General features: G+C 39.8%; 5 protein-coding genes, 1 long non-coding RNA gene and 2 pseudogenes across 8 annotated transcripts; 4 read left to right on the forward strand and 4 right to left on the reverse strand.

Annotated features, from left to right (window-relative positions):
* Nucleotides 1-10,988: 10,988 nt before the first annotated feature.
* On the forward strand, nt 10,989-11,879 carry LOC132646547 (olfactory receptor 10X1-like; annotated as a pseudogene).
* A 19,734-nt stretch (nt 11,880-31,613) lies between these two features.
* On the forward strand, nt 31,614-32,568 carry LOC110564777 (olfactory receptor 6P1). Its single transcript, XM_021662294.2, has one exon. It carries the CDS (start codon nt 31,614-31,616, stop codon nt 32,565-32,567), a length of 954 nt encoding a protein of 317 aa, XP_021517969.2. The 3' UTR covers nt 32,568.
* Nucleotides 32,569-48,504: 15,936 nt separating this feature from the next.
* On the reverse strand, nt 48,505-49,518 carry LOC110544424 (olfactory receptor 10X1-like). Its single transcript, XM_021630412.2, has one exon. It carries the CDS (start codon nt 49,494-49,496, stop codon nt 48,564-48,566), a length of 933 nt encoding a protein of 310 aa, XP_021486087.2. The 5' UTR covers nt 49,497-49,518; the 3' UTR covers nt 48,505-48,563.
* A 10,493-nt stretch (nt 49,519-60,011) lies between these two features.
* Nucleotides 60,012-60,969, reverse strand: LOC110564774 (olfactory receptor 10X1-like; annotated as a pseudogene).
* A 20,007-nt stretch (nt 60,970-80,976) lies between these two features.
* LOC110544145 (olfactory receptor 6Y1) lies at nt 80,977-81,954 on the forward strand. Its single transcript, XM_021630249.1, has one exon. It carries the CDS (start codon nt 80,977-80,979, stop codon nt 81,952-81,954), a length of 978 nt encoding a protein of 325 aa, XP_021485924.1.
* A 49,180-nt stretch (nt 81,955-131,134) lies between these two features.
* Fmn2 (formin 2) lies at nt 131,135-443,889 on the forward strand. Its single transcript, XM_060364725.1, has 19 exons — nt 131,135-132,969; nt 161,610-161,776; nt 197,498-197,645; nt 212,389-212,444; nt 226,456-227,533; nt 227,568-228,069; nt 230,129-230,273; nt 264,988-265,075; nt 285,402-285,463; nt 319,341-319,432; nt 319,588-319,717; nt 320,710-320,856; nt 324,695-324,754; nt 325,424-325,544; nt 349,966-350,058; nt 372,442-372,493; nt 416,877-417,026; nt 440,775-440,856; nt 442,385-443,889. Exons 1-19 carry the CDS (start codon nt 131,415-131,417, stop codon nt 442,409-442,411), a joined length of 4,755 nt encoding a protein of 1,584 aa, XP_060220708.1. The 5' UTR covers nt 131,135-131,414; the 3' UTR covers nt 442,412-443,889.
* LOC132646502 (uncharacterized) lies at nt 383,092-387,749 on the reverse strand. The gene is made up of 3 exons (XR_009584799.1): nt 387,629-387,749; nt 386,899-386,993; nt 383,092-384,031 (listed from the first exon to the last, which is right to left on the reverse strand). It is a non-coding gene; the product is annotated as an uncharacterized LOC132646502 (long non-coding RNA).
* An 8,944-nt stretch (nt 443,890-452,833) lies between the features above and the next one.
* On the reverse strand, nt 452,834-542,927 carry Grem2 (gremlin 2, DAN family BMP antagonist). Of its 3 annotated transcripts, none has more exons than XM_021652056.2 (2): nt 542,578-542,927; nt 452,834-456,315 (listed from the first exon to the last, which is right to left on the reverse strand). In XM_021652056.2, exon 2 carries the CDS (start codon nt 456,312-456,314, stop codon nt 455,808-455,810), a length of 507 nt encoding a protein of 168 aa, XP_021507731.1. In that variant the 5' UTR covers nt 456,315; nt 542,578-542,927; the 3' UTR covers nt 452,834-455,807. The 3 variants fall into 3 exon arrangements, with proteins under 3 accessions (XP_021507731.1, XP_060220711.1, XP_060220709.1); XM_060364728.1 differs by lacking the exon at nt 542,578-542,927 and adding an exon at nt 542,438-542,561; XM_060364726.1 differs by lacking the exon at nt 542,578-542,927 and adding an exon at nt 542,259-542,413.
* Between the last annotated feature and the right edge of the window lie 33,789 nt (nt 542,928-576,716).

Consider the following 576,716-nt stretch of genomic DNA (forward strand, 5'->3'; position numbering starts at 1 on the left):
GACCTCAACAATAACAGAAATAACAAAAAGCCTACACACACATGGAAACTGAACAACTTGTTACTAAATGACAGCTGGGTCAGGGAAGAAATAAAGAAAGAAATTAAAGTCTTTCTAGAAATCAATGAAAATGAAGACACAACATACCCGAACTTATGGGACACAATGAAAGCAATGCTAAGAGGAAAGTTCATAGCACTAAGTGCCTTCAAAAAGAAATTCGAGACAGCTCATTCAAGCACCCTAATGGCTCACTTAAAAACCCTAGAAAAAGAAGAAGCAGACACACCAAGAAGGAGTAGACGGCTGGAAATAATCAAACTCAGGGCTGAAATCAATCAATTGGAAACAAATAAAACAATTCAAAGAATCAATGAAACCAAGAGCTGGTTCTTTGAGAAAATCAACAAGATCGACAAACCCTTAGCCAGGCTAACTAAAAGGCAGAGAGACACCACCCAAATCAACAAAATCAGAAATGAAAAGGGGGATATAACTACAGACACTGAGGAAATCCAAACAATCATTAGGACTTACTTCAAAAGTCTATATGCCACAAAATTTGAAAATCTAAATGAAATGGACAATTTTCTTGATCGATTTGACTTACCAAAGCTGAACCAGGACCAGGTAAATCAACTAAATAGACCTATATCCCCCAAAGAAATAGAGGCGGTCATCAAAAGTCTCCCATCCAAAAAAAGCCCAGGACCAGATGGCTTCAGCGCAGAATTCTATCAGACCTTCAAAGAAGAGCTAACACCAATTCTCTTCAAACTATTCCACAAAATAGAAACAGAAGGAATATTACCAAATTCATTCTATGAAGCCACAGTCACCTTGGTACCTAAACCTCACAAAGACTCAACAAAGAAAGAGAATTTCCGGCCAATCTCCCTTATGAACATTGATGCAAAAATACTTAATAAAATACTTGCAAACCGAATCCAAGAACACATCAAAGATATTATCCACTATGACCAAGTAGGCTTCATCCCAGGTATGCAGGGGTGGTTCAATATACGGAAATCCATCAATGTGATCCACCATATTAACAAACTGAAAGAAAAAAAACACATGATAATCTCCCTAGATGCTGAAAAAGCCTTTGACAAAATCCAACATCCATTCATGTTCAAAGTATTGGAGAGATCAGGGATACAAGGCACATATCTAAACATAGTAAAGGCGATATACAGCAAGCCTATAGCCAACATCAAACTGAATGGAGAGAAACTTAAAGCAATCCCACTGAAATCAGGGACAAGACAAGGCTGCCCACTCTCTCCATATCTCTTCAACATAGTGTTGGAAGTCCTTGCTAGAGCAATAAGACAGTTGAAGGAGATCAAGGGGATACAAATTGGAAAGGAAGAAGTCAAATTATCACTATTTGCAGATGATATGATAGTATATGTGAGTGACCCCAAAAACTCTACCAGGGAACTCCTACAGCTGATAAACACCTTCAGCAAAGTGGCAGGATACAAAATTAACTCAAAAAAATCAGTAGCCCTCCTGTATACAAAAGACAAAAGGGCTGAGAAAGAAATTAAGGAAACAACACCCTTCACAATAGCCACAAATGACATAAGGTACCTCGGAGTAACCCTAACCAAGGAAATCAAAGACTTGTATGAAAAAAATTTCAAATCTCTGAAGAAAGAATTAGAAGAAGATATGAGAAGATGGAAAGATCTCCCATGCTCATGGCTTGGTAGGATTAACATAGTAAAAATGGCCATCTTACCAAAAGCAATCTACAGATTCAATGCAATGCCCATCAAATTACCAACACAATTCTTTACAGACCTGGAAAGGAAAATTCTCAACTTCATATGGAATAACAAGAAACCCAGAATTGCTAAAACAATCCTCTACAATAAAAGATCTTCTGGAGGTATCTCCATCCCTGATCTTAAGTTGTACTATAGAGCAACAGTTTTAAAAACTGCATGGTACTGGCATAGAAACAGAATGGTGGATCAATGGAACCGAACAGAGGACCCAGAAATAAACCCACACACTTATGGACACCTGATCTTTGACAAAGACGCCAAAACCATACAATGGAAAAAAGATAGCATCTTCAACAAATGGTGCTGGTCTAACTGGATGTCTACATGTAGAAAAATGAAAATAGATCCATACTTGTCACCCTGCACAAAACTGAAGTCCAAGTGGATCAAAGACCTCAACATAAAACCAGACACATTAAATCGGCTTGAAAAAAAAGTGGGAAATACCCTAGAACTCATTGGTACAGGGGGAAACTTCCTGAACAGAACACCAACAGCACAGGCTCTAAGAACAACAACCAATAAATGGGACCTCATGAAACTGAAAAGCTTCTGTAAAGCAAAGGACACCGTCATCAAAACAAAGCGACCACCTACAGATTGGGAAAGAATCTTCACCAACCCTTTATCTGACAGAGGACTCATATCCAGTATATATAAAGAACTAAAGAAGCTGAAAAGCAGCAAACCAAGTAATCCACTTAAAAAATGGGGAACAGAGCTAAACAGAGAATTCTCTGTAGAGGAATACCGAATGGCAGAGAAGCACTTAAAGAAATGCTCAACCTCATTAGCCATTAGGGAAATGCAAATCAAAACAACCCTGAGATTTCACCTTACACCCATGAGAATGGCCAAGATCAAAAACTCAAGTGACAACACATGCTGGAGAGGTTGTGGAGAAAGGGGAACCCTTCTCCACTGCTGGTGGGAATGTAAACTTGTACAACCACTCTGGAAATCAATCTGGCGCTTTCTCAGACAACTAGGAATAGCGCTTCCTCAAGATCCAGCCATACCACTACTGGGCATATATCCAAAAGAGGCTCAAGCACACAAAAAGGACATTTGCTCAACCATGTTTGTAGCAGCTTTATTTGTAATAGCCAGAAGCTGGAAACAACCCAGATGCCCCTCAACTGAAGAATGGATGCAGAAATTGTGGTACATCTACACAATGGAATATTACTCAGCAATGAAAAATAAGGAAATCATGAAATTCGCAGGTAAATGGTGGGATCTGGAAAGGATCATCCTGAGTGAGTTGTCCCAGAAGCAAAAAGACACACATGGTATATACTCACTCATATAGACATACAACATAGGACAAACCCACTAAAACCTGTGCATCTAAAGAAACTAAGCAAGAGAGAGGACCCTAACTAAAACGTCCAATCCCGATCCAGAAAGGCAAAGAGGATGGACATCAGAAGAAGAAGAAAACAGGAAACAACCTAGGAACCTACCACAGAGGGCCTCTGAAAGCCTCTGCCCTTCAGACTATCAAAGCAGATGCTGAGCCTGATGGGCAACTGTTGGGCAGAGTGAACGGAATTTTAGGTAAGAACTGGGAAATAGTAAGAGCTGGAGAGGACAGGGTCTCCACAAGGAGAGCAACAGAACAAGAAAATTTGAACATAGGGAACTTCCCAGTGACTCATACTCCAACCAAGGACTATTCATGGAGATAACCTAGAACCCCTGCACAGATGTAGCCCAGGGCAGTTCAGAGTCCAATTGGGTTACATAGTAATGTGAAGAGGGACTGCCTCTGACATAATCTGATTGGCCTGCTCTTTGATCACCTCCCTCTGGGGGGGGGGGGTTTGCAGCCTTACCAGGCCACAGTAGAGGACAATACAGCCACTTTTGATGTGAACTGACAGACTAAGATCAGAAAGGAGAGGAGAACATCCCCTATTAGTGGACTTGGGGAGTGGCATGCAAGCAGAGGGAGGAGGGAGGGTGGGATTGGGATGGGAGGAGGGAGGGGCATATAGGGGGATGCAGAATGAATAAAGTGTAATTGATGAAAAATTTAAGAAAAAAAGGGAAAAAAATAATTTAAGAACCTTAAATGACTTTCAAAATGGGAGGAAAACATGGAGTTAGTCAATTGGCATGGAGCACGTCTCGCCCCTGGGGGCAATGGTCTCCTGAACCTACTCAGACCTCGGACACCACCACTGCTAGTTCTAGAACTGACGCAGGATGTTCCAACGAGGGGTTAAGGCTTCTCATAATATTTCCTATAAGCCCACACCTGTTTGTCTATATCCCCCATTTTTATTCATTATTAGCCAGATAGAGCCAAGTAATTGTGGTAATGATACTCGCTTTTTTTTAAACCCCAATGCTAGTAAAGTTAGGTATGCCCTGGTTACTCGCATGCCTCACTGGATGCCTATGCCCATTGATGCCCCTCACGCTATGACTCTCTTCAGACAGAAAAGGGATCTTGGAACTACAGCCACCATTGTTACTACCATCTCATTGACGGCTGTTGGAGCTACCACCAGGGCATTAGCCATGAGTCATACTGGGCAGACTGCTCAGACCCTGAATAATCATTTAGCCAATGTAGCTCATGCCTTAGTTGTACATAAAGGAATTAATGCTCAACTAAAAGGAAGCTTGATGGTGTTCAATCAGAGGATTGACCTCTTGCAGGAGCAAATTGATACCCTATGGCAAATCGCTCAACCTGGCTGTCAATGAAAGTATGCTGGACTTTGTGTCACTAGCATACAACATGAGAATTTTTCCTGCGCTGCAAATCTGTCTAAACAATTGTCGAGCTATATTTTAGGTAATTGGACTGGAGAATTCGATACTACGATGGAGCAGCTGAGAGTGGCCATTGTCACAGTAAATTCTACCGGAGTGGACGCAGGACTAGCCACAGGATTATCAACATGGATTGCTGCAGCCATGAATCATCTGAAGGAATGGGCGGGCATGGGAGTGTTAGCAGGCCTTCTGGTGTTGGTCTCCTTGGTTTGCCTGTGGTATATATGCAAGATTAGAGTCTCACAACAGTGTGATGCAGCCATGATCATTCAGGCCTTTACAGCCATTGAAGCAAGACATTCTCCCCAAGCATGGTTGGATACCATAAAAAGCTAAAATGATACGCTCAGGATGCGAGGCTAAGCACTGCACTCAGGGTCAGCCGCTTTGGACCCAGAGAAGAGCATGTCTGGTTGCATGCGGGTTGATGCCCCAGGTCCCGCCTCTGAGAAAAAGGTATCGGACGGGTCCGATGCTCTTTGGGTGGATAACACCTAAATGAACATCTGTACAAAGTCCCAATTTATTTCTAATATCAGAGATCAGACCTCTACTCTTGCCTGATGCGTCTAAAACAAAAAGGGGGAACTGTAGAGAGCTGCAGAATGCTATGCCTTAAAGATGGAGCTGGTTTCTGCCTTCCACCTTCCCGATGGTGAGTGCTCTCTGTCAGGAACAACTCCACATTTGGCTAAGGCCGAGGATCTGGCTTGCTTCCATGTATGTGGACCTATCTGCATTGCCCCCGTGGCATGCCTGGGTTGGCTACCCAGAGGCTATTTAAGCTGTGGGCTGGCTTTCCCCGGGGTCCGAGGATTGTTCAATGTTCCTGAATAAACTGCATTGAAAAAAAAAAAAAATTCTTAAAATGAAATTATTGACAAAGTTGGGTTACTTATGGCTACTATTCAAAGAATTTATAAGCTATTGTTTGCTAATCTTGGAGATTGAGATTATCTACAATGTTCATGCTTTATTGGTCTCCTGTAAATATGTCACTCATCAATTGCAAAATTAATCATCTGCAGAATCCTATCTTTGCTTCCACAGTTCGTCATGAGAATTCTGCAGTTTTTCAACTAACTTTCCCTCTGCATTACCTCTCTTGTAGCTGAAACAAACCACATGCCTAGTAGCCACCTACTTATTGAAAGGGCTATTTCAGTTACAGTTGGAGGGGATGCAGCCCAGGAAGATGGAAAGGCATAGAGGCATATGCCTGGGGTTGCTGTCATATCCACAGTTAGGAAGCACATAACTGACAAACTTGGTTTGTGCTATCAAACCAAGACCTGCCAACACTCACTTCCTCCAGTGGCTCTCCACTTCCTCAAGGTTCTTCAAACCTTCATAACAGCTTTCACAATACTAATCAAACATTGAGGCATATGGGCTTACGGGACACATTTCACAGTCAAACCACAGTAACTTACCTTATTCTCAATGATTTCAAGGTGATTTGTCTTTGGTTTTCTTTTGTCTTTTGGTTTTCAGTTTGATCCTGATGTGTGTTAGGATGAATTCCTTTAGGTTTATGCCTTTGAGAAATACTTAGCATATAAGAAATCTCAGCAAAGCCAAAAACACTGACTGATGCTTTCTGGGTTTATACTACGAGTGACTGGCAACCTGATAATTACACCATCACATTCTTCATCCACAGGCCTTGGGAGGAGAACCCACAGGCAGAGGTGTTTGCAGAGGGTGGGGATAGGAACAGGAGGAAAGAGGGAAACAGTATTGGGAGAGACTACTGGGATGGGGCTAGACATATCTGGGACAAGCTAGATACTGAGCTGTGAAAACCCTCAGGAATCTATGAGGGTGACCCTAGCTAAGACTCCTAGAAATGAGGGAGATGGAGCCTGAAAAGAACAGTGATTTTTATAGCTCAATTTTTGTCTCTTAATAATGGAGAACAACAGATGATGACACCAAGACTGTGAAGAGTATTTTCCAGAATAAACAAGAGACAGTGACTTGGCTTTGAAATTTAATTACATTAAAGGTAGGAAAATATTCCATATCTGCTGGCTCTCTTTTATTCAAAGTTACTTGTCTGCACAGAAAATATCTTTGAGATAATTATGCCTACTTTCTCTAATCACTATTTCCTTTTGACATTGAAAAGAATATGCAGTTCTCTTGTCTATCGACTGATAACACATACTCAACTGAGAAGAGTTTATTCAGTGACAACTTCAGAAATAGTGAAAGATAAAGTGGGTTCCAGTAATTGAAGCTGGAGTTACTTGTGAGCCTCATGTGGGTGCTGGGAACTGAGCAGAGGTCCTCAGGAAAAGCAGCAAGTGTTCTTAACTGCTGAGTCAACTCTCCAGTTCTTTTAAAAACAAACAAATATGATATGATATGGTATGGTGTGATATGATATGATAAGATATGATATGATATGATATGATATGATATGATATGACACTTCACCTTTACCTGATGGTGGCCTAGAACCACGGTTCAGCCTAGACAGGCCCTGAATTTATGGAACCCTTTTGCTTCTGCCTTCTGAGTGCCAAAATTACAGGAAAACAGGCTTGAGCCACTGTACCTGTGTTTGCATTTCAAAATGCTTCTAATAGTAATGAGCACTTTGAAAATAACACCCATCTAATGATTGTGTTGGACATGACCATACATCTTCTATGAAATGAAATGTAATACTGGTTAAACTAATTTTGAGACTTGGAAAATTTACATAGACATAGACACTAAAGTATACATCGACACTAAGGGTCTTATAATTAAGGACTCGTGAAGAAGGCCAGAGTTTCATAAACTACAACCCTCCGTAATTAAGAAAAGCCTTCTAAATGAAAATAGGTGCCAAGACAACCTAAGAAAGGGAAAATGGATGAGAAAAGAGTAAAAATTAGAGCATGTTGGTCACACATTCCATGGAAAGAAGGATTGAAGAAAGCCTAAGAAGACAAAGGAATCAGAGAAACGTATAAGCTGGAGTTCACAGTGCTATATGTTATCTCTGCAGCCAGTTGTGTTATTTTTGTTTGATTCTTCCGACAATGGCAAGACAGTGCTGCCGTAAGTTTCATTTAGCCTGAACTAGAAAAATGTCACTCTACATGTTCAAAACTCACAATAATGAAGGAGTAAAACAGACTTTGTCTGTAGAATATTCATACAATATTTATTGGGAATTCTTGTTTTCTTAAAGTCTTCTGCAGTATCACCCTGAGAAATACAGGAATAATGATCATAGTCACATTTTGAAAGGGAAAACACTGGGGAGAGGAAAAAATGGGGAGTTAGAGACAAACAGTGCGATACCAGTTACAAATATGCCACTTCCTAAGTATAATTATTTCCAAAATAACGTAATCTCAGTTGTCCCTCACAGATCACAGCTGTCTTACGGTCTTCATATTTATGAAGTGAAATGAAAAATCAATAAACATTTGAAAGAATTAGGGGAAATGTAGACTCCATAAATGCTACTTATCAAATATGTTGACTTCTGAGACAGAAACAGTAACTCTGTATAGTAGAAAATCGAATATTTTAATTATAAAGGCAGGTATCATGGGTGGAAGTCAGGAAAGGATGAGATTAAAGAAATCAGAGTTACTGAAGAATTGGCACAGTGATTTCCACAGCATTTGTCTCTTTTTTTAATGATGATCTGAGCATTTGGGAAATGAGCACAATCTTATTGCTTCCTGAATTAGGCTTAACATATTGGTTCTGTCATTGTCACCACATGTTCTAAACATTATTATCCTGAGAATCCTGGGGTATTCTTTTAAAATTCTTTTCTTGTGTTTTGAAAAAAAATGCATATATGAATTCAATAAAGTATAATGTTTCTATCCACCTTTCTTTTTATTTTTCTTTTTTATCACTATCACTTATTACAGTTTATTCAATGTATATCTCGGCTGTTGCTCCCACCCTCTTCTCCCAATCCTACTCTCCCCCTCCCTCTTCTTCCCCCTATGCCCCTCCCCTAGTGCACTGATAGAGATGGTCCTCCACCCCTTCTATTTGACCATAGCTTATCAGGTCTCATCAGGACTGGTTGTATTATCCTCCTCTGTGACCTGGTAAGGCTGCCCCCCCCCGCTACTCAGGGGGAGATGATCAGAGAGCCTGCCACCAAGTTCATGCCTGAGAAATCCCTGCTCCCCTTACTAGGGACCCCAGTAGTGGACTTAGCCTATCGGATACATCTGAGCCAGAGTTTTAGGCCTTCTTCATGTATTGTCCTTGGTTGGGGTATCATTCTCTACAGGGCCCCCAGGGATCAGTTGAAAAGACTTGGAGGGGACAGAAACTCTACCACCCCCATTTCTACATTCCAACTCCCCACACATAGATTCCCAACACTGCGTCCCATCTTTGATTTTTAAAAGTCCACTAAATCCAGTTAGATCTGCCCATAGTCCGTGGGTGTTCTCACTGGAGTATGAGAGACCTACCTGTGGCCAATCAGTCAATAAAGGCGGATTTTTCCTTCCTTCAGAAACTATTCACTGCCAATAGATAATGAGAATGTAATCAGGTCTGGGGCCCATCAGCTCTGTCTATGCTTGGATTTGGGCTGGCTTGACCATGTGCAGGTGTAAGATCATGATTATAGTCACCATATAATGTCCATAAGGAACTAATTCACAGATTTTTTGCCATCATCGAGTTCTTGCATTTTTCTGCCTCTTCTTTTCTATTGTATCCAGAGCCTCGATGGTAGGGCAACAGTAAATATGTAAATCCCATTTAAGGCTGAGCTGTTATGTGATAACTATTTCTTTTTCAAACCCATAGAATAGAAAGCTTTAATTGAAGATGTTTTCTGCATGGTCTGGAAAATGATCTGTTATAGCCATACTTTCTATTTTTTCTTTTTATATTTATTTATTATTTTTATATTAATTACAGTTTATTTACTTTGTATCCCAACTGTAGTCTGCTACCTCATTCCCTACCAATCCCATCCTCCCTCCCTCATCTCCTTCCTGCCCTTCTCTAAGTCCACTGATGGGGGAGGTCCTCCTCCCCTTCCATCTGATCCTAGCTTATCAGGTCTCTTCAGGTCTGGCTACATTGTCCCCTTCTGTGGCCTAGCAATGTTGCTCCTCCTATCGGGGGGGGAGTCAAAGAGCCAGCCACTGAGTTCATGTCTGAGACAGTTCCTGTTCCCCTAACTAGGGAACCCACTTGGATACTGAGCTGCGATGGGCTATATCTGGGCAGGGGTTCTAGGTTATATCCATTCAGAGTCCTTGGTTGGAGAAACAGTCTTCTCAGAAAAGACCCCTGGACCCAGATATATTTGGTCCTTGTGGAGCTCCTGTCCTCTCCAGGTCTTACTAACTCCCCTTCTTTCATATGGTTCCCTGCACTCTGCTGCAAACATGGTTGCTATTTTGTTAACTATTTTCAAATTGAATGCATTTACCATCCATGCTTCCCTCCTCTCAGAGTATCAAAAACCAAAGCAATGTTTAAGGTTTTTATTTAATGATTTAGGTCCTAGATGTCTTCTTTAAGAAGAAAACATGACTTCAGCTTTCTCCAACAGCTGCAAGTCATTGCACACTTGCTGTCTTAACACTACTCAGAAATCACTGTCTTTACTTTGTAAATGTTTACAAGCTATTTATTATTTAAGAGTGTCTCTATTAGATCTAACTCTGTTCTTTTATCCTTCAGCATGTTTGTTATTCTATATTATGATTTTCATGTGTATGTGTGAGTATGTGTTTTGACGTATATGTATGGGTGAGCATGAGTATGTACACTCATGACATTGAGTGTTTTCTCTAATCATTCTCTACCTCATTCACTGAGGCAGGGTATCTGATGGAGTCAGAGACTGACAGTTCCAACTATCTTGGATGGCCAGTTGCCGCAAGTATTCTGTCTCTGCATCTTCTGTGCCGGCATATAGGCTCTCCCAGCTTTCATTTTGGTGCTGAATTTTGAACTACAAGCCCCATGCTTGTTCAGCAAATGTGGTATCCACTGAGTAATTTCCTCAGGCTGCAAACTCCTCAGCCTACTTGAGTGCTGAGAGTCTTCTCCAAATGTAGCTAGCTAATGCCTCTGAGTCTCTTTTGTCTGAATATAAATTGGAATATTTCAGCAATATTAAATTACCAGCCAATAAAATATTTTAAATAGTCGAGAACGGTCCCTCAGGACATAATCATATCATTAATTATGAGTTCCTAAAGATATGAATGAATGTATGATTAGGAAATCACATCATCTACTTATATGGGTGAGTTTTGCTAAAAAAATGGAAAATTGAGTTTATGTTGTAATCTTATAATCTGTCTTATTCACACCGTGCATATCATTTGGATAAATTAAAGAATAAGGGGAATTGATGGTTCATTTTTTCTTTCAGGAATTTCAGGAATCCAAGCAATGACCATCAACCAAACAATCCTGAAGGAATTCATTCTCACAGGCTTCTCTGCTTTGCCCCATGTACACACCTTCCTCTTTGTAGTCTTCCCATGCCTCTATATGCTCATTCTTGCAGGCAAACTGGCCATGATGGGTGTGACTTGGGTAGACAGATCTCAGCATGCCCATATGTACCTCTGTGCACTCTCTTCTCTGAGACCTGCCACACCCTATCATCCTCAAGATGCTGGTGGATCTGCTTGACAATTACAGGGTCTTGGTGGAACAAACTGTGCCATCCTCACCTTGATGTGGAGTGACTACTTCCTGGCCATCTGCAACCCACTCATGTATCCTCTTCTGATGGCCAATATTGCATGTAGATGATTTGTGGCCTGCATTTAGGCTAGAGGTTATTTGGTTTCTTTTATACAACTTGCACTAGTAATCAGGTGTCTTTCTTCATACCTAACCTCATTAGACACTTCTACAACATGAGGGCAATTGTCAGCCTGTGTTGTATAGACAGTGACCACACAGGATTCACTCTAACGCTAATGTCCATGCTATGGTTGGTGGGTACAATCTTACTTATCTTCTAGGCTGATGTCAGTGTTACATTTGCTAGGTACATTATTTCTCATCCTCTTGCCTTAAAGTGTTCATCCTTTTTTTCTGTCCTCAAGATACCTTCAGCTGAGAATAAGCAAAAAGCATTTTCCACCTAAGCCTCCCATATCACTGTGGTCATAATCTGCTTTGGTTTTGCATTTTATGTTTATCTCAAGCTAGAGGCATCAGTGGGAGATGGCTCATAGCAGTTCCTTATAGCGCTATTATCCTTTCTTTAACTCCATCATGTTCAGCCCCAGGAATAAGGATCTGAAGACTATACTTAGAAGACTGTGATAAAAACAGTACCCTCAAAATACAATTTTGGCCTATTGCTGCTGCTCTAATATGTTGTTAGATTAATAAGATTGTGTTGTAATCTTACAATCTGTCTTATTCACACATAGCATATCATTTGGATATATGGGAGTCCGTGGGAGCATTTGCTCTGTGACCTCTATGAAAAGGTGAGATCCAGGAGCACATGACTGAGACTCTGACCTAACCTGCCCCGGGCATTTTCTACATTTGGTGAAGAAATTATCCAATCTCTCTTCTTTCTACTGCCAAGAGAATAATCCTACTGATATGAAGATTCTGCCAACTTCTGGGCATTCCATGTGGCTCACAAGTGAAGAAAGAGCAGAAAGAAAAGCAGCAGCATGACCACTGTGCTGTGAGATATTTTCAGTATCTAAAGATGCAAACGATAAATATTTCTCAAAAGACTATAATTTACCAAGTTGGATTTCTCATGAAAAAAGCTACTTCTAATAGTAGATAGAAGCAATTTGTTTGTGAAAATTTCATTATACATATGTATATACACATATACATTCACACAAGAACCATTTGTTAAATGTTCACAACATACTAATCACTGGTTACTAATATTTTTCTCTTATTTTAACTTTATTTTAGAATTTCCAGGTTTTTTCATTGTGTTTTTATCATACTTACCCTCACCTATTACTAATTGTTTTAACAATAACATATTTAATACTGTTGCCTCACAATGAATTCTACACAATGAATTTAGATAATGGAGGAAGCCGTTCAACATCTCTCATAGAAAGAAACAAGATATTAGTATTATTAATATCTACACACTTAGTTAATTGGGGAAGGTTGAATGTGAGGAACATGTTTCTATAGTCTCTGTTGTGAGAATAGTCAAAAACAAGTATATATATACATACATATGTATACTGGGCACAGTACATGTAAATTTACATGACCATAATCAGAGTACTTTTATCTCTAGTTTATGTGATATTTTATGAAGATAAATGAAATGAAGGGTTCAAATAGTCACATATAAATTTATTAAGGTTACTACTGGTATTGATTTCTTTAGTTTAAATGGATCATGCTTGAGACACATGTATAACCAGAATCTCTGCTGTAGAAGTTGTTTAAATAGCAAGCGTGCCTCTTGCCCTTGCTCTCCCTAGATCTGTTCTCTACCCTCTAACTCTCTTTGCCCCTCTCCTACCTTGTTCCTTCTCTGAAGCCACTACCTCTGTCTCTTCTTTCTCCCCTTCCGTGTGAGATTTATACATCCTCCCTTGGATCCTCCATGTTATTTAATTTCTTTGAGTCTATTAATTGTAGGGTACTTATTCTGTAGTATATGGCTAACATCCCCTCATACGTGAGTACATACTATGTGTGTCTTTCTGGGTCTAAGTTCCCTCACTCAGGATAATTTTTTCTAACTCCATACATTTGTCTGCAAATTTCACGATTTCTTTGTTTTTAATAGCTGAATAGACTTCTATTTTGTAAATAAATTTCTTTATCCATTTTTCAGTTGAACGAGAGACATCTGGGTTGAGGACAGAAGGCCTGTAGAGGAAAGAGAGATGGATGGTGTAGGTATCTTTATGGCAACCTGGAGACCTAAGTCAGGATAGGCACCTGGGAGGATATGAGGGGGATTCAAGAAGTAACGAAGGACATAGAGACTGAAGAGGACACCTTCAAACTAGACTAGTCTACTAGTAGAGGAAAGGGAATGCCAACCCACCCGAATTTACCTTGCATACAGGATGTGCAGGGACAAAGATAGAGTAGTTAGAACAGAGATTGTGGAAATGCACATCCAGTGTCCAAGCAAAGAACTACAATATGGGAGAGTGCCAACCCTTGAAACTATGAATGATACTCTGCTAAGCTTGGAGACAGGAGCCTGTCAGACTTGTCCTCTGAGAGACTCTACCCAACAGTGCCCCAAAACAAATGCTAAGACTCACAGCCCAACATTGGGAGATGCTTAGGATATCTTGTGGAAAAGTGGGAGGAAAAAGAATAGGATTTTAGCAAAATTAACTCAAAAAATCAGTAGCCCTCCTGTATACAAAAGACAAAAGGGCTGAGAAAGAAATTAGGGAAACAACACAAATGACATAAGGTACCTCGGAGTAACCCTAACCAAGGAAGTCAAAGACTTGTATGAAAAAAATTTCAAATCTCTGAAGAAAGAATTAGAAGAAGATATGAGAAGATGGAAAGATCTCCCATGCTCATGGCTTGGCAAGATTAACATAGTAAAAATGGCCATCTTACCAAAAGCAATCTACAGATTCAATGCAATGCCCATCAAATTATCAACACAATTCTTTACAGACCTGGAAAGAAAAATTCTCAACTTCATATGGAATAACAAGAAACCCAGAATTGCTAAAACAATCCTCTACAATAAAAGATCTTCCGGAGGTATCTCCATCCCTGATCTTAAATTGTACTATAGAGCAACAGTTTTAAAAACTGCATGGTACTGGCATAGAAACAGAATGGTGGATCAATGGAACCGAACAGAGGACCCAGAAATAAACCCACACACTTATGGACACCTGATCTTTGACAAAGACGCCAAAACCATACAATGGAAAAAAGATAGCATCTTCAACAAATGGTGCTGGTCTAACTGGATGTCTACATGTAGAAAAATGAAAATAGATCCATACTTGTCACCCTGCACAAAACTGAAGTCCAAGTGGATCAAAGACCTCAACATAAAACCAGACACATTAAATCGGCTTGAAAAAAAAAGTGGGAAATACCCTAGAACTCATTGGTACAGGGGAAAACTTCCTGAACAGAACACCAACAGCACAGGCTCTAAGAGCAACAGTCAATAAATGGGACCTCATGAAAATGAAAAGCTTCTGTAAAGCAAAGGACACTGTCATCAAAACAAAGCGACCACCTACAGATTGGGAAAGAATCTTCACCAACCCTTTATCTGACAGAGGACTCATATCCAGTATATATAAAGAACTAAAGAAGCTGAAAAGCAGCAAACCAAGTAATCCACTTAAAAAATGGGGAACAGAGCTAAACAGAGAATTCTCTGTAGAGGAATACCGAATGGCAGAGAAGCACTTAAAGAAATGCTCAACCTCACTAGCCATTAGGGAAATGCAAATCAAAACAACCCTGAGATTTCACCTTACACCCATGAGAATGGCCAAGATCAAAAACTCAAGTGACAACACATGCTGGAGAGGTTGTGGAGAAAGGGGAACCCTTCTCCACTGCTGGTGGGAATGTAAACTTGTACAACCACTCTGGAAATCAATCTGGCGCTTTCTCAGACAACTAGGAATAGCGCTTCCTCAAGATCCAGCCATACCACTCCTGGGCATATATCCAAAAGAGGCTCAAGCACACAAAAAGGACATTTGCTCAACCATGTTTGTAGCAGCTTTATTTGTAATAGCCAGAAGCTGGAAACAACCCAGATGCCCCTCAACTGAAGAATGGATGCAGAAATTGTGGTACATCTACACAATGGAATATTACTCAGCAATGAAAAATAAGGAAATCATGAAATTCGCAGGTAAATGGTGGGATCTGGAAAGGATCATCCTGAGTGAGTTGTCCCAGAAGCAAAAAGACACACATGGTATATACTCACTCATATAGACATACAATATAGGACAAACCCACTAAAACCTGTGCATCTAAAGAAACTAAGCAAGAAAGAGGACCCTAACTAAAATGTCCAATCCCCATCCGGAAAGGCAAAGAGGATGGACATCAGAAGAAGAAGAAAACAGGAAACAACTGAGGAACCTACCACAGAGGGCCTCTGAAAGCCTCTGCCCTTCAGACTATCAAAGCAGATGCTGAGCCTGATGGGCAACTGTTGGGCAGAGTGAATGGAATTTTAGGTAAGAACTGGGAAATAGTAAGAGCTGGAGAGGACAGGGTCTCCACAAGGAGAGCAACAGAACAAGAAAATTTGAACACAGGGAACTTCCCAGAGACTCATACTCCAACCAAGGACTATTCATGGAGATAACCCAGAACCCCTGCACAGATGTAGCCCAGGGCAGTTCAGAGTCCAATTGGGTTACATAGTAATGTGAAGAGGGACTGCCTCTGACATAATCTGATTGGCCTGCTCTTTGATCACCTCCCTCTGGGGGGGAGCAGCCTTACCAGGCCATAGTAGAGGACAATGCAGCCACTTTTGATGTGAACTGACAGACTAAGATCAGAAAGGAGAGGTGAACCTCCCCTATTAGTGGACTTGGGGAGTGGCATGCAAGCAGAGGGAGGAGGGAGGGTGGGATTGGGAGGGAAGGAAGGAGGGGCTTATGGGGGGATGCAGAATGAATAAAGTGTAATTGATGAAAAAAAAAGAATAGGATTTTAGGGTGACAGAAGCTCCACAAGAAGACCAAAAGAGCCAATTAACCAGGGCCCAGAGGGACTTGCTGAGACTGAAGCATCAACCAAGGACCATACATGAACTGGACTGAGGCCCCTCACAAAGAAGTGGCAGATGGGTATCTTAGGCTTCATGTGGGTCCTCTGATAAGGGAAGTGGGGACTGTATTGGACACAGACTCACTTGCCACCTTTTTGATCACTTCCCTCTTGCAGGACTGTTTACCAGGCCACAGAGGAAGAGGACATGCTATGTCCTGATGCCACTTGATGAACTTGGGTGGATGGGAAAGGTATCTCCCCTTTTCTCAGGAAAAGGCAAGGGGAAGGGGAAGGGAAGGAGAATAGGTTTGGGAAGGGAAGTGATGGGGCTACAAAAAGGATGTAAATAAATAAAAAATAATCTGGTATTTTTTTTTCTATTTTATTTTTTATTTTTATTATTAGTTACATTTTATTAACTCTGTATCCCAGCTATATCCTGTTCCCTCATTCCCTCCCAATCCCACCCTCCCTCCCTCATCTCCTTCCTGCCCCTTTCCAAGTCCACTGATAGCGGAGGAGGTCCTCCCCTTTCATCTGACCTTGTTTTTTCAGGTATCTTCAGGACTGGCTGCAAAGTACTCCTCTGTGGCCTGGCAGGACTTCTCCTTCCTTTGGGGGTGGAGAGGTCAAAGAGCCTGACATTGAGTTCCTGTCAGAAATAGTCCCTATTCCCCTTACTATGGGGAACCAATTGGTTATGGAGCTACCACGGGCTACATCCAAGCAGAGGTTCTAGGTTATAGCCATATATGGTCCAGATGGTTTTAGTCCCAAATTTCACCAGAAATTTAAATAAGAGGTAATACCAATACTCCTCAAATACTCCTTTAATTATTCCACAAAATAGAAACAGAAGGAACACTGATGGATTTATTTTATGAGGCCATATTCACCTTGATAGTAAACCACACAAAGGCTCACCAAAGAAAGAATATTTCAGACCAATTTCCCTCATGAACATTAATGCAAAAAACTCAATAAAATACTAGGAAATTTAACTGAAGGACACATCAAAAAGACCATCCACCAAGCTCACACAGGCATCATCCCAGAGATGCAGGGATGGTTCAACATACAAAAATCGATCAACTTATTTCATTATATAAACAAACTGAAAGAAAAAAAATGATCATTTCATTACATACTGAAAAAGCCTTTGACAAAATTCCAAACCCCTTCATGATAAAAGTCTTGCAGAAATCAGGAATACTACATGAATACCTAAACACAGCAAAGGCAATGTAAAGCAAACCAACATCCAACGCCAACTTAAATAGAAAGAAACTTAAGGCAACTCCAATAAAATCAGCACAAGACAAGGTGATCTACACCCTCCATGTACCTTTAACTACAGTAATAAGACAACTAAAGGAGATCAAGGGTTAAAAATTGAAAATAAAGAAGGCAAAGTATCATTATTTTCAGATGACATGATAATATATACAAGCCATCTCAAATATCAGAGAACTCTAACAGCTAATAAATACCTTCAGTAAAGCGGATGGACACAAAATTAACTATTAAATTCAATAGCCCTCCTTTATACAAACAATAAACAACAGGCTGAGAAAGAAAAAATGTCAGGGAAAAAACACCCTTCACAATATCCACAAATAATATAAAATATAATAAAAAATATAAAATATCTTGAGATAACTCCAACAAAGCAAATATAAGACATATAGGACAAGAAGCTCAAGTCTCTGAAGAAAGAAATTGAATAAGATATCAGAAGACAGAATGATTTCCCATGCTCACATATCAGTAGAATTAACATAGTAAAAATGGCCATCTTACTAAAAGCAATCTGCAGATTCAAAACAATTTTCATTAAAATAAAGATGGAGTAGAAATTGAGAGAAGGGCAAGCCAATGACTAACCCAACCTGAGAACCACCCCACGGGAGAGATGCAACTCCTGTTTCTATTAATGATATTCTGCTATGCTTACAGGCAGGAGCCTGGTTTAATTGTTTTCTGAGGGCTTCATACAGCACCTGATGGAAACAGCTGGAGACACCCACAGCCAAAGAATATGCCACGCTCAGGGAGTCTTGTGGAAGAGTCAGGGAAAGGATAGAGAGAACCTGAGGGGTGAAGGAGAGCACAAAAAGACCCACAGAGACAACTCACCTGGGCCCATGGTGGGAGGTCTCAGAGACACTGAACCATCAACCAAAGAACATGCACGGACTGGGCCTAGACCACCCCCACATCTGCAACAGATGTGCAGCGTGGTCAGCAGGTGGGTTCCCGAACAACAGAAAGAAAGGCTGTCTCTGGCTCTGTTTCTTGCCACTGTACCTTTTTCCCCTAGCTAGGCTAGGGGAACTTGACCTTGCCAGGTCCTTAGTCTTACTGTGACCTGAGGTGACAAGGTGGATTGATACCCCTTGGGGGTTTCCGCTTCTCTGAGAAAAAGGAGAGGAAGAAATGGGAAGGGGACATGAGAGTGGCACTGGGAAGAGAGAAGGGAGGGGGTTGAGTCAGGCTGTAAAGTTATTTTAAATATTTTTTTAAATAAATAAATAAATAATATAGGATTATGAACAACTATAAATTTAAATAATATTTATTTTTATACCTTTAAATCACAAAGATCACCTGAAATCACTGTCGATACATCTTTGTACTCATATTTTTTATCATATAAGCATATAAAACAAACATACTTTGTCTGTGAGATTATTATGTATACATACAAAATTTCCAACATTGAATCTTAAATCATTTAGTTCCAAATTTGAATTTTTTTTCCTCATGTTTGGCTCAATGGTTTTCAAAATTTTATTTAATGAATAAAAATGGAAATTTTCAGCAGAGCACAGGCAGTCTTATGGAAGAATGAGGGGTTAGAAGGACCAGAAGGGTCCAAAGGGAGACCAACAGAGCCAACATATCTGGGCCCAGGGGGGGGCTTGTAAAGACTGATCTACCAAAGAAGGAGCAGGCATGGAAAGGACCAAAAAGCCCAGCTCAAATAGGCAGCTCAGTCTCCATGTGGGTCACTTAGTAAGGGGAGCAGAGCTGTCTCTGGCATGGACTCTGTTGCTTCATCTATGATCACTTCCCCCTGTCAGGACAGCCTTACCAGGCCACAGAGGAAGAGGATGCAGGCAGTCCTGATAAGACTTGATATGCTGGGGTCAGTTGGTAGGGGAGGATGGCTCCCCCTTTCCGAGGACCATGGGAGGAGGATAGAAAAGAGGAGGGAGGTGGGACTGGGAGAAGAGGAGCGAAGGGGCTATAATCAGGATGTAAAGTGAATAAATTAAAAAAAAAATCTAGACTAGAAAAAATTTCAAACATAATTTTTGTTTTTATTTGTTTGTTTGTTTTTTGAGACAAGGTTTCTCTGTGTAGCCTTGGCTGTCCTGGACTCACTCTGTAGACCAGGCTGGCCTCGAAATCATAGAGATGTTCCTGCCTCTGCCTCTGAAGGCTGGAATCAAAGGCATGTGCCATCACCACTACCCCCAACTCCAACAATAATTCTTTACAAAGAATTGAAAGAGCAATTCTCAAATTCATACAGAACAACAACAACAAAAACTTAGGATAGCTAAAATAATCCTGAACAATAAAAGAACCTCTGGAGCTTTGATAATCCCTGATTTAAAGCTATACTATAAAGCAAAAGGAATACAAATATCATGTCTTTGGCATAAATGTCCATAACTGAAATCAAATTGAAGACCCAGAAGTAAATCCAAACACCTACAGACACCTGATTTTGATGCCAGAAACGTACAATAGAAAAACGAAAGCATCTTTAACAAATGGTGCTGGTGTAACTGATGTCAGCATGTAGAAGAATGTAAATAGATCCATATTTATCACAGTGTACAAAACTGAAGTCCAAGTGGGTCAAAGAGATCTCAACATAAAAACCAGATATATTAAAACTGATAGAAGAAAAGGTGGGGAATAGTCTTGGATGCATTGGCACAGGAGACAACTTCCTGAAGAAAACACCAACATCTCAGGCACTGAGATCAACAATTGGTAAATGGGACTCATAAAACTGAAAAGTTTCCATAAGGCAAAGGAGCAGTTTTGGGGGTTTTATTTTGTTTTGTTTGAGACAGGGTTTCTCTATATAACAGTCCTGGCTGTCCTGGACTCATTTTGTAGACTGGGGTGGCCTTGAACTCACAAAGATCGACCTGCCTCTGCCTCCCAAGTGCTGGGGTTAAAGATGTGTGCCATGCCAGGATCCCACTTAGTATTTTTATGGGATTCCTGAATGTGGTTAAGTAGATCTCTATTTCTTTTTTCATATATAATATTTTTTTATTTTTTATGTTAATTACAGTTTATTTATTTTGTGTCCCAGCTGTAGCCTCTTTTCCTCTTTCCCTCTCAATCGCACCCTCTCTCCCTCATCTCCTCCTTGCCTTTCTCTAAGTCCACTTATAGGGGAGGTCCTCCTCCCCTTCCATCTGACCTTAGCTTATCAGGTCTCACCAGGGTTGGCTGCAATGTCCTCCTCTGTGGGCTAGCTAAGCTGCTCCTCCCACAAAGAGCTGGGAATGTCATCCTTACTTAGAAAGATAAATAGCATGGACATTGGAAGTAGATCTCTATTTCTTGTGCCTTCTTTTGGGCTCTTTTCCTTCTGTTTGTTTGTTTTGTCCAATTCCAATGTGTTGGTTTTGTTTTTAATCTTATTATATTTTCAGTTTATTATTATCCTCTAGAAGCCTTTTTATTTTCTAATGACTGACAGAAAGAGAGTGAGTGGATCTGGAAGGGAAGGAAGGTGGAAAGGAACTGTGAGGTTTAGAAGGACGAGAACTGATAATCAGAATATTTTATGTGAGGAAAAAATGTCCATTTTCAATAAAAGGAATAAACAAACAAAAAAAACAACTGAAAATATGTGACACTATTTGCTCAAGTTCAATTAGGTCATATGTATCAACATCTCTCATATAAGGCTCAGAATACACTGAAGAAGAGCAAGTGGAACTAATGCAAGAGCTCTGATGAGGAGAACTGTGAAATGCTGCCTTCTAGACATGCTGGGGCTATTGCACATATGAACTTCTGGCAGCTTGGTTGATCTGCACAAGATCAGAAGATCTGCACAACACCAAGCCAATCAAAATTCCAGCACAGATGGGACAGGGGCTTCCAGGACCTCACTCTAAGAAGTCATTGCCAGGTGATGGCTCACGAGAGAGGAAGAGTCACAGTCCTTTGGGAGTGTCACCACTATAGCTTGCTCAAGTCCCAGTAGATTGCCACACACACATGCATATGTGGTCAGTGCTAATTGGCCTTAGTGGATTATTACTTTAAGAAAAAAATAAAACATCACTTAAAAGGGAGACATGTTGGGAGAACTCAGAGGGCACTGGGGGGAGATAGTAAGGGGTGATACGATCAATGTACATTGAATACATGCAGGAAATTTTCAATAATAAATAAAATATTCAAAATGTTACATAACAAGGTATTATGGATAAAGATAACTATGAATGTTAAAAACACAAACATACGCATATGTTTATGTCTTTTCCTTCTCTTAACTCATTTTAAAGTGTGACTATATAAAAATGCAAATCCAAAATAAAAAGAACATTAAGCCCTGGATGGTGGTACAAGCCTTTAATCCCTCCCAGGGAGGCAGAAACAACTGAATCTCTGTGAGTTTGAGGCCAGTCTAGTCTGCAGAAAGAGTTCAGGACAGCTGAGGCTACACAGAGAACTCCTGATTTGTTTTTTTCTGTCTCTCAGAAAAAAAAAAAGGAAGAAACAACCATAAATAAATAAATAATCAACAGAACATAGAATGTTGTGATGAAAGAGTCTCCTACTGTGTGGACATGACTTAGTCCAATAAGCTTATGTACTAAAAATTTATTCCCTGAGTATGTCAGAGTTGAGAGAGGAGGGCTTGAAGAGGTGGGACCTAATGAAATAATTTAGTCATAGAGGTTCTGCTACACAAGTAGATGGATGCTTCATCTCACCATAGTAATGCCCTATTGAAATGCATCAGTTTTGTGAGCATGAGCTGCTGTACCAATAACAGTCAGCCTCTCTCTAGTTTCCTACTTCCTGTCTCTCCATGTGACATCTCTCTTTCTCTGTTCCCTCTTTTCAAATGAGTACCTTCCATGTAGCCCTAAGTCCCTCGCTAGAGACCAAATGGATGGAATATTTTAATGTTGTTGCAGTCTCCAAACTGTGACACAAACATCCTCTTTGCTTTTTTTTCTCTTTTTAATTTCAATTTTAATTATTTATATTAATTACAGTTTATTCATTTTGTATCCCAGCTGTAGCCCCATCCCTCATCTCCTCCCATAACCCTTTCCAAGTCCACTGATAGGGGAGGTCTTCCTCCCTTTCTATCTGATCCTAGCCTATCATGTCTCACTAAGACTGGCTGCATTGTCTTCCTCTGTGGCCTGGTAAGGCTGCTATTCCCATCAGAGGGGAGGTGATCAAAGAGCCAGCCACTGAGTTCATGTCAAAGATAGTCCCTGTTCCCCTTCCTAGGGAACTCACTTGGAGACTGAGCTGCTATGGGCTACATCTGTGCTGGGCTTCTAGGTTATATAACTCCATGCTTGGTGCTTGGTTGGAGTATCAGTCTCAGAAAAGACTCCTGGGCCCAGATTTCGTCATTCTGTTGCTCTCCTTGTGGAGCTCCTGTCCCCTCTTTCCCTTATATAGTGCCAGTTACCTTCCTGAAGTCCACAGAGCATGGATAACAGTGGGAAGCTGATCCCTGCAGGCACATGAAAACAAAGAAAAGTCTCTCTAACTTAAACTATTACTTCCTGTTTTAGGATTTTAGATTGTAGACAGGTTGTGATTCAAAGATTTTTTTTTCCTGGCCTGCTCTGATACAAGGAATGTATGTGGTATATAAACATGACACAGACAACATGCCACACACATAAAATACAATTAAAGAAAGTTGAGAAAAAAGACAACATAAATTCTCATGGCAAAAATATAAAATAATCATAAAGCAATAAATATCTTAAAATCCAAATAAAAGACAATCTAGACTAATGGTTGCATATTGTTTACATGTATCACGAATTATACATAATCTTGGATGATTTTTATCACTCAGAAAGGTGAGGAGAGTTCTATAGCCACCCCTACACCATGTATTATATATGAGATCTAGGTATGTACAGACAGGTTTCTGTGGAGATCCTGGACTGAATCCCTTAGTGGGAATCATAAGGTGGCATCATAAATATCCAATAGAAATGATGTGCATTTTCTTTGCACCTTCTGGAAATAGTTTAATGTAGTTCTACCTGTTCCACGACTGGAAACACTTTTTCCCACTTGTATATACCCTCACCTCTTGAAGCACCTAGAAGCACACCTCCTGAGCCTTTCTGAGTCTTGCGATTTTCTCTTTTGGATAAACTCTGGTCTTTATTCAGACCTTGTCAGCCATAACAGCTTCTTCAAAGATTTCTTGTTCATCCTTTGCTGGTTCACTCTTTCCCTTTCATCTCCCTGTCTTTCTGCAACAGAGACCCTGTTCCTCTAGGCAAGCATATCAAATAATCCTTTACATTTATTAAATCTAAGACCCAAGTAAACACAGCTAAACAACAAGAGGGTGTGTCTACTTCTTCCTTGCAATCAGACAAAACCCATGGATACTGTCTTCTGCTTTACCTCTGTCTTTCTGAGGGTTTTCATCATCTTTCTACATTAGATTAAGCACTGGTTCTCACCCTGTGGGTCAAGACTCATTCAGTGGTCAAACAACCCTTTCACAAGGGTCACATATCAGCAGATCTCCTGCATATCAGGTATTTGCATTACTGTTTAGAAGAGTAGCAAAATTACAGTAACAAAAAGAACTTTTCTAAAGGATCACATCGTTAGGAAGGTTGAGAACCACAAGGCTACAGCCTCAGATGTAACTTCTAAGCTTCAGTTCTTTATACTCTCATCTAATCTCTCAACAAGTACATAGCTGTGTATCACTTAAAAGGGTTGCATATTCTAATAATCATTCCATTAGGTAACTTTAAGTAAATTTACAAGCCTAGGTGGTATAGATCGATCAGGAGACATGGAAAACAGAAGCCATATGAGGCTGCTTTTGGTGCAACATGCATAAAATTTATATAAAACCTTTGTTATGCACATGTATCAGAAAATTCTGATAATTTTATAATATATAATAATGGCTGAGGTGTAGCTTGGTGGTATAGTATAATCTTAACATGTCTCAGGCCCTGAATTCATTCTCCAGAACTGAAAATAAAAATGACAAAAAGTGTAATATAAAAACCATACTAACTCCATTGGCATAGTTGTTTATTATCTTTAGCTTTAAAAACATATATAAAAGAAACATATATAAAAGGAAGTAAATAAGCCAGTTACTCACTTGTCATTATGAAGTACACAATGCACATAGTTTATGAACTAGCCTTTTATGAAACTAGCAGTGCATTAAGATCATTTATACCAGCATTGTAATAAGCTCCTGAATAGCACCGCTTGACTTGACTTAGTGATAAGGATTGCTCAGCTTCCTTATCATCAATGGAACCACTGGGGTGTGTCTGTACAGCCCATTGCACACAGTAATGTCCTTAGACCACATATGATTGTGCTAGTATATATACTGTTCTGTACTCACAGGAAGCTTTCATTACTGCAGAGAAGTTTGAGAACATGTGTTTATTGTCACTCACTCTTCCCTTAACATATATCAATGATTTGTACACTTAGCATGGATCTCAAGAGGTAAGCCACTTCATCCTTGACAACTTTAACAGACCACAAACCAGTCAAGAAACCCAGAGTTGTGGGAAAAAGAATTCATCACATCATAAACTGCCTCAGGCCAGATCCCAGCATCATCACCAGGCTGTAGTAACTCTGCTGCAATCCTCACCACACTTATTCTGAGGTCTGCACTATTTGTCTTCTTCCAAGTCCACTTTTTATCCAGAAACAGGTCTGGGTGTGTGTGGGCAGGGGTAAGAAGAGAAATGCAAGCAGGAAAGGACATCTCCCTCATTAAGCTTCTAACTATGGAATCAAAACAAATCACACATCTCCAACCCATAGGCAGACAAATGGAAAGATGCAGAGATGGCCGATTTTGACAAATAGTCATGTCCTCAATATGCGAATAGAGTCTGTGAGAACTCATTCATCCACAGCTCTTATACTTCATCATTTCATTTCCTCAGCAGAATTTTAGTCTTGAGGTTTCATATCTATTTGCCTCTTTAGCCTCTCTGAAATCAGAATTTGAGAAGCAATGAATTTGAAGATTGTACTCTAATTCACTGCAGGCCTATATTCCTTTAGGCCTCACACTACCACATGTGCCCTAGAAAAACATTCCCTGAGGTTTGTGAGTTGGACAGTCTTGTTGGAGAAACATAGGTCACCATGACAATATGTCTTAAGGGGCCATGTCCCTGATGAGGGACGCTTCTGTTGATAAGAGCTGCCTACTGTCCCCTTCTTTGCCTTGGGGGCCCTATCTGCTCAAGCTCTGTCCTGTCCTGCCAAAAATAACTCTAGTTCTACCATGAAGTGTCACATCTACTGAAGGAGAGCTGTAATAGACCATGACTGTCCCGAAGCTACAAGGAACCAGGCCTAACAAATGCTCAAAAATTGGAAGAAAGTGACTGTGGAAGACAGAAACCTAAACCCAGTGAGCATCTCAAAGAAAATATATTCTACAGACCCTTCATCATTGCTTACAGTTTTCACGAGGCTGAAAAGCCCTTGACTTTTCCTGAGTATCCAGGCTGCTTAAATTCTGATAAATCTTAATCCTTCAACATTTCACAGTGAGTGTCCTACTATGATTCCTTAAAAATGGTAAAAAATAAACTTTTAAAAAATGTCCATTAGTGTAAGGATATTCTCCAGTATAGAAATGTGTACATTTCTTATTTTTATAATGGAATGAAAGAGTGTATATTATGGAATATGAGGTGATATTTTAACACGTGTATACAATGTGTAAAGGCTGATTAGGAAGGATATTAGCATTTTTTATCATTTCTTTGTGTTTGGAGACTTTGCAACCCCTCTATAGTTTTTCTCCATTTCTAGCAAACATTGCTTTATTTTCTTCTACCTTGAGGTCAGCATTTTTAGCTTCTATATATGAAGAATATATACAGTGTTAGTCTTTCTATGTCATCGAATTTCTTCCATTTTGCTGAAATGGTAGTTTCCCTTTCTTATAAAGTTTAATAATCATATTTTCTAAACCAATTATACATTTTTTATGAGTATGAGTGTTTGATGTGTGTGCATTTGTGACTGTGTGCATGTGTTTGTGTGTGTGTGTGTGTGTGTGTGTATGTGTGAAAATAATCACCCCTCTGGTGTTGGTCCAAACATATGCCTTGTTTGAGACAGTCTCTTTGAAGCTCACTGCTGCAAACACCAGACAAGCTGACCCCTGAGATTCTGGAGAGACTCCTGTCTACATTTATCTCTCTGAAGACATAACCCTGATCATTCAGAAGCATGATGCTGTCCCAGCTTTACATGGACTCCAGAGATTTGGACTCAGGTCTTTATCCTTGCACCGTAAGCACTTTATTCTTTGAGCCATCTCCTGAGGCCCCACCTTGATGAACAACTTGACTGATTACACATCACAAACATTGCGAATAAATCTGCAGGAAACAAGTGTATGCAAGTGGTATATCTTTCTAATGCTTACTGTGTTTTCTTTTGAATATCCCCCCAGAAGTTGAATAGCTGAATGCATAACAAATCTAGTTTTATTGCTACAAGGACCTCCATACTGTCGTCCAAAGTGGCTGTACTATTTTTCAGTCCCAACAACTACAATAAGCTTCATTTTTTTCTACATCATTGTTAGCATTTGCTCCTTGACATTTTCTCCCAGACAAACACAGCAGGATCATGTGTTTACGTCAGACCCACAATGTCCCAGGTGTATGATCCTTAAAAAAAGAATTCATTTTTCTATGCTAGTCGTATGTGCTTCAGCTCATTGTGCCGAATTGTCAGCACATAACAAGTGCTCAGAGGCTGCCACAGGCTAATACATCTTCTTTATATATCATTGACATCAGTGTTCTTCAGTTATAAACCCACTTTATCATTTACTAGAGCACTGATTTTCATTTTGTGTTTATCAAGAGAAAAACTAAAGGAAAACGAAATCACGTGACCTTCGATTTCTCTGGAAGTACTGTTTCTGTGCAGAAGGCTCTATTTTTGTGTCTTTGGATAAAGGTTTACCCCTTATGCAGCAGCAACCTCAGAGGTGGAGGACTGGACTGTTAAAATTTCACTTATGTAGCATGCAGGAGGTTGGAGCTGGGTAGGAATTCAGGCAGGTTTGCTGTTGTAAATAGCCAATTTGGATCGAGAGATGCTTTTGTATTTTCAGGTCCTCTTCTACCTACGGAATCACCAAGCTATTAGAAAATAGTGAATTGTTTCACTTTGTGGGCAAATTGTCCTCAACAAAGAAATGTACTGGGGGGATGCTCAAGAATATCCCCAGCACACACACCACTATTAATTTCTACATAGGGTGTAAGTCTCCAGATGATAAGAGAGTATATAGTCATCATGACAGTTTAGGCTCATCTGTTTTGTCTTGCCCTGATAGCAGGGTGCAGTCCTGATTAACATAAAAGGTTTGGAGTGCAAACAGAAAGAAGCAAGGGGTTGCCAGAAGCAAGAGCAAACAGATAAAAAAAAAGGGGGGGGAGGGGCACAGTTAAACATGAGGCCAGCAGCCATGGAGCCCAGAGAGACTCAGAGGAGATAAGCTGAACCCTGCACCTAGGAGAATGTATAGGTCAGCCTCTTCACAAAGCAGATTCTAGAGAAGAGAGGAAAATAGATCCAGTTTATAACAGGGGTCAAACTTGCCTTGGCTGGAGGGAAATTCCTAGGGTGGTCTGAGTAGCAAATGGGATTCTGTTGGGAGCCTCAGAGGATGATAAGTGTCACTGAGGACAGGCAGGGAGTTAGAGCCATAGACACCTTGGAGTGCAAAGCAGCCTACATGCTGGCTTGGCTGGAAGTCAGGAAATAATTTAAGTCATGGTGGGTATCAGGAGGAAGGTGACATCAACCAATTTGTGAAGGAAAGAATAGGTTTCCTGTGCTCCTGCCCACTCTCATTCATTTCTTCCCCAACATTTTTGTTTGATTTTTTTTTTTTTTTTTTGGTCCTTCCTCTCCCCCATTATTTAAAGAATAGTCCTGGACAAGTTGAAACTTTAACCAGATTTTATACAGTGCTGCCATCAGTAATTACATTTTATATTTGTCTCAAATTTTTAAGTTTATAAAACATGTATCTTAATGAAGCTATGTAAGATATTTTTAAATATATATTTTTATACTTTAAATATAAATATTCACATATTTAAAATTTACATATTAAAAATAAATCTTTACATACTTATTTATATTTACATGTTTTATATAAATATATATATATACACACATATATGTAAACAGAAAGAGAAATGGGACTGCAGTCTATTCCACTGACATTGGATAAAGGCTTATTGCATCTTGGACACTACTGTGTATACTGGAAAAAGGACATGAAAGCACGTTCATCAGCAAACCCCTGATCTCTCAGGCGTCTTTGGCATCTGCTTAGCCGCTTTGTTCTGGAGAGCCTGCAAGCCTCTTCCAACTCTCACATAAGCGTCTAGCCCATTACTACCTGATTTCTAACCTGAGGCTAATGTGCACTCAGAGTTACAATTTTTCCCCCAAGATCAGGGTAGGAAATACTATCAAGGGAATTGTTCCTTCTCTGCTTAACTTCCTTATAAGCACTTCCTAAAATCAATCTGCTTGAGAAAGAGCATTTTTTCTTTCCAAATCCCTTGTTCAAAAACAATTTCTTGTTCTTGATAAGGAATGGCATAATTCCATATTATGGGTCTAAAACTGCCCCAGAGTGTAAGTTCGTATTAGGGCCAACAGCACTGAAACAATGAAAGACAGATAATGAGATAAAAAATTCTTCCAGTGAGCTAATCATGTTGTCAACTAAGACATCAATACAAATGATTTGTTGATAGATTACAGCGTAATTTTTTAATGTACTTATTAAAATGTTGAAATAATTTGGTGTTATTGCTATAGCAAAACAACTTTCATTGTCAGAGCATCATTTGGCACTTGGATGAGCTGATTTTCTCAGTGTTTAGAGTTCTATAGTGAGATGCAAGAATAAAATTGATGCCTAAATCTTTCTCATTGGGGATAATATGTAGTCATGGCTGCACATAAAAATCAAAAACATGCAATCCACATTAATAGAAGGCGCTTCAGTAAAATTTTACTATTTTTGTCTAATGTAATTTTTCAAACTGTGCTAGATATTTATCTGGCTTGAGTTAAATGTGTGCTAATTATTAATATCTAGAGGGAAAAAATTTAAAAAAGCATTTGTAATATCAAGAATACAGAAATTAAAGATAGATACAGAGGAACCCATAGAAGAATTGCAAATATAAAAATATAATGAAATGCCTTGGATTGTGATAGGGTGGTGTTAATATTACTATTTAGATTCACTTACATAATTTAAAACGGGTATTAATGAATATCATAGCATCAATATTTAGATGCTTTGAATAGATGAAGAGTGACATAGTAGTTTCATTTAGATTAGGGTGCTTTAACTATTGGTGTCAGATTGGTGTATCTCTTTTTTAAAGTTTATTTAAGGAAGAAATGTGACATGCTTAGATCATACTGATAATGAACATGTTTGTGTCACTCATGTGGTGCTCTCTTAAGTCAGCTTTGCAACTTTCCCAAGAGCCCCTTGAAGAAGTTAGGTCTCTGGTGGTGTTGACAGGTGACCAAGAAAGCATAACAGAACTGTCAGAGTATGACAGCTTCCTGCTTTGTAGACTTGCCGGTTTCCTGTGGCCAGTACTGCTTTATAACATGGTGGTTCAAGATGATATTTGCTTCTCAGAGTCCTTTGTGTTAGTTTGAAATCTGAACCACTTTTCTAATGTCAAAGGTGCTAGGAGAGTTATGATTCTTCTAGAAGCTCCGGGAGAGAATTCTTTTCTACCTCTTTTAAATTTTGGTGTCTGTTGGTGTTCCTTACTTTGTAACTAAATCATTACAGTCTTGAGACCTACCACATCTTCAAATTTCTCCATGTTACATCTTTATGATGTGTTCTCATTTGTAATTCAGCCTCAGATTTCTTTCTAGCCTTCCTTTAAAGTTTCTTATGGTTGGCTGTAAGGACACTTAATTAACTCAGAACAATCTCTCCACCTGGAAATTAGTAATTTAAATTATTGATTGAATCACACATTCATAGTCACAGATTCCAAAGATTACAGCATGCAAAGCTTTTGTTTCAGCTTCTCAATAAGATTGACTTTACTTGTATTTCAGTGTGTGTGTGTGTGTGTGTGTGTGTGTGTGTGTGTGTGTGTGTGTGTGAATGAACGTGTGGTCATGTGGATATGTTGAAATAACCCACAGCTTTTATACATCTCTCATAGAAATTCTTACTATGTCGTACAAGCTAGTCCTGGACACTTGGATTCCATCTTCCTGACTCATCCCCTTAAGTAGCTGGAAGAGCAGGAATCTCCATTCAGTCTGGCACAGGCAGCCAGCCACACTAGTCCTAGGAATGAAACACTATGACTCTGGCACAAGGAAGGACCTCATTTAAAAGACTTTTTAAATGAAGCTCTTTTCAGAGAGTTTCCTTATCTCTGCATTGGATTGCTTCTCCAGTTGTAATGGAAACATTTCAAACTAATTCTTGCTGTGTTGTCTTGCACTGTAGCTCCAGCAATCACTGAGCTCCCACTACCTCATAGTCAATTTCTGTTGAGTGACAAGCCCCAAGGATTCACTTTCATGTCCTTCTTTTATTATTTTATTCAATAAACACTGAGTAAAATTACTTTGGGGCTTGGGAGTTTGTAGTTATTCTTGAGGAAAATGAAAGAAGGGGATATCACGAGTTTTAAAAACTGTTGAAAACTGAAACAAAAATACCAAAGCTATTCTGAAGTCTCTCTGCTAGCACTCACTGAATACTTAATGCTGCTGAGGTCGTTAGCTACCAGCATCATCTTCAAGTATGAGGACTTCTCCTTGAATTTGAACAACAAACTGGAGGGGGAAATGTATAAAAAGAGTAAGTGATGTCATAAATCATTGAACAACTATAAATCTGTAACCTGGTCAAGGATGTTACTTCTTTGATGCACCTTCTTTTAGTGTTTCCTATTCCTGTTACTTTTGCAGGCATTCAAGTGGACTGACACCATGAGAAATTTCAGTGGAAGCCATGTGGAGGACTTTGTCCTGGTGGGTTTTCCTACCTCTCCACCCTTCCAGAAACTCCTCTTTGTTTTCTTTCTTGCAATTTATCTGTTGACATTACTGGAAAATTTACTCATTGTTTCTACAATCTGGCTCACCCCAAGCCTCCATCGTCCCATGTACTTTTTCCTTGGTCATCTCTCCTTCCTGGAACTATGGTACATCAATGTTACCATTCCCAGACTCTTGGGAGCCTTTCTCACCCAGGATGGGAGAGTCTCTTTTGTAGGTTGCATGACCCAGCTCTACTTCTTCATTGCTTTAGCCTGCACTGAGTGTGTCCTGTTGGCAGTTATGGCCTATGATCGTTATCTGGCCATCTGTGAACCCCTTCGTTACCCTAGTCTCATGCCTCCCAGTCTGGCCACTCGCCTAGCAGCTGCTTCTTGGGGCAGCGGGTTCTTCAGTTCCATGATGAAGCTACTTTTCATTTCCCGGTTATCCTATTGTGGGCCCAATACCATCAACCACTTTTTCTGTGATATTTCCCCACTTCTCAACCTCACCTGCTCAGACAAGGAACAAGCAGAGCTAGTAGACTTTCTGCTGGCCCTGGTGATGATCCTACTCCCTCTATTGGCTGTAGTTTCCTCATATGCTGCCATCATAGTGGCCATCCTGAAGATCCCTACTGCCCAGGGGCGCCACAAAGCCTTCTCCACCTGCACCTCCCACCTGGCAGTGGTGGTCATCTACTATTCCTCCACTCTCTTCACCTACGCACGGCCCCGAGCCATGTACACATTCAACTACAACAAGATCATCTCTGTGCTCTACACTGTCATTGTTCCATTCCTCAACCCAGCCATCTACTGCTTAAGAAACAAGGAGGTAAAGGAGGCCTTCAAGAAGACCATGCTGGGAAGATGTCACCATCCTAGGAATGTTCCAGACTGATGTGTGACAGATTCTGGAAGAGAGGGGGAAAAAAGCTGTACTAAGCAATTGACTAGCAATCACAGAATGTCCTTATAGGGAACACTGATGTCAATTAGTCATCACTTTGATACTCTCTGGACACCTCCTAATACAAACAAAAGTTAATAAACCATTGATTTTGTACAGATACTTCCAAATAAGGCTGAATTGTAAGAATTACCTGGAGCGGAAAGTCTCCAATGAAGATTCTTTAATGCCATGCCTTTTCACATTTGTTTTTTATTTGTTTGCCTGCATTTTGTCTTACTTGTTCTCTATCTGTTGTTTGTTTTGATTTTTGTTTTGTATTGGAGGCTTAGAAGGAGAAAGACATCGAAAAAGACCATGAAGTAGGATGGGTAGGGAGGAATTAAGGATCAAGGAAAGAGTTGGGGAGGAAACAACCGTGATGAAAATGCTTTAATAAAAGCTTTATATAACAACTGAAGTTTGCCTAAAATTTGCGAAGACTCTGATCAAGTATGTCTGAGTCATATTCTACCATGAATAATTTTAAGACTTCCTAGAAATACTTGTTTCATAACTAGTTTGAGATTCTGTTTTATATCAAGCTTATTATTTTATAAGTGCAAAATATGAAATAAAAGGTCTTCAAAGGTCCATATTTTCAAATCATAATTCAATTTAAAAACTGTACATGTATATTTTATACATGTATAAAGAATAAATTTTATGGACTCATATAGCCTTAATTTCTACAAATTAATATCAAAGCCATTGAAAGTCAAGATATTGACATTCAGTCATATATACGTGAAGATGGCTAAATGTTCTACTCATCTCTCTTCTTGAACCTCAGGAGGATATGAATCTGGTTAGATTACTAGATATTGCTTAAGTAGCACGCAAAATGTGTGAGAAAACTTTCATTCAAGGCTATCTACTTACTCCCTAGGCCACAATATTGGTCAAATACATATAATTTCAGCCCTAGGCAAAGGATGAGAACAGAAATCTATATAATGGAAGAAAATACTCAAGATCCAGAAACTAAGTAAGAACATTTCTGTTCTAATGGGGATGCGTTAACTGTGCACTATAAAATGTAGGTATTCTACCAAATGATTTCAAGTTTCAAGTTTTGGAAAGCTGAAGGTCTTAGAGATAATATCACATCTATCTGCAATCTAGATTTGGTTACTCAAACTGTTGCACAATGAACCAATCAGTGGAACATACAAAAGAATAAAATAACTATGGAGTTGAAAAAAATCTCAATAAAACAGATTGTCTGTATCCATTTGCCTATATAGATGCAGGCTGGGTGTGTTGAGGTAGAGGTGGAGATAGTTATTCAGCAAAGAAAACTACTTACGGGTTTTCTATAAAATCAGCAAAAAAAATATTCTGACCTCTATAAAACAACAGAACTGCTTCTATTTTATAAAACTTGAAAGTATCTTTAGATTCTTCTCCACATGTGAGTCAGTTGATGTTGCATTCCTTTTCCTGTTGTAGAACTGCTGAAGGCATGGATTTTATGGTGAAGATTACAAACCCTAGAAACCACAAGCACCAGTTTGATCCTAGAGTTACTGTTTGTACATACATTATACCTTCATGAGCAAGGAACTTTTATTATTTTTAAAATGTATTTATTATTTTTTAGGCTGTATGCTGCTTCCTTATCTCCTCCTAGTCCTACTCTCTCTCCCTCTTCTCCCCCTATGACCCTCCCTTAGGCCACTGATAGGGGAGATCCTCCTCCCCTACTATCTGACCCTAGCCTATCAGGTCTCATCAGGACTGACTGCATTCTCTTACTATGGCCTGCAAGGCTGCCCCCACACACCAGGGGAAGGTGATCAAAGAGCCTGCTACTGAGTCTATATCAGAAACAGCCCCTACTCCCCTCAATAGGGAAGCCACATGAAGACTGAGCTGCCTATGAACTACAATGAACAGGGGGTCTAGGTCCTTTTCATGCATGGACCTTAGTTGGAGCATTGGTCTCTGCAGACCCCCATGAGTCCAGAATTTTTGGTTCTGTTGGTCTCCTTGTGGAGCTCCTGTACCCTCCAGGTCTATCTATCTTCCCCTTCTTCTATAAGATTCCCTACTCTGCCCAAAGTTTGACTATGAGTCTTGGCATCAGGTTCAATACCCTGAGAGGCAGATTCTTTGAGAGGCCTTCTGTGGTAGGTTCCTGCTCTGTTTGCTGTCTTCTCTCACTTCTGATGTCTATACTGTTTGCCCTTCTGAATGAGAGTTAAACATCCTAGGATCCTTCTTGTTGTTTAGCTTCTTTAGGACTATAGATTTTAGTGTGTTTAGCTTACATCATATGGCTAATATCCATTTATGAGACTATATACCATGTGTGTCTTTTGGCTTCTGGGTTACCTCACTCAGAATGACCTTTTCTAGTTCTGTCTATTTGCCTGCAAATTTCATGATTTCCTTGTTTTTAATTGCTGAGTAGTATTCCATTGTATAAATCTATCACAATTTCTCTATCCATTCCTCCATTGAGGAACATCTTGGATGTTTCCAGATTTTGGTTATTACAAATAAAGCTGTTATGAACATGGTAGAACAAATGTCCTTTTTGTGTACTTGAGCATCTTTTGGATATATGTTCAAGAGGTATAGCTGGATCTTGAGGTAGCTCTATTCCTAATTTTCTGAGAAAGCACCAGATTGACTTCCAAAGTGGCTCTACAATTTCACATTCCTACCAGCATGTGTTATTACTTGAGTTTTTGATCTTAGCCATTGTGATGGGTATAAGGTGGAATCTCGGGTTGTTTTTATTTGCATTTCCCTTATGAGTAAGGACGCTGAGCATTTCTTTAAGTAATTCTCTGCCATTCAATATTCCTCTACAGAAAATTCTCTGTGTAGCACCCATTTTTTAACTGGATTACTTGATTTGTTAATTACTTGATTTGTTGCTTTTTAACTTTTTAAGTTCTTTATATATTGTGGATATTAGTCCTCTGACAGACATAGGGTTGGTGAAGATCCTTTCCCAATCCATAGGCTGTCATTTTCCTTTGCTTTATAGAAGCTTTTCAGTTTCATGAGGTCTCATTTATGGATCGTTGATCTTAGAGTCTGTGCGATTGGTGTTCTATTCAGGCAATATCTGTTACCCCTTTGATCACCAGGGTTGATTTGGCTGATCTGGCTGGCTAGGCAAGTATCTCCTTCCTCCCACACCACTCCATGTGTGTTCCTCCTGAAGCTGAGCACTTGGTTGAAGAGGATGGCCTTCCCCAAATAGAGGAGGACTGGTCTTCCATCAAGGGTATAGGAGTAGCTGTGCTCCCCTGCTAGAATCCCCAAACAACCTCAAGGTCCATAGACCAGGAACTTTAATTATTTGTTCAAAGTTCCTCTCCTTCATAATGAAAATAACACCAACTACCTCCCGGGGTTGTTGTGGATACTAAGCAAATGGTGCATGTCTAAGCAAAGGATCTAAAAAAATTCTTCCCAGTGGATAAATTTCTTTATGATACTAAGGATTACTTACCTACCTGTGATGGCTTGGAAACCTAATAAATGTTACTAGTCAGTGTTACTTGTGATACAGATATGTAATGTCCTCCGCAAGAAAGAAATCCCAGGTTCACCTACTGTTGTCACTTACACTGGGGTCTGGAAGCTCTGCACACACATGGATCTGTTCTTAGCAATATCAGCTTTTATGGACTTGAGGTTCTCAACTCAAAGTGGACTCTACATGCCTTTGAACAGACCTTATATTATCATAGCTAAGATTTTGAGTAGCAATCTTGCCTGCTGGCTGCTTTCATTGCTCATTCCCTTATGACAAACTCCTACTACTACTATGTTGAGTTGTTTGGTTTTCTATGCTATATGTATCTCCAAATGCCTTTGATGCCAAGCACAGAGTTCAGTAGTCTATTGGGCTGTGTTGCAGATACTAAGAAAATCTGGACTGTAACTGATATATTTATTATATATTAAAGGTTCATTGTTATCACCATTTTGTCACTGTGAATACCAATCTTTTCTTTCTTTACAGACATTCGTGTCTTGTTAACTGACTACTAAACTCACCCAAATATTAAGGAGCTGAATTTCTCTAATGCATTTATGGAAAGCAAAGATCCAAGAATTCTTGCAACTAATTGTAAAGTTAGGAAGCTGATTAAAAAGTTTAGTATTTCCAATTATAGAATACAAAATTATGCCAAGTTGTCATTGGATTAAGAAAATGAAGTTTCATCTTTTTCTTTTATTGAATATAGATATTGTTTTATCCAACATATTTTGGTTATTGTTTCATGTCTTCCTCATTTCCTTCACATCTGAGTTCACTTCCCTTCTGTCTCTTAGTGGAAAATAAACAGGCATCTAAGCAATAGTAATCAATAAAATAAAATAAAACCACATCAGAATAGGACAAAACACACAGGGATGAGAAATCATATTTTATCATTTCGATGTAACCCCCCCAAAAAAAATGCACCTTAAAATCAAAAATGAACATCACCTCTTGGCAAAATGATGAAAAAATATTCTAAGCAAATGAACCTAAGAATTAAGCCAGTGTAGCCATTAAATAGATTACAAAATAAATTTCAAACCAAAGAAGAGTTAGGCAAGAATACATTATACTCATAAAAGAAAAATCCACAAAGGGGACATGGCAATTTTTAACATCTAAGTACCAAACACAAAGACACCAAATTCATAAAAGAAGTTTTTCTTCTCAAAAAAGACAAAAATATATCATGAGTCTTTGTTAGTATATCAAACACAAAACATGAGTCTTTTCTTAGCCATTTTAGCCTAGTTTCCATACTTGATACTCTCATATATACTTCATTTCATTATACAAGAGAAAAAGCCAGTGACAGTCATTCTCATTAATGAATGAGAATGTTGTATTTTTTTACTTCAAATGTGAAATGAGATTCTTACTATGTGTTCATTAATGTTGATAAGTTTGTTACTATTTCTTTCAGCTATGTATCTAAGTATTCTATTTTATTTTTGCCTACTGTACATTTAACTCAAATGTACTGTGCAAATATCTTACTACTAATTGACTTCTAATTCCTAAACTAAATGAGGAACTAGTAAGATTGTTCAGCATTTAGGGGATCAGAACTCCACAAGGAGAACAACAGAGCCAGGGAAGCCTGCAGAGACAGATAGTCCAACAAAGGACCATGCATGGAGAGGACCTAGACCCCTCTTCAAAGGAAGCCCATTGTCTGCTCAGTTTCCAAGTGGGTTCCCTAGTAAGGGACACAAGGACTGTCTCTGACATGAACTCAGTGGCTAGCTCCTTGATCACCTGCCCTTGGGTGGTACAGCCTTGCCAGGCCACAGAGGAAGATGATACAGCCAGCCTGGATGAGACCTGATAAGCTAGGGTCAGATAGAAGGGGAGGAGGCCCTCCCTTATCAGTGCACTAAGGAAAGGGCATAGGAGGAAAAGAGCGAGGGTGGGTGGGACTGGGAGCAGACAAGGGAGGGGCTGCAGTAGGGTTACAAAGTGAATAAGGTGTAATAAAGAAATATATAAATAAAATTAAATAAAAAATACAAAACTTGTTTTTCTTTCAGAGAACCCAAGTTCAATTCCCAGAACCCATAGAGGTGGCTCACATTTGTCTAGAACTCCAGCTCCAGGGCATCCCAAATCCCACCTTTGGATTCACACGCATATGTTTATACACACAGATAGACACCCAAAATACACATCAATCTTTATGTTTCACTCCCCACCCTCACACCCAGACCTGTTTTTGGACAAAAAAAAAAGTGGGCTAGGAAGACAAATAGTGCAGACCTCAGAATAAGTGTGGTGAGGATTGCAGCAGAGTTAACTACAGCCTGGTGATGATGCTGGGATCTGACCTGAGGCAGTATATAATGTGATGAATTCATTTTCCCACAACTCTGAGTTTCTTGACTGGTTTCATGAGTATATGGCTTCTTGGGTTTGTAGTCTGCTAAAATTGTCAAGGATGAAGTGGCTTACTTCTTGAGATCTGTGCTAAGTGTACAAATCATTGATATATGTTAAGGGAAGAGTGAGTGAAAATAAACACAGAGTTGTCAAACTTCTCTGCAGTAATGAAAGCTTCCTGTGAGTACAGAACAGTATATATACTAGCACAATCATATGTGGTCTAAGGACATTAAAGTGTGCAATGAGCTGTACACACACACACACACCCCAGTGGTTCCATTGATGATAAGGAAGCTGAGCAATCCTTATCACTAAGGCAAGTCAAGCAATGCTATTCAGGAGCTTATTAAAATGCTGGTATAAATGATCTTAATGCACTGCTAGTTTCATAAAAGGCTAGTTCATAAACTGTGTGCATTGTGTACTTCATAATGACAAGTGAGTAACTGGATTATTTACTTCATCATGATTCTAGGGTGTTTTTCTTTTATATATATTTTAAAGCTAATGATAATAAACGTCTATGCCAATGGAGTTTGTGTGGTTTTTATATTACACTTTTTGTCATTTTTATTTTCAGTGCTAGAGATTGAACTCAGGGCCTGAGACATGTTAAGCTTATACTATACCAACAAGCTACACCTCAGCCATTATTATTTTAGAATTTTCTGATACATGTGCGTAACAAAGGTTTTATATAAATTTTATGCATGTTGCACCAAAAGCAGCCTCATATGGCTTCTGTTTTCCAGGTCTCCTGATAGATCTATACCACCTAGGCTTGTAAATTTACTTAAAGTTACCTAATGGCATGTTTATCAGAATATGCAACCCTTTTAGGTGATACACAGCTATGTACTTGTTGAAAGATTAGGTGAGAGCATAAAGAACCAAAGCTTTGAAGTTATATATGAGGCCATAGCCACAATGTGATCCTTTAGAAAAGTTACTTTTGTTACTACTTCATAACTGTAATTTTTCTACTATTCTAACCAGTAATGTAAATACCTGATATGCAGGAGATCTGCTGATATGTGACCCTTGTGAAAGGGTTGTTTGACCACTGAAGGAGTCTTGACCCACAGGGTGAGAACCAGTGCTTAATCTAATGTAGAAAGATGATGATAACCCTCAGAAAGACAGAGGTAAAGCACAAGAAAATGTCCGTGGGTTCTGTCTGACATGCTGATTGCAAGGAAGAAGTAGATACACCCTGTTGTTGTTTAGCTGTGTTTACTTGGGTCTTAGATTTAATAAATGTAAAGGATCATATTTGATAAGTTTACCTAGAGGAACAGGTGCAGATTGACAGGGAAATGAAAAGAAAAAAAAAAAGTGAACCAGCAAAGGATGAATGAGAAATCTTTGAAAAAGATCCTTTGGCTGACAAAGTATGAATAAGGAACAGAATATATCCAAAAGAGAAAAATCACAAGACTCAGAAAGGCACATGAGTCTAGTGTTTCTAGATGTTTCAAGAGGTGAGGGTCTGCACAGGTGAGAGAAAGTATTTCCAGTCATGGAACAGGTAGGACTACATTAAACTATTTCCAGAAGGTGCAAAGAAAATGCAAATCCTTTCTTCTGGATATTTATGATGCCACCTTATGATTCCCACTGAGGGATTCAGTCCAGGATCTCCACAGAAACCTGTCTGTACAAACCTAGATTCCATATATAATGAATGGTGAAGGGGATGGCTATAGACCCCTCCTCACTTTTCTGTGTGATTAAAATCATTTAAGATTATTTATAATTCTTGACACATGTAAAAAATATGCAGCCATTAGTCCAGATTGTCTTTTTCCATTTTAAGCTATTTATTGCTGTATGTATTGTTTTACAATTTTCACCAGAATATTTGTTTGTAAATTTATTACCTTTGTTTCAAATTTTTTTTATTTTATTTTCTGTGTATGGGTATGTTGCCTGTGTCCATCTTTATACAACACATTTGTTCCTTGTACCAGAACGGGCCAGAAAAAAAAAAAGAATCTTTGAAACACAACATCTCTCCAATCTGAAATGATAAAACAGTAAGGAATAGCTTTAGGGAGAGAGACTTTTATTTCATTTCATGTGCCTGCAGCAGTTTGCTTCCCATTGTTAGCCATGCTGTCTGGACTTCAGGAAGGTGACTGGCACTATATAAAACACAGAAGGTGTTTGCATCACATTTTGGAGGCTGCAATAAAATTAAAATATTCCATCCAGTTTGCCACTAGTGAGGAACTTCTGGCTACATCATAACAAGGTGAATATCACTATGGAAGGCATTCAGTTGAAAACAGGGAATAGAGAAAGAGAGATGGCACCTGGAGAGACAGGAAGTAGGAAACTAGAGAGAGGCTGACTGCTCTTGGTGCACCAGTTCATGCTCATGAAACTGATGATTTCAATAGGGCATTACTATGGTGAGAGGAAGCATCCATCTACTTGTGAAGTAGAACTTTTATGACTAAATTATTTCATTAGGTCCCACCTCTTCAAGCCCTCCTGTCTCAACTCTGACATACTGAGAAAAGGAATAAACTTTTAGAACATAAGCTGTTGGACTCAGTCATGTCCAGACAATAGGAGAACGTCATGACATTAAAGCTTTCTTTTGTTTCTTTTCATTTCTTTTCTTTCTTTTTTCTTCTTTTCTTTTCTTTTTCTTCTTTCTTTCTTTCTTTCTTTTTTTCTTTCTTCGTGTTTGTATTGTGTCTTGTTTTGTTTTCTGAGAGTAGAGGCTCCTCTGTATAGCCTTGGCCATCCTGGGCTCTCTTATTAAACTAGGCAAGACTCAAACACACAAAGATTCATCTGACTCTTCCTCCCTGTTTGATTAAAGGAAGGTACCACCACACTGGGCCTAATATTCTTTTTATTTTGAATTTGCATTTCTATGTGGTCACTTTTTAAAATGAGTTAACAGAAAAGCCAGAAATATATACGTACTTGTGTACTATAATTAACTTTATGCATAATACCTTTTTATGTAATGTTTTGTATAATGTTTTATTTATTATTGAACATTTCATACATGTTTACAATGTATGTTGATCATATCCCCTCCTATTATCTCACTCCGGAAACCTCTGGGAACTCCCAACATGTTCCCTTCTTAAGCAAGAGGTCGTCTTTCTATTTTAAACCAGTAACCCAATAAATCCAATTAGCACTGACCACATATGCACGTGTGTGTGTCAATCCACTGGGACTTGAGCAAGCTATAGTGGTGACATGCCCAAAAGACTGTGACTCTTCCTCTCTCGTGAGCCATCACCTGGCAATAACTTCTTACTTAGAGGTGAGGTCCTGGAAGCCCCTGTCTCATCTGTGCTGGAATTTTGATTGGCTTGGTGTTGTGCAGATCTTCTGATCTTGTGCAGATCAACCAAGCTGCCAGAAGTTCATATGTGCAATAGCCACAGCATGTCCAGAAAGCAGCAAATCACAGTTCTCCTCATCAGATCTCTTGCATTAGTTCTACTTCCTCTTCTGCAATGTACTGTGAGACTTATATGAGAGAGGTTGATATATATGACCCAACTGAACTTGAACAAATAATGTCACATACTTTCAGTTGTTTGTTTTATCCTTTTATTGAAAAAAGACTTTTTCTCACATAAAATATTCTGATTATCAGTTCCTCTTCTTCTACTCCTCCCAGTTCCTCTCCACCTTCCTTCCCTTCCAGATCCACTCACTCTCTTTCCATTAGTCATTAGAAAATAAAAAGGCTTCTACGGAAAATAATGAAATGAAAATATAATAGGAAAAAACCCAAACCAACACATTGGAGTTGGACAAAGCAAACACACAGGAAAAAGAGTCCAGGAGAGAAATCCATCAATTTAATCCACCATATAAACAAACTGAAGGAGAAAAACTACATGACCATCTCCTTAGATGCCGAAAAAGCATTTGACAAAATCCAACACCCATTCATGTTTAAAGTCTTGGAGAGATCAGGGATTCAAGGCAATATACAGCAAACCTATAGCCAACATCAAACTCAATGGAGAGAAACTCAAACCAATCCCATTGAAATCAGGGACAAGACAAGGCTGCCCACTCTCTTTGTATCTCTTCAACATAGTACTTGAAGTTCTAGCTAGAGCAATAAGACAACTAAATGAGATCAAGGGAATACAAATTGGAACAGAAGAGGTCAAAGTTTCACTATTTGAAGATGATGTGATAGTATACATGAGCGACCCCAAAAATTCAACCAGAGAACTCCTTCAGCTGATAAACACCTTCAGCAAAGTGGCTGGATACAAAATTAACTCCCCTCACGCTATGACTCTCTTAAGACAGAAAAAGGATCTTGGAATTACAGCCGCCATTGTTACTGCCATCTCATTGGCAGCTGTTGGAGCTACCACCGCAGCATTAGCCAGGAGTCATACTGTGCAGACTGCTCAGACCCTGAATAACCTTTTAGCCAATGTAGCTCATACTTTAGATGTACAAAAAGGAATTAATGCTCAACTAAAAGGAGGCTTGATGGTGTTCAATCAGAGGATTGACCTCGTGCAGGAGCAAATTGATATCCTAAGGCAAATCACTCAACTTGGCTGTCAATGAAAGTATGCTGGACTTTGAATCACTAGCATACAACATGAGAATTTTCCCTGTGCTGCAAATCTGTCTAAACAATTGTCTAGCTATATTTTAGGTAATTGGACTGGAGAATTCGATACTACGATGGAGCAGCTGAGAGTGGCCATTGTCACGGTAAATTCTACCAGAGTGGACGCAGAACTAGCCACAGGATTATCATCATGGATTGCTGCAGCCATGAATCATCTGAAGGAATGGGCGGGCATGGGAGCGTTAGCAGGCCTTCTGGTGTTGGTCTCCTTGGTTTGCCTGTGGTATATATGCAAGATTACAGTCTCACAACAGCGTAATGCAGCCATGATCATTCAGGCCTTTACAGCCATTGAAGCAGGACAGTCTCCCCAAGCATGGTTGGCTACCATAAAAAGCTAAAATGTTATGCTCAGGATGCGAGGCTAAGCACTGCACTCAGGGTCAGCCGCTTTGGACCCAGAGAAGAGCATGTCTGATTGCATGTAGGTTGATGCCCCAGGTCCCGCCTCTGAAAAAAAGGTATCGAACGGGTCTGATACTCTTTGGGTGGATGACACCTAAATGAACATCAGTACAAAGTCCCAATTTATTTCTAATATCAGAGATCAGACCTCTACTCTTGCCTGATGCTTCTAAAACAAAAAGGGGGAACTGTAGAGACCTGCGGAATGCCGCACCTTAAAGATGGAGCTGGTTTCCGCCTTCCACCTTCCCGATGGTGAGTGCTCTCTGTCACGAACAACTCCACATTTGGCTAAGGCTAAGGATCTGGCTTGCTTCCATGTATGTGGACCTATCTGCATTGCCCACGTGGCATGCTGGGGTTGGCTACCAAGAGGCTATTTAAGCTGTGGGCTGGCTTTCCCCAGGGTCAGATGATTGTTCAAGGTTCCTGAATAAACTGCATTGAAAAAAAAAAAATCAGAAGCCTTCCTGTATGCCCAAGATAAAAGGGCTGAGAAAGAAATTAGGGAAACAACACCCTTCACAATAGCCACTAATAACATAAAGTACCTTGGAGTGACTCTAACCAAGCAAATGAAAGACCTGTATGAGAAAATCTTCAAGTCTCTGAAGAAAGAAATTGAAGAAGATATCAGAAGATGGAAAGATCTCCCGTGCTCATGGATCAGTAGGATTAACATAGTGAAAATGGCTATTCTGCCAAAAGCAATCTACAGATTCAATGCAATTCCTATCAAAATACCAACACAATTCTTCATAGATCTTGAGAGAAAAATTAAAAACTTCATATGGAGAAACAAAACACCCAGAATTTCCAAAACGATCCTGTACAACAATAGATTGTCTGGAGACATCTCGATCCCTGATCTCAAGCTGTACTACAGAGCAATAGTAATAAAAACAGCATGGTATTGGCATTGGCATAGAAATAGAAGAGTGGATCAATGGAACCGAACAGAAGACCCAAAATTAAACCCACATACCTATGGATATTTGATTTTGACAAAGAAGCCAAAACCATTCAGTTGAAAAAAGACAGCATCTTCAACAAATGGTTCTCGTCCAACTGGATGTCTACATGCAGAAAAATGAAAATAGATCCATATTTATCACCCTGCACAAAACCAATATCCAAGTGGATCAAGGAGAGCTTTGCAGCCAGTCCTGAAGATACCTGGTAAAACAGGATCGGATGAATGGGGAGGAGGTCCCCCCCGTCAGTGGACTTGGAAAGGGGCACGGTGGAGATGAGGGAGGAAGGGTGGGGTTGGGAGGGAATGAGGGAGCAGGATACGGCTGGGAAACAGTTAATAAAATGTAACTGATAAGAAAAAATAAAATTAAAAAAAAATGAAAAAAAGAGATGGAGAAAAAAATATCAACATAAAACCAGATACACTAAATCGGTTAGAAGAAAAAGTGGGTAAGATATTGGAACTCATTGGCACAGGAGACAACTTCCTGAACAGAACACCAACAGCACAGGCTCTAAGAGCAACAATCAATAAATGGGACCTCATAAAGCTGAAAAGCTTCTGTAAAGCAAAGGACACAGTCATCAAAACAAAACGACAGCCTACAGACTGGAAAAGGATCTTCACCAACCCTACATCTGTCATAGGGCTGATATCCAGAATATATAAAGAACTAAAGAAGTTTAAAAGCAACAAATCAAGCAATCGATTAAAAAATGGGGTACAGAGCTAAACAGAGAATTCTCAGTAGAGGAATACAGAATGGCAGAGAAACACTTAAAGCAATGCTCAATGTCATTAGCCATCAGAGAGATGCAAATCAAAACGACCCTGAGATTTCACCTGACACCCACCAGAATGGCTAAGATCAAAAACTCAAGTGACAACACATGCTGGAGAGGTTGTGGAGAAAGGGGAACCCTCCTCCATTGCTGGTGGGAATGCAAGCTTGTACAACCACTTTGGAAATCAATCTGGTGCTTTCTCAAATAGTTAGGAATAGTGCTTTCTCAAGATCCAGTTATACCACTCCTAGGCATATATCCAAAAGAGGCTCAAGTACACAACAAGGACATTTGCTGAACCATGTTTGTAGCAGCTTTATTCGTAATTGCCAGAACCTGGAAACAACCCAGATGTCCCTCAGTTGAGGAGTGGATACAGAAATTGTGGTACTTTTACACAATGGAATACTACTCAGCAATTAAAAACAAGGAAATTAGGAAATTTGCAGGCAAATGGTGGGACCTAGAAACGATCATCCTGAGTGAGATATCCTAAAAGCAGAAAGACACACATGGTATATACTCACTTATATAGACCTATAAGATAGGATAAATATACTGAAATCTATCCACCTAAAGAAGATAAACAAGAAAGAGGACCCAGGGTACGATGATCAATCCTCACTTAGAAAGACAAATGGGATGGACATTGGATGTAGGAGCAAACAAGTAACAGGACAGGAGCCTACCACAGAGGGCCTCTGAAAGACTCTACCTAACAGTGTATCAAAACAGATATTAAGACTCATAACCAAACCTCCGGCAGAATGCAGGGAATGAAAAAAATAAAAGGGGCGGGGGGTAGTTGATAGGACCTGGAGTGTACAGGATTTCCACAAGGACCAAATATATCTGGGCACAGGGGTCTTTGATGAGTCTGTTTCTCCAACCAAGGACCATGTATGGATTCAACCTAGAGCCCCTGCTCAGATGTAGCCCTTGGTAGCTCAGTATTGAAGTGGGTACCCTAATAAGGGGAACAGGGACTGTTTCTGACATGAACTCAATGGTGGGCTCTTTGACCTCGCCCCCCTCCTCCAGGGAGAAGCAGCCTTGCTAGGCCACAGAGGAGGACTTTGCAGACAGTCCTGAAGACACCTGATAAACCAGTATCAGATGTAAAGGGAGGAGGTTCTACCTTATCAGTGAAGTTGGAAAGGGGCAGGGAGGAGATGAGAGTGAGAAACTGTAACTAATATTAAAAAAATAAAAATTAAAAAAATAAAAATAAAAATAATTTATAAATACTTAAAAAAAAGAGTCCAAGAGAAAGCATAAGAAGCAGAGATCTATTTAACCATATTCAGGAATCCCATAAAAATTCTGAGTGGATACCTGGCATAGTACACATCTTTAATCCCAACACTTGAGAAGCTGAGGCTGGTGGATCTCTGTGAGTTAGAGGCTAACCTGGTATACAAAGTGAGTTTAGTACAGCCAGGGTTATTACACAGAGAAACCCTCGCCCCCCCAAAAAAAAATAAATCCAAAACTGGTCCCTTACTTACAGAAGCTTTTCAGCTTCATGAATCCCATTTATCATTTTTATCTTGGTGGCTGAGCTTGTGGTGTTCTGTTCAGTAATTTGTCTACTGTAACAATGCATTCAAGGCCATTCCCCATTTTCTCTTTTACCAGGTTTAGTGCATCTGGTTTTATTTTGAGGTCTCTTTGATCCACTCAGTCTTGATTTTTATGCAGGGTAATAAATATGTATCTATTTGCATTCTTCTACATGCTGACATCCAGTTAGACCAGCACCATTTGGTTTGGGATGATTATATGTACAGTGCTAATTTTTGAGTTTGTATTTGTCAGATGTGTATTTTGTTCATTGGTTTCTGTTTCCTCTCTGGTCTTCTGGGCTTTGTGGCATGGATTTCTTGTTGGCCTTCTTGACCTCTATTCTACAGAGTCTCTGACTAGGTTGGGGTCTTAATTTATGGCAATTTCATTGGGGTTTGTGCCCCAGGGTTTGGGGTATCTGATTTTCTGACTGGCATCGCCTGTACCTGAGCAGCTGGAGACTGCTGAAATGGGGGCAGGGACCTGGCCTTGGGGCAAGTGATGAGATGGAGAGAATAAAATGGGTCTTGGGAAACCAAGGCTAGGTAGAGGGGCAGTTAAAAAGGCAGGACCTCACTCAACTGTCTTTCTGACTGGTTTGTTCTGCCATGTGTGACTATTTTCAACAATTGTGTCATTTATCTTTTTGAAACATCCTATATGTACCAATCCTTATATAGAATGTATACCTTATATAGAGGTCAGTAAATTAACTAGAAAAATTTTTAAAAATTAATGGAATTTTCTACATGTTTATGTCCAAATTGTTAGTAAGATATCTCACAATTCTTGGATTGCATAATGTGTAGAGTGTTTCTTTATAGTTCCTGGTAGTATAAACATTTGACACTACCTCTACCTGTGAACTATATATTGTTTTATTTATATATTGTGTTTTATATATTGTTCAGCTTTCAGAAATTGTCAAAATGCTTTTTTCAAGGGTTAAATGTCTCAATATCACAATCAGAAATTCAGTTTATATACTCTGCAAAGAGAGAATAAAGAAATACATTTCTAATATCAGACATTCCACATACCACAGACCATCCAAGTATTTATTTATTCAATGAAATGTGTGGAAATGATTCTCCTATATTTAGAAGTTAGTATTTAGAAGTCATGTGATGCCACCATAATGAACAGGGCACTATTAACATATTTCTTTATCAGTTATCAAAATGATGTGAATACTTAATAAATGTGTATGTGTGATTGTCAAGTGTGTGTATGATGCATACCTATGTTTTGACAAATAGCTTGTTGTTGGGCTTTACAACATATATCTCCTACTATAAATAATTTTTCGACTGGAAGGGCTAACAACCTGCATTACAACCTGAGCAAGAAAAATTTAATATTGAAATCATTAGATAATGAAGACAACAGTCTGTGCAGTGATGATATCACTGAATATTATGTTGCTCTGTTTCTTCCTCTCTTGTGAATGATGTGTGAGACCCAGAAACTGATTGGCCAAATCACCATAACCATAACAGCAGAGCTAGGGGAAGTAGACAGATTGGATCACTTCTTGAACAAGCTAGGAAACGTCATAGGAAACCCGAGGTGAAAACTCTAATCACTTCTTCTTATATCCAAGGCATTCTACAGAGGTCACAGAGCAAATACTCTGCTGAATAATGAAAAAAGTAAACCGTATATTAACAACAATAATACAAGGTCATTTTTCCAAGACTACTGTCTTTTTCATGATCTTCCTAAAAGCAGTCTTCATGTCCCTATTTCTTAGGCTGAATATGATGGGGCTGAGGAAAGGGGTAATGACAGTGTAAGGAACTGCTATGAGAGTATCATCTCCCCCTGAGGCTTCCGGCTTCAGGTAAACAATAGATGCAAAACCAAAGTGGATGATGACCACAGTCAGGTGTGAAGCACAGGTGGAAAAGGCCTTTTGCTTACCCTCTGCTGAAGGGATCTTGAGGACAGAAGAAAGGATGAACACATAAGTCAAGAGGATGAGCAAGAATGTACCCAGCAAACCCAACACTGACATCAGTGTGACAATGAATTCTGTGAAGTCACTGTCTATGCAGGACAGCCTCACAACTGCCCTCATGTGGCAGAAGAAGTGTCTGATGAGGTTAGGTATGCAGAAAGACACCCTGAATATCAGTGCAGTCTCTATCAGGGAAACCAAGAAGCCTCCAGCCCAAGCACCGGCCACAAGCTGTCCACACATAACATTGGTCATCAGAAGAGGATATCTGAGAGGGTTGCAGATGGCCAGGAAGCGGTCATACCCCATCAAGGTGAGAATGATGCAGTTTGTTCCACCAAGACCCAAGAAGAAGCACATCTGCAAGCCACAGCCTGTGACTGAAATGCGCCTGTCCTTGTCCAGCAGATCCACCAGCATCTTGGGGATGATAGTCAGGGTATAGCAGGTCTCAGAGAAGGAGAGTGCACTGAGGAAGAGGTACATAGGGGTGTGGAGAGATCTGTCCACCCAAGTCAAGCCCATGATGGCCAGGTTGCCTATTAGAGTGAGCATATAGAGGCAAGAGAAGAAAACAAAGAGGAAGGTCTGTACATGTGGGTAAGCAGAGAAACCTATAAGAATGAATTCTTTCAGGATTGTTTGGTTGATTGTCATTGCTTGGGTTCCTGAAAAGTGAAAGAAAGAACAAATAAATCTTAATTCCTCCTTATCATTTAATATATTCAAGTGAAATGCATGGTGTGAATAAGACAAATCATAAGATTACAACATAGAATCAATTTCCCATTCAGTTTAGCAAAACTCAGCCATGTATGTAGATAATGTGATTTTCTAATTGTGCATTCATTTATCCCCAAAATATGTTAATTATGAAACAATATATCACCAGAAAGTTTATTTATTCCTGCCTTACAAAGGTTAACTATCAATGAAGAAGCCTAATGGTATGTGTGAGTGACCTCTCTTGAGATGCTGGCTCCAGGGTCCCGTAGGCCAGTAAAAACTTCCAGGCTATTGGCATTGTTTTTAGTGAACATCCAGACTTGGTGCTAAGACCCTATTCCTAAAGAATTACATAATTAAATCATATCTGGAACATTCATCCACATTGACTACATTTTATAGTACTGCAAAGTTTTCTTTACACTTTTGGGGAGGAAAGCCATTAATAATCTCAACCAAATGTGAATTCTGGGAACTAAAATATGGCTGGCTTTAGACGATATGTTCACTGGTGTGATAGCACATCAAGGTTGTGGGAGTAAGAGATTATTTTCCAGTGGGTTTTAAATCCTGGTTCAGAAGATGGAACTTGCCTGGTGACATTAACTGAGCCCAAAACTCTTGACTGGACAAGTGATAGGGCATAAGGGTGACTCTATGCTATGTGGTACTTAATATTCTAATATGTGGAATAGTGATCAACTGCTCCTAAGTTCTTGTCATCATTCCCATAGGTTAGAACATCCCTGAACACTCTCAGAGAAGCTAATTTTCATCCAAAATGGTCAATGCAGAGAGTGGTCAACACACAGAGAATTAGATTCTGTGGCATACTCGGCTCTAATTGGGAAATCTCTACCACTCTCTCACCCATAAGGGATCAAGAATCATTGATGAAGAGAAGAAAATTGTCCTAGAAATGGAAATTTTAGATATGTACAGAAAAAAATTATTTTCTAGACATAATCTTATGTGAATGTGACTGCAAGCACACTATTGGCAAGACAAAGACAACCCCAAATCTCAAACGGACAGAGGAGGAACACATGAAGCCCTTCTTTAGCAGAGAAAACAGTGGCCATTGATAGCTGATGGGAGGTAAATGTGGTGATGAGGTGATAGGGGATTTGATCAAAACAGCTTATATGCACATGTATGGAAATTCTCAAACAATAAAAACTAATAAAAATAAAGAAAACAGGTAAGTTTGGGTACATAAATGAAAATATTAATCTTTCTTAAAAGTAGAGTCATTTACCTGAAAAGTGGTTTTAATGGTCAGTAATGTAATAACGATGAGATACTGCAGCTGGTGTTCAGATGAAGTAGACTCAGACACATTAATGGAGACACCTCTAGGTAAGACTCTCAACACAGAAATGTGCTCAGTGTGTCTAGGATCTGGGGAGATGGCTCAGTGGATAAAGCATTTCCGCACAGGTATGAAGGCTTGACTTCAGATTTCGGCACCTACATACAAGTTGGGCAAAAATTGGTGCTCATCTGTTGTCTCAGTACTCAGGAGCCAGGGTCGGGATTATGGGACAACTCTCTGTGAGACTATTTGGAATTGGCAATCTCTTGCTTCAACCGATATCCTCTTTCAATGAACATAGTGAGATCAGTGGAGGAAGACACTTAGTGTCAACTTCAGCTCTCCACATGCATATACTTACATGTGCCCACACATATGAAAACATACCACACATGTACATATACAACATACAACATATCACACACACATACGCATACACATATATAAATCAAATCAAGTCAAATAAAAACATGCTTAGTTATTATCTCAGTTAATTTTTTCCTGCTGTGATAAAGACCATGACCGAAATGCAAGATGCAGAGGAAAGGCTTATCTCACCGTACTGCTCTCAGTCCTTCCTGAAGAAAATGCTGTGAAGGAATTCAAGGCAGGAACTCAAGTAGAGACCAGGGAGGGGTTCAGCTTACTGGCTTGTATCTCATGGTTTTATCAGCCTGCTTTGTCACACCATCCACAAGGTGCCAAAGGACACCCAGTGAGTTGGGTCCTCTTATATCAAGAAAATGCCTAACAGAATTTATACCAGTGAGTCTTATGGAGGCCTTTTCCTCAGACATGATTCTCTCTTCCCAAACACGTGGAGGTTTCTGTCAAGTTAACAAAAGCCTAGCATAACACTGGGAAAGACAAAAGTCCAACATAGACATTCCTGTACAACGGATAGTCTTACATTTGTTAAGTAAAGACTGAAACTTGATTTCCTAGGACTAGGCTTGGATAATGATTTACAACTGCTGGAGAAACCTGAAATCATCATTTCTACTTGAAGAAGACATTCAGGTCATAAGACATTCGAGAAAACACACACACACAAACACACACACACACACACCACTCACACATACATACCACTCTCATACGCACATACATCACCCATACACACAGGCCACACTGTCTCACACACACGCCACACTACACACACACCACAAGCACAAACACATACAAACACACCACACACTGACAGGACACACACACCAAATTCACACACACACATACCACACACACACACACACACACACACACACACACCATGTTCACATACACATGCTTCCTTTTTGACACTCAGAGAGAGCTGAATGGACATTAGGAAACACCAGGACTCACAGTAATCAACTAGACATGCAAGAGTAATACATAAAGACTATGTATGTACATAGAAAGTAGGAGGCAACTGAGAATATGCCCATTTTCTTAATGGCAAGCTCATCACCCAAAGACAAATATTATGAATGCATTCTGTGAAATCTTCAGTAACGCTTCATCTATTTAATCTCACTTCTCCAACTTTCACACCATGATGCTTGTCTTTATAAGTAATATATTCAGCTTTCTATTAGGCAGAGCTGTTTTTCCTGTCTCACATGTCAACATATCTGATAGCTAGCAATTATGGAGTCTATATTTCCCCAAATTCTTTCAAATGTTTATTGATTTTGCTCTTCACTGCATAAATACGATGTGCATAAGACAGCTGTGATCCGTGGAGGACAGCTGAGATTAACTTACTTTGAAAATAATTGTATCTAGGAAGTGCTTTGGTTCTAACTGATCCTGCTTTGTCCCCATTCTCTCTACTCCCCAGTGTTTTCCTCTTCAAGAATGTGCCCATGCTCATTCTGTCTCTGTTTCTAAAGGTGATGCTTTAAGGAGACAAGAATTCCTAATAAATGATGTATGGATAAGTTAAGGATCAGAAATTGATTAATCGATAGACCATGTATGTTTACTTTTCACTATTGTGAGTTTTGAGCATGTAGAGTGACAGTTTCCATAATATATAGAATCAGTTTCGGCTAAATTCACCTTCTGAAGGCAGAATCCGTCTTGCTATTGTAAGAAGAGACATTGAGAAACAATGTAAACACAAAAACAGTTCAGAGGTAATATAAGACCCTCTGGACTCCACCTTACAGATTTTTCTTTCATTCTTCTGTCTTCATATACAACACTGTGGACTCTTTCCTACATGTCTCTTTGAATCTTCGTGTCTTTTCACACCTGTTCAGATCATTCCTCGCTCCCTGCCATGCGTGGACAACATGTTCCAGGTGTACTTGCTTTGCCTTCCCCTTTCCTGTAGTCACATGTCTCAGAATCTTATTACATGTGACTCAGCATTTCTCTGTTCTTTTGTTTAGCGCTATGATATTGGGGATTATATTTTAGGAAACCTGGGGCTTTCGTGTGAGTTATTTGGTGTAAGCCTCCGTAAGGTTGAATTCAACTGTCCTTCTTCCTGATTTCTAAAATTTGCTTGCAGGTAATTATTTTATTTCTTCCATAATTAATTTTCCATAATATTCTGGACTTTCATCCCACTCTCCCCCCAACTATTAAGTCCTACTATAGGCTTTCTGTTTTCCCTAACACAAGGAAACACATTTCTTCTACCAGTAGAACATCTTATACAGGAAAGCTTTTTTTTTTTTTCATATGTAGAGAAATACCAGTTTATTAGCGTATCCAAGCAATGCCATTAGAAAACACATTTTTGATTCCAACATTTGTATCAGGAACTCTGTGTTTATATTTGTGTACTCTTTGTCTATTTCTGAGTGCAGGTGTTGAGGGAAACATTGTGATCACCCCGAATCCCAAATTCATGCCACATCTGTCGGAGACAGGATCATTCTAAGTTTCAAGTCCAATCAAAATGTGGGTTGTTTTGTAGCTTGGTACCAAAAGAAAACAGGGTAGCCTTCTAAGCCACTAATCTACTCTGCATCCAATCAATACACTGGGGTTCTTGATTGCTTCACAGGGAGTGGATATGGGACAGATTATACTTTCTCCATCAGCAGTGTTCAGGCTGAAGACCTGGAAGTTTATTACTGTCAGAATGGTTTCAGTACTATTCCCACTTTCTACAGGAAAGCTTTTAAACATTCACTTTATAGCAACTACATAACAAAGTCAATTCTAAGTATTCTAAATCTAAGGGGCTAAATCATTGTATCAAAGTTGCAATAGAACACATTCACAAAGCCTGAAATCTGATTTAGTTTCTTCTGTTTTTAAAAGAAAACCTGAGATTTCTCTATAACATACTATGTAAAATAAATGTTATACTTCATTCAAGATGTATAATTTTCTTCCAACACAGTAAGAGGCTTGGTGTTTTTAGTAAAGCTATCCTTAATTTTGGAAATGTTTTGAGGTGAAAACCAGACATGATAGTATGTATCTGTAGTGATAGCCCTCAGGAAACTGAGACAGGTTAGTTGTTTGAGTTCCAAACCAGCCTAAGCTTAAGAGTGATTTCCAGGATAGGATGGATAAAAAATACCAGAGTGAATTCCTGCCCTCTTTTTGTTAAACTGTGTTTTGAGAGATGGCTCAGGGCTTATGAGAATTTGCTGCTGTTCCATAAGTTTTGTTTCTATCATCCATGTCATGCAGCTTACCAATGCCTGTAACTCTTCTTGAGGGGATCTGATGTCTTCTTCTGGATTCCTTCACGTAAGCCACATACCCTTGGCATGAACACACACACACACACACACACACACACACACACACACTATATAAATAAAATGAAAATAAAAAACAGATCTTCAAACTAAGGAAGAAAAATAAGTGGAAAAAAAAAAGCAGTTTGGAATATCCTGCAATCTAAAGAAGGAGCAGTACACATTCACAAGGGGTCTTTATCTGGTCATAACTGTGTGCTGGCTTTTCCTGGATGAATCATCAGTGCCACAGTTTGGCTCCTGGTCCTCCCTCTGCTATAGGCATATTATGAATTTGGATGGAATCGCTTACATTTTCCAACTTTAGAGAGAAAGGATGAGGGAGTGGTGACAATTCATTATTCGTAAGAGAGAGTGACAGGATATGAAAAGTTTCCTACCTTGCCGCTTCATTAGCTTGCAAAGATCACGGGGTCTGGTAGATTCTCAAACATATACTTCATGGCTTTTGATGAAGCATCTGTTATTCTTCGCTCTAAAGAAGCAAAAATTGAGTTATAAAAATCCCTCATCCAAGAGTCCAAACTCCTACTTTTATTACTGGTTTTTAGCGGCCTTATGGAAGTTGCTGCATCTTTGGTATTTGTATCTCTGCAGTTGGCAAGAATAGGTTTTTTTCTACTTTGCACAGTTTTAATCTTCTTGTGGCTCTGGAGTTGTGTGATATGAGTTTAAGTGATTAAGGGGGCTGTCTCATCCTTCACCACCTCTTAGTGACAGCAGGTAGAGCCTTTCTCTCTGCCACTGTGAGATACTTTGTGATTATTATCAACTGTTGAGGCACCTCAGCTCTTGAGGTTTGCTTGGTTCTGGTTAGGAGAACCCTGGAGATCCCTGTTGTCTTTCATCAGAGAAGGCGAAAACTTTCTTCCTCAACTTTATAATTTGCTCTCATTAGCTATAGGGCTTGTGTAGCATGTGACCTTGGAAATATTTCAGCAAATCCTCGGGGATTTGAGGTGTGCAAAATGCCCATTAAAAAAGGAAAAAAAAAAACTTTCTGCTGCCTGCTAAATTTTGTTTTGGCAGGAAGCCTAAATAAAAGAACACTGATGTTCATTGAGTCTACTTGCATTGATAAAGACATTACCTTAAACCAAACAGGACTTCAAAAACAGAGAACGTTAAGTTCTTGAAAGGACATTCATTGTTATCATTCATTAGTAAAATGAAAATGCAACAGTATGACTCTACTGAATGACTATGTGGATGGCGTCGGTAAATAAAGTATCTGTACACATCTTTTGTGTGTGTGTGTTTTATTTTATTTTATTTATTTTTTATTTTTTTGTCAGTTACATTTTATTAACTCTGTATCCCAGCCATGTCCCGATCCCTCATCCCCTCCCAGTCCCTCCCTCCCTCCCTCATCTCCACCGTGCCCCTTTCCAAGTCCACTGATAGGAGGGACCTCCTCCCCTTTCATCTGATCCTGTTTTATCAGGTATCTTCAGGACTGGCTGCAAAGCCCTCCTCTGTGGCCTAACAGGACTGCTCCTCCCTTCGGGGGTGGGGAGGCCAAAGAGCCAGTCATTGAGTTCCTGTTAGAAATAGTCCTTGTTCCCCTCACTTTGGGAAACCAATTGGTTACTGAGCTACCACAGGCTACATCTGAGTGGAGGTTCTAGGTTATATCCATACATGGTCCTCGGTTGAATGTCAGTCTCAGAAAAGACCCTGTGCCCAGATATATTTGGTCCTTGTGGAGCTCCTATCCTTTCCCCAACAGACTAACTCCCCTTCTTTCTTATGATTCCCTGCACTCTGCCAAAGGTTTGGTCACGAGTCTTTGCTTTGAAAACACTGCTAGTTAGAGTCTTTCAGATGTGCTCAGTAGACTCCTGTCATACGTTCAATGCATATCCCATGCTGGAGAGGTTGTGGAGAAAGGGGAACCCTCCTCCACTGCTGGTGGGAATGTAAACTGGTACAACCACTCTGGAAAGCTATCTGGCGCTTTCTAAGACAATTAGGAATAGTGCTTCCTCAAGACCCAGCTATTCCACTGCTAGGTATATACCCAAAGTTCGTTCAAGTACACAAAAAGGATACTTGCTCAACCATGTTTATAGCAGCTTTATTTGTAATAGCCAGAACCTGGAAACAACCCAGATGTCCATCAATGGAGGAATGGGTACAGAAATTGTGGTATTTTTACACAATGGAATACTACTCAGCAATCAAAAAGGAGGAAATCATGAAATTTGCAGGCAAATGGTGGGATCTAGAAAAGATCATTCTGAGTGAAATATCCCAGAAGGAGAAAGACAAACACGGTATATATAGGCATATAGACCTATACGATATGATAAACATAAGAAAATCTATACACCTAAAAAAGATAATCAATTGAGCGGACATGGGGTAAGATGATCTGTACACATCTTAATCATCTGCTCATCATTCCAAGGATATCTATGCTGCTTCCGTTTCTTGCCATTGTGAACAGAGTAGCCATGATCACAGCAGAGCTATCTTTGCTGTGGGACGTTGAGTTTTGGGGGCAAAAGGCAAGCGGTCACATGATTTGGTCAGAGGGTAGAGCTGTTCTTAGCTTGTTAAGAATCCATACAGTTTCCACAGTGGCTGCAGCAGTTTCGTGACATATACAGTGAACGAGGGCTCATTCGCCCTGCATCCTCATCAGCATGTTTCAGCTGTTCCACTGTTCTTAGTCATTCTGGCTGGAGTAACATGAAAGTTCATTTTAATTCGAGTTTCCCTGATTGATAGGATGTTGAAAACAGTGAAATAAATATCTTAGATACTTTTGCTTCTTGTTTTGAGAACTTTTTTTCAGGTAAGTAATCCTCTCCCTTTTAATTAAGTCATTTCTTTTCTTGATTCTTTGTTTTGTGTTCTTTATATATTCTGGATATTAACACTCTATTTGATGAATATCTATAAAGATAATCCCCGACTCCAAGGGCTTCCTCTTCACTAAATAAATTGTTTCTTTCACTGTATAAAAGATTTGGGGCCACAATTGTTAAATTTGGGCTCTATTTCCTGGGATAATTTGGTCTTATTCAGAAGGTCATATTCTACTTCTATATCTTGTAAGATACTGACACTGTTTTCTTCTCTCATTTTCCCTGTTTCAGGTTTCACTTTGAGATAGTTGATTCATTTGGAATTGACTTTAGTGTGGTGTGAGACTCGTGGGTCTAATTTTATTCTTCTACATGTAGACATCCAGTTTTCCCAATACTATTTGTTGAAGTTGCTGTTTTTCATCCAGTGTGTATTGTTTAACCTCTTTTCAAATGCTAGATAGATGTAATAACACTCAATCATACATGGGTCTTCTATTTTGTTCCATTGACTTGAATGCCTATTTTATGCCTGTACCATATTATTTTTTTATTAGTATTACTCTGTAATAAGGCTTGAAGTCTGGTGTACCACTGATAGTTTGTAAGTATATTGTTGAGTAGTTTTTCATCTGTGTTCATTAGGGGTATTGACCTATAGCTCTCTTTTAGAAATTTAAAAATTCTAATGAAAATATAATGATGTCACTTTTCTCTTTCCTTTTCCTTTCTCTAACCCCTCCCAGGTCTGCTCCCTCAATCTTTTTCTTTCCCACTCCCACTTATTTCTCAAATTCACAGCCTCTTTTTTTTCCTTTGATTATTATTGCCACATGTGTATATACAAACACAGAACTATATAAAAACTTACAACCTGCTAAGTTATTTAGTGTTGTTTGTGTGCATTTGATTTGGGGTCAGCTCCAGTGGATACATCTACAACACAACTCCTGCTCCTAAGACTCAGGGAACTTCACTGAAGAAGAAGGAGAAAGAAAAGAGCCGGAAGCCCAGGGAGTCTGTTGTGAGATTGTGTCTCCTGGAAAGTACAGGGCAACAATACCAATGACTAAACAAGACATGAACAATGGCCACACCAATAGACAAGCTAACTCGGAAAGTGGACTCTCACAGGCTGCATGAGCAGACAAAGGACTGCTGAATTAGGGAGAATTGCTTCTCTTTCATGTTGTCTTTGTCTGGTGGTTTTGCTGGCATTGTAAAAGGACGCTGGAAGTGATCTTAATGTTTCTAGGTTGAAATCTTACTTTGAATTTTATATTAAATCTATGTGGACATGAATTTCTTTTAAAATTAATGTGGGGGAGGTTTTATCACTGTTCAAGGGAAAAAGGACACTCTTTGTTATTTAAACAAATCCTACAGGTTAAAGACAGCAGAGATGCTGGGTATTGATGTGTTTCAAATATGATCCTTTACACTAAGAGAGTCAATACAAGTTGTAACCTTAATGGACTCATAGGTGTGAATATTTCAACCCATCGTTTGTCTTCATAAAAATATTACATAAACTAGAGTTAAAATTACTATTATAATCTTTATGTCAATTTACATGTACAAGGCCACATACCCTTGATAGGAGTCACAGAGTTGTTTGACAGAAAAATATTGAGGAAAAGTTTCAACAAAATTTTTTTGTGATATCTGTCACTATGCTATTACCTAAATTGCACAGTATTTCTGTTTTGTTCTGGAAATTAAAAAATAAATTTGGTGGTATGTTCATCTTGTTTCCTCCTTTACACCTTACCAACTCTGTTAAAATTATTGCTAAGTTTATTTTTGGTCAAAAACTGAATTTCATACATAACATATCAACACATGCTTTTGAATATACTCAACACAGAGATTACAGAAACATCTTCACATTCAGCTTTCCCCAAAACATAAAATACATAGATATAGAGATTTTGAATTATTTCCTCTAGTCTCTAAAGGTAGAATGCATTGTGAGGCAACAGTCATAAATACGGTATTGTTAAAGTAATTAGTAGTTGGGGAGGGTAAGTATAATCAAAACAGTGTCATAAACTGGAATTTTTTAAAGAACTAATAAAACAAAGTTAAAGTTCAAGAAAAATATTAATAACCAGTGATTAATATGCTGGAGTATTTAGCAAATGGGTTTTCTATGTATGTGCATGTGTGTCTATATATACATAACCACATTTTCACAAACAAATAGCTGATGGTATTTTATAAAATGTTTTTTCTATTAGAAATAGCTTCCCTCATGAGAAATTCAACTTGGCACATTACAATCTTTCAAGAAATATTTACTATTTGCATCTTTAGATACTGAGAACATCTCATGGCACAGTGGTCCCACTGCTGCTTTCATTTTTCTCCTGCTCTTTCCTTACTTATGAGCCATATGGAGTGTCCAGATGTTGGCAGAATCTTCATATTAGTAGGGTTATTCTCATGGTAGTGGAAAGAATAGAAATTGGATAATTTCCTGACCAAGCTTATAAAATGCCTGGGATAGGTTAAGTCAAAGTCTCAGTCATGTGCTCCTGGATCTCACCTTTTCATAGAGGTCACAGAGCAAATGTTCCATTGGTACTTTGGGAAGTTAAACAATATATTACAGCAGCAGCAAAAGCCCAAGGTCATATATCAAGGCCACTGTCTTGCTCATAATCTTTTAAAGAACATTCTTCATATCCTTATTTCTGGGGCTGAATTTGATGGGAATGAGGAAAAGGATAATGACAGCATAAAGAATTGCTATGAGTATGTCATCTCCCACCAAATCTTCTGGCTTCAGATAAGCAAGAGATGCAAAACCAAACTGGATGCTGACGACAGAGAGATGTGAGGCTCAGCTGAAAAAAATAATGCCTTTTGTTTAACCTCAGCTAAACAGATCTTGAGGACAGAAGAAAAGATGAATACAAAAGTCAAAAGGATGAGCAAGAATGTACCCAGCAAACCCAACACTGACATCAGTGTGACAATGAATTCTGTGAAGTCACTGTCTACGCAGGACAGCCTCACAACTGCCCTCATGTGGCAGAAGAAGTGTCTGATGAGGTTAGGTATGCAGAAAGACACCCTGAATATCAGTGCAGTCTCTATCAGGGAAACCAAGAAGCCTCCAGCCCAAGCACCGGCCACAAGCTGTCCACACATAACATTGGTCATCAGAAGAGGATATCTGAGAGGGTTGCAGATGGCCAGGAAGCGGTCATACCCCATCAAGGTGAGAATGATGCAGTTTGTTCCACCAAGACCCAAGAAGAAGCACATCTGCAAGCCACAGCCTGTGACTGAAATGCTCCTGTCCTTGTCCAGCAGATCCACCAGCATCTTGGGGATGATAGTCAGGGTATAGCAGGTCTCAGAGAAGGAGAGTGCACTGAGGAAGAGGTACATAGGGGTGTGGAGAGATCTGTCCACCCAAGTCAAGCCCATGATGGCCAGGTTGCCTATTGGAGTGAGCATATAGAGGCAAAAGAACACAGCAAAGAGGAAGGTCTGTACATATGGGTAAGCAGAGAAGCCAATGAGAATTCCTTCAAGATTGTTTCGTTGATTGTCATTGCTTGGGTTTCTGAAATGTGGGGAAAAAAAAGAACAAATAAACCTTCAGTTCTCCATATTCTTTAATATACTCAAATAAAATGCATGGTATGAATAAGACAAATCATAAGAATACAACATACACTCAATTTCTCATTCAGTTTAGCAAAACTCAGCCATGTATGTAGATGATGTGATATCCTTATTATACATTCATGCATATCTTCACAAACTCATTATTAATGACATGATGATTTTCAATGGGACCATTCTAGCCTATTTAAAATATTTTATCAGCTGATAATTTAATATTGGTGAAATATTCCAATTTGTATTCAGACAAAAGAGACTCAGAGGCATTAGCTGAGCTACATTTGGAGAAGACTCTCAGCACTCAAGTAGGCTGAGGAGTTTGCAGCCTGAGGAAATTATTCAGTGGGTACCACATTTGCTGAACAAACATGGGGCTTGTAGTTCAAAATTCAATACCAAAATAAATTCTAGGCTAGCCTGTATCCCATCACAGAAGATGTAGAGACAGAAAAGCAGGGACAACTGGCCATCCTGGATAATTAGAACTAGAGTCAGTCTCTGACTCCAGAAGAGACCCTGTCTTGGTGAAAAAAAGCAGAGAATGATTAGGGAAAACACTCAATGTCAGTTTTGTGCACACTCACGTGCACACATATAGGTTTGTGTTTGTGTGTGTGTGTGTGAGAGAGAGAGAGAGAGAGAAAACACATACTCACACATAAACATGAAAATCATAATATAGAATAAAAACCTGCTGAAGGATAGAGACAGAGTTGGGCCTAACATAGACACTCTTAAATAATAAATAGCCTGTGAACATTCACAAAATAAAGACAGTGATTTGTAAATAGTGTTAAGACAGCAAGTGTGCAATGGCTTGCAGCTGTTGGAGAAAGCTGAAGTCATGTTTTCTTCTTGAAGAAGACATCTAGGTCCTAAGTCATTAAAGAAATGCCTTAAGCATTGCTTTGGTTTTGATACTCTGAGAGGAGAGATGCATGGAAGGTAAAATATCCCAGCATTCAATTTGAAAATAGTTATCACATAATAGCTTAGCCTTAATGGGATTTATATATTTAATGTTGCCCTACCTTCAAGGCTCTGGATACAACACAGAAGAGGAGGCAGAAAAACGCAAGAACTGGATGATGGTAGAAATTCTGTGAATTAGTGCCTTATGGACATTATATGGTGACTATAATCATGATCTTACACCTGCACATGGCCAAGCCAGCCCGAATCCAAGCATAGACAGAGCTGATGGGCCCCAGACCTGATTACATTCTCATTATCTATTGGCAGTGAATACTTTCTGAAGGAAGGAAAAATCCGTCTTTATTGACTAATTGGCCACAGGTAGGTCTCTCATACTCCAGTGAGAACACCAACACACTATGGGCAGATCTAACTGGATTTAGTGGACTTTTAAAAATCAAAGATGGGATGCAGTGTTGGGAATCTATGAGTGAAGAGTTGGAATGTAGAAATGGGGGGCAGAGACTATCCAAGATGACAAAACTGAGTGGGTACCTTATCTGAGTAGCAGAAGATCAAAGTCTGTAGACAAAGTGAGTGACCTGGCTGCTTACTCCAAAATAGCAACAACTGTGTTTCCCAATGGAGAGAAGGCATCCTAGGAGCTAAGGATGCACAGTTCCAGGCCCCCTGCAAATGGCTCCTCAGTCCCAGATACACACAAGGTCCTAGGCTCCAGGCACCCAGCACCTGCTTGAACACAACTCCCAAGTTTCATAAACTCCTGGCACCAGTATCTAGATCCCAGACTTCTCTCACCTCTCCAAAGACAACTTCTGGATACCTGGAAAACAGTCCCAGCCTCAGGTCCACAGTTCTACTGGTGCCTCTGTAAAGACAAGCTGGACAATAGGACCACATAAGGTCCAGATCCACCAGACACACAGCACCATACTCAGCCCTTCCAGTTATTCCCATCATCCAGAGGACTACTCTGAATTCCAGAGATATGCAAATGATCTAGCCTGTGAGTTATGGCTCTACTAGTCTTGAGGAGATCTACAGGACCTTGCAGGATCACATAGGTCAGAAACCCACACCCTATATTCCCTACCTATAAGTTAAATGGTATACAGCCAGCAGAACAAAGCAGTAGGCTACTTGAGGAGGTCCAGACTCCAGCCCATGACTTAGGACTCCCCTCACATGCCCAAAAAGCCCAGCAGTCTGCAGGGACAACCAAATACCAGAGACAAGAAGATGGCTAAAGACCAGCATAAGAACACATTCAACAAAAGCCAGGGCAATATGGCAGCAAGGTCTGGATAGCCTAACACAGCTGAAAAACAGGAAAACTGTGTGGCCCAACCCACAGGTGAGGTCAGGACCTAAAAAAGGATGGATGCAAGAGCAGTGAGAGAAGAATGAGTCAGGCACAGGGATTGGGAGGACTTTTACATCCTGATTAACTGGTAGTCTGGGTGCTTCTTCATTTATTCAAAACTTAGTAGGCATGGATAGATGCATGTTGTTTCAAAACATTGACCACATCATTTTTGTTCCCAGCCATGTGTTTTAAATTTGACTTTGTCATAAGTTCAGTCATCATTGATAAATCATGACAGAAGAGAATTATATTTTACAATCATTTTCTTTCATCAATCCCACAACCCAACTTTTAACAGTATTGTAGTTTCAAGGGCATGTTTTGAGTTTGTTCTCCAGATAGTAGTTCTTGTAGTTTCAAGGGCAGTAGACAGAAAATCTCCAAGCCAGCCTGGCCAGATTGTCATGTTCCAAGCAGGGTATTATAAACTTTTAATAGCCAGAGTACAAATTACGTAATCACAATTTGCCCAAGAAAAAAACTTCAGGCCAAATCTGCTGCAGTTATTATTTAATTTCTGCCATAATATGTTTATATTTTATATATCTGTAGAATTTATTTATATGTCTAATCTTGATATGTTTTGTTTCTTGATCATAAGACACCACAGTGGCCCTGTAGGGGTTCACTTTTTCTAAGAAAGGGAAGCCATTATAATTTATTCTTTTATCATATATCCACACAATTCATTTGGATAAGGAAAAGTCTTTTAATTTAACTAGACTACTAGATATTGTTTACATTTATAAAGTTTACTTTGTTCTGATTACCTTGTTTCTGAGTAAGTGTAGGGGCAGATGTGCCAAGAGTATCTTTAAGTCAGAGCCTCATAAGAAGGTCTCTGTCATTTACTTGAGTCAGAAACCCCAGAATAAAAGGTAAACCTTCAAGTAGGGATGGATAAGGATATCTCCCTAAGAATAGGAGGAGTATTAGGGTCAGGACATTCTTCAGGAAGTTTAGAAGCAGTACACCTGGGAAAAGTTGTAAAATATTCGTAAGAAATTTTATATAAATCCAATATCCCCAAGTTTTACAAATAATGAAAGTCCCCCAAGTATGCAACACATGGAGATGAAAGAGTGGGAGACTGCACTACAGCATTTGCATCACTCAGCTCAGCTTTGCTAGAGTTTTGTCAAATAGCTGGTTGGCTTTATGACTTTCACTGTTCCCATTAGATATGGCTGTGCCAGAAAATGACCTTAAATCTATGCTTATGAAGATGGTACAGGAATTTAAAAAGCAAACAAACAAATCCCTCAAAGAAATACAAGAAAACATAATCAAACAGGTGAAGGAAATGAACAAAACACTTCAAGACCTGAAAATTAAAATAGAATCAAAAGAAAACACAAACTGAGGAAATTCCGTAGATATAAAACTTATGGAACAAATGTCCTTATTGTGTACTTGAGCAAATTTTGGGTATATGCCTAGCAGTGGTATAGCTGGGTCTTGAGGAAGCACTATTCCTAATTGTCTGAGAAAGCGCCAGATTGACTTCCAAAGTGGTTGTACCAGTTTACATTCCCACCAGCAGTGGAGGAGGGTTCCCCTTTCTCCACAACCTCTCCAGCATGTGTTGTCACTTGAGTTTTTCATCTTGGCCATTCTGATGGGTGTAAGGTGCAATCTCAGGGTCGGTTTGATTTGCATTTCCCTAATGGCTAATGACATTGAGCATTTCTTTAAGTGTTTCTCTGCCATTCTATATTCCTCTACAGAGAATTCTCTGTTTAGCTCTGTTCCCCATTTTTTAATTGGATTACTTGGTTTGTTGCTTTTCAGCTTCTTTAGTTCTTTATATATACTGGATATTAGCCCTCTGTCAGATAAAGGGTTGGTGAAGATTCCATGTTTGTAGCAGCTTTATTTGTAATAGCCAGAACCTGGAAACAACCCAGATGTCCATCAACAGAGGAATGGGTACAGAAATTGTGGTATTTTTACACAATGGAATACTACTCAGCAATCAAAAAAGAGGAAATCATGAAATTTGCAGGCAAATGGTAGGATCTAGAAAAGATCATTCTGAGTGAGCTATCCCAGAAGGAGAAAGACAAACATGGAAAATACTCGCTTATATAGACCTAAAAGATATGATAAACATAATGAAATCTATACACCTAAAGAAGATAATCAAGAAAGCAGACATGGGGTATGATGATTAATCCTCATTTAGAAAGACAAATGGGATATGCATTGAATGTATGACAGGAGTCTACCGCAGAAAGCATTGGAAAGACTCTACCTAGCAGTGTTCCAAAGTAGATACTAAGACTCATAACCAAACCTTCAGCAGAGTGCAGATAATCATATGAAAGAAGGGGAGTTTGATGTGGAAAGGATAGGAGCTCCACAAGGACCAAACATATCTGGGCACAGGGTCTTTTCTGAGATGCACACTCAACCAAAGACCATGAGAGGATAAAACCTAGAACCTCTGCTCGGATGTGACCCGTGATAGCTCAGTAATCAATTGGTTTCCCATAGTAAGGGGAACAAGGACTATTTCTAACAGGAACTCAATGACTTGCTCTTTGATCTCCCCACCTTTCAAGGGAGGAGCAGTACTGTTAGGCCACAGAGGAGGACTGTGCAGCCAGTCCTGAAAATACCTGACAAAAGGGAGTCATATGAAAGGGGAGGAGGTCCTCCCCTATCAGTGGACTTGGAAAGGGGCAGGGAGGAGATGAGGGAGGGAGGGTGGGATTGGGGAGGGAATGAGGGATACAGCTGGGATACAGAATTAACAAAATGTAACTAATGAGAAAAATAAAATTTAAAAAAAAAGAAAACTTATGGAAGATAACAGGAACCACAAAGGTAAGCATCACCATTAGAAAAAAAGGAGATAATGAGAGAATCTTGGGCACAGAAGATACAATTGAAATAAATACATCTATCAAGAAACTATTAAATCAAAAAACTTCCTGACACAAAATATCCAGGAAATAAAAAATACGATGAAAAGAAGAAATCTAAGAATAGTAGGAATAGAGAAGATTCCTGGTTCCAAGGACCAGAAAATATTTTCAAGAAAATAATAAAAAAAAAATCCCCAACCTAAAGAAAAAGAAGTATTTAAGCATACAAGAGGCTTCAGAACACCAAATATATTAGACCAGAAAATAATTTCTTTAAATTTTTTTCTCAAAAATAGGCATGTGGATATGTAGCACACTAATAGAGGGTGGACTTAGCAGCCTTATGATGAGGTCTGCAAAATTTTAAACACATAAAAAAGAAAGTAAACATTCTTAGCTTCAAATAACCACTGCAGTTAGTCAAATGTTTATTTTCTCTTTAATTTAAAAAATATTAAATATCTTAGTTCCAATGTTTATTTCATTTTTGTGGTAGATAAGTGCATAAACATGTATGTGATAGTAAAAGTGTAAAATATAATGTGAAGCACAACAGATTCTGTTCCAAATGGCTAATTGTTACTGTAAAGAAATTTATTGAGTTGTATAAACTTTGGGTATGGTTAATTATGATATGTGATTATTTTCTTATTTATAATTTTTTTATTCTAAAGTTTAAAAGTATAATTTTAATTTAAAATTAACATTGCTTTTAAAAAGAGAAAATAAATTCCTCTCACCACATAATAATCAAAACACTAAATGTACAGAATAAAAAGAAATACTGAAAGATGCAACAGAAAAAGGGCAAGCAACATATAAAGACAGACCTATCAGAGTTGTGGGAAAGTTTAGAAGCAGTACTCATGGGGGAGGTTGTAAATTATTCATAACCCAATAATGTTAACTACACCCAAGAGAACACATAATATAAATAACTTCACTACACCAAAAAGTAGATAAACAAACAAGTACACTATAATCACTAACATCATAATAAAAGGAACTAACAATCATTGGCCATTAATATCTCTCAATATCAATATACTTAACTCTTCAATAAAAAGACACAGTCTAACAGAATAGATGCATAAATAGGACCCAACATTCTGCTGCATACAAGAAACACATCTCAGCAACAAAGATAGACATTTCCTCAGCGTAAAGTGCTAGAAAAAGATTACCAACTAAACAGACCTACTATCTAATAAAATAGACTTTCAACAAAATTAATTAAAAGGGTTGGGAAGAACACTTCATTCTCATCAAAAGAATAATCCACCAAGAGGATATGTCAATCCTGAACATCTCTGCTCCAAATACAAGGAAACCCACATTTCTAGAAGAAACATTATTACAGTTTAAAGAATATATTGATCCACATACATTAATAGTGGGATACTTCATCACCCACTCTCACCAATGGATAGAAACTAAATAGAGACAGAAACTAAATAGAAAAATAATGAAACTAACAGATATCATGAACCAAATGTTCCTAATAGTTATCTACAGAACTTTTTACCCAATCACAAAAGAATATTCCCTCTTCTCAACACCACATATAACCCTCTCCAAAACTGACCATACAGTAGTTCACAAAGCAAACTCCAACCAATACGAGAAAATTTAATTAACCCATTGTACTTAGTCAGATCACCATGGATTAAAGCTGTACTTCAACAATGAAAAAAAAAATAAGAAAAAAACCCTACATAGTTATGAAAAATGAACAACTCCCTTCTCAATGACCATTGTGTCAGAAACAAAATAAAGAATGAAATGAAAGACTTCCTAAAATTCAATGAAAATGAAGGCACAACATATCCAAACTTATGGGCAAAATGAAAGCCGTGCTAAGAGGAAAGTTCATAGTACTAAATGTCTTCATAAAGGAATTGCAGAGATATCATACTAGCAACTTAAGAGCTCACCTGAAAGCTTTAATAAGAGACGTAAACACACACAGGAAGAATAGACAGCTGGAAATAATCAAACTCAGGCTGAAATCAATAAATTAGAAACAAAAAGAACAATACAAAGAATTAACAAAACCAAGAGGTGGTTCTTTGAGAAACTCAACAAGATAGACAAACTAACTAAAAGGCAGAGAAGCAATATCCAAATCAACAAAACCAGAAATGAAATAGGGGACATAACAACAGACACAGGGAATCTGAAAACCCATTACATTCTTATTTCAAAAGCCTAAGGTCTCAGAGAAAAATTGTGATCATTGCAAACTGCCTTGTTATCCTGGCAAACATGATGGTCACTGACTGCAATTCACAAGCCATTCAGAGGCAGGTATGCCCTGTAATGGAAACTGTGTGTAGTTCTGATGGCTACTTCAGGGATTATTTGATTTCACTCTACTACACTTTGCTTTTATTTTATCATGTTTGATGTTATTTTAGTTTGCTCTTAGTGCAAATTGAGGGAACTCACTGGAGATAAGATAGAAATGATGATGTAGAACAGAGGAAAGTAGCACACAGTTCAGGTAATCTCTTTTAAAGCACTAATACTTTCATCACAACTGACTATAAAAAAACTTTACTGAAGAGAAATGGAGGAGGAGGGCATGGAGAGGGAGGGAGGGAAAACTGCATCGGGATGTAATACATAAGAAAAGAATAAATAAATACAAATTTAAAAAAAATAAGAAAATATATTTTTTAAATTTTTTATTTAACTTTTATTAATTACACTTTATTCCTTTTGTATCCCCCCATAAGCCCCTCCCTCCTCCCCTCCCGGTCCCACCCTCCTCCCCTTTCTGTATGCATGCCTCTCCCCAAGTCCACTGATAGGGGAAGTCCTCCTCTCCTTCTTTCTGATTTTTTGTTGTTGTTGTTGTTCTTCTCAATACAGTTTATTCAGGAACCTTGAACAATCTTCTGACCCTGGGGAAAGCCAGCCCACAGCTTAAATAGCCTCTGGGTAGCCAACCTCAGCATGCCTCGTGGGCAATGCAGATACGTCCACATACACGGAAGCAAGCCAGATCCTCAGCCTTAGCCAAATATGGAGTTGTTTGTGACAGAGAAATATTTTAATGATATACTTCCGCTTTGAAAAGTGTAACTGAGAAAATGGGTAATGCACAATTTGCAGAAATAATTATCAAATGTTTATGCACTGAAAGTGATGGGTTTCATCTTTAAATATTAACCCGTTCACTTAAAAGTCAGCCTGCTTTTTCTTGCCAGATTTGAGGAAATACTCATCCAGAATACTTTCCCCAACCAGACTTGTTATACTCTACAAATACTGTAAATTTCCTCACTCAACTCAATACATATGAGTGTTTCTTAGTTCAATGTTTAATTTACTTAACTCTTTTATGACAGAAAAGAAACTTCTTTTTTCCCTATAAGCACCTAGTTCTAGATACTTCTTTCACAGGAAATTATTGTAAATTTTATCAAAGTAACAGAATGGCCGTGCTTTGTTTCAATCCATTGTCAGTTTACTTGACCATAGTAGCTAAGACTTAATAGTCTGAAATAGCGGTTGCAGCTTTTCCACAAACTCTTCTTACAGTTATTCAGCCATTTCTTATCTTCCTCTACAATTAAGCTATACATTAAGCAATTCAAATGAAATGTTCTTCTTATTTCCTGTTAAAAAAGTATTTCAGGTCTCCACTGAGCGTAATATTAAAAGAAATGAATTATGTGTTCTCTACCCTTATGAAGTCTTAGGAACAAGGGGTTTATTGAATCAATTTGGGTTTTGCCTTCCTCTGAAATCTCTCAAGTACTGAAATGGAACGGTCGGATTACTTCTGATGGGGCAACTTTTGTTAAGAGACTTCTTCAGCAAAGTACTTAACGTACTTTCACGTTGGCAGCCTTTCTTTAAGCTGAATGCATCACCCTTGTTCTTAAGTAAATGCTTAACAGCTGTAAAACAATTTTAGTAAAAATCTCTTATAGGTAGAAGACACCCAACAAGTATTTATTGACTAATTTATCCAGCCTCCATTGGAACATTAAGATAGAGTACCACCAAAGAATCAATAATGAGCTTGAAGATCACTAAGAGATGGAAGGACAGAGTATCCTGCTTTTGCCAGGCAACATTCCTATTGAAAGTTTTTATGGCATTAGTAAATAAAGGTAAGTAACCACTAGATACTCCAAGAAATATGAGCTAGGACCTTTGTAATTTGGGATGTTTACTAATCTTTAAATTAATTCCTATTCCTTCAAAATAGAGTTTAACTTTATAATTGAGTAGGTTATCCCTCATTTTTAAGTAACAAATTTTAAAATTTATTTTTTATTTATTACAATTTATTCACTTTGTATCCCAGCTGTAGCCCCTTCCCTTATTCCATCCCAATTACACCCTTCCTCCCTCTTCTCATCCCATGCCCCTCCCCTAGTCCACTGATAAGGGAAATCCTCATCCCTTAAATCTGATCCTAGCCAATCAGGTCTCATCAGGACTGGCTGCATTGTCTTTCTCTGTGGCCTTGTAATGCTGCCACCACTAGGGGAAGATGATCAAAGAGCCAGCCACTGAGTTCATGTCAGAGACAGCCCCTGCTCCCATTACTAGGGCACCCTCTTGGAGACTGAGCTGCCATGGGCTACATCAGTGCAGAGGTTCTAGGTTATCTCCATGAATGGTCCTTGGTTGGAGTATCGGTCTCAGAAAAGATCCCTGTGCCCATATATTTTTGGTTCTGTTGCTCTACTTGGAGAGCTCCTGTTCCCTCCAGGTCTTTTTATCTCCCCCTTCTTTCATAAGAGCTCCTGCACTCTGCCCAAAGTTTTTCTGAGTCTTAGCATCTGCTTTGATACCCTCCTGGGTAGTGTTTCAGAGGCCCTCTGTAGTAGGCTCCTGTCCTGTTCTCTCTTTTCTCCACCTTCCTAACTGTACCTTGTCTTTCACAGCTCCAAAGAAGTACAGTCTCCTGCACTAGATGAAATACTTCATTGTCGATGCCAAGTTCCTGCAACCATGGCTCTTCCGCTAGCTACTCTTGAGTCTTTAGGTATGTGAACCTATAGAACACTGTATGTATCTGACCACAGTTTCAACTTATACCAGTGGGTTCCTGAAACTATCTTGAAATGAAAAGATAGAAAATACAAACGCATTCTCGATTTTTCTTTTTGTAAATATAGATATCATCTGAATATGTTATATACAGTATCTATATACAAGTACTGATGCATAGAAGGCATTGCCACGTAGCCATGTATAGAGGTAACAACTGTTAATTATGGTATCTGAGTGTTATATGTTTGAAAATCTGTGTTTACTTGTACATCTAAATACTCAAATAAGGATGAATATGTGCCACATTTTTCTAAATGAATGCCTTATAGTCATCTGTCCTTGCAAGACCTTATTATTTTATTTGTTAAATTGTTTCCAGAAAGAGAACACACACACACACTTGCACACAATTTTATTTCTACCTACTCTTTCCCCAGAGTCTTATTGGAAAGACAAGGGCATAAACTTCTACTCTAAGATCTCTCACTATGGTTTTTCTGTACTATTCCCCCAGGATATCCTTGAGTTCTGGAAAGGCCAAATATTTTTCTTAAGGCTGTGTCTCTTGAGAGGGTGGGAGGGAGTTGGTTTCTGCTCCTACAGTAGGTTGGAGATAGAAAGGTGCACAAATAGCTCCATTTAGTCCCTACTTCTAGATCATAAAGAACCAGCCTTGACCAGCAATTATCTAGGCCGAAGAACAGTGTCTTCCTTCCTGTCTACATGATTTTGCCTCTTTTCTCAGCACAGTCTGGAGATCCCTAACAAGGGTAAGGAAAGAGTTATATTCATAGAAAAATGGTCAGTTTAAAAAAACAATACTCATGTTTTCAAACGAAGAATTTGGTCAGATCTTAGTTGTTTTCTTGAAGAGAAGCAGGAAACAATTGGAGATCACTTTAATTTTTTTTCTTTATTATTAATATTTATTACAATTTATTCACTTTGTATTCTGGCTGTAGCCCCCTCCCTCATCTCCTCCTCATCCCACCCTCCCTCTGTGTTCTCTCCCTATGTCCCTCCCTTAGTCCACTGATAGAGGAAGGAGGTCCTCCTCCCCTACTATCTTACCCTAGCCTATCAGGCTCACTAGGACTGTCCGGATCCTCTTTCTTTGTGGCTTAGTGAGGCCAACTCATCAGGGGGAGATGATCAAGGAGCCAGCTACTGAGTCCATGTCAGCCCCTACTTCCCTTATAGGGAACCCATGTGGAGACTGAGCTGCCCATGAGCTACATCTGAGCAGGGGCTGTAGTTTAAGAATTGATCATGATTTTTATTTCATACATTTTAAAGAATGGTTTGTCTTCCTTGAGCCTTTTATGAGCAGTATTACAGCATGATAAGGAAGAGACTTCATACATCTATAGAACAATTAAACATACATCTCTTTAGCAGCCATAAAAAACATGAGGGACTCAGTGTTATTGAGTCTTTTGTTCCTTCAAAGTTCTCCTGTGGGAGATCACTTACGGTAAAATTGGCCCAATATTCTGCCAACTACCCTGCCAACTGTTCTACCAATGATCCATTCGTTGTTTTGTCTAAACCCATTTGCAGCATAAGAATCCAAGTCCATAGGTGTGAGAACCTCCATCCTTCAAAGGGAAGGAGAGAGGGAGGAGAGAGTATGGATAAGAAGAGAGAGAGAGAGGAGGATAACGTGACAGCATCAGGATGAATACATGTATGAGGAGTGTTAGTGCTGTAAGTACCTGAGCACATTTTTATGTTAAATAGGGGCGTCAGGTATCACACGAAATGCCAGTTACAGACTTCTTGTGGTCCACAATTTCTTAGAAGATAATTATTTGACTGTTACATATGATACTAAAGAGTAGAAGGAAAGCTTGCCTTTCCACCTCATTGATTATTCAAAAATGCATCCTGTGGTCAAATTTATATTCAACTAGAAACCTAGGATGTGCTACAGATTACTGGGGCTCAAAATGAGATCAATGAAATCTGATCACTCTCCCCTAGAAGGAAAATAATCATTTCAAATATATTCTATGGTGTTGAAAAGTTACAAGAGTATAAGGAATCAGGAGTGTTGAAGATGCATAATTCCCCCTATAGTTTTGAGGCCTAACTCAGTAGAAACCAAGCTATGCACAAGAGATCATTATATAACAGGTAATTATTCTTCCTTGAGACACACTTAGGAGCTGCTCTAATATAGCCATGAGTCACAGTTGTTGCTAAGAATCCTGTGATTGGGAGGGAAGGGGCGCTGGAATCGTATTGTATTCCCTAAAACCGATTTGGAGGAAGAAAGATGTTTTTCTCCCATTTAAAAATGTTTGGCCATTTAACAGCCAAGACCAATAGGTGTACCCAAGACTAACACACATCAATCTTACTTCCCTATGGACACTGGAAAAAGACTAGATTGAGCAAAGGAGATTGTGTCACATCTCTTACTAGTTGTCTCCACTTTGAAGACTCTCTGATCTACAATTTCACTAACCCATCTGCACAGAGCTCATGTAGCAAATTTTAATATAATTGTTATCGCAAGAATTTTGCCCAAATAAAATTTCTTCTCTGCCCTTCATTTACTCATAAACAAAACATCTCTTTCCAAGCCCTTCACAGCTCTGGCTTCCTCATTAATTACCTGTGGGAGAGGGCTATTGTCACACCACCCCTGGGAAAGCCCAGGCAGAGCCTCTGCCCTTCACTGGTGAAAGGCTCAAGGGCAGGTGTTATTCCTTTTCCTGTCTTCAGGATTAAATTAAACCTTAAATCAAGTGCTTTTCGAAGCATTCTGATCTTGCACTCATGAAATGTCCTGGCAATCATGCAAGAATGACCACAGGTATAAAAGACCTAAAACCTTAATGATATTTGGAAATTGGGCATTGTTCATATGTTGACCAAGAGTGGTGAGGCCTTTGAACGTAGGATAGACCTGATTCTGAGTTCAGAAAGCAAAGCCGATGCTCTGGTGGAGGAATGCAGCCCCAGGACACAGAGCATGGATTTGTGAGTGTGGAATCTCTGTTTTCCAAGGAGAAGGCTGTGACCTCTAACCACAGACGGACTCTTTTTCAAGTAGTGCTATCATTTTTTGGTATTGAATCTCCTGTCCTTCATAGCACAAGTAGAAACATTGGTCTGTGCATTGAGATTCATCAATTTGAAAGGAATTTAAATCTTTTGACCTATCTGTTTTGCTGCAGTCCCCCGATCCTGCACAGCTAAAATTTATCATTTCCTTCTGTTTGTCTCTTGTGTGTACATGCACACACATCTGTAGTTCTGCAATAGACTTAAAACTGTAAAATCTTATGTAACACATGTTTTTGAGAAAAATTTCACGCTTGGAAAATTCATGTTAACTTTTATATCTGTTTAAATAAAGTTGAAGGTAAGGTGATTTGTCCATAGAACTCTCATTATACTACACAGTTAATTTAATTAATTAAGTGTGTAAGAAAACCAAAATTAAATGTTACTCGGGACTGGCATATTAAGCATTACTAAATGGCAATTCTGCAAACATATTGCCAATTAACTTTAGAGAACATCTTACATCATTTTATCTGGTAAAAAAAGAAAGCATCTTAAATTAAAATACCCCAGATTTTATACTATTATTTAGAAATCTTCCCTAGCTCTTGACTCTTAGCTTAGCATTTTAATTACCTACTTCTTAAAATTTTATCTCATATAAAGCTGTACTAAAACTAGCATGAAACTTAAGGTTTAGTCTTAAAACAGAATGACAGTGAGATGGTCACAAATACCCAAGATAACAAACAGCACTCCAGAGGCTAAGCAGAAGGCTGAGGCAGGAAGCTTGAAGCTTTCCTAAATCTGTGTGTGTGTGTATGTGTGTATATGTTTCTCTCTCTCTCTTTCTCTCTCACACACACACCTCTCTCTCCATATAGGTGTACCCCATTCACAAATACAGAGCCCTATCTTCACATATGTATACAAAAAACAATTGGCAATAAAACTGGGATTTGATTATTTTAATTTCAATTCTGTCACTGAGGCAAGTGAGCAACTAGCACTGTGACCATGAGATAAATACTGAATATGCCGTAGATGGAGTGGCCGTGGCTCTTACTGCTGCTAAGTCCCTGATGTAGGAATTTGCTGTGGAGGTCTCTGGGAATGAAATTAGGAAGCTTTTAGATATGCAGAGTGAGGCAGCCCCCAGAAGTAGGGATGCTGTCATGCACTGGACACAACCTCCCTGGGACTTGGTTGTGGGAGAACATACTTCAAAGGGGCAGCTGTTGACTGAGGAAGCCACACTTAGAATTTCTCAGTCAACAGCTTCCCCTTTGGAGTATGTTCTCCCACAACCAAGTCCCAGGGAGGTTGTGTCCAGTGCATGAGTAAAAGTAACAATTAGAAGTACAATATGGTTGTATTGGTAACTCTATCCTATCACTGTAAATATAGTTATTAACTAGGGACATTATAGTATTAGATGATATATATCTAATTGTTGTATTTTGATAAGCAAGAAAATGAATATGCAAACTGAGAGAATTTTTAGTTCTGATGCTCTCCTTCTGGGCCTCCTCCAGGTCACCTCCAGGTCTTTCTTCTTTCCCCTTCTTTTATAAGATTCCCTGGACTCTGCCCAATGTTTGACTATGAGTCTCAGCATCTGCTTCGATACACTGTTGGTAGAGTCTTTCAGAGGCCCTCTGTGGGAGGCTCCTGTCCTGTTCCCTGTTTTCTCCCACCTCTGATATCTATCCCATTTGCTTTCTGAGTGAGGACTGAGCAACTTTTCTAGGGTCCTTGGGCAGAGTGCAGAGAATCATATGAAAGAAGGAGGAGTTAGTATGACCTAGAGAAGACAGAAGCTCCACAAGGACAAAATATATCAGGGCACAGGGCCCTCTATGAGACTGTTTCTCCAACCGAAGACCATGTATGGATATAACCTAGAACCCCTGCTCAGATGTAGCCCATGTTTGCTCAGTAACCAAGTGGGTTTCCCTAGTAAGGGGAACAGGAACTATTTCTGACACAAACTTAACAACTGGCTCCTTTACTTCACACACACACACACACACACACACACACACACACACACACACACACACACGGAGGAATAGTCTTGCTAGGCCATAGAGGAGGACATGGCAACCAGTCCTGGAGATACCTGATAAGCTAGGGTCAGATGGAAGGGGAGGAGGACCTATCCTAGCAGTGGACTTGGAAAGGGAAAGGGGGGAGATAAAGAAGGGAGGGTGGGATTGGGAGGGGATGAGGGAGGGGGCTACAGCTAGGATACAAAGTAAACAACCTGTAATTGATATAAAAATAAAATAAAAATTTTAAAAAAAGACCACCAGAAAATTTTTAGAAAGAAAGCTACACAATCCACTTATGCCTACCAAATGGCTGTCTAACAAATTTTTGAAAGTACTAGAATGTGATTCATAAAAACCTATCCTTGGAAATTAGGCACTTAAAACTTTCAGTGTATTTACCTTGTGTGTATCTTTGATAAAACATTCTCTCAGTTTGCATATTCATTTTCTTGCTTATCAAAATACTACAATTAGATATATGTCATCTAAAATTATAATGTCCCTAGTTAATAACTATATTTACAGTGATAGGATAGAGTTACCAATACAACCATATTGCACTTCCTATTTTTTAATTTTATTTTATTATTATTATTTTTTTATCAGTTACATTTTATTAACTCTGTATCCCAGCCGTGTCCCGATCCCTCATTCCCTCCCAGTCCCTCCCTCCCTCCCTCATCTCCACCGTGCCCCTTTCCAAGTCCACTGATAGGGGGGACCTCCTCCCCATTCATCTGATCCTGTTTTATCAGGTATCTTCAGGACTGGCTGCAAAGCCCTCCTCTGTGGCCTAACAGGACTGCTCCTCCCTTCGGGGGTGGGGAGGCCAAAGAGCCAGTCATTGAGTTCCTGTTAGAAATAGTCCTTGTTCCCCTCACTTTGGGAAACCAATTGGTTACTGAGCTACCACAGGCTACATCTGAGTGGAGGTTCTAGGTTATATCCATACATGGTCCTTGGTTGAATGTCAGTCTCAGAAAAGACCCTGTGCCCAGATATATTTGATCCTTGTGGAGCTCCTATCCTTTCCCCATCAGACTAACTCCCCTTCTTTCTTATGATTCCCTGTACTCTGCCAAAGGTTTGGTCATGAGTCTTTGCTTTGAAAACACTGCTAGTTAGAGTCTTTCAGATGCGCTCAGTAGACTCCTGTCATACGTTCAATGCACATCCCATCTGTCTTTCTAAACAAGGATTGATCATCTTACCCCATGTCCGCTCAATTGATTATCTTTTTTAGGTGTATAGATTTCATTATGTTCATCATATCTTTTAGGTCTATATAAGTGAGTATATCCCGTGTTTGTCTTTCTCCTTCTGGGATATTTCACTCAGAATGATCTTTTCTAGGTCCCACCATTTGCCTGCAAATTTCATGATTTCCTCCTTTTTGATTGCTGAGTAGTATTCCATTGTGTAAAAATACCACAATTTCTGTACCCATTCCTCTGTTGATGGACATCTGGGTTGTTTCCAGGTTCTGGCTATTACAAATAAAGCTGCTATAAACATGGTTGAGCAAGTATCCCTTTTGTGTACTTGAACGAACTTTGGGTATATACCGAGCAGTGGTATAGCTGGGTCTGGAGGAAGCACTATTCCTAATTGTCTTAGAAAGCGCCAGATAGCTTTCCAGAGTGGTTGTACCAGTTTACATTCCCACCAGCAGTGGAGGAGGGTTCCCCTTTCTCCACAACCTCTCCAGCATGTGTTATCGCTTGAGTTTTTCATCTTGGCCATTCTGATGGGTGTAAGGTGATATCTCAGGGTTGTTTTGATTTGCATTTCCCTGATGGCTAATGAGGATGAGCATTTCTTTAAGTGTTTTTCTGCCATTCGATATTCCTCTGTCGAGAATTCTCTGTTTAGCTCTGTTCCCCATTTTTTAATTGGATTACTTGGATTGCTGCTTTTCAGCTTCTTTAGTTCTTTGTATATACTGGATATTAGTCCTCTGTCAGATATAGGGTTGGTGAAGATCCTTTCCCAATCTGTAGGCAGTCGTTTTGTTTTGATGACGGTGTCCTTTTCTTTACAGAAGCTTTTCAGTTTCATGAGGTCCCATTTATTGACTGTTGCTCTTAGAGCCTGTGCTGTGGGTGTTCTGTTCAGGAAGTTTTCTCCTGTGCCACATATTGCACTTCTAATTGTTACTTTTACTCCACTTCTCAACATCTCAAAAAGCTACAGCTTCATGGTGAAAGGATGAAGACAGATACTCTCTTTTGTTTATTTTTTCCATTTGTTTTATGGTAATTAATTTCTGGTTCTGAACACTTGTATTCCCGTTGGGTGTCAAAGAGGAAAAAAATGACACCTATATAGTTTCAATTAAAATATTTCTTTTGTATTTATTAACTGATTCTTCAAACCAAATGAAATGCTTTTGTTTCCATTCATCTTCTCTTTTCATACAACTTTTGATTTACATATCCGAAGAATGACTGTGTTCACTGTGAAGCTACTGGGAAATGCTGGATGATTTCCTAGAGCCAGCTTAGAATAAATTGTGAAAAAAAAATAAAATTTTAAAAATGTATAAATGAAAAAAAATTCTTTAGAGTCAGTAGGACATGCCTGCAGAATGGTAAGACATCGGGGTATATAATTCCTGGCATGTCATTTTCTAAAATGTAAAAATGTGTGCAGGAATTGACATGAATCTGGAACTTAAAACATACTATCACAGACCAAGAAAACTTTCCCTAAACAGCAACACAACCTTTTGTTAGTAGAAAAGGGATGATTTGACTGGAGATGTGGGGGAAAGTAGCCAAATAAAAATTAATCTAAATGATTGACAAATGGTTTTGAGTTTGTTTGACTCTTGAATTCATAGATCAAAAAGAAAGACAATGAAGGAAAATCTAAGGAGGACTCCTAAATCTCACTCTGTTTATAAGCCTCCCCACTTCCACAGTTACACTAGTGAATAGCAGGTTTTGCTTGTCAAGGTCCCATTCTGTGTTTGTGTGTGTGCTTGGGGATGTATGTGTGTAAGAACCCATATTTTGGACAAATGAGATGGCTCAGTGAGGAAAGGCTCTTGCCACCAAATCTGATTATCTAAGTTCATTTCTAGGATTCACATAGTAAAAGACATGAACAACTCATGAAGTTTTTATCGCAACTTAAACATTGCACACACACACACACACACACACACACACACACACACAGATAAATGTAAGAACAATTAAAGAAAAACTACCTTCCAGCAGAAAACAACTGTTAAATTTACTCTGCTCTGAGGCAGTTTCTTTTTCCTTTTTATTATAATCTGTGTGTTTTTCTCCTTAAGCATGTATCATTTGGATATAATCTTCTGTGTTTATCATCCTAAATGTGCAATATAAATGAAAAGAGGCAAGTGGAATAAGCCACTCTGTGTGTGTCTCTCTCTCCTCTCTCTCTTCTCTTTGCCCATTTCTTTAGTAAATAGCCTTCTCTAAGCTTTTCTATATACTTATGTCAAAAACAATGATGTTCAGAAGCAAGGAACAAGAATAGTTCCAGAGAAAAACAAAAGAAACCAAAGAACAGATCATAAAAAGTATGGAAACAAGAAGCTGCTTCCAACCTGAGAGGTTCAAGAGCAAGTCTCAGCCCATCCTAGAGAGAGGTCATGCTTGGCTTAATTACCAGATAAGAAGTGATACTCACAGCAATGCATTTTTTATAATATTGCTGCCGAACAGATGACCTATTCTGTACTCTAACTCAGAAAATTGCCCAATGTCTTCCTCCTTTCTCATTAACAATAATTGACATTGTCACCATCTCATTTTTCAGAGTTTTGTTATTGGTAGGTCAGGGTATATTCTTAGGAAGGGAATTATAGAGAAGGGAATGTTTGTTGATTTGGAGCTAAAAATAGTAGCTTGGAAAAAATAACAACAAATATTTATGGGAACCTAAATGCTAAATTCCATTTGATGTTGACAAAATGTGGATACCTTCCTAAAGTTCTTACCTCAGGGAAAAAAAAATAATGTTTTGAAAGCTTACATAATATAATCACTTAGCTAGACAAAGACAAGGATGAGGTTTAAACATACTTTTGCCATATTGCCCATAGAGATGGTTATACAGTTGATTGGATTGAAGAAAATGCCCATCAAATTATTCATCCAAATTTATCCTCTGAGAAGCTGGTGAATGTTCACATTGCCATTCTGTTTGTTGATAACCTGTGGATATGCTTAACTATTGCTTTATTAAGGCTTTGGCATATCTTTAGATTAAAGAAATATGATTGTCTCTTCTTTACAGGTAAGTGGGGTCATGTAAGTAGACCTGCATCATACAAATTATAAGTAATTAATTGAGTGTCCTACAGTGTCTTTACATGGGATTCACAAGATGCTTTGCCTTTAGTGAAAGATGGTATAAAGGGACTTCCCCATGCTCAATGTGTTGCAAAAGCACAGTGGTTGGACGTGGGAGGTCTAATTTTACTACTGTGTGAGTCTGGACAAGTCACACCTGTTGAGCTAATATTTTAAAATGCAAACTCCCTAAAGCTAATCGCTGCTCAAGAGTTTAAGTTCATAATTCAAGAGGAAACAAAGTTCGTTCTGATGAATCACTAGGGACAAGTCATCAGTATAATCAGTCTCAGGGTGGTACTTGGGACACAGAAGCAACTGAGTTTGCTTATGTCCACAGCCAGCCATGATCATCAAGGTTCTAGAAGCAGATAATCGCACAACGACAACGCACTTTATTCTTCTTGGATTTCCAACACGGCCAGCCTTCCAATTTCTGCTCTTCTCTGTCTTCCTGGTAACCTATCTACTGACACTGGTCGAGAATCTTCTCATCATCCTGGCCATCCGCAGTGATGGGCAACTGCACAAGCCCATGTACTTCTTTCTAAGCCACTTATCTTTCCTGGAGATGTGGTATGTCACTGTCATCAGTCCCAAGATGCTGGTAGACTTCCTCAACAAAGACAAGACCATCTCCTTCAATGGCTGCATGACACAACTTTACTTCTTTGTGACCTTTGTCTGCACTGAGTACATACTCCTTGCTGTCATGGCCTTTGATCGCTATGTAGCCATCTGTAACCCACTACGCTACCCTGTGATTATGACCAACCAGCTTTGCGGAATACTGGCTGGGGGGTGCTGGTGCTGCGGGCTCATGACCGCCATGATTAAGATGGTTTTCATAGCTCGGCTGCACTACTGTGGCACGCCACGGATCAATCACTACTTCTGTGATATCTCCCCACTTCTCAATGTCTCCTGTGAGGACTCTTCCCAAGCAGAGCTGGTAGACTTCTTCTTGGCCCTCATGGTCATTGCTGTGCCCCTTTGCGTGGTAGTGACGTCTTATACCATCATAATTGTCACTATTCTCAAGATCCCATCAGCTCAGGGTCGTCAAAAGGCTTTCTCCACCTGTGCCTCTCACCTGACGGTTGTAACTCTTTTTTATTCCACCACCCTTTTTACATATGCCCGTCCTAAGCTCATGTATGCCTACAACTCGAACAAAGTGGTGTCTCTTCTCTACACTGTCATTGTCCCCCTTCTCAACCCCATCATATACTGTTTAAGAAACCGTGATGTAAAACTGGCCCTAAAAAAGACCATACTTTGCAATAGAAGTGGACCTGGGGGAGATGCGGATTCCAGCAATTAAAGAACAAAACTTAAAGAACCATGCTAGAGAGATGGCTCGGTAATTAAGGGCCCTGGATGTTCTTCCAAAGGACCTGAGTTTAATTCTCAGCACACACATGGCAGCTCACAACCATATCTTACTCTAGTTTCAAGGGACCTGATTCCCTCTTCTACCCTCACGGGCAACAGGCATGCCAGTAGAGTACATGGTATACAGACATGCACAAACTACCCATAAACATAAAATTAAAAAAAAAAAATAAATGAAATTTTAAAAAACAAAAACTTACAGAATTCTTTCTGGTGTAAAACAATGCATTTTCTCCATCTGGCTTGTATTTATTCATCAACAACACAGTACTGTTAAGACTTTGTAAAAATTATGATAAAATTCAACGTAACAAAGCAGAATATATTTACAATGTACATAATAATTTTATTTAAAAACCCTCTCTAATAAATCTGTGTATGAAGGTGGTATGATTATGTGTGCTTAGGTGGGGGCAGTGTGTGCGGAGGGGCATTCATTTGTGGAGGCCAGAAGGCTCCATCAATTATCTTCCACTGCCTCCTGATAATTTTTTTGAGACACTGTGTGTCATTGAACCTGGAGGTCAGTGATGGGCTAGACTTGCTGTCCAGAGTCTCTGGATCCTCCTATCTCAAGACCATAGACACTTGCCACCACACCTGGCTTCATGCATGAATGCTGGAGATCTGAACTCAGTTCCTCATGCTTGGGCAGCAAGTCCTTGACCCATGGAGCCAATCTGCTCAGACCTCTCAAGTAAATTTTAAAAACTGAGTCCTAAGTGCAACAATATATAAAGAATATAAAAATAATAAAAATTACTTAGATAGCAGTAATATAGTCAACTGTATCCTACAAAATATTATATATTGAAGTCCTAATCTTTGTTACCTCAAACTGTGACTTTCCTTGGAAATTGGAGTTGTATAATGAGCAAATCTAAATTTAGTTTTACACTATGATAGCTAAGATAGCACATAACATCGCACATAATAAAGGCATACACATAATTTGGACACATGAAATCCTAAGGATTTTAATGGGGTTTTTTTCCAAAAAAATATTTTATATTCAGTTTTGCAACATGTATTTTTTACTAGTAAAAACTGCATTTATAAATAAATAATTAAGCTACACTTCAAAGTATAATAATGAACTCATCACTATTCTGAAAACAACAGGGTGAAAACATAAGCAAGCTGCAGAATTTTCCCGGATCCTCTAACTTTTACAAAGTGACTTTCCACCAAGCCAGCTATTTCTTTGGTAAAACAGTTAAACCGCAAAGAGGCTTGATCTCAACATACTGATGCTAAGGAAGGTGAAATTCAGAGAGACCTTTTTAAGGAAATTCTGAGACTTTCTGTCAAAGTAACTTCTGTGTTTCATAAATATTTGAAACAAATAAATTGAAAGAAAGGGGAATACCCAGGTGTATCTTACTAGGAACAAAACACTTATCAATAAATTATATTGTAAAAAATTATTACATATTGTAGAATATCATTATTCTCAAAAGCTCTTTATACAGAAATGGGAGACTATGTGGAGCAAACAAGGGACTATGTCCACGGTATAACATCTTCAGGCTCTACTTTACTTGCACAACTAGGAACCTGTACACAGCACCGCTATTAAGTGGCACATGTGTGTATGTACGTGTGTATTATGTATATGCACATGTATGTGTGGATATATTTTCAAACGGGTGCTACAAGTAATGTTGGTGATCTACTACCTGAAAAAATTAAACCTCCATGTTAACATTTCAAGTGTATGAAATGATTGCCCCAAACTAGAACATCTATTATTCACAAAGACTTTGAGACCACAGAAAAATTGATTACTTGGAGAACATTGGGAATCTTTATTTAAAAAAAAAAATGTTTGTTGTGTATGTAATGTGTGCACATTTGTACATGTGTTCATGGGGTATGTATGTGGATGTGTGATCTATGTGTGTTTGTATGTATGTGGTGTGTGTGTACGCATGTGTGTGTGTGGTATGTGTATGAGTGATGTATGTGTACCTGTGTATGTGGTATGTTTGTGTGCATGCATGTGATGCCTGTGTAGGTGAGCATGTAGTGTGTGTGAGCATGTGTGTGTGGTGTGTGTGTGGTGTGTGTGTGTGTGTGGTGTGTGTGTGGTGTGTGTGTGGTGTGTGTGTGTGTGGTGTGTGTGTGAGCATGTGTGTGTGGTGTGTGTGTGTGGTGTGTGTGTGTGGTGTGTGTGTGTGTGTGGTGTGTGTGTGGTGTGTGTGTGTGTGTGGTGTGTGTGTGGTGTGTGTGTGGTGTGTGTGTGTGGTGTGTGTGTGTGGTGTGTGTGTGTGGTGTGTGTGTGTGGTGTGTGTGTGTGGTGTGTGTATGGTGTGTGTGTATGTGTGGTGTGTGTGTGAGCATGTGTGTGTGGTGTGTGTGTGGAGTGTGCATGCATGTGGTGTGAGTGAACATGGTGTGGGATGGTGGTGGTGTGTGTGTGCTTGTGGAAGCCTGAGGTTGAGAGCAGGTTCTTCCTCAGTTGCTCTCCAGCTTGTTTTGAGTCAGGGTTTCTACTTGAACCCAGCCACCTCCCACCCTGACATAACAAGTAGGCTCCCACACCCCAACCCCCAGGATTCTGTTGGTCCTGGGGTCTGAAATACAGTTCTCACTCTTGCACAGCAAATACTTTACTGCTTGAGCCGTCTCCTCAGCGCTGAGAGGCTTGTTTTGATAAAGCCATATGCTTACATTAAGAGCATCCTTATGTAGCTAGAGAGAGAGAGCTCAATGGTTAAGAGCACCAGTAGTACTTCCAGAGGACATGGGTAGGTTTGATTCCTGGCATCCACAGGGTGGCTCATAAGCATCTGTAACTCCAGCCCCAGGGAGTCTGATGCCCCCTTCTGGCCTCGGTGGACACCAGGTACACACATGGTGGGCAAACATATGCAGGCAAAAGACCCACACACATACAGGGTTTTTTTGATTTATAGAAAGAACATTACTTTGTGGCATAATGCCACCTGCACTCCCAAAATAATATACATGCATATATAGTTTTGAAATCCCAATACTTAATTGGTTTCTAAAGTGTGTTTCACACATTTAAAAATCTGCTATGAATACCTCAGAATTCATTTTCTGCTGTGCTGTTTCTACTCTTTGTATGCAAAGGTAATTTTCTAGGACCCTGTCTTGTAATATGTTGGCATTTAATTCTCAAGAGAGTTTGTTCTAGGTGTTGTTTTACTCTTACAAAACCTAGAGATCCATTTCATTAAGTTTCTGGACTCACACAATTGAGAACAGAAGTGTAAAGGCTTAATTAAGACTAGAGCCTTCAAAGGGGCTCTTAGAAGAAAGAAGGCCTTTTCTCTGTCATGAATTTCTCCACTTTTAATTGAATGAATGGCAGCTAAATGTATCAAAGAACAGTTATTCATATACAGTACTACATATGAAAAATTATTTTTGTTGTTGTACACATCATCTCCCCATATAACTGGCTCCTTCTTGGGGCTGAGGCTACATTAAAATATTCTATAAAATATTTTATTTAATTATGGTGTACACCCATAATCCCAGAACATGGGGAGGCAGAGGCAGGCAGATCTCTCTGTGAGTTCAAGGCCAGCTTGGCCTACAATGTGAGTCCAGGACAGCCAAGGCAACACAGAGAAACCCTATCTTGAAAGGAAAATAATTGGGTTCATTAGTAGTGTCAAAGCTAACCAACTTAGCTTTGAAGTAACATTTCGTTTTCAAACTAAATAGTCGTTATGGCTCCAATAGCATTTTGATCAAAAATGGACCACATAATAAACATTGGCTCTCTGCAATTTTATTGCTTTGTGTTGTTGAAGATAGTGTTGAGTTTGTATGAAAACATTCTTCTGGCTGGATATGATAGCACCTGATTTTAATCCCAGCACTCAGATGGCAAAGAGATCTGTAAGCAGGCTTTGAGTTCCAAGCCAGCCAGGGCTACATAGTGAGTCTCTGATTTTTAAAATAATTATGAGAGAGAAAAAATTGTGTTTACTGGGTGATGGGGAGATAGGGAGGATGAGGAGAACTTGGGAAAAGAGAAACCATGATCACAATATATTTTCAATATAAGTAATAATTTATTTTCAATAAAAGTAATAATTATAACACAATATTATTATTATTATTATTATTATTATTATTATTATGGCTTTGTTTTCTATTCTTTTGGGTGAGTTTAAGAGATTCATCATATCATGCAATATTTCAATTAAAAAGGAATATTAAATCCTTTTTCTAAAATGCTGGTTTTCTTTCTTTTTTCATTAATTTATTCATTGATTCACTTTACATCCCAATTGCTTCCCCCTTTTTCCGCTCCTCTCAGTCCCACCCTCACACACCCCTCCTCTCATTTCCCCCTCCTCAGAGAAGAAGGGAGGCCCATGGGTACTAACTTGTTCTGGGACATCACTGAGGCCAGATGCGGAAGGCCAGCTAGGGGAAAGGTACCCAACAGCAGGCAGCAGAGTCAGAGACAGCCCCTACTCCAACTGTTAGGGAGCCCACGTGAAGACCAAACTGCATATATGTTAAATATCCCCACAATCCCACAATCCCTCCCTCATCTCCTCCCATGCCCCTCCCCAAGTCCACTGATAGGGGAGGTCCTCATCCCTTCCATCTGACCCTAGCCTATCAGGTCTCATCAGTTCTGGCTGCATTGTCTTCCTCTGTGGCCTGGTAAGGCTGCTTCCCTCTCAGGGGGAGGTGATCAAAGAACCAGCCACTAAGTTCATGTCAGAGATGATCCCTGTTCCCATTACTAGGGAACCCACTTGGAGACTGAGCTGTCATGGGCTACATCTGTGCAGGGGTTCTAGGTTATCTCCATGCATGGTCCTTGATTGGAGTATCAGTCTCAGAAAAGACCCCTGGGTCCAGATATTTTGGTTCTGTTGATCTCCTTGTGTGGAGTGCCTGTCCCCTCCAGGTCTTTCATCTCCCCCTTCTTTCATAAGATTCCCTACACTCTGCCCAAAGTTTGGCTATGAGTCTCAGCACATTTTAATTCCCTGCTGGGTAGAGTCTTTCAGAGGCTCTCTGTGGTAGGTCCCTTCTTCCTATGTCCATCCCATTTGCCTTTCTGAATGAGGATTTATCATCTTGTCCAGGGTCCTCCTTCTTGCTTAGCTTCTTTAGGTGTACAGATTTAAGTATGTTTATTCTATATTATATTTCTAATATACACTTATAAGTGAGTACATACTGTGTGTGTCTTTCTGCTTCTGAGATACCCCACACAGGATGATCTTTTTTAGTTCCCATCATTTGCTTGCAAATTTCATAATTTCCTTGTTTTTAATTGCTAAATAGTATGAGATCTCTTGAGTTCTTTATATATGTTGGATATAATCCCTTTGTCTGATATAGGTTTGGTGTAGAATTTTTTCCTGTTCTGTATGCTTGTTTTGGCCTCTTTGAGAATTTCCTTTGCCTTATTGAAGCTTTTCAGTTTCATGAGGTCCTGTTTATTAATTGTTGATCTTAGTGCCTTAGCATTTTGTTGAGGAAGTTGACCCTGTACCACGAAGTTGAAAGTTCTTCCCCACTTTCCTTCTATTAGATTTACTGTATGTGGTTTTATGTTGAGGTCTTTGATTCACTTGGACTTGAGTTTTGTGCAGAGTGATAAATATAGATCTATTTGCATTCTTCTACATGCAGAACCCCAGTTAGGCCAGCACCATTTGTTGAAGATGCTATATTTCTTTCTTCCTTTCTTTTTTTCTCTCTTTCTTTCTTTTTTTCTTTCTTTCTTTCTTTCATTCTTTTTCTTTCTTTCTTCTTTTCTTTTCTTAATGTACGGTTTTGGCTTCTTTGTCAAAATCAAGTGTCTGTAGGTATGGGGGAATATTTCTGGTACTTAAATTCTACTCCATTGATCAACATGTCTGCTTTCATGCCAAAGCCATGACTTTGTTACTATTGCTTTGTACTAGAGCTTTAAATCATGGATGGTCATAGCTCCAGAAGTTCTTTTCTTGCACAAGATTGTTTTAGCCATCCTGGATTTTGTTTGTTTGTTTGTTTGTTTGTTTTCCATATGAAGTTGAGAACTTCTCTTTCAACAACTGTAAATAATTATGTTGGAATTTTCATAGGAATTACATTGAATTTGTTGATTGCTTTTGATAAAATGGCATTTTTAGTATATTAATTCTAGCAAGGAGCCAGTCATTGAGTTGCTGTTAGAAATAGTCCTTGTTCCCCTCACTTTGGGAAACCCATTGGTTACTGAGCTACCACAGGCTACATCTGAGCAGAGGTTCTAGGTTATATCCATACATGGTCCTTGGTTGAATGTCAGTCTCAGAAAAGACCCTGTGCCCAGATATATTTGGTCCTTGTGGAGCTCCTATTCTTTCCCCATCAGACTAACTGTTAGGCCACAGAGGAGGGCTTTGCAGCCAGTCCTGAAGATACCTGATAAAACAGGATCAGATGAATGGGGAGGAGGTCCCCTCCTATCAGTGGACTTGGAAAGGGGCACGGTGGAGATGAGGGAGGGAGGGAGGGACTGGGAGAGAATGAGGGAGGGGGACACGGCTGGGATACAGAGTTAATAAAATGTAACTGATAAGAAAAAATAAAATTCAAAAAAAATTAATTCTATCAAGCCATGAGCACAAGAGATCTTTTCATCTTCTGATATCTTCTTCATTTTCTTTCTTCAGAGGCACCAAGTTTTTGTCATACAGGTCTTTCATTTGTTTGATGAGAGTTCACTAAGATATTTTATATTATTTATATAATATAAATTGTGGTTATTGTGAAGGGTGTTGTTTGCTATCATTTGTATAACAGAGGGTTACTGATTCTTTTTTTTTGTGTGTGTGTGTTGTTGTTGTTGTTTTAGTTAATCTTGTTTCCAGCCACTTTGCTGAAGGTGTTTATCAGCTGTAAAAGTTCTCTGGTAGAATTTTGGGGGTCACTTATGAATATTATCATATCATCTGCAGATAGCAATACTTCAACTCCTTCCTATCCAATGCATAGTCCATTGGGCTCTCTTAGTTGTCTTATTGCTCTAGGTAGAACTTCAAGTAATATATTGTAGTATTATATTGAATAGGCATGGGGAGAGTAGACAGCATTGCCTTGTGCCTGATTTTAGCAAAATTGCTTTTAGTTTCTCTCCATTTAATTTGGTGCTGGCTTTCAGCTTGTTGTATATCACCTTTATTTTATTTAGGTATGCACCTTGTATTGCTGATTTTTCTAAGATTTCTATTATGAAGCTCTGTTGCATTTTGGTCAAAGGGTTTTTCAGCATCTAATGAAATGATCATGGTTTCTTTCTTTCTTTCAGTTTGTTTGTATTATGAATTACATTCATGGGTTTTCACATGTTGAACGATCCCTTCATCCCTGGAATGAAACCTACCTGATTATGGTGGATGATGATTTTGATATATTCTTGGATTCAATTTGCAAGTATTTTATTGAGTATGTTTGCATCCATGGTCATAAAGGAAATTGGTCTGAAATTCTCTCTTTGTTGAGTCTTTGTGTGCTTTAGTTATAGGGTGACTATGGCCTCATAGAATGAGTTTGGCAATGTTCCTTCTGTTTCTATTTTGTGGAATAATTTAAGTAGTATTGGTATTAGCTCTTCTTTGAAAGTCTGGTAGAATTTTGCACTAAAACCATGTGGCCTTGGGCTCCCCCCCCCTTCGGAGACTTTCAATTGCTGCTTTTATTTCCTTAGGGGTTATTCAACAATTTAAATAGTTTACCTGTTCTAGGTTGTATCCTGGTAAGTGGTATCTATAAAAAAAAAAAAAAACATTATTCATTTCATATAGATTTTTCCAGTTTTGTGGAATACAGGCTTTTGAAGTAAGACCAGCGGATTTCCTCAGTGGCTATTGTTATGTTCCCAATTTCATTTCTGATTTTGTTGATTTGGATACTGTCTCTCTGTCTTTTATAGTTTGGCTAAGGATTTATCTAGTTGATTTTCACAAAGAAAGAGCTCTTGGTTTCATTGATTTTTTTGTATTGTTCTCTTTGTTTCTAATTTATTGATTTCAGTGCTGAGTTTGATTATTTTCTGCTGTCTACTCCTGTTAAGTGTGTTAGGTTTTTTTTTTTTATCTAGAGCTTTTAGGTATGTTTTTAAGTAGCAATTTCTTTATGAATGCACTTAGTGTTATGAACTTTCCTCTTAGTACATACCCGTAAACTTGGGTATGTTGTACCTTCATTTTTATTGAATTCTAGAAAGTCTTTAACTTCTTTCTTTATTTCTTCTATGATCCAGTGGTCATTGAGTAGAGAGTTGTTCATTTTCCATGAATTTTTAGGCTTTCTCTTGTTTCTTTTGTTGTTGAAGTCTAGCTTTAATGTACTGTGATCTCATAAGATACAGTCAATTATTTCAATTACTTTTCTATCTGTTGAGACTTGCTTTGTGACCAAGTACATAGTGCTTACTTTCTTTTGGTTTTGCTGGTGTTTATTTCCCGTGTTTTCTTGGGTGTAATTAACATCCTGGGCTTAGAATTTTTCTTCTAATATCCAATGTAGGGGTGGATTTGTAGATATTGTTTAAATTTAGTTTGTCTTAGAATATCTTGTTTATTCCGTCTATGGTGATTGAGAGTTTTGCTGTGTATAGCAGTCTGGACTGACATCTGTGGTCTCTTAGAGTTTGAAAGATGTCTTCCCAAGACTTTCTGGGTTTTAGAGTCTCTGTTGAGAAGTTGGGAGTAATTCTGATAGGTCTGCCTTTATATGTTACTTGGCCTTTTCCTTTGCAGCTTGGAATTTTTGTTGTTGTTGCTGCTGTTCTGTACATTTAGTGTTTTGATTATTATGTAGTGCGAGGATTTTTTTTTCGGGTCAAGTCTCTTTGGAGTTCTATAAGCTGCTTGTATGTTTATAGCATTTCTTTCTCTTGTTTCAGGAAATTTTCTTCCATAATTTTGTTGAAAATATTTTCTGGGACTTGGAGCTGGAACTCTTCACCTTCTATTACTATTATTCTTAGGTGTTGTCTTTTCATGGTGTCTCAGATTTCTTGGATGTTTTGTGTCAGGGACATTTTCTATTTAACATTTTTTTGACTGATGTATCTATTTCTTCTATCATATCTTCTGCACATGAGATTCTATTTCTATCTCTTGTGCTCTGTTGATGATGCTTATGTAGTTCCTGTTCGCTTCCCTGAGTTTTCCATCTCCAGGATTCTCTCATTTTATGTTTTCTTTTTTTAAATATAATTTTTATTTATTACAATTTATTAACTTTGTATCACAGCTGTAGCTCCACCTTCTTCCCCTCCCAATTCCACCTTCCCTCCCTCCCTCATCTCCTACCATGCCCCTTCTCCAGTCCACTGATAGTGGAGAACCTCCTCCCCTTCCATCTCACCCTAGGCTATCAGGTCTCATCAGGACTGTCTTTCATAGTCTTCCTCTGTGGCCTAGTCAGGCTGCTCCCCACTCAGGGGAGGTGATCAAAGAGCCAGCCACTGAGTCCATGTCAGAGACAGCCCTTGTTCCCCTTATTAGGGAGCCCATTTGGAAACTGATCTGCCATGGGCTACCTCTGTACAGGGGGTCCAGGTTATCTCCATGAATGGTCCTTGGTTGGAGTATCAGTCTCAGAAAACACCCCTAAGCCCAGATTTTTTGGTTCTGCTGTTCTCTTTATGGAGCTCAGACCCTTCCAGGTCTTTCTACCTCCCCCTTCTTTTATAAGATTCCCTACACTCCTGATAAGACTGATAGACTGGGAACAGAGGGAAGGGGAGGAGGACCTCCCCTATCAGTAGACTTGGGGAGGGGCATGAGAGGAGATGAGGGAGGGAGGGTGGGGTTGGGAGGGAATGAGGGAAGGGGAGACAGCTGGGATACAAAGTGAATAAACTGTAATTAATTAAACAATAAATAAATTTGTAAAAAGATTCCCTGCACTCTGCTCAAAGTTTGGCTATGAGTCTCAGCATCTGCTTTAATGCCCTGCTGGGTAGAGTCTTTCAGAGGCCCTCTGTGATAAGCTCTAGTCTTGTTCCTTATTTTCAACTTCTTCCAATGTCTATCCCGTTTGCCTTTCTGAATGAGGATTGATCATCTTACCCAGGGTCCTGCTTCTTGCTTAGCTTCTTAGGTGTACAGATTTTAGTATGATTATCCTATATTATATGACTAATATCCACTTATAAGTGAGTATATTCCATGTGTGTTTTTCTGCTTCTGGGATACCTCACTCAGGATGATCTTTTCTAGTTTCCACCGTTTGCCTGCAAATTTCATGATTTCCTTTTTTCTAATTACTCAGTAGTATTCCATTGTGTAAATGTACCACAATTTTTGTATCCATTGCTCAATTGAGCAATACCTACCAATTTCCAGATTCTGGCTACTATGAATAAAGCTGCTACAAACATGGTTAAGCAAATGTCCTTGTTATATGCTTGAGCATATTCTGGATATATGCCTAGGAGTGGTATAGCTGGATCTTGAGGAAGCACTGTTCTTGATTGTCTGGGGAAACACCAAATTGATTTCCAAAGTGGTTGTGCAAGTTTACATTCCCACCCGCAATGGAGGAGGGTTCCCCTTTCTCCACATCCTCTCCAGCATATGTCACTTGAGTTTTTTGGTCTTAGCTATTCTGATGGGTGTAAAGTGAAAGCTCACAGGCATTTTGATTTTCATTTCCCTGATGACTAAGGACGTTGAACATTACTTTAAGTGTTTCCCTGCCATTCATTATTCCTCTATTGAGAATTCTCTGTTTAGCTCTCTACCCCATTTTTTAATTGGATTGCTTGATCTGTTGCTTTTTAACTTCTTGAGTTCTTTGTTTATTCTGGATATTAGCCCTCTGTCCTATATAGGGTTGGTGAAGATCCTTTCCCAGTCTGTAGGCAGTCGTTTTGTTCTGACAACAGTGTCCTTTGCTTTACAGAAACTTTTCCGTTTCATGAGGTCCCATTTATTTTGCTTAGAGCCTGAGCTCTTGGTATTCTGTTCAAGAAGTTGTCTCCTGTGCCAATGAACTCAAGGCTCTTCCCCACTTTTTCTTCTAACAGGTTTAGTGTGTCTGGTTTCATATTGAGATCTTTGATCCACGTGGACTTTAGTTTTTGCTGCGTGATAAGTATGGATTTATTTGCATTTTTCTACATGTAGATATCCAGTTAGACCAGCACCATTTGTTGAAGATGCTATCTTATTTTCATTGTATGACTTTGGCATCATTGTCAAAAATCAGGTGTCTGTAAGTGTATGGGTTTATTTCTGGGTCTTCTATTCGATTCCATTGATCTACCATTCTATGCCAGTACCATGCAGTTTTTATTACTGTTGCTCTATAATACAGCTTGATATCTGGGATAGAGATCACTCCAGAAGATTTTTTTTTATTGTAGAGGATTGTTTTAGCCATTCTGAGTTTCTTGTTATTCTGGACAAAGTTTTTTTTTTTATTTTTTTTTTATTGATTCTCTTTCCATTTCCAAGTCTTGAACAGTTTTATTAATTTCTTTCACCTGCTTGATTGTATTTTCCTGTATTTTTTTTTTCATTTCTTTATTGTGTCTTCTGGTTGTTTTCTCTGTTTCTCCCAATACAATTTCTCCCAGTCCCCAAACACATCCCTGGATAAGTATTACTGGGTTTGGGGGGATTTCCAAAGTCTTTATTGATATACGTTCTCATGGTTTATTAATATACGTTGTCATGGTTTTCAAAACGAGATGCTTTCTCCTTGGGTTATTTCAGCACTTAGGTTCTTATTGGCTGATCTTGATATGTGGCATTTCCCATTTACAAATCTGTGGTTATAGTGATTTTTGTTCAACCTAACACTAAGTGTTTCAGATATAACAAGAGTCATGCCCAGTATATATTATAAAAAAATGAAAATGTCTTAAATTAAAAAGAACTTTTACTAAAGAAAACCTGTAAGGAATAAGTCCACATAAGTAGGAAAGTTGAAAGGAGGGGGTTGGGGATGGAGGACATTTAAGAGAATTATTCATTTCCTCTTTAAAGGCCTCTCTCATCTTTATAAGATTGGATTTAAGGTCACCTTCTTGTTCTTTGGATGTGTTAGGATAGCTGGGGCTTGCTATACTAGGAGAGTTGGGATCTGGTGATTCCGTTTTGCTCTGGCTCTTGTTGATTGTGATCTTATGCTGACCGTTAGACAACTGCTTTTCTCTGGTGTCAGCTCGGTGTTCCTGATTCGAGCAGCGTTCCTTAGGCGTCAAAGCAATGGGCCTAACAATGGAGCCTAGGGAAGAGCCTGCGGCTCACCTCTGCTGCCTCTGCCCCAGGTAGACTGGAATGTTCCGGTGGCTCCTGCCGGCCTTCTCAGAAAGGCAGGCCACGTCATGGGTCTGGCTGTGAAGCTCAGGGGACAGAGTGCCGTTCACCTCTGATGGTTGTGCCACAGGTGGGCCTGGCAGGCAAGGGATTGGCTGGGAGTCTAACCTGGATGTTTCTGGGGTCCAGCAGGCATTCTTGGGAAGGCAGGCAAAGCCATGGGCCAGACGATTGAGCTCAAGAGATACATTCCTGGTTTTCAACCCCAGAGCCTGGTGAAAAGTCGGGGAGGGGAGGGGGAGTGTCTGTAATTTACCTACATCTACCTCTAACTCCTGGAAACAAAGTTCCACTGGAATAAAGTCATAGCCATTCGTTGATTTTCAATAAAAGACTTCAAACTACAGCAGAGACCTTATGATGTACATAAAATATTTACCGTCTCTCTCTTTTCAGAAAAAGTTTGCTGAAATATTGATAGAATGCGAGCATCCATATTTAATCCATTAGCAAGATTGAAATAGATTCAAGGACCCAATATTTTAGCTCTTAGGCACTGGGAATAAAAAGCATAAGGTAGTAGCTAGCCATTTTTTGTTGGCTAGCAGACAGGTCACCACTGTGCCAGGAAGCTCTGCAGCCCAGGAATGCTGCGGGCCTTAGCATGAATCTAAGAAAAAGCTTAGCACCATGGGAATCTTATAGTTGAGAGGTCATTAGCACACTGTGACATCACCTCATTTGAAAGTGATTTCATACTATATTTTATGGTTATGCTCATTTACTTCCTGAGTATTTAAACTATCTCAACTTTATACAACAATGCAGGAATGAATGTGCTTTGTATTGTATTTTATTTTTTGTTTCAAATTTTATATTTTAAATTTTTTTAAATCTTTGATTTTAATTTTTATTGCAATTTATTCACTTTATATCCCAGCTGCAGCCCCCTCTCTCCCTTTTCTCCTCCCATGTCCCTTTCCCAGTCCACTGATAGGGGAGATCCTCCTCCTCTTCCATCTGACCCTAGCTTTTATTTTTGACATTATAATATAATTACATTTCTTCCTTTCTTTTCCTTACTCCAAAGCCTCAATATACCTCTCCCAACTCTCGGTCACATTCATGATCTCTTTGATCACTAACTGTTAATGCAGGTATCTATATATGTGCATAGACATGTACGTCCCTAAATATAACCTTCTCAGTCCTTTTAATGTTACTAGCATGTATGTTTCCAGAGCTGACCATCTATCTGGCACTAGACAACTAATGAGGATCACCTTTCCTAGTCCCATCTTTCCTCAGTTGTCTCTAGTGCAGGACTGAGGCCTTTTGGACTTTTTTTTTTTTCAAAGATTTACTTATTTATTTATGCATACAATGTTCTGTCTGCATGTACACCTGCAAGCCAGAAGAGGGCACCAGATCTCATTTATAGGTGGCTGTGAGCCACCATGTAGTTGCTGGGACTTGAACTTAGGACCTCTGGAAGAACAACCAGTGTACTTAACCTCTGAGCCATCTCTCCAGCCCCCTTTTGGGCTTCTTTACATTCACTTTGGTATGTCGATCGGTACGATCCTTCTTCAGTTTATGTTTGAGTGATCGTGTTGCTGAGAACAAATACATGTAAAGATGTGTACGTCTGAATGTTTGATGCTTAATATGTGTTGACAACTTGAATATATTTATGATCTCTGGGAATTGCTGTGTAGATATTCCCTGAGGTGTTTATTTGATGGGGGAACACCCACTGTGAATGCTGATAGCAGCGAACCATGGGCTTGGATGTTTCGCTAAATGCAAAGGAGACGACAAATGAAACACCAGCGTTCATCTCTCTCTGCTTCTTGACTGCAGACAAAACATGGCTAGCCTTCTGATATTCCGTGACCACGCCTTCCCCACAAAGACAACCTACACACACAGTATGTGCCAAATCATCTCTTCCTTCCTTCCCTCTGTTTACTGAGATATGTTGTTACACCAATGAAAAAACTAATAGGCTATGTAACACATTTATATATGCCCCCTTAACGTAGACATTTCATACATTTAATGTATATATTGAACACATATATGCATTCTCTTTATGTTATATGTAACAGATAGTTAAAATATCCTCATCATATGTTTGCATGTCTGTATTTAAAGGCTGTGTTTTTCTCTCCCAGAAAAACAATAATGTTACATAAAAATAATTATATGCTTGCAGTACCCAGGGCTAGTGAAGTCACGGTCATTGGAGGAGAATCCACAAAGACTAATTTACTAAACCAGCGTAATCCCTAAAGGTAATCTACAAACATATACCCACAGATATGTGTAAGTTTCCTCATCAAGGAAACTCTGCATCAACAATGACAACAACAACAAAAAATCAAATACAGAGTTGTGGAGCCCAGTCCCAGTGGCTACCTAAGGTGCAGGGAACATCGCAGAACAGGGGGAAGGAAGTTGGTAATGGCTGTCCTTTCTTGTTCCGCACGGTCCTCTATTACTTTTTACCCCTTTAAGCTATATGCTTTTCTTATTCTTACTTTGTTCCCTTTTTTGTCTTTATCCATATTTCCTCTTCTGGTCTCTTAACTAAATACTACGTAAATACTATATACGCTCTGTGGTTTCCAAATATTACAATATTTAAAATAATATTATATTTATAATAGAAAATAAATATTTAAATATAAATATTATGATATTTATAAACCGCAAAGCTATGGAAAACATATTTGAGAAACAGGCAGTATCTTTAAAAACTGGTACTAAGAAAAAAACAGATGTCTGCATGCTGAAAAAAGAATCTAAATCCATCTATATCTCACTACGCAAAAAAAATTAATGTAAAATGGACAAAAAAACACTTTAATATAAGTCTGAAACTGATAGGGGGAAACAGAAAAATAAAAATAAAAACACAAGAAAAAGCTTATGTGAAGACTTTTGGAAACAATCTCCAATATTCCAGAAAATCATTCCATAATTAACAAGTAGGATTGCCTCAATGTATAAAGCATCTATGCAATAAAGAAAATAAGTGAAAGGCAGACTACAGGCAGTGGGAAATCCAAATGATACATTTGACAGGAGATTAATATCTAGAACCTATGTAGCCTCCAAATATTACATAGCTGGAGATGGCTTCATGGCTAAGGGCACTTGTTGCTCATTCGGAGGTCCAGGGCTTTAATCCCTGGCACCCACACAGCAGCTCACAGTTGTCTGTAAATCCAGTTCCAGGGGATCTAACACAGTCTTCATTTTCCGAGGGCACCAGGCATGCACACGTTACACAGACACACAGTCAGGCAAACACTCAAACACATAAAATGAAAATAGATGATTTTTAAAATGATGGATTGTTGAATTTACTGGACAGCTCTTAATGGAAGAGAACACAAATAGGCACAATAAATATTTTTTAAAAAAACTATCGGAGCATCTGGTCAATACGAAAAGGCCCCTCTGAGATTCCATTTCACCTGTTCGCAATGATTGTCAAACAGAAGATAGGGAAAAATCCTGGCAAGAACGTGGGACGTAAACTGTTACACCCCGGGGGTGGCGGTACTTACGCTCCATCTCTGCCGTGCCTAAAGGGGTGCGTCCCTAAAGGGGTGTGTGTACATCAGCGGAGAGCACTTGCCCATCCACGATTACTGCCGCACTATTAACAGGTGCCTAGATTCGAAAGCAGCCTGGAAGGGTCCATTAGCAGATAAACGGATGACGACCCTGAAGTACACATGCTGTGTGCTTCTTTGTGGTCAACTAGATTAGGTTTGGCATCACCTCCGGCATGTCTGGGCAAGGACTTCCAGAAAGTCCAAAGGAGAATCACCTTGAAAGCACCCAGCTTCATCCTGTGGGCTGGCATCCCAAAGTGAATTAAATGGATTAAGAGAGAGAGTGAATTAAACACCAGTATTCATCTCTCTCTGCTTCCTGACTGTGGGTATGTTCAGCGCTTCCACTGCCCTGCCTTATCTGCCCAGACTCACTGTGCCTGCAAACCACGAGCAAAAAGGCAAGCTTCCTCCCTCTAGCCTCTTTTGTAACTGACTGACTAGTTTATACACAATAGAATTTTACTGTTAAAAAACACTGAAATAGTGACATTTTCAGAATCAGGAATGAAACCAAAGATCAAATGTTCACAAGATCCCAAAGGATATAAACATATTTTCTGTCCTGTGCAGAATCTCAAAATTAAATGTATATAGATCACATAGCTGCATATATATGTTAATGTATGCGTGCGTGCGTGTGTGTGTATGTGTGTGCGTGCGTGATTAAGACCACATCATGCTCTAGCAGAGGACCTGGGTTCAGTTCCAAGTTCTCACATGATGGCTTAGAACTCTCTGTAACTCCAGTTCCAGCAGATCTGACAGCCTCTTCTGGCTTCTGTCAGTTTCAGGCACGCACATGGTATACACAAGATAAATACAAATATTTAAAATATAAGACAAAATATGAGATGCATGTATGCAAATGCCATAATGAAACCTAATTCTTAAATATGCTAACTGAAATAAATGAATAAATAATAATTAAAAAAATCCTGTGGAAATCTATTTAGTCCCTCTGCAATCAGTGATGCTAATATGGTTGGCATATTAGCATGAAACAAGCACACTCTAAGTATCCTTGTCTTTCCCAGTAAGCTGCTGTGACCACAATCACCTCTAGTGAGTTGAAAGAAGAAAGTGTCAGTAAACATGGCTGTGCCTGTGGTGGCACTGTGTGTGTGTGTGTGTGTGTGTGTGTGTGTGCTCTTGCTCTTAGCTGAACAGTACACATTACATATTGGAAGTCAACGTACAACCTTGGGTGTCCCTCTTCTTAAAGGGAAGGATTCTTGTTCACCTGTGCTTATGCCATAACCATGCAGGGAGTCTCTAGTCTCTGCCTCCCAACTGGGTGTAGCAGTTCTAGAATTATATATATGTACTATCATGTTTGGCTTCATGTGTGTTCTGGGGAACCTGAACTAAGGTCCTTGTACAGGCGTGGAAAGTACTTTATCACTGAGCTGGAACACTTTTCTTACTGAATTGGTTGTCTATAACTCTTCTATTCAGAAATTGAATGTATTCTTTTCACTGTTTGTTGTTGGGGTTTGTTTGTTTGTTTTCCTCCCCTTTTCTCAACTTGTCTAAATTAAACTGCTGCTAATGTTCCTTTGAAGTGTTCATTGGATACTCCACAGTATAAAAGTGTATAACCTAGATGTCCCTGAATTGAGGAATGGATAAAAAAATGATGGTACATTTACACAATGGAATACTAGTCAGCAATTAAAAACAAGGAATTCATGGAGTTTTCAGGCAAATGTATGGAACTAGAAAAGATCATCCTGAGTGAGGTATCCCAAAAGCAGAAAGACAGACATGATATATACTCACTTATAAGTGCATATTAGCCATATAATATAGGATAAACATACTTAAATCTATAGTCCTACAGAAGCTAAGCAACAAGGAGGACCCTAGGGAAGATATGTAATCCTCATTCAGAAGTATAGACATCTGAAGCAGGAGACGACAGGGAACAGGACAGGAGCCTACTACAGAGGGCCTCTGAAAAAATCTGCCCAGCAGGGTATTGAAGCAGATGCTGAGACTCATAGTCAAACCTTGGGCAGAGTATAGGAAATCTTATGGAAGATGGAGAAGATAGAAAGACCTAGAGGGGACAGGAGCATCACAAGGAGACCAACAGAGCCAAAAACTCTGGTCCCAGAGGGCCCTGAAGAGACAATGCACCAACCAAGGACCATACATGGAGAGGACCTAGACCCCCTGCCCAGATGTAGAGCAGCTCAGTGTCCATGCGAGTTCCCTATTAAGGGGAGCAGGGGCGTCACTGACATGAACTCAGTGACTGGCTCTTTGATCACCTTCTCCTGGTGTGTGTGTGTGTGTGTGCGGAGGTGAGGGGACAGCCTTACTAGGCCACAGAGGAAGAGGATGCAGCTAGTCCTAATGAGACCTGATAGGCTAGGGTCAGATAGTAGGGGAGGAGGACCTCCCTTAGCAGTGGACTATGGGAGGGGCATAGGGGGAGAAGAGGGAAGGAGGGAGGGTGGAACTAGGAGATAAGGGAGGGGGCTACAGCCGAGATACAAAGTGAATAAATTGTAACAAATTATAAATCAATAAAAAGAGCGTAACTTCTGAAAACTCACGGGGACTAGCCATTCTGACCCAGTTTTTAAAAAGGAAGTAGTTGCCTGCACTAGACACATTTATGTTAAGGTAAGTGAGTGCCACCTAGTGTTCATTCACTGCAACTACTACTATTATGGGATTTTAAACTGCTATTAACTCTTGGTTTCTCCAGTTCCTAGTGACGAAAGAGCATGAAAGCGCTGTTTGTGCGGTAAAATACAGCGTGAAACAAGCACGCTCTAGGCCAAGCATATTAGCATCACTGATTGCAGATCCCCCGGAAAGCTCTCCGTGTGCCTCCAGGGTACTCAGAAACAAATCAGTGTGATGCTTTGGCGGTTTATACAAACCCTTTCCCTCCTTTCTTTTCCCATAACCTTACACTCCAAGAAACCGTAAATACGTCGCTCCTCTTTCTCCCCGACCCTCTTTCACTTTAGTCGGATTAATTTTCATCCTGACCATTGCATTTGATCACAACCTTAGTATTCTTGGGTGTGGCAGTGACCCCTCCTGGAAGAGACCAATGGGATCCGACAAGGGTGTGTGATGCATAGAGTTTGCCCCCAGCTGAGAAGGGTGGGGAGCTGAGACCGGATGGAGATGGGTAGAGAGCCTGAGTCTGGATGGACCGTGCCAAAAACCCAAACCAAACCAAACCAAAAACAAAACAAACAAAAAACAAAAACAAAACAAAACAAAAAACCCTGCTTCATTTTATTATAGAAATAACATGCAATTTTTGATGGTTGGTTTTAATGTCAATTTGCCACAAATTAGAATCATCTGAGTGGCACCTACCTGAAGCATTATCATGATTACTTTTATTGCTGAAGGGAGACCCACCCCTCACGTGGGCGCCACCTTCTGGTTGCAGACCAGCCTGAAAAGGGAATGGCAGAGGGAAGCCTTTTGCTTGCATGACCTTCCCTCAGTCCTCACTGATTTACACTGTTGGTGTTAATGATGATTCTGTAACTGATATCAGAGCCAGTGTTACCAGACTTCCACTTTTGACCAGTGTCCAGGGCCTCTTCAGGAACCTTCTTGTTTGGGGGCACTGGATTGGGAGTGACAAAGCACCAACTCTGAGAACACAGCGACTATGAGGTTGTCGTATTCTGCAGTGTGAGACAGACGTTGTGTGGATACTCCAAATGCCTGGGCTCCCAGCCTTCAGACCAAACAACTATAGGGTCTTCAGTCTCTCAGTAAGGAGACAACTGTAGTTACCATTTTAAAGGACCTCAGTAGGTAACATCCTTTTGTGCTCTCTGGTTCAGTTCCTGCCTTGCCTTCCCTTCGTTATGGACTTCAAACTGTAAGTCCATAACCTGTCACAGGAAAAAGACAAAACATCCAACTAGAACACAGCTCAGTCACAGCTGGTCTACTCCAGCTGTGACAGATGTAAAACTCATCCCTAGAACTCACTCTTACCTCATAAATCTAAAAGGGCTTTATGGCCCATGCATGGACCAGCCCTTACTAACCCTCTCTCTGCAGCTGTCCACTGTTCTGCTTTCCACTTCTGCTGAGTGAAAGCCAACACTATCTGTTCTTCTGCGGTCTGACATGCTCTTTCACACAGCCTCACATACTGAACATGTGTCTAGGAGCAATTTACTACATTTCAGACCATCTCCCTTGCAAGGGCAGGGGCAGGGACATAAAAGAATACACCTCCAATTACAAAAGAACATACAGTTTGAAACAGAATAGGTCTACAAAGCTAGACTTTGACCAAAAAAAAAAAAAAAATCCAAGAGAAAGCCCTGGATTCTATTTCTAACAGGCAGGCGGTTCCTACCATCATTTCTACTCCTCAAAAACAGCAGTAGCAGCAGCAGCAGCAAAAGAAGAAGAGGTTGGGAGGAGAATGGGAGAAGGATAGAGGCTAATGAAGCATCAGTGGGCATGGTGGGCGGGTAATGGGCTTTATCTCAGAGGTAGATAGTTTCTCTCTCCTCCTCCCCTTCTAGTCTCTTCGTCTTTCTGTTACTGAATGTAATGTGCATATTTTCTGAGGCATTCTCTGTCTCTAGCCTTAGTCACTGCTTTCTTCACTTGCATTCACCTGACATGTGTTCCTGAACCCCTCCCCCCAACACACACAAGAAATTGCATCCTCTGTAGTAGCCTCTGTCACTCTCTGCAGGCTTTTAACTTTTTTCTTTCCTTGCTACTGAAATCCGAGTGTGCCTTTCCGCCACCCCACACACACACCTCAGAGGAAGGCTGCTCTCCTCAGGAGTGGTTACCCCTGCTTTATTCCCCTGGGATTCTAGCAGTTGGCTCATTGGTATCATCTGCCATTTTCTGAAATCTGCAGCAGCCTTTGCTTGTTAACGCAAAAGATCTTTAGGAGTTTGGGGAGTTCCGCAGCGTTCTTACACTCCACTTCAATCAGGTTGCCTGTCCTTTCTATAACTTGTTTTTTTTTTTTTACCTTTTTTTTTATTAATTACACTTTATTAATTTTGTATCCCCCCATAAGCCTCTCCCTCCTCCCCTCCCGATCGCACCCTCCCTCCCATCTCTGCATGCATGCCCCTCCCCAAGTCCACTGACAGGGGAGGTTCTCCTCTCCTTTCTGATCTTAGTCTATCAGTTCTCGTCAAAAGTGGCTGCATTGTCCTCTTCTGTGGCCTGGTAGGGCTGCTCCCCCCTCAGGGGGAGGTGATCAAAGAGCAGGCCAATCAGATTATGTCAGATGCAGTCCCTGTTCCCATTACTAGGTAACCCACTTGGACACCAACCTGCCATGGGCTACATCTGCGCAGGGGTTCCAGGTCATCTCCATGAATAGTCCTTGGTTGGAGTATGAGGTTTTTTAAGGCGGGGGACCATTTGGAATTGGGAAAGAGAAAAGGCTTGATATGTCTGAGCCAATTAAGCAGGACCGGCTCCGCGGCGCGTGCTCTAGGAGAACAGCTCCCTCTGTGCTGGGAGTTACTAACAGCTCAGGCCACCAGGCCGTGGCCCAAAGTATCTTCCTGAACATGGATTGGGATACAAGTTCGATCTGCGGCGCAAGAATGACAATTTCTAATCAAATATCAAGCACTGATCCCGTTTCAAAAAACAATAAAAACAGCCTATCCAATAAAAGGGTATATTAAAAAGCTTTTGACCTAGCTTTTGTTTTTTCCTGGAGGGTCACAGAATCAAACCACTAAAGCGGTATACTCATTAACAGCAACGTGGCGTGCTGTCTTCACGCTCTGTTGCTGATGCCGTAAAGGCTGGGCTAGAACCGGTCTCCTTTTGAGTTATGGAGACTCCCCCAGCATTTAAATCAAGAGCCACCCCAGACAGAGTGCTGAAAGGGGCACTATCCATCTCATGCCCTGTTAGACTGAACACGGATAGCATGGTAGGGTCATCAAATAGGGGTAGGCAGCTACAGCCACATAAATGAATGCGCGCTGGAAAGAGAAAAGGGAAAGATCAAACTGTTGGCCAAGTTGGGAACAAAGAGCAATGACTCACGTCTCTTGGTCTGTGAGCACTGACCGGCTGTACTGAGAAGTCCGACTTTATAGACATCCCAATGAAAAGGGAGAACGTTTGCGTTCTGGAGCAGCTTCTCTGGGAGCAACGGATTCAAGAATCAGAGCTCCCAGTATTTGCAGCGGCTCTGCAGAACATTTGCACTAAAATACCACTAGAGGGTGCTCGCGGCATTCATACAAAGTCTGGCTGGGGAGAAGAGCGTACAGGGTGAAAGAAATAGGTAAAAAAAACCACTGGTGATCTGGTGAAATAGTCTGACTTTCTAGCCACTGTCCAAATGCGTGATGCTTATTTCGAAATGAGGCACTGGGGATCCAGTTCTGTGGGGGAAGTAGGCAAATTGATCCGTCCATATGAGACTGGCAAGGAGACTGCATAAAGCCTAAATCTGTCATTAAAAGGTACAAATATTACTTCATCTGTGAGGATACTTCTAAAGGTCGCTTAAAAGCATTTTGATGTAAGTCAGCAACGGTTGAAGCCAACACCAAGGGTCTTACCTAACGCAATGTTATCTGTGAGTCCGACCTCCACTCCCCAATTGACAGTGACAAGGATATTTGTTGCACATCCACGCTCAGAACTGGGTTGAGAAGAGCCAAGCACAGCCGGCAAGGTTGACTGGTAAAAAAGATGGGCTGCTAAAGTATGCAGGTAAAGAATTTAAATAGAGAAGTCGTCTGGGGAAAAGGCACTTCCAGACACCACAGGTTACTGAATAAAAACGCAGCAGGAGAGAGATTTCCTGCAAGGAGGCCTCGAAGGACCCATACACCACACAGGCTCTTTTCCCAGCTGTTGGTTGCATTCTAAATAAATGCTAAATCCTCAGTGCTGAAGACATCACATGCGCTGATCTCGGGACAGGAGGAATAGGGCTGGAAGTGAGCTTGAATCTTCCTCCCCACCGAGAGGTCCTGTGCAAACTACCGTGGACTAATTGTCCTCAGCACTCTGTCATGGCTCTGGACGTCATGTGTTGTGCTAACAGTGATAAGCTAGGTGTGCCTGCTTGGGAAATATGGCACAACCGTTATGGATGCAGCCAAATACTTTTTGATCATTTTTAAGGCTGCAGCAGAGAACTGAAGTTTGATGCTATGGCTGTCCCTATTTCTCAGTCCATCGACTACTGCTGTTTTTCTGTGGAAGAGTTGTAAATGTCTGCCTGTAGATCACTGAGGTTAACAGCTACAGTTACAGGCTGGATTACTGTGGGTGGTAGCTATTACGGAGACTGATAACCAGTCAAACTAGGTATTTACATATGAATGAGCTGTTCCTCCTGAGTTAAACAGGCAGGACCTGAACTGTTTTGTCTTTTTCCCTACTCTCAAGATTTAAATTGTTTTGGAGGACCACCTGTTGTGTAATGGGGTCTGCCACCAAGTAAAATGCGTATTAGTTTATCCATTTTGGGGCTCAGTCCAAATGGGAGGCCCTGGCTGTTAGAAAGGAACCTAAAAATAAATCCAGCCTATGCACACCATGGCTATTGTGTCTAGTGCCAGTATGTGTGTGTACATGTGTGGGTATGGACTTATGTCTTGAGAAACACAACTGCAACCTCCTCTCACAGGAATATGAGATGGCTGACACGAGAGAGACGTTTCAAGACTAGATGAATGGGAGACACTGAATGGACCATGAAACAGAGTGCATTGCTTAGCATGGATGGTACATCTCACAACCTCACAGCTGAGTGGCTGTGCTGCACCCACTGACAGTCATGTTTACCGCGTAAGTGGATAAGCGGATATACAATGAGATATTTGTTTCTCCGAGGCAATGCTCATGAGCTCCCCAAAACTTGCGCTCTGTCCCAGTTTGGTGGGATATTCCCTGAGCATCTTCTCACTTCAGGGCACCACTTTAGATGCCTCTATGCAAGTGAGGTTTGAACTGATTTCAACCACCAGGGCATTAGACAACAGCTGAGGGAGTATATTCTTATGGTATTTGTTTGCTTGGTTGCTTGCTTGAGATTCTGTACACCTGGCTGCACTTGGCTGGCTTTGAACAATGACAATCCACCTGTTTCAATCCACTCTACACACTGGTATATTCTTGATTAACTGTGGGGTGGGGGGGAGGGTTCAAATGAAAAAGGCAGGACTGCAAAATAGAACAGGCTGAGAAAACAATCCACTCATTCTGGGACATGTGCAGTCATGAGGACAGTGTGCCATGCCTGCATACTCAGTGATGGGACACATATTACTACTACACTCAGATGTTTAAAGCAGAATATCCAGATGACAATGGTGCTTTTGCCTTGGGCCACTCCCTCATTGCTGGGGTTGCCCTTTCAAATGGAGTTCCTGTTGTTCTAAGATAAATGTCTGTTGCTATGGCAAACTAGCCCAATTCTCAACCAGAGTGGTGGGAATCATATATACATGACCTCCCCTACAGGGCTCAGGGAACACTGCAAAACGGGGAATGGACAGTCTGTAAAAGCAGGAGGGAGGGAGGCAGGGAGGGATGCATTGTGTTGCAGCTAGTTACTCCAGGCTTCATATAGCCACCACCATCTCTATGCAGAGCAACTGTGGTGCCCTGTAGGAAACGTTGGCCCACACCCATGGAAATAAGATCATCAGGACATTACAATAATCATTATGATGTTGTTGACATTCCCTTTTAGAAACCAGGAAATGTAGGGGACTCATAAACTTCTCCTCTGAGACCTGAATCACCACTCCCTCCTGCCAGCTGCACATGATGCTGAAATATGAGGTTTTTGCAGAATGCCAGGTGTGAGACTTGGTAGTCATATGGTTACCTGTGAGGTCCCGTGATCCTATAAGGAAACCAACGTTATCGTTCATTAGCCATGCTTAATTTGGTGGAAAAGTATTTGCCTTGCATATATGTTTGAAGCTATGGGTCATTGTATTAAGTGAAATAAGCCAGCACTGAGATATAACAAGTACATTACGATCTTACACAGATGGAGTCTTAAAAACCTTCATCTCACTGAAGTTGAGAGTGGGATAGCAGTTCTTAAAGGCGAAGGCCTTAAAGGCGAGGAAATGCTGGATGGTGGCTACCAAGATCCAGAGAATACCTACTGCTCTAGGTGCTTCCTTACTCCCACCAGAATGGTGCGCTAAATTCTCTTTACAGTATTCTAGAGTTTCTCTAGCCCACAGCTCCACATATTTTTTTTCAAATGAGCCCCACATATCGGTTCTGAAGACCTGTGGACCACAGAGTCAGGTTTATGGCAGTGATAACTCACTTCTCTGTAGTAAATTTCTGAGTTAGTTCTGTTTCTGATTGCTGTGACCAAATACTTGACAAGGAGAAACATAAGGGAAGAAATTTATCTTGGCTCAAATGTGAGGGTAGAGTAGTCCATTGTGGCAGGAAAGGAATAGTAGACCATGAGAATGCCTGGGGATGAGGATGCAGAGAAAGGAGAATTCTGACACTCAGCTCCGTTTCTTCTATTCCCCTCTTTATTCATTCCAGTTCTTCAGTCATAGCATGTTTTCCTGTGCTATTGTTAACAAAATCTCAATCATTCCATTTTGCCAATAAAGACTCGGGGAGCCAGATGCTAAGGTGAAAGCCTGCTAGCTCAGAGAGGTAGAGAGAGTGCCCAGCTGACCTTCCTCCTCTGCCTCCTTCCACACAGTCTCCAAAGGCCTCTCAAACTAAGTGTTCCTTCCTTCTACCTCCTGTGAATCTCCCTAGTCACTCCCTCATTTTGTCTTACTCTCTGTTTTTTCTCCTATGTTGACTTCCTGTCAACCAGTTGTTTGCCCCACCTCTTGACCTAGGGTTAACCTTTTAAAATCCTGTTTACAATACTCAAGCAGAAAGCTCTTAGATTAAAGGTGTGTGTTAGTGCTGAGCCACACCACAACTAGAAACAGGTTTTTCCAGGAAACAACATAACCTCAGGGTTCTCAGTGTGATCAAATATCCTGCAATAGTCATGGATAGTTTTGCTGTCACCTTCATACAACATAGAGTCAGCGGGGAAGAGGAAACGACAATGGAAAAATTGCCTCAATTATATTGTTCTTTAGCAATGTCTGCAAGAGAATGTCTTGACTAGTATTTACTATATAATGTTTGTACCTTCTTTGGGTAGCACCACAGGAAGACGGGAGGGTCTGGGCTGTGTAGGAAAGTTAGTTGACTGAATCAGAAAGCTAGCCAGGGAGGAGCACTCCACCATGGCTTCTCCTTTAGCTTCCACTTCAGCTCCAGTCTTGGCTTCCCTCAATGATGGATTGTGACCTGGAAATATAAGCTGCAACTACCCCCTCCCCCAAGATGTCATCACCCATATTCAAGACTTGTCCTTTCAATTAATTCTCTCTGGACACACTCTCCTGGACACACCTAAACTTGTGCCTCACTAGCACCATAAGCATTTTTTAATCCAATCAAGTTCATACACAAATTTTTTTTAATTTTATTTTTTTCTTATCAGTTACATTTTATTAACTCTGTATCCCAGCCATGTCCCGATCCCTCATTCCCTCCCAGTCCCTCCCTCCCTCCCTCCCTCATCTCCACCGTGCCCCTTTCCAAGTCCACTGATAGGGGGGACCTCCTCCCCATTCATCTGATCCTGTTTTATCAGGTATCTTCAGGACTGGCTGCAAAGCCCTCCTCTGTGGCCTAACAGGACTGCTCCTCCCTTGGGGGTGGGGAGGCCAAAGAGCCAGTCTTTGAGTTCCTGTTAGAAATAGTCCTTGTTCCCCTCACTTTGGGAAACCAATTGGTTACTGAGCTACCACAGGCTACATCTGAGCGGAGGTTCTAGGTTATATCCATACATGGTCCTTGGTTGAATGTCAGTCTCAGAAAAGACCCTGTGCCCAGATATATTTGGCCCTTGTGGAGCTCCTATCCTTTCCCCATCAGACTAACTCCCCTTCTTTCTTATACACAAAATTAATTAATTCACAAAGCTACTAGCAGATGGAGCAAAAATAGAGATCCGGAGGAAAGGTGAAGTGAGGCCAATGATGGGACAACACTTTCCTTATAGTTTCCACTGCCCTATCATCACAACATTTCTATAGAGGTTAAGGCCCAAAGGTTATTCTATTCAGAAACTATTTTCTATGGATGGGTGTTTGGTTTCAGACATCCCTCAGTGCCTACCTGCCTACCCTTAACTTCCCTTCCCCCTGTATAATCCAGACATTTTACATGTTGGTTTCTCTCTCTCTCTCTCTCTCTCTCTCTCTCTCTTTCTCTTTTTCTCCCCTCTGGCTCTCCTCTCTCTCTTTCTGTGTCTCTTCTCCTCTTCTTCCTCCCTCTTCTCTGTACACACACTTCTCTCTCTCCTCTCCTCCTCCCTTTCCTTTCCTCTCCCTTCCTTCCCCTCCCACTGCATAGCAGCTTCCTATCAAACGTGCATTTCTATAATCTAACTTCATCTTTCAATTAGCTCATTCAGATGTTTCAGTCAATGGGGCTTCCACAGAAATCTTGAAATGGAAGGCCTTACTTAACAGAGTCAGAAAACATCATTTCTTATACGTTTTCCAAAAGCTGAAATGGGCATTTAGATACTGGTATAAATACAGTAAATTAAGTGGCACCCAAAGATGACAAAGAAAAGGAAAACAGCAGTAGTAAACACAAGTACTTCCATTCAGTAGGGACTAGCTTTAGCCAGTTACTGAAAGGATCCATTCCTCGGGCATCAATAGCAGCTGCATGCTTGCATAGGTCCTTCACTGTTTCAGTTATATCTTTTGAGTGATTGGTAATATAAACTCAACACTTCTTAATATGAACACAAGCTGTCCTGTGGACAGCAGTCAAAATATGAAAGGACCACTTTACAAATATTTGTAGTCTCATCACTGAAGAGAGTGCTGTTCTGTCAGGTTTTATTCAAAGTGGCTGCTGGAGCCTCCACTTATAATTTCAATCCAGGGACAGCAGCTCCCAAAGTGTTGACAGCTGCAGAGTAGAACTGCCTTCTAGCTCTCTTCAAGTCATGCCTGTCTTTCACAGAGTCCCATGCACACTACTGACAAAGGAGAACTAATTCATCTCATAAAGGAATAGGGAACCTAGGTGCATTTACATATCCAATTCTATGACCAATTTGGCCAGATCAAGCTTTCATAAGCCCATGGCAATCCCCATGGTATTGAATACAGCTCTACCATACTGGGATTATTTAGATAAATTTAGAGTAGTATTCATACTATACATCCCTTGGAGGCGGTGTCCAATCCATCATTCAGAAAGTACCGTGGGAATCAATTAATTTTTATATGCATAGGACTAGTAGTTTTTTCTTGCCTGGACTTTTTTGAAGTGAGTTATCTGAATCTATCATGAACCCTACAGACCACATGAGGTGTAGCACTGATTTATTTTCACAGCAAGGTAAAGAGCAAGCTGCTTTGTTAGAAACAAAGCCCTCTTTTTTTTTTTTTCTTTCAATGCAGTTTATTCAGGAACCTTGAACAATCATCTGACCCTGGGGAAAGCCAGCCCACAGCTTAAATAGCCTCTGGGTAGCCAACCCCAGCGTGCCACGTGGGCAATGCAGATAGGTCCACATACATGGAAGCAAGCCAGATCCTCAGTCTTAGCCAAATGTGGAATTGTTCGTGACAGAGAGCACTCACCATCGGGAAGGTGGAAGGCGGAAACCAGCTCCATCTTTAAGGCACAGCATTCCGCAGCTCTCTACAGTTCCCCCTTTTTGTTTTAGAAGCATCAGGCAAGAGTAGAGGTCTGATCTCTGATATTAGAAATAAATTGGGACTTTGTACTGATGTTCATTTAGGTGTCATCCACCCAAAGAGCATCAGACCCGACCAATACCTTTTTCTCAGAGGCAGGACCTGGGGCATCAACCCGCATGCAATCAGACATGCTCAACAAAGCCCTCTTAATAAAAGGAAAGAAGCAGCCATTCTTTAACAAAGAGAAAAGATTTTTTTTTCCAGATTTCAAGTCTATTTAAAGAACTTTTGATCTACAGATGAATTGTCCAACTTGATGCTTCTAGACTGTCCATGGGTATCAGAGAGCGAACTTTCCATATACCTAAAAGCTAGGTAGTGAAACTCAAAACTTTTAAGAGCCTAATCTGGAAACAGGTTAGACTGATTAATTGAGAGACAAGGAAAACATAGAAAGAAGAGCGTGACCACAGAATAATTCATGATTATCTAAAGGGTATAAACTATATATCCTGTCTTTAAAGTTTGTTTGACAGTCTTGACTAGGACAAGCTAGATTTGAATTCCTCATGTAATGAAGTATGATCTTCAACTCCTACAATGGAAAACTACAACTACAAAGTGTTGGAATTGCAGACATGAGTCACCATGACCAACTTGTGTTTAATTCTTTTCAAGAGTCTATTTAAAGTCTTCCACGGGAGTTTGCACCTAAGGTAGAGAGTCAAGAAAGTAACTCTTTGTTTCAGTACCTTGGTGAGGCCACAGGTTGGTGGCTGAAATTTTCAAGGAAACATGAGCAGTTACAAGTATACCATAAGGGCTTCCCTGCCTGTCTATTGTTGGTTCCTGGACCATGATTTCTCCAGGTCTTTCAGTTTATTTATTTATTTATTTATTTATTTATTTATTTATTTTTGAGACAGTGTGTTACTTTGTAGCCATAGCTTGCCTGGAACTCCCTATGTAGACCAGGATGGCGTCTCCCAGAATTCTGGCTCCCAAGTGCTAGGATTAAAGGCTTGTGCCACCACTCCTGGTTTTTCTATGTCTTTTACATGCTTCATTCTCCTGGTTGACAGAGATCAGGGTATGATCTTATCATAGAGGAAGCAAACACATGCATAGAATTTAGAACTTTGTTATATTGTTACATATAATTAATTTTATTTTCATATTCAAAATGTGGGAGCAATTTCCCCTTCATGTATATCTGAAATCCCCTCTCTGATATTTCATAGGGGCTTAATTGCAGTCTGATTCTTTGAACTTCCCTCATATGTAGAACATCATTAAGATAGTCTAGTCTCTTAAGATCATTTGATTAAGTGTCATGTTTCATCATCTCTATCTTCCTGTTGTTAATGTCCAAGCAACATAGAATTTCCAATGGATTTCTAGGGCCTTATTCATCTGCTTCATTACTTTGAAGACAGAGGCAGGGAAATTGTCACTTTGAAAATAGACCACTTAGCAAGGTGAAATATGCTTTAGCAATGCTGAAGATTTTCTTATTCCAGGGGATAGGCTTTATCCCAAATGGAAGAAAAACTGTCAATAAAACTAGTAGATGTTAGTCTACCCATCTTGGTGAAGTCCACTCGCCAGCTGACAGACACTTGCCTTGATGCAGTACATCATAGCCACCTCTTTTTGCATTAGTTCAGTCTCTGGGAATTTTCTTATCTTCTTATGAGTGCTTACATTCCTTTGATTAAAGGCGAAAAATCCTCTCTATCTTTCCCTTTGGTACACACGATTAAAAGACATACCTTGAGTGAATTTAAGTGTTAGTGTTTCGTCTTGTAAAAATTAAATATCTATGATTCAAACTTCTGAATAAATATACCTGACAGAAACAGGCATTAATTTACAATATCTTTAGCGGTCATTGTTTTGCAACCAACAAGGATTACCAAAATGCATGAAACTAGACTTTAACACTTTTATTACATTATTTATATGTGTGTATGTGATTTGCAAATGTCATTTTGTGGGAAACAGTTCTCTCTTTTCACTATGTGGGTCCCTGGCTTGGTAGCAGGCATCTTAACTTTGTCCCATAAGCCATCTTGCCAGCCTAAAGCCATTTCCATCCAGGAAGAGCTTTTGGTCTTCATGGGCAAATAGCTGCCTGTCAGCCTGAGTCAGTGAGAAGAGACAGCATCAAGGACCACCACACATTCGTCACATACAATAAGAGTGCTGTTCCTGTAGGCAGCAGAAAGCAGCTGGGTTTAAAGCCCATGTTCTTTGAGAGGTCAGATTACATAGTTTAATGGAACAGAATGATTTGGCCAGCTCCCTGGAATTAAGTCAGTGTCTTCAGTTTCTGTCCAAAAGGGTTGAGGTTTGATGTTTCACGGACACAGCAATAGCTTGTTCAAGTGGTAGTTATCTAGCTTGCTTTAGCACATTACAAAGTAGCTGGTTCTGACTGGAGACAAAGAGGCTCTCCCTTGGCCACTTGATTTAATTTCTTTCAGAAATAATTGCAGGTTGGGAAACTTCACTCACTGAACAAAATATCGTTGCCCAGATCTTTGTTACTATTGTACATACGGTTCAAATGTTTTCAATGTGTTAGGCAACCCCAAAGCAAATGTCAATCAGTGGTACATGCTTAGAATCCTAGCTGAGATGGAAAGATGACCATGAGATCAAGGCCATTTATGTAGTTCTCCTGTACTATATACTGAGGTGCAGTTAAGCCCAAGATATAAAGCAATGTGACACTTTATCCCAAATAGGTGATGATGATGATAATTTTCCTCAAATTAAGTAGCTATATCATCATCACGATACAATACAATAAAATGAATGAAAGCAATTCTATGTTCTATAGGGCAAATTGAGCCCTCAAAATCTTTGTAAAAGTAGAAACCAAGCACCATGAGTGAAAATGAGACAACGGAGGGTAATGAGGGGTGAATGCAATCAAAATATGTTACATATGAAAATGTCACAATGAGAGCCACCATTACATGAAAACAATACACTCTAAATTAAGTACACTCTAAGTTAAAGAAAAAGCAACTATATTCTGAGGGTTTTTTTTTTTTAATTTCAGAAAAGAGCTGTCGTTTGTAAAGGCTTATAAGGAGGCTCATTTTCTTCAAATTAAGTAGCTATATTTCCTGCTGTGCCCTGCCATTCCCAGAAAACCTCATAACTGTTTACATATCCTAGAGACCTCAGTGCTGGCAACAACCTTTTTCCTAATCACTAATTAGGCTTTATTGACCTTGCTATGACTGGACCCTCCAATAACTTGTTCTTTGAAAATCTGTGTTTATAGAAGACAGTGTAAACCCACATTCAGCATAGTAGCTAAGAGTCTGAATGGTGTATTATAGTAAAAACTCATAAAGTAGGCTAACAGTATCATTTACACATTGTAGAAGGGTCCCTTGACTTTAATTACAGCATTCTCAAATCTTTACCTACTATCTCTCTGAAGATCATGTGTGAGACATGAATCTGTAGGAGAATATTTCCAAACTGTATTGATAGATTTTTGACTTGGAATCTGTTCATTTGAAGACAAAAAATAATAATAATAATCATGGCTCACTTTCTAGGAAAATGAAAAAGGAAAGCATTTTCAGAATGAGGACAGTGAAACATTTCTGATCTGCCGGTAAAGTGCTCAGAACAGAATAAGTTTGCAAAGGCTGGGTAAAATTGTGCTGGGTAAAATATTAGAACCATGGATTAAATTGAGTTGAGTATCTCCCAGTTGGAAGGGTATTGTGTTAAGATAGGGATTGGTTCACCCTTAAAAAGAACTTTAATGGGCGTGGACTTTCAGCTCTGCCGAGGGTCCCATCAAGCTATACTGCTAGTCTGACAATTTAATGCATTTCAGAGGACATTGGCTTACCCTGTGTGATGGTTGGTCTTGGTTGTCAGCTTGACTGGATTAGGAGATAGCTAGAACTGAGCTGAGAAGATGGCTCCCAATGAAAACGCTTGCCACTCAAGCAAGACGACCTGAGTTTGGACTCGCGGGACCCACATGAATTCCCAGTGAACATAGAAACTTGCCTAAATTTCAGTCTCAGAAGGAGGAGACAGGAATCCCCAGGGCAAGCTGGCTAGAGAGACTGGCCATATTGGTGAGTTTGAGGTTTGCTTGACCTGGCCTCAAAGAATCAAGTGAAAGAGCAATCAAGGAAAACTCCTGAAAACCTGTACATGCACAAGAGCCCTTACACCCATGCTAGCTTACGCAATGCACATCATACACACAAACACACCAGAGAAAAGGGAGAGAGAATCATGACTGACAAAACTCACCTGTACGTTTGGACAGCTCCTAACAGGACTCTCCTGTGGAGTGGGAGGGAAAGTGCTGCCTTCAGTGTGGCCAGTTCTTTCCAATGAGAGACCCAGATGAAAGAGGAGTCTGGGGAAAAGCAGGCTGTGACTATTTACTCTTCTTCTCAAGTGAAGGAATCTGTCCCTGCTCCTGACACCAGAGTTCAACATCTTTGAGCTTTCAACAAGGACTGAATAACTGCCTTCTCCAGGATACTTCCAGGTCTTCAGCACTAGACTGATCAAGCTTCCAGCTTCTTAGCTGGACTGAGAGACTAACTAGCTGGATGAAAATCCCCCTTGATGATAAAAACACATAGTTTCTATCAGTTCTATTGCTCTAAAGAAGTTTGCTTAGTCTGTATTCTTACTAAGATGAAGGGGTTTGAAATTCTGTCACTTTTGCTTCCCTTTGCTACCTCTCTGGAAGGGATATGAGAGCATTATTTTTGTATAACAAGTCTACACCTGTGACACTGAACATTCTGGTGTGTTCTTTGGAAAAACCCAAATTACATGCATAATCCTAGGCTGTACTCCAGGGGCTATAGAAAAGGCTGCTCAGGAATTTCCTGATGCTCAAAGAGATAAGCACAATTCAATTAGACATTTTGTGCTTTTGTTGACCAAGGGCTTATTGGCTTGCATCAGTTGTTCCCAGGTCTTCTGTGAAGAAGTAATGGTTGAATCACCTTCAGACACCATTAACATCATGATATATCTACACCTGCTGAATGTTTATCAAGCCTGTGTTTGTGCTTCTGGGCAATTACTTTTCCAGTGCCCGTTCTGTTATAATATGCACACTGATTTTTCACTGAGGGCCTTATCAGTTTCACAGTAGTCCCAGGTCTAATTGACCATGACTGAGGATGTAAGCTTGTTCAGCTGAGCCTTCTCATTTTCCCAGTCATTAGAAATTTTGTAGGCTGTGGTGAGCAATGGAGAAATAATCATCTCCAACAGGCCCCTTGAGTAAAAAAATAAATTACGATGAATCCAAAGTCACTTGCATAGATCAAGAACACAGATATGAGATGCATTGTTTTTCCTACAACACCACCTCAGTCTCGTACTAGTATATTGAATGTCCTCCTTAAAAGTGAGAGGAGGCAAGCATTTTAGCCTTCAGCAGTAGTTGGAGGAGTGATGGAATTGCCCCTGGAATGCGCAATGACCATGACACTAACAAGAAGTATAACTGCAAATCTAGCTTGTGTTCTCCCTCCTTCATCTCTCAGAGTCTCTTGATGTAAGGATGGAAAGGCACTGGGCACAGTGTTGTGGACCCTGCCAGAAACTAAACGGCTCCCATCAGCTGGTTTGCATGTGGACCTGGAGACTCCCCAAGGATTGATAATGTGAAGGGTCAGCATCCTCTCGCTTTAGTCTTTCCTTCCAGATACCACCTCAGCAGCAAGCGTCCTTTTCCTCTAGGGTGAGCATCCTATGTCGGGTCCCTTGATGGGTCTTCAATGGAGAGACTGATTCAGTTTCACCAATAAACACATCAAGGAAATCATCTCTCCTGCTGCTCCAGAATCTCCTTTGACTCAGAAAGCAGCAAAATAAAAAAAAAAAAAAGAAAGAAAGAAAGAAAAAAGGGATGGAAAAGGGATGGAGGGTCTATTGGGAGAAGAGGAACTGTTCAAAGTCATTGGGAATAATCTTTACTCAGTTTTAATATTCCTGTTGTCTCTCAGCAGAGATTTTAGCATTGATGCCTCGAATCTTTGTTATGTAAATTTGGCCCCTTCCTTAAAGCAACCTTTATTATGCTCGTACAACATTGAACATATAATACCCCACACACATTTTTGAGCTTTGACAAAATAATTCTAACTGTAAAGTAATACAGAACTCCAATAGCCTATTCGGAGGTCACCTCTCCTTTTTTATCTAGGTCATATTTAGGCTGCATTGTAATGTAATAATATGCCATCTTTTCCTTAGTCACAGGCGCAGAACTATAATTAGGTCAGTCATCTAGAATTCTCCCAAAAGGGTTCCTGATGGTACAGTTCACATTTTCCACAGCTACACAAATTGTGATACTGACCTCCTAGAAACCCTGGCTTCCTAATGCATACCTTTGCTCAATTTACGTTGGGTCCATAGACTTTCAAGATTCTCTGCCTAAAAACAAATGATCTAAGCCCCATATTTGCTGAGGTAAGTCAAACACACACACACACACACACACACACACACACACACACACACACGGCAGAAGGACTGGAGAGGAAACTCAGTGGTTAGGAGGGCTTCATGCTCTTTGCAGAGGACTCAGGTTCCTTACCCAACATTAACACGGCAGCTCGTAGACATCTGTAACTCCAGTTCCCAGGATCTGATGTCCTTGTCTGACTTCTACAGGCTCCTTCATGCTCATGGTACACATTCAAGCATACACACACGCACACAAAATTGAATAAATAATAATTTAATAAAAGACACTGACCTTAGCTCTAACCAAAATTTAAGTTCCCTCATCAAAAACATATCACCTAAGCCCACACTGACCACAAGGAGATCAGACAATGGAGAACGACAACAGAAAGGAAACTTCAGAATTCAGTGACAGATGGCATTAATTGGGATCACCTTAGAGTCCAAAGACAAGGGAAGAAAGAAAGTTGTGACAGTTACTTATGGAGAAAGCATTTGACAGGTAGCTCTCAACCATTCTAATATTATGACCTTTCAAGAATGTTCCTTATGTTGTTGTGACGCCCAACATAAAATTATTTCATTGCCACTTCATAACTATAATTTTGCCACTCTTATGAATTGTCATCACAATTATATACAGGATAGAATTGTCTTCACAGTTATATACAATCATATAGAGGATATTAGCTTCAGAGTGCTGACAGAAGTTTATTGTGCTTGTACTTATTTATTTGGTGTGCATGTATATCACTCTCTGAGTCCGTGGCACAAGTGTGAAGGTCAGAGAACAACTTGCAGGAGTTGCTTCTTTCCTTTGTCTTGTGGGAGATCTCCTCGGGCTTGGTAGAAAGTGCCTTTAGTCACTGAGCCATTTCACCAGCTCTTGACAGAAGTTTAAATGGAGAAAGAACTGAGACAAGAGGTATGAATGATTAAGCATCCCTGGTCAAAGCCTGGTTGATGATTATCTCAGTTCCTGTTCTGTGTGGTGGTCCAAGCAAACTATTGTTCCTATCCACACTCTAAAACAGCAGTCCTCAGTCTCCGTATCACAGACAGACACCCTTATTGGGCAAAGATCTGTTTCAGGGATACTCACTGCTGCTGTCTTGGTGCCTCATCATTAAGGTCGCTATTCCAGGACCTGTGATTCCTGGAATCCAACATGACTACAAGGAAAAAAAAGAGAGAGAGAATGTTAAGGATGAAAGCACAGAGCCAGAGATTAATAAGATAGAGCTCAGAAGGTGACCAATGACCCCCCTTCAACAGGAACACACCAACTAACTATGATAGTCACTTTTTAAATTTGAGGCTTTAGTGTAAATACTACATGCATTAAATGGACACCCTGAAAGTCTATGCCTTAGTTTGAGTTTTATTGCTGTGAAGAGACACCATAGCCATGACAACCCATAAAGAAATACATTTAATTGGGGGTGGCTTACAGTTTCAAAGTACATTATTATTATGGTGGGAAGCATGAACATCCAGGTGGACAGTTTTCTGGAGAAGGAGTGGAGAGTTCTACATCTTGATCTGCAGGCAGAAGAAGGAGACTATGGGTCATACTGAATGTAGTCTATGAGGACCATACATACTGAAACTTTACCACAGTCTGTAGAAGAGTCTTTGGGTCTTCAAGGTCCCCACTTTGTGTCTCTGTTTTACAGCATTAGCTATTCCAATTCGGGTACAGCAATTAGTTCTTCCCAAGCAATTATTAGCTGGAGTCCCACTTTTTTCTTCCAGGCATTTTCTTGTGTGTATAATCAGATTGCTTGCATCAATGATCTGACATAAGCATGGTAGCATTCATTTCATAGGAACAGATACGCCTGTAGCAGTGATAGTGATTATCTGATGGCCATCTACAACAATGATAGAATCAAGTGTGCATCTTGTGTAGTAAGCCCACACCCTACCACTGAACTGCAACACCAGCCTTATGCTGTCCTTTCGACGTCTACTTGGGTATACATGGGCAAAATGATTACAGTTCTAACAGTGTCAGTCCAAGTGCACAGGTCATAGGCTGACATATTCCCGCTCGCTCGTCCGCCAGCTCACTTCTCCTCTGACCAGAGCACATCTGCTCCGGCGAGTTCTCTCTTGCTTTGGTGCATTCCTATTTTCATCGTTTTTCTATGGATCCCCATATAAGTTTGGTTCAGTTGGCATCTGCGTGCATTTTTGACCCTGCCTCCTCCTACGTGTGGATCACTCTCTACTCTGTCCAATCCTGTCTTCTGACTGCACCCTTTGTCTCCCTCACCCACTCCCAAGCTACAGCCCTTGTTTGCTGTTGACCTTCACGCTCTGGACTGCTACCCACGAACATTCATAAACTTCCTTACTTCGCTGCCTCAAAATCCCGTTCCCAGAAGGGCTTTCCAGTCTGTACGGTGGCTGGCTTTGTGTCTACATATTACACTGTCAGCTTATTTAGCTCCTGTATAGATATTCGCTTTTCTTCCTTAAAAGGTTTTATCTAGAATGTTATTATTTCTTCTTAATAACCTCCTCTAATTTTTATAAAACGATTGGCAGCAAGTATGTTGAATTAATGTGCACATTTATATTTTTGTTACATTTTTATCCCTCCCTTCCGGTGTGTGTGTGTGTGTGTGTGTGTGTGTGTGTGTGTAGCAGTAAACAAGATGCATGCATGCTCCTTCCCCACCATTTAGGACCTGACTATCAAACTCAGATTGTCAGCATTGGGGGCAGTCACTTGTACCTGCTGAATCATTTTGCCAGTCCTGATATAACATTTATTCTTATGTAAAAGAACCAAATGTGTGAGCAGGGCTGACACTCCTAAGCTGAAGGTGATCTGCTCCCAATGAAGCCGAATGGACATTTGCTGGAGTATGCACATTCCCAAGGCCTTAAACAATCATTTTTTCATAATAGTGTCAGATTGACCTCTAAAAATCCTGTCTTTAAACTGACATAAGAGCATTTAATTCTTATAAATTAATTACCTTATAGGTATCTAAAACATGTATCTTTAAATATCTTTGAAATCAACCACTGTTCTATATTGTTCAAGAGGGGAAATTTCCAAACGAGTTTTCTTAGGAAGTTTTTTTTTATCATCTACTTATAAATACATTAATTGTGATTAGATATGAACTAAATGAGAAAATAACGGTAATCAATAGACAACACAAGCTTTGGACTTGTTGGCAATGAAGGTCACAGGGCAATCTGCCAACCTTCTTTTAGAGCGATCACTCCCAATTCTGAAAGAGACTACTGCTAAATAAACCATTCTTTGCCTTGCCCAGGGGTGGAAATGCCCTTTGTCCTGAGCTATAAATATGTTGAGGAGGAAATGTGGTGCTTCAAAGCTTCGTTTGGTCACTGCATTCATTTCCTGAAGTGCTCTGTACCATCTCTCTAAACTTCCCATTTAATTTTCAAAGTTAACCTTATTCTTCTCCTTCTTCACATTTTCTCAGTGTCACATTTTTATGTGGGATTGTTAGAGGCATGAGAATGCTATCATTCTGTGTCTTTCACATTATTAAAAAAATGAACATTTGATAGATATTTGTTACCTGTATAAATTGATATAGTTCCAATAACTGAGTCAGACTCCTTGAGCTACAGTGTGGCAAATATACGCTGTAATGTCTTTAAGGAGCTGAGATACAGTAGGGAGGAAATAAAAAACTGGAGATGTATGGAATCCAGATGTAGGACACATGTTTACCATGCATGTGGCCCTGGGTTCAATTGCCAAGGCCTGTGTACACACAAACACCACATATACAGCAGTACACACACACACGCATAATATACACACTGCATATGCACAGACCACACATACAAATTACATGCACACATACCCCCCCCACACACATGCTACTTACACACAAGCTACATACACACATAGCACATGTATACATACACCACACACACATGTGTAAGACAGGCATGCAAAGAGCCATGCACCGTAAAATAAGCATGATATTGAAATCACTGGAGTTGAACGAGGCATGATAGCAAACGCCTTTCATATACGATTGGGAAGATCAGTAGCTCAGTGTTACCCTCGGCTACGTAGTGAAGTTGAGACCAGCTCTAACAGACTCAAGAGTGAGATGCCCATTTCCCTTCTCACACCCCTTAATTTTCTTTGTCTCTATTTTTCCTCAGTTTGTTTGTTCTGACTCTTTGTTTTATTGGAGTCAAACCTGTTGCCTTGCCCATGCAGAGCACAGATTCTATGTGAGTGATGTATAAGCCCCAGGACTCACCTCTGAGCTATGAAGGGTACTGCATGCCAGCAGGTATGTGGCATGGCTGTAGCTGGGGTTTGGATACTATGGGATAGGAGTGAGCCATTTTTGAGAAATGTCGTAGAGGTTGGAGAAGCAGCTGTGTCACGCAGAATGAGTGGACAAGATTTGAAGGCATCTGTTTCCAGCACAGTCAACTGAAAGTAGGCTTGACCCACAGTGGAGGTTCTCAGCTTACAGACATTGCGGCACTAACACCTGGGAACCGGTGAAAACTGGAATCCCTTAACACTGCACTCAGAACCATGGTCCAAGGCTGAAGCCCTGGCCTTGGTGGGAGAGGAGACACTCCAGAAGGAGGTACCTGTGCTTCTCCTCAGGTCAGGAAACAATGGAAACAATAAACCTCTGAGAATTCAAATTTCTCCAGGAAGTTCATGCTGCAGGTCACTAGAGGCACAGCGCTTGTCACAGGGAAGATTTCACACAGCTCTGGAAGCTTTTCTCACAGTTAAATTAGCACGCACATATCCCCTGGCTTTTATCTCACCTTCTCCCTGAAATGGTAACACTGCCACAGAAAAAAAGAGTAAAGTCTTCGCTAAATTTGCCCACTGTAAATGCATCCACATGATGTTAATGAATTGCATTTTTCTACTTGATTATAAGATCCAGGCAAACCATGCTGTCGGCCTGAGTCTGAGGGTCCTGTCACAGTTCCAGATCAGTAAAGAACTTTGAAGATGAAGACCAGTGATCTGATTTTATTTATTTATTTCTCTTGTTATTGTCTTATAAAATGTTATCTAGTCTTGGAGAATTTCATACACAAACATACAACATGCTTTGATCATACACTTCCCCCATTTCCACTCTAATACTTCCCACAGCTCTCTGACTGTGTCTAGCTCCTAACTTCATCAGTATCTTTTCCTTGACATCCCCCACCCCCATCTGCTGCTGTTATTCTTTTAAAACAGCTCATGAGTCCAGTCAGTGCTGCCCAACATACTTGGCTATGGATCAATCCACTGGGCCATAGACAATCGTCTATGCCCATGTCCGTGCAGAACACTGCCCTCTTACTCTCAACAGCCATGAATGGGCTGGTGCCTCCACAGTTAGGACTTCTGAATCCACCCCAAGTGATCCCTTGTTTAATCTGCTTTCTATTTGATTCTTGATGCACGCCAGTTTGAAAATCATCACATGGATCTTCGAAGAAAGTTGTTTAATACCATAAATAATGTTTCTAAAAATAAATGTTGAAGGAGATAGAAAGTACATTGAGGAAACTATGATCAAAGAATAAAAAACAAAGTATATAACATTCACATGATTTAAATTAGACACCTAAATGATTTCTTTGTAACTGTAAATAAACACAAGACAACTTTAAGTAAAATAATATATACATATGCATACATATCTAGTATTATAAATATATATATTCTGAGGATCAAGTCCAGAGTCTTACACCTGATAGACAGATAGACAGGTGTTCAACCACTGAACCCACATTTGGCTAAATGCATCCAAAGGCTATCAGAGATTCCACGCTGAGGAAAGGTAAAACCAGAGTTGAAGAGAAGCCTAATAAAAAAGAACTTGTACTCCCAAAAAAGGTAGCAAACAATAAACAACAGACATCTGGGAATGCAGATTTTCCCAGAATGTACCAGATTCTAAAGAGGCACTTGCGCCCCTCCCTTCAACTCTCTATTATATTTATTTCAGTCTATGCCAAAATCACCATTATTGTGTTCTCCACCCTAAATTCTGCACAATGGGGGCCACAGGAGCCTGGCCACTATTCTAAGCAGAACCCTCCCACCCACCCAAAAGATACAAAGTTTTCTGCCGTATGCCCACCGAAGGCCCAATAATTCTGCCAGGCACAAAAGGGTATTCATATTGATCTCCCCTCAACAACAACATGGAAAACTCAGAAAGGCAGGAGCCTGCCACAGAGGGCCTCTGAAAGGCTCTACCCTGCAGGATGTCAAAGCAGATGCTGAGACTCACAGCCAAACTTTGGGCAGAGTGCAGGGAATCCTATGAAAGAAGTGGGAAACAATAAGGCATGGAGAGGACAGGAGCTCCACAAGGAGAGCAGCAGAACCAGAAACTTTGAAAACAGGGGTCTTTTCTGAGACTGATACTCCAACCAAGGACCATTCATGGAGATAACCTAGAACCCCTACACAGATGTAGCCCATGGCAGTTCAGTGTCCAAGTGGGTTCTGTAGTAATGGGAACAGGGACTGTCTCTGACATAATCTTATTGGCCTGCTCTTTAATCACCTCCCCCTGAGGGAGGAGCAGCCTCATCAGGCCACAGAAGAAGACAACGCAGCCACTCCTGATGAGACCTAATAGACTAGGATCAGAAAGAAGGAAAGGAAGACCTCCCCTATCAGTGGACTTGGGGAAGGGCATGCTTGGAGAGGGGGGAAGGAGGGAGGGATTTGGAGGGGAAGAGGGAGGGAGCTACAGGATACAAAGTGAAGAAAGTATAATTAATAAAAAATTTTAAAAAATAACAATAATAAATCTATGAGAAATTTAAAACAAACAAACAAACAAACAAAATCAAAACTCAAAAATCAAACCAAAATAAAATCAAGAGGTCTTCCAGATAGAATGTATAATTCATTTTATTTAGGCCCAGACTTAGTATAAACTTCTCAGATCTCCACCTTCTCTCTCTCTCTCTCTATATATATATATCTTTTGAGGGAGCTGACCTCTAGGTTCCATCAACTGAAGAAATTACCAAATTAATTCTCTTTCTCACACATGGTGAAAAATGCATTTCTGTCTTTCAAATGTATTGATGAAAACCTGCTTACCATTGAGCTGCAGGCTCAGTCTCAAGTACTTTTTTCCTATCTGGAGGTGGCCTTACTTTGCTACCCAGATGTGGCTGGCTAGCACTCCTAGTTGAACCTAGTGATGTGGCTTAGTCCCTGCAGCATGATGGCTACACCACCACTGCCAACATGCTTTTTTTATTAACAGTAGTTTTAGGCCTGAAACTATACATCCAAGACAGAACACTTGCTTAGCTGCATGCAGCCCTACCTCCAATCCCACCCTTACCAACACAGGGGTTGAGAACAGAGAGCCTTGTGCTCAGTGTGCCCCATTTTTTAATTGGATTACTTGGTTTGTTGCTGTTTAACTTCTTGAGTTCTTTATTTATTCTGGATATTAGCTCTCTGTCCTATATAGGGTCGGTGAAGATCCTTTCCCAATCTGTAGGCTGTCGTTTTGTTCTGTCCTTTGCTTTACAGAAGCTTTTCAGTTTCATGAGGTCACATTTATTGATTAATGATCTTAGAGCCTGTGCTGTTGGTGTTCTGTTCAGGAAGTTGTCTCCTGTGCCAATGAGATGAAGGCTCTTCCCCACTTTTTCTTCTAACAGGTTTAGTGTGTCTGGTTTTATGTTGAGGTCTTTGATCCACTTGGATTTTAGTTTTTTGCAGGGTGATAAATATGGATCTATTTGCATTTTTCTACATGTAGACATCCAGTTAGACCAGCAACATTTGTTAAAGATGCTATCTTTTATCCACTGTATGGTTTTAGCATCTTTGTCAAAGATCAGGTGTCCATAAGTGTGTGAGTTTGTTTCTGAGTCTTCTATTCGATTCCATTGATCCATAATTCTGTTTCTATGCCAGTACAGTGCAGTTTTTATTACTGTTGCTCTATGGTACAGCTTGAGATCAGGGATGGAGATACCTACAGAAGATCTTTTATTGTAGAGGATTGTTTTAGCGATTTGGGGTTTCTTATTATTCCATATGAAGTTGAGAATTTTTCTTTCCAGGTCCTTAAAGAATTGTGTTGGTAATTTGATGGGCATTGCATTGAATCTGTAGATTGCTTTTGGTAAGATGGCCATTTTTACTATATTAATCCTGCCAAGCCATGAGCATGGGAGATCTTTCCATATTCTAATATCTTCTTCTCTTTCTTTCTAGAAATAGAAAAACTGAAAGATTTTTGTTTGTTTGTTTTTTGTTTTTTCTTTTATACAAGTCTTTGACCTGCTTGGTTAGAGTTACATCAAGGTACTTTATGTCCTTTGTGGCTATTGTGAAGGATTTTGTTTCCCTAATTTCTTTCTCATCCCATTTGTCTTTTGTATACAGGAGGGTTAATGATTTTTGAGTTAATTTTGTGTCTCGCCACTTGGCTGAAGGTGTTTATCAGATATAGGAGTTCCCCGGTGGAATTTTGGGGGTCACTCATGTGTACAATCCTAACCTCTGCAAATAGTTATACTTTAACTTATTCGTTTTAGAGCTGAATTCCCTTGATCTCCTTTAATTGTCTTATTGCTCTAGCAAAGACTTTAAGAACTATATGGAGAGAGGAGGCAGCCTTGCCTTGTCCTTGATTTCAGTGAGAATTGATTTAAGTTTCTCTTCATTTGTTTTGATGTTGGCTGTAGGCTTGCTGTATATTGCCTTTACTATGTTTAGGTAAGTACCTTGTATCACTGATCTCTCCAGGACTTTAAACATAAAAGTATGTTGAATTTTATCAAATGCTTTTTCAGAATATAAAGAGATTATCATGTGTTTTTTTTTCTTTTAATTTGTTTATATGGTGTATAACATTGATGGATTTCTGTATGTTGAACCACCCCTGCACACCTGGGATAAAGCCTACTTTCTGTATGTTGAACCACCCCTGCATACCTGGGATAAAGCCTACTTTCTGTATGTTGAACCACCTCTGCATACCTGGTGGATGATATCTTTGATGTGTTCTTGTATTCGGTTTGCGAGTATTTTGTTGAGTATTTTTGCATCAATGTTCATAAGGGAGATTGGACTGAAATTCTCTTTCTTTGTTGGGTCTTTGTGAGGTTTAGGTATCAAGGTGACTGTGGCTTCATAGAATGAGTTTGGTAATATTCCTTCTGTTTCTATTTTGTGGAATAGTTTGAAAAGTATTTGAAGGTCTGGTAGAAATCTGTGCTGAAACCATCTGGCCCTGGGCTGTTTTTGGATGAGAGACTTTTGATGACCACTTCTATTTCCTTGGGGGATATAGGACTATTTAATTTATTTTCCTGGTCTTGATTCAGCTTTGGTATGTGGAATCGATGGAGAAAATTATCCATTTCATTTAGATTTTTAAATTTTGTGGCATATATACTTTTGATTAAGTCCTAATGATTGTTTGGTTTTCCTCAGTGTCTGTTATGTCCCCCTTTTCATTTCTGATTTTGTTGATTTGGATAGTGTCTCTCTGCCTTTAAGTTATTTTGGCTAAGGGTTTGTCTATCTTTTCTCAAAGAACCAGCTCTTGGTTTCATTGATTCTTTGAATTGTTTTATTTGTTCCTAATTTATTGATTTTATCCCTGAATTTGATTATTTCCAGCCGTCTACTACAGTTGGGTGTGTCTGCTTCTTCCCCCCCCCCCCCTCCAGGGCTTTCAGGTGAGCCATTAAGTTGCTTGAATGAGATGTTTCATATTTCTTCTTGAAGGCACTTAGTGCTATGAACTTTCCTCTTAGCACTGCTTTCTTTTGTGTCCTGTAAGTTTGGGTATGTTGTGCCTTCATTTTCATTGAATTCTAGGAAGACTTTAATTTCTTTCTTTAATTCTTCCCTGACCCAGCAGTCATTGAATAGTGAGTTGTTCAGTTTCCATGTGTGTCTGGGTTTTTTCTATTTCTGTTGTTGTTGAGGTCTAGCTTTAGTCCATGTTGATCAGATAGGATACAAGGGATTATTTCAATCTTCTTGTATCTGTTGAGGCTTGCTTTGTGACCAACTATATGATCTATTTCGGAGAAGGTTCCATGAGTGCTGAGAAGAAGTTAAATTCTTTTGTGTTTTGGTGAAAAGTTCTGTAGATGTGTGTTGGGGCAATTTGATTCATGACCTCTGTTAGAGTCATTGTTTCTTTGTTTAATTTCTGTTTTGTTGACCTGTCCTTTGTTGAGAGTGGGGTATCGAAGTCTCCCACTATTAATATGTGGGGATCTATGTGCAGTTTAAGTTTTATTAATGTTTCTTTTACAAATGTGAGTGTCCTTGTATTTGGGGCATAGATGTTCAGAATTGTGATGTCTTCTTGATGGAATTTTCCTTTGATGAGTATAAAGTGACCTTCCCCATCTCTTTTGAGTAAATTTGGTTGAAAGTCTATTTTATTAGATATTAGAATGGCTACTCTTGCTTGCTTCTTGCGTCCATTTGCTTGGAAAACCATCTTCCAACCTTTTACTCTCAGGTAATGTCTGTTTTTGTGACTTAATCCATCATTTTTACAATAAGAAAAATTAAAAAACACAAACCTTGGAGTGAAGACATGTGAAGCACAGACATTTTGACTCTCCATCTCTGATGTTCTAACTCAGTACTAGTAAGTTCTAACCAGTTTATGGTGACAACCTTTGATACGGAGGTGGTTAATTTCTTAGCTGTTGTCAACTTACCCTTTGAGATATCCTTATCAGCTTTCCAAAAACTAAAGATTGTGGTGTTGCTATATGTAATCTGGGACCAGAGTTTGTAGTCTCCAGTACAACCTCAGCTGCTGCTTCAAGTGGACAAGCCCCTTTAGTCTCTGGGACCTGAGGTATTTACCCTGGTTATTTTTGGTAGCAAGAACTTGCCTACATTGATACATTGTGACTTTGCATATCACAGAGTTTTTTTTATTAATGTGTGCTAATTATATTAAGATTCATTATAGTATTTCTATAAATGCATGCATATTAATTTTGAAGCAGGATAAGAAGGCAAAGAACATCGAGGAGATAGGAGACAGGGAAGAGAGTTTTCACCCTAGGGCCTCATTTTCATTTCCCTGATGGAGAATCAAAACTATTGCCAAAACTGATACAATTAAGATTATAACCCTGGTGTGGTGTGATGTAACACACCTATAATCCCATCACAGGGTAGGGGAAGTTAGTAGGATCAAGAGTTCAAGGCCAACCTTAGCTATGTGGTGATCCCAAGACCAAGACCAACCTGGACTACAAGAAACTCTGTCTCAAAACAAACAAACAAACAAACAAACAAACACACAGACAAAGAAGAAGAAAGGAAAAAAGTTTGTTCATAGAGGGTTTGGGGATGTTACTCAACAACACTGACAGCAAACACACACACACACACAGAGAGAGAGAGAGAGAGAGAGAGACAGAGAGACAGAGAGACAGAGAGACAGAAAGAAACAGAGACAGAGAGCCTACAGAGACAACATTCTCTTTTCTAAGAGATATTTCAAACAAATGGTGTTGAAAACATAAAAATAATAAAACGGTACTAAGCTTGCTTAGGGGCTGAATTGCTTTGAGTTTTGCATTATCAGGGCTGCTGTCCCATCATTAAACTATGTTATAACTTCATTTAGAAAAACAATTCTAAACCCAGTAGTGTTAGGACACCCTTTAAGCCTTTAACCCCACATTGAGAGGCAGAGGCAGGCCTGGTCTACATAGGCCTACACAGAGAAAGCCTGTCTCAAAAAACCAAACCAAACCAAACCAAACCAAACCAAACCAAACCAAACCAAACCAAACTAAACCAAACCAAACAATAGCTTTAAAAAATCTTTCTAAATTTATTTATTGTGTGTTTTGTTTGTGCTACATTTTAAGATAAGAGAAATGTGTAATTTTAATTTTTAAGGCTATGTAATATTTACTGCTGAGACACTGATAGAACCCTCTCTCAGCAAGCTCAGCCCCCTCTACCCTGTCTCCCTGTCCATCTTCCTCTCTCCCTCTGTATCCAAGCTTAACTCCAAAACATCTAGTATCTCTTAATGAATTCAATACTTCAGAAGTTGGCGAGCTCCTTCACTGCAACTTGTCCTGAAATTCTCTTCTATCCTGGCTATCTTCAAGGGGATGCTGGACCTTCCTGGAGGTCCCTGAGGCAGTGCTGGCCATCTCCCAGCTGCTGCTGCTGCTGACCATGTGATCTCATTCATCCCCATTATTCCTTATTGTCCTCCCTAGTCCCCCTTCCCATTCCCCTTCCACTATCCCAAATGTTTCTCCCACTTTTGTGACTTCATAATGAAGATCTCGTCAACTCTGACCTGCCCCACAACTGCTACCTATTCTCTCAAATTCAAAAGATGTGAATTAAAAAAAAAAAGCAAAGAGTTTTCTTACTGCCTCTTTTCTTTTAGCTTTCTGTGTTCCCCTCCCCTTTGTTTTCTTCTATATGACAGAAGAAAATAGCAAAGAAACAAGAAGATCTGAATCAAAGATGCTCTGATAGAGAAAGAGCAAGAATCAAGATTTAAAGTATTGCAACATTCAAAGAAGTAGAGAATTCTAGTGGCCCACAGGCAAATTGTGCCCTCAGGGGAGCCTAGATTCTAGAAAAGAGGAGGGAGTAGTCTTGTGAAAGAGGTGAAATAGAGGCTTTTCAGGCTCCCAGGATCCCTTGGAGACTGGGATATTACCCTGGCACAGTTATTAAAGCTGAGTTCTTCAAACTATTTACTCAAAAAGGCCACCTAAGGACAACAATCCACCTGCCTCAAAGAACACTTGTTTTACAGATCATAGTTTGAGAAAGGCTAGTAATTACTGTCTGGATTTCCAACAAAGAGTAACATCTTTCAGTGATGCCACTTTTATTCATTTAATTTTTGCTTTTCACTGCTTGCAGCTTTTACAAATACGAATGATGCTTTAAAGCACTTAACAAAAGCTATAATTTAATGTCGTTAAAATAAATACAATTCAGAATAAGAAAAAGCATTTATTTTAACCTAGGTCTGAAACTTAGGAAGTCCTGGTCCTGGACGGGTTTGCTTGAGAAAGTGGCGGTCCTTTAGAATATAATGTCTAATTTCCTCTGTTTGTACCGAGGGCATTTCTTTCCTTTTTCCTTTTTATATGGGATCACATTGTGACATGTTTAATATTGATGAGTTTGACCTCCTGGGATTTATAATATATGCACCCCCTTTTAAACACAAATGTTGTCTAATTTATATGGTAAACACATAGAATTTTTGGAGATTAGCATTTTAATCAGCTTTAATCTCGGTATTTTCAGCTTCCCCTACCTCCCTGTTCTGTGTCCAGAAATGTCCCACAAACCCACTTTGGAAAAGACGGATAGTGTCCTGTTCTTGAAGAGGCATGTGTGCAGCAGGCGCAGGGAGCTTGGGGAAGCAACCTCTCCTAAGTAGCATGCTCACAGACAGAGCGTGCAAAGTGATGACCAAGCATTAAAAAAAAAAAAAAAAAAAAAAAAGACCATTCTGTCTATTCAACAAGTATTTGAACTGGAGCCATACAGAAGTGGGCAGACTGTAGTGTGTATGTGTGTGTGTGTGTTCCTGATAATATGGCACTTCAGATTGGCATTGGGATTCAGTTTTCTTGCTTTTATTCTTTCTTTCATTCTTTCTTTTTCTTTCTTGTGTTATTTTTTTTTCCCATCGCAGGTCTGCGGGCTTTGAAGTTTCGTGATAATGTTCCAACCACCAGTCCTTGCAATGAGGGCAACAGGGTTTATTTTCAAGGTGGAGATTAAAGGGCCAGAGATAACCTGGCAGGAAGATTCCAATTTTGATCTAGTCTGGGCTACTTAGAAACAGCTTCCTTCATAGTCCTTATCATCACGTCCTAGAGATTCAAACATTTTTTTTTTTTTCCGGCTTGGTTGCAGGAGGAGCCAAAGGGGGCACTGAGGGGGCGGCGGCGATGGGCGGGGAGCCAGGCCAAGGCTGAGTCCTGTGCAGCCATTGGTGGGGAGTGCGCGCTGAACTGAGCATGTTCGCGCCCGCCAGCCAGGGCCGCAGCCACAGCCGCAGGGACGGCAGCAGGGTGAGCCACCGCGCATTATGCAAAGCGGCAGCAGATGTGAGCGGGGCCAGCTGGGCGCTCCTCGGCCTCTCCTCCCAACGGCCGACCCAGCTGCCTGAATTGTCCCAGACACTCCCCTGGCCCTCTCCAGGGCGGAGATGGCCTGAGAACCCCCAAGGCGCGGCGGCGCAGCGGTGGGGTTGAAACATGGGGAATCAGGATGGGAAGCTGAAGAGGAGCGCAGGTGATGCCTCCCACGAAGGCGGCGGCGGCGGAGCGGAGGATGCCGCGGGGCCCAGGGATGCTGAAACCACAAAGAAGGCGAGCGGGAGCAAAAAGGCACTCGGCAAGCACGGTAAGGGGGGAGGGGGCAGCGGGGAGACCGGCAAGAAGAAGAGCAAGTCGGATTCTAGAGCCTCGGTGTTTTCCAACCTGCGGATCAGAAAGAACCTGACCAAGGGGAAAGGTGCGGGTGACTCGCGGGAGGATGTGCTGGACTCGCAGGCCCTGCCGAGCGGGGAGCTGGACAGCGCTCACTCCATAGTCACCAAGACCCCGGACCTCAGCCTCTCCGCTGAGGAGACGGGCCTATCGGATACCGAGTGTGCTGACCCTTTCGAGGTGATCCATCCAGGTGGTCCTAGGCCTGCTGAGGCTAGGGTAGGGGTCCAGGCGGCAGCCGAGGATTTGGAAACTGCGGCAGGAGCGCAAGATGGACAAAGGACCAGTTCTGGTTCGGACACGGACATCTATAGCTTCCACTCGGCTACGGAGCAGGAGGATTTGCTCTCAGACATCCAGCAGGCAATTCGCCTGCAGCAACAGCAGCAGCAGCAGAAGCTGCTGCTCCAGGATTCCGAGGAGCCTGCAGCGCCCCCCACTGCCATCTCTCCTCAGCCTGGTGCCTTTCTGGGCCTGGACCAGTTCTTACTGGGACCTAGTAGCGAGGCTGGAAAGGACACTGAACAGGCACCACCGGTGAGAAGCGACTTGCCTGAGACCACCAAGTCCCCAGTGCCTGAGAATCCTCCGTCCTCCGGAGGACACTTGGCCTCTGAGACACCCGGCTACGCGACCGCCCCCTCCGCAGTCACAGACTCGCTCTCATCACCAGCCTTCACGTTTCCTGAGGCTGGGCCAGGGGAGGGCGCAGCCGGAGCCCCAGTAGCTGGACCCGGGGACACAGATGAGGAGTGCGAGGAAGATGCTTTTGAGGATGCTCCCCGAGGCTCTCCAGGGGAGGAATGGGTCCCAGAGGTGGGAGAAGCCTCTCGGAAGCTGGAGGAAGAGCCAGAGATGGGGATGCAAGGGCCCAGTGTCTCTGCTGTTGCTTCTTTGCCCGGCAGCCCAGCGCCCAGCCCACGCTGCTTCAAACCTTATCCACTCATCACCCCCTGCTACATCAAGACCACCACCCGGCAGCTCAGCTCGCCCAATCACTCCCCGTCTCAGTCCCCCAACCAGAGTCCTAGGATCAAGAAGCGACCCGAGCCTTCCGTGAGCCGGAGCCCCAGAACTGCCTTGGCCTCTGCGGCGGCCCCGGCAAAAAAACACCGGTTAGAGGGCAGCCTCGCGGGCGGCCTCAGCCGCTCTGCCGACTGGACCGAGGAGCTTGGAGTCCATTCGCCCGGCGCGGGAGGCTCTGTGCACCCGCTGGGCCGCGGGGCTACTGCGGATGACAGTGGTAGCGGGTCCCCTGTGCTGGCCTCCAAGGCACCTGGGGCTCCAGCAACAGCCGACGGCTTCCAGAACGTGTTCACAGGTGAGCGCGTCTTCCACGTATCTCCCGGTGGCAAGTCGCCTGCCAATCAGGGCCTTCCTCTGCCACCCCGCCCCCTCCACGTCCTGAGAGGCCCTGGCCTGCCATTTGGAAATCCTCTTGCCGCCAGGCATGTCTCCTCAGTTAAAAGCCTTGGGCGTGCCTAGTTCTCTGTTCTCTTTTCAAGGTAGTGCAAGGAAAAATGTAGTTGTCCGTCTCAAGTCTTCTCAAGAGAGCACTGTAAGCGCACATGCCCCATGTCCTCTAAGCAGATTTTGTGTCTTGTTAACTCAGCCATCTTTCGTGTCATTCTTTTTTCCTTCCACATTTTCGCAGTGTTGAAAGAACAGAACCGTGCATAACAGGCCCACGATATTCATTCCGGGACATTCTAGAGGTTACATCTGGCCACCCCCCCCCCCCAATATACTTCCTATCATGTAGTGGTCTGGGTACCATACAAGTAATTTGTGAAGTCAAGTGATTACTCCTGTTTGCTAATGCAAGCGAGTTTGATATATGCTCCTAGAAGGTGAATAAATAATAGACCGTAAGTAATTTTATGATACTAAGGATAGTTATTTATTTGTGATACTAAGTTAGTTATTTTTTTATGATACTAAGGATAGAAACGAAGGCCTTTTGCCTTTCAGGCAAGCACTGTACTACTGAATTAGTCCTCAGACTTTTGAAATACTTTTCATTTTTATAAAGGGTTTCACGAAGTTGCCTAGGTGGACATTGATACTACCTTGCTGATGTCATTCTGTTTTGTGAATTGGTGGAAATATTGAAGATGGGAAACTGAAAGCACAGGGCTCCCATGGATACTGTCTGTCTTCCCTAGCCTCGTGATAGGTGGACTCTCTGCCATAGACCCCAACCAGCATCACCTTCCTGGACTGAAATTCAGTTTGTTTATTTCTTCTTATAGGTACAAAGCATCACTTGAAAAGTTCACTGCTATTGCTAGTTAGCTTCCTGTTTAACATGTTGATTATTGAAGAAATAATGTTCAAATATAAAGAACAGGGGGAGATAAAGCAGCATTTTATGCCAGTAATGGTGGGTTTCAGATAAATACATGAAAACTTGAATAAACTGGTTATCAGCTATCTGTGTAGCAAGAGTCTGTAATCTCAGCACTTGAGAGGCAGGTACAGGAGGTTGGGCAGTTGGGTTCTTGGTGGGCTAGAGGCTGTAGTAGCTATCTTTCTTAAGTACATTTATTTTAGTTTATTATTTTTATGTGTTTTGCCTGCATGTATGTCATTGCACCATGTCTGTGCAGTGCCTGAAAAGGCCAAGCTAGTTCTTCAGATTCTCTGGGACCAGGTTACGGATAACTGTGAGCCACCAGGAAGGTGCAGGCAATCTAGCTCAGGTCCTCTGAAAAGGCAGCCTGTGTTCCCAACTACTGAGCCAGTCCCCAGACCCTTAAGCTCTCTTTTAGTTCACTTTTATGATACTCTTTATTTTGATCTGTAGAATCCTAAGAGCAGCTTTTGTTCACTTTATAGTCTGTATTATTATTTTCTTTCCTTCGTGTTCTTCACTGTGAAGATTTACCGAAACGGGAAGTTTGTAGTCATGGATCTCCTAGACATAATGTAAAATAAAATTAAACTATTATAAAATGAAAGGTCACATTCTTTTACCGATGATGATGGAAAAGTTCTTGGAATAATGTTTTTTTGTTGTTTTGATTTGAGCTCCGGCTGGTTTCAGACTTCCTGTGTACTTGAAGATGACCTTGAATGCTTGAATCTCTTGCTTCTGTCCCTCAGCTGCTGGGAGTGCAGCTTGTACTATCAAGCCTGGCTCTTTAGTTGATGTTTTTTATGTGTGTGAACTTATTTTGTTTTGTGCTGAGAACAGAACCTAGAGCCTTCCACTTGCTAGTCAAAACTTTTACCAGTGAGCTACAGCCCGATGCACAGACTACTGAATCATGGCACTGGCTTTCCAAATTTTATTAAGTGTAAGGAAGTACTGACAGGAAGAGAGCATGGGTGCAGCTCTATGGGAAAGCAGTAGCCTAGTATGTAGAAGGGCCTGGGTTTGTGTATCAGCACTGAAAAGAAGTACAGTGAGATAAAGCTTACCATCGTTTCATCTACCATAGCTATCTATCTATCTATCTATCTATCTATCTATCTATCTATCTATGTTTGTATGTATATATCTATATCACACTACTGAAAGACAGTTCCTCAGGGCTTATCAAGTATAAAGCAAGAACTGAGGTAACAGAAGTTATTAAAGGAGGATTGAACAAAGTCCTGAAAGACCACAAGACCTTAAATATATTCAGGTTTTATTTCCCTTTTACAAAAAAGTATTCTTAAGTCTTGGGCATCACTTAAATTTTGATAGTATTTTCAAATGTGAAATGTGTACCTCTTATAGGAGCTGTTTTGTAATGAGTTGTAGTGAGTTTTGAGTTTTGTTGGCCTCTTTGGGCAGAAACTTTGCTATTGTGGTCAGTAAAAGTCCAGTCACTTTTGTGTGGCAGTCATCTGCCTTGTGTTGGGTGATTAGATATAGGCGTCAATGGACAGTGGGTAGAGCTTTGTATTTCAGCTTTCACTTACTTATTTTATCCTCTCTGTATTGCCCAGAAAAAGAAATCAATGAGTAGGTTTACCTTAACCTATGACTGGTGGGGAAATAGAGATTAACTAATTCTCCAAGGTCATGCTATGTGATTAGCTCCAAGGCCAAGCTAGAAGGGGACTCTCTCTACTGAGTCACCTTTACTTATTGCGAGTGTTTCTACATTTGGCACTAAATGATGGTAACTTACAGAGAAGGAATCTTTGAAAAGTCATTACTGCATTTAATGCTTTAACTGATGAGATTATTCTGGTCTCTGTTAGTAGTGGTTGACTATCTGACCTTGGAATAAATGATTGGTGAATTTTAAGTGAGAGAACGCTGGATTTTTCTTGAGAGCAGCTGTCATGGAGACTATTGTGGTATCAGAGGATTTCCAGATTGACCCTTTCCTTGGCATCTGAGACTTTTAAAGCTTTACAATCCTCTGGTTTTATAGGCATGTTGGAAACTACCGAGGGCTCAGGGAGCACTAGTGTTATCCTTAAGGAACTAGATTTTTGGTTTTAATTGTGGAATTATTTAGATCAGTTAATTTCCAGCTGCCTTCGAATCCAGGAGGGCATTATATCTCTTTGCTTCCCTCAACATTCTTTATTTTTATAGCTCTGGAGAGAGGGCCAGGCATTTCTCTTTTTTACTGTAAACATAAGGGGAAATCATTCAAGCAAATATAGATTTCCATGCCCAAGCTTTTGTCTCTGATGGACATGAAACCACTTAGTAACGAGGTGGTTTCCTTTTAGTTGTGAATAAATTGGTGGTATTTTAGGGCATTACATTTCAAAATTTCATAGTTAATTTATTTGAAATATGTCTTTTTTTCAGGATTTAATAGGAAGAATTTGAGAGGTTTCATTTTGAAAAGTGGTCTTGGTGTCAAACTCGGGACCTCGTGTATCATAAGCAATTGCTTTATAACTGAATTACATTCCCAGCCTGGTAATAGGGTGCAGTTAATTAAAGTTTGGACATCTAATATATTGAATTTGTGATGCTAAATCACTTTTGATAAGAATCTTTCCAGTCAATTATGCGCTTAATCTGTCTCCCTTTTAAACACATGGAATGAAAGTTCCATCTGCTTTAATAGGCTTGCTGTCTTCATACACATCATTGTCCTGTGAAAGCACCAGTGCTGCCCTCAGGAGTGGTTTACGTGTGTGGGCTAGAGGCCATGGTCTTCTGTCACTTGAGGTTTTGTATCTGTATAGTTTCTTGACTCCTTTTTGGATATCACTTCTCTGTTCTCAGTGCTATCATTATTTGCTTTCCCACTCTCCCAAATTCTTTATCATTTGAGTTTTCTCATTAATTTGGTATTAGCTTGCAAAAGCCTCCAATTATGATGTTGTTCATATTTGTTGTGCTGGATTTCAGGCTCTGGGATGGTGCATTACAGAAATACATGTAGTCTTTACCATGGTTTCAAGTACAGCTGTGCCTTGTCATGTTCTCTGTGAGCAACCAGGGCTCAGACACATCAAGGAACCCAACTAAAAGCATTGAGCTAGTAATCCATCCCCATCTAGGGCATAGGGCATGACTTTAAAAATCCAAAGTAGTTGTTAATGTGTAGAGAACAAAGCCAAGGGGACCCCAGAGTTTCTAAAAGGCTAATTGACAAAGGGCTTACATCTAGGGCTTGAAGTTTGTGGCTCTCATTTTGGCTTTCCTAAAGGTAACCTTATTTATTGTATTAGTAGAAAGGCCGTGCCACTCTAGGAGTTTGTATTTCTTCACAGGGCTCTTAAGAATATATATATATTTTTGAGACAGCATCTCATGTACATAGCCTTGATCCCACTAGTAAGGGTAGCTGGCTTTGAACTCCTGACCCTGCTGTCTCCCAAGTGTTACAAATATAGACAGGTGCCACCTCCCTGCCCCTACACTTGGCTTCAATATGCCGCTTTTTAAATCATCACACTGAAAAATTTATAGGCTGAATAGTCTGATAGCGGTAGCTCCTGACAGAGAACAGATGACCAGTAAATATGTGAAATAAATGGAGATGTTTTTGGAAATTGTGCTGTTGAGCTGGGCATGGTAGCACATTCCTTTAATCCCAGCGCTTGGGAAGCAGGCAGGGCAGATCTCTCTGAGTTCAAAAAATGCCTGCCTGTCAATACAAAAACAGAAGCAGAACAAAACCACCTCCCACCCTAAAGAAAGAAAGATAATCATGTCACTTATCTGAATGAGTAAACAGGCGTGCCTAGATATTCTCACTGTCCAGGTTCCAAACATTAGAAACAATTTGACAAGAGAGCTGTGACTGAGAACATTGTTCCTAAGTCATTTTAGTTTCATCTGAAAGGTTTTTTAGAACGGTGGCTTGGATCAAAGTGAAATACCCCATTTGCTCCAAGGATGCATGGAATGGCTGCTGTGTTACCTGAAGATTGGCCTGGTTTTAAGCGCTTCAAGCACTTGGCTCTCAGCCATGCACATTTGAAACAGAGCAGGTGCCTTGAGTGAGTTCCCTTCGGGTTCTATTAAAAAGTTGCTGAAACTGTGTGGGCTGATCCATTCCTAGACACTGTTATCCTGTTTATTTGTTTCCTAGCTTTATTATTTACCTAAATGATGTTCACGTAATTGTTCCTCATATAGATGAGTGTGGAAAGACACTGTCACACTAAGAATGTTAAGATCCAATGGCATATAGTAATGCAGTCCTGTAGAGGAATTTTAATTCAGAACATGGCTGCTCTGGCAAAGCATGTTCAAAGGCCTTCTAGGTCTGTGTGATCTGGCTGAAATACAGATACGCCTTTAATCCCAGGAAGCAAAGGCAGGCAGATCTCTGAGTTCAAGGCCAGCCTGGTATAGAGCAAGTTTCAGATAAAGAAAGCTTAAGTCCAGGCCTGGTGGGTGGTACACGCCTTTAATCCCAGCACTCAGGAGACAGAGACATGCAGATCTCTGAATTCTGGTCAATTCTGTTCTGGCAATTTGGCTGAGTCAGTTGTGTGGAGAGGCGGTGCAGTGGAGTTGATTGAGTTTATGGCAGTTCAGTTCATGGGATTCAGAGGCAGTTTTACAGAGACAGGTTGTAGAGAGAACAAGCTAGATTGAGGTAAGGACAGAATAAACCAGAGAATAAGGAGCCAAAGATTAGAACAGATTGCAAGAGGTAGTTTGAGGCGAGACAGAGCAATTTAGTCAGAGGCTGAGAGAGAAGCCAGGTTGAGTCAGCCTGGAAAGGAGTTTGAGCCAAAAGAGCTGAGTTGAACCAGCCAAGTAGAGTTCAGAAACAACAAGAAAGGGTGAGATTATTCAGCAGTAAGTCTCAGAGGCTGAAAACATTCTAGGCCTAGATTAGATTGTACAGAGGCTAGAAGCTTCCAGGACTAGGCCTAGTTTAGCAGACAGAGGCAGTAAGCCTCAGAGTGGACTGTTAAATCAGGCAAAGAAAAGCTGCTTCAACACGGCACCTACCACTTTGCCTGACAAATAGCAGGTGTTTAATTGGTATTGATTGATTTCCTCAACTGACTTTTTTTCTTAATAAATTTCATTGTTCAAAGTGGACAGAGCCAAATGTGTGAAAACAGAACTGAAATTATAATAAAATCTTGGCAGGATATAAATTGTTCAGATAGTTAATGAAAATATTTCTTAAAAATAGGTTTTTGTGTGTCATGTTCTCTCTTTTTTATTTTTTTATGATTATAAATATTTTCATCACTTCAGGTTTCTGGAATTCCAGATACGGATGGTGAGGGTTTGGTTGAGAAATGGGTGGGATGCTGCTTACTAAAAGAGTTATGGGAGCCCAGTGTGGTAACTTAGACCTGTAATGAGGAAGCTGGAGCAGGAAGATCGATACAAGTTCACTGCCAGTCATTCCAGGATAACATGGGGTACTTGTCAGACAGTGTCTATGAAAAACACCAAAGCCATAGCAGAGAGACAGAGACACACAGAGAGAGACAGAAAGGACCTTCTGTCAGTGATTCTATTCTGTACAACATCTGCTGTCAAACACCTGATTTTTCACCTTTCTCCAGTTCTATGAACACGAGTTTCATTTTTCAGACCCTGGGCATATGAAAGGGCCGAGTGAATGCCACGTCCTCTCTGTCCTGTCTGCTAGCCCTGGCTGTCTTCCATATCACCGTGTGCATGTGCTCTCTGCAGCATCAGCATGCCCTTTGCATTCAGGATTTCTCTAGGTTGTCTTCCTTGCCTTGTCTTCCAGATGCTGTCCATCCATCAGCTGCTTTTCCTTTCTGTCTGACTACTCATGTCTGTTGTGGTCTAGCAGGGTGTGTGTGTATATAAGCACTCACTCCATGGCACATACATAGAGTCAGTTCTTTCTATCCCCTGTGTGCTTCTGTTGAATTAAATTCAGAGCTTTAGGCTTGGCAGCAGGCTCTTTCTTGCAAACTCTCTATCTATGTTCTTAGCACACACATATATAAACCATTACATATATATGTATACATACATAAGTACATATACACATACATATATAAACCATTACATACATATATATATCCATATGTACACACACACATATGGGTAGGAGTGCTGAGAGTCAAAGCCAGGGCCTCATGTATGCTAAGCAGGCACTCTGCTTTCCCTATCTGAGTTCAACCCAACCCCCTAGCAGCACCTCTGTCCTTAAGTACAGTCTTATGAAGACCGACCGAAGAAGTTTTAGAGCGAGGGAAATAGTACAGGTGATTAATTGCCTGTTATGCAAGCATGAGAACCTCAAGTTTATCGATAGAACTGATATTAAAAAAAAAAAGTCAGGTGTGGTGACACATTTGAAATTCTAGTTCTGAAAAGGCACAAACGTAGAGATCCTTAGGCCAGACAATCTAGCCTAATTGGTCAACACTATACCAGGAAAGACCCCGGTTCAAAAAAGAAGTTGATTAGTGCTTGGAGAAAGATGCCAGTGTTGATTTCTGGCCTCAGTACATATGTGTATATGTGTGTGTGTGTGTGTGTGTGTGTGTGTGTGTCCGTGTGTCCGTGTGTCCGTGCGTCCGTGCCCGTGCGTGCACACACACATCACACCATGTGTACACCATCCTAAAAGTAAAGGGAATAGGTAAAATTTGATTTTCCTCAAGTCTTACTTTTTGTTTTAGAAGTAGTTGTAGGCACTAGTGTTTAAATGCTACTTTATTTGGGGTTCCTAAAGCCTCTGAATCTCTTCTAACCGCCAACCCTAGGTAGGAGAGAAAGCAGGTTAGAAGATAAAGGGGCAAAAGACCTCCGTAGATTTAGTTCTGGCTTGTTAGGTTCTTTGGGAAAACACCAGTCTCACTTGTCAGGATATACAATAGTCCAGCAACAGCAATTGGCCAGTGCAGCAAGTAGATTTCTTCTTTCTTTGTCGCGTTTTTGAAGTGTTCTCTCCTCCAAACTGCCGCCTTCCCTCTCTGGGCTCTCGTACTTATACTACCCGGAGCTGGCAAAAACCATGCTCCTCTCAGTGCTGCAGGAGGCAGTTATCATCAGCTATGGACAAACTAAGGCAGTTTTGTATCCCACATTTGGGATTCAAACAAAAACTGACTTATATAACATAACTGAATTTTAAAAGAAACCAAAGCTTCTACTACAAGTAGTAATGGAATTCAGCATTAGGGATCATTAGGGAGAAATAAAGTTGTTTTTTTTTTTCTGTCACTTAATAGTTAATGTAATTTTGCCAAATGTAAGAACGTTATAAAGCTTTTTCCTTTAATCTTTATTTTTGTATCTGTGTGTATCTTATGTGTGTGTGAATGGGTGAGCAGGTACCCTTGGAGGTCAGAAAACAACGTTGGATCCTTTGGATCTGGACTTAGAGGCAGTTGTGAGCTGCCCGGACATACGGATTCTGGGAAATGAACTGCAGTCCTGTGCAAGAGCAGCAAGTGTTCTTTAAAAAAAAAATTAATATTTTTTTTATTTATTACAATTTATTCACTTTGTATCCCAGCTGTAGCCCCCACCCTCAGTCCTGGTGAAAACTGATGAAACCTGATAGGCTAGGGGCAGCAAGTGTTCCTAACTGCTGAAGCACATCTCCAGTTCTTACATGGCTTAAAAAATATTAAAACATAAGCAATGTAAAATATGGTTTCTAATAATTAGAATAATTCAAAGAAGTTATTAAAATTATAAGATCAAATAACATTATAATATAAAATAACAAGAGGACACCTACCAACCCTAATAGACAGTATCACCCCTCTGACAACTGTTCCACTGTTGGTGAGAAAGAGAAACCGATGACTTCCTCCCTTACAATATTTGCTATTCCACAGTGGCCCCATCAGGTTCTGGCATACTATAGAATCCTTAGAATTGTTTTTTACTAGTTAAGTCATAGCAGGGATGGGCTAAATACCAGCTTTGTATATTCAGAAAGAATCTGATTCACAGCTTGAGAAAGTCTAGCATTTATTGCGATGTAGTGCTTTGGTGAAAATGTTCACACTGTCCAGTTTGGTCTCTTTTATACATCAGGGTGAAGGGTTCTTTGTATCATTTAAATAATTGTTTGGGTAAGTAGGAAGGGAACAGATACTTATCAGCAACCCACTACAGAACTATGGCAAAAATCTTTTCATCTGTTTCCCTTTGCATTTTTATTCCTTCTTCCCCCTGTCTCTCCTCTCCTCTTCTCTCTTCCCCTCACCTCCCTTCCCCTTCCCTCTTCTCTCCTCCCCTCCTGTCCTTCCCTTCTCCTCTCCCCTCATCCCTTCCTCTCACGTCTCTTCCTCCCTCCCACCATTCCTTCCTTCCTCCTCCTTCCTTCTCATCTCTTCCTAACATTCTGGTTTCTCAGTTAACGAAAGCAAAGGCAGGGCTAAGGATGCAACTGAATGGTAGAGTGCTTGTTTAGCACCTATGAGGAAATGGGTTTGACTGCAGGGACACCCTAGGCCCCTAGGACACAGGAGAGAAAAAAAATAGCAGAGGTCATCTTGATGGGAGGCAGCTTACTCTAATTTGTTAACCCCGTGATTCTTTAGAACAGGCAGCAGGGGCCTTCGAAGTCATACATTGCACAGACACAGTTTGTTATTGTTGTTGCTCTCCCAATGGTAGAGCTGAAGAGGGTCCTCATGCCAGAGGACCCATTTATATGGGATACCATACCTTGGGAGCATCTATAGTGACAGTGAGAGTCCTGTTGTTTTGATTTAGAAGCTGTTGACTGATTTTTGTTTTTACATTTATGTGTGTGTGTCTGTGTACGTGTGCTCAAGGAGGCCAGAAAGACGCATCAGATGCCTCAGAGCTGGAGTCATGGGCAGTGTGAGTGGGTGCTGAAAACTGAACTTTGGTCCTGAGCAAGAACGGCAAATATTCTCAACTGCTGGGCTACTCTCCAGAACCTTAGGATTTGAAATGGTTGGGCTGCATTATCTACCATGAATGTAGAACTCTGTGTTTCTATGTATTGAGTTTAATAATTGCATGTGGTGGGTGATATTGCTTTGTGAAACACGAAAGGGACAGACATGCTGAATAACGTCTGACCAAAACTTAAACTCATGTGTCTTAAACTTAAACCCAGGCTCACTGAGCAAAATCCCTTAGATCCACCACCAGCACTGTCACGCATCTCCTGTTGAGTGGAGCAGAGGCTTTACATCTTTCCTTGTCCTCTGAACTGCCCAATAAGAGGAGTGTTTTAAGACTTTACTTCTGTATACTTGATATTGGATTCTGTTGTTTTAGTTTTTCTTATTGTGAAAAGTGCTTGCTTAACAATTTCCTGGGTCTGTGGTATTCTATTTGTAACTCGGTATGGACATTAAAATCCTCCCCAGCCCAGACAGGGTCTCACTATGTAGCCTTGGCTGGTCTAGGATTCAGTATATAGACTAGGTGGTCTCATACTCAGAGATCTACCTGCTTTGGTGTGAGTGCTGGGATTAGGGCATGTTCCTCCATGTCTGGCTCTGACATTGAAGTTCTGTAGAAATAAAACACAAAAAATGGCAAACACCCCTAGGTCTTAAGAAACTTTGCTGGTCTTAAATTAGTGTAGTGTAGTTTAAACCCATTGTAAAGCAATGACACAAGTGCAGCCGGACACATTGATGGAGGATCTTGTAAGCAGTAAGCTACGCTGTTGCTAAGACATAAGTTTTCTCTATAAAAGAGTAAGAAATGGAATAACAATAAAGATAATCTTCTGCAACTGATCCATAAACTCAGGAGTTTCTTCCCCCCGCCCCTTACAGGCCAATACGTGCCTGGCTGGAGAAAATAAGTGACATGAGCTCTCTGTGGGAGGTATTGCATTTTACAGCTACCAAGATGTTCTTGCAAGGCAATTATACCTTCCTGTCTGTGCAGAGCTACTTTGGTTAAATGGCTGTGAGGGTGCGAGATGGCCTTGAAAGCATCCTGGCTGTTTATTTTTGTATATTGAGTCGGATATATTACTATTCTATTTTTAGGAAAAAAAGTCCAGAAGTTTGTTGAGTGTGGTAGACTTGGTATCTCGTGGGGAGGCATAGATGCTACGGTAATAACTGTCATGATTTAGAGAGAGAGACATATGGCTGAGCTGAAAACATGACAAAAGTGAGTAAGTTATTCTAGGAGCCTTTAGTTTCTGGCTTGAGTTATTTCTCTAATAGGCTTCATTTGAGTATGATCGTTTTCATCGTCGTTTGCCTTGTGATAGCAAAGGGTAGGTGAATGGCTTTAGGTTTAGCTTCAAGAACCATTACCGAGGTTTGCAGAAAAAGAAGGATTCACAAGGTAGCCAGCACTCAAGGTAAATCGCAGTTTGCCATTGCTTGGTAGTGGATACAGAAGTGACATATAGGGGCTGGAGAGATGGCTCAGTGGTTAAGAGCACCGTCTGTTCTTTCAAAGGACCCATGTTCAATTCCCAGCAACCGCATGGCAGCTCACAACTGTCTGTAACACCAATTCCAGGGGATCTGACACCTTCACAGTAATGTACATAAAATAAAAAAGAAATAAATTTTAAAAAAGTTTCATACAGAAAGAGCATGATGGGTTACTTTTAGGTAGATGCATTACTTGATCATTTCTGACAATATGCAGCCTATAATAGTCTAGATACTCAGGTGCTATGTTTGGGGGGTGACATTGTTATAAGAAACTATTGTTAGCATTCAGTTTGATTGCCTGTTAGGTCATATTTCTCCACATATGGAAGCTGCTTCAGGATGACTTTAATTTAAAGATGTGTAAATTATTATGCTGTGTATTATGTACGTGATGTGTAATAAGCATCATACACAGTTTAACATATGTTAGCGCTTTTTAGGCTGGTCCTCTTGTTGCTTAGTGTTATCCTTCTCCCTATCCCAAATGCTCTAGTCACTTAAAGGTGGCTCATGTATCTCTAGGTCTATTCTAGGTAGAGCTGAAGCCATTTCAGGGAAAGAATCCAGTTGATCATATTTCTTATATCATGATATATTGCCAGACAAACTCTTCATTAAAAAAAAAGAAAGCTCAGTGTCCAAGTGTGGTCCCTAGTAAGGGGAGCAGGGGCTGTCTCTGACATGATCTCAGTGGCTGGTTCTTTGATCACCTCCCCCTGAATGGGGGAGCAACCTTACCAGGCCACAGAGGAAGACAATGAGGAGGTCCTGAGGAGACCTGATAGGCTAGTGTCAGATGGAAGAGGAGGAGAACCTCCCATAGCAGTGGACTGGGAAGGGGCATGGGAGGAGAAGAGGGAGGGAGGGCAGAACTGGGAGGGAATGAGGGAGGAGACTACAGCTCAGATACAAAGTGAGTAAATTGTAATCAATTTTAAAAATTTAAAAAAAAGATTGTATAAGTTTATACTCCCACCAGCAATGGAGGAGTGTTCTCCTTGTTCAATATCCTTGCCAGCATGTGTTGTCACTTGAGTTTTTATCTTAGCCATTCTGACAGGATTAAGATGGTATCTCACAGTCTATTTGATTTGCATTTCCCTGATGAATAAGGACATTGAACATTTCTTTAAGTGTTTCTCTGCCATTAGAGAGTCCTCTGTTGAGAATTCTCTGTTTAGCTCTGTACCCATTTTTAAATTGGATTATTTTGTTTGTTGGTGTTTAATCTTGAGGGTTTTTGTTGTTTTATTTTTATTTATTTATTTATTTATTTTTGTTATATATATATTATCCTTTTGTCAGATGTAAGGTTGGTGAAGATCTTTTCCTACTCTTTAGGCTGCCATTTTGTCCTATTGACAGTGTTCTTTGCCTTGCAGAAGCTTTTCAGTTTCATGAGGTCCCACTTATTAATTCTTGATCTTGGAGCCTGAGCTGTTCAAAAAGTTGTTTCCTGTACCAACAAATTCAAGACTATTCACCAGTCTCTCTTCTATTAGACTTAGCGTATCTGGTTTTATGTTGAGGTCTTTGATCTATTTGGACTTCAGTATTGTGCAGGGTGATAAATATGGGTCTATTTACATTCTTCTACCTGCAGACATCAAGTTAGACCAGCACCATTTACTGAAGATGCTGTCTTTTTTCCATTGTATGGTTTTGGCTTTTTTTGTTAAAAATCAGGTGTCTGTAGGTGTGTGAGTTTATTTCTGGGTCTTCTATTTGATTCCATTGATCATCCTTTCTGTTTTTATGCCAGTACTATATGGATTTTATTACCACTGCTCTGTAGTAGAGCTTGAAATAAGGGATAGTGATACCTCCGGAAGTTCTTTTATTACAAAGACTTGTTTCAGCTATCCTGAGCTTTTATTTTTCCACATAAAGTTGAGGATTGCTCTTTTAAGGTCTATAAAAAATTATGTTAGGCTTGGAGAGATGGCTCAGAGGTTAAGAGCACTGGCTGCTCTTCCAGAGGTCCAGAGTTCAATTCCCAGCAACCACATGGTGTGCAGGTATACATGCAGACTGAACACTGTATAAATAATAAATAAATAAAAATCTTTTTAAAAATTATGTTAGAATTTTGATGGGAATCTCATGGAATCTCTAGATTGCTTTCTGGTAGGATGGCCATTTTTACTATGCTAGTCCTACTGATCTGTGAGCATGGTAAGTCTTTCCCTCTTCAATATCTTCTTCAATTTCTTTCTTCAGGTACTTGAAGTTCTTCTCATATAAGTCTTTCACTTCCTTGGCTAGAGCTTCACCAAGATATTCTGTATTTTTTTGCTATTGAGAAGCTTATTTATTTCTTTATTTTTAATGAAGTATTCTCTACAGGGTCCTAGAGAGTAAAAGGTCAGCTGGGCTGGACAGCACCAGGGGGCACTATTCTCTGCTTTCCTGAAGCCTGTATGTTCCTCTGGAGTTCGGTGAGGTGATAGCTCTGGTGTATTCCCTAGATGGTATTAAGCCTCTGCACAGTGAGGTTCTTGAGTCCTCACTTTCTTGCTCACTACCGAAAACATCACTGAGGGCAAGGTGAGAATTCCATGCGGCAATGGCATGCATAAACTGTCCAGGCATCATTAGTATAAACTTCTACTTTAGATGCCTGATTGTGTAGTAAGGTTTTGTTTTGTTTTGGTTAAAATTTTTAATGGTATTAAGTTTATTGTGAAAAACCTTTGCAGATGAATGAATATATTAGACAGTAAAATTAACCCAAACTACATAATGTTTTTATTTTCTTATACTTTCTCAGGCTTCCCTTCTTGTGAGTTACTGGGATAAAATGCCATGACCAATGCCAACCTTAGGAAGAAAGGGTGTTAATTTGGCTTCTGCTCCCACAGTCATACAGGGCACCATGGCATCAGGAAGGGATGGTGGCAGAAATAGAAAGCTGACCTATCACATTTTCATTTACATAGGAGCAGAGAGAGAGAGAGAGAGAGAGAGAGAGAGAGAGAGAGAGAGAGAGAACAAGAAGTGGGGGCAAGGCTGTAACCTCTCAAAGCTTACTATCAGCGACACTTTCCTCATTTCCTAATGGTTCTGTAACATCTCCAAACAGTGCCGGAAGGTTGAGGCCAAATGTACAAATCCAGGAGCCTAACAGAGACATTTCTAACTCAACAGCCCCCGCTACATGTATCCTCACCAATGTCCATTGACTTTTGCTTCTTAACTGTAGCCATGCTGTCTGGGGTGAGACAGAATCTTGGTGTAATTTTGATTTGTTTTTCTCTGAATGTTTTTGAAAAATCTGTTGGTTTGCTATTTTTTTTTTTCTGTGTATAAGTGTTTTTCTTAGGTGGTTCCCAAAAGTTTACGATAGGGTGTTCATTCCCTTGGAACGGTTGTGAGCTACCATGTGGGTTCTGGAAACTGAGCCTGGATCCGCTGCAAGAGCTACAAGTGCGGTGAAGCTCTGAGATCTCTCCTGCACACTATTTTCTTCCTCAAAATCTGTCCACTCGGCTCATTTGTCCATTTTAGGTGGGATCATTAGTTCTTTTAATGTTTGTTTTTGAGTTCTTCATTTATTTTGGATATTGGTCTCTTGTCAGATGAATAGCTATCAGGATTTCTCTTATCATGCCCCAGCTTCCTACTCTCTCTGCCTCTCCAGTGCTGGGATGAGAAGTGTGTGCCACTGAGCTGTGATTTTGACCTAGGTTCTGAAGGCACCATCTTAGGCCTTCATGTGCATTTAACAGGTACTTTTCTGACTGAACCATCTCCCGTCCCCACCTTACAGTCTAAGATCTTCAGTCTATTTGCATTGGTTGTTCTATAGGACAAAATGGATATCTGGTTCCATTATTCTACATGGGATATCCACTTTTTCCATTGCCATTTGTTAAAGGGGCTGTCTTTTCTCAAGACAAACTTCTGAACAGTTTGTTGAGAATCAGGTAGCCGTGGCTATGTGTGAGTCTAGAAGTTAGATCAAAATGGAGTCTGCTGCTTGTTTTGTGGCCTGGTCAAACACTGTGGCTTTGTGAATATTTTCTAATAAGAATCATAGAATCTTTTTATTTTATTCTATGTATTCCTAAACCAAGTCTCATCCTATTGAAACTGTCCTATTTAGAAGACTCGGCGTAGATTCAGTTTTTGTAATTATTAATCTTGAGATACAGAAGCATGTTTAGTTGGCAAATATATCTTCTCTTTATGCTTCTTTTAAATTTCTGTGTTTAATTTCTTCTTTGTGCTATTTCCTTCTCACGTAAGAAACTCCCTCTTCCTCCAGGCTTGCAAAACTTCTCATCTCCTAATTTTATCATCCTGCCCTTTAACTTCTTTGATCTAGAGTCCTCCTGAATGGGTCAGGTGTAATGGGTAGATTCTCTATTTCTCTTCTCCACATGGAAAGCCAGATTTTCTAAATTCACTTGTTAGATAGTCTATTACTTGATCTTTGACACCCCTTTTTATATCATCACATATCTTCGTAATCTATATATCTGTTTCTGAGGTTTCTATTATTTGCTTTCGTGTGTTTCCTTTTTTAAGTTAGTACCATACGGCGTGTATAAATGTGCAAAATGTCTGATTACTGATCCTAGAGGAGAATCCACTTTTTTTCAGTGTTGACCATCTGTCCATATGTAGGCTCTATGCATTCTTCCATGTAAAACTGAACAGGAGCTTTCAGTTCTTATTTTTAAAATTATGCTTATTTAGTGTGTGTGTGCATGTATGTGTACGTGTGTGTGTGATCAAGAGTCAGCCTCGTAAACATAGTTATTTTCACTATATCAATTCGGCCAATCCATGAGCATAGAAAGTTTTTCCATCTTTTATTGTGTTCTTCAAGATACTGTAGTTTTCATTGTCATCTTTATTCCTGGATGTTTTATTTTTGAAGCTTGTGTGTATTTTTTTTTCCTTCTTGGTTCCTCCTGATTCAGAAAGTTTGTTATACAGAAAAGCATCTGATTTTTCTATGTTGATTTTATAGTCTGTTTCTCTGATGAAGTATTTAGTGGACACAAGAGTGTTTTTGTTGGAGTCTTTACAGTATAGGCTCAGGTCATTTGCAAATAAGTGTAATTTACTTCTACCTTTTTTATTTGTATCACACTTCCTTTTTCTTTCCTTATTGCTCTGGCTAGCACATCAAGTACTACATTAGTGAAACAGAAAGAGCCTGGGCACACTTACAGCTTTTATCCCTCCCCCCCCTTTAGTCTAATGCTGGCTGTTGGTGCAGAGGTGCGTTTCTTTCCGTTTTCATTTCTTCGGAGCTTTCCTTTCAGGAACTTTATCAGAAGGCCTTTCTGCATTTACTGAGATGATCACCTTTTTTTGTCCCTCAGTCTATTGATGTGCTTTATTAATTTTACTTACTGTGTTTAATTGTGCTTTCACTCCTGAAATGAACCAACCTGGTGGTAGTATAAGATCATCCTGAGTGAGGTAATTAGAAGCAAAGTCACGCATGGTATATACTCATTTATAGGTGGATGTTACCCATCTAATATAGGGTAAACATACTAAAATCTATAGTCCTAGAGAAGCAAAAGAGCAAGGAGGCCCCTAGGGAAGATACTTAATCCTCATTCAGAGGGACAAACAGGATGGACATTGGAAGCAGGAGAAGACAGGGAGCAGGACAGCAGCCTACCACAGATGGCCTCTGAAAGATTCTATCAAGCAGGTTATCGAAGCAGATGCTGAGACTCATAGCCAAACTTTGGGCAGAGCGCAGGGAGTCCTATGGAAGAGAAATAGAAGGACCCAGAGGAGACAGGAGCCACATAAGGAGACCAACAGAGAAAAAAAAAATTGGCCCAGGGGTGCCTGCAGAGACTGAGGAATCATCCAAGGAACATGCATAGAAGGACCTAGAATTCCTGCTCAAATGAAGCCCAAGGCAGCTCAGTCTCCATGTGGGTTCCCTAGTAGGGGGAGCAAGGGCAGTCCCTGACATGAACTCTATTGCCTGCTCTTTGATCAACTCCCCCTGGTGACGTGGCCTTACTAGGCCACAGAGAAAGAGGATCCAGACAGTGCTGATGAGACCTGATAGGCTAGGGTCAGAAAGGAGGGGAAGAGGACCTCCTCTATCAATGGACTAGGGGAGGGACCTAGTTGGGAAGAGGGAGGAAGGGTGGGACCGGGAGGAGATGAGGGAGGGTGCTATAGCTGGGATACAAAGTGAATAAATTTTAAATAATAATGGTGATGATAATAATGATAAAATAAAAATAAGAGGCTATTTGGGGCTGTCTATTAAGTTCCTGGTCACAGAGTAAGACTCTGTCTGAAATGAAGTGCACTGTTCCAGCTCCATGTATTTGTGGTACTTCTTTTCATAAAAAGCTATTTTTATTATTTTTGTTTATTGTGGTTGTGGATGTGAATATGCACATGTGTGCAAGTGCACATAGAGGCCAGACAGAGGTGTTGGAGTCCCCAGAGCTGGAGTTACAGGTAGTTGTGAGCCATCCACTATGGCTGCTGATGTCCACTTGTCCTCAAGTTCTGTGGAAGACCAGGAAGTGCTCTTAACCACTGAGCCATCCTCCAGACCCTCCTATCTGTGGATCTTCAGATAGATGTTCTGATAATCCATGCTTTCCTTTCAGTTTGCTTCTAGAAAGCAGCAGGTTCTAGTAGTTATTCCATTGCTTCTCTAATCTGCCATCTTACCCTGGAAGCCTTCTCACTCATTCCCCTCCTCCATCCCTTTTTGAGCCTAGACCACATTTCTGCCTATATACAGAAGGGATTCCTCTGTTGCAATGGTTCTCAACCTTCTTAATGTTTCTATTCTTCAATACAACTCTTCATGTTGTGGTGACCCCAACCATAAAATTATTTTGTTGCTGCTTTAATAACATCATGTTACTGTTATGAATGACAAAGAAAGTACCTCTTATTCAGGATATCTGATACAGGACCCAAAAAAGGCATAAACCCAAAGTTTGAAAACCACTGCTCTATTGTCATGTGTTCTGTCAAAACAACAGCAACCAACATTCAACACATAAGGGAAGGCTAAATTGCCATGGTGATACCCACCAGCAATCCTAGTACTCAGAAGGCTGAGGAAGAGGGACCATGAGTTCATGTATTCCTTAGGCTGTAAACTAGTTTAACAAGGAAAGAAATGGAAAGAGGCAAGCATTGACTACATTACAAAGGCTAGTGGAAGCTATGTAAACAAGAAACCTCTATTGTCAGCATGGAGCAGGTGGGGAGTTGGGGGAGGAGGATAAATGAGCAAAGACTTTCTGACCTGTGGGCTCGCCTGCATCTTGTCTGTAAGACTGTGGCTCTTGTGGACCTCAGTGTGTTAAGACAGACAGTATGCTTTCTTCCTGACTGATCTCTGGGGCCTGCATAGTCCTTAAGGTACAGTAGGTTCCTAAGCATTTGACCATTTCTGATTTTCAACTTCTCCCCCTCCTCAGTTCCACTAAAGGTATTCAATAATGCAACCTTTCTTTTTTTGCAACTGGTTTGAAACAAGCTGCTTTAAAATCTGTTCCTCTTTGGGCTTGGGTCACTTGAACAAGGTTCTGAGCCCCTGTAGGGTGCAGACCACGTTTCCTTTTTTTTGTATTGTAGTGCTGAACTTTTGTCAGAAGTTTTCCGCAGGGTTGTTGGCTGACGCAGAAGCAGAAGGTCCCTGGAATAAGAATGAGGGTAACAAAGTTGATATCCAGCTTTGGCACTGCCCCTGCCCAGTCTTGTGACACTGGATTCTGGAACATTCTCAGTGCTTAGCTAGCTCTTTGAGACTGTGATGATAATGCCTTCTCTGCAGGGACACAGGGATCTGGCTCCGTGGCTAAGTATCCTGTTTAGCATGCCCAGAGTTTAGCTTGTCTAAAGCCCAGGGTTAACCCCCAATGCCAATTTTTAGAAAATCCTTGTTCTGCCTGTTTCACAAGATATTGACAGATGTGGAATGGCTTCTAGCCCCCGTAGGTCTGTCCACAGAAGGATTTTCTAAGGTTGTGATGCCTGGCTGTACTAACACAAGTATTCAGGGGTCAAAGACTGGAGATTGTTTGTGTGCATGCATTAAAGACCAGGGTGAGCAAATATGATATCTTTTCTGAAGGGTGTGTGTGTGTGTGGGTGTGTGGGCTTTCTCTACATTTTACATTGTTGCTGGTCACAGCCCCAATAGAGCTCACGTGCTGACATGAGGGATTTTGATTTCTTCCGTACACAGGAGAATTACTACTTTCAGTTTGATGATAAAGACTTCTTTCGACTTTTACCCTACCAGCTGCTGCTGTGTTTATCTAGCTCCTTGAGCTTTGTTTATTGAGGTAAGAGGAATATCTGCAGCTAGGGCTTGAATGTAAAGCTAGTTCTGTCTGCATAAAGCTGTGTTAGTGGAAGTGTGAAGCTGTATGTGGAGAGGGAAGGAGAAAAGATGGGAGAGGGGAGAGAGAGTCACTGGGGAGCATTAATGGATAGTCAATCCTTGGGCCATCAACAAATAAATTGTTTTGAACAGTGTTTAATAAATATAATAAAATAACTAATGTAAACTTTTTTAAATAAAAAAAAATAACCCGAAATTAGGAATTATAACAAGCAGGTCTCATGAGCTTTTTCTTTTTTTTTTTTTTTTTTTTTGTCTTAGTTTTATTTTTTGTTTGTTTGTTTGTTTTGTTTTGTCTTATTTTTTTAAGGCAGTTTTTTTCTATGTAGTGCAGGCTTCCTGGCACTGGCCAGTTGATTTGTTTTTGGTACTCTGTACCGGGCAAGTACAGAACAGCTCAGCTGCTATGTAATAGAATAAAGATGTGAAGAGATGATCACATTCAAATATACAGGATGACTGTGTTTGTTAGCATAATTTACGTGTTTTTATTTAGTAAGGGAAAAAAAATACATGAACCAGGAATCCTGTGAAATCAATGTCCGTGTGTTTGTGGTTGGGGCATACAAGTGAACCCTGATGGAAGACTGGCTTCTAGTCTCAGTCAGCCAGTTTGTACAGCTAAGAAGTAGGATTGAACTGAGATGGCATCAGGTCAGTCTGTTCTCCACCTTTATTTATTATGTAGTCCAGGCTGGCCTACATTCACTGCACATCCAAGGCTGGCCTTGAATTCACAACCTTCAGCTTCAGCCTCCCAAGTACTGGGATTGTAGCTGTGTAGCATCATTCCTTGCTCTCTAAGGAATTCTGAAGGCGGGCCACCGTGTCCTGATGGAATCCTTAGTCCTCCATTTCCAGAACAGACACAGAAGTTTGTGCCTCTGCCCATGTCCGTTGACTTGACAGATTGCTTGCTGTAGACAGAAAAGAGAGCTCAATGTATTCCAGCTGAGACTAGCTGGAAAAGACAAAAGCTCCCCATCTCTCACCACGATGGCTTTACTCTTTAATAAACTGGGCTCTCTCTTGCAAAATCAGGGCTCTACAACTGTTTAATTTTACTATTTTAAAAATACGTTTTATATCATCAAGCAATATTTTTTGTGGTGCTTGGAATTCAACCTGAATCTCGACGAATGTTAAGTAGCTCTGTAACACTGAGTTGACTTCCCTTGCCCTTCTGTGAAATCTCTTCCCATATAATCCAGCTGGCCTGGAGCTCACTGTATAGACCAGGCTAGCTACAAACTTGAGATACTCTTGTTGCAGTTTTCCTATGCAAATTTGCCCTCCGCCTTGAGCAAGTCTAATCAAATCCCAGGAGCCTATTTCTCAGCTTCGTATGTCATCTATATTATCAGAACCACAGTGTTCAGCCCCCTCCCCCAACTCTGTTACTGCCTTTTATTACAATAATATAAGATAGCTCCCAGGATTATCATTTTAGCACCAGCTACTTCATTCCAGATCTCAAAAAGGAATTCTAGGCTACACCTCATTCTTCTGTTTTCCGGGGATCATCAATCTTGAAACAACTAACTGTGTCCTGCAGATGTTAAAAACAAACACTGGGAATGTAATAAGCACATGTGGACTCTACTCCTTATTCCCTTGGTAATATGTTATCACACCTATTTATTGATATTATACTGAGGATTATAATTAATACAAAAATAATTTTGAGTATTTAAGGGGTGTGCGGGTGTTATCTATAAACACAGTACATCAGGCATTCTTGGACTTTGATGTCTGTGGACCATGGCAGGGGCTCTGGCACTAGTCCTCCATGGATTCTGAAGGACAGCTAGCTATAGTTTATAATGGAATGACTTGAATGTAAATAAACTTGACTACCTTGAGTCTATTATCCAAGCTAATCACTTTTCAGGACTCTGTGTTACCTAAAATGGGCAGTAAGCCGCATCCTAACATGATTTGATATCTGAGCAGTTATTTTCTGTTTCTAAGGGTATGGGGTCAGCATGTGTTCATGACTTGAGGAATTTGTGATTCAAAATCTCCAACATCAGAAAGCCACCATGGATAGTAGCATTCTCATTGCTATTACAGACATGAACAGTCTCTGGGTATGGAGTAGACAGCTTGCCTGCCTAATTTTGCATGTCAAAATAAAATTTTATACAGAAAAAGACAGAATAAATGCTTCGTTATTTTTATTAGTTAATTCTCTGATATCATTGTGAATTTGGATCCTAGCATTGTCTAATAATGAGTTTTATTTTTATCAATCCTTTTAATATAGTCAGTGTGATTTAAATATACTGAACTCAGTTATTTTTATTTCTGCAATAGAGTGATACTTAATGGTTATATAACTTCCTATCATCATGAATAAGGGCATCTTAAAAATGATTAAAAATTGCCAGGCCTGGTGGCATCTGCCTGTAATTCCAGCTCTTAAGAGGCTGACCCAGAATTCTAGTCACAAGTTTGATGCCAGCTTAATCTCCATACTAAGTTTCAGGCTAGTGAAGGCATCATCAGTGAAAAACTGCTTCAGGAAAATGCAAATTGGGCCCATAAAATGGCTTAGTGGGTTAAGGTATCTGCTATCATCTAGACTGAGTTTGATCCCAGGTGGTGGCAGTTGAGAACTGACTGTCCACATGCATTGTGGCAATGCACATACACACACAGGCACACACACGCATGCACACACACACACACACACACACACACACACACACACAGACAAACAAATGGACTTATATGATAAAATACCAATTAAAACAAACCCAAACAAATGTGTTTTGCTGTCGGACACTTTAGATTTGCCTCGTTCCTTAGGCACCACTAATCCATACACTATTGTGGGAGGGTTTATGCTAGATGTTTCACATACATTTTCTCGTCTAATCTTCTTACTAACCCTGTGATACAGCACACTTAAGTTTGACTCCGTGATTGCTAAATTGACCCCTTTAAAGTTCCCTGTCCATAGTATGGATGCCACTTCTGGGTTTTAGGCTATTTTAGGTTCAGGAATACCAGAGCAGGAGAACCAGTGAGGGCACTGAGTGACATGCTGGTTCCTTGGGTTCTCATCATCTTCCCAGCTCTCCCCTCCTATGCCGTTCCCGTCAGGGTTTCCAATAGCCATCCTTCCTTTCTGTCTGGTTATAGTAATGCTTATGTGTATGTGACTAGTGTGGCAGTCGCCGCCGTAATTATTTTCATAAAGAGGTCTATGCGTACATTCATGGAATTATAAGAAGGAGAGCCCTTAGCAATTGTCAAGACATGTTTGGGAATCCAGAAAAGGAAAATTGAGGGAAAGTGGCCAGCAAAGTAGAGAAAATAAAAAGGACACCAGTGAAGATGAAAGTCAAGTGTCTTAAAGGGCAAGTGGAAGAAACAATGTCATTGGTTGTATTGTATTTTGAATGTGACATGTATGCTATCCTTTCATGTGTTGAAACCAGCTGATTGTGCTATTTGGTGTGATGAGGGAAACCTTACTAGGTGAGGTCTATCTGGAGATGGCCTGGTGGGAATGTCTTGTCCCCAGACCTCTCCTTCTGCTTTCTGTCCACTGTCAGGTGAGTGGCCTCACCTTATGGTTCATCTCCTATGATCTCTTGATGCATCTTAAGTCTGGAATCACCCACAGACTATGGACTATACCAGGGAACTAAAACTAATAATTCTCTCATTTATGTTGTTTCCTATAGGTTCTTCCTTGACACGACAGTGGAAAATTTGACTCAAAGGCATTACATTGCTCACCATTTTCTGTTTCTCAGTATAGATGGAAGTCAAATTAGAATGTGCCAAGCCAGGAATAAAGGGATACAGCCAATGAGATCTCTGTAGCTCCAGGCTAGTAGTTCTTTTTAAGGAAGTTTTCCACCTTCAAGAAATATATGGACAGTAACAGTGTTGTAGGTTCAATTACCTATTGAGATATTTATTTATTGGTTGGTTCATTATGGTATCAAGCCTAGACTCTTATACATACTTAGCCATCTACCAGTGAGCTACACCCCCAGCCTGGACTCTCTCTGGGAAGTGGGAGTTAAAAGATGTAGTGCTTGTTGAATGGTGGGGCTGAAGAAGGAATGTCGAGAGATTAATGGACACTAGAAAGGACTCAGAACAGCAGGAGACCTAGTGGCATGAGCTTCCAAAAAAGCTTCTGCTTTTGAAGGGTATTAATCATATGAAAATGTTTGTGGGGCCTGAGAACAGCATTGCCTACCAACTTTCTTGTAGGAATTGCAATAAGATGCCTCCTTGTGGGAGGACGTCATTGACAAAGACACACAGGGGCTCACTGAGAAAGACCTCCCAACCCCACCAGCAACTGGACATTGCTCCCAATGCATTTTTAATTGAAATGAAAGATTTCTCTTTATACAACTGAGGTTTATCTGTACCTAGAATTAATACCTAGGAAACTGCACCTCAAGTCTCAAGTGGTTAATTATCAGAGCATACCCATTGTGCACAGAATACAAAGTGGTTGAAAACAGCTCTAACAGGACTGTGGTTCCATTGTATGACTCAGACACTGTGCAGCAACAATAACAACAGAAAGCCAAGGAACAGGACTTATTGTGTGATTGAATGTAGCAGAGTAAATGAGTATGTGTACAAAAGTTACTAATTATCGGAGTGCAAGAGAGGACACTAAAAACCTCTGAGCTCAAGTTCTATGGTGGGAAAGTAGCTCTATGGCCTTTATCTAGAGTTTCCAAGTTGTGATACATAGTCATGAAAAGTCATGAAAAATTCAGGTCAAAGAGAACAAGAGGTAGATTACTCTAGGGCAGTTATGAGTGACTATGCTCTAACAGATTCTAGTTGCCCCAAATGCCATGTTTCCACATGTTAATAGTTGTATGAAGTTTTTACAGGATAAAACAAAGAAAGCCCTATATCATGGCACTTTAAATATATATTGCTATTACTGGGGGTTGTAGCACATACTTTAATGCTACCACTCATGAGACAAAAGCAGGTGGATCTGTGTGAGTTTCAGCCCAGCATGGTCAACATAACAAGTTCCAGGCCATGCCATACAGTGAGACCCTCTCATCAGAAAAGAAGAGAAAAGAAGAAGTAAAGAAAACAAACTAACAACAAAGTATATTCATTACGTTCTTAGCCTTTGGGCTGTTGATAATCAAGGGGATACAAGGTCAAACACCAAGGGCACTACAATCAGTCAGTCAGCCTTGTGGAATCTCTAAATACAGTGTACCTTTGGGCTGGAAAGTTCAGTTTGCAGGCCATTTAAACCCTGTCTGTAATGATTCAGTGCTGTGGGTGAGGGGCTGCCCCATGCCGGGAGCAGTAGCCAGGTCACTATCACTAGATGCCAGTAGCACAAGCACCCCATTGCCAGTTGTAACAGCTAAAGAAATGTCTCTAAACAAATATCCTATGGCCATAAGTTGAGAACCATGCCCAGAGAATTCCTCTGTCTGTACTAACAATGGTTATTTTGGCTATTCCTTGAGGACCTCCCGCAGCTCCCACATTAAACTTTATCTTTAGATATATTAATATTCTAATTAATGTGTATGCTCTGTGCTAGTTGATGACACCATATGTATTGTTTAACCACAGAACTTTAGAAAGAAGTGAGTATTGGGGAGGTCACCAAGTGCTATAAATTCTAAAGAAAGACTGTTCAGCAGTCAATGTCTCTACTATTAAGGCAAGGCTTCTCTGAGAATGCCAAGCAATAAAGAGGGGGTGTCTTAAAGGATTACTGGAGGGCAGAAGGGAAAAAGAAAGTAGGTGTGTGTGTGTGTGTGTGTGTGTGTGTGCCTGCCCACAATTCCCTTGTTTATTCTGGCTAGAATATGAATAAATATGCATTATTGAATAGCATTGTCATCTTGTAGACATTCTTCAAATAGTTATCTCTTTATCCATGAAGTTATCAAGTTTTCAGACTGTGTTGCTCTAAGAAATGGTATGACTTTAGTGAAGGAGTAGGTACTTAAAAAAAGACTTCACAATCACTTAAGTAAAATGGTTAGTTATATAAAAGAGTTATGGAGGGATCTACAGTGGTGTGGAAGGGGTTCACAGAAGGTTTTTCAGGATGCTCAATCTTGATTTAAAGCTGAAAGATGAATTCATGAGAGGGAGAGATAATAGCTCTCCAGAACTGAGGATAGTTGTGATTTGGAAGGGACCCTGAAGATTTTACTGTTTCTTCTGCTTTAGTTTGTGGATATAGAAAAATGTTACATGGATTTTTGAGTTCCTGAGGATTGCGTATTAGTAGTTTGTATCAGATTTCGACCTTAAATGGGGTCCGTTTTTATTTCTCAGAATTGTCGAACCTATAATAAGACCAAGTACCCATTTAGGCAGCAAGGGAGACTTTTACTTTTGGCCAAGATTAGAAATGGGAGATAAAGCTGCAAATTAGCTTCTTGACCCTTGGGAGGGAGAGGTTTTTAGCTAAGTCGAGAAAGAAGTGAGGGGAGCCATAGGCAAATAAACAGGGATATTCGTGACTTTCAAGGGTCTTGTTTGAGGTTTCCAAGACTTTAAAGTGTCAACTCTTTTCCCTCCTTTTATAACATTTCTGATCGCTCATTGCATGGCAGTTGTCAACTGTCATGGCATTAAAGGGTGTGTTATTTAGCACACAGATGGGAGTATGAAAAGTTTGAGGTGCTCTGGCACCTAGGCTGTGACCAGTTTCTAGTCCATCTGAAGAGAATCTTCTGGTTGGCCTGCAGCCTTTCCTTAATAATATATTAGATTAGCTTAGGACAGAAATTCAGTCAGTTCATCAAGAACGGGCACTCTCAGTGGTCATCAGTACTCTAGGTGGTCACTAAAAATCGATTAAAGACTGGGCTCTTGACTTTCATGTCTATCTTTAGAATCAAACAGTAACTAATGGAGTAGCGGTTCCCAAGGTGTCCATCAGTCTGTTCTTCCAAGATGATTCTAAACCACAAGGAAGGTTGAGACATGGAAAAGGAAGACCCAGTTTCCTGAGGTTTGTTGCTCATGTCTTAATATGTTATAGATATTGGCCAGAGTCTAGAGGACACTCATGGAGACTTTCACAAATTTGTATTTTGGAAAAAGGTACAGGGCCAAGGACACATGGAAAGTGATAGAAATAGATGTGTTTTATTAGAGAAGGTACTTAAGAGAATGAGAGTGGGCAAGAGAGCTAGAGAGATTCTGGGTTCAAAGGCTCTGGACCATGAAAGTATTTATTCTTTATAGCTAACTTACATAGAACCCAGCTTCTCCAGGATCTGGAAATGGTAGAGCTTTTTTCTATTCATGCTGTTCAGGTATATGAAACCTATGGTCATTGGTTTCTAGTCTTTCTCTGCTATTGGCTCCCTCAATTGTTAATCCTTTAATTAATAATAACAATGTTTTTTGTTTTTGTTGAGAATTTCATACATGCACACAAAATATTTTGAGTGTGGGGCACGGTCAATCTACCAGGGACTACATTCCTAGAAAACTGAGCTTAGTCCCCTTAGCAGCCATAAACTGACAGCAACTTCTGGGGCATGGCGGGGGGGGGGAGATTGTGTCCTCCTATGCTATCCACGCTTGGTGTTATACAGCAACCATAGCTGCTGTGAGTTCTTGAGTACAGCTGTCCATTACTGTCATTCCTAGATGACACTGATTCACCCTGGCCCTCCAGACCTCTGACTCTTACAGTCTTTCTTCTTTTCTGGCGTTCCCTGAGCCTGGCAGGGAGGTTATATAATATAGATGTCTAACTTATTTCTGAGCAGTCTACAGAAATTTTCTTTCTATAGCTTGCCTTTTGCTTGTCTTGATGCCTCTGGAACCTCCCTTTCCTCTGTCTCCTCCCTCTTAATGGTATTTCCCTTCTCTGGAGAAATAATAAAATTTATTATTATTTAATAATATTAACTTAATATAATATAATAAATATATAATATAATAAATATATACATATAACATGTGTTATATTTATATATTATAATAATATACATATATTATTTAATAATAAATTTTATTATTTAACAGCCCTCATAGAGCTGTTGTGTTGTTTTTTTTTTTAAGTTCTTTAGAGTTATTTTATTTGTATGGGTGTTTTGTCTGCATGTATGTTTGTGTATCACATGCGTGCAGTGTCTGCAGAGGCTAGAAGAGGATCCCCTGGTACTAGAGCCATAGATGGACATGAGCCACCATTGGATTCTGGGAACAGAACCAGGGTTCTCTGTAAAAGCAGCAAGTTCTCTTAACTGCTGAGCCATCTTTCCAGACCCCACACATAGCTGTTTCTATGGAGCAACTGAAAACATTTCTATCTTTTTCCTCTTCAGGATGACTTTTATTTTCTGGCCAACTTTCTTGCTGTTTTTACGGGTTGACCCCTTTGTCTGTGCCTGACTCTCTTGCCTTTCCTTAGTGCGGGGTCCGAGACAGTGAATATCACAGTCTCTGACATTTCTGGGCCCAAATGGTGGCAGTTTGTGTTACTCACTGCTTCTTCCAAAAATCCTCTGGAGAATAATCAAAAAAAGACTTGCTTAATTAAATCCCAAAGGGGTAGAGGTTCCTTTCAGATGGAGAATGTCTAGTCAGTAGCAGAGACCATTCTCTTTTGAAGCAAGATGTGTTTGGGAGTCTGGGGAAGCACACCCTACTGCCCTTTTCTAGGAGGCATCTGGCCTCATACTGCAGTTTCGTACACTGGGCTCCTTTCTGCACACAAGTAGCCTTGGAGACTGTTGCTCACTAGTGATGTTTACTGTGCCCTCCCTGGAGAGTTCGGAGCCAGGTGATCTGCCAACCCCCCTCTAATGACTGTGTCTCACACGCAGGGCGAACTCTGTTGGAGAAGCTGTTCAGCCAGCAGGAGAACGGGCCTCCAGAAGAAGCAGAAAAATTTTGCTCAAGGATCATTGCCATGGGCCTTCTACTTCCTTTTAGTGACTGCTTCAGGGAACCGTGTAATCAGAACGCTGGGTCGAGTTCAGCTCCATTCGATGTAAGTAGGAGAAGCCACTTCTGGATGTGGGGTGGACTGCAGTTGGAGTAGCAGCTGTGATGTGTGTCTGCTCAATCACCCTAGAATTTAAAAACAACATGTGACGCAAGCCTTCTCCCCCTGGGCTGCTTGAGGGCCCAGATTGTCTGTTTCTACACTTTTCTTTAGACTAGAGCATTAAGTGGCAAACCCCCCCCCTTAAAAAATAATAAACAAAATAAAAAGCCTCTTACTTTCCTAGCCTGCTCTAAGGGTGATTAGGATTGCTCAGAATTTTTCTTTCTGGTCGAGACTGAACATGCACAGGCAAGTGTTTCTCACTAAACTGTTCCCCACACATCAGTATTTCTGTGCTGGTCGCAGGCATTCCTTCAGAAGCAGTACCAAAGGGCAAAATACTATTCCCAGTGGGTCACGGGTTTCCATGGGCACTAGAATGCTATGTGAGCAATTTTCACAACTCATTTGTGCACCAAACATAGACAAGAAGCAGCAGCAGCATCTGCCTTTAACCAGGCCCCCACTCAGCAAGCGTTAATAGTGTGGAATTCAAAAGGCATGTTCGTAATGCATCATGAACATCAGCATCTTCAAGCAGAGTAGTGTCTTTCTCAGGTATGTGGTGTGTGTTTCTGTATGTGTGTGTGTGTGTGGCATGGTTCTCAGAAGGATAATTATCATATGTGCATCTTTCATGAGAAGTTGGGAAGTCTGGGTGGATCTCTTGTGTAGAGCCTAGGAATTGAGTGTTTTTGGTCACTGGATTCTGATCACATGACTAAATACAGTTTTCCAGTACTGGCAAATGTACCTCAAAAGACAGTGAGTGTGAACAGATGTTGAAGTCTAAAGCTGGCTCTAGAATCAGTTATGGTGGCTCGTGCTATAATCCCAGCACCTGGGAGGCCGATATAGGAGGATCAAGACTTTCAGGTCAGCCTGAGCTACACAGTGAGGCTTTCTTTGTCCCCAGAACCAAAGAGTATGGAAGTTGATTGTAAATAAGAAATTCTCTACAAAGAAAACTTGCTGCTTTCTTCTTCCTCCTGTTTATTAATCCTAACTGACAGTCTTAGCCATTTCCCTTTAGTATGAGCAGAAGAAATCTCATAAAATATTGTGAGATCTCAGTTCTAACCTGTGAGAAAATTTTCTAGATGATGCCATGACTTATGAAACTTCTTTTAGATTTATTTGTTATGAAAGTTATTAATAACATATCAGCCAATAACTGCTAGGTAGATCTTTTTCTCCTGTGGAAAGAATTAGATAATTTTCAGACATTTCTTTTCTTCTCACTGGGAGATGTGTGAGTCCAGAGATGGAACCTGGGGATTATGGTGTGGTGTGGTACAGAGATACATTCTGGTTTCTATCAATATGGAATTCAGAGATATGGTAAACATAATTCAGGTAGAAGGAAACACTAGGATGCCTGTATTGCATGCTATTATCTAATTATAGCAGCCATTGGCATCTTTATCAGAGCAGTTGTGACTACTTGCAATGTACCCTCAAAATCTAGCCAGTGGATACTCCCAAAAGATGGGAGTCATGATGGGGTCATGTACTCTCACCTGAGAGTCTAGCCATTCTTCTGAGTTGTAGGTAACTCTCCAAGATTCACATGGTCTTGTGAATCTTGGGGAGATGCTAGAATACATGGAGTGTGCAAGGTTGGCTGAAGAGGCGGGGAACCCCATCTCTGCAGTTATAGGGAGGTTGTCATCTGGGCTGGAATGAGAGTTTTCAGTGATGTAGCTGTTTGGGAAGTCATCCACTCTAATGTAGAACCCCTCCCCCTTGCTCTGTAAATAAGCATGCTAAGGCCATTGGTTTGACATGTGGGATTTCCATATAATTTTATTTTGCTATGTCATTGTTGCCCTAGCTGGGATGAACAGATGTGCAAGTGTGAATCTGCTCATTTTGTCCCAGGAGAAGTTTACATAACAGTTTGTCACTTTTTTTTTAATAAAATGTATTATCAAATTAACTCTATTTTCCTCATGAAAGCTCAGAACTAAAATGTCCTTTCACTCAGTAAACATGAAACTGGTGTAAACTGAAAAGAACAGGATAATTCTAGTTTCACTTTTTAAAGTTGTTATTATTAATTTGCTATTGTGATGCTGGGGAGAAACTCAGGTCCCCAGCTCTGCCCATGAGCCACATTCTTTGCCTTTCTCGTTCTCTTTTTAAGTTAACCTGCTTATTTCTCCTGTGTTGGAGAGACTAGAAATGCTTCTTCAGCCATGCTGTCTTGGAAGGTAGCTAAGTGTCACATGAAAAAAAAAAAAACATGAAAAACAAAACAAAACAAAAATAAAACCCCACAAAATAGGGATTTCATTCCCTATTTGAAGTCATTGTCTCTCATTCCCATCTTGAAGTCATTGTTTTCCTCCTTGCCATATTCCTTGGCTGTGTTCTGCCTCTCTAGTGCCCACACCCACTGAACACAAAACAAAGAAGAAATTAAAGGTACCCTCATGGGAAACATTGCTCCATATTCTAAAATAGCAGGCCAGAAACAGCACCAGGGCTTACTGAATACAGAGTTAAGGATTTTTTTTTTTTCTCAGACTACAAAGGAAGCAAACATACCTCAGTCTTTCAAAAGACTGAGGTATTAGTGGGAGATGGGAAAGAATGTGCTCATCTCTGGGGAAGCATGTTTCTTATAATTAGTCTCTCTGCTGATTTCCAGAAAAGAGATGTTATGAGCATTTCCAACCAGCATTTCTCCTAGGAACAACAGCTCTTTACAAGAAGGAACCCAGTAGGATTGGGCTTGTAGCTGGTATTCTATCTGTCCCCTGATTTTGTAACAGCATTCTACCTGTCTTTGTCTATACATGTCATTAAAAATATCTATATTTTTTGAAATGGGGAATCTTACTGATGCAATTTATGAACTGACCTACTTCAGCTAAATATTTCGGATGTTAGCCTCTTGTTATCCTGCATCTTTTTATGGCTTACCATTTTGATTCCTCATGCTGTAGAAAATATAAAAGATCACATTCTCCCCCTCACATTACTTGGTAAAGGTTTTATGAACTTTAAAAGACACACTTAATTTTGAAGGTCCATGTTAATTCTTTTACAAATGCTAAGGAAATTTATCCTACACACTAGGTGTCAATCAAATTCACTGTGAAATAATTCAAGTAAAAAGGAAGACCTTATTAAAACAACAATCAAAAAGAGAGTGCTATGGGTATCAGTCAATGGTCTGTATGGTGTTTTGAGTCAGGATTATCCACATACGTTCATATATTGAATACTTGGTCCTCAGTCAGTGGGACTGTTTGGGAATGATTACGAGGTATGGGTCATTGGGGGTGGGCTTTGAGGTTTAAAAAAACCCACCCATTTCCAGCTTGTTCTCTCTCTCTGTGCCTCCCTCTCACTCGCTCTTGTTCTCTCTCTGTGCCTCACAGTTATTTTCTTGACATGTAAGTCCTTAGCCACTTCTCCAGCACCATGCTTACTGGCCCGCCACCACACTCCCTGCCATGATGGTCATGGACTCACCCTCTGAAACTATAAACAAGACCCCAACTAAATGCTTTCTTTTATAATTTGCCTTGCACATAATGCCATCATAGCAATAAAAAATTAACTAAGACAATCCATAATTCCAGCATTTCAGAGGCTAAGCCAAGGCCACGGTCGGCTATATAGTAAGGCCATCTCTTTAGAATAAATAAGTCAAATTATGAGGGAAAGAAAACAAATGTGCAAGTCAGGAAGAGTTAGCCTTTGGGAGGGAAGGATTGTACACTCAGGAATGACAAAAACAAGGGTGGCAGAGACAAAGATACTACCTGGGTTCCTACTCTGGTCTACTTATGTGAGTGATCTGGACAAGTGTGCTTGGTCCTGAATTGCCAGTTTTATTTGCATGAAGATACTCAGCCATGCCAATTCCTGATTGGTTGACATTTTACAAATGTCTATAGGGCTTCGTTCATTGGTAAGGTCCTGGAAACAATATAAAACAGTTTAGGGAATTGGAGGCTTTTTATTGGAGAATAATTGTGATTGGGAAGTTTTATATCAATTTACTGAATAAATTTTCTCTGTTTCCATTTTTCTTCTAGTAAGGATAGAACTTAGGGTTATGCAACATACATGCTAGGCAACATCCCTGCCACCAAGCCCCGTCCTCAACTCTTGTTTTTTGTGTGATTTGTGTATCAGTTGATTTGGATATCACTTTTACTTGGGGATCTTCTTAGTGAAGAGCTTACTGTTGAGAGCTGAATCCCTAGCACCATTGGGAGGGAAGCAAGAAAACCACTGAGTTAAGGACAACAGAAAAGCAATGAAGATAGAGAAGTACACTCTTATTGGTAGCTAGCCAATATACTACCAATGACATGGGACAGAATAAAGCAAACAAGCATACAGAAGGAGCCTCTAGCCACACTTAGGTTGCATCCTGTGGATGAGGTATGCTCTACCTCCAGAAATTACTGACTCAGCAATGAGATCAATACCAGAAAACCAGTCTCCCTGATTTTAAATCCTACTTGACATTAAAGTCCTAGTTGTAGAGAAGATAGTTGGCTGCAGAGATTGGTCCAACAGTGACTGAGTTCAAAGAGGCTTCACAGTGATGAGTTCAGCTTCTAGCGAACAACAGCTGGAGTCATGAGCAACTGTCTTTCACTGCTGTGTGCCCACTTTCTACCACCTCAACTTCTTGGCATCCCTTGCTTAGGGATTCCTCTTCAGCTGTCACAACTCTACATTGACACCACTTTTCTGAGTTCTTATCTCTTCTGGTTAACAGTCTTCTAGGATTGCTCAAATTTAAGCAACAGGTTCTCTCTCAAAGTGTTGTTTAGCCATGGCCCCATGAAACATGGAGGATGAGGACATGGATCATCTCTTGAATGCTGACTTTTCACTGATCCAATAAATCTTCAAACTGGATTTCAGGCTTTCAAGAATTCTGGTCTTATCCTTTGGCAGGACTATCAGCTTCTCAATGGGCCACCTAGATTTTCTTTTGATTGGGCATCTATGTCTTCTCGCCCTGACAGGGAGCCTTGGCTGCAGTGACTTGCTGGAACCATGTGGTGCCCACTCCTTTTCACTGCATCTGTCTTTTCCTTCAATGCATGGTTTAGTTGCCCCACCAGCTCCTGTATGATTTCCAACATCCTTCTAATCTTTTTGTCTTTCAGTTGGAGTCAAATTCTTGTTATGACACTGCTTATTCACCACATCACTTAGTGGCAAGTTTTTATCTTTAATTTGGCCTGGTAGGTGAAGTTTTACTTTTTTTTAAAGGATTTTGTTTTTAATTATGCGTGTATCTGTCTTTGCGTGGGTATGTGCACTTGAGTGCAGGTACTCTTGACACCCAGAAGAGGATGTCAGATCTCCTGGAGCTGGAGTTATAGGCAGCTGCCCAGTGTGGGTTCTGGGAACTGGACTTTGGTCCTCTGCACAAGCAATACTGTTATAACTATAGAGATATCTCTCCATCGCCAGTTCTATTTTTTCTCTATGGATACTATTCAGAATTACATGCTATCCCTGTAGTCACCAGGCTTGTGCTTTTTCTATCCAGACACTACACAGAATTACATGCCACTTGTGTACCAATGTCTCCAACTGTCCTATAATATTAGATATATTGTTCACCCTGTAATGTCTAAATGCAAATCAGATTTTTTTTGTACAGGTATTTCCCTGAGTTGTATGACAATGTTAACTCGACAGGTCTCCCTAGAGAAGGGAAGAGCAGACTTTAGACTTAGATTTCAATCCCATTTCTTCCATGCAGGAAGATATTATGTTTATCTAGGATCACATTAAAATTTTTCAGTGATAATAATATCTTGTTGGAAAATTGTCTAAATTGCGAAATAAGCTTAAGTTAGAAAGCATTTAACAGTAATTGGCATATGCTAATTTTTTAATTTTTTAATATTTTGTTAATTACAGTTTGTTCACTTTGTATCCCAGCTGTAGCCCCGTCCTCGTTCCCTCTCAATCCCACCTTCCCTCTCCTCCCTTGTCCCTCCCCATGTTCACTAATAGAGGAGATCCTCCTTCCCTTCCATCTGACCATAGCCTATAGAGTCTCATCAGGACAGGCTGCAATGTCTTCCTCTGTGGCCTGGTAAGGCTGCTTCCCCTTCAGCAGGAGGTAATCAAAGAGCCACCCACTGAGTTCATGTCAGAGACAGTCCCTGTTCCCCTACTAGGGTACCCACTTGGATACTGAGCTGCCGTGGGCTACATCTGTGCAGGGGATCTAGGTCATCTCCTTGTATGGTCCCTGGTTGGAGAAGCATTCTCAGAAAATACCCCTGGGCCCAGATTTCTTGGTTCTGTTGCTCTCCTTGTGGGTCTCCTGTCCCCTTCAGGTATTTCTATCTCTCCCTTCTTTCATAAGATTCTCTGCATCTGCCTAAAGTTTGGCTATAAGTCTCAGCATCTACTTTAATACCCTGTTGGGTAGAGTCTTTCAGAGGCCCTCCATGGTAGGCTCTGTCCTTTTCCCTGTTTTCTCCTTGTCCATCCTGTTTGCTTTTCTGAATGATGATTGATCATCTTACTCAGGGTCCTCCTTCTTCCTTAGCTTCTTTAGGTATGCAGATTTTCGTATGTTTATCCTATATTATATGTCTAACATCCACTTATGAGTGAGTGTATACCATGTATGTCTTTCACTTCTAGGATACCTCACTCAGGATGATCTTTTCTAGATCCCACCATTTGCCTGCAAATTTCATGATTTCCTTGTTTTTAATAGCTGAGGAGTAGTCCATTGTGTAAATGTACCGCAATTTCTTTATCCATTCTTCAGTTGAAGGACATCTGGGTTGTTTCCATATTCTGGCTATTATGTATGAAGCTGCTATGAACATGGTTGAACAAATGTCCTTGTTGTGTACTTGAGCATATTTTGGATAATTGCCTTGGAATAGTATAGCTAGGTCTTGAGGTAGCACTATTCCCAATTGTCTGAGAAAGCGCCATATTGCTTTCCAAAGTGGCTGTACAATTTTACATTTCCACCAGCAATGGAGGAGGGTTCTCCTTTCTCCACATCCTCTCCGGTATATGTTGTCACTTGAGTTTTTTATCTTAGTCATTCTGATGGGTGTAAGGTGAAATCTTAGTTTCCTTTTGATTTGCATTTCTCTGATGACTAAGAATGTTGCTCATTTCTTTAAGTGTTTCTTTGCCATTTGAGATTCCTCTATTGAGAATTCTCTGTTTAGCTCTGTACCCCATTTTTTTTATTAATTACAGTTTATTCACTTTGTATCTCCCCTGCAGCTCCCCCCTCCCTTCCCAATCCCACCTTCTTCCCTTTCCCCACCTGTGCCCCTCCCCCAGTCCACTGATAAGAGAGGTACTCCTCCCCTTCCCTCTGATTCTAGTCTATCAGGTCTCATCAGGAATGGCTGTATTGTCTTCCTCTGTGGCCTGGTAAGGCTGCTCTCCACTCAGGGGGAGGTGATCAAAGAGCAGGCCAATCAATTCCTGTCAGAGACAGTCCCTGTCCCCATTACTATGGAACCCACTTGAATCCTGAACTGCCATGGGCTACATCTGTGCAAGGGTTCCAGGCCATTTCCATGAGTGGTCCTTGGATGGAAAATCAGTCTCAGAAAAGACCCCTGTGCCTAAAATTTTTGGATCTGTTGCTCTCCTTGTGGAGCTCCTGTCGTCTCCAGGTCTTACTATCTCCCATTTCTTTCATAAGATTCCCTGCACTCTGCCCAAAGTTTGGCTGTGAGTCTCAGCATCTGCCTTGATACCTTGTAGGGTCGAGCCTTTCAGATGCCCCCTATGGTAGGCTCCTGTCCTGTTCCCTGTTTTCTCCCTCCTCTGATGTCCATCCTCTTTGCCTTTCTGAATGGGGATTGAGCATCTTAGCCAGAGTCCTCCTTCTTGATTAGCTTCCTTAGGTGTACAGATTTTAATATGTTTATCCTATATTATATGTCCAATATCCACTTATGAGTCAGTATATACCCTGTGTGTCTTTCTGCTTCTGGGATACCTCACATTGGATTACTTGAGTTGTTGCTTTTTAACTTCTTGAGTTCTTTATATATTCTAGATATTAGCCTTCTGTCAGATATAGGGCTGGTGAAGATCCTTTCCCAGTCTGTAGGCTGTTGTTTTGTTCTGATGACAATCTCCTTTGCTTTTCAGTTTCATGAGGTACCATTTATTGATTATTTATCTTAGAGCTTGTGCTGTTGGTGTTCTGTTCAGGAAGTTGTCTCCTATACCAATGAGTTCCAGGCTCTTCCCCACTTTTTCTTCTAACAGATTTAATGTGTCTGGTTTTATGTTGAGGTCTTTCATACACTTGGACTTTAGTTTTGTGCAGGGTGATAAATCTGGATCTTTTTGCATTTTTCTACATGTAGATATCCAGTTAGACCAGCACCATTTGTTGAAGATGCTGTCTTTTTTCCATTGTATGGTTTGGGCCTCTTTGTCAAAAATCAGTATCTGTATGTGTGTGGTTTCATTTCTGTGTCTTCTATTCGATTCCATTCATCCACATTATGTCATTACCATGCAGTTTTTATTACTATTCCTCTCTAGTACAGCTTGAGATCAGGGATGGAGATACCTCCACACAATCTCTTGTTGTACAGTAGTCCGATAGCAATTCTGGGATTTTTGTTTTTCCATATGAAGTTGAGAATTGTTCTTTCAAGGTCTGTGAAGAGTTGTGTTGGTATTTTGATGGGAATTTCATTGAATCTGTAGATTGCTTTTGGTAGGATACCCGTTTTCACCATGTTAATCCTACATATTCATGAACACTGGCGAGCTTTCCACATTCTGATATCTTTTTCAATTTTTTTCTTCAGAGACCTGAAGTTTTTTTCAAACAGGTCTTTCACTTGCTTGGTTAAGGTCATACCAAGGTACTTTATGATATTAGTGGCTGGTCTGAAGGTATAGTTTCCCTAGTTTCTTTGTCATCCCTTTTGTCTTTTGTATACAAGAGGGCTACTATTTTTTTTATTTGACTTAATTTTGTATAGACCCACTTTGCTGAAGGTGTTTATCAGCTGAAGGAGTTCTCTGGTCGATTTTTTGGGGTCACTCATGTATATTATCATATCATCTGGTGCATAATAATTTTAATTATTGTCTTTTAAATTCTTATTATTGAATCTTGTTTAGCCATTCCACAGGTATGACTTGGTTTATGCAGAACAGGGATGTAAGGAAGGCCATGGTGACTGAGGATAGGAACTGAGGAATCTACTCAGTGAGTTGTTTTGAATGAGGAAGCATTTTTTATGTATAGTAATCATGAAAACACTTGGAGAGATAGAATGCACAATGGAATATGGACTTGAGCATTCTGTGGTGTGAGAATCAGCTTTGTCTGGATCTATGTTCTTCGTTGCTTCCTTTTCTTATTCATTTGCTATTATCAATTTTACCACTGGAATCACCACATTCTTCTTATAGGCATCACTCTCCCATGTCTTTGTAGAAAGAATGGAATGGAAGAGGAAAGACTAGGAATAGGTACAGGGGAGTGACTACAAGCTGTAAAGGTGAACTCATCAAGCTCACCAGCTGTAGTGTTCATGACCTTTCCATCATCACTCCATTTCCCTGTTGTTTTTCTGTTGAAATGTTACACTCACGTATGACTGGCTTATTTAGCTTTCTTTTATGTATGTGTGAATGTTGGGGATGCTTTACAGAGGATGTAGCATGGAGGAGTGAAAGGTTCACTTTTAAAATAAAGCTTCACCACAGAATAAAGATAGTTATTTTATCTGGTATTTCTAACACCAAGAAAGGAGCCCCAAGTGACTGATGATAGGTTTGCCACATAACCTTACTCCTTTTTTTTTTTTTTTTTTCCACAGATCTCTGTTGTGTGCAAAGTTAGATTTTCTTAGATGAGTAAGACTAATAAGGGAGTGGGAAAGGATTGCCAATGGGAAGGAGCAGCCAGGAAACCTACTGTTTTCTTCAGGAGCCATGTTTCCATAAAGCTGCCTTTTTAGTTATAAAATACACTTATTTCTTAAGGAATAATATGTGGATATATATGTGTGTATTGTATGTGTGTGTGTTTCAACTTGACTTCAATCTTGAAGCACACATACTTTGGTTTTAGAGAAACTGCCCTGAATAAGTAACTTTTTATGTTCACAAGATATATTGTGAGCTATCAAATTCTCTCTCATGCTTAGTAATCAAATCAGAGAGAGAGACCTTTATTATATGGTTTATTACACAAATGCACAGAAAGAGACAGAGAGAGCAACAGAAAAACAGACAGAAAGACAGAGAGCCTTTTAGCCTAGACTAGCCTGGAGTTCACTCTATAACCCAGGTTGGCCTTGAACTTGTGACAATCCTCCTAACTCAGCCTCCTCTGAGTGCGGAAATTATAGGCTTGAGCTGCCACACCTACTTTTTTATTATATCTTGTCATTTTTCTTTTTTATCTTTATCATTATCTTTATTTTTTACTTTTTATTTATTTTATCTTTATTTTCATTATACATTGTTATATTGTCTGAGTTTGGGAAATAGTAGTGTTTCTTTTTGGTTTTTTTGAGACGGGGTTTCTCTGTGTAGCCTTGGCTTTCCTGGACTCACTTTGAAGATCAGGATGGCCTCGAACTCACAGAGATCCACCTGCCTCTGCCTCGTGAGTGCTGGCACGAAAGATGTGTGCCCTGGTGGTATTTCTTTTTATTCCTATTATCAGTTCTGTTACCATTCCATGATGCTTATATAGCTACATCCTGTAGTCATTAGTATGTATGTTTTCAGGCATGTGTTAGGCATATGTGTCATCAACCATACTTGTGCAATTACTGTGTATAAGAATGTTTCAAGCTAAATGTGGTGGTTCATGCCTGAAATCTCAGGAAGCAGAGACAAAAGGATTGCCCTGCATTTGGGGCTACTCTGAGCTCTCGTGTGAGTTCAGTCAAGCCTGGGTTACATTATGAGATCCTGCCTTAAAGAAAAGAAAGAAAATAATATTTTGATCTCATATATCATTTAATATATAAAAATATGCTGTTTGATTAATCTTACATAAGAAGGGAAAGTGGATGACTGTTTTTTCACTTGCATTATTATCAATCCAGGCGTAGTATTGCAGGGTTGAGACAGTGACTCGGTGGTAGAGCACCTACATGGCTTAAATGCATGAAGTCTGCTGAATCCAAAGAACAATCCTGATGACATAGGTGACCATAGGAAGCAGCATGTGATGATATGAAGCAGCATGGTTTAATACACACTCAACCTATGTGGCTTAGGTTCCACTGTCAAATCAGAAGAAGGCAGGTGCAGCCTGGCATCATATGACATCCTATTTCAGTCTCGTGTTCCTGACTGTTGTGGTTAGAGTGTAAAATGTCCCCTCCAGGCTCATGTATATGGACACTTAGTAGGTTCAGTCCCAGAATAGCAACAACAAAAATTATTATGGGTAGGAAGGGTTTACCAAGGAAAAGCGGTTAAGGGGTGGATTTAAGCAAACTACTGTGATGTTTGGCTCAGTGATACATGGCTGTTTCATAATGAAGCTCATTATTCTGTATGCTAGCTAAATTTTTTTAAATCAGAAATCTTTAAAAAGATACATTTGGGATACACTTTTTAAGGCAGCAACAGGCTTCCTTTGTGTTTGCTCATTTGAGAGGATTATGCTTCCTCAGACACATTTTGGCTTCCGGGAGTTGTACTCTGAGTATTCCATTTGGCACTCAGTGTGTGGTAGTTCCTAATTCATCTTGATTGTAGGTGGTGGACATGTATGAAGCCAAGTGATTCAGCTCAACTCTTTTGTCATGATTCTCTTTTCCTTTCCTTTTGCTGGATATGCCCAAGTAGCCATCATTCCTGTGTGGCGGAAGTATCTTTCTCATGCTCCTCTTTCCTTTAGCAGTATGTGTGGCACTGTGCTTCCACTGAAGGGTAGAATTGGGACACAAAGACCAAGCGAAGGTGCTCTGTGCTGAGAACATAGGCCACCAAATCAGGAGCTTGTAGGTTTTGCTTCTGAACTAATCCTCACCAGACTTTGGAAACCTGGAAGATTTATTATAGTTTTCATTGTCTGGATTTTACATAAAACAAAAGTTTTATATAAACAGCCAGATAGACAGCACTTTAGAATATAGTTACTGTCTTACAGACTTTGTCAAGCCTTCTTTGGTGTGGATTACACAGACAATACACAGTCTAAAAATGTGGCTGTGTTGCCTAATAAAACTTCCTTGTATAGGTAGGGCTGGAGGAGGGCAGCTGCATCTATGAAGTCTATTTCAGTAGCAGGGTGCAATTGGTTGCCTCCTGGTACATTACTCAGGTAATATTTAGATGGTGAATTTATTCAATAAGATGACTTTTCTCTCTCTAACCATTTGTGGTTACCAATCAGTCACAAAATATTTATAGTAAAGGAACTTAGGGCAGTTTCCAAGTGGGAAAACAGAGAGGAGAGCCTTGCTTTTCCTTTAGATAGAAAGAGTGGTCACAATGTTTAGAGGCTGATGGAGGACAGGAGGGAAGGGAGGTGTGGAGTGAAGGGGACCTAATAGGGAATGTAAAGTTAAAGGTGGAGGAGATTAACATTTGAGATTATAAGCATTTAGTTCTAGAGAGCCCAAAAAGGATAAGATATAAATACAGGTATACTTCTATAAAAGAGGAAGATGAACTTGAGTGGGATGGGAGAGCAGAAAGAAGGGCACAGATGTAGTCAGCCTTTTGATGTTCATGGCTGGAAGGTGGGAGTGGGGCTCCCTAACTCGATTTTTCATGAATAAGATGTCCGTGGGGGCTTATAAGAGGCATAGGACTTATTAGGAAGCTCTTTAATTTGGATGCTATTCACTTTGGAATGAGGACAGAATAGAATTAAAAAGGATGCTTTTGGAGAGCCAGGCAGTGGCAGATATTCTCTCTCATCCTGGTGTTGTTTGAATCTGTCAAAGAGGAGTCATTCAACCAACCGCTCTTGAGGTGTCTGTTCATGAGTGTATTGGCTACTTTTCTCATTACTGTAATGAAACACCTGGGAAGAGGTGACTTACAGAAAGTAGGGCTTCCACCTGGTTCTGTTTCTATGGTGTGAGTGTGTAGCCTGATGGAGGTGTGGCAAGGGCATGACTCACAGCTGTAGCAGCAGGACTGCAGGGCTGATTGCTCACAAGTAGGTAGACCAGAAGGCTGAGACGGTGTGTCTAGCTCTTCATGTTTTTTTTTCTTTCTTCCTGAGAGTATGAGTTATTTGCTAACCTTGACTCATTTTTTTCAGGCTGTACTAGGCTTCAAGTCACTGTCAGTTCCTTGCTTGGTTCTTGTTTGTTTTGAATCCAGGGCTTCCTGTGTGCTAATCTTGTGCTATGCTCAACTGCATCGCTAGCCATTGGTGCTTATAATGCTCTCTCCAGTCTTTAAAAGAATATTAAGGCCACCACTCCAGGCTTCCCTGTAAATGTCTCGTAAATATTCATTTAATCTTCATGATGATCCTGGTGAAAGGTTGTATTCTTTACAGAAGAAATTGAAGCATGGGGAAGTTATGCTCTTGGATGCTCCTACTTGAAGTCCATTGTCAGCACAAATTCCCTAAAATGTATTTTTGAAGTTCTGCCCATCTCTTGCTTTAATGTGCCACTCATAGGTTCAAAGCCTTCCTTGTCCTTAATCTGCTGTACTATGCATTTTCTGAGGCTTATAGGATTTTTATATGTAGAACAGGTGATGTGTAACAGTTTCCTAGCTGATGGCTTTTGGGACATTTCTTCTCTGTGTTGTGCAACTGGCATGAGTGTGCAGGGTTAGAGACATTGATAAATTTATGTGCCTCTTTCCAAAAGGTCAGGGTTTGTGGATAACAGTAAATTTCTGAGTCATGTATGTTTCCTTGGGTGTTATCTACCATGTAATACCTATTTTACTTGATTGCATGGCTGTTGACCATCACAGGTTCTTTTATTCTAATCTTAATTATTAATGTTAACTACCAGACCACATACTATACTTCATGTAGTAATAAATATTTATAGAATTGCTACAAACAAGATAAAAATACTGATGCGTTCAGAGATGCCTTAGTGGAGGCAAAGGCAGAAGGCAGGGAGAGTTATTATTGTTGGCCTGATAAGATATTAAAGAACTCAACTTGAGAGCTGCTGGAGACATTCCAAGCTGAGCCAGTTGAAAGAAGATTGGCAGAAAGTTAAGTCCAGGTGAGGCTCATGAGGGCTAATCATCTGAATGGACCATTGGAACAATAGAGACCAGATGGAGCTGAAGTCAGGGGGAAAATGATTTTTTTTTTGTTTTTTGGCTTGTTAGTCCTGTGCTACAATGTGAAAGATGGATGACAGGTTTGTCAGGACCACTGTGCACAATGCTAGGCTTCCTACTTCTTGTGACTGGTTGAAGGAGTCACATCCTTTGTGGCATTAGTGTGTTTGTTAAGTTCTTGGGTCTGGATTGGCTTCTGTGGTTTTGATGCATTTTTAGGCCCATGTGTTCCCTATTGACTTGGGTTCAGAAGTAATACTTTTCAGTGGCATGAGGAGGTTCTCATGGATCAGGGTTGGTTGCTGACTTGCCCAGCAGAATTGTAGAGTCCTGCTTCAGCATGTGCACTCAGAATGGAGTCTAGTGCCTGGGTAAGTCACAGGCTAAAAATCTTCTGTTAAATGACAGCTATAAATGAAAATGTTTAATGATACCTCTTATTTCCTATGCTAACTTAGATCAATACCAAAGAGGGCCCAAGTTTGCATCCCCAGCGCTCACATAGAAAGGTGGGTGTGGAAGAATATCTATCTAAAAACCCAGTGAGGATGGAACACTGGAGAGAGCCATGCTAGATCCCTAAAACTTAACTGACTGGCCTTACAGGTTCAGTAAGGAATGCTGTCTCAAAATAATAGAATAGAATAAAATAAGGGGGGGGGGTAGGTAGAGTTTGCTCCACACTCCATGCTCACACATACATACCCATAGGAACAATTATACATAGCACAACATAACAACAACAATTAATAACAAATAAATAAATGCCATTGTTCCACATAGCATGGAGTAACCTAGACTAGGGTATAGCCTTTTTTTAATTTATTAAAATTTATTCACTTTTTATCCCAGCTGTAGCTCTCTCTCTTGTCCCCTCCCAATCCCTTCATCTCCCCCCAAACCCCTCCCTGAGTCCACTGATAGGGAAGGTTTTCCTCCCCTTCCATCTGACCCTAGCCTATCAGGTCTCATCAGAACTGGCTGCATTGTCTTCCTCTGTGGCCTGGTAAGGCTGCTTCCCCATTAGGGGGAGGTGATCAAAGAGCAGGTCACTGAGTTCATGTCAGAGACAGCCCTTCTTCCCATTACTAGGGAACCCACTTGGAGATTGAGCTGCCATGGGCTACATCTGTGCAAGGGATCTAGTTTATCTCCATGAATGGTCCTTGGTTAGAGTATAAGTCTCAGAAAAGATCCCTTGGCCCATTTTTTTTTGGTTCTGTTGCTCTCCTTGTAGAGCTTCTGTCCCCTCCAGGTCTTTCTATCTCCTCCTTCTTTCATAAGATTCCCTGCTCTCTGCCCAAAGTTTGGCTATGAGTCTCAGCATCTGCTTTGATACCAGCCTGGTTCATGCACAAATGTTTTTAACTTGTGGTATTGCCCTGTCCATACTATCGGCTCTCTCAAGGAACAGTACGGAATTTTCTGTTTTAAAGACATTTGTCTACACAGTAAATGATTAATTTTCAATTCTGTGGTGCAGTCATAAACTATCAAAATTGAAGAGAAGTTTGGCAAGTATCTTAGCCCAATTTTCTTAAGCTGTCCAATGAGGATATTCAAATTTTGAAAGTGGGAATAACTTCCAGTGGTGGAAATGGGTTTAGAGAACCAGAATCTTTTGCCCTATAATTCGTGCCATTAGGAGAGGGAAGTTCCTTTCATTTGAAACAGATTTTAACCTTCCTCCGTTATCATTAATTTACGGCCCATGTGATTCATCACGGGTGCTTCTAAGAAAACATTAGAGCTTCAAAGATAAGCAACAACCTAAGATGAGTGGAGGTTGGGGTTACATCAGTACCCTGAGAAATCTCCGTGCGAAAGGAAGGCAGCTGCTACTTGGCTATGATGAAATGATACTTCAGTGACATCATTAAATTGTGTTTGTGAAAGCAGACATAGTACGAAATGAGGAACTTGTAAAGTTTCTGAGGCTCAACTTTAGTTCTGCGTAAATACTTACTCTCAGGGCAAGAAACCGTCTTATCCATGCAGCATATTGAAGAAGGGTGCTCCACGGGACTTCTGATGGAAGTCCTCTGAAGTTGTGTTGGAATACTCAGCCCTGGCAATTCAGTTTACCAAAGCCAAACTCCAAATAAGGCCAAGAGCTTTAAGGTCATTCTGCTGCCAGTTTTTGTGTCCTTTTGCAATTCTACTATCTCTGGTTCTTCTTGGAAAAGCTGCCCAAGAGGGTAGTTTTGATCCAGGACTGAAGGGCTAGATTTGGGGGTCAGCTGATGCAGAGAACTTTGGGTCCATGTCAGTGAGGCAGAAACAGCTTGAATTGGAGCCTTGATTAGGAATACTGGGGTCCAGTGTGGCCACTGTTTTCTGATACTTCTTGCAAAGCCATTGGGCTGTCCTTGAGGTTCTGCTGACTCACCTAGCATTGTGAGCAGAGGAAAATCTTTATTTTACGAGTTGCCCATTCACAACCAGATATTCACAGAGCTGGGATTATAATGGACTGAACAATTCTGAAACTGAAAACTACCTCATGTTTTAGCAAATATATGATAATACTGAAGATAACCAGATAAAGAAACTTCTGAGCAAAGTCCAATACCTGTGGTCTCAGGATGCTGAGGAGGAAACCATTTTTTTTTTTTTTTTTTAGTATTCTACTTTATTTTACTTTTATAATTATTTTTAAAAATTTACTTATTTACTTTACATACTGATCACAGTCCCACCTTCCTCCTGTCTACCCAGTCCCACCCTTATATTCCTCTCCCCCCACTCCTCCTTCCCCTTAAATGCAAGTGATTTTCAGATTCACTGTAGCAGCAACCACACTATGTACTGAAACAGAAATCCCGAGTTTCAAACCTTAAAAAATATATATTTTAATATATTTGTCCCTCATGAGTCGCAAAGTTTATAACTATGACAGGTGTGGCTCATGTTGCTATTGAAAGATGTGCTTTTAGACTGGGCTGTAGCTCAGTGGTAGAGCACTTGTTGAGTGTGTCTACAGCCTTTGGTACAATCCTTATCACTGTCGAAGGGTGGGTGGGAGTGGGAGGAGAAGAGGCTCTGAGACCCAGACCCTGTGGGTATTTGAGGGGTCACTCTTGCCCCCATGTAAGAATTGCCTAGTACTGGGGGGTCAAACCCAGGCCTCTGTGTATGCTGGCATGCTCTCTATCACTGACATGTGTCCCTAGGCCAAAGTAATTTTTAAAAGCATATACTGTGCAGGGGTCCTAGGTCATCTCCACAATGGGAAGAAGGACTGCCTCTGACACAATCTGATTGGCCTGCTCTTTGATCACCTCCCCCTGCGGGGGGAGCAGCCTTACCAGGCCACAGAAGATGACAACGCAGCCACTCCTGATGAGATCTGATAGACTAAGATCAGAAGGAAGGAGAGGGGGACCTCCCCTATCAGTGGACTTGGGGAGGGGCATGCGTGAAGAAGAGGGAGGGAGGGTGGGATTGGGAGGGGAGGAAGAAGGGGTTTATGGGGGAATGCAAAGTGAATAAAGTGTAACTAATAAAAATAAATAAATAAATAAAGCATATACTGGGGAATAGAATGTTTTATTTGTTATTTAGTAATTTTAAAGGCTAGTCTTAATTTAAGCTGTTTTGAGAAATTTATGTATGTACTTCTGAGTTGCTGGATATCCATCTGATATGTTTACAGTGCTGTTTTTTTTTCTTTTTGTTTTTTTGTTTGTTTGTTTGTTTCTGATGGCTTCCAGATGATATGCCCTTGAAATTATCATTTTTTAAGACCGTTTGGAGATGGACTATGAAGTGCTGGTGGTGGGTGGTACTTACTTGGTGAGGTGGAAGGTGAGAAGATGGTTGGCGAATGAAGATGGATGAATCTGAGTGTGTTTGGTGCAGGTGGCAAAGCTGAAAAAGGGTAGAGAACAGGGATTTTCGTTTCTTATTTTTTATGTCATGAACCTCAGCACTTACAGAGGATGCATATTTTTGGCTGTGCTTTGATTAGTTGATAGCAATTTGATTTTAATCTAATTTCACCTTTTGGTGTGGAGACTGAAGCTTAGAGTGGACGAATGGCTTGTCCAGAATCGCACAGTTTTGGAAACGGCAGACATCTAATTTCAGCTCTCGAAGCTGTTGTCCTCCACATTTCACTCCCCATAACCACACTGCTGGCTTCTCTTCCCTTCGCTGCCGATCCTCTTGGTCTGAATCACCTTTGTCTTGGGCCAGAGCCTACGCAAAAGTCTCTCATTAGTTTCCATGCTGCTACTCTTGTTCTCTTCAATCTTTTCTTCTCTCTAAATGAATATCTCCCCCACTCCCTTCTCTCTGTGCCATTGCGAGGGAAAACCTGGACTTTGTGCTGGTTTTGTCAAGGGCTCTGCTACTGACATTCACCCAGAACTTCACGCGATTGATTTTGAAACAAATAGTAAAGGGCCTTGTTTGCTGTGGTGGGCATGTTTTAACTGTGGGATTACCCAAGCTTTGTTTCTGGCCCTCAATGATTCCCTTGCTGCCTCTTGCCAGGCCTGTAGCCTCCTCTTCCTAGTTTCTGTGCCCCTGGGAGCTTTCTAAAATGCTGATTACTGGGCTCCCCTTTAGGGAAAAAAAGCAACAACAACAAACAAAGCATAGAACATCTTTGAGGGTGGTTAAGGGGGCTCTTTGATCACACAGGTTTGGGAAAACTGCACCCTGGGAGAAAACATGTCCCATAGAGAGGAGTTATTATTTAGACATAGAAGCTGTTCTTGGCCCTTTTCCTTTTAACTCAGAGGAGGCCTCCCTTTGAATTCTCAAGGGTTATGTTCAAATGATGAGATGCTGTGCTAGGATTAAGTCTAATGATGGAACATTTCTACTTCGTTAATTTTGGTTAACTTCTTGTGTATAATTGAGAAACTTCTCAGCAGCGGGAGTGGGGTGAAAGAGAAGAGAAAGGGGAGAGGTGGAGGAGAGGGAGGGAGAGAAAAAGAAACTGAGCTCTGGGATCATCAAATCTTCAGTGGAATTAATACCACCTTTTATTACTTATAAAAACTTTCTATTTAACTCTTTCATTTTTCTTTTCTCTCCACCCCCCCTGTTATTTCTTAATGATTATTTTGTTTACTTTTATTTTTTTGAGACAAGGTCTCATAGAGTCCAGGCTGACCTGGAACTTGCTATGTAGCTAAGGATGATCTTGAACTCCTGATCCTCCTCCTTCTGCCTCAAGTGCTGAGCTTGCAGGTGTGAGCCTGTAGGCCTGCCTTATGTGTTACTGGGGATCAGATTCAGGGCTTTGTGCACACTAGTCAAGCTCTGCTGACTGAGCTAAACTCCATGACTCTTTCATATTTCAAAAACAACTACTTGAAATATAAAAAACAGGTATTCAAACTTGGAAATGTAACTGAGTAAAAACCCTATCTCTTAAAAAAAAATAAAGACCATGTTTATTTCTGTTCAGTATATACTGTGCTCTTGGACTTAATCCTGGACTTTTCCTAAATTTTTTTTTCTTTTTTCTGTGTTGCCACACCTCTTTGAAATGTACTTTTGAAATGCAAAGCATCGTAAGTAATAAAGTTTGGGAATGTTAAAAATGGTATCAAACATTCAAACATTCCTAAAAAAAATTAAAGGCCTTTGTGATAACCATGTCTATAGAATATATATTCTAGATTAAGAATTTTACATAATGAATAAATACATATATATGTAATTATACATTTCACATATTTTTAAGTCTTGCATCATATATACAAATTATGACTTGAGTTGAAGTGATTTAGGTGTATCTATCAGCATGCATAAAAATGAGAAAGAGGCAATTAATATTATATTATTCCATTTCTTTATTTTGTGCATATTTTTGCATTGCTCATTCTTATATCTGCAGTTTGTGCTGGAAAGAGTATTAAATTGAAAGTTGTTTCTTTGGCTGATCTCTAAGCTCTCCGATGTGGCAACCGAGGTGCTAAATTTCAGTCAAAAATAGAGCTGGGCTTCAGTTTGGACATTTCCACATTTCATGCACAGGGAGTAGCTTTGCCCTCTGCTGGTCATTTCAAATTCTGCAAGGAAATTCTCAGTGTTGTTCATTTCTAATTACAAAGCTGTTGGGAGACATTTTAAAATTTTTCTACTGTGAAATTTACTAGAAAATTACAGCTTTCATTTTTTTTAATAAAATACTTGAACAACTTTGTAAAATTGGAGAGAAATGAAGCTTTAACTATTTCCCAAGATAATAACATTTGTTGTTTTCATTGCCATTTACAGAACAAAACAAGGATAATTGTTAAAGGTTACAGCAACACTAGGGAATTAATTTGAATGTGTATAAATGATAATGTTGAGAAAGACCCCCTTTTTCAAAGGGGTTTCTCCACCAGTGTTTCTTGGCATGTTAAACTAACATGCCTTCCTTTCAAATGAGACAAGTTTTTAATCAAGTTGAATTTGCTAAAGGATTGACCTGCACTGCAGTACTTTTCTTTTCTGAGGAACCACACGGCTGTACAGGTCACTGATGCTCACACATAGAGTGGGCTACAAGGCAAACTTTGAGGCTAACCATCCATTAAATGTACTCAACAACAGTACAGATGGGCGCTGGCTCATTTCTTCCATACTCAGGAATAAAATGAGCAGCCATACGTAATGGCTATTCTTGGTTGTCAATGTGACTGTATCTGGAATGAAGCACAGACCAGAACTGGAGAACACACCTGTGAATTGCATCTTGAATCAGGAGGACAGGAGCATTTAATCTAGATCTTGAAGAGAGAAGACACACCTTTAATTTAGGCCATACCTTCTGTTTTAAGCCTGTAGAAGGACATGGAGAAAGAAGACTTTGATCTTTGCCAGCTTACCCTTTCCTTCCTAACACATCCACTTCATTAGAGCCTATCTCTGCGGGATTCCAGTATATATAGAAGACTAGCTGAGACATCCAGTCTTGTGGGACTCAGTAGATACTAGGTTCTTAGACTTTCCATTCATAGCTAGCTATTGTTTGGCTAGTTGGACTGCAGCCTGTAACTCATTCCAGCAACTAACTTCTCTCATACATACATATATATGACAGAGACATGCAGAGAGAGATTCATTCCATAATTTCTATGATTCTAGAGAGATCCCTGACTGATACACAATAAGTCCCTCACCAATCCCGTATCAAGTCAGCTGGAACTAAGATGGGCAGTTTTACAAAGGAAAGGCCAAGCAAAATACCTAAGAGAGGCACATCTTGTTTACAGCCCCATTGGGTCAAGTTTTAACAAGGGTTACATTGGCATTTAATTATAATTTCAAAGTAAAGTACATCAAAAGAGTTTGGAGTCCCACAATAGGATGTTTGTTTTTTTGTTTGTTTGTTTGCTTGAGTCTTGCTATTGAAGCCTGGGCTGAACTAAAACTCAGTCCCTCGATCCCCTACCTCAACTTTCTGAATGCTGTAATGTGTTCTTTAGCATTCTGGCTCCAGAATTGACACTGTTTTTAAACTCCTTTGCTAAGGACTATGACCTCACTAGTAAAGTTAACCCATCATGGATGACTCTTTTAGTGACTGTAAAAAAAAAGACTCCTGGAGCTCTTACATAGCTTCGTGCTTTACCTGAGCCTTAGGACACCTGTGGGAGGTGTGGCTGAGTTTCTTTTGGGGGGAAGGAGACTGGTTGTAATGATTAGCAGAGAGGTGACTGGGTCTCAGGCTGTTAAACTCTGCAATGCCTGATTTGCAGTAGTCTTTGAGAGTCTTTCAGGATAATTGCTACAGGCTGCGCATACCAATGTGTTAGGGTTTCAGAAGTCTGTTTGAAGGCCAAGGGACAAGTTCTAAGAGGAGCTTGCCTCAGAACAGGATAAGGTCAAAACAAACAAACAAACAAAACATGATCCAACTAACTGTCCACCGCTCTGGTAGGGTATGGATAAATTCTACAACTTTGCACTCTGTTTAAGTGTTGATTTAGAAAGAACTAGCTCTGAGTTTCTGTTTTATTCTATCAAGTTATATTGGAGCTCTATAAGTGAAATACTTGCATGTGAGGGATTATCTTGTTTTTACCCTGTGATGATAACTAGTCATACAGTGCTAGGTTTCTCCCAACTACTGAGATCACTCCTGATCTTAGTACCCATTCTGGAGTCTGTTCTATAAGTAGCAGTTCTCACAGTTCTTAATCTCAGTTGCAGCTTGCTTCCTGTGCTATAAATAGTCACTGACAAGCTTTAATGCGAAGTTTGAATTTTAGGGTTTTTCCTTTCTTATGAAGAGGTCTAACAGTTAGCATTAATGTATGCACTACTTCTGTTTCCTACATGTTATCTTGAGCAAATTCTTAAACCTCATCTTCAGCTCACACCTTTGAGAAATGTCAGCTGGAGTGTGAAGACTGCATTTGGAGGGCACATGTCTTAGAAAATCGTGAATGCAGTTTCCTATAGCATTTCCTTTGCTTAAGAAAATTGTTTGTTCCTATATCATCTTCACTCATTTACTTAAAACAACATTAATGAACACTAAATGTTTTGCTAATGTGCACTATTTCTTTTCATTCAATGTTTTGCTACTGTAAAAAACTATTCATTGCATCTAATCATACACATTTCAGTGGTTATAGATGTAGCTGTTTGTGAAAAAGTACATAAAAGAAATCTGATGTTCTAGATTAATTATTTCCAATTGAGAGCTCAAGAATGACTATTCATTGTTGTTCTTATTACTTTCAAGTCCTAGAAACTTTATTTGAATAGTTAGGAGCTTTCCTCAGAGATTCATTTTCACACATTTGTCATGCTATCTTTATAACTATAAATGTTCAGCTTCAACCACATCAAAAAGAAGAAAAAAATGAACAAACATAGAAAAATAAAGTGTGTCATTCTGATTTACACATCAGTTGAGAATCCTTAGAGACATATGCACAGACGTGAGGGTTCTATGTGGATCTTCAGGCAGTGTTACTTTTCCATTGATGCCAGCTATAGAGGTAAATTATGTTTAGTAACATATTTTATTTTATTTTGTTAATTACACTTTGTTCACTTTGTATCCCCCCATAACACATTTATACACTATGCTGGCATATTATTCTATGAATGTTCAAAGCACTGATATAAGCATTCTATAAAAGTATAATGTCAACACTGATACATGACTGTATAGTCTAAACATAGCAATAATCCTGTAATATAATTTATTATAATAGTTAATTTATATAATTCTATTTTATACTCTTTATTCATAAAACTATATAACATCATGGTCTAGGCATTATGTATGTGAGTCTTGCCTTTTGCTTTTATGATTGTTTCCTGATTGTTTTTACTGTACATAGTTTAAAAATAGCCTTTGTGATTTGATTTAAAAAAGGGTAATTGTCTTGGGGAGGGGCATGGGAGGAGATGAGGGAGGAAAGGTGAGATTGGGAGAGGACGAAGGAAGGGATTACAACTGAGATACAAAGTGAATAAACTGTGATTAATAAAAAAAGTAAATAAATAAAAAAAAGAAAATTGTCTGTTACAGAATTTCATATATTCGTTGCTTTTGCAAGAATGTTGAGGACAGAAAGACTGGCTCTGTTAACTAGAGCTTTTAGGGTATAAGCCCAGACTTTGACATCACTAATACAGTAGGTTCAGCCGTTGTCACTTGTCCTGAACAGGAATTTATTAAATGTGGCCACATTGGGAGAAGAAAAACTAACCAGAAGAAGAACTTAGATGGCATTACATTTGCATGACTAAGCAGTATCATAGTCTAGGTGTGGTCCTGCCCACCACCGACCCTCATGAGCCTGATGGTCCTATAAGATGGTCTAACACGTCAAAATTCTGTGAAATTTCTTCCTGGGAGGCAACTCCCCACCACCCACCCATAGCACCTGAGAGTCAATGTTTCCCTTCTTTCAGCATGAGGCTCAGAGGGAAATTACAGTTCCTTGGTAGTCATTGTTTCTGCAGCCTGAAAACTGAAGGAAGGTTTTGTTTCCCCATGCTTATTTCCTGGCTTGTGCTTCTTCCTTTCTACAATTTGTTACATCATTATGAGGAAGATGGAGACAGAGATTTGAGAATCTCTCCCCCTAGTTTTGGCTGAAACTGCTCAGTTCATCATTCCCGTTTCTCTGTGTGCCGTTCTCCTTTATGTGCCGGCGAATTTAGAATCGATGAGCTACGCTCTCCCCATGTTGCTCAAGTTGCCTCAGAACTCTGGGTGCTGATAGGACTGGGGTGGAGAGGTGCTGTTCATGGCTTCACTTGGGAAAAACAAAACAACAAAACAACAAAACACCATTAATGGCTTGAATGGGGAATGTCCCCACAGACTCCTGTGTTTGAACACTTGTTCCTCCTGGGGGTGCTGTCTTGAGAAGCTGTAGAATCTTCTGGACATGGGCTCCAGCTGACACGTGTAGGGCTGTGCACATGGGGCTTGAAGAGTATAGACTGGCCTCTCCTCTGCCTCAAGCTTTGTTTCCTCATAGTCCAGACATGAGCAGGCAGACTCACAGATAGCATCCACGCTGGCTCTGTGCCTGAGCCATCATGATGGACTACCGCCTCTGAACCATGAGCCCACATAAGCCTTTTCCCCCTTAAACTGCTTGTCAGGCGTTTGTTCACAGGGAACAAAAGTCTGTGCTCTGATACATGGGATAGAAGAATGTTTCTTTCTCCCAAGTTTTGGAGTCCAGCTTCTTGTTGGGATGACTGGGGTACCTGGTAAACACACTAATTCTTCAGGTACAAAAGGCGATGGATTGATGGAGGATACAGCATCTCATAACAGAATTTAAAATAACCAGTGACGAAAGATAGACTATAAAAAACTATTTGGCCCCCCTCTGATCTTTTTTTTTATCATAGATGTGTTTATTCTCTATCTAGCCAGGGACAAAGACATTTTCTTTTAGAATGGGAATCTCTGTTACACTGGGCTAAATCCCTCTTACCTTAACACACTTGTGTCATGATGCCCAGCTCATACCCAACTTGCCATGGGGTATGCTGACTATTTAAAAAGTAGGCAACTCAGCTTTTGTCTATGGCCCTGTATTCCTCCTCATCAGTTTGATGGGAAGTTTGTGGTTTTTCTTAGTGTGATTCTGAAGGTACTGGTTCAGTGTCCCGCACTCAGGGCCTTGAGTCATCTTCATCATTTTTTCTTCTTTTCATATACGCATGTCCAGGATTTCTTGTGGGCAAAGTTCGTGTATGATATCATTTTATCCCACTCCGGTCACAAAACATTCTCTTAAAACTAACTGTATTTATTGCTGTTTTTAATATGCACTGAAGGTATGATTTTTACATCTAGGTTTCCAGAAGAACACAGAAACATCATTTTAACCCAAATGTTTCTTGGTTGAGATTCACACACTTTCTGTTAATCATGATCAAGCTAACAACGAGTAAAAGAAGCTACACTGGATGGACATCTCCACAGGGCCTATCCGTTTCAGACAGTCCAGGGACAGCTTATATTCCGGTGTGTGGGAGGAGAGAGATGGTTCCCAAAGTGGAATAACAGCAGATGCTATGAAGTGCTGTGTGCTGTGACTATGATGTGGAACAAGCATGGGCTGCTATAGAAGGATGAACCTTTGCTTCTGCGTTTGCAGGTCAAGTGGAAGATTCTAGGAGTGTCAGTTACTTTTCTGGTTACTGTGATAAAATGTCAGACAAAGGCAGCTAAGGAAGAGTTTTGGATCAGGGTTTGGGAAAACAACTCGTCATGGAGGCAGAGGTTGTGAAGAAGCTGGTCAACACTGGTGCTAGACTTGCTTTTACCTTTTTATTCAGCGATTCAGTTCTCTCCCATGGAGTGATGCTGTCCACATTCAGGGAGTGTCTTCCCCACCTTCAATCACTTAATCTAGAAACTGTGTTACTGAGATGTCCAGACATGTGTTTCCACAGAATTCATAATGTTGAACCTGACTCTTCATCATTACAACAGTTTGTTGGGGGGAAAAAAGCAAAATTTTTTGACTAAAAAAAAAAAAAAAGTACTTATGTTTATGTGTATGTGTACTTGCCAGTGTCTCTCTGTCTCTGTGCGTATGCCATGTGTGGTGCCTGTATAGACTAGAGTATTGTATCCCCCAGAGCTGAAGATACAGGTGGTTATGGGCCACTCAGTATGGGTGCTGGGAACCAAACCCATGTCTTCTGGATGAGCAGCGAGCACTCTTAAAAGCTGAGCCATCTCTCTGGCCCCAGGAATATTTACAGAGCGTATTTACAGTGAAAATCCCATTCTCATCCTCAGAAGGTGTCAGCAGTTAGTAAGAGCACTAATTGGCAAAGAATGCGATCCTGTACGGTGGGATGGGATGTGTAGGAGGACCCTACTGAAGCTGAGAGAGAACTCTGAGTCCTCAGATTACACAGGATTTATCTCACCCGAGGAAGTGGTACCCTCAGCCCCCCTCCCCTTGAAATATATCCTTTTAGCCTTTCACTGAGAAATTAACCCTTCATTGTCTGCTAAACCAGGAGTGACTTTCTCTGAAGAAAATACCAAGCAAGACAATACCTCAAGGCCCACCAATAGTTGCCTCTAGACCTTTAGCCAGACTCAAGGCAAAGCAGGCTCCTAGAAGGGAGGTAGAAATTGTAGTCCATGAGGAGGTGTGCTACGCTACTAAAGAGCTTAATGAGTTTGCTAATGTATTCAAGCAGAAGTTTGTCGAGTATGTGTAGGAATGGATTTCAAGGGTGAGGTATAAAGGAATATAAAACTGGATCAGCCTGAGTAGAGATTCTAGCTATAATATAGACGCTCGCACAGTTTAAAAAAAAAAAAGGTGTCAAATGTTTGTTTTAATGGTAGGCTGAGCAGTTTATCAAAAGATAGCCTACTGAAAAAGGAATTGGAGATTCCTGATATCCTTTGGCTTACTGTCAATGAAGGTATTTTAAGGCTTAGGAAACGCTGTGCTAGAGAGGGTATGTGTATAAAGCCTAATTCTCAGCAATGGGAAGGCCCAGAAGACATGCCCTTCACTAATTCTATATGGTGCAAAATGGTGAGAGGGACAGCACATTTAAAGAGTTTTGTTGTCACCCTTTTCCTTCTGCCAGATCTTAGGGTTGGAGATACTGCTGCTCAATTAGATGGATGCAATGCAATGGGTTTGACTATGCCCCAAAAAGGCAAGGGCTAGGTGTCAGCATTGAACCACCAAAGGCAAGGTGATTGTAGTTATCATAATGGGCAACATAGACAAAGCATTGTTCATAATGACCTGACCCTTTAATGGTTCTCATAGGCAAGATGAATTTTAATAGTGGCATGACACCTATGTATGGTTCTTTGGTACTGGCTAATTAACCATGGTGTTTGTAGGCATGAAATAGATAAAAAGTTTTGCTTGACCTGTAGAAGCAAAACATTTCTCAAACAAATGAAAGCAAGACTACAGTGGGTCATGGCAAAAGGCAATCTTGGCCATTGAGTCAGACTTGAGCTATGTTGCAGATCCAGAACCCCTTGAATGAAGGGTGGTTAGGTTTCCCTGATGGAGGACTTTGATAAGACACCTAAATATTTTACAGTTAGTCTTTTTCCAATTCTTCCCCAGGGGGACCTATGTCCTTTTATAAGGGTAACTATATCCTGTGGGGAAGAAAACAGTCAGACTATCTGGGGTCTATTGGCATACTGGTTCTGCTCTGACAATGGTTCCTGGAGATCCCAAGAAACATTGTGGCCCTCCAGTTAAAATAGGGGCTTACAGAGGCCAGGTGATTAATGGAGTTTTAGCTGAAGTCTGATTCACAGTAGGCCCAGTGGGTCCCCGAACTCATACTGCAGTTATTTCCCTAGTTTCCATAATCTAAAATTGGAATAGACATACTTAGAAGTTGGCAGAATTCACACATTGGCTCCCTGACTTCCGCAAAGAGGTCTATTAGTGTTGAAAAGACTAAATAGAAGCCTTTTAGAGTTGCCTCTGCCAAAGAAAATAGTGAATCAAAAATAGTGTCATATCCCTGGCAGAACTGCAGGAATTAGTGCTGTCATCAAGGCCTTGAAATATGCAGGAGTGGTGGTTCCCACCACATCTCCTTTTAACTGTCTTAACTGGCCAGTGCAGAAGAGGAATAGATCTTAGAGAATGACAGTTGACTATCAAAAATTTAGCAAGATGGAAACTCCAATTGCAGCTGCTATACCCGATGTAGTGTATGTAGTGTCCTTACTTGAACAAATTAACACATCTCCTGGTACATAGTAAGCAACTATTGATCTCGAAAATGCCTTTTTCTCTGTATCTGTCCATAAGGACCACCAGAAGCAGTTTGCTTTCAGTGGGCAAGACCAGCAGTAGACCTTTACAGTTTTACCCAGCTGATATAATAACTCTCCAGCCCTGTGTCATAACTTAGAAGGGCTCTTGATCATCTGTCTCTTCCACAAAGTATCACATTGGTACACTATATTGATGACATTATGCTGATTGGACCAAGTAAGCAGGAAATAGCAACCACTTTGAACTCATGGGTAACTCATACACACATCAAAGGATGGGAAATAAATACAACCAAGGTTCCAGGAGTTTCTACCTTAGTGAACTTCTTAGGAGTCCAATATTGTGGAGCATGCAGACATTCCTTCTAAGGTGAAGGATAAGTTCTTACACCTGACCCCTCCTACCAATTTAAAAGAAGTACAATGTTTAGTGAGCCTGTTTAGATTTTGGAGAAGTATATTTCCCACTTGGCTGTGTTACTATGGCCCATATAATAAGTGACTCAGAAAGTTGGATCTTTGTGTGGGGCCTGGAATAGGAGAAGGCTCTTCAATAGGTCCAAGCTGCTCTAACACTTGGACCATATTAACCAGCACTTGAAGTGTCAGTAGCAGATAGGGATGCTCTTTGGAGCCTTTGGCAGGTCCGTCTAGGTGACTCACAGAAGAGACCTTTTGGATTTTGGAGCAAGGCTCTACCATCATCTGCAGACTATCCTCCCATTGAAAGACAGCTCTTGGCCTGCAATTTGGCAGCTGAATATTTGACAGTGGGCCACCAAGTTACCATGAGGCCTGAACTTCCCATCATGAGCAGGGTTTTTATTGAACCTACAAAGTCATAAAGTAGAATGCACAGAACAGCAATCTATGATCAAATGGAAGTGATATACATGCAATCAGGACCAAGCATGCCCTAAAGGCACCAGCAAGTTACATGAAGAAGTTGCCCGAATGCCCATGATTTCTGCTCCTGTTTCAATGCTATCTGTTGGCAGTTTCATTAATTGGTTGACTGAGGAAAAGAAGACTAGGGCCTGGTTTACTGATGGTTCTGCATGTTATGCAAGCACTACTTGGAAGTGGACAGCTGCAGCTGTTTTGTTTGACCTGTAGAAGCAAAACATTTCTCTAATGAGAGCAAGACTACAATGGGTCATGGCAAAAGGCAGACTCGAGCTATGTTGCAGATCCAGAACCCCTTGAATGAAGGGTGGTTAGGTTTCCCTGATGGAGGACAATACTGAAAGATACTGGTGTAGAGAAATTTTCACAGTGGGCAGAACTTAGGGCGGTACACATGGTCATACATGTTTGTATGTATGTACAAACAGGTGTGAGCTGTTTACCGATTCATGGGCTGTCGCCAGTGGATTGGTTGTATGGTCAGGGACTCCCAAAGAGCATGGTTGGGAAATTGGTGAGAAAGACATCTGGGGGAGAATGCAGATAGATTCCTCCAAATTGGTAAAGTATGTGAAGATAGTTGTGTCCTATGTAAATGTTCCTCAAAGGTAACTTCAGCTGAGGAGCAGTTCGGTAACCAAGTCAATAGTACGATCCTTTTTGTGGATATTTAGTCTGTTTCCCCAGACATTGCTGTCATTGCCCAATGGGCCTATGAACTGAACTTCACTGACTGCAGGAACCCAACTGCACTCAACTGGACTTCTTCAAGCTCAGCTCCCTCCCCTCTCACCGTAGTGCTCTTAAGTAGCCTCTCTTTCCTGTCTGTTATTGTGAGAGTTGGCCTATCCTATATTTGACTCATTCTGTCAAATCTTTTTCTGATTCTTCACTTTGTCTGCCTCTCAATTAGACACCATTGTTTGAGGTTAAAGGTGTGTGTTAAAGGCATATCTGTCTTCCAGCCAGAAGAATTAAAGGTATGCCTTAGGAGCATGTCTGTATTCCAGCTGGACCACACAGCTTAGATATTTGGATGTGATCCACAGTAGTTATGTTGCTGGATAAAATTCCTCTACACAGAATGGGTGGTAGAAGAAGCTAGTATCATAAATAGCAGCTAAGGCCATATGACCAGTTGCAGAAACAAATATTATAATTGACCTGAATGCTTCTGTTGTATTTTGTTAAGAATGTATGTGTACAGATATTTGTGTTTTCTCTCAGTTTCTTTGTTATAAGATGTAACGTCAATTAACAGTACATTAATGGTTATCATATTTGAGATATTAAAGGGATGTCTCCAAGGGACATTGCCATCTATTCTAAATTTATAATGTGTTTGTGGTTGTATGAGGAATAGTTTTACCGTGTTAGGTATAATTATGACCTGGTTAAATATATAATGAACACATCTGTGATTATATGTGGGATAATTATATTTTATTTAAATACTATAATGACCCAGTTATTGCTTTTATTTGGAAATTAATCATGACATAAGGAGATATGATTATATGTCAAATTGACAAGGAGTGGATTTGTGATAGATATTCTTGGTTGTCAGTTTGATTGTATCTGGAATAAACTACAGTGCAGAAGTGGAAATCTGAATACTATGATCATCGGCATCTTGAGGCTAGAAGACACAGGCTTTTGATACATATCCTGAGGCAGGATGACATACTGTTGATCTGGGCCATACCTTCTGCTGGACACCCATGTAAAGACAATCGAAAAAGAAGATGTTCTTTGCCTCTTTGCCCTCATCTTGCTAACACATCCATTCCTTCCCCGGCATTGGAGCTTACATCTTTGGGATTCCAGCATACACAAAAGATCAGATAAGATACCCTGACTTGTGGGACTGAGCAACTACTAGATTCTTGCAACTTCCATTCACAGTTAGCCATGGTTGGGTTAGCTAGACTGCAAACTGTAAGTCATTTCAATGTTTTTCTTCATATATATATATGAAGATATATTTATTATATATATGTTATACATATGTTAAATATGTATATAGATATAAATTTCATGAGTTTTATGACTCTATTGAACAATGAGAATAGCAACCATAGAGAAATCTTTGTGCTTGGTCTGAAAGCCCAAAGCCACTGGGATGACTAGAAAGTGAATTTTAGTGGGAGTTCTAACATGCAAAGGGTTGTTCTTGGTAATTTACTGAGAGTTTGATGTATAGAACTATCAATGGTCATGGTTTCTAATGTGGAAGGGCGGATGGGCAATAGTTTATAGAGTAAGCATTCTTCTTAATTCATATTCCTAATAATTTTGACTAACAGTATATAATTAATTAGTCCATTTAAATATCTTCAAAGCTGTGCCTAGAAAGACTGATGACTTGCTCAGTGGTTAAAAGTGCTTGCTATTCATGCAGACAACCTGAGTTTGGTTACCAGAACGAAAATCAGTTGGCTATAACTCCAGCCCTAGGGGATCATACTCCTTCCTCTGAACTCTGCAGGCACTATACTCACATGCACAGACATAAATGCACACACAAACACACACACGTAAACATACAAATGAAAGTAAATAAAATATCTTAAAAAGATCATCAGCATAATAAACCACTAAGCTGATTTGGGTACTGATGGATTAACCCCAATTAGATACCCTAACTTTTAAATAATGGCTAAAATTCGACTCATAAAAAAATGTGTAAGTTGCTGAAATGAGACTCATGATGAGTGAAATATTGAGGCATATCCAAACCTGTCTTCAAACTTTTCCAAATTTGGAAACACTCATTTTAGAATATTTAAAAAAAATGATGACTTGTTCAAAGCTGTGAGCACCTGCAAAGCAGTTTCTCTCTAGTTCATCCTGTGTTGCTCATGCTGCGTTTCAAAAGGATAAGGGAGGGAGGTGAGGCTGCGTCAGCTATTTTTCTGCAGCCATGTGGGAGACAGTAAGGCTGGTGTTAGTCTCTGAAACAGACAGCAACTTCGCTTCATGGTAGGGATTTTAGTTTATCTGATGCAAGACTAGAGCTGGGATGTTAGGAGACACGAATCACTTTGTGGTGGGCAGGCCTCCTATAAAGTAGGAATCGTCTCTTAGGATTTGCCTCTAAGAGAAGATACCACAATTTTGGAGCAGCAATTTGGAATTCATCCATCTGCTGATTAGTGGGAATCATATAGAGACAGTGAGATATGTTAGATTGATAGATATATACATCAACTGCCTAAGTAATACACAGGAAAAGACATGAGCAAAACAAGGTGCACATACGCAAGATTTGCTTTTCTTTTTGCAGTTCTGGGGATATAGTGCGGGACTAATGCTTGCCAGGAAACTATTCTATTGACGCACTACCATTCCAGCTAGAAACCCAATTCATTTAGACTTGGGAAAAGAGAGATGGCTCAGACCTTACGTGTGCTTATTGTTTTACCATAGGGCCTGAATGTGGCGTCTTAGCTCTCACTGAAGATGGCTCACAGTGCCTATAATCCCAGCTCCAGGGGTTCAGCACCCCTTCCTGGCCTCTGAAAGGACCTGAACACAGAGGTGTACATATGCATACACAGACTCACACACGCACACATGAATGAAATAATAATAAAAGAGATTTAAATTTTATTTAGTTATATGTGTAGAAATCTGAAAATGAGCTTTAAATTTTTTCTTTGCATGGTAAAAGGAATTTATATAATAGTAGATATACACTCAATAGTATACCTTATTTAATTAGGTAAAGCATATTTTTTCTGCAGTGAAAATTAAGGTTTTTCTGAAGCAATGCACACATACAATATTATACCCCAGTGAATATGGCAGAAAAGAGTTGTTTGTATTTGGTTTCCTCCTGAGAACTAAAATTGTATGTGGAATAAAATAGTGTGTGGGAAGTGCTTCGTGTTTGCGGTAACTGTTATTAGGTTAATGACGCCTTAGAAATGTCTTTGAGAACTCTGCTTTTGCTATGGCTATATGCTGAATTATGGTGTTTTTTTTTTCACTTCTTTTAAAATTACTGTAGTAGAAAACTCCCAAACTTCAAATCAGGGTTGTTTGAAGGTAGGATGAGAATAATTAGTAAGTGAATAGAATTCCTACTGTATTTGGCATTATTTATTAAACCCATGCAGGGAATCAAGATAACATGATATGCAGAGGTCATTACTATTCTGTATAGGGCTCAGCCAGGAAGGCGTGCCTGCTACACAATCCTGAATTTGGATCCCAGCTGCCATGTAAAAAGTTAGGTATGGCAGTATGTGCCTATAATCTTAGACAGACAATGTTTTCCCAGAGCCATCTAGCCCAGTCAGTGAGCTTCCAGGGCAAGGCTCTGTCTCAGAAAATAAGGTAGAGGTCAATATAGGAGGTCACCTGATAGTGCCCTCTAATCTCCACATGCATGTGTATACACATGGGCATTCACATGCACACATAAACAGAGACATAGAGACACACAGATGCACATGCAAACATTATCAGCAGCAGCAGCACCATCATCATCACCACCGCAACCATCATCATCATCATCATCACCATCACTGTCATCATCCCTCTTTGGCTAGGTCTGATCCACCTATTTAAAATCTCTAGGTTTTAGCCAGACACTGTGTGAGCGCATTTCTGATCCAGAGTACTCATCCTCCATTCAGTCCCTGAAAGAAGAAGCAATCCTTACTTCTAAATCCCCAATGTCATTGTATCATTTGTCACCAACAACCTCAGGTGACTGATTGTCACTCTGTCCCTTCCTTCCATTTTGTACATATGCTTCATGAGTGGCACGGGTGAGTCTCCATGAGCTATATTTCTGTGTGCACATTCTTCTTAACCCTGCAATATGTTGTGTTCTTAGCCATGATGTCCTTGTCTGTTTTTGATGTTGTTCCACTTGTGAAATGAGCTAGAAAATACTGCTTCTTTGTTTGTTTTTTTTTTTTTTTTTGTTTGGTTTGTTTTTTGGTAGGAATTATGGAGAATTTATTGGGTCGTTAAGCATTTGATGCATTTCAGCAGTGAAGTCATGGGGTTCTGCGCTTTTCCTTGATGGAAAATGTATTTATTCTTGGTATCCATCCCTGGTTATGAAAGTTTTATACTCCTTCATGGCTCAGTACTGGCAGGTATTTGCATTTCTTCTAAGCTAGAGAATTTCTTGGCATAGTATTGTCAGTAACGTCCAATGATTCTTGGTAATGTCCAAGCTGTGGGTTATGTTTCCTATTTGAGATCACATTGTATTTGTGTTCTTTCTCTTTCTTTGAGTTGGCTATTGGTTTTTCAGTTTTGTCTTTGAAGAACCATTTTCATCTTGTTGATCCACATGCATGAGTACAACTATATATTCATTTTTGCATTTATTGTGTTTGTATGTTTATGTACATGTGCATGCATGCTGTGCTGGGGTACAAGTGCAGAGGCCAGAGGACAACTGGCCACTGTTCGCTCTTCCCTTTTGGCATACAGCTTTTGGGGCTCAATCTCAAGTACTTATGCTCAGAAGTAAATGCTTTTACCCACTGAGCCAACTCCTCAACCTGTATCTATATCACCTACTTGGGGTCATCCAACTTTCCAAATCTTACCTATTGAAAACATTCTCTTCTAGGTTTATAATTATTTATGCAGTACATAGAACTGTATTGTTACACATAATCATGTATATCATATTCAAATATTTTCTTGACCTTTAGTACCCTTTTCCTGCTAATTCTGGACCGAGTTTGGTTTACTTGTTAAGGTTTCATGAGATGCATTTATAGGTTGTTCACTTGAGGTCGGTTTGAAGTTTAGATGTAGGCATTCAGTGCTATCAGCAGCTCTCTTTACAGCTTTTACTCTGTTGTGTGGGTTTTTATTGTGAAACTGAGAGGAAGTATCGCTTGAGTTCGATGGTGCCTGGTAGATAGTGAGAGAAAGGCTGCCTGACTTTCTCAAACCGACAATGATAAAGACACACCACATTCTGATGGATTAAACATGCAATTTCAAGAAGCTGTGTAACTCAGCATCTGCAGTGTCTCATAATTCGTGCCAGACGCATGTAATATCTCTTCTTCTAATCTGACAGATACAGGTTTTACTATAAATAATAAAAAAAAGTTTGGGGAAATTTGAGACAATCGGTATCTTAATGGCTCTATATTGAGTACTGTAGAATACCATTTTAATGTTTCATGTGTCTCTACATAGCTTTGTTATTTACGTTTTGTAATGAAGCAGCTGATTATTTTTATGATTGAACTGATGACATTTCCATTTAAACACCTTTTTAAATGTAGCAAGATCAGCTTTACACCTGGGCTGCTGTTAGTCAACCCACGCATTCGATGGATTACAGTGAAGGGCAGTTTCCCAGAAGAGAACCATCCACGTGGCCACCATCCAGGCTTCCTGACGAAGAGCCCAGTCCCAAGGATGTTGACACAGGTAGGATATGGGGCAGCCAGCCTCACAAGATTGTGTGATGTACTATGTAATTGCCACATTTGCCTGTTAGTGAGTCGCTGGTCCATTGCAGATGGTAGATAGATAGATAGATAGATAGATAGATAGATAGATAGATAGATAGATAGCATGTTTCCTGTAGGCAACTCATTGAAATCAGTGGGAAGCCTGAGACACTGAAAGTTCTTATGGCAATGTTCAAAGTTGCTGGGTTAGAAGGTAGAGGTGTAGCGATCTACAGGGATTCTCCAGTAATTTCTGCATCTACTGAAGTTTGAGAACCATTGTCTATAAACACCAGCCACCACCAGTTTGAAGCTCTATATCCTGTTTGGGCTAAGAGAACCTCAAAGGAACATTTTTCTCTACTCTCTCTGAACCTCAGTGCTTAAACTTTTCTTTGTACTTCTAAAAATTCTTTTTTTCCCTTTTTTTGTGATAGAGATAACTTAGAGAGGAAAATAGAAGTGTACATTTTCTTAAACCTCACTTTAAACTAGTTGTAATCTATTTTTTCTAAAATTCTTTTTCTGAAAATTCTTTTCCTTTTGTTATCTTAACCTATTTTCCATTATTGACTGTGAAGTTTATACGAGGCTCTCATCAGTATTAGTTGGAGAAATTCACTAGAATGATGATTCTTAATAGAATCCAGGTTCTCTTGGTGGACTGAGCAGGAGTAAGTACCATCTTCTGATGTATAAGGTGAAGACTAAATAGAACAGCATGGTTCCTATGCATAGATCTCCTTCCCCCAGATTTTCATAAGTGATACTGTGGGTTTCAGAACAGAGAATTGGACCACCTGCACTGTCTCAGTGATAGAGAGATGGCCGGAGAAGCTTAATGTTTGCTTGTTGTGAAAGGGTCAAAAATAAGACTATGAATCTTGGACTTTATGCTACATCAGCTTTGTGATATTAGGCAAATTTCCAAACTGCTAGATTCATTTCCTTATTCATGAAATGTTAATGAGAATAGCATCCACTGTGAGGCATCATTTTGAGTAGGGCATGAGTTCATATAAAGTGTTAGAGTGCATAACAGAGTGGATAACAGGGCCAATGGAAGCATTTGGTCTTACTGTTATAGTTATCATTAACATTATTTCACGTTACTATCTTCCTCAAGAGTTTTCTTTAAAATCAACAATGACTCTGTGAATGGCTTGCCAAGATTCCGTCTACCTTTTTGTACAGAGTCCCCATCCCTTGTTTCTTGGCAAATGGATTTTGTCATTTATTCTTTCTAGAAATGTACCAAACGGGAGTCTGCACAGTACCTCACATTTCCCTTTTGAAATGCTCCATGTTTTAGGGAAACTGTTTAGTATCCAGTAGTTGGCATATAATCCAAAAGATAAAATAAAATAAGTAAGGGTGAGAGGATATAGAAAATTGTTTCATGTAAGACTGTTTACAACGCTCATAGACAGCAGTTGATCGAGGGTACAGGCAGACATCCACACATCAAACTCTTCAGAGAAAGATTTGATGTGACATAGTGCTGAAAAATCTAACATGTGAATATGGAGATTTTTAATTTCAAGAAAGGAAGGATTCAAGCAAAGATTTTTGATCCCATAATACGTATGATTGTCTTTATGCTAAAATTGGCTGAAATGCATAGGTAAAGGTATAATACTTATGAGCAATTTCGTTGAGACAGAGCCCTTCCTTTCCTTCATTTGTATCCTTGGATGGCATAATATTTCAATGGCCCTCCTGTACATTTTTTAATTTTTCTGGCTGAACTGCTAACATTATTTTGTAGTAGTTAGTGATATTTTAAAAGAATTATAAATCTTTAGGTTCCTGGAGCAGCACTTGGCTAAGAACGAATTGAGAGTTTTGATGAGGGTGATAGTGGGGCCAGAGTGATGACTTACTTGGCTTCTTTATAGAGTAAGGTAGCTTGCAAAATGCCTGAGCAAGTAATTTAATATGGTAAATTTTCTCTTTTTAAAATGTGCGTTCATGGAGAAGATGATAGAGGTAAGTGGGAAGTAATTTAAACTGTGTTTTTCTAATGGATCTGTTTTCTACTCCAATGGCCCCAGAGAATTCTTTTGTTTAAAGCACATTAGCCTTGTTTTTCTGTTCTTCCTTTGTTTCATTCATTTGGAAAAACACAAGGAACAGGCTCATTTTCAAGGGATTATACCAACTCTGACTTCTCTTGTCATTCAAATATAAGAACGAGTAGACAGCATCACAGAAAACCTGATAGACACATGTTTTGTATCAATTGTGATTTTTAATAGTATGATTATCATCATTAGTTGTGAACTTTACGTATATCCTTGTGTAGTGACATCATGCTTTACATTGCTGAATGCAACATGTGGCCATTTTAAAGCTATTTTACTCTTTGGTTCTGTTTTGTTTTTTCCAGAGAGGGTTTCTCTGTGTAGTCTTGAATGTCCTGGACTCACTTTGTAGGCCAGGCTGGCCTTGAATTCAGAGATCCACCTGCCTTTGCCTCCCTGAGTGCTGGGATTACAGGCATGCACTACCACGCCTGGCTTGTTTTACTGTTTGAAGAAATCTATCTTGCAGGTCTAACTATCTATTTTTTTAAATTTTCTTTCAAAAACTTTTTAATGGGGGGATCTTTTTGAATTAACACTTGTTAATTCAGATGTCCTACTAATTCAGATTTATGCTTCTGACTCTTTCGATTTTCTCATGTGCTTCAATTTTTCCTTAGTCACTTTTATAAACACAATTTCCCATCCTTCATATATTCACCAAAATGCTAACGTTTCCTTATATGATTTTTTTAGTGCTGAGGCTAAGCTGAAGCCTGATACCTTTCAACTGTGAAAGACCAGATTCCTTTGATTCTCTTGCTTTCTTTCTTCTCCTTGTTCTGTGGGTATTGTCTCTGAGAATGAGCCCAAGGTGTATAAACTGACCTTGTGAGGTATGCAGAAGGCATCATGGTAGCACTAATTCTGGGTGGAGAAGAAATGAGGGCATGGTATAACCAACTACTGTTGGTAGATGGAAGCATTGTTGGAAGATAACCTACTCATCTGGTCTTGCTTTTTTCATGTCTTCCCCCACCCATTTTTATTACTTTCACTTTTTTTCCTACATGGCTTACTTGAATATTTTTCTCTGTGCTATTTTTTTGTTTTATAGTCATGGGTCCTATAGTGGTTAGCTTTCATCATTTTAATATGTGTTTAAATATCCTGTTTGGTTTGGTAGCTATTAAAGAAGTTTGCTTTTTCATATCTGATTTACACTGAGGACTAACACTGAACAGAAAACTGTTGACAAGAAGTTTTATAACTAAAGCTGTACAAGCTATCTGTACCATTACAGAAACCCAAGAAGCTTAAAAAAAAAAAAAGACGAAGGGAATCTATTTCTAGAAGATTATAACTCCTCAGGTACTCTGTCTAAAGGTGTAAAGTGGTTGGAACTTCAAAGAAATAATTCACAGGTCTTCTTATAAAAATCAAACAGCTTCAAATGCATAGAAATCAACAAAATTAAGTAGGATAAAAATAAGTACATGGACACTATGGGAACTCATTCTACAGCCTTGATTAGAATGTTTGTATTATAGAAGAAAAGCTTAGGAATGTGACTGAGACCTTCAGTAAGGACGTTGAGATTAAAACAACAACAAACAAAACAAAACTAAGCAAACAACAAATAAAAGAATTTGAAAAGTTAATGAACAAAGATTGCAGTGGAATTCTTCACCAGATCAGTCAGAAGAAATAGTATGAGAGACAAGACAAAGGAAAGGAAAGGCAACATTACAACATCAACAAAGAGTAAAAAGAACTAGGAACCAAAGTGACTTTGAGGAACATGTTAAAGACACAAAACTTTAAAAGTCTTGAAGTGGAAGAAATAGATGATATCAAAACCAACAAACATGGAGAATATACTCAGTGACATAATGGGGGGAAACTCCCCAAATCTAGTGAAAGAAGTGGACATGTAGGCATAATAAGAAATTAGAACCCCAAACAGACATGACTGAAAAGGACCTCTCTACAATGTATTACTAGATAAATACTATAATCAGAGAACAAAGAAACCCCATTGTAAACTATAATAAAAAATGTCCAAATCATAGATATACCCATTAGAATAGCTAAAAGTCAGGTTGGAATTTCAAACAAATAATTCACAGGTCTTCTTATAAAAATCAATAAAAATCAACAAAATTATGTAGGATAAAATAGGTATATGAACAGTATGGGAAATCAATCTAGGGCTTGGATAAGAATGTTGGTAATGTAGAAGAGAAGGTTAGGAATGTGACTGAAGCATTCAGTAAGGACATTTGAGATTAAATCAATGATAAAGTTCAAGCTGTGAAAATAAATAATGACCAGCTAACCAAGGTGATCATATCCCACAAAGTTATCTTTTAAAATTAATGGGAATCTTATATGTAAAAGTTACTGAAATCTGTGACCACTAATCCAGCATTACAGAAGACATATAAAGGGATGCTGCATAGAGAGGGTGAGAAGAAGGAGTTTCAATCATAAGAGCACAGGAAGTAATAAAATTTAAAAGGCAAGCAGATGAGCAAAGAAGAAATAGGAAAGAATCATATTTATGTAACTCAGTTAAACACCAAACATATAATATGAGGAAGTACAAAAGGAAAGAACAAACATATTAAAATAAACCAGTAAAACCAATACAAGGATGAGAATCAGCAATCACGTCTCGATTATAAGCATATATGGTCTTAGTTCTCCTGATAAAAGACACAGAAAGCTGATTGGATTAAAAACCAAACTCTTTTTTCGTTGACAGAAACAAACTGGCAAAACACAAAGAAACTGGAAGTTAAAAGGATGGGAGTCCATCTCCAAAATACGTGTAGCTGTACTCATGTCAGAGGAAGTAGACTTGAAGCCAGAGTAAATCACAAGAGATGAAGGTAATGACATATCAGTAAAGGGAATGATTACAAATTGTAAACGTTGGCATCCTAAATTTTATAAAAGAACCGCAAAGGGTCAAACAGGGCCAGATATAAAACTAGTGTTTTACTTTGCAGGAAGATAGAGCAATATACTACCGAATGATCATTGGATCTTTGAAGAAGTCAAGAAGGAATTTAAAAAATTCCTACATTTAAAAGCAAAGCAAGCAAACAAAAAATTACCACCACCACCACCACCACCTCAAACAACAACAATAAAATATAAAAAACAAACAAACTAAAAAGAACCTCGCTTACCAGGGCCTTTTGGAAACAGCAATGCAGTCTCAAACGGAATATTTAAACATTACAGATAATACAGATAAATAAGTTAATGATTCACCTCACTGTCTTAGAAAATAAAAACAAATTAAATCCCAAATGAACTGTTAGAAATAATAAAGTAAGATTAAACTTTATTGAAGTGAAGATTAAAAGAATATTACAAAAACCAATGAAATGAAGTTGATAAAAAAAATAGTTCAAACCTTTAGCCAAATGAACCTAATAAAAGAGGAAGATGCAAATCAATAAAGTTAAAAATAGAAAATGGGACAGTATAACAGATACCAATAACATCCAGAAGCTTCAAGGGAATACATTGGAAAAAAACATAATTAAGAAACTAAAAAATTACAATAAATGAATAAAACCCTAGAAACATACAGTTAACCAAAATTAAAAATAAGATGATATAAACACTTAAGCAGATCTATAATGAATAATGAGATAAAGCTGAAATAGCTGAACTCAGAACCAATAAATAACTAAATGAATAAGAAAAAGGAAAGGTTCCTGCACAGGATAAGTTCACTGCTTAATTTTCCTAGACCAACTAAGTTTTCTCCTAGAAAAACTATCAAGATCCTTTTAAGTTATTCCATAATAATAAAAAATGAACATTACTAAACTTATTGCTTGAGACAACAATTATCCTTATAATCCAAACAGGGTAATGTACACAGCAATACAAGTTCTCAAAATGTGGCTAATTGAATTCAATAGCATATTAAAAACATACACACATTAAGTTGGTTTCATTCCCAGAAAACAAGAATGGTTAAACATATGCAAATCAAATTATGTAACATGTAAATAGACTTGAGGATAGAAATTACATGAGCATCTCAATAGATACAAAAAAATCAACACGCCCTCATGATAATAATCCAAAAGAAAGCAGAAATAGAAAGGCCTTACCGTGACATAATAATGAATGACCTATAGCTAATATTATAAGAAATGTTTGAAATCTAAAAGCATTTCCTTTAAAATCGGGAAAGAGATATGCTCACTGTCTCCAGTTTTATCAAACATATATGGAATATTAGGCAGATTAATAAAAACAAAGAAAAAAAAGGAGATACAAAAATACAAACAGGAAAGGATAAGTAAAAGGATCCCTATCAGCAGAAGATGCGACTGATTCTAAGAGAGAACTCTTAGACTTGACCAACACTTTCAGCAAAGCAGCAAGATACAAACCAACAAAGCAAATTCAGAATAAATGGACTGAGAAAGAATTAAGAAAACCAATTCCAATTAGAGTAGCTTCAAAGAAAAGCAAGGTGGTGAAGGATTTCTACAATACAAACTTTAGACTATTTAGCTTAAAAACACGAAGACACTACAAGATAGAAACAAAAACTCCCTAAGAACGTGTTTTAGCAGAACTAGTATTGGTGAGAATGATGATATGACCAAAACAAGTGTATAGATTCTCTGCAATGTCTGTCAAAATTCCAATAGCAGTCTTCATAGGAAAAAAGTATCCTGAAATCCACATGGAAATACAAAATATGCAGAAGAGCCAAAAAGCCATCCTAATCAGAAACTAGAATGCTAAAGAACACTTGATTTTATAACGTGTATGTAACCATAGTTACAAAACCATGGTGTTACTTGCACGCAAATATTGTGGAGTAGAAATAAAGAAACAGAACAGTGGAATAGAATGGAAGCCCCAGAAATGAACCCAGTTAGCCAAAGTAACACAAGCTTTGACACAAGTGTTAAAATCTTGAAGAGAAAACATGACTTTATCAATAATCGTGCTCAGAAGAATTGGATGTCTACATGTAGACAAATGAAGCTACACAAACATCCATTCAAAATAGACTGAAGACCTGTCTTAGATCTTAGACCTGACAATTTGAAACCAGTATACATTTCATATAGACATAGGTAAGAAAGGATTTTGGAAAACACATACTAATAACTCAGAGCATACCAGCATGAAGGATTGCTTGAAATTAAAATCTGTACAGTGAAGGAAAGTCTCAGCAAAATGAGGTGACAACTTTAGAATTAGGAAAAAAAAAATCCTTGCTTTCTCTACACCTGATTAGGATTAATATTTATAATATACAATGTACTAAAAAAACTAAATGAAATTGAAATAAATCACGTCACCCAGGCAGTAAATGGGCAAATAAATTGAATAATCTTTAAAATAGGAAATATAATGACTAAATGTATGAAAAAAAATCTTCAGTTATACAGAAATCAACACCCCATCATGATAATAATCCCACAAGAAAACTACATTCATGCTCAGTTTCATCCCAATCATGAAAACACAAATTAATAAATGGTACTGAAGCTCAAGGGGAAAAAGAAATGCTATACACTGTGGCAGGAATGAATAAATGGACAGTACTCTAAAGACTACTCAAAACACTACAAACAGAACTTCCATGTGCTCTAGTTATGCTGTTCCCGGGTGTGTATCAAAATGGACCAAAGTCAGCATAAGCCAGAGAGAATACAATAGCCACAATAGCCACGTTGTGAAGCCTGACCAGATGAGCCTCATGAGTCCAGGGAACAGAGAAAATGTGATATATGCTCGTAACGCACTTTATTTACATATGAAAAGAATGAAATTATGTCCCTCCTAGTGAATGGAGGGCAGCAGGGATCTTGGGAGCCTAAGCTAGACACAAGACAAGCCTTGCATGTTTTCACTCATGTGTGTGAGTGAGTGCAAAAGGGAAACCATGATGAGGGGATGTGAAGTAGGACAGGAGAGTAAAACTGAACGTTATCTTAATGAAGCCCGTTATTTTGTGTGCTAACTAAAGAGAAATTAGTAAAAGTAACATAAAATGCTCAGATAGTCACTAAATTTACACATAACCAAAGAATTCATAAGATTGAAAGTTTGCCTTCAGCGCAGACAGAAGAACAATGAGCAGCTGTAAGAATGGCGGGCTTGTACATTCTCATTTCACTGAAGCCTTTCACTGTCCCATGACAATGATAGTGATCAAGACATCAAACACAGGATAGAGTTAAAAATCTGTACAGGTATAGAAAATTCTGGAGGAACAAAAAACCCCCAAAACAACAACGACAACAACAAAAACCTTTGTGTGTGTGTGTGTGTGTGTGTGTGTGTGTGTGTGTGTGTGTGTGTTGGGCTGTCTGTATGTGTATGCTCATCTCTGTGTGTCTGAGTGTGTGTTTGAGTGGCTGTATGTTTGTTCATGTATAGGCTGAGAATTCTAATAGAAACTTATCTGGGAAAATCCTTCAAACAATGTTTATTTTATGGCTGAATGGATTGTATGCTTTAGAAAACAATTTATCCACTTATGAATACCCAAGATGCTCAAAAAGATCATAAAAGGAGATGAATCAAATTTTAAAAATCTTAGGATGAAACTGATACTCCAACCAAGGACCATTTGTGGAGATAACCTAGAACCCTTTCACAGATATAGCCCATGGCAGCTCAGTCTCCAAGCAGGTTCCCTAGTAATGGGAACAGGGACTGTCTCTGACATGAACTCAGTGGCAGGCTCTTTGATAACCTCCCCCTGATGGGGGAGCAGCCTTGACAGGCCACAGAGGAGGTCAATGTAGCCACTCATGATGAGACCTGATAAGCTAGGGTCAGATGGAAGGGGAGGAGGACCTATCCTATCAGTAGGCTTGGAGAGGGGCTTGGGAGGAGATGAGGGAAGGAGGGTGGGACTGGGGGGAATGAGGGAGGGGGCTACATTTGGGATACAAAGTGAATAAACTGTAATTAATATAAAAATAAATTTAAAAAATAAAAGAAAAAATCTTAGGATGAAGTAATAACATGAATCTGGGTTAGATTAGTTTGCTGCAGTGTATCTCAGAAGAATCTGCAATGTTTTAAGGTAGTTGGAAATGTATTCCTTAATTTCAAAGTGGAAAGGGAAGCATGAACAATTTTGTGTCATCTTCAAGTGCCATGACATGGAAAGCAAAGTTGCTTAGGAGGTGCACATTTTCTAGCCTTTAAGATACAGAAGAACGGCTCCAGAAGAAGAACTTTGAAGATCTGGAGAGATGGCTAAATCATGAGCAGTGCTCACTGCTCTTTCTGAATTTAGCATCCAATAGCTCACAACCACCTGTAAACTCCAGGCCCAGGGGTCCCAACAGCCTTCTCTGTCCTCCACTGACACCCATACACAAGTGGCATTCACAAAAGCAAATATGTTCATGCGCACATAAATAAAAACAAAAATAAATCTCAAGAGAGATTTTGTATGATGGACTGCAATGTAGCTTTGCCAGCCCATTTTTCTCTTTTCTCCAAATGCTTTGACATTGTTTAGCTAATAAGCTAATGCAGGAGTCCCAAGAATGAGATGATTAAATGCTCGATATCACCTGACACACAATTCAGAGAAAGAAGAATGGATTGTGTTTGAGTACTTGGCGGGGGGGGGGGGGGGTATGAGTTGGTGGGGGGAGGTGGTGTCCTGTATTTTCCCTTTAGCTGGCTGGGTCCCAAGTATGGATATCTTCTGTTGACAACAATGAGATGCTTCTACTACCAAGGAATCAACAAGAGCATATGGATGACCACATATAGAACATGTTAAATTCTTCCCACCTTATACCTGACAGAGACAGGTATATTAGAATTAATAGCATCGACCATACAGAGACTCCAATTTTTTAATTTATTTGTTTTAAATTTACTTTTGTACTAATTACAGTTTATTCACTTTGCATCCCAACTGTACCCCCCTCCCTTATCCCCTTCCAATCTCACCCTCCTTCCCTCTTCTCCACCCATGCTCCCCCACCCCCCAGTCCACTGATAGGGGAGGTCCTCCTCCCCTTCCATCTGCTCCTAGCCTATCAGGTCTCATCAGGAGTGGCTACATTGTCTTCCTCTGTGTCCTGGTAAGGCTGCTTGCCCCTCAGGGGGAGATGAGCAAAGAGCCAGTCACTGAGATCATGTCATAGAGAGTCCCTGATTCCAATCTTAATGCACACAATTTAAATTCTATTCAATAAATTATCTGTCTTTTAAATTAAGTAGATTTGAACCCAAATTGATGTATTTCAGTAAGGAATATATAATCCAGGGAATTTTAACTTTTTGCACATTACTTATAATGTAAAACTTCTTAAGAACATCTACTTCATTTTCAGGAGTTGCATTTTTTTTCTTTGGACTGGTAATTTAATTATCTTCTCATTTTTAGTAGAGAGATATGTGCTGCTGATTTTACTACTGTCTCTTTCCAGTGGTCAGGTATAGTACAATCATGAGTTTGAGATTAGCTATATTATACAATGAAGATGATCTATCTCTAAAGCATTTGCACAAACAAAGACCACATCTAAATTGTTTGTAGGAACCCAAGAATTTCAGATTATCCTTAGAATTTAATGAGGTAATTTAAAGAATATAGAACATAAAAAGCCTTTTCAAGAATATGATGGCTTTTAAACCAAAATTATCTAGTCCTTTTTCGGGAGGGCTTTTTAAAAGTTCATTGAAGGAGGTGACAGTTTTGAATGTACCCCCAAAGTGTACTCATTGGATTGATTGACTCTTTAACTATTCTGATATTTGATGGAGACACTTTCAGTCTCAGAGCTGGTTGAAAATCATTATGAAAAATATCTTTGGGTCCTAGATTGAGGGAAAAGTTGGAAACAGGCATATCACTTTATTTAAGGGGTAATCATGTGTATTGAGGAAGCTCACTACAGGCTTGAACTAATGTACCTTCTCAAATCTACCTGCCCAGTGAGGGACAAACCTTCCATTTACTTCTTATATGGCATCATTTCTTACCCACTGCACATCATCTTCTTATTTGTGATTTTTTTTCACTCCTTTCCCTTCTAGAACCTCCTTTTTCTTATTTCCATCTCTCTTCTATTCCAGTATTTTCTTTCTTCTCCATATTTACACTACTTTGATCTCTTGGTTGTTCTCATATATTTTCACTTTATTTCTCAGTTAATTCATTTGTACTTTTCATCTGACCCTCTTAGATTTCTACAGCCTTCCTTGTGATTTTGCAGAGAAATTTGAAATGTGGAATTTTCTTTATAGTAACGCAAAGTATCAACAAAAAAGCAATAAAAAGGATGGGAGTAGAGGAAGAATGAGCCTGATCTAGGTGGCTGCTGAATAAAGTAGAGGGAAGCTGAGAATTTGAGTCTAGGTTTAAAAATATCTGACTGATACTCATTCTAATAAACCGTTTCCTAATTGCAGTCTTCTGGTGGACTGACTTGTTAGGATTGACCACCTGAGCCTGGAAGCTGGCTTTTGTGGATAATTTACCAGGTTAAAAAACTGCAGAGAAATGAGAAAGAGCGAGTGAGAGAGAGAGTTAGAAATCCTTGTGTACATGACTAATGTAAAACAAACAAAAACCAAAGCCTAGAATAGAGTAAGAGATCTGTTTGCTTTTACTGTACTATTTAAGTAGAAACAAGAAGTAAAGATTCCTTCTTTCATGTCTCCTAAGCCTTGTCTGTGGGTCTCTGTTTAGGAGGAAGTGCAGGAGAGGAAAACAGATTTTGAGTTTGCTTTATTAACTGTTGATTAGCTTTCAAACAAAAGATATGTTCAAATGGAGATGACTGTGGTGCCAAGCTTCATATAAAGAGAATACTCTCTTTTGGATTAGCCTGATGAATAGCACCATCTGGGACAATGGTTGCATTTTAAAGCCACTTGTTTATATTCTATCAGCTCCCTGATAGCTGTTGGCAAGGGACTATTTTGTGCTATTTTCTGATTTTTGTTTTTCCATATACAATCTTAGGTGACATTCAGGAAATAACTAAATTAAAAAAAACGGGGGGGTTGTTTTGGTTTAGTTTGTTTGGTTGGTTTTTTGTTTTGTTTTTTATGGTGGCACTGTTTTCTTTTCTTTTCTTTGGCCTGATACAATGTTTCATTTATTCTTACTCCAATGTTCACTCTATTTTAAGCACTTACTTTTGGCATACACTGTTATAAAAGACAGTAGAAGGAAATACTTCACAAAAGTGCCTGCTTCCATGGAGTGTATGTTAAGGTGTATTAGTTTTCCCATTGCTATAAAAAATGCATGATAAAATCAAAATAAAGGATGGATTATTTTGTTTTGGTTCATGATTTCAGAAGCTTCTATTTGTGGAAACTTGGTTCTATGATTTTGGATCTGTGGTGAGACAGACCATTATGGGTGTGTGAGGGGGGAATCAATGGTGAACCAGAGAACAACACCTGGAAAGCAGAAAAAGGTGGTGTGTAGTATCCTATCATTCCTTTTAATGGATGCTCAAAGTGACGAGCTGTGCCTCATTTTCTAAATTGCTTCCAATCTCCCAATACCACCATGATCTTGAAGCCAAAGCCTTGAAGACATAAGTATTCAGGAAACCTTGATTCAAAAGACAACATAGAGCACTAGATAAATAGCAAAGAGTTTAAGGACGGAATGTAGGGCGTGATGACCTATCCTGTGGAGCCTGTAAGGGGAGGTAGTGGATGTGATAGAGAACACAGGAAGGCCTGAGCACAGTTCTCAGAGGAGAGATCAAGGAATCAGGGAAAGGTGACATCGCACGTCTAAAGAAGCTGGAGTGTTACAGGTGATAACAGCACCTGTGGTTTCTGAGGCCCTGTGGAAGGCTGTGTGCTTCACGTTACAAGACAGCCACAAGGGTAGGAGCACTGTGAGGTAGTGGGGAAGGTGGAGTGTTTACCGAGGTTAGAACCCATAAGCAGAGGATACAGGGACAGAGATCCTGTCTTGAGGCCGTGGTGCTCATCCGGATACAAAGAAAACTCTCAATGCAGCTTCACAGGGCGCTATGCTCTTCATACGCTAACTGTACAATATTTTTCTGGAGCACTGTTGCATGCATCAGTTACAACATTGATGGAGGGTGACTGATCTACCTTATTTGCAGTATATACAGTACACAGGCGTGTCTCTAGATACACAAAAGACCTAAACCCCTCCATTTATCTTGTCAATGAATTGGCTGCTCATAGCTAAAATGCAGAGGATGAATAAGAGTCTTTATTTTTATATTTTTAAATTTTCACGTAAGTTTTCCCTAGAAGATACTGCCCTCTAGCTTAAACCACTGCAACAAAGTCTCTAGACTTGTTTATCCTAATTTGTTTCCAGCATGATAAATTTGTCGTCTGTTATATTCTCAAATGACAAGAAAGGCAGAAGGTAGAAAATCCCTTCAGAATACCATCTTACTGCTGCCTCTTGGTGGCAGTATTTGCTATCCCTCACTGAAATCAGAACTGAATTTAAAGCTTTTAAAATCCTTTGCTTCTAATTCCATCCATTTGCCTGCAAATTTTATGAGTGAGGTAATCAAGAAACAGAAACACACATGGTATATACTCACTTACAAGTAGATATTAGCCATCTAATAGAAGATAAACATACTAAAATCTATATTCCTAAAGAAGCTAAACAACAAGGAGAACCATACAGAAGATGCTTAGTCCTCATTCAGAAGGGCAATCAGGATAGACCTTGGAAGTGGGAGAAGACAGGGAACAGGCAGAAACCTACCACAGAGGGCCTCTGAAAGAATCTGCCTCACAGAGTATTGAAGCAGCTGCTGAGACTCATAGCCAAACTTTAGGCAGAGTGCAGGGAATTTTATAGAAGAAGGGGGTGATAGATATACCTGGACAGGAGCTCTACAAGGAAACCAACAAAGCCAAATAACCTGGGCCCAGGGAGTCCTGCAGAAACCGATACTCCAACCAATGACCATGCATGGAGAAGACCTAGACCCCCTGCTCAGATCTAACCAATGGAAAACTTAGTCTCCATGTGGGTTCCCCAGTAAGGGGAGCAGGGGCAGTCATAGGCATGAACTTGATTGCCTGCTCTTTGATCAACTCCCCCTGGCTAAGTGGTTTTACTAGGCTACAGAGAAAAAGGATCCAGACAGTCCTGATCAGAGCTGATAGATTAGGGTCAGTTAATAGGAGAGGAGGACCTCCCCTATCAGTGGTCTAGTGGGAGTGACATAGGGGAAAGGGAGGGAGGATGGGACTAGAAGGAGATGAGGGAGGGGCCTACAGCCATGATACAAAGTGAATAAATTGTAATAAAAAAATAAAAGATGTTAACAATGAAAATAAAATAAAATAAAATCCTGTGTTTCAACACTGAGGTGGTCCTATCATGTATGAACTTTCATTAAGTGAATAACAATTGAAATTCTTAGGCAAGGACTTTTGGGAAAAAATAAAGAACAGTTGAGAAAAATAATTAAGACTGGTTTATAGGGCAGAGCACAGGGATACCCTGTTAAAAAAAAATAGCCAGTGACAAAAGTGGCATCATGTGTTTATGAAAAGCAGTCATATTTGCATGGAGTGTTTATTGGGTTGGAAAAAAACTGGGTCTTTTGGTACTAATAAGTTTTTGCTTTTAACTGAGGAAATTTTTGTTCTTTAACATATTGACTGTCTGCTTCCTTTCCAATCCAGAACCTCAATCCTCTATTTTGGAAAGCCCGAAAATATGTTCAAACGGTGTCCAGCAGGTAAGAAGACCTCTTTAGGATGGCAAATCCCCATTTCTGCTCTTCACCTTAAAACAGTTACAGATCTGTGACTGACATTCCTCTCTGCACAGATGGCCTGGCTGCCCTGGTAGTAGCTCACAGGGTAGTCCTGTGAGACAGAGGGAAATGCTTCCTTTCATTTACATTTCATTTCTTGCAATCCCATTCAGTCTTCAAGGGGAACCTACTACAAACTTTGCAGATCTATATCATTTTATATTGCACCAGAGGGTTGGTCCCAGCTGAAACTTCAGGCCACCCCAGGAAATTTTTTGTGCTATAATGTATCTTAAGCACAGTCCCAATGGGTACCCTTTAAAATGACTTTGGCATGGCCTGTCTAGAATCTAGTATAACACCTGCCCACCGTGCTGTGGTTGGGTAAAAGGCCTTGGTGCATTATTTAGCAATGACTGTGTTATTCATCCCTTATGACTCTTTACTTACTTTAGAGGATGGGACATTTGATGGTATCTTTTTAGACCCATTTATGTATTACTACCCATATCGGTAATCCCTGCCATGGGGAGGCAAAGACAGGTGGAGCCTGGAAACTCACTGGCGTGGTGAGTTCTGGCTTCCATGAGAGACCTTAAACAGGTGCAGAGTGATAAAGGAAAACATTTGATATTGACATAGAACTCCCTACGCTCACACCTGCACACATATTTTCTGACATGTATGCAATCATGCATATACACACAGAAGTAAATAACTGAAAATGCCCAGAAGGAAATGCTGTGTAGAGCATTGACTATGGCTAGTAGCTTTTGGGGGGATATATATATATAAGGGATTATTGAACTTACTTATAATTATTCTCAACTATGCTTTTGAGATTTTTTTTTTTTTTTACTGTATTAGACAATAAGCTAGTCTACATTGTCTGCTAACAGGAATGAGGTTGGTTTTGTTCTACTGAGTCTGGTCTATGGACGATGAGAGGACTGTTGGTTACTGGTTAATGTGTATTGGCATATATTTTATAGGACATGATGTTATCCCATCTGAACTTGAGAATTGCTGACATTTGAGAATTCTTCAAAGTGAAGACTGAGTTCTGTTTTAAAATAAGTTGACTGTTACATTAAAGTTGTGTTCTTCTTGGAATGAGATAGGCTATGAGGCTTAGAATTGAACAATCTCCGGGCTCTCTACAGAATGCTAGCTAGATGATATTTTGTTGTTTAGAATTAAAGCTGCTCTAAGGACAGAATCATAATATCATTCTCAGCTTACTGTTTGTCATTGTTTTTGATAGACCTGTACTGACTTAGGCTCACTAGATATGCCTGGTAATCTCAGCCTGTGGTTATTTAATTAGTTGCAATAATTAGTTTATAGTGAACCAGAGAAAAAAAGCTAAAATGACAAAAATGGAATAGCCAGGTTGGCAATGGTAAACAAAAAAAAAAACAAGCAAGCAAACTATTGTGTTGAGCTGGACAGATAGATCAAATTGTTAAGAACATTCGCTGCTGTTTGCAGAGAACCTGGGTTGAGTACTTATGTACTTATTTGTTGACCTATTTAGTCCTTACAGTAATACTTTAAAATAGCTACCTGTTTTCCCTTTACTGATAAAATGATATTTGGAGGAGCTAAAAGCAACTCCCCCAAAAGCTACAACAGCCATAGCATGTAAGTTAAGATGTGAGCATGGGCATTTACTTTTTATAGATCCCATGATGAATGATTCTACTTTTATATAGATAATCCTCAGGTGACTATTTTGTACCATCACATTGCAAAACCATTTGATGAATGAAATGGGAAGCTCATTATTATTATTATTACTTTTATTTTACAATTTATTCATTTTATATCCTGGTTGCAACCCCCTCCCTCATCTCCTCCCGGCCCCACCCTCCTTCCCTCTTCCATCTCTCCTAGCCCACTGATAGGAGAGGGCCTCCTCTCCTACTGTCTAACCCAAGCCTGTCAGGTCCAATAGCACTGCCTGGATCCTCTTCCTCTGTGGGCTGGCTAGGTTGCCCCACCAGGCAGAAGTGATCAAGGAGCAGGCAACCAATTTCATGTCAGAGACTGTCTCTTCTACCCTTACTAAGGAACCCACGTGGAGACTGAGCTGTCTTTGGGCTACATCTGAGCAGGGGGTCTAGGCTCTCTCTATGCATAGTCCTTGGTGATGCATCAGTCTCCACAGCTCCCCCCCGGGGACAGCTTTCTTTGGGTTTGTTGATCTTCTTTTGGGGCTCCTGTCACCTCTGGGTCCTTCTTCCATAAGACTCCCTGCCCTCATTTTTGAAGTTATTCTATTATTTTTAAACTATTCCTTTTATGACAGTCTTATGTCCATATATGTAATAGAAACATATAAGTCTATTATTTTACTTTTGTCTCTAGCTTTTGTCTCAGTTTTACCATGACTTCGAGACGTTAAATTTTATTAGTTGTAGTGTTTAATTGCTTCAATAGGTTAAGGTTTTTGCCTAAGAATCCCTTCTCAGTTTGCATCTTGACCACTAGAGGGCAGCTCTGCACCTCTGTAAATAACCACTGCAGCTGGACAGGAATGCTTAAGGCCAGTTCGTTCTGTGTGGATGGTGATCAGGATTGGTTTGCTGGCCCGTGAGATGCTGCTGCATTATTCTCTGTTGGAAGAAGAGATGTTCAGGACTGCTTAGCCAGGCCTCCATTGCCTCCCTCACATGCGTGTTCAGACACCTGCTCTCTCTACTGAAACTCTTTGAATGTTACTCTGCCACACAGTTAATAATTCCAGGAATCCAACATCCCTAAAACCAGCATTGCACCGCTGGCTGTGAGGATTTGCACTGGGAGGATTTGCATGCTGTCTGCTGTGCATTCAGAATGCAGGGTGTTTTCCTGCCTGGGCCTCCCGGGGGTGCCTCCCTGCCTCATACTTGCTGATTATTTTAAGTTCATAATGTGCTCCGAAGACTCTTGGAGACCTACATTTTTTTTTCATAAAATTAAAGTAAAAAACATTTTTTACCTTTAACAAATACCCTGAGGTACTTAAGCTACGATGTAAATGGGAAATGCCTTTACACCCTGTAACAAGGAAAAAAAAAAAAAAGGTAACTGTTGATCGTTTTCTCTGACAATGTTGCTTTAACATACAGAATGGTTACCCAGCATGTTTTACTCCATTCTCACCCGGTTGGGTTTTTTAAAGGTTTATTTTTATTTGTGTGTGTGTGTGTGTGTGTGTGTGTGTGTGTGTGTGTGTACAAACGTATGTGCACCATGTGTGTGTGAACACTCACAGAGGCCAGAAGAGGGCACTGGATTTCCTGGAGCTAGGTTAGAATTGCTTGTGAGCCAACTGAGCTCAGTGCCGGGCAATCCAACTAAAACAGCCTGAAGGAACAGCTTGTCTTCTTAATCACTGAGCTGTTTCTCCAGCCCCGCCTCCCTGGCTTCACTAGTTATTCATTTATTTATTTGTTTATTTTGCTTTTGAAATTCCAAACAGAATTTTTATTTTGCAGCATTTTCCTAAACCCCCTAACTGCTCTCTAATGTAAATAGGTAATTTGAGTAAAATTATTATTTTTTAAAACTCTAGCTTTTTGTTAAGATTGATAATATCAGCCAATTAAAAATTGAGCCCATAACACTCAATTTTGTTAATTGAGACTCCATGAGGTATTTAGAACCGGTACCAAAGATGAATAAATAACCAAAATAAAGCCAGTGTAAGAAAAATGGGCCTAAAACCCAACTGGGTGAAAGGAAGTAATTCAGAAAGTGTGAGACAATCATCCGTCAGACCGAGTTTATGATCATTTTAGGTGCTCAGTGAACACTTTAGCAGTGTCTAAACCGTGGGTCTCAAGAGGTGTGAGGTAGGAAGGGAGGAAGAAAAATACAGATACTCCAGAGAGGCAGAGAGGCAGGTTCAAAACTGGTAACCCTTGAATGTTTGCCATGTTCAAGAGAAGATACAACTTTCCTGGAATGAACATTTTTGTTTTATGAAAACTCCAAGGAGGTCATGCAATAGGTATTTTAACATCAGAAAAGGGAGAAGATGCTTTCATATTGGGTTTTTGTTGTTTTGAGGCAGAGTCTCCTTGTGTACCACTGTCTAGCCTGGAATTCACTATGAGGACCAGGCTGGCCTCATACCCATGGAGGTCCATTTGCCACTGCCACCCTCCCAAGTGCTGGGATTAAAGGTGTATTCCACCAGGCCTAGTTCTTGTACTGATTACAAATGAAAAGCAGTCAGCATCTGGGAAGCAGTTCAAGTGTGTGTTTCGCACGGATAAATAGAAATAGATACTGAACGGTATTTTGCTTCACCCCGGAATGGTGAAGGATTAGAGGTACAACGGAGCCAACAGTGTTGCCCTGTTGAATTTTAGGCGGTGTAAAATCAGTTCTTACCATGCAACATTTATAGGGGAAAGGGCACACAGTTGAGGAAGCTAATGTGATGGAATATTAACTGTGGAGACTACCTTGCTTATTAAAGGATGTTTCCCCCCTGGTCAAACATCTCCTGATTTGCTGCACACTAGGATACTTACAGGAGATTTAAAAAAAAAAAAAAAAAGAGTAATGACTTGTAAGACAATATGGCCCCTTCATGTTAACATGTCTATTTAACATATCTTTGTTCAGGTCTCGTTCAGGCTCCATGTTGACGAGACTTGATGTAGGTTCTCTGATATTTCTAGATGAATTCTCACAGTAAACCTCCTGTTCTTCTGGCTCTTATAATCTTTCTCACCCTGTTTCTGCTGTGATCCTTGAGCACTAGGTGTGGAAGTTCCGTTAGAGATGGATCAGTTGTTGCTGGGCCCCACTAAGTCACTTGTTCTCTGCATTGGATTGGGTATGTTTTTTACTGTAATGATTCCCATCTGTTGTGAGGAATTTCTTGGGTAAGGGTTAGATTTACACTTATCTGTGGGTATATAAGGACAAATACTTAGGATGTAGTTAGGAATTGTGCTGGTTTAATAAGGTGGAGGCTGTGTTTCAATCTCAAAAAGTAAAATAAGATGTAATTAAAAGTAAAAACAATATATTAAAGTAAATAAGAGTAATAACATATATGTATATATATTTAAAAAGAAATAAGGAGAAAGAAAAAGAAGCAGTCATTTTAGTTGCAGGACTGTATCTTTTCCATATATCTACAAATCAACTTACAAGACACAATGTAACAGCCAAGATCATTAATGTATGATATAGAATATTGGAGTAAGGAACTGAAAAGTCATAGAGAAACTAAAGAAGAAGAGTTTTCTAGGAAAGGAATTTTCTGATCAACTAAGTTTGCACATATGTAGGAAGAAGAACTTTCCAGATGGGTGAAGAGAGGAGAGATGCAGAGTTGGAAGTGAACTTGGCATTAGGGCAACTATTGTCTAGTTGACTTGATGGGCAGCTTAACTTACTCCTCCTGCGGAGACTTGACCTTTGCTGTTGGCCTGTGGTTCCCTGGATGCAGCTGGGCAGTGACTGAGCACAGAGCCCACTGATATCTGGAGTGCAGCCACAGTGTCCTTACGGGCCTCCTGACTTCCAGTCTTAACCCCTTCTAATCTCTTCCTGCCCGTTGCCCCAGTGCTAGCTGTCTGAAAACACAAATTTGTTTACCCCTGATATCTGGTTAGACTTACTCAAGGACTGTTCCCCGTGTCTCTAAAACGTTTCAGGCCTGTGGCTTTGACATACAGGGCCTCCCTCCTGCCATCGCTGTCTTGGTCTTATCTCTCACTGTCTTTCCTCCAGATTCAGTTTAGTCTAGGGGAGGGAAAAAAAGTCATTTCCTGAGGACTCCAGTATCCCTCCTAACTGCTCTTGCATGTCTCTTCTGTGCCCTCATATGCCCTTTTATAAAACGGATGTGACTACCATTTTATTAGTTAATATACTTAAATATTTATTATTTCATTTAAATTGTTCCATCTTGACTTCCACTTAGCCACTGTGTGTGTGTGTGTGTGTGTGTGTGTGTGTGTGTGTAAAGCCTCATTCTTCAGAGCCCTTTTGGAATCTTTACACTGTAACACCTGTGCCTGTGACCCCTGTTTAGAATCACTGGACTTATGAACAGGGCCTGAGCCCCTTAAGGATAATACTGTCTGTACTTTCCTTTGTCTCTGCAGTATCTAACAAAGTCTGGCAAATTAGGGGAACCCAGCAAAATAGCTGATGAATGAATTAACAAATCAAGATCATAATGATGAGACAGAAGAGCTATAGAAAATTCAGAGGGTGTGGTCCGTGGGGCAGTTTTCCTGAGCACAAATCCCAGTCTTTCTAGAATTAGCTGTAGGACAGTCTGAGTGAAGCAAAAGCAGATACTGATTAAAATGCTAGGGACAGATTTTAATCATCGGTTACCACCACAGTGCGGGGAAATTCTGATGCAAAAGGAAGTCAACTGTGGATTGTACAGAGATGAATCAGTGTTTTAAAGAGATGGAGAAGGAACGAGGAGGAAATAAGAGGTTTAGGAGAGTCCAGGAGTGAACGTGACAAGGGTTCTTCACTGCTTATGAGCATAGATTAGTTGTGTCTGCTAGTTGGTCATGGCAGAAGCTAGGATTCCGTTCTATCTCAGAGTTCAAGAGACAAGGGTCTTATCTTCAGTTGCTGCTGAAACAGATAAAAGATTTTGGCAATCTTGCATCTTCTCACAGTTACACTAAGGGGAGAGCATAGGGTCAGTCTAAGGGTGTGGCCTTGAGAAACCTTTGTTTTGGTTCAAGTGTTTTCCAAACAAGGTTGAAGCCTCAGATGAACCTGGTTATAGTTGGTCAAGAGGCATTCTTTGTTAGACCTTGTCTTAGTTTGTTTTCAGTTACTTCAGAAAACTGAAGGTCATGGACTGGGCAATTTGTGAAAACTGGCCATTCATTTAGTTCACAGGGATGGAGGCTAGAATGTCCCGCAGTGTAGTGCCTGCTTGTCTCCAGGACCTTCTCAGTATTTGGCAGCAGGACCAGCAATACATGGTGATTGAGACAGAAACTTCTAGCCTAGAATTTTCATATAGCCCCCAATGTACTACACCCTAGTGACATCAGCCAGTCCTATTTACCCCCCGAAGCATCACTTCCATATTCCTTGAGTTGTTTTTTGTTTTTTACTTTGGGGGTTGGTAAAATTTTTCTGCGTGTGATGTGTATGCGTACAAATAATAACCACAACAGGCCTTAAGGTGAACTGCTAATGAAATGTTAGCTATTGAAATGAGTATAGCGTTTGTTACTCTCCTAAGGGGAAGTATTTTATTCAGTGCCTTTGTTTCCTCACCTGTCAAATGGGCATATGAATCTTTCCTACCTGAAGGGTTTTGAGGAGTTGAAGCATGTCAGTCTGTGAAAGATTTGAAGAGCTTCAGGAATGAGGACAATATGTGATGGTTGGTTGTTATTGCAACAGAGATTGTGCTTTTATTTTTAGTCAACACTGAGGATCGAACTCAGGACCCTTTGTACATGCTAAGCACATGCCGTACCATTGGGCCACACTACTCCTCATTATTCCGTATTTGCCAACCCACCTACTGGCTAAAATTGATTGCAGGGTTTACGTTTCTGTGGTGCACTTGTAGTCATTTGCAGACTTGTACAATGTGGTTAAAAATCTTGCTCTGCGAAGTGTGTACTCTCCTAGGTAAATCTGGACAAAAGAAGTCTGCAAACACAGGTCCTTTAATGGTTTATGAAGTACCCTGCTTTTCACCATTTTGTGGTATTTCTTTGGTGATTTCACTGTTGGAGATGGCTTTTTACACTGAGTGTTAAAATGTTGTCGGTGTTCCCAACCGTCAGAGGCCTTGGTGAACCTAGTTGAAAGACTACATGTTAGTCATGCTTTGTTCCAGCACGAGCTAGAGTGTCACAGGCCATCAGTTCAGTGTTAGTGAATAAACAATAGGTCTTAAATAGGACAACTTTCAACACTGATACACGTTCAAAAAAACAAAATTAAAAAAGGATTACACATGGATCATGTGACAAAATGTGGCCTGAGGATTGCTGGGATCCAATGCTGTCTTTTCCTCAGGAGCAGTGGCTTAACATTGATTAGTTGAGGATCGTCAGAGAGTTTGATTATGATGAGTTTAAAGAGCACAGGTTGAGTATATCTTATTTAATCCTCACAGTACCTCTCTGTAGTAGGCCAGATGGGTAATGGGGTGTTAGTCACAGTTTAAAGGAAGGTAGGCTTACGTCAGCTTGTGGTCTCAGGCTTTAGTCCATGGTCTTTTGGCTGTGTTGCTTCTAGGTCTTGGCTTGGTGAGACAGAACATCACAGAGGAACAGTGTGCAGTGGAGCAAAATGGCTCCCCTCACGGTGGGCGGGAGACAAAAGCCTACCAAACAGCCTAGGTGGGGATGTGAGATTGCCTTCAGAAACACACAGCCAGTGACTACTTCCCCCACCAGATTTAGCTTCCTGAAGTTAGGAGCTCACTAATGGATTAATCCTTTGATGAACTTGGCACCCTCATAATCCAACCACTCCTCAATAGCCATATGAATTGGAGACTACACCATCAACTAGTGACCTTTATAGAAGGAAAGAGATTCATATCTCAGCTATGACATCGGCTTCTTCATCACACAGATCATTAAAGACCTTATGAGCCATGTGAGAAATTAACATGTTCTCAGCAAGTAAAGGCCAACGTTTTTAACAAGGAAGTAAACTTCCTGGCAAAGGAACCTTGGATGGCTAGTTAGAGGAACAGTAGAGCCAGTCAGGAGTGCAGTGCTGGATTGCTAAGAGTCTCAGCTAAGGCATTATGTAATACAGTAGAAATGATAACCAAGGTGTGGGGGTGGTAACTGTGCTGGATGCAAATTAATCTGAGCAACAATGGCATCAACTGGGAAGTGATTAGAAATGCAACTGAATTGCTAACCCTGGGGAAGGGGACAACAGACTGTGGTTTAATAAGCCCCTGATGATCTGGGGGAACATTCTTTGTAAGGGACACTGGTCAGCTATCAACAGGGGTTCAAAGCTCTCTTAGGGCATGCTATTTTGTCGGAGGAGAGGACACAGTTTAGATTTAAAAGGACAGGCAGGAGGATCAGACAGCAGCAAGGGCTAAGCAGTCAGAACAAAGGAGTGAAGCAGCACCGAGAAGGAAAAACTAGAAGTGGTCAGCAGAGAGGAGGGACAGGTAACTGAGAAAATGATTCCTTCAATATAGACAACCAAGTTTCCCAAAGATTAACCTACGCCCCAGGTCCTACTGAAAACAAACAAAAGAACAACAAAAGAAAAGAAAGGATTAGAGGGGGAAAAATGAGATAAATGGAGTTTGTAATTGTAGGAGCCAAGGGAGGAAAGTGTTTTATGAAGAAAGCCATGAGTAGCAGTCTTGAGTATTTCTTATAGGCAGGGTTAAGGCCACACTGACAGTAAGAACAGTAACAGCACTGGGAAAGCAATTTCCTTAGCATGGCCAGGTCTGGGGAATGCTCCCCTGCTATCTTTTGGGCTTAATCCATTGCATTTGATTTTATCTAATATTTATTTTTATGGCATTTGACAAGAGTTGGGTGTCAGTGTAAGGGAAGCACGTGCTCGGGAGATGGCACTTTCCACCCATAGATCATGAAAGGAAAGTCACACAGTGCTTTCCTTCCTGGTGCTGTGTGGGTAAATATAACCGTGTACTCTCTTAGAGCATGATCCAGCAGCCTGCCAAAATAGTAACTTTGTGTGGAAATTCCAAAGGCGTAGGAATGAGAGCGACAGGTTCCTTCCCTTTGTTGATCTGATTCATTATTACCTTGGTTCTTTCCCAAATATATTATTATTTCTGTCAGGGTTCCTTATCAATCACTCCTGTAGGTTTTATATCAATTTATTAATCAGGAGTTATGCTAAATATAATATGGCCATTATTCCTAACTTGTCTCCCTCCCACGCACATCACATGTCTCATTTATGTATGCAGCAAATTTACCTGATCTGTGTTTGTTAAGCATATTATAATTTTCAATAGTTCCATTGTCCGTTTTGTTATAAAGTTCAGTGGGTCCAGGGAGGTGCACTCCTACACAGACTGAAGAGCCAAATTTGGATGTCTAGCATCAACATAAGAATATGTGTGTCGCTGGCTGTGTGCTTCCATAACCCCAGTATTATGTGTAGGGCAGAGAGAGGTTGATTGATGGCCTCCAGGCTAGCTGAGAAAATGGTAAGCACCAGGTTCATTGAGAGACTTCGTCTCAAATGAGTAGTAGTGCAGAGAATGATAGATGAAGATATCCTATATCATGCTCTGGGTTCCACAAGCATTCTCTTTCTCTTCTTCATAAATTCTGTTTGAACTCCATGAAGCTCTTGTTTTCTGAAATAAATTCAACTTTAACAAACCCTAGATAGGTTATTCACAATTTCTCACATCTCATATATCCTAGTGTTTTCCCCTGTCTTAAAATTTTCCCTAAAATTTGAAATTATTTGTGTTTATTTTTGGAAGTAAGTATGCCTGTTTAAAGTCTGGACTTACTTTCTATGGGATCCTGCCCAGCATACTTTAGGTTATTACAGATCTGGAATTCTATTAGCTTGTTCCAAAACATAAGTTTTGTTTTTGTTTTTGTTTTTTTTAATTCAAAACATGACATAGAGAACTTATATGATATTCTGAGGAGTAAGCGCCCTCTTGTGTAGATGTGTGTGTTGTCCTCATTTGTTAGTAAAGGGACCTTAGAATCAACAGAACTTGCAAATCTGAGTGAGGTGGACAATGAATTACATGTCTCACACCATCATTTACAAAATCAATTTAGTATTATCTTACCAGTGTACAGTTTTTACATTCCAGGCTCTGAAAGCACCCTGCTTTCCTAACATAATAAAGTTTAAAAGATGAGCCCATTAGCCTTTCAGCAAAAGCTTGCTTGAGTCTATTTTGGCTTCTTTTTGGACAATTGTAACCTTAGTGTTACTGTAATGGGTTCTTTTTCTGGGAACCAGATAATCTTGCACTTGGGGACATGTTTTTGGTGGACATTTTATTCTCTCAGTGGCATTTTAAATTTTGTGATATTCAAGTGTTCAAACAATTTATAAGAAATGACCGTCGCCACCCACATATACGATTATTCAGAAATAGAAAAATTTTTGGCTACGTGATTACAATTGCTGAGCCAAATAGGAGGGCCACTTCTATTGCTCTTGATGATTTAAGGCTCCAAAACACTATTTTCAAGTACAGATAATCTCAAATTTGGTAAAATATAAATACATTGCTTTTATTTACAACAGGTTTGTGCTAATCTGCTTACAAGGAGAGAGCTATTATATAGATTGTTTATAAAATTGGCAAAACTATACTTTGCCCTTTTTAAAGAGTGATGTAATTTTTTTATAGTTACTGCCATGAACATTGGATAAACTATTGCACAATTCTGGAAATGCTGGCAGCTTTTTTGGTAAAGGGTAGAAGTCTAAGATAACAAAGTGCATTTCTCCAATGTCAACTCTCTTCAGAACTGGATAGACATCCAGTTGAAGCCTGAAAGATGGAAGATTAAGTTCCAGGCACTGGACACTAGCAAACAGGCTCCTAACTCGAGGGCTTTTCATGGACCACAGAGTGCCTGGCAGGCTCTTAGAGATTAAATTGTGGCTTTGTCTGTGGGTGGGCCCTGCTGATCTTCACTTCACGTGGGTCCTGAGCATTGAATGTTTGCTTACATGAAGAGAAGACAGCCAGCCGTTTTGTTGATAATGACCTATATTTACCGTGGCAATTCCTTAAAAGAAAAAACCCATAGAGCAATCAACTGTTACTCTTGACAAGTCGATGCTGCCTTTCTAATACAACAGGAACTGTTGTCATGGATGCTGTGAGTCAGTACTCAGCGAGAGCCAGCCAGCCCTCCATAGATAGCCCTGGATGAGGAAGGCCAGATAAGATTCTTTGATGACTCTCAGCTAAGTGGAGAACTGAAAATCTTACTTACATTTTGACCATTCTATAAGAGTGCCAAGGTTGCTGGTCTTTCTTGGGTTCCAACGTAGCCAGCTAAGGTTTGAGAAGAGCTTAATTACTCTGATTCCTAGATGGAAAAAAAAAATTGTAACTTCCAATATTTCATGGAATGAGATAAACATGGTCAAAAGGTGAATGCAAATTCTGGAAAACTGTGGATTTTTTATTTCTCTGAAGTAGAAATAATGAGAAGAATAAGGAAATTCTTTCATCCTATCATCTTTTTCATTTGTCTATAAACTTATCTATATAAAAAGGGCTCTGCAAAAGCATTACATCTTTGTCTTCGTAGTGTTATTTTTAATAGCCACAATAATTCCTTAACTCTGAACCTTCCTGGCACCACACAACTAATTACAGTGTTTAAGTTCTGGAATTTTATTCTATCACTGTTTCCTCTGCCATTTCTTAGTTTTAATTCTTATTACTCCATAAACTTGGAATTCTTTGAACCTTGAAGATTATGTGTATTTCTAAATTATCAGGTCCTTATTTTCTCAACTTTGGAAATTATTTAAGTGTGTTAGCTATCTATTTTTAAAAAGTGAATGAAGTACATAAAAATAATACATATTAGGATACTATACATCTGAGTAATCCAATGTCACAAGAAAAAGCTGAATGGTCCAAGTTGTTTTGAGATGAGTTTCAGTGTTAGAGTTTTGCATTTTTGTTACTTAAGTTTGTTAACATCATAACTGCAGCATAGACATTTATATAATGGTCAAATTGGAAATAAAAGTGTCTATAAATTGAGATATCTTTTACCATAAACTACTTAGAATATATATTACACCATTTGCATGTATTAATACTTTGGTCTTTTGAATGTTGTTGAAACATGTTGATGTCAGGGTTTGTGTGTGTATGCCTAAGTTTATATAAATCATATGTAGCCCTCAAAATTTTGCCCATTTAAAATGTCTACCTTTATAATTTCTAGAGAACCATCAGTGATTTCTGTAAAATATTAAAACTGTAGTAAATGTGATAACAGAATCATGACATACATTCATAAAGGATGGTTTTATATTTGTCAATAATACTTCACATATTTTTATTATTGGTTTATTGGTGACTGTGATCACCTTTTTTTTTTTCAGGATAGGGTATGTTTTGTGTAGCTTTGGCTATCCTGGACTCGCCTTGTAGTCCAGGCTGGCCTTGAACTCACAGAGATCCGCTTGCCTCTGCCTCCCTGAGTGCTAGGATTACAGGTGTGTGCCACTGTGTCGGGCTGACTCTGACCACTTTTAAAAGCTAGTGGTTGCTTTTAAAATTCAGAATTAACTTCCAAAGTCTCTAGATAACGTACTAATAGCATCAATTGATAGTTAGAAGAGCAAGCATTTGTCTGGTAGAATGTTCTTCCCTGTTCTTAGGTTCTAGTCTAGTTTTAATTCATTATTGTGATAAAAATCCCGACCAAAAGCAAATAATCAGAGCAAAGAATATATGTGTCTTATAGTTCGGGGTTACAGTCCACCATTAAGGGGAAGTCATGGCAGAAACTCAAAGCAGCTAGTCCTGATGCTAGAGTCAAGAGCAGAGAGAAATGAATGGATGCTCCCTTGCTGCCTGCTTTCTTCATTCAGCTATCTTTCTTCACCTATCTACAGCTGAGGGTCCAGTCGGGGGTGGGTACTTCCATCCCACCATTAAAGTAACCAAGACAACCATCCACAGACATTCTCACAGGCTAACTTGATTTCAGTAATTCCTCTCTGCCTAAGTGATCCTCGGTTGTGATAAATTTGACACTTAAAACTTACCACCACAGTTGCCCATGCTCAGTTGGCATTGTGTAAAGCTGAGACAAATAGGTATCTTAGGATTTAAAAGGACTATCTCTGAGGCACTTTAAAATCCAAGCGTGGAAAGAGGATCCACACAGGACTTTTAGTAGAATCTTTAGGGAGGCAGTCCAAGTGTGACTTTAATTCCCCATTCTTCAGATATTTGGATTTTTTTTCCTCTATTTTATTCATTTTGCCTGTCCTTGTCTCTCAGGAAGTTTTCGACGTGAAGTCTGAAGGACAGACAACTGTAATTCAGCGACTGGAACAGACCATTGAGGATCTGAGGACGAAAATAGCTGAGCTAGAAAAGCAATATCCAGCCCTGGACTTGGAGGGGCCCAGAGGCCTTCCAGGACTTGAGAATGGATTGGCAGCCCCAGAAGAAGTTGGTCTGGATGCTCTCAGATTGCGTGGGAAAGTTGCACAGCCTCCAAGGACTCTTGAGGCAAAATCAATACAAACTTCCCCAACAGAAGAGGGTAGGGTCCTGACACTGCCACCTCTAAAGGTACCACGGGAGGGTCCCCCAGGCCCTCCTGCAGCTGAAAGCGGAGAGCCAGCTGCTGTAACCTCACCCTCCGGACCTCAGACAAAATTCTGTTCAGAGATTTCTCTGATTGTGTCTCCAAGGAGAATATCAGTCCAGCTAGATGCCCAACCAGCCGTGCAGAGCGCATCACAACTACCACCGCCTCCCTCTCTCCTCGGGTCTGACGGTCAGGGCCAGCCCTCCCAGCCATCTCTGCAGACTGAGTTGGAAACCAGCCATGAACATTCTGTTTACTCCTCCTTGGAGAACAGCTGTCATATCCCACCTGCACCACCTCTGCCTTGTACAGAGTCCTCCAGCCTGGCCATGGCCATTCCCCCACCGCCCTGCCTCTCCAACATAACAGTGCCTGCTCTTCCCAGTACAACAGCCCCACAACCTACAAGTCTACAGGGAACAGAAATGCTGCCAGCCCCTCCCCCACCTCCTCCTCTCCCTGGACTAGGAATACCTCCTCCCCCTCCTCTACCTGGAGTGGGGATACCCCCTCCCCCTCCCCTTCCTGGAGTGGGAATACCCCCTCCCCCTCCCCTTCCTGGAGTGGGAATACCCCCTCCTCCTCCCCTTCCTGACATGGGAATACCTCCTCCCCCTCCTCTCCCTGGAGTGGGGATACCTCCTCCCCCGCCCCTTCCTGGAGTGGGAATACCCCCTCCCCCTCCCCTTCCTGGAGTGGGGATACCCCCTCCCCCTCCCCTTCCTGGAGTGGGAATACCCCCTCCCCCTCCCCTTCCTGGAGTGGGAATACCCCCTCCCCCCTCCCCTTCCTGGAATGGGAATACCCCCTCCCCCTCCACTTCCTGGAATGGGAATACCCCCTCCCCCTCCACTTCCTGGAATGGGAATACCCCCTCCCCCTCCACTACCTTCAGTGGGCATACCCCCTCCCCCTCCCCTTCCTGGAGTGGGCATACCCCCTCCCCCTCCTTTGCCTGGAGTGGGCATACCCCCTCCTCCTCCTCTACCTGGGGTTGCTATTCCTCCACCTCCTCCTCTACCAGGTATGGGGGTCCCACCTCCAGCCCCACCTCCCCCAGGGGCAGGCATTCCTCCACCCCCACTGTTGCCTGGCTCAGGTCCTTCAGTCTCCTCACAAGTCGGGAGTAGCACTTTACCAGCAGCACCTCAAGTGTGTGGATTCCTTTTTCCTCCATTGCCAACTGGCTTGTTTGGATTAGGGATGAATCAGGACAGAGGGGCTAGGAAGCAGCCAATTGAGCCTTGCCGGCCAATGAAGCCTCTTTATTGGACAAGAATTCAACTCCATAGCAAAAGGTAACCCAGAAGCAAGCTTATCCCTTCAGTTTGCTCCTACTGGGGGTGCCTTACCGTAGAGCATTGTGGGGAAAGTAGAATTTAAGGTATTTTAAGTACAACTCTAGAAGTTAGGTAAGATTTTGAAATCAGTGTTTCCTAAAGCAATTTATTTTCTCCTGCAGTATCAAAGGTTATAAATATGCCATAGATGCCTCTCTGAGATGCACATTTATAGAGTTAAGTTTTTCTTTATAAAGGGAGTAAAGGGAGTCTTTCTTTTTCTTTTTCTTTTTTTTTTTTTTTTTTTTAGCCTACATGCTTTTGCCTGTGGTTAGAAGACTTGACTGCCCCATACACTCAAAACATCTGAAGCAAGGCTTGTCTATAAAAGCAGCCAGGTCAGAGAAGCAGACACATGTGTTATGTAATTAGTTTTTACTTCTTGGCTTTGCTAATTAAATCTCTTTCTAACCAGCCATTTAAAAATGTAAATCCAATCCATAGGCAAACTGACTCTCCGAGATGAACCCTGCACCTTTAAATGGCACAGACTTGCATTATGATTCTGTCTTGTTCAGAAAGTGTCTTTCTTGAGAAACATATAAAAACATATCCAGACTACGTGTGTAAAGTAACTTAACTTTGAGAATGCCTGGTGACTTCTAAAGGCACAAGGCCAAGTTACGTCATCACAGTTGGGAATGGCCATCGTGAACTAACACTTTTCACCAAGTGTGTTCAAGTGGCATACAATTTGTCTGCTTATAATCTAATCCGCAGTCTCTGAGACAGTGATAGAAGGCTTGGTCACTAAATAGAGGGGAGAAGGCGGGAAAGCACACACTTTAGATGCCATTGGCTATGTTTTTTTTTTATTTAGTTTATCATGATTCCTTGATGTATTTGAACCAAGTTGCATGAGTTTGGGAACAAGGGTCCTTTATGCTTCTTGTATTGATTTTCTCTTCACTACATCTTCCCAGGAGATGATACGCTGTATACCCTGACTCTTTCTAAGTCCATTCTCTCATCATACATTGATGACTCTAAACTGCTCTCAAACCCATTTTCTCCAGGACCAGGACATTATGTTCCGTTTCATTATTTTACTTTGTATAAATGACATTGACTCTTTCTCAGTGGCACTGCACAAACATGGAGGCATTAAGAAGGAATATGACAATGAGCAGGTGGGTGGCAGTGCACAGAAAGAGGGTATTGTTTTAGAATATATATATATATATACTTTGTAAAGGTTGATTTTTATTCATTTATTATTTACATGTATGTTTGTATGACACGTTTGTGCAGGTGCCCTTAGAGGCTAGAAGAGGGTATTAGATCTGATGGAGCTAGAGCCCCAGGTGGCTGTGAGTTGCCTGATGTGGGTGCTGGAAACTGAGCTCAGATTATCTCGAAGAGTAATAAGACTGCTTAACTTCTGAGCTATTTCTCCAGCCCTAGAAATGAATAAACATACATACATATGTACGTACATACATACATACACACATGCATGCATACACACAAATATACATGTATATATGCATGCATGTATGTTTGTATACATTGAACAATTAATTAATTTTTGAGATAGGCTCTTACAATGCAATCCTGGCTGGGCCTAGAACTTGCTTTTCAACCCAAGATAGCCCGGAACTCATAGATGTTCACCTTCTTCTCCTTTCTCAGTTGGGATTAAAGGTGTTTACTACTCATCTAGCCTTGGAGATGCTTATTTTTCTTTAATCCTCAAATAATCTACTAGGCTAAATCAAATTGGGTTGTAAGAAATCAAGCATTCTTTGCTCCTCTTGCCCACTCCGAGAAGGCCTTTTCTTTGATATTTTCGTGGGGTGATGTGATAATGAAGAATATAAGAAAATTGTCACTGAACAAATGTCTTACTCATGTAGATGACATTTTAACTTTTTCATAAGTTGATAAAACATTCTTTCTTCCTTATCTTTCTTCTTTCAGTTTCCTCCCTTCCCTTCTTTTCTTTGCCTTGTTTGTTTTTGTTCATTATGATGTAGGTCTTTGGATACCCCTTTATTGTTCTTTTGATTAATTTTAGAGACTCCAGCCCTTCTCTTATTTGGGAAAAGATTGAAGAGCCATCCATAGATTGTCATGAATTTGAAGAATTATTTTCTAAAACTGCTGTAAAGGAAAGAAAGAAACCAATTTCTGACACAATTTCAAAGACAAAGGCGAAACAAGTAAGTATTTCCGTGCTTTCTGATTATAGGAATCCCTAAGAGTGTGCACTTTCATTAGAAGACAAGCTTTGAAATGGCTTATGGTTGGCTGTGTCTCCTTGGATCTTCTACAGATAGCAAGGAAGGGGTGGAATCTTAGAATTTGCTATTCAGTGAGATTTACCCAGGAAGGACAGGTAAAACTGTCCAGAGAGACTGCCCTGATTATTATATTCATTAGCATATATTTCCAGAGACTCCACCATTTCATCTTCTTTGTTGGTCTTAGTTTTGATGTAAGTTTATTTGAGGGTTCATATGTTTGGAAAGAGGCAAGCAAGGGATGAGCTCTTGGCATTTTAGCTTAGGTGGATGCCATTAAAACCCTATGACACATTTATACTGTATTTGAAATATGGAAGAAAATCTTACCCTCTTCAAGTTTTATTTCACGGTAGATTCTTTGATCTAACCTGTGACATGAATCAGAAAAAGCAAGGACAGGTGTCTGAAGAAACACATTTCTGGACATCTTGAATAGGTAGACCCGCTGGACGTGGTCATGAAGTGATACTTTAAATGTAGTCTCCAGGATGCCATTCAGCAAGATATAGCAAATCTGTACAGTAGTGAGCTGTAGATATTAGAACTTGCTAATGGTGCCCATTCCTCACCATAGACTGAGGAATATCTCTAATTTGTAGCTTTGCTGCTGGGTGGGAAGCAAGAGACTATGGAGTCAGTCTTAGTGGGAAGAAATGAGATCATGTCCAAATATTTTTCTGGCGCAATCTCAAAACCAGTGACAGACAATGGGTCAATTCCTAGACTTTCTTCATGTGATATGGAAGTTGCAACAAAGTATGTGGCACCGCATTGCTTCTGTTGGTATTTCAGAGCAGACAACTCCTCCACGCTGTACACTACCAAATCCACTAGGAATGCATGGATTAGAATAGGACAGCCAGACTCTTGGAATCCATAGGTGACTGGGTGGACAGGCTAACCATTTTGCATTTTGTAAGGACACAAACTTATACAGTATGTTGAACCTTTATTGAAATTTTTGAGACTTTATTGCACTCTAGAAGCTTCTGGTAGCCTTATGCCAATTCTAGTATACAAGACACTACCTTCATCTTTGCCAACTATCAAAAGTATGTATTAAATTAACAGCTGATTGAGGGAGAAAGGCTTATAAATACCCCTGACTATTCCTAACAGAGATTAAGATCCAGACGGGTGTTTGTCACAATAAGTGGTCCAAGATGACACCACTAAGGTAATGCAAGGATCCCCATTTTTTCTAAAAGGGACCTATATTTATTTGTAAAGACGCCTAGAGGACTCTGAGGCTGGGTCGTCTTACCTCTTCTAATGGACCATGCCAGAGATGGAAAGTGGTTCGTGCAGAGTACAGAGGAGAGCTGGGCAGACAAACGGGCATTTGACTGTGGTGTAGGAAGTCTCTTCTGTAGAGAGTGGATACTCTGCTAAACAAGCCATTCCCTCTGCATCTCCTGATACCAGAAGCTTCATTAAAGGAATTCAGATAAGAAAGATAGCTCCTGTGTTGTTCTGCACTGTAGGACGTCTGTGTTTGATATTATATTCAGTTTCTGGCTTACTGAAGTCTGACTTACGTCTCATCAAATTTCGAATGAAAGTTGTTGGCCTGAGATGGCCTCTTTGCATATACCCATTGAATCTGGGTTGAGAACCACTCCAGCAGAATTCCCTCATTCAGTTACCAAGATACTTTGTAAACTCTAGGTAGGAACTTTGCAAGTGTCCTACTTCACATTCACTGTTAGTGACACTACTGCTGGTTGTCAGTTTCAGACAAGCTTTCTGAGTCATCCCATCACTACTCCTGATAAGCTTTTCAATGTCAGTTAGGCCTGGTATTGGAACTGAGGCCAGGTCAGTTTTTAGGGAGATACAAATTCTTTTGTTTTGTGCTGGAAAATGTGCTGTAAAGCAATAGTGTATAGAGAAAAAAAAATAGCTTTATTTAACCTGTATGCATTTGGAAGAAAATGTCTTTATTCTATTTCCCTGAGAAACTTTAAATTTTGTTTAAGGAAAGTATATTCTCAGGATGAGTGCATTTACACTCTCTTTCATGGGAAATATGTACTAGTGGCATTTGCACACATTTTTCTATCTCATGATTCATTCCTGGTAAACTGAGTAGCTTTTAATGCCAAGGCTTATGCTTATGGAGGTATTTCAAGACATTTTAGTATATTCAATGGAAATGGAAGTTCTGCTTTTCTTTAAATATTTAACCATCACAAAATGGTTTTTCTGTGATCTGTAAGAAAGATGATCGTGAAAAGCATTGGTGTTTAACAGAGTCCCTAGGATGTTTTCGCTGTCATTGTGGGGACATTTCCATTGTGATATCAGAAGGTTTTCCACTAAGAACACTGCTTTTTGACATATTGAGAAAGAGAGTGATATTCAGGATAGCCAGACAAATAGTGATTTTTATGTCATATTTCTAAATCCTCTTTGCTCCAGAAAACCCTTAAGACACAATATCTTGTATTTTACTCATAAAACACATATTCATTTTTATTCTGGCTATGTTCTTTACTTATTATTGTTTTGAAATGACATGCATCAGGAAGTTAGCTGCACAGGTAAAGGGAATTAATTAAATAGCAGCCTGACAGAATTGTTCATAAATAAATAAATGACTGAAAAATGATATCAATATTGTAAAAACAACCTTATCTCTCTTGAGAAGAAGCAAAATTACAAATAACAGCTCATTTGGTGCTTGTGTTTGAGCACCTTAGACTCTGGCCCAGTTTTAAAGAATGTTTTAAAGCCAGAAATCATTTAGCCTACTCTCATCTCTTCTGTGCTGGTGATTGATGATATGAATATAAACAATGACACTAAGTCATCACAGGGTCTTTTGTATCACTAAATAAAGATTTTAGAGTTTAGGATCAGTAACATGAAGAAATTTAATTCAGAAAGATTTTGTTAATTAAAAAGTACATCAAAATAGAAGCTTCAAGTCAGTTGTGTGTCCAGTGAAATCAAGATGAAATACGTATTTTTGGGGGAAGCATGTGAAATAGATGCAATTTACAGAGGGCCAGCAATTTGTCATGTGTCTATACTGCTTTCAGCACTTTTCTTCCAGTGTCTCATTAATACCCCTCCCCATTCTTATGCGATAGGTAGCTTATTGTACACAGACATGCTGCGTTAGAAGCATTTCATGATGCTCCCGGCTTACTAAGGGCACAGTACAGTTCAATCTCGGGACATTTTTCTCAGTCTTTGTCCTTCTTAATTAAATGGGAAATGTAAATATAAAATATCTTCTTTGACTATGTATGGAATCTCAAAGATGAATTAGATAAAACAAGTTTGTATTTATTCTGTATATTAAATATTTAAGGAACTGTAATTAGGCTTATATAATTATGTGTCTTTAAAAGACTTTTTCATGTTCTAACAGATTTTTGACAAGTTCATAGTCTGTGGTAGCATGCAGTGTGGTATTTTTTTAGTTAAGTAAAAATGTGTCTGATTGTCGGGTGCTTTGTGCATATAAACTTCTATAAGCAGTACAAAGGAAGACCATTTGTGGCATTTAAATAGTGAATAGAGGTAGACAGTCATAGAGATCCACATCGCCAATGGTTAGGTGATGTGTTTTTTATTTACCCTAAAACAAATAAAAGCCTCTCTACAGTATGCCTTGAGCAGGTAGTGTCAAGTCATATTTAGGAGGTCCTGATAAATTTTATAGATTTCTTCTCTTTTTCAGGTAGAAATGTTCTCACCAAAGAGTTAGGGAAATAAACAATCGATGACAGTTAAATATATCCACTGTAAGATATATTTTAGCCTTAGGAAATGTGGTTAGAAAAACAGAAAAATGTACTGGTTCTGGTGAGGGGAGACAGTAAATGGAAGTGTTAAAATTTACATTCAGTAAACTGAGATAAGGGGTTCGATAGCTGGCACTCTTTTCCATCTTGCCATTGTGCATTACCACCTAAACTCTAAAAATTTCACTTTAGAAACTCCCGTAGTAACAATGGGCAGAGGAAGTGCGTACATTCCACTGACCCCGTGTGGGAGTACCTATGCAGAACCTCTGGGTACTGCTACCCAAAATGCCAGTTGCCTTTAGAGTACTGCTTTCTGGTGTGCTAAAGAATTTGGCAGATGCGTGTGCTCCATTTCCAAACTGTCTGATACTAGTGCTACTATACTAAAATCTGTACACCTAAAGAAGATAAACAAGAAAGAGGACCCGGAGTGATCAATCCTCACTTAGGAAGACAAATGGGATAGATATTGGAAGTAGGCGAAAACAAGAAACAGGACAGGAACCTACTGCCTCTGAAAGACTCTACCTAGCAGTGTATCAAAGCAGATGCTGAGACTCATAACCAAACCTTCCATAGAGTGCAGAGCATCATATGAAAGATGGTGGAGTTAGTATGACCTGGAGAGGACAGGAGCAAATATATCAGGGCACAGGGGTCTCCTATGAGACTGTTTCTCCAAGCAAGGACCATGTATGGATATAATCTAGAACCCCTGCTCGGATGTAGCCCATGGTAGCTCAAAATCCAAGTGGGTTCCCTAGTAAGAGGAACTATTTCTGACATGAACTCAATGGCTGGCTTTTTGACTCCCTTACTTCCCTGCCTCTCCCTCCGAGGGAGGAGCAGCCTTGCTAGGCCACAGAGGAGGACATTACAGCCAGTCCTGAAGATACCTGATAAGCTAAGGTCAGATGGAAGGGGAGGAGGACCTCTCCTATCAGTGGACTTGGAAAGGGGCAGGAAGGAGATGAGGGAGGGAAGGCGGGATTGGGAGGGAATGAGAGAGAGGACTACAGCTGGGATACAAAGTAAATAACCTGTGATTAATATAAAAAATAAAAATTATGAAAATAAAAAAGTATGAAAGGCAATCTATTTTACCTCTGTATCTTTGTTTCACTTTTATTTATTTACTTTAAGCACCCATTTTTAGATTCAGATGATGTTTTCTTTTGGTGATTGCTAGGTCACTTCAGAGTGTTGTTCAGCAATAACCTGAGTATTAGCAGGCTGTTATTTTAGTTTCATTTTGCTTATAAATTGAAAACCTAAAATAGTTTTGGGAACACCAAATATCTTTTAATATGACTATTTAGATTTAGGGACCCATCATAAACACTTAGTACTTTGTGACCTTTAAGGTTTATTTTAATTTATCTGAATTTGTATGTGTGTGATTGTGTTATATGTGTGTGTGTGTGTGTATGTATGTATGTATGTATGTACGTATACATGCATATGTATATGTAGGTTCCACAGAGGCCAGAAGAGGGTGTCAAATCCCTTGGAGCAATTATGAGTGACCCAAAAAGGGCGGTGAGAACTGATCTTGGTTCCTTTGCAAAATCAGCAAGCATTCTTAGCTCCCGAGCCATTTCTTCAGCCTGTGGTACTTTATAACTTTTAACATGTGCTTTTAATATAATACATTCCAGCTGTAGGCCTTAGAATGTATTTACATAGGAAACCACATCAAAATACAAAGCTATAATTAGACAAACATAGGTTTTGTGGAATCTGGATTTGTTTTAGATTTTGGAAGATTTATTACTTTTTGAATATGCCGTTCTTATAGCTATGTGTACAGCATACTCAATCAATTCAATGAATTAGACAATAATAACCTCTAGTTTTTGTTTTCTTTAGGCCTAAAAATGTTTATATACTTCTAAGTAAATGCCTAAAATGAAAAATCAGCAGTGTAATAAAAAAGAAAGCACAATTAGCTAATGATACTTAACCTCCATTTTACATTGGGTAAATTACATTTGATAAAGTGCACCTTACTTGGATAACTTTTGATCATGCTCAAGGGTAGTTCTTTGGGATTTATAACTATAATACTGTGTATGGTATTACTGTTGTGACAGACTAGATATATAACAAAAGGATTTTGAATTTTAATGGCTAATACACTCCATTTATTCTCATGGAGCAGTCATAAGGATTAAAGGGAACACACAGAATGGAGCATCCATTCTAGGCTTTTGGAGCAGATGATGGGAAATTTCTTTTTTTCACCAACAGTTAGAGCAGAGTAACTGTTGCAGAGGGACCCAGTAAATAAGCAGGGTAGGGTCTGTCTTGAGTCTCACTGGTGACCCCTGATGTGAACAGTGACAATACAACCTTCATAATTACATCTGTTTTCCCATATATATATATATATATATATATATATGTAATATATATATATATTACATTTTATTCACTCTGTATCCCACCTGTAGCTCCCTCCCTCTTCCCTTCCTAATCCCACCCTACTTTCCTCTTCTCCACCAATGCGCCTCCGCCAGTCCACTGATCCTACATTATTAGGTCTCGTCAGGAGTGGCTGCATTGTCTTCCTCTGTGGCCTGGCCAAACTTTGAGTAGAGTGCAGTGAATCTTATGAAGGAAGTTGGAGGGGAGAGGAGCTCCACAAGAGGAGCAACAGAACCAAAAAATCTAGACACAGGGGTGTTTTCTGAGACTGATACTCTAACCAAGGACCATTCATGGAGATAACCTAGAACCCCTGCAACGATATAGCCCGTGGCAGTCCAGTGTCCAAGTTGGTTCCCTAGTAATGGGAACAGGGCCTGTCTCTGACATGAACTCAGTGGCCTCCTCTTTGATCACCTCCCCCTCAGGGGTTGCAGCTTTGCCAGGCATCCATTTTTCTTTTGACCTTAAGGCAGCAGGGTCTTCTCCATTTTATCAGAAAGTATAGCAGAGAGAGAGAGAAAACAAAACAAAATAAAACAAAACATTCCAGAGAGGTTGGATATGGTGGCTCTCCTCTGTGATCCTAGCAGTTGGAGGTAGACACAGAGGAAGCTGGAGTTCAAAAATGCTGGAGAGGGCACAGAGGTTTCTAAAGACAGGTACTACATAGTTCAAGTCCCTAGATGTGAGTCCTTCTTCAGCTTTTATGGTATATACTGAAGCTGGTAAGCATGGCGTGTTGTCTGGAGTTGAACAGAGTATGTATCTAAGAAGTGGGCCATGAAGAACTTATTTAGTTTAGATAGGCAGAGAGCATTAAGGAATGACTTTTTGCAAATAAGACAGTGAGTAAAGATTTCCTTGAAGCTCTTTTTAAACCCCAGTGACTCAGTCAACGCTGAAGTAGGTCCCTCATGTGTGTTGCTGTTTGTAACTTTCAGGGAGATGAATGTAGTTCATTCTTACCTGCTTCTCATAGTTCCACCTGCTTCTGCACGTCTCACTCATGTTCAGGATTACCTTCTTAGATGTGAGTATGGGAACTAAATTTTAAGAAAGAGGACCTGGAGTTTGTGTTGGATCCATGTTAGTAATGGCAGACTGTACCTTTCTTTACCATATACAGCAACACAAATGTGAATGATTCTAGACAAGTGGGGATTTTATTTTTTCTTTGACTTGTTAATCACTGTTTTGATAGTTCTTACCTTTAGCCTGTTGGAAATGATGCTGGTAACAATGGCCAGATTTTACACACTCTAATTCATTTTGACATAAGCTAAAAAAATGATTGAATATTTAAAGATACAACTTTAAAGTTCTTATTCAAGTATTTAGCTTCTTTTGGGTCTCCAATTTACCCACTTTATCTTCAAGCCCAGGTATTCTGTCTTCTACTTAATCTACTAAACTCGTGACGTTTACCACTGAGTTTTTGGGGTTTGGGCATTGTTGAGTTTTTATTTTCAAATTTTAATTTGATATTTATAGTATTCCTATTAATTCAATTAATCTTTCAGATCTCTTTTGCCTTCTTTTTTATTAAGCAATCTGTTTGTATTTTCTTTGAATTAATCTAGTTTATTTATGTCCTCGGATTTCACTGAACCTTATGACAATCCTATTGAATTCTTCATCTGTGATTTCATGTACATCACTTTTACTTGAATCTGTTACTATGTGGTTGCTTCCTTTGGAGGAGTCATGCTACCCAGACTTCATTTTTCTTGTGTTTTCTTTGTTGAGATTTACACATCTAGGCCCAGGTCATGGGTTGGTATATTTCAGACATCCATATTGTTTCATTTAAATATTTATAGTGTCCAAGATGGACTAGGTTTTAATAAAGTTGAAGTATAGTTTTTCTCCAGTAGATGATGGATGTGATTTGATAGCTTGACGCTCAGCCCAAGGCTTACGCATGGTGCTTAGAACCACTCTCGGTGTAGAAGACAGGCCACAGAAGATGGAAGAAGCAACCACAGGTGATAGATAAGACCAGTACAAAGGCAGAATAATAGCCAATTAAAATCAGTCATCCTCTCAGCTCCAGTAACTTCAGAGGACTGGAAGAGCAAGGCCAGTGTAGTGCACTGTAAGATATGACTTACCCAAGGGTACATATGGAAAGAAAATAAGCAGAGTGAAACTAGCAGTTAGTATCAGAGAAACAGAAAGAGAGAGAGAGAGAGAGACAAAGAAAGAAAGAGAGACTGATTTAAATGTGGCAGAGAAAACAAAGGAAAAATTGTGAACAACCTATAATACTGAAATAAACAACTATATATGGCATAAGATAATAAAAGAGAGAGAACCAAGGTTGAGTTGAGAATCTGGTAAGTTGAAGATCATGCACAATAGAGTATAATGTTGAAAGGTGGAGAGAAGAATGGGGAATGTTAAGAATAGAAAAACAGTAAATGCTAGGTGAGTAGTCTATTTCTATTTGCAGTCTCCATATTTGAGAGGCTTTGGTAGGGAGATCACAGTCCTCAGCCAGTCCATGCCCTGTGCTCGGGTTAGGATGGAGAGAGGAAGACAGGGAGGGAAGCAGAGAGAGAGGCAGGACTGGAGGAAAGGAGAGAACCACAGGTCATGGAGAGGGGAATAGAGGAATCAAGACTAAAAAGCTAGATATAAACTAAGGGATTAAAAAAGCTAAAAATAATTTAAGTAGCATAAACAAAAGACGGAAAGCAAAACATGAAAGAAACTGGTACCCATCACACTGGGGCATCGCTCCATGGGTGAGTGCAGATATCTTTGCCATGGAACTTTTCTCTTTTGGGTTTTTGAGATAGTTCCTTGTGGCGAAATAGAAACTTTCTGTTATTTGGACCTCTCTGCTGGGTTTTGTTTTATCTGCCAGTAGCCAGGATATGTGGTTTTGGGCAAGTAGATGTCATTACTCAAGGTCAGAGCTTCTTTGACTTTTCAACTAACTTTTGACGAAGCTCTTTTTGCCTGAGACATTTTTTTTAAAAACTGACCCTGGACATATAGGTTTATAAAGTATGTATACAAATCTAACATTTGTTAATAATAAATTACAAAGAAATTTATTGAGGCTATTTTTAATATACCTTGATTTTATTGTTAAGCACTAAAATAAATTTGTACACTAATGTGATAGTTATCATTAATTCTGCTTAAATATTTGATACTGCAAGACAAAGAACATCAACACTTTTGTAGAATCAATGTTGAGAGTGCTACTTCATCCTGTACATCATAAATTGAAAGAAGGTTATTCAGGGCCATTTCAAAAATTGTTAGAAATTCTGCCCTAGTCCCAAGACAAAGTTCCTGGAATGAATTTTTATGAAACCCAGCAGCAATTTAAATAGCTATTTAAAAAGTTAAATATTCTAATATAATACAGTCCCAAGATGTATTAATTTGATACTTACATACTGAAGAATGGTTGTAGGAATTAAAAAGGGGTCTTTGTATTTCATGGTGAGATGCCATATTTGCATTCAAGGAAAGAACTGTATATGCTTAGAAAAAGTAAAATAATCTCATCTGTGCTGAGGCAGCATTATCCCAGCCGTAAGTTATGAGGGCACAAACAGCACAGAGTTTGTGTGTGCTCAGAAATGAGGCTTCAACAATATCATCTGATTCAACATGGACACATACCACTGGCCGCCAACACCTCAGATTCATTATACATTTTTCATTCATTTTTAGTCAGTGCATATTCAGAAGCCTCCTAATGTTTTCAGTTTTCCTTTTTGAAACGTTCTTTACAGTTGCATACCTGTGTATAAATTTCATTATACCTCCCTCCTTCAATTTCTATGCTGTCTCTTTCTGCCTCTACCCCTCTCCTTCCTCATCATCCTTCTCTTCCTCACTTATCCCCTGTTGCCCTGTCTTAATCCTCACTTCTCATACCGAAACCTTTCTTCCCAACCCTTGTACTGTCATGTCTTTTGCGTGTGACCCACTGAGTTTACATAAGACTGCCCTGATGCCGGTGGGTGGGTTATTCTTCTCTGTTATAATCTTCAGATGAGGCTGTACCTAACAGTTTGAGAAGAAGGGGCTTTAAGTAGAGACTGGGCAAAGCTACTGGTGATCTTTTTGTGCTGTAGTGTTAGACACTGGCTCATGTGTGTTCTGGAACTACGTTGGTCTTGCCTTGCTCCTGGCCCAAGTGGATTCACTCACGTGCCTCTCTTCATGTCTCCTCTGGGAGTTGGCTTCCCTGCTTGGCTTTAGGAGGAAGAGGTAAGGCTCATCTTAGTGTGTAGCTCAGGCCTTAGCCCCACTACTTGGAGCTCTCCGCGGTTCTGACCTGTTTTTCTGCTCTCCTTGGAGCAGTAGTACTCAACTTTCCTGATTCTGTGGCCCCTTGGTACAGTTCCTCATGCTGTGGCAACCCCTAACCATAAATCTATTTTCATTGCTACTTTGTAACTGTAATTTTACTGCTGTTATGAAACACCTGATGTGCAGGATATCTTACAGGCAACCCTGATGAAAGGGTCTGTTAATTCCTAAAAGAGGTACAGGTTGAGAACCCCTGAACTAGAGTGATTCTAAAGGGTTACTCTCACTAGACACTTTCCTGGGTTCTCGGAGCACAGTGTATGGTGGAATCCCTGTCTCCAGAGCCACCCAGCTGGCTTCTGTCTCAAGGATATCTTTCCTAAATGACTTCAAGCCGCTGACCTAGTCTAGCATCCAGGAGAAGGGGGAAGGGTTCCTAGAAAGTATATGGTATTTGGATCCCAGGATCCATGCATCGTTGGTCTGAATATCTGCTTATCAGTGGGGCCAGTATTGTTTTCTCTGTGTGTCTGCTGTTTGTGTTATGGTCTCTCCCCTTCCCACCCTTGGCTGGAGGCTGTTGCTCCTCATTGGCTGTGCTGTACCTTGCTCTCTAGCTCTTGTTCTCTCACTCTGTCTGACCCCCAACTTTTCTAACACTGATAGAGCAGTGTACATTTTCTGTTGCTCTTTGTCTTCAGCCTTGGTTTCTGCTCTCTGACATTACATCCATTCTTTTGCTTGGGCTACGTTTTTCCGATGTGGGGCCAAGCCCCTGGAAACAGACTCTCTGAATCTGCTCTGTGTTTTAAAGTTTGCTTACCCTCTTTTCTTTCTATTTCTTTTTTTTTCCTGTATTCCCTCTCTCTTCTCACCCCTCTCTCCTTTCCATTTATTTTCTACTGAAATTTAGTCCCTTGCACTGCTCCCAACCCCCAGAGGATATACTGTTTTTTATCGCTGAAGATTCTAACAGCCTCTGAATGAGTGTTGTCTATTAACTTCTGCCTGCCTCTTTCTTCAACCTGTGTAACTTATGCAAATTGAACAGACATACTGTCATTCACTTACACTGTGGAACCTAAATTTAATGCATTATTTAAAACTTCAGATTCTGGCAACTCTTAACTAATTTGCATATGCTGACTATCTTCCTCAAGTCCCTTCCTCTTTCTTGTTCCCTTCCCCCACCTCTTCTCCACTTTTCTCTCTCCTGTCACACTTCAGTTTTTTTCATGTGCTTCCCCCTGCCTCCCTCTCTGCCTCTGTTCCCTCACCTTCCTTCCTACCCTGCCACATGCAGTGATAAATGTTCTGATGCTTTTTTGGAAAAAGTGTCCCTGTCTTTTATACACACAGACAGGGAGAAAACACGCCACTTTGTTGGTGACAGTTAACTGCACCTTTATAGATGATTAGGACTCACTATGTCTTTCTAATTATAGTGCCAAGGTTTATACGTATTTAGCCTTAAAATAGGAGAAGAAGAAGGAAGAGGAGGAGGAGGAGAAAAAGGGGGAGAAGGAGGAAGAAAGGCTCCATTTGGCAGTTGTGTTGAATTCATCAGGGAACCAAATCTAGAATTTAAGTAGAGTAGGACAGTGTCTGAAAAATAGCACACTTTCAGCACCACCATTTAAGTGATTCCCCTGTAGGCTTCCCTATGCAGAATTCATGGCAAGCGGAAAGCCCAAGTGGTATAAATAAAGTTAAAAGGAGAGCAGCAAGAGTTGAAGTCACCCAAAGCTCCACAGAATATTCAGGCTTCCCCCGGTCCCCAGAAAGACATTACATCATTGTTTTTGGATGTATCCAGATGGAAAAGAGGGCAAGATTTCTCCTAATTGATCATTATGACTATATGTGCACTTCTCTATCATTCTTAGGCTTGGCCTATTTCTCTATATGTAATCTGATATTATTAAGCTTTCTGTAAAATATAAGGAGGTAACTCTTGGAAGTATCTTAACCCTACTAAAATCAAGACAGTTTTCCTCTCGAGATTCATCTATACATTGCCGTCCTACCCCATTGCAAGGCTTTTCCCTGAACTTTGTGTAGTTGAATCCAGCAGTGTTATAGATGAGCCTTCTCGCCCTTCTCATAGCTGAGATGGAATCTCTCCTGCTGCTTTTCACTTGGTATAAATAGAGCCAGCATGTACCTCAGGCCACACTGGATGCCAGAATGTCAAGTCAGATTCACCCGGAGCTGGTGTTCGTTCCTTACATTATCAGACTTTAAAGAAAAGGTGGGGAGTCTTGATTGGCAGAAATCTCTGTAAAGGTTGTATTGGTTTGAAGCAAACCTCTGCTCTTTGAATTGACAATAGGTTTGCTTGTTTTAAAAGTTATGTCCTAGAGAGGGCAGACCACCTCGGGTTTTGTTGTTGCTTGTTTTGTTTTTTTTTTTGGGGGGGTTGTTTTGTTTTAAGTTAAAACACACTAAGAAGGTGGACAAGGAGATTTCCCAAAGCCAACTGAATAATCAAACTCCCTCATGCACTTGTTTCCTTGACTGTCATATTAAATCCTCTGGAAAGACTACAATACTATCGTATAGAAAACCAAAATGAATTCTTTGCTTTTAAAAACAGAAATATACCTTCCTACTCTTCTATTAAATGTGGATGACATCTGGGTCTGTTTCAAATATGATTGTTATAGAATGCAAAGACAGTAAAGACAGTAAAGACAGCAAAGACAGCAAAGACAGCAAAGACAGCAAAGACAGCAAAGACAGTAAAGACAGCAAAGACAGCAAAGACAGTAAAGACAGTAAAGACAGCAAAGACAGCAAAGACAGCAAAGACAGCAAAGACAGTAAAGACAGTAAAGACAGCAAAGACAGTAAAGACAGTAAAGACAGCAAAGACAGTAAAGACAGTAAAGACAGTAAAGACAGCAAAGACAGTAAAGACAGCAAAGACAGTAAAGACAGTAAAGACAGTAAAGACAGGGGGTGGTTACAGTTTATTTAGAGTATTTGGTGACATACTGGGACAGAGGAAGGAAACAACTGCCAGTGTCGAGAATTTAAAGAGAATTATATGACTTGTTAAATTAGAGTTAAGAATAAGAAAACAGATTTCAAGGCACTGGAGCTTGCGACTCTGGGAAGTATCATTGGGACTTCTGGTGGCCTTGGAATCATTGAAGTAATGGGCACAAATGGTAGTCAGCTTTGGGTTCATTAATTGGCACTTTCAAACTGAAGCTTAATCTTTTTGGCAGATGTTTGCCCACCAAAAGAGAGTGAAATCACATACTTGAGACAATCTTCACTATTATATGACTGAATGAAAGTTTTCATGGGACAGAAAAAATATCCTAGAGTAAGTCCTCCTGGCCTCTGTCTGGTGTATATCTCCCTTCCAAGTCTGACCCTCCTTTAAAAAGTTACTGAATTATGTCTCAAGTTCAGATATCTCCATTGCTCTGTTTGCTCACTGGACCCTTGTAGCACATAACTTCACGTTTGTAGGAAATCATTTTGCTTATGTTTTCTAATTACAAGACATATCTTAACATGTCTGTGTCTTTTGTTTGCTCATTCATCTTCCTGGTTTGAAATTGTTACACTAGAGTTAAAAGCCTACTTAAAGTGTTATTTTGTATTTAGTTATAAACTCTTTTACTTAAACCATATTTCCAAGAGGAATGAGTGTAGTTGTCTCACCTAAGCTTAAAATTTCAGATTCCTTGAGCATCTTTATTGCTTCTGCTGCTTTCTCAAACTGTGATATAATTAGTGTTCCATATAGGGCAACCTGTACTCCATAAAAAATTCTGGAAGAAATAGTTGACTTATGACTCATTACAAAAGCAACTACTTTTTTTTTAAATACATCAGCTTTCTTTCTTTTTTTATTATTAATTACACTTTATTCATTTTGTATCCCTCCATAAGCCCCTCCCTCTTCCCCTCCTGGTCCCACCCTTCCTCCCCTTTCTGCATGCATGCCCCTCTCCAAGTCCACTGATAGGAGAGGTCTTCCTTTCCTTCTTTCTGATCTTAGACTATCAGTTCTCATCAGAAGTGGCTGCATTGTCATCTTCTGTGGCCTGGTAAGGCTGCTCCCCCCTCAGGGGGAGGTGATCAAAGAGCAGGCCAATCAGATTATGTCAGAGGCAGTCCCTCTTCCCATCAGCTTTCTTTCTTAATCCAGCTTGTTGACTGTTCTTGAGGTTGCTGATAGGGCCTCACAGATACTGCTGTTCTGTTTTAATCACCAGGCCATTCCTCCCTTATAACTGTCTGCTGTAGTTTTCTTCACCTGACCACCCACAATTATACTTAATCTGCCATTGTGGTCATTAATTTTTTTCTACTCATCTTACTGTTTTTGCTGTTTTACACACGTATTTATCTTCTCCTGTTTCTATCTACATCAACATTATATTTTCCAAATGTAGCCTTTTGCACATGGGTGGTTTATGACTTGCTCACACTTTTTATTTACTCATCAATTTTATCAGGTATCTTATCAATTGATGTTATTAGAACCTCTTCCTCTATCTATCCTTAAGCCTCCTTTGTGAAATCCTGTCTCTTGATAAGATGTGATTATTGTTGTTGTTATTATTGTTACTATTAAGTGCCACAGAACTCACTTGAAAGGAACAGCATTGCTATAATGACACACACTAAGGTTCTAAGCAAAGATGACATTTGAAAAAAGTCCTGATAACCATATTACCATAAGTAAGATTAACTCTAATTACTGCTAATTAGAGAGACAACCAAACCAATGGCTTCTCCCTTTTTTTTAAATTCTCATAAAAAGAAAGAGGAGCAAGAGGCAGATCTTGGAAACTGCACATTGAACTTCTCACCATGGGCTCCCTCAGTGATCACTTTGGAAAGGGGTTCTGGGTTAATCATTGGTATACCCACTGGCAGCCAGCACCTGTGTATTTCAGAGAACCTTTCCATTCTGAAACATGCCTTCCATCGGGAGAAAGAGTGGATAGAGTGGCTGCATGTGTGAGCAACTCCCCTCCCTGAATTCTTTGGCTGATAGTCTTCTTAATTCAGCTTCATTCCTTTTGCCAATTCTAATCAGAGTTCCCTTCAGCACAGGGCACAGGGTAGTTTGTCTAGGGAGGAAGAAAAAAAATGGCAGAAGAAATTAAACCGATTATTGAATTTTTTTGCATTAACAACCTCCTCAGGTGACTCTGATCCCCCTACCCTCGTCATGATTCTTCCCTTCTTCCCGATGACCCCTGAAAAGAGGAGAAAAGGGTGAGAAGGGCCAAGGAAATGGTCCACACTGGGCAGAACTTCAGTTGGAGAAGATATCAAGGGTGTAGAGATCTTCCAGAAAAGGGGAAATCCATTGTAGAAGAAAGGGAAGCGGGCTCTGGAAGGGTGAGTGCCCCAGCCTTGTCTGTGCAGGTGCTGGTTTGCATCTCTTTAAGCCCAAGTCCAGTTCCAGTTGCATGTCTGTTTTTGTTTTTTTTTTCTGACACAAAGAGACATATTCCATCTTGCTGTAACTGTTTGTTCGACAATGCTCATGTGGCGTCTGCTTTAAAAGATGCCTAAGATGTAGTCACCAGACTGTAAAATACATGTGTGTCGACATCCTCACTGTAAGTTATAGTTGGAAAAGCACATCCAGTCAGATGAAGACAGCCTCCATCCAGTCCTCAAGCCTGCTGTGGGCTTTATTCTCCAGCCATGGTGCTAGCAAGCCAGAGATACAGACTTCAGTTATTTTCTTTCCTACCTGTACTTCAGACTAGAATCTGTATTGTTCAAAAAGCAGGAAATAGTGGAAGTGGAGGAAGGGTTAGGGGATGATTCATTCATTATAGCATTCACCTTGAAAGCACAGGGAACTACATTTGATTCCCAGCACCAGCATAAAAAGCTGAGTATAGTAACATGCACTTGTAGCCCAGAGCTGAGAACATGTAGACAGGCAGGTCCCTAGGACTTGCTGTCCAGGCAGCCTCACACATTTGCTACGATAAGAGACTGTTTAAAAATAAAGTTGGGGACATCTCCCTAGGAACTGTACCCAAAATTTCCTCTGGCCTCCACATAAGTTCATACACACATGCATCACACATACACAGAAAAGAAAAAGGAGGAATGCTCATATATTGCAATAAATCATAAATAAATATTTGTACCTAGACTATCCTCACACACAAGCTGTAGATTGGAGTTATTTCTAAGAAAAAATAGCAAACAAGGATGAAGTTGAAATTGCCAAAATAGTCATTTCTTCTTTCCCAAGACCTCATCCATTTATGCCAGCTTTTGCCATTTGTGTATCTGTAAGGAACATAAAATTTAGTATGACCTTGTTTCAGGGGTGTTGTCTTCCCCTTGTTGGCTACTCTGGGGTTAAGGGTTTATGGGAATGGGTGTCCACTCCTTTAGTGGGTCCAGTATCATGTTTCCTAGCAGTTCCTAAGGAGAAAAGGAATATGATTTGGGTCCTTAGGCCAATGTTCTATCTCTGATCTCACAAAACCAAACAAAGGGTGTAGAGGATGGCAACAACTGTATCTTCATAACAATTTTTCTCCTGACTTTGTTGAATATTCATAATGAAATATGTAACAAATATAGTCATTAAAATTGTCACCAATTTAAAAATATAGTTAGGAATTAAAAGTAATAGCAAATAATAAATTATACAAGATAGTAGATTTGGTTATATTTTCATATTTTATAAAAAGGAAAATAGAAAAGGAACAGATGGATTAGTAAAAGGAGATATGAAGAAGTGACCCAAGGTCTCAGCTAATAATGATAAGAAAACAAAACAAAGCACAAAGGCTTTAAAAGATGAAAAAGATAAAGCAACATAAAACAGGGCTGATTAATTCAAGAAAGCAAAGAGAGGAGGGAGAAAGGAGTAGGAAGTGAGGATTAAAACTTGCATATTAAAATCGGGGTGTGGTGCTCACACAATCATAGCACTTGGAACACTGAGGTAGGACTCTAAGCCAGAGCCCTGCCTGGGCCTCTTTGTGAGTCAAAAATCAAAATTAAAGTAGAACAAAATGAGAGAAAACAAAGAAATTAGATGTTAGAAGAAGAGAAGACAGAAGAGGAAGCCCTGATGGAAAAAGAGACCTGTGAATATAGGTTATTGTGGTACTTGCCAAGTGTATGCAAGGCCCTGGTTTTAACCCCCAGAACCACAGGAAAGAAATGGGGTTGCGGTGGATTTGAAATAGCATAAAAAATTATGCAACAATTAACTGTGGAAAATAATAAGTCCCTGTGCAAATGAAGTAAGAAAAAGGTAACGAGGGAAATAAAGAGGTCACTGTTCTGCCCTCTGAGTGGTCATCTGTACAGCAGCAATGTCTGGACCTATGAACTCTTCTTTCGGGGTTCTCTTCAGCTCAGTCCCTTGTGGGACCTAGTCTGTGCTCCTGGCTTCCTTGGCTGTCCTTTGAGGTACTTGCCTAGCAACCAGAGGGTGTGGTTTATGGTCTGAGCCAACTCTGATTGACGCTTCTGGTCAGAACTCCTTTCGACAGGCTCCAAGCCTTCTACCAAGCTGATCCAAGTCTCCAGTACCTTAGAATGTCTGGTTGTAGGTGGAGAAATGATCGTGCAGGGTGCATCAGTCCAAACGTGGAGGTAGTAGAGACTGAGGCTTTCTGGGCTGGGTCTTGCCAGGGTCCAACTTCCCATTACTTAGCGCCTATGCATAGTCCCTTGCAACCAACTCCTTGCTCCCAATCCTGCAGCTCAGAGCTCTCTTTGGTAGTTTCCCTGATGGAGGACCTCATCAGAAGGAGAGCCATGTAGGCACAGCACATACAACCCCTCCTTGTGACTCCTTATTTCTACAGTAGAACCTCTGTGGTCTGGCCTGTAACTCCCTAAGTAGCTGAGGATGACCCTGAAGTTCTGAGTCTCTTACCTCTAATTCCCAAGTGCTGAGATTACAGGTTTACAAAAGATAACATGTTCTGTCAATGTGGTGCTGGGAGTTAAATCGGGAGCCCCAAGTATACTACACAAGCACCCTAAGTAGCTGAACTGCATCCCTAGCCCCTGAAATTCTGATTCAGCATCTTTCCCCTATAGCCAGACCAGACTCCCAGCCATCAAGTGACACTTGCTATACGTTCCTGGGGCCAGGACAGTGCAAAGACATTTGATTCCCAGTGCCACAACATAAAGAAGCCTTACAAGATGCATTGGGTCTTGCGCATTGACTGAATCCTTGGAAGAGGAGCAAACTGTCTTAGTGGCATTGTGCTGTACACACAACAGGGCCCACTTCTCTGACTGACTTCTACTCAGTGCTGTGAACTGTGCTTCCCAGGTCTCTTCTCTTGTTTTGGATCTTTCCCTCTGTCTCCCATGGTATTTATGTAGCCTACATCCTAGAGCTTCCTCCCCACTTCCACTCCTAGCCCCCGCCTCTCTACATTCTGCTTTCTGAACACTGGAGGGATGTATATGACATATATGTATATGTTTGTATTTTTTCTTTCTAATTTTTTTCCTGTCTCTTCACAAGTAGAACCATAGTGAGAGAGCTTTCAGACTCTCTTTCCCTTCCTCCTCTGTCCTGTCACCTTAGTGATTCCACATGCTCATGGATTCTCTTCTTGTATTTCATTTTCTCAAATTTTACTGTTTTTATTATTTTTAGTTAATAAATGCATTTACTTATTTATTTGAGACAGGATCACACTCTGTAGCTCTGGCTGACCTGGCCTCAGATTCACAGAAATTCATCTTGCCAGGCCCTCAACTGTTTTTATTTTGTTCTGTGTTTCAAAGAGCCTGTCTGTCTACTACTGAAAGGTCAGTGTCTTCCTGTTGTTACCCACATCTTGTGATTTCCAGCTGCTCCAGACCCGTCCTCCAGAGATGCTAGTGATGGTGAAGAGACTGGCTTCAGCCATACTCCTTTTTGTGAGGAGTTTTACTAAAACTACTTGCTGTTGTTCAGGTGAATGTGGGTACAGCTACACACCTAGCTCTCCTCTTTGCCCATAACACGTGATCTTGTGCAACTGGGTCTTGTCCATCATCAAGTTCCTCCTCTGAAAAACTGCCAAGATGCATTTAGTTTCTTACTCTTCATTCCCAGTACCTTTCCCTTTTTTAGCATTTTAGAAATGGACCATGTAAGCACCCCAGCTGGACCTTTGTCCTGGGATGGAATCACTTAGAGAAGGAGACACATGTCTTCCGCTGAGATTTAGTCACGGTGTAAGTGACATAAGGGAATTTCATAGGAACAGGAAGATAACCAAAGATCCCATGTGGCATTAATCTTCTCCATGCCTGTTGAGTGAGTACTAACCGTGTGCCAAGCGCTGAGCTGCATGCTTTGGTTTTGCAGGGCAAAGTAGAGAAACTAAAGACTAAGCCTAGAGTTTGAGAAGTCAGAGTTGAGTTACAGCTATGGCATTCTAAAGGTGACCTGGCTTTCACTGTTGCCCTAAACTTAAGAGAATGACACTGAACTAGGAGAGAGGAATTCACATAATTCCACTCTAGTCTTTGGTTCTTAAACTGGTTGTCTAAGAATGAATCCTGCAAAGGATTTTGACATGGCTTCATTTTGTCTTCTACGCATTTCCCACAGAGTCTAGACAGAACGAACTGGCTGAGCAATTGCAATTCAGTAAGTAAGATTACCAGTGGCTCTTTCCAAGGATGCTTGTATGCTCAGAGACAAGTCAAAGTCAATATTCACCAGTCTCTTTGTGCATATAAGTATAGTGCTTGTTCTGGGGCTGCGGATGGCTATTGCTCAAATGAAAATGACTGAGACAAAAGAAATAAAGGAAGAACAATTATGGGTTAGAATTCAGACGATATAGGTACCGATCCAATATATGTTGAACAGTTACATTCACAAACAGGAAAATATCTTAAATGCTGTGTATACACTTATCTGCTCCTGCAGACTTAACCAATGGTCGTGGATAAAGTCACGAAAATTTAATTGATGAATTCTAACTGTATTTAAGCCTCATGTACATGTTTCTTTACGTGTAATATTTGAAACCACTGGGAACAGCTCTAACAAGTTGATGGGTTTTGTAGGTGATTTAATTAACTTTGTGTCTTTGTTTTAAGATTGTTTGTCTTTTTAAAAAATATTTTGTTAAATTTGTTTTTTTTTATTAATTTTTAACCCAACTTCTGTTTTCTGTGGACACTAGGCATGCAGGTTCTACACATAAGCACACATATGAATTCAGGCAAACATATCTGTTACAAAAAAAGCATACATATTTTAAAAAGAATAAATTATAATACACAATGGAGTAGTGTTCCTCAATAAAAATTAAGAATTTACGCTTATGATCAATAATACTGACCTCTTTCTTATACAAAAGGTAATGTGAGCAGTATATTCCCATTTCTATAAAGTTCAAGAGTAGAAAAAGGTAATTTGTAGCAATCAGAGCTGGATTAAAAGCATGGATAGGAGGGACTGATGGAGATTTCATTGGTACAAGTAATATTCTATAGAGTAAGATAGACATGTCAACCTGATACATAAACTAGACTCAACAGAGAGAAGGGAGCCTCAAGGAAGAAAATGCCTGCATAAGGTTGGACGAGAGGCAAGCCTGTGTGGCATTTTCTTAATTAGTGATTGATGGTTGAGGGCCCAGCGTATTGTGGGTGGTTCTCCCTTTCCCTGGGCTGGTGGTCCTGGGTTCTATAAGAAAGAAGTCTGAGCAAGCCATGGGAAGCAAGCCAGTAAGCAGCACCCCTCCATTGCCTCTGCATCAATTCCTGCCTCCAGGATCTTTCGCTGCTTTAGTTCTTGTCCTGACTCCTTTGGTGATTAAAAAGAGCATGGACGTGTGCGCCAAATAAACTCTTTCCTCAAACAACTTGCTTTGGTTACGGTGTTTCATCACAGCAATAGAAATCCTAACTAAGACAGGTAGATAGAAGATGGATAGATGTATAGTTAGCTAGATGAATAGATAGATAGATAGAGATAGATACATACATGGAGATAAATAGATAGGTGGTAGATGGTTGATAGGTACAGGTACATAGATACATTGGTAAACACATAGGCAGATACACGGATACATGGATACATAGATTCACAGATAGGCAATTTTTAAATAAACTAGTACAGTTTTTATCATTTTATTATAGTTAATATTTAATTCCAATATTTTGAAAACTAAAATTTCTAAACAGTACACACTTAAAAGAACCATTCTGTTCCCTGAATAACAAAATATTAGTTTAGAATAGCGGAATTGAAGATGTCTTCAGAAATAGAAATAATAAATGACCTGTTTATTGTTGGACGCAGCAGATGTGATACAATTCTTTGATCCAATATGGAATATAAGCAAAATATGGTTTTCTTTCTTTTTTTTTGAAACAACTAGTTTGTAAAAGCTTAGTCAAATATTGAAAATTTGATTCTTTTATATTAGGTACCATAGATTAACCTACCAACAAGACACTGTTTATATCACCTTTACTTTAAATTCCTGATGGAGGATTTTGGAAAATCAGCCAGTTGTTTAGGCAGTATGTAATTTCAAAAAAAAAAAAAAAAAAAAAAGAAAAGAAAAAATTTACAAACTTGTGAGAAAACTGGAAACCTTCCTTCACAGGGTGTGATCCATCTTGACAGGCCTAAAACAATCAGTAACTGTAAATGAGGCCAGGAAGCAAGTTCTGTCCTTCTCAAAGTGTCCAAAAAAATTAATACCATGCTGAGGGCTGGAGAGCATGGGAAGAAAAGAGAGTGCTCACAGAATCCTGAGGTTTACACAGCCATTTATTTAATAAATGGATGCTAGCTGAGTCATTCCTCCTCTGGACATTTTACCTTTCCTTACTAAAACAAGTAAGAAACTAGTCACTGGAGTTTCATTACTGGCTTTTCCTTGTTTGTCGTTCATCTTATCACTGCTATCTACTTTTTTTTCTGAACTCGAGTAATACACAAAACAGAATATCCAATGAATGTTACTGTTTTCCTAAGGATCTGTAAACGACTTTTCTCTCTTATGGCTAATGTGTACCTACTAATTACATATGATAACACAGAGCACTAAGGCCTGGGGGAAATAAGGTTCAGTGTGCTGCTTACACCACAGATGTGTCTTCTTCACGCTGCACCTTACAGGTCATCTATGGGATTATCAGGAGAATAACTCTGGAGCTGGATCATTCCTGGCCTGTCTGCTTAATGAGTGTGTGACTCTGATCCTGCTGTATCCACTGTTAAATGCCTAGGACACAGCACTTAGTCTTTGAGGTTTTTGTAGTGATTTCAAGAATAAATGGGAGAAAGCCCCTTATGTGCAAAATAATGCTTTCTCAAAGCACAGTTGCTGTAACTAATAACAAAAGTCTCTCAAAAAATGATTCTTTCATCCCTTTGCTCCTTTCTTGAACCTTACCATACCAGTATCATACTTTTCATCTATAATAATTAACAGCTTCCACTGAGAGAATGCTGAAATCTCTGATGAGATACTTAAGACATTTAATATAGAACTGCTTTCACTTAGTGATTGTTTATTTTTAAGGTCTTTAATTTTTAATGTATGACTATTTTTGCTGCCTACATTAGCGCCGTATGCATCCCTGGTGCCTGTGGCGGACAGCAGAGGACAATGTATCCCTTGGAACTAGAGTTACAGATGGTTGTGAGCTGCCTGCCATGCGGGTATTGAGAATGGAATCTGGGTCTTCTGCAAAAGCAACAAGTGCTCTTCACTGATGAGCCACTCACCAGCCTCTAATTCTGTATGATCTATCTAGTCACTCCTTTTAAGTGTTCTCTTTTTAGTGCTGGGAAGCTAACTCAGCACCCTGAACATACAAGGCATGTGCTTGACCACTGAATAAAGAGTAGTTTTGGCCAGGCCATACAATTCTGAGACCTTGTACCCACAATAAAATTGTTTTCTGATGCTTTAATCTCAGCCTAGATTATTCTGACTGAATTTGGGAAGGAAAAAAAAAACAAACATGTAAAAATTTTAGGAAGAACACATATGTAAAACCAGAGCTTTAGAGGGAATTCTTTCAGGGCCAGTGCAGTTCATCAGACTTGCATGCAATCAGAAAGATGAAACACAGTTTTCTAATTACTAGGATATTTGAGCTGGTGAAGGGCCAAATTATATCTTGCATATATTGTGTGTGATGAAGCAGACTAGTCTGGCAAAAGGATATAAAACTGAAGATTGTGTATTGTTTCAAATTTGTGGAGTTTAACCATTTTTGCATGTTCCCTCCATGCTCTGTAAAGTGGAGATGGATGGGGATTTGGGGTAATTGGTTTTAATTACAAAAGTATTTTGTTTTTGAAGCCCGACAGTATTTATTTAAGCTCACTATTGTTACTGCAGTGTTTTTCAAATGTAAAGTTTGAAAGTGCAACTAATTAGAATAAATATTTTATTAAAATGCTTACCTAATGCTATTTCCCTTCATTAGCTTAAAATCACTTTGAACTCTTGAAGCTTTTTGATTGTTTGCTTTTAGTTTTAATTTTTTAATTGCTCTTTTTTTTTTTTTTTTTTTTTTTTTGCTGGTTTGGGTCATCAAATGTTCTAGTTTGGTCTAAAGAAAGAGGTTTATATGGTCAAAAATTGTTTAAAGAAAAGTATAAAAATCCAAAATATGTTCTTTTGTTGTTCTTATTGCTGTTGGTGGTGGTGGTGAGTTTTTCTGCTATGTTTGGTGTATGCCGGATTCTGGAAAAGTATGTGAGCGAGTGGATGAAGGGGTTCAAAATAAGCTGAGCAAGCCCCTGAGTGATAAGCCAGACTTAGCCAAATACAGCAAATCCTGACCTGCTGACCCTCCTTGTCCAGAGTCTTATTCACTTTCCAATATTGCATGTCAACCCCGGTGAAACAATACATGCTAGCTATTATTTTTGCAGATGTGTTTCAAGTATGTTACACATGTCACGCTCTAAGGATGTGTGATTAATTCAACTTGACTTCATTCAGAGCAGGTCTATGACTCTGCTTCTTTTTAAATAAGCGAGGCTTAATTAGTCAATTAATTAACTTATAGTGCTTTGGATTGAACCCAAGGCCTGCCATATGTTTAACAAGTGTTTTGCTGCTAAGCTGCTCATCATCTCTAATGTTGGCCTTCTACGAGAAGAATTAAAGTTTGGCTACGGAATGTTCATTATCTCTACTTGAATGAGTCTTTCTTGGGATCCTGGAGGTCACATGTGCCTTAATGTTTTCTGAACCATGTTTGTGAATTTTGCATTTTCAAATTTGTCTTTTATTTTTCTTTATACCCAAATGGCAGAAGATAGTAAGCAAGTCTTTGTTATCAAGAAGCAGTAGAGAATAGGAAAAAAAAAAATGCATTTTATTGCGCCAGAAATCATCCTGTATATGCTTGCACACATTTGAAGTTCTTGTTTCCTGTTAGTTTTACAAAGCCAATACTATAGAACAAGGATTAGAATTAGGGACCAAATGGCAATAAAAGCAATAATCACAAAGTTGATGCTAATAGTTGAGGAATAGCATCTAGATTCTCTTGAAACCAAGAGACACAGGTCTTAAGTCCAAACAGCCAGAATGGATTGACAGGGTAGGAAAACACAGAAAGTTTATTTTTCTTTTAAAGTTTGTTTTTTTATACATGTGAGCACTTTGTTTGCATGTATGCCTGCATGACAGAAGAGGGCATCAGATCCCATTAGAGGTGGTTGTCAGCTACCATGTGGTTGCTGGGAATTGAACTCAGGACCTCTGGAAGAGTAGACAGTGCTTTTAACCGCTGAGCCATCTCTCCAGCCCCAGGAGAGTTTCTTTTGGCAACTCACCAAACTGCACTTCTGAGAGTCTTGCAGTCTTTGGGTTCTTCAGACTCAAAGGCAAGTGACGTAAAGCTTATGCCATTGCCTCAGCCCTGTTCCAAAAGGTACCTTGGACACTGAAGCTCAGAGGCAGGTAAATTGTGCTCCTGAAGATGGCATCTTTTTAAAGGAAGTCTTCTAGAGTCTTATCAGGGAGGGGCGTCAAATGCCATATCATCATGTGCCGTGCTGGGCATCTTTTTAAAGGAAGTCTTCTAGAGTCTTATCAGGGAGGGGCGTCAAATGCCATATCATCATGTGCCGTGCATGTCCGATCTGTTTGGGAAATCGTGTCTCTGCTCCATCCGCCATCATCTGACAGTGTGCACCTATCACCCCAGCATGCTTAGTGTCAAAGCCTTTTACTGGCTTGCAGAGGATATGAATGCCTCTCTTGCCCGTGAAGTAACCAGCCTACCCTGAGGCTCACTGGTAATATTAGGAGAAGGTGACTGTAAATAAGATTACCCTCCTCTTTGGTTGTGGGGATGGATGGATTAAAGAGCTTCTGATAAGCTCTTGGTCTGTAAAAATCCAACTCTTGGTCTGTGTCCTTCCTTTTTGAGGGCAGACCAGCTAAGACGTAAGATGTCTGTTGTTTTATGAACTAGCATGAGATAGCTCACAGAGGGCTGTTTTATTGCTTACTAATTCCCTCTGGGCCAGAAATTGAGAGATCAGTTTATATTGTCAAAGTAAGAAAACTGAATCCAAATCAGAATCTCAGGATAGTCACAGCCTGGCTAAATACTCCTTAGAGAAACATTTTAAAGTCCCTAGGATGGCAGGAATTAGCCAGTGTATGGGCTGGTCTCTTTCTTAATTCTGGGTGCTTAGTGCCCATAACTTATTATTAACTGTGGCATTCCTCTTATCAGAATAAACTTAAGTGCTTCTTCGGTATTATGAAGTGTTACTGACAGTTGTCAGATTACTAAATGTAGTGTCAACACGCTTGATATTTGCATACCATCTTACATTTAGGGATATTTTGCACGCTATATTGTTCATCTTATATTACAGGGCTACTGTATATGGATTACTGACTTTTCTGGAAGTAGACAAACTAAGATCTATGGACCCAAGACCTATGATCCAAAGTTACATAGCTGATAATTGAGATAGAGACAGGGCTCAAAATCCTAATCTTAACCTCTAAATAGATGAACTCACTAAAAATCCTGAGATTGAGGAACATGTCGTCACAGCTGTAGTTCCCTTGCTCGGTTAGGAGTCAGTATTTCCTACCTGCTCATGTTCTCTTCTAAGCCTGGTCATTGCAGTGCCCGTGGCTGCTTTGCGTGTGTCAGTGCTCATGTGTGTTGTATACCACTTGGCAAACTATGCTGTGCTCAGATAGCTGTGTGAGAAACAGTGGTTTGTACATTCTCTAATTCTGCTCTGGAATTCACCTTTCCCTAATCTCTGTGGTTGGCTTTTTATTTTACCTGGCTCCCTGAAGGATTTGCCTTATTGGATCTGTTTACTTATCCCCCTAATCGAATATCCAGTTTCCATAGAGGCTATGGTGTGTTGTTTCAGAAGAAAGCAGCATTCTCCCTTAGCTAGGAAATGGAGAACAATACTCTTATTTGGGCTTTGCATTTACATAATACACCAGTTACTTAGGTTTTTTTTTTTAAGTTTCTGATTTTACTAGTTATAAGAAAGTGCTGAAAACTTCAGATTGTCTGAATATGTAACACTGAGCCCTTTGATGGCTCATTATAATATTTATATTTCATGTAATCCATCCAAAATATATTATTTTTAAATATATATTCTGAGTGAGCAGCATATGTAATTGTAGGTTGGTCAAGTAGTTATTTAACTGTAGTTTTGGTTAGTTAACCATATCGTCCATATCATTTTCCCATTACATGTTAGGAAGACTCTGAAGTGATAGGTAATAAGTAGCAGTTATCGACTTGAGTTTAGTGGTAGAATGGCTGCTCACCCATTCATTCACTGTACTTAACAATTCTGCATAAGCACCAGATGTGGCACTTTTAGAAAAGTGCCTATGGAAAAGGGATTCTTCAGAGTGGAGAACAGGAAGGTTAAGTTAGTTTAAAAGATCAGGAGTATATAGTTCAGGACTAGAATGTTTCCTTAGCGTGGATTAAATTCTGGGAACATGAGATAAAAACAAAAACAAACAAACAAAAGGATTTTGAGGAACCCTTTTTCTAAGTTGTCAGGAGCATTTCCGGCGTGGGTTATAGCAGTTGAGGCAAAGTCAATATACCTTATTGCCTGAAATTTATCAGTCAGTGTGCTCAATATTGAAGTAAATGATATGACAGTCTTTAACTCTAGCAGTATGTGTGTTTTATAGAGAATGTCCCAGAAATTACTGTGACACATACATGTCTTAGTGGGAGAATATAAGATCCCATGAGAGATAAGAATCTCTAAAGTCAGCCCTCAGGCGTTGTATGAGAGGCTGGGCATGTTTAAGAAAAGCATCTTAGATGCACAAGTCTTCAGTTTTTCTACCCGATGAGTATGCCATTTGTCTATTATACCATTGTAAAATAAATCAGAAATAAAAGGGAGCGTGGGCGGGTGACAGGGTGAAGGCAGGGCGGAATCTTCATCTGAGCGTAGAACCGGGATCTTTAAGGCTGCATCACTGGAAAGAGGTTGTAAATACTGGCGCTGAGGAGTGGGGAGGAGACTGTTGTTACAGACTAGAAAGATGGAGAAGAAATCATCAGAGGAGACTGATGGGTGACTGCATATGGGCAATGAGGTTGAATGAGTCAAATGCTCCCATGGGGTTGACTGGGATTGTGGGATGGCTGACTGAGATGTATGGACGGTGAGACAGAGCCGATTTGGCAAAGGCTGTTTGTTTCTACTTCCTGTTGACATCTGGTAATTTACCCCAATATAGGCATTGCCTGATGTACAATGTCTGGTCTGGTGTTTAGTAGACATGTCAGAATATTTTGGGTCTATTGTGACAGAGGGAAAGTCTGGGCTGTCTGTTGTTCATGTCTCGGCATTTTTATTACTTCAGCCTCAGGGCAGAACATGATGGGGAAAATGGCTGATTTTCATAATTTTGTGTTTCATAATAATGAGAGAATACCCCAGAATCTGAGAGAAGCGTATACTCTCTTCAGGAGCTGTGCTTTCTTACTGCATTACAGTTGGGATGTTAAATGGCTCCTAAAGGCACCTGTGTAGGTTCAGTCCACATGGGGTCACCATCAAGAGGTTAGAGAAACTAAGGGACAGGACTCAGTAGGAGATTCTCAGGTCATGTGGCACAGGCCTTCAGAGGGGACAGTGGTACCCAGTCCTCTCTCTTCATTTCTTTTGCCTTCCTACTGTGAAATAAGTAGTTTTCCATACCTAGAATTTATAGGAACATTCACCCATTGTTGGAAATCCACAAAACTGTGTAACATAATAAAATCTTTTCTCTTTATTAGTTTATCACCTTGGGTATTTGTCATAGTGAATCAAAGATAACCCATGCTCCTTGTAATCTATTGATTAAAACTTTTTCTCAGGGCTAAGCCTTATTATCAAATGGGCTATGGAAAATGTAATATTATCTGGGCAGCCATGATGCTCAGTTTAAATGTCAAAATTCTATGGCTGAAGATAAAAAAGTTTTGTAAGGTAAAGTTTTAAATATTATACCCACCATAATGGTCTTTTAATCTGTAAAATGGATATGGATGAAATTTGGCCATGTTGAACTGAAGAAGGAAAGAAGGCATCTAAGTAGAAGATTTTAGTAGATATTGACCAAAAACACTTTGCTAGATAGATGATTATGCATAGTTGGTGTCATTACAAAGGTTTAGAACTGTATAGGTAAACAACAAAGAAGAGCAGGTTTCCACTGCATATCAAGGTCATAGTTGATGTGGGAGCAACTATAGAAAGTCAGTAGAGTGCAAAGACTAGCAAAAGAATCCAGCATGTATACAGCTCAGTGGTAGAGCCTTGTATGTTCAAGATCCTTGCCTCAATTCCCTAGCACATCAAAAAGGAAGCAAAGCACTTAAGTGCTATATATGAAGGCAGAAAAAGAATAGGATCATATTTGTGGAATGGGTGAAATTTCAGTGACAAAAACAAATGATGGGCAGGATGAGGGACAGCAAGGGGACAGAAGACTGTTGAGGACACCAGGAAGTTTTAGTCAACATTGGATACATCATGCCCACATTAGTGTTCTCTCAGAGCGTCCACTGGGGAATGTGCTCTGTTACAGAAGGAAAAAAAAAATATAGGGAGCTTGTACTGGAAATATGGAAGTACACCACTCTGGGTCATACTTATGTCTGAGTGTGACTTTAGGATGGATCATTTGTGTTCTACTGTTTAAGTATGTTTCTGAGTTGTAAATGATTGTGCTAATGGTACATAGGTGTAGCATGTAGTTACATTACTGATTCAGCAGTGATACCTGCTCAATGACCAAAGAACCTTGGGCTTTACACAGAACATGTTTGTTTGTTGAATTTCTGATACTTTTGCTTCCACTGCCCAAATTCTGGGATTATAGGCATGATCAATAATACTTGGCTTTAGATGCCATCTTTACCTTCCATTATTTGAATTCAGCTTGAGACAGAGAAGGGGAGAGAGAGAGAGGGAGAGTTAGAGAGAGAAAGAGAGAGAGGCTGAGACAGAGGAGGGAGATGAGATACAGATGAGCTATGTCAGTCTCGGTCAAAGGCAAATGTGTTTAGTGGTTTTTATGAACTTGTTAGGGCTACTTAACCAGCATTGCCCAGTATGTTGTATGTAACTAGTTCTTCTAGAAGCCACACTTTAAAATTTATGAAGAAAGATATGAAGTTAAGGTGAAGGTATTACATAGGATTCGGGGTTAAAGTATTAACTTTTGGATGTGCAAATCCACATGAAAATTACTGAGGTCATTGATATTTCCCCTTAAAACAGGAACAGAGCCAGGAATCTTCTATTTTTCACATGCCTGGTCAGCCGCATGTGGCTTGTTGTTCTGTGTTAGTGACTGTGGTTTTAGAGACTTGGAGCCTTTTGTTCTCTCTTGCTGCTAATGCTGGTTTCAGTTTGTTGCTTGCAGGTCTGCCATTAGGGTATTACATTAGGGTTTCTTTTTTATTTTAATGATGAAAGTCATTGGGCAGTGGCCCTAGTAGGCCCATGCATTCTACATTAGTATCATGTTGTTTTACTGTCTTGACCACTATTTGGTGGTAAAGCAAGTGAGTGGCAAGGAAGAATCTTTTCTGCCTTCTGTTTTTAACCATAGTACTTGGTTTTCAAAGCCACCTTCTTAGTTATATTTTAAATGACTTGGCTTGGCCATGCACGAGGCTCCAGGTTCGCTTCCCAGCACTAAAATAAAAGTGAAAACACAACTGGTGAGCAATGACGTGAAGAGTGCTGTTCATGGGAAGCAACCATTTGGATGTGTATGGGTGAGGAAAACACTTGCCATCAGTCTTCCTTGTATTGTGCTAGCCAAACAGCAGATTCTAAACCCTTCGTTCAACCTCTTGTTATGCTTCCATACATTTATATGCAGGGCACATGTTTCCATATAAACTACTGAAAAATAAAAAGACCTTCCCAAAACAAATACCTACAAATTTCGAGTCAGTATACCAAATAATATTCCATATAATTGTTATAAAAGTACCTAATGCTTGCTCCCATGTACCGTGGACACGTGGACACAGCTCACAGAATGGCAGCAGCCTGCAGTTCACATTTTGTAAGGCTTTCTGTTTTGTGACTGTGGTTATTTTCATGGGGGCCGTTCATTGGTGTGTGTCCTCCATTTTACAGATCAGGAATCAGGTGAAAAGGGATTAAGGGAGTTTTTAGGATGTTGGAATTCATATCCAGACTTGCAGCTCAACTATTGAGGTCTCTTGCAAATGCAGAGAAGTTACCCTTTTCTATTTTCACCTTCAGTTTATATATGCCTGCTAGACGGTACCTGAGCCGCACTGTCAACTGGCGGTGTTCCAATGTGCCATCTTCCCTTTCCTCCCTTGACACAGTAAGACAGCCCTGGTCACTTTTACAGAATGGTAGGTGAAGTGGAATAAAACACACACATAAACATCTATGGTTGTTTTTTTGTCTTATGTAAAATTGTATCTAACTTTAATGGGATACCCATTGATTTAATTAATTTAAAATTCTCTCAGATTCTTATTATTAGAAATTTCTATGCTTAACTAGTCGGCTAAGTAATGGGGATTTCATATAACACAGAAAGACAAATATTTAACGATCTTCATGAATATCTGTCATTATATATCCATTAGCTTTGCTGCTCTATTTTCATATAATGGAAAACTTTATGTAGGCGGTGGAAACAAACCATGATTATCTCCTTGGTGCCATAGCCTTTCGGACCAACATTACTTAATGTTTATTTTAAACCCGTTTATAGCTATTTAGACTAGTTTGGTTGTAGTAGGGCCTTGAATGTGTTCACTGGGACCATATTGTCAGGAGCTTTAGTTATGTTCTGTTCCATGGCCAGATATTGTACCATGTCAAAGCTTGCCTGTCGCTGCTAATACATAACACCAGGGAAATAATTTAAGTTGGAAAAAAAAACAAACAAACTTAGAAGCTAAGCAAGGAGGACCCTTGATAAGATGCTCACTCTTCATTCAGAAAGGCAAATGGGCTAGACATCGGAAAAGGGAGAAAGCAAGGAACAAGACAGGAGCTTACCACAGAGGGCCTCTGAAAGAATCTGCCCAGCAGGGTATGGAAGCAGATGCTGAGACTCATAGCCAAACTTTGGGCAGAGTGCAGGGAATCTTATAAAAGAAAGGGAGATAGAAAGACCTGGAGGGGACAGGAGCTCCATAAGGAGAGCAACAGAATCAAAATATCTGGGCCCAGGGGTCTTTTCTGAGACTGATAGTCCAACCAAGGACCATGCATGGAGATAACTAGAACCCCTGCACAGATGTAGCCCATGGCAGCTCAGTGTCCAAGTGGGTTCCCTAGTAAGGGGAAGAGGTACTATCTCTGACATGAACTCAGTGGCTGGCTCTTTGATCACCTCCCCCTAAGGGTGTGGGGGGGGGGCAGCCAGCCTTACCAGCCCACAGAGGAAGACTATACAGACAGTCTTGATGAGACCTGATAGGATAGGGTCAGATGAAAGGGGAGGAGGACCACCCATATCAATGGACTAGGGGAGGATCATGGGAAGAGAAGAGGAAAGGATGGTGGGATTGGGAGAGCACAAGGAAGGGGATGAGGGAGGGAGCTACAGATGGGATACAAAGTGAATAAACTGTAATAGATTTAAAAATAAATTTTTAAAAAAATCTAAAAAAAACAAAACAAAACACAACATTTACAACTACCAAAGGATTCTTCTCCATTCATAGGTGTCTGATGTTTTTTTGTTTGTTTGTTTGTTTGTTGTTTTTAATTACAGGAGCAGAAGAAAAAATACAGTAATCCCTTTGTAGAATTAAATGAAGTAATACATGTATCTGTTTTCTCCCTTCGTGTAGTATTTGAATTAATACTCGGTGGGTGGTATGGATCCCTCTGAGATGAGAGATGCCAAACTATCTGTGCTGTATGTTTAGCTTCTCACAGTTTCCTCTTAGTGTTGTTCACACAGTGCTTCCAAGTCACATTGCTGAGGTCCCGGTGCCTCAGCACTTGGCCAGTCCCACCACAGCTTTCTGAAGCTGCTGCTGCTGCTGCTGCTGCTACAGTTTTTGTTGTTGTCGTCATTGTCAGTTTTTTTGTTTCGTTTTGTTTTGTTTGTGAAAAGTTGGCCCTATAGTACTATAGTATTGGAGTTATCTTCTAGAATGTATGAGGGTGGAAGAAGGAGAACTTTGGAATGGCATCATCTGGTAGCTTGGGCTGACTTGGGACTCAGAATCTGTTTTCAGAAGATCCTGGATAATTCAGTGCAATTACAGGGCGAGGCAAACTGCTTTGTTTATGCAGAGTCTATGTTCTTAATCTCTACAGCCTTCCTTCCTACTGGGGAAGTCTTAGGAAATCATTGTTGTAAGGCCATTAACTAGATCTAATATGACGTGGAACCCAAATGGATCCTTTTAAAATTCTGATTACATGGCCTAATTCTGTGGTTTTCAGATGTGTTAGTTCTGTGTTTTCTACTTTTTGGCTGAGTCCTTGATGATCTGACTATGTGTCTCTCTATCATACCTTTGCTCACTGGATTCTAAGGATATTCCAGCTCGAGAACTTTGGATTCTTGTTTTCCAGGATGTTGGGTAAAGGCAGATGAAGAAATTCATAACACAGACATTGGTTTTATTACACTGAAGGACTGTGACATCTGTTCTTTAAGAGTTCTGTCTTCTTCTATTCTCTTCTGGCTAACGCCAGTAATTATTTCCACTGTCTTATTTATTAGAATGTACATTAAAGCTTGGAATCAAGTGTTTCTAAAACAAAATAGACAGGGCAAGTTTTGGGAAGGAATTATGGAGCTTCCTCTCTAAACAAGAGCCACTCACGCTTACAAAGGTTAAAAATCAAGGAACAACAAGTAGATTCTAGCATTTTAGAAGGATATTGGACCTAGGTGTGGAGGGTCAATGGGAAGGATGGGTCTCTATCCGTGATACTAGAATTGTTTAGGAGATGCTCAAAATGGTGATGATACTCTATTTCCAGATTTCCTGGTAAGTGGATTTCATTTATAGCCCAGGGAACCTACATTTTTATATTTTGTAGTGAAGGTCATGAACCACTGTGTAAGGAAGCCAGTTAAAGAACACTTAACAGCAGCAACAACAACAACAACAACAAATTAAAAATAAAAAGAACACTGAACCAAACTGGGGGAATCATTTGCTTTGATCTGTGCAAAATATAACATGGAAGTCAATGCTGGCATTGAGATGGAGGGCACAGCTTCAGAAGACACAGGAAAATTACCCTTGACTGATTTGATTCCTGCCTGCTATGTTCTACAAACAGAGGAGAGGGAACTATCTAGATTGATACCTGGTTTTTTAGCTTTTGTAGAAGGATGGAGAATAGTGGTACCCTTATTCTGAGATATAAAGTTAAAAAGGAGACGTTGGCTGGAAGTTTGGCCAATTCTTAGGAGCTTGGTCAGATAGAGACTATGTAGCTAATTTTAAAGGAGATAACTTTTGGGAAAGCAGGAAGCTGCTGAGTGACTGGGGTGTAGTTACTTACCATGCAAGAGAAACTGCAGATTATAAAGAAGGAAGTGCAGAGAACAGGACTGAGGTTCACTTAGGATTTTAAAGTGTTACTCATCGTATTAGAGTTTAAGTTAATGTTTCTTGTTTTCCTTTTTCCTGAACAGGTTGTCAAGTTGCTTAGCAACAAAAGATCACAAGCAGTAGGAATTCTAATGTCTAGTCTTCACTTAGATATGAAAGACATACAACATGGTAAGTGTAAAAAAAACTTAAAATGCAGTCACTTCATACTAACATTTTGGGATAAATTTTGTGATACTTTATAGAAATGTTTTTCAACCTTTACTGTATTCATGGACTTAGTGTAACTGGAGCATTTTATTTCATGCAGTTCCCCCCCCCTGCTAGGTTACTATTAATATAAATTTTCTGCCTGTTTTATATCTTCTTAAAAGTCTAAATTTTCACAGGATGCTTTGAATCTGTTCTTTTGTGGCAATAAAAAAGCATGAGACTAGGTAGCTTTTATTTATTTGTTTATTTGTTTACTCTTTTTATACCATGCAGACTGGGTAGCTTTTAAACAAGAGAATTTATTTCTGATAGTTCTAGAAGCTGCAAGGTGAAGATCATGGTTAGACTCAGGTGAGAATCCCGTCCTGGAATTCAGAGAATCATTTTCTGCTTGTATTCAGCTTGTGGTAGAAGGAAGCTAAGTGAGCTCTAATGCCTTTTGTTCATGAAAAAAAAAAAATCTCATTCCTGAGGGATGGACTCTCAAGGTCTAATCAACCTCAAAGACTCTCATTCCTAATTCAAAGACCACCGTGACCGGGAATGGAGGAGGGGGTAATTAACATTTCATAACACAAATAGTGTGGTCACAAGTCTGTTGCACAAATACTTAGTCTGTTGTTATAAAAATTTTAATTTGGTATCATATGAAGCATGAGTCCTACTGGCTCTGTAACTAGTTAGATCCTATCTGAGTGCTGTCATGCAGAAGTTACTAGTAAATACTAATGTGAACCAGATAGTGAAGTTCCTAGTCATTGAAAATAGTCAGAGAAGAAAGCCCCAAGAGAGAAGGATTAGTTGTACCTTCAGTCTCAGGTGCCTGATATAGAAGCATAATGCAGATAGAAGCCCAAAGTTCCAAACCAGACTCGTACCACCCAGTATGAGAATTTCAGAAGTACTTGCTGATTTGCTCTTTTGAAGATGTTCTTAGGATTAGAAATGCCAATTAGAGAACTAGATTGCTGTACTTAATGATGAACTAAAAACAGGCATTTCAAGAGGCTGAATAACCATTTGTCTGAGATATATTTAAAATGTTGGAGCCGGTCATGGTGGTACACACCTTTAATCCCAGCACTCAGGGAGGCAGAGGCAGGTGGATCTCTGTGAGTTTGAGGTCATCCTGGTCTACAAAGTCAGGACAGCCAAGGCTACACAGGAAAACCCTGTCTCAAAAATACTAAACTAACCAACCAACCAAAACCAAAAAGAAACCAATAAATAAATAAATACAAGCAAACATAAAATATGGGGTGGAATATAGGGCAATTTCTCTTAGGTCCTCCTGTTCTAAGATTCTGCAAGATACTGAAAGAATATAGCAGTTTCATTAAGGATATGACTCTCATGTAGAAAACTGGCCATTTCACCAGGCATTTGGAGCAACTATAGCATGTACCCCAGTTTCTTCTAATATAGAAAGACAGACTTGCTTTATCTTCCTATCTATCTTCCTATCTATCTATCTACCTATCTATCTATCTACCTACCTACCTACCTACCTACCTACCTATTGGTTTAGTGTTTGTCTGTGAGTGAGTGTGTGTGTGTGTGTGTGTGTGTGTGTGTGTGTATGAGTAAGCCAGAAGAGGGCATCAGATTCTTTGGATATAGAGTTAAAGGCATGTAAGGGCCTCCTGACCTGGGTTCTTGGATCCAAACTAAGGTTCTATTGAAAGAGCAATAAGTACACTTAACCACTAATCTATCTCTTCAGCCCCTGAATTGCCTTTTCTAATCATCAGCAAAGGTGATTTCAAGTTATCCTTGCTGATTGGCATTATTAATGATGATGCCCAGACACATGGAAGCCATTATTCCTTTCTGCTGTTTTAATGTACGTTTCAGTGGGCTTATAAAATAGTTTATGATTGAAATTTGTGTGGTTTGTGACATTTTTCTAAATGGCGTTGGTGTCAGGATGGCAATGCATTCTGACTTGCACTTGACAAGTCCTCTCATGTTGTAGCTTCCTATCATATGTATGCTAAGAGATGGCCCAAAGATGAGTAGAAGAATTAAATATAAGTATTTTAAATCTCCCTTGTGCTGCCCAGAGCCTTAGAATAGATTTAAAGCAGATTGAGTTATTCAAAGGAATGCCAATTTACGTATTAAAGAAATATGGTTTCAAGTATAACACAGAGCTTATAAATCATGAGAATGGTTACTGGCTTTCTAGTTTGCCCATTTGTGAATGCAGAGTCTGTTTGTTAGTCCTAAAATATCATGGGGTATAATTCATAAATAGCACTAGCGTGGCATGCCCTGTCAATTGATGAGTAACTCTTAATCAGAATTTTCGTTTTTATTAAATTGTTTTGATGGTGAGGAGGCTTCCTCAGGCTGAGACATTTGGGGTAATAGTCACAGAAGAGAACGCCAAAGCTGGCGCCAAGCAGCACTTGGTGTTTCTGAAGCTGGCAGATGTAGCCCAGTTAAGTCATAGAATGAAATCTGAAAATAATGATATGGTCTTTTCCTTCAGTCAAATATTCAGCTCGGGTTGAGCTAATAATGAGAACCTTATGAACAAAGGAGTCCGCCTGACATCTGTGTCTGTGGTACAGCCAGCGAGAGTTCATTGAAAATTTGCTTGCTTAACATGCAATTCCAACAGTAACATGGCGTGAACGTCAGTAGTTGAAGGGTCACACAGAATTATGCATACACTTTATCCTATTAGGATGTGAAGGGGGTGTTTGAGCCCCCCCGAAGCCCTGGATACCCGCTCTCTAAAACCTTGGCTGCTTTCACATCCGAACAAGGAAGCAGCTGTACCCTGTGTACAGTATGCAGTTAGGCAGGGGTCTTTCCCAGGTCCTACAGTACCTTTCACTTCCAGGATCTACCTCCACTGAGAACTCTGTAGAAATGTCACCATCATTGGTTTTTTGGATATGAAAGTGACCACAACATTTATCTAGGTCTTCAGTATCATAAATGAAAACCGTGAGTTATTTTGGTGGAGAGGTTTTTGGTCACATGGCTGCTCACTGATGGATCAGAGTAAAGATGAGCTCAAGCCTCTTCATCAGACAGGCCTGCTCTTTTCCCCGAAGACATGCCACTTACCTAGATTGCATGTTTCCCATGGTCAGTGCTGGGATCTCTACGGTGAAATATATAGCACTGTTTAAAAGGGTGTCCCAAACCAGAGGGGACTTTTTCAGGGATAACATGCTGCAGAGCCGCTTTGCGCGTCAAAATGCTTGCTTTCCCCTAAAGACCAAGTTAGAAGCTGTGCAATAGATTCCCTACCGCATCCAGCATTCATAACTTTTACATACAGAGGGTTAAAAATTTGAGCCTATATTACCTCACTTTTTACATTTACTAGAACTGGTTTTATTTTTATTTTTTTTCTCCTGTCAAAATGCTAGAGAATCTAGTATTGACTTTTCTCTGTCAGGATTCTACTCTGAAGTGGCTTGTTGTGAAAGGGATGAGGGTAAGAGTGACATTCTAGATGTTAGGGTATAATTGTAATCTTTTAAAAATGATTTATTTTATAGAAACAAGTGTTTTGTATGCATGTATTTCTGTGTACTATGTTCATGCCTGGGGCCCATGGAGGTCGGAGGAGTGGATAAGATCCCTTAGAAATAGAGTAATAGAGCGAGGTGAACTACTTCCGTGTGCTAGGAGTTGAACCCAGGTGCTCCGCAAGAACAGTTGCTTTTAGCTGCTGAGCCATGTCTCCAGGTTCTAATCACAGTCTTATTACCATCAATCACTGTGTCACGTTCTGTCCCAAGTAACAAGCGTCTTATGCAACTTGTAAGGCCAAAGGCAGAAAAGTAGAAAGAACCCAAGTCTATCTGTAGTCTAGACCCCCCACATCCACAGATAAATACATGTAAAAAATAATATCCTTAGATAACGAGTATAAAATAGGAATGTCATTCTGCTACCAGATCAAACTGAAGCAGGCTTCAGAACTATTTTTTTTTCCACAATACTGATAAATATTAAACAAGTGTTTATCGATCAACAAGAATAAATCCAGTTAAAATGCACTTTGTAAATGTGAAGCTGCTTAACTTGTTGTCCTTCTGACCTTTGATGAAATCATTCTCCACAGATATAAGCACATCATGGAAGGAGAGTCTACGACCCTTTAATCTACACCAGACATTTATAAATCAAATGCAGCCTGTATGTCTGGATCCTGAGCCCCAGGCAGCATCCTCAGATATCCAGGTTGTAGTCTCAGAGATTTTTGACTCTAGAGGAACAGGATTGCCGTAGACAAGTGCTAAGGGATTTTAGCTAATCCATGTATTTTGAAAAACTGGTCTCACCAATGCAATCCAATGGTAGACATTTGTATGCAAAGTTTGCTAAAACATTTGGGTGGGCCCAGTGCTTTGATATTTTAAAGCTTTAATCTAGATGGAACTAGATCAGCTTTTTCTGTGTTAGCTGTTTCTGGTTGTGGATTTTTTCCTACATGGTACTGGGCAGCTGTTTGTAGGCTTTACTGTAGGGCTACGGCTTGCCCCTAGAGTTGAAGCTTGAACTGATTCATGGATACTTTCATAGTCTACAACCCTTTACAAAGTTTGAATTGATTATAGATATTCAGGCAGGGGGTATCTAGTGTGTATATATATATATATATATATATATATATATATATATACCTATATGATAGTTAGAGTCAATAGGTATAAAGAAGTTTGGCATTCTGCAGGGATGACTAGCCCAAGGTGTTAATGGTCTTGGTCCCTTCTTGTGTTTAATGTCTACCCTGTCTGAAGCTAACTTAAGTTGTAGACATGTGAGCAATAAACGCTAGGTTATGTCCTTTCTGAATGAAAGTTCTGTCTTGCTTAAACCTAACTGATAAAAAGGAAATAAATGGTAAATGATGTAAACTACCAAGACTTGCCTTAAAAATTATGATGTGCAATTAGATCATGGTTATATAGAGGGGGGGGAATGTGGTTTTCTTTAATGTTTTTCTCCTCACCGAATATTAATTCTGCTGTTAAAGCTTTGTTTCAATTTTTTTTCATCCACAGTTTTATGTGTATGTCTGTGCTTGTCTGTATGTGACTGTGTGCCTATGAGTGGAGGACAAAAAGATATTTCTTAATCCCCAGAATTGAAGTTACAGTGGTTGTGAGCTCCCCAGTATAAGTGCTAAGTTCTCTGGAAGAACACGACACACTCTTGGACCATCTTTCTAACTCAGATTATGGTCATTTTCATTTTTTTATCCGAGGCCTAAGGTTGCTTGAATACTTTATACAGTGTGTATGTATGTGTGTGTGTAAGTCATATTGTGCTTATGTGTATGTGTGTGTATATATATTGTATATATATATATATATTTGTGTGTGTGTGTATGCATAGTCATCTGTATATATAGAGAGAAATATTAATAAGTTGTATAGATATATTCTTTGCTTATTTGTGTAAGATAGATCTCACTATGAAGTCCAGACTGGCCTTGAGCTTCTAGTCTTTCTTCCTCAACTGTATGCTACTACACCTGGCAGTAGTGTGTGTGTGTGTGTGTGTGTGTGTGTGTGTACATACATGTAGGAGGTCAGAGGACATCTTTCAGAATTTGATTTGATTGTGAGAATCAAACCCATGCCGTCAGGGTTCTGTGGTAGGTACTCTTACCTGCCGGGGCACTATTTATTGCCTTCTGAGACATTTTACTGGCCTCAATAATATTTATATTCTAAGAGAATTGATGGTTCCACAATCTTAGTTATTCATTTTATGAAAATGAAATTATAAATTATTTTCACATGTGAATTACATGAGAAAAAAATGTTTAAAAAAGTGTCTGGGACTGTACTCCCAAATGAAGTTTCTTGTCCTGGGGGGACCCAACTTTAGAAACCAAAAGTACGGAAAAAGCCATCATGACTGGTGTGGTTTGAATGTGAAATGTCCTCCAAAGCCTCGTGTATTTGAACCCTTGGTCCCTAGTGACAGTAGCTGTTCGAGGTAGTTGTAGCCTCCTTAAGAGGACGAGCCTTGGTGGAATGAATCACTGGGGGTTGGGGTGGGGAGCTGTAAGGCTTCGTGTTGAGCCCCACTTCTGCTCACTGTCTGCTTCGGAGTACAGATGGAATGTAAGCAACCAGCCCCCTTGTTCAGCCTCCGAGCTTTTCCTGCCTTACCTGCTTCCATGGATTTTCTGCAGTGATGAACTAGATCCCTTTGAACTCTAAACCCCTTCTCCCTTGTGCTGCTCTTGTCAGGTATTTTATCAACACACCATGGAGAAATAACTAAGCCAGTGAGTAAAGTTACTAGTGATGGAAAACAAATTCTAAGTGCTTACAAGATGGGTGTGGTACACCGAGTATACAAAGTGCCAGATCTTTCCCTGGTTTCCAGTTGCCCATAGATCATAGAGGAATGAATGGTTTACCCCAGTCTAGTCCTTAGAATGTTTGCTTTCAGAATTTTTGTTTTTAATTTTTGACATCTGTTGCATTTTTTTTTTTAACTTCAGTACCACTACTTTCACGAATTTTTAAAAAGCTTTTCCCTAGTACCAGGTAACAGTGATTAGAGAAGAGATTGTAGGAGTAGGTGCTTGGATTTTGTTATAGACTTCATGTTTGTGTCAGAATCGTATGTTGAATTTCATTCTCAATGTCATAGTATTTGGAAGTAATGACCTTCAGTATTTCTTGAAGATGAGACCCCTATTCCAGAATTCCTGCTCTTCTAAAGAGTTGAGAGAGCAGAGTGTTCCACATTTACTTCACCTCCCTCTCCCCTCACTCCCCCACCCCCTGCGTGACACAGCAAGGAGGCACAAATAGGTAGTAGCTGCCTACACTCTATACGTGAGCCTGAGCCTTTAGCGCCATTGCTTTGTTCTGTGGTTGTTTGTTTGTTTTTGAGATCGGGTCTCAGGTTGTACAGTGAGCCACAAACTCAGTTTGTAAGTGAGAGCATCCTGTCTGCAGCTCCCTGCTGAGTGCCAGGGTTACACGTCTGCTGTACCCGACGGTTGTATGAGGTGCTGGGGATCTAATCCCGTGCTACAGCGATGCTTGGACAACATCTCGTCAATAGAGCTACACCCCCAGCATCTCTCAGAATTCCAGTGTGGGGCTTCCTTCCATCCTGTAGAACCCTGAGAAAACAAAATGCATTTCATTGAGCCACTCAGTCAGTGGCATTTTGTCAGGGGAGCCCAAAGGGATCGAGACAGCCTTGAATTCCATTTCTCCCCCTGGCCCATGCTGAGTACACCTGGGAAAATCAGATCATCATATTCTGATTCTCAGCTTACTCTTTATAATAAACTCTCCAAGATTTCTTATCTATCAACACATAGCACCTCCCATATTAAACCCTGAATCACATTCCATTCTTCTCTCCTTCTTAGGAATTGATAGAGATCCATAGACTTTGAATGTGTTTGAAACAGAGACCCCATGCCAGCAACAGGAGCGGAAATGTAGACTATTTTTTCTTGGTTATGCTCATAACTTTTCCTGAAAACCTTCGCTGTGGAGGGGGGAGTATCAAGCAAGGCCAATTCTTTCTTGCGGAGTTTGGGAACAAGAGGGAGCAACTGGGAATTTCAGCTTCAGGGGAGCTGTCATTTGCATTCTCAACCAATGTTGCAGAAATGCTGAATTTAGTATGGGGTCATCCCCATTTGTATTTTCTGAATGAAGATAAATATGAGAATTATTTACATCAGTGGCTCTTAGAAGTTGAGCACAGCTGTATCTTTGGATGATGTTTTATCTCTAAGGAGAGCAGTTTGTTTTGGAAACTTAAAAGGCTGAGTGCTCCCATAATTGTGTGGTTTCTTAAACATTGTCTCGGTGCTGTGTGAGTCAGCCGCACTTCACATGCATAGCTCTTGGCTCTGGGTGGCATGTGAAGGGAACAGTCAAATGAATTCTGGCTTTGTTAGGAAATGAGGCTCAGGGTGGGACGTGAGGAGACTCTCTAAGCAGCGACACAGACAGAAGCTTCCATTGCTCCTTGTGGTATTTTATTCTTCCTGGTAGTCACTGTGGTTTCAAGTTGTGAGTCAAACACATCAGAATGCTTTCTTAAATAGCAAAAAATAAAAAAATAAAAATAAAAATCTGCAAGGGCTTTTTCTGAACCCCTGGAGCTCTGAAGGATTGTTTCTATGATGACATTTCACGTGTGTTTAGGTAACGTGCACATGGGATAGTTCCTGTACCCTGCGTCGCTGCCACTGAATCATGTTTTTCATACAAAACTTTCTATAAACAAATTGTAGGTTACAAACTCCAGGTCTTTTTCATGCAGATTCTAGTTTCATTTTCAGAGACGGAGGGTTTTTTTTTCACTTGCCTATTAACTACCAAAAGAAAGTTTATCCATAATCATTTGTTTATTTTTGTATGTAATGCTCTCAAAAAATTGGGTTCAATGTGGGCAATGTTGTGTTTTCCCACTAGATTTTGCAGTGTCTGGTTACTTTATGAAACTGAAGTTTACAAGGCTTTGCTTAGACATTGCTTCATCCCCCCCTCCCCTTCTTTTTCTAACCTTGAAGGGCTTTTGCTCACATGGGATATAGACTTTTAAGACCTGTTTATTATATTTATTGAGACATTAAAATCGCAGTAAATGCTCTTGGATAGTGGAGTGAATGGTTTTCATTGAAATGCAAAGTCAGTTAGAAATAGAAACTTGAGAAGAGGTAGGCTGCAGCGGGCCCGTGGTAACCTTTTCATCAATTGTAGCCTTGTAGCGGATGGAGAGAAAGACATGTGAGATAGTATGCTTTCATTAAAACCTACTTTCAGAAATTCAATATCAGAATATGCCTTAATTTAAAATAAAGTCCATTACCCAGAGTTATTTCTCACAAAAGAAGGACCTCATACATCATTTTAAGCTACACATAGATTATTGAGTCAAGGGAAAACAGTTATTGTTAAGTCTTTTCTTACTGGCTCAGGAAAAAGCCTCAAAGATGACTTTTTTTTCTTCTTCTTCACATTTTTTATGATACTCGGACAGTTGAACTTCTTGATTATACTTTTATGGGCAGAAGGAACATAAAACTTTTAGTTTGCTAAACTGTGAGTCTGTGTTCTTTCTCTTTGTTGCATTTCCTATATGAATTATGCATCATGTATTTTTGTGCTCATTTTTGCTGTACTGTAGATTTTATTTTTTCTCTGAGCCGACTGCAGTTTAGGGCATTGGCATTCCTGTAACACTTTACTGTATGCTACAGACATTGGGTGGTAGCAACATGCCCTGGACCAGGGGGGGCACACATGGAGGCAAAGCATGAATCTGAGTTAGAGAACACATAAGTTACACTAACTTGACTCTTGAGCCTCTATTTATGAAGGAGTAGCTGTCACTAAAACAGCCCTTTTGTAGCATTCGTAAGGAAAGGTGGGCTTGGTTATTATTTTGTGTAACTCAGTTTTTGAGAGCATTACCAAAAAAAATGACTGGGGATTCAAGTCGTGTTTGTATATCAAAACTGGCTTCTTTGATAGGCTCTGCATGTGAACAAGTGTTTCTTCTGCATGGCCATGCCTTGGATGCCTGCAGGGCTTCTCAACTCCCCACCCCAGGATCTGATATTGCTGGAGGTGAGAGAGAATAGATTGAAATCCTGTTCTACATTTTTCTTTAGTGAGCCACAACGTCCTATTCCTGCAAGGTGCATCCTGGAAATACAGCCACAGCTGTTCCCTACAGCTCACCAGGCTGCCATCAGACTAAGAGGGTAAGACACCACAGTGATGTAATGGCACGGTGTCTTGTGGCAGGACTGTGGTGACAGTATGGCTTATACTGCTAATGGCTTTGCATTTTCTCAATAATATATATATATATATATATATATTATTTTCAAATGATACTTATCCAGTGGTGTTTTCAGACCAAACTCGGCATACACATTTTAAGACTAATGAATTAATGTTGTATTGTTGTTTTAATTCTGAGAAGGACCCTAGGCAAGTATCTACATAATTTAATATTAATTAATTATGTTTTACTCAGTCTACGAAAATACATTGTAGAGAGAGAGACTTATCACAAATAGCCACACTCCATTGTCCCTTTATGACTTTTGTTGCTTTTTTGATGGACTGCAGAGGAATCCTATCCACCCATGCCTGAGCCACCAGAGAACAATACTAGGCTCTTCATAGGAAATGAAAGAGCCTAAAAGAGTGTTTTGCTAGCCTTGTTAATGACAATGTGGAGGCCTTATGAATTAGGCTGTAAAGAGAATTTATGAATTGAGAGGAATGCTGGAGGAGGTCATCTGGAAGGGCCGACACATGCAATTTTTTATGGCTCAAATGTTAAGACGTGCAGTTTCTGATAATAATAGCTAATGCCTACCATTACTGTGTATGGCAGTAAACACTCTGCTATGTAGGTAATTTGCTTCTCTTCATAAAAGTCCAGGCAGATATGCCCAGGATCCTGAACCAGCACAAAAAGTGTAGCTATGCTATGGACTAGGGAGATCTATGCTCTAGGCTTGGGCTTTCTCTGAAAATTCTCAACTTCGTGATTATGTGAGCAGCTTAAGCTGGAAAAAATGGTGTGTGATTGTTTTTCCTCGTAGTTCTTAACTGTAACACCACTATATTCTGCTAAAGCAACAGCATATAGAATCCTAATGTTGGGCTTGAGTGAGCATTAACAGTGTAGGTGTGAGATGATCAGGGAGGAGAGATAGGGTAGAGGGCAAGTTGCCATAGGTTAGGGGATACTTCTGGATTCAAGGCTGTGATACTCATGAACTCTCAATCACTGTGCTTAGCTACACAAGACCTATAGAAGATCTAGCCATGCAGAAACCTAAGGAACCTTGGCAGATAAAAGCTGCCAAAGTAGAGAGAGTCAGATCTCTAACAGGGAAGTGGTCCCTGTTAGATTGCCCATGCTCTGGGGGCTAGCCCTACACTCAAGAACATAAGGACAGCAGCAAGTTATGAAGACAAAATGTGCATTCGGCAGAAGACTGTGGACAATGGGTATCTGGGAAGAGGTGGAAAGGACATTCAGATACCAATGTTATCAAGGTACAATTTGAAATTAGTAAGTAACAATTTTTTAAAAGAATGGGTTAGGAACTTTGTTCATATTAGTGAAATATGTTCATTTGAACTTATGTGTGTGTTAAGATGCTTTTTTTCTTGTTGTTGTTATTAGACTAGCCCTCCTCTTCTATTAAGGAAGATGTTGGCATTTGGGTCAATGTTTTACTCATTCCTACTGCCTGCATTCCTTCCATTATTCCAACACTCTATCGCTTCCACTTTCTTTTTTGCTCCACCTCCACCACATAATAAAGTCGCTGACCTAGTGTGTGGTGATGCCATTGTGATGTTCTTTGAAAGAGCATGGGGTTAGCAAGGATGACCATGTGATAAAGAACCCCTCCCCCCTGTTGTTCCTTTGAGCATTTGGTTAACCTCGTGCAAAGCAGCTAATAATTATTCCACAGCTGTTAAGATTAGCATAGTTTTGTGTGTTTTGGGAAACCAGGCACACAGTATGAGTTCGGTGAGCTCACCTCTGTAGATGGTGAGAGAATTACCATACATGTCTAGTTTTAACTTTACACTTCCTGGTTGTGTATCAACAATTCTCAGCTAAGTTCCCCTTGCTTTTTTATGAGTTTGTAACTTGCATTGGTCATGTTTTTTGGTTTCTTTCTTTTCCTTAATGTATCAGCCAAAATAAAATATAAACACTAAAATTTACTGACATCACTCCTTAGGCTATTATTTAGATGAATTATGTCAAAAGAAGTTTTTGTCTCTAAAATGTTAATTATTGTGTTTATTCATTCACGCTTTTCTGCTTGTAATTTCCTTGAAAGTGGGGTGAATTTATATAGAATTAGACTGAAACATATGAATATTAACAGCGTATAAGTTATTTTGGTGTAAGACATATATATTTCTTGGGCAATATAGATGTTTACTTTTGAAATAAAATTTAATACTCTTACTTTTTAAAAGTGCATACTAGCGAATGGGAGCAAAAAAAATGTGATCCCAGAGGTAGGGTCCTATTTTCAGGGGAACTCACTGAGCTCACTTTTACAAGAGTGTAAATGTTTACCTAAGCAAGAAGGTGAAGTCTGTTCTGCCCAATAAAGGACACTGTGCAGTGCCCCTTTTCAGAAAACATTCAGCAGACAGTGGGTGTTTTACACAAAGTCCAGTGAGTTGTCTGAAGCAATTTACTCATCTATACACTATGCTTAAAATAAACACTACCTGGGAGCTTGCCAGCCTGTTTTTTTCTACCTCTTATTCCACACCCTAGATTTTGTCACCTGCCAAAGTCAAATATGTCTTATCTAAACAGTTGAGATAAGCATGGAGTCAAACCCACTATGTTCAAATCAACAAACCTCTCCAAAAACAGAAATGAAATACAATATCACCAGATTAAACAGTCTACAACGGCAATCATGTTTGCGTTTAAAGATTTTATTCCAAGAGGATTACAGTCTCGGTATCCATTTTTCCCTCTGCCTAGACAAGAAGGCGACATACTGACTCAAACAAAATGCATTTGTTCTCCAATAATTTAACTCGTACAGCTCTTATAAACATGGCCTATAGGGCTGTGCAGCCTACTGACTTCATCGGAAACATCCATCCTTACCCTAGTCTGAGGAAGTTTGCTCATACCTGTCTCGGGTGGTGTATCACACGGATTTCATCCTCCCCACCCAGAAAGTTTGTAGCCTACATGTAAAACACTTAGAATCCCGGCCTTTCGCTGCCTCTGCAGGGAAAACAATACCCCACCATAATAAAATTCCCCAAAAAGGGAAAATGGGTTAAATGAAGGGGCATTTTCAAATTACTCGATCTACAGAAGTGCTCTTTTCTTCCTTTTAAGGAACGTACCGTTTTAATCATTAAGAAGCTGTGAAGTCTGCAAGGAGAGGAGCTAGATAAAGTCTGCAAGGGGAGGGACTATACCTGGTGACTTTAATATTTTAGCTTCAGGGTTAGGAAGAATCTCCAGGTCAGTTTTGAACTCTGAATATTTGTTTTGTGAATGAACGCTTGGTGTTTTCAGAAAGCTGTGCTGTTGTTTCCTTTGTGGATGAAAACAACTATTTTCTAATAATCGCAACCTATGCTGATCTTGAAAAGGATGCTTCAGGAATAACTGCCATTGATACTTTAGGAAAATGATCCCTTTAGACATCCTATGATGTCATTTGCAGTTTTTTCCTTTTTTTTTTATAGTGATGAAAGGGAGCAGGTTACTGCAGCATTATCACTTCGTGGAGGAGGGACCTTTCAGATGTTATCAGTGATGCTGTATTTCTGACTGTGGATCTTTTTGTATACTGCCTGCTAACTTGAAAACTGCCCATTTTTCCATAGTTCTCCATGTATAAAACAGAGTCTACTTTGACGTGAGTGTTTGGTTTTGAGCATGCTGTCATTCTAAATGGAAATAAAAAAATATCCACTCTTATTTGTTTTATAGGAACAAAATATATCTATATTGGTACATAGAATTACTATATGTAAAACTTGTAGGGAGTTTTGAAACTGATCATAAAAAATGTTCATAAAACTTTCAAATTGGCATTTTCACACATCCTTTTCATTTTTGTCAATCCTCATCCCCTACTTCTCTTCTCTTCCTCCTCCTCCTGACTCTATCCTCCCTCCAGTAGGCCCCTTCTGGTTTTGCATCAACCCTTTTAGTTTTGCATACCGACTACAGGAGACTATTGTATACAATTGAACTGTTATCTCTACTCTTAATAGCAACATGGCCGTGTATAGATCCATTTCCCTTATGAAAAAAAAGCCAAGGCCTGAAGAGCCTACAAGTCTCTTCATGAGACACAAGGCTGATTAGAGACTCATGTTTTACATCCAGTTCTGTGTGAATTTCAGAGCACAGATATAAGTCTCACATAATTTGGGGGAAACTACAACTTTTGATTGCTTTTCATTAACTGAAATAGCTTATTGAACATGATCTTGAGTGAGAAGGACAATAGTAAGATATAGGACCTTACCTATATCTTAAGTAAGATAGAGGGGGCAGACTGTTGTTCTTTTGTGTGGAATCTAAAACAATGGAATTGATTTTTCCCTCATTTTACACAGATAGGATTAACATCACTTAAAATTACTTGGAACATTCTAGAACCCGTATATGTACTCGCTGTATATGTATGTAAAGAATGCCAAGCCAAGCATTTGGTAAGACTCCCACAGGCTGCCTGAAGGAATAATGTTTCCCTGGAAGAGACTGACAATTTACCTCATAGTCAAATCTGCATGCACATATTTTCTGTGTTTTGCCTAGGTCTTTATTTTTCTCCGCACGCTCTTGAGTGTGTGTGTGTGTGTGTGTGTGTGTGTGTGTGTGTGTGTCTGTGTGTGTGTCTGTGTTGTAAGTGCACTCACATGTGTACATGTTTGCAGAGGTCTGAGGTCAGCATCAGGCATCTGTCACTTCTCAACCTTGATTTTTGAAACAGGGTCTCTCCATGTACCTGAAGTTCACTGCTTTGGCTTGACTGACTGCCTAGTGAGTTCCAGGAATCCTCCTGCCTCCAACTTCCCAGTGTTGGGGTTACAACTGCATGCTGTGATGCCTATGTTTTTATGTAGATGTCGGGGATTTGAACTGGGGTCCTCAGGCCTGAGTAGCCAGCACTTTACTGACTGAGCCATCTCGCTAGCCCTCTTTTCACATTTTCTAAGTACTAAGGTGGAAGAGACATAGCCAGAAGAAGATTCACTTTTCTCTTCTGAGCTATGGACCAAACCGTAAATAGCGCTAACCCTATGTCACCTTTACCACAAAACAGATTCCCTCTATGTGAGTATGCCCATATCCTTAATGACCCAACATGTCTAGGTCCAGAGCATATGTGCTGGTGGGCAACATGGAGAGTGCAGTGTAACTTTTATCTCTCATGGGTGAGGTGTTCAGATGAATGCAATAGCAAGCTGCTCTCTAGTCTACAACATCATTCTTAAGGCATTGTGTAGGCTTTTTTGCCTAACTATAAAACTAAAGGAAAGTATTTACTGACTAAGCAATCCATCTCTGTGTAATTTATTTCTGTAAAATGTGTGTATGTAGGGGTCCGAGATACACGGATGAGCTTTGTTTATAGAAAAGTTTGGAGCTAAGAGGACCTGGAGATCTATATAAGAGTAGTAGTTAGGGAATATTTCAGTGGTTACAAAGGCTGGAATCTGAGGTTGCTATTTGTTAGAGATCTGGTTTGTCTATGCACATGGTTGCATTTTCTGCTACAGTCATTCCGGATGCCATGGAAACTGGCACTGTTGTTGACTAAGAGTTCATGACTACCTCTTACTATTCTTTCATATCTGTATCTATTGCCTGGATGACCCTTATCATCACTTTTGGTGGATAAAAGTGTTCTTCAAACATAAAAGCAGTGGGTCATAGTAAAGTGGGATACTTTACTAAATGTTTTAGAATATAAGGAAAGTAGTTTAAAAGGAGAGCAAATTGAGAAAATTGTACTCAATTCAGAAAGGGCAACATAGCACCATCTCTCTCTCTTTTTTTTAAACTACCAAATTATCATATAGTCAGTGCCCTTTTGTGTGACAACTTCTCATCTAAAACTTAATTTTGGCATATGCTGAGCTTAATCTTGACAGAGGCCTCAACAGGTAACTGAGTATTACTATGAACGGGAGAAATAGTCTTCCCTAGGGAAGACAATACTGATTGGTTATCTAATACTAAATGGTCAGTCATGAAAACATACACACAAGTAACATTATACATATATATTAAGAAATATGTATATATGTATTCATACGTACATATGTAAAAACAATGAATGAAAAGAGGCTATGAGATCCAGGAGAGGTATATGGGAGAATCTGGATGAAAGAAAGGGAAGGAGATGGAGGTAACTATATTATAGTCTCAAAAATGTGAGAGAAAGCATTAAAAATTAATAAAAACTCATTGAGGACCTAGGAAGAAGTTTAGATAGTAAACTCTTTTTCTTGCTAACATGAGGATCTGAGTCCAGTGCCCACAACACACGTTAGAGAAAACCACAGTGCCATGTTCTCGCAGAACCCCAGCATTCTGTGTCTCTGAGGCTCGCGGGCCATCTAGCCCAACCACTTGGTGAGGGCCAAGTAGCAGAGAGTGTGAGAGATTGTCTCAATAATGTCTATAGATGATACCTGAGAAATAACACCCAAAGCACTCTCTTACTCCCCACAAAGATCCACACACATGAACGTGCACCTGTACCTCCCATGGGCTCCCTCCAATGAAACTAAATTAAGGTTACATCTTGCCCCAGTTTTAATGGTAATCATTAATCAACTTGATGAGCTGGGGTGAATGGGAAAGGAAGCTCCGTGTTTTTTTTGTTTTTGTTTTTTTTTGGAAAAGGAGAAGGGGAGGAAGAAAAGGGCTGCAAGATGTAAAGTGAATGAAATGAGTAAATGAGAAAAAAAGAAAATAAACAAATGACAGTAAGGGGGTGTACAAAAGGAAACCTTGTTGGGTGATCTTTGTTCACCTGTAAAGACTGTCTCTGTAATATTCAAATGCTGATTTCTGTGCCAGCAGAGAGCTGAGTACAGAATGGACTTTGGAACTGGTAAGCAACAACGCCCCCCCCCCCCATCTCAATATTTTGTAAACAAATACTTCCAACACCTTCTAATTGGTTCAGTAAAAAGATGAACACACCCATAGTGATACAAGGGAGGAAGGTAGGACTTCCAGCAGAGGTAGGAACTCTGGAAAAGAATGAGAGGCACAGGAAGAGTCAACAGCCAGAAATGGAGGCAGAAACAGTACCAGAACAAAAGCAATTGACAGGTAAAAAGTCATGTGGTAAAACACAGTTAGTATAAAAGGGTTAATTTTTTTCCTTTCTTTTATTATTATCATTATCATTTATTACAATTTATTCACTCTGTATCCCAGCTGTGGCCCCCTCCTGTTTCTCCTCCCAGTTCCACCCTTCCTCCCTTTATTCCCCCATGCCCCTCCCCTAATAAGGGAGGTCTTCCTCCCTTTCTATCTGACCCTAGCCTATCAGGTCTCATCAGGACTGGCCACATCATTTTTCTCTGTGGCCTTCCAAAGCTGCATCTGCCAGGGGGAGGTGATCAGAGAGCCTGCCACTGAGTTCATGTCAGAGACAGATAAAGGGGTTAATTTAAGAGCTAGTTGTGGAACAAGCCAAAGCTAAGGCCAATCTTTAATAATTAATAAAAGTTCTTCGTGTTATTATTTGGAAAGCTGGCACTCAGAAAAATGTCCCATTTTGGAACCTTTGTGTGCTGGCTGTTGGAAATGTGAACTAGTCCAGCCACTATATAGATCTATAGACTCTTCAAAAGCCTACAAGTGGATCTGTCATGTGACCCAGCCACCAGATCTCAGAGGTACTTGTATGTCGATGTTTACTGCAGTACTCCTTCACGGTAGCCTAGTAACAGAACTCATAAAGGTGTCCAAAGCTGAGGAACAGCAAAAGAAAACGTATTACTTGGCCAAAATAAAGAATGGAATTGTGCAATTTCAAGAAAATAGGTATAACTGGAAACAATCGTGTTGACAAATATTGCATAATTTCACTTCATTTATTTTGTCTCATCTATTCATTGTATATAGCTATAGAAGACCTTGTATGTGTATATATGAAAACTCTAGAGAATCAAGGAGGAAAATTAGGAGAGGAGGGGCAAGAGAGGAGTATGAGGATAAATTGCTCAACATTCAATATATACTTGGATGAAAACTTTTAATTAAATTAACAGTTACATTGATATATATTCCCTGTGTTCCTAGTCTCTCCCGGACTTTTATCATAAAGGAATGCTTGATTTTTTTTTTTCAAAGGCCTTTTCTGCCTCTCATGAGATGACTTTTATTCTACGCATGTGATGGACTATGTGTTTTGATTTATGTATTTTTAACCAATTTGCATCTCTGGGAAAAATGCAGATCATGGTGGAAAGCCTTCTCATGACTGAATTCATTTGCAAGTATTTCTTTTTTCTTTTTTTCTTTTTTTTTAGTAATCTATGTTCATCAGAGATGTTGGCCTATAACTTTCTTTGAGTCTTTGTCTGGCTGTGGGATTGGGGTGTTATTATTGCAAATAGAATTTGGAGAAATACTGCTTTTATATCACTGGATGTTATGTTGATTTAAATTATTATTATTTAAATTTGATAGGCCATATATATCTAAACATTCTTTCATTTCTTTTAGGTTTTCCAGGTTGGTGGGATATAGAATTTTAAAGCATAGCTTTGAGTCTCTGAATTTCCTCAGTGTCTGTTGTATTGTCTCCTCTTTCATCTTTAATTTTGTTGATTTGGATCATTTCTCCTTGTTATGGATAATTTATCAAAACATTTATCAGTCTTCATGATTTTTAAATGAACAATTATAAAAAATTATGTATATATTCAAAAGACAAATGTGCCCATGAATTTTACTTGAATATTAACAATGTTATTATATTCTTAGAGTGAAATCTTACATAAAATTCATTATTACTATGTGTTACAGTTTTCCTACAAATTTCTTACTGTGCCACCAAAGAAACATAAAAAATTCTAGGATGATTCTTAACTAATGAATTACCAATCACTTAGGCTGGATTCACTTAGATTTTTAAACTAAACTCTGAAACTAAAGAAGAAAATTCCATACATGAATTAGTTATTTTTACTTTCTATTTTAATCTAACCTCCATGTATTTTTTTATATATTACTTCAACAAATAATATGAATTAATATCTTAATTTTAGTAATTTGTGTTCTTTGGTGTAATCTAATAATAAGGAGATTTGCCTGAAAATCTGTCTCTTAGATTTATATAGGAATAGTAATTTTTAAATGGAGACAGGGGTTATTATTAGAGTGGAAATATCATATTCTACTTAGTACAACATTTGTTGGTGAATTTGGGCTTTGTTCCCAGAAATGTTAAATTAACTTGGTTGAATTTTTCATCCATCCTGTGCTTCAATTTCCACTTTTCTTTCTTAATTCTTTCTTGGGACTTTTGCCAGTATCAACTAGTAAATGTGTACTTTAAGCTTTGAGGGGAGAGACATAGTAAATTGCCTCAGTTATCAAAATAAATACATCAAAATTGTGATTATCCACACTGTGATTTTTCTCCTGCAGATCTTTAATCCCATGAGAGCTTCTTCAGTGGCTCCTTGGCACAAATCCCTCACGACAATTTTGCCCTGTTTCAGTCTAATACGTCCATGGGAAACAGATTGGTTTTAATGTACTTTTAATGAATCCACCTGACTCAAAGTAAAACATAACATTCCACACACTGCTACCCCCACCCCCCAAAAAATAAAAAAACACATTCTTGGGCTTTGATGACCTATTCTATCTGTAATCATCTTAATATTAACACCAAAGAAGTATTCACCAGATGTTTTGGGTAAGTGGGCATACATCAACAGTTACTGGCATAAAGTTAGGTCACAGTGGTTTAATGGACTATCTGCCTACCTTTCTAGTAGTATGCAAATATTTACCAAGTGAATTTAGTTGGTTAGTTAATGACTCATTTACACCTTTTCTCTAACATTTGAGCCATACTCACGGGACGTAGTATTCGTAGTGTCCTAGTCAGGCTTCATATTGCTATGATAAAATACCACGACCAAAACTAAGTTGAGGAGGAAAGGGTTTATTTGGCTTACTCTTATACCCTGCAGTCCATCACTGAAGGAAGTCAGGACAGGATGTCAACCAAGTCTGGAATCTGGAGGTGGGAGCTGATGAAGGGGCCATGGAGGGGTGCTGCTTACAGGCTTGCTCCCCATGGCCTGCTTAGCCTGCTTTCTTATAAAACCCAGGACCACCAACCGAGGGATAGTCCCACCCACAATAGGCTGGACCTTCTCCCACCAATCACTAATTAAGAAAATGTCCTACAGGCTTGCGACAGCCTGATCTTATGATGTCTTTCCTCAGTTGAGAATCCCTCTGCCCAGACAAATCTAGCTTGTGTCAAGTTGACTTAAAACTAGTCAGTGTGGAGAGCAAGTGAAACATTTTGAAGTTTGGCTCATGAGCCTTTACAGTTTCTGAGACATGGTCTTTGGAGTAGGGCAAGGGTACACACTGAAGTTAAAGCACATATGCCCTCCAACTGCTGCTCATGAATATTTTTGCTGATGTGGCTAAACATCATTTCACAGCTGCCGTATGGTAATTTACATTTTTTTTATTTGCCTTTTTTCCCCCCTCACAGCTGTTGTGAACTTGGACAACTCTGTGGTTGACCTGGAGACCCTGCAAGCCCTCTATGAGAACGTGAGTAGGAGAATTAGTTATCTCCATGTGATCTGCTCAGAACGTGTGTGTGCGTTCACATGTGAGCAGGCTGTTTTAAAGTCCTCTGAGGAAACTCAATCTACATGCAGTGAACTTAGTAGATGGGGTTTGATATTTTCATAATGCTTTCTAGGAATATGTTGGGCACATTGTGGTCTCAAGGTTTTCAAGGCTGACTGGAAAGATGTTGCTTATAAAGTTACTCATGTTTCCTACTCTGAAATAATAGCAGTGCTTGTGTGGGCACTGACTTGAGCCAAGCATTGCTCTGCACGATTTACAGATTTCAAATACGTTGTTATTTTTCAGCATTTCAAAGTGAACTAATTTTACAATATGTTAATATTTGATGCAGGACAAATGTATACATGCAGACTTTGAGCCTATCCTTGTTTTTTAAAAAAATGATCTGTACAACTTTATATTTTTTTATCTTCTATTAGAAACTTAAGTTTCTATATATAAAGTGATGTCATGATTTATGAGTATGGAATAGCTCTAATTAATGTACCCATTTAAGCCAAATCCTTAGCTTTTGTCGTAAGAATATGGGAAATTTAATCTCTTAGCAATTTTGCAACCTAAGTGTATTTACCACACTTTGAAATGCATCTCTCAGAAAACCTCCAATTCTCCATATTAATTGAGGAATTGTATCCTTCAATTATTCTCTTCTCATTGCTCCCAGCCCCACTTCTGGACACTGATACTTATATTCTGTTTTTTATTTTTTTAACTTTAAACATTTAAGCTTCCACATATAAGTACAAACATTTAGTATTTTTTTAAATCATGTTTTATTTCAATTAGCATAATGCTTTCCATCTATGTTGTATCAAAAACAGTTTTCTTTCTTTTTAATATTTTTATTAAATCAATATTTTTATATTGATTTGTGCATTACAGTTTTATCCATTGATCTGTTAGACATAGCATGAAGCAGTTAACTTGGGTATTCTAGTCAGTGGTGCAATGACCATGGGACAGCTGGTAGATGTCCCCTAAACACACTGGTGTTAAATCTCTTGAGTCAGACTGTAGAAACAAGTCTCATAGATCATGTGATGACTTTACACTTTGATTCTGAGGAAGATCCATGCAGTTTGCCATCAAGGCAATTTCAATTTATGTCCCCACAGACAGGTTTGATAATCACTGACTTTCTTCTTTTTACATGTTACTCTTCTGGAAGATGTGCGATGCAGTCACATTAGGGATTCAGCTTATATTACGCTAACGATTAGTGATGCTGAACATATGCCCATTGGATAATTCTGTGTCTTACAAACTGCTTATTATGATCTTTGGTCCTTCTCTCAACTGGATATTTTGGTGGGGTTTTTTGTTTGTTTGTTTGTTTGTTTAGCTGCCTGAGTTTTTTTTATGGTTTGCATGTTATCTGTACCAGATGCAGATGTTACTTGGTATCATATATCCCTGGATGATTAGCGCTAACAATAATCATTGGTAGTTTCAAGCGGTAACTTTCATACTATTAATAATTTGCATACTCACTCATTGCAGATTTCCAGCGTTCTGATCAAAACAAGTTCCACGCTTGTGTGTGCTTGTGCTATTAGTTAGTATCTTTTCTTTCATCTTAAAGAATCTCTTTTGATAATTCTTGTAGGGCCTGGGTTGAGTGATACTCTCCCTCTCCAGCTTGGGTTTTTCAGAGTGTTGTAGTTGGGTTGCTTGGTTGGCTCTTTAGTTGGATTGGCTGTTACTGGTGCTGTCCGAGACAAGGTGACACTCTGTAGTCCTGGCTGACCTTGATCCACCAGATATCCACCTACCTCTGCTTCCCGAGTGAGCAAGTGACTGCTAGGATTCACACATGTAGTTCTCCATTTCTAAAAGATGGCTTTTGGGGGTAAAGGATAGTTGGATAACACTGTTTTTTTTTTTTTTTCCTTCAACTATTTGAAATTTTTTATTGCTCTTTCCAGACCAACAAGGTTTGTACTGAAGGCTCTACTGAGAGTCACAGTGAGACCTTTGTTTCAGGGTTCTTGTTTGTTTTACATCTATATACTTAACATGTGTGCATGTGCCAGTGCTTTTGTGTGGATATCAGAGCACAATCTATAGGATTTTGAGTTCTGGGCATGAAACTCAGGTTACTGTGCATGGTATCAAGTGCCTTTACCCACTGTGCCATCTCACTACTCCTGTTGTATGTTTCTAACCTTTTGCTGCTCTAAGCTTTCTTCCTATGGCTTTGCTATTAGTTTGATATCCTTTGTCTTAGTAAGCTCCTCTTCGGTTTAGACTTGGCTGGAAGTCTCTGATCCTCACATACCTGGATATTGACTTCTTTGCCCAGATCCGCCATTATTTCAGTAAATATGCTTTCTTGCCCTATTAAATTTATTTGCTCTTGAATTTTTACCATACACTGGTTAAGGCTCTTCATGGTATCCTTTAACTCCTGTGGGATTTCTTCATTCTTTTTCTCTTTTCCTTTTGTTGTTAATTGAAACCATTGCATCAGACACTGATTATTCAGTGAGGACCTTTTATTTGGAGCAGCCTATGGCAATCTTCATCTCTTGAGTTTTCTTAAAAAATGTTATTTTTAGTTTTGTGTCAGAAATTTTATTTTCTTTGTATACTGTTTGTATGTTCTTGTAGTTCATTCAATTTTAAGGAAACTATTCTAAATACTTTTGTTGTTTCTTAGATATTTTATGGGGGGTGGGTCTATTGTTAAAGCTTTGTTACGTACTTTTAAAGGTGTCTTGTTTTTATGTTTTCTGGTTTTACATATTTTCTGGTTTCCCTATTTAGCTCATTATTGTAAACCTGTAAATGGAAATGACCTAGGTAGGCTCAGCTTGATTTATTACTGTGGTACTATGGTCCTTCCCTTTTTTCTGGCTAGACAGCTGCTCAATTTCCATAACACTGCCATCACCTCTGGTTGGGCCAGGATACAGGGCATAGACCCCAGCCAGATGGTACTATTGTTTTATTTAGCAGTTCGGTAGCACTGGCTAATAGGCCTTGGTTTAAACAGAAATTCTTTGTGTGTAAGTGATAGTATGTTATACCTTAGTTGTCATATATGAATATCCATGTACATGTAGAGTTCATGTCACTTTCATTGTGATATGCTCACAATAAAGTCACCAATCATACTTAAGAGATTTATATGCTTACATTTCCCCCATGTTCCCATTTTAAATCTCTTTTCTCGTGCTTAGATTTCCCCCAGCATGCCATTTCCCCATGTTAAAGCTCTTTCCTCATTCCTAGATTTCTTCAGCATCTTTACGATTCACCTAAGGAAATATTTCATTTTTTGATACACGCCCTTTCATTGGTGAACTTTCTTATTATTCTTTTACCTTTGCATGTTTTTCATTTCATCTTCATCTTTAGAGGATGTGCTTTTGCTGGATAGAGAATATGAACGAACAATTTGTTTTAGCATATTAGAAATTTACATTTGTCTCTGTTCTTCATTGTTATTGGTGACAAGTTGGCCATCCTGACAATTCCTGATCTGTGGGCAAAGTTGTCTGCTCTTTCTTGTTGACATAACAGTTTCCTCTTCACCTTGCTTTAATCAGATTCATTATGAGATAGCTGGCATAGTTTTATTTGTACATATTCTCAGTGGGTTTGATGGCCTTCCTGATTCTGTTATTCTTTGTGTTTTCATGTTTAAGACTGTCACTGTCCATTTTTAATTTTTAACCAGGAAATGTCATTTACTATACAGTTGTCTCAGTCCCCTCCTTCTGCTTTGGAAGTTTCACTTGCTACAACTATGATATTTTGCACAAGTTCCTGAGATTTCCTTCATCATTTAGTTTTCAGTTTGTTTTCCTTCTGTTCGCCATATTGGATACCTCACCCATCCTTTCTTTTGTCATCTTTGTTTGTCTGTTCAGTCCTGTCAGCGAAAAGTGGTGATTTCTAATTTATCTGTTTCTATTCTAGCATTTTCACTTATTTTTCAATAATTGAACTTTTAATTATCCTATATTTTTAAACTTGGATACTTTTACTTCAAATTTAATAACCGAAAAATTGACACATAGACATTTTTAAAAGGTAACCCCATGATCTATCAAGAAATTTCTGCTTCATATTGAGACTGTGTCTTTATAATAGGGGGAAAAAAGGTTAGGAACTGGAACTTATAAAAAATGTTTACATTTTAAAGACATCTCCAAAAAGAAATTGGTAGACAATATGGTGACAGTACAAAGGGAAAGACGTGCCTATCTAATAAACATTTGAAAAAGCTTGTATTCTTAGTAGTCATCAGGCAAAATAAACTAAGACATCAGTGAGACAATTTCTTTTCAACTGCCAATCAAGAGGTATGATGGAATTTCAAAACCAAGAAAACGAAATGTGAAGAAGTCAAAAGCAAGCACACTTTATATACTTTATTATACAACCTCCATACAAACGATTTGGCACAATCTAACGGAATGGAAGATGCACTGACTGTGCAATCCAGGGCTATCCTTCATGCTATGTTCTCAGCAGACTGCCAAACACTGAACCCATTTACAGGTTCAGCACATGGATCCACTCAAATACTATCTAAATACAAGTCAAAGACAAACTGACCTAGACCAGAAGAGATGTGAGAATTTTCAAATAAAGTTTCAAGCCATTAAACATTAGAACACTTCATTTCACGTGAGAAAAGCTGCCTGGTCCCTCTGCATGTTTCCCCTTGCTGTATGTGAATCTAAACATAAACACAGTGAACATGAAACCAAGATCATATTATCATTATGCAACTAATGTAGAATAATATTTTCCATATGAAGCAATGTGTTTGCTCTTGTTATTCTTTCTATGACTTGAGAAAACCAGAAAAACAAGTAGAAAGAGGAAAATATTTTCTTTGCCGTTCCTGGAAAGTAGCTGAGCCTTTTGTGTACTGTAGTTGTGTTTTCATCTTCCAAAGGATCTTTGGGGACCTGATATTTCATGGTCACAAAGACAATTCACTTTGTCTTATTCGTCTGAGAGGGGCTTTGGTAATGGGAGCTGGTGTGTCTGAGGTGCCCATATTTGTAATGTAGTCTTAATTTCTTCATAGTTTACATGTCTGCTACCCTTCCTTTTCATTCGATGGCATTCTCCTTGAACTGATCAATTTTAAAGGGGGGGGGTGTCCTGCTAGTCAACTGTCACAGCTTTTGTCTGACCATATCTCTTCTACTTTTCGGGGACAGTTTTGCTGTGTGTAAGATTCTCTGCTGATTGTTCCTTATCTTTGGAGTGGATTGGCCCACCACTTCCTAACCTCAGTTAGATAATGTGAAATGTGCTGATAATCTCACTGAGGGTCCTTCTGTGTTACACGTTACTTCTTTTTTCTTCTGGAGAGAGTCTTTGTGCCAGAGTTTGATTATAACGTGCCTTGGTGTGGGTCTCTTTGTTTTAACTTATGATAAACAGAGGTATGGAAGGATGGTGAATCTTGATTGCCAACTTGCTTGAATAGGATCAGCATGGAAACAGTATCTGGGCATGCCTTTTAAGACTTTCTATAATGGGTTGACTGAGGTGGGGAATCCTATGGTAATTATGAGAAATACCATTTCATGGTCTGTGATCTGGAGCTTTATGAAAAGGAGAAAGCAAGCTGAGAACCAGCATTTACCATTCTGTTTCCTGACTGTGGGTACATCATGATCAGCTCCCTCAAGCTTTCACAGCCATGACCTTCCCGCCATAATGGACTACACTGAGCCAAAGTAAAGATTCCTTTTCTTTTGTCAGATATTCTGCCCTGTCTACAAGTAAATAACTAATAAATGTGTCAAGTTGAGACAGAGTACAAATTCTTAGGTTATATGATATATACACATACATGCACACACATATGTATCAATGTGAAAGAAAAGGGTTGAGGGAAAGTAGATCAGTATGATTTCTCAGAAAAATTGAAACTGCCTATTGGCAGAGAAATAACAAGCATGGAATTGGGTTTTTAAAGAAGTGGTTAGGTGTGAGGATCTCACTTATAAAAAGAAAAATGAAAAAAAAATTTCTCATTCTTTTAAGTAAAATCTTATCATTGTTTTAAGTGACATCTGGAGATCTGGAGCAATGTCCAGTGTGCCCCCGGAGATATCTCATCATCACCCTGTCTTTAGTAGCTTTATTTCTTATGATAGAGTGTGGGATTCTAGACAGCCATGTTGCACCGATTTCTATAGGAGAGAAGAGAGTCGGTGGGCAGCCTGCAAAAGCAGTTATGAGGCCATGTCCTCTCTTGCCTCTTCAAGTGTCATTATTTCTATTCTAGCCTTTCATGGAAATCAGCTTCTTGGATGGTTATATTCAGGATGTTCATAAAATCAGGCTAAAGTTCAGCCATTTTTCTTTTCAGTTCTTCTTTTTGCTCCTTTCTCCCTGAGTTTAAGCATTGAGTGTTTGGCTCTTTGTGTCCCACGGTTTCCTTAAGGTCCTCTCAAGTTTCTTTATTTTTACTTTTATTTTTATTTTTTATTTAATCACTTTACAGCCTGATACTACCCGCCTTCCAATTCTCCCAGTTATGCCCTTATGACCCCTCCAAAGCAATTAACATCGTCAGAGCTAGCCCCTACTCTCATTGTTAGGGGACCCACATGATGACCATGGTGCACATCTGTTATGTGTAGGGGTTCTATGTCTAGCTCATGCAAGTTCTTTGTTGGTGGTTCAGTCTCTATAAGCCCCCATGGGTCCAGGTTATTTTACTCTGTAGGTCTTCTTGTGTTGTTCTTGATGTCTCCATATCTTTCAATCCTTCCTTCCACTTTTCAACAAAACTGCCCGAGCTCAGTCTATTGTTTGGCTGTGGGTCTTTGCCTCTGCTTCCATCAGCTGCTGGATGAAGCCTCTCAGAAGACCATTAAGCTAGATTCCTATCTGAGAAAATATCCTTATTAGTGTCAATGGTTGGCCCTCTCCCATGTTGTAGGTCTCAAGTTGGGCCAGTCATCAGGTTGCCATTCCCTTTCAAGTTTCTTTTTTTTTTTAATTTATTTTTTTATTTATTACAATTTATTCACTTTGTATCCCAGCTGTAGCCCCCTCTGTCACCCCTTCCCAATCCTGCTCTCCTCCCTCTTCTCCTCCTATGCCCCTCCCCTAGTCCACTGATAGAGGAGGTCCTCTTTCCCTTCCACCAGACCCTAGCCTATCAGGTCTCATCAGGACTGTCTGCATTATCTTCCTCTGTGGCTTGGTTAGGCTGCCTGTCCCCCTTCAGGGGAGGTGATCAAAGAGCCAACCACTGAGTTCATGTCAGAGACAGCACCTGTTTTCCTTACTAGGGAAACCACTTGGACACTGAGCTGTCATGGGCTACATCTATGCAGGAGTTCTAGGTACTCTCTATTCATGGCTCTTGGTTGGAGTATCAGTCTCAGAAAAGACACTGTGCCCGGATTTTTTGGTTCTGTGGCTCTCCTTTTGGAAATCCTGTCCCCTCCAGGAGTCTATCACCCCTTCTTTTATAAGATTCCCTGCACTCTGCCCAAAGATTGGCTATGAGTCTCAGCATCTACTTCGATACCCCACTGGGCAGAGTCTTTCAGAGGCCCTCTGTGGTAGGCCCCTGTCCTGTCCCCTGTTTCTCCCTCTTCTGATATCTATGCCATTCACCTTTCTGAACAAGGATTGAGTACCTTATCCAGGGTCCTCTTTCTTGCTTAGCTTCTTTAGGTGTACAGATTTTGGTATGATTATCCTATATTATATGTCTAATATCCACTTGTAAGTGAGTATACACCACTTGTGTCTTTCTGCTTCTGGGATATCGCACTCAGGATGATCTTTTCTAGTTCCCACCATTTGCCTGCAAATTTCATGATTTCCTTGTTTTTAATTGCTGAGTAGTATTCCATTGTGTAAATGTTATACAGAAATATAATATCTGTATCCATTCCCCAGTTGAGGGACATCTGGGTTGTTTCCAGATTCTGGCTCTTACGAATAAAGCTGCTACAAACGTAGTTGTGGACACCTAATTGTTGACAAAGATGCCAAAACCGTACAATGGTAAAAAAAAAAAAAAGATAGCATCTTCAACAAATGGTGTTGGTCTAACTGGATGTCTACATGTAGAAAAATGCAAACAGATCCATACTTATCGCCCTGCACAAAACTAAAGTCCATGTGTATCAAAGACCTCAACATAAAACCAGACACACTAAATCTGTTAGAAGAAAAAGTGGTGAAGAGCCTAGAACTCATTGGCACATGAGACAACTTCCTGAACAGAACACCAACAACACAGCCTCTAAAATCAACAATCAGTAAATGGGACCTCATGAAACTGAAAAGCTTCTGTAAAGCAAAAGACACTGTCATCAGATGAAAACGTCAGCCTACAGACTGGGAAAGGATCTTCACCAACCCTATATCTGACATAGGGCTAATATCCAGTATATATAAAGAACTCAAGTAGTTAACCAGCAACAAACCAAGTAGTCCAATTAAAAAATGGGGTATGAAGCTAAACAGAGATTTCTCAATAGAGGACTGTGGAATGGCAGAGAAACACTTAAAGAGATGCTCAACGTCCTTAGTCATCAGGGAAATGAAAATCAAAATGACCCTGAGATTTCACCTTACACCCATCAGAATGGCTAAGATCAAAAACTCAAGTGACAGCACATGCTGGGGAGGATGTGGAGAAAGGGGCACCCTTCTCCATTACTGGTGGGAATACAAACTTTACAAGCACTTTGGAAATCAATATGTTGTTTTTTTTTTTTTTTTTCCCGAAAACTAGGAATAGTTCTACCTCAGGATCCAGCTATACCACTCCTAGGCATATATCAAAAATATGCTCAAGTATATAACAAGGACATTTGCTCAGCCTTTCAAGTCTCTTAAAATTTTTTTTTTATATTCCTCAAACCTGTTACCTTCTGTATTCCTAAGCCCAAATTTATGGAATCTTTCTTCTGCCTACTGAAATCTGTCATTGAATACCCCTAGTGGAAGGTTCCTCTGTTATTGTACTTTTGACCAACATAATTTCCTTTTCAGTCCTCTTTTAGATTTTCCGTCTTTTTATCAATGCTGTCATTTTGGCTGCATATCATTTTTTTTCTTAATAGTTTTCATATCTTTCTTTGAGATGTTTACATTTCTTTTCTTTCACAGTATCTAAAGACTGAAGCCTCAGTCTTTGAATAGCCCACAGTTTTCTGTTTCTTGAAAATCTATTTGAGTAATTTTATTTAGAGCCTTATAGTGAAGCAATACATATCACTACCTGGCATTCCCTTTTTTGTCATTTTTGTTTTTACTTTCATTAGGATGTGATCTCTTGGGGCTAATAATGAGACTGTGCTTGAAGCCTTATTCTGGCAGTGGGTGATCACTTCCTGACTCTTTCCTATGTCTATGCTTGCTTTTATGTGCTGGGTCCTAAAAGATGAAAAGGAGAAAAAGGAGTTGTGGAAACAAATCATGATTCCTTAAGGCACTTGGAATTTACTTCAGCCAAGCAGAGAGGGGATCCTACAAGTGAGGTGCAACAATGGCCTCCCCTTTCTATGCACCTTTATGATCAATATTAAGATGATCAAACCAGAGAGCATTGATATCTGGAACACAGAGCCCCTTTCTTTGCTTTGTAAGCTAAGTGAGCAGATTCACCAAAAGTATAGACCAATTCTTCTCCTGGAAGTTGCAAACTTGAGAAACAGACCAGAGACCCTAAGAGATTGCATCAAGAAGATTTTGATATTACTAGTTTTGTCTAGGTGAGAAGTCTGATTTCTAATTCTTCATATTATGTTATATTTCCAAAACGCCACCTTAAAATGTTGAGATTTAAAATTAAATATTCATTTAAAATATTTTAACATAGCCTTTATATATCATGAATCATACTTCTAACTATTGATTTAAATAACTTGTCTATTATTTGAGCGTTTATGTGTCATCTTGGGATTGACATCTGCTGCTTGTATTTTTCCCTGAGAGTTGATGTAATTTTTCTGTGCTTTTGTTATATTGGATAATTTTATGTTGTATCTTAGGCAATACTTACGAATGTATTTTATTATTCTCTGTATGAAATATAACACTTAAATGAAATCATTACTTTGTGGGCTTTCTTTTTTCATAAAAAAGAAATTTAATTTTTTAAAAAAAATATTCGCTGTCTAGGATTAGTTTTCAGCAGGAGACTCAGTGAAACACTCTTGTGTTTGTAGTTCACATTGGAAAGTACATTGCATCATTGAGAAACAATTGAAGGTAAAAAATAAAACATGGTTGCTTTGGAGATGCCGGAGTAGATAAAAGTATTTGCTATGTAAACATGAGGACCAGAGTCCCCCAGAACCTGTGTAAATGCAGAACGGGCATGGCAACTACCTGCAATTCCAGTCTCAGAATGCAGAGAGGTAGATTACTAGAGGCAAGAACAAGCTAGCTAGCCTGACTAGTCATGTCAGAGAATTCTGGGTTCAACTGATAGAACCTGCCTCAAAGAACAGTGTGAAGACTGATCGGGGAAGACTCTTGCCCTTGACTTTGGGCATCCTTATGCATCTGTATATGAATTTTCATAGACATATATGCATATATGCACTTGCATGGAAACATGTGCTCAAACACTTGTGAACTAGCATACAGCTGTACATGCATACCAAATGGACTATTTCTTTTAAAAAATAAAACTACTCAGAGCCATTAGCCATGTATAACTAAGTGATAGTCTTCAAGTAGAGGACATCTTTAGCTGACTTTTTCCTTCAGTTAGTTAATTGCACTAGTAAGGAATGTAGCATACAATTTGAATAATGCTGCAATATGACAGTTGCAATAAATGCAGACATGCAGAAATATGTACTACAAAGTGTTCTGGAGTATGCATATTGTACAGTTTTAATATCACAATATAGTGTGTTTCTGTGTGTTTGTGTGTTCTTTAGTGTATGCCGGAGTAAAAGCCAAAGCTTAATATTGAGATATCTTCTTCATTTGCTTTTCAACCTGCCAGTTCAGATTCAAATGAAAAACAGAAACCAGGGAATAATACAAACAGTAAAATTTATCATAATAAAAGATTATGATGTGATAGGAGAATATATTAAAGTGACAGCTCTCACCAATACCTCGGGGCCAAATAACCATGCAAAGGGAAGGACAAATTTTGAAGGGGTCCTTCAAGGCTGTGCGCAGACTCACAGGGGAAGGGATGGTTATAGCTTGTTATTTTGTCTGGGCCACTGCTAATAGGTAATCAGAAAGCAAGCTTTCCTGTGGTAGGTAGATAGACCATGGGCATTCTTTCCAGAGTTAGCATACTGTAGTTGTTAAGATGCCTGGAGTTTAGGGTATGTTTACAGAGTCCAGGAAGCAAACCTTATGGGCAAGGTGGGCAGTGTTTTAGGACAGGTGCAAGTGATCAGGGAGCCTAAGGCCTCCCTCAGGCCCTACCCAATGCATGTGCCATGGGACAGTACCAGGCTACACTTAGATGTCCTCAGATGCCATTGCTGCTGGTCAGTCCAGAGAGAGAAAAGGCATACAAGTGTGCATGGGAAGATGGTGGCTCTTTCTGATGCAGCCTCTCCAGCACCTCCTAATGGCCAAGCGTAATTCTCCTGTGAAGAAGGTCATGCCAAGTGCTCCCCTACTCTTTTGTCTTGGAGTAGGTTCCAGGAAGTAAATTGGGAGGTGGACAGCAGTAAGTGGCAGAAATGACAGAGATGATTGAGGCTTGTGGATATATAGTTTTATCTGTCACGTGAGTCATATATTATTTGTGACTCCACATGACATATTTTATTGCTATGAAGGGTGTCTGAAGGAAGGTCAGGCTTCCTTCCAGAAGCTTAGGCTCTGTATAGATTATCTTTGGAACCTTTTAAGCTTTATTGTGTTGGCTTACTTATGCTAACTAATTTAAGCAAGGCTACCTGAGTAGGTCTGTGTGTGTGTGTGCGTGCGTGTGTGTGTGTGTGTGTGTGCGTGTGTGTGTGTGTGTGTGTGTGCGCGCATGCCTGTCTGTGTGTGCATGTGTGTGCATGTGTGTGCATGTGTGCTATCTGACTAGGCTTAATTGTATCTTCCAAATTAGGACATTTGAGGGGACATGCAAATTTTATCTACGAAAAAAAAAAAAACAAAACAAGCAACTAATGTCTTAATTCCACTTTGTCACAAATATAGGAGAGGTAATCTTTCATCGCATTCCACTACTTACCCTTGGGGACAAAATATACAGCTTATGTGAATGCCTTCTCATAAATACACTCTCTTTTTTGCCAGATGCTTAAATGCCAATGGGCTGTTTTAAAGTAGTTGTATTTGATCTCCCTGAAACAGATGGAAGTATTTGTTTTACAAACCTTTTTTAGAATGTAATCTTTTTTTTCCCCCTTCCCTGATTGCATATGTTTGGCAGGGAGCTTTCTTTTCTAGATGTGAATGAATTTTGGGCAGTCTCCAAATCTAAACACACCCTAATTTCAAAAACCACAATCCTGAGGGCCTGATTCCTGTTTATCGAGGAATTAAGACTTCGTGAAAACCACATAGTTACTATATACGGTCCGCTGTAGTGAGGTTTTAAAAACAAAACTCTTTATAGTTTATTTAGGGTTACTGAGTATCATTAAGTTCACAGAGTCAAGTCTTTGTAGTATATAGTTAGTTATATGTATGTGTTGCTTTTGATTCTTAAAATGTGCTCCTATTATGACATCTTGAGTTTATGGGGTGAGTAGAGAGGGATTCTGCCACAGAAGTGGTAGAGTTATCATGATGCATTCCTTACTTTTATTTAGTGTACTGAATGATTGATATTACATCTAAAAGCATCTAACATATCCATGGACAACTGTGAATTGAAAGTTTTTCTTTTTAATTTTTCATTTTGCTTCGTGTTGAGAAAAAGGAACAAAAGAATCCTTACTTGTCTTTAGAAAAAAAAAAGTACTAAAACGAAGCTAAACCTTGGAAGTCAATCCTATTAGAAGTTCAAATGGAGAAGAAAAAATGTGAATAAAGATAGGAAGGGAACAAATTCTACACCCCTGTGTGATTAAGCAGCTCTAATCCAATTTAAAGGATGGGGGAAGGCAGGTAGGGCCGGCAGAATAAGAAGTCTAAATTTACACTTCTCAGGATTAAATTTCACAGGCATACTTTACAGTTTTAGTAATCTTCACATAGGGTGGTACTTGACATACCAGCAGACTTTAATCTGGAAGGGGGCTGGCGTGTGTGTCACATGATACAGCACCCTGAAAAGCGTATACCACGTTGCATTAGTGAAAATGAATTGGATTAACCATCTGTGTTCCTCTAGCTTCCTAGAGGAATTTAATTGATTCTTGTTTTAAGCAACATTTTACCATCAGGTTCTTCAAACAAAAATGTATTCACTTTCACAATGTAAGAATATTAAAACTCAACTCTCCAATTTCGCTGTGCTGCTGAGTTGACTCATGGAATCCTGTAAAGCATGCTCCCTTTTACCTGCAAATATACTGAAGGTGAGTTTCAGAGTTAAAGATGAAAAGCGGTAGACTTTGAACCGCTCACAGATTGGTTCCATAGTCTTAATTTTTTAAAAAAGTCCAGATGATAAAATTACTGTGCTTATATTTCAATAACCAGCTGTGTGGCATACATTGCTAGAAAGTGACTTAAGCTGATTAACATTGCTGCAGTAGTAACTGGAGAATGGCGTTGGTTAGTCAGACTTGCTTTTTCTCCTGTTTTAATATTCTTTTAGACTTTGAGAGTTGATTTTCCCAAGGCACCTTTAGTGAGAGCACTGAGTATCAATCATGGTTGTCCTTCCCTTGGACAGTCCGTTGCTAATATGTGTGCTGTGTAGTTTTATGTGTGCAGGGTGCTTTAGCAGGGAAGCTGCCTGGTTTGAGTTTTGGCTTTGTTTGTATATTTGGTTTTAGTTCTATGTAGTTCTGGCAACTTTACCATCTTTCAGCTCTCTGGCCCCTCACCACCTGGCTACTTAGACTTTCACACTAGAGACAAAGGCCACCAGACCTGTCGTTCCGTTCCTTCCCGATTTTCAGGAAACTGTTTCCATGTGTCCGTTGTCTTACGGTTTTGCATTGTGGTGTTCTTCCTCCTGGAACTGCTCTGGCCTGTGTAGTGTGCACGTATTCATTTGCTCCCCATCTTGCTCAAGTTGTCTAACCTCATGAAAATTCCTCCCTTCATATTATCTGTCCTTGACATGCAGTAAGTGCAATAAAACCATTTACTGAGTGGAAACACATAAGCATTTATGGTATGTGTTTAACATACCAGCCTGAACAAATTCCTTTGGATGGTATTTGTTTTTAAATACCAGGTTTCAGAGCTAAGGAGATGGCTCAGTCAATAAGTGTTTCCCACATAAGCATGGAGACTTTAGTTCGTTCACATCTGCAGCACCCGTATCAGAAGCTGGGCTTAGCAGTACATGTCCATAAGCCCAACACTGGGGAGACAGACACCAGACAATCCCTGGATCTCACCGGCCAGCCAGCCAGTGAAGCAGCATCAGCAAGCTAGAGGTTCAGTGAGAAAATGTGTTCCAAAATATAAGATGGCTAAGAATCAAGGAAGGTATTCAGTGTCAGTCTCTTACCTCCGCGTTCACACACACTCACACGTGAATGCACACGTGCCTCGAGAGAATATGTAAGCACGTGTACTATATATGCACATAGGTTTTGATAGTCATAATGTTAATAGCAATATGGCACTGAGCACATGTCCCACAAAGCTAATTTAAGAGCTTTTCATTAGAATTTTAACTTCATTATTTGAAATGTCAGGTATACGCAGAACATACATTAATTGTACCCAAGCCAAATCCATCCTCCCACTCCCCAAAAAACCACCCTCTACCTCTTTCGTGCACGTTCTCCTGGCCCTCCTTGTTCTTGCTTTCCCTCTCTAAGTTTAGTGAGTGGTTCCTTCGTGATAATGGGTGTGGTTCATTCATCGGAGTCCAAGCAACCCACTAATGGCCACATCCCTGAAGAAAAATAATCCCGTCAGCCCTTGGCGCCATCAGTTGCCAAGAGCAACTTGTCTAGGGCTTGAGCCTCATGAGAGTACCCACCCATGGGGAAATGCCAGGTGGCTTGATCTCTTGTAGGTTTCATGTGGGTAACCTTGGCCTCCGTTTGTTCATGAGTGCAATAGCTGTGCCATGTCCAGAAGATTACGGTGCACAGCGCACTTCCCCACTCTCTGATTCTTTCTACTCCGTCTTCTAAAATGTTTCCTGAGCTTTGGGCGAAGGCGTTGATACAGATGTTCTTTTTAGGGCTGAACACAGAAGCAATCCCTTACTTCTGCTACTTTGGCCCGTTACATGTCTCTACATTGACTACTGCCAACTGCAGAAGGATGCTAATGGCAGCACTAACATAAGGAGCGAATTGCTGATACATCTAGTCTTGAGCTAAAGGGTGCCTTCTCAGATCCTTCTGGCTCCAGCAGGACCCATATGGTGAAAGTGGCTGGGGGGAGTCACTGGATGGAGAGGCACTCACCTTCAGCCTCCTTGTGGATTTCTTAGGGCTTGCATGGGCTCAGATTCTCAGATCTGTTGCACACTTTCCTGCCAAGGCCTCCATCTGGCTTGATGACTTCATTTCCAGACATTTCCTTATTGCAGAACTATCTGGTTTTGTTCTTTTGTTTTTTGTTTTGTTTTGTTTTGTTTTCTCATGGTGTTTCAGCTCAGATTTGAAATCCGCAATCTTACCTAGAAGTTGAGTGTTGCTTGCTACTTTTAAAAACCGTCTATGGCTACATTATCAGTGTCCCAGAAAGCAGAGTTTAAGAACAGAATCCGTTAGCCTAGGTGAAATGCACTTGAGAACCTTGAATTCTTACAACATTCCTCCCTTCCTTCCTTCCTTCCTTCCTTCCTTCCTTCCTTCCTTCCTTCCTTCCTTCCTTCCTTTTTCTTTCTTTTGGAGGTAGGGCCTCTTTGTATTTCTGGCTGTCCTTGAATTTGCTACGTAGACCAGGCTGGTCTCAAGCTCACTGCTTAACATTGTTTACCTCATTGTACACCTTGACATTAGCTTTTAAGGTGACTACTCTCACTTCCTTTTCCTTTGTGGAGGCACCATATACACCCAGGTGTCAGTTTTCAATTCCACAAATCTAGTACATGGCTTGCTTTTGCAAAAATTACTTAGAATGTCTCACAGCTAATCTTAAAGAAATATATTAACAGTTATTTCTATTCACATACAGACAAAAACCTTCTGATAGCTGCAGAGAGGACAAACTACAAATTTATAATGTTATATGATTTATTGAATAATGTGAGAGCTAGCATATAATTAAACCAGAATATATAATGGAGTAGAAAGGTGTTCTTACCTGTATTTGTTGTCTCCTTGGATACAATAGCTAAAAATACCTATTTAACTTCTAATACTATTTACCAAAATGAAGGCCCCATGATTAAATTGAGGTATGGCTTGTCCAAGGTATTCATCATAGTTTTAACATGGGCCTCTCTGTATCTATTAGCATTTATATTAAAATATAGAATAGTTCAAATATCAAAAATGCATATAAAATAATAATGCATATTAATACTTTGAAAATATATAGTATATGCATTTTATTTTTGATTTCAATTCACTGCTGCGAAATACATTGCATCTATTTACTCTAAGTTGGAAGGAGACAGTAATTTCATTGTGCATCTAAAATATGCAGCAATTTTCTATTTAGAATTCACATGCTAACTTGAATATTTTTGTTTTTATTTTTATGTGAAAAAACCCACAAACTATAATACACTTTAAGTCCCCTCTACCATTGATGGGAATGGTTAGATCATAAAGGCTGCAGTGGTTGGAGGAGGGAAAGTGTGACATCCAACTACAGCTGGGGGTGCAGACATCACTGGAATAGAAAGAGCAAAGGGGGTTACAGTACTCTGCATATGCCAAACTCACATTCTCCTGAAGAATACTTAGACTAGCTACTGACCTCTTTTTGGTTCATACTGACCAAAATTAAAGATATGCAATATTTCTGCTACAGAGAGAGAGAGAGAGAGAGAGAGAGAGAGAGAGAGAGAGAGAGAGAGAGAATGGGAGGGGGGAAAAAGAGATGCCGCCACGATCATCTTCATTCCTTAGAGAAGGAGACAGAGATGTAGTCCTCAATAAATATGTCTGCAGTCCTTCAGTACTGCCTTAATCCTAGCTTTGATCCTGGCTTCTATTTCTTCTCATGTTTGAATTCTAAATGTAAACCTTCTTCAATAATAGGAATACTTGTTTGTGTCTCTTTTTATTACAGAGTCCTTTGGTCCTTTCATGACATCCCCCCCCATCCTGAACATGAATTTTACATCTTTGTGTGTGGTGGTGAATTGTTTATACGTTCTTGTCTCTCTAGCAGCCATTGTTTTCGTGTAAGTTCTATTTCTCTGCGATCTTCTCCCTGCTTCTCGCTTTGACAGCATTAACAAACCTTTCAGCTCGGTAGGACACAGACAGTCTCTCACACATACACTCTCAACCATTCAGCAATCCGAGGAGGACAGACTCTTCTGACACACACACACTAAACATTTTCCAGTAATTTTCCATGATGACAGGGAAGCATTAGTGAAATGGTACAGTTGGCCAGCAGATATAATAAATTCTTTCAACCTGGTGCCATAAATGTCTGCTTAGACCACCCTTAAATTCTTTTATTCTGCTGATGTTAAATGAACGTACTTAAGACGAGGAACATTGTGGTTTATGTAGACAGCTTCCAGGTTTGGCTTGTGTATGGTTATGTAAAGAGAGGGTTTTTTGTTTCATTCCATTTCTTTCTCTCTCTCTCTCTTTCTTTTCTTTTCTTTTTTTTTTTTTTTTTTTTTTTTTTTTTTGTAATGGTAGCAGTGTGTGGGAGGAGGCGTGCTGGAGGTAGAGCCCAGGTCTCTACACAGGCCAGGAAAATGTTCTTTCTCTGAATTTCAACCCCCGCTTTGATAGTTATTTTACATACCTGCTAGGAACCTTGCTTATCATTGAAACTAGGCCCTGAGTTGCAATTACGCATGAACTGAAGAAACAGTCATTGGCTTTGACGTATGACGCTTGATATGGTCATCAACTTTCCTTGCTTATTGCTCGTGATTACAACGGCTAAAATTTAATTGGGCAATAAATTTATTAAAGGAGTAAATAATTAGCTCTCTTAATCAGATGTAGAACTCCTAGGATGTTTCCCTTCACTGGACTTACTTAGGAACTTGAGTGGTTCCAGATGGTGCCTCATGTATATTTGGTTCTGAAATTCTTGTGTGCGTTCTGTCATGTTTGCGTATATAGTTAAATGTTCAAAATTTGGAAGTTTCCCCCAAATACTTTATCACTGGATGTGTAACTTTCTATTCCTATAGTGCATTGTAGCTATTTTCAAATTTCAAAGCTATTAAGTGGTTTTGTGTATTCTTAGAACAAAACATGTAGATGGTAGGTGAGGACCTATAGGATGCTATACTGTTTTTCTTTTTTCCTTTGATAAAATACTTGACAAAAGTTATTTGTGTTTGAAGGCACAGATCATCATGGTTGGGAAGGCATGGTAGCCAAACTCCATGGCAGCCATCCACATCATATCCTTAGTGAAGAATAGGAGCCGGATGCTTGTATTCCATTCACTGTCTTCTTTCTACTCAGCCTTCAGCCCCAACCCATGGAGTTCTACCACGCACATCCAGGATGGATCTTCCTATCTCAAACACTCTGGGGACTCCCTAACAGGCAATCTTAGAGGTTTGTCTCCAAGGTGATTCCAAGTCCTGTCGAACTAATGATCAAGGTTAATCATTACAAGCATGAAAACATCCTGAAAGATTTTAAGATTAGAAGAGGTGTAGGCTGAGAAGATGTCCCGGTAGATAAGGCTACCTGCCACCAAGCCGGACAACCTGAGTTGATCCCTGGAACTCCTATGGTGGAAAGACAGGACTCACCCTACAAGTTGTCCTCTGAATTCCGAGTATCCAACCCAGAAACAAATAAGTAGGGAAAAAAAGAGTGATTAAAGGATGTATAAGTCAGCAAATAGTAATATAACAATTATACTCTCTTGAATATGTAATGTAGAAGAGGATAGTTTAAGGGGCCACTTAATAATGTAAAGTGCTGTGAGACCAAAAGAGCTGTTTAAGCATGAAAAGGGTATTTTATCTATAACATAATTTACATAGATATATTTTAATATCCACAAAATGAGAGATATTATCAAATCTCATATTTTATTTTTACCCGCAAAATCCTTAAAGACTATATGCATAATCACAGTTCCTACATTGGTCTGCACTAGGCCCCCTGCATTTGTGCAATATAGCTCTTAGTACTTTTGTACTAAGTATATATATAGCTCAGTAGTACTCTTATGGGACTCCTGAATGTGTGAATGAGGGCAGCTCTGATCCTTGCTCCTGCCCTCGAAGCTCTTTTATTTTTTTGTTGGCCTGTCTTTTCCAGCATTGATATGATTGGCTTTTGTTATATCTTATTATATTTTATTTTGTGATGTTTTATTTTTATCTTTTTGAAGCCTGTTCTTTTCTAATGAGTGATAGAAGGGGAAAAGGATCCAGGTGCGATAGAAGGGGCAGAGAAACTTGGAGGAAGAAAGAAGGGAAACTTCATTCAGATTATATTGGATGAGAAAAGAATCTATGTTAATAAATGGGAAAAAAAAGACTACATGCTTCCCATGGAACAGTGCCAATATCAATTGACATGTTACACGCTGGTGGGGGTGGCTTTTGCCAGGTCCCACTCCTAGACAAAGAACTACAGGCAACTAATAGCTGCTGGGAGAAGGGATAAGACCTCTTAATGGTTATGTAATATATAGTAGTCAGCTTCGCCACTAACAAAAACAAACCTAGCAGCTTTATTTATATTTTTATGTATATATGTGTATATATATATATGTATATATACAATAATAATAATAGCAATAATAATGAAAAAAGAGGCTACTGGAGAAACATGGGAACAGGGTAGCTGGGAGGAGCTATAGAGAGGAAAGGGAGAAAAGAAAATGATTTACTTGTATTTCAGTTAAAAACATATTTTAATGAAGAATGACTCCATACGGCAGACTACTCTGGATATTAATGTTATAATAAACATTTGCCATATTTGCCACCTTTGTGAATGGTGAATGTGAGATTAAATGATGACAGCCTACTGTGGTCAGTTGTAAGAGAGTTTCGTGACGGGAGTGAGATGGCCACTGATGAAGCAGCAGTGAGTACTGAGGTCTAATGGAGCTGCAAGGGTGCCCACTGTGAGCCGGAGTATGAAGTGGTCCTTAAATGCTGGAAAGTATCTTGCTGGAAAGAACAGGTAGGGGCATTCCTAGATTCAGTTGGGCAAATTCGTAAGGAAATTGTTTTGAGGATTGGTAAGGACAGATATGGTCAGGTTGCTCTGGGTTGGCAGAGCATCCACACAGAAAGGGCCAAGTCTGTTTCTAAGTTATTTTGGAGCCTGGATTTAAACAGAAATGTTGCCTTACTGATGTGGGATGAAAAGACTTAGATGGCTAAAAATATGCTTCTGTTTTTCATGAAAAGCATATTGTTTTCTAGAGCAATAGAACTGGTAGAATAAATACATATTAAAGGGGATGCATTAATATTATCCCCTTTAATTACATTAATACATATTAATAACATCAATACCCAGAAGGGTATCAAAGCAGATGCTGAGACTCATAGCCAAACTTTGGGCAGAGTGCAGGGAATTTTAAGAAAGAAGGGGAAGACAGAAAGACCTGGAGGGGACAGGAGCTCTACAAGGAGAGCAACAGAACCAAAATATCTGGGCACAGAGATCTGAGACTGACACCCCTACCAAGGACCATACATGGAGATAACCTAAAACCCTTACACAGATGTAGCCCATGACAGTTCAGTTTCCAAGTGGGTTGCCTAGTAAGGGGAACAGGGATTGTCTCTGACATGAACTTAGTGGCTGGCTCTTTGATCACCTCCCTCTGAGGGGGGAGCAGCCTTGCCAGGCCACAGAGGAAGACAATTCATCCAGTCCTGATGAGATCTGATAGGCTAGGGTCAGATGAAAGGGGAGGAGGACTTACCCTATCAGTAGACTTGGGAGGGGTATGGGAAGAGATGAGGGAGGGTAAGATTGGGAGGGGATGAGAGAGGGGGCTACAGCTGGGATACAAAGTAAATAAACTGTAATATATAAAAAATAAATTAAAAAAAACAAAAATAATATTAATACATATTAAAAAGGGATGTATTTTCATGTTGTTCTCTAGTGCAATAGAACTGATAGAATGAATGCACATTAAAGGGGATGTATTAAATTGACTTATACTGTATAGCTTGGGTGGTCCAACAATGGCTACCTCATACTGAAGAGGCTGAGAATCAGACAGGTAGTCAGTCCACAAGGCTGGGTGTCCTACCAGTCATCCAGGACTTCTTGGAAGCTTCCAGGAGAGATGCTGGTCTGCAGTCTACATTGGAAACATAAATTATCAGGTTCTGATAACAGTGGAGGTAGCAGCAGAGGCAGCAATAGGGAAGATGCACTTGCCCCAAGGTTCAGTCAGGCAAAGTGCAAAGTTCCCTCTTTCTATCCTCCTCTTATCTGATTTGTCACCAGAAGAGTCACACACAGTAAGAGTGGTTCTTCCCACTTCAGATAATCCGATCATGAAAATTGGAATGTCTGGCAATTCATATCTAGTGGTTCTAGATCCAGTCTACTTGGAAATGATGGTTATCCATTGTCACAAGATTGAGTCTTCCAAACAGAATAGATTTTGGAAACTAGATCAAACCTCAGGACTTTTTGATCTTTCTGCTTTGTTTTACTTAATATTTACTGATTCAGAATAGACTGAAAAATAGTACACTAATGTCCTGAATACCTTGTCAGATTTCACCAAAATCCTACCCTAACAAGAGTAAACTTGCAATGGAAATTAACACTTGCGTATTTTGTGGAATCTTAGATTCTTCATGTTCTGGGGTGAGGAAGATTGCATAAGTACCTGTCTGGATAGAAGGTTCTTACCCTTTTTATTGCATGCATTACTTTATCACCACAATCAAGACACACAAGGCTTTCACCCCTGAGAAGGTCCCTTATGCTGACCTTTTAATTATACACTCTACCCCCTCTTTATATTTTCTTTGCCTTTGGAAGCCAGCCTGCACACCTGCGTGCTTGCACAAACACACACACACACACACACACACACACACACACACACACACACATTGTATTTTCTGGAACTTTCTGAAATCTTGTGATCTACATGTTCTTGCCTTGATCTATTCATGCTTGTCTCTGAAGGAAGTTAGTAGTAGTCCTTGAGAAGTTCCTCCTCTGTAAAGTGGGTGAAGAGATCTGTGGCGAATCTGTTCTCAGGTTGCCAGACCATGTTCAGAACAGTTGTCTTTTTCTACATGGTATAGTAAGACCCATGTGTTAACTCAGAGATTGCTGAGAGTTTCCACCTCATTCTGGGAAAATTTGTTTGTTTGTTTGGTTGGTTGGTTGGTTTTGGGTTTTTCAAGACAGAGTTTCTCTGTGTAGTGCTGAGTGACTTGGAACTCTCTCTGTACACCAGGCTGACCTCAAACTCACAGAGATCTGTCTGTCTCTACCTCCTGACTGCTGGGATTAAAGGCCTGTGCCTCTAAGCCCAGGAAGGGCTGGGCTTAGTGGCATTATGAAAGCATTACAAAAAGCTGATAAATTAACAGTCAGTAGTTATCATGAATTCCTGAGATGTCGATGATACAAATTGTGGGAAGAAGACTGAATGGCCCAAACCCAACACAGATGACTCAGCAGGGGAATTCCAAGTATTACCATACAGACACAAAGAAGAGGATGAAAAGCAGACAGTACTCTTCACAGATGGTCTTCAAACAAGCAAATTCTGATTCCCCAGAGAATATCTGCACCCATGTCATTAGGGTACACGTGGCCCATGCACAGCATATTCCTGATCCTCTCTGGAAAGCATGGGTGGTCATAGACCCACACAGGATGTAGGAAGTGTCATATTCTACTGAGGAAATTGCTTATAGACTTGTTGCATACCAAGGCATCAATATCTGTAATTTCTAGCTGTTGCCTCTCTTGTAAGATACAGTTTTGGAAATCAAAATGAAATCCTTCTACAAAGTTCTTAACCAATTGCATAAGCAGGTACTCCTTGCGGCCACTCTTGGCTGTAAATGACAGTTATAATATTACATCTTCATCTCAGCTTAGTTCTTTCAGGTATAGTTTGTTCTGCATCCTTTTCCTTCCATTGTCAATTGCTGATGATATATGGAGGCAGTGAGAGTGATCCTCTCTTAAGGTGACTGCCTTTCCTGAAGGACCCATACGGTCAAAGGGTCACATGTAGATGAGCAGTGCTCAAGAGGAGAAGCTCCTTCAATTAAGGCTTGAACCACAACCAAAATGATGATAAGGCTCCTTCAATTAAGGCTTGAACCACAACCAAAATGATGATAAACGGGGCATTGTCTCTTGAGGCAGAGACACAAGCAAAGAAGAAACACAGATATGGAATTGAATATTTTACAGCTAGCTGAGGTGTTTTCAAACCAAGATGCATGTTCCAAACTCCAGATAAGAGTTTTGTTTTCTTTATTTTTTTTTCTCACATGGTTGCAAAGCCTGGCATTGCTTTTCTAGTTAAGAAAAGCAAATAATTCCATAATTCCTGAGTTGGTTCTTGACAAGTAAAAAAGAAAAACTTTTTGCATACTCTACGATGAAATAATACATTGCCTCTGCACTCTCGGTTGTGCTTTAAAAGAAAAGAAAAAAGGTTTTTTTTGTTTTGTTTTTAAAGATTTATGTTCACAGAATTTTGAAAAGAATTGGGACCCTTCAAGCTCAGTTGCCATGTCAGTTCCCATGTCGGGATCAGGGGCTGTCTCTGACATGGACTCATTGGCCAGCCCTTTGATCACCTCACCCTGAGTAGGGGCAGCCTTGCCAGGCCATAGAAAAAGAGAATGCAACCAGTCCTGATGAGCCCTGATAGGGTCAAATAATAGGGGAGGAAGACCTCCACTATCAGTGGACTAGGGGAGGGGTATAGGGGGAGAAGAGGAAGGTAGGGTATGACTAAGAGGAGATGAGAAAGGAGGCTACAGCCAAGATACAAAGTGAATAAATTGTAATAAATGATAAATCAAGAAAATATTGAAAATAAATCAATAAATTAAATAATGCTCATATTCTTGAGCTAGTGGCCTCCAAATAAAAAAAAGCAAAAATAACAAATAGTTGTGTTTCCTGAAAATGTCTGACTATTTCATAGCCTCCCAAGCTTACCTGAAATTCTGTGTGCTATGTGTTCTTATTGGGCCCCATTCGTGCTTGTGTCTAAAAGGAGTTGATTATATTCACTAAGAAGGGACTCCTTTTTAAATTGGTGAAGAAATTGAAGGCTCACAGCTTAAGCTTCAAAAGTGTCTCTCAGGACTTGAAATGAAAACCCTCTGTTTAAGCATACAATCCATGTTTGGTTGGTTGGGGCCTTCTGGGTCAGGACAATGACATGTTGTCAAATCACTCCTGATCATTTACCTAAAATTAACAAGAGAATGGGAAGCCACAGAAAGTTTTCTTCCTTCCAAATAAATACAACCCATTGTATACATAAAAATGGCTGTAGTTTTTACTGTATTTTTACTTTTGTAAAAGACTTTATTCTATAATTTTATTTTATTCTATGATTTTGTAGAATAAAATAAGATTTTCTTCTATAATTCTACTGCACATTTGACTTCATTAGAAATATGTTTTCTTGAGTATTTTGTTGGTTGTGTAAAATTGTTTTAAAAGACTAGCATAACTTTTTCACCATTTATGCAAATGAATCACAATGAGACATACATAGTGTCTATGGTTGGATTCCCTCACTTTCCCCAAGCAGGAACACCAACCAAACAACACCTCCCATTTTGAATTCACTGTCTAATTATGGAAGTATTTACTCCTGGGCTCTGATGCTTACTCTGAATCACAGAGCCACATAGTGATGTCCAAGGCGCCCTGCATTGCCAGGGACCATGGGCTGCTTTCGCCATTGTGTTGAAAGGAGAGGAAGAAAAGAGCGGTGAGGGAAGGAATAGATGGTGAGGCTGCTGGTGAGGGAAGTAAATGTGAGGTTTAGATCAGATAGAAGAAAGTTTTGATGCTATGAATACAGACATAAAAAGTTATTGGATTAGAGGGAAATGGATAGGAAAAAAAAAGGAAACATGAGGATAGCAACAATAAGAGTAAGGTTGTTGATGCTAGAGTGGAGGAATTAATTAGTGTGAAGGACTCTTACTACAGAATATCTCATTCCCCTGAGAAAGGCACCATCCAGCCACCATCCAGTATAAAATCTGATTTTTGCCCAGGATCATTGCTGTCAAAGATGTGATATCTACTACTTCAAATAACCCTGCCACTGTATCCTACTCCTTCAACTCCTGGTAATCTTACTTTCTATTCCAGAGAGGAATGGTTAAAGTGCAAGCAGAACAAGACATTAAAAATAAGTAAGGAAATTTGAGAGCAATAAAATTTAACATTCCCACAGATATTTATAAAATGCCAGCTTTGTTTTGGCACGTGTGTTGAGCTATCAGTACAGCGATGAACAAAACCTGCAATTATTTTCATACCAAAGATTTATCTTGCTATTGTTGACTCCAGGCCTTGAATGTTCTTTTAAACTTATGATATGTGCTCCTAGGAAAAAGTGCATTTCCAAAGAGAAGATTTATTAAGGGGGTGGGGTTGGGGCACAATATACTGAGGATTCAGAAAGTCCCTTCTAAACTAGAGAGATTTTCAGCTAGAAGCTGCAGCAACTATGGGTAGATGTGTAAAGAGGGAAGTGTGGCAGACATTTGAGGTGCAGGAAATACCATTGAGGGCATAAGAACACGATATATTTGAGGAACAAAGAGAAAGCCATTAAAAAAATGGAGCATAAATAGGAATAGGTAAGCAAGGAGATGACCATGTTGTCTTGTATGAATGCTGAGGTCTGTGCCTAGAAATGATGGATAGCCATTAAAGGCTTTTAAATAGGGTATCCATAACTCATTATTATTATTGTTATTACTATTGCATCAGGAATAAGCAAGCAACCGAAAAGAAACACATTTGTGTTATGTGGTTGCACCTACATGAGGCAGGCAGACTATTGAGGCAGTGAGTTGCGAGCTCATGGTCGTTAGAACCAGGATGATGGCAACAGAGGTGCATGATGCATGTGAGACTCGATGATTTATCGGGTATAGAAGTAAAGTACAGGGACTTCTAGAAGACCTCCTGCTTCTCTGGGGACAGGAATAAGGGTCACTGAAGATTTGGGGAGAAGAAAATATGAGTTTGATATTAGAGATGTTGATAAAAGTGTTGAGACAGTATTTGCCTACATGGAGAAAAAAAAACCTGCTTAGAAAGGAAATCTAAAGTAAAGATATATGTCATGCTGTTGTTAAGCATAATTTGAAAAGGAGATATGTGGGAGCAGAGATTGAGAAATTCAGCAAAGATGTGGCATTCCATTTATGAAAAAAGTAATTAGTTACAAAATTACCTAGAAATAACAGATGTTGGTGTTTGACGAACAAAAGGTTAATATTTGAAAGCTCATGAAACTGGAAAGAATCTGAACAAAGGACTTTGGAGAGGTTTTGCCTGACTTAGTGTTTTTGCAGCATATCCTTTATGCTACTTATATCTTTGTGCTATTAACTGATATTGCAGACTTGCATTCTCTTGCTCCTTTCATGCACATTCCTCTTTTGTGCTGCATTTAAGGCTTATGGTTAAGGAAATTAAATAGTCTGAAATAACATAACATCTAAGACTGTTTATATTTAGCATCCATGAGTCTTCAAAATCAATGCAGTATGCAAATATCCCCAAGGGATTTCAGGAGTTCAAATCTGTGCCCTCTGGAACATCATTTGAGATCCATTTGCTTATTAATACATTGAGTGAGTAGCAGGAATGGGTATCAGTAGTCTCTCAGAAACTTCATGGTAAGACTCTGATGCTGAAGCTCCCACATACTTGTGTCATGGGGCATGGGGCCACCAAGTCAGTTCTTACTTTGAAGCATCCTCCCTATTGGGTAGGTTTCATGATGGAAAGTGCTATGCAGAGTAGGAAGAGAGGAAGTAATCAACACTCTAACCCAGCTGAGAATCCTGCCAGCTGCAAGAAAGACCAGCCATGCCAAGTATCACAGAGACCTTTCACTGGTCAGGGTGCAATGAAGAAGAGACTGTGGGGTGCTCAGGGCTAAGGGGACATCTATATCCTACCCTCCCCCCAATACAGAGATAATCCATAATTAAAAAAAAGAAAAAGACAGGTAAAAGCCCTAAGTTCCTAAAGACTGCTGTGAAACAGTGTTTCCCACACATGATGGAGCCATTACTCTTCTGATCATATAGTGGTTGTGGTTGCCTGTGTGTAAGTCCTGCACATGATCAAACCAGTTAAAATCCCTGCATGGATGGAGGAGGGACCCATGAAAGCCCACCGCAAAAGAAAGAGCTATTAACCGCTGATGACTGTCGAGGGTTCTGCGCCTCGGATAGTGGAGGTTAAAATACCTGGTGGAATTAACGATGAGAACCAGAAAATCTAAGTCTTCACTGGCTTAGATGGGATGCCTGGGGTTTTGGTATCATGACCCTTAGTAACTGCTAAAGACACCTGGGTTAGCAGCAACTGGGATTCACTCAAGCCAAGAGTAAAACTTGTGGAAGGGTGTAATCTATTTCCTCTGTAGATAAGCTGAGTGGAAATGATGAAGATAATGCAATAGGCACATAGTTAAAACATGGAAGTCACAGAGATGCAGTTACTGTCCTGTGGACTAAAATGATGTCATTGGGCAAAGAATTTCCTGACTGAATGAAAGTCAGTAGGGCATGCTTCTTAAGTGACTGTTTCAAACTAGAAGGGTTTTTTTTTCTCCTATTATTAGTTGGTGTATGAGTACATGATGTACAGACTAAACCCATTCCATGAAATGACTCTCATCCCCATTAGCAAACCCTAAGTGATGCACTAGCATCTCCCTCACACATGGAGAGTTTCAAGAACAATAGAAGAAGATAGCTGGAGAAGACCCACAGAAGTTGTTTATCTGCAACTTGGTATATAGTGTTGTGTGATTCTGTGTGAATTTGAAGTCCTCCCCTTTGTCTCTTTGTGTGTGTGTGTGTGTGTGTGTGTGTGGTATGTGTGTTTGTGTGAATTTACACTGTATAGTACAGTGCCTTGTAAACAATATACATACCTTGGAATAAATGGATAAATGAATCCTCCAAAATTCTCTCTCCTCCACCAGAAAACAAACCAAACCAACCAACCAACCAAACAAACAAACAAAAACCCCAAAAAACTGCAGCGCCTATACTAACCACAAACTGGTGGGTCAGGAAAAAGAGAATTTGAAACCAAATCGACTTTGGAGTTCCAACAAAACCCAAAACATCCAATTAAGCGTTGGGTTGTGGCACAAATTTCAGTCATAGTTTGAGATAATTTGTATGGTTGAAGATAAGGGTAAGAATTTGAGACCTCAGTAGGTACAAAAACACCAGGCATTTACTTCATGTTTTACAAGAAGAAACTCAGGATGATGGTCCAAGAACAATTAGATATAATTAAAAAGAGTACAACCAAGCATCTAAGAGCAATTTTGTCTAACAAATCTAGTGTATTTTAGACCTCATTCTTGTACCTTCACACACATTTCTATGCGGTATATGAAAAGATCTCAATAAAGTTGTACTATGATAATGTATAGATGAATTAATTCATACATACTTTTGGGTGGGCATAATCTTCTTTTGTATGTATTTATTTATGTGCCAACACTTGGCAGAACTGATTCCATTTCAGGCATGTACACGTATCTATTTTAGAGTTTATTTGACCTCTCAAGGGCCTTACAATACTACTAGGATGAGGATAAACAATTGCCATTATTTGCCTCTCATGCCTTCAATGTTTCTTGCTTTTCCTTATGTTTCCTGCCTTTTCTCTCCCTGTGCTGGCTAGGATCATGTCAACTTGACACAAACCATAGTCAGCTGAAAGGAGGAAACCTTATAACCGCCATTAAATTGGGCTGTGGGCCAGCCTATAAAGCATTTTCTTAATTAGTGACTGATGAGGGAGGGCACAGCCCATTGAACAGAACAGAACAGACCCATGTCTGAACAGAGAGGAAACATTTTGCCTAATATAAAACTTTTTTTCTTTTACTTTTGTTTTAGAACCAAAAATTTTATATCTTCTTTAAAGATATAAAACCAGTTTTTAAAAATCTGTTTGCTGTTGTCACTAGAAGTGCTTGGCTTGCTTAAGTATGGAGGTAGTTACAAAGAATTTAGTTACCCACTGTGTAGGAAAAGTCTTCCCAGTGGATATTCAGTGATTCCTGCAGTCTAACCAAGAGGCTTTCCTGCTTGATCTATTTTTATAATAACAGTACAATGGTATTTGACATTTGACAGTGGCGGACATGTCCAATCTTCTGATATTGTGACAGGACCTTGTAACCTACAATGCTCCCATTCAAGAAGCACACAATTGAGCTGCGAAAAGATTGCAGGTACTTTAGACTAGTGATTCTTCTAGCTAAACCTTCTCTCAAGAATAGAGCAGAAGTGCTCTCCAATTCTGAAGGACAAGAAAGCCCCAAAGCACCCTACAGGGGTACATCTGTTTCCGGCAACCTTTGTCCAGTTGAGAATACTGATGCTGTTGGCTGTTAAAGTTCAGCACCAAAGATTCACAATATATATTTTGAAAGATATTTTTTGCTCATTTAATTGTGCTACCGTTTGTATAGAGCTTGAATGTCCCTTACAGAGGGACTCATGTGGGACACTGAGGCCAGTGTAGGAGGGGATGGAACTTTCAAAAGCTGTGGCCTAGTGGGAGGTCCTTATGTCATGGAAGGAGCTGCCTTCAGAAGGAATTAACATGGATTTCTTGAAGATTCTGAACTTTTAGGAACCCTGAGCTTTTCAGAGTGAGTTTTAAGACCCAGCCCAAATTCCCCTTTGGCTTTTGTTTGTTAATTTCACATGTCTTCCTCCAAAATACTCCCACCAGTTGTCATGGGGCCCTCTGCAGATATATACTATACCTGTTTGGACCATCACTCAGCAAAGGTAGAGCTAAACAAACAACTACTCCTTATAAATGTAGCCTGGGTCACAAATTTTATCAGTGTCAATGAAAACAAGGACTAGTATAAAAATTTAGCACCATGACCATGAATGGACTGGGTGCTATGTGCAGATGTGTGTATGAGAGGGTTGGGGAGAAATTACCTGAGGGGGCGCTAACTGAGCTTCATAGAAAAAAAAAGAAAAACCAGAATGGCCACCTGCATAGACATGCATATGAGAAGAAAAGAATGTGGGTGACATGGGCAAAGTGAAAGCTCAGGCTATCCCTGAGCTGTCTCTGTAAACCAAGGCAGCTTTTTTTCTTCCTAAAAAGAGCAAAAATGGTCTGATCCCAAATGAGTTCACAGAATGCTTGTAGTTACATGTGTGTGAATACACAACAACCAAAATTTCATTTGAAATTGAAACGTACTTAGGCCCCTGCCCATGTTGCCTTGCAAGACTACATATGAGCCTTCGTTCTGAACATGTCTGTGCAGTTTGCCATTGAATCAGTTGCAAAAAATATTTCCAAAGCACAATGGCTCAGGTTTGAAATATTATGTTATAAACTACAGAGTTTTAACTGAGTATGTCTGTGTGTGTTTGTGTGTGTGTGTGTGTGTGTGTGTGTGTGTGTCTGTCTGTCTGTCTTTGTTGGAACATAATGGTTTAATTACAGAAAACAATGGCTGTTCAGCTTTCCTTCCATCTTTCTTCACTATGTATCAAACTAGTGTATCTTTGTATCCACTGTATTAGGATGCTTGATTATAAAAATGATCATTTGAATTGCTGATTTGGCTTAAAAAAAAAACAAATAAAATTTGAGCTGTGATTAGGGAAGAATCTCCGACAAATTTTGAAATGGCTCTGGTACATACTTCTGCCATTTTGCATTATTTATGTGAAGCAGTGTTCTCTGCATTGAAGCTTATAAATTTTCCGCCAGATCTGAAAAATGCACAAGTTGTTCTGCATCTGACTGATCCAAATATTCAGCCAGCTTATTAGCATTTTATGTCTCTCTCTCTCTCTCTGCCTCTCTACCTTCCCACGCCCCCATTCTTCAAGACAGGGTTTTTCTATATAGTGCTGGCTGTCCTAAAGCTCACTCTGTAAACCAAGCTGGCCTTGAACTTGGAGATACAGCTGCCTCTGCCTCCTAAGTGCTGGGATTAAAGGCGTACACCACCATGCCTGGTAGCTTTTCATCTTTTATGTAAGATTAAACAAGCATATCCATTTCATTGCATGAAAATGTGCTTTCATGTTAAATAAGTAGTAACAAAAGTGTCTTTAAATTTCTTTCTTATTTATTACCACTAAATTAATTTTATATCTACTTTATAAATCTGTACATTCAGGGTAACATAAAATGTCTGAGGCAAAATGGGGTTGTGGGTAAAAGTTTAAGAAGCCCCTTTACATAATAGTTCATATGAAGGATTTTACATTTGGGAATTTACAGTGAACCCCTGGTTTAGGAAGTGACTGTGACATTGACAGAAACCATTTGACTGGAAGGCATTGCTTTAAAGGCTTAGATGAACTTTCGTGGCTTAAAGATAATTAGTCATTCACACACATACTCACATGATCACATGCACACACGCAGAGTCACGCAATGCATGCATGCACACACATAGACATACACACTGACATACACAGAAAAACACACAAACACACACATATGCACATACACAAGTGTTCAGATAAGTCCTCTGCAAAGATGTGTAGAAAACAGTGTTTTGCTGAAGAAACAACATGAAAGCTATGTATAAACATATATGTATATATATACATAGTTAGGTAACCATAACCTTCTGGTGAGGTACAGAATGAACATTGGGTTGTAAATAGAAGATAGCTTTCATGTAGTCCTAACAAATGGAGAGGTGATGGAATTGGAAATCTGTATCTAAGTTTGTGCACTTACAACCCTTGCCTTTTCAATATCTACAGACTTAATACTCTTGTGTGATATTATGTTGATCTCTCATGCCAGCAAGATGGGTACTGTCACATTTTATAAGATGGCTTCAAGAGACATTATGACAACTGTTCTGGGACTGACTTTTTAAAGAGTTGAGAAATAAATAAAAAGGTTATTTTGAGACATCTTAATTGTGTGTATGTGTGTGTGTATGTGTGTGTGTGTGTGTGTATGTGAATGCATATTCATGTCAATGCAAGTGCAGTAGGAGTTGGAATAATAAGCAGTTCTGAACTGTTTGGTGTGGGGCTTGGAATCAAACTTGGGTCCTCTGTAAGAGCAGTAGCCACTCTTAACCACCGAGCCATCTCTCTAGCCCTACATCATCGGTCTTTGTTCCTTTAAATGTCTTGTACAAGCTCCTCATAAGCTGGGGAAGTGTGAATCTCACACAGGAACTGAGACTCTGCCGAGTGTGGCTTTTATAAACGCCTGCGACAGTGGACGGGATCTACCTCTCTTTTCATATTCTTCTGGTACGTCCCATCCCAAAGGAAGATCTGCCTTTGTGTGGCGGCTTCCCTCTTTGGCTGAACTGCCACCATTTGGAAGATCCTTCTTTTTGAGGTTAGATCATTAATGCTGCCAATTGGAAACCTTCATTTCTCAATAACCATGTATTTAATACAGAGCAGCTCACTAGCTGCCTGCACATCCATGATGCCTGCATGTTCTCTGAGGACCTCTTTACTCAGTCATATGTATTCATTATAATATATATATTCATTCATATATATATATATATATATATATATATATATATATACTTTTAAGTTACTTCTTTCAACTTGGCACATGGCTGTATGTATAACTCTGGAGCGCATGCCAAAGATGCAGTTTAGGCTCATTGGACACATCCTTGTGAGCTATAAAATTATGTCTGAGTGAAGTAAAAATGATACCAATGTTCTCTAAGAAGAAATGAGTTTGTGCTTCGTGGAATGTGTAAGCCTTTCACTTGTATCAAAAATCAAAATGATCCTCTTCATGAAGAAACAAAATGACAGCATTTGGAGCTTACAATTATAAGGAGCGGTAGGAAGACAAAAGCAAAATATGGCTGGAACTATTTTTCTATCAAAATATCATGTTCAACAAAAGCATAAAAATCTTTTATTTTTGTTCCATGTTTTAATAGCTTAATTGCACTCTTCTTTCCTCCAAGTATAACAAAAGCAACACAAGATTATTGTAATATTTAGATATTTTTAAAAACATGTAAGATCAAATTGGTTCCAACTTTAACTTGATTGAGATCTGAAGTAGAATTGTTACTTTAAAACAAAATTATGGCTTTCTAGAAAGTAATATCAATAGCCAAATTAACAAAAAAAGAAAAAACTATTTTATGCTTGAATGAATGACTATCTTTCAGAGCACTAATAGTCAATAGCATTGCTGGAGGTTTTAAGCTTGATCTGGATTTTATTATACATATTTACACTTTAAAACAGCTCATGTAACCGTTTTACCACAGTTAAGTTTTACCACAAGAGATTCTAAGAAATTAAAATATAGAGAATTCTTCTGTATTAAGATCATTATTATCTAAGGGATGCCTTGAACAGATTTTGAAAAACAAAACAAAACAACAAAACACTTTGCTTTTGTTTTTGCAGAGAGCACAATCAGATGAACTGGAAAAAATTGAAAAGCACAGTCGATCCTCCAAAGACAAGGAAAATGCCAAGTCTCTTGACAAACCTGAACAGTAAGTGGGTCAAGAGAACGGCGAGGATGGTTAAGGCTATGGGTGGGCACCTCCTCATGGGAAGCGACAGGCCCTGAGGGCATGTTTGTAACAAAGGAGACACCTCAGTTTGGGTGGCTTACACTTTTCCTCCATCCTTGCCCTTGTCTTCCTAGGTTCCTGTATGAGCTGTCACTAATCCCCAACTTCTCAGAGCGAGTCTTCTGCATCCTGTTTCAGTCAACGTTTTCAGAGAGCATTTGCTCGATCCGGCGCAAACTGGAATTGCTACAGAAATTGTGTGAGGTGGGTTCCAGACCAGAGAACTGAACGTGAATTATGATATTTAATTGTATTCAGTCATGTTATTATTTGTTAATTTTTGTTTACTTTTAGTACTTGTACGCTCAATGAATAGCAATCCCATATGAGGGAATGTTTTGGGAGTAGGTTTCAGGAATAAAGTATGTGTTTGTATATAATCACAGGGCAGTGTGACTACATTGAGAGCCTGGCCAGTTTGTATTAGTCTCCTGGGATCTCAGCTTCTAATGCTTAACCAACATTCTCTCAGATATCAGACTTCCAAATGGATGTGATCTGAAAGAATGCCATTTATTTCCTCTTGGGTTTATTTGAAATGGCCCCTCAGTAAAGTGTTAATATTTATTGCAGACAAATGATTTTTGGAATAGTCATTCCACTCAGTGGAAGATAAATACTCTTCAGAATGCAACAAATAAATTTTGGCTGAAAGGACCAATATTAGTACTTCAAATAGTTTAGCAAAAATCCACATAAGCATTTGTTCTGATTGGGGTAACCATCTTGCAGAATGGAAAGCTACTACCAGAAACACTTTCAGAGGAAGTGGCCCCCCAAAAACCCTGAAGTTAGGCAGGGCTCTGGCATGGTGAGTATGAAGTTTAGAAAGCAAGCCTGACCCTGGGATTCAATCTGTCTTTGGGGATTCTACAACTTATGCCAGAAATCTGTATTGTTCCTAACATAGAACCACTTAAAGATAATAGAGCTGATATTATTTTGTAGAAATTCTCATTGTATGTGGACCACAATGACACCTCTTGGCTTCTACAAAAATAATGATGCCTGGTAGTGACATGCCATAGTAAAGCTAACTTTAAGACCCTGTTTTGAAAGTATAATAATAATGTGGAAGGTGAGAGTTTGGCTGTCACTCAAAACTATCAGTTTAACGTGATCAACTTGGTATCGATTTTGGGTGATCCAAATAAAACAGTGCATAAGAGGAAATTCTTTGTTTTCCTGTCTTACAGACATTAAAAAATGGACCAGGGGTCATGCAGGTCCTGGGTTTGGTTCTAGCCTTTGGTAACTACATGAATGCTGGAAACAAGACTAGAGGACAGGCAGATGGCTTTGGGCTCGACATTCTGCCCAAGCTGAAGGATGTCAAAAGCAGCGTAAGTATTTGGTCGTTAATGGTTGCACCAAATTGAGGATATCTTGTTTATAAATAGGTTTGCCTTGTAACAAGGTATAATGATTATCCCTGTCTTTTCTGAGATCAGAAGTTTCACACGTACACACACACACACACACACACACACACACACACACTCTTAGGTAATATTTGAAGAAGTGTCTTATACAGCCCGGAATAGCCTCAGACTTGCTATCTGAGTGAGGAATTCTGGATCCTCCTGCCTGCTCTGCAAAGTTTTGGGACTAAAGCGTGAGCTGCAAAAGTTTCTTTGTGTTTTGAGCTTGGTCAAAGTGGACCATCTGGGCATCTATATTTTAAGAGAGTAATAATTTCCCTAAAGGAACTGTGAGTCCTATATGGAATGAGTATTTAGGTAATATAATGTTTTTTTTAATAAATATTTCTTCCTGTATCAAGCCTGCTACAGGCTTGGGGGGAGGGGTATGAAAGCGAGGACTAACCACTTTCAGTGAATTAGAGATTCTGCCTGTTCTCTTCTCTTTCCTAGGTAGTATAGAGTAGAAAAAAAGAAGAAAAAAAGAAAAACAGGAATGAAAGTAGCTCATAAATGAGATAGAAAGCACAATCCCACTTTCCTTCACACTGTTCTGTTCTTCCTGTCAGCGTGAACGGAAGTGTCTAAGTCTGCTTGTAGATCTGGTTACTTTTAACGCTGCCTCTCGGAGGTGTTTGCTGGTGTTTGCTATTGTTTAGAACTAATACTGAGGGGATTGTTAGAGTGGCAATAGAAAGGGAAGGTCAGGGGTGACAATCAGACTCACAGATGAAAGTCTGAGATGGTAACCTTAAGGAAGTAAGAACCTTGCTTCCCTGAGAGAGAACTGCTGCACAGAAAGAACATCACAGTGGGAGAAAATATGAACATACTGTTAGGTACCATGTCAGAATAAATGATTCTAAAAAGTGAAATTGACATCCTGAGAGAATTCAGCCATCGTCCTCATGAGAGAGAGGCAGCATGCAGCCATCTTCATAATAGAGAGGCAGCAGGCAGCCATCATCATCATGAGATATGCAGCATGCTGCATCAGAGAGATGCAGCAGTCAGTGTCCTCATGGCAAGGCTGCTGCTTCTTCTGGTCTCTTTAATCACTCAAGCTTGTGACTATTTGCTACTATTTCTAGACTATTTCTCTACATTTTCTGTAATCACTCAACACCAATCTCCAAGTCTCCACAATGCCGGACACTGCATTTCTGAAATTGAAAACCACTTTTTTTTGTCAGTCATTTTGTGGCTTGGTGTTTGTTTGTTTGTTTGTTTGTTTATGAGACATGGCCGCAGTAGCATAGGCTGATCTCCAGGCAGTCCTTCTTTAGCTTTCCTAGCGCTGGGATTAGAGTCTCAGCTGGTTTTCTCTTGGTGCATAAACAGAAGTTAATTTTTGTGGCTTTAATGGGTATTCAAATTCAAATAAGCATGTATATTCAAGTGCTATTGTATTTGTATTATAAACATTTCATAGAAACAAATTTCTAATTTACAGATGTAACAAATCATATGTGCTAAAAAAAATCAGATCAGTTTTCCAAATGGATGATGAAGAAAGCCTTTGCAAACATTTGCATATAATATTAAGCTTATTAAAGTTGATCTAAAATATATTCTGATAAACCAAATTTGCTTAGAATTGCTTATAAAGATGGATTATGTTTATGATTTTGCTTTATATTACTTACTCCTTTCTCTATTAAATTATGTTTTGTTAGTTTAAATAATCACAATAACCCATAATAAATACTGAGACAAGAAGCAAAATACTTAATATTTAGAATTCTTTTGTTCTCTCATCTATGCCAGATCTTTTGAATTCTGACTTTCTTTAGAAAGCAAATGTGTTTTTCATCCTCAGTAACATAGACTAAAGACTACAGTTTCAGATCAGTCAGCTTCTTCTCTCATTATGCCTATAAACAAGCTTTTAAAAGATGTTTCACTAACTGATTCATACACTACTGTTTCATTGGTTGACAATTTAGGAAAATAGACTTCAAGTTCTGTGAGCCATAAGCAAACCCTCTCTGATAAAGGAAGTTTTTAAAGACCATATTACTATATCCCATAAGACGTGTTTACTAAGAAGCATTATTCTTTTTGTAAATACAGGAATATTCTTGCCTAGATCCCATAACAGAAGCTCTTAGGACAGTTAAATTTAACAAGATTTATTTGTACAAGAGAAAGTTCTAGGGCCAGGTAACATTACAGACCAAAGATGGTTCCAAATGTCCCGCTCCACTAAGTTTAGAGACATAGGAAAGGGTGTGACGTTCAGAAACCCTGAATCTAAGCAGTTGGCATTTTTCTTACATTGCCATGATTTGAAAGCTTTCCCCTTCTGATTGGTTGGAAGTCTATCTGCTGTGATTAGCTGAGGCTCAGTTGCTCAGTTATGAGTCTGTCTACTTCTAGAGTAGCTGCAAGCTGGGCTGCAGTTCACTATGTAAGCCGGCCATTCTAGACCAAGTGTATCACCAAAGTTTGGAGACCAAATTAGGTCAAACCTGTTGCAGTTTAACAGAGGAAACATTTCAGATTTTTCTCAAACTTAATTGATCTGTTGAAGAATTGAAGCAAGGCAAAAACAAACAAAGAAACAAAAAACCAACTTAATTTAATTAAAAAGTAATGCCTCTAAATGTGTCAAAAAGACTATTGGATATAAAATAATTTTACATTCTCAAATGTTATATACATTGTTTTAACAATAGTTATATAACTATTAATTCTTCAGCCCCAGTTGTTAATAGAGCTAACTGTAATATACATTGGCATTTTAAAAGTCTCCACTAAACTGAAATATTTTTCTATTTCTTTGGTCTAAATTCTAACTACGTTCTATCAAACCAAAACCTATTCATTATGGCAGTGCCTGCTAGACCATTTGTATGGAACTGCAAGCAATATTTATTCATTTTGATATGGTGATATTTGAAGCCTAAGTGCTGTGGGTGGAGAAATTACCCATTGGTTAAGACCACTTGGTGTTCTTCAGAGGATCCAAGTTCTGTTCACAGCATCCACATGGAGGGTCACAACTATTCCTAACTCCTGTCCTTGGGTCTCTAGTACCCTCTTCTGGTTCCCATGGGCACGGGCACCAGGCTCACATGTAGTGCACATACATACATGCAGGTAATACACATACGTAAAGTTAGAAGTAAAGAATTACTAAACAAATTCAAAATAATTTTGTATCTATCCACTTTGCTGAAGGTGTTTATCAGCTGAAGGAGCTCTCTTGTAGAAATTTTAGGGTCACTCATGTATACTGTCATATCAGCCAGCCCTGATGAGACCTGATAGGCTAAGTTCAGATAGAAGGAGAGGAGGTCCTCCCCTCTCTGTGGGCTAGGTAAAGGGCATAAGGGGAGAATAGGAAGGGTGGGTGGAACTGGGAGGATCCCAAGGAGAGGACGATAGCCAGAATACAAAGTGAATAAATTGTAATAAATGAACAAATAAATAAATAAACTCAAAATAAATACATTAAATACAAGATGTAATTATTAAATTAAATTTCCAGTGGCTGAGAATAAAAACAGCAAATTATTTACATTTGAGCTTTTCCCTTAAACAGTAAGGCCTCCTCTTCCTATGTACATAAGAACACTGGGAGAAAAAAATGTCATCCAGACCTTTAGATGCAATGACTGAGGCAGAATAGACTATAAAACACTCAGAATCCTCCCAAGTGTATATGTCTGTTTCCTGCAATTTGCTTTGTAGTGTATACTTAATAATACATAATGATTTTTAAATATGTGTTACTTACTTTGATCTTTCTGCCTAGGACAACAGCAGAAGCCTTTTGTCATACATTGTTTCATATTATCTTCGAAATTTTGATGAGGTAAGATCAATTTTACCTCCCATCCTATTTTGACTCCCTTCTCCCTGTGTGTATGTGCACGAGTGATGCACACGTGAGTGTGTATACAAGCTGCAGATGCAGAGACCATACAAGTAGTGGCACCTTCCTTTGTGCTCTCCATCCTTTGTTTGTTTTTGTTTGTTTTTTTACAAGGCAAGTCTTCTCTGTGTAACAGTCCTGGACTTGCTTTGTAGATCAGGCTGGCCTTGAACTCACAGAGATCCACCTGTTTCTGCCTCCCAAGAGCTGGGATTAAAGGTGTGTGCCACCATTCCTGGTGTTTATCTCCATCTTATTCCATTGAGAGATTTTCTCACCCTCCAGGAAGCCTGCCATTTTGCGCAGGCTCATTAGCTGGTCAGTGAGACATCAGATCATCTTATTTCTACCTCCGTCCCCATAAGGCTGAGGTTACAGGCACATACAGTCATGACTGATGTTTTGAACTCATATTGTACATAATGGCAGAGCAAGCACTCACCCAATGAGTCATCTTCACAGCCCATTATTCTTCTCTGTTAGGTGATTCTGTAGTGATTTTTCTGATTTTGTTATTGTTTTGTTTTTGTTGGAGTTGCTGCCATTTCTTCTCTTGCATGATTTTCATTTCTCACACTGATTTGTTTTAAAATTACACCCCCTAATTAGGATGCTGGCAAGGAGCAGTGTGTCTTCCCTCTGGCAGAACCCCAGGAGCTGTTTCAGGCCTCACAGATGAAGTTTGAAGACTTCCAGAAAGATCTCAGAAAACTAAAGAAAGACCTGAAAGGTAACATATGACCTTGGACCTATGTATTTTTCAGTGTATATTCACAGCAAAGGTGATGTTGAGCTGATCTTTAACACACAGAAAAAGAAAAATCTGGCAATATTTTTTTATTCTTCATTGCTTTAAAATGTGTGTGTTGGAAATTTAGTTATCCAATCAAATCTTAGCTATTTGAGTATCAGTCCATTTTATTGGGAACAGGTTTAAATCTTATTTTTATTTTGTAGCCAAGAACCTTTGGATATTTTCCATATCATGGCTGGACACAAATCCTGTCATTGTTAAAAGATTAATATTTATTGCCTGTTCTCTATACTTATCCAAGAATTTTGTGATTTCTGAACACTTGTAGAAATAAAGCATATTGCCTATAGGTGGTTAAATGTTTTTAAAACACGTGTTTACTGTTTTATAGTGAATCATAAAGCCTTACATCATATAGTTTTGATTAGTGCAATCTGAAGATCTTCAAATTCTTTTATTACTAGCATTTACACACAAGTAGTCTTCCAGAATTTGCTTTCGTAAACAACGTACCTTTTTCTCCCTTTTTTCTTTGTGCCGTTTATTGTTGTTATAGCATTGAGAATCTGTTTCAATCTCTTTGCGTTATCTTAAGTTTAGGCAGAGAACAAATAAAATGACATGGCATTTTCATTTGATATTGTGTTGTCGAATGAAAAGATGAGCTAGTCACCTCTGCAAAAAAGTTAAAAAGTTTCGAGAAACCCAGGGGTGAAGTGGGAGACACATGTACCCAAAGGTACTGATCTGTCACCAGATTTATGGCAGTTATATTCTGGTCACAGATATATTAATGTGAGTTTCAATCGGCGTAACAGTTTTCTTGGAATTCTTGTATATTTACATGGTACATATTTTAAGTTAGCTGGATGTAGTCAGTACCCCAAAAGACAGTAACTGCTGTTAGCAGGGCTGCCACCATCTCTACATTTGATTAAGGCAAAGAAAGATACCTTGGTCTTATCTAAATATAAAAATTGTGTAAGAACTAGTTCATTCTCGGGGAAAACCGTGGAACCGTATGTTTAAGTTGTTGGTGGGGAGATGTGATGAGGAATTCTGGAGAGATTTGCAGGGGCTGGGGAATGTGAGGATTGGATATGTTGAAGCTACATTGCATACGTGTACAAACTTTCCAAAGAATGCATTTCTAAAAAGATGGTTTAAAAAAACTAATTCTTAAAGCATTGCAAAAAAAATTAGAGAGTTTATGAAATTCAAAAGTTATGACTTTGTTTAATGAGAATTTATCCACACAGTGATGTGCTGCCAGGGGCATTTCTGGGGAGGCTGGGAAATACTTCTTACTTCCATCAGCACTTCATTCTTGAAAATTAGGATTTCATCATTTGCAGATGATTTAGTAAGCAAGAGGGATGACATTATTATAAATATATGTGTGACACACATTATATATATATATATATATATATATATATATATATATATATATATATACATTTCCATACAAGCGCACACTCACTTGCAGGTGAGCACTCAGATGCATGCATACACAAGCATATCCATGTCCATATACAAACATGTATACATACAGACACATAAACAGACTAGTGCCCTACACATACATATGCACATACACAGAGAGGTTCACATGTACACTTATACACACAATTGCAAACAAGTGACACGTAAACACACAGACTTAATATAGGTATAAAATGTATATGTAGCCATGAAATATAGTAGATTCTCATAAGTCTCAGGGCCTAACAGCACAAACTCTAGGTTATGGACTTGAATGATAAAGTAGCCAGTGCCTCTCTCCACTATGTCCTCTTTGGTGTTTCTTTCCTAGAGCAGTGTAATAGCTACAGAAAACCATATTCTGGAGGATAGTCTTAGCAATCCATAAACACAACAAGAAGTTAAGCAAGTATTTAGAGCCATGAAGAGTGATGGTTTACATGGAGGAAAGATGAATGGTATTAAAAGATCTTCACCGTCGATCAGCAGCTATAACATTTTCCTAGCAATTCCTTCTTTTTGGGGGGGCTGTAGCCACTTAGTGTCATAGAAGTGGAACCTATGTGAAGGAGCTTCTGAGAAGACATAGAAGACGAGTCTAGCGACAGGATACACACTCCAAAACATGCACCCAGTGACCTGCTTTCTCCAAGGATCGTTCACCTGTCAGTAGCCCATGCAGCCATGAGCTCATCAGTATATGAAAACATTGCTGAGGCCAGTGCCCTCATGATAGTGCTGGCTGGAAGCCAAATCTCTAATGTGTGCATCTCTGGGGGTGGTGGGCATATTATGTCCAAGCCATCAGAGGGGGGCCAAGCCATCAGAGGGGGGTTCATGACCAAGTTAAAAAACAAAACTGCAAGGTTAAGTTAATTGTGAAAGGAATTCACATTATTTTACAGCAGAGGGATTTGCAGTAGTTCTTCGGTTTACGTTACGACAGAGCGCTGTTTTTCACAGAATGAGTGGTGGCTTCTATGGTCAGTGGAACACGTCTGAGCACATTTTGAGAAATGCCGGCTTGGTACTGTGTTAGGGGTACCAGTCCGACTCACCTCCGAGATTACAAGGAAAGCAGTTCATGAAACAATGTCACTGTTTTTGTTTTGTTTTGTAAAATCCATCAAATTTTGAGGATTTAAAAAAAACAAAACTTTGGGCAGAGGGCATGGAATTTGACCTGGAGGGCACAGGAGCTCCAAAAGAAGACCAACAGAGCCAAACAAAACAAAACAAAACAAAAAAACACTTGACCCTGGGAGCGCTGCAGAGACTGATACCCCAACCAAGGATCATGCATAGAGAGGCTCTAAAACCCCTGCTCAGATGTAGCCCATAGGCTCAGTCTCCAAGTGGGTTCCCTAGTAAGGGGAACAGGGGCTGTCTCTGACATGAATTCAGTGGCAGGCTCTTTGATCACCTTCCTCCCCCCAGGAGTGGGGGGGCTGCAGCCTTACCAGGCCACAGAGGAAGACAATGCAGCCAGTTCTGATGAGACTTGATAGGCTAGGGTCAGATAGTAGGGGAGGAGGACCTATCAGTGGACTGGGGGAGGGACATAGGAGGAGAAGAGGGAGGGAGAGTCAGATTGGAAGAAGATGAAGGTGGGGAGCACAGCCGGGATACAAAGTTAAATTGTAATAAATGATGAATAAATAGATAATTTTTTAAAAATCTCTTATTTTTAAAAATTGGATTATTTTCATGGAAAATATGAGTTAGGCACAGGAAGGGAATCTTTGAATCAAAATTTAAGTTCATTTTTGGAAGAATAAGGAACCATCAGTAATATAGCTTTTCATATCAGGTACACATGAAGTTACTTCTCTTTTTTAGGAATGGTTTGGGTGTAAATAGACATATATTTATATAGCCAAATGGTTATCAAATGAGGGTTACTTTAGATAAAATTATAATACTAAAAACAGTATCTACTTTCATCTATCTAACCTTTAAAATTACTTCTTTTTAAAATGTCTTTTAGTTTATTATTTATTTATTTATTGTTTTATGTGTGTAGATATTTTGCCTGTATGCATGTTTGTGTACCACACAAATTCCCAGTGCTCATGGATGACAGGGGAGGGTATCAAATCCCTGGAACTGGAGTTACAGGGGGCTTTTAACCACCATGTGAGTGCTGGGAATCAAACCCCAGTTCTCGGGAAGAACAGCCTGTGTATGTAACTGCTAAGCCAGCTTACCATCCTCCCCAGCCCCATGATTTATTTTACATAGTCAAATTTGAAGATTCCTTTAAGACATTTCAAATAGCTTGTCTGTACTGATTTTTTAAAGGCAATTGTTTTAATCAGATAGAGAAAAAGGGTTAAGCAAGTAAACAAGCCATCATGGTACTCTGTGGTAAACATTCAGTAGCTATTGCTCTTCATGAGGTAAAATTGAAAAAATAACATGATTATTTGCTAATGACAAATGTGTTGCATCCACAAAGTCACCCATCTAAACATCTATCTCTTATGTTTCTGCCTACTGACTTGATTTTTATTTCTAAAGAAGCTGAGAAACAATATGTTAGGGCTTGGACATTTTTGGAAAACACCCGAATCTCATCCTAGCATTCCTTTAAAGACATCACCAAGTTGGGCTCTTTCTGCGTACCTGAAGATTCCTCTACCTGCTCCTCGGGATTAGAGTCGGGCTTCCTATTCAGTGAAATACCTTTTGCTCAACTATTTTGATGTCTTCTGTCAGTAACTTCTTTTGATACAGTTGTGCTAAATGATGGCTTTGTGGTACAATGTCTTTGTTAGGTAGGAATGTAGGAATTGTAGCCAGGGGGTTGGATACAAATATTAGGTGATGCAATCTGTGGAGAAACTGTGGGAAAATCTCAATAAGCCCAAGGAGGAGAAAGTCTCCGAGTCAGCAATCCCATTTGCAGAGAGATACCACTGGGTATGAGCAAACTGTGTTCATATCCTAAAAGAGCAACAAAGCCCTGCAGGTGCTTTTCAAAAAGACAGAAGCCAAACAAAATACGTCATCTTCTTTCAGAGAACATTCACTGAACAAGAAAACGTAAACCATGTTTGTTTATTACTAATACATAAATCATTTATCAGTCTTAAGAAAAACCAAGGCATAAGAAAAATGAAAACCCTGTGATTTCAGCTTGTAAAGTTCAAACATATAAGCAATCATATAATTCTTTAAGGCTAGGAGGCTGGGAGGATATATGCAAAAGAATTCTCTGCGCCTAAGGTAATGGGTCATTAGGGAATACATTGGCCTCTTTCAAAGTATTAGCTATGTTTCTTTTAAGTTATAAATTGAATAGATGTGTATTCGTTTAATTATTCTTTTTTGTTTTTATAACATTTTTTATTTATTTATCATTTATTACAATTTATTCAATTTGTATCCTGGCTGTAGCCCCCTCCCTCATCTCCTCCCAGTCCCACCCTCCTTCCTTCTTCTCCACCTATGCCCCTCCCTTAGTCTGCTGATAGGGGAGGTCCTCCTCCCCTTCTATCTGACCCTTACCTATCAAGTCTCCTTTTACTCTATGTATGTGTTCTATGCATTCCTTTATGTGTACGACTGGATTAATATTATTTGAGAAGAAAGAAAACTCGGCGACTATCCAGGGATATGTTTGATTTAGAATTGAATCTGAGTAATCTGGGCTCTGCCAATTTAAAATGTGTGATTGCTCAGCCTTCTCTGTTCTGTCTGAAGAACTTACATAACTTGCCAAATTCAAAAGTAAACATAACCAAGAAACATAAGAAATGTAATTAAAAGAATAAACTGTGTTTAAGAAGAAGAATATAATACCCTTCTTGGAGGAAAAATGATTAATATGAAAGAGAAGCAATTTTCTGTTCAACAATTCAAATGTATACTCTTCATGAGGAAACAGTAAAAATAAAATTAACTACCAGTGTCAGAAAGCTGTTGAGGTCTTACGGAAACATAATCCATTATTTTTGGTTATTGCTTTTACTATTTCAGAGTAAACTAAGAAAAACCAAAACCATACTACTTTAATAGAAGTAATTCAATATGGAGAAGTTAACACATATTGAAAGGTCAAAACAGTCCAAAAAATGATGAAGTAACTTAGGAAGCAGCCATCATCCATGGAAGTTGGGAACGAACGCTGGAAAAGCTAAAGTTTGTGTAAAGCAGACACCTTCAGGGAGAGTGACCCATGGGATTGGACCCATGCCTGAGAGAGAGTGTTCTGTAGATGCTGCCCTAAGTTCTTTGGGGGGTGAAGCAGACCCTGGGAGATGGGCCTGGGATCATCAGGAAAATGTCAGCTCATGCATATGACTGGCGGTCTGAGAGCTGAGTTTGTGTCCATGGCTGACAGGATACTTGTAGGGGTTAGGGGTGTGGATGCAGTGATGCTGGTTTGGATGTGTGGAAACACACTAGACCCTGGAAGCGCTTGCTGACTGTGGAGATGAGCAACTGTAGGAGGCTAGCCTTCAACTGTCTCCATGCTCCTCCATCTATTTCCCCCTTTCACTGTGGAAACTTATCACCAAGATATTTGGTACAGAGGAAAGGTATTTTCATGAGTCTAACAACATTGTCCAAGGGCCAGATAAAGAAAGGTAGTTTGGAAGCAAAACCAAAATAATAATAATAATAATAATACACACAAAAAAATAACAGCAACAACAACAAAGCAATAATCTTCATTTAGTTGCTTGTTTTCATTTTTCTAATATGATCCTGCCTGACTTCATAGCTCTCAAGTAGCAATAACTTTTGGAGAGAGGTCAGCCATACTGTATCTTTTTTTTAATGTGTTTGCTTATTTGTTTAGAGTCTCTCTCTCTCTGCATTTCTATGTGTTTCTGTGTGTCTGTGTGTGTGTGGTTCTGTGTGTATGTATGTCAGCAGTCACAGTCCTGGGTTTGCATGGGCTGTCACATGCAGGGGAAACAAAAGACAACTTGCAGGCTTTGGTTTTCTTCTTCACATTATCTGTTTGGGGTATTGAACTTAGGTCATTGGGCTTGGTGGCAAGCATCTTTTCCCACTGATCTGTCACGTCAGCCCCACTGTCCTTCTTTAATGCTGAAAGACTTTCCTTTATATGGACCTCCCACCTCAAAAGCCGTCTAGACAGCTTCACCAGAGAAGCTATCCATTTCTGAAATACAGAGGAGGAAACAATGAGAGCAGGAATTCTGTGAGATGCTAAGCTGTGTCCGGGCCAGTGGAAAGGTCTGCAGTTAGTCAATTCTCACCTCTCGTTTGCTCGCAATAACTGATGGCAAGTTGTGAACTTGTTGGTCCTCGTACATCTTTGCCCTTTCTTAGTCTTTTGCCACTGTACTATGCTGAGTCCATTTTTACTATCACATAATGAGCTACTTAGAACAAGCAAAGATGGGAACCTGAGTTTGATCCTCAGACACCCCCCCCCCCGGAAAAAAACAAAACAAAACAGGACTGTTGGCATGTGCATATAATCCCGGCACTGGTGAGGCAGGCACAGGTGGATTCCTGAGGCTCTTTGGCCAGCCAGACTAGCCAAACTAGTGAGTGAATTTGCCAAGAACGCTTAAAATATTTCTGTGTTCTAAGCAGATATATAGAAATAGTTTGTCTATGATTTTATACATTAAAATGCAAGACATACCATCTCCCGAGAAAGATATTTTCTAGTTTGGATCATGAACGGAGAGTTAAGAAAAGATTAATTTAAAACAAAAGTGTTAGGGAAATTCACAGAAGTTAGTGTCACATCTAATCATTGCAAGTAAAATAGGATTAAAGCATGCATTAAGGCAGTGCCAAAAGCAGTGCATCTTATGCATGTTACCTCATACTGTGAAACTCTTGGACAAAACAGTTGGTATTTCCATGTTGTAGATGAGTAAAGCAGAGCTAGCAAGACTCAGGAATGTGTCTAGGTATCTTAGTAGTAAGTAATAAAGGGTAGTTAAAATCCAGAGTCTGTCCTCCTGACCTCTGTGGCATGCCGTTTCTCCACTCTCAATTTTACAAATACCTTTCTTTGTTCTTATGATTTAACAGAACATCAGAAGATGCCTAGATATGCTAGCTAAAAATACACAAATGGCACCCAATCATTTCTCATAGAATTACATTTTTATCAGATGTGAAGACATTAGAAATCAATACCAATGCCCTAGCAGAATGCTTTGAACTCGTAACATAGATTCCAAGTTTGTTACAGCTACTACTAATTTAGGGGATAGCTTTTAACTTTCCCCAAGTTACAGGCTGTATGTCCCCTAAACTTCATTCTGTTTCTTTCTGTAGCTTCTGCTCCCTTTAAATGAGTGATAAGATGCTCCCTGCTCCAGCAAAAGCACTATGAATTTCAGATAAAGTGACTTTCCTCATGGTTCTCCTCTTTGGCTACGTGTATGTTTCTCCCCCATTCTTTTCTATATATCTTTCTATAAATGTATTTTCAATTTATCTTCTGAACTTGAGCGATTTAAACTTGTTATTCAGAGTTTTAAGCCCCAATGTTTTGGTTTAAATGGATCTTTTGTCAATTACCTATTCATGATCTAAATTAGAAAATCTCTCTCTGTGGGTAGGTGGGTGAAGGTGGTCTGTCTTTCATTTTGATGTATGAAATCAGAGACAAACTATTTTATATATCTAAAATAACAGACACATAAGACTTTCACTTCTTGGAGAAAAGTTGCCTTATTATGAATTACTTGCATTACTAACTTTATCCTATGATGGAACCCACTAGTGAGACAGCGTTCCTAAAGCGCAGTCACTGTGGTTTCTGATTTAGTGGTTGGATGTCATTAAATATCACCATTTGCGGCACTTTACCAGACTCCTTGATGTAGATGGAATAACGGCTGTGGTGGGTACTTACTCCAGTTTCCTCACCAATGCACAGCACGGCTGGGCAATAGGAAGAATGGAAAGGGAATGGTACCGCTCCGAAGCTGCTCGATGAACTGCTGCCATCTTTAAGGCAATCATAAACACAATGGATTACAATACAAACCAGTACTTAAGGATGCCTCAAATGGTGCTAGGCACCTGGCCAGTAAACCATCTTAAGATCCAGGAGAGCCTGCCATGATGGCACATGCCTTTAGCATGTGGCAGGCACAGTTAGGCAGATCTCTGTGAGTCTGAGGCCAGCCTGGTCTGTAATACCCAGTACCAGATACAGTGAGACCCTCTCCCAATTAATAAATAAAACTAAGCATCAGTGTAAGGCATCTGTGCCATTGGCGAACATTGTGCCTAGTCCTGAAATGGTGACAGCCCCTTAGAAAATGTCACAGGCTTTGATTTTCCTTGAATAAATTCATGCAGTTATTTATAACATGTTGAAGGGTGTTTGAAGTTTTTTAGAACTACTTTTAGACTCCAGGTGAGGAAATATACCATTTTATTCACAAAATTTAATCCTATACTATTTTTTAAAAACCTAAATATGTGTGTAACTTTTTAAAAATTTGGGGTTTTTTGTTTTGTTTTGGTTTGGTTTGGTTTGGTTAGGTTTTTGGTGATACTTGGGTACCCAAGTCTTTGAACTTCCTGGGTAAATGTTCTACCATTGAGTTGTATCCTGCCCTTGTTCAATCTTTGAAATCATTTAGAATGTTATGGTTAATTATTATAGCATCACACTAATAGTATAAGGTAATATTTAAAGATTCTTAAATGCAGGGGTAAGCTATAATAAGCAGATTAGTTTGTAATAATAATACTTTTTATTATTCTAGCATAAAGTACCTTGTCTGTCATTTTAGGTAATGAGATAATATCCTTCTGTGACCAGTTTTGAGAATTAAGTATTTGCACTTACTTGGAAGAGTGGAGATTATGAATAATTTTTCAAGGCTATATGATAATTAATACTATTCAGCCTTCTTATCTCCTCAAGGTTTTACTACAGATTTGAAACTAATCTGAACTACATAATATGTTGCAGGCCAACTAGGGTTACACATTAGCTAAAACAAACAAAATTCAAACATTTAGAAATTAGGCTTTCTGAGACCCTTTTCCCATGCATGCTGTTATTTTGACTAGACTGGTCTTGTACAGGTGTTTTGTAGGCCAACACAGCTGTTGAGAGTTCCTGGATATGGCTATATTTCATATCTGGTAGAGACTGCTTAATAGCAGTCCAGTCTGACTTCTGGTTCTCACACACTTTCCACCCACTCTTAAGAAATGACTGTAAATTGGGGTTTTTGTATGACCATTCTAGCTCCTGAATAATGACCTGGCAACATATTATATTTATTTAAAAACTTCAAGCAGTAAAGCTGGGCTCATACTCAACTATTCTAACTTGATTCTGCTGTCCTGGTCTACTTTCCAGCCACATGCCCCTTTACCTGCCATCCCAGTTTTGCCCTGGTTGTTCCTGCTCCATCTTTGTCCTCATGGTGACATCCTCATGGCCATCTTCTCTTCTCTCTCTCTGCTCCACCCAAGACCCCCCTCCCTGGGATTGGAAGTGCTGCCCTAATTCTCCTGCCCCAGTATTGGCTGCTCACCTCTCTATTAACTAATCAGAGGCTATGGAGAACAATTTTGACACAACATTGAAACAGGCCTCATCAAGACTACTGCTACCCAGATCTCTGGGTACAGAAATCAGCATCTGAATACACAGTACATAAAACCTTCCTCCAGCACATGATGCCCCCTAAGCTTTGAGAAGGGAACCTCGGAGAAGTTGGAGAATGGTAGTAAGGGGTGGAATGAATCAAAGTAAAATGTATTCATGTATAAAAAGAAAACAATTTAGGCGGGGCAAGATGGTGGCGCCGGGAGGACTCTCATTCTGAACAGCAGCACAGCAGGATTGGCACAGTGACCAGCAAGAAGTGGCCATAAAACACAAGTGATTGTATTTCTCAGGTGAGAGGATACCCCACAGTGGGGGATTCAATCAGCTTTAACTTACCCCGCTAAACCGAGGAAGAGACCCTGGTTCTGCCAGGCGCTTGGTTGCCAGCCCAGAGCTACACATCAGTGTGATCTGGTCACTGTCCCAGATGGAACTGTGGGCCCACAACATCACAAACTGGATTTTCCAGTCGAGAGATAACTGCACGGAGCAGGAAATGATTGGGACCGACCTTAGGTCACCCAGATATTCCCTGGGAAAGACTCAGGTTCCGAGGGTGCCCCAGGAGCCAGCCTGGAGCCAGAGCTGGGGACCTAGGCACCTGCACTGAGCCCGGCCTGCCTGCACACCTGATTCGCCTCCTCAGATAGAACTGTGGGCCCCACGGCACCAGAGACTCAGTTTCACCGTTGGGTGCAAACCCACAGGGAGGGAGATGGCTGGTCTGATATCAGAGCACTCAGCTGATACCACCACCCCAAAAAGGTCTCGGGAAAATTACCCAGTTTAGGCAGACGTCCAGGCTCCCAACGGCCAGAAAGGCAGAGCCATGGGCAGGCGCCTGTGCCTATGGGCTCTACTCGCCGCCACCCCAGACAGAACGGCGGTACACAAAGCAAAGACTGAGTGTCCCTGGCAGGAGGAAACCCCCAGCGGGGGGATCATCAGGTCTAATGCTCAGGACACCCAGCACCAAAAGACTCTCTGGATTCACACAGACTCTAGGCTCTAGCCTTCTACTGCAGGCAGGAGCGCTGTGCTCAGCTGCCATTATTGAGTACCCCTAGGGCACTGGGGCACACAGCTGTATCCTCAGACCTACAAAAGTCAGAGAGCCATTACAGCAGCCCTCAGATACTGTGCCAAGGATCAACCAGATACCCCTACCTAGACTGACAAAACTGTGGGAACTCCTGGTCCTTCAAGAGGGCTGCACCCACAGCATCCGGACCAGAGCAGTGCCTACAGCCGAAATCCCAGAGAGGGACACACAGCTTCTGGTCCAGACTGAGGCACCCAGCCTCCAGACCAGAGCAGCACCCCCAGGTGCCAACTCAACCTAGGTGCACATTCTCTAGGCCCAGAGCGGAGCACTTAGCCTCTGGCCCAGAGACTTGCTGGGCGCTCCTCTCATTTTCCAGGACAGAACTGTGTGCCCCAGGATAACAGACTGAGTTTCCCTGTTGGAAGAAAACCCCAAAGCTAGGGAATCAGCAGGTTCTTCAAGAGGACTGTACCTGGAAAACTGTAACAACAGCAGCAGCTCACTAAATTTATAACGAGAAACCCAGCAGTGGGGCAGCTGTCTTGAGAACTTCTATGGGTAAGAGGAGAGCCGCCCCTGCCTAACAAAGACCACAGCTACTACTCAGGGCTAAACACCTGAGGTGAGCAGTGGCAATTCCTGAGAAACACTGGCCATACAGTGACCATAACCAAAAAGCAGAGGAGGACTCCTTCAGGAAAAATCATCTTCCGGCCAAGGGTATTCTCCCTACCTCAGGACTCCAGGAAGCACAGAAACTAACAGCCAACACCTAAAACAGCCCGGTGGGTAGAGGTCAGCGTAAAAGCTCAACCAACAAAAGACAGAGCAATATGGCATCTCCAGAACCCTGCCATCCAGGGGCGAACAGCCCTGGACAACGCAGCACAATAGAAAATCAAGAAGATGACCTTATATCTATGCTGATGAAGAGGATAATAGAGGAAACAAATAAAATACGTAAAGAATTAGAGGAAGATAAAAAACAAACAGATCATGGCTATCCGTAAAGAAATGGAGGAAGTTAAAGATGAGCAGATTATGGCCATCAGTGAAGAAATATGGGAAGATGCAGCCAAACAGTTTGCAGCCTTCAGAGAAGAAATAATTAAATCACTGAAAGAAGTAAAAGAAACAGAGTTGAAGGAACTAAAAGAAAAAGAGGAAAATACAATCAGACAGGTTAAGGAAGTAAACAAAACAAATCAAGACCTGAAGATAGAACTGGAAAAATTAAAGAAAACACAAATGGAGGAAATAATGGAGACGAAGAATTTAGGGAAGAAAACAGGAACTACAGAGGTAAGCATAACCAACAGACTACAGGAGATGGAAGAAAGAATCTCAGGTGTAGAAGATACAATGGAAGAAATCGATGTATCAGTCAAAGAAAATGTTAAATCCAAAAACTTCTTGACACACACCGTCAAAGAAATACAAGACAATATGAAAAGACAAAACCTAAGAATAATAGGTATAGAGGAAAAAGAAGACTCCCTTCTCCAAGGCCCAGAAAATATTTTCAACAAAATCATTGAAGAAAATTTCCCCAAGTTAAAGGAGAAGCCAATAAGATTACATGAGGCCTACAGAACACCCATCAAATTTGACCAGAAAAGAAAATCCTCCTGCCACATAATAATCAAAACAGTAAGTATACAGAACAAAGAAAAGATACTAAAAGCTGCAAGGGAAAAAGGCCAAGTAACATATAATGGAAAACCCATTAGAATCATACCTGACTTTTCAACAGAGACTATGAAAGCCAGAAGGGCCTGGACGGATATCATGCAGACCCTAAGAGAACACAGATGTCAGCCCAGGCTACTATACCCTATAAAACTCTCAGTCCTCATAGAGGGAGAAAACAAGATATTCAATGACAAAAACAAATTTCAACAATACCTACATACAAGTCCAGCATTACAGAAGACACTGGAAGGGAAAATACAACCCAAGAAAATTAGCTTCTGTCAAGAAAACACAGGAAATAATTAACCTTACTACAGTAAAACAAAAAGCAACCAAGCACACAACCTTATGACCACAGCCAACATCAAAATCAAAGGATCTAACAGCCACTGGTCATTAATCTCTCTCAACATCAATGGACTCAACTCTCCAGTAAAAAGACACAGATTAACATACATAAACAAAACCCAGAAATCTGTTTCATACACGAAACACACCTAAGGCACAAAGATAGACATTACATGAGGGTAAAAGGTTGGAAAACGACTTTCCAAGCAAACAGACCCAAGAAACAAGCAGGAGTAGCCATTCTAATATCTGATAAAATAGACTTTCAACCAAAATTAATTAAAAACAGATGGGGAAGGACACTTCATACTCATCAAGGGACAGTTCCACCAGGAAGACATCACAATCCTGAACATCTATGCCCCAAATACAAGAGCACCCACATTTGTAAAAGAAACATTGATAAAACTTAAACCACACATAGATCCCCACACACTAATAGTGGGAGACTTCAACACCCCACTCTCAACAAAGGACAGATCAACAAAACAGAAATTAAACAAAGAAACAATATCTCTGACAGATATCATGAATCAAATGGACCTCACAGACATTTACAGAACCTTACACCCAAACACAAAAGAATTTACCTTCTCAGCACCTCATGGAACCTTCTCCAAAATAGACCATATAGTTGGTCACAAAGCAAGCCTCAACAGATACAAGAAGATTGAAATAATCCCTTGTATCTTGTCTGATCACCATGGAATAAAGTTGGACTTCAACAACAACAGAAATAGCAAAAAGCCTACACACACATGGAAACTGAACAACTTGTTACTAAATGACAGCTGGGTCAGGGAAGAAATAAAGAAAGAAATTAAAGTCTTCCTAGAACTCAATGAAAATGAAGACACAACATACCTAAAGTTGTGGGATACAATGAAAGCAGTGCTGAGAGGAAAGTTCATAGCACTAAGTGCCTTCAAGAAGAAATTCGAGACAGCTCATTCAAGCAACTTAATGGTCCACTTAAAAACGCTAGAAAAAGAAGAAGCAGACACATCAAAAAGGAGTAGGCGGGGCTGGAAATAATCAAACTCAGGGCTGAAATCAATCAATTAGAAACAAATAAAACAATTCAAAGAATCAATGAAACCAAGAGCTGGTTCTTTGAGAAAATCAACAAGATCGAGAAACCCTGAGCCAAGCTAACTAAAAGGCAGAGAGACACCACCCAAATCAACAAAATCAGAAATGAAAAGGGGGACATAACTACAGACACTGAGGAAATCCAAACAATCATTAGGACTTACTTCAAAAGTCTATATGCCACAAAATTTGAAAATCTAAACGAAATGGAGAATTTTCTTGATCGATTTGACTTACCAAAGCTGAATCAGGAACTGGTAAATCAATTAAATAGTCCTATATCCCCCAAAGAAATAGAAGCAGTCATCAAAAGTCTCCCATCCAAAAAAAGCCCAGGACCAGATGGCTTCAGCCCAGAATTCTACCAGACCTTCAAAGAAGAGCTAACTCCAATTCTCTTCAAACTATTCCACAAAATAGAAACAGAAGGAACATTACCAAACTCATTCTATGAAGCCACAGTCACCTTGGTACCTAAACCTCACAAAGACTCAACAAAGAAAGAGAATTTCAGGCCAATCTCCCTTATGAACATTGATGCAATAATACTTAACAAAATACTCGCAAACTGAATACAAGAACACATCAAAGATATTATCCACTATGACCAAGTAGGCTTCATCCCAGGTATGCAGGGGTGTTTCAATATATGGAAATCCATCAATGTGATCCACCATATTAACAAACTGAAAGAAAAAAACCACATGATAATCTCCCTAGATGCTGAAAAAGCCTTTGACAAAATCCAACACCCATTCATGTTTAAAGTATTGGAGAGATCAGGGATACAAGGCACATATCTAAACATAGTAAAGGCGATATACAGCAAGCCTATAGCCAACATCAAACTGAATGGAGAGAAACTTAAAGCAATCCCACTGAAATCAGGGACAAGACAAGGTTGCCCACTCTCCCCATACCTCTTCAACATAGTGCTGGAAGTCCTTGCTAGAGCAATAAGACAGTTGAAGGAGATCAAGGGGATACACATGGGAAAGGAAGAAGTTAAATTATCACTATTTGCAGATGATATGATAGTATACATGAGTGACCCCAAAAACCTACCAGGGAACTCCTGCAGCAGATAAACACCTTCAGCAAAGTGGCTGGATACAAAATTAACTCAAAAAAATCAGTAGCCCTCCTGTATACAAAAGACAAAAGGGCTGAGAAAGAAATTAGAGAAACAACAGCCTTCACAATAGCCACAAATGACATAAAGTACCTTGGTGTAACCCTAACCAAGCAAGTCAAAGACTTGTATGAAAAAATTTTCAAGTCTCTGAAGAAAGAAGAAGATATGAGAAAATGGAAAGATCTCCCATGCTCATGGCTTGGCAGGATTAACACAGTAAAAATGGCCATCTTACCAAAAGCAATCTACAGATTTAATGCAATTCTCATCATATTGCCAACACAATTCTTTACAGACCTTGAAAGAAAAATTCTCAACTTCATATGGAATAACAAGAAACCCAGAATTGCTAAAACAATCCTCTACATTAAAAGATCTTCTGGAGGTGTCTCCATCCCTGATCTCAAGCTGTACTGTAGAGCAACAGTTATAAAAACTGCATGGTACTGGCATTAGAAACAGAATGGTGTATCAATGGAACTGAACAGAAGACCCAGAAATAAACCCACACACTTATGGATACCTGATTTTTGACAAAGATGCCAAAACCATACAATGGAAAAAAGATAGCATCTTCAACAAATGGTGCTGGTCCAACTGGATGTCTACATGTAGAAAAAGGAAATAGATCCATACTTATCACCCTTTACAAAACTGAAGTCCAAGTGGATCAAAGACCTCAACATAAAACCAGACACATTAAATCGGCTAGAAAAAAAAGTGGGGAATACCCTAGAACTCATTGGTAGAGGAGAAAACTTCCTGAACAGAACACCAACAGCACAGGCTCTAAGAGCAACAATCAATAAATGGGACCTCATGAAAATGAAAAGCTTCTGCAAAGCAAAGGACACAGTCATCAAAACAAAGCGGCTGCCTACAGATTGGGAAAGAATCATCACCAACCCTTTATCTGACAGAGGACTCATATCCAGTATATATAAAAAACTAAAGTAGCTGAAATGCAGCAAAACAAGTAATCCACTTAAAAATTGGGGAACAGAGCTAAACAGAGAATTCTTGGTAGAGGAATATCAAATGGCAGAGAAGCACTTAAAGAAATGCTCAACCTCATTAGCCATTAGGGAAATGCAAATCAAAACAACCCTGAGATTTTACCTTACACCCATCAGAATGGCCAAGATGAAAAACTCAAGTTACAACACATGCTGGAGAGGTTGTGGAGAAAGGGGAACCCTTCTCCACTGCTGGTGGGAGTGTAAACTTGTACAACCACTCTGGAAATCAATCTGGCACTTTCTCAGACAACTAGGAGTAGCGCTTCCTCAAGATCCCACCATACCACTCCTAGGCATATACCCAAAAGAGGCTCAAGTACACAAAAAGGACATTTGCTCAACCATGTTTTTAGCAGCTTTATTTGTAATAGCCAGAAGCTGGAAACAACCCAGATGCCCCTCAACTGAAGAATGGATGCAGAAACTGTGGTACATCTATACAATGGAATATTACTCAGCAATGAAAAATAAGGAAATCATGAAATTTGCAGGTAAATGGTGGGACCTGGAAAGGATCATCCTGAGTGAGTTGTCCCAGAAACAAAAAGACACACACGGTATATACTCACTCATATAGACATACAACATAGAATAAACCCACTAAAATCTGTACATCTAAACATACTAAGCAAAAGAGAGGACCCTAACTAAAATGTTCAATCCCTATCCTGAAACGCAAAGAGGATGGATATCAGAAGAAAAAGAAAACAGGAAACAACCTAGGAACCTGCTACAGAGGGCCTCTGAAAGCCAGAAGAAAACAGGAAACAACCTCGGAACCTGCCACAGATGGCCTCTGAGAGACTCTGCCATGCAGACTGTGAAAGCAGATGCTGAGCCTGATGGCCAACTGACGGGTACAGTGAATGGAATTTTATGTAAGAAGTGGGAAATAGTAAGAGCTGGAGAGGGCAGGAACTCCACAAGGAGAGCAACAGAAAAAGAAAATTTGAACACAGGGAACTTCCCAGAGACTCATACTCCAACCAAGGACTATTCATGGCAGCCACTTCTGATGAGAACCTGATAGACTAAGATCAGAAAGAAGGAGAGGAAGACTTCCTCAATCAGTGGACGTGGGGAGGGGCATGCATGCAGAAAGGTGGGCGGGAAGGGTAGGATCGGGAGGGGAGGAGTGAGGGGCTTATGGGGGGATACAAAGTGAATAAAGTGTAATTAATAAAAGTTAAAAAAATTAAATTAAAAACAGAAAAAAGAAAACAATTTAAAGATTTTAAAACATATGAAAAGTTATATATGTGCATATATATATATATATGTGTGTGTGTAGTTAACACTAAGACTCTTTCAGCTAAGTAAGATAGTATTAAAGTAAAAACCAATCTTTCCATGATCCTTGAGGCACACCTCACAATGGAACCTCAATCCAGCCAGTGTCATTTACTCAACACACGTGCAAACACACCACACACACAAGTGCATGTACACACATACCTACATACACACACATACACAGACATAAAGTCACTCAAACACACACTCACACATGAACACATACACACACACATTGGTTCTAGGTTATCTGTTTTCTCTACATAGACATCTTTTTTGGTCATAATCTGAAACATTGTCTTCAATGTTTAATGAGATTTAGAGATGAACACTCAGTTTCCAAATTGTATGTTATTCACAAACAAATGATCTCGCATAGTATTGTCAACTGTGTGATAGCAATAACTAGATCACACTTACATTCTTACTGCACTGTGTGCTTTACCTGCATCAAAATTTGAATATCCAAAGCCCTGTGAATTAGGCACTATTAGTTTTACCATTTTTATAAGACATTGTAACACAAGAGTTCACATACCTAGTCAATGTTAGGAAAATAGTCAGTGAAAGATGCAGTGTGTATGCCCATTGTCCACAGCCAAGCTCTAGGACCCTGAGTTAGATTGTTTTCTGGCTATTGCTGCCTCTGGGAATATCACACAGAAACAGTGACAGGTAAACTGACACAGAGCTTTGTTATGGGCATAGTTCTAAGTATTTTACATGTATTCACTTATTTAGCCCTCATAGCAACCCTAGGGAGATGGTCACTTATTTTTCATGTACTATAGTTGATGAACCTGAAGCATGGGAAGTGAACTATCCATTAGAAAGTCATACACAGTATATTCCTTTTAGGTGCAACCCTAAAACGGGTTGCCTTTGTCCATGGAAGGAAAGCAAAATCAGTTATGTATAAAGTGGTGGGGGATGGTGTGACAAAAGGAATTCTGTTAGAGGGATGATTTTTTTTTTTTCAATGCAGTTTATTCAGGAACATTGAACAATCCTCGGACCCCGGGGAAAGCCAGCCCACAGCTTAAATAGCCTCTGGGTAGCCAACCCAGGCGTGCCACGGGGGCAATGCAGATAGGTCCACATACATGGAAGCAAGCCAGATCCTCGGCCTTAGCCAAATGTGGAGTTGTTCGTGACAGAGAGCACTCACCATCGGGAAGGTGGAAGGCGGAAACCAGCTCCATCTTTAAGGCATAGCATTCCGCAGCTCTCTACAGTTCCCCCTTTTTGTTTTAGGCGCATCAGGCAAGAGGGATGATTTTTTTAACAGCATTATATGTAGTAGCCCTCATTAATTTGTATTTTTTTAAATTTGCATGGAAGTATTTTAAGGTTGCATTTAAAAATATGTTTCAAATGCTCAGAAAAACAGCAAAGAGTAAACAGGACAAGCACACACAATACATAATACATATACTTATAAATATACATATATGCATACATACATACATAAGGTACCTAATTTATGCTTCTTAAAACCAAAATTGCAGTGACTAGGATGACAGAGAATTAGACATTGAAGAAACAGATTATTTAATATTAATAATCATTAAATCAAAGTATAAAATGAAACATGGTGAAAATTAATGAACAAAGCATTAATGAACAAAGCATTAATGAATTGGGAAACAGGTAAAGCAAATTACTGAATGTGAAACTAAGTCTCAAAAGGAGAAAATGGTGACATAAAGGTTAGGAAAATATGTTCAAAAAAGTAATGGCTGTAATTTTCCCAAAACTGCTAATACTATAAACTCTGAAGTTCAATGAAGACCAGGTAGAAGACATATAAATCATCCTATACTAAAACATCCCATAATTATGCTTTTAAAAAGCAATTGCAAATACATTAATTTCAATTGTTTGAGCAAAATACAGTATGTACAGAAGAACAAAGAAAGAGAAAAGAGCAAATGTATCTGCAGATATATTGTAACCTAGAAGACAAAGAAGTATCACCTTGTGATTTTGTAATATAAGAAAATAGAACAGTCAGGGATCAACTTTGATCATCCCTGATGATGACATTTGAGACTTTTCAGTTATTCTGTGACTTAAGTGCAAATCTGTGCTACAGACCATCTTGCACAAAATAGTTTAAGGTTAGATTTGATGATTATTTGTTAAGAGGTAAAACTCTCAAAGTATGATATATTAATAAATGTATGATTTTGAAATTAAAAAAAAGAAGTCCTTTAAATATTCTTATTAGTAAGTGCTGATGGTACATTTTTTCTTTCTCTTTTTAGCTTTTATACTTTTTAAAAATCATCATTTCATAATTTGTATTTTTAATATAAAATTTTAACTGATTCATGAAAACACAAAAAATTAAATATGTTAGTGGGACATGATTTGGCTTACTTTTATCTGTCTATCATTTGTTTGTTTGTTTGTTTGTTTGTTTGTTTGTTTTGAGGCAGGGTCTCAGGTATCCCAAGCTGGCCTCCTCTTACTGTATAGCTGTAGAGGACTTTGCCCTTCTGATCTGTCATCACGCCAGTCCACACCCTTGACCACCAATGTGCATCACTTGTCTTGTTGTAAGGGGATACTTGGCAGGAAACATATTGATGGAAGGTGTTTCTTGGCCCACAGTAGGTCACAGCGTGTCTACAGCCAGGTAGGAAGCAAACAGGAAGTAGAGCCACGCTATGAATCCTCAGTTCTTACCACTATTTCCTCCCGGAGTGCTCTTCCTCCTTAAAGCTCTAGGAGCGTCTCAAAGAGCACTATCATCTGGAGACAAGTGCTCAAACACTTGAACCCAGGGGACATGTTTCACATTCAAAACACTGCATCATGCCTGACAGAAGACTGCAAGTACATGATCTCCTACCATCCAAAGCTCAACAAATTCATGTTCACGTTCTTCCCTCTGAAAGCCACTCTACCTATATGACTGTTCCATAACACCCAAACTTTAGATGGCACTGACATCCTTTCCCTGTCTACTTTATTCCTGCACACACAGCAGTCACTGTGTGAGCCTTTTAGATGTCTTTAATCATTTTCAAAATGACTTGAATATAACTCTTGCTGGTGGATTGCAGAGAGTCTCCCTAGTGCTCTAAACTCTAATGTTTGTTTCTTTTTATAATATTTGCACAATAATCCATGACCTATCTCGGCTGATTTTAACCCTTAAATATTTCTTAAATCTATGCCTTCCTCTCTTTGTGTATGATATATATTTTAAAAAGTTTTTGTTCTTGTCCTGGCAGAAAGGAAGTAGTGTACATCTCACTACCCTCAGGGCTCTGGAAGTAGAGTTTGTGTTCTCTCTCTCTGTTCCCTCTCCCTCTCCCCCCTCTCTCTATATATATATACACACAAAGACATAGGTAGATAGATGATAGAGACAGATGACAGATAAATAGATAATTGATAAAGATGGATAGATGACAGATAGATGATTGATTGATATAGATAGATAGGTGATAGAGTGTGTGTGTGTGTGTGTGTGTGTGTGTGTGTTTGTGTGTGTATCCTGAATCTGCAATGTTGTATGGACTAGGCTCTTCTGTGGAGAGAGGGCCCAATTTAGTTCTGAAAGGTTAGAGTTTCTCATCTAATCAGCATGTTTGTCCTCCTGTGTCTATGTTGTAGATGCTAATGAAACTTTCTCTAGGCTAACATAAAAACAGTAATTTTAGGCTGTAATTAACATTGATTGAACTTGGAGACTTGAGTAAATCATGGCTGGAATACTCCAACTCTCTCAGAAAGTAACCAACTTCTCGTGATGTAAGTCTGCCTTGGAGAAAGCTGTGTGATGCTGAAGGTTAATCTGACAGTGATGAAGTGGTGTTTCCCCTTCCTCACAGCATGCTGCTCTGTACAAGAACGAGATGTGTTGGAGTCGGTTTTAAAATGGAATATCTGAGGGTTTTGTTCCTCCTTCCCTCTGGCTGTATTTTTCTTTGTTGGGAAGCCTAATGCATACTTCCCAATATCAGTCCTTTAACATCACACAAAAATCTCTTTGGCTCAGAAAAGTCTTTAAATTAAACAAAAGTTAACACAATTGGAATGACTCAGTTATGCCAACAGCCTCCTGACAAATGTTTTTTAATATTTGGATTTGACTATAATTAAGTTTTCCGAGAACTCTATCTTTGTTCTGATTTTAATAATGTTTCTAAATGACCCTTCAAGTTTATATTGCAGTGTTTTGTGTTGTTTTTTTTAATTGCATAGTCACATACCAATCTTTAAAATGATAAGTACTAGCCAGAATGATATGTTGTGAAATATGGCATATTATGGCTAAGAATAGAATTGGGGCCAGAATTTTAAAGAAATGTCTCAATGTCTTATGTACTAACTGCATTAAACTTATTTTTATCTGCGTTATGTGTTAGAATGTTTATAAAAAAACAGGACACGTGTGCATATTTTTAAACTCTAATCCACAATATGTTTTAACAGCAGATCTTCCCTTCTTGGTAAACTAGACACAAATAATAGAATACATTTTATCTCATAGTAAAGAAGTTTGAGAGCTAGAATTTGGGCTTTGGGATCCTTTGTAGTGTTGTCCCATCTACCAATGTAGAGTGTGACAGACTAAAGAAATTCATCACCGTGGGTATGGTAGATAGCACTTTCTTTTGTGTAAAGCTCTGGTTCCTCTGTACCTCAAGCACTGTGCACACAGATGAAGAGGACCCTTCTTAGAGACTAGGAACTATAATCTGAGGTAAAGATACACAACTAAATCAATGTGAGGCACTGGTAACACACACCATGTATTAGGGTCTATAAATTTGCATATATCGACTGTTTTCGTACATATTTTAACACTCACCACAGATAAGAATAAGCGTAATGCAGTTAACACACAAGGCATTTGGGATGCTTCTTTCAAATGTTGGCTCCCATTCTATTTTTAGCTGTAGCATAGCATATTTCATTTGACCCTGCTGGAAATAATTGACTAAAATATTGAAAGGGGGCACTAATAAATTGGGCTTTATTTTCTATAAGCAATGGCATATGTTGCCTTCCTATTTAGGATCTAATTTATGCCTTGTTTTAGAAAATTCTTGAAAGTATGCTATGATCAAGTGTTTAGCATTATGTGCAGACATTTTTTAAAAGACAGGAAGCTGAGTCTGGTGGCATTGGCCTAGTATCTCAGCTATTCTAGCAACTAAAGGATCTTAAGTTTAAAGTCTGCATGGGCTACAGAGTGAGTTCAAGACCAACACGAGCAAGTGAGACCTCTTGTCAAAACAGTCAAAAGAAGCCTGGGGACCTAGCTTGGTACATGACTTGCCTAGCTCATCCAAGACCCTGGGTTCAAGTCTCAGCACAACCGAACAAATAAATTACAAACGAAAAATGTAGCTGGCTTCATTGAGCTCTCATCAATGATATAATCCAAGGCAGATGACTGCAATCTCTCTCCTTCTCCGACCCATTCTCCTCACCAAGTAGGTTGGTGACAATGAGGTACCCACATGTTACTCACACATACACACACACCCCCCACATACACCACACACACCACTCACACATACCATACACATGCACATACATACATACACACCACACATTCATACGTATATCCACACACCACATATACACATACACCCCACACACCCCACACCACACACATATACATATACACACCACACACATATACTCCACACACATACCCCACTAACATGCCACACACGCACACACACACACACACACACACACACACACCAGACTTCACAGAACAGAAACATGGTTTTATAGGAACAACCTAAGCAAGCTTGAGAGAGGGTAGTGACCAGTTTTTCTGAGCCCAGAATAGATCTGGCCAACATAGATTTTTATATTTAAGGATGCAGTTTTCAGCTTTAGATCCCTTCCTCCCTGAGTTGGAGCACTCCTTTCGTTAGTGACAGGCACATCTTCAGAAATTCCCTTAGAGATGACTCACAACTCCAGAAGAGTCTGTCCTGAGGAATTTGTGATGCTGTGGAATGGAAAGGGAAAACAATCTTCAGTGTCAGCTCAGAACTTCATGCACGAGTCTGTTCTTTCTTCCTACGTCCCGCCTGTATTTACACCTTAATTTTCTCAGCTGTCCTAGAAGGTAGTAATGTCTCTTCCTTTGCCTTATGTTCAAGATTTGATTAAATTATCAGTAAAAATCTCCTGATGCCAAGCAAGGAAGTGCTCTGGAAATAGCGGCTACCTTGCTAAAGTTAGCACCTCTGTGCTTTATTTTTCAGAAATCTTGACTATAATTAGAGATAAGATTGGGTTAGAAGTCATTTGATAGTTACAATAGTAGAAATGCTTCGCTCTCTCTGTACTATCTACTGGGCACTATTATAACATCTCAAAGCTCTTACCAGGTTTGACCCCGGAACTTCGCTGCGACATAGGCTCTGGTAACCCTACCATTCTCATGAAGAAACCCAGATCCTGAGATACAAGTCACTTGTGGAACCTACCCATTTATAAGTGGGAATGTATTTTTATGGTTCACTGAAAGGGCACATAACATATAACCATGAAGCTGTTTCCAATATGGGTACACAACACATGTCAGTGGAAACTGTTGATGAAAGGTTTGGAAAGGGTCAACGAAAGGGTTTTTCAACATTGGCTCGTAGGCTTTCTAAAGACTAGCGTAGTGTTGACAATGCGCCGTTCTAAAACTGGTCTTGTCCTCTTCGTTTCAGCCTGTGAGGTGGAAGCCGGTAAAGTGTACCAGGTCTCCTCTGAAGAGCACATGCAACCTTTCAAGGAAAACATGGAACAGTTCATCAGCCAAGGTAAACGGCAGAGATGCCGCCCCCGCCCCTCAGGCAGCGCGGAGCAGCCATCCGTCTCAAAGCAAATCTAAACAAGAATATTTTGGCATTACTGAAAACAACAACAACCTCCCCCCCCCCCCCCGCAATAACCAAACAAGACTTGGATTAATCGTATCCCAGGCATGAGAAGCTATTTGCTAGCTCTGCCTTTCGGTGGCTACTCGTCACGGTTTCTGGATGGTCTTCTGTGAGCAACACACCATTCCTTTATTCGTATTATAAAAACATTAAAACGTTGTGCTCTTATTTTTAGATTCAGATATTTTTGTGAGGTGTGTTGTCCTTTTGAAAAATTTTGTTGTTGTGGTTGATGATGGTTTTGTTTGTTTTGTTTTGTTTTCAGTGATGCATTCTGAACTGTACTGAGGTCCTTGCATACATGGACAAAAGCTCTACCATGGAGATACATCTCCAAACGATTCCCTTACATTTCAACTCCGCTTATGACCTCAGTACAATCTGGTTTTTATTTGCTTTGTCAAAACATTGCACCCAAAGAACAAAGTCCATCGGTGTCTTTTAAACCTTCAGGACACCATCTGCTGTTTTTGTGGAGTGAATTAATACCTCTAGATATTTAACATGTTTTTTTTTTCAGGGAGTGTAAATATTATATCAGTGATATTTTCTACATTATGAAGCCATAAACAGGGATGGGAAATTTCAGAAAATACTAAAAACTTTTTTGTTTTCTATCTTTTTTTTTGGTCTCATTGTTTGAAGTCATTGAAACTTACAATTATATCAAAGCATTTACTACTCAAAACATTTCAGCACTGGAATGTAACATCTCTTCTGAAGATCAGATTTATATCATGCCATGCTCTGGGAAAGATTTTGCTCTTTGAGGAATTCTCCTAGAGGCGATTATGGCATGAGACTAAGGCCAAATAGCACCCTGAAGACTGGGTTTGCCCTCTCTGTAGTCAACTATGGCTTTCATAGTTTGTTCAACTGTCACTGTTGATGATTTATAAAGAATGAGTCATGGCTCAATTTAATCAACGTAAGAATAATTTCCTTTAGATAGAAAAATATTACTTTTAAGACAATGGTGGAGATTGAAAGAGAACACTGTTGAAATTCATGAATCAAAGTGATTATCATTCTCACATTCAACTCTGTATGAACAAAGGTAGATTAACAAACTGAAAGAAAAAAAACCAAAGGTAGAAATCTCATTCAATCCTGAAGCATTCTTCAACCAAAATCATAGCCTGTGGTTGGATATTAGAGAATTCAGGGGCCTCATTTCCCTAGTGATGAAAAAAAGCTGAGTCTTGTTTTTCTCTACCTGGTGGTATTTTAAGATTAAGAATGTGTCATTTAAAAAGATGACACATGATTAGAAGATTATATAGCTAAAGGTGTTCAGTAAGCCTTTGTGGCTTTTTAAAAGTAGGAAGTTCTTAATTCTAGGACTTGTCTAAGACAAAGGAAGGCATTTTGACAGATTTCATATGTATACTGTGGGCAAGGGTACATGTTCTACATGATTTATTACACATAGTATATACTTGTTATAAATTTCACCTGGCTTATCATATATATTGTTACCGCATTATGCATTATTATATAGTGTTAATTCATATTTTATAAATAAAAATGAGATTGTGTTTTATGACTGAACCTTTCCTAGTCATTAAAAGAAGATGAATAAAAAGCAAATTCAAGCCACTGAATATTTAGGAATTTGGTTTCCAAAGTGCAGAGGACCACCATGAATAGTTTTTTGTTTGTTTATTTGTTTGTTTGTTTAAATTTTTTGGTAGTCATCTAGGATTCAAAGCCTAGCTGGAGGCCGATAGAGTTTGTTTAGTAGTTTACCCATGATTTCTCAGTCATCCTAAATGGCTGAATATCTTTATAATTTAATAACAGTTCAAGAAAATCTTTTAACTTATTCATTATGAAGTGACGTTTTTAGAAGATATACACCTCTGGGTTAAATAAAAGCATTTATGATGATAATAAAATATTCAGACTTTGGCAGGCATCACTTTTTGTCATTAGGTTGAACAGGACAGGTCTATTTTCTGTTATGTTCCATGAATACTTGTTTGTTATATATATATACACACATATGTATATAAACATATATACATGTTTACATATGTATATATATGTGTGTGTATACATTTTTTGCACACACACAAACAAACACATACATGGTTTGAGGCTATTGTTTAGTGGTTGAGTACAAGCTAAGCATGTTTGAGGCTCTGAGGTCAATCCCAGCAAAACAGAAAAAAAAATGTGTCTGGGCATTCTTCTGGCTATATATTGTAGCAGTGAATGTGATAGGCATGTGTTTTAGTGGATCTTACATTCCACATTGACATAAAGACAAATGGTAATGAAAATTTGCATTGATCAAATGTGTGAAATATTTATTACAATTTATTCACTTTGCATCCCAGCTAGAGCCCCCTCCCTCATCTCCTCCAGGTCTCACCCTCCCTACCTCTTCCTCCACTATGTCTCTCCCCAAATTTACTAATAGGGAAGGTTGTCTCCCCCTACTATCTGACCCTAGCCTATCAGGTTTCATCAGGACTCTCTGTATCCTCTTTCTCTGTGGCCTAGAAAGGCCACCTGGCCAGGGGGAGGTGATCAAAGACCAGACAACCTAGTTCATACCAGAGACTGCCCTTGCTCTTCTCACTAGGGAACCCCCGATGGAGACTGGGTTGCCCATGGGCTACATTTGAGCAGGGGGTCTCTGTGCATAGTCCTTGTTTGATTCATCAGTCTCTCTCTCTAGGCCCCTCTGGGCCCAGACATTTTGACTGTTGTTCTCCTTGTGGAGCTCCTGTCCCCTCCAGGTCTTTCTATCTTCCCCTTCTTTCATAAGATTCCCTGCACTGTGCCTAAAGTTTGATTATGAGTCTCAACATCTTCTTCAATACCTTGCTGGGTAGAGTCTTTCAGAGGCCCTCTATGGTAGGCTCCTGTCCTCTTCCCTTTCTTTTCCCACTTCTGATGTCTATCCTATTTGCCCTTCTGAATGAGGATTAAGCATTTTTTATAAGGCAGAATTTTTGGGGATCTTTATTTCTTTTAGGAATCAAGGTTAAATTCCAAAGAAAAAGTTATAACTATAGAAAATTCTACCTTATAAAAAAATCTACCTTAATAGCATATGTCAAATCATTGCTTATTACTAGGCTTTTATCAATAATAATATAGATTTGTCATTTCAGTCCTTGCCCAGTTTAACCACAGGAGAATATTCATATTTTATATACCCAGAGTCTGTTTAAATGTGCCTAATTCTCTAATTTAAAAATCTCTTGAACAGTTCAAAAGACAGACCGTGTCTAATGCTGGCCAAACGTTTTATTGCATTAGCTCCACAGTCTAACAGAAACATCTCTTATCCTTATAATCCAGCTATTGTGTGGTCTGTGGATCACATTCTAGCAATCTTTGTGGATTTCATCTCATCCCAGAACCCTCTTATTCATCCAATTTTTCCCTCCCTGCCTTCCTACTTCTCCTGAAGCCAGGATTTCATGCTCTCCATTTCAACATCTCTGTCTTGGGAATGTCTCTCATGTCGACTCTAAAGTAGGCAGCTGGAGAGGACTGCTGTCTGCTTGCTTTGAGACACTGGCTGTCTGTGAAGGTTCTAATTCCTCTATGATCAGGGACACTGAATGTAAATTCATTCTAATGATGTGCTGACCTCTGACCCACCTTTGATTCCTTACAATACTTAACTGTCTGCCACTGTGTTATTTTTTCTTCAACACCTGGGAGAGCAGCTTTGCTTGTCTTCTTCTAGTGCTTCCAGAGAATAGCCTCAGCCCTGTGACATGTTTGGTCCCCCAGCCCATAGAACAACAATCTCCCTCAAGCCTATTTCTTTGGTTTTTGTCTGCTACTTCTATAGCAGTGAATGGGAATGTGAGATCGTCTATATAAGGTATCCAGTGGCCCCTTAAATTCATGGCACAAACTATTGGAACTGGTTTCTACAGATCAGGATTCCTTTCCAAAATTAGGTTACTAAATTTCTGAGACTGTTTGTTTCATCTCCCCTTAAGCCATCACAGTCTGTCTTTGTAGCACTCTAGTGATAATCTAGCTTTATTTGGAATTGATGAAACAGGACAGTACAAACATTTTTCCCACACTTTACCAGGGTTGAACTCACAGACCCTCTGAACTCATATGTCCTGCTTTACTACCCCTGCATTCAAATGGAAACCCCGCTCCTATATCAGGCAAAGCCTTCTACACAAAGTATATTTCAAATTCTCCTCTATATGACAATGAGTATATTGTGTTACAGAAAAGAATAATCTTTAAGTGTTTCTCTGCCTTTCAATATTCCTCTATTGAGAATTCTCTGTTTAGCTCTGTTCCCCATTTTTTAATTGGATTACTTGGTTTGTTGCTTTTCAGTTTCTTTAGTTCTTTATATATACTGGATATTGGCTCTTTCTCAGATAGAGGGTTGGTAAAGATTCTTCCCCAATCTGTAGGTATTTGCTTTGTTTTGATGATGGTGTCCTTTGCTTTACAGAAGGTTTTCAGTTTCATGAGGTCCCATTTATTGATTGTTGCTCTTAGAGCCTGTGCTGTTGGTGTTCTGTTCAGGAAGTTTTCTCCTCTACCAATGAGTTCTAGGGTATTCCCCACTTTTTCTTCTAACCAATTTAATGTGTCTGGTTTTATGTTGAGGTCTTTGATCCACTTGGACTTTAGTTTTGTGCAGGGTGATAAGTATGGATCTATTTGCATTTTTCTACATGTAGATATCCAGTTAGACCAGCACCATTTGTTGAAGATGCTATCTTTTTTCCATTGTATGGTTTTGGCATCTTTGTCAAAGATCAGGTGTCCATAAGTGTATGGGTTTATTTCTGGGTCTTCTGTTCGGTTCCATTGATCCACCATTCTGTTTCTATGCCAGTACATGCAGTTTTTATAACTGTTGCTCTATATTACAGCTTAAGATCAGGGATGGAGACACCTCCAGAAGATCTTTTATTGTAGAGGATTGTTTTAGCAATTCTGGGTTTCTTGTTATTCCATATGAAGTTGAGAATTTTTCTTTCAAGGTCTGTAAAGAATTGTGTTGGTAAGTTGATGGGAATTGCATTAAATCTGTAGATTGCTTTTGGTAAGATGGCCATTTTTCCCATGTTAAATGCTCATCCTAATGAGCCATCAGGGAAATGCAAATCAAAACAACCCTGAGATTTCACCTTACACCCATCAGAATGGCCAAGATCAAAAACTCAAGTGACAACACATGTTGGAAAGGTTATGGAGAAAGGGCAACCTTCCTCCCCTGCTGGTGGGAATGTAAACTTATACAACCACTTGGAAATCAATCTGTCGATTTCTCAGACAACTAGGAATAGCACTTCCTCAAGATCCAGCCATACCACTCCTAGGTATATATCCAAAAGAGGCTTAAGTACACAATAAGGACATTTGCTCAACCATGTTTGTAGCAGCTTTATTTGCAATAGCCAGAAGCTGGAAACAACCCAGATATCCTCAACTGAGGAATGGATACAGAAATTTTGGTACATCTACACATGGAATATTACTCAGCAATGAACAATAAGGAAATTATGAAATTTTCAGGTAAATGGTGGGAACTGGAAAAGATCATCCTGAATGAGCTATCCCAGAAACAGAAAGACACACATGGTATATACTCACTCATATAGACATATAATATAGGATAAACCTACTAAAATCTGTACATCTAAAGAAACTAATCAAGAAGGAGGACTCTGACTAACACTCTCAGTCCCCATCCCAAAAGGCAAAGAGGATGGACATCAGAGGAAGAAGAAGACAGGAAACAAGTTAGGAACCTGCCACAGAGGGCCTCTGAAAGGCTCTGCCCTGTAGACTATCAAAGCAGAAGCTGAGAATCATGGCCAACTGTTCGGCAGAGTGCATGGAATCTTATGAAAGAAGTGGGAAATAGTAAGATCTGGAGAGGACAGGAACTCCACAAGGAGAGCAACAGAATCAAAAAATTTGAACACAGGGGTCTTTCCAGAGACTCATACTCCAACCAAGTACCATGTATGAATATAACCTAGAACCCCTGCACAGATGTAGCCTATGGCAGTTCAGTGTCCAAGTAGGTTCCATAGTAATGGGGACAGGGACTGCCTCAGACATGAACTGATTGTCCTGCTCTTTGATCACCTCCCCCTGAGTGGGGAACCGCCTTACCAGGCCACAAAAGCTGACAATGCAGACATTCCTGGTGAGATCTGATAGACTAGGATCAGAAGGAAGGAGAGGAAAACCTCCCCTATCAGTGGGTTTGGGGAGAAGCATGTGTGAATAAGGGAGAGGGAAGGTAGGATTAGGAGGGGGAGGGAGGGATTTATGGGGGGATACAAAATGAATAAAGTGTAATTAATAAAAGTTTAAAAAAAAAGAATAATCTTAAGAAGGACCCCAAAGTGGTACCTACGTAGATGATAAATCTTTTTAGTGATGGTCACATTTATTATTAAACCAATGATAGGTAGTCAGGAGAATTGAAAACAATGAAGGGAAATATGAAATTAAAGAAAACCAGGAGTAACATCATATGGAAAGGAGCAGTGGATGATAAGGCTGAGAAAGCTCCAGGGATCTAACTTCATGAATCCACATATCCCTGAATAAGAAACTTATACTGTATCCTAATATCTTTTTAGTAACATGGAAAAAGCTTAAGTGGAGGCAAATATTTCTTTGGAGAAGACTTCTTTTACTACTGGCATGTCATATGATCAGAGAAATGAGGAACTGAGTGCTGTTGAAGTGATGGAGCTAAAGACAGAATAGATTTGCCCAGCTATCCTGAGGGAAAAGCACATGGACATAAAGGAGAGACAGGTCGCAAAATTGCAGACTTGAATGACTAAGTATCACCAATCAATAACATAGAGAAGATAAATACACTGAGAGCTCCTTATTTAAAGTGTTGAGGACCAGAAGTATTTCAGTTTTTCCATTTTTAAGAGTTTGACATATTGGTATTGATTTTTCAAGTTTCAGATTTCAGAAGTCTGAACTCTGAAATGATCCAAAAATATCTGACTTTTTTGAGCAATGGTGTTAGATGCAGGGATGTTTGGGCTTGCACATCTTTGGGGAAGGGTTCTTCAATGGGTGTAGGAAGACATTTGAGTGAAATGTGAGCACCTATATGTAAGTAAACAAGTGTGCATCAGAGTGTGCAGGTTGGTTTGGGTTGGACTCAGCACAGAGTTCTGCAATTGAAAAGTGGGCAAACGAGGTGAAGGAAGATTATTGAATGGATGTGATTACCCAGGACAAGAATAAAACAGAGCCATGATCAAGATTCTGGGAGAGTGTACCCTATGCAGAATGGACAGAGGAAGGGAAGTTTCACTAGGCGTTAGTCTTCAGATAGGAAAGAAAAATGACAGGGTCTGTTGTAACAGAAACCCGACTTGGGAAGAATTTCAAGTTGTGATTTTTTTTCCCACATGTAATTGTATTGAGTGGCATGTTGGCCTGTACATATGAAGTTCTACCAACTTCTGGTTTTGGGTGGACCATGTTTTTGAGATTCATAGGAGCAGAAACCACATTTGTCCACTTTAGCATTTGAGACAAATGAGGAAGCACAATGGAATTGCTATTCAACAATTTAAAATAGTATTGTGGGACAGCTGTAATGATACATATTAGTTGTTTGAGTCAACTATTTAATGAAAACTAGGATAATTTAGGTTATTTGAATTTTACGTCATTTCTAATGGATTTGGTTTGTGCACATATGGTTAGGAAAAATTAATTCCCAATACCTAGATAAATGATCAGGATTTATTTGTTAGTTTTAAAAACTTTCTTTTGTGATTTTTTTGGTTATATTATAAATATGTAAAACAATTGAGTTTGCTGAGAAATTCTACAGTTTCTCATTATTTCCTCACAACTCAACATGTTCCTTCTTGATTTCTGAATCTAAGCTGTAACTTGGACAAACTGTACACTTACACATACACACAAAAACAAAAACAAAAACAAACCCTGTTGTATTGCAGCTATGGTGAATCTCAAAGTTTTAAGTTGCCTGTGTATATATGTACATATTCTCTATATATATAATCTGCTTGTATTTCAACCTCTGGGGATCAAATTAAAACATGGTTTCCTTTTGTTGGCCATTACTGTTTTTCTGTCATATTTTGATTCATGTGTACTTGAAAATTTAATAGAAAGGGTGCACGGTTCTCCTTATGCTGGTAGATGAAGTAAAGTCTCTACTGTCCTTTCATAAATAAAATCAGCAAATGGAATTTTTCACAGGCATAACTGACCATATCTTCCAGTGTTTACACACACACACACACACACACACACACACACACACACACACGTCTCCTCTTAACCTAAGCATAGCAAATTGAAGCTGAACAATTCCTAGAGTTAAATCAAGATGAAAACACATAAATCTGTAATCATATGCTTATAATTAGAAGGGTGTTGAAACCACAAGTCTTAAATATACAATCCTTGGTATTGGTAATACTATACATGAAAATGAAGAGATGCTGAAAGCAGAGTTATTAGCTGTGCCAGATCCTGGGCAGTCCACCAGCATTCAGGCTTTTCCATCAGAAATGGTACTGTCTACCCCAGAAGCAGGGCTCTACAGTGAGGAGGACTTGCAATGGGCTTGCTTTTATTTCTTTGGGTCTTTTTTTTTCTCCTTTTAAACATAAGATGGGAATTCTTTTCAGTAATGAAAAGAAAATGGATGTTTAAAATAATTATTGACCATTTGAAACTGAAAAAGAAGCATAATATCCTTTAATGTGTTTTTAATTAATATGACAATAGTAACTAACCATCAGGTGTTAATAGTGTTTTTTTAATAGTGTTTTTTTATGCTAAATACTTTTATTTCACTTTCCTTAGAGAAGTCTGAGCAGATGTGAGGATCTCCATTTTATAACATGGAAATGAATGTTCAGGGGGCTTCATTATTATTATTTTGGCTTTTGTTGTTTGGGTTGTTTTCAGACAGTGTCTCACCCCAGCCTGAGCTGTCCTGAAGCTCACTATATAGCCCAAGATGACCTTAAACTTCCAGTGATCCACCTGCTTTAATCTCCTGACTACGAGGATTACAGAACTGAGCCATTCAGAAAGTTTGTTAAAGGCTGAAATCACACAGTAACTAGGCACTGAACATATTGGAGCCCGGCCCTGCTAAAGGAGATGGCAGCTATTTCGTTTTAAAAGTTGTAATTTAAAGAGCTGTGATAATAATTGAGGATCCCGGGAGACGGACAAAGCTACGATGCAGTGTTTGCAGTAGGACGGTTATGCTCAGAAGCTCATCATTAGCAGATCTAAAAGGAAGGAATGCTTTCTTCTATTAACATAAATGCATGCAGACAGACAAAAAGTCATTTCCACAATATATTGATGTATGATTATTCCATTTTAGATTTCTGCGTGCCTTATCTTATCTTATTTCTGCATGTAATTCTTATCACAAAAAAAGCACAGATCATAGGCAACTCTCGTGAAAGGCATAGCTCTTATCTCCAGTTCTCCCCGGGGGTTCAATATCCAACTGCCTCTCCTGTGATTGTGGATGAGGATTAATCAAGGAAGCTGGGAGGACCGAGAGGGAATTGGTCCCACAGGAGAGCCTCTTACTAATGCCTCCTGCCTCTGCTGTTTGGATGCTCCTACCAACAAATCACATTACACATCTCTCAGATCTCCGCAGTATGTTCCAGGCTGTACCTTCAGCATTTTGTACATAATAACAAAGAGCCAATAAAGACCTTTCCAGACAGAAGTTGGGCTGCATTTCCCAGGCCGGCCTTCTGCCCTACCCATGCTCCTTGGTATTTCTGTGAATGGTGTGTCTGCTTAGTGGTTTTTTTCAAGAAGGAAGCTTGTGCTGTGCCATATTTTTACAGTAAATGAGTATTGCTACTATTTAAATAAACATGCTTCCAGTGTAAAACTCAGGTGTACCACAGAATGCAAATCTATTGCCATCCCCTATTTATGTTTCAAATCTTTCCCAAATACTTGATTCTTAGCTTCATTTTTTTAAATCCAAATCTGTCCTATAAAATGGTATTCTAGTCGTGTCTTGTCTTAGTTTTCCTGGTTGTGTGTAATATGTTGATAATTGCTGTCTCCTTGATGATATGCTTCTCTAAAGCTTTTAGCTGTTTTTCTATTCACATGCCTGCTATTTTACTGCCATGCTATTGGGAAATCTTTGGGTAATTAGGAAAGAAAATCCTGGCATTACGTTGTTGCAAATACTTCTGCTTGAAGTTTGTCCTGTTAAATTTCTGTTGATTATTGGTAAATGAAATTGTTGGATTCTCTGTGGTGACATTTACTAACCTGTTCCATGATAATGTTTAATTTTGCCTTAAAAATACTCTTGCTGAGGGCTGGGAAGGTGGCTTCAGTAAGTAAAGTACTTGCTGGACCAGCATGAGAAGTTGAGTTTGAAACCCCAGGACCTACGCAAAAGTTAGGGTTTGTGAGTATGTAATCCCAATGCTGGGAGCCAGTGGAGACAGCAAGATTCCTGGGGTTCATTGACCAGCTAACCTAAACCAGTCTGCAAACTCTCGGTTCAGTGAGAGACCCTGACTCAAAAACTAAGGTGGTGAAGATACTGAGGCCGTCAAACAATTACTAGAGCCAAGCAGGTTAACACATTTGTTTCATAGTTACCTTTTTATGTATGTATGGCATACAAATCTAAAATTCACTCTCTTAGCCGGTTTCCAGTGTGTCACGTGATGTTGCTTATACTCTGCATACCATATGTTAGTTATCTGAGCTCTATCACCATTTGTAACTACAAATTTGTGCCATTTGACTTCCATCTTTCTATTACGTTTGCTCTTTCTAGTCTTCTCTTTCAGTATATTTGAGGGCTTGAGGGAGTTGGGTTTGCTATTTTTAGATTCCACATGTTCGTGACATCATACAGTATTTTTCTTTCTGTTAACACAATTCTTTAACAAAGTCAAATGCTGCTATTTTTGCTTTCCTTTAAGCAATAGAAATCTGCAGGGTCTTAATGTTAATCTGACCTATTTATATGCCATTCTTTTGCAGGGTTTTAGCCTTACTGTATGCTTTTTATGATTCCTAAAATAGAGAATTATCATTCTTTTAAGTATTGAGTTTTTGCTTTCAGTTTAACAGTTCTGTTTTTTTGTTTTGTTTTGTTTTTTCCTCACCACTTCTTCATTGTATACCTATTTTCTGGGGTTATTTTTCTCCTGTCAGATGTTTGCCCTTTAAAAGCCATTTTGCAGTGAACATAGGACTGTAAATTGCTCTTGTCTATATAAAGCTTTCTTTAAATCACAGTTGCTTTTTGAGACATAGATGTGCTAGTCATTAAACTTTGGGTCCTTTGAGTGGTCTAAAAGCCCTGACTCCTTTATTTTCCTGCATTGACAACAACTTGGGTTCAGAATTTGTCTCTTTGTTTTTAGTCTGAATTTGCTCTAGGGCCCTTTTCATGTTTTCTATTTCTCTTTATGTTTGTTTTGGACAATCATCAAGAGGTTCTACCAACCAAGAATTATTTTAAAATAGATTCTTTTCTTGCACATTAGTCCAGCACTTTGCGTACTGGAGCCCAGTGTACTGTGAGGGTTCATCTCTGTGGTATGTGAGAGGATTCCCCACCCATTCAGAGCTGCTGCGGGTCAGCACATTTCCTCAATGGTCTAATTCAGGGGGTGGTCCTTTGCAGTGTCTTCCTTTGAGCTACCTCTGGATACCTTTGAGGATTCCAGGCCTGTTCCTATTTTTTCCTGGTTGTCCGTGCAAGGAAAAACTTCTAAGAGTCAGTGTTAGCCCCGGGAAATACTGCCCTACACCTATTTGGAATCCTTCTCCTCTTTGTTTTCATGGCCTCGGAGAATTTTCCTTATTTTCTATCAGATTCATCCAGGCATTAGTTTTTATTTTATCCTGGCTTGTGAGTTTGTGTGTGTGTGTGTTTATGTAAGAAACTCTGAATATCTTATACCTAGCAAGTCCATATTATTGTTGAAAATAAAGGTCTACCTTGTCTTTTTGTACTATTGTAATATATTTAAAATAATCTGCACCAGTGTGCTCTTCCAAATGACTTTATTTCTTTGTAAAAGTGTTCCTAAACGTATTTGTTAATTTCTGTGCTTATCAGCCTTTTTTCCTAATGTAGAGCTACATATATTCCTCAGCATGTATATATACTTCTATACAGTGCATGTTTAAATGTTGAACTACTGAATCAGTGCAGGCTTATTTATGATGCTAATTTCGCCATACCCTGTCTCATCCTGTTTCTTTCCCTAGTTTTTACTAACACCTGAGTCTATTTTGCCCTAGTCCTAAGGCATCAACGTTCTTAGTTCAAAGTATCTCTTGCCTTTGAGATAGCAGCCATGTAACATGGGTCCTTTTCCTTGTTACTAGCTACTTGGTATTTATTTACTATATGAACATAAACAACCTTGTTTTTTGCCTGTAGTCTGAGAAATGTTAGGATGACGCAGACATGATTACTGAAGTATGTGAATGAGTGTTCATTGTAATGAATTTAAAATATATGAATAGAATGTTGCAGTTAGTCCTCCATGTGATATGACAAATGTGTAGATAATAGAATGTTTTAATGATTCTCTACTCAAGGCTGGGGCTGCCATGAATTTCTGAACAAATTACCTCCTTGCTCGTACAACAGAAACCTAAATACTTTAAAATTTTTATTGTTGTCTTTTTATATTTATTTATTTCATTTTATGGCTATATATGTGCACCACATACATGCAGGAGCCTGAAAGATTGGGAGAGGGCACTGGATTTTCTAAAACAGAAGTTATAGGCAATTGTGAGCCATCATAGGGTGCTGTGAACTAACTCAGGTCTTCTGTAAGAGCACCAAGTTAATTTTTTATTTTTATTTTTATTAATTACAGTTTATTCATTTTGTATCACCACCGTACCTCCCTCCCTCCTCCCTTCCCAATCTCACTCTCCCTCTCCCTTTTCCACTCATGCCCCTCCCCAAGTCCACTAATAGGAGAGGTCCTCCTCTTCTTCCTTCTGATCCTATTTTCTCAATTCATCTAATTTTAACTGAGCTATGTCAGCTTTATTGTGATTAGTGTTTTCACAATGCCATTTTTATCCTTTGACTTTCAGTCTAATCTAACTACATGTCTGTATTTTAAATAGATTTCCACTAGAAAGCACAGAGTTGAAAGTTTTCAGTCTAACAACCCCAACCCCATATATCTTTCTGCTTATGTATTTAGACCATTAGTTTAATTAAAAATGTTATTGGGTTAAATCTATCACCTTTTTATTTATATACATTTATCTTGTATAAATTTTCTTCTTTTTCAATAGATTATTTTTTTTGTATTCCACATTTCCACTCTCAGCTAATACACGATGCATCTTTGTAATATATTTTCAAGATTGCTCTCATGTTCTGTCCCAGTTAATTCACCACTGTCTTTAAACACAGTCATACCACTTCTTCTTGGGTACAGAAACCTTACAATGACAGTCTTCTACTTTTTCTGTAATTCCTGCTATTGTCATGTTGTCACGTACTTTAGTTCTACATTCATAATAACAAAACAATATCTGATTCCTAATTTTTAGCCAGTTATTTAGAAAAAGCATACTTCACATTTATGCTCAGTTCTTTTCATTTATATAGATCTATGTTTTCATTTCCTTTCCAGTGTGTAGATTTCCAGGTGAAAAATTGTTCTAGTATTGGAATGCTTGTAAAATTTTGTTTAGATTCTATTTTTGAACAGTTGTGCTAGGAAGCTTTCTATTAATGTGACAAAAGACCTGAGATGACCCATTTAAACAAGGAATGGTTTATTTTGATTAATAGCTCCTAAGGTTTCATTCCAAGGTCATGTTGGCCCTGTTTTTTGGGGAGTGTTTAACAGAAGAAGCTGGAATGCCTCCTGCAACTGAGAGGCAAAAGGAAAAAAAAGGAAGAAAAGGAGGGCAGAACAGGGTGGGGGGAAGAAAAGGAGGAAAGATTGTGCTCCAATATCTTATATCTCCTTCAAGGGCAAAGCTTAGTGACTCCATCTCTCTCCAATAGGCCTTTCTCCTAAAGTGCTACCATCTGTCAGTATAATGGCAGTTTGGGAACCAAATCTTTAAGAGACACTTAGATATAGATATTGTGTGTGTGTGTATCTATATTCAATTTAATAGTTTATTCTCCTCTGCTTTCAGTTTCTGATGAGAAATCAATATTAATTTTCTATTGCTGCACTAACATACCACAAGTCTAATGGGTCAACAGAGCGTTCAGATACCCAAAATGCAGTGGAGTTTAGTGTGGGTATTCACAGGGCTATGTCCTTGTTAAAGACTATTTTATACAATCCATTTCTCTGCCTTGTGCAAATTCCTCTAAAAAATATTTGGCTTTGTTTGGGCATATCATTTAAATATGATGCAGGATTCAGTCTGATGCTTTCTAAGGCCTCTTTTCAAGGCTTGCTTAGCAAATTCAGGGTTAGCAATCACTATGAATCTACTAAGGCATTATTTCACTTTCTGGAAGCTCTGTGCTCTGCTGGCCTTTTCAGACTCCAGACTTTCACTTTGACCTCAAAGGACCTGTGTGGGGTGAGGGGGCTTTCTTAGTGTGTCTTTGCTTGGATTTGCAGTATTCCCTCTGCACATATGACACTTAATACTCAGAAAAACTCCGAGAGACCTTGGGGACCATTTCTTTGTCTGCTTTTATGAAAGATTTGTCTTCTTTCTGGACCTCTGGCTCTTGAATTTCAGCCACGTCCACCTTCTTAGACTCCCATCTGTATTTTCTCAACAGCCCAAGATCACTTGCTTCTGTGAGCTGCCCCTTCCAGGGCCCACAGTCTGGAAGTTGAGTTTCAGAAGTAAATGTAGTGATGTGGGAGGAGAGCTCACTGAGAAGAGCCTGTAGCCCTGTGCTACCCACGCTCTAACAGATGGAACTGTTGTCTTACGCATTCTGTCTACTTTCCCAGCTGATCAGAACAGGCAAAGCTTGACCAGGGAAGTCCAGAAGTGCATGACTCCTTTAAAAGTGTATCTCTCTGCTTTAGATCTACTTCCTTAAGTCTGTATATGCTCTTCAGGAAGGCCTGTTTTGATACCTATTTCCTATTACAGTTTCCACTTTCTCTCCTTATATCGTCCTTCTTTACACCTTGTCTTTCTTACTGTTTTCTGTAAACACTGACCAGTCTCTATGGACTTCATCATTGCAGTCCAAACCCAAATGTCATTCTTTCCTGATCATTTGTGCTTTTCTCAGTAGACAAATGAGAGTCTCATTTGACTGTGCTCCTGAGTGACAGTGTTACAGCTTTGGAATCTGTTGGCATGGGTTTGAATCTTGCCTCCTTCATGTGATATTTATTTCTAATAATTTCTGTGACATTTTTCACTTTTAATTCCCAGACTGTAAACTGAAATGAAGTGTCTCTCTCACTGGGGTTTATTATTGTGTGTCATATATAAATTAGACTAGAATATACATGTAGGTTCTAATACTCCAGCATAGGTATTGTATTATTGTTATGTGACCATAATTTCTCTCCTATTGATTATTATCTTAATGCAAAGACAGTACAAATATATCACCACATGAAACCCAACAAATGATCCCCAAAGCATGTTAGATGCTCAAATATTTGTTGAAATATTGGAATGTTAATTTATGTGGTTTTGATTTCTAGGACTGAAACTCCTCAACTTCAAACATTGTTTTTGCAAGTAATATTAGAAAAGAAAGCACACAGAGGCAGCTTTTATGATGTTCAGAGTTTTATTTCCAGCTGTTTTATATTTTGATGTTTCAGAGTCACCAGACTTAGTGAATATTGCTTTTAATATTGGAAACTCAGCCTTGAGATATGTATGTTTGAATTTTTGTACAAGGCTTAGAGTGATTTGGGTTCCACCTGAAGGGTACTAATTTAAAGTCAGCCTGGTGTCAGTGTATTCTAGACTGCCTCAAGCATGGTTATTTCTGTGGAAAGGGAGAGAAAGGAGTAAGCCTGGCTGTATCTTCATTTTCATACAGCATGAGGAGAAGGTGACCAGAGAAATTCAAACCTATAGATGTAGGAACATGTAGCTTCCATGTATAATTTGTTTTAAAAATAGGTACTACTGAGAATTGCTCCAGCTGGAAATAGACAATTCTTTCTTGTAGCAGTATTGACAAAGTGTTCAGCATGTGTGTACACTGAAAAATTTCTCAGGTCTTTTTCAGTTTGGGTTTCAAATTAAAATTTGGAATGGAATTTAACAAAGGAACATTCAAATGAGTATATCAGGCTGGTTAATAATAGTGCATGGCTTTGCTGTACTCTGAGTTTTGTCAAGTTTTTGAAGAATGCATTATTTTCTATTGTATGTTTCTTAGGTTTTCAACATTAAAGTTTCTTTAAACACACACACACACACACACACACACGGACAAAATAGCACATATTTTTACAGGCAAAGTTGAAATGCTCTCAGTACTAAAAGGTAGCTACGAATAACTGCAAAGGCCAAGTTTAGTGTGATTTTTACCAGACACAGACTTTCTTCTTCCCAGACTAGTCTACAACAATTGTTTTACTGCCCAAAAAGTATCAGCAGCATTGGAGAAGGCACTGCAGTGCAGGGAGTCTTGGCTCTCTCTTTTGTTGTCGAAGGAACGACACTCTCAGAATCATTCTGTCTGACACGTCTAACCTTCCCAAGTTCACTTGACTTCGGGTACATGGTCAAAAGGAGGAGTGTCTCAAAGTCACAAAACTAAAGCAATAGATCTGTGGTTAAATGGCAACCTCAGATGACTCAGAGGAGAGGCAGAGCATCTGTCTAAAGGAATAAGCCATACTGGCTGCACTTAAAAGCAACCCAAATGCACATTCATAGCTAATTATAAACAAAAACTAGTTAACACTTTAAATAAAAGGAAGAATAGCACAAAGATTTAGAGCCTAGACAAGTAGATGAAAGGGGCCTCCATTGCCTTCCATCTGATATTACTCAGAGGCAACTCTGTCTCCAATTACCTGGGAATATGTGGTATTCCCTCATGAAAGCTGGAGATCAGAAAGGGCATCCGTTGTGTGCCTCGGCTCTCTCACAGTCCTTTGGAACAAGGTCAGCAGAAATAACTCACTTTGCCAAAGAGTCAGGAGCCAGACAGAGAACAGAGACACAACGTACCAGGTCAGAAGACTTACAGGGTAGGTGGCAACCAACAGTGTTATTTGTGTGGGGCCAGAGATTCTGGGTAAGAAGCATCAGGGCTGCCTGAGAAGATTGTCATCAGGAGTGATAGTTTTAGCCACTGGCATACTCAGTAACACAGAGCCATCAAGCCAGTGGCGCATTTGGTAGAATCAGATTAAAAGGATAGTCTTATCCCCTGATACTAATGACCAGAAATAAAAGTAAGTAAACAGCAAAGGCTGTCTCCTAAGAAGTTTAGGGGTGCCTTTTGTTTTGCTTGTTTGCTGCGGTCCCAACAATAATTTCTTTGCTGCAAATTGAATATCTCTAACACTTAAATTTAAAGGCTAAAAATAGCTGCTAACAACATCTATGGCCAAGCTCACCTCTGAGGACCAGCAGTTGAATGACCAACTTTCCGAGCATCCATTTCCCATTATAGCTTTATATCTATTAAAATGATAGTTGCTGATAATCTTTAGAGATTTCTATTAAAAACACTTTGGTTTTTGTTTGGTTGTTTGGTTGGTTGTTTGGTTGTTTTTGCCACTTTTCTTACATGCAATTAGCCTGTTCCTTTCTCCTAGGTTAGTACTGAAATAACTAATTTCTTTAACTGTAAATCAACTCAGTGAAAAAGAAAATTTCACTCCAGTGTTATGAAGAAGGATTGTGTCATTAAAGTGAAGGTCACAATTATTTAAATCTACCACAGTGTAGTGGCTAGGCTGGAATTTGAATTCTAACTAAATTGATATGCAAGACCCAAACACTGACACTACAGGAATCTGAAGACAATAGACACGGTGTGTGTAACTTTTCTTGTAGCAGATGTACAAGTGCCTTCTCCTGGAGATGTGAGCTGGGGTAGGGGAGGGGTCACTGGGCAGTGGGTGGTGTTCACTAAGAGTTATGCAGATAATTCTGCCCAAATTGGCCTTGGGCACCACCAGGGAGGCAGAGGGAACACAGGCATTTTATTGACATCTTAAAGCCCACCCAACGCAGCTTTGCACCTTTTTGTCCATTTTAAGTGTTCCTTTGACTTTCCTACACAAACTTGACTTAAAATATTGTTGAGGTTCATTTTTTTTCTTTCTGTACTTCCCCCTGTCCCTCCCTCTTCCCCTCCCTTCCTTCTTTCTTTTTCTTTCTTCTTTTCTTTCTTTCTTTCTTTCTTTCTTTCTTTCTTTCCTTCTTCCTTCCTTCCTTCCTTCCTTCCTTCCTTTCTTCCTTCCTTTCTTAGTGGTATTAGCTATCAAGACCAGGTCTCTGCATTCTAATCAAGTACTGTGCCACAGAGCTATACACCCTAATTGTTAATCATGTCTAGAAGTGACCAGAAGGCTATCACATATTATATTTGTCAAAAAAAAGATCTATTTCCTCTAAAAAGGGGGATGAAATCTTACATGAATTCTAAAATGTATATATTTTCTCTTACCTTTTTAAATTTTAATTTTATTAATTACAGTTTATTCACTTTGTATCCCAGCTATAGCTTTCTCCCCAGCCCCTCCAAATCCCATCCTCCCTTCCTTTTCTCCTATGTCCCTCCCCCAGTCCAATGATAGGGGAGGTCCTTCTCCCCTTCCATCTGACCCTAGTCTATCAGGTCTTCTCCGGACTGGCTTCATTTTCTTCCTCTGTAGACTAGTAAGGCTGTTCACCCCTCAGGTGAAGGTAATCAAAGAGCCAGCCCATGAGTTCATATCAGACACAGTCCCTGTTCCTATTATTGGGGAACCCTCTTGGATACAGAGCTGCCATGGGCTACATCTGTACAGGGGTTCTAGGTTATCTCCATGCATTTTCCTTGTTTGGAGTATCAATTGCACGAAAGACCCCTATACCCAGATATTTTGGTTCTGTTGCTCTCCTTGTGGAGCTCCTATCCCCTCCAGGTCTTTCTATCTCCCCCTTCTTTCATAAAATTCTCGGCACTCTGCCAAAAGTTTGGCTATGATTCTCAGCATATGTTTTGATACCCTGCTGGATAGAGTTTTTCAGGGGCCCTTTGTGATGGGCTCCTGTCCCATTCCCTGTTTTCTCTCTCTTCCGATGTATGTCCTGTTTGCCTTTCCAGGTAAAGATTGAGCATCTTACCCAGTGTCCTCCTTCTTGATTAGCTTCCTTAGGTGTACAGTTTTTAGTATGATTATCCTATGTTATACATCTAATATCCACTTATAAGTGAGTATATTCCATGTGTGTCTTTCTGCATCTGGGATACCTCACTCAGGATAATCTTTTCTATATCCCACCATTTGCCTGCAAGTTTCATGATTTCCTTGTTTTTAATTGCTGAGTAGTATTCCATTGTGTAGATGTACCAAAATTTCTGTGTCCATTCTTCAGCTGAAGGGCACTGGGCTATTTCCAGCTTCTGGCTATTACAAATAAAGCTGCTACGAACATGGTTGGACAAATGTCCTTGTTGTATCCTTGAGCATCTTTTGGATATATGCCTAGGAGTGATATAGCTGGGTCTCAAGGTAGCGCTATTCCTACTTGTCTTAGATAGCACAAGATTGATTTCCAAAGTGGTTGTACAAGTTTATATTTCCACCAGCAATGGAGTAGGGTTCTCCTTTCTCCACATCCTCTCCAGCATTTGTTGTCACTTAAGGTTTTTATCTTAGCCATTCTGATGGGTGTAAGGTGAAATCTCAGGGTCATTTTGATTTGCATTTAACTGATAAATAAGGGTGTTGAGCATTTTTTTAAGTGTTTCTCTGCCATTCGATGTTCCTCTATTGAGAATTCTCTATTCATGTCTGTACCCCATTTTTTAATTGGATAACTTGGTTTGTTGCAAATAGATCCATACTCATCACCCTGCACAAAACAAAAGTGGATCAAAGACCAGTTATAAAAATGGACACATTAAACCTGTTAGAAGAAAAAGTGGGGAAGAGCCTTGAACTCATTGGCATAGGAGACCACTTCCTGAACAGAATACCAACAGCACAGGCTCTAAGCTCAACAATCAACAAATCAAACCTCATGAAACTGAAAAGCTTCTGTAAAGCAAAGGGCACTGTCATCAGAACAAAACGACAGCCTACAGACTGGGAAAGGATTTTCACCAACTCCATATCTGACAGAGGGCTAATATCCAGAATATATAAAGATCTCTCCCCTTTTTATTTGATTCGTTGATCATACATTAATAATAATCTTTTTTTGACATCTGACTGCACATATATAGGAAATTACTGCCCAGAAGAACCTGAGCTTTCAAAACTCTTCCCACAATCATGTGCAGCATTAGAAATTACCTACAAATAATGTTTTATTTTATTTACTTATTATTTTTCTCTCTCTCTCTCTCTCCCTCCCTCTCTCTCTGTCTTTCTCTCTCTCTCTCTCTCTCTCTCTCTCTCTCTCTCTCTCTCTCTCTCTCTGTTTGTGTGTGTGTGTGTGTGTGTCAAGGGACAATTTAGCAGAGTTAGTCCTCTTCTTCCATCTTTCCATGGCCTGGGGATTAAACTCAAGTCACCAGGCTTGTATAGTAAAGAATCTCCAGCCACAGAGCCAACCCATTAGTCTGTCTCAAGTACTTTTTTTTAATTTCAGGAAAAAATATGTTAGAAAATTTAAATATTCATAAAACATATCTGTGGTCAATGTAGAATGTTGTCTTAATTTCTCTATCACCTTTAGCAAAGCCATAATACAATGCAACTGCAAATGCAACCGTGCTGAGATTTTTCATCACTGTGCATCACAAGAGAGCACGTCCCCCATCAGTGAAGGCAGGTTTTTACTGGTCACAAGGGCATTTTCTTTCTGTTTGCTGGCTCATCTTCAGTATCACAAGCAGCCACACCCTCCTGTGTCATCGAGGTTTCTATGATCATGAAACCTATTATTCTGTATAATTTGTATGCTCTAATCTTTGTTTTAAAAGGTGTCCACAAGAGGGGACTCTGACAGCAAATTTTTGATTGTGTGTTTTGCCCAAAGCATTCTGCTAGATGATGTCTGCACCCTGATTTTTAAGGCATTTTGTTATGTTGAACAAAGGTCTGACAGATACGGGGCAAGTATGCTACCCTTCAGCTCCATCCCCAGCCCTTGGGTTTAAGACAAGGTCTCACACTGTAGATCAGACTGGCTTCAAAGTTTGATCTCCCTACCCCCACTCTACCTCCTATGTTCTGGGATAACAGATCTGTGCCACCATGCCTCACTCTCAGAACTATTTTTTTCTTCAGGTTGCAATACAAAAGGAAATGTGCCCTGGCTCCTTGAATTGTTGACTCTACATTGAGAGTTGAAATTTGGCCTTTAATACACTTTCTTTGATCTCTAATTTAACTGTTTATCAAAGCTGATTAGAGTTTCAATATACAAATCCCTGTAGCTTGGAAATCATATAAAAATAATGGATAGTAGAGAAGTCCCAAGCATTGCCTGTTATTCTAATTTGACTTTATTATTGTAGCATGGTTATTAGTTTTGGTAAGGAGATCTGTTTTTATGTTTTATTTTTTTGGTATGGATCAGTCTCCTGCCACATTGGATTAAAGTGGTTTTGGTTTTAATTTTTCTAAGCCAAATTTTCAGACATTGAAACAAGAACTGTTTTGATACACATCAAAAGGAGGTGGCAAGAATCTCTTTATTCTACTTACTATGATTTAGGGGCATAAATTTTTGAAAAGCAGAAAGAATATATTTTCTGTATCTTCATATGATGTCAAAGCACTTGGTGTTTGTTTCTGTGCTTGATACGATTATTTTCAACAAATTGTTGACTTTTAGTTCCTGGCATATTCAATTTAACTATGAAAGTAGTTTCTATTCCTTAGTTCATTGTGTCAGAGGTAAAGAAACTATTTATAACCTAAAAGTTTTGGTTGGCTGTGTGAAAATCTTATGTTCCTTAGTGTCAGTTTAATCAAATTTAGCAATATTTCTACCATATCAATAAGAATAATAGGGTTGAAATAATATCTATTGAAGAACATTAGAATTCATGATTAAATCTGCCCCATGATGTTTAAATTGTATACTCTGTAACATGATAAAGCCCTGTACCTATTTCATGTCTTTTTCTTGCATTTTCAGCTAAAATTGACCAAGAGTCACAAGAGACTGCCCTGACAGAGACTCATAAATGGTAAGACATTACTTTCCTTTAATGTAATCTTTCTTTTCAGAAGAGTCTTACGAAAGCTCTTAATTTATTTTAACCCTAGGAACCAGTTAATGGTTGTGGGGTTTTCGTTTCTTTTGTTTTGCTTTGTTTTGTTACTTTCAAGCATAAAATTGGAATCTAATGTCAGAGTGCTTTAAAAACATAGTGAATTTCTAAGTCACTATGACATATAATTCTGTTACGTTGTAATGAACAGGGTTGCCTCTTTCCAATGGGATTCAGAATTAAGGAAACACAAGACTACAAGACATGCAGATAGTGGATTTTGTTTTGTTTATACATTTTTGTTAGCATAGAAATTAACAGCTCTTATTATGACATCTTCATAAATATCTATCATTGTACATTGCTTATACTTGTCCTCACTATCTGCTTCATGGCTCTTATTTTACTTTGCTGTATGTAGCAATTTTGATTGGCAATACTTATATTTTCTCAGTTTAATATATACCATTCTGTGCTTTCCTGCTTTTAGGATTTGTGTCAAGCTTATAAGTTTAATCTAATGTATTTGTCTTTCTGAGTTGGCACTTTCTTATTACAGCTTTTCTTTCTTTTGGACATCTTGAATGTAATATGTCACAGAGAAGTTCTGTCATAATGTCCATTTAGAATTCTAAAACCTTCTTGTGATTAGATCCCCATTTCGTTCCCTAAATTTGGGGAATAATCTGATTTTGCTACTGAATAGATTCTCAAAGACTTTAGTATTTATCTCGGCTCATACTTTTTTTTTTTTTTTTTGTCTGATCAAAGCTTCATTTATTAGAAATTTTTACCCAACTTATATAGGGAGAAGGCAGGAAAAGGGGGAAGGTAATTAGCTGCTGTAGGAGACAGGAAGAGTGCTTCTATGTGTTAAATAGGGTGCCTGCAAGATACCATAGGGATGTTTTCTCACGGATGCTCTAACAAACGGTGTCCTCTTATCCCATTTTAAATTTTGTGTCTTGATTCTATCCCATGGTTCTTACAGTTGTAATGGTGATCATAATGGTCATTGACTTTTTTTTCTTTTTAACTTTTGTGATGTTTGCTGTTACATCTACTCAACCTTGTTTTCCATCCTTATGACCTTTCTTCTGATTAGTTGAATCTATTGTGATGATATTTCTTTGCTGTGGTTTTTCATTTGTTTTTATTTAATTTTTATTTAATAAAAATTAAATTTTATTTAATTTTTCATTTCTAACATTTTTTTATGTTTTTTTCCCATTGTTTTTAAATCTCACTTTCTAAATGAATTTCGTTTTGGCTTTGTAACCTTCTCATCCATACTTTGACTTCTGTTTTTGGCTTTTCTTTCCAAGTCATGGATTGATTACATCTGCTTTATCCATCCGATTCTCTGTGATTTTTTTTTTTGAGGTAATAGCTCAGTTTTTCACAAACAATTTTTAAACCTTTTTATCTGCTTTTAAATTTAGTGACTCAGGAATTACAATATTGTAGTCTTTGCTTCTCATGTTTGTGTTATATTTTATGTTTCTCTTGTTCATGTCTCCTTCCAGTGTTATTTGAGGGATCTTTTTATTGAATAACCTTCTTTTGGGGTTCAACTTGCAGCAGAGCCAAAGAGAATATACATTGCTTTTAGATGAAGCTTCACTCGATTATTTTCTTCTTCTTGTTCTTCTTCTTCTTTCCCAAAGCTTGATCAGCTCTCCTACTTTCCAGTTTTCGAATATCCAAAGCTCACCCCATCTTTGTCTTTTGAATATAGTGTATTTTTTCTTACCCTGATTTTTCTTCCTTTCCCAAACCACGGAGGCAGCTTCAGATCTACCATCTTACTCACACATTCCCAGGAAACTTGCTTCAAGAATAAAAGTGGAAAGGTTAAGCGATAGACAGTTTCCACTTCAATTTACAAACTAATTCCACAGAGGAATCCATGAGCTTCCTTGGGTGACCTGCACTTCCACAATGAGGATTTGCAATCAGGGGCATGGTTAGGAAAAAATTCCTCAGGGAATCTTCATTTCTCTGTCTTCACTACTTCCTCCTCTCTGCTTTTAGTCATTCTCTAAGGGAAAACATTGTTTTTCCTGAAAAACTCTGACTAATAACAAAGAGAATGACAAAGAAAAAGGAGTAGAGGGAGGGAGGGAGAGAAAGAGATGCTGGCAGAGTATCATGAAATTCAGGGAGAGGGAGGGAGACATTGACTCAGAACACTTCCTGTGCTTGTAGAAGCTAGCAAGGTTAACTTTAAACCTCTCAAACCCAGAGGACCTGATGCTGCAGCGTTGAGTCTGAAATCAGTCTGGAGAGAGAATTCTTTCCTACTTGGGCTCTTCAGATTAAGAGCTTCAGCTGAAGGGATAGGGCCCACCTATGTGTAAAGGGAAATCTGCTCTTCCTAAAGTCTACTGATGGGAGTGTCAGCCACTGTCACACCTGGCTTCACAACGAGTAGACGGGTGTCAATCCAAACCAGATATCCTAACCCACCTAAGAAAATGCTCCAACTAACAATCACACTCAAAAGACACTCTGAGTACTCCTGAGGAAATATTTTTATTGAATAAATTCCTTGTCAGTCCTTTATCAGGCAAGTTCATAAAAGTCTTCCCATAGTCACAGATAGCACACATTTAACAGGTCTTGAGTTGACATCAGATACTCTGTTAGGCAAACTGATAAAAGAATTGGCAAGTTCTAAGAAACTAAAAGCTGAAGATCAAGACATAAATTGTATCAATCACCAAATTCGTGAGTTGAGGTAAAATAGTTAGGACAAAGCCATTTTATTGTTTAGAAACGGAAATAAACAATGGATTATCTGAAACATTTAGCATTTTTCACCAAAATATATCCTTATACCATTTCCCTGAAATGCTATGTAGTCTGAGCATTGATCAATAGTAGTTCTGTGTGGACAATATAACCTACCCAGGGGCCTTTGTTTTTTGAGCCAGAACTCTCAAATGCCATAACACTATACATCACACTAGTCTTAAAACCATCAGCTAGTAGTATTTATTCAGTTAAAGAGGGTTCAGTGACATGATCTGAAGAGCATTCTTTTTTTTTTAAGCATAGGTAGATTTTATTTATTTATTTAATATATAAGTGTACTCTATCTGTAGATCACTTGCATGACAGAAGGCATCAGATTCCAATATAGATGGTTGTAAGCCACCATGTGGTTGCTGGGAATTGAACTCAGAACCTCTAGAAGAGCAGACAGTGCTCTTAACCTCTGAGCCATCTCTCCAGCCTTGAAGAGCATTCTTGTATCCCATGATGTGGCATAATACAAGTTGTCCAAGCTATCAGAAGTTTTAAAAAAAGAATAAAGATGGAAACATCCAAGAAAGAGCCTGCTAGTATCATACAGGTTTAGAAGCCTGTATGTACTGAGAGGATTAAGTTTCAGCTTAGCTCCCCCAAGACCAAGTTCTCAGCACAAAGGCAATTTGTTTGCCTCAGAGGGGGGGGGAAAGGCCAGGGAATAAGGGACTAAGACAGGAGATAGAGGACTAGACATAATAAGAAGGGAACAAGGGAGATGGAGCAGGGATGTTGCTCCCAGAGTGGGGAGAAAAGATTTTCTCTGGATAGAAGGGAGACAGATCTGGCATATGTGATAAAGGTAAAAGGGGAAACCTGTATTACTGTGAGGTGTTTAACTTGAATTGGGTATGTTAGTTTGGTGAGCCAAAGGGGGCTTTTGGTTGCTGGACTTCAGTTCTTTGATAGCTGAACCTTGGTGGTCAGCCTCAGGAGGAGGAAGTGGCCAAATAAGGGACTAGACCTTGAGGGCTAGCTTGAAGAATGTAATCTAATAGTTTTCAGCAAGGCAGAGGGAATGGGGGAGAAGGGCAAAGCCAGCCAGAGCCGTGTGTGCCATGACCATGCTGGCTAGAGTCCTTTCACATAGTCTGTTGAACCTCAGACCAGGATAGACCAGACAGCAACATTCTCCAGTCTGTCTTGGGATCCGTCACTGCATGTTGCAAACCGTATAACCCCTCACCAACCTCTGGCTGAGCAATTCTGACTCTGAGAAATCCCAGGACACCAGACTTAAAAATAAAATCTCACAATATTTACTCTCCACGAGCCATGTCTGCCAGCGTCAGCTAGGCTCCTACTTCTGTGAGAATTGCGTGTGAGCCAGGAGAAACGTTTCTGCCTGGTGTCTTGCGAATGCCAGTCAGTCAGATTGACTGGCTCTTCTCAGGCTTATGAGGGAATGATAGTTTTTGCCAGATTCTGAAGTTCGTGGTCCCCTTTGCAACTCTGGAGCCTTGGCAGTGTTATTTGCCCTGCTGCCTGCTACCCCCATCCGTGGATCATATAATGTGCTTGCTGTCCATGTACACATCACTGAACTCAAAGCCCTGGTATTCTAGGACACTCTGTGTTGGAGATTTGGCTCCCCACCTCTGAAACAGTCAGCTAAAACTTCAATAAAGTATATGTTATACTCACTACGTCTGTGTTCTAGATATGTCAGCTCACTTAACAAGGCCAACGAAAAGCTGAGCCAAGAATTTTTGTTCCTTTAGACCTACAATGTCTCATCTCCTGTCTATTTTTTTTTTATTCTTCCTTCTTTTTATTTTCTACATAGCATGTTATCATAAGCCAAATGAAGGCCATCCTGAGGGTAAGGTCTGGAACAAGCAAATTCTGCTTGGTCTGTTTGTGTAAGTTTGTGCTCACAAACTTGTTCTTCATTCCCCAGTCTTCTACCAGCCCTTTTTAAGCCGCAGACAGAAAATACATGGACTCATTTCATTTCTGTGAATGTATTGAAAGCCTCTTCTACGAACAAATTTTCTGCTTAATTCCTGGTTTATTTGTTTGTTTTTCTTCACATCGGGGTGATCCAGGGAATGCTTAAGAAGACTTAGTTTATGTTCTGCGAGAGATGCAGTGGCATCTTGGTGACAGGTTTGAGTTTTAGAAATGACTGTCTTTTTAAGTAGTAAGAGTCTCTGAGTCAGGCTTCAGTTGTCTGAAGGATCAAGTATAACCAGGCATATTCGCTGAGTACCCTTCACCTAACAGAAGAGAAGCAGCAGACCACACATCATGCTCACCGAAGCTCCTGGGAGAGAAGGCAGGCTTAGGTGGTGAGCAGAGCCTTGCTGGTTCCTCAGAACCAAGCCCGTCAGGAATGTCGCAGTGTCTGGGACTCTCCCTTCTCTGCCCTCTGAGGCTCCAGCTGTGGAGTGCCTTGTTCTTTGCAATGCACAAAGCTTCTTTGAGTGTGGCTGGTGAGAGAATTTTGTCAACATACTTAGCTACATGGAATGTTTACTAAACTAAATGCATGCGTGCACATATACATGCGTGCACATACCAACAGACATGTATGCACAGAAACCTTCACACACACACTATGATGCTTGTGGGGACATACATATAGAAATGCCATAAAAAACACACTACTTTCACACACACATACTTGCTCATGCACATAAACATACATACAGATAAATATACTCACAGTCAGACAAATATGCATATACACAACACACACAAATATACACCATCACATATGTACATACACGTAGGTACAAACAGCGATACAAGCACATATATAATGATACAAACACAAAGTCTCCCTCTCTCATATAATTTTATAAAATATCTTCTAAAATGAATAAACTATTATAAAGAAAATTTTAATTATTGTCTAAGTAAGACACTGCTCTTTTTTCATTTTATTACTTAATAACTAAATAAAACATTCAAAAGAAAGTTCAGTGTATGTTTTAAATATTTTTTTAATATTCATTTGCTAGCACGATGTGTCATGTGCTAATTCTGCTTGTTCATGTCTTTTTCTGTTAACCTACATGTGGGACCTTAAGTTCCTATTTACATGAATAAAACACACCCTTCTGTGGAGGAGGCATGATTGAACTCGGTGTGCTCTTGGTCAGCCAGGTAGCTCTGCAGATGGGACTTGAGGCATCTCCCAAACTGAGATGTAAAGTGATGTTGACTCTGCATGTGGTCGTATGTCAACAAGCAGCCTGTTTTAAAGAGCAGCAGCATCCCCACTGCGTGTTTAGCTCAGCCTCCACTTTTATATCAAGGGTCCAACACTCTCTTCAGCTGTGGAAACGTATCAGCAAACAAAACATTTTTCTCCTAGGCAGTGAATACAGAAACTCAGTTTCCTCACGAATGTTCTTTCATTTAAGTTTAAAGAGTGAGAAAACAGGGGCTGTAAAATCAACTAGCCCATACTCTGGAATCTTTACTACTTCAAAAATGATATCTAAATTCAACTCGTTTTCCTCGGATTAATTCTGTTTCTCTAAATTCATGGCCAGGAGCCATATCTGGGATGCAATTCACTTTGAAATAGACAGAGAATGAGTTACAGAGATTATGTTTATACCAATAGTCAGAAGCTTTACTGTTACAGAATTTATTTCTGGTTTTACTAAAACTGATTAATGAGATTAAAAAGTGAAATTTCATTCATATATTTTAAACTATTCTGTTCGAGAACTTAACTTTCCTGGGATCTATAATCTAAGTAACATTCTGAGTAAAGGACGTCAAACACAAAGGTATAATGCCTTACACACATGCAAACAGCAAACTGTTAGAGCCATGCATGTCTAAAAGGACACATTCATCTGGGGTTGTTTTTTAACATTTTTTCCTTTATTTTTATTTTTATTACAGTTTATTCACTCTGTATCCCCCTATAGCTCCCTCCCTCCTCCCCTCCCAATTCCACCCTCCTTCCCTCTTCCCCACCCATGTCCCTCCCCAAGTCCACTGAAAGGGGAGGTCTTCCTCTCCTTCATTCTGATCCTAGTCTATCAGATCTCATCAGGAGTGGCTGCATTGTCTTCCTCTGTGGCCTGGTAAGGCTGCTTCCCCTTCAGAGGGAGGTGATCAAAGAGCAGGCCAATCCATTCATGTCAGAGACAGTACCTGTTCCCATTACTAGGAAACCCACTTGGACACTGAACTGCCATGGGCTACATCTCTTCAGGGGTTCTAGGTTATCTCATGCATGGTCCTTGGTTGGAATCTCAGTCTCAGAAAAGACCCCTGTGCCAAGATTTTTTGGTTCTGCTGCTCTCCTTATTGACTTCCTGTCCTCTCCAGGTCTTACTATCTCCCCCTTCTTTCATATGATTCCCTGCACTCTGCCCAGAGTTTGGCTATGAGTCTCAGCATCTGCTTTGATACACTACAGGGTAGAGTCTTTCAGAGGCCCTGTGGCAGGCTCCTTGTGTGCATTTGAAACATTTCAGTTGAAGCTGCTTATATCTTGTAATAAAATATTTATATATATATATTGTATGTGTGTGCTTATTTATACATGTGTGTAATAGATATAAAAAGTATTACTGAAATTTTTACATATACTGTTTTTTAACATCTTTAAATTTTTACTTTATACTTATTTGTGTGTGAAAGAGGAAATAGAGGTAGAGAGAGAACATGTCTAGAGCTTGTGTGTGGGTACACAAGTACTACACCCACATGTAGAAGTTAGAGGACAACTTGTGGGCTTTGGTTCTCTCCTTTTGCCATGTGGGTCCTGGGACCCAAACTCAAGTTGTCAGGCATGGCAGCAAATGCGGTACCCACTGAGCTGTCTTGCCAAGCTCCTCAAAGTGTTTTTTAAAATGTATCAGAATAAAAGTCTCTTTCTTTGGGGTGGTGAAAAATAAAGATTAACTGAATCCAAAAATTTTTCTTCCTCCCTTCCTTGTGCTCAAGATCGACCTAGTCTTTCAGTACATTAACGCTCTGCACTAGCCACAAAGCAAAAACAGTTAATGTGTCAGAACTGGAGTATGGGTAGATGTGCTAGGACATGCTGTTTTCTGGACATGGCATGGCCTTGCTATTACACTCAGGATCACAAAAGCTGTGGCAGCATGTATGAGCTCTGCACACATGAAATAATATGAAAGTAGGAGGGGGACTAGCTACAAAGAGGGGGGTGAGCAGGAGTGAAGGGAGATAAAGGAGAGCAAAGGGGTGAGTGTAATTTGGACATATTGTATACATGCATGAAATTGTCAGACACATTTTAAGGGAGGAAAGGAATCCATTATCACAATGCTATTGAAGCAATAAATCTTAGTCTTCTAGTATTAATATGTGATGAAGCTTTGGCTACATAGTTTATAATTTATTTAAACTACCTCAGAGAGTCTTTTAAGATTAATTTTAAGAATTAGGGGACAGGATTTAAACTGGATCTGTTTAGTCCAGATTAGTCTTAAACTTGTGAGCTCCCTGCCTTTGAGTGCTGGCATTGAAGGTGTCGGCCAATCCCAGAACTCAAACTCTGCTCAGCCCTTTCTTAAGGAAAGTATGGTAGAGCCTCCTTCCCATCGTATTTTTTTTTAGATATAAGCAAAGGCATGGGAAGCAACCAGTGATCCAAAGCAAGCAATAATAAGAAAAGAAAGTGCATTTTAAAAAGAATTTTAATTCACACATTTTAAAACTAAATGTTATTTCTGCACGTAACATCACTGGAGTGATATTTTACCAAAGCCAAGATTGCATAACAAATGAGTTGAAATGGAAAAATAATCTTTCATACAAAATAAAGGCAAAACAAAAAGGTGGGGGAAGGGGGAAAGGCTGGTTCCAAAAGTTTCTTATAGTATATAACTGTTCATTCATCATGGGAGAGAAAATATTTAATCATTCCTGACTGATACACACATACTTTATCATGTTTAGTGACTTTTAGAGTGTCAGTTTGTAAAGTGTTTATCCAAGGAATGGACTTCTGGCACATGGATAAAATGAAAAGTGAAATGTTTAGTTCCTAATAGGCATATTTTCCAGAATCTTTCTGAGTAACTATCCAGAGATGAATAGAAAGACTACAGGTCTTGTTTATCTGCTGATGCTGGCAGACCTTGCAGGCTCCAGCCTGGTATTAAAACTGAAGTGACATGGAATGTCTTTGCAGAACCCCCCCAAACAATGGCATCATTCCCTAAGCAGTATCGATAAAGTCAAGCAAGTGAAGCTGGAATCTCTTACTTCCCAATTTGGATTTCTTAGTTAACCGCAGATACTTTCTAGAGGCCTAGAGGATGAGCTAAAGACCTCTGAGAGGTGGGAGAAATGTGTATATCTTGGCTTTTACCTTTAGGTGATATTTCACATTTACCTTTAGGTGATATTGCAACATTTCAGGTTCAGGACTTTGTAGAACTGGATTTCATCTGTGGAGGCATCATTTAATATTTTATAGAAATCTATTGACCTTTTCATCACTGGGAGAACCGTGGCTCCCTCTGCAGGTTTTGTGGCTTTTGAGGTAGGAGGACAACTATGAAATGTTCTTTCTTTCAGCTTTCATGCATTCTATGTAGAAAGACTTCAGGACTATCTGGGACTGTGTGTTTTCCCCCAGCTGTAGATAAAAATTATAGGGGAAAATCATTAAATGTTCTCTGCTTTTTACAAGTTGATAGTAAGAAATGACCACTTATAATGAGTCAAGTTATTTCATCTTCCACTTTTTAAAAGTAGTTGGAGGTATAGACAACAAAAGTAACTCTGAAAGACCTCAAGTTGGTAAACCTTAGAACTCCTGAACCTTTTCCTCCATTAAAAAAAAAAAGGCACCAAATCGCTATGTTTTAGTGGAGATTCTAATCACTGTGCTTTTGACGTACATGTGGTTAGAGGTAAAAAGGGGAAGTAAGGCAAGAAAAGGGGGATGGGTATTATCTTCCCAGTTTTGTTTTTTAAGAAATAGACAGAAGAAATAAAAGAATAGAGTTTAATAAACGAAGTTGTCAGGTGTATTTAAGCATAAAAGAACAGTTCATTGAGGTGTGCAACCTAAGCAGTCATGCTTCCAGCATGGTAGCTATTCCAGAAGAGGAAAGAAAGCTAGTGAAATAAAAGTAGTCCAAGAAAACAGTCCAAGATTACTCTGGATTTGTTTTTACAGCAAGGGGAGCATGAAGCATGAAAAAAAAAATGTAACAATTATAGATGATTTGATGTACACAGACATTTTACTAGGGAAGTTAGAGTATTGTTTAATAGATTACAATTTAAATGATTCCACCTTTGATTATGAAATATATTTGAAAAATGTTAAGTTACAGCCACAAGGCATTACTCGAAGCTTATAGGAGCCAAGGCAAAGGAAGGCAGCCTCACAAGAGGTAGAACCCAGGGTGACCGATTATAAAACCAATGTCCCCACTATGGCAAGGTATGTTTGTTGTCGTAGAGTTTGAACTCTGGGATGCATTTCCAGAATGCAAATCGTAGTTTTACCTTTAAAATGTTTTCCTAAGTTGTCACACTCAGGTATGTTATTGAAACCTTGCGTCCCATCTTTTCATTTGTAAAAGACAAACTGTGAAGTACTGCTTGGCATACAGTAATCATGAATTGCCACTGAGGTCTAATTTTTCCATGGCTATTACTGTAAAGTCCTGGGTGGGTGACATGAGCTTCTGAAATATTGTGGCTACCACAAGCCTGGGCAATGCTAGGAAAGGTCACAACAAAGAAGAAAGAAAAAAATGACATGCCAACTTTTTTTTTTTTTTTTATGTAACAAGTTTATTGTGGTGATACTGTCATACAATTTTTAAAAAGTTAAAAAAGAAAGAAAATATTTTCCAGAAAAGAGAAACTTTTCAACAAATGGTGAGTTACTTGGATAGTCCTAAAACTAGTTGAGTAATAATAACAGTAATAATAATAATCATAATAAAAGTTCTGATCTCTGCCTCCCTCTAGTCATACAAGTCAGACACATACTGATTGCAGAACTACATGAAACACATAGAACACTACAGCTCCATAAGAAATACAGAAAAATATCTATATGACCTTTCACCATCAAACTCAGGTCTTAAGATAGGGAGGCAATTTCTTTACCCACTTAGCAACCCAAAATAGCCAAGGCAATCTCTTCTGCAGTTGGAGCAGCCTTATGTAGCATGGGCTAACATTAGATTGAACATGTAACAAAGGTGGCCTTGAATTTCTGATCCCCTCTGCCTTCCTTGCTGAAGTTCTGGAATTATGGGCATGCACCAGTAAGCTAGGCTCTGAAGTGCTAAGGATCAAAACCAAGGCTTCTACATGGCAGAAAAGCAGACTACCATCTGAGCTTCATTGCCAGCTGTCTTTAGTCTTATTATTTGTTTGGGGTGGGTCTTTTAAAATCTCTTTTATTGTTTTGTTTTTGAGACAAGATGTTACTGTGCAGCCCTAGCTGGCCTGGAACTCACTGTGTAGACCAGTAGACTGGCCCTGGCTTTGCAGTAAAGACGATTACATGCCAACTTTTATGGAGAGAGTTGAAGCAGAAAGGAGGGTTAACAAAACAATTATACCTAAGGTATAGCATCTTGAAAATAATCATTGACCTTTTATAAAGTGAAACATATTTTCACCGTGAGAGCTTTTACATCATTAAACTCTTGCATCCTCTCGTTTCTTCCTCTCATTGCATGGATGTTTATTCAATGTGTAGCTTGAAGATGTTGACTGATTTTCTCACTGGTAGAAAGAAAATGTAGTTGTAGTCTTGGACTAATATAGAAGCTACGGCTACATTCACCCTGCATACTTGAAATAAGAAGGAAAGGAGGAAACTACCAGATAGTCTACCAACTTTTCGAATAGAACACCCAACGAAAAGATGGCTCACTCATTTTTTTCATTGCTCCGTTTCCTTTATTTGCTGTGAGAATTCAATGTGATCATGTAGATACTGTATTTAACACAAAACCAAAACAAGCAGTAAGTGTCCTGTCAACACAGGTTCCCTCCTGCCTCAAACACCGTGCATTTTTCTACATTTCAAACAGCAATTTCCTGCAAGGTCGGGTTACCATTCTTGGTTACACAGTCTCCTAAGGAGAAACATTGGCATATTTGCACTAAAACTATGTTTTACGCCCTCTGGCAATACTGTGGAACAGAAATTTGCATCTGTACTGTTTTTTTTTTTTTTTTTTTTTGGAAAGAAAAGGCTCATTACTGACACAGGAAACCCTTGGTTAGTGTGAATGGATGCAAATTTTGCATGCTACATCCAGTAGATTGCCAAACCCCGTTGTATATTATTTAACTCACCAAAACAGTTTCCAAAGTAAGTGGGAGTTCTCTTACAGTGTTATGAAAATATGACCTTACGAAATAATCTATAAAGTCCTTTTTCTGTTTGTCTTTGGCTCTAGTCCCCACATTGCGAGTAGAATTCGGGGAAGGAGAGCATGGGCGGATCAGAATCATTTGATGTGATGTTACTATAAGTTAAAGACTTTTGGAACATTTGGCCTGGTATAAGAATTGGTCTAGGAAATACGTGAGAAGGTAGGGCAGGAGACCATGGCTTACTTCAGTCAAGGCCCTCCAGAAAAGCATAAGATTAACAAGACAGGGCAAATAACTGAAGTAAAAATAAATTCAACAAATCTGGAAAGACCAAAGATATAATGAATAGTTTGCAGCTACCACTTCCCCGTTTTCTTTTAAATAAGTGCTGCAGATGAACATGTGGCCCAGCCTTGCCCCCATGCTCAATTTCACTACCTAAAATTTGACGTCACTATTTTGACGTTGATTTTCATCTTGATTAGTCAGTGATAACTGGACCTATTGGAAGTATAGGTTCTCTGTAGTCAAATACAGATTCAGGATGTGTAAGAGTTGAGGGCCTGTGAGACACCTCGTCAGGTAAAGGTGCTTTGTGACAAGCTTGATGAGCTGTTTATAAACTCACACAGCAAAGCTGCACTGCTTCTCCTGAATAATATGTAGTATATTACTAGCTGGATAAGTCAGTATTCTAAAGGGTCTGTATTGTATTTCAAACATACAGTGTTTTGTCAAGCTATGTTTGGTAGGTCACCCATAGGTAATCCCAGAATTGAGAGACGGGGGCAGGGGTATTGGGAGTTCAAGGTAATCCTTAGCTCTGTAACACATTTGAGGCCACCTTGAGCTACATGAGATGCATGTGTTTTTGTTTTGTTTTTTAAAGAGGTGGAGGAAAAGGAAGAGGAGGAGGAGAAGGAAGAGAAGTTTTTGTAAATTCTGCTAAGTAGCTAATCCTTCTACTCAGATACAAGCTCACGGAATTTCAACCTCATTTAAAAACAGTTTATAAAATACACTTTTTGCATGTCACATTGTATACTTCCATACATATGTGGGCATGTTGATGCACACTTGTAACCTCAGAACCTGAAGAGGAGGATACAAAGAGAACTGAGTTCAAGACCAGCTATAAGGCAAAACCCCCTCTCATTGTATCTCAAAGCGTTCTCCTTTCATACTATTCCAGGAAAGGTGAAGTTCTTGTGTTGTTTCCCTGGGTCAGTCAAAGCCAAGACTTTGCACACACCAAGCAAACTTTCTTCTACTGAGCTACATCCCCAGCCCTGCTGTTCTGTTTCGGGGTCTCACAGGTGTAGATCACTAATAAGAATCTCTTGCTTGTCTGCTCCAGGAACACGTGCAGGCGTGCACAGTCAACCGTTTGGCACTGTTATATTTATGTAAGACCCGTGATGTGTTTTACATTCTGTGTCATTAATAGGCATGCCAGGTAATAAAAGAAGTATGGTGCTCAGTGGCGGACAGTGTCTGCCGATATCCCGATGATCCTACACTTTAATGCCACTCTGAGCCTTCAAAGCCACTAATTTTGAGGGAAATTTTAATGTTACCAGATACCTAAAATAAGGCATAACGCAGAATGAATTTAGTCATTGAAGGATGGACACTGAGCCAGAAAGATGGTTCAGGAAGCCCATGACCCACAAGTATAAGGACTGATGTTCAGATTCCCAGAGCTATACACACATGTGCACACACACAAACACATGTGATCATACATTCATACATACATACATACAGCACATACCTACACATGTGGGAAAAAACAAATAAATGAAATGATGGGAATCTTATCTCCCAAGCAATAGTACATAAATCAGAGGATGAGCATTTATTTGTAGCTCTTAAAGAAAAATAGATATAAAAAGATACTGAAATTATTTTTTTTTCATATTTCTTAACTCCATCCTAAAATAAAGAGTCAAGTGCCCGAGCAGATACAAAAGTGCTTTTTTTTTTTTTAATTTCTTCTCAAATAAATTTTAAAACCTGGAAAACAGTGACAAATAATAACAGCAGGGAAAACCAAGATATTTTGAAATAATGGGGAAAGGGTTTTCAGATTCTAAAGTTAAAGTCACCAGAATAAGGTCATGCTAAATGTTCAAGTGAATTTCTGGGTTTTAATCTCAGTCCACCAGGAACCCAAACTCAAAAAAATAAGGAAATAAACATTCAAATTAAAAGTAACTGAGTGGACATATTGGGAAAGACTGGTTGTATTTAGAATGGGGACGTACCTTGCCAACATCATGGCCACAGATTGTTGATGCTCATTTCTATTTCGGTAGTTTATTTTTAAGTGATTCATTGTCTTTTGGTCTTCTGAGTAACACTGCAGAGGAAACAATCATCATCTCAGTTCAAGTTTTTCCAGGCTTGTTGTTGTCCACTCATTTCCTCATATAAATTCTTCTTCTCTAATTCATTTCACTTTTTATTATTTTTGTTAAATAACACCCCTACCCTTACTCCCACAAGGAACTCTAATTAAACTCAGTGGGCCACACACACAAAGGAGACATGAAAGTAGACTTGCTGAGAAAAGGGCTCCCATGGAGAGGGAGGAGGAGGGCAGAGGGGAGTAGAAGGTGGAAATACCTAAAATGCACTATATTATGCATGAAGTTCTAAAACAAGAATTTTTCTTTAGCATTGATATGGACAAAAGTGAGTAACACAGCAGAACAGGAACACAGCATGCAGCATCCTCCCTCCTGGCCTTCCCTGGCCTATCTGCTGCTTCCGTAATGCTGGTCCCTTGTTATCCTTTTAGCTACAGTTTGTCTGCTGCTTAGGATGATGGAAGATGGGGTCTTAGCTTTTTCTTCCTTAGCTCCCATGCAATCCCACTTCCCATGGTTAAAGACTCTAATGTCTTTACGTTACAGTGCTTAGCTAGGAGAGCTTTCTAGGAACTATGTAATAGAATTAAGTACGGTATTTTCAGAATGGAAGTCCACAACTTACTCTTTTCTGGCAATTTGTCCTGAAAGACTCCTGCATGAACTGATTTTCCCTCAGAACGTGAGGAGCATGGCTCTCCGCTGCCTTCTCTTCTCAGGGATTGTTGCTAAGGAGTCTTCCAGCCCTCTTATTCTCAACAGTGCCCTGGGTCACGTGTGTTTTTATTTCTTTCACTGTCTCTCTTAGGAGCACTTGGGATCCTCTTGGTATGAAAGTACATCCTTGTGCCTGAATGCCTTACTCTTACCCTGTAAACTTCATTTCTTTTGTTTTGTTTCCATTTGGTGAGCCTCCGTTCCTCCTGTTCTAGAATGGGTTTTAGAATTCTCCTTAGTTTTCCGATACTAGTGGCTAAGGATACAGTTCTGAAAGAAATTTGGAGAGAGATAAAAATAAGATGCCTGAGATACGTATAAGCCAAACAAGTAGAAATTCCCAGGGGTTGAGGGCCAGGCTTAGGGGTAGCGTGGTGTGACATGATTATAAGCCAGCATTAGTGGAGCTACGGGATGGTGGGACATGACTCCAGGAGGCGATGTCTTCAGATGATCACTGGCCTAAGACCTCAGTTTGGAAAATACCTAATTTGATATAATAGTAGTAAATGGGTGTTATACAACAGGTAGTTGTTCAAAATGAAAATGAAAAAAAGGAGATCCTGGTAGATGGTTCATTCCAGGAGTCCAGAGTAACATAACAGTTCATCAGCACCTAGACTATAAACCCAAAGACACAGGGACTGGTTTTAGTACAAAGAGACAAAGGGTGCTCATATCACAATGTATTTTATTTGTGTTTTGGTTTATTTTGAATTATTGAGTCAGGATCTACACTGGAGTAGACTGAAGAAAATAAAGAAGTAGAAATTCTGAGGCTGAGCCACTTCCCATAAGAGGGGGAAAAGGAGACAGGAGGGTCTATTGTTGAATCACGTTTGCTTGGATTACCTAGGGGACAAGCCGACAAGCCTGGAGGGGTTGGATTAGCTTAGTCTCTGGCCATGCTGTGAACGGACATTTTACATTAACCATGGTGGGCAGACTAAAGGAGGGCAGCACTGGTTCCCACTTGGATCCTGATATGTAAATAGGAGTAGACTAGCTGAGCACAAGAGTCCTTCATTTGCTGCTTCCTGGTGGTGAGCGCAACCTCACACTCTGCCCATCGCAACTTCCCTGCCATGAGGGACTGGAGGCTTGAACCAGGATCAAGCATAGTTCTTCTCCCTTAAGCTGGTTTTTATTAGGACGTGTTGTCAGCACAACAGGAAAAGTAACTGAAACATATCTGATGTATTTTCATCACGTCCCCTATTGCCCTCTCTTGTATTCCCCCATACCTTTGAAAGTACATGTCTAATATGAGGGCATATTTTCGCAGGTAAAAAAAGAAGAGAAGAGGACGTAAGGGTAGACAGTGGTTGCATTGCTGCCAGTAGCTTCTGTTACCTTACAGTGACATCTCCTTGATGACTCGGACTTTCTATATTTGGAACTTGTAGGAAATAAGTTTAGAGACATGAATTCGAAGTAGAATAATTCCCCTGCTCTTGCAATCTGCTTTTATCTCTTCAAAAATGTTAGGATGTTAAAGAATCCAGTTAGCCTACAAATAGTTTTCTCTAGTGCTTGCTTTCCACCTTAACAGCTGCTGTGAGACGCCTTGCTCTTATGAAGAAGGTGTTTCTCTCAGTATGGCAGGGCTGTGTAGCTTGCAGCATGCCAGGAATATCTTACAATGCTGTTGGGCTAGCGAAGTGAAGATTTATCCAAGCACTGAAAGTACAGTTATAAATGCCAAATCTTATTGGAGTGTTATTATTGTCCTTCTCTGGCCTCACAGCTCTGAACTGGCATCAGAGAGGAATTTGAGTTCTGATGGGCATAGTCCCGATGAGTCCTGTTATCTGTGAAAGGAGTTTTGTCACATGTTTCAAATTGTGAATTCACCTTTTATATTAATTGTGTCTGCTCCAAAAGGAGGGCTGGGAAAGCTGTAGAGACCTGAGTCAACCAGGTCTTCCAACTTCTAATGAGAGGGTTGGGTCATTTTTTAGTGCCCATGTTGCAGGTGAGGGAATGGAGAAAGAGAAGTTTACTTCTGACAAATGACTTCTCCAGTATCAGGGAGTGAAGCCGTGCCCTGCCAGGAAATGAATCCTGGCCTTCTTAAAAGCTGAATATGAAGTGAGCAACAGTCTATTGCCCAATTCTAGGATCTGATTATGAAATTTTAAACCCTAATGAGTGAAATATGAGCATTTGTAGAGATGTTTTATATTATAAAACAATATAAGTCCCTTTTTATGACTCTGTCTCACCCCCCCAAATAGCTATATGACAATAAAGCTAGCAAGATATGCTAAACACCTTTGCAAACCATGTGATAGCATACAGATCCTACTTGCAAATATAAGTATCATCATTACCTTTGTTTCTGTGAGAAAATCCAAGAGACAAAGCAACTCGACAGTATTTGCAAGTTTATAGAAGTCGTTTCTCAGGTCTCCAAGACTGGCATCTAAAACTGTAACTTATCTATTGAGATAGAAGTCTTCCTAGTCTGGTTATAACCAGGACCTTGTGTGTGCTGAGCACACATACTAACATACTCACAATAGCATCTCCATCCCAAGCCTTGTGGTAGTGAAGATGTTAAGAACAATGGTAAATCTGTTGTGCATTAGAACTTGACCATTTCTCTCTGTTCTGTGTGCATTATATGCTAGAAATGTCATGATCTTCCAAAGAAACAGAGTACGCTAATATAGCATAACTGAATCTACAGAGCACTATCCAGAAAGGATAGTGGGATTTTTTTTTTAATACTGAAGTTTCTAACTGACCTGAGACATATATGTATCTTTTTTGTACTGTGATGCAAACAATAGCAAGTTGATGTCACCTCAGCTGTGTGTTCATGAAATAGATGCTGTGAATAATTTAAGCACTTGAATGTCTGGGAGAAAACACTAGGCATGATGCTCCCTATCATTGGGAATCATTCGTTCAGCAGTAGGCTGGAACCCTGCAGAGTAGTACACTAGGGAGGTGGTGAGGAATTAGAATGGACCTGATGGCTACTGTGAGGTCACAGCCAACATTAGCATGCCACAGCCTTGCCAGACACCTTGATACAGATAAAGCTTTCCCCAAACCACTCCTACTGTAAAGCTTCTCCAACCTCCTCAACATGTCTTCTCCCTCAGCTTTAAACCCAGTTTTCTTCTCAGGCCCAAACCCAAACAGTATATGAAAGGAAAGCCTTCCTGTTTTCTGCCTCATTATGCGTAGAGGTATGTTCTCTTTTACTCCTTTTAGTCTGGATATCCTGCCTGTCAGTTCCTGTTAATATATACATACATGCATGCATACTCTGACAAAAGTGTCGTAGAAGTGAATGGCTTTATTTTATCACACAATTCTAGTTTATGGTCCATCTTGGCAATGAAGTAGCCAAAATAAAAGTAAAAAAAAACCCTGATATATTACCAGAGTCAATACCAGAGCGTAATGAATTAGTGCATGATCCTGCCCAGCTAGCCTTCTCCACTCTGAGACGGTTCAGGATCCTTTGTCACCGTCCATGGGCAAATCTTCCTACCTTAACTGAATAAAGAGAGTCCTCCACAGATACATCCATATGCCAAGCTGATATAAATAACCTCCAGGTTATTTAGATTGTGTGAAACTGACAGCTGTAACCACTGACACACGTTACCTCCTCTGGGTCCATTTGCCTCCTGAGTTTGACTTCTCCATGTAGCCATACTATGTTTCTGCTATTATGCCATAAAATACGTACTTAAGGACAGGACAGAAGGCAGCCTCTGCTGTAGGGCATTTTCTTGATAATCTTTAAAATTATCCTTCTGCATGCTCCCTTTGATGTTAATGTACATTTGTGTCTATTCTGTCATGGCCAATTTTCAGCAAATTTACCGATTTTCTTGATCATTTTGAAGCATCAGCTATTTTGAGTAATAGGCCATCTCCCTATTGTTTTGTAATTGTAACTGGACTTCTACAACTTTATGGGTTCCTCTTTCTTCCACCCTTTGCCACTCCTTTTCTTCTCCCCTTTCAGCCTCCTTAATACTAGGTAAGAGAGAAAAAAGGATAGAGCGAATGGGAAGAAAGCCCTGAAAAAGTTAGGTGTTAGTACAGAGCCAACATCATTGTTGATTAGGGGCATTGAGCTCCTTGGGGGAAGTTTGATCTTCACATTTAGGATATCTAATTCTCCTTCTCCTTCTTCTTAACCTCCTCCTCCTTCCTTCTTTCTTCTTTGGACATGATTGCTTAACAAACCATGACCAACACAACCAATAGCAACCACCAAACAACCAACAACCCACCACAGCTATTAGGCCCTATCATTTATATTCCCTCTGAAAAGCCCCCAGACTTTTTTCAAACATCACTTGATCACAGAACCTATCTGCACCTGGCAAAACCATGCCTCTGCTAGAGCATGTGGCAAATCATTGTCAGCTGTTTCAAAGCAGCCCCATGGCCCAGCACCTGGGATTAAAGCACAAACATATCCTTATAATATTGCTGTGGGTTTTCGGAGGAGTTCCAATACCTTGTAAGCTGGGCTGTCCTGGACTCACTTTGTAGACCAGGTTGGCATTGAACTCACAGTGATCCACCTTCCTCTGCCTGCCTGAGTGGTGAGATTATAAGAAGTATGCCACCACTCCCAGCTGGTGTTTTTTGAAGACACAGAAATTCCAACCTCCTCACTACATGTAATAAATTTGTTTATTTGCTTTCCAATTCACAATTTCTGTATTGTCTGATATTCTTTTTATTCTATGCTTTGTCAGGGTATTTTGTTATTTTTACCAGTTGAATAAAAAGTTTACTTTCAACTTTTTTTTCTTCTTTTTTATTAATTGCACTTTATTCATTTTGTATCCCCCCCCAAGCCCTTCCCTCCTCCCCTTCCGACCCCACCCTCTCTCCCCTTTCTGCATGCATGCCCCTCCCCAAGTCCACTGATAGGGGAGGTTCTCCTCTCCTTTCTGATCTTAGTCTGTCAGTTCTTATCAAAAGTGGCTGCATTGTCCTCTTCTGTGGCCTGGTAAGGCTGCTCCCCCTTCAGGGGGAGGTGATCAAAGAGCAGGCCAATCAGATTATGTCAGAGGCAGTCCATCTTCCCATTACTAGGTAACCCACTTGAACACTGAACTGCCATGGGTTACATCTGTGAAGGGGTTCTAGGTTATCTCCATGAATAGTCCTTGGTTGAAGTATGAGTCTCTGGGAAGTTCCCTGTGTTCAAATTTTCTTGTTCTGTTGCTCTCCTTGTGGAGTTCCTGTCCTCTCCAGCTCTTACTATTTCCCACTTCTTACATAAAATTCCATTCACTCTGCCCAACACTTGCCCATCAGGCTCAGCATCTGCTTTGATAGTCTGCAGGGCAGAGGCTTTGAGAGGCCCTCTGTGGCAGGTTCCTAGTTTGTTTCCTGTTTTCTTCCTCTTCTGATGTCCATCCTCTTTGCCTTTCAGAATGGGGATTGAACATTTTAGTTAGGGTCCTCTCTCTTGCTTAGTTTCTTTAGATGCACAGATTTTAGTGGGTTTGTCCTATGTTGTATGTTTATATGAGTGAGTATATATCGTGTGTGTCTTTTTGCTTCTGGGACAACTCACTCAAGATGATCCTTTCCAGGTCCCACCATTTACCTGCAAATTTCATGATTTCCTTATTTTTCATTGCTGACTAATATTCCATTGTGTAGATGTACCACAATTTCTGCATCTATTCTTCAGTTGAGGGGCATCTGGGTTGTTTCCAGCTTCTGGCTATTACAAATAAAGCTGCTACAAACATGGTTGAGCAAATGTCCATATTGTGTACTTGAGCCTCTTTTGGATATATGCCTAGGAGTGGTATGGGTGGATCTTGAGGAAGTGCTATTCCTAGTTGTCTGAGAAAGCGCCAGATTGATTTCCAAAGTGGTTGTACAAGTTTACATTCCCACCAGCAGTGGAGGAGGGTTCTCCTTTCTCCACAACCTCTCCAGCATGTGTTGTCACTTGAGTTTTTTATCTTGGCTATTCTCATGGGTGTAAGGTGAAATCTCAGGGTTGTTTTGATTTGCATTTCCCTAATGGCTAATGAGGTTGAGCATTTCTTTAAGTGCTTCTCTGCCATTCGATATTCCTCCACAGAGAATTCTCTGTTTAGCTCTGTTCCCCATTTTTTAAGTGGATTACTTGGTTTGCTACTTTTCAGCTTGTTTAGTTGTTTATATTTACTGGATATGAGTCCTCTGTCAGATAAAGGGTTGGTGAAGATTTTTTCCCAATCTGTAGGCAGTTGCTTTGTTTTGATGACTGTGTCCTTTGCTTTACAGAAGCTTTTCAGTTTCATGAGGTCCCATTTATTGATTGTTGCTCTTAGAGCCTGTGCTGTTGGTGTTCTGTTCAGGAAGTTTTCTCCTGTACCAATGAATTCTAGGGTATTTCCCACTTTATTTTTTCTAGCCGATATAATGTGTCTGGTTTTATGTTGAGGTCTTTGATCCACTTGGACTTCAGTTTTGTGCAGGGTGTTAATATGGATCTATTTTCATTTTTCTACATGTAGACATCCAGTTGGACCAGCAGCATTTGTTAAGATGTTTTGCAGCTGTTAGTTTGTTTCGAAGTTCTACTTTCTGGAGCTGGTGAATTGCTCAGTAGGTAAAAACACCTGTTACTAAGCCTGACCTCCCAAGTACAGTCTCTGGGATCCACATGGTAGAAGGAAAGAATCAGCTGCCCAAAGTTGTCCTCTGACAAGCTCAGCCTGGCACACATGCCCCCACTTTCATGCACATACTATGTATTACATCATTGTCTCTGACTCAAACAACTGCCATATTCATGAGAATAGCTGCACATTCTTGGGGCATGACTAGTCCTATGAACTGTTGACATACTCTTCTTCTAGGTGGGAAGGTCATTAGACAATTCCCTGAGTATCAGCCATCACGATTCTCAGTCATGTCAATACAATTTTGTTCTAATTGCACATGTCTTCCCGGTCATGGGGAGAGACATGAATATATAGGTTCTCAACCATCCTAATGCTGAGACCCCTTTAAAATAGTTCTTCATAGTAAGGGTTTCCCCAACCCTTACTATGAAATGAAAATTATTTTCATTGCTATTTTATAGCTGTAATTTTTCTACTATTGTTAGTTGTCATGTAAATATATGATATTTCCAATGGCATTAGGCCACATCCGTGAAAGGGTCATTCGACTCCCAAAGTGCTGTGACACATAAGTTCAGATGTAGGTAGTGTTAGAGGAGAGAGCCTGCCGCATACAGCCATCATGCACCCTCTTTGGGGTCACTCATGTTTCTTCCTGTAGCCCCTCAACCAAGATCTCTAAGTAAGCCCAATACATGTTTTAAGGGTGAGTCTCCTCATTAGCTGTGAAATTCAGCTTGTCATTAGACCCTTATGAGAAGGAGTAGGAATTTTGTTACATAGGAACAAACAGTAGGAATACTGTTACATAAAATAATGCTACTTTTCAAAATTTTGTCCACGTCTCTCACAGGGCTGCATTCTTCCAACACACACACTAAATCAAAGTTTTTAGGAGCCTACCACAGAGGGCCTCTGAAAGACTACCCAGCAGGGTATTAAAGCAGATGCTAAGACTCATAGCCAAACTTTGGGCAGAGTGTAGGGAATCTAATGAAAGAAGGGGGAGATAGAAAGACCTGGAGGGGACAGCAGCTTCACAAGGAAAGCAACAGAACCGAAAAATCAGGGCACAGCAGTGTTTTTGAGACTGATATTCCAACGAAGGACTGACCATGCATGGAGCTAATCTTGAGCCCTGCACAAATGTAGCCCATGGCAGCTCAGTGTCCAAGTGGGTTGCCTAGTAAGGGGAACAGGGGCTGTCTCTGACATGAACTCAGTCTGGCCCTTTGATGATTACCCCCTCCAGGGAGGAGCAGGCTTACCAGGCCACAAAGGAAGACAATGCAGCCAGTCCTGATGAGACCTGGTAGGCGAGTGTCAGATAGAAGGGGAGGAGAACCTCCCCTATCAGTGGATTCTGGGAGGAGCAAGGGAGGAGAAGAGGGAGGAAGGGTGGGTTTGGGAGGGGACTAGGGAGTTGGGGCTACAGCTGAGATACAAAGTGAATAAATTGTAATTAATAAAAAATTAAATTTTGTTTTCTATCCCACTAATTTTGAAATGTAAAATATATTTTATCACTATTCAGTTCTAACTTATTTATTATTGCTTCCTTAAGCAATGTTATTTGTGTATATGTTCATTGGGATTGTTTTAAGTACGTCAATTTCCTTTCTTTTGTTTTGTTTGAAATCATATCTGTCTCTTTGCAGTTAGTTGCTTTGTAGTTAAATATTCTAGCCTGTATGCATCCAACTTCCTAAAATCCATTGTGACTTCCCTTATCATCTAGGATAGTCTGATTTAATGTTTGTATTTTGTTGAGAAGAAACAATTTGCTGTACATATGATTCTATGATTTTTTTTCAATTCTTAGATACACAGTTTGTTACACTTTTGTTACATGTTCATCTCTGAAAATGAACATGTTTTATAAGGAATGGATCTTAGCATTAATTGGTGTCTGAGTTAAAGTTAGCTTCCTCCAGAGAAGATTTGCGTTTGTTTGTGACATTCAAGTGAAGGCTTTGTAACCACTAACTCAAACCCTCTGCTTTTGCTTGAGTTTGCTTGTTTGCTTGGGCTGTGTGTGGGGATAGTGTTTGTTTTGTTTTGTTGTTATGTTTTACTTACAAGGCTGGTATCTGTTTTTTGTTTTGTTTTGCTTTCGTTTTGTTTTTGTTTTTTTGTTTTTGTTTTTAATGAAATCTGGTAATTGAGTTCAGATGGAAGCCCTGCAGGATTTTCTGTCTGGCTTATGAGTCAGATCTTCAAGGGAATTTCTTATGTTTTCCTCTGTGTACTCAGGGCCAGAGTTAAGATAAGTAAATTTCCTTACTTTCCCTTTCAGCCAGGGCTTGCTTTCTCATTTACTTTAACGTGAATCCCTTGCAATCCTGGTTTATGATATGTGCGTGTCTGGGATGGGGCCATTGCTTTTATGAAGATTCTTCATCTTAAGCTATCTTTCTTACTGTTACATAAAATAATGCTAGTTTTCAAAATTCCATAGAATATAGATATAGTAAAAATGATGTTTTAAAAGTAAAATCTATGTCTGGCCCTACCAAAGACCCACCCTATCTGAGATTGCCAACCCCTGACATTATGACACTCTGCTAAGCTTGCAGACAGGAGCCTGTCAGAGCTGTCCTCCGAGAGGCTCTACCCAGCTGCCTCAAAACAGATGCTGGGATTCACAGCCAAACATCGGTAAATGCCTAGGGAATAGGGAATAGTGGGAAGAAAGTGAAAAGGACCCGGAAGTGATAGGAGCTCCACAAGAAAAACAGCAGAGCCAAATAACCAGGGCCCAGAGGCATCAAACAAGGACTAAGACTGAGGCATCAAACAAGGACCATGCATGAACTAGACCTAAAGCCCCTGCAAAGATGAGGCTTCAAGGGCTTCTCTACTAAGGGAAGTGGGGACTGTATTGGACAGGGACTCACTTGCTAGCTTTTAGATCACATTCCCCTGGAAGGACTGCCTTAACAGGGAAAGAGGACATGTTCAGTCCTGATGCAACTTGAGGTAGGGTAGATGGGAAAGAGGAGTTTTCCTTTTCTGAGGAAAAGTGGAAAGAGGAGGGGGGAAGGAGAGAGGGTAGGACTTGGAGGGGAGGTGGGAAGGGGCTATAAGGACATAAAGTGAAGAAAATAAATAAAAGAAAAAAAAAGTAAAAATCTAAGAAACAGAAGAAAAAAAAGCCTAAGAGAAGGCACAAGAATTAGAGAGCTACTCATTTCCATACTCAGGAATACCATAAAAACACTAAACTGGAAACTACAATACATAAAAGAGGACCTGGTGCAGAGCTATGCAGGCCCTAAGCTTGTGCTTCAGTCTCTGTGAGTTCATATGAGCTTTGACTGTTTTCCCTTGGTGTCCTCCATCCCATCTGGCTCTTAAACAATTCCCTAGGAGGTTGCCTGAGCCTTGGGCCCTGAGCCTTGAGCCCTGAAGGGAGGACTTTGATAGAAAAATTCCATCTAGGGCTGAGTTTCCCAAGGTCTCTCACTCTCTGCGTATTATCTGCAGGATATGCTACAGGAGGAAGTTTCTCTGATGATGGCCTAGAAAGACACCAGATCTACTAAAATAGCAGAACGTCATTAGGAGCTGTTTTATTGCTATGTTTTCTTTTAAGCAGTTGTATCTGGTTTTACCCTTGGTTCTCTATCACCTAAGCAGTTTCAGGTCTGAGTGTTATCTCATGGAATGGATTTTTAAGCCAAATCAGATTTAATACTTTCTTTTTCATAATACATGTTTTCCCATATCTTTTGTTGTTGTTATTGGGTATTTTGGCTTCACTCTGCTTTTTGTAAATATCATTTATCTTAATTTTTAATTTTAATATCTACTCTGTTAGATATGCCTTACTATATCAGTTTCTTTATGATTACTGGGTGGTTGATATATTTTATTTATTTCTAACGAATTAGTATGTGCTCAAGTGTTTATTTTTTGTTTTTGTAATTTTGCTTTCTTGTTTCTCACTTGACAGAAAACTTTTTTCCCATTTCTGTTTTAGTACTTTGCAAATTTTTGTTTCTTGAATTTTAATTGTTATCCTTAATTTAGAAGTTTTCCAAAATAGAATGGGGTTATATTGTTTTTCTTTCTCCTTCTAGACACTATGTAAGGACACAGTTTTTATAATCATCTTAAACTTAAAAATCAACAATAATCTAACAATTAAGTTTTATTGAACTAATAATGGTGCTTAATGAATTTCCTTTTTTACTGTTGTTTTTAAACATTTCTTCCAGATTAGCTATGTTTTTGCTAGTAAACATTGCTTAGGAGCTCTCTCACTAAAGTCTGTTAGGAATTTGACACACAAATTATTTTTGTTGTGTGGGTTTGTCTTTGTGTTTGGTTTTGAGACAGGCTCCTTTAGGCTAAGCTGGTCTGAGACTCACTGTGCTACAGAGGCTGGCTTCAAACCTTCAGTCCTCTTGCCTCCATCTCCCAAGTGCTGGGAGAATAGGTTCTTACCTCCACACTGGGCTGGCTTCACAGGATTTTTGTAGACATGTGCTTTAAATTTTCAAATGTAAAAGATTTTCAGAAGTGCTCTCTTCATTATCAGTTGAATAAAAAAATAAACACATAAGGATCATCAAAGGGAATAATTCTGTGTAATTGTTAAGACTTTTGTGTTCCTGAGAATTGTCAATAGCTGTCAGTTGTATCAGTTTCACTGGAACACTGTGTTCCTGTGCCCAGGCTGGCTATAAACTTATGGTGATCCTCCTGCATCAGCTGGGAATTATAGGCACATGCCACAACGCCCAGCTTGACTGCTTTTGAGGGACTTGATAAACTTGTTTAAATATTTTCTATCTCTCGTGATTTATTCTGTCTGTGTCCTGCCAGACAGATTACGACGCATAAAGACATCAGACGGCAAATAGGGTAAACATGTCACTGTCTCCTAAAAGTCACGACATTTTTACTCTGTTTATTTTTCCAGTGTTTTTGTTTTATATGCCCAAATGCAAAGCTGTTCCAACTTGTTGAACTAATACTTATTTTCAGGGCTGTGTCATTCCGGGTACTTGTCTAAATTTTTGCTGCGCCTGATGCCACTGAAAGCTTCTTTCGGCTCTTGAAGGACAGCGTTTGTTACAAACACTGACAGCTTTACTGTCAGTTTTTCTCTGCTCCTGAGAAAGCTGTTCCTACTGCCTGCATGTGCCGTGTCAGGACTCTGTTGGCACCTGCGCCCGCATGTTCCCATGAGAAGGAAATGATCAGGATGGTTTTCGGGAAACCTCATCCTGCTGTTCCAGGATACTCAGTATGTCTGAATATGTCTTATTGTGTAGGAACAACAGGGTAGTGGCTGCAAGCTCCCTTGGGGAAAGACTGGAAGAATCATCATATCGTTTTCTTTTAAAATTGTGTGTGCATCTGGGTATGGAGGCCAGAGCAGGGGTCAGCTCCAGCTGCCTCATCTAATCACTCTCTACCTTACATTCTGTAACAGAATCGTACTGAATCTGCATCTTGTCACTTTGGCTAGACTGGTGGCCAGTGAGCTCCGGAGTCTTCCTGGCTGAGCCACACCAGCACTGAGAAGGGCCACTGTGCCTGGATTTTACCTGGGTACTAACTCAGATCTTCATGCTTATACAGTGAACATTGTATCCACAGCTTTATTCGTGGAACAATGTTGTTAGCCCTCCTCAGGGCACTCAGTCCCTTTCTTCTATGGATTCTGGGCCCAGAATTACCAGGTTTCTGAGAACTGATTGGTGAATCCTGAATTTTCTACCAGAATTGCCCCTCTTAGCCTCCTGACCCTCTATTCTTGCCTTTTCTCCTAAGTTGCAAGCATTGAGCAATGCATTTGTTTTCTCTAAGGATGTCATGCTCTGTTAACCATATCCACAGCTCCCTTGGCTTCCTCAGTGATTATGGTAATTGTGGTTCCCAGGCTCTGGCCATTGACCATCACCTCTTGGCTCCTATTCCTTTAGAGTCCTATGGATCAGTGGATTTCACTGAGCACAACCCTCACCCTCACCCTTGGCTTGCAGAGGAGAGGGCTAGCTGCTCTGCTCAACTCTACAAACGCCCTTTGACCACTGCATTCTTGGTGGCCTTACTAAATGTGAGGGCCTAGGATCCCCTGTGGAATACTCCCTTCACTCAGTTTTCTAGCCTCACACAACATATAGGAGCCTGCCTGATTCCAGGATCTTTCTTTATCCCTTCTTCTTCCCTATGCCAGGGTACCTTTGGTATATGAGCCACTCTCTGCACTGACCATCACTCACTTCAGGCCTGTAATAGAAAAGCCATGTAATCTCTTCCTTTCCTTGTCAAACCTAGAGCTTTCCTGCCTGACTTTTTCTTAAATATTACTTTAATTATTGTATTGACAGCATAGCAAAAGGCTAGCACAGTGTCCTAGGGGAGGGGTACTTTCTATCTCTTACAGTGTCTTCTACCTCAGGAGAAGTGCTAGCTCTTCTTGGCAAACACTGACTGACCTTTATAAAGTTTTAAGTATTTTGAGCATCTGTATAAGTTACTATGTAGATACCTCTACCCTCTATTTGGGGATCCTAGATTTTTTTCAGACATCTCTTTAACTTTAGCAGACCTAATTTGAGCATTTATCTCCCTGGCACTCTGTAATACTAACTGTTTAATATTTTCTTAATTGCTCAGCATTTCTGCCTTATCAATAACAGGCAAGATAATTGTTTCTTTCCAGGCTAACAGGTCTGTGGCTTTGACCTGTTTTCTAATTTCCTGAGCATCTCATTATCCCTCTCTAGGGCATCCATTCAACCTAGCAATAATGAGCCACCTCCTCCTTCTGTATGGCTTTGTTCAATCATATTGTCAGTAGTCTACAAGGCCATTCCTAAACCAGGATGTTTTCGTAGGTTAACAGTGCTGATAACTTCAGCAATTATGTGGACACTGTGTATACAGTGACACACATACTGCCCAGGACAAACGAGTATTGAATGAACTGTTTCAGGACACTACCTTTCTGGCTGTTCATTTATGTTACCCATGACCATACTGCTTAAGCGCAGGTTTTCCAAGAAGCCAATGTCAAGACTAGTAAGTAGATATACTGTGTAAAGCAGTCAGGAAGCTAGATGAAGCTGGGACAGTTACAAGTCTGATCACAAGAGAAGGAAAGGAAGAGATGGGAGAGGAGAGATGCACCAGGGTTACAGGTGCTTCTGTGTTCTTCCTGTGTTTACTCATGAGCCATGGGAAGTGACTTGTTTCAGGGTTTCATAGCACAGAGAATGAGGCCTATAGTCAACTTAATTTTTTTCTGCTGATGTAGGAGCTATGAAAATGTGAAAGACATATACTCATGGCTACTGTGAAAATGATGCCTTTTTAAAAAATACTTTTAAGGTACCTTTAATGGGATTCATTTATTTAAAAGCTATCTTTAATGATATTCATTTATTTATTATTATCTTTGCGCCATTTCCCAAATAATGGAGTATCTTCAAAGTGTATGTTCCTTCCTCATCCACAAATTGTTGACCACCTGACCTTTTTATCCTCATGAAAAATGGGAGCATGGTGTCTGCTTAGTTTCTTTATTATTTTTAATATAGGCATCCCCACTCCCCATCATCAGCTATTAGAAGACTTTATTTTTTCCATTGATTTGACTCAGTTGTTTTGTGTCAGCTTCCTGACAGTCAGTATTGTCTCATTTCTCCTGTCAGTTCCTTAGCCATGCTGGCTTGCTACCTGTGCCATGGTAGTAAGTCTGTCAACCAGAAACTGCCAGTTCTGTAGCATCATTATTCTTCAGGACGGTACTGACTGTCGCAGAGCCTTTGCTTTCCCACATAAATAGAAGCTGATAATGGGTCAAAAATATGACTTGTTTTCATCATACTGGGTAGGAACTATGACTATGACAGTACTGAGTCATTTGAATCACACAAATCTTATATATGTGCGTAAGGTTTATGTCTCAGTGTTTCACATTTCAGTTTTATTGTAAATTTTACATGTATAAAACAAGTACTATATTTTTAAAATGTATGTTATGTTTGCTTTAAATGTTGACTTCATCCTGTACAACTGGAATTTACTGTTATTGTATAACATTTATTCATGTTAGATTCCGTTTACTAATATTTTATGGAATATTATCTTTATCAAAGACATGCTGGCCCATAGTTTTCCTTGATGTCATGTCTCTGTCTTGGTATCTGGGTAAAGCTGGCCATGTTAATAACTGTTTCTTTTCCATTTTCTGGAAAAGTTTGTACACAGTAGGTGTCATTTAAAGTTTTGGGTAGAATTCACAAGTGAAATCATCTGGACCTTCTGTTTTCCTTTTTTAGGATACCATTAGCTGTTGATTTAATATTATTAGTAGATTGCAATAACTTCAGATTCCTCATCAGAGATTTGGCAGCTTGTATCTTCTAGAAAATTGATCAGTTTCTCCTGAATTGTCAAATGTGTGGACAGAGTACATGGGTCGTAATAATGCTTTATTGGATGTCTGTGAAAGCCCTTCTGTGCTAGCATTTGGAGTCTTTTCTTCTAGAAGTTTACAAGTTTAATTTATCCTTTTAAGGGCTGGCTTTATAATTCTATTTTTTAATTCATGTTACTGTTTTTAATTTCATTAGTTTCTGCTCTAATAAATAATAAAATAAAAATTATTCCTTCTGCAAGTTTTAGGCTTGAATTGTCCCTTTTATAGTAAAAAAAAGTATTCAATAAGATAACATTTATTTTAGAGATTTTTTTCTAACATAAACATTTGATGCTTAGAAGTTTTACTGAAGTTTATTATTTCTTAAATTGTTGTAAATTTTGGTTCAGAATCTCTTCTGTTTTCCCTGAAAATATTCCCTCAGACCTGTGCCTTGTTTAAAAATTATCTCAATTGTATTTCTATCGTCTTTATTTTATTAAAATTTAAAATGATTCTGTTATGTTTAGAGAACATATTTTGTTTCATTTCCTTCCCTATTTTCCATGTCTCCTCAAAATTATGAGGCAGTACATGTCTTTTATATAAATAACCTTAAATTGTCTGTAGATATATCAGCCTATGAGGGATAGCCATCCATTTCCATTGTGGGTAAGCACTCTTACCCATTTCTCTATGCTCAATCAGTTGGCTCCAAAATTTTTAAATACTTCCTGAAGGACTTTTTTTCCTATTGACAAATATAATAGTCATATGAGATGCTAATACTAGGGAAAAGTGGGTGAAGATTTCATAGGAACCATCTTTAGCGACTTTTCTGGTTATCCTAAAATTAATTGAAAGTCGAGGCATGAAATAGTTAACCCAGAACGCTAAGTCACCAGGTAGATTAAAAACAGTGTACCTAATTCTACTTACATCATTTCAATATCAAAGGTTAAAATAGATAAACTGAACTAATGAAAATCTATTTTCAAGTTCAAGTGTGAACAGCAACAGTCCTAAAATTTAAAATGTGAAGTGAGAACTGGTGAAAGCATAGGATGTGGCTGGAGACCCCTGAAAGAAAGTAGAGTGGAAGCGAGTTTGTGAAGCAGAAAGATTAAACAACTTAAACATAAATCAAGTGCTGGTGTAGGCTATAATCCCAACACTCAGGAAGGCAGAGGCAGCTGAGGTCTGTGAGTTTGAGGCCAGCCTGGTCTACAAAGCAAGTCCAGGACAGCCAAGGCTACCCAGAGAAACCCTGTCTCAAAAAAGAAAACAAAAGAAAAAAACAAACAAACAAAAATATTAAACATAAGAGCATTAAACTCTGAAGAACTATAAATAAATCATGGTCTCTTCCAGAGGTTCATGTGTTTGGAAGAAATCTGTTTTATTGGGAGAAATCGCTATGTTTAATATCAGAGAAAGAAAACAACAGAGAAAGAATATATTGGGCTGGAAATAGAAGACAAGGGATATGTGCCACCCTGAAAAACAAACAAACAAAACAAAACAAAATGAAATGAGTAGGATAAAGGCTTCACAGTGCAGGAATCTGGGTTTGATTGAGATTTGATGAAAGTGTCCCCTTCAGAGCTCAAGGAACAATACAAAGCATGTGAAAAATCAGAGTGGTGAAAAATCACATGAATTAGTAAAGTCAGATATTTAGCAGAGCTTTCCTTTTTTTTTTTTTTCTATTCTGAAAATTCAGTACACACAAAGAAAGAAGGTCAATCTTGGAAAATCTCTGATCTTAGTGATTATGTAAGAGGCAGGTAAAACAAACTACCCTGACATTGTCAATCATGTTGTCATCTTGTTCCTGGCTTTAGAAACTTCCAGCTGATTGTTCTTGAGACTTTAGAATAGCACAGAGCCTATCTTAATAGTCATCCAGGACAGTCAGTATGTGAAAACACACTTGGATTTCCATTTCCACCTTTTCATATAAGCTTATTCTTATTCTCTGTAGAAATCCCCCCTTTCTTTCTAAGAACAGTTGGCTATTTGAGATCACAATGACTCTGAAAGTATAAATACTATGACTTTTTTAAGAGAAAAAAATAAATGTCATTTATCCTTTTACAGTTGTGAATTCCTCTAATTTTTCTCTGTTTGGGGCAAAATATTAGGGATTGAAGACATGGGCCATCCCTCAAAGTTGTGGTGAGAGGAAGTGGATTTGTTCTTCCTCTTTGGAGGAATAAAATACAATAGTTCATGTAACTTTTTCCTGGGGCTGGGGGACATAGGGAACACGGGTGTGATGCTTTTACAGTTCCAGAAACTGCAGTTGATTGTGGAAGCCTTTAACCAAAAATAGACCTTCCTTTCGAGATTTTAGTTTGCTCTGAAGAACAATATTTCAAAATCCAGTGTTACACACACACAAACACACACACACACACACACACACACAGAGAGAGAGAGAGAGAGAGAGAAAATGCAATGGAAGATTTACGCAGATGATCCTCAGCAGTCTTTTAAATAACACATTCTTTTGTGAATACCTAGATGCCTTGTGTTCTTGGTTCTGCAAGCAACTGTACAAGCAATTCCCATTATGGGTCTAATTAACTCCGTTTGTAGAATCTGGCCATTTTGATATACTTCAAAAGGAGAATGAATGTAAGCGGGAAAAGTAAAATGAAAGGTCACAAAGGGACCAAAATAGAAGGCTGACCCCAAGGTCTGCTAAGTCTCGTCTGGGACTCAGTTGCTTACTCATTAAAAGGCCAGTCTGACCATAGATGTGAGCATGAGAAAAGGCCTCACTGTACACATCATTACACTCCCAGTACAAACATAATGGCCCCAAAATATCCTGATATGCTTCATTGGCGTCGGGTCAGAGATGGAGGGCATTGGTCCCAAATATTGTTGATGTTAACTTCAGAAGCAGAGGAAATAGATGAATCGCCTGTTCCTGTCTGTGTGATGCTTAGAGACCCAAGAGGGAATGAAGAACTCATCTAAATTGAGATGTTAGCTTTGTTGTTAACTACAGCTTTGTTTGTGTTGTGATGAAGGTGGGATTGAACTGAACAGATGTACATGCCTAGGTGTGGCATATGGACCATATGATAGTCTTGTGTTTGTTTTTTAGAGGAACTTTTTTATTATTTTTCATAGTGACCTCATTAGCATACATTCCCACCAGCAGTGTATGCTGGCCCTCATGCCCTAACCCCTCACCAGCATTTCTTTTTGTTTTTGTTGTTTGTTTCTTTGATTTCTTAGTAGCTATTTTAATTGAGATAAGATGGAATCTCAGTGTAGGTTTAATCTGTGTTCCCCTGATGCTTAAAGACATTGAACAATTTTTATGTATCCATATACCATACATACTTCTATGAGAAATGTCTGTTCATATCATTTGCTCATTTACTGCCTAGATTATTAGATTTTTCTGGTGATTTTTGAAATTCTTTATATATTCTAGATGTAATCCTCTGTCAGGTATATTACTAGCAAAGATTTTTCTTTAATTCTGTAAGCTATCTTTATTTTTACTCTGTTGCTTTCTTTTATATGCACACAGCTTTAAATACCAGCCATCATAATTTGTTAAATTTTGTTTTTCTAAGTTACTATATTCTTTTTCAGAAGGTTTTTTTCATGATTACATTTTAAAAATAATCCCTTGATAATTTTACACATGCACACAATATATTTTGATTATTTTCATCTCCTAGTCTCCTCCCTAACCCTGCCCAGATTGACACCCAACCTCCCTACCTCCTCTGAACTTCAAGCCTTCTTTGTTTTTTGGGGGATTTTTGTTTGTTTGTTTGTTTTTGTTGTTGTTGTTGTTGCTGACATTTCTATAGCCCACCAAGTTCAGTTTGAACTGCTCATGTGAGTGGGCCCATCCTCTAGAGATTGGTCACACACTTAAAGAAAAAGGACACTATATGGAAGCCATCAATAATCCATAGCTCCTCAGCTAGGGACAGGACCTCATGATTTCCTGTTCCCTCCAAGCTGGTATGTTGACTGGCTTGCTCTTGTGCAGGCAAGTGCAGCTGCTGTGAGTTCGTCAATGCAGCAGTCCTGCAATGAAACTAGCTTCTCTCTAGTCCTCCGTGGCTTCTGGCTCTTCTAATCCTTCTAATGTCTTTTCTCGGACAGTTCCTGAAATTTATGAGAAGGAGACGCGATAGAGACAGGCCATGTGTGTCTGAGCACTCCACAGACACTTTCCTTTGAGCATTTGTTATTTCCTGTATTTACCGCTGTCTACCACACAATAAAAAAGTTCTCCAATGAGGTCTAGAGCTGTGGTAGTCTGTAGCTATAGAGAAAGAATTTAGAGGGTAGTTGATACTATGTCTTTTTAGCAAAATGATAATAGTAATTTTATTCCCGGGACCTATGAGCTGTCAAGCGTGGTTTCTTGGCCAGACTTACAGTACTGGTAATGAATTTCTTCCCATGGAGTGTATATGAAACACAATCAGATAAGTCAGTGTTGCTCTCTCTCTCTCTCTCTCTCTCTCTCTCTATATATATATATATATATATATATATATATATATATATATATTACCTTTCAGTATTAACAGAGCTGGCCAGTAGGGAAGAAGTGACCTGGTCATTACCTCCTTAATTTCTTCATACCCTGTGAAGGGGGAACTATGCCTATATCCGGAAGTGTTTCCCTTATAAATTACTCAAACAGTTTCAGATCTTACATTAAGACTTTTCTCATAAATTGATGTCAATGCAGGGTGACAGATACGGATCTAGTTTCATTCTTTTCCCCTGAATATCCAGTTTCCCCAGCATGATGTTGAAAAGGCTGTTTCGTTGCCAGTGTGTGGTTTTCACATTTTCTCAAAGATTGTATGACTATAACTGTTTGAGTTGCTTCTTAGTCCTCTTTTCTATTCCAGGACTCTACGTGTGTCTTGTATCAATAATGTGCTACTTATTCTTCTATAAGCAACACATTGTTAACTAATATATATATATTAGTCTCCTTTGTGAATATAGGTGAAATCATTCTAGATAAGATATTATCCAATATGATACAGTCATTTCTAAAATGTATAAAGAGGCATGGCCAATCAAAGCTTATCCCAATAAAACAAAATGCTCTTAACACTTGAAAAGCAACCAGTGTAGCTTTCTATATTAACAGAGTAAATCAGAAAAAGTTCATCATAATTTTGACAAGTAATTTGAAAAAAATCCCAATATCATTTTTTTAAAAGTTGATGAGTTAGACTTCAAAAAAATGAAAATTTATTTAAAAGAGCACCCTTTACAAAATGACCAGGTAAATCACAAAGAAAATATTCTCAGTCTGTGTATCTTGCTAAAGACTCTTGGAATCTAAGGGGGACTCACACAAATCTTGTATAAAGAATAAAAAATATAAACTTGAGCAGAGGATTCTAACAAATGGTAAGCCGGTGAATACATGTCTAATGTCAGGTTTCCTCAAGGAAATGTAAATCAAGACAACAACAAACAAATGCTATTTCAGAACCATAGAGTTATGCTAAATGAAATCACGGACGCTGACAGAAGTTGATGATAATCCTTGAAATACAGCTTGTTGCTCTTTAAGGTGTAAAACATTGAGCAACTTTGAAGAAGTTTGACATTTTAGAAAACTAAATGCATAGATGACCCAAACAATAGCCCCATGTATTATTATTCCCAAGGTGAATAAAAATGTGCACAGAAAGAACATTCACAGCAACCCTAAACTAGAAACCTTAATGTTCATCAACAGGAGAATGGATAAATGATCTGTGAGTATGATAGAGTATCGCTTAGTAATATAAAAGACACTACTAATGTGTTCATTTCAACAAGCCTCACAAACACATGTGGAATAGACTGAGGTAAAGATTATACATTATACAGTAAGGCTGAGTATAAGCAAAGTTGGAAGAAATCAGAACGTTGACCCCCCTCTCTCTCAGTATTATGAAGCAAATAGGTTGAGGCCATGGAACTGCATGAACTGTTCTTCAGGGGGGGGGGGGGCAGTGGTAATCATGAGAAAGCGTTTCACTCTGCATCTAAGACTAGTTTGAACCCAACGATCCTCTTGCTTCTGTCTCCAGGACTGAGATTACTGTCATTTGTCCTTATGCAAAATAAACTGTTTTAAAACATGTTTTTGTAATCACTTACTGAAGAGGACATTTAAGTTCTATTCTATATGATATACAAATTATGTCTCATTTAAAAAATAAAATAAAAAATAAAGTATAAAAAGTAAGTAGAAGAAAATGTTGAAATGGGTATGATGATTCATCTGTAACCCCAACATTTAGGAGAGCTGATATATGAGGAGTACTATGAATGTTAGGCTAGTCTGGGATATATAATAAATTCTAGGCCAGCCTGTGTTAAAAAGCAAGGCTTTGTCTCAAAATCAAATGTTGAAGAAGTCAATTATTTTTCCTAATTAAAAATGGAAAAATAGAAAAATAATTTTAATTCATATAAGCAGTCTTTTTTTCTTTGTAGTAGATTCTTCATGGTGGTCAAATAAATATGGAAATAAAAGGGAATACATATTAATACAAAAAGGAAAAGAAACTGTTGGAAAGAAAAAACAAGACCAAAAATAAGAACAAGACCATGACAGAAAGGAAGAAAGGAAAAACAAAACAAACAAACAAAAAATACTAAGTCTTGTTCCTGAGCTAATCTCTTAAAAGAAGAATGAAACCTGGAAGAAAACCATGGCTCCACAGACCAATAAGAACGTGCCAGGAACACACGCCCATGAAACAGATGAAAACAGTTGCCTAGGATATGCTGGAGCATATTTATAAGACAACAGAGCCATAAAAATGAATTCAAAATAGGAAAGACCCATTGAAGAGGAAGCAATAGAAGTTAGTAAAGAACATGAAATTAAAACTAACCACTTAACTCATAGACTGGACTAGAAGTAACACAAAAGTTACATGAGTCAATGGGTCAGATTTTCTCTATAAGCAGGCATCCTCTGACTGATAGGACATTTTGTTAAAACAGGAACTCTACAAGAGAGCAACAGAACCAAAAATTCTGAGCACAGGGGTCTTTCCTGAGACTGATGCTCCAACCAAGGACTATGCATGGAGAAAACTTAAGACCCCGGCACAGATGTAGCCCATGGCAGTTCAGTATCCAAGTGGGTTCCATTGTAATAGGAACAGGGACCGTCTCTGACATGAATTAATTGGCCTGCTCTTTAATTACCTTTCCCTGAGGGGGAAGCAGCATCACCAGGCCACTGAAAAAGACAATGCAGCCACTCCTGATGAGACCTAATAGACTAGGATCAGAAGAAAGGAAAAGAAGACCTCCCCTATCAGTGGACTTGAGGAGAGACATGCATGCAGAGGGTGGAGGAAGGGAGGGATTGGGACCGACCGGAGGAGAGAGGGAACCACAGGGGGGATACAAAGTGAATAAAGTGCAATTAATAAAGAATTTTAAAAAATTAAAAAAAATTACCTTGATAATCAAAACTCCTACAAAAAAAGCTACAAAGTTTTAGTTCTGTGTTGATGAACTCACATTGTAAAAGCTTGGCTGTATTTTTTATAGGACTTCATAGCTGAGAGTAGAACATAGCATTGGGGCTACTGTTGGGGTAATGCAAACTAAATAAACATTTTAACCTTCAAAAAACGCTAATAAACATGGCATTCAATGCTAATGGGAAATGAAACACAAAGACTATAAAATCAAAGAAATGAAGAAAAAATAGAAAAAGTTATAAGTATAGATGACAGGAAATTCTTGCATGTGAATGATATCCCTTTAAAGGCTGATCCCTTAACAAGCAGTTAAGACTAATGATCAGCAGAAGGGAAAGAGAAATGAACATAAAGTAGAGGTCATGAGGACTAAGTTAAAGTTAGATCTGAAAAATAAATTCAGATGTGCTAAAGGCACTTTGGCTAATATGTACATTTAAAAACAGCTAAATGATAGGAATCTGTCATTTAATCTGTCACAAAAAATCGTCAGAGGAAATGTATATGACAATCATTTTCTAACCTAATAATTATATGATTTCTATAAATTTAGAGTAATGTCTTGTTATACCTGATAAACATGAAGTTACATGCCAATTAAAACAGAACTTAAACGGTGAAAGCTTCCAGAGAAGACAGCCAAAGTGACGAAGAGAACAAGTATGAAAAATGAGACTCAAGGGATCCGTAGAAGGGTTCAGACAAACCTGATGGCCTGACTTCAATCTTCTGAACCCATGTAAAGGTGGAAGGAGAAAACTGACTCTACAAAGTTGTGTTCTAACCTGTCTCCTTCATATACATACATACACACACACACACACACCACTGGTGACACACAAATATAAATGTAGTGGAACACTTTGTTTCTTTAAAAACTCAATTATGTTAGATAAACATGTTTTTGTTTTAATCCCAAGTGTAGGATTTTCATTTGTCCTTTAGTTTGTCCACAGCTTATAATTGCCTTGTGTAATGGCGTGATCTTTGCTAACTGGTAGCAGCCTTGTGTGGCCTAGGGAGGGGTGTGTTCTTTGTCAGCTGGAGTTAGTTGAATTCTGAGGACTCTGAGGGGTATAAATATGAGATTCCAGAGAGAGAAGGAGTGTGGTTTGGAGGAGATAGACAGAGAGAACACTTTGATAATGCTTCAAAGAAAGAAGACTGCTTGCTGCATTTACTAGTTTGCTGGTTACCTGGACTGCTGGATATCTTGATGACTGAAACCCAAAAAGAATCAACAATGTTACCCAGCTGGAAGAAGTAAACAGGTTTATCTCCCCTTTCCCTTCTACCCTTCCTTCTCTCCTACCTAAAGTTGGGGGGGGCAGTTGGTAGGGAGGTAGAGGCTTTAGGAACCCCAAATAAAGAAGAGTTTAAAAACAGCACCTTCATACAAAAATACGACTCAAAACTTGAGTGAGACGAGGACATATTCAGTGAAATACATATTTTAAGGCACCAAACACAGAAAGTATAAGGCTTAGCATTTAATACCCACCCAACTACAAAGAGCACAGGAAAATGTTTTCCCTGTGGAAGAATTCAATTGTCTCATGACCAATTGCTGAGAAATTTGCAGGAAATAGGCTCCACACCTACAAAATTGCAGACAATACACTACCTTAGAGCAAGAATGGTAAAAGCTCAGGCCTGGGCTGCAAGTGCTAGTAGGACTCACCCATGTGTATTAATTCCAGTTTTTTTTTTGTTGTTGTTGTTGTTGTTTTTGCTTTTCTCCATATAATAGGATAGGCACAATGGGAATCCATTGTGAAATCAACAGGGGAGATTAGATGATCTTCAAAACTTCAAAAAGAGAAAAACAAAACAAAACAAAAAAAACTAGATGACCAGTGCAAAACTCAGAGCTGGGACTGCTTGGAGCAATGGGTTAGTTGAGTTCTGGGGAAAATATCCAAGAATATCATAGAAAATCTTTTTCTATCATAAAGAAAAGTCCTTTATCATAGAAAAGCCTCACTGGTGATCTCACTTTTCCTTCTGAGGTGACCATCCCTGCTGTTTTCTGTGATGAGGCTCTAGAGTAGCAACTTGTACATGAGTGAAAAGCATACCTACAAAGGACTGGCCCACACCAACCGTGTTTAAATATGTGAGCCCATCCCGACCTACAAGAGGATGCTAGGGACCCACCCTCTCGCACTAAGGGATCTTGCCTTTCTTTATGGACTGTGGCACTGAGCAACACTATGTCCAAAAATGAAAGTTTTTCTTTAAAGAAGTGGTATTTCTCTTAATGATCAAGAGAAAAAATAATTCAAAGTTGTGTTTCATAAATTGTAAAGAATTAACACATCAAACCCTAGAAGTGTTACAAGAACAAATGGCATGCTGCTTCTTCATAGGAGTCACCACACCACTCATGAATGATCTCACCAAAATGTTCAACCATGTCCACACATTCTCAAGCACCTAGAATAACATGCCCATCTATAAGGAATACAGGACAAAGTACACTACACCACTGATATGGAATAAGGAAAACCCATGCTAAGGAGAAGCTGCAGAATAAATGATCTTGTTCCTTCAACAATTAAGTTTCAAAGGAAAAATCTAGAAATCCAGTTTTAGGATCTTTGAATTATCATAATTAATCTTTGCGATGAAGCAATAGGGCATCTGGGTGTCAAAGTGAGACGTGTGATGTCACAATAAATCATTATGTTGTTAAAGTGGGGCACTGTAATGGCACAATGAAGCATTATGTTGTCACAACTGAACATTTTTGATGGCACAAGAGGACTAATGTCACAATGATTCTGAAGTCAATGTCAAAATGCAGCACTGTGATGGCAAACTGGACTAATGTGATGAAACAATATAATATTGTGATTTCACAATGGAGCATTTGATTTCAGCCTGGATAATTGTCATGCCGCAAAGTGTCATTATGATGTCAGAATATATCATTGTGATGCCACAAATTACATGGTGGTACAGCAAGATATTATAATTCACTTTTATGATGTCACCACAGAAGCTTTTGATGTCACAATGATATACTGTGATGTTGCTACTGGCCATTGTCATGTCACCAAGGATTAAAGTGATGCCATGTTGAGCCACTTGTACTTCGGAGATGCTATAATAGAATACTGTGATATAACAAAGCATTATTTGGGAACTGTAATTGGGCACTGTGATGTCACAATGGGACATTATGATTACAAAGCTGGACATTGTAATGACGCAGCAGAGTATTTGGATGTCACATGATACTGTGGTATCAAAACAGAGCACTGAGTTCTCAAATAGGAGAATTTTTACGTCCCAATGGAACACTGTGCCGTCACATTGGAGAATTGGAATGTCAAAGTGAAATACTATAATGCTGCAATATCACTGTGATATCACACTGCATAATTTGATGATGCCAGGGAATATGGTGATGCCACAATATGTGCCTATATATGTGCATAGATTTATCACGATTCATCTCTCTGAAGTCACAAGTTTCATATCAATAAAATTAGGTCATTTCCTTTAAAAAAAAAAAAAAGGACAAGTGAGTAGGTCAGTATATAATATATATGAAGCCACACTGTCTAAGTATTGGTAAGTTATCTGGGTAGCATATAGAGGATGGTTACATTGTTCTGCTTATCTTTGCACATCTCTTCATCTTACCATAATGAAGAAATATTTTTAATTCACAAACATGCATGCAAACACAGAACCATAATAACTATATGCATATTGTAAAATTGTAAGAGAACCTATATTAATTTAAAAAGAAAATTTAGGTCTTTATTATACATAATATAATATAATATAATATAATATAATATAATATAATATAATATAATATAATATAATATAATATAACATAATATAATATATGTAGTGTGTGAGTAACTCTGAAAAGCCTAGTTGTGTGCTTTCTTTTTCTAATAACTGCTGTATTTAAATGTATTTAAATGTAGGTCAAGGTCTCTTAATTCTAGCTCTGTTTCAAAAAGGAGATAGTCTATAATATGTTCAAGATATATTAAATAAAATAAGATATTTTAAATAAAATATGTCTGATGGTAATTCAACTTTAAACACCCAGTGGAGTTCAGCAACATGTTTTTCTGGTTTTGTCTTTTTGAAGATAGTATTATACTCTATCATTGCCTTGATCCCATAGTAGTTTATATCATTTTGGGTTAATCTGGGTAAGTTTTCTGTGTCTGGAAATATATCTGGTATCTAGGTTTCAATTTACTGGAATATATGTTTTAAAAAGCATTTCCCCAAAATCCTCCGAATTTTATTACTATCTGTTTAGTGTCTCTTTTTCATGTCTAACCTTATTAATTTTAGCTTTCTCTCCTGCTCTTGGTTTGCTTGGATAAGGATTTGTCAATCTTTCTCATCTTTTCCAAGAATCAACACTTCATTTTGTTTAAACTTTGTATTGCTTTCCTCAATTTGCATTTTATTAATTAATTGCCTTGACCTTCATTAGTTCTCTCTGCCTAGTTTTTCTGCTTTTATGTTTCCTGGGTGTATTATTGTGTTGTTTAAATTTTCTTAGGTTAATGTGAGATTTTTGTTACACAGGGATTCATAGCTATACCATTCCCTCATAGAGTTGCCTTTATTGCACTCCAGAGATTGTGCTTTTATTTCTTCATTTTATTCTAATATTCTATAACTTTCCTCTCTGGTCTCCACCTATGGATATAACCTCTACAGGCAAATGTAAGAACACACACCAACATATACATATGAATACATGCATGTTACACACCACATATACACACCCAATAAAAATTTTAAAATAAAATAAATAAATCCTAGTAACAGTAGTTTTAATTTAGAGGAAATTTTTACAAACTATACATATTTATATTTAACATAATATAAAATTCAAGTAAAATAGTAAATGAATTTGTGTGAAAATATTCAACAGACACTTTGGTGTTCCATTTTTCCTCATGACATGACATAATTGTTTATAATCTTTTTGTTGTTGTTGAAAAAGTTAAGAATGACAAAATGGTTTCCTTATGCAGTGAGTTAGAATTGGAATCCAGCTTTCTGCCTCCTTTCACTCTCAGTCATTATAACATGTTCTTTTACGATAAAACTTTCAAAATATTGCAAGATAGCTAAGTGGATGGACGACTTAACTCAGCCTCAGTGATTCTTCTGTGTCTATCTCCTTGGTGTTGGACTTACAAGGGTGAGCCACAGCCACAGCTTTTCTGTGTGAATGCTGGGTTCCTATTCTGGTACAGCGAGCACTCTACCGACAGCTATTTTCCCATTCTCTCAGCTAACAACTATTAAACCAGCAATGTTTGTCTCTGCAGAAACTGTCACAAAATGTCAGTGCTACCTTCATTTCAAGTTATGATGGCTGGGTACTGGGGAAAGTTTTCAAGGAACAATAACCTAGGCTGAGGTGAACCTTGTTGACCTTGTTTAGTCAACCTTATTGACTAAAATACTGCTACTCCCTGGATCTGAATTTCCTTTTTGTGTTTGCTGTTCAATCACAGCTCAAGAACCTTCTGAGCAAACTTGACGTAAAAACCTCATCTTTTAAACGTTCACATTATTTTATAGCAAAAGTTTAAAATTTGTTACATGATCACTTGAACATGTATTTGTGTGTGAGTGTCTCTCTTTCTCTCTGTATGTGGCTTATATTTATTTGTTCCTATTTTTTTATTATTATTTGGGAAAATCACATTGCCATAGAAGTTTTTACTTCACGGTAAACCAGGCTTGATATCTAGACAAGAAATAGTCCTGGCCATCAGCCATCAGCCATCAGCCATCAGCCATCAGTCAAACATCAACAAAAGTTACGTTGTATTTGCACATCACTCCTTGCGTTGCACCTCTGACCTGTGTCCTGCTGCCCAGGTTCCCTCAGTGTGGATGGCATCAGGTACTGGAGGCCAGGCTTCTGTTCAGGGGACTGTTTCATGACATGGAGAGACTTTGTTAAACCTGTTAATGACTAGTTGTGTGTTCCTTGTTGAATTTGAGACTTGAGCCTTGATGTAGTCCCCAGAGTCACCCCAGCTAAAGACTAGGCTTGCTCACTATACCATCACCATGCCTACTGTGTGCTAGCCGCTGCCATGTTATCTAGATGGCAGGCTTTATCTGTGTCTCCTAGGTCATATTCTCCCCCCCCCATCTCCTCCAACCACAAAGACAAGAACGTGAATAACATACACACAGAATGATATAGACATAGAATACCTATAAGTTAGTGTAAAGCAGAAACTATATTATTTGTTTGGCAGCTAAGAAACAATCTTAGGCTTACTACTTCTTCTTACATCCCTATGTTGACCACCGTTCATTCCTGAAATACGTGACTCATTGAAAATGGAATTTTCCCAGTGGTAGTTTTCAGTATTAAGATAATTTTTGTCCACTGTTCTTATCTTCAACTCTAACTCAAATATGAAACCATGAAGAACTACTGCTGGTGCCCAAACAGTAAGGAATATCATATTGGAATATCCCATATTAAAAATTACTGTTGGTGCATGGAGACTTAGAATCATCTTGGTAATAACACTTGTGCATGAATGAAATCAGCATTTGGATGGAAAAGGAATAGCCCATATTGGAAAGTAATCATGGTTTTTATGTTCATGTGTGTGTGTGCTTTGACAGCTTTTTGGAGACCACAGCCTACTACTTCATGAAACCAAAAATTGGAGAGAAGGAGGTGTCCCCAAATGTTTTCTTCAGTGTCTGGCATGAATTCAGCTCTGACTTTAAAGACTCTTGGAAAAAAGAAAACAAACTGATTCTGCAAGAGAGGTAGGTATTTTCATTTTCACAATGGCATTTAAAACTGGTATTTGATTAAGTGTGACTCCATTGGGGGTTGCCAATTTTTATAACATGAATGAAAAGTTTGATAGCCCTCACCCTGGAATACAAGTTGAAGAGGTGCTGATACTTGGCAGACTCTGGAGTTTGACTGAGAGGAGTATGGATTGGATTGTGATTCTACGGAGAATAGAGGAGGGTAGGGGCAGTGTCGCTGTCTATTAAAATAAGCTCTATCATGAAGAAACCACAAGAAGGAAACCCAAATGAAGGATTGAATAACCCTATGAGATAAGCTCTCTTCCTTCCAAAGATGGCTAGCAAAAGCTGCAAAGGTCAGAGGAATAGTTTTTCCTCAACTCACAGTCTATTGTCAAGTTCGTCAGCTCATCTCAGAATTTTACCCAGATATCTCCCCAGACCATTAGAAGATTATACATTTTGAAAAGACCCCTCAAGAATCTTGTAGAATTATACCACATTTCCTAAAATAAATCTGTTCAGGAATGAAGAGAAATTTTTCTCTCTTGAGTATGTGAAACAACATCTCAGGGATTATGAACTTTCACGGAGGCATATTAAATTTTAACTCATGAAGAAACCTAGCCCTCCCAGGGCAGCGTCCCCAAATAGCTGAGTCTAGTGGGGAAATGAAAGAGAAACATAATCCACCCAGAAAGCAAATCCTAACACAGAACCAATTAGTGCACTTCCTCGCATCCGTGCCCTAACAATGGCCTTACTTCAGTTCTTTAGAGGGCTTACATCCCAAGAGACTTGGTTCATCTCTGCTATAATATATATAATATTAATATATAATATATATAGTTATAATATATAATATATATAATAAAGAATCAATTAGTGCACTTCCTCGCATCCATGCCCTAACAATGGCCTTACTTCAGTTCTTTAGAGGGCTTACATCCCAAGAGACTTGGTTCATCTCTGCTATAATATCCCATAGTTTTCTACTTATTATCTTCTGGTTGGTTTGCTTAGACATATGCCATGATTGATACCTAGTTTTCAAGAATGAGTAGGTTTCCACATCTCCTTAAGTAAAGAGTTCATGGCTAGCATTTATTGTGTGTGGAGATGATGCAGATATGACCTTAGCTTCCACAATTACAGTTACCCATCCTTCTTGTGGCTCACTCCCTCCAAATTTAGCTGAATTGGTAAGTTCCAGGTTCAAGGAGAAACTCTATCTCAAAAAATAAGATGGCGAAACAATTGTGAAAGTCACCCAAAGTCAACCTCTGGCCACCACATTCATGCTCATACACACAAACACACACACCACATCACACACAAAAGACACTTATATTTTAATCACTGTTCTTCCATATATTCATTTACATATCCCTTTGTGCATATATTAAGTGATTTTTTTATTTTCTACCCACCAAAATGTTTGCCCAGTTTAGAAGATTATAAAGAAGAAACTTTTTTAACCCTAGCACATTAACATATTTCTCTCCTTGAATCTCTAAATTTAATTTTTTTTCACCTAAACAAAAGAATCTGAAGCCTACTTACCCTGTGGTTTAAAATGGAAAGCATAGCATTTTGTAAAGAACAGTTATTTGTAATATCTCTTGGATGAGGAACGTAACTGAAGATAGAATGGGTCTGATTTGGGCATCAACCATGTAGGAATAAATACAAGAGTAGCTGCCTTGACATGTATCAGATGAGCAAGCATGTCACAGATGCTGGGGGACATGGTAGACCCAATCATCATCATTTCCTGTATTGCCACACATAGCATAAAAGCTGGTAAGAAGATGGCATCCAGGAGGCCATGCTGAGGCTCGCTGATTCAGATACATGGTTCAGCATACCTTGGAAGGAGCTCCGTCTCTAGGTGACATTAACAACATTGCTCTTACCCTATGGATTCATTGAGTCTGACATGCTCAAACAAATCACTTTCACTTTTCAACTCCTTCAATCAGCCAGACCTTGTTCTGGTGTCTTGGACATATCACATCCTAGAAACATGCTAAGGGCCTTTGGACACGCTGTGGATGACTTTGTGGCTGTTTTGTGATTGAACCTGTGCTTCTAACCATCGACTTATAAGTCTACTACATTTGCTCATGATAAAGGGCTAAGGCAGAGCATGTGGTGGGCAAGGAAGGACTGGCATCTGTTATGTCTCTTGGAAAATGACAGCCAGGCAGTTCTGAAGAGCGGGGCTATTGATCTGTAGCATTTGTGCAATGTTGTCCTTTTTCTCAAAGCTGGATGCACTCCATAAGTAAAGTAAAATAAACACAGAAAAATGTGAGGTCCCTATTTAAAGATGAACAATTTCAAAACAACAAAGCATTAATACAGACACAGAGCGCTTCTGAGGGCTGTGTACCACGTGGCTGACTATCCAAGTCCTCCATCTTGCTGGTATCACCTTGACATTATGATTTCCATAGTAACAGAAACCTGCTTCAGAAACGCTATGCCCTGGGGTAGGCAATGAGGAGGTAATTAGTTCAAAGTGTGAAACCTCTGACCCAGCCACACCACGTGAATAAACAGAACCTTAGAAAGAATTTAGACACTTAAGATGTGATGCTCTTTCCCCAATAACCCATTCCCTCTTCTGGGCTCCTGAAATATTTGCTATCCCCGGCATATTTTATTTAAAAGCCAATTCTTTATTGCATACCAGCATATTTTCAGTGTTTTTATTTCATGCTATAAATTCCCTTGCTTGGATTGTAGTATTTATTTCTGAGCGAGAAAGTTCCTGTGCATATTTCTAGGAGAGCATTCACCTGTGTCTTACCCATAATGCTTTTCTTTTGGTACGTCTGTACATATTTACTGATGACCTATTTATATCACTGCCATTGACATGGACATGGGAATGTAAACATAGCTCACTACAGTAATGAACATGTTTTTTTTTTCACACAATTTTAAGTTGACCACTGTAGATCATATTTTATTTCTTTATGTGAATGGGTATCTTGCTTTAGTGTATGTCTGTGGCCCTGTAGATGCATTGCCCACAGAAACCAGTAGAGGGCATTAGATTTTTCTGTAGCCAGACTTAGGGATGGTTATTAACTGCCCAAATGCAGAACCCTGATGGCAATCAATAGGTTAGGCATGCATCCCTGGAACTCCCTTAAATCAAACAAATGTTTTATTTCTTTATGCAAATGGATGTCTTGCCTTAGTATATATCTGCGGACCATATAGATGCATTGCACACAGAAACTAGTAGAGGGCATTAGATTCTCCGAACTTACAGATAGTTATCATATGTCATGTGGGTGCTGGGACTCAAACTCTGGTCCTCTGGAAGGGAAGACCCCATTTGTTTCATTTTAAACGTCTTCCCTCTGTTCCACTCTTTTCATTTTCTCTCCCTCCCTTCTTTTCATCCTCTCTTGCTGTCCTTCCCTTCCACCTCTTTCACTTTTTCCCTCCCTTCCCTGATCACACTGTTCTCCCACTCTCTTCTGTGGGAGAAGAGACTTCTTTGGCCTTTGTGAATATCCAGGGCAAACTTTTTCACAGCCCTGCCACAGAAAACACTATTCAGCGCCCTCTAGAAGAATTCCAGGGTAAAGTCCAAATAAGCTCTGATAGCTTCGGCTCTAATACTATGGCCAGCCAGGGGCCATCACAAATAGCTCAACTGCACCTCAACCCATTCCTCCAGCCATGGGTTGGCATGACTGGCAGGTCCCTTCATAGAAGGTTTTTTTGGGGGAGGGAGGGGATAAGGGAAAAACAATTTCTTGAAGAGAGAGAAGAGAGAGAGAAAGAGTAAACTGCTATCACAGTTCATCAAACCTGTAAAAAGTTGTTTGTGTAATTGCCAAAGTGATTTAGCATGTGTAATGTGGCTTTTCCTGGGGAGATGTGAGTGAATGTCTGTTTACTCCAGCTAGAGAACCCATGAGAGACAAAAGAAAAGGCCTCATTCATGTCCAGCCTAGTAAGCCAGTGAGTTATGGGGGTAATTGGTAATGTGAAGAGTTACAGGCTGAAGCCTAGCTAACGTAAAGACAGCTGTGTCACCACAGAGCCCCCTCCTGCATAGGAAATGAATCTCAAAGACTACATCCCTGAAGCTTCCTGCCCAACTCATAGACAGCTCATTGACTGGAGAATCCTGTGTCCCCAGCAAGCATTGCTGCACTTATAACCTTAGGGAGATGCCTTGCAAATGCTCCAACTTCCTGATCCTAGTTGTTTCAGCCACTTCCTGAGTCTTATGGGGCAGTCATCAAGAAAGAAGTGTTTCAGCTCTGTGCATAGAAGTAACCTGAACAGCGGTATTAGTTGTACCATTGAACTCTCACTTCCTGGTAAAAATTCCCTTGCTCTAGTGTGTTATTTATAAACAAATGATTCTTTGATGTTTTAAGTCCTGGGTGAATGTTTCTCATCTCAGGGTAGGAGGACTCTGCCTTTCTAGCTTTGTCTGGATAACCTGTGAAATTTCATTAGTGTGTTTTCTGATATGGTATGTTCCCTCTCATTCATGCTGAGTAGATCTGTCCTCTCTCTAAGGAGATGTAGTTTGAGAAGCATGGAAGTTAGTTGCTTGCCAGTTATTACTCTGGGACTGTCTGAAAGGTCATGTACCCATCAAGAGTCTTGCTTTCCTCACCTATAAAGTGGCGACTACATCACTCCTGCAGCATCAATGCACACATAGGATGAAATGATGTACTCATGTACTTAGGGCAGCACCTACATGTTGGAGGTTTGTGAACTGTTCCTTTGACTTTTAATATCAATGGCATGCACATTGGATCTCCAGGACATGATTTAGCATATTAGTAAGGTTTAGCATTGTTCTAAGAGCATAGTTTAAAGATGCATGTGAGGGTGGGCCTTTGTTAAAATGTTATTCACTGCATGCTGTACTTCTATATGAATGCTGTCTGATATGATAGAGTATTGCTTCTATATGAACCACTAACCCACTGACTTTGCTCTAAGTCAACAAAATTGGTACTTTTCCATCTACTTGGCACACATATACTTATATCAATTAAAAAAAATCCTTTTTTAAAGAGATTCAGACATGCCATCATGGAACAACAAAAAAACATAAAAAAAATATTTTTTAATTCCATTTGCATGCAATTTTTAGGAAGGTCAGGGATGTGTTAGCAAGCCCTAGCAAGCACCCCCCCAAAAAAAATGTCTCACAGAGAATGCTTATAATATGTAAGACCATAGGAAAACTTCAGCATTAGTTCAGCAACATTATTAAGACCTTGCAGAGATAGGACAAGAGCCCAAATGGTTAAGCACATATGAACATTTCGGTCTCTAATTAATAGACTGTGGGATAGATCATGAAAGAAGAGCGTAGCCCCATCCCCCCACTTCCCACGTAAGCAACTTCACCTCTCATCTCTGCTTTATTGTGATTTCAGATCAGTATTCAGCCCAAATTTTCATCTGTATAACTATGTGGGGTTTATTTTTGTTATTCATTCAATAAATCTTAAACGTCACTAGGCACTGAGGTGTTCAAGTCCTCAGGAAGGAGATCTCAGCTTCCTTGATTGTACAGTCTAGCACTGAGTGGTGTGAGATAAAGCAGAGAATGAGGCCAGGGGGTGAGATCTATTCAGAAGGCTTTCAGCCTGGAGCTATAGCCCATGCAAGGTTTTTTTTTTTTTCCCAGACAGTTTAAGACTAAAATAATTTTAGACAACAAAATTTATCTCCAGAGAACTGTCTCCCAAGCTTCATGATTCATAATGTGGTATACCATAATTTCATATTTAATCATTTAGACTTCTAACTCAAGAAATCAGTTACGACATTAGTATGAGTTATATTTAAAATGTTGTCTAATTTAATTCACTGCTTTATTTTACTGTGAGACAGGTAGTTTTTGGCTAGCTACCCCTCTAATTGCACCAGCCTGTGGCAATCAGTCAGAGCTCAGCCCAGCTGAGGCCTGCAATTAGAGAGAAATGATTTGGATGTTTGTTCTTACAAAGTCATATATTGGAGATTTCTCTTGCTGTGTTAAAATTCTTTCTGAAATTTGTATTCAAGTGATTCAGATTTAGGTATGATGTCATCATGGAAGTTTGGGAAGGAAGAAATTAAAAGCAGTTGAAAATAAATCTCAATGGAGATAAGATAGGTGAAATTTCCACCACCCACCTGCTTTTGAGACAGGATCTCTTGTAACCCAGTCTAACCTCAAATGTTCTGTTGCCAACACTGACTTTAAACCCCTGACCCTTCTGCCTCTACCTCACTGGAATTACAGGTATGTGCCACTGTAGTTGGCTGGTGTTATGCTGTGGAAGGGCTTTGTTCATGCTAAGGTGCTGTGGCAATCTGGTGACATCCCAGCTGCTGAAATCCCCTCTGTGCTCCAGTTTTCTGTTGTTGTATAGTAGTAGCATTGAGTTGGCTGACCATTTGCCCTCTCCATTCAGGTACCTATTTTAGAGAAATCACTCCTAACAGCATCTTCTTTCTATTGCCAGCTCTCTAGCACGGGAGCTTTGTCTTGATAGTGCTTGAGCAGACGCTTAGAATCTTACTCCTAAAAACCAAGGCACCAAGCCTGTGGAAGACTGTTCTCCAAAAACAACCCTTACACACGAACGTTCTTGCAACTTCCAAGCAGTCTACAATGCCACATCTTTCACCCAAACCATAGTGATTTGTTAACTTACTTCACTGCTACTTTCCAACTCACTGCCCATATAGCAGTCAGTGATCTTTTAGGAGAAGAAAAGCTAGGCTGACTTATCTCCTGAATCTCTCATAACATGTTGGATTTAAATTCTTAAATTCTGGATGTTAGCAAGTTCACTTAGTAAAGTTGAGATCTCCTAGAAGGATATAAACAAGCCAGAGTGACACTTAAATAGGAAAGAAGCGTTGGCTTCTTTGTCTTGTCATAGAAAAAAAAAAAAAAAATTAAAGCTCCAGGGAAACGTTTTCTCAAATGCTTTTTGACTTCTATCTTCAGACTATAGAAAGGAATAAGGAAAAATATACGTGATCTAAAAATATAACTTAATGTAGGCCTAGCATGCACAAGTCCCCAGAAGAAGAGAGAAAGAGAGAGGATAAGAGAGAGGGGTGGGGAAAGGAAGGGACAGAGGAGGGAGGTTTGGAGAAAAAATACCCAGTCACAAGCAGAAGCAACTCTCAGGAGTTGTAGCTAAAGCACCTAAGTAGAAATTAGCACCCCAAACCAAGACAATGGCTCATCCAAAGGTATTTTTGCTTAACCGAGTCGAGTCGAGTATTTAAATTGCTGTCTGTTCTCTGCGTGAGTTTATGAGAGCTGGTGAGATATCTTGAACCGCTTCTAATTTCCCATCAGCATTTGCTAAAAGTATTTTTGATGATTTAGCCAAGTTTATAGTAGAAATATCTTGGATCAAAATATGCTTCCTGGAAAATATGAATCAAAATTATCCCTCAAAAAAAAAATAGTGCCTTTTAACTTATATGGGCTGAAAACTGCTTCCATAAAATTAAAGGGGTAATTCTCATTTCCTTTAAGATAATTTTAAGGACTACCATGGTTGTTACAGGAAGATGAGCAGATCTGCCAGGTTTGTGTAAGAGAAAATTAGTAAATATTTTGGTTTGTGGGGACTTCTGCTGGAGCCTGGATTTTTAAGATAACTAAACTCTTAGGGATCAAAGTTCTTTCCATGGGTCTTTTCTGCCAAGACATTGCTTCCTGTCCAAGGCAGAAGTCACTCCTCTGTCTGCATCAGGGATTTCCACTCAAATATTGCTGCTTTCCCACTATTGAAATGTGTTTGAGAAGTCAAAGGTAACTCTTCTGCACTTAAAAATGTGGGGCTTTAGAATAAATAATGCCCAATCAGAAACTAGGCTTGAGAGAGACACAGAGGGAAGAGGTGGCCTTGACCATGTCAAAAATATTAGTCTCAGCATGAAGCCAATGACAGAGTGGGGCTAAGACTTTTTTTGTTCTTTGTTTTATTTGGGTCTTTTTTAAGGGAGTAGGTGAGGCAGACAATATGGAGAAAGACCTTTTACACTGTACTTACTAGCAAGCAGACGCGCCATGAAAGCTAATCTTACTGATGCTGACAAACTAGCTATGAAATTACAGTGTGCTCTTGGTTGTTGACATTTGCAGTCAAGTCAAATGTCCGTCAATCAAACTGCAGCTCTCAGGACAAATTAATGCCACATAGATAGTTTGTCGGGTTTTTTAGTTATGGGAAATCTGTTGCTTATGGTATGCTCCTACTTAAAAGTGACCTTCAAATTTTAAATCATCATTGTTCAAGGTTTTATACAGAGAGAATGTTTTCTGGCTTTATTCAGGTCTAGTTGACAAATTATTTATAGATGGATAGGCGAATGTTTGGGTAGTTGTATACATCCTGAATGATTGTCATAATCTAGTCAAATGACATATCCATCACATCACATCACAGAGTCACACTGATTATTTTTAAATTTAATTAATTAATTTTTTAATTTATTACAATTTGTTTACTTTGTATCCCAGCTGTAGCCTCCTCTTTCATCCTTTCCTAATCCTACCTTTTCTCTCTTTTCTGCTCCCATTTCCCTCCCCCAGTCCAATGATAGGGGAGGTCCTCCTCCCCTTCCCTCTGACCCTAGCCTATCAGGCCTCATCAGGACTGGCTGTATTGTCTTCCTCTGTGGCCTGGCAAGGGTGCTCCCCCATTAGAGGGAGGTGATCAAAGAGCCAGCCACTGAGTTCATGTCAGAGACAGTCCTTTTCCCCTTACTATGATACCCACTTGGACACTGAGCTACCATGGGCTACATATGTGCAGGGGTTCTAAGTTATCTCCATGAATCCTTGGTTGGAGTATCAGTCTCAGAAAAGACCCTTGTAACCAGATTTTTTGGTTCTATTGCTCTCGTTGTGGAGCTCCTATCCCCTCCAGGTCTTTCATCTCCCCCTTCTTTCATAAGATTCCCTGCACTTTGCCCAAAGTTTGGCTATGGGTCTCAGCATCTGCTTTGATACCCTGCTGGGTATAGTCTTTCAGAGGCCCTCTGTAGTAGGCTCCTGTCCTTTTACCTGTTTTCTCCCTCTTCCGATGTCTATCCCATTTGCCTTTATGAATGAGGACTGATCATCTTACCCAGGGTCCTCCTTCTTGTTCGGCTTTTTTCGGTGTACAGATTTTAGTATGTTTATGCTATATTATATGTCTATCATCCACTTGTCAGTGAGTATATACTATGTGTGTCTTTCTGTTTCTGGGATACCTCATTCAGGATGATCTTTTCTAATTCCCACATTTGCCTACAAATTTCAGGATTTCCTTGTTTTTAATTGCTGAATAGTATTCCATTGTGTAAATGTACCACAATTTCTGTATCCATTCCTCAACTGAGGGACATCTGGGCTGTTTCCAGATTCTGGCTATTGATTTTTTTTTTTTATTTTTATAATGGTAATCCTTGAGTTTGTAGCTTCAATTTTCCATTTTAAGAGTACTAATGCAAATCCAAGTCAATGAATAAAGAGTTGTACCTAATAGAATCCCTAAGCATTTTTGCAGTGTAGCCTCTCTAATTATGTGTTCAGATTAACATATATACAAGCCAGAGGTCCTTTTCCTCAACCTGTTTTAACATCTTTTTATTTGAACACCATGAACATTTGTACTTTGGTATATTTCTTTCCATTTTGACTTTTTTGTGCCTGTACTTCCTGGATAAAGTCTGAAATAACACACCCAGAATCCCTGCCCCCCTGGCAACTTTTCAAAGTTTGGAAAGTTTATCTAATCATCGTCATCTGTCATTGTATCTTGGTGATGTTAAGCATCCTCTAAATAATCTATCAGCTCTGTCTCCATCCTCTCCACTTTGCCCTGGCCATGTTCCACCTCCAATTGATTACCCACTTCTTTCCTATAGGACTCATAGTTCAGCTGGCACAGAGACTCACATACCCTGTCTCCATGAAAGGCAGTGTCCCTGGCCAGTGTGTCTCCACAGCTCATTGATCCCCTTCTAGAGAAAGACTGCTCTGTCTCCTTGCTGAGACCTTAGGTGAATGATTTAAAATTTGATGGTAAGCCATCTGAAGTACTGTTGGGGAAGCTGTGCCTAGAGTATGAGGTTCATCTTAAGAGCAGTCACCTCCTCCTTTATATAAGGACACAGAACTCTCCTGGTATGGGCTAGTTCTGTTTTTGTCACCTGGGTAGAGATGGCTCCTTGTCCTACCTGGCAAAGGGAAGCTAAGGTAAAAATAAAAGCCAAGGGGTGCTGGTGTCACTGTAAAATGAGCAAGCAGATCCATTCCATCCCTGGTGTATTTTTTTCTTGGTTCTTAAAATTAAATACTAATTTTTGGTAATAGGTATTCTTTACAATTTTTAATTCTATTTAGTTTTATGTATATGAGTGTTTTGTTTACATGTATGTCTGTGTACTACTTGTGAGCCTTGTAATCAAGGACAGAAGAGGATATCAGATCCCCACGAATTGATGTTACTGATAGTTCTGGGCCACCATGTAGGTGCTGGAATGGAAACTGAGTTTCCATTTTCTTGGAAACCACCCGGTATTCTTAAAGGCTGAGCTATTGCTCCAGCTCCAGGAAGCAAGTAGCCTTGATGAACATAGGATTCTGGCTGTGTTTGTCAGCCTACAGCTATTTCTCCAGAGGTGGAAAGGACACAGTATGTAAAGTCATGTCCATCTCCTCTTAGGCTTCACAATGTCCTTCTGGTCCTGGAATGGTTCCAGGAGATAGCATGTTTAGAGCATGCCCTGAAGGAAAATCTAGCAGCCCACACTGGATTCACCTGCTGGCTCCTGAGAGTGTATGGATCCCTCGGGTTTCATTAACCCCAAAATGACCTTTGTCTCCAACAAATTATGAATCAGGAGGGAGCAAAGCTACTGAGTTACAGAAGGTGTGCCTTTTTAATACCATCTGAATACCACTGGGGTGTAGGAAAGAGTATTGCAATAAGGGGACATGATACAAACAGTTGCTTTAAAAAAAAAAAAGGAAATACACACAGTTATATTAATGATTTAGCATTTTGCTTTCTGCAATTAAGTGATATTAGTATTATCTCATTTTACAATATGGATATCTGTGGTGGGCTATTGACAACCATGTTGGAAATGAAATATTTAAATTTAGCAATATAAATATTCATTTTCTAGCCGATAAATAATAAATATTCATACAAAGAAGGATTCGTTTTCCTCATTTAAAAATATTCAGAACTTGAAGGTTATATGTGGGAATGCCTACTCCTCTGAATTTAATTTTGTTAAAAAATAACTGTCTTGGGCATAGACAGTTTTAGGTGAGAAAAAAAAAGGAAAGAATTCTTGATTTGACAAAAATAGGATGAATGCTAGAAGAGTGAGCTACCGTGAGCTACATCCTTGGCTCTTGGGTTGATGAGACAGTGTCTCACTGGCTGACATGGGCCCTCATGGACCTCGGGCTTCTGCATCTCAGTTACTGTAAAATAAAGGCATGTGCACTGTGTCTAACAGTCTTTACTCCTTAAATTGTTGCAGTTATCATCATGTAGCTGGACAATGTGTATCTTGCAGGAGTAAAGCACATCAGAGTATATTTATTCATAAGAGATCTTAATTTTATTAGATGGGATCATTTTAAAAATTAACCTCTAGGGTTCAAATTCTTAGGCCTAGGGTGAACATTTTTGGAAAGCTTTCTAAAATTACATTTGGCCACTTTAAAGTTTTCCAAGAGTGTGGGGGAGGTAAATAAAATGAGACAAGGGGGGTATATTTCATCAGCTAAGAGAATTTTTGATGTTCTCAGATAACACAGAGTTTCGTTTTAAAAGTCAGACCTCATATGGCTATTAATGTATCCTCAAGTTTTAATGCCGATGAGCCCATAATTCTGTACTGTTATGTCATGAGTTAGTTTCCTATGGCTTCATATTCTTCCAGAAATTTCATTTTAACAAAGGCTAAATGTAGTAAATGGTAAGAACCTGGGACTACATGTTTAGAAGACCTGGATTTAACACACGCCTCTAGTGGCACATGCATAACCCTTAAACGATTGGCTTACCACCCTGAACCTCAGTTTCCCAACTTAAAAAATGGAGAAACCGATACAACCTAGTTCCTAGAGTGAGTTCAATGAGCCACTGAGTAAAATATCTGATGTAGTCTCTCTCATACAGAAACTTCTCAAAAAGCATTATCATTGGCAAATTCATGTTCTAAAGGTAAGAAATTATACTTGAAAGACTTAACATTGGAATCCAGAGAAATATAGCTCTATTCTACTAGCCTTTCTTACTAATATATGTATTTCCAAGTCATGAATGTGTATGCTGCCAATTGTAAAATGGTGAAACTGGAAAATATTTAAGCTTAATTGGCATTGTTTTCTTACTTGTAGAACTAATTTAAGGATACCAAGAAAACATGGGATTGAAGCAATTCGTGTTAGCTGCAAAATTTCTAACATAGCGAATAGCTTATTGTGGGCGCTCTGTGTTCTTAATGGCACTGTAGGTCTTCTGAAATTACTGCTACTGGGGCGGGCGTGATGTCATGAGCCTTTAATCCCAGTGCTGGATAAACAGAGGCAGGTGGCTGTGAGTTCAATGCCAGCCTGGTCCACATAGTGAGCCTCAAGCCAGTCAAGGCTACCTGGTGGGACCCTGTCTCAAAAAGAAAAAGAAAAAAAAAATCTGCATAGGCTGCTCCATAGTCAGGTGAGATGGGAACCAAGCACTCTATACAACTTCTCAGCTGAGGAGAAGCAGAAATATAACCATCAGAAAGTTGGTTGGCAGTCACAGGATCTAAATATGCTGGCTTCCATAAAGTGTGTAGCCACTTTATGAACAGTTATTAGAAACGAGTTGCTTCATCATTCTGATTTTATAAAAGCTAAGAATTAAGTTCTCGTATCCGAGGCCTTAATTCCCAGGGACCATTTTCATTCTCTAACTTGGTTTATTTAATGACTTCCTTTAGGAGAAATAAAGGAGTGCTCAACTATTTAAGTATGATAATAATTAGGATAGATGCAGTTTTGCTCATCATCTTGTAGTCTGGAGTCATGCTCTCTACTCTACAGTTTGAAGACAAGAGAAAACCTATGAAATGAAAAATTATTCATAGATTTGCATAAAATTTATCTGACAGCAACACTTTTCTGATGGTGTTTATAATCTCTACATTTCCAATCTACCATAAATATCAAGACACTATAGAAATATTGCCTTTTATTATTTCATGTTATCTGACCCTTTCAGTAGTGTGGTATGCCATGCTCCTGTCTGAAATGGAGAAGGGCCTCAATTCTGTAAGGCATCTGGCTACAAAATTCGAGGGTAAGGGATTGCAGAGTAAATGTGTGGTAGGTAGTCTGAGTGAGGTATACTTGTGCTGGTCCTTCTTTTCCATCTAAAAACACAAGGATCTCTCCGTCTCTTAGTGAATCTCCTCATGTATAGGTTAACTGTGGAGATCCTAAGGGTTACGAGACATAGCTTGGGAGGCATGAGAGAAATGGGAAGTCATGGATGCTTTTACCTATGTTCTCATTTCCATGTGTAGCCATTACCCACAGGGCTGCTGCTGAAGTCTTCTCTATCCTGAACCTCGTCTCTCCATCCTTCCCTCTCAACTTAAAACTTTCCAGCATTCTTTCCTTAGTTCATTCCACATGTGCTTGGAGTTGCAAACAAACGAAACATCTACTCTCTACCATGATGGTGCTTTCAGTGTAGTAGAGAGGGATCTAGAAGAAAATCCCAGACATTGGGAGCAGCAAGTGCAGAAGCTAAGTGAAAGCATATTAAACGAGAAGTCCAGAGTGGCTGGAACAGAGCAACTGGGGTTGGGGGGATGAGGGAGACTGGGCAAAGAGAACTGGGATCAGAGTGTAGTCTAGCAGAACAAGTTTAGGCAAGGTCTGAAGAGAAGAGCAAACATGGATCGAGCTCTGTGTGACCTTGCTGTACTAACTAGAGTGAGGGGAAGACTAAGACTTGGCCTTTAGAGTTAGGATCTTCAGGGCACCCTGAGGGTGCTTAGGAATAAAGATGATGAAAACAGAGTGGAGGGATCAGAGGAAATAATTTTGAGGAACGTGTTCGTTCAAAGGGTCACAGTTAAAAGAAGAGCTGGGTTGGGGGAGGTAGACAAACATTTTGTTTTTTTCTGAGTTATTTTTTTGATTTTCAGATAGTGAGATAAAAGACATACTTATACCCAGATAGGAATAGTCCAGTAAGAGAGAAATTGAGAATCTTCTTCCCCCACAGTGAGTGTGCTTCCTTCATCTGCCCCTGCCTCGTATCTCTCACATCTTCATCTTAATTAAGCCATTCTTTCCTCTTGCACAATTCCAAGCCATTATGATATAAATAGATTTGTTGTGCTCTTTTATGAGTCTTAAAAGAAGGAAACTGGATAAACTCACTCTAGTCTAATTCCTACGTCTACTACCTCTTGAAGTCCTTCACATCCCCCATCAGGTTCCTCAGCAAGTAAGACACAAATAGTCTGTACATACCAGCCTTGCCAGACATATGTCAAAAGAAGCATCACAGCGTGGATTCCATGAGAGTTTAACTTTCTATTTCATAGCTGTGGTCAATGCTTTTCTGAATCACTATTTTTTTTTCCTATTTTTTATTTTATTATTATTATTATTATTTATCAGTTACATTTTATTAACTCTGTATCCCAGCTGTGTCCTGATCCCTCATTCCCTCCCAGTCCCTCCCTCCCTCCCTAATCTCCACCGTGCCCATTTCCAAGTCCACTGATAGGGGGGACCTCCTCCCCATTCATCTGATCCTGTTTTATCAGGTATCTTCAGGACTGGCTGCAAAGCCCTCCTCTGTGGCCTAACAGGACTGCTCCTCCCTTCAGGGGTGAGGAGACCAAAGAGCCAGTCATTGAGTTCCTGTTAGAAATAGTCCTTGTTCCCCTCACTTTGGGAAACCAATTGGTTACTGAGCTACCACAGGCTACATCTGAGCGGAGGTTCTAGGTTATATCCATACATGGTCCTTGGTTGAATGTCAGTCTCAGAAAAGACCCTGTGCCCAGATATATTTGGTCCTTTTGGAGCTCCTATCCTTTCCCCATCAGACTAACTCCCCTTCTTTCTTATGATTCCCTGTACTCTGCCAAAGGTTTAGTCATGAGTCTTTGCTTTGAAAACACTGCTAGTTACAGTCTTTCAGATGCGCTCAGTAGACTCCTGTCATACATTCAATGCACATCCCATCTGTCTTTCTAAACGAGGATTGATCATCTTACCCCATGTCCACTCAATTGATTATCTTTTTTAGGTGTATAGATTTCATTATGTTTATCATATCTTATAGGTCTATATAAATGAGTATATCCCATGTTTGTCTTTCTCCTTCTGGGATATTTCCCTCAGAATGATCTTTTCTAGATCCTACCATTTGCCTGCAAATTTCATGATTTCCTCCTTTTTGATTGCTGAGTAGTATTCCATTGTGTAAAAATACCACAATTTCTGTACCCATTCCTCCGTTGATGGACATCTGGGTTGTTTCCAGGTTCTGGCTATTACAAATAAAGCTGCTATAAACATGGTTGAGCAAGTATCCCTTTTGTGTACTTGAACGAACTTTGGGTATATACCTAGCAGTGGTATAGCTGGGTCTTGAGGAAGCACTATTCCTAATTGTCTTAGAAAGCGCCAGATAGCTTTCCAGAGTGGTTGTACCAGTTTACATTCCCATCAGCAGTGGAGGAGGGTTCTCCTTTCTCCACAACCTCTCCAGCATGTGTTGTCCCTTGAGTTTTTTATCTTGGCCATTCTGATGGGTGTAAGGTGATATCTCAGGGTCGTTTTGACTTGCATTTCCCTGATGGCTAATGAAGATGAGCATTTCTTTAAGTGTTTTTCTGCCATTCGATATTCCTGTGGAGAATTCTCTGTTTAGCTCTGTTCCCCATTTTTTAATTGGATTACTTGGTTTGCTGCTTTTCAGCTTCTTTAGTTCTTTGTATATACTGGATATTAGTCCTCTGTCAGATAAAGGGTTAGTGAAGATTCTTTCCCAATCTGTAGGCAGTCGTTTTGTTTTGATGACAGTATCCTTTGCTTTACAGAAACTTTTCAGTTTCATGAGGTCCCATTTATTGATTGTTGCTCTTAGAGCCTGTGCTATTGCTGTTCTGTTCAGGAAGTTGTCTCCTGTGCCAATGAGTTCTAGGCTGTTCCCCACTTTTTTTTCCAATTGATTTACGGTATCTGGTTTTATGTTGAGGTCCTTGATCCACTTTGACTTTAGTTTTGTGCAGGGTGATAAATATGGATCTATTTTCATTTTTCTGCATGTAGACATCCAGTTGGTCCAGCACCATTTGTTGAAGATGCTGTCTTTTTTCCATTGAATGGATTTGGCTTCTTTGTCAAATATCGAGTATTCGTAGGTGTGTGGATTTATTTCTGGGTCTTCTATGCGGTTCCATTGATCCTCCTTTCTGTTTCTATGCCAATACCATGCAGTTTTTATTACTGTTGCCCTGTAGTACAGCTTGAGATCAGGGATGGAGATACCTCCAGATGATCTGTTGTTGTACAGGATCGTTTTGGAGATTCTGGGTTTTTTGTTTCTCCATATGAAGCTGAGAATCTTTTTTTCAAGGTCTGTAAAGAATTGAGTTGGTATTTTGATGGGAATTGCATTCAATCTGTAGATTGCTTTTGGCAGTATGGCCATTTTCACAATGTTAATCCTACCAATCCATGAGCACGGGAGATCTTTCCATCTTCTGATATCTTCTTCGATTTCTTTCTTCAGAGACTTGAAGTTTTTCTCAGACAGGTCTTTCACTTGCTTGGTTAGAGTCACACCAAGGTACTTTATGTTATTAGTGGCTATTGTGAAGGGTGTTGTTTCCCTAATTTCTTTCTCAGCCTTTTTGTCTTTGGTATATAGGAAGGCTTCTGATTTTTTTTAGTTGATTTTGTATCCTGCCACTTTGCTGAAGGTGTTTATCATCTGAAGGAGTTTTCTGGTTGAATTTTTGGGGTCGCTCATGTATACTATCATATCATCTGCAAATAGTGACACTTTGACCTCTTCCTTTCCGATTTGTATCCCCTTGATCTCCTTTAGTTGTCTTATTGCTCTGGCTAGGACTTCAAGTACTAAGTTGAAGAGATATGGAGACAATGGACAGCCTTGTCTTGTCCCTGATTTCAGTGGGATTGATTTAAGTTTCTCTCCATTGAGTTTGATGTTAGCTATAGGCTTGCTGTATATTGCCTTTACTATCTTTAGGTATGTGCCTTGTATCCCTGATCTCTCCAAGACTTTAAACATGAATGAGTGTTGGACTTTGTCAAATGCTTTTTCGGCATCTAAGGAGATGATCATGTGGTTTTTCTCCTTCAGTTTGTTTATGTAGTGGATTACATTGATGGATTTCCGTATGTTGAACCACCCTTGCATGCCTGGGATGAAGCCTACTTGGTCATGGTGGATGATATCTTTGATATGTTCTTGTATTCGGTTTGTAAGTATTTTATTGAGTATTTTTGCGTCAATGTTCATTAGAGAGATAGGCCTGAAGTACTATTTTTTTTAAAAGAAAAAACCCATGAGTAACATGCATGAGCCTTGAGTTCAGTTTCCATCACACATACACACACACACACACACACACACACACACACAGAGAGAGAGAGAGAGAGAGAGAGAGAGAGAGAGAGAGAGAAATAGTAAAAGGGTGTTTGCATGAACAGTATCAGATGTATTGGTTAACCAATTGGCGTGTTCATCTCTGGAGAAGACTATTTCTTCCTCTCTCAACAATTCTTAGACTCCTGCAGTTCTTTGCTTAGTATTTAAGTACATGTACATACTAATGACATCATAGAGACTGAACAGATTTTCACTTATTTATATGTTCACATTACGTGTGTGTGTGTGTGTGTGAGTGTGTGCGAGCATGTGTGTGTAAAACAGTAATGAAAGAAAAAGCCAATGATTTTGAAAGAGCAAAGGTGAAGATATATGGGAAGGTTGGAACGAAGAAAAGGAAAGGGGAAATAATATAATCATGTTATCTTTAAAAGTGAAAAAATATCAGATGTAGTAAGCAAAATTATTTTGCTGCGATACAAACTAAACTTTGCTGTAAAATATAAATTTTTACTATTTGGGGCCACCATGTGCAGCGGGATCTGTTTTCTTTACTATCACATGCTTCTGATACCAGTAACTATTGCTTTCACATAAAAAAAAAAAAGCCGTAAAACCTCTTTAACATGTGCCCACATACAGAAATGGCACAAGGACTGCGCTGCGATAGAAATCCAAATGTCAGATGGAGTTAAAAGACACATGAGAGCAAACCAAGTTTTATCTTTCCCCTGTCAGAGATTAAAATGTGAGTGATGGGAAATGTGATGAGAAATTTAAACATTTTAGTGTATGTGTGGACACAAATGTTGGGATTTTTAGACTCAGTTAAGCTTATTACAAAGCAGTAGGAAGGTAGGTGTAGGAACCCGCCTCTAATTCCTGAGGCCAGTAGCACAAGTTCGGATCCAGACAACTTGGCACAAACACGTCTTCTCAAAATACACGCACTTTGAACATTTATGCGGAGATGCATAGTTTGCTTTGTTTCTGAAGCTTCACAGACAATGTTAGCAGAAAAAACATCAGCATTAAATTTATGGCCATTATCTACCATCTAATACCCCTTCTTCCTCTTAAACGATAATGCCTCATTTCCTGTTTTCTGGTCTCTGCTTCTTGTGTTGCTGTTGTTGTTTTTTATTTTTATTTTTTTTCTGAAATCACTAAAAATTATGAATGAGGACTTTCTTTTTATTATCCTATGATTTGATCTGCATACATTTTCCTTCTCCCACCCATGCTGCTGATGGAGTGTCGTGATGGTTAAACTGAGCCAGTCAGTCATGGATGCCATCCTAACATCCTTACCACCCCCACCACCCCCTTTTTTTAGTTCATTGGAAGAGTGAAATCGCAATTAACAATTGTCCTGGCCTTTCACATTCCCATATCTGTGAATGTAACCATGTTTAAAAGAATGGATCTTCATTAAATCATGCCATGTGCTGTCTGTTCCTTTTCCCAATATCCATAGACTCTACCATACTCTTTTCCCATTTCAGTAAAGAGGAACATGAAGGTTGAACTCAGTTGCAATGTTTGGAACCAGTGTCCCACTGCCTTCGCCCTAGACAGCACCTCCTCTGGGCGCACCTTCCCTGTTCTTGGTGACAGCCTTTGGTAAACCAAGTGATGTCTCTCCTTCTAGCTCTTTCCCCCCTTACAAATTACTACAGTGTTGAATGGGGTAGTAAATATTGCTGTTTTTAATTTATTGCTTGAAACATTGTTTCCTCTTTGCATCTTCTTTTCCCACTCAGTTTGGAAATGTTTGGCTTCACTGTGTAGGGGCCGGAGGGAGGATGAGAGCCAGGGGAAGGAAGTGATAAATGGCCTACAGCACTTAAACAGGAGCCCTAAAATGACAGGTGACAAAATCAGCCCTGAAAGCTCATTTGGGAAGGTGTTGATCTGGAGGGCTGGCTCAAGCCACCCTCCAGCAGCTTCTCCTTCTTTTTCTGTCTCTGTTTTTACTTTCTCTCTTTTCTTTTTTTAGCTCCCTTCTTGCATTTTTTTTTCTATTGTTTTGTTTTCAATTTCTGAGAGATCTGTCAGGTGTCACAGGCTGACAAAATGTGCATTTTGGAATGATCGTGGACTTTTAATCCTTCTGCCTCTACTTTCCAAGGGCTGAGATTATATAGGTGTGCACCATAGTGCCTAGCTTTGTGGGGAGGATCAGACCTTGGGCTCTTTACTCCACAAGCCTACTGCTAGCTGAGGCACATCTCCAGTTTCTTCTTCCTTTGTTTTCTTTCTTTGTTCCTTCCTTCTTTTTTTCTTTCATTTCTGCCAATTCTGGCAGTAAATCTGAACTCCAGGGCCATGTATTTTCTAATCTCAACTGTGAAGGGAAAAACGTCTTGCTATATTAAAATGAGATTAGAAAAAGAGGGAGATAGAAAGACCTGGAGGGGTCAGGAACTCCACAAGGAGACCAACAGAGCCAAAAACCCTGGGTCAAGAAGGTCCTGCAGAGACTGATACTCTAACCAAGGACCATTCATGGAGAGGCCTAGACCCACTGCTCAGAGGAAGACCATAGGCTGTTCAATGTCCAAGTGGGTTCCTTAGTAAGGGGAGCAGAGGCTGTCTCTGGCATGAATTCAGTGGCTGGCTCTTTGATCACCTCCCCCTGGGGGATGCAGCCTTACCAGGCCACAGAGAAAGATTATGCAACCAGTCCTGATGAGACTTGATAGGCTAGGGTCAGATAAAAGGGGACGAGGACCTCCCCTATTAGGGGATTAGGGAAAGGGCAAGAGGGATAGCAGATGGGACTAGGAGGAGATGAGGGAGGGGGCTATAATCACACACACAAAAAAAAAAATCACAAAAGTAAGAAATAAATGAATCTGATAGATCATGTTCTTTCTTGTTGTGCCTGTTTTTTATTCATGGAATCCTACCTCACGGGTTTATTTCTAATTCTTTAATAAAAACAGTTGTGTCTTTTTATTATATAATACGACTCATAAAGAAATACAAAGTGAATAAATTGTAATTAGTTAATTAGTTAATTAATTAATTTTTAAAAATGAGAGAAAAAAAGAAATGAGATTGGCATTTGGAAGGAGCTGCAGTTACTCAGCTCAGCAGTGGCAGGAATCACTGAGAATGGCTGTGAACATGGCTGCCGGTCTTCTGCTTCAGAGGAGGCCTGAGGAAGCATTGCTGTCCTGTGAAGGAAGTCTAGGCAGTTTTCAGACCACTGTTAGAGAGCACTGTTTTCCACAGTGGTGCTCACAGGCCACCTTTGTTGTATGCTGTCCCTGAGAGCATTTCAGAAGGACTCAGTCCAAAATTACAGGTGAAACTGGAGACTTTCATTAAAGCTAACAACCCTTGGAACAAGTGCAGAGTAGGAAAGCAGTCTGTTTACCTTGTGCTCGGTTCTCCACCTCCCCAGCTCACAAACATACACCTGTCTCAAGGTCCTTAAGGTTAGATGACTGATAGGCAGACTCTTACTAAGACATGAGTCAGAAGGTGTTTGGAACATTTGCCTCATAGGGATACTGTGGCAGAAAAAGTGCAAACTACTCATTTCTTGAAGAGCACAATGGTACTCCTTAACTCTTCCTCCACTCTTTCTTCTACTCTCAGTAGCAATTTCTCTTTTGAAAAATATGAACAATTGAGTTTTCTCGGTTATTTGAAAACAAGACTCATCCTTCAACATACTTCCTGAAGGGTTTTTATAATCCCTGAATACCAACTACAGAGGCCCCCTCTGGAACTTTATACAAATTCAGGGGTTGCCCATAGAGCACACTGTCATGACTTGCTTCTGCTCTTGTGTACCTCTGACCTGTAGAGGTTGAATTGAATTGTCCCTGCAAACCCGAGCTTCACCAGGGCCAGGCTTGGAGTTGCTGCTCCATAAATAATTGTCAAGTGAACAAATGAGCTGAAAGATCCCATGACGCCACCTTGACGCACACTCCCAGCAGTTCTCATGGTCTCTACCATAAGGAATGACTGGACTTTCTTTCATGTAAAATTAAATATGTTTGTATTAAAATCAGCTTCCTGTGATCCTAACCAAGATATGTTCTAAGACTGCTGTAAATGGAGCAGAGAAAACACCAGGATGTTTTGAGGATCTAAATACTTGTGAAGTACTTTTTTTTTTTTAATTCATGTTATGAAATGTTTTAAAGAACTCCAAGCAAATTTAAAAGGGGATCTACTAGATTTTGGCTAAGTGCTAAAAAAAAAACTTCCCTTAATTCCCTATCCAAATACTTCAAGCTTAAATTTACTGGCAGCTATTTTAGAGGAAGATGGTGACTCTCAATTCTTTGGTTTGTTATAGGGAAAATGTTTTTGTCTTCAAATGTTTAGGAAGGGATTAAAGGGAATTTATGGCCTCGGGTGAAAGTAATAAACGTGGTAACAATGCAGTGTCTAAACTGTCACCAGTTTCTGGAATTACTGACTGCCCAACCTGCATTTAGATTTTGTGCTAAAAGGAATTACTTTCATATTATGCTTGAGATGCCTGCCTGGATCAGCGGGTCATTCTATTGTTTATGGAAGGTTGAATCAATTATACAGGAGATAAATCCTTCAGTTCGATCATTTGCTACAGGGCCCAGGAAACATATTCAAGATTCATTTCTTTCAACAAATCTAATCAACATACGGTATATTGTTTTAAGGTCAAGCCACAGACTGTTCAGTTTCTTCAGACACACTTCATGATTTAATTAAATTTATTGTTAAGGGGGAAAAAAATCACAAAAGTAAGAAACAAATGAATCTGATAGATCATGTTCTTTCTTGTTGGGCCTGCTTTTTTATTGATGGAATCCTACCTCACAGGTTTATTTCTATTTCTTTAATAAAAACAGTTGTGACTTTTTATTATATAATACGACTTGTAAGGAAATGTTTTAGCAACATAGGCTTTAGCCCTGGAAAGTCTTATCTATAGTCACAATGTAATACTTTTATTATTTAAGGGTGCCCCAAGGTTTGAGGTGATATGACATTGTCAGTGTCCAATGAATATAGAATTCATCTCTAAACAGCACCTTCTTTTAAGTAGTGCTTCTGATGGCTGGAGTGCGTTTTTTCTTGGAATGAACACACAAAAAGAAATCCTAAGCACGTTAAAAATGTAACTGGCAATGGTGGTGTATCCTTGAAGTCTCAGCACTTAGGAAGTTGCAGTGAGAGTTCAGATTCCAGGGCAACCTGGCATCCACGTGAGACCTTATCTCATAAAACAGTGGGAAAGGGTGATGACCGTTTTTTGTTGTTGTGTTGTTGTTGTTTTCATTTTTTAATTTTTGTTATCATTTTTGAATGATAATTGTCAGAACCTGGTCAAAAGAGGGGCATGTAGTAAATGATGCCTTAGAGACTTGTGAAAGAGGCTCCAGGACAAAAGGTAGAGAGCCTTTTACCTCAAGTCCATTTTGTGCCCTGGATTGTTCTTATACATGATTTCATGCCTCCTATGACAGACATTTACATTTGGTTTATAAGATGTGTTTATTCTTGTTGGACGTCAGATCATGGCTATATAATCTAATCTGGTCAGTGTGCCCTGAATCGGGATATGGCCTTCCACCTTGCTTCCTGGAGCCTCTCTCATAGTTCACCAAGAAGGCTTTGTTCAGCATGGTCATTCTTTTGACCATGTTTCAACAGTTAATTGCTTCCATGCTTGATGAATTTTAATTATTGGAATTGCCCATAAGTTTTATTCCAATAGTCTTATGCATAGGTGAGAGAAAATGAAACTAAAGTAATTTTAAATCTTCCTGTGAATTCTTACATGATCATTCTTAGTTATGCAAATTCTCCTGAGTTAGATAGTAATGATCCCTGTTGTATTTATGTAATATCCCATCTCAGGGTGTTCAGCCTCATGAGTGAGCTGCCCTATCTCTAAGAGTTTCTATTTTAAATCAAATGATCAAATATGGGAAGCATCCCTGTGTGTCTTATTTCTCGGTCATTCAAATCTTTAATGAGTTGATACTTGCCCCCTTGTTATAAAGTAGACTTCTGTGGTCCATGTGGCCCTCTGTTTGAATATGTTGTCTTCTTCTCCGTACAGAGTTAAAGAAGCTGAGGAAGTGTGTAGGCAGAAGAAAGGAAAATCACTCTATAAAGTAAAACCAAGACACGACTCTGGGATTGTAAGTACTGGCTGTTCTTTTGTTTTGTTTTGTTTTGTTTTAGCTTGTGGTGGTATTTGCTGTTAAACCATGTCTTTGTGATATATACAAACTTACATAGTAATATTTCAATCATATTTGTCCTATGTTCAGATAATTGATGAGCTTCTAATTCTAACTGTCCCTTTATGTCTTTAGTCGGGACTTTGTAGTTGAGTTAGTTTCAAAGTTGGATATTTGAAACTTGAAAAATTAAGATAAATATAAGCATGGATATATGTGAGGGCCTGTGTCTACTACTTGTGATAGGAGGAGAGCCTGTATTTCCTCATTATACGTGAGTCACAGGCCATTGATGCACTTTAACCCTGAGTGACTAATATAAGCTTTGCTGCATAAAACTACATAGGAAATGACACATGACATATGCTCTCAAGTAGGCTATCTGGAGTCTGGCCAAGATACTAATCTAGAAGGCTAATTTAAGATTCCTCCTTGGCCAAGTCCTCCATATAATAGAACAGCAAGTTGTATACCCTTAGAGAGAAATGGTGGTTACAAAGGCAAATTCTCCCTTCTGGTACTGTAGAAGATTTGTTGAAGGTTTTGAAGGTGTCCTACATCTCTTCTTGCCAGGATAAGTAGTGCTGGTTTCCAGGAAAATGTAGGACATCAAATAAAAGCATTTTGGGATTTATTTTGTTTTTAATTAGCCATTGTATGTATGGGTCTGTATACGTGCATACAGTATCTAAGGTGATGAAAAGAGCGCTTTAGAGCCTAGAGCTGGAACTTCAAAGGGTTGTAAGCTAATTGACATAAGTTCTGGGAGCTGAACTCAGCCTCTACAAAAGCAGTGCGTGTCTTCACTGCTGAGCCATTTCTGCAGTCCAAACGGAAGCACTTTGAACTGGATTGGTATAGCACACTCTACATGGAATAGACAGTTAAGATAACTTAAACTGCCCTAGGATTAAAAATAGTACTGTTTAGAAAGTAGTTCTAAACTGCCATAGGCTACCTCTATGCAGGAGTTCTATACTCAGAAAAAACACTATTTTTATGTCAGTCTTTCTGTAGCAATATTAGTCTTTTATAATGATAAATCTGTCTTATGCTGTTTTCTGATCAATTTAGCTTTCTTAATAAAGCTATATCAGTAAGAGGAATGATTATTTATTGATCATGCTACTGTGAGATGAAAAAAAATTAAAACATTTCAACCAGGAATTCAATCCATTGGTTTTGCTTCTGTATCCATACCTTTGCATGTAGGATCTGGAATGATAGGGTTGTGGCGACAGCTCATTCACATACATTGCAAGTTAAACTTTAAGCACTTATTTTCTCAAAAGCATTTGGTAATTCCTTTCAATAAAAAAAAAATTAAGATGAAACAGATACAATATACATGAAGTTTTCTGAATGGATTGGGTTTTTTTCACCTTTATCCAGAGAATTTAATAGAAAGAAAATTTTTATTTGGGCTGTACCAAACTCCTTTATTTTTGATTTTTTTTTTAAACTCCATCTGGCATGTTTGTTTCAGAAAGCAAAGATAAGCATGAAAACCTGATCTGTGAGGAGCAGAACAAAACAAGTCACTGGAACAGCCTCCACAGCACCCACCTGACCTGAAGGAGGGAAGGAAACAGCATCATTCTGATAATTTTTCCTCTGAACCTCTTGCATAATCTTTATGTTTTCTAGACAGTGTGTTGATGGTTGAATTTTACTGTATGTTCATTTAAAATTGCAGAAGTGGTAGGCCTGAGGAGGATTGGACGCCTTCTCATTCTGCCCATGTTATGGTGTTATACCAACAGACCCAAGGGGTACCTCTAAGAGGCACTATCTGCATTCGTTCTGAACATGCCGAGCCCTAACCTATGGTTTCCTTTTGTGTGATTCTCTCTCTCGTCACAACAAAAACATCTTCCTTCCTACTGACAAGCAGAACTCCACGCCGGTGTGATGAGATTTGTAGGTAAATGTTATTCCCCAGTGAATTCTATGCATCTGCTTCACCTCTACTCACACAGATTCTGTTTTGAGAAGTATGCATCATGTGTATGTCATGACCAGTGCTTTCCTCACTCTCAAGTTCCTCTCTATAATATGTTTCTTTAGACCCTATGGAAAGCTGATCCTCAGCAGAAGTAAATAAAACGGTAAGATGTCCCTCTGTGTCTTACACTATGATACTTCTCTCTCTCTCTTTCTCTCTCTCTATTTCACATACATACTCAAACACTCTCTCACACACATGTACTCACACTCCCTCTCTCTCTCACACACACACACACACAAACTTCACTTAATATTTTCAAGAAATTTGAATAAGTGAAGTTCATCGAATTTTCAAATTTATTTTTTGATGACCACTTATTATTAAAAAAATAGAAAAAAAATAGATGAATCAGATCTGTCTAGACCTTGTAAAGTAAAATACCTGCCTGCATATTTTGGCATGACTGAGTTGTGGTCGTGTGTTTTGGCAGGTGATATACAGCTATGACATGAGGTTGTGTTTCATCTACAGGGCTCTAAGGAAGGATTTTACTCACTCAATCAGAAAAAAAAGGGGGAAGTTTCCCATTCTTTCTGAAGATACTTTAAAGTCGGCTCATAATGCATTAAGGGGGTTTTGTATAACATTAATAGTAGTTCTTTTAAATTGCTGCTAACAATATTGGTTGAGAGCTATGGTTGTAGAAAAGGGGGAAATGTGTTGCTATTGCAAACCAGTCACGGACAGCAACTTAAAAAGAAAAAAAATAATGTTCTAAATCATAGCTATACTTGTATTTATGTAAAGTATAACCTCTTGCCTTTTACTTTGTATTTTAAGTGCAAAAGAGCAGTAGTGTTTTTTCTTCTGTTGTTGATTTGTAGTTTTTCTGTCCCTCAGTCCTTCTGATGTGTATATTACCACTCTTCATTGAAGTAATAGGGCATTTAACAAAGAACGCTATGTGCAATACTGTATTTAGTGTTTCTATTTCAATTTTTTAGGATGTTAATTTATATGAAAATAAAATGAATAATAAAACATCTCTGTGTCAGTTGTGTTGCATATCACATATGCATACTTAGATACTATAGACCATGGTCAACTTTTGCGGGGAATAGGGGTTAGTCTGGGCATTTACATACACAAAGAGCATGAACACCAATCCTCTACAGAATCTGGAACTTAAGTTTCTCATGATACATGAGTAAGAAATCGTGATAAAATATTGACTCTTCACCAAGTTGTTTCCTTTCCTGGGAGCCAGCAAACATTCTACTTCCCCAGTATCCATTTCCAACAGGATATTATACCCTACAATTTATTATATGCAAGACCCGACCCAAATTTTTATCTTGTCCCACCAAAACCTTCGTTCTTCTGTGTTACCTATCTCAGAGCCTCCTTTCTCAGAACCAGGAATCATTCTTTATATCTCTCTCTTGAGTCACTCATTGACTCAACTGCCAACACTGTTATTTGTGTCTGGTTTGAAGATATTTTTATTTTCCACCTATTCCATGAAAATTCTAGTTCAAAACTGGTCTAAATTACCTTGATAGCTGTATTAGGGTTTTGTTGTTGTTGTTTTGTTTGTTTGTTTTCCTTTACCTTAATAGAAATACCCAAGAAAGGCAACTTAAAGAAGTGATTGATTTGGCTCACAGTTCAAGGGGATACACTCATGGATAGTAGGAGCATATGGGAACTGACCATATTGCTTATACAGTCATGAATCAAAAAGAAGGAAAGGAAAGAAAGAATAAAGAGGAAGAGAGAGCGCAAGAAAAGAAAAAGGTGAGTGTTCTCAGCTCATTTTCTCCTTTTTATTCAGTCTAGAATGTCAACCAACAGAGTGATGGTTCCCATGTTAGAGTGTGTATTCCTACCCGTTAGCCCAGTCTAAAAGCTTCCCTTCAGATGCTCAGAAGTTTTTCTCCTAAGTGATCATAGAACCTGTTAAGTTTGCAATTGATATTAGCATCACAATGACATCAGTTGCTGTCATATTAAAAGATTTGCTTTACAGCAGTTCTTTCCTTCACAACAAACCCATTTTTAAAAAAGCTGATAATCTTCATTTTCTACTAAAAAGGTCTTAGTAGTCACATATAGCAAATTATGTGATCTCAAATTATCCAAAATCTTGTCTGTGAATGAGAGAGCAATCAGGTACCTGCTTATGCCTTGGGTTATAACTTTATGCTCATCCCTTTGAATCCCAGCCTCCAGCCAGACCAAACTGTCTTCAGTTCTTTCATGCAGTACTCTTTTTAAACTCCCATATGCCCCCCTCCCGAAGTTTAAATATTAGAATCTTAATACCCAATCAATCAGTGTCAGGGGGCCTACGGGGTATGCTTGGGTTATAAGGTAAGTAGTGTCATTACTGAGGAAGTAGATTCTCATTGGGAAAAATAAAATAACTCTCTTTCACGCTGTGTTGCCACATGATGCATTCTGCAATGGTCAGAAGCAGAAGGAAGGTCCTCACCAGATAGATGTATTCCATTGATCCTGGACTTCCCAGGCTCTAGATATAAACTTCTCCTTTTTTTTTTTTTTATGCATTGCATGTTCTATGGTATTCTGCTATAGCAACAGAAAATAAATGAACCCATCCACTGCAAATCCTTTTCCATGTTTTTCCTCACCTTGAACAGTCATCCTCTTATCTATCTAGCTTACTGGTAATCATATCTGAATGTAATAACCACTCAATACAGGGCATCCATTGGCACTGGTCTCTCTGGCTTCTAGAATGTTATAGATATTAAATATTTATTAAAGAAAGGCAAAGTGGTAGTAACTATGCCACAAACTTCAGGATACAAACTGAGGATGGAGAATGGAAAGAAGTCTATTGTTAGGAAGAGGTTATAACTTTCAGGGTGATTCCAATAAATGTTCAGTCTTTGAGAATGGATGTTTCAGCTGGTCCTCAGTGTATATCAGAGTTAGGATCTAATACCAGTGAAGGATTGAACTTGCCAGTGTGAGCAAGAACAAGCAGGCAAAGATTTAAAATGTCTTTCTTCCACATCCTTTATATTGGGTGCTTCCAAAAGGTATGATCCAGATTATACCTTTTGGATCTTCCCACCTCAAAAGATCTCGGTTAAAGGTTTATCTTCCTACCTCAAAAGATGTAATTAAAAGTGGGTCTTTCCATTTCAAATGATTTAATTAATTAAAAAAAATCCACCACAGGTGTACCCAGACACTTGGATTTTAATTCCAAGATATATTAGAGCTGACAACCAAGAGTAGCCCTCACAAGTTCACCCCTTGACACACAATCATATCTCCTTATGTCATGCTTAATTTCCAAACAAAAACAATAGTGAGGTCATAATTATGCGTAACGACATAACTATCCCTTATTTTCACAGATATACCTTATATTCACAAATACATTATTTGTGATATAATATATAATATAATACATAATATAAAATATCCCTTACATTCACAAATATATTATAAATTTTAGAATAGGTAGCAATGTAGACAAGAGAGGCCCAAAACTTATTCCTTATAATTATGGCAGATAAGTAGGTGAAAACATGAAAGAATCTTCTATAGTTTAAGAAATACAATGCTGTGAGTTTAAAGTTTTGAATTTCTGAATAGTTCTAACAAGACAAAATTTATTTTGAAAAGTGTAGATATAGATGGTGGAAGGGAATGGACAGGGCGGGTACATAAAAAAAGGAGTCCTGTTGAAGGTAACAGGACATAGTTGTATCACATTGGAGCAGAAGCAAAGGACCAGGACCACTGATGCAGGTGTCCATGCAAATAACTGCCCAGGATGCCCTAGGATGTTGCTCATATCACATGTGTGATGGCAGGAAAAAGCAAACCAAAGTGGACATCTATAACACAGTATTACTACCACAAAGGAATGTGGGTTCAGAATGACCTCGCATGATATCAATAACTACATTTGAGAGAGAGAGAGAGAGAGAGAGAGAGGGAGAAAGCAGTATCTTCAGACAAGTCTGCAAGCCACACCCCCTAAGCCCACAAAGAAAAGTATTAATAAGGAAGAATAGACCTAGTCCTGCTGAAGAAATAGAACAACAAACATTTATGTCTAGTGCCCAGGATAAAATTTAAAATTGCTAATCAATGGAATAGAAAAGAAAAACTTTCATGGGCTAAATGAACTCTAGGAGGACACACGGGAAGTGACAGCTGGTAAGCAGGACAGTGGTGCTGAGGACTTCCTCGGGATTATGACTCATGAAAAGAAAGCCCTGCTGATGTTAAAGTGACATCAGCAGACACACAGGAGAGAGAGAGAGACTCAAGAAGGACTCCACATTAAGAAACTGACAAAGAGCTTCAGAAAGGCGAGAGAAAACGTTCAAAAAACAATGACTGAGTTTTCTGGGATCAAGGGATGGCACGGTCTTTGCTTGAGAATGTAACAAGTACAGCGCCAAATACATACCACCAAATTTGACTAAAAAGGGGGAACTGAATCAAAACCTTTAGGAAGGAAGAGCACATCACCTACAACAAAAAGACAGTTACTGTAAAAACAGGAAATAAAATAGTTAAGAGGTACCTTGAGAACACCCAATCAAGACTGTCACTGAATGTGATAAATGTTTTCAGAATTTGAAAACCAAGAGTATACTCTCCAAAAACCTCACAGGAAGGTCTGGTAAAAGGCATGTCCCAGTGAGGAAAGCAGAGAACCCCGAAGTCAGAGGTCATGAAGGACCCAGGAATCCAAGCAGTAAATCAACTTCAGACTGTAAACAATAACAAGTCATTTTTGTGTTTATAAGAGATTAATGACAAGATGACTGGGAAATTTTAAGAAACTAATTCAGTCATGCTAAAAATCTTGCCTTATCCTTTTTGTATAATTCAATGAATGCTGGTTTTTTAATATGAACCAGAAACTGCTGTCAGCCTTGGAAGGAACAGACATGAAGACAGTGTCTTATGCCCACAGAGCCTCCATTCTGTGCTGAAGGAAAAGAAACAGAAATTGAATGTAAAATAATAGCAGATACCGTAATAATAATAATATGTACCAAAGTACTTTACAGAGACTCATCACCCTTCAGAGTAGAAATGGGTGCTCTTATGGCTAAAAAACTCCCTTGAACCAACTCTATCTCCAGAAAAACACATGGATGTTTCATGAGTTTTAAAGCAAAGAATAGAGAGCAGACAGGAATGTTGAATGTATTTAGAATGTGTTGCAAACATGTGTAAGTATCTACATGACATTTTGGGGATAGTCATCACAAAAATAGAAATATTAAAAAGGTGGGGGAGCTTATTAAACTGATGGCCAGAAAGTTTATGTAAAAACACACACACATACACACACACACACACACAACAAAATATGGTAAAAACGTGTGGCTGGTAAATGGGAGGAATCAGGGCTGGAGAGAGACTTAAAGGTTCTGAAAATCCAAAGCACACATTGCCTGAGTTATACCCCTTGCTGTTATTGCTTCCACTTTCCAGCCAGCCAGTGAACTCAGACATGGAAAGGATGTGTTTTTCTTTGTTATGAAATGCATCTTCACTTATACAGTACAAGTAAAAAGCAATAAAAAAAAAAAAAGAACTGTAGTGATTTAAAATGCTGTGGAGGTGGGATCTGTACCCTTTCTTCTCTCCGAAATTATCCTGAAGCAACACAGAGCAAAATCACTAACTTCATCTTTGATTAAAATTAGAGGTATCAAAAACCCAAACCAGAAAATGTGTGGGAAGTCCTCCCATGTGTGGCTGAGAGGAGGTGGGGAGAAGACGCCCTGAAAACCTTTATTTCAGAGAGAAGCCACATTCCTTAATGCCGTCTAAGCATTTCTCTGTGAAACAAGGGAACTTCGATCACTGATTAGAATGAGTATTAAAAATCTTTAAGCAGTCTTTCTTTCTCTGTCTCTCTGCCTCTGTCTCTGTTTTTGTCTTTCTGTGTCTCTCACCCTCATTCTCTCTGTCTCTGTCTGTCTCTCTCGGCATAATATCTGGCTCTGGGTCTCTATATTTACCCTCATCTGTTGCAGGACAAAGCTTCTCTGATGATGGCTGAGCAAAGCTGTGAGTATAATAGAATGTCACTAGGAGTCGTTTTATCTTTACATATGTTGTTTTAACACCTATAATATTTGGGTTTACCCGAGACTCATGGGATGGCTAGTCTTTGGTTCTTGGTCACGAAAGCAGTGTCAGGTATGGGTTCCATCTCGTAGACTGGGCCTTCATTAAAGTCACTAAGAGGTGAAGAAAGAACCCCAGAATGAGTAGGAAATACTATGTAGCACTTCATGGGAATCCTTCATGTGCAGGATTTGGCAGCAAAGTATGGGTGAGTAGATAGCTTGTCTAACTTGGGAAAATGCTTGTTTAACATATTTGAAGTTTTGGGTTTCATCCTTAACAGTGCATAAACCCTGTGTGACCGGGTTTGCCTATATCCTAGTTTGGGGGAGGTAGAAGCAGAAGAGTAAGAAGTTCAAGGTCTTCCTTTGCCATATGGAGTTCAAGGTTAACCTAGGACACATGAGACCTTCTCTCACACTAATGGAAAGCACACGCTTGCATGCACACACATGAACACACACACACACACACACACACAAACTTACTCTCTTTGTCTCTCTATGTAACTCTGCCTCTACCTCCCTCTCCCTCTCTCTGGCACAGTTCTCTTCCCAATCTACACCAACAACAAGTAACCAATGTGTGTGAACATGCTGTTCCAAACCAACTAACCAATCAATATTATTCTAAAAGAATAGCTGAACATAAGGCAAAAGCATTAACAACGCTATGCCTAGAAGTGTGATCCAGTCAATGGTAGAACACTCACCTAGTATGAATAAGGCCCTAGGCTTGATACTGTGAAAACCAACTCACTGTGAAAAATAATAAATATACTACAATGGGAACAAATATTAGGAAGATTTTGAATATTATAGGACATGTCTATGAAGGATATAAATATGTGAGATAATTATGGGAGCTAAAAGATCAAGCAAACAATATCAGTTTTGAAGAAAATGTTTGAACACCATGACTTTGCTCTTAAGTGATTGAATGCCTGAAGGTAAAATCAGCTGGACACAACGCAAAAGCATTAACAGTGCTATGCCTAGAACTGTGATGTATAATGGTAGAACACTCACAAGTATGAATAAGTTCCTAGGTTTGACACTGAAAAGCAAACATTAGGATCCCAGCAGAGATCTAGAACAGGACCAGGATGCCTACCTTTCAAATACTGTCTGTCACTGTTCTGGTAATAGAAAAAAATAAAAGGTATATCATTGTAAGGGGTATAGTAATATTTATTTGTTATTCAGAAGATAACATATTCACAAAGCTGGAGTAAGCAATTAAAACCTACCGATCTGTTGTCTCCTCTCCAAATGCAAAATTAGAAAGGATACCCTTCGAGATTTGAAGAGACCACAGATTGATCCTTTGACCTTAGGTGAGAACTCTTAGAGGAGTGAGCAGGAAGTGGAAACTGCTCAGATCTCCAGCAAAAAGAGAAGTGGCAGGAAGGGAGGGTGAATGAAAAGCTGAAGTATTTTAATTTTGCCCTGGCCCCTAGGTAGCCCTATTTATTTCACATGTTGGCTCTTGGGAAGATAACATGCAGCAGGAAATTGCAGTGCAACATGAGAAGTGGTCTCTGCCAGAGTAGCAAGTGGGATTTTTGCCCTATGTATCAGCAAGAGAACAAGATTAAATCCACTTTTCTGTGGGATAGACACTCATTTTGTTTTTTCTGGAGCCTCTAGGCTATTTACAGTATTATCCATGATACATGAGGCATGGGGAGTCCCTGGTTTTGTTTGTTTGTTTGTTTGTTTGTTTGTTTGTTTTTACCACACATTCTATGTTGAAAAGTAGAGATATCAACAAAGGCTGTGAGGGTTCACATAGTTCATCTTTGGTCACATGGCTAGGATATCTCTTCTGTTTGAGAAGCTGTAGCTATAGAGCTGGTAAGGGAAAGTTATAAGGGAGATCCAGAGGCTACACTCAGGATCAGCAAGCTTTAACTACATGGATGGTCTGATCTTATCATTGTCTCCCATGTAAACAATAGTCAATGGTGATAGGGCAATCCTTTTTTTTTAATTTTTATATTTATTAATTACAATTTATTCACTTTGTATCCCCTCTGTAGCTCCCCCCCTCCTCCCCTCCCTCTTTCCCACCTGTGCCCTCCTCCAGTGCTCTGATAAGGAGGTTTTCCTCCCATTCCTTCTGATCCTAGTCTATCAGGTCTCATCAAGCCTGGCTGCATTGTCTTCTTCTGTCCTTGATAAAGCTGCTCCTGCCTCAGGGGGAGGTGATAAAAGAGCAAGCCAATCAGTTCATGTCAGAGACAATCCCTGCTCCCATTACTATGGGACCCACCTGGACACTGGACTGCCACAGGCCTCATATGTGCAGGGGTTCTAGGTTCTCTTCATGAATGGCCTTTGATTGGAGTATAAGTATCAGAAAAGACCCCTGTGCCCAGATTTTTTGCTTCTGTTACTCTACTTGTGGAGCTCCTGTCCTCTCCAGGTCTTTCTATAAGTAAGCCTTCTAGAAACTCTCATACCCTGAGCTGTTCACTCGGCAGCAGTATTTCATTTGCATGACTTTACAGTCATTCAAGTCAGTCAGCTAGAAACAAGTCACCTGTAATTCCACAGCTCAAAGTGGAATGTTCTTGTTTAAGAAACTCAGGTGTCTGCTTTGATAGTCTGCAGGGCAGAGCCTTTCAGAGGCCCTCTGTGGCAGGTTCCTAGGTTGTTTCCTGTTTTCTTCTTCTTCTGATGTCCATCCTCTTTGCCTTTCCAGATTGGGATTGAGCATTTTAGTCAAGGTCCTCTCTCTTGATTAGTTTCTTTAGATGTACAGATTTTAGTAGGTTTATCCTATGTTATATGTCTATATGAGTGAGTATATACCATGTGTGTCTTTCTGCTTCTTTGACAGCTCACTCAGGATGATCCTTTCCAGGTCCCACCATTTACCTACAAATTTCATGATTTCCTTATTTTTCATTGCAGAGTAATACTCCATTGTGTAGATGTACCACAATTTCTGCATCCATTCTTAAGTTGAAGGGCATCTGGCTGTTTCTAGCTTCTGGCTATTACAAATAAAGCTGCTACAAACATGGTTGAGCAAATGCTCTTATTGTGTACTTGAGCCTCTTTTGGATATATGCCTAAGAGTGGTATGGCTGGATCTTGAGGAAGAGCTATTCCTAGTTGTCTGAGAAAGCGCCAGACTGATTTCCAGAGTGGTTGTACAAGTTTACATTCCCACCAGCAGAGGAGGAGGGTTCCCTTTCTCCACAACCTCTCCAGCATGTGCCAACTGTTGGGCAGAGTACATGGAATCTTATACAAGAAGTGGAAATAGTAAGCTCTGGAGAGGACAGAACCCCACAAGGAGAGCAACAGAACCAGAAAATTTGAACACAGGGGTCTTCCCAGAGACTCATACTCCAACCAAGTACCAGACATGGAGATAACCCAGAACCCCTGCACAGATGTAGCCCATGGAAGTTTAGTGTCCAAGTGGGTTACATAGTGATGGGAAGAGGGACTGCCTCTGACATAATCTGATTGGCCTGCTCTTTGATAATCTCCCCCTGAGGAGGGAGCAGCCTTACCAGGCCACAGAAGATGACAATGCAGCCACTCCTGATGTGATCTGATAGACTAAGATCAGAAGGAAGGAGAGGAGGACCTCCCCTATCAGTGGACTTGGGGAGAGGCATGCGTGAAGAAGGGGATGGGAGGGTGTGATCGGGAGGGGAGGAGGGAGGGGTTTGTGGGAGGCTACAAAGTGAATAAAGTGTAATTAATAAAATAAAATTTAAAAGATAAAACCTGCCATGACACGAAAAAAAAAAAAAAGAAACTCAGGCGAATTGTTGTCATATTGAATGTAAATCATCAGAAGTCTATAGAGTGAATCACACATGTGTAATTTTATTAAGGTTTTTATTTTTTATTGATCATTGCGTTTTTTAAATGGCAGATAATTCAGTTTGCAGGGAAATGACAACACTGTGAAACTGAGATGTGTTTAAATTGAGAAATGTTGAAACCTGTGGAAAGTAAACATAAAATTAAACAAAAGCTTCAAACAATTTCTGGCTTCTGTAAGACACGAGTGTGGTGTACTGGCTACAAGAGAGAAGGTGAGACTTACAGTGGACTTCTCTTTGCATCTGTCTCTCAAAGCTTCCTCACTCAATAGTTCTTAGTCCAAGAACACTGTGAGTACATCCTGTGTTCAGCTGGTGGGTGTCTTGGAAAAGGCATGAAGCTCCTATAGACTGGGACTAAGAGCCATCTCCATCAATTCTGCTTGTTCCATGCTGTTTCTGATTCTCTTAGAAAATCTCAAGCCCCCAAGGACAGTCTGTGACATGGGCCAGGGGTGAACTCCCAGAGGTTGGATTAATGCACTGAGTGCACCAAGATCCTTTACAGAATTCGGCTTTTATGGCACATGACACCAGGGTCACATATAATCCTAGAGTATCTTTATTTGTTCTATAACTTAATAGTATACCTATAAAATAATTACATTATACTTATAGCTTTCTTCATTTATAAACAAGACAAAATTTAAATACAATTTGAGCCATTTGAAGGTAAACTTTATACATACAATAATCCAAGAAGTAGCCCCAGACCACAGCACACCATATTTCTTTCACGGGTATACCCACAATTGGGATCAAAAAAGAGTGCTCCCATATATGTTTTGTGGCTTCCTAGCTTAACTCCTCCTCTACTTGTGTGGGTACTATTGACAAGGCTTGTTTGTGCAGCTGGGTGTGAGACTCTTCTCCTCTCCACTCTGGTTATTACGTCATCACCCTCCATCAAGGACACCCATCTCCTCTCCTTCACAGCTTTTCTGCTGTAGGTTCTGCTCTGGCTCTAGCTTGGGATTTCCTGCTAAAACTGAAAATTGCAGCTCTGACCTCGGCCACCACCCTCTTCACTTTTTACCTCCATCCTTGGGGAGTCCAGCCCTCTAGAGTTCTCCACTTCTCTTTGTTTCTTTCTCCTGATTTCAGGCTGTTCACTCCCATTTCTGAAGCTAATATCCTCTCCAAAGCCACACAGTCTATCCTCAGGGTTTATTGTGTGGCAGAAATAACTGAACTAGAAACCTTGCATTGCAACTCAGGCAAAAGAGTCAGTGGCACACCCACCCCAGCTCATCCCAAGTCTCCTCCTCCAGGTGGCAGGTTAGAAAGCTAGCATGATTGCCAAGCGTCCAGAAGCCTGAGTCTCTAAGCAGCTTATGAGTGGTCTCCCTCACATACTAGAAAACCCACTTTAGCGCAAGAGCATGCCCTCTGAAATTACCATCCAAAGGATTTTAGCACATTCTGATTTCCACCAATGTCTTCTCATTCACATTTGTCAGACTCGGAACTTGTCATTCACAGGGAGGGAGGCCTCTACAGGACAATTGCACAAAGAGATTGAACTTGAGCATACTTTTTGGAGGAAAATAAATTATTTTAATGTCCTCACGTCAAAAGACCATATGACAGAGACTTCAACAACTCATCAGGAAAGTCAACAGGCGATTGAAATGTTTCTTGGCATTTTTAGGGATCTATTCTTTGTGAAGGAATCTATCCTCTGAGTGACAGTTCAACTACATTACTACCCTCTGTATTTGGGTAGTATTTCTGCCTGTGCCACAAAATGTCTCAATATCCGTATATTCTTACATATCTCGTAACAGAAAAAAAAATTTTTTTTGCTTACTGTGATGGCCATGAAAACAGTACCAGGTCCCATGTCACATGTGCCTGTCAAGCTATGCGGCTTCTCAGTGACTCCTCTGTAGACCACCTGTCCCAGTCTGATTTCTACACTATGCCGCCATGCTTTAGTGTCTTCTGTGATGTCATATTACAAGTAAAATCATGATGTGTCCCTCTTCCATGCTCAGTGTGTGGGGGGAAATATAAGGTGTACGGCAGTGAATTGCTGACCTGGCAATATTTCTTCATATAATACCTTTTACACAGACCACTCCCTGCTCTAGCCTATTCAGAATGGTGCTGCATAGCCGGAGTCCAAACACGTGACTTGCTATATGAATAGGTTGATAATACTTTTACCGCTTTTTACATGATAGTTCAATTATAAAACTGACGTTAATAAAGAGACCTTGTGTGTGGGTAACAGATGGCAGTGGGAATAGTATGCGCACCAGAGTTCATCGTGAGTCCACCGATGGGGGCTACGAGGAGCAAGAAAGAAGAGTTGGTGGTGTCTAGAGGTGTGGAGGATCTGGCCTGCTCATCAAAGTCCCCAGGAAAAGTCCGTTTCCTGATCCCCTTAGCTCGCGTTGTCCCGGTGGGATCAGGCTCGTTCGGAGACCCCTCACGGGTGAGCATCTCCTTTACGGATACTGCCCACATCGGCATCACAGCAGCGGCAGAGCAGGGCAGCTCCCCATCAGAAGAACGAATGCCCACACCACAGCGGTCTGGTGGCCAACAGAAGTTTGCGACAGAAGAGTAATGCATCCTTCACCAGGGAAGGGTCGAGCTGGAGTGTAGGACGTGGCCAGGGAAAGGCTGGCTTTCCACGTGCTGGAAATGTCAATCCCGGATCGACAGTGCATTGCCTGAAAAGTCCTGTTTAGTTGCTGGGAGTAGAGTTTTCCTGCATCTTCTGTGTCTGGACCACAGCCTGCATTTGGAGACACAAGTGTGGCCTGGGATGGATCTCGGACGCGTCGACAAAGCTCCACCTGCGGTCCACATTTGTGACGAGGACACTGTTGGCCCTAAGAGACGCATTTGGTGCTGACAGGGACACCGGGCAGAGTGTGAGTGAGCTCGACAGAAGTGACGGTGGTGCGACCCGGGGGGGCGAGGGTGCTCAGGGCTGAGCAGCATCCTGCCCGGGTGAGTTCACTGCTTGTCGGAGTCATTCAGGTTCACGGACATGCACCGGCAGTGCTTCACCTTCTGGATTTTCTTGATTCGGAAAGGGGGGTCGAGACCAGGACATTCGAGCTCCACAATGACGGAGGTGACGCGCTGGGGTTTGCAGAAGGCACAGGACTGGAAGGAGTCCTCCTCCTTCTTCACGTGCCGCGGGATGTAGAAGGAGTTGCACTGGCCGTAGCAGAAGCGGTTGAGGATAGTGCGGCTGCGGCATCCCTCCTCACTCACCGTCTGCCGCAGCGGCTGCGTCTTGCACCAGTCACTCTTGAGGTACTTGCGCTCGGTGACCACGAGCGCCTCCTGGCTGGAGGCCAGCACCTCTTTGATCTGGTGATGCCATCTCTCTGAGTTGTTGCTGCTGCCATCCTTGTAAGGTGAGGGGATGGCGCCCGCAGGCCGGTTCTTCCGGGCTTCGGCTACCTTTACAAGCACAGCCACCAGGAGCAAGGTCAGAGACAGCTTCCACAACATCCTGCAACGAGAAAAGAGTTGGTCGGGGTTACCGTGTGAACGTCCAGCGTTTCCTCTTAGTGTTTAGGGCTGAATACCCAAACATTAAACAGTACAACAGAGGCAGGCGAGACTGCGCTACAGAGTATCCTATAGCAAGTACATTGTTAGCACTATTGGAAGGCCGGTGCTGTGGTCTGAACCAGAAGTGGCCCCTATAGCTCATGCTGTTTGAACACTTAGGTCCCATCCGGTGAGGCCTCAGTGATGGAAATGAGTCACTGAGGAGCAGAGCTGGTGCCATTGCTGTCTCCTCTTTCCTTCCCTGAGGCTGGAGAGCCCACCTGGGGTGCTGCCATAGCACCTGCCCTGAAGAGGCAGGCTGTACCCCTTTTTACACTGTGAGCCAAAATAAGACCTCCCTCCCTGAAGAGATAGCTTATTGGGGCATTTTGTCACAACAAGAAAAAGATCATTTGGTATAGCACTACGTTCAACGATTTCAGAAAATAAATAAATAAAGGCACTAGTGTTGGTGTGGCTCAAAGCCAAGGTACAGTAGCAGCAATAGGAACATACCTAGGCTTCCATGAACATGGCTAGCTCTTCCTTTAAAAGTCATGCAAAAATGCCTGTTGTAGATCAGAGTGTGCGTCACTGTTATGAGTCCAGGCTTTGTACATCATTCTAAAGATGATTCCTTCTGTCATCAAATATGACTGGAGAACGGACCCCAGCGTTACTATCATCGGAGGTTTTGTTAACAGCAGTATATTCCTGTTAGAGTGGTGCTGTCAGACAGCCTCCAGATTCCATGGGAGTCCTTCAGAGTTTGCATGAGGGGGACACCGTACGAGGGAGAACCTGGTAGGAAGCCTTTGTGGGTGGGCCCTTGAAAGAGACCAAGGGATAAACATCCCTTCTTCTCTCTTTTATTTCTGGGCTGCAATGAAACGAGCAGCTTTCTCTGCCTCTCACCCTCATTTCATCTGACCTTCTCCATGGACCCAGCCACATATGGACTGAAACCTTCAAAACTGTGAGCAAAAACAAACCTCTCATCTTTTTCGGTTATCTTAGGTGTTTTGTTTCAGTAAAGGACAAGTGACTAGCAGTGAAAACAGTGGTCACAGGGGATGGGAAGGTGTGAGGAAAATGTACCAATTGTGCTTGGAGAAGGAACAGGAAATAATCCAGGTAATCTTAAGTCTAGGGTAGATTAGTCCCTTAAAATCTGAAAAGGATGGGCAAAGAAGATGGCTCAGAGGGTAAGATGCTTCCTGTGAAGGCACAAAGACCTGTGTTTGGATCTCCAGCAACCATGTAAAGAAAAGCCTGGCATGGAGGCACATACCTCTGATTGCAGGCTGGAAGGCAGGGAGAAGAGGATCCAGGGATAACTGGCTAGCCAGTCTAGCCAATCAGTGAGATCCATTCTCAAAAATAAGGTAGGGAAGAAAAATAAAAATAATAATAATAATTTGTCCTGGTGATAATGCTATCATAAACACAGGCTAATATTAGAGAACTTGGACAACATTGACCAATGGAAGAAACATTAGAGAACTGAGAAAGGATTTGCTTTCTCCCGTTACTATAAAAACATTTGTCCACCACAATTATTAATTTTTAAGTCCAAGTTTCTTTTAAGGGCTTTTCTCACGCTTCCTTGGTTCCACATATGAAGTGTCATGTGAAAATGGCCACACTTCCAGCAGACCCATGGCAAGAGTTGATACTTGGACTCCTTTAGCTTATTGGATCTGTGGAGTGATTTGTGATCTCAACAGCCTCTTAAAAGGAGAGTCTTTTGGTTCTATTTTAATAATTTCCAAGATTATTAACATTCTAAGTAAACAAAACCAAAAGTCTTCGAGTCTCAGCCAGGAGAGATTTATGGTCAGCTTAGGCCTCAGCGCCTAGCCCCAACAACAGTTTATCGCGAACTCTTGGTCAGCTCAAATGGCATGTTTCCCCTTCAGCAGCTTCTCTCTGTTGTCAGGGAGAAGGGAGCTAAAACATGCTCAGATTGATCTGGAGCAGAAATGCTTCGTGTGAACAGCATTCGATGTGGTCGTTAGTAACAGGCATTCTTTGAGCACTTTTAAATGGCATGCAAACGTCTGGCATCGGTCCATGAAAGTGCTGTCTCCCAGGAACCGAGGAAGTGAAGCAAACTTCCAGTTTTTAGGAAAGGGAAAGATACTGATGAAATTTATTCTACTGGGGCCAAGTCTGGATAGCCTCCCCATCCCAGCTCTCTCATACACACATCTCATTTCTCCTTCACGTGTGGCAATAAGAAACTGGCCAAGAACCTGGCATCTCAGCACCGGGACAGATAAACCAGTTGTTTACCTGTCTTGCTACAATGACTATTGGGGAGGTGTCCTTCTTACTTTAGGGGAAGTTGAGCCAGCTGCTGCCACTGACACCAACTCTGCTGGCCCTTCCTCCTGTAAGGGTCACCGGAGGAGAGAAGGCACACATCTCTGTTCAGTTTATCATCCATTACACACACACACACACACACACACACACACACACACATACACGTCAGGAGTCTGACCAGGTCCTGAGGTTAGCATTTCAATGCTGTCCCAAATGTCTTTGCTAGTCAGAGAAGTAGCTGGCGTATAACCACCTCTCAGGAATGCTGCTACGACTGCCAGTAATGACAGCACGAGGATACTTCATTTTACTCTCACATCTTGTGTTTGGCTTGTATCAGAAGAAACTCATAAATAACTCCTGTTGGTTTTATTAACCATCCTCCTGGCCTGACAATGTTGTCAATTTGCAAAGTGTGCCAGGACTATAAATGCTGATGGCCTAAGCAGACTAGGTTGGCCAAAGTTGATGGTATAAAGAGAGAGCTGGTAGTGGAAGTATTTCCCCCAAGTGAACGCCCTTGGACCCAACCTTTGAAGCCAGAGCAGCCTACCACCTAGGCAGCCAAATAAGAAGTCCCTTCTATCAGCTCTTCATTGAAGGGTCAAGACGGAAGACAGGCTCTATGACGGGAAGCTTCTAATTTCTAGAAAACGTGCAGCAGTGCTGAGTCATTACACTTACACACACAAGCAAAGGACAAGGATGAAGTGAAGCTCAGGACCTCACTCTCAGGGTGACCTTGTTGGGTTTTAAACAGCAGGGTAAGGCATAAGTAAGGGTAAGGAGCAGAGGATAGAATGGCCACAGGACATTTTCTGTACCCTAAGAATTCCAGAACACCAGGGAAGGATGATGGAAATCATTTGAGAGAAACTTCTCTGTTCAACAAGGCAGGCTCTAACCAAGCAAAACAATGCAAACCCAAACTCAAACCCGCAGCCATGTTAATCAGCAGGGATTGTTGCTTATGGGTACTCTACAGCCACAGCCTCAACAAACAAAGGTACTTCATCTGTCATTTTGAGTCCTAAACCGAGAAGGAATTGTTTAGCTCCTTGTCTAACTCCCTAGAGACATGTGTGGATGTCCTTGGCTTCCCAGATCATCCTTAGCTTGGGGTAGCTTGTTGCTGAAACCACTTATCCCCCCCCCCCACACACAACTGTAAACTGGGGCAAACTGGGGCCCACAGAGCCAAACCAAACCTGAGGTTCTGTTTTGTATATAAGCTTGGGCTGAAACATGGCCACACCCGCTCATTTACCTTTTGACTGGCTGCTTTTGTGCTGTAAGGACAGAATGAGTAGTGCAGGCGGTGACCATGGTGCCCACAAAGTCAAAAACTATTTACATTTAGATGTGGCCTCTCACAGAGCTTAGGAAGTCCCCGATCAAAGAGCAGCCATGCAACTTAGTTGTTTCCTGTTTTCAAAATTTCTAACTATTCAAAGTTTCAAACAGAGGGGGATAGAAAATACAGCAATTCCTACGTGAGTTGTAAACAGCATTGACATTTCTCTTCTGTGTTTTACAGTCTCAATATTGAAAAACATAATGTGAATGTAGAGAGAGGGAACATTACGGGACCCTCTCTTGGCTCCCTCTGAATGTCCTCACTCAGGCTACCAGCATTCTACGCTTGGTCTGCATCACATACAATTCGCTGCTTATGTTTCATTCATGAGTTTTGCTTGAGCGTGTGCGATAATTCTTTACATAAATAACATCACCCTCTACTTTCCATTTCAGAAATTCGTGCTTGAGGTTTTTACACCCGTGAGCACTCGCAGACATCTGATCATCCCTCTGCTGACTATTATTCATCTTACTGAGAGACTACAGGGACACTTCTGCTTCTCCTCTGTAGCTGATAGCGCTACATCGAACAACTTTAGTGTCTATGTATTTATGCCTGCCAGTTGCAGTTTTGTTCTGCTGTTGTTGTTTTGTTTTGTTTTGTTTTTACAGGAGACACAGAAAAGTGTAAAGGTTGGGTCACAGCCTGCGCTTAGCTTGAGCTGGACTATGTTTCAGGGGTTGTTTTCCAAGTGCTGAGGACAGCATTCTTTCGGCAGGGTAAGTCGTGGGTCCCTGCTGCCGCACATACTTGCCAACACTTGGTGTTACCACACATTGCTTTTGCCCATCTAGGAAAAAATGTGAAAGTACATCTTATGATGAATTTTCATGTCTCTGATTAGAAGGTCACACCAAGTTCAAACACAGTTGTCCTCTGACAACTGCCGCACATACTTGCCAACACTTGGTGTTACCACACATTGCTTTTGCCCATCTAGGAAAAAATGTGAAAGTACATCTTATGATGAATTTTCATGTCTCTGATTAGAAGGTCACACCAAGTTCAAACACAGTTGTCCTCTGACTACAAAGGAGAGACTGCAGTTCATCTGAAGGCAGAGAAGTTGAAATATTGAGAGAGGCAAACTCAGAAGTCCTAACTATAAATCTCTGAACTGTCAGGAAAAGGCTTGGAAGTGGCTAGCAATTTCAAAGCAGAAATATCAAGGCCTCCCCACATGATTCAGGAGTCTGAAGTCCAAATGGATTAATTTACTTTTTCAACTGACACTTTCTGGGCCAAAGTGACCATCATTTCATCCCAGGAAAAAATTCCATTTCATCTGAAAAAAAAAAAAATATAGCATGCTTTTCAAGAAGTTTTTAACAAAAGGAAAAAAAATGATGTATGGTTATGTACTTTGATTTATTGATTTCAAAGGTATCAGTGTTCTTAATCTCTGAGCAAAGTGCTTGGATATATTCAGGATAGGCAATGTGACCCAGAGCCGATATGGAACCAGACTGTTATATTCCGTAAGAAAATGGGCGAGAAAGCTCTGTGGCAGCTGTGACATATACAGGCAGGAGTGCTTTCTGTTTAGAACCAATGCACCCAAATGGGATGGATAGTAATAGACCCCGGGGGCCTTGAGCTTCCCATACACGACCTAACATGGTTCATTGCTGGATTCCTCAGATTTCCCTCTATAAAATGGTGTTAGTTATCATCCTCCTGACCACTTTCCCACTAGAAGGATAATGGATCTGGCATCAAATACTACCCAAGAAGTGAGTTTTATTTGAAAGTAAGAGTAGTGTAGTCCACGAAGGGTTTTGTAACCAGTGTATTGTTCTCTCAGCCACCAGGCAGTTCCTGTTGCTTTTTCTTTAGGTCAGGAGTTTGGGTTGATGCTGGAAAGTCTGGCCTCAGCACAGTGGCTGCATACCCCAGTGCGCTCAACACCCTGCCAGGAAGGTAGTGTCTTCCCAGACTGCCTTTTCCTGGGCACATAGTATAGATTATCCTATATGTGTATCCATAAAAATTAGAGAGGCTTGTCTGAAATGCTTTGAGCAGAACAAAAACATTCTTACTCACACTTACTTCCAGCTGCTTGGCTTTGCTTGCTTTATATCAGTTTTTAGGAGGGACAGCAGCTCATAGTAATGTTTGACAACATAGAAGCCCCCCATTTACTTTCTCCTGACATCATGAGAATATGCATGCACCTACTTTCTCTTTCTATATGTTTTCTATTTCTGTATGTTTTCCTTGATTTCTTTCATTCTTTTCCTGCTTTATCCAACAGGCTGAAGTTCATCCACAAGGACTCATTTATTCACAATCTCATCTTTTTCTCTATCCATGCTTATGATATCAACCATTAGCTCTCTGCTCCTGACTCTCAGATACTATACCTAATTGCCTGCCAAGCATTTCCTGTGTCCCCTAGAATCCTAGTTTTCATATGTCCTCTGACTCTTCAATCATTCCCCATGCATCTGCTGCTCTTCTGACCATTCCTATCTCAGTGAACAACTAAGCTTCTTTTTCAACCAAAATGCCGAGATGGCTAATTCACAACTTCAGAATTTATGAATTCTAAGTTCATAATGAACCCTCCATGTACAATGTTGTGGAAAGTTGGTTGGTCTGAGCCATTAGGCTAGCCCCATCTTTCCGTTAATTGGTTTTGACACGGGCAGTGGTACACCTCTGGGATATTTTTTCCTAGATGAAACAGGACTGCCAGGAGAAATTAGTAATGCAAATTTTTTGGGGGGGATGGTGGTGATACAAGGATTTGATACCTATTGTAATGGCATTAACTGTCAACTTGACCCAGCATGGAATCACTTGAAAGCACAGTCTTAACTGAGCAATCTTTGGCCTGTGGGCATGTCTGTGAGCCATTCTCTTGACTGTTAATTGGTTTAAGAGGGCCCATGTGCCTATGGAGGTAACATTCCCTAAGCACATGGTCCTGGGCTGTTATAAGGAAGATAGTTGGGCATAAGACTGAAAATACCATAGACCAAGCCAGAAGGCATCGCTCTTTCGGTGTTTCAAAATATTGCTTGAGGGCTCCCGCTTCCTTTTAATAGACTGTGGTCTCCAAATAATTATCCAATAAAGTCTTTCCTCCCTTTCATTGCTTTGGAAAAGTTACTTGTCACAGAAACAGAATGAAACCAGAACAATGTCCGAGGCTGAAGAATCCTCCTGGCAGGTATGCATGTGAGAGTATCAGACTTCTGCAGTATAGAATACAACAGGGGGACAGATTCCTGTTTGTATAGATAGACCCATGAATCTAAACAGGTTTGGTTACTGCTGCCCTTCAAATCAGAGATACTCCTGCCTCTGTCTCTCGAGTGCAAGCTTCAATTTTTAAATTACATTGGTTTACTGGAAATTTGAGGTTATCTTCTCACATAATTAATCCATCGACAACACTTTTCCAAGTCTCAGTTGTAGATATCTCTTAGAACCAGGTCCTTGTCTTCTGACCCTGATAATAGTCACCTCACTGACCTCCCTGTGCCCCAGCCTCAGAGTGAGCTCCCATACTTGAAATTTATAACCAGAAACTGACTAAATTGTTCCTTTAAATTTCACCTGTTGAAAGTTTCCCATCATGAAATCAACCTCTTTGGCAGCTTGCAAAGGCCTTCAAGCATCTTTGTCCCTTTCATGTCTCATCCCATGGCATCTTTTCATCTTCTTCTTTTTATGTGAAACCCACAAAACTACATGTTCAACCTTATATAAGTATGCTTGCAGCTTCTAAGCATCTGTAAAGCTATTTCTACTATTTATTTATTTATTATATGCATGATGTATTCCTAGGGTCACTGTTAGTCCCTGGGTGTTATTTGAATATTGTTTTCATTGTGAAATCGTCCATAATTTCTAAATTATCTTTGTTTCCTGTGTTTCCCATTTTTTTTATAATTGCTTAGTTACAGCCAACAGACACAACATACTGTGATTACTGCATGCACATTCTCTCTCCTCTTTGAACGTACATAACTGGAAAACAAGGGTATTTAATCTTTGTTTCCAAAGCCATTTATGATGGGTATAGAGAATGCTTTGGAATATTTATTTATGGGTGATGAACGGCTGGATGAGTGAATGGAATTTACCTCTAGTTTTACAAATGCAGTTTGTTTACTGGGTTTTGGAGTCAGGGTCTCAAACAGCTCCGTCTGGCCTCAGATACTGCTATGCTATTCAGGTTGGCCTTATGCTCCTGATCCTCTTGCCTCCGTCTACCAACGGCAAAGATTGCAGCCATGTGCTACCACACCCCAGCAGATGCAGCTTTTTAAAACTATTTTAAAAACTACATACAGGAGGTTGAAGCTGGGCCAAGTTTTCAGTAAAAATGGTACTTGTTACATGGTCTTTGGCAGATAAGTTAGTACATATCTAACTATCAAATCCAGAAACACGCACTTCTGAATGTCCCTGAAAGTCATCGCCTATGATCAGTAGTCATTGTTTCACTGCTCTCCCTTTCCCCTTCCATTTCAGACCGCTGTCCATTCCTCTTCGGACCACTTACCTCATGTTCTTTGCAACCTCTCCTCTAACCATTACAGCAACTCTGTTTGATATCCCATCTTTAAACAGGCATCATGATTAGTCTCTACAGGTGATCAAGGTGGTATATGCTCAAGGGGATTAAACCTTAAACTGCAATCAGTACACAAACCCACAGGCTCCGTTTCTTGCTCCCCTCCTAAAAGGCTGGATAGGAAAGGAACTTATTTTGAAACAAACAGGTTCTGTTTCCTGCCTCTTTTGGCATTCTCTTCTATCACCGTAACAACAGAACGAGATGGCTTCCATCATGTTTGTTCTCATACTTTCTAGAAATAAGCAGCATACATTCACAAAGCATACATAACAAAAACACCTCTTTACTTGAGGTACCTCTTTACAAAGGTAGGGCACTGGAATGTATAAGTCCATGTTTCATAACTAGTTACTAAGTTCCTAGCACATTTATAATATTTGAGCAAATAATGTTTGTTATTCACTAAAATGATTAATCCTCAGGAAATTTTTAATATTTTAAGCTTTATGGCCATGGAATAAAATGTAAAACATATGCTTACTTTCTTTCACAGAAAAGAATGACAGAATAAAAAAAAACTTACAAGTATAAAACCTTCTAGAAAAGCTAGAGGGAAATAGGTATTTAAGGAGAAAAAAAAGATTATGTAAAATTTTCTTTAAAAGAATATTTTATATGCACTTTTAAAAACGTAGTAATATACATGAGATATCTATAGTATTTAGAGCTCTCTAGAGATACCATGAGGGAGGATGTTAGTCTGAAACACTCAATTTGAGATATTCTTTAAATGACACACTGAAAATTTTAGATGTCTGCTAAAGAGCCAAAGGTTATATTTAGAAATAATGATGTTGGAGAGTCATGCAATAGGGCATGCAGAGATCTATTATTACATTGCATAAATATGAATAGTGCAGTAATAATGCTGGGCAAGAACAATAAGTCACCCTCCATTTCTTTGGTTCATAAAAATTTTATATCCACATATAAATGTTAGGAAATGCGCTCAAGCTCCATTCCTCTCTGATTCATTCACTCGTGTCTCTCAGGCTCTGCAACCTCTCTTTCCTGACAGTTTTTCAAAATACTTAGTTGGCTAATCGGTCTGAAGAGACTGGAAAGCCCTGTATTAAGTAATCTAATTGAAACAAGAAGTCTGGTTTGGTTGGTGTTGCTTCTCAGGCACTGTGCCTCCTTCAAGTCAGCTGCTATTGACAACTGATGCTGAACTCAGACAAATTGGAGGGCAAATCCAAGGCTCTGGACCAAAGAAAACAAACATAATCAGAGACAACCAGGAGGCTGAAACATGCCAATGGAGATGGAACTATGGAAAAACTGAAGAAAAAAAAAGTGTTGAAAACATATTAAAAATGAATACCAAGAGAAAAATCACTCTCCACTTACACACCCTCAATAGGTGGCACTTTTGTTAAAGATGTATGCATTAACTGATCCACTTGTTCAACAGGCATGCTCTGTGCACCTCCAGGAAGCTCCAATGGACAGTTCCAAACCCATGATTACACAGAAGAGATTACACATGAAGAGAATTGTTAGCATCCTAGAGGAAGAAAAAAGTTATAGCAATCTTGAAAATAAGAGAATATGTAGTTATGTTTTTGAAAAGAGCCATGAAATCAAAACTACTGGCCCTAGCCAAGAGTCTATGGAGAGAGAATTTTTTTTAAGAAAGTTGTGTTTTAATAGATCCAAGAATAAGGGAGAGGAGAAAATGTAGATTATTTGCATCAGTCAGTGGATCAGTTGACCTTATTCAATTAAATGTCTCTATGCAGTGGGAAAGAAAATGCCAGCAGAAATTGATTGCACAAAGCAGAGCTGTAGTTCTTTCTGACTGTGTGGGGGTGGAAAGAAGACTTGACTGTAATGCAGATGAGAACTGGGATGAGGACGTGGTTAGAACTCTGGAACAAATAGGCTTTCAGTGCAGTGCAGAAAGGACATCCAGCAAGGTGACCTTGCAAAAGCAGGAAGAACAAAGGCTGTCAGAAGTTAGGTGAGACAGCATCTGAAAAGGCTTCCCTCCCTGGTAAGCCCAGGAAGCTCCAATGGACAGTTCCAAACCCATGATTACACAGACGAACCTGGTTAAATCCAGTAGGTCCTAAAGCAAATCAGAGACATGAATGGAAAAGAGGTGTCTAGGGAAGTATGGGGTGTGACAGGATGGGAGGGAGATGAAAGATGGGCTGAGAGTAATTTAGAATGCATTGCATGCATGCATGAAATTGTTAAAGAACAAATCTAATTAATGAAAGATAAGTCTCTGCTGGATGGATGGGTTTGGGTCCAGGATGATGGATGGGTTCCAGGGAAGGCAAATGTGAGTGGGAGCAAGATTGTAACACTCTTTCAGACATTTAAGAAACTAAGTAGACCATTAAGAAGGTTAAAGGGTTTTTTTTTGTTTGTTTATTTGTTTGATGCTAAGGATTAAACCCAGAGCCATGTACATGCTACATTCTATCACTTAGATACACTCCCAACCTTCTTTCACCCAGTAGTGTTATTGAGTTATATATAGTTCATATATCATACTCTTGACTCATTTCAGCACTTCACCTCCAGTCCCAGGCAATCAGTTTTCCACTTCCTGTCTCTATATAGTTACCATTTCTGGACATATTAAACTATTAATTTTTCATCTCTAGGAAGATGAATTAGCTGCACAAGCAGGAAGGCATGAGCCCTCCTTACCAGCACCCATGTTAAAAGCTTGGCACGGTGGCACATGTTTTTGTAAAAACATTTGCACTGGGAAGGCAGAGATGGGCAGATTCCCAGGGCTTTCTCGCCATAGAATCAGCTTACTTGGTGAGCTCCAATAAGAGGCTCTTATCTCAAAAAATCAAAGAGGAGGGCTGAGAAATGACACCCAAAGTTGACTTCTTCCTTTCACATGCACCCACAGCTGCACAACATATATGTTCACACACAAGAACATGCACATGCTTATGCACATAAACACCTACACAGTCTTCTTTTTATTTTCATTTTATAGGCTCTGTAACATAATGGAAATTGTAGACTGAGTTACCTTGAAGCCATGGACAAAATGAATCAAATACCAAGCTGGTTCATGGCCTTGATTGATGTTCACTCTACTTTTTCTTAGGTCTCCCCAGTGATCTACCTTCTCCTAGCATATCTGACTCACTGCTTCTCTCTGGTAGAAAAGCTCCATCAGAGTAGAGACCATGTCTACCATATCCCTGTAACTTAGTACATGTCTCACCACATAAAAGATGGTCAATGAATAGTTATTGAACAAATGAATGGAGATCAATATTTTTGACAAATTACAGATGTTTCATTTGCTAGTATTCAAACATTCAGACTATAAGTGATATTTGAGAAGGGGAAAGTCTGGGAGGATAAAGGCATCATTCTTTTGCTTTTTACTTGGGAAATAAAGCAAATTTAAGTGTACCATTCATGCAGCAAATATTTACTGAATGCACATGTGCTTGTGATGTTTGGTGTCCATTCTGCATTTTATAACTCTGTTTAGATCTTTGCTTAGATCAGCATAATTATAAATAATGTAAACAAAATGGACTTCCACTGAACTTTTGAAGTATTTGCAGAGAATGTTTCTTGTTAACATCAAACAGAACCACTTCTACCTTAAGCCAAGCTTATCAAATATTTTCTAACATATTGTTTCCAAGTAATACTGGCACGTCTTTCTCAAGAGCAAATTGCACAATATTTGTTATTGGTATGCAATACAATTCAATAAAGACTCTTCCGTTCTTTAAATGTTGCTATGAACCAGAGAACTTACTAGAGATGCAGATCCTGGATGCATACACTGGGAGGAATGTTGATACCCATGATCTGAGTTAGAACCTGAGAACTGGCATTTTTAATATGCATTTCTACTCTAAATCGCAGTCAAGATTATTTATCTAAACTGTAATTATCTGGGCTCTGGTCCACTGGCAAGGGTAAACTTCATCAATTATGTCTTCATTAATAAAGATCAGAAACAAAAGAGTAGGCATTCAGAGCAAGAAGGGGTACCATTAATGGAAAATGAGATCTAACAGCTCTTCAAGAAGGATGCCTGTGTTCAAAGCATTTTTTTCTTTCTTTTTGTTTTTTTTTAGTGAATGATGGTGCAGAGATGTGAGAGAGATGATCCCTTTCATGATGGCTATAGAAGTACTGGCAACGTGGAGTTAGAACCCAAGAACCACTCATAAGTGATTATTAGACATATAATATAGGATAAACATATGAATATCTGTACTCTTACAGAAGCTTAACAACAAGGAAGATCCTAGGGAAGATACTAATCCTCATTCAGAAGGGCAAATGCTATATATACATCAGAAGCAGGAGAACACAGGGAACAGGACAGGAGCCTACCACAGATGGCCTCTGAAAGACTCTACTGATAGAGATATCAAAGCAAAGACAGAGACTCAGCCAAAGTTTGGGCAGAGTACATGGAATTTTATGAAAAAATGAGGAAATAGAAAGACCTGGAGAAGACGGGAACTCCAAAAAGAGACCAACAGAGCTAAAAACAACAATAACAACAAAAACTGAGCCCTGGGGGCCCTGAAGAGTATGATACCCTAACAAAGGACTGTGCATGGGGAGGACCCGGCTCAAATATAGCCTATAGACTCAGTCTCCAAGTGGGTTCCCTAGTAAGGGGAACACTTGAAGTTCAGTGGCTTCTCTATACCATATGTATTTTTTAGAGATGGATCTTCTATGTTGCTCAAGCTGTCTTGAATTCCATGGCTCAGGGCCTCAGCCTCCCAAGCAGTTGCAGTACGCAATAGCATGTAATGGGGCAAAGTGGCTAATGTTATGTTATATGAACTTCATTTCAATTAAAATAATTAGTAGAAGAATGAACAAACTGTGAGAATTTCAAACAAGTACCATAAAATGATGTGAGTGCTAAAATTTCATTTGTGGAAGTACAAGGACTGCTTCAGAGTACTAAACTGTATCTCTGAGAAGATGTGAATGTGAAGGGTTTTGAGTGGAAGTGTTACTGTATGTGATTCAAGTTCACTTGCTTCATTGCTTGAAAACTTAGCCTTTCCCCCATCATTTTATTTTGGTAACAAGACCTCAAGTTCAAACATAAGTAAATATGAACAGTTATTCAGAAATATATAACATATATTATCTATATGTAATATAATAATATATAATATATATTCTATCTATCAACACATGTTTAAAGTAATTGTTCTAAATTGGTTGGTGCTAACTTTTACATATACTGCTAACGCTGCTATGAACACTGTGTAATTAATTTTAGGTAATCACACTGCCCTGGCTTTATCATAAATATTTTCCAAGCTAATTTTAGATATGTTGGCATCAAACAGAATGCTTTCCTGTTATGTAAATTAAAAAAATGTATTTTTAAAAAAAGCAGTAATTTGAGTAGATAACTTAGTCACAGGCTATTATAATAGCTCTGTAAGTTGTGACTGAAATTTTCATCTGTTTTCCTAATACTGGAGCCCTTTCCCTGAATTTCACAATTACTTTTTAATCTTGATCAGAGTTTCTTAAATTATGGTAATTAGAAATGCATGTTTTGTAGCTAGCCTTCTTACCATCCCCAACATCCCATAAACATGCAGAATCAGAGACTGTAGAGATGGGAGACGTGAGGCCTAGCACTCTGTGTTTGAGCAAGCCTTACAAATCATTACACAATCATCTGTGACAAAGCTTTTAGGAAAGAACTTGACTTATAACAATGTTAGTAATTAGATGAAATTTCTAAAGCTCCTTGCTAACTGCAATTCATTAAGATGCCCCAAACTTGTGATTATTTTTTTAACTAATCTAGCAATCTGGCCTTCTGTTCATTTTAATCACTGTACATAAAGAGATATCGTAGGAATGATTTTTGTATGAAATTTCATGAAAAACCCACATTAGTGGCTCAGCTTACTTATAGAATTTTGCTATTCCTTTCTCTTGCTATCCCATCAAAAGCCACTGGTGAAATTATTGGCTGGAATCTCATCTGTATCAGAAGCTTCTGATTCAGTATTTTCACCTTCAGGAGACACTTACCATGAACTTTCTATGTACCAGGCCCTGTTGAAGGCACTGGACAACAATCAAGTAGACAATATTAGCCCAGTTCCTTTTCACTTCTAGATAGATAGCTCAGAATAGTATTGGCTTGTCACCCACCATTCCCTTCAGTTCCCTAATATCTCAGAAACACTTTGATTGCCTTGAAAGTTCTATAAGCAGCCCTCTTAGTATTTCCTCTCATTTGCTCATTTCCTTTCTCTCTCTGGGAGGGCACTTTTAAGACTCCATGAGGTTGGGACATATGAGTTAAACAGCACAAAGTCTTAACACAAGTACCAGCATTTAAAGTAGAAGGGATTGGGGTCATTGCAAAATATTGTAAATGTTGGGACTAACAATTTGGTTTTGTGGGTTTTCTTCCTGAGGCTGTGTTCCAGAGAGGGCAATAAAGGGTAAAACTCATTAGAGCATCATTATCTTTTGTCTAAAGGAAACAATGTGTGGTTTTTTGGGCAGCCCACTTGGTGTTTGCATTGGCCCTGGAAACCTTTCAAACCAACTATATTGTTTGAACAATCTCCCCTCTTGAACATGAAAAGAGCCACCAGTGAACCACAGAGTTGATGCTAAATTACTAGGTGATGACTCCTTTGCCTCCTAAAGGTTTCTAGATCTCAGTCATTGAAATCATGGATCTTCCGTCTAAAGAGAAAGATCGCTCCCTCTGGGGAGACCTCCCATGCAGTCTCCCCTCTTCTGTGCTTCTGTGCTTCTGTGTTTTCTAAGAAGTTTGCTTTTTATTCATTGTCACTGGGTTCTCTCCAACTCCAACTCCTATTCTACTGTGAGTGGTGTGTGTGTGTGTGTGTGTGTGTGTGTGTGTGTGTGTGTGTGTGTGTGTACACATGCACACGTGCACATGCTCAAGTGTGAAGGCCACAGGTCATAGTCTGGTGACTTTCTCAATCCCTTTCTACCATATGTTTGAGCCAAGTTCTCCCAATAGGCCTGGAGATCACTGCTTTCGCTGGGATGTGCACCCAGGATGACAGGCATCACCAAACCTGGCTTGTTATGTGAATGATGGGGAACCCAAGCTCATGGCATCACGCTTGAGTGGCAATCACCTTATACCATCTGAGATATCTCCTGATTGATAAATTTCAGTTGTTTGGCAACTGCAAAGTATTCCCAGATCAAAACTGCAAACTTGAATTTGAGCAGAAATTTGACACATTAACAGTTTTTATGAGGGAAGCCCACTGGGCTTGATCCAAAGGTGATCTTAGATGTATGTTGAGGGCATCGTTGTTGCTGCCTATGCTTGCTTACCTTTCTTGGGAACTTTATCATACTTTTTAATAAAGATGTTATCACAGGAACCTTTGTGAGGAAACCATAGGCTATATCTGGGGCTGCCTGGGAAAACTTCACTCATAGGGACGTTACTAATATAACATCCTATACCTTATCTCTCTAGAGTAACTCCATCTAATCTGCTGATTCTTGAATTGTGATCTCTTGTTGAGATTTGAGCACCAAAAGCAGAAGCTATCTTCTGGTTTATAGTGTCCCTTAATTGTGATAAAGTAGTAAGGTTTTAGTATTAGAAAAGTATAGTTCAAAAAGGCATCATAAATTAATTAGCTTCCATTCTGAGGCTAATGTGTGATAGCTCACTTTTGTTGTAGTAGTATCAATGGTACAGTATGATCCATCCACACAAAATAAATCAAAAGCTGGTGGTTGTGTAGAGCTTGAGGCTTCAACTTCCTTGGGTTGATCTCTGTTTATACCAACACTTATTGTGAATGAAAACTCGATTAGATTTTAAGTCTCTGAACCAAGATTTCCTGTTCTCCAAACTGAGGAAAGGTGTAGGACATGTGAATATCATTGTTATAAGGAGCACACACACACACACACACACACACACACACACACACTACGCATATACACACACAAGCACATACACATATGCTCATGCACACACTGTAGTGATATGAATAATGGAACCCCCCCATAGGTTCATATATTTTAATGGTTAGTCATCAGGAAATGGCACTATTTGAAAGGATTATAAGGATTAGGAAATGCAGCCTTGTTGGAAGAAGTGTGTCACTGGGAGTGAAATAACACACATACCTATACCCAATACACACACATGCATATACACAAGCACATACACACACACACAATCCAGAATGAGGAGTTTCTCAAAAAGTAGTTGTCAGACGAACTAATTCTCATTTTCCAGATGTATTTAGAGATAGCATTCAAACTAAGATTTCCTCTGACAAAAATTTCTTACCTTTTCTAGATTTATCAGTTACTTTCTGTTACCTTTTTTATAGTTGAACAGTATACCTTTCCAATGGCCTCATTTTAAGTACTACATGTAAGACTTAAGAGACTATATAGTATAACATTTTAAGGGAAAACAATATTAGGTGACTTCCTTAATCACCCTACTCCCACTGTTTCACCCACAGTTCTCTAGTGAAACACGAACTCTCAGTGAACCCAGACCTCAACAAAATGGTAGAGTTATTTGGGTAGTGAGGCCCAGATGGTCTCCTGCCCCCACTTCCTCGAGGCTTGAATTATAGGTATAAGCTTCAGCCCCTGACATTTCACTCTAGTGCAAGTGATCCTCATTCTTGCACAGGAAATGCTTGAAAACTGGCTCTTGTTGGCTTTCTAAGTCCTTAGCTGAAGAAGTTGTGTTCTAGAGTTGGGATAGGCCCCTCAGCATCTTCTCCATTCTATTTTCAACACAATTATCTAAAGGGAAGATACAGTGAGGCCAATAATGGCCTTGCCCTTAACTCTGTGTCCACAGAATTGTTACAGCTGAATGAGATGTTGGGACACTGGGGATATGGGGCAAGCAGCTTACAGATATGTTGCTCTGAGGAGCAGGCATTAACACACCTGTCTACATGCATTCTTTCTCCCATCAAGTTCTAAAAAGCATGACTTTAATATGTGTAACTTTTTAATGGTATATGTTATATTAAGTTTGTTGTTCCCCTTTTTCCATTACTCATTTTAAATAATATTTTATTTTTTTCTTTAAAAATGTTTATTGATTATTTTTTAAAATTTTTCTTTAATTTTTTTTCTTCAAAATTTATTCATTATATATCCTGATTGAAGTCCCCTCCCTCAACTCCCCCAAGTCCCACCCTCCTTTCCTCTTCCCCCTTCCCAGGGCATGGAGAAAGAGGATACAGGATTATTTTACTGAGCAAAAGAAGTCCTTTGGTTGGGGAGGGTGCAAGTTTAACCAAGCACCCACAATCTGGTTTCCTATCCTATCCTTTGAATATCTGGATATTCAAAGTGATAGAATAAGTTACGCTACCAAAATGAGCTCTCAAGGCTGCAGCGCCTGAGGAAAATTTTGCTTTTGACCCAATCTGTCCACTTTGATCTTCTGGTCATATCTCTCCTTTGCTGCTCTAAATTACAAAGTCTTTGTCCTTTGTGGGTGTGTCGATTGTCCACACACTAAGATGTCAGTATGCTCCCTCGATCCCCTGCTTTCTCAGTTTTATACAGTTTTTAATATGAAATTAAAAAATGCAACAAGTATCCCAAAGGGTAATGAAATATCAGGTCTCAGTGACATTTTCTGGAATATCATCTATTTGCTGAGCAGTGCAGCTCTGAGGCGTCTTCTGTTGGGTTGAAAGTGACCAGTTCTTTCTACTCTTAGGGTGAATGATCCTTAAGATCCACTGCTGATTACTTGTGTTTTTGTATATTTTACATTTGATGTGTTTTGACAATGTCTGTGCAGCTTGTACAGTGTTTTTTCTTGGTAAGCCTCCTTGGAGCAAAGCCTATCATGTCGTCTCTTACTTCAGCCGTGCCTCTGCCATGATGCTCCTACAACAGCCCAGACTGAGGCAGATTAGACTCTTATATCAGACCCAAAATGAAGACAGAATGTTCACATGCCCAGATCACGGTACAAAAATAATAATAATAATATAAAAAGCCAAGATAGTGAGTTCCCCACAAACCCACTAGTTCTATCAGAATCACTTAAGTGAACACAAAGATACAGAATTTTAAAAGAATAACCATAAACTTCATTAAAGAATTTGTGTCAAAAATAACAACAAATAAAAAAGAATTGAAAATTGAACAGAAATGCTGAAATAAAGAGAACAAGATAGAGAAAATTAAAGTAAATCTGGAACAGGGTTTCTCGCCCTGCCATTGCCTTGTGCAATTCTCCAGGCTAGGTCCTATCTTGACTCAAGTAAATTTAGTTCTTTAACATGAAGGGCCAGATAGGCAGCTTTATCTTGGGAAAACAGATTTGGCTCATTGGCAATTAGAGAGAGAGAGAGAGACCATAAGGTTGATGGTAAATAAATTTTTACTGTCTTCTGGCTGTTTTCTTGGGAGGACACTAAAAAGGAGCCAGTCACGATAACTTACAGTGCATTTATGAAATAATTGTAGAGAAATCTTTAGAGGTCTTTGCAGAAAGTCACTGTTGTCACTTCCAATCTAAAGGAACCTTCATGCTATCAGTGCCTTTTATGTAATGTTTGTCTTCACCCAGGAGAAAACATTGACTTAGACATTTTCAACTTTTAGTGTAATTTTTTTTGATATTTACTTCCACCAAAGCCCATTTGATCCGACAAAATGCAATACAATTGTGTGACCTACTGTCTTCACTCACTTGGTGATTATTTCTGAGAGAGAACACTTCATCGATGGCAGAGCTATCAGTATAGATGTCCTTGTGATTTTCAAGGGAGCAAGAGCCAGGATCAAAGAACAAAGCTACAATGTCAAATCAAAGACTTTTCTTCGCAACCTTTGAAAGGCTTTAGAAAAAAGCTCAATGGCTCAGAGAAGGAGTGAAGACATAGGGGAGGAGAAGAAGAAGACGACGATGATGAAGAGGACGGATGGAAGGAAGGAAAGGGAAGAGCAGAAGAAGAGGAAATAGTGTACTTTCGAGGAGGCGATTCATGCATTAATGATATAAAACAACTACGAAGTGGCAAACACTGAAAGATTTCTACCCTCTCCTGACGTTTAAGCCCAATAGTATAGCTGTCATATAATCCATTTCTACCACCATTCTAGAAAACACATCTCACCTCGAGGCACTAGTGATATTTTTAGGATTGGATAACTCTATGATGAAGATGAGATTTCTCTACTTATTCTAGACTGTTCAGCAGTATCTTTGGCTTCTGTGCACTATTATACTGTGTCACGGCTAAGATGTGACACCAAAACTCCTCCCTTGAGAAAGACACTGAACCATATATTAAAAGAAAACTCCGTACTAGCACCCAAGGAGCATTTTTTTCTGGCACTGAGAGCTGACCAGTGATCTTTCACTATGTTTAGTGTGAGGACCTATTTATTCAGTAACTGACAGCCTTTCACATCTTTTTAAATTTGTAGTCACATGTAGGGTTGTAATGAAAAATCATACACACAGATCATTTCAATTCATACAGTTTCACCTTTAATAAAAATGTCTACAAGAGAAGTGGCTGGGTCAAAGGGTGTGTGTGTTTGTCACTTTGATAGGTAGCAACACTTGGACTTTTGCCAATCTCATAGGTGAAGGATGGTGTTTCACAGTTCTTTTGATTTCCATTGCTATTGTACTTTTGCTTTCCATTACTATGTGGGCAGAATAAGTAGCTTCTCTTTTATTTGAGATGTGGCTATGGGTTTCTTCTTTATGAAACATCCATTTATAATTAAATTTTCAGTCTTTTACGTATTATGCTCTTTAAATATGGCATGAATTACATTTTTCTTTTTTCTTTTTTTGCATGTGTGCATGGAATTCATGGACACGTCTGTGTGTAGGTGCATGTGTGTCTAAGTTAGATACTCATTCATGCAAGCCAAGCCCACAGTCTGATATGATGTATCTTCATTGATTGCTTTCTACATTATCCATTGGAGCAAGGCCTCTCAGTTGAACCCAGACTTGCAAGTTTTACTAGGTTAACTAGCCAGCTTGTCCCAGAGGGATCCCTTATTTCTGTCTCCTGAAAACTAGGGTTGCAAGTGGGCCATTCTACATACCTGACATTTACATAGTGTTGGGAATCTGATCTGGTCCTCATGTTTACACAGAAAGTGTTTAACGCAGCCTACAAAATCTCCTCAGCCTACAAATCATTTTTTTCTTTCTTTCTTTCTTTCTTTCTTTCTTTCTTTCTTTCTTTCTTTCTTTCCTTCTTTCCTTCTTTCTTTCTTTCTTTCTGAAATCTAGTTCACATTTGCTTTTTGGTGTACTTATGGAACACACACAAAAAAATCCAGAAAAAGCATAGGTACACATGAGAATGTAAGAAATTGTGTCTAGGGTTATAGATTGTATGACCCACATGAGAATATAAGAAATTTTGCCTAGTGTTATAGATTGTATGACCAGTAGTATTGGAATACATCAAAAGTCATATGTAAAATAGAGTGGCTCATATAATGCCCAAATACTTTCCCATAGATCCAAATTTTAGCTAAAAATAAAGTGTCAAAAGAAACTACAAAAGAAACATTTCTTTAATCACCTGTTTGTTGGAAAGGCCTTTTCCACTGTCACACACACATTTACACACAGGCCATATAATTTTGAGATGCATTTACTTCTAGATGATCCTTTCTTTGTACCATTGTTCCTCTTTCACCACCGGTTTGTTTGTTTGCTTGTTTATTTGTTTTTCCAGACTGTGTTTCTCTGCTTAGCTCTGGCTGTCCTGGAACTCACTCTGTAGAACAGGCTAGCCTCGAAGACCCAGAGATCCACTTGCCTCTGCCTCTCAAACACTATTCTTTTCTGAGCTAATTTCAGGCCCCAAATAGACACATCAGCACAGCCTCAGCCAGGTCAGCATGAGTCCCCAATGACCTGAAAGGCATGCTAATGAAGCAACGGATTCATCAACTAGACTAAGAATCACTCGGAAGTATGGAGAGCCCATAAGCTCAGGGGGTCAGAAGGTCCTGGTCTCATTTCCTGTCTCAGCTGCAAGAAATACTATGCTCTTAGTGAATTTTTTTACATGGTTACTCTGAGTCTGATGTCTCTGGAACTTTATCCACACTGCAGACATAGGCTTTGAATGTCAGGGACTCATTCCCTTACTCTCTGTTCTTTTTTTTTTTTTTAATATAATATTCTGGTCAAACTTCTGCATACTTGCCAAGTACATACCTGGCAGGAAGTGTTGCCATGATCTTTCATGTCAAGATTGTGTTCACGTGTGTCCATATTGTGGTCTGTGGGTCCCCTCTGTCCTAGGACACCCAAGACTAACACAAAATCATAAACTCACTTAAACCTTTATGAAATATTTTTTTCCAGTATTTTTGTCACTTGGTTGCACGGCTTCTGAATGTGAATTTTTAGAAAACAGACAAGATTGTCCTACAATTTCGAAAGCTTAGACAAAGCTGGAACTCAGCTGGACTGATGCTAACTCTCCATTTAGAAATGTGTTGTGGTTTTGATATTTAAAGCCTATGAGTTAAAGGCACGGTGTTCAGCATGTGGCCTTGTTGGGACTTAACAGAACATTTAGGAGATGGGGCATAGACTGAGGAAGTCAGGTCACTGGGACCATGTCCTTAAAAGAAATGCTGGGATACTAAGCCCTTCTCTTTCCCCCTTCCAAGTCACCATACTTTCCTTGCTATGATGGTCTGTCTCACCACAAGCCCAAACAGGACCAAGTGAACATGGACTTAAAATTCTGGAACTGTGAGTAAAGGTCAAGCCTTTTCTTCTTCCAAGTTGCTTATGTCATGCATTTGCTACAGTGTTGTTAAGCTAATGCAAGATCTGTTGTGAGGGGGCCTGGAGTTCTTTTCTTCTCTCTGGAACCTTTCCTCTGGAGAGAGAGCTGCATACACGGAAGTGATTTTTAAGACTCAACTGGCTTTAAGCCTGGGACCAAGCAGGAGGTTTTTAGAATGAGTAGAAATAGCAAGACTTTGTTTCTAAATGCTACTACTTGCAGTTCCTGTTTCTGCCCTAGCTAATGACTCTGCATTTGCTAACTGAACGCATCACAGATAGAGTATGTTTGGGTTCTCTGAGTTAGAAGTCAGGCATGGGCATCGCTTGTCAATACAAGATGTCCAGCAGAGCTGTGTATTTCCAAGGGAATGCATTTCCTCCCCTTTCTAGCTTCTAAGGACTACTCACTCTGTTTGCTCTTGATCCTCTCGCTCCATTTTCCAAGCCAAGAACAGTGAAAAAAAATCTTCTACCCATTCTTTGATTTTAATTATCTTTAATTTTAATTACAATTTCTGGGCTCTCTCTCTCTCTCATTTGTATTTGTTCTCACTCTGTACATTAGGTTACCCTCAAATTGTTAATCTTGCTGTCTCTACCATTCAAAAGCTGAGATTCCAGGAATGCACTACTCTGTCCAGCTCTAGTGTTTTGTTTTGTTTTTTTTAAGGTGACACAGAATGACTATTATTTTACTACTACTCTTTCTTTTGATCACAACCCGAAAATTCACTTTCCTTGAAGGATTCACGTGTAAAGTTTGGCACTTAAGGTAACATATGCAGAGTTTTCAGGTATCAGGATATAGGCCTCTTTGGAGGGGCACATTTTATCCACCAGACTTCTCTGACATGATTCCAGGGTCCAAAAGGTGAGGTATGAACCCTGAGGTACTAGAAGTTGTATTTTGTAATTATGTCACAACAATAGATACAGTAGAGGTATGGTGTGGGGCTCATTGGTTTGTCAGAATCAGGGCCTTTCTCACAAATAGCACCGGACGTTAATGTGCTAGTTTCTGCAGAAATCAAAGCAACCCAATCTCCACTCTGCCTTTATCACTAATCCAACAGGCATTTAAAGCCGTGTTCTCTCTGGCTTGCTTGGTTGTGCAGTCAAGCGCTCCAAAGGGCCCTCCGCGCAGCTGCTGCTCTCAGTGCTGTGGCCGGGATCTTGTTACTCCTGCTTCTACTCTAACTTGGCCTCCTCCCAAGAAGAACTTTGATTTAAATATTCTGTTACTGATCTACCAGGCCCTCTATGATTCCTGTCTGTCTTTGAGGAGATTCCACATCTCTGTGCTTATGTGGACATGCCTTCAATAGCACTGCATAGAAATACTCACATTGTGCTTTTCATAGTTAGGAAGAAAACTGTGCTCCAATGAAGGCTCTCCAATAGTTGAACTCCGTGAGGGGAGGAGGGCGGGGAGGATGCTGCCAGTTAAAAGCGCATTTATAAAGTGCTACCCTGCGTGTATCAAGAGAAGGCTTAGAATGCCTACTTCTCTGGGCATATGAAGAGATGGCTTACAGTGTGCTGGCCGGAGAGAAACCTGAGCCTCTGCCATGGGGTCAGCTATCTTGTTACCTTTTAACCCGATTAGCTGATATTCCACTAGCTAAGCAATACCTACTTACTAAATGCACTCTGCGCTAGAGCAATGGTTGAGAAATAAAGGAAGATAAGCAGAAAAGAAGTTGTTGAGCAGGAAAAAGACATGACGTCCACTTTAGGGAGAGGGCACTTCCTCCATGTCCCTATCTGTACCAATAACCTGTTGGTTAGTTCTAAATTTTTTGCTTAATTCTTACACTAATCTCAGAAGTAAAATGTGAAATTCTATCACTTTAAAATCTCTGTCTCTCTCTGACTGTATGTATACATGTATGGGTGTATACATGCCATGGCACATATGGCAGAGGACAACTCTGACTGTCAATTCTCACCTTCTACCTTGTTTAAGTCAAAGTCTCTCATTTATTATGACATTAGCCTAGCTAGCTACCTGGGAGCTTCTTGAAGAATTCTCCTGTCACTGCCTTCCATCTCTCTATTGGACAGCTGGGATTACAAATATGCTCGACTATGGCCAGTTTTATGTGGGTTCTGGGGACCCAAACTCAGATCTCAGACTTATTCAAGCAAGCAGAGATCCATCTCCTCAGCCCAAAATCCCACTGCATTTTATTAGGGAAAAGGAAGTGTTTTCCTTTAATAGCAATAGTTATTAAAACTATTGTTGTAATAGTTTTAGTAAGGAGCACAGTTATTTTCCTATATCACTACTTCAAATTTGAAATCATCCATTGTGTCCACTGAAAGTCTTAAAAAAATAATGCTGCATGAACACAATTAGAAAAATTATATATATATATATATATATAATTAAAGTAGATTAGTATTAATTTTAGTGTCTCTGGTTTTGAAGTATTCTTAATGGATGCTCCAGTTAAACACACACACACACACACACACACACACACACACTTTCAAGATTAGGACAACCAAAATGGAATATAATACTTCCTGGTTCTATTGATTGTGTAACAGTGTTATGGGTTCATGTGTTTCTAAACTATTTGAGGAAAAGGACAAGGAGGCACAGGAAGGCAAGTGTAGCAGCAGGAGGGCTGAAGGAATTCACTGGAGCAAACTTGCTTATTCAATGTCTGTTCCGGAACCAGCATGTCATACCCGTGGTTTTTACTGCCTATACTCTATAGATAAACACACTAAGGCCTTAACTGCATGTTTAGGACCACATGGCCACTGTGTTGAAACAAAACTCAAGTCCCAAACTCTCAAAATTCTACACCTTCAACTTCAATTTTACACTGTGTAAAACGACACAATTCACTGTGGCTCCACTCATCTTGCTTCTTACCATTTGAGGAATATGAAGTTATAGAAAGTTATAAGAACAAGGTAGATAATCTTGTGAGGGATTTTCAGATGGATGACCACAAATGTGAATAAAATTGTGCTTAGAAGAACCATTTCTCAATGCCAAGCGCCTGAAATTTCACTTAACTCTCACGAGGAAGCTTTTTTCTTTCTCTTTTGGGGAAAGGTAGGTTATATTCAAGGAGTCAAAGACTTATGGGGGATTGACTTCTATTGAAATGTGTGCCCGAATATCAGGCCTGACGAACAGGAGTGGGATTGCCTCTCAAATAAAGAGATTTCTCATAGAGAAATCATAAGAATTTGAAATTTCTGGTACTGGGTTTTACCATGTGAATGGCAGAAGTTAGAGAGTAAACTGTTTTCTTTACCATGTTCTGATCTTCAAATGACAGCGGTTCTCACCAACCAGTCATTCCATACTTACCTGCCTTTAATCTCTAATACTTTAGAAACTTGGTTGACCAAAAGAAGAAAGCTGAATTGAAATTGAAATATCCTAATATCCTAATGGAATATGGTTTTGTTTTTCTATAGAAACCTGAAAGCCGCACAACAGCTACATTCAGTTAATTAACTTAAACAACGAATAATTGGTAACCAAGTATACATCTTGGTCTGTGCAGTGAGTGGCTGAGGCAAATCTTCACTTGAAAATGTGTCTCTCTGGCCCCTTAGCACAGGCCCAAGTGTTCTGGCAAGTCACTTCCCACTCGACCAAGACCTTGCCAGAAAAATGATCAACAGGCTGCCTGCTGTGGTTTTACGACTGTAGCCTTAGAACAGCTCTCTCAATCCAAGTAGACCTTCAGACTCAGCACCTAGCGTTGCCAAAGCCACATCAAGGAGAATCGTTTAACCTGAATTATTTTCCATCTCTTTCTCCTGCTTCTTCATGAAGGGGCTCTTGGGGTTTTCTTGAAGGGAGCATTTGATGAATCCCTATGTTCATCAGCCAATGTTGCTCTAAGGTAAAAATATGAGTAGAACTGCTGGATTTACTTTTCTTTTTGATCTAGCCAGTTCTAAGGATGGCATCAGACTCATCACACTGCCTTTATCCAGTTCTTAAATAAGGGTGCTGGGGAGAAAGGTTTCTGTGAGGCTTTCAGGTGAGGCTGAGCCGATAACGATGGGAATTTATAAAGCTGGCAGTAGCGATGTCAAGGTAATTCATCTAGAACATTATGCTGGACTCATTTGAGCTACTGGATTGACATCAGGCAGACAAACAAATAAATAAAATATTCCCTATGATAAAGAATGTGGTGATGATGATGATGGTGATAATGATGACTTTTTTTTTTTTTTTTTTTTTTTTTTTTTTTTTTTGTGGTAGTAGGGACCCTATAAGACTTTGGTAGTCTACGCAGATGCTATATCCATTGAATTCTAGCCTCAGCTCCATTTTTTTTCTAACAAAGTTTACTAATTTGGTAATTGCATATTTTTATCAACAGTTTTGTGAAGCTACAACAAAACATAGCAATTTGGAACCACAATGAACGCAGAAAAATAATGGCTCATTTACCAAAACAACAAATTTGTTACATTTTTGTGCTCATTGCCCTCATTACAGAATGATCTCTTTGGGAAGTGGCTTCCAGAAGGATGCCACTGATCCTTCTGATCTGTTATTATCTCAGATAAATAAAAGAACAAATTGATAGAATATGTTTATACATTACGTGCTTATACAACAGTATTAACTTAATTTGTTCAAAATACTACTGGTTACAATATTCCAGAGTTATCAGAGAACTCTGCAAATAAATCTTTGAGAAAATGGCTGGTGGTGTGTGTTAGTTACCTGAATTGGCCTATACTTTCTGAGAACACAGAGTTTTATACTGCCTTTCTTTATTATGTGGGGTGGACTCTTGGGCCCTCTAAAGCAGTCTTTTCTAGCTTTGTTTGCATCACCATTGAATGCTTACACTGTTGCTGCTGCTGGTGTGAGAACAGTCATTTCATAAACAGATCGAGAGGCCGTCGTAGTTTTCATCGCTTGACTGCTTTGTACAGGTATCTCAGGCCCTAAGTGATCCTTCAAAGCTAATTCACAATTCGATGTATGGAACAGTAAACCTGAAGTTGGTCCTAAACTAAACCAAGTATCTAATTTTAGAAGCCATTGATCATTTGACAAGCTCATCAAGCCCAAAGATTTTTAAGGAAAGAAAACAGATCTGTCCTTCCTATGCTGTGGGTTTCTGAATGCTGGCTCCATAAAAGATGTCTGTGATCAAATAAATTGAGTCAACCCCTGGTAAATAGAGCTATAGAGACCCCTTTTCTGGAGGACATAAGTGTGACTAACGTGATATGTGAGTCTCTAAAAGAGAGTTATAGTGTGCAGGATTTCCTGAATTCTCAGGCAATAGGAAAGACCAGGATTGTCATCAAGGGACTGGCTAGACAGGATGATTTCCAAGACTCTTACCTGCTCTAAATTCTCCATAGTCTTCAGTTCACAGGACAACCAAGTTATTCTGCAGATACTATCTATACTCTTAGCTTTCAAGGCTCCTCTTTAAAATATATGACTCTTCTTTTAAATTGGCATAAAAGATCAAAAGGATCACATGTGGCATCCATGAGAAGAAAGGGACCTTAAAACCATTGTGCAGGAATGGTGCAATTCAAGGAACACATTGCTGCTCAATTTTAAACAATAGTTTTCATCACTAACCACCCTAACAGAGCACAATCTCATGTGACGTGGCTGTTAGAAAATAAGACATGTAGCCCATGGCAGCTCAGTCTCCAAGTGGGTACCCTAGTAAGGGAAAAGTGGGGTGTCTCTGACATGAACTCAGGAGCTGGCTCTTTGATCACCTCCCTGAGGTGGGGTCAGCCTTACCAGGCCACAGAGGAAGACAATGCAGCCAGTCCTCATGAGACCTGATAAGCTAGGGGCAGATGGAAGGGGAAGAGGACCTCACCTATCAGTGGACTGGGGAAGGGACATGGGAAGAGAAGAGAGAGGTATTGGGCAGGGCCTAGGGAGGGGGCTACAGCTGGAATACAAAGTGAATAAATTGTAAAAAATACATACATAAATAAATAATAAAAAAGAAAATAAGAAAAATTTTCAGAGGCCCTCTGTGGGCCTGCCTTCTCCTGCTTCCAATATCTATAGTGTTCACCCTTTTGAATGATAATTAAGCATCTCCCCTAGGGTCCTCCTTGTTGTTTCACTTCTTTAGATTTTAGTATGTTTATTCTACATTGTATGGCAAATATCCACTTATTAGTGAGTATATACCATGTGTGTCTTTCTGCTTCTGGGTTACTTCACTCAGAATGATCTTTTCTAGTTCCATCCATTTGCGTACAAATTTCATGATTTCCTTGTTTTTAATTGCTGAATAGTGTTCCATTATGTAAATGTACCACAAATTTCTGTATCCATTTCTTGGTTGAGGGACATCTAGGTTGTTTCTAGATTCTGGCTATTATGAATAAAGCTGCTATGAACATAGCTGAGCAAACGTCCTTGTTGAATGGTTGAACATCTTTTGAATATGTGCCCAGGAGTGGTATAGCTAGATCTTATGGTAGGACTATTCCTAATTTTCTGAGAAAGTGCCAGATTGATTTCCAAAGTAGAATCTAACCAGCAGTGTATTGAAGCAGATGCTGAGACTCAGAGTCAAACTTTGGATAGAGTGCAGGGAATCTTATGGAAGAAGGGGGAGATAGAAAGACCTGGAGGGGAAAGGAGCTCCACAAGGAGACAAACAGAGCCAAAAAATCTAGGCCTAGAGGCTCCTGCAGAGACCAATGCACCAACCAGGGACCATGCATGAAAAAGACTTAGACCTCCTGCTCAGATGTATGCCCATAGGAAGTTCAGTCTCCATGTGGGTTCCCTAGTAAGGGGTGCAGGGACTGTCTCTGACGTAGACTCAGTGGCCGGTTCTTTGATCACATCCCCCCGGGGTGGGGGCAGCCTTACCAGGCCACAGAGGAAGAGGATGCAGCTGGTCTTGATGAGACCTGATTGGCTAGAGTGAGACAGTGGGGAAGTAGGACCTCCTCATCTAGGGACATGGTGGGGGGAGAAGGGAGAGGGAGGATGGGACTGGGAGGAGATGAGGGAGGTTGCTACAGCTGGGATACAAAGTGAATAAATTGTAATAAATAATAAATCATTTTAAAAATATGTTATAAAAAAGAAAATAAGAAAAATCAATGGTATATGAACAATGCAATGGCAATTACCAGAAAACCTGGAGATTCTTCCTAGAATCTCTATATGTACAGTGCTCCAAGTCAAATGTTTTTCTTTTGTTTTTAAGACTTATTTTCTTAGCTTAGCATGGTGGTACATGCCTTTAATTCCGTGCTTGGTGAGACAGAGGCAGACAGATGCATGTGAATTTAAAGCCACCGTGATCTACAAAGCAAGTCCAGGACAGACAAGGCTACATAAAGAATCCCTGTCTTGAAAAAACAAAGAAACAAACAACAACAATAAAAACCCCATGACTTATTTTCTTCCCCCCCCTCTCTCTTTCTCTCTCTCTCTCTGTGTGTGCACACATGTGTAGATACATGCATTCCAGTGCCTGCAAAAGCCAGAAGAAAGGGTCAGATTCCTGGGAGCTGGAGTTACAGGCAGTTGTGAGACACTGGGCTTGGGTGCTGGGAACTAAACTTTGGTCCTCTGCTTGAGCACCAAGTGCTCTCAACCGCTGAGCCAACTCTCCAGCTCCTAGCATACTGGTCCTGCTATTGAATTTATTTTTCCTTTGCATATAAAGAACAAAAATTAGCCCTTCCTCCAGTCTGGAGGATCATTCACCATCTAATCGTCAAATGCTCGAGGATAACAGTAAAATGTGAATATACTGACTCTTGCTGTTTTAAAGAAATTTCAGAGCAAAAATAGACAATCCTATAAACTCTGAAATTATGACAGACATCTGGGAGCCTGGGATATTAAGGGCTTTGTTGTGTTTTTGTTAAGTCTTCAATCAGATTTAGTGACAAATAACTGGGATAATTGAACTTCTGACCAAGAAACTCATGGAATTAAAAAAAAAGAAAAACTCCCTCAAACCAAGATTCATTTAGAAACTCTTGTTTGGATTCCCATAAGAGGAAGAAATATCTTCATCCTTATAGTGTTTTTTTTCTTTCTCTTTTTGGCACAAACTAATAGTTTGAGTGTGTGTTCTCCTAACTGTCTCTACCTCCGTTTATGGAGATTTTTTTTTCTTTATTCTAACCTGCTGGTGGACATTGAACAAACAGATGATATAACTAAAAACTGATTTTCTTGGAATATCACTTATTAGAGGAAAGACAACATGGTTAAAATAGATGTAAATGATGAGATTAAACGTGATCAGAGATAGATGCCAGCCTTAGGGAATGTGTCCGCCTCAACTCAGGGTTTACCGTTACTGTAATTTTAATCAGATTTGAATGTAATAGTATTTCATAATTTTCCACTAAGCCTTTTCTCCTTTCTTTGGAAAAGAAAAACCTCCCAAACAAGAGAAATTAGGGAATAGAATAGTATAGTTAGTGTGGTTATGTGGCAAGACTTAGTCTCCACACACGATCTCTGCCTGTTCCCTGACACAGACTCACAGCTATGGCTATGCTTGTCCTTAAAATCCAACTGCCACACTATTTCTTCAGGCCAAGTGGCTGGAAATGGAAGCTATTAAGAGACTGCTTAGTTCTGGCCTTAAATCTTCAGCCACTGACTTTCAATAAAACATATGACTATATTTTGAACAGTGTAGATGGCCTTTCCTATCACAATGTGAGGGACCTGAGTTAAATGATTTTGATTGTCACTTCACCTCTACAGAGCTGCAAGTCTCGGTGAGATTTTATAAAGTTAACCAAAGTTGTGCAATTTATTTTTATTTTTATAATAGAAGAACCTGACAGACCAGAGGATGAAAGAATTATAATGTGCCTTTACTGAAAACCAATCTATGTCAGATGCTATATATAATTTTATCAATTGATCTATTCAGTAATTACCCCTGGAAATCACCATCATTATTACCGTCATCTTCATCACAATTATATACACTGTGTAGCAGAATTAAGGAAGGAATGTTAAGGGAAGTTCTTCTATAGGATAGCCAGTGAATGATCGAAGGTCAGAGTCAAATCCAGGCTCTCTGTCCTCTTTAGTTATCTTAGAACGTGTGTAGTTACTGTCTATAACATTTCACTATGAAGAGTCCACTGTTTTTTTTTAAATACTCTTCAAGTCATTTAATTTTGAGTTTGTTTGTATTCATGTATTTAATCAGTAACAATTCATTACTATAGTGGATTCTGACACAGTAGACATTATAACATTCACTATAACCAGAAAGAACTGAATGTTATGGAGGAATTATAATATAGAACAATAATGATAATGTCACGTAGCATTTAGTGTGAAATATTAAGACAAGTGTGCCTTGGGTGTGGAGAGGGGTATGAATGAACAGACATTAAGGAAATCAAAATCAGTCTCAATCAAGACATCTAGCCCTGAAAAGGTTTGGGAAGATAAAGTCATTTAGTGCAATGAGAAGAGGCAATTGATTTTATGTGTATTTAATATATACACATATATATGTGTGTATATATATATGCTCTAACCTCTAATTATATATACACATATATTTATACACATATATTTATATATAAAACCTCTTATTATATTTATGTATACATATATATACATATATCATATATATTAGAGGTTAGAGCATTACATGTTCTAAGAATTGTGAGGAGGTCTTCATAGCTGAAGGGAAGGCTACATGACAGATGCATGGAGATAAAACTGAAAGACTTAGAAACTGAGAAGCCCTCTGTGTCTCACACTAAAGGTACAACACTCTTCTGATGAACTTAAGGAGTCCTTTAAAACTTAAATACAAGGGTATGAGGGGAAGATTTTTACAGTAGACTCTACTCCCGTACAATCTGGTCCCTCCCTAGAATTCCAAAAATTGTGATAAGGAGAAATGGTTGGATTTGAGAGATTTGAGGACACACAAGCAGGAAGGAAAGGATTCTGGTGGATAAACAGATCCTGGAAGTAGGAGAGAAGGTGAGTGAGTGGCTGTGCGCCCAGGCTCTCTGACAAGACTGACGCTGTGGATAGTGATTATCTCCATTCTTGGAAAGCCAGCCTAGAATGACACCAGCACCTTGGTAGGAAGGCACACTTTAATTGGGAGCATGTCACTCTTGGGTTGCCTGTGAAGTTCTTTCAGACAGAGAAATATCCCACCAGGTTACAAATAAAACCCGGTGCTGAGTTTGGATCATATGAATGTACAGAAAATGTTGATGTTTCTACAGCAGGAGATTCTTGCCGACAAGTCATCAAAACAGTCGTGCCTGGAATGTGTGATGGGCAGTAAGCTCTGCCTAATGATGAGTAGGGATACAGGCAAAACTGAGGGGAATCTTTCAAGCTGATAGGCAAATCAGGATAAGAAATATGAGGTACTTCAGGGAGAGGACAGCAAGACAGAGAGATGGATGGGGTATAAAAATACCTATGTTTAAAAAAAAAACTCATTGTCATTTGACACATGAAAGGCAAGACTGCACATCACATATGCCATACTCGGTAGTATGGATCTCATATGCACCATGAAAGGCCCTGCAAGGGTCTTGCTCTGAGAAGTGAGTTAAGAGAGTGCAATGCAAGCTGAAATGGAAAACAAAACAAAATGAGAGAAGTGAACAGTCCAATGGGATGATGCCAGTGAGAGAAAAATAAGAGGCTGAAAGGGCACTGGGTATCTGGGTGAAAAAAGCAGAGAGATATGTTTAGAATAGCAGATCTTTTGTCTGGGAAACTTAGAGAAGCCACATACTGAGGAACTGAGGAACTGCATGTGGGGATGAGTGGGTATTGGGATGAGGAGAAAGAACATGTACTTGTTTTACATCTGAATCTCAGGAATTGTCTAATAGTTATAGAAATCCAAATGCCAGGGAAGCAACCCTGCTGAGGATGATAGATTTTGTTATCTGTAAAAATAATGATTAAAATTATAATTGTAACCACTTAATGTATGTATGCATCAATTGATGGGTGTTCTGCATTGGTGTACACAGTAGCTCCATTAACTCCCATGACTATAGTCTGAATGGAAGGGAACTTTGCCTTTATAGAAGTTGTAAATAATAACAAGATGATCACACAATTTGTCCATAATTGTATAAACTAGTAAAAGTGAGTGTAAGAGCTGAATTCCAACTCAGTTAGTTGTCTGGACATTCAAAACTAAGTTTTTGTTGTTGTTTATTTTTGATACGTAAATATAACTTTCCCTTGAGTTTGTAAAGCATGAAAACATTGTTTGTTGGCCTTTTGCTAAGATCAAGTGTAATAAAGCATGAAAATTGTAAAAAAGGAGTGATTTACAAATAAAGATATAAAATAGGATAAGAACATCACTTTGGGAAACTAAAGAATAATAAACAGCTAAAGAATAAATGAAGAAGAAAGTATTTTTCCCAGGGGCTTCTACATAAAGAGAACAGAGGCCACAGTGGGAATGAAGAATAAGAAAACACTGAAGAAAGTGGTGTCCCATGGGCTAGCTGTCACAAAGTGAATCTGGACAGGGGTTGGTCTGAACCCTTTGGCTTTGGGAACAGTCAAGATGCTAGGAGTCTTCATCAAAGTAATTTCACTGCAGCAAATGTCACAAGAGTGAAATGGTGACTCATAAGGATGCAAGACACTGGAGCTCCTTCATAGCCTTTCTCTCCCATTCTTTCCATCCTTCCGTTATTTCACTTTAGAGTGTAAAATAGAACCTATCTGAATATATGTAAATACATGATTGAGGGAAAGGATTGAAGAATAAAAGAAAATGAAGAAACAAAGAGGGACAGTAGAAAGAGGAACAAGGAACAGGATTGTTGTCATTCTTGATGGCTGTTTTGATTTTCAATATATTCTGAGCATTTCAATATGCCCTAAAAAGTTTAGGGGATTAGTCGGGATTCGCCTCTTAAATGGCTGGAATCTCTGTCTTGCCTCTCATTCTCTTAAGAATGTTTCTCCTTATCTCCAGCAGAGCCGCCCACAATAAGTAAAATGAGCGTGAGGTTTCCTCCTTACTGTTAGCACACTGGAACAGGGTCATGGGTTCATCTAGCAGATTTTCTTTATCCATTTGCTTTTGATACAAGGGCTCTCATAGCCAGGCTGGTATAGAACTTGTTATGTAGCCAAACATTGTCTTGAATATCTCTTCTGCCTCCTCAGTGCTGGAATTATAGGCCTGCACTACCATACTCTATTTAGGTGGGGCTGAGAATATAGCCCAGGGCTGCATGCATGCTGGGCCAAGTGTTTTTTTTTTTTTTATCAAGAAATCCATATCCGCAGATCACCTGATTATTTTTTTCCTCTACCTGCATTTGTATTAAAAACATTTATGAAGAGCGTTTGACAGACACAGCATTGACAAAATATCAAATGGGTCAAGGTATGGTATATGCATATCTCTTTTGAAAAATTAAATTGAAACTTGACACAATGCACTAAAATTATTTTGAAACATCTTTCAGAAGAGCAGTTTTAGATACCATATGATAGAAATAAAAGAACACTCTCAAACCATTGGCAGCCAAGTCATCCTCCTAAATACTGATGCGAAGTGCATGGCAGAAGTCTATTAAGAGCTGGTGTCAATTAAAAAGGGAGAGGAGAAATTCAGAAACAGAGATGTCTGAAGGAGGAAAGACAGCCTCAGCTCCCTGGCCAGGTTACAGCCATGTGCACTGAGCCCTTTCTCTCTCCATCAGTCTTCAGCCATTCTGTCTTTATTTGCCGCCCTCAGGGGCTTTCTTACGAATTCTGGTGCATGCTAGCTTCAGATCAGTTGGTAAAGGGTTTATTGCACAGTTATAATGGCCTATACTTTATCCAACAGAACCCATAAAATACAAACGATAAATGAAATATTTTAAAAAGGAGCATATCAACACATTCCTGTAATACCAGCATTGTATACGCAGACAGGATCCTAACACTAGCTGGCCAGCCAGGCTAATGAAAATGGTGAACTCTGGGTTTGGGAAGAAAGCCGATTTCCAAGGCAGAACATAGTCATGTGTAGAATGACTGAAGACTACACCCGTTATCTATCTCTGGCCTCCACATGCACCCCATGCACACACTTGTATGCCCATGAGCAGAACACACACATAAGAGCAACCTGACCACCTCAGCTATTTGCATTGCTTCACTTGAGATCTTCCAGTCTCTTTTCTATGTGTCTCAACGCTTGGGATTTTGCTATCCTCCTGTTCTGTATCCTGAGCTTGGGGGAAAGACACATCTCACCATCTCGAAGTATTTAATGGAAGGGTGGGACTCTATTTTGAGAGAAAAGCCCCACCTCTCCCTTCAGACACATAGTGATGTAAATTGTAAGTTGTATATTTCTATTACCAGACTTTAAGGCAGCCTCTGATCATTCACATTGGGCTCCTTAATGATAAATATGTGGGTTTGTATATAGCCTCCAAAACGTACATGATTGCTTTTCAGGACTGTGAAGGAACTGAAAGCTTGTCTTCAGGATCCGCAGGTCGTGGTGGTAAGAATGGAAGGAGGAAAGGGGACCCTGGTTTCTAATGTTACCTCAGTGCAAGGCTGGCAGCTAGAGATGGAGGGGGCCCTTAAGCTGCAGTGTTGTAAATTTTCCAGTAATCTAGCCCTCTGAATTGCAAATACTGGAAACCCGCTTCGCCTTCCTGCTTCACACTGACAGCAACACTTTGCCTGCCCACATCTGAGACCTTGTGGCTTTTGATTCATTCTGTTGTGGATGCTTCTCCTCTTGTTTTCTCAAAATGTAAATATTTGTTCTGTCTGCATCCTAATTGCCAGTCTTGGTGTCTTATTGACTACGAGGGCTGTGGTAATGTGAATGCCTCGGGATCTCTTGTTATGTGCTGGGATTTCATGTCTTATGACTTTAGCTAGCTATAGCTGACAGCCACCCTTTTCTTATGCCCCTGACTGACTTGCAGTTATGTCTATAATTGAAACCCACTATTATTTGATTCCCCTCTACAGAGAGGAAAGGCAGAGCTATCGTCCTGTATACACAGCAAACCACAGGAGCCTGGGTGAGGGTCTGTAATGACAGGGCCCCTCCCACACAGGACATTTGCAAGCTCTCTACTAATGACTTTAATTTTCTTTGTCTAGACTAACTTATTGCATTTAAAGTGCTGCTTTTCTAGAGGGCAGGGGAAATCATTAGTCCTTCAATGCCAGCCAAATGAGGAGGGGTGAGAAACACAAACAACCAAGAAAGGCAGTAAGAAGGAGCCGGAGGATTTGTTCATGAATGGGCTGCTTCCTGAAGCACATGCTAGCTTCAAGTCACCCACTGGGGAAGGAAGCTGTGTTCTAGAAAGACTAGTGTCTATGGCATCAGTGGCAAACCACTGGAGAATACGTAAATTGAGAGAAGATGAAGACTTTTTCATTGTCGACAGGTAGTCTAGAGAGAGGTGCTACTGTCTGGCTGTGCAGCTGTGGATGTTCTTGAGTGTCTGGGAAAGAACTTCTCTATTCTGCCACTATTCTAGCAAGGCCTGTTTAGGCTTTCCACAGTAAAAACAACGAAAAAGGGCGTATGTGGTATCCCTTTGCTGGCACATGTCTGTTATGAGTTTACCAGGAGAAAAGTAATATGTTGGCCACAAACCCTTTTGAAAATTTCTTCAACGACAGGACATTGGACAAGAGCAGGGTGGTCACTCACACTTTCTAAAAGCCTGAGTAGGAAAGGAACAGAGATGCCTCAAATGGCCTGGACTTCAGACTAGGAAGATGAAGCTGTGGGGCCCCTGAAAAGACATTGTGTGCTGAAAGGCCTCCGGGCAAGGCTGGTCCTCCTCAGTTGGCACCATCTCTTCAGTTTCACATGCCAAAGCCTTAGGAACATTGGGAGTGTCTGGGGCCCTGAAAGGGTTTGTCCTGTGGGATGGTCTCTTTATCCAAGTCCTCTAGGCATCTGTGCCTGCTCACTTCCCACCACTTCTGCACACTCAAAATCGTTTGGTTTCCTAGGCTCGGCTGGCTCTTTTCGCTTTACTCCTGTTTGCCTCAGGTACATTTCTCCCGAAATATCTACTTTGCAGTTTGGTTGAACTGTTGGTGAGGCAGAATTCCTAAGGCTTTTTATTGGTGGCACAGATTTTTATTATTATTATTATTTATTCTTTACAAATTTTACATAGGAAGGATTACTGTTTTTGGAGTAACCCTCAAGCTGCATCTGAGATGAAGAACCAATACAGTATATTTCTGTTTGTTTGTTCTAGTGGCTTAAAAAAACTTTTCAGTAAGCTAGTTAGTTCTAAGGGGCCAGCTGTGTGCACTGGAGTACATGGGCAGGTCAGAGGACAACTTACGGGAATTGGTTCTCTTCAATCATGTGGGTTCCAGGAACCAAAGTCAGATTGTCAGTTTTGGCAGCAGGCACCATCATGTAGGAGACATCTTGAAGGCCTGTTCTGGTGGTGGTGGTGATAGTGGTGGTGGTGTACATATTTAAATTTTGTTTCTGTTATTATATTGAGGCAGGTTTTTACTATGTTACCCATGCAAATCATGGGCTAAAACAGTCTTGCTGCCTCAGCCCACTTGTGTAGAGAGGGCCACAGGTTCACGCCATCATTCCTAGCTTTGTGCTTTCTCCAGAAGATGAGGGAGAAACTTGGGTTTTGCTAACTCTTCCCTAAATCTGAGGGAGCTGTTGAGGTAAAGATTATAGTGGGCTCGGGGTCTGTTCTGTGCCCTCAGTCCTAGGCTGGACAGTCACACAATTGACAGTAACCTTTGACTGCCACTGCTTTTTCCCTGTTACCCACAATTCCACTCTCTCCGTGAGGGGCAATTTTGTACTGATCCCCCTGTGGTTTTCTTCTGGGTGCGACTTTGCCCTCAGTGTGGAGGGATTTTCGGTTTTCATTATGGTAAGGTTCCCACTTAGGTGTAAGATAGAGGGTAGAGATGGGGAAAATGAGCCACAATGCACCTGCCTCCACCTCCGTAATCATGCCATAAAATTGCACTGTCGTTTGCTAACAGCACTTTGCCTGAGGAATCCTGGGCTAGACCCATTCAACAACCATCACATCCCTGCCATGTCAGACATACCTCTCTCCACTTCATAGCTTTTAAGAATTAGTGATTTTCTTTCCCTTATGATGTCAGATAATTCTTTTGGATTTTCCCCCCCTCTCATATTTGACAGAATTGTAATCCTCTGAGTATTGGCATAAGACCACAAACCAAGTTAATCTCCCAACAGGCTTGGCTTATGTTTCTTACTTAAAACAAAAAAAGACATTTGGGGAGCTTAATGGCTTCATTTTTAAATCTTTTGATATCAGTTAAACAGTCTAATCTAACTGAAGCTCATCTCAGAATTACTTCTTTTTTATTTATTGCGATTTATTCACTTTTTAATTTATTTTTATTATTAGTTACATTTTATTAACTGTATTCCAGCTATATCCTGCTCCCTCATTCCCTCCCAACCCCACCCTCCCTCTTTCATTCCTTCCCAATCCCACTCTCCCTCCCTTATCTCCTCCCTTCCCCTTTCCAAGTCCACTGATTGGGGAGGACCTCCTCCCCTTTCATCTGACCCTGGTTTATCAGGTATCTTCAGGACTGGCTGCAAAGTCCTCCTCTGTGACCTAGAAGGACTGCTCCTCCCTTGGGGGGTGGGGAGGTCAAAGAGCCTGCCATTGAGTTCCTGTCAGAAATAGTCCCTGTTTCCCTTACTATGGGAAACCAATTGTTACTGAGCCACCATGGGCTACATCCCAGCAGAGGTTCTAGGTTATATCCATACATGGTCCTTGGTGGAGTGTCAGTCTCAGAAAAGACCCCTGTGCCCAGATATATTTGGTCCTTGTGGAGCTCCTGTCCTTTCCACATCATACTAACTCCCCCTTCTTTCATATGATTCCCTGCACTCTGCCGAAGGTGTGGTTATGAGTCTTAGTATCTTCTTTAATACACTACTAGGGAGAGTCTTTCATAGGACCTCTGTGCTAGGCTCTTGTCCTGTTACTTGTTTTCTCCTACATCCATTGCACATCCCATTTGTCTTTCTAAGTGAGGGTTGATCATCTTACCCTGTGTCCTCTTTCTTGTTTATCTTCTTTAGGTGTATAGATTTCATTATGTTTATCCTCTCTTATAGGTCTATATAAGTGAGTATATACCATGTGTGTCTTTCTCCTTCTGGGATACTTCACTCAGAATGATCTTTTCTAGATCTCACCATTTGCCAGCAAATTTCATGATTTCTTCATTTTTGATTGCTGAGTAGTATTCCATTGTGTAAAAACACCACAATTTCTGTATCCATTCCTCTGTTGATGGACATCTGGGTTGTTTCCAGCTTCTGGCTATTACAAATAAAGCTGCTGCAAACATGGTTGAGCAAATATCCTTGTTGTGTACTTGAGCAAATTTGGGGTATATGCCTAGCAGTGGTATAGCTGGGTCTTGAGGAAGCACTATTCCTAATTGTCTGAGAAAGCGCCAGATTGACTTCCAAAGTGGTTGTACCAGTTTGCATTCCCACCAGCAATGGAGGAGGGTTCCCCTGAATTATTTCTTTTTTTCTGAGAGAGAAAATGGCTTTTCTCTTTTACAAATTCTGTGAGATCCCACCAAAACTATTGTCTTCTTTTTATATTCCCCTTCTGTGCATTCTATATAATACCCAGGGGCCAAATAAGAAGCGAGTCTCCAAAATGTTACTCTGCCTTTCTTTTCATTTTCAAAAGCATCTTATTTTAAAAATATTTATTAATTATTCTGTAAGTATTATGTATGTATGGGGCGATACACAGGTGGTACAGCTCATGTGTGGTCAGAGGACAATGTAAGGAAGCTGGTTCTCCCCTTCTATCACGTAAGTTCCAGGTATGGAACTCAGCTCATCAGGCTCCACTGCAGGAACCTTTAGCATCTGTGCCATCTTGAGTTATTTTACGCTGGATTTAGCCATCTTACATTAGCTTTAGTCTATAGCCTAGGAGAACACACAGGGTCAATGTACCATCAAATATGTTAGCTAATGAGCCCAGAAGCCACCACAGAAAATTCATGTTATTTTTTAGAGTAAAATATATTTTGAAAAAAAAAATGCATGACCCAAGCACAAACTATCTAATCAAGGGGAAGGTACTATAATGAACTGAACCCACTTTGCCATTGGTCTTTCACATTTCAAAAGCAGTTGACAGGCCTAAAGTGATTTCCGAAATTTAACACCCAAGGGAAATACTAATATAATGTGAAAATACTAAACTCTGAGAGCTGTATTATTAGCTTTTTTATGGAAGGCTAGAGGTGATTCATACATTCAACATGCTCCAACTGTGACCGAAAATACTCCTGAGCTGTCAGGCAGTGTGGTTTTTGTTATTAGAAGGAAGATGATTGCATCCCTATATTTCCACCATTTTCAAGGCCACCCATATCCCTTCACTTGATTGTGTGTGTATGTGTGTGTGTGTGTGTGATCCTCAGAGCTCCATTTCTGTTTCCCAATTATCAGCTCTGTGTCATGGGAGCTACATACACGCACACAACTAAAGTGTCAGAAACTCTGGGTTCTTTCCTAGCTCTCTTGAGCTTCTGAGAAGTTGTGCAATTCTCAAAATTCAAAACTCACGTCACCCTCACCAAGTAAGTTCATAAAAACAAAATCCGATTACAAACTACATATCCACTATAGCGTAAGCGCTTTGCATAAAGCTCAACGGAAAAGCAGTTGTTCAATTAGCCAAGGGATGCTTATTATCTAGTTATTGCCTTAAACTTCAATAAATATCAAACAATACAGAACAAGTCAGTTAGAAAATGTTAATTTTCTCTGTCATCCCTTCACAGACGCCTCCAATTTCTCCAAGCAGAATTTTCTGCCCATTCGTCTGTGTTACGAAGTTGACTCCACTCGTGCCCACGAGCGTGAGGCATGCCAACATTGTCATTTCCTAAGGAGGTTCTCTCCGTACTCATCAGTGCCTCTTCCCTAGCATCTGTGATGGCGTTTTAACCATAATCAGCTACCTCTGAGTAATTGTTAGATTTACTTAAATTATGTAGGGACATGAGTAATGGAGAAATTTGCTCAGCATACTACTTTCATCTGTTTCCATGTGTACAGTCTTTTCGTAGACTTAAAAATGTGTTGTGATAGGTTGGTAACACTGTCCGTTGTATTTTTGAAAGTGAAATATATTCACTTGATTGTGAGAAAAAATTATCAACAGGTAAATAGAGACCTGTCATGTTACTTACTGCTTTAACGTATCACCTCATAAACTGTGCACAGAGGTAACTTGTCCTTTGTGGACTTGCAACACCGTGACCTGGGACAGCCTGAGGAAATTACCACTAGAAGGGAATAGACATGGATAGAAAACGAGGAATTTGAAGGTTGAATTGGTTTTGTTTTGTTTTGTTGTTGTTTTGTTTTGAAACAAGGCTTCTCTGTGTAGTGTTGGCTATTCTGGACTCATTTTGTAGACCAGGCTGGCCTCAAACTCACAGAAATCTGCCTGTCTCTGCCTCCCAGAGTGTTGGGATTACAGACATGTGCTACTATGTCCGGCTGGCTTATGATTTTTATTTTTATTTTTTATATTACTTATTTTATATTTTTATAGAGGGCTGAGGAAGATTTTACACACATACACACTCTCTCACACACTTATATCAGAAAATAATAATTCATAGTAACTCATGAGACAGAAAGTCCTTGTCTTGGGATGGGAGGAGGTACCAGTTTCTCCTGCAGTGGACGAGTGATACATGAAGCTGCTGAGATAAAAAGAGAAAGGAAGGTCTAGATTGCCTTTACAGAAAAGAGAGTAATTATCTGATGGTTACAGCCACAGAGAACTGACTTTGGAAACAAGGTAAACGATGGGTGGGGGACAAATAGAAGCTCAGATGAATCTACAAATGAATAATCTGCAAAGAAAGCCAAAGCCCAGCTTTCTACACTTCCTCAGCAGCTTTCAAGACTGGGAGGCTGAGGATGCAGCTTAGGACAGGGAGCCCTGTGAAAGACCCAAAGAGCCAAAGTGGCATGAGTTCTTGAGGGTGCTCTTAGAGATCACTCGAAAGGGGAAGAGAACAGAGTGTACTGTCTGCTAAAATGTGAGTAAGGATTGATCTGGACCTAAATGTAGAGTTGGAAACAGCCTTTTTAAAACATCAGCAGCAATTGAATCTTGACTCTTTTGCTCCATGTCATCATTGCCTTGTCCACATTTCCACTGAACAGTGATTTTGTGAGTCTTAGACTTGGGTGTCTCGCATTAAAGTACAGCAAGCTATGCAACAAACAAACAAACAAGATCTTAGTGATACTTCTGCTACAAATTGACAAATCTGATATACCAGTTTCCAGGGCAAGATATTTTGTTTGTTTATGTGTTTTGTTGCATTGTGTTGTGTTTTTATTTTTATTTATTTTTTGTTTTCTTTTGGGGTAGAGGTTGCAAGGGTGAAGGGTAGATATGGAGGAGCAAGGAGATGAGGGGGATTAGCGTGGATGATGTGAAATTCACAAAGAATCAATAAAAAGTTAAAAAAAAAGTTGAAAAATTCGCAGTGGTTTTCATCACATACTGGCAGGGGTGTGAGTGGTTCAAAGCAGATGCTATGTCCACACATGCAGTAAGTGGATGCTTTCAAACAGCTAGAGGTAGATTGTTTAAGTTATCTACTTGATACCTTTGAATGCATTGAAATCACTACAGCAGAGCCATGATGATTAATTAGGATAGAAACAGAATTTAAAAGCAACAATAGTTTTGGGGGAAAAATTCTCCAGAGAACAAAAGAACCCACTAGAAGTGTTCTGTGATGGGCTGAGCATTTCTGGATGCTCTTTAATTTGATTTATTCTGTTGTCTGCTGAAATCGGGCTAGTTTCTTGTCTTCTGTGGAGCTAATCCAAGCACAGAGTCTTCTTCAGCTTTGGAAGAGACTTTGTTCTTGGATGGTTTCCATGAGGGTTCAAAGTAAGATGAGACACTGGTTCTAGAGAGATGAAATGATCATAGGACTTAACCTCCTGCCATGAGATGGAATGACCTGATGTTTGCTGAATATCACATCTACTGAAAAATACATATTCAAATATTGTTGCTTTTCAACGAATTCTTAAAATTATAAGCATAAATAAAAGTTAAGAAAACCCACCGGTCTTCAAACAAATGTTTCTTTTTTTTAGTGTTTTTAAGGATGGGCCTAGCATTAGGTAAAGTCATCGAAGGCAAGTATGCTTTGAGTTAATGGAAAAGGAGGGAAAGGAGGGAAAACCCGAGAAAGCAGTTTCTTGCAGCAAGGAGTGCAGGTGATGGCACCGTCTTTTCAGGTCTTACAGACCAGGGAAGCTGCGACTTCACGCAAGTCAGGAGATGCATCTAAGATTAGACAGCATTAGTAAATTATCTCAGCCGATAAACCATCACTCTCGCTTGCAGTATGGGACCTCTCATACAGGTCTCTTTATCTTCATATTCTAACCTGATAAAGTTCAGTAGCTACTGTAGAGTTTTTCCTTGCAACCATAACATTAGGTTCTTAGAGCAGAAGTGACTGTGAAATCATGCAGTATTTAATCTTGTTTCCTGTAAGCAGCTAATGAAAGAATGCAAATGTCTGGGAGCATCTTACCACTCTTTCCCAGCTTGTAAGAGCTTTCATTTAAAAGCATGCATAAAGGCTGGTTTGGGTACCCCGTGTCAGGGGAGTGGGTCTTGTCATACAGCTCTGCTATGTACAGGCAATATGATTCAAGACATTACTTTCTGATCTTAGATTAAGCTTATAAATACAGAATAATGACGCCCTCAGCTTTTTCTTTCTTGATGGGGTGTAATGCACCTCATGATGGCCTTGAAAAAGTGCATATGTAAGGTGGCAGGACAGAAAACCTTTTTTTTTCAGTTGCTCATCTTTTCTCCTTTTTGGTTTTCCATGGCTATTAATAGTACATGGTGGCCACAATCTATCTATTTAAGGGTTCTTAAGCTTATTTAAGCATTCCTTCCCTGTCTTTTGCATTTCCTGTCCTAAGTACCAGAAAAAATATCTTCTCAGGAAGAAATGTAGTGGTATTTCTGGCAGAGACTGTATGGGAAATCATATATTGCAACCTGACCTCAGAATGCTTTGATGCCAAGGGGCATCAGAATTCTATCTGAAATCACAAAGGCTTTGCTTTGAAGCGTCAGATTTCCTGGCCCTGAGTCAATGTGACCCTTGAATCAAAAGGAAACAACTGGTCTTTTCAGGCATCTGTTAAAGCTACACAGACCCAATGGGTATGCTCAAGTGTAGCAGAAGCAGGAGCCAAGGTGGGTTCTAGCCTTCTGTTGTCTACAAAGCCAGCCTCTCTTATATGCAATGCATCCAGCTTTCAAGGATACAGAGCAAATGACATATTTAATCGGCTCGCTCAGAATCAAGCTTTATAATCTTTTTTTCTAGCCTCATTAGTGTCTGCTCTCCTCATGGCACCAGCTTATCAGATGAATCAGTGTCTCCTCAACTCAACATGAATTGTGGATGTTGAGGCAAGTGACAAGCTTCCACACTCCATTAGACAACTTCCCAATTAGCAATCATAAACATGTGCGCACAATTTAACCAGTTAACACTTCATATTTAAGGCAGTGTGGGCTCTCAGGATTGTCACCGTTTATTGGCAGAGGTGACAGTTTTAGGACCAATTGACCTTCATTGTATACAGAAAAATAGAAAGAAATCTAAAGCAGAACACACAGGCAGACAGACAGACAGACAGAAAGGCACAAATGGGTGCTCTCTCTTTCTGAGAGACCATGCATTTAAAAGGAACACAGCTCAGTAAATACAGCTCAACTCATCTTTATGGAGTTTGTTTTTCTTAATTCTCTTCAGAAAGATTTATAGAGGATACCAGTCGTAACATACATAAACTACAAAGAAACAAGTGAGCTTGAAAAGGGAATCCCTGTTAGGAATGGATAAACTGAACCACCAGCCCTTACTGGCTAAAAGGCTAGCCCACCTGCCATCTTCCCAGTAAAGACCATAGCTTCTGAAATTGATGGAACCATCAGTTCCTGAGGTGGGTGCTATATGCATTGAAGATTTGAATTACTCGTTTTTTTCTTGGTTTTAGACCTAAAGTCTTATTGATAATTGATCATTTTCCAGGTAATTTATTTAGATCCTTCTTGCAGTCACAGATAGGAGGATCCCAGCATCCTCCTGACCAGCCAGTAAAGCCAAACTGCTATGAGCTCCATGAGAGACTCTGCTTCAAAAAATAAGACACAACACAATAGAGAAAGACATCTCAGCATTGACCTCTGGCCACCAATGTGCCTACTGGGGCAATTGCATCTACATCATCTATCTATCTATCTATCTATCTATCTATCTATCTATCTATCTATCTATCTCTTAAATATATGCATACACACAGACACACACAATTCCAGGCACATTTTATACTTAAAATGATGTCAACCCTAGAACCATAAAAATCAATACATGTATAGTTAGTTCATGGTTTCATGGAGTGTGTTTTTTATTTTAACTACTGATAAACATACTTTATCCCATGTTCATTTAATTTTTCTCAAGTTTCATTTAGGTAAAATTTCAGAGCAGTAAGTAGCTCTGGCTGGGCTATGTCTCTTATGATGTTCTCCAAAGGGCATTACAAGTAGCTAAGTGGGATATAGGGAGTAAAAATATAAATTTAGAAATTTAGATTTTTTTCCTTGACTCAGGAAAGTGATCAAAACTAAGTAAGAGAATCACACAAAATGGAGAAAGTTAAAGTATTTTAATCTTAAATCTTTCAGAAGCTAAAATTAAAGTTCAGATTTTAAGGATTGGGTATGTAGCTCAGTGGAATAGCACCTGATCACATTCATGAGTCCATGGGTTCACTGCAAGCATTGAGAGAGGGACAGGATGAAGGGGAAGGGAGGAAGGAGAAAAAAGAGGAGTGGTGGAAATGAGGGAAAGAGCAGAGGGTAGGAGAAAAGAAGAAAAATTCAGATCAAAAAATTTCCTAGTTTTAAAAGTGGTATCGTAATCGACTATCAAATAAACCAAATAAGCAGGAAAAGAAGATTTCAATGGTCTTTAACTTTCAGATTACAGGATTATGGCTTCTATGCATTCAATAATTAGCAACAAGTTGATAGGGTCCTTAGCTTTATTCAGACTTCTGTCCAGGAATCCTGGAGAGTGGACAGAAGAGGAGCTGACTGTCAGATTAATTAGTATCCTAAACTTTAGTCTCTAGCAACTTCTTTAAGGACATAGGTACAGTGATACCTGACATGCGCACGTGCGCGCGCGCGTGTGTGTGTGTGTGTGTGTGTGTGTGTGTGTGTGTGTGTGGTCAAGCCTTCTCGATTTGTTTAAAGTAGTGGCGGCTCTTAACCCAACTTGAATTTGTCTAAGTAAGCAATGGTTTATTTGTTCAGCTCTGAGGCAGAATCTCACTCTGTAGCCCAGGCTGTCCTTGCATCCACAGTAATCCTCTTGGCTCAGCCTTTCAAGTGCTGAGATTATAGGTGTGAGTCACCACACAGACATAAGCAGTGATTTTGATGAGGAGATGCCAACGCGGACAAAGACACTTACACAGGCAGAGCACAGCAATTATTAAATTGTCAAGGAACGAAAAAGCATGTTTCAGATTGTTGCAAAATAAACAGAACAGGGCTTTAAATCCCACAATTTGTACAATGTTTGTCATGTATTCCTAATGGGTTTTATCTTGTTCCAATAATTATAATGCCGTCCTTCTCTGGGAATTTGGGTTGGCGTATTCTATCCCCTTTCCTCTCCTTCTTCCCATTAGTTATGCTAATATTAAGAACAGACTGTCACTTAACACATATAACTGTATCCTAGGAGGCTTTATTTTATACTGGTTTTTGTTTGTTTGCTTTTTAACCTGCAGAATTTGAGAGCAGACAAAGCTCAGTTCAAATCCTGATTTTCTCATTCACTTATGTGACCCTGAGCAGGTTTTTCCTTCTTTACCTCTTGGTGCTTCGGCTTCTTTATCTGTGGTACTAGACTGTTGTAAGAGTTGTGAATGGGTAAGACACCAACATCCCTTACACACAGATCGTCACACACATGTGAGCCTGAAAAGCATTTGCTGTGTTTACGGCAATGAATGTATGTGATGTCTAAACTTTCAGCAAGCAGTCAACCATTTAGGAAACATAAAAGCTTTTAGGACCAAATCAACCCTGAGCTGATCAGACAAAAATGTGGGTCTCTGTGTTGCTGAGTGCGGGGTACCCTGTTCCAGTTGCTGGGTCAGTACGAGAGCTGGACGTCTACTATTTGTGAGTGCACATGTCAGGCAACGTTGACACTGAATTATTTTGAATATGCACGATGCAACAGGGGTACGTTCATCTGATGAAGAGGTGGATATATGGCAGGAAAGATGGGTCTATGTATAAGAGGGCTGTTTTCCTAGAAAGCCAGGTTAAATGTCTAGCACCCACATGGTGGCTCACAACTGTCTACAACACCAGTTCCAGAAGATGCAATACCCTCTCTGGCCTCTGCAGGCATCAGGCAGGCACACGGTGCACAGATATTCATGTAAGCAGAACATCTGTACACATGAAGTTATAATCGATATTAAAAATGTAGAGATAAGTGTAAGATGGGCCTTCAGTGACTTGAGAGTTTAGAATGTTTGCGGTAGAAGGACACCGAAAGTATGCTATGCATTAGTCACCCACCCCAACGATCCCTGGAGAAGAACAAGATTGAAAACAGATGCAAGAGCTGCAGTCAATTCGAAATTCCCACAGAGTAGACAGATTGTAATTGCCAAGATATTTTAGTCACCTTTGATTCAATAGCATGGGGCTCTTACTTTTCTGTGTTGAATTAATTTTTTTAAAGATAAAACAAAAATTATCTCTGCAACACCACACAAGCTATTGGCTTCTAATGGAGACTACCCTAATGATGTATATAACTCAGCAGATACTGGAAAGGTAAGAGGTGGGTAGGAAGCCATATTTATTATCAAAACTGCCATTTATTTTCTTTTTCTGGCCTAAGATTCCAATACCCTCAAGTGGCTCTACATAACATATTATTTTAAGTTGTTTGATCTTTGAAAACTAAGGAAAATCACAGCCAGAGTTATAAATAAGATCAGATTGAAACAAAATTCTTTAAAATGTTCCCATTCCTTGCAAATGCTAGACTATGAGATTCCTGACATTTTCCGGAAATCAAAGTGAGTCTTTAAAAGAAAAAATGATGAATAGGGCCAGTGGGGTGGCTCATCAGGAAAAGGTGCTTGTTACCAAGCTTGATGACCTGAGTTTGGTACTGGGTCCCACATGTTGAAGGAGAAAAGTTAACCTCTGATTTCCACATTCATACCATAGCACACACACACACACACACACACACACACACACACACACACACACACACGGGAGGGGGCGTGGCATAAGGTGAGGGAGAGAAAGAGAAAGAGTAAAAATCTAAGTATATTTCAAAAAGACACTTACATGACAATTAATCATTTATGAAAATGGGATTTTTAAAAAGAGAGACAGAGGAACAGGGATGGCTCAATCCGAAAGGTGTTTGCTAACCAAGCATCAGAACCTGAGTTCAGGTCATCAGAACTTATAAAATATCCAACATAGCGGTGCATGCCTCTTACTAAAGCATTGTGGGTGGAGGGTGAGGAAACAGAGGAGGCTGCATCTCATTGGCCAAGCTACCCAGATGAACTGATGAGCTTCAGGCTCACTGAGAGATCCTGTCTTAAAAGGTAAAGTGGAAAGAAAAGGAGGGAAAACATCAGTACCCAAGGCCTCCACACACACCCATCTGCACATTTTGGTGTTAAGGAGCATGAGGGAGTGTCTGATGGGTGACAGTGATGGACCGAGGCCATTTGAAGTCACAGAGCCTGAGTCTCATCTTTGTCAGTGGGACATGAGCAAACAGTGCAAACGACTGGAGAATAAAGATGTTCTAGCGTGCGCAGGGAGATCCAGGGATCCTACAGCCGTCAGTGCAGCGGGGAGCATGGAGAGTAACTGCCTTTTAGGAGCCAAGCTAGGGTGGCAGCTGAGAGAGATCAGACTTGACGAGCTTTGTAGGAAGAGGGGAAATGCCTGTAAACTCTGCAAAACCAACATTGATGAAGGAGGATGAGGCTCTTGAAGAGTTAAAAAACAAAAGAAAACCAACAACAACATTCTAATCACCTGAGTAAAACAGTGTGGGAAAGGAACTTTTTGGTGATGACTTACGAAAGCAGACGGGAAGCATGAAGCATTCCAAATTATAACTCCACCAAGGATGATTAATGAGATGCTGGTTTCCATTGATCAGAGGAGCAGGGGAACAAATGAATCAGGGGAAGCCCTGACCCTGATACCCTTTCGTTAACTAGATCTAGCACTGAAAACTTACAGCTCTCAGAACCTCATTTTGCTCTTAGAAATCTATTAAGAACACCAAGGAGATTTTGTTTCTGTCCATTTTAGTTATCACATTATATTGTATTGCAAAGTAAAACAGCTTGAATTATTTATGACTTCCCTTTAAAACAATTCACGGCATGCTTTGTTAAAATTGTATTTTCAAAAACAGCAGTATCGAAACTTAGAATATTTGTTCACATTTTGGCAAATCTATTTTAATATGTACCTTAATTGTTTTCAGTCAGCTGCTAATCAATTACCTTAATTAGCTACTTTTAGTTGATTAGCCAGACAAAGTTGGCGCATGACCAGGAGTCAAAAATTCTGAGGGGCTTCTTCAGAGAAGTAAAGTTTGAAGCTGGCCTGGGCTACATAGTAAATGCACAACCATTCTGGGCTGCCTCATGCATACTTATCACAAACTAACCCTTCTTATAAAGACTGTGGATATTATTTGGTAGAGTACCAAAGCTCGAGATGAAACAGTTTGCTATATTTGACTTGACGTGAGCAACTTCTTGCCCTCTGATACATTAAAACCCACCGGCCTACTACTGGGACAAGAAGTCCATAAGGACCAGTTTATGTTTAGATAGCATGGTACTGATATGGATGTCTCATATGAGTCAGCTAAAACATGGCTGACATAGGACATCCAGGGGCCTGAGTCACCACACAATGTCTGACACTAGATATCTTGGGAAACCCCTCAGTAAGTATTCTCTTATATAACTATTCCTGAAAGAGTGTCACTTTTGTGTGGACTCTGTATAAATACGGCCTTGGAGGCCAGAGGCAAAGCCTTTGCCTTTGCATGAGTTTCTAGGCCTATGTGCCATGTGTCTACACCATGTGGTCTGTGTGTCATCTGTGTGGGCAGCCATGTGCCTGGATGTTTGCCCTTGGTGGCCTATTTAGTAAAAAGTATATCTTACCTCTCTGTGAATCCTTAAAATCTTTACGTCCTCACGGCTCCTGTGACCTTCCTCCTTTCCTCGTATCAGAGATTGGATGTCATAATCTTGTTCACACTGGCCATGGATTCCTGATTCTCCCACCTTACCCTTCAGCCTTTTGGAATCAAGGGAGTGCACCACCACTCCCAGTGTATAGAGTACTCATAGGTGAAACATCAGTGATTGGCTGTGTGTTAGATGACACCGCTGTGATTGGCTGTGTTTCGGAAGACAAGGTTATGACTGGCTGCGTGTTAGACAACACTTCTGTGACTGGCCTCAGACACCAGCAGTCTTACTTATATGCTTTTGTGCTGTCTGAGTTAAAGGTGATGTAGCAAAAGCCATATAATGTTTGGGTATTATCATGGCTCTCAGAGGGTGTCTATGGACTTCCGGATTAAGTTGTAAACCCTTGAGAGGGAGGATTAATTCATTCTCTTTGTCTCTCTGGAACTGCACTTAGTACCTAAGGTGGCCAAGAAGCACAGTAAACTGAGTGATGAGGAGTACAGGGACGCAAAACAACTGTAACAGCCTAGCAATAGGTAAATTTAGCAGGAAACTAAGACAATAAATAGATGCTCCAAAATTGAAATTTCCAGGATAGTACTTTGTGTACTATTTTAAAACCCATCTGTGTTTCCCTGTGCCCCATCACAACCAACCGCTGCAGGAACACAGCAGGAGGTTCAATTCTCACTCTCCAAAGAAGACTCTACCAATCCTTTCTTCTTCCAAATCCATTACCTGGCTCCTTTCGCATCGCTGGGATCTGGTCCCCACCCATGTTCTTTCATTAATCCATAGACTTTCTGTTCTCCTCCCCAGCCCCACTGTAACACTTATCTAAAATTAGAGTATTTCAATGATGTATTTCCTGATGGCCTAATTGCCTGAATTGTATAGCCTGTGTTTGATCAACTGTTTAGGATCATTTAGGTTACGTGTCTTGCTACTCTCTCCCACCATTAATTGCTTCTTAATTAATTTATCTGTGACAAATTATCTCCATAGGTTTCAACTTTCTGAAGTGTGGAAATTATCTCTTTCAAGGTAAGACTCAGCCAGGCTTCAAGGTTAAACTTATAGTTCTAATAATTAAGGAGGCTAAGGTAAAAGGACTGAAAATTCAAGGCATGCCTGGGCTACAAGGTGAGTTCAAGACCACCCTGAGAAGAAATGAGAAAAAAATTAAAGAAAACAGAAATAATAACGATGATGATAATAATAATAATAACAAAAGTTAAAGAAAAGCTGCACAAAATGGGCTTATCAACAAATGCAAGAGTCTAGTCACTCACGGCTGAGCTATTTGCCACTGATAGATTCAGGGAAATAGGGAATGAGAATCATTGCCTTGAATAATAGACACACTGATGACCCTAACACATTACAGTCCAAATCCCATGATAACACAAATGGCCCTGGTTAAATCAAATGAGCTACAAAATAAGCCTGAAAAGGGGCTTGCTGGAATGAAAAGTGGGGAAAGGCTTGAGAAGGATGGAAGGAAGTGAGAGAGGGTGAGGAAAGAATGATCAGAAAACGTAAGCACCTGTGAAATCATCAAATAACAATAATTCATCCATAAAAACAACAAAGCTACTTAATTTAAAAAAAGAACTGAAAGGGACTGGGATAATAGGCCCCATTGTGGTATTCCCACCTAGCATGAAAGTTTCTGATGTTTAATCCCCAGTACAACAAAGAAAAGAAAGAGGGGGGAGAAAGAAAGAGTAGGTGGAAAAGAAGAAGGAGACAGGTTATTTGTGAGGCTTGTCAAGAAATAATCACTATATGATCTGCCATCATTTGTTGTCCTTCCAGATCTCACAGCATTTAACATGGCACAGGAGTGTTTCATCAAGAAGCAAAGGTGTTACCCGAGAGAACAATTAGCTATAAGAAACTGAAGAGACAGGAAGGACTTGTATGTGGGAGGTCTGAACACAGAAAAGCTAAATCGGGTTTTCTGAAGTTCAAGTTTCCAAGCATGTCCCATTACATTTTATTTGCTCATCCTAACAAACCCAGGCAAAAGGGACATGGTGAGGAATTAATATCTGCAAATACCTTGGTATTATACATAGGCCCATGACATCAAATATTCTCAGAACTGTTCATTTCAGTGTTCTCAGAGGAGAATTTCATGGAAAGATCTTTGAAATTCTATTCTTAAAGAATATCTACAAAATTTTGTCATCACACACACACACACACACACACACAAATCCTATAGTAACTACAAATTGAATGTAATTATTGTGATATGGATTGTATCACATAGTGAATACATCTTTCTAATCGTACACATAAATATTAGCATCTCTTGTTTATAGAAATGACACAGTCCTTTGACGGAAAAAGCAGCTTGTCTACAACCTAAGCTCTGCACTGGCCTCGATATCTGAATCTCAGCTATACTTTTGATTTCATCCACCCTGAAAAGCCACTTCTTGATTGACTAAAATATTATAAATTACCTAGCAGAAAAATGATTAACTGCACACATAGCGACTTTCTGTGTGAACATTCAATCTGAAATTGTATGTCTTCTTGCTGATTCAAAGCTTCTTTATACAAGCCGAGGACATGAGTATTCTTTGCAGGAAGCACACTTGGTCTAAGAGTATAGGAAAGGCAGATGATGCAACCACTGCCATGTTGCTGACTTAGAAATGTCGAGAACGGTAATGATAAACACGCCACGGCCCAGCACGTTATTCCTTGGTGAGCTCTACCCATCTATGAGTGTGGCGCTGTAAGCTTGCCTATGGGCTGACCCTAATGAAGTGACTGAAAATTAAAAAAAAAAAAAAAGAGAGCTGTCATTTGAAAACTCATAAGCAGTCTTTCCTCTGAGACGCAGTCATTTGGTGCCTCTGAGGATTATGGCTCCTGTAGTAACAGGTGGTGTCAGGACTCTGAACCTGATCCTTTAGGAGCTGCCCAATGTGCAGTTTCCTGTTTCACTGTAGGTGTAATCTATGCCACAAGTTTACTATTTCTCTGTGGGAAAGACACCAAGGGAGAAGGTCCTGGACAATGGCCCAGGATTTCCGATGGCTCGAGAGGAAATTATTTATATCTGAGAAGGTCCTTCCTTCCAGTACTTCCCATCCAGGCATGGGGAGACTGTTCTACAGTAGGGCATCGCTGTGCGTGGAGGCCTAAAAACATCTTGTTTGTAATTTAATGTCTCTACACATCAACTGCTGTATGCCCTCAAAAGATGAAAACTCCTCACTGGAGAACGCAGTGCTCCCCAGGCTAAGTTCATGGTGAATGGACTTCTGTCGGTTGGCTATTGCAATATTAAAGAATAGGAATTGAGTTAGCAGAAATTGCTGCATGAACACATTCTGTAACATAACAGCATAACAAATGGATTTAGGCAAGGACAGAATAGCCAAGGACAGAAAAAAATGTGTTCTTTGCCCAGCTATTAATCCAAGTAGGGGATAGGGTTGCTGTCTTTTGTCTGAGTTTCCCAGGATGGTAGTCAAGAGGATGCATGTGAACCTTAGGCAATAGCTTAGGTGCTTGAGGACTGACACGGATGGGGCTAATATAGCCAAGTAGACCCCGCAGTTCTGCTGAAGCTCAGTTGGCTCCTGACTTCTTTCCTTTTACTTTTTCATATTTATCTCATGTTAGTATTTCACTCTACATGGATAGGAAATCCCCTGTTGTTTGATGTATGAATGTGAAATTTGAAGATGGCTTTGTGGGACTTTCTGTCATTATTTTATGTTTTTAAAGGTTGGGACAAAGTGGAACTCAAGAGGTTTCCATGACCTTCATATACATAAAATGACCTTCATTAAATTTATACAGTTCCATGTCATCATTTACTCAGGAGATACTACCATCAAATTAGATAAATAAAATTTTCAAATTGAGGCCAGCCCCAGTTTTTCAACATTTGGCCATCATATTGCCTTACTATAGATTTTTTATTGACATTATACAAATGTTGAATGTCAGAAGCAGTTTAGAAAACACTGGAATTTTTAACAACATTAAGACTACACCTTCAGGCATTTAGTCAAAAGAGCGAAAGGATTTATTTGAGGAATCTTGGATTCATATATTGGTAGTAACTATATAATATGCACAGCAATGAAAAAGCCTAGTGTAAGATGAAAGGATAAAGAAACTAAGGTAGAGTCATACACAGCAGGAAAAAGAAAAAAAAATGAAATGGGCTGGAGAGATATTTCGGTCGGTAGAATGTTTGAGTGCCTCTTGTGCATGTATGCAGGTCTGAGTTTGGACCTTCTGAGGCTACATTAAAGAAATAACCAGATAAAGCTGGGCATTGCTGCACAAGCCTGTGATCCCAGCACTGGACAGCAGAGACAGTTAGATTCTTCCATCTTGACTGTCAGCTGGACTGGCCAAACTGAGCTCTAGCTAGGTTCAGTGAGAGATCCTGTCTCAACAGATACGGTAGACAGAGACTGAGGGAGACACTGACATTGACTCTGATTTCCGCCAGCATGCATACACAATTGAAGCCATCTATATGAGCACACATATAGAAGATAGACAAGCATGACCTATGACTGCATGGCAACAAACAGATGTATCTCAAAACAACAAGCCCAGATGAAAAAGACCACACACACTAGATGATGCCCTGTGTACAAAATTCTAGCACTGAGTTGTGACAGGAGGATACAGAATTGCAAGAAGAAACTTCTGAAGCAATGAGAATAGTCAATATCTTAATTATGCTAATGTTTGTCAAAAGTATGCTTTTGAAGTACCCATAGTTTATAAAATACCAACAGGTACAACTAAGTTTTTTGTTGTTGTTCTTTGCGTGTGTGTGTGTGTGTGTGTGTGTGTGTGTTAGAAATGCAATAGAAACTTCTTTCTATTTCCAATTGTGTATTGATTAGCTCCAGATACATTCCTGGAGGGTACATGGATGTCTGACCACCATGCTATGACAGCTCATTGACAGTCTCTTACAGGTTTTGGCTGACTCTTTTAATAAAAGACCCAGTTCACTATGCACACACAGCAAGCAGCAACCCACTTCTGCTCTATGCAGGACAGGGTCTCTTTTTTATATTAATTACAGTTTATCACTTTGTATCCCAGCGGTAACCCCCTCCCTCATTCCCTTCCAATCTCACCCTCCATCCCTCTTCTCCTCCCATGCCCCTACCCCAGTCCACTGATAGGAGAGGTCCTCCTCCCCTTCCATCTGGCCCTAGCCTAGCAGGATTGACTGCATTGTCTTCTGTGGCTTCGTAAAGCTGCTTCCAACTCACAGGGAGGTGATCAAAGAGCTAGCCACTGAGTTCATGTCAGAGACAGCCCCTGTTATCCTTACTAGGGAATCCACTTGGACACTGAGCTGCCATGGCTACATCTGAGCAAGGGTTCTAGTTTATTTCCATGCATGGTCCTTGGTTGAAGTTTCTGTCTCAGAAAAGACCCCTGGGTACAGATTAGTACCGTCTTCAAGAGTAGACTTGGTTGGTACAGACAATTCTGCTTTGGGATTTCACCTTGTCCGAAAAGTGACAATGTCAATATGATTTATGTGACAATGTGAATATGATTTAATAAGGTATTTGTACAGCAGGTCACAAATCCTTTTTGAATGAGGACATTAGCTACCTTGATAAAATGTATACAGACATAACCACTTGAATAGAATATATTAAGTTCCTTGCTGCATTTTAATACAAAATCACACTGCACCAAGTTTTGCACATTATGACAAACTGAACCTTACTGGGTGTGGGTAGGAAATGGTTCATATGTTAAAGGACTTTCAGAGTTATGCTGTTCTGAATTTCAATTGTATAATATTTTGTGATTAAGATACCAAGATTGCTCACTGAATAAAGGTACTTTCTTCCAAGCCTGATAACATGAGTTCAATCCCCAGTATCTGCATGGTGAAAGGAGAGGACCAACTTCTGCAAGTGATCCTCTGACTTCCATATGCAGGTTGTGACATGCTCTCATCTAAACACACGCTCACACATGCACCATGTGCGCACACAAGCACACTAAATTAATTACTAAATAAACAGACTACTTTAAGTTATTATCTTGGTAAGGATGAATCTGACGTGGAACTAGTGTATCTTTCACAGAATCATCCAGACTCTTTTTGCCTCGGTGCATTGGTTTAATGAGAAGTAGCCACATCTAGCTGCTTTTATGGAGTAGCCTAAATCTTTCCGGCTGATTCTGCCTCTGAGTTAGGTGTATATATAAGAGGATGCTCTGATAAAGATGATCAGTGATAACAAATTAAATTTTTTTTCTAAAATTTTGTACTTTGAGTGAAAAAATTTAAACACTTTTCTGTGATACTCTAGTTACACTCAACTTAATGAGCAGCATTCTCCTAAAAGCAGGTAGAACTGGGTAGGAAGCAAAACCCTGGAGGAGGAAGTCCATAGTCAAGGGTGTGTCCCAGAGGCTTAGAGACCTGTGTACATCCATCCTTTATGAAACAAGATCCCTTTGAATGGGCAGATTTCTGAGAGTCTGCTAGAGTGAAATTGCCTGATTTGTATTAACCTTATAGATAAGGAAGGTTTGGGGTGAATTTCTGGTTTGGCTCCTATATTTCTTGCCCATCGATAAATCTTTCTGGAGGTGCTAACTGGGCTCTCACATGACATGGCCAATCATTTTCCAGGTTTCAAACTGCGGAATTAGAAATTACAGATTTTATTTGAGCACCAAAGAACTAGGGAAGCCAAATGGCTGGGCTGCCTGCTCCCATCAACCCTCCCGTTGTGGAAACATGCTGACTGCCAAGACCAGCTACCTACGTCAGCATGGCCACTTGGAACTGGCTGGAACCAAAGGGGAGTCTGATTACAGCCATAGGGCCCCATGAGGATTTTGGCACCTTTTGATCCAAGACGAACCTGACACTGGACCAATAACATATCGTATCTTCTTTCTTTTCTCTTGTCTTTTAAAAATTTAATTGCAGCTAGAATGCTTCAATATATTTACGAACATCAAAAAATCCTGGTGGAAATTTTAAATTAAAAAAAAAATGGTATTGTCTGGATTTTGAAGCAAACCCATGATTTACAGAGTCTTGTGAACACTGTGTTGCACATAGTTGGTAGAAGACTGTCAAACATTATCTCACCAGAGAATCGAGTTTATTCCATCAAGGAGTTCCATTCACTGTAAGTCTTTAACCCACTCTTTGAATCTGAATTCCAAGGACAACAATGAAAGGAACTCACATCACCAGACAGGTTAGACTTTCTGTGTTCAATGAAATTAAACAAGTCTTTGCTAGATCAAATTGCCCTGAAGAGTATAACATCTGCCCATCTGCTTGCTACTGCAGCAAGGAGAGCATGGCCAGCATCCATTTTATCTGATAACTTCGAGCCAATGACTATAGGGAATTGAAAAAAAAAATTCCAGATGTGAGGTATGCATGGCCCATAATTCTTATTCCTTATAGATACTGGCCTTTTCCTTGGTGAATTGGTTTAATGAGAAACATCCACATTTAGGTGTTTCCATGGAGTAGCCTAAACCTTTCAGGCAAGCAGTTGTTTGATTCTGCCCCTGAGGAAAGTGTATGCAAGGAGATGCTCTGAGGATTATCAGTGATAACAAAACCTAACTGGCTCTCCACTAGTTTTACAGCTTAAATAGAATTAAAATCCCCTTACCCTAATAGTAGTTTTGTAATCTTTGTGACCCTGGAAATAAGCCTATCAAATCTGTGATGATCATAACTGGAATGGTATAATCATGGTATTTGCAGTTAAATTAAACTGAAAGGAGCTTATACCAGTGAGTACAAAACTCAGCCAAAAAGGGCTATAGGGCAGGGGGAATGTTGAGAGTAGGGAAGGAAGGTGAGGGTGAAGATGAGTATAAGCTTTTGGAGTAGACTTTTTGCAATCAGTATATGATACTGGATAAAAGAATCTCACCACAAGAACCTTGTGTTAAAGAATGCTCCTCAACCCATGGTATCTGTAGGATAGACTCATAGCAGAGCCTATAAGAGGTAAGGCTTGATTGAAAGGCTTCTGTATGGTGGGCATGACCTCCAAGAAAATAGTGGGATTCTTTCCCCTCAGATCTCTTTTTGTTCCCATCCATCATTACATAAGAAGCATCTTCTTTTATGTGTACTTTTCCTGATGTGCTTTGTCACCTCAGATAAGGACAACAGGGCCAACCACGAACTGATATCTCCAAAACTGTGAGACAAGATAAATCTTTCACCTTTTTAAGTTGATTCAATTATCTACCATGGTCAGACAGAATCAGTCCATTAAAATGCAAGACCTATTGAAACACACATCCAAAATTAAAGTCATATTCTGGTCATTATGTTATTTTTTTTTCTGTTTGCCACCTCCTTTTTCCCCTCCTCCTTTCTCGAACTTTAACAACATCCATCCTTCTGACTTAGAAAGGCGTTTCAGGGTGAAGGTTGATTCTACCCTATCATTCACAGCTGAAAGACATCAATCTTTTGAATAGTTAACGAAAGTGTGGCATATAATTATATAATACAGTACATATATACATATATATAAAATGTATTTTTAATCCAATAATCTTACTCTTTATACTTACAAAATGGGATTTTTCAAAGTCAAGTATTACAAAGAATCAGACCGGCACAGTAAGGAAAATTGAGTTACTATATTGAAATGGAAATTTCTTTCCCTAATGAAATCTGTTTGTCACCACTGACTTCCAAAAACTAGAAGCAAATGGTCTTTGTGATGTCAAGTCTGCTGCTGGGTAGGATATCTTAGTGTCAAGCATATACCTTGTGTTAAACAATGTTCCTCAACCCTTGGTATCTGAAGGATAGACTCACAGCAGAACCTTTAAGAGGTAAGGCTTATTTAGGATTTTTCCATATTTGTTACACCTTTTTAATTTCACACACACACACACACACACACACACACACACACAAAACACACAATCAAGCCCATGAAACACGCTAATGGAAGTGAACACAAATCTAATAATTACTTAATAAAACTTAGAGGGTTGGTTCACCAGGAGACCAGCAAAGCCAACACATCTGGGGCCAGTGAGGAGTGCAGTGACTGATGCACCAACCAAGGACCATGCAAGAAGAGGACCTGGGATCCCTGCTCAGATGTAGCCAATAAGTGGCTCAGTCTCCATGTGGGCTCCCTAGTGAGGGGAGCAGGGGCTGTCTCTGACATGGACTCTGAGGCCTGCTCTTTGATCACTTCCCCTTGGTTGGGCAGCCTTGCCAGGCCACAGAGGTAGTCCTGATGAGAGTTGATAGGCTAAGGTCAGATGGTAGGGGAAGAGGGCTCCCCTTTCTGAGGACTAGGGAAGGGGGATAGGGAAGAAGAGGAAGGGAGGGTGAGACCAGGAGAAGACAAGGGAGGGAGCAACAATTGGAGTATAAAATGAATAAATTATGAAAAAAATGTTTCAATAATTTACTAGAAATTGCTTACAGGGCAACTGTCATATATGATGTGTTACTACACTAATTTGATTAAATTGGTCATATATAAATTAGTATATATATATATTCACATATATATATACTATATATGTATATATAAATAAATATATATTTGCATATACATACTATATAATATATATTAATATGTATTATATTATATATATTAAAATACACAAGAATAACTCCAAATCTTAGGTGTCATAATGAAAAATTTAAAAAAAGGAGGAAAGAACAAAACTACAATCCACAGAACACTATTAATAAGAAAACCCCAGAAAGAATTTTGCTTCAAATAATGTTTAGTCATACTTTTACTTTTAAGACATACTTTCCAACTTCTTCAAGCATCAAACAAGCACACACCTTCCAGTGAATTGATTTTTTTGGCAAACAGAGGCAACAGCAGAAAAATGCATGGATTCAGTGAGAACCAGCTCCCCGATGAGGGTGGTTGGAGATTTGAATTCACAGCTGACTCTGTCTGCATCCAGATGTGGAATTGTTTGTACTTTCTGCCCACTTTGGTTCACCGCTCCATCTCCAGCAAAGCATACCTTTTGCTAATCTTGTCAATGAACCTTCCTTACTCCTCTTGACTAAACTTCCTGATTTCCCCCGGGGACGGTGAGGAAGGTTTCTGATGATCTCTTTTCCTGTTCAGATGTCAGGCAAGCTACAAACCCTTGAAAAATATAGTTCTGGTTTGGTGACAAGACATTATTATTTTTATAACTATACAACCACACTATGACAGTCCATAACCATGAAAAGTCCATAGCACCAAAGCTTGCCAAAGCAACCCTGGCTGACCTAGTTAGGACTGAAGTAGAAAATGAGGGATGGCGGAGGGAGTCAATGGACACAAGCTTGATTAAAACGAAAGCACTATTTTTTTAACTTAATTTGTTGAAATAAAATCAACTGGATATTTGGGTTTGATAGGGAATAGTCAGGAAATTGAAATTATTTTTTCTTAGAGGTTTCGAGTCCCACTTATAAGGAAACTACAGGTGTAAGCTGCATGAGCTGAGGTTCACTAAGTTCTGCCAGTCCCTAATGTGAAAATGTGCCCTGTAGACAGCAATGTACAGTGCTTATAAGTTTCTATTTCCTACATAACTTGCTCAATTTTATGCGTCCAGCATTGTGTGCCTTGCTCATTTCTATTACTTTCTTTCCTATTGTTGTTTTTGAAACAGTGCTTAGGTTGGCTTAAAACTCTCAGTGTAGCCCAGATTGGTCATGACCTTGAAGTCATTGCCCCTGGTCTCTGGAGTGCTGTAATTATGGATATACACCACCACACCCAGATTCTATTACTCTTTAGTGATCAGGTCAATGAGATGCATATTTGAAACCTTTAGCCATTTTTTCCATATTATTCTGTGTCCCTATTTATAGGCAGTATCAAAATGAGTCCTTCCTTTAGAATGGGTCTTCCTATGTTCTTTTCCTGAGACCGCAAGGCAAAGATCTCCTTTTCAATTTAGTTTTAAAACATTTCCAGCACTATCAATAAACAAACAGAGGCTCTGCTCCTGAAAATGAACATGGAATTGAGTCAACTACAAAATGATGTTCCCGCAACTTACTGCAACAAAGAAAAGTTCTAAAATTAAAAGCATGTTTCTTCTGTCATGTGTCATACAAGAAAAAAGAAATCGTAACGTGTTCCTAATTTAGATTCCTCTTCTTTACCACAAACATAACTTTCTCTAGCAACGACACACTCACACTATGCTCTGCCACTCTGGAGATTTCCTGTTTTCTGTTTTGATTCCCACCATTTGCACATTGCAAAGAGAATGGAAGCTGAAAGTGATAACATACTCCTGGGATCCCAGCACTTAGGAGGCAGAGGTGGGAAGATCAGTTTGTAAGGCTAGCCTGGTCTACATAGCAAATTCCAGAACAGCCAGGGTTCCAAATAAGATTTTATCTGTAGTTAAATAAAATTAACTTAGCTCAGTTCCATTGTCTAAGCATCAATGAACCTACAGCAGTAATGAAGGGAGTGGGACTACCATTAAAGTGTATGGAGTCTGAACACGTTTCATGATGCAAACCAAAGCATCATGAAACATTTTTCCTTGAGAAATTGGAGTGTATAGCATTAGTCTTAATGGCAATTCATAAATTAGTGAGCAATTTAGTTAATAATATCAAGTTTTGAAGTATAAATGGTATGTGTATAGACATGTTAATTATATATTCTATATAAAATGTTTTGTACTTTTATTTGGAAAGCTTGTAAAAATCCACAAAGAAAATGAATAGAGCTTAGGTTAAATGTATTTGGGAGAACGTACAACTGTAGTCAGTTGAACTAAATAAGTCTCTTGCTTACTAAAGACAAAACGTCCAAGAATTTAGCCATCACCTCTTGAGAGCACTTCCTGATTAACTTGGTGTCTCACAGACACTGGGAGGAAGGACCGTGTGTGCACCAACCTCAGCAAGCTGAAAGCTGGAGGTGGGCGCTGCCATGGGCAGCTTGGGTTTGGCATTTATTCCTCTTCTGTTACTCGGGGAAGGTAACTGTCTCTTGATCTGCTTGCTCTTCTTAGGATGTTGGTATAAGGGCCCTCATAGGACAATGGTTGGCCCTGCAGGTTCTTCCTGAACAATGCTTCTCATTAGTCTGTCATAGTTCCCAGTCAATTATTTTGTTTTGATTTGTTTCCAACTTGCCTCCACCCAGGCTCCAAGACCTCAATTTCACTGCTGGTAAAAGAAATGAAATTGGAATTATTAACAGATGCCTTGCCATAAATCTATATGCGCCTCTGCCAAGAGCACACAAGTTTTAAGCCTGCTTAAGAAAGTTAATAAGATAATCACCTATAAAAAGAGATCTTGGGGTTAAACAGTAGGGCTCCAGAGGCCACACAGACAGCCCCTCACCTGCTTAAGAGGCACATTCCATCACCTCATTGTCTTTCAGGCCACAGTCTCCTAAACATAGAAGCCCAGTAGTACACGAGTTTAATTGAAATGCAGATATAGAGACGCCTCAGCATACTACCTCAGTGGAGGAGAAGTCAGCCTAGGGGCAAAATTTGGGGATCTCCATATTTTTTAATGTTTTAAATTTTATTTTCATTAATTTGAATTGTGTCTGTGTATGTATGTTGCAAGAGTGCACGTCTGTATGAGTACAAGTGCCCATAAGGACCAATTACCCTGAAGCTGTGGCTGCTAGAAGTCTAGCTCAGGACCTCTGGAAAAGCAGTACGTGTTCCCAACCATCGCACACCTCAGACCCAGACATCTGTATTTTAAACTAGGGGAATGGTGAGGCTGACTTGAGGATGTTATTTCATCTGTCCTTGGAAAAAGCCTGAGCAGGAGTCCCGAGCTGGGTCACATGGCCACTCTCATCCACTCTTGATCTCTTCTGCACTCTCTCCTGTGTCTGAACAGCTAAGTGTACAGTTTTCTTTTTATTTTTTAATTACAGTTTATTTGCTTTGTATCCCAGCTGTAGGCCTCTCCCTCATTCCCTTCCAATCTCACCCTTCCTCCCTCATCTCCTCCCTTGCCCCTCTCCAAGTCCACTGAAAAGGGAGGTCCTCTTCTCCTTCCATCTGACCCTAGCTTATCAGGTCTTACCAGGACTGACTGCAATGTCCTCCTCTATGGCCTGATAAGGCTGTTCCCCCCTTCAGGGGGAGGTGATCAAATGAAAGGTTCAGCTACCGTGATCACAGGAAGAAGGGTAGTTTAGACCACTCAGCTGATACTATCAATCACATATCCTCTACCCAATGAAAAATGGTCTTTCATACTCAGGGTGTTTTCTGGTTTAGAAGAGTCTCTCTCTGCAGGCACATGCAGTCTGGTTATTATGTTTTAGCCTTCCACAAGGACAAGGGAACTCCCAGAGCTTCACCTGTCAGATTCCTCATTGCGGTGACATCACACACACACACACACACACACACACACACACACAAAATCCTTCCTCTCAGTGTCTATGAGATGCTGAGAGATTGGTGAAGTTATAAAGTTTTGAAGTTCAGTTTGGAGTAGATGTTCTCACTATTCCTATGATTGATTTTTTTTTTTAATCATTTCACTCAACAGATATCTGAGGAAAATATGCATCAGCAGGAACACAAATTCAGGATCAGAAGACATAGTGTAACATTGGGCAAAAAAGATGCAAGTCCTCTGTATGAAGAACACCTCTTCAAGTGCTCAGAGGAAAGGGCCTTCTCACTGCCTAAGGTGCTTCTCAAAATAGTTTCATCACTAGTTCTCTCACAGGAATTCTTAAAAGAATTTGAGTACTCTGAAATCATGGTCCATGTTCAAAAAGGGAGAAATAAAGCAGACCTAACTCATGCAGAATTTGAACAGAAACCCCTTTCTAAGATGAACTCTAATGATAGAAAAGTGTCTGAATCAGCCTTAAAGACAAACTTTCTCTCAACGTGGGCATGAGGATGGCTGTGTAACAAGACAGAATCCTTTCCTGAGCATAGAGTTACTCACTCACTGAGGACCGTCGTGTGCCAAGAACAGGGATGCTATTAATACTTGTAAAGCTGCCTGGACTAGAAATCCATCACTTGCAGAAGTGCAAGTCCTTTCTGATCTAAGGTAATTAATATAGTTTGACTTTCTCCTGCTCTCTGCTTAGCAGAAATGGATGCTGACTCCCTTTTCTAGGAAGGACAAAAAGATCCTCAGGAGTAACTGTAAGTCAATAGCGCTCTTTCTTCTGTGTGCCTCTTCAGTGTTCAGTGAGTTCTCCAAGTGCAGAAACATTCCCAAAGTGAAGATCTGGCACCTGGTGCTAAAACGAAAAGAATGAGGTGGGCTCTGGGAGAAGAGCAATGAAGCAGGCTCCTAGCCACGCCCCCCACAATCCAGACAGCAAATACACAGAGATTGCAGAAACCAGATCAGTCAAGCTTCACTTTCGTACCTCTCTTATTTCCTTCAAAGAGAGCCGAGAGGCCTTTTGTTGTGGAAGTTTTGGTTTATAATATGTCAGCATGTTTTTGTTTTAATCCTAGGTGTGGGGCATGGGTCTGATTCAGATTGTCCACAACAGCAAACTATTTGCATTGTGCCGGCTCTGGGAGGAGCTCTTTGTCAGCTGAAGGGAGTTTAATTCTGAAGACTCTGAGAGGGAATAAAGGCCAGAGCCCAGGGGGAGAAGGGGTGCTCCAAGGAAGAAGAATGCTGATGCTCTCCCTCTGCTGTTCCTGGTTGCTGTTGATGCAGAGTAATGAGAAGAAGTTGGAGATAGCCTAAAAGGAGTATTGGACTTGTCCCAAGGAATCCAATGACTCTAACCAACAGGAAGTAGCCTAAGAGAACTATGCCCCCTCTCCCCATTAACTTTCTTTCTCTCCTATGCAGTGTGGGTGGATAAAGGAGGAAGAGGCATAAGAAACATAAATAAAATAGTTTTTAAAAGAACAACTACAGCCTTTACTTATGTTATTACAAATGCAATGGTTCTTACAGAGTACAGTTCAGAGTAAAGTGAGGTTTAGTTCTTTAGCCATCTTTGCTTAAAGATACTTTGGCAAAGAAATAGCACTACTCAGATTCTTAGTTAGGCCCAGTCTTGTGTGCTTTTGACTTCTGCTACTCAAGAGTCTGAGTCTCACAAGTTCAAGGCTAGCTTGGGTTACAGGGTGACTTTATTTTTATCCTCGGCAATTTGGTGTACCTCTGTCTCAACATATAAAGTGAAAAGAGGGCTAAGGTTATATTCTAGTCGTAGGTCACTTCCCTAGCATGTGTGAGGCTTTGGGCACAATGTCCAGAAACATCTATCCTTCCTGAAATCAAAAGTTCTTTCAAGGCTCTAGCCCAGCTTCCTTTTCAACTGACCTAAATAAACTGGATAAATGGGAGACTACAATAAAATAAATAAAGTCTCCAGCATTAAGGCAATCAGTGAGGGTGTTTGAAAATCTTATATGACATATATTACAAATACTTTGGGGTCAAATTAGCTGTTCCTTCTTCAAGAATGATTTGACTGGCTCTACCATCCAGTATTAATTATACTTTTTCTATTTTGAATGTAAGTTTTTCTTAGTCGTGGAGATCAACACATAAGTTGGAGAAAACAGATCAGCAGAAAACTAAAATCACCAAGGACCCCAACACTCAAAGATAAACCTTTTAAAAACTTTTCACACTGTGTTTATAAAGATTTCTTTCCAGGATTCTAGGATCTTAACACTGGTCCTTGTGCTTGTACAGCAAATGCTTTAACCACTGAGATAGTTCCCCAGCCCCAAATACAGTATAGAATATATATATATATATATATATATATATATAGTCACATATACTGACTATATATATATAGACTCTCTACCATTTTGTACATTGTAGCCTGATACCCTTGGCATAGCATCCTCATCTTCAATGGGAGACTGGTGTCCAACTGCTGTCTGGAATGCACCACGCCTGCATACTCAGGAACGGGAAAGAGCCCAGGTCTTCCCAGGGGCATCCCTCACTCAATGACTGGCAGGTTAGTAGGATCAATATGCCAACTTGCTCCCCTCTAGGCAGTCACGAGTGTAAGATATGTATTCTGCACTATTTTTCAGGGCTGTTGCACTGGATTAAGAGCTATTCTCCTACTGGACTTGCTAAATTCTTGGGCAGATGTCTGTTTTGGGGGAATGCTCAAACTCTGGTACCTATTAATGATCAATTTGGCCGTAATTGTTGTTGCGAATGTACTATCCATGTGCATATCCCTGCACTTACAGGTAACAGTAACTGGACTTATTGGGTTGTTTTTTTTTTTAAAGCATGAAGTTTGAAGGGGCATTTTGTGTGTTGGGAGGAAGAAATGGTAGAGTATTTCATATTTCATCATATTTCATCATATACTTGTACAAAATTCTCAAGAATAAAGAAAACCTTTTTAAAAATACACCATTCACAATGCAGTGAAAAGTACTTGGTAACAAGAGGAAGTGTCCATTTTGCTGGTCTATGTAGCTACCACACTATTTCTTTAATCATCATTTTAGAGGACACTTCTGGTTATTTTTTTTTTAATTATGGGTAAGTACTGTGTGGGCATTACATGGACATTTTATTTGTGGTTTCCATCAAAACACCACATCCAGTGACTATGTAACAAAGTAACAAAACTTCCCAATAAAGCACCTCTCAGAAACATTTCAACATTCTTACTATCACTTCTGTATTTTACATATTCACAAGAAGTCAAAGCTGCCACAGCCTGGTTTATTTGTTTGTTTGTTTATATATGCAAATTTTGTAGGCAGTCTGAGTTTAAGATTTTTCTCTTGGGTAAGAGGGTGTATGCTCATGTAGAGTATTAAAAGTCAAGGCAGATTTTAGTATGTTTATCCTATATTATATGTCTAATATCCACTTATGAGTGAGTGTATACCCTGTGTGTCTTTCTTCTTCTGGGATACCTCACTCGGGATGATCTTTTCCAGTTCCCACCATTTACCTGCAAATTTCATGATTTCCTTTTTTTTTTTTTTATCAGTGAGTAATATTCCATTGTGTAGATTACCACAGTTTCTGTATCCATTCCTCAACTGAGGGGCATCTGGGTTGTTTCCAGCTTCTGGCTATTACAAATAAAGCTGCTACAAACATGGTAGAGCAGATGTCCTTGTTGTACATTTTAGAATCTTTTGGATATATGCCTAGGAGTGGTATAGCTGGCTCTTGAGGAAGCACTATTCCTAATTGTCTGAGAAAGCACGAGATTGATCTTTTTTTTGATTAAACATACTAAAATCTGTACACCTAAGGAAGCTAATCAGGAAAGAGGACATTGGCTAAGATGCTCAATCCGCATTCAGAAAGGCAAAGAGATGGACATGGAAGGAGGGAGAAAATAGGGAATAGGACAGGAGCCTACCACAGAGGGCCTCTGAAAGGCTCTACACTGCAGGGTATCAAGGCAGATGTTGAGACTCATAGCCAAACTTTGGGCAGAGTGCAGTGAATCTTATGAAAGAAATGGGAGATAGTAAGACCTGGAGAGGACTGGAGCTGCACAAAGACAGCAACAGATCCAAAAAAGTCTGGGCACAGGGGTCTTTTCTGAAACTGATACTCCAGCCAAGGACCACTCATGGAGATGGCCTGAAATCCCCGCACAGAGGTAGCCTATGGAAGTTCAGTATCAAAGTGGGCTCCATAGTAATGGGGACAGGGACTGTCTCTGACATGAACTGACTGGCCTGCTCTTTGATCACCTCCCCCTGAGGTGGGAAGCAGCCTTGCCAGGCCACAGAAGAAAACAATGCAGCCAGTCCTGATGAGACCTGATAGACTAGGATCAGAGGGAAGGGGAGGAGTACCTCCCCTATCAGTGGACTGGGAGAGGGACACAGGTGAGGAAGAGGGAGAATGGGACTGGGAGGGGAAGAGGGAGAGAGGTACAGGGGGGATACAAAGTAAATAAACTGTAATTAATAAAAATAAAAAATATATATATACACAGGCTCCCTAAAAAAAAAAAAAAAGTCAAGGCAGTATCTAAACCTCTGTTTTTCTGATTAGACAAGTACACCTCCACAAAATGATGCTACTGTGTCAGCAACAAAGTTGAGTTGGGATGATTGAAGGAGCTGAAATATATAAAGTAGCCTAAACTACTCATCAGCAGGAGAGCGATGAGAAGCTTCAGACAGTATAGAATTCTGTTTTTACTATGCTCTTCGCTATACTCACGATCCTATATTGAAACTTAAAAGATTAACCAATAAACTTGAGCAAGTATGAAAATCTACTGTAAAAAAATGTATGGGAATATGATTTCTTCTCCTGAAAAAGTAAAAACCAACCAGAGTGGTAGTGAGTGCCTTAATACCCACAATTTATTCTACTGATTCTACCCTCCACCTTCCTGTTTCTTTGAGGTGGTTCCGCAGCATCTTTGAATTTGCTTGGTGCTAGAGGTGAGTCTCTACAAGGCACTTCCAGGGTCAGTGGGTTGTAACTGCTGACAGTTAGAAGGCTGTAACAGTGCTGGTGGGAAAGCTGTGCTGTGCATAAATAGGCCTGGTTCAAGGCAGAATGTAGTAGGCATTCTGAGAGAGGTGCAAAGTCCTTAGGGAGGATGGAGGAAGGAAAGAGAAATTCTGGCAGAGGCAGGAGCTTGCTGGAACAGGTGGCCTTTAAGCTGGGCCTGGGAAGATGGGTAGGATTTCAACAGGTGGATGTTGGGTCAAGAGGGGGAGACCAGAGCAGGGAGCAGGAGAGACCCACAAGAATGCAATGCTGGCTCAAGTGAAGGGGGTGATGGATTGTCAGGGCACAGTCAGAGGCCATCAGAGGCTGAAGTGATGGTAGAGTGATGGTGAAAGATGTTTCCCTTCAATGTCCAAGAGTTTTCTTTCGATGAATAGTGTTCTGTGAGCAGGGAAGTGTCATAGATCTGCATTTTAAGAACACTCATCTGAAAATATATTTTATTACATTTTTATTTACTATTTAAAGTTTGTGTGCAAGCATGTAAGTATGTACATAATGTGGCATCTGTAGTTCAAGCAGACCCCAAACTTTTGATCCTCCCGCTCAAATGATGAGATTATAGATGTATGCCACCACGTGGGATGATTTTTTTAAATTAAGTCTCATCTGGAATGGAATATTACTAATTAATGCGTTTATGATGTCTAAAGAAAATACAACTAGAATTTCGAGCTCCAATTCATTTCAGATGATGGAGTACCTTTTAACAATTTTGTTTGAACCCATGGGTAGCAAGAGGAAGAATCCTAATGGCAGCTCTTTGGACAATTTGAAGATAAACACTACTTTTCAAAAAAGATTGGCAGATTAATATTTAAGCTTTAAAACTTAGTAATGGATATTATGCTTTTCAGCTGTCTTCAAATTTCACATAATTAGGGGCTGGAGATGTAGCTCAGTGGGCTGAGTGTCTGCCTAGTTTGCAAGAAGCACTGGGCTCAGTTCTCAGCACACTGTAAACAAGGCTTGGTGGAATGAGCCTGGAACTTCACGCATCCCTTGAGATGCAAAGGCAGAAAGGTCATAAGGTCACCCCTGGAAACGTAGTGAATCTGATGGTATATGAGCCTAGGATAGGTGAGATCTATCTCAACTAACCAAATCAACTCAGGTGGGGCTCCTGGGTTTTGTATTATCTGAGGAATAGAATTTGCTGATAATTTTCTTGATATGTTCCTCGATGATGTAGGGAATTCAATGATTCTGAACAGAATCTCCCCAGAAACAACGCTGTGAATGATGATCTGTGTGTCTCTAAGATGCTTTCAACTTGGGGTCCCTGCGTTCTCTGTTGTGGAGCCAGGTAGTACACTCTCATAACTCTCCTCTTACCAGTGATGTTGAGGAGAAATTCGCTCTTCTGACCCATATACCAAGCTGTGAGGTTTGACACTGAGTTTTAGGTTTCCATTTACCCTGCTGAATGTCCATGAAGGCTCACCTCAACTACTCCCACCTTTGAGGAGCCTTCTTCCCTTCTGTCATTCCCAGCCATGACTTGATGGGAAAAGGGATTTGTCTGTGGTCCGTGGACACTTGGATCCTCTCCTATGACATGTATCTTGTGTTCTCTGTGGAGAACTGAGTAAAGCATGCGGCTATCAGCTCAGCCTTCAAAACCGTACACATTGAGAACCAGTTCTGTCTCCCTGGGATATATGTTGGGTTACCCTGGGTAAATCCACCTTACTGAATTTCAGTGTCCTCACTCATGAGATTAGGTGATTATTGAGTAAGTGATGAACAAAATCAGTTAGCAGATCATGCGTCATGAGTAAAGTTTTCAGTTGGTTGGTAGTGTTACACTAATGTCTACAATGACTCATTTAGATCTTCTCTGAACCATGAGCTTTCTCGGGGAATATTTAGAAGATTTTCCCCTAGTCAGGAATATGAAGATCATGGTGGGTACTCAATGCTCAGAAAGCAGTGAGCACGACTGTCCGCATAATCTGTTAAATAACATATATGATCTGACCTTGGCTGTGTAACTGGAGGACTGACACTGTGCTATTGACCGTTATGCACTTTTTCCATGTCCTTATTTGCCCTGCAATAGTTCCAACCCTGCTTGGTGTCCCAGGCAGTTTATTAATAGCACCATCCTCCATGCTCTGAAAGCAATCTAGTTTGGATGATAAATGTTATGATCACCCTAGTATTGAGAAGAGTCTCATCAGCGTGATTCCGAGAATCAGAGCTTGTCACCAGGCGGTGCACACAGCACCCTCAGTGGGCATTGTGGATGGATGGCAGCAGGCCACTGTGTGTGACAGGAATCCCTGATGCAGAGGAAATGCTCAGCCATGGCAGCTGGCAAGAGAATGGAATGGAGAGAATCGGATAGTTCTTTAGTGTCTCTTTTCCTGGAAATAAACTTGGGAAGGCTATTGGATGAGAATCTAAGAGGATGAGAAAAGTGCACTGGAAAATCCTTTGTGCAATTTAGAATGATTGGCAGGACGGTCCTGCATGAGTTGGACATTCCAGAAAGCAGCAATAAGTCTAATAAATCCGAAACCAGATATCAGAAAAGAACAAAGTTGGCATGTGCTATTTAGCACGTAATTGAGTACCAGTATTCAGGGAACACCACCCTGGGATTCTACGTCCAATTCATACCCACATGTCTGCATGTGCGGGTAGGCTTAGCCCACACTGAATGTATAGACAAAGTGGGTGTCCATGTCACCAACTCGCAGGCTCCTTTCTTAACCATTTTTGCCATCGTAGAATTGTGCTCCATCCCTTCCATGTCTCCATTTCCCTCATGGCCCCTCCCTCCTGTGAAAATTTGGACAATACAGGCCCACTGTTGGATCAAACTTTAAATATCCCTATAGTGTTTTACTTTCCAAATCATTTTCTGACTTATGGAACAAGGGTGGTATTCCCTTTTAAAGGATTTAAGAGTCCAGAAACCCCAGTGGGAAGGCAACCTGGGTCTGAGCCACGCATCCTGGAGCTGCCAGGAGCAGGCCTAGCGAATGGACAGAGAGCACAGGCTTCGGAACCTGGTCTGAATGCCAACCCCTCACTATTTGCAGTGTGGCTTTGGACTTTGATTTGTAATAATATGACCTGGCTCTGTGAGTTGCTTTGAAAAATAACTGAGATTTTTATTTAGCATTTAATACTGACCCTGGGTCAGAGACTAGCATGAAGGCCAAGAACAAGCACTTAGATGGTTTGTAAACGCGGGGCTAAATTTTGATGAAGAACAAGGGTAACTAATAATGCTTGCTCACCGTCTGCAATACATTCGAACGATTTGCCTTGATTCCTGGCATGATAAGTACCAAGTTAGTTGTGGCCATCGTGATGGCAGTTATGACAAGAGAATGGAATGGAGAGAATCAGATCATTCTTTAGTCTCTCTTTTCCTGGAAATAAACTTGGGAAGGCTATTGGATGAGAATCTAAGAGGATGAGAAAAGTGCACTTTTTCTCACTAAGTAAGGAAGGGGCTTACTGAGCAGTAGATACTAACTTTGTTGTACTTGTTACTATGGCATCAGGGGCATTCCTGAATTCAGTCAAGAGATGGTTTTTCGTCCTTCAAGTGTAATGCTGAGTCCTGAATGAATGCATTGTTTCATACATCATTCTCCATGAAGGAAAACTTACTTGTGTTTGAGAGAACCACTGCGTTTCTTCAGGGGCCCACCCTAACCTTGACTGTCTCACTTGCTACTTACCAAAGGTCACTTTTGTACATCAGCTTGATCTTACAAGGTGAACCGTCTGTTTTTAACATGCTGTCAAGTGCAGTTTAAAGCACTCAGGTAAAGCCCTGTTATGAAATAGGATTTGAACTCAGTTGCCACTGGTCACGTAGATGTACCCAAACTTGTGTTCTGATAGAAAAACAAACATTTGGTTAGCTCCTTGTACGTATGTAGAGGAGAAGGGGGAAGGGGGACAGAAAGAAAGGAATCTGACCTCTGGGCACTCACTTTCCCAATCCTGCATTCTGGCTGCTGTTCAAGTACATAAAGGCTGGAATTGCCACACCTTCTCTGCCCTGCTCTCTTCTACATGAAAAGCCAGTGAGCGCCAGATATAAAACAAGAAACAAAGAGCATAATGACTTTTCTGTGGCATAGTTCTTTGGATCATATTTTTCTAAAGAACTATACCTGAATGTGACTTGCTTGGATTCCAATAGTTTTTGGGTTTTTATGACTGTTGTTTCAGGACTTCCAGGGGCAGGCAGTGGTGGGGACAGCCCAAACTGAGGCCTTTGGCTCTAGAGTACAGTGAAGGACTACAGCCAGAGTTTAGAGAGTGCACCGGCTGCCAAAGGTGATTCTTGAGGCTCCAGCCTGCGAATCATCAGGATGCTGTGGGCTCCACCAACAATAAGTACTAGTATGTCACATAACCCCAGGTGGGGAAGGAAGGACTGCATGCCAAAGTGGCATGTGACAACCAATAAACTAAACTGCTGAAAGAATGATTCATGCAAGCTCTACACTGCTGAGGACAATGAGGCACCTACATTCTCTAGCATGGTGCTTGATGATTCTGGCTAAGTGAAACCCATGATGCAAATTCTCATTTTCACCTTGTTCCCACTTGGTTTGCTCACAGATTGTCTCGACTGTTTTGGTAGTGGTGGTGGTGGCCACACTGTCTGGGAGCCACACACACGCAGGTGTTTGCAGAAGCCAGATGACGGTACCATATTCCCTAGAGCTGGAGTTACAGGTGTCTATGAGCTGCCTGACATGGGTGCGGGGAACAGAACTCAAATTGTCTGGAAGAGCAGCAAGTATTTGTAGCCATTGAGCCCTCTCTCCAACAGCCCTTGCTTTTAATTTTTGAGACAGAGTCTTAATGGTACCACTTTTATCCTGGAACTTGCAGTGATGCTCCTGCTTCACAGTCACAATGTGCTGGGATTACAGGTATGTGCTGAGTTTACTTTACAAGTTATATTTCATTATTTAGTAGTCCTAGGGGTTGAATGCACAGCATGGTGCATTCTAGGCAAGCATCCGACCACGACCACTGGGTTATAGATGCAGCTCTTGCCTGCACTATTTTCCTATTAGTATTTTATTTAATTGTTTGTTTTTCACAAGTGAACAGGGGGACACTGGATAGTAGGGCTATATCCTACTCTTTTTTATATTTCTAGTGTCTGGCACACTCAGAAGCTCTCTAGAAACCAGCGGAACATGCAGAATCAGAACTTTGACAAAGAGCTTACAGTCTAAACCAGTGACCACCATGTTGGCACCATCTGTGACTCTTGTCACATTTCAATAGAGATCCTGACTTCCAGTCCACATGTGTAAGTTTTTCAAGCATCCACAGAACCTGATTCTAAATGTCTACCCTATGCCAGCTACTGAGGGGGTTATACAGATGGAAAATATCTTCTCTGTTCCTTTAGCAAGATTAGTCTCTGTCATGAATCACACTCTGTATATTCAGAAGCCACCCTAATAAATATCGCTGGGTTTATTTGATAGTTCTGGCTGTCATTTGAAACAGAAAATCAGTCCAACACGAGTGCAGTTAATATCAACTCTAGAGCTCCAAGCCTCAGTTGGCCAATGTTTTCATCATATGGAGACAATCTGAATTTTACTGCCATAGAAAAAAACAAGGGCAATATCTAATGCAAGAATTAGGAATGCATATCAGCTTTCACAGCACTGCTTGGTGATTATAAAAGTACACATATGTGTTGCCATGAAAAGCATTTCTAGTAGCCAAACTATCATGCTGGTGTGTGGTGAGTGTCGAGATCTCAGTGGCCTCTTTGCCTTTGATCTTTCTATTTTCTGAAGTTGTGAGATCTTGCATGCTCCAGTGATAATCTGGGAAAACATACGCCACTATAAAAGGAAAATTTTCTATTAGTCCAGGAATAATCTCTTATAGCAAAACCACCTGACAGGACCATGTGGGCACATATTACCCGTATGAAGACCAAAGATATTTTTACAACTGTGGATTATTTTCCTTCCTTTGTTCAAATCCATATGGTGCCTATTTGCACATCAGCCATCTGCAGTGCTGTCTTATTCAGCTCCAAGAATAGAATTGAAAATACTTGTTCCCAATTTCTATAAAAATAAAACTTGGTATTAGTTTTTCTATTTTTCCACAAGCACATTTCTCTACAGTGATGGCATGTCACCTTGACAGGAATTGGATGACAAGTGTGAATAAAGCCACCATGAAATATGGGTCTTCTGCTCTGGACACACACTGATTGATCTGCCCTCCACTCTCTTCTGCTTCCTCTTGCAGAATTGAATGTCTGCCTCTTTCTTCAACAAAGGATACTTGCTTCAATATGAAAAAAAGAAAATCTATCACTGGACTGTTATACTTCATCTAGCCAATATGCCTGTACATCTGTCTTCCTACCCATCCATCCATCCATCCACTTGTCATCAAGTAGAGCCTAGTTTAAAGGTTTGTCTACTTTTTTGGGGGGGAGCTTTCCCAGGGAGATGTCTGGCTGTGGTGTATATGCTTCCTGAAATAAAATGGGAAGGGAGGAGGTAGTGACATTCTACCAACATGCCCGTCTGAAAAGAGCAGAGTGATCATCTGCCTAGACTTTGAGGCTCATTTATTTCCTGAGTCCTGTCCAGAAGTTTCCTCTGCTACTTAAAGGAATTCTAAGTATGATCAAATAAGCCAGTCCAAACGAGGGCTTTGGACTATAGGAGACACTGGTTTGGGAGTGGGAGACGACTTGAGCACATGTATCACAGAGATAATCCATTCTAATGCCATACAAATCCTTTAGTCCAAACAGAAGGGATGAGGGGAGTCATTGCTCTCACTTAGGAAATCCCAAACTCACTACAGTGCCTGAAACCAAGAGGGAGAGGCAGCACTGCCACTGCTGTGTCAGCCCCCAGCCCAGATGAAGACATTGCCGGGTTTCTCGATGAGACTGGGAAAGTTTCATTGGACCTCAGTCTTGCAGAGCCTGAGCTCTATGATGTGTACTGACATAGTACTGAAATGAACAGGAGAAAGCAAAAATCCTATCTGAACAACAATAAAACTTCCCATGTCAACAAGCACAATGCTTTTCCCAGCTTGGGCAAACCCATGGCAGGCTGCACCTTGAACCTCTATGTAAACTGCCTTGTAGCATTTTGTATAGATAGGGTCTCCTTCATGGTGGAGTCTTAAGGGAGCATGGCATAGGAGAGAGGATGCAGGGAGGGGAGAAGGCTGAATTCTAGCACTAGTTCTACAATGAACCAGCTCATGGTTTTAATAAGAAGGTGACTTCTGTGCTAATGCTGAATGGGTATAAAATCAGGAGACTAAATAAGTTATACCTCTGTCTAAAGCGCTAAGATTTATAGCACATCGAACACATGATCCATGCCACGAAGAAGCAGAAGCAAGAAAGCAATCATGACAGCAGCTCACAGTAGGATCTCTCTGGCTATCCAGTAATAATCCTAAAGTCTTCCTTGGAAATGACATTTTGCTTCCCCCAAACTCAGGAGACCTTATTTGTGCAGGCTTTGGCTAGCACTCCCCACTTTCCACCATGTGCCTTATTGTTCACAAACATATCTTGCTTTCCCTGTGAACTCTAAGCTCCTCCAAAACATGGTCCACCTTTTGATCTCTTGCCATGTCTAGCCGCAGCTCTATAAATACTTGCTGAATGAATCAATGATTCTGTGAAGAGGGTCTGACTAGCTTTTCTTCCAGATAGTTATTCTTTTTACTTCAAAGATAAAATCGCGACGCAAACACTCCAACTTATTTATCTCAGTTTTCAATTTGAAGTTTCAATTCCAAAGTACTTAAGAGTAATGAAATGGTCTTTTAGCAAACCTTTATGGGCATCCATTCTGATGACTATTCCATTAATGTCAAAAGCCCAAGCAAGAGTAATAACAATAATGATAATATCAATTATATCAAGAAAAATATTAAGTGAGTTTTTTGACTGGGCCAACTTTCTAGTTCAGAACATGGTCTTTAGGGGAAATACTTCATATCTAAACTGAGTAAAATCAGAAATAATCTTTCTTAAATTATTTTCCCACAATGTATTATTTTAAAAATATAATCATTGGTTCTGTAATAGTGATGACCCCTATATGTGATTTTTTTTCATTCATTCACTTGCCAAACATTAAAAATCTTGACTCAGGTGTGATGTAACGTATCTAGGACATAAAGATGAAAATAATATAGTCTCTTCAAGAGATAGCAGTGAGAGGAGAAGAAAAACTATGACAACAATATTTGGATATAACATGAGGTTCTAATGCAAACTCTTACTTTTTAGAACACAAACTGTACCTGTCAACTATGACCAACTTATCTTATGGGAAATTATTTATGTTGAGACCAACCATTAAAAACACAAAGAGATGTGCCATGAGGTATTCACACAAGGACTCTTTTCTTGTGACATAGCCTTCTGGTCCAAGCAAAGGAAATTCAGACAGAAGGGAGACAGTCTGTCTACATTTCTGTTTGTTTTGAGCTTGTAGAGCTTCCGTGGTGGTTGGTGCTACCAAGCCCTAACTCTGTGCACAAGCCACGCCCCTGTCCACTATTCATCCCAACCTACAGCACAAATAATTTGGGCTCACATTTTCAATAGTGTCAATTGCAAGGGCTAGAAAAGCTATCATTTAATGAGCCTAACTTACTACCTGTTGGGTGAGATTTCTATATTTTGTTTCCCAAAGACCTCCTCCTTTTTTTTTTTTTTTTGTCTGATAATGTCTAAAAATTCCTCTGAGACTAATTTTAAAAGAATAAAGTATAGGATATTGTGAAGATATATACATACGTTGTTTAAATAATAATGATCAATAAATGCATTTGAATGATGCAAGCACTAATCAACACTATCCAGAAGGAAGTTTAAGGATAAAGTGTTAAAGTTTTGAGGTTATGATAAGTCTTAGCAATGTTTAGGAATCTATGTGTCAATAAAGCATCCAAGTAGCATTTGCTTCTACACAAATGTTTAACACTACTATTATCTTAATGCACTCATTGCTAGGGTGGGACATTTCCACTACAGACCAGTAGAGTCAAGATGAAATTCTTCCACCATTCAAGTTCTCAGACTTCTTTGAATTTTTATAAGACTTCTAATGTAAGAAACATCTAAATGTTCTAAGCCTGCCCTCTTAGCTTAGCATGGTGTAGCATACCTACAGTTCTAGGACTCAAAAGGCTGAAGCAAAAGAGCCAGGGATGTGAGTTTTGGTCTAGCATAACTACATAGTAAGAACTTTCATAGTCAAAAAATAAAACAAACAACCCCCCCCCAAAAAAACCCAAAAATACTTGCTGTCTGAAAATAATACAAAGAAAATTAGTCACTTAAACTCTCTAGTTTCCCTTAAATTAAGTTTTCTATCTAAAAATGATGGCATTCCCAAATTTTCAGTGAGATTATTTTCTTATTCATCAAGAGGAATTTCTTAACTTTCAAACTAAATGTGCTTGCATTTTATTGTTATAACTAGCCTGTTCAATCTCCTGGGACTAGAGGACAAAGTTACAGTAGCACCTTGGCATCATCTATGATCAGAAAAGTTGAATCAGTGTTATTTAATACTTAAGCAATAATTTACATTTGTAAAGAGAATAAAATTTTAATACTTGATTGACTTTCTTACTAAAATAATTGTTTTAAATTATTAAGGGGTTAGATAAACTAAGTCAAAGAAAGGAAGAGGGAATGAGGGAGAGAATGAGGGTGAAAAAGGGAAGGAGGAAGGAAAGAAGAATGGGAGGGAGGGAAGAGGAAAGAAAGAGAGAGGACTATGCAGAGAGAGAGAGAGAGAGAGAGAGAGAGAGAGAGAGAGAGAGAGAGAGAGAACCCCAGGGCAGATGATGGAGTTTGTCATTTATTTGGCTTCTGGTAGATATGTGTGTTTGAACCATTCAGAGGCCATGTCTCCTAGGAGATAAAGAGCAGCCTTCTATCTCAGCTCTAAATTAGGTTTAGTTGTATCTTAGTAGCTTCAGACCAGATACAGTTTGTTATGCACCACTTGTGGTCTGGGAAATAAAACATTGATAAAAACAAAACAAAACAGTCTCTGTCCTCAAGGACCATTTGAAATTGAGTGGAAGATGTAATCAAAAACTCACACAAAAGGCCTTAACTCACACTCAGCTGGATGGAGAAGTATGTAGAACAGATACAGAATGGGGTGAAAAAAAAAGGATTTAAGCTACTTTTAGTAGAATAGACTTCCTGTTGTCCAGCAACTTTGTTAACTAAGCAAAATCCACACTGTATTTCCAGAGTGTCATGGATTATGACTCTTGTCAAATATCTTTGGTCTCCCCTGTGGTACTGAGGTCTTAGAAGTACCCCCTCTTCTTTACTGCGGTAACCTATGTCCTTTCAGAGTGCTCTGTAAATGATAACACCTTCTCCATACTTAGGAATACTTGAATGAAGGATAAGGATGGTGGGTTTGAAACTGAAGGTCTGCAATAACTTCACTAGTGATATTCTGTGTGTGTGTGTGTGTGTGTGTGTGTGTGTGTGTGTGTGTGTACACTTATATGAGTATTTAGGAATGGAAGCCAGAAGACTACTTCAGGTCTTGTTTTTCAGATGCCGTCTACCTTGATATTTGAGACAGAGTCTCTTCTTGGTCTCATGCTCACCAAGTAGGTGAGGCTGGATGACAGCAAGATCAGGGATCTACTTTTCTCTGTCTCTGCAGCTCTGGAGGTACAAGCACACTATGCTCTATGTGTTCTAGGGCTTGAACTCAAGGTAAATTCCTTACCAAGCAAATTATCTGTCCAGACTCATCTCTGCGATATTCTGAATTCCTCAAGTGTCGATGAGTTCATTGGTAAAATGAGGATGCTGATGAAAACAATAGCTTGTTTTTTGTTTTGTTTTGTTTTTGTAAAAACTGCATGATAGCTATAAAATGTTTAGTGAAGTCACACTTGAGGCAACTGTTTTTACAGAGAGAAGAACAAAGATCTGAAGTCTAAGACTAGCATGAAGCACAATAACAGACTCATCTTTTCAGTGCAAAGAAAGAACTCAGGATCAATGGTAGGCTTTCCAGGAAAATGTGTAAACATGAGAGCCAAGTCACCTTGCTTTCCTGGGCTAAATATTTTTCATAATGTCTACATAATGGTCTTCTAGATCAAGAAAGTACTAATATGATTTTACTCTCTGAAACGAAGCAAGATTTCTAATCCACCTCCTCCAAAGATTAGGAGAAAAAGAGCCTCAAAGAAGTTCATATTTTTTGTTGGGATGAGGTCTTGAATATACATACCTGAAATCCACATCTCTCTGTTACTCAGAGGTTTTCATGAGAAACAGTTTTGAGTAATCTCTTTGAGTAGAGGATGTGGTCCAAGATAGGAAACACGGTCTTATTCAAGAGGCTGGCAGAGCTAGTAGCTCTCAGATAGACTTAGGTGAAGTATGTCTTCCTGTATTTAGTGTATGAAATACAGCATGAACATGTAACTAATATGCTCATTTGGATAAGTACCCAAATCAATATTAAAAGCACACATGCAATTCTATGGTTATTACACACAGAGGCTCAATAGCTCTCTGTGAAATGCATGCTTGTATGACTGAACAAATGGTTACATTTTCAACTATTCATTGCTGTGATTGCATTAACACTCATTAATATTAGCTGCACAAAGTTAAAGATCTCTTGAAAAGCTGATGAAATTTAGATTCCTAGCAAAGATGATTGGTGGGAGAAATCTTATTTTCATGGCTACCTAATTTTTATTAGCTATATAAATCTGTCTATTAGCTTCCCCCAATGCAACTAATATAAGTAGGAAATACAATGATATTCATGTTATAATTGCATGAAAGCAGTTAGAGGCAAATGCTTTTTCATGGATGAACAGGCTAGCTGCCTTTCAGCTTTGTCTACAGAACCAGGTCAATGGACACTTTTAAGGCAGACAGTATCTCATCTAGACAATGTCTACCTAGAATTCCGTATGAGACAGTTAGGTGGTCTCGTGCTAAATATCTTCTCTCCCACTTGCAGTGACACTGAGTAAATGGCAGGAGAGGGGAATGTTCTGCTGGAACTTGTATTAATCCATACCATGAAAGTCGTGTTTGAGAGTATTTGAGCTCTTGGCTTCGTGTTCTTCAAAACCTTCCCCTCTGGAGAACTTCCCTAAAGCCATGTATTTCCTTTCTTTCTGATTTTCTTGCATACAAGAAAAAAAATCAGAAACAGCTTTTAAATGAACTATTTGCACAAATATGTCCTCTTACTAGCGTTATGTATGTCCTCTTACTAGTGCCAACCATAATGTTCTTACCGAAAGATTGTTTTTTTTTTTTTTTTATTTCAAAGTAATCTTTAAAAAAGAGACATGTGCTGTGGTTTATTTGACTCTCTGAAAGGAGTTGGAGTGGGGGTCCTGAGCCACGGTGAACTGAAAGGTGGCAGTGGGGACTCTGAGTGTACGACCAGAGGTGACAAATCTTACACTATTCCCCAATCCCTGGGCTTAGCCCTTTCTCTCTCCCTTGCTTACATCATCCCCTACTCTTACATCAGGGTGCTTGGTTTTATGAGGACCCCGAATAAATCTAGTCCTTTCTGCAAAGCTTCAGCATCGAGGCATTGTGCCATTCTCCATAGAAGGATGAGTGTTACAGAAGCCAATGCATCTCACAACAGGGGAGAAGGGAGACTCACAGTGAGGCCATTCTTCTCCCAGACACTAAAGAATTTCAACTTTGTCCTTGAAACCTCTTTTCTTTGATTCTGAGGCACCATACCTCCAGTAGAGTATAGTAGCCTTAAAAAAAAAAAAGTAGATATGAACTCTTTCAAGGTCTCCTTCCTACACACATGGGCAGCTGCCTGAGCCTCCTGTAATCCACCCTATGAGCTTGGAGCTATGCTTTCTTGACAAACCTACCTTGGATTTCCCTTCTCTGAGGCATCTGTCCCTAACCCAGGCCATCTCAGTCACAGGGAACCACAACTTTCCCAGAATGAGACTGCTCTGCCTTCTCCAGTGTGAGTTCTAAAACCCCATTCTGAGCTTTCTCCTTGAGCCCTCAGACAGAGCAATGTGAGCTGTATGGTGGATGAACCAAAGAAAGCAAAGAGACAGGATCTGCCAAAACCAGCATGTCTAAACTGTTAAGAGACACCTAATAAGAACACACAACTGCTAAACAGACATCACTGCCAGTTACACTAGGTAGGAGTGATGAACTCTTTCTTCTATGAGTACTTAGAGCCTACACCTTCAGAGTAATCTCTAAAGATAAAATCAGCACAAGGAAATCCCAGGTTTTGACTATAACTAGGAGGGGTTATTTTTGACCATGTCTTATCTCTTAGAGGCAGATACTTGATTTTTGTTTTTGTTAATATGTCTTAGATTCTGGGTACCAGTGAAACAGCTCATTTCACATCTCTTCTTTTAAAAGTCGGTTTCCAACAGTACTACTGATTTTGCAGAGACCTTGAACTTACACTTAAGACATACTTAGAATAGTGGTTGGTTTTGCTGGTAAAGCAGCAACAAGCAAACCAACAAAAAACTGCTAGTCTTGGTGAAACCTCAAAGAACCCACTCTTCTTCTCTTTCCTGTATTTGGTTTCCCATTCTTTCATCTCCTAATAGTAATAAAAACTGCTTGAGTAGGGTCAACAAGTGAAGCTAGCTAAAAGAAATAGAAGCTGGGCTCCCTAAGTCAATAGTTTGCTCTCCTTATTTCAGGCAACTCCAATTCTGAAGCAAAACTAGGGAAAAAATACCTCTGGGTGATGTATCTCTTTTTAAGACTCTACAGTGTACATTCTAGGGGGTGGAGGGTACATAAGCTTGAACAGGCGTTCTGTTGTCACTGGGAGATTACTCTAAGCCCATGGAGAAGAGGCATTACTTCTTTTCAGAGTTTGCATGCTGCCCTCTTCTGGCTTGTATGTCCAGGCTTGTCAGCACATCAAAATGTTTATTTCAAAACCACACCTGTGTGTGGTGTACCTTGGGAACACAGAAAAGAGTGTTGAAAATCTTCAGGACTTCTCATCAAATGAACATCCTTGAAGCTAACCAGAGGAAGTAGAGTCATTTTCCCTCCGGCTCCTGGATTCTCATTTTAGGCTGCCCACCATCACAGAATCTCACTTCGCATTCTTGCTTTGTGAAACATCTCATTCTCCACCCTCTTAACTCCCACACAGCTCTGAGACTCATCTCCACAAATGAATGCTCCACCAAGGGCTGGGCCTGTTAATGTGCTGGAAAGTCAAGGGGATTTTCCTACTAGAAGTGATGGCAGTGACAAACATGCCCAAATGATAGGTTATTGTTGTAATGAATGGTCCACCTAAGGACCACATTTTTGTGTCCTTGATATGTGATCAAGTTTGGTTTTATACATTATTAAGTCCACGTGTACAATTCTTAGAGAAAAGAGAGTTATGTGACAGGAGAAGCAGGTAATTGAGGAAGCAGATGCCACCATAGATCAAATTTATAATTACATGTCTTTCCCTTCTAAGTACTTCTTCATCTTACATGCTGGTCCTTTGTGGAAGGAAGCTTCCCTGATCGGAAGCTCAATACAGGGCCACATTTTCACTGGATGAAATAATTCCTGAATGTTCTCATAACTGCTGAAAGGAGTCTAGCACTGAGCTCCTGCCTAACACCTGGCATATCTGCTGCCACAGAACTGGAGAACAAATGTGGATGGCGCAGCCTCCAGTGTGCCTAGAAGACTGTAGTCTCTCATAGTTTGCCCTTGAACCTGGCAGGCCACTCATCTCATATTACTAGAACCCAAAACCCAACTCAGGATTCAGCTCCATTCTCATGATCTAGAATGGAGCCAAGGTAGAGGTGTTCCAAAATATTTAAAGGCATGTGATTTGTTTAAATTATGCTGTACATATTTTGAGGAAATCTAGATCTCTGGCTAGCTAATGTGAGACTTAAAGAGAATGAGCATTGGAATGCCTCTCTCCATAAAAACGATAGCACCAAATTGTGAAAAAGCAAAACATTGTGTGTGTATATATGTATATATATATACATATATATATGCCTATGCTACCCCTCATCCAGACATACACATCTACATGCAAAGCCACAGATACCTCAGCCTACACAATGCACATGTATTCAGGCTCTCAGTCAGTACCATCCCACCCAGCCTGGCTTTAGAGCTGAATGGCAAGCAGAAAGGAGTTACAGAAGACTGACAAAGGCTCATTATAAAAACTACCCAGGCTGTAGGATGGCTCAGCTGCATCAGCCTGATGACCCCCGCTTGAGCTCAAGATCTCACTGTGGAAGGAGAGAAGTGGCTCCCTAAAGTTTTCCTCTAACCTCCTCACATGTACCCCCTCCCCCCAACGCCAATACTAACAATGATGATAAAACAAGCCGCCGTAACTACAAGCAGACTGTGCATCTTCATACGAGGACAGAGATAAACCTGTGGCCCTCCCAAAGAGAAAAAAAAGGCCTAAGAAAAACCTGATCTGTGAAAATTTGAATAAAGTAAGGCTTCCCCGTAGCTCATAAAAGAGCCTACTCTGGTATTTCCTAGTTGTACACACTGACTAGTGAAAATGTTACAATCAGTTTCTCTGGTGATGTGAAGTGCAGAACACTATAGCAACGGCACGTTCTTTCTTAAACATAGCATTTACTTGCCACATCTATTGCTAGTCATGACTTTAAAAAAAAAAAAAGACTTGCGTGATCATTCACTTCAGTCAAAGGGCAAAAATGTGACATTTTCCTATCACCATGGTAGAACTACGCATGCATTCTTCTTAATGACGAAAGCACACATTCATCTGATTAAAAGAAAATGGGTCAACTTAAATTCTCCATGGCGATAAGCAAAGTGAATAGCTTTCTTATAGCTTCCTTATCTTGCTTGGCTGGGCACAAGATTTGGGATAAGGGCAGCAATGAAACTCAGGTACCGTGGAGGGATGAGTCAGCTGTGAAGTGTCAATGAATGGGTCTCTACCAGGAAGTACTAGGAGCTGGCTGGGTAGAGTTCCATTTAGATTTTGCATCTGATTACTTTGGCACCCTGAGGAGACCCCAACTCTGCGTGTTCCTCACTCCAGGAAAAGCACTTCTTACACAGAATGGGGGCCGTGAATGTCATGAGGACTGTCCAAAACACTACCAATCCTTTATCACAGTTACTCAGTCTCTTTGGCCTTTCTGGGAAGATGGAACTGATTAAGCAATGTTAATTTAATCATAAGTAATCAACATGGGAAAAAATTACATAACCAACTTCAAAATTGTGAATCAAACAGCGAAATCCTAGGAAAATAGTCGTTTTGTCCCCTCCCCCGACAAACACAACTTTCACCTCAAAAATAAACATAGAGAAATCTATACATTTAGTGATTAAACAAAACGGAACTACGAATTGACACTGCCTGGAAATGGTTCTATTTTGTACAACGTTCTCTCATTTATATTTTTAACTATGTAGCTCAGGCTGACCTGGAACTCATAATTTCACTCTGTCTCAGCCTCTTGAGTGCTGGGATCAGTTCCTATGTTCTGAACCTAATTTGAGGGAGTTTAGAACTCATTCTGTCAGGGGTTCTGAAAGACAAAAGTATCCTCAATTCATCAATGAAAGTGAGAATAGGACAACTACGTTTTTAAATTGCTGCCTCGCTTCTCTCCTTTTCTCCTTCAGACACAGCCTAAAGACATAGTGGTATTTCAGCCACGACGCTATAGCCACTTTGGCCACATGCTTAGGAAACCAAAACTACGCCCAAGCCTGCCGTGGCTTCCTGATCCTACAGGGAGCACCTTAAGGTATTCGGTAGGCGGACTCTATTCAAAGCATGCTTCCTAAACAATTACCTGATGGGTCACCATTATCACGAAGCTCACCAAGGGGCGCGCGCACAATATGCAGGTACTGCTGGTGTTTTTACAAGAAAGATCGCGGTGAAGTTTAAAGGTCTCCGCTTTCCACCTACGCAGAATCCAATAGGCGAATCCACCTGGTGGCCCCAGACACACAGAAGCCACGTACCTACCCGAGCGAACTCAGGAGGGCTCCTAGCTGCTCTGCGAACCAGCCCCGCGGACAGAGGTGAATCCACCCTAGGTGCCTGGGAGAGGCAGAAGGCAGAAAGAAACCTGTGCGCAGTCACATAGGTCGTGACAAGCCGCATACCTGCAATGACGAAATGGAAGCCTCCTCCTCGGGTCCCTTGCGCGTCTCCCTGAGCCTCTCCTCTGGGTGAATGACGGGATCCACAGCGCGGAGCGCGCAGGACCGACCTCCGCAGCGGCAGCCTGGTTCCCGCAGGAGGCCGGCGAAGCAGCGCGGGTGAGCGGAGCGAGCCGAGTCCAGCGGAGCGCGCAGAGGGCGGAGCGCGTCTGGCCGCGCCTGCAGATGTGGAAGGAGCTGGAGACAGCGCTGGGTCCTCTAGGCGCTGCGTGGGGATATTATCACCGTCCGGGATTCCTATTGGCTCGGAACACCAAACAAATCACACCAGTCACCCCCTCCTTCTCGGCTTCACTCCCCTCGCGCTTGCTTCTCATTTAGCCCGCAAACACACACACACACACACACACACACACACACACACACACACACCCACACACACTTCAGTGCTCGCTGCGTTTCTCCCTTCCTCATTGCAGACTGTGGATTTACAACCTTGTGGGCAGCTCTTAACATTTTGTTTAGCAGACTTCCAACCCAAACCCCGTCATGTAGAGAAATCCACCATCCTCGCAGCCGATAAAACACACTCATGCCTTCAGATCTTCCTCTTTAGCATGGACGCAGAATGTGAAGACTATAGAAACACACACACACACACACACACACACACACACGCACACACGTGTGTGCATGCCCACATGGAGCCAAGGTTTCTTTTGTTTTGAGGCTGGTGAAATGAAAGGCAAGCCGATCCCGTGGCCATTAGTGAGTCGAACTAATAATAAAATTCTTAAATGAATTCAGTGCAAAGTAACCATCATTTAGATATGTCTTCCCTGCCATACACTGTTTCAGTCATTATTATCCCTATGTTTTGCTTATTGAAAGCAGAGATCTCTCATATGAATAAGACTACTCATCATCCGGAGAACAGAGACCAATGCTTGCACACGTGGGCTGGACATTCTAACCAGCTCAATGTGGTGCTTGCTGGACACTAGCGTCTTCTCTGCAGGATCGTTGGTCTCCATTGACTTCATCAACATTGTGTCTCTACTGACAAGGGCACCTGGGTGAACGAAAACACCTTGGAAAAACGTTCATCTGTAAACATGCACAGAGATAACCCTTTGACTCTCTCAAAGAGAAAAAGGCCCAAGAAAAACCTGACACCTTTAGTACTGAGCTGGGAAAATTAAAATAAAGTAAGGCTTCACCGTATTTTATAAAGCAGTCTACTAGGGTCTTTCCTCCCCAGTAAGTTTCAAGGAAATTTGAACGACAGCTTTCTCGGCAGAAGCTCTCACTTCTGACACCACAGAGCTCCATTTTGAATTTTGACCTGACACTTTCTTTCCCAGAGTTATTGTATACCTTATCAAAACTTGGCAGTCTGGCTTCAGCCAACTCAGAGCATACTTACGTTCAAAATCATAGAAAATAATAAGTTTCTTAAATTCGTTACGAACCCACATCCTACCTGCTTTCTTTTCACATTTGGACCCATTCCAAGAATCCGGAACTGCAAAGCTGTTTCTCAGAATGGGCTAACCCAGAATCAGCCAAGACCTCCCATACTTTATAAGGGGAATAAAACAGAATGATAAAGAGGCTTGCTGAAGGCAAGAGCAAGCAAAGCTGGAAGATGGGGTGACCGCCTCTCTTCTATTTTCTTGCAGTTACCTTCCCATACTAACTATGCACACCAAAGGAAGCTGAAGAGCTAACTCAGCAGATTAACCAATGTCTGCCTTTGTCCAAAAGAACTAACAACTAACAACAGGGGCTCATTCAGTCACCCTGATAATCATTCTACTCATTATTTCTGGACTAGTCATATACACAAATAAGTTGTCAATCACTTGGTTTAGAGCTGCCTTTCAGGATAAATACAAATGGGAATCCACCCACAAATAATAACAAAGCAACAACAACAATAATAACAGATAAAGCAAGTCTTTTATTTATTTTTGCTTATTACATTCAGGACTCATTATGGCTTTTCATATCACTAGAGAGATGGTGTCACTGGAGTCATGAATAATATAAAGGCACAGATAACATGGCTGAGTGCTTCATATCTGGAAGGTCAAGGCAAGAGGACCTTGAGTCCCAGGTTTGCATGAGCTACATACCAAAAACTTTCTACATTCTGTCCCAATAAGAGGGGAAAGTAGGAAGGGAGGGACGGAGGGAGGAGGAAGGAAGGAAAAGAGAAGTACCAATAAATCTTAAATTTCATTATTTCATTTCAGGTAATAATTCAATCCAATTAATGAAGAGCAAAACTAGATGATCTGAAGGACACTTCCTGTCACTAATCAGTTATGCAATTAGTGGAAAATAAATCATTCATACATATTCCTTACTCTACTGATCATTTACTGCTTTAGGAAGACTTTTTTTTCCCCCAAAGATAATGCCCATATGCTACCGCTCATTAAGGCTTGCTTGTAAATGGCGTGGACATTGATAACAATAAATACGCACTTGCATCCTGGTGGGAACACTAGCAGTGCAGATCAGTGGCCAGAAGCTCCCATTTTATATTCTACTCTACCGTTTTCTCACCCTGTCTACTTCAATACTATTTGTTTTAGTAAGATACATTCAAAAGTGGGCACCTGGGTGACCTTACCTGGTCATGTTAATGGTATAAAAAGATGGAGAAATCTTAAATGGATTCAAAGCCTTGAGTTCTTCTCAAGGATTTCTTCATAAGGGAGAAGAAAGAAAGAAAGAAAGAAAGAAAGAAAGAAAGAAACAATGGCAGACAAAATTCAAACAAAGAAGAGACTTCTTCCAAGTAACATTTTCAGCTGTTGAAAGGAGTCCCTCTGGGGGAATTGGAGATCTTGAAGTCGCTGACTGGTCAGAAAAGGACTCAGAGTCCTCTAAAGAGATTTTGAAGGTGTTGATAGAAAGTCAGACAAGATAGCCTAAGGTTTATTTCAGCCTGCAACTTTATTATTGGACTTAAATACTACTAAGGAGTATACAATTTTATTGAGTGGTATTCATTAAATCTAAAAAGTTTGCAACTTGTGATCTAAGGAGATGTAGTCCTGTAGTACAGATGATTATTAACAGCCTTCTTCAGACACATTTATATGTTCTTTGAGGAATATATGTATTATACATATAAAATTTGTAACAAGAAAAAACAATTTTTCAAATGTTATCATTTGTGCTCTGCTATACAAAACATGACTAGAAAGCTAAAGATGAACCTTTCATTCCCAGTGTTAAACCTTCTAATTTTAGAGGGTGTCTGTTCCTGTTCAATTGTATGTTAGATGCTTTCTTGATGCAAACATTCATCTCCTTTTTATCTCTTCATTCACCTAAACGGCTTTCTTTTCATCTATTCATTTGTTGTAGACCCATAAATGGGAGCCTACTTCTTTTTAAAGAGATACCTTCCTTAGATCATCATAGATGTTTAAATGTAAAATTGTTTAAATTATTTTGATATGGATAGCTTTAAAATCTTTGCCTTGATGGTTAATAATTGTTTTTTCTTCCATATGATGAAATCTTTGTCTTACAGAACACCATAAATATTTTGTTGATGTTCTGTTTAGACCCAGGTCTCTAAATGAAATATTTATAAGTTTTATATATACATATATATGTACTCACACACACACACACACACATATATATACACACACACACACACATACTGATTTTTCAACTATTTCTATGGAATAGAATTTATTATTCTTATGCCACAATATTCCTGCCCAAATGTGTACAAATGATTTACAAGACTTTTAAAGGAAAAATTATAGCCCTTACTGTGCTTCAGAATAAGCTCCTTGGCCATGAGAGGGCCATCTGTCATGTCTGTGTCAGCCTAGCAGAGCAAAGAGCACAGTCCACAGATGAGCTTGGGAAATTAATAGGAAAGAAAATGACCACACATTCAGCTGAAGCCTTGTATTTTCCCTTAAGACCCAGAGAGCAGGTGGCCATGGGTTCTTCTGTCTCATTAGCCCATGTTTATTAGATGTCAGCAAAATCTTTGCATTGTACTCTTGGTTCTGAGATATGGACAGAAAGAGATGAAGTGGGTGCAATCAGAGAAGAAAGTCACCTTTGGCCCAAATGTGCTGTTGTAGTGTAAATAGTAAGTTCATGAAATATAAATGAAAAAAAAATTGAAAACTGTGTCCATTTAGCAGAAATAACCTGTCCCCTAAATTCATATATCGCTACCCATAGATCAGTGCAGCTCTAAGAGCCCATCAGAAAAGTTTCTTTGTTCAGTGAATGATGGCCAGACAACAGAGAATAAATTTTAGTGGAGTGCTCAGCCAAAGCGGGACAGCAATGCCATATCCCTTCCTCAAGACTCAGCAACCATTGTAGAAGAGGCAGAAAGGTTATAAGATCTGGAGGTTGGGGTGAGGGGACCTGAGTGAAACAGTGTCTTCTGGACATGACAGAATTGTTTCACTCATTAACTCGAAAGAGTTATGGTTGCCTGCACAAGACCCACGCATGAGCAGGCCATTTGATGGTCTAGCATGAAGTGGGAAGGGGTTAACAAGCCCCCACACCTAAATGTGGAGTGATGGGTAGCTGATGGATTCTAGAGAAGAGAAAGACAGCTTTTGTTTCTTTTTTAAGTATGCTCTTGGTAGGTTGACTGCTCTCTAGTGAATGATCTCTTACTCAGGAGTAGGTTGAGCAGCACAAATTAGAGTCGATGGGTTACTAAAAAGAGAAAAGGACACACAACTGGGAGGACTATAGGAAGGTGGGAGTAGATCTGGGAGGAAATAATGTATGATTTGCAGAGTAAATATAACCAAAATACATTGTATGAACTTCTCAAAGAGTTAATTAAGAAATGAGAAAATTTTGGATGTGGCACTTTTGTATTGCTGTGTTCTCAGTTTCTGAAGCGAACAGGAATATAAATTCAATTAAGAAAGAAAAGACTTATCTTAGCTCACAATTGTAGAGGACTTCAATCCAGTGGCTATCGCTGTTCACACTGTGATGGGCTGGGAGGCAGAGAGCAAGGGGAAAGCCAGGGACCTGCAAAGGCCTGCTTTCCCCATAAGCCTTATCTTTCAAGGCTTCTAGAACATTCAGAAATGTATCACCAACTGAGGACCAAGCACTGAGAACATGAATGTGTGGTGGACACTTCTACATGTATCATAGGGAATGTTGAGATGGTCACTCCCACAGCTCGTTCCCAGACCTGCTGGCCAAGCTAAGGAGGCAGACAAGCACAGCAGCATGCATGGGTGGAGAGGGATCCTGGCTGTCTATATGTACCATGCTATTGCTGCCAGGTTACAAAATCCAACCTTCAGCTTGGAGAGATCGTGGTGGTTGTACTTTACCCTAATTTCTTCTTTGGAATAGATTAAGCTGGGCCTTTTATCATCCTTCTTTCTTTTTTTCTTTCTTTCTTTTCTTTCTTTCTATCATCTACTATCTATCTGTATGATTGGAAATTGATAACGATATGATAGTTTTAAATGTTAAAGAAAAATCCACGGAGAGTTATGGATATGATAGAATTAGCATATAAGCAAGGCAAGATGAATCCAGTTGTTTCTAACTTTCTAATTTCTGTGTGCATTCATGTACTAAATATTCCAATGGGCCAAGAGGAGTTGTATGGATTTCTCCTGTTAGGAAAGGCCAATAAGCAACGAAAAGAGCCCATCCCTAGCAAGTTATAACAGAATCCTGGGACAAAGGTTTAGATGACAGACATCATCACACAGTTCTTATTGTGTAGATATTGATGTCACTGCATTAGGTCCTGAATCACTTAGTGTTTGAGAATCTACTTTAATTCATGGGTATCAGTTATCATACATACAAAATGAGATCAAAAATATCTGCGAGTTTTATAAGAGGATTAACTTAAATTTTGCTTTAAATGGTTTACTGAGAGCATAGTGTGGAGAAAATAATAAGGGACAAATTCCAAGCTTGATAGGACAGGCCCTTCCTGTGCTGAAGACCAGAGACTTGACTAGCATCAATTGGATGTGGTAAAGGTATGGTCTCTGGATGGATTTTAGCACTCCTAGAATTACATACTGATTGTATTTTTAGAAATAAGCCCAAGCCATTAAAGGAAAATCCTTCTTACCAGAAGAGCGTAAGATGACTATTTTATTTTAAAACATGCAGTCAAGGCAACACCTTAAAATGACAAATGTTGACCTTGTCTTGGGGAGAACCTGTGTCTCTTCATACTTACCACTATCTTTGGTCCCTGGCAGGCTGTCAGTACAGGTTAGATGAGTAGCTTAATTCTCTAATTGGGTGGTAATTTATTAGCAAAATGATAACTTCCTTATGTAGATTACAAACTGGCAAGAAAATAATTTAAAAAATGGGTTCCAGTATGTTTTATCTAGTAAAAATTGTGTGTTTTTTAAATATTTGGTGACAGTTGATTAAGAGAGCTGACCGTGCCTGCCTACTTCCCTGGTGGACACTGGCAATCAGGCTTACTCTGGCTATGGGAATAAATCCAAAATTTACATGTATATTTCCAAAGCACGGCTTTGAGAGCCCTTCCATGGCCCAGTACATTTCCTCTCTCTCTTTTTTTTCTAAGAGACTATTCAGGTCCTTGGGTCTCTGAATGAGGATGGCATGAAGCAGAGCCACAGTCCACCAGAGTCAGACATGTGCCAAAGGTGAGTGGTACAACCTAGCTGTCACAAGCTGCAGAGACTATAGGTTATTTCTTGACTATCCTACAACATAAACTAAATAATGTTTCTGTAAGTGGATATCCAAGTGTTTGTTCTCTCCACCTATGCCTTGCTTTGCCCCTTTGCTTCTTCAGTTGGTGTCTTCAAAGATGACAATCCTGCTTGGAAGCACGCTAGCAGAAGGAGGCTCCTGTTCACAGCTTCCTCCACATGTCACTTTCCACACTGATAAGATGCACGAGTGAATACGAATACATACCATCTGATCTTGCGTAACAACTAGCTATAATGTAAGACCAAAATGCTGAGCAGTGACACAAAGGCTTGTGTATTTACAATTTCAAATATCCCCGTGAATATCTCCTTCCTTGTTTAAATGGAAAGTTCATATCACACCTTCTAGACTTTACCTAGAACTGTCTTCCCCTCCCCTTCTTTGTGTTTACAATGCTGAGACATGCATTCCTCTCTACAATACTCTGTTGTAGGTGGTGATTAATATTTACTATTGGTTTATCTTCTGGTAATGCTGCTGTTAATCCTAAACTGTATAACCAAATTGCCACACAGACACTGGGTTTATTTAATTAACCGAGAACACAATGCTGGGCAATAGCTACTCCATCCTAAACCTCCAACCCCTCATAGTTTCCTAACATTTAGATGTCCCACATTATACTTGCTTTTTGTGATTATATTATGTCCAGTCCATCTCTACATCCACTTAGTTCCAAGATCTGTCCTCCAGCTCTGTTCTCCTAGCTCTCCTCTCCTCCTTCTCTTCCCACTCATTTCTTGTCCTCTGGCTCCTCCCAGCTCAATATTGTGTCTAGTTGCTTTATTTTGCCCTGTTTACATAAGAGTTGAGAGTTGAGACAGGATGCTTAGAATGAGTATAACAATGCAATATCCAGATTGAAACCAGAGAGTTGGGGGGGGAGAAATCAGCATTTGAATGAACAAGGGTAAGGTGTATACATTTCAAAAGAACATTATACCAACAATACTCCTTATAGAAAATTGTCTTTGTCCCTTATTCCTACTTGGCATTATCTGTGTGCTCTACTTTTTTTTGTCAGCTCCCCGGGAAACACGGTTGCTATAACAATGAGACACACACTAGCTGCATGATTCAAACAGAGCTACAGAGTCAGATGGCCCAAGTCCAAACCTGAAATACATCACCTGTCTCAGCCACCGCTTCCTTCTCTGTAAAGTCGAGCTACCAGTAAGCCTTGATGGTGTTTTAAATGGGGCCACGGAACTATTTAGCATTGCCTTTGGTAGTAGATGTGAAAGCAGTTCTTTGTTAGATGATTAAAAAAAAATTCACTATCGTAGTAACACTATTCTCCCCACCATGTAACACATTTTATTGAAGTGACGAGTAGCCCAAGGCCTCAGAAAAGCCACTGATTGTCTCCCCAATAAGTTTCTGTAGAAGTGGGAGAGTTGAAATTGTGTGTGTTTTAATATTTTGTGTTTTGTAAATAATAAGGAGTGTTAATTTTCGGCTAATGACTGCTAACGATGGAAACAACGTTAGAAAGAAAAAGCTGAGAGCCTCCTCCATGGTCGGTGCCTGTGTGGTAAGATTCTCCCATTTGTGTTTTTTAATGATTTGTATTTTTTTAAATACTACAGAGTATTAAATTTCAGTTGGTGTCTGCTCACAATGACAGTGTACAATACTATTGTTTCTGTTGTGTTTATTTAATGTTTTAGTCTGTGTGCATGTTGTCTGTGTCTGTGTGAAAATGTGTATGTGGGGGAAGGGGGTCAGAGGACAACTTGTGGGGATTTGTTCTCGCCTACCCTGGGTGTATCCGGATTGGAACTCACAACATCAGCCTGAGAGCAAGTGCCTTCACCCTCTGAGCCATCTTTCTGACCAAGTGCTATTGTTTTTAAAACTCTGATCCAGGTTATTTCCCAAGTAGGTCAAGTCACCCACCTCCAGCTCAGGACCAGAACGGAAATCAAACGATCTGTGCTCTTACTTCCGATCTCCCCAGTATAACTGCTGCCTTCTGGAAGGGCCTCAAGCAAACATTCCTGATATATTTGGAAGGGAACAAAAGTTAGTCTGGAACATTTACAGAGGTTTTATATTAGTGCGCATCCTAGGCTGCCCTGCACAAACTTCCGAAAGCAGCAGGATCAGTGACGGGGGACAGCTGGCCAGCCTCAGAGCAAGCTTGGCCCCATCAGGATTTCAGGACTGTCCCATTAGGAGAGCAAGACTGAGAGCCTCCTCCACAGCTGGTGCCTTTGTGGGGAGATTCTCATCAGGAGTAGTTACACAGACGGGGTCATGGAGTCATAGGTCTGTAGGGATTGGGTAACAATAAGATTACATCCCTCCGACTCAGGGCTTCAGAAAGACATGAATATTAACGAAGTGCGTGTGTCTCATCAAGAGAAATTATTGATTAAACTTCTGTACCCAAGTGTCAACATATTAGGGGTTAATAAAGTGCACTAAATTGATAGGGAACACTCATCTCTAACATAGACAGCAGAATGAGACCTGGCATGAGCAAACAAAGCAGAAAGTAGAGGTGCTCTGTGTCCTTATGATCAGTTCTGAGGTCAGTCTGTTACTTGATATCATAATACCAACAAGAGTCTTTATATTTTACTCATTGGTATGGGTATGCATGTGTTTACTACTTGTTACTTCTAGAGGGTACAAGAAAGAGATAGCTTTCTACAAAATCTCAAGGAATCAAGCCTCACAAACCCTCTTGATCCTCTGTGACTCTGAATGATCGATCACCCTGCCCAGCCTCATTTTTGACAAGAAGAAATACTCTACATACGTTGCAAGGTCCTGCTGAATCCTGTATGTATTTTCCTATGCATATTCTATGTTTTAATGATTTCTCATATGAGCTCATTGTTTGTTTATACACAGTTGAAATTACTCGATTTCAGAGGTCACTAAATCCACCCAGAAGATTTCTCTTCCATCTTTCTTTCTCCGGTGTGTGAGTCTCCTCGCACCTCCATAACAGAATCCCACAAACCACGTGGCTTAATTGTGTCTGCCCTGAGTTCTAAAGGCTGAGTCTGAAACCGAAGCATTGGCACAGCCACACGCTCCGTGAAATCTTAGGGTAATACTTCCATGGCTTTTTCTGGCTTCCGATGGTGGCTGTCAATCTTCAGTGGTCCTTGGATGCGGCTGGGTCTTTTTCATGTGGTTTTCTTTCCTCTAAACGTACTACACCATGAGCACCAAAATTCTTCAGTCTTTAGGTCTGACAACCACGAGTAGATGGTAGTAAGTTTCTTTCACACACTGAGAGCTGTGTTTGGTCTGCAGTGTGTATATCCAGTTTCAAAAACATTCTATGGGACAGCTGCAGATGCTCCAAAAATGGGTACGGGACGACTTTGAAATCTCGTAGGCATCTTCATTGTCACAATCCTTATGTCAAATGCCCAGAGTAGTGATATTTTTATTTTTAAATCATTTCTTATCCGAAAAGAAAAATATGCTCAGTTTCTAATTTTCTGTCCCTTTCTGACTCAATGCCCATTCAAATGTCATTCCATGTGAGAAATATGAATAACACCTTCTTACCAGCTCTTGAATGGAGAAAGGCCTGATTTTTTGTTGGTCTGGTGGCCCCTAAACATTTACAGTGAGTGAGTTAGTGAAAGCCATATGTGTGTGTGTGTTGTGTATGAGTGTGTGTGCGTGCGTGTGTGTGTGTGTGTACATGTAATGGAGAAGTCAGCCTGGGACTGAGCTTAAGGCAGGTACCTGGAGGCAGGAAATGAAGCTGAGGACATGAAGGAAATCTGCTTGTTACAGTTCCCTTACTCCTGGCTGCCCTTTTTATATAACCTAGGACCACCTGCCCAGGCACCACGCTCAGAGGGCCACTCCTCCATCGTTTAACAGTCAAGAAAACACCTCCACAGACGTGCCTCAAAGGCCAGGAGGCAATTTGTCAAGTGAGGCTCTCTCTTCCCAGCTGTGTCAGGCCGACAACGGAGATCAACCATCAACCTCAGTCACACACTAAACTGAAGAAATAGAGCAAGAATCCAATGTGCCACTCCAGAAGTCATGCCCGCTGTTTTACAAGAAACACCTTTCCACTTGTGAAATAATGCAAGTCCATTGTAAAGCATTTCATGACTTAGAAGTGTACAGTTAAAGAATCAGAACCAATTTTAAAAGAACTACACACATGCACACACTGATCTTAACTGAGGCAGAAGAAGTGTGGGGAGCTCTGTGCTGACACATCCCCTGGAGTGTTTACAAACATGATGGGAGGGGAAGGTAGGAATGATCTGATTGGTTACACTCGTCCTTGCCTTACTTGGATATGGTCTGATCAGCTGGCTGCCTGACATTGGCTAATGCATGGCTGCTTGGGGCTGGCTGACATTTGGCTGTTTTTATAATTCAATGATAGGTTTCCACTTTGCTGTGTATTGCTTGGTTGACGCTCTTACTGAAATTATGAGGCCAAATTTAATTTAAAAGTCACAATCTGTTAAGATTTTAGTGCTGTTTTCTACTATTTGTTCCTTTTGTACTTGAGTTTTCTCTGTGTGCTAAACTTGCTTTTTGCTTTCTATTTCATAGTATGTCTAAATATTTTAATAAAGTTCAAATGAGGTAATTTATAAATCATGTAGTGGCTACATAATATTCCCAAGTATGGACACATTTAACTACCCTCTTTTGTTAGATGCTTAACTTATTGTCAGAGATTTGCATTATGAAATAGTAAAAAAATAAATAAATCATCAAAACAATGGTATTTTCTGGATGTTGTTAGTGATGAGTTATGACTGTTAGCTCTAGATTTTTGAATATTCAATTTTTAAATAATACTTATTTTGTCATGTTGATGTCATTCAGTATTATAAGTCACTTAACCAATGTAGAATTTCATATATCAGTGAATCTTTGAACTTACTTGCTTATTAGTAGTATTTTCTTTAATTTAACATTGTTTCTTTGTTCGCTTGTTTACTTGTAATCAACATACTCATGAATAGGCCTAGAGACAGAGCCTAGTATAGTGCAAAACCCCAAGGCATTCATATAAATTACATTGTATACCTCAGTACCCTCTTCAACAATCTTAAAGGATATTCACAATTTTCTGAGTCCAGGAAAAAAAAAACATTTCAGATATTTTCCAGACCCCAGTTCATTTCTGCAGGTTTTCTTTGTCTTTCTATCAGAAAGCTTTATAAGCAGCAATAATATTTTATGGGTTTTAATTTTAATTATTTTACTAAAGAGAAAAGAATATTTTAAAGCAGAATGGTGCTATGAGAAATTATTAGAAACAGCCGAAGTTGTAAATTTGGCCATATTCTGACCCTTGCCCTATTTATGTTCAATAATAAAAACACAAAATTGAGATGCATGGATAAAACTGGACATGCACTGTAAAGGTAGCACGTACAAACTTACAAACTGAAGGGTGAGTAGTCATGCTGTCATGACTCTAGCTACTAGGTATCAGAAACTTCCTCTTAGAACTGTATCTCAACACATGGCCAACATGTGCCCCAGAGACCTGGAAGCTTTTAGGGATGTAAATTCCTTCACTTGAGCCAGGACAAGAGCTAAAAACAGAAATGAGAAATAAGCAACTTCTTCATAAAAAACTTCCATGAAAATTGGAGAACAAATAATTGTCCTAACCCCTATGCTTCTAATGGTCAGCCTTCCTCATTCCTGGTGCTTAAATGGGCTTTCAAAGCCATGAGAATACTAAGGAAGGTCTGTGGAACCAAGTGTTCTCACAGGCTTCCCATACATGGGAAACTTATTTCCAAACATTGCCACACAGGCCAGGATGACCCATTCCTTTTCTAACACTGGCACTCAATGAATGATGATTTCTTGCTCCAAATTGTGTTTGCTGTGTGCTTATTTGTTTTTCCCCATTTCCCCTGTTTTTTTTTTTTAATGAGAAATAACTTGACAATGAGCATGTGTGTGTGTGAGTGTGTGTGTTAAGGAGCCACTGATGGGTTTTATCAATGAATTTATTCATAGTTCCTGCCCATCCCCCATGCTTGCCACCTTGAAAGAGCGAAACACAGACACTGAAGGTCAGCTGTGTGCTCACGCTCCAAGGGCAGGCAGCCCTGGAAGAGATACACCGTGTGGACTGTTTTCATCGGCACTGTTGGTGTATCTTATCCGAGGAAGCAGTTGTAGCCACTGGGCCTGCTTGTGTACACCCCGCTCCTTTCACTTTCAAGACCTAGTGAAGTAGGATAGAGGACATGCTACAGAAAATGGGAGGGAAAGGAGCCACTAACTCCCTCACAGAGTCTCATTGAAGCCTTTCACTACCTGTGAACCCAGATTTCCAGGAAAATTAACAACATTTGCTGTAAAGGTTGTCAGCATGAAGATAACGTTTGCTTTGGCTCAAAATGTTTTCAAATGAGGGGCCAGAGAGTGCCTCAGTGGGTACAGTGCTTGAGAAGGACCAGAGTTTGGTCCTTCAGACCTTCCAGAGAAGTGCTTGTAGGAGGACCAGAGTTTGGACCCCAGACTCCATGGTCACAGAGGCCACCCGTAATTCCAGGTGCCAAAAGGAAGACTGTGGAGCAAGCTGCTTAGCCAGACTAGTTGAAATGGGTTCAGTAAGAATCTGGTCTCGACGTATAGCGTGGAGAGTGATTGAGGAAGATGCCTGGTTTCAACCTCAAGCCTCCACACACATGTGAATACATGTGTATTCACACCCATGCACCAATGTGCACCTAGACACAACCAGATATGCAAATACACATGCATACACAAAATACACATGCACAAGCAAAATATTTTCAAACTAAGAATATTACGATAGCAATAAACCACTAGTAAGGCCTGATTGTATGTAACCTTGAGGATGGGCCTCACTCTTACAAGATTGTTTTTTCTTTTTTTTAAATCTCAACCTTCATTTACACTGAAAACATCCTAATTGCTTATAAGTCTTGTGATTCTAGAATTCCAGATACTCTGTCACTTGTAATCCTATTCTGTGCACCTCAGGATCCAACCTGTAATGCTCATTCAGTCTATGTTAAAAACACCTTTTTTCCTAATCCCCTGTTCTGCGCCATAGTGGCTTGTCCTGAACTTCTCTGTGGGTAAGTCAAGGACTTGGCTTTCCCTGATGGCAATCTCTGAAAGGGGCCCTTCACGGTGTTCCAGGAGGCAGACTGAAGTGGGGACCCACTCTTCTGTGCTTTTCCTGAATCCATTCAGTAGCTTTGTACTTTGCAATGTCAGCTCTTTGCCAGCTTTCTTATTCATATTTTCCAATACATCACTTCCCTATAAATTTACATGTGCTAGCCTGGAAACACAGCCTTTAGATTTTAAAGTACCTGTGGTCACTAGATGAATATATGAATATTTTTCTGTATTGCTTTCATTGTTTTACAATTTAAAGCTCATTTTCCATTTAAGGATTAAGTTGATTTTTACTTCTTTTTCTTCTGCTTATTATTCAACTTGTGAAATTTAATACATTGCCAATAAAAGTAACTTACTACTGCAAAGTAAATTGGAAGCAACATTGAATAAATTTAATGTAATTTAAGTAAAATGTATTTGTAATATTGTATAAAGGGATAGTGAGAATTTCTCTACTGATTAATATCAGATTTTTCAGACATTGGATCACATGTAGATTATTATATATAAATCATACATACATGTTAATTCACAGATGCTCCACCTGTAGATGGGATCACACCCTTTTTCTTCCTGAGACTGACAGCTTCTAATATGTAATATTCCCAAGATAGAGAGAAACAATAGGATTATCTCCCTAAATTATGAGTTATATCTTATCTAATCTGCTACACTCAGACACCCCACCCCAAAGTCTATATAAGTAAGGGATTTTCTTTGTTCTGCTGGTTGCTACTGGAGCTCCTGCTCCTCTCTTTTTGAGTGACCACTATTAATAAAGAATATTTCACTTGGAATCCATCTCACTGCAGCTCCCTACCAGAAGAATTGCTGCTATTTAAAACAACACAGCGCTCCCATTTTATATGCGTATATATATGTTTGTATACATGACACTTATGTGTAGGATTCATATCATGCATCTACGTATTTGCCCACTTTAATCAGTCTCTAACTGATAAAATCTTGATTCTATTCCTACTGTAGATGGAGACTTTGACAGTAATATTGGTGTCAGTAAACAACAGTTTTGCCTGTATTATCTTTTAGCCATTAGGGTAGGGTATTAGCTGGTAAGTGTGGGTACTTGTTAATTTTAAAAAGAAGATTCTCCCAAGGATAAGAGCATGTTTTAGAAACTTAGAGCCGCCAATCTCTCATTCCACCCCCTACCATTCTCCCTCTCTCTGTGCTAAACCCCAGAGTCCCAAACATGCTAGGCCAATGCCCTTCCCCCCAGTTATATACCCCGGCCTAGAGAGGGCCACATTTTCACATTCATTTTACATGAGTTGTAGGGTGGAGCGGTGACAGTGACATGAGGAAGGCTCAAAGTCGATGAAAAGATTCATTGTTCAGCCTTTGAGTTCTGAAAACATTCATCTTCTCAACCAAGATGCTTTTGATTTCAAAAGGAGTCACTGTTAATTATTCTGTAGGGACAACTGGCATGAAGCTGGACGGTCCCCAGATTTACTGAGTGGCTTGCGACAACAGCAGCCACAAACAATATAGTTTGAAAAATGTATGAAAAAAAAAATGGAAGACATTTGTTTTCCTAATGAAAGCGACAGAAAGAAAGAAAGAAAGAAAGAAAGAAAGAAAGAAAGAAAGAAAGAAAAGTCCTCAGAGATGGAAATAAACAGGCTGACTTGAGGGAAGCAAGGAAATAAGGAATTACTCATTGTCCTGAGTAGATGCCTCAGTTTGCTACTAGAGCTAAATGCCGAAGGACAGAGGGGACCTGTTCTCAGTCTTCAGTATATTCAGGAAAGCAAGCTGTGTGCAAGACATACTCATGTCTATTTAATGTGAAGTCTGTGTAGTATGAAAAAGTCAGCTAAGGTGGGTTCACTAGGGTCATCAGGTAACATGGGGACAGGGAGAAGAATAAGGAAAGTGAGCAAAATACCTTGGCTGGCAACTGGTAAACTCAATAGCAAGTGTTACTGAGGGCCAGCACATGGAATTAGACACCCGGTGGCCGCAGAGGTGGACACAGCTCTGTGATGTCACACACAGAGGCCTAAAGAGTTCTTTTAGCTTCCACTCAACCAAACTAGAGATTAACGGCTTCAGAAAAAAAAAAATCAAGGACTAGCAACTAGGAAGCAAAGGTGTAGTTCCTTAAAAGAGAACGAGCTTTTCTGGATGGAGACATACCTCAGTGACACTGGTTGCTTTTTCAGAGGACCTGGGTCCGGTTCCTAGTACCTACATAATGGCTCAGAAATGTCTGCAACTTCAGTTCCCATGGACTAAATGGCTTCAAAAGACACCAGGTGCTCATGTGGTGCACAGATGTGGGCAAAATCCACCCCCACACATACACTTTTTATTTCTTAATAATAATTAAAAACAAAACCCAATGATGATTAAGAGCATGGATGCTTGAAGCAAGGCATTCTCCCCAAGCATGGTTGGATACCATAAAAAGCTAAAATGATACGCTCAGGATGCGAGGCTAAGCACTGCACTCAGGGTCAGCCGCTTTGGACCCAGAGAAGAGCATGTCTGATTGCATGCGGGTTGATGCCCCAGGTCCCGCCTCTGAGAAAAAGGTATCGGACGGGTCCGATGCTCTTTGGGTGGATGACACCTAAATGAACATCTGTACAAAGTCCCAATTTATTTCTAATATCAGAGATCAGACCTCTACTCTTGCCTGATGCGTCTAAAACAAAAAGGGGGAACTGTAGAGAGCTGCAGAATGCTATGCCTTAAAGATGGAGCTGGTTTCCGCCCTCCACCTTCCCGATGGTGAGTGCTCTCTGTCACGAACAACTCCACATTTGGCTAAGGCCGAGGATCTGGCTTGCTTCCATGTATGTGGACCTATCTGCATTGCCCCCGTGGCACGCCTGGGTTGGCTACCCAGAGGCTATTTAATCTGTGGGCTGGCTTTCCCCGGGGTCCGAGGATTGTTCAATGTTCCTGAATAAACTGCATTGAAAAAAATAATAATAATAATTATAAATAATTAAAAAAAAAAAAAAAAAAAGAGCATGGATGCTGTTGGGAAGCGAGGAAAACAGGTAGGGGTAGGATTCTTTAGGAGAGAATGGTGGGTCATTGTCTTCATGCATCACATCTTCAAGGGTTGCTAAGTAATCAAAATGAGAGCAACTGCTTCCTGAGGCACCTGGCAGGTCTACGTGTCATACAATGAATCTGTAGGTCACAGGAATGTGGGGAAGGTGGGCCACCTTCACTACATGCAATTTGTGTTGAGATTCTTAAAAAAAAAAAAATCAGAGCAAATGAATGAGTCCTACACAAAGTCATGGACATTCAGGCCTTAGGTCTAGTTCATTGTTATTTTAACATAAAATATTGATATATTAAAAAAATATCCCTGTGCTGGTTAACTCTGACAAAAAAAATTGTCAGAGTTAATTGTTAATAATTGTTCTGAAATTCTTGTTTAATTATTTTATTATTTTACATTTAGGGGTGTTTCAAGAGTGTGCCTGGCATCTGCATCAACAGCCAGAAGAGGGTGGTAGTTTCCCTGGAGGTAGAGTTTCAGACATCTGTGAGCTGCCCTGTGCATCCTGGAAATCAAACCCCAATTCTCTGGAAGAACCACAAGTGCTCTAAATCTCTGAGTTATCTCTTGAACCCCTGTCCTGGAGTTTTTAGTTTTCTGGTGGTCAGAGTCTCCAAGTAGATTCTGCTTCTTTTCATTCTTGAGTTCCCATAGTTCTCCTTGCCCTTATATCCAGCTTTAATGCACCCTCTGAGAATTAGATCCCTTAATCCCAAGGGCTGAACATACATTTAATTTCTTCAGGCTTGGTAGGGACATAGATTCTACTTATCCAGGGATCATAGTCTTAACCTGTCGGATGTAAGGGGCATGGGAGTTCTGAGCCTGCAGAAAACAGGACATAGCTTCTCAGGGGGAAGCTGGCTCTTTTCTCCTCCTCCTCCTCCACCTTTCTCCTCCCCCTTCTTCCCTTACCCTCCTCTGTCTTTCTATCAAGCCTCAGAGGGAACAGGAGTTGACAGGCTGTGTCAGGTAGGGAGAGCAATGGTGAGGCCCATGCATCAAGGGTGTGAGCAACAGCATCATACTAGATTTTTGGACTACAGTTCTGACAAAGGGGTTGATGAGTGTGTCGTAGGGGAGGGAAGTGGCTGCTTCAACAGCTCACTTACCCGGACAGGATCTGCCTTACCCTCAGTTTGTCTTCCACTACAGCAGATGACCAACTCCTATTTAGATGTTTTTGAGTCATTTCGGCCTTTGGGTGGGACAGTTGCTATGGATTAAATAAAATCTTTCGATCTCTGTCAAAAGAGATCAACAAAACCATCATTCCAACTCAGTCCTCTTTCCCCACTTTTTTTCAGCAACTTCATTAACTCAGTTGTTCTTAATTTTCTTTTGTTTTGTTCTATTCTCGACACAGGGGCTTGCTCTGCAGCAGAGGTTGACCTGGAATTTGCAACATAACCCAAGTTACCTGTAAACGTGTAATTCTCCTGTCTCAGGCTTTCCAAAGTGCAGGGATAACAGGTGCACACCACCACACTTGATTACTTAGTAATTTTTAATCCACCTTGTCTCTGAGCCCAAATTAAGATATTCTATTAGTATAAAATCCTCAACTGATTTCAAAAGGAAAAAAAAGTGTATAACAAGTCATTATTAATTTAAAAGTTTTATTTTATATTTAGTTAGTTGTGTGTGTGTGTGTGTGTGTGTGTGTGTGTGTGTTTTCGCATAGAGGTCAAAGAACAACTTTTAGCAGTCAGTTCCCTCCTTTCCAGAAATCAAACTCAGATTGCCAGCCTGGCAGCAAGTGTCCTTTCCCACTGAGCCACATTTCTGGCCCTCACTATTAATTTTTGCATGGTGTTAAAATGATAATGCCTTGAAAATATGGAATGAAACAACTCACTGAAAGGTTTTTAATATTAATCTCACCTGTCTCATTCCCACTTCCTCACTCTGTGGCGGGGGCGGGGAGGAGGGAGGAGGATTGGGTAGGGAGGAGAGTATAAGCCAGAGAAGGATGTCAAGTGTCTGGCTATCAGTCTCACTCTTCCTCTCTTGAAATGAGGTCTGTCACTCAACCTGGAGCTAGCAAGTCCTAATGATTCCCCTGTTCCTCTTCCCCTGGAACTGGGGTTACCTGTGCACTCGTGGTGAGGCTTAGCTTTTTATTTAAACAGATCTCATATCCTCTTTCATGCACAGCAAGCATACTTCCACACTGAGCCATCTCCCCCATCTTCCTTTCACTTTCGAAGTGATGACAAGAAAGTTAAAGATTACATATGCAGCTCACATTTTATTTTTATTAGACAGTGTCAAGCTTCAATTCCTTAATTTGAAAACAATGCTCAAAGTCACACACACACAATTTAAAGTTATACTGAACTGTTGGTGTCCATGACACCATTCAGAATTAGTGGAATCTAGGACTAACACGACAGCTCTGACCTCTTCAAGGGACCGTTTTCTGACATGCCTTTTGAAAAGGAAATGTTAGCATGGCTGTGACTTAAAATACTGAAGGAATATGTCATTGTCTACAGATGAGGTATACACTTTGTAATGTTATAGTCAAGACTCTTCTCAGCTGGGCACAGGATTAAAGGCACATGCCTTTAATCCCAACACTTGGGAGACAGAGACAGAGGATCTCTGTGAGTTCGAGGCCAGCCTAGAAATTGAGTCCAGGACAACTGAGGCTACAAAGAGAAAGCCTGTCTCAAAAACACAAACCAACAAACAAAAAGAATCTTCTCAGTATGACCTAATTTATTTTTCTGTCTTTTCCTGACATCCTGACTACACATACAAATTTGTTCTCTATCTCCTCCAGACAGCTTCACCTGCTTTCATCAAACATATACATAGTCTCCTCCCATCCCTCACCTTCTTCTCCCAGCCTGGGTATGTATTGTTCCAATTTTTCTTCTAAAACTCCTCATTCAACAAGGCCATCCACAGCAATTCTCCTGTTAGGCCTTTTCACAGTGTCGAGCAGGCTGCTCCTCTCTAGCCGGTCCCATGGCTACTTGCTCATGTCCATTTTCTATCCGTTGACTTCATATTGTTGTCAGGCATTCTCATAAGCATGGCTGCTTCACAGAGATGTGTCATCTGTTCGCCACGCTGCAATATGAACTATTTTTAAGCCATGACCTTATATGTTCCATTTTTGGTTTTCTACTGCTTTACATATGGCACGCATTGCCATTAACTTGTTCAATGAGTGAAAAAAGAAATTCTAAAAGTAGGATGTATTACATCAGGAAAAGTTATTAAAATCCTATGTTGTATCAATAGGATGTAATGGAGGGGGGAAGGAAAAATAAAACACACCTGTCATGCTTTGGGTAAAAGAGATAAAATTATATGGAGGCCCTATGTACTTTGAATGCACAAAGTGGGCATGGATGATCATACTGGACATGATGGGATGTAAGAAGCGGCAGGACTGGTGAGAAGGTTAACCTGGAGTGGGAAGATGCAAGCCATGTTTCAATTAGTCAGACCCTCAATGACTGCAGGTTATAGAGAAGGCATCAAAAATTACAAAACATTTGGGATTGGATACTGAGTAACAGATGAAAAGTATTTAAGGTTTTAGAGGAAGCCAAGGAAGAAGATAAGAACAAAGGAGGCAGTATGCAAGAGAGGGGTCATTGTAACAGCCTAATTTTTATTTCTGTAATACAGTATTTATGGCCAGGTCACTCAGCAAGAGAAGTTTATTTAGCTCCGTGTTGAAGAAGGTGAAATTTCAAGAAGCGTGGCTCATGTATAGACGGAAAACAAAAGCTTGGACAGTGGCCACTCTTCCTCTTTTATGACTCACTTTCAAGAGAACTGATGCAGGGACCCAAGAGCGAGCGCTTCTTCGGTCCCACTCTTGGAGTGCATTCCCAACAGGTCTACCTAACCTTCTCAGAGCCTCTTTTAAAGATGCCCCTCGACATTACTCCACTGGGGCTCAACACTCTACGTGTGAGACTCTGGGACACACATGTACATGCAAACAGCAACAGTGGCCTGGTCCATATTAAATCATAGCATTCAAGGGTTGGAGAGAAAACCTGATCCTCACAAGCTAGATAAAGACAAAGAAATTAGAGGTAAAGAATAGTCTACAAATCTAATTTCATTGGAGCTGGTAAATTAGGTCTTTTCCCTTAATCCCTTGCAGTCCTGGGAATTGTTATGGGGCCTGTATTGGTGCTAATGAATTGTTTCTGGGTCTGGAAATTGACCTAAGACCTTTTGCTTGTGGGGCAAGTGTTCTGTCACTGGGCTATCCCATCCCTTTAACTACCTCTTTAAAAGTCAAGTCTCTTAACACAGTCACATTTTGAGACTATGCTGGTTAGTCTCTATCAGCTTGATACAAACTGGAGCCATCTGGCAGAAGGGGACTTCAGCTGAAAAATGTTCTCCATCAGGCTGACCTGTGAGCATGTTTTGGAGACACCTTATTGATTAACTATTGATGTGGAAGAGCCTAGTGCAGTGTGGATAGTTCCACTCCTGGGAAAGTGGCCCTGTGTTATATGAGAAAGCAAATAGAGCAAGCCTTGAAGAACAGACAGGTAAATAGCATACCGCCATGGCCTCTGTCCCAGTTTCTGCCTGTAGGTTCCTGAGCTGACTCTCTTCAACGATGGATTGTGGCCTGGAATAACAGACAAACAAACTCTTTCCTTTGAGTAATGGCAGTTTGTCACAGCGATAGGAAGCAAATTAGAACAGAAATCCTGCAGGTGAGTTTGGGGGTGAAGATAAACACAACTCATTCTATAGGGAACATTTTTATTCAAAACTAGGTTGCTTTCTAGAGGCAAACCTTGCAGCACAATAGACAGCTAAGACCAAAGTTCTATCACAGGATTACCCAATGCCACTGCAGTGCCCTTATCTGCTCAATGACTCCCCCCCACACACCACAGCGCCACCTCTTTACATCATTCTCAGCCTTGCTCACTCTTTCTATACATCTTGCAAATGTTTCCTATAGATTCTGGCTTTTTGATGCTAGCTGAACTAGCAGAAGGCTGAGACATAGGTAGTTTTACAGTAGAGATTGAAAAACTATATATAACACCATAGGGTAGGGCTGACCCATAAGGACAGTATGTTACTGCTCGCTTGCAGTTATCCACCAGTATCTAAAAGGCCTGGAACTGTGCAGCCCTGTGGCTACTATGCAGCAGCCTGCACACACAAGTGTCTGACCTGCGAGGATGATGAGTATCTGTGCCTTGCAGATTCATGAGAGAGTTCTGCTGAGTAATCTACATTCTAGAGTCTCCATCCTCAAGCCTCCAGGAGCTGTTACACAGCCATCTCCGTCCTGCTGCTTAATGATAGGGTGAAGGGAAGATGGAATGAACTCACACTGACAGCTGATCTGTCACAGAGCCCAATGACCCAAGCGGCAAGGCACGTCTTTCCTCGGTATTCTATGAGACAACAGACCTCAGAAGTAAGGCCAGAGACTTGCAATTGATCCCTGTATCTGTTTGTTTTCTTGGCAGTATCACACTGCACAGTTTAGCTGAACAGTCTATGTGGTATCCCCGCTTTGAGCAACTATCTAAGCCAGTTGGGCAGATACATTTTAAATATGCAGGTAACTTTAGTTTTGTAGTATGTAGTAGATGATGCATCCTTTGCAGATTTTAGCTTTTATCAACATTATGCCTTTCAGAGGAAGATGAAAAGATGATAGGAATGACAGCTCATAAATAAGCATTTAGCTTCCATTAAAAACAAAAACGAGACTGGAGCCTGGGTCTTAAGCCTTCTACCTTGGATCACTGAAAATAAGATTTCCTTTCACACATCTCCTTGAATAGCTTGTTTTTGATGTAGAATGGCTTATATATTTTCTTTTCATCCTACCGTGTTTTCTTATGAAAAATTATGGCATATGAAAAGAATAAAGAAGTGCTGTGTACTGCGGTGGGTGCTGGCACTCAGGAAGGTGAGGCTAGAGCATGACTATAGCTTTGAGGCCAGCCTAGGCTACATGGTTGAAACCTTTCTCAAACTCCTCTTTAAGAAATAGGGAATAATACCACGAGTGAGCGTGCAACTACGTAACAAGGAGCATTCACGTATTTTCAATGTCTTCATTTATCATTCCCTGGACTTGTCAACCATATATCCAGGCTTCCATTCTAAAAATCCTACATGACTTAAAGTGAAAAGTCCAGTTGGCATTCATCATTTGGACAACACTCTCCCTATATGGGCAGCAAAATGTGGCAAGAGAGGGAAAAGTGGTAGATAAGGATGAATACATTACTTTTCTTGTGGCTGTGACAAAGTAGCTGACAAAAACAATTTGATTTGTGGCTTAGGAGACCACAGTCCATCCTGGCATTATTTGCCATAGGTAAGAAAAGAGTGATTATTGCTCGTGCTCAGTTAATATCTTCCTTCTCCCTGAATAAAGCGACCTGTCTCTTCCCTCCTTAATTAAACTTCTTCGAAATACCCTCACACATATACCCAGAGATGCCTCTTCTAGGAGATTCTAAATCTAGTCAAGCTGACAACGGAAATCAGTCCTCACAGAGGGCTAAGACAGTAATTTCCAGCTAAGCCTCAAACTTCGAGAGCTTCATACATTTCAAATCAGGATTGTCCATTGATTCTTTGGCTTAGAGAGAAAGCCACTGATATCCTTTAACTCTCATTCTCTAGATCCAGAGAGACAGTTTCTACTTCCATGTCCTACTCCATTACTGAGTCATGGCATCAACTCAGTGGCTTATGGCAAGCTTGATCTAAGTTAATAAAACAGAACAAAATGGGACAAAAGAAAGAAAGCCATATATCAAGTACACATAACAAGAGCAAATTGTTGACAGTTTTCTTCCTACCTGTATATGACTGTGCGTTTACATGTATATAGCTAACTGCTATGTAAAATTCTATTTCACCCCGTGGGATCTGGTGACAAAACTCTGAGATCTGTTAAAGAGTTGGCAGTGTACCAGCAGACCTTCTGTCTGGCTTTCAGGTTCTGGGAAGAAGCAAGCCATGAAGACAGCTTAAAGGCAGTGTCGCCAGAACCATGGCTAGAAATTAGAGTCATGAGCCATGCGTATTCAGCCATCTTAGCCTACTGAAGCGGTCATTCCCTAACATATGGTAAAAACATAAAGGATTGTAAAGTACGGTCATAAGAAACTCCTTAGGAACAGAGGATGTGTCACACCGTAAGGCAGAGATGCAGAGAAGCACAGAGAGAATGAGAGCAAATTACGTGGAAGAGCTTTAAATATGTTCAATACTTTCATGTGCGTGTGTGTGTGTGTGTGTGTGTGTGTGTGTGTGTGTGTGTGTGTGTACGTGTGGTTCTGTGAGCCTATGCATTCAGATCTTGGCCTGTTTCAACACTTCACCTTACTCTTCTGAGATTTCTCACTGAACCTGAAGCATGCTGCTTGAGTCAGGCTGGCAGGCCAGCAAGTCCAGACAGTGACCCACCTCTCCATATCCCTTCCCCCAACACTGGGGTTACAGACCAGTGTTGCAGGACTCCATGCCCCATTGATGACTTTGGAGATGGAGAAAGCCAGTGGGGAAGGAATGTGGACAACTTGGAATGAAGAGCAGCAAAGAGCAAGCTGACAAGCAACAAGGACACAAGAACATTAGCACGACAATGACAATAACTCAATTTCTGCCAAAACCACAGTAAGCTCAGAAACAGATTGTTCTCTGGGTTTCCAGATAAGAAGGGAGTCTAGCCAACACTCCAATTTAAGCCTTTCTTCGCTTATCCATAGGACCCAGCAGAGCCTGGAGAGGTCTGAGGGTTAGCTGTATGCTGTATTCTGTAGCTATGAACATGACCACACCTAATCTCTATAAACAGTTTCATTCAGGGCACTCACACATTTATTTTTCAAGCATAAGCCAGACAAGGTAGATCTTATTGCAAATTTTGGTTTATTTTCATGTATATCAGAAACATTAATGACTTTGCTGAGGTTTCCTAGGTATGGAATCACAAAAATAAATGGAACTCAGTAAAATTTTTGAAACCAATAGATGTTGAAATGAATTACCCTAATAGAGGCAGGAATCTTTACAAAAAAATCTTTTTTATTCTGGATTTCTTCTTTTTATTTTCCTTTACTTTCTAGGTATGGAAGCCTTTAGAGGACAGGGGAAAGATTTCCCTTTGTTTGATATTCCAAGGAGTTTCCATGATTGGATAGACGGCTCCTCAGTTAAGAGCACTTGTTGCTTTTTCAGAGAACCTGGGTTCTCTTACACTCACATGATAGTTCACAACTATTCAAGAGTCTAGTTTCAAGGGACCCAATGCTCTCTTCTGACCTCTAGGGACCCTAGGCACACACATGGTGTATCTAAAGACAAGTAGGGAAAACACTCATAAACATAAATAAGTATTTTTAAAAGTTAAAAAATAAAGTGAGCTTCCACAGTAGATATAAAACTAAAAGACCATTTGAAGGCCCAAAGTGATTATGTACACGTGACACCTCAAGTGGATCTTGGGAAAGATGTTCACGCCATCCACTCAGTCTCCTTTGATTTCATAAGCAAACTCTCCCTTCTTTTCCATATTTAGTTTATGACTAACTAGGACCACAAATCATCCCTTTGTTTTGTGCTTTCTTTTCATCCCATGCTTAAAATCGTAACCTCTAAGGAGGGCAAAATCCACAGTATACTCAAATCCTAGGACTAGAATTAAAAATATGTGAGTTTTAAACAAGATGCTTAAGTTCTTCAAGACTCAGTTTCCACACTGGTAAAGCTGGAATGAAAATCAACCCATAGGGTAATCGGTAAGAATAATGTGTCAACAGGTTAGCACTGTGTCTGGCCTCACTGTAGTTCTATCTAATGTATTTTGATATTTTTATAACTTTGCTATATTAAAGTTCTTCTTTTTCTATTTGGCTAGGAGCAAAGTTTAAGAGCAAGGACCATATTTCATTTTTGTTAATTTCCCTGACCATCCATCATGATGGCTGGCATGTCACGGGCTCTTGGTGATTGCTGAAAGAATGGATCAATGAGTCGGGTGACTCACAAATTGCTTTGATGTGTCCCTACTACATAATGTGTGTGGTTTTTTTTTCTTTAACTTTATTTTAAAGGGGAAGCATGTAGTAGGTTGAGGTAAGGCCAGATATTTTTCTTTTGTGCAGATTTGAGACAACACCTTGTCAACATCTCCATGAACTTGGATTAAAAAGCACTTGATGGCACACCTCCAGATAAATCACATTAAGAAAGAAAAGCCCAACTATACTCCATTCTTATCCATATGTACATTTTTTAAAAAAGTTATTGACCAGCTGTCGTTGCCTTGCTATCTCTCTGCCCAAGTCTGATTCACTAATTTTATCTTCACCACCAAAGCAAGTCAATCACTTCCAAACTCATGGCTTTGTGGATTTGCCTGTCTGTTGTTAGCTCATACTTTGCCTGAGGTAGCAGAGCCAACTGGATACACTTGAACCACAAACATGAAAGACAACGTGATTCTCAAAGGATTCCGGAAATTACTTTTGGAAAATACATTTTAAAATTCTTAAACAGATGTGCATGAACTTACAAAAATATTTTGGGGTGTTTCCCCACTTTCAGAGGTGATATCTCACCTATCTTAATCGTATGCTTGTGGGTTTGTTGTTTCCAATCACCCGCGAGATGTAATTATGTGTGTGCGGTAAATATTTCTACATATTTAACAGTAATTTTCTAACAGTCTGCATTACCACTTTCAAAGACTGTAGTTTTCTTAAAATCACATTTCTATTTTATGTTCTGTACAGGTTTTCTCAGAAAGGGAGTTGTGGATGTGTATAAGCATGTGCCTGAAGTACAAGAGTGTGCTTGTGTCATCAAAATATTTCACTAACATTTTCTGATTTTTAAAAAATATCATTTGAGGAAAATTTTTACAATGTAACCCTAGATAGCTTAAAGATTACTATGTTGGCCAAGATCAACTCAAATTTACAGATATCTGCTTGCCTCTGTCTCCTGAGTGCAGATTAAAGTTGTGTGGCAGCACATCCCAAGGTGAGGGAAACATAAATTAGTGCATCTTTTGTCTTCATATTGAGAGATTCATTTACTTCTTGAAAAACCATGCACTAATGTCAGTATTTGTTCAATAGATATTTATTGAACATTTGTGTGCATAGAACTAGGAGGGAAATTCTACAAAAATATAAAGAGCTATGGATGAATCCATGTCCTGTTAGGCATATTTATCTAAAATGCAAGCAAAGGCACAAGAAGTCATGAGGACTATGTAGTTTAATAAGGAGATACTTTTTCTGGCTTGAGGGATGTAAAAAGAAATAAAATATGAAGTCTGTCTTGAAGTACAGACAGCATTTTGATAGATGGAATAGAAAATGCATGGAAGAAGAGCATCCTTAAAAGGTAGAACAGGAAAGAACAGAGACAAAATCTGCTGATTACAAAGATCACCCAGAGTGTTTTAGATTTGTATTTGACCAGGTTGGAACTTTATGCAAGGAAAATTTACAAAGTGGTCATGGGGTTTACTAGGAAAAAAATAATACTTATACTTTCTAAGGGACTAAACATAAATGTATCAATTAGCTAATGATTTGGACCATTCAGGGAAACCAAAATCAAAGACTAAACATAGCAAAATAAAAATTCCAGCTTCAGAGAAATAGTAGGAAATTCATTCAGCTTGAAAGCTCCCTGAGGTGGCTCAAAGACTAAAGAGAGGAGCACAGGATCCAAAAGACAGGGTGTTACAGGGAACTGTGGCTCTAGGACTCTAACACATTTCTCTCATATTTTTTTTTTGCCCTGTTTTTGTTGTACTTGCTTACAATAGGTAAGTCTTACAAATCTTGTAGTCTGAACATTATATACATTTATTTTTGTGATGTCAATGAGAGGGTAGCCTCCTGTTTGTTTTAACATCAATAAACAAAGGAGATAGCTTTGATCGATGTGGCTTCAATCAAATGACCACACTAGTCCTATCACATGACAATGGGAAAGGGTCAAGACCTATGGTGTCATGACCACTCTGTAATAACCGAGAAAGCTCTGTAGACAATGTCATAACCATTTAACTCATCACATCATGCTGGGTCAGTTCTTTCATCAATTAATTCACTTGTTTTATTTCTTTGACATTCATCTTCTAGACAATGGAGGGCATTACAGGAATTTTATGGAGCTAACACCCATAGCAAGGACAAGATATTACTATCCCCATTGTGAGCTGGAATGAGAAAGAGATGCTTCTATAACCATTAAACCAAAGTGGCAAAACCTGGAGAGGGAACTGACTTGACGAGAAAAGGAAAGCAAGCCTACAGAGTCCTCAGGGGACATAGCTCGGGCGATATATTAGAAAACACAGTTCAAACTGAGATTGAAGTGAGGGCTGTCAGAGTCAAAATAGTTTATCCAGGGAGAGAGGGAAGAGTAAGGCAGTATTAGCTGGATTTGGCACTCCAGGATAAAAACTAGACTAAATGAGAAAGCACACTATAAAATATTAATAATATTGTAGAAACAATAGTTTCCTACCTTAACTTTTAACTTGACACTGCCTAGAGTCTCTTGAGAAGGGAATCTCAATTGAGGGGATGCCAAGATAAGAGCTCACCTGTGAGCCTGTCTGTGGGGGATTGCCTTGATTGTTAATTAACGTAGAAAAGCCCAGCCCACTGAGGGCAGCATTATTCTCTGGACAGGTATAGACCAGATCCTGGACTATATAAGAGAGTTAGCTAGATATGAGCTTGTGGGCCAGCAAATAAACAGCATCTATTATGGTTTCTGTTACATCTCTTTGATGGCAGAGCAAGTTCCATGTTTGGAGGTAATGTAGTGTGGAATAGCAAGAAAGTTTACTTCTAAGTTGCTGCTCCAGTTCTTACCCTTGCTTTCGTCACTGATGGCTAGTGACCTGGAAATGTAAGCCAAATAAACCCTTTCCCCTCCTTGAGTTACTTTGGTCATGGTACTTTTCACAGCAACAGAATGAAACTAGAGCAGATGGGTTTGAAATTACTGTGAGCCATTCAGGTGGGACTTCCTGGAGGCAGCTGCGATGCTCAAGAGGGAAGCAGAGCTGTGAGGGAGTCTCACTGCTTTCATTCACATAAAGATGCATGTTGAAGGTATGTGAGGCAAACAAACTTCCAATGAAGAGTACACAGAAAGAGGAGAAAAAATACATAAAGGAAGAAAAAAAAATGTATGTATGAGGGTAATGAGGGTGTGACAGTAAACTCAAAGCCTCTTGCACACCAGGAAGATGTTTCATCACATCCCCACGCCTGAAAATCATTAAGTGTTTATCTTTGTTGCTGGTTGGATTTTGTTACCCATGAGCACGCGCGCGCACACACACACACACACACACACACACACACACACACCCCCCACATATTTACATAGGAAAAGAGGACGAGGGAAGAAGGGATGGAAGGAGGAAGAGAGAGAGAGAGGACTTGCTGTGCTGCCCAGATTGGTCTTGAAATCCTACGCTCAACCAGTTCCTGAACAGAACACCAACAGCTCAGGCACTAAGATCAACATTTAATAAATGGGACCTCATGAAGCTGTAAAGCTTCTGTAAGGCAAAGGACACTGTCAATAGGACAACATAGTAGCCTACAGACTGGGAAAGGATTTCTTTGTTATTAATAGCTGAGTAGTATTTCATTGTGTAAATAAACTATATATCTGACAGAGGGCTAATACTCAAAATATATAAAGACCTCAAGAAATTTGTCTCCAACAAACCAAATAACCCAATTTAAAAATGGGGTACAAAGTTAAACGGAGAATTCTCCACAGAAGGATATCTAACAGCTGAGAAACACTTAAATAAATGTTCAGCATTCGTAGTCATCAGGGAAATGAAAAAAAAAAAAAAAAAAAAAAAAACTCTAGGATTCCATCTTGCACCAACCAAAATGGCTAAGATCAAAACTCAAGTGACAGCACATGCTGGCAATGATACAGAGTAAGGGGTACATTCCCCAATTGCTAGTTCGAGTGCAAACTTGTACAATCACAGTAGAAATCAATTTGGAGGTTTCTCAGAAAATTGAAAATAGGTCTACCTTGAGACCCAGCTATATCATTCCTGGGCATGTACCCAAAAGATGCTCCACCATACCACAATGATACTTCCTCAGCTATGCTCATGATAACTTTATTTGTTATAACCAGAACTGGAAACAGTCTAGATGTCACTCAATTGAAGAATGGATAAAGATATGTAGTTTTTTTTTTGTTTGTTTGTTTGTTTTTTACACAATGAAATACTACTCAGCTATTAATAACAAAGAAATCATGCATTTGCAGGCAAATGAATGGAACTAGAAAGGTTTATCCTTAGTGAGAAAGTTACAGAAAGACACACATGGTATGTCCTCACTTATAAGTGGAGATTAGCCAAAAAGTATAGGATACCCATGCTACAATCCACAGACCCAAAGAAGCCAAGGAGGGCCCAAGAGAGGATGCTTGAATCTCACTCAAAACAGGGAATAAAATAGACATCTGAAGTAGATGGAGGGAGGGAAATAAATGAGAGAGGGATCAGGAGGGTAATGGAGTGGGTTGGGCATAAGGTGTGTGGAGAGTTGGGGTGGGGGTGGGAGGAGGACTGGGATAGAGAACAGGAAATCAGTGGGAGGGCATCTCTGGGACAGGGAGGCTCTCAGGAGTCTATGGCAGTGACCCTAGCCGAGATTTCCAGCAGCAGGCAGTCAAAGAGCCTGAAGTAGCCACCTCCTTTAGCCACAAGGCACTTCTAATGGAGGAAGGGTACACCACCTATGAAACCCTAGACCCAAAATTTGTCTTACCTACAAGAAGAATAGGGATAAAGATGGAACAGAGATTGAAAGAGTGGTAAACCAATGACTGGCCCAACTTGAGACCCACCCCATGGAAGACGGCCTATTAATTAATGATGCTTTGCTATAATTGCAGACAGGGACCTAGCATAACTGTCTTCTGAGAGGATCCATGCAGCAGTGGATGGAAACAGATGCAGAGACCCACAGTCAACCAATAGGCCAAGCTCTTGGAGTTCTGTGGAAGAGTGAGAGAGAGGGAGTATAGAGAAAGCTGTAGAGGTCAAGAAGACCACAAGAAGACCCACAGAGTCAGCTAACTGGCCCATGGGGGCTCACAGCGACTGAACCACCAACCAAAGAATATGCATGGACTGGACCTAGAACCCCTACATATATGTAGCAGATGTGCAGTGTGCTCAACATATGGGTTCCTGAATAGTGGGAGCAGGGGTTGTCTCTGACTCTGTTGCCTGCCACTGCCTTGATAATTCCCACTGGGAGGGGTGCACTTAGCGCTTCTGTGACTTGAGGTGCCTGGGTGGGTAGATTTTCCTTTGGGGGACTCCCCTTCTCTGAGAAAAAGGAGAGGGAGGGTAGGGGATGGAGTATGAGGGTGGGACTCAGAAGAGAGGGGAGTTGGGCCTGGGATCAGGCTGTAAAAAAATTAATTTAAATAAATAAATTACAAAAAGAAAAAAAAAAGGAAAAGAATACCGTCCACTGCACAATATAAACTTGTCCTCTCACCTAAACATCACATTTATTTTCATTAACATTTGTATATTCATGAAATGGTCCTGTAGCTTTTTCATCTGTGAAGGTCTAGCCCATTCTCCAGGCTTAGTGGGCCTTTATCTCCAGAATTTGAACTTTGTGTTAAGTTGTCTTAGGGTCAAAATTATAGCAAGGAATGAAAGGCTTTTTTCTTTTAAATATACAAGTCATTTTCTTAAATGGCCACATGTGTCCAATATCCTGAGCCACATGCATCCAATTCCAGAACATGAATGATGATCTTGAAGCTGGCATACCCAACCCGGCTTCCCATGCCAGAGACAGGCAGAGATTCCCTGCTGGGATTTGCCCAAAATAAGCACAAGTAGAAACTCACCACCCACACACTGACCACGGTGGTGAGATTTGGGTTTTACATGGGACGAGGTTAATATGGTGGCCCAGTAAGAACATTCCTCACAGACACATGTGTTTACTTTATGAATGAGAAAAGCTCACTACGCATTGTCTTTGAGGCTGTTGCATTCCAGTTTTTTTTGCTGAGGTAAATGGAGAATTAAATGGTGGGGGAAATGAAGGCTTTCCATGCACTTTCTGCAAAAACACGAGGGAAGGTTTGTTTCTCTTTGGAGTAAGAAGCGCTCTTTACACCCAGGAAATGTAAATTGCGTTCCCACTGAATACAAGTTAAAGCTTGGCTAGATGATTCCCTGCCCCACTCCACTCACTTCCTCCCACATAAAAACAAAGCAGTGGGTTGTTTCTGAGGGGCTTGGCACTAGGATTTGTTTTCTATTATAAGTCAGGTGCCTCTGGTAACTACTTCATGATGGAAGACTTGACAAGGACGATGGTGGGCAGGCTGGAACCTGCAGTCACACACTTTTGGAGTCCTTTCTTCAAGATAATTTTTATGTTACAAATGTCCCTATAGACAGGCTATGTCCATTTTGCTTTGAAGAACAGTCCAATTCAATGATAGCCTTCATGCCTCTTATTTGTGGAATTAGGATCAGGCTACCTAGACTTGGGTTGGGCCTGGCAGCAGAGAGCTTGCTGTGTTATGAATTAGCGCATGCTCCCACTTAGGAATCACTTTTTTTCCCCACAAGGGCTAATAATCAACTTCCAAGAAGAACAAACAGTCTCTCCTTACCACCTGGGATCTGGTGAGCATGAGTCCATCCAAATAGTTGTCATTGCAAGAAAGCATCAAGACAGTTGCTGGGAATTGCAAACACCAGTCTCACTGTTGCAACAATAGCTGTGATTTCTTGCTATCACCTGGTCTGACACAGTGGAGGCAGGAAATTGAGGCATCCGTGTACATTGCACCCACGGTCAAGAAGCAGAGAGAGATGAATGTTGGTGCTCAGCTCCTTTTCTCTCTTTTATTCCATCTGGGGCTGGGGCCACACAACATCTAGAGTATACTTTCTCACCTCAAGTAACCCATTCTTGAACACCCTCACAGGCATGACCAGAAGTCTGTTGCCTACATCTTGCAAGTTGACAATCAGCATTAACAATAATGTGTGACAGGTGGAATCTAGTGTGCCTGGGAAACACACAGGTAGAATAAGTGACTAATCAAAAATTTATTATGTGTGTATGAATATAAAAGAATATATATTTATGTTTTAATTAAGTAGAACTGTGAACAAAGTAGTCAAAGAATACGTAATTTTGAGAGGCTTATTTTTGTCCTCAATATGCTTTTGCCTATCCATGCCACTTAAATTTGCTCTTCATTAAAGTGTCAGGATTTATTTAACCCTCTTGTCAGCCAATTTCACTACATCTTAAAACCCAGACATATTTTCTTGGACTAAGAGTAATTTTCTCTTTGGTGGCATTGGATTGTCATGCAAGGCAGTCACACCAGAGTGACATCATCTATATACAAATCCCTTCTTCCTGGAAAGAATCTCAGATTCATCCATATTTTCCCTCCTCTGTCATTTATTTCATTTATTGTTCTTCTCTGTTAGTTCACACCACACTTAGTCACACACATGGTGATGACACATATTTTATCCCCTTCATTCTCTTACATGCTCACCATCATGGGCACACACACACACACACACACACACACACACAACTCATGCTGCTTTTGGAGTCTCTTCCACACTGAGTTTCTCACTCTCAAATACACACATGACCTCAAGTTTGTAATTTCCTACAGATGTGCTCTGTCCCCCAGAGACTCATTCTCCCTCCTCTGAGCAGGGCGCCTTTCTCCACTACAGCCTCACTCTGAGCTCACACACCCACATCTGCAGGCACTCAAGGCTCATGTCGTCACAGACTCCTCCACTTCCAGAGCCTCAGTAGTGATCAGTGTAGGGACAGAAGACAGGAAGGGTGGGGGAGGTGCCACTAAGTCATTTATCCTCCACCCACATTTGCAAAAATCTACCTTCCTGAGTTTCTTTCTTGCTTTTTTTGATTAGCAGAGAGAGAGAGAGAGAGAGAGAGAGAGAGAGAGAGAGAGAGAGAGCTTGCTGAGCACTGTGGAGCGACTCTTTCCAGGGGTAGGTGTGATAATAGCCATGGATGAGGTAAGAGAGTGTCCTGGAAACCCTAGGAGCCATGTCTCTGGTCTCTGTGGGGGTGTAGAACCACCCAGGAACCCTGGTTCACTG

This window comes from Meriones unguiculatus, chromosome 11 (assembly GCF_030254825.1).
Source record: "Meriones unguiculatus strain TT.TT164.6M chromosome 11, Bangor_MerUng_6.1, whole genome shotgun sequence".
Classification (NCBI taxonomy): domain Eukaryota; kingdom Metazoa; phylum Chordata; class Mammalia; order Rodentia; family Muridae; genus Meriones; species Meriones unguiculatus.

Bases quoted from the DNA above. Each gene is read 5' to 3' on its own strand.
- LOC110564777 (XM_021662294.2), top strand. From the start codon at position 31,614: ATGAGAAATTTCAGTGGAAGCCATGTGGAGGACTTTGTCCTGGTGGGT.
- LOC110544424 (XM_021630412.2), bottom strand. From the start codon at position 49,496: ATGACAATCAACCAAACAATCCTGAAAGAATTCATTCTTATAGGTTTC.
- LOC110544145 (XM_021630249.1), top strand. From the start codon at position 80,977: ATGATCATCAAGGTTCTAGAAGCAGATAATCGCACAACGACAACGCAC.
- Fmn2 (XM_060364725.1), top strand. From the start codon at position 131,415: ATGGGGAATCAGGATGGGAAGCTGAAGAGGAGCGCAGGTGATGCCTCC. The intron at 227,534-227,567 runs TGGGAATACCCC...CCCTTCCTGGAA, and splicing joins TCCCCCTCCCCTTCCTGGAG to TGGGAATACCCCCTCCCCCT. The intron at 417,027-440,774 runs GTAGGTATTTTC...TTCTCCGTACAG, and splicing joins AAACTGATTCTGCAAGAGAG to AGTTAAAGAAGCTGAGGAAG.
- Grem2 (XM_021652056.2), bottom strand. From the start codon at position 456,314: ATGTTGTGGAAGCTGTCTCTGACCTTGCTCCTGGTGGCTGTGCTTGTA.